The sequence below is a fragment of the Bos mutus genome, chromosome 4 (genome assembly GCF_027580195.1).
Source record: "Bos mutus isolate GX-2022 chromosome 4, NWIPB_WYAK_1.1, whole genome shotgun sequence".
NCBI classification, from domain to species: domain Eukaryota; kingdom Metazoa; phylum Chordata; class Mammalia; order Artiodactyla; family Bovidae; genus Bos; species Bos mutus.
In genome coordinates, this window is record NC_091620.1 from 7,215,711 (window position 1) to 7,792,426 (window position 576,716).

General features: G+C 41.9%; 2 protein-coding genes, 1 long non-coding RNA gene, 1 other non-coding gene and 2 pseudogenes across 12 annotated transcripts; 1 reads left to right on the forward strand and 5 right to left on the reverse strand.

Moving 5' to 3' along the window:
- The first annotated feature begins 14,796 nt into the window (after positions 1-14,796).
- Positions 14,797-407,115, forward strand: MKLN1 (muskelin 1). Of its 8 annotated transcripts, XM_070369015.1 has the most exons (20): positions 37,953-38,075; positions 41,531-41,598; positions 229,867-229,956; positions 250,055-250,124; positions 267,737-267,879; positions 269,578-269,666; positions 280,559-280,668; positions 283,635-283,827; positions 301,741-301,818; positions 304,941-305,006; positions 319,936-320,048; positions 330,167-330,379; positions 337,761-337,982; positions 340,833-340,962; positions 371,607-371,754; positions 372,723-372,837; positions 374,671-374,810; positions 381,960-382,062; positions 391,967-392,021; positions 397,377-407,115. In XM_070369015.1, the coding sequence occupies exons 2-20, from the start codon at positions 41,591-41,593 to the stop codon at positions 397,496-397,498; spliced, it is 2,208 nt and encodes a 735-aa protein (XP_070225116.1). In that variant the 5' UTR covers positions 37,953-38,075; positions 41,531-41,590; the 3' UTR covers positions 397,499-407,115. The 8 variants fall into 8 exon arrangements, with proteins under 8 accessions (XP_005902267.2, XP_070225116.1, XP_070225118.1 ...); XM_005902205.2 differs by lacking the exons at positions 41,531-41,598; positions 229,867-229,956 and adding an exon at positions 14,797-14,935; XM_070369017.1 differs by lacking the exon at positions 229,867-229,956.
- Positions 141,301-190,399, reverse strand: LOC138987588 (uncharacterized). 2 transcript variants are annotated; one of them, XR_011463933.1, is made up of 4 exons: positions 189,936-190,399; positions 154,363-154,498; positions 146,797-146,982; positions 141,301-141,430 (listed from the first exon to the last, which is right to left on the reverse strand). It is a non-coding gene; the product is annotated as an uncharacterized lncRNA (long non-coding RNA). The 2 variants fall into 2 exon arrangements; XR_011463932.1 differs by lacking the exons at positions 141,301-141,430; positions 146,797-146,982 and adding an exon at positions 164,902-165,173 and having other exon boundaries at positions 152,945-154,498.
- LOC138987515 (ragulator complex protein LAMTOR5 pseudogene) lies at positions 237,396-237,698 on the reverse strand (annotated as a pseudogene).
- Positions 326,801-326,872, reverse strand: TRNAE-UUC (transfer RNA glutamic acid (anticodon UUC)). The gene has a single exon. It is a non-coding gene; the product is annotated as a tRNA-Glu (tRNA).
- On the reverse strand, positions 327,780-328,987 carry LOC102282480 (transcription factor BTF3 pseudogene; annotated as a pseudogene).
- A 2,885-nt stretch (positions 407,116-410,000) lies between the features above and the next one.
- PODXL (podocalyxin like) lies at positions 410,001-459,987 on the reverse strand. Its single transcript, XM_070369930.1, has 8 exons — positions 459,123-459,987; positions 419,445-420,044; positions 418,318-418,538; positions 417,754-417,825; positions 415,750-415,897; positions 415,478-415,539; positions 415,045-415,212; positions 410,001-414,029 (listed from the first exon to the last, which is right to left on the reverse strand). Exons 1-8 carry the CDS (start codon positions 459,985-459,987, stop codon positions 413,835-413,837), a joined length of 2,331 nt encoding a protein of 776 aa, XP_070226031.1. The 3' UTR covers positions 410,001-413,834.
- Between the last annotated feature and the right edge of the window lie 116,729 nt (positions 459,988-576,716).

Genomic DNA, 576,716 nt, shown 5'->3' on the forward strand with positions numbered 1-576,716 from the left:
CAGGGGAGCCTGGTGGGCTGCCGTCTATGGAGTCGCACAGAGTTGGACACGACTGAAGCGACTTAGCAGCAGCAATGAGTTGTACAATAACTAATAGAAATATTAAGCAAGTTCCCTAGTAGTCCAAATATCACCCCGTGCTTCTATCATGGAGATGAAAGCAGCAGCCAAAGATTCCAGTTGGGGTCAAAAACCTTTCTACAGTGGAGTGTTTGGGTTCAATTTATTTTCGGGTCTTCTGACGTAGATGCATGTGTGTCTGGGAAGTATGGAAAAGCATGCCCTTGGGACCCCTCCCTAACTCCTGAAGGAAAGAGGGCCAAACACACTGCACACAGACTAATTCAAGGAGTCTTGGACTCCCTGATCGTGGAACTCAGAACCAACACCCTACACGGAGGCCAGTCTTGATTAACAGGGCTTTCTTTGTGGCTCAGCTAGTAAAGAATTCACCTACAATGCAGGAGATCTGGGGTTCGATCCCTGGGTTGGGAAGATTCCCCTGGAGAAGGGAAAGGCTACCCACTCTAGTAGAGAATTCCATGGACTGTACAGCCCATGGGGTCACAAAGAGTCAGACCTGACTGAGCGATTTTCACTTTCACTAAGCTAAAGTACTCCTATGAGGGTTTACAGTCCTAACACAATGCGAAAAACTCAATCACAGCCCCTTAGGGCCAGAAACACCTTGCTCCACCAAGCCCTCATTTTACAGGTGAGCGGCCTGTGGCACAAACTTGGATACTCTGAAGGTTCTGTATGAGTGGGAACTAGAAGCCAGTGGAAAGAATACAGAGCCCCAAGTACAGGATCCAAAGAGGCAGGTACCCACTGACCATTATTAGGTATTAACACTATTCTAACCTCAATACTGGAGAAGGAAATGGCAACCCACTCCACTATTCTTGCCTAGAAAATCCCGTGGACAGAGGAGCCTGGTAGGCTGCTGTCCATAGGGTCGCACAGAGTCAGACACGACTGAAGCGATTTAACAGCAACAGCAGCAACCTCAATACTCTTTCCACCAAACTTAAATACGATCAGTCACAGCACAGAAAAGAGAACTAGAAGGAAAAGGAAGAAAGATGTGGAGGTAGGATCATAAAGGCCATCTACAGGGGGCTTTGGCCGACCAGAAGCCAGCCGCCTGGCTATCAGAGAAACAGAAATGTCAGAAGCTGGAAGACACGACCCTCAAGAGATGTGGGAGGACAATGACGCATGCTGCCAAGAGCTCGTGTGTTGTGTGTTCACTCTCTAAAGCATAGGAAGCCTTTCAAAGGTACTGAGGGTGGAGGCGGAGAAGGGGGGACAAACTCTAAGAAAGATGGAGGGTGGGATCACACAGCAGTACCTTCCTCTCCTCTGGTTGCTCAATGAAAACTGGCCCATGGGCATTCTTGTCACTTGAAGACTGCCAAGCCCAGCCTCAAACTGTCAAGTCTAAAGAATTCAAAACTATCTCACAGATTTTGTTACAAAGATTCTATCAGATATTTCAGTCTAGAAATGTCTGCAGATCTGAGTAGCAAATCACATGGAGTTCTTTTCAAAGTAATCAGCAGTAGATCAAAAGTTAAGGTAGCATCCATGAAATACAGTCTGAGACCAACTATATGGACGCTAAATCAACTCTAAGATTTAATGTTCAACCGTTGTATAAAAGAAGTTGGAATACAAAAGAATTTTGAGATAAAATTTAAAACTGATAGATGTGAAAAGCAAGGGAGACTTCGTGGCCTCAGCCCAGCTCTGCGGCCTCTGCTACACAAATGATTTGTTTCCTAATCCATAAAACACACCCATAATAAGCACTGCAAGTGCCTTCCAGGAATTTGATTTAAACTAGTTAACAATCATAAAGCAATCTAAAAGTGTAAGCACTGCATGAATTCTGGGCATAACTTTGGAAAGGCATTTGATGTAAGTCAAGTAATAGCATCTGGTGATTAATTTGATGGATTCACCGGAAATAAAAAGGAAAACTCATTAATTTATTTTTCTAACAAAAGAAGCCTGTGCTATCAACCAGTCTTGACATACCTACACACAGGTTTAGAACACTTAATACTTAAAACCTTTCATTTTTATCCTCCCATTCCTTACTCTTCACCTGTTTCTTTTCTATTTCCTTGCTTTCAGATGAGACTGTGTGTGCCCTAAGTCACTTCAGTTGTGTCCAACTCTTTGCAACCCTATGGACTATAGCCTGCCAGGCTCCTCTGTCCCCATGGGGATTCTCCAGGCAAGAATACTGAAGTGGGTTGCCATTCCCTCCTCCAAATCTTCCCAACCCAGGGATCGACCCCAGGTCTCCTACATTACAGGCAGATTCCTCTGTCCAGGAGCCTGGGATTTCCCAGTTAAGAATACTGAAGTGGGTTGCCATTTCCTCCTCTAGGGGGATCTTCCTGACCCAGGAAGCGAACCCTTAGGTCTCTTAGGTCTCCTACATTGGCAGGCGAGTTCTTTACCACTAGCGCCACCTGGGAATTCCCCCAAAATCTTACTATGCTTTCTTTTCCAATAAATTCACTCATATTAAAATGCATTGTTTCCGTTTCTAAAATACATCTACAATTATTTGCATATTCCTTTTCTCACAATGGTCATTGTTATTTCACCTAAACTACTAAAACAGCCTCCAAGCTGGTCTCCCTGCCCGCTGTCAATCCATTTCTCAGAGACAGCAGCTTGAATGATCTTTTTCAAACAAATGTCGTATCTCTGAAAAAAAAATAAAATGCACTGTCAAATCTCACTTCTGGTCACCTCAACCTTGAGTCCATCTGACTCTTGGCACTCAGGAATCTAATCTGGAATGCTTCCACAGAACCACCGGTTAGACTGCCCTGGCATCTCCATGACCCAACCCCTCCTCCTAAGTCCACCTCCTCTTTCACCTCCTCCCCCTCACCCCAGCCTGGCAAAATAAACATATATTCTGCGTAAGAACAGTGTGGTTGCTCTGCAAGAGCTGCTTTAAGAAGTCTCCTGGTATCTCCACTGTCTTCCTAGAGATTCCAGCCCCAAAGCCCCTTCACTGAGAAACTACAGAGCCTCCACTGTTCCCCAAAGTCCACAAAATAGGGAATGGCCATGCCCTGGCTTACTCTTCATCTCCCAATGGGAACCTCATTCCTGTAACCAGGAGTCTCCTATGAGGCAGTTACTTTCAGAGGACGATCCCCATTTAACATGATCAGAACCCATTATGGACCCATGCTGCTGCTGCTAAGTCACTTCAGTCGCGTCCGACTCTGTGTGACCCCATAGATGGCAGCCCACCAGGCTCTCCCACCCCTGGGATTCTCCAGGCAAGAACACTGGAGTGGGTTGCCATTTCCTTGTCCAATGCATGAAAGTGAAAAGTGAAAGTGAAGTTGCTCAGTCGTGTCCGACTCTTAGCGACCTCATGGACTGCAGCCTACTAGGCTCCTCCATCCACGGGATTTTCTAGGCAAGAGTACTGGAGAGGGTTGCCATTGCCTTCTCTGTTATGGACCCATAGACTGGCTTTAATTAAGAAAAGACCTACATCTCAATAAACAAATAAATAAAATAAAACACATTTATTTAGTGAGTTCTGACAATTATCTAATGTGCTACATCTTGCCCTATAGATGTGTATTAAGAGGCACTTGGTTAGATTTGATACCCAAACATTCATTCAGGTTAAGGGAGCAGCAAGCAGTTTTGTCATTTAATAGCATCAGTAACATTTCAACATATTTTACATAGAGACATCTACTATTGGGTAAGAACGCCAATCTGAGTTTTAATGGACTCTGAATTTTTGCAAACTATATGGGATTCTGAAGAAACTCTCATTCAAAATTAATTTAATCCATTTAAAACGTTGAAACCTCAGTTTTCCATACAGCAATCTTTAAATGAAATAATGTTGCAGAAATCAAAGGGTAGGTGTTACAGCTTGAAGAAGAGGGGAACAGGCATATAATCATGGAACTTTAGAAGAGATGACCAAATCCAGTGGTTCTCAAAATGCAGTCCTTTGACCAGCAACATCAGCATCACCTGGGAACTTGTAAGAAACTCGGACTATCAGGCCCGCCCTAGACCTAATGAGTCAGAAACTCTGAAGTGGGGTCCACCAACCTGAGTTTTAACAATCCCTCAATGAAGTCTTGGAGAAGGCGATGGCACCCCACTCCAGTACTCTTGCCTGGAAAATCCCATGGATGGAGGAGCCTGGTAGGCTACAGTCCATGGGGTCGCTAAGAGTCAGGCACGACTGAGCAACTTCACTTTCACTTTTTACTCTCATGCATTGGAGAAAGAAATGGCAACCCACTCCAGTATTCTTGCCTGGAGAATCCCAGGGACAGAGGAGCCTAGTGGGCTGCCGTCTATGGGGTCTCACAGAGTCGGACACGACTGAAGTGACTTAGCAGCAGCAGCAGCAGCAATGAAGTCTATATACACTAAAGTTCGAGAACCACTGACCCAATCCCACCACTTCACTGACGAGAAAAGAAATGTGGCTAGCAACTTCCTTCAATTCTTATACCAAGTTAGTGACCAAGGTCACTGAAGAAAATTCTCAATAAATCTTCAAAACGATTTTTAAGCTATTACATCTACATCTAAATAGTCACACAGGATCTTCTAAGCTGACCAGGTCTTGATCTACTGCAAGTGTAATTCTTATATCATTGCTTTAAACTTGTGGTGGTGGTGGTGTAGTTGCTAAGTTGTGTCAGAATCTTTGCGACCCCATGGACTGCAGCCCCCCAGCCTCCTCTGTCTATGGAGTTTATCTCCAAGCAAGAACACTGGAGTAGGTTGCCATTTCCTTCTCCAGGGGAGCTTCCCCACCCAGGGATTGAACCTGGGTCTCCTGCATTGCAGGCAGATTCTTTACTAACTGAGCCAATACTTAGGCAGACATGATTTTTTTTGTCATGAGCAATTCACATTTAATACCTAAGGGAGAAAAAAAGACTTCACATTATTGACCTGTCCATAAAATCAACAACTCAAATCTCATAGGCTTTCTTGTTTGGTCGAGTGGGTTAACTTTTATTACTGACAGCAGCAGTGGATTTTGTCTTGCAATCATTGTGTTTTGGTTCAGGTTTGAGGGCAACAGCAGAAATTTATGGGGACTCATGGCTGATGGTTTGTTTTTGATTTGGGGGCTCCCCACCATTACCACCAAAGATATTTACACACCAAGGACATTTGAAAAGCAGTCATAAAGGACTAAGAGACCAGAAACTGCTAAAAGATCCCCCTCAAAAAACTTCACATTTTTATCTTGGAACGTAGCATATGATTTTCTTTAGAAAACAGATTTCTGTTTTCAATTATATTTTACTTACCCTGGTTTAAAATTAGTTTTCAGGCTTTCCTGGTGGCTCAGTGGTAAAGAATCCGCCTGCCAATGTGGGAGACCTGGGTTTGATCCCTGCTCTGGGAAGATCCCACATGCCAGGGAGCAACTAAGCCCACCCCCCAGCCCCTCACACCACAACTGTTGAGCCTATGCTCTAGAGCCCACGAGCCACAACTACAGAAGCCCTGAGCCCTAAGCCTGTTCTCTGCAGCAAGAGAAGCCACAGGGGTGAGAAGCTTCTGCACCACAACCAGAGAGCAGCCCCCACTTGCCGCAACCAGAGAAAAGCCTGCGCAGAACGAAGACCCAGCACACCCCAAAATAAATACATTTTAAAAAACAGTTTTCATGTGTGCGACACACAGCAGCAGAATGACAGGAAGCTAGTCTGTGTCTCCTAGGAATGAGGACAGGGCTATAATCCAGCCACACGGAAGACCACAAGCTAGGGAAGTCTGATGCACAGCATCAAGAGCAGACTACATCGTCTTCTACAAGTACCAGACCACATATGGGGCTGCATCACCAACCCACCAATACAGTATCAACCATGTGAAAAGAGAGCTATGATTTCAGCCTTAGGGCTCTCGCTCTAAACAGATGTTTGATGTATCTCATACCTTTTCATATAAATATTTTAAAATCTGGTAGTGGTTATCTGCACAACTAAACATCTGTTTCTATTTACATTTTAAAATATTTTCTTTTGAGAAGTTTATAACTTGGGTGTTAGGATTATCACAGAGATTTAGAGGTTTAAGAGAAACGTTTCCATTCCTGTTTCTCAGATAGAAGCTATTTTCTCAATGTCATGCCATATGAGAGATATTTTCAGTCCTCTTTTCAGACTCTATTAACATCTATAATTACCTTCGATTTCACAAACCATATTTCCTAACTAACATGGCTCAGTGCATGACTCATTCTTTGAGGAAGAATCAGAACAAGTGTGCAAAGCAATAGAAACAACTACCTCAATTTGACTTCCAACACCCTCTCTGTGACCTGAACACCAAAGCTTTTTTGTGACTTTATTTTTCAATCTGTCATCAAATAGGGGTAACAATTCTTGCTATGTATCCTGCTACAGGAAAAGGAATCAAAGTCACTGAACTAAGGATAATGTCCCTGGAGAGACCACATTCATTCCTTGGAAGAACTCTAAGTTACAGGGCAGTCACTGAGTCTCGGCCTCCTCTGTAGCTCCATGACATACCCTCTGAGGCTACATTCAGGTGGTCAAATTATCTGAGCGTTCTTCCCTTCATGAAATGTTTCTGGGTACTTGCCACGTGTGAGGCATCATGCAAGGACACTGGGGAAATAACGGCCAGCAAGACCAACATAGCGCCTGCTCTTCACAGTACATCTAAGGAAGTACTGGTTAAGCTCATGGGACTTCCAATCAGTGTATACACCAAGGATTCAAATCCATTTGATGTTCTAAATAATTACTCGAAACCATAATGACCCATAATCACTCCACTCTGCTCCTGAAAATGGGAGATCACGTGAACTCCATGAAAAGCCCACAGACCACAGACAGATGCTCGACAATATGGAGGCCTCACGTAGGTTAAAAATATCTTGGAAACACCTTATGACCTATGAATGGGAAGCACAGTGTTATGCACTATAAAATGAATCAAGATTTTTCTTTTAAAGGCAGAAAACTGCAAGTTAACATATACCTATCAAACACTAAACTCAAACATAAGCAAATCCTCTGTAACTGTCCAATGCAGCAGCCACCATCCACTTGTGGCTATTTTTAAATCAATGAGAACTTTAGTTTCTATGTCACACTGCTGCTGCTGCTAAGTCACTTCAGTTGTGTCCGACTCTGTGCGACCCCACAGACGGCAGCCCACCAGGCTCCCCCGTCCCTGGGATTCTCCAGGCAAGAACACTGGAGTGGGTTGCCATTTTCTTCTCCAATGCATGAAAGTGAAAAGTGAAAGTGAAGTCGCTCAGTCGTGTCTGACTCTAGCAACCCCATGGACTGCAGCCTACCAGGCTCCTCTGTCCATGGGATTTTCCAGGCAAAAGTACTTGAGTGGAGTGCTATCGCCTTCTCCGCTATGTCACACTAGACACACTGAAAGTGGCTCACTAGCCTCAAGTGCTTAGTGACTATCACTTCTAAGTCATCATAAATATATCATTATAAATCATTCTTATCATTCCAGAAAGCTCTATGGGACAGTGCTACTCTACAAACACCTCTGTAATATTAAATCTGAAAGTTACAGTGTAATGAAATGTGATGATGTATCTGTACTCAGCTACGATACACAGAAGTTTGTTCATCAATAATATAGTGCCATTTCTTCCTTCCTAAGTAAGTCGAAAAATGGTAATATTGAACATCTCTCCCAGAGCTCACAAGTAAACACTTGGTAAATTGAGAATGAAATTGGGAAACAAGTGAAAAGCTGAGTACATTTAGTCCTGTCCTTCCTACTCCTTTTACTGGAATATGTTGGTGGTACCCTGTATTCTCTGTTCAAAGATGCATGGTTTCAGCTTAGCAGCAGAAGTGAGGACAGTAAAGAATGAAGATGAGTGATCAACCCAAATAATGCAACTCAAATTCAATTTAGACTGACGTAATAAACGTGGGTGCCTGCAGTGTGCCAGTAGTACACAAATCACCACCATTTCAACCTTTTATCAGGTCAATTTAGTAGAGGTGTCCAACATATAAACAAAAACAATATATGTTGTGAAAAAATGCACTGAGACACATCTGTGCAAGGAATGGAGGTGACACAGCAGGATGTTTCCAAACACCTTTCAGGAAAAAACTGGGGCTTCCCTGGTGACTCAGACAATAAAGAACCTGTCTGCAATGTGGGAGCCCTGCGTTCGATCTCTGGGTCAGAAAAGTCCCCTGGAGAAGGGAATGGCTACCCACTCCCCTATTCTTGCCTGGAAAATTCCATGAACAGAAGAGCCTGGCAGGCCCCAGTTCAGGGGGTCGAAAAGAGTCAGAAATGACTGAGTGACTAATATTTTCACTTTCATGAGAAATTAAGAGCAATGTCCTAAAGGAGGTACCCTAGAAGCAGAAGGCAGAGCTGTCCACAGGAACCACAAGTGGTTTGACAATGCTGGATTAAAGTATCTTTGGTGGTCAACAAGGATGAGGATGACAAGGGAGGGAGGGAGATGGGGTTAGAGAGCTATTTCCATGCCAAAAATAGCTTGCACTCAGTTATATCAGGCTTGCCGTAGTGGTTATGTCTGTCTATAAGCTTCCCTAACCAAAACTGCAAGCCACATGAAAACCAGTCTTCGAAACTTGGTAAGTAATTTGCCTACATCTGCCATACAGCTAACAGTATTAGAAAGCAATCATTGGTAGGAATACAAAGACATTTCTTTGTGACGCAGTACCACTAACAAATGTGTATTGGTCACAAAAACATTGTAATTAGAACCCTCTGTTTTTAAGGATAAAACCTCTATTGCCTGTGAGTTTTATTTCTAATATCCTTAGAGAATGTATCAAGGAACACATTTTCAAAATACTTCCACATCTAAATATTCCCACTAAGAGTTTATCCGACAGAAGAAAATGAAATAAATGAGAGAGAGAAGAGGATACAGAAACAACACTTCTGTACTCCAGACCAGAGTAGCTGTGTTTTTTTTTTTTTTCCTCCTAAATTTTCAGGGCAAAACTTCTGCTACTCCGTATACTAACTACCTTGCACATTCTGCTACAAGCAGCCAATGACCAACAAAATTATATCGTGTCTAGCAACCTAAAGGACTTCTGTGAATGCTTGTGTAAATCCTGGGGAATTATCTGCATCTTCTAGACTCTTCACTTCACCTTACACGTATGTTCAAGTCTCAAAACAACTTCCATGGAATCAGTTCTCTCCAAATTACTGGGATCCCTTCTTCAAAGAAACTTAGGGAAAATGTTAGTAGCCTATATAGGTCTCAACGAATTCACCAGGTGATTCTTCTCCCTTTCATACAAGCAAAAATTTGCACATATATATATATACGCTAAGTCACTTCAGTTGTGTCCGACTCTCTGCGACCCCATAGATGGCAGCCCACCAGGCTCCCCCGTCCCTGGGATTCTCCAGGCAAGAACACTGGAGTGGGTTGCCATTTCCTTCTCCAATGCATGAAAGTGAAAAGTGAAAGGGAAGTCGCTCAGTCCTGTCTGACTCTTAGCGACCCCATGGACTGCAGCCTACTAGGCTCCTCCATCCATGGGATTTTCCAGGCAAGAGTACTGGAGTGGGGTGCCATTGCCTTCTCCTATACATACATACATACATACATATATACATACATATATATATATATATATATATATATATATAAATTGGCTGATCCTTAGGCAAACACAGAACTATTCCTATTCGCACAAACACATGCATTTAGGTAAAGGTAGATTTCCAAAGTAACATACGTAATAACTGAAAGACTGGGTTTTTAAATCAGCTTGCTTGGGTTCTAGTTATGGATCGTCACTGACCAACTCTTACTCAACCTCCTGAGCTTCCACTCTGTCACCTGTAAAATGGGGGTAACAATGTTTCATCAAGAATGTCAGGGCATGCCAGCATATAGCTACCAGCATCTACTGACAGATCAACACCTGTTGGCTACTTCAGCTATTTCGTCCCTAAATAGGGATGGTTTCACAGCTATCTATTCCAGCCAGCTAGTTCTGTAAACTCTCAACCTTCCTCGGTTATCAAAAACACTTACGGAGGTTTAAACACACACACACACACGTTCAGCCCTATTTGGATTTGGGTTCAACTGGTCTAGGATTGAGCCGGGCATCAGAATTCTTTCTAAGCCGGTCCAGTTACTTACGACGTGCAGTCTGGATTAAGAGCCACAGATAGGTCTCTATATGCCCACAGAGACTCACGCCTGCAGAGTCTGTTGATTTCCAACTGAAACAGCGCAGGCGGGCCCCCAGCCCGGATAGAGCAGGCTCGCCTGGATGCTGCGACGACGAACTCAAAAGTGCGGTGGGATTTACACCCACGCCCGCACACCGCTCACGAGAACCAACTCCCACGAACTCCACCAGGTGGGGCCTGGACACCCAGCGCGGTCGGGATCTGTCTGGGGCACACGCCCCCTCGCCCCTTCGGCGACAGCACCCCTCGGGCGCCCGGCCCTCCGGACGCGTGCGTCACCGCGCCCCAGCCCCCTCCCGCCCCCGGCACGTGACTCGACACGCGCCAGCTGCACGCGGGCTCCATCAAAACAAAAACAGAGAGGGCCGGCCGGCCGGCCTGGCGGCGGGGAGCGCGCGGGGGCGGCGGGCGCGCCCCCGCTGCCGCTACCGCGCCTCCGCTGCCCAGAGCGCCGCCAAGGCCGCGCGCCCCGACCGGCCGGGGGCGGGAGGGCAGAGGGCACCACCCTGTTTACAGCCCTCGCTCCGGGCCGGGGGCCCCGCCCGGAAACGGTCTCTCGGGAAAGGGCCCTGGCGTGCGCACCCACCCGCGGCCCGGACGTCGGCGCTGGCGTGGGAGGCTCGGGCAGCCGCTCGGAATAAAGCCGCGTCGCCACGGAGCTGGGGCCCCGGGCCCGCGCGAGTCTCCGCTCCTCCTCAGCGCGCCGCCCACGGCTGCTTCGTGTCAGCCCCCGTCACGACTCTGCTACGCACTTCACCCCCCAGCTCTAGGCTCCGGCGCTTCCGCAGACCCTCCTCACGTGGCCGCCTCCTCCCGGCCCCCCGTACTCCCCAGCGACCGGGCTGAGGACCCTCCCGCACTTCGGGACCCTGCGCTGCTCCTACCCCGGGGAGGGGGTACATCGCCCGTCTTGGACCTCCCCCCCCCCCAACCATCTTCTGCCCCGGGAGGGAGGGTAGGGTGGCCATGAGCTGTCAGAAGCCCAGTTTTCCACATGACGAACCTCATCTTCACCCTTACACATCCCTACTCCCCCTTCAGCCTAGCTTCGAGATGAATCAGGTATTTAAAGCGGGGTTGGGAGGGGTTGTCTTCATTTTTCTCCCTGGTCGCAAAAAAAAAAAAAAAAGAAAAAACGCAGCTCTGCCGATCCGCTCGCTTTTAAGACTCCCCACGTCGTCCCATCAAATGCAACTTACAAAATAGAAATGCCCACCACACACCTGCTACGCCACCCACCCTCTCGGAACCTGGAGACCCACCCAGCTCGCCTTCTGGAACCTTAGCCTGGGGTAGGGTGGGAGCGGTGCCGTCCGGTTCCCTAAAGTAAGAGGGAGTGAGACGGGGATCAGGCACCCCCCCCAGCCCCGCCCAAGAGCGCGATCCTCCGGTCCCCCAACTCGAGAGCGCAGCAGGGCATCCTCCGTCCCTCCCGGTGGAACGAGGAAGGTAGCCGACGGCCTGGATGCCGGGGGGTGCTGTTTTTCCCCTTTAGAACGCAGACGCCGCGTCCTCTGTGAGCACCCCCACCCCCGTCGCCTTATTTCTGGTGGTCAGCAGAGGTGGGGTGGGGGGAAGACAGGACCAAGTACTCTCGAGGTTCCGGGATGTGACTCTCCGCGGAGTGAAGAGGTGGAATCTCGAAATGGAAACAGTCTTCCCCCCTCCCTCCCCTCCTCCTCCTCCTCTTCTGTTTACCTCAAGTTTGAATTTTATCTGCGCAACATTAGCTGGAATGCGGACATTGAAAAACACACACACACACACACACACACTCTCAACCCGGCAGCAGCTCCGGAGGAGCCATGTGGCATCAAGCCACCTCAAAGGGGAAAAAAGTGCTCTTAGCAACACAAACATGGCGAAATCGCCTCGGCATTCCCGGCTAACGCCACCACCCCTACCTTTCCTCGCCCGGCTCGCCAACATCCCGGCTGGGACCTGCGGGCCCTTCCAGGGGGAGGCGAGGGGCCCCCGGGGAGTCCCAGGGTGGGACCGCGGGGCGTGCGAAAGAGGAAATAACCGGAGTCCACAGTGGAAATGTTTCTGCTGGACCATCGAGCCCGCCGCCTCGCAGCAGTGAGGGGATGCCTCTTTTCATCTCGAGAGGTCCAAACTGAGAACAAAATTCCCATCCCGAAGTCCTGCTGGGCCGGCTTTCCCCACCCTCCAGAACTTACCTTGGGGCTGAAGACACGCTGCCGCTTTAATCCGTTTCTCTTTCCTTCCTGCGGAGCGAGACGCAAGGGGGAAAACGATGCGCATGTATATTTGTAGAGCACAGTCTTCTAGAATTCCCCTTTGATCATCAGGAGGAGCGATGGAGGCTTCGGAGACAGGTGCAGTGCTGGCCGAGGCTGCCGGCTAAAAGTTGTTCTCTTGGCTGTGGGCGGCGGGGGTCCCCCGGCCGGGGCTGGGGACCGGGTCTCCCTTCCCCCCCGTCGGCGTCGCCCACTTCCCGCGGGGAACTGCTGCGTGCGGCTCGGCTGCAGGGGAGGTGGCGTAGTTTCTCTTCCTCCCACCTCTTCTCACTCACTTGTTTTTGTAGCCGTGGGCTCCCCTAATGCTTTCCTCTCCACAATGTTGTTTCATTATATCATGTCCATCATGTGACACCGGAGAGGCCTCTCTATGGAAACTTAAAGGGCCTCCCACGTGACTGCAGCAGCAACAACAGCAGCGGCAGAACTGGCGGCGGCGGCCGCAGCCGTTCGTACCACCACCACCACCCACCGAGAGCCCCTCGCAGCATCCCGGAGGGGCTCCTGGCGCTGCAGAAGCCTAGATAAGCGAGCCACAGCATCCGGGAGCTGTGGCGTCTGTGCGTGCGTGTAGCCTTTGCTCATTACATAGGAAACCGAACAGAAGGAGCGTCCTTAAATCCTTTCCTACAGTCACAAAACCCACGCTCTGTTAAAATGACATTTCGTGGCTCCTACTTTATTTTCCCCTACAGCAATGAGTTTTCTATCAGGTCTGATTAAATTTTACCGAGGCAAAAAGAAGAACCGGACTTGTCCCTCTGCGAGTTCAGCCAGTTCTTGGGTGGCTCAGAAATGACAAAACAATAATAACAGAAATAGAATCAGGCATTTGATACATAATTACCATCGTACCAGCCTTAAAGCTTTTCTGGAATCAACATTCCTCCGGTAACTGTGTTGATGATGCTTGCAGGAGGCAAATGCAATGCAGTTTTTCTCTTCCGCAGCTATATTAGGACTTTGTTGCTGACAACAGTAAAAACTTGTTTGTGTCAGGAAGTGAGGTACGACGATATGACCTGGAAGGTACAGACAAAACCAAAGTGGCAGCTTTTGCATTACTTTTCTAACCACATTCTTTCAAATAGAAGCAGCTGATCTGCTGTAAAATGCGTAGTGTTTGGTGGGAAATCAAATAATCAGAAAAACACATTTTCCCCTTAATCATAGTGGACGTGCTAGACGCTAGAAATTACCTATAGATTTATATATATGTTTCTATACAGAGAAAAAGTCTGTGCCTTTATATGATATTTTGAACCAATAACTTTGTCATCATTTGTAGCATTTAACTTAAGCATTTAACAGACACTGAAAGACTTAAGTCCAGTTATGTGTGAATCCATACCATCGGTTTTTAGAGCCTTCCGTGTTATTGAATCACAACCCCCAATCCTAAATCTCTGCCTTAAAGATTGCATGGATCATAGGATTTTATCCTGTAAATCCAAGCTAAACGGCTCTTTTGATGTTTTAGTTCATGCTTTTCAATTTATAAGGAAAACTCCCTGTTGGATTGGCAGCATTATGAAAAACTTCATAGGAAACTGAAGAGTGGGGCGGAAGATCATGTTTTCTTTGCCTTGACTATATCTCTTTCCACCTCATCAGTTTCCCTCTGATTATCAGCCATGATGCATGATCTCCACTACATCCCTTCTGATTCCTTAATATGTCCCTCAATATTTACCTTACCATCTAACGCCTAATTCTCACATCCCTTTCCCCTTTCCTGCTTTTGCCTCCCAATTCACCATGTGCTGCCTAGATACTTAGCTCAGGCCTCCCCAAATTCTCCCTCCCAGTCCTCCTTCCAAAGCAGGTCCCCTCCCCTTCCCAGCTCGGTCTCCCTTCTCTGCAACTCTACCTCCTTACCTTTCTTTGACCTCCTTTATTCTCCTTCACAGTCTGGCCCTCGACTTCTCGGCCTCTTCTTCCCCTTCTTCCCCTGCAATGACCTGCCTCAATTGGGGTCTCCTTCACACCCTTCTCTTTGGTCCCATCCCTTCTGACGCCGAACCCCCAGCTTTCCTCACGGGCTTGGCCTGGTCGGCTTGAGCCTGATTTTGTTCCCATGCCCCTGGGCTGGGAAAAGAGTGTGTGGTGCAAAGCGGGGGCAAGCATCCCCCTCGGCTGTGGCCCCTGCCTGGTTCCCCCTCCGCCCCTCCCGAGTCCCGGTTGCGGCGCTTCCTGGGCGGATGGTTGGGACTTGCTGCGGCAGCTGCGGTTCTGCTGTGTCATGCAAGAAGGAGGCGGCGGCGGCGGCGGCCGGAGCTGGAGGGGGAGGAGGGGAGGAACCTGATCTCTCCGGTAGCGAAGGGCTGGAGGCAAACACCGAGTTCCCCCAGAGCCGCCCGGGAGCAGGGAGGGCTCCGCCACCCCGGGGGGCCCTCCCCGCGGGGCAGATGGTAAGTGGGGCGGCGCAGGTGGTCGCCTTGGGAAGGGAGCGTGCAGGGGGTTAGGTGGGGAGGCGGGGAGAACTAGGAATCACCCTGGCCAAACTGAAGGAGCCCAGTCCCCAGCTGAAAGGGACCCAGGCCACAATAAGGATGACCAGTGGCAGTAGTTACCGTTCGAATAATGGCCCGCAGGTGACCCAAGCTACACAGAGGAGTAGTGCATCCTGAACCAAGGACCGAGCTAGAGGCAATGTTTCAGAGTTAGAAAACCATCATCCCATCAGCCCTGGCGCTTTAGGGTACAGCTGAGTAGCAGAAGTCGACATACACCCTATTCCTATAGCCTGGCTGAGCTTTATGGGTTGCCTTGTTTAAAACTAGGAAAGGGTATGGAAACCTGCCCAACCTCACTTTAGCCACAGACATAATGCTCTTGGCCAGTGGCCTTGGACAAACAGCCTCTGGTGCAATTAAACAATCAATAGGAAAAATAGCTTCTTTCCCTTTGCCACCCTCCTTTCCCAAGCAGCTTCAACCAGGGTAGTTTATGCTGTTTAAAGGAGAAAGAAAACTACGCCTTGCGGTTTCCCTCCCCCCTTACCCTCTGTCAGCCTCAGTCCTGCCACACAAACTGCCCACCCCAGCTTCAGACTATGATTTACATTCGATGAGGGGACTGTCTTAAAGCCTGAAGAATTTTCACCTCTGCTGCCCTTTACTGGGAGGGGATTCAGAAACGTAGAACTAAAAGCAGTGAACATGGGGACATGGGGACAGGCTGGGCATGTAGGAAAATTGCTCCTTTTACCTGAGTGCAGTTCTCAGGACAACTTAACATAAACACACATATATATTATATATATACATATGTATGTATATATATATTATTCTTGTCCATTTTGCTCCTGGAAATCAAAGCACTTTCTGCAACATCATTTTTTTTTTTTTTTTTCAATGTCAGTCATACATTAGCAGTAAGGGGTTGGCGGGATTAACTGAAAGGCTAATGACTGTCTCAGAAGCACATGCTGTTGCTAGGGAACTCAAGCTCGTCCTGCTTTCTAATCACTCGTATGTTATGTGGAAATCAAACTTCTCAGGGTGCTATTAAAATGAATGGCATTTGGTTAAAGGAGTTCTCGCTTGTGTTGGAGCATCCTGAATTATTATCGACTCCCTCACACCCACATATCTTGTTTTCCTAATTTGATTTCTGTATGTGCGTCACCACCAGGGACACGCAGCCTAGACCAGTCAGGTTCACTTCCTGTTTCTCAGAACTGGTTTATATTTGTCTCGTAGCTTTAGCTGGTAAAATATTATCAAACTGATACTCTTGGAAAGAAATCTGTGCTTGCCGTGAAAACCAATTATCCCAATTAAATTCTAATTCCCATAGAAAATGTCATAATTTGAGGAATAAGGTATACTGCCAGTTGCCATTTGAGAAAACCATTCTTGAACTGTAAAGCCTAGAAAAACCCATCATCTTTATTTCTTTTACCCAGAATCTTCATTCCTCAGCATTAGAACTAAAACAAACTCAATTTGAGGGCAGATTTAAGTATGATATTTCTAAAATAAAGCTCAAAAAAAAAAAAAAAAATACACACTGAAGCTGGGGAAATCATTTAGACTAAATAAGGCATAGAACTGAATAGAATCCAGGCCCCAGAAGTACAAATAAGCTTGGGTTAGCGTTGGGGCACTCAGAGAACAGAGTGTGATTACAAGGCTACAGTACAAATAGAAGCCCATCTCTCTGTACTAATTGTCTCTTTTGCCAATTCTCCTATGTCCCTGGATAAGACAGCCTTGCTTAGTTTTCAGTTCCTTCCTCTTTATAACAAGGATACCAAAAAAGGCAATATCATAAAGATATGTATCTATGTAAATAGGTAGGTTCTGATGAAGATAATTTGTTTGGATGGAAGAGAATAGGGTATCTATGGCACTGAGGAGAGACCAGCCAGCTGAAAGTTAGGAAATTTTAATAGGCTGGATGACCTTGGTTGAGCTAGTACAAGTCTTCTCCTGTCTGTTTCCTCTTGGAAGCTAAACAGAAATGCTGGGCTATAGAATCTTTAAGATTCTATTTACAAAATTCTGTGTTGTACTGAACACACTGCATAAAAATTTCAATTTTAGCTGAATTTTGCAATGTTAAATTTTGGCGCTGAAATTTTAATACCTATCCATAGAAACCTTGGAGGAAATTATAATGGGAAAGAGTATGCTGTTGACACATCACTTTATAGTGTCAGTTGCCAGACAAATAAAATTTACCTGACTCCCAAAGTACTTAACTCTGCTTACTTTCAGGTGTTGTAGGAGGAACAGGAGGAAAGGTAGAAAGGATGTAAAAGTGTATCAAAAGATCCTTCATTCAATTTAGATTCATTTAACCCAAAGTACTTTGATGAGCAAAATGATGGAATGATGAATAAAGGCTATTAAAGAATTACATGATTAACTCAACTCTCATGGAGTTAGTTATTTGCCTGTATTTTAATTAGTTACAGGCAAAAATATACCTAGATTTTAAAAATTTTCAGGCTCAAGATGTTAAGAAGTAGCATGAAGAAATGTGAGATTTGTACCAGACAGAGAAGATCTGACTTTGAAACCCAACTCTTCCACTTTCTTTATTCATTATTGAGTGCCTGCTATGTGTCAAGTACCGTGCTAGGCAGTGGGAGTACAAAGATAAATAACACAGTCTCCTCTGAAGGATCTTGTAGTTTAATGAGGAGACAGATAAGTGCAAAATTGATCATACAGTACTAGGATGTTAGCAACACGGGAGCTCATTGGAAAGGTATACATTTAACCTTCACCTTGCATAGTCACGGTCCCTAACCATAGAAAATGAATTTAGAGAGGAGATCTGAAGCATAAGTAGAATAATCCAGACAAGTGGGCAAATCAAAGAGAAATGTAGACCAAGCAAAGAAAGTATTATGTGTAAAGTCCTGAGGGTAAGAAGGTGTGCCCATAGAGTTGAAGGTGAAGGACAGAGCCCAGCAAGTAATAGATTCTGTCTTGTATGAATGCATAGCAGAACCCAGAAAGATCAGCAAGGTCTTGTATTATGAAAAGTCTTATATATCCTCCTAATAAATTTCAACTTACCCTAAAGCCACTGGAGAACTACTGATGAGTTTTAAGGAGCATAGTGAGGCAATCAAATGTCCATTTTATAAAGTTCAGTCCAGTTTGGAGAATTTATTAGTGTGAGCAACACAATAAGCAGGGAGACTAGCTCAGAGGCTGTTTCAGCATTATGGGGATGGAAATGATGGACACCTAAGCTAAAGCAACAAGAATAGAAATGGAGAGAGGAGAAGGATTCAAGAAAAACAGGGTATAGAACAAGCTGAATTTTATTATTGATTATGTCTGCAGGATTCAGGAACCGGAGAAGAAATACAGCTCAGATAAATGGAAAGATGGTGGTACCATTTGCCAAGATGAAGAGATATAGGTTGAGGAGGGAATTTAGTTTAATTTGAAGCATGGTGTTTGAAGTATCCATAGGATATCAAAATGAAGCTTTCTATTACTTGAGTTGAGAGCTCAGGAGAGAGAGATGTGCTGGAATCGTCAGAATGAGTAACAGTCCCTGGAAGTAGATGACATCTTCAAGATAAAAGGTATAGAGTAAGAAGAGAGAAGGACCTCTTCTGAAACCTTATGGGAATGCAAACATTGAAAAAAATGAGGAAATAAATACACAAAAAAGAACATCCAGAGAGGTAGAAGGACCAGGAACAAGTAGTTTTGGAGAAGTCAAGAGAAATTGGCAATAGTTTGAAATGCTAAACGGAGGTCAAGAAAAATAGACAGAGATTCCTTGGTTTTAACAACAAGGTCAGTGTTATGTTCAGAAAGAAGGAGTTTATTAGGAAAAGGAGATAGTAACCAGATTGCAGTGGACTGAGGAGTGGATATGAGTAGAGGAGGTAGATAGAAAAAGTTCTTTTGGATAAGAAGAACTAAAGACTAAGTAGGAAGGAAAATGAAAATATCAGGAAGAGAAAATCATGATCTGTGAGGTTAAGGATGCATAGGGAAAGAAGGAAATAATATAGTAATATGAAATTCTGGATACTTTTGGGCTTCTTCAAATTGAATGACATCAGTTTATTCAGTTCAGTCATTCAGTTGTGTCTGACTCCTTGCTACCCCATGCAGCACGCGAGGCCTCCCTGTCCATCACCAACTCCCGGAGTTTACCCATACCCATGTCCATCGAGTCGGTGATGCCATCCAACCATCTCATCCTCTGTCGTCCCCTTCTCCTCCTGCCCTCAGTCTTTCCCAGCATCAGGGTCTTTTCAAATGAGTCAGCTCTTCGCATCAGGTGGCCAAAGTATTGGAGTTTCAGCTTCAACATCAGTCCTTCCAATGAATATTCAGGACTAATTTCCTTTAGGTTGGACTGGTTGGATCTCAGCTTTCTTTATAGTCCAACTCTCACATCCATACATGACCACTGGAAAAACCATAGCCGTGACTAGATGGACCTTTGTTGACAAAGTAATGTCTCTACTTTTTAATATGCTGTCTAGGTCACCATCCACCATTTGCTCAAGCCAAAAAGCACGTAGATATTCACGGTTCTTCTCCTTTTCCTCCATTCTCATGTCTCCTCCATAAAGAATTTAGGTCTACTTTAACCCTCAAAAACATTTCCAAAATCTGTCTCTTTCTCTTTCCACTGCCACCACCCTAATACAGACATCATCTTGTGGGCTCCTGTAATAGCTTCTAATTGGTTTTCCTGTTTCCACTTTTGCCTCCTCTCTCCACAATGCAGCTAGAGTGACATAAATCATAACACACAGATCGTATCACTTCTGGCTTAGAATCCTTCCTTGTCTTCTGATTACACTTGAAATAAAGTTCAGACTCCTTTGCCAGACAGAAAGCCTTCTGTGGCATCCCAGACCACCTCTCTTTGATCTCTTCTCCCACCACTCTCCTCTGACTCCAACTTCAGTGGTCTATTTTTCTATTCCTCGAATGCATTAGATTTGCTCTTGTATCTAAAGGACTTCACCTAGATATTTCCTTTTCCTGGATTTGATCATTCTAATCTTTGTTTAAATGTCACTTCCTCAAGCAGGTCCACCCTGACCACCTGGCTGAAAGTACCCTTCCTTGCCCCTTCCCACCCATCTTAGTAAAGCTTTATTATTGTGTGTTTTTATTCTTATAAATGAGAACCCTTCTAAAATGTAAACCCCATGAGGATTCCTGGCAGATGGTAGGTACTTAAAAATGTTCACCGCATGTTTATAGAAGGCAAAAGAGAAGAGCAGTTGGTTATCAGAAACTAGAGGCATCAAGGACCAGAGCCTGATGTGGTTCAGGAATGGCCAGTGATGGTGGATTACTAGACTTTTAAGGTTCCAGGTGTGGAAGGGTTATTAGCTGTGTAACCCTGGACATTCATATTCTCTGAGCTTTATTTTGGAGTTAATACTAATACATGCCTCGTAGGGCTGTTAGGAAAATTAAATGACAGCATAGATAGAGGTATAAGCAGTCTTAAGCTATTTGCAGGTAGTCAGGACTTCTGCAAATCAATTCATAATGGGCTCCCCTATAATGGAGTTAACATTTGAAGTAACATTGATGTGTATACACTACCATGTGTAAAATAGAGAGTAGAAAGCTTCTGTATGGCACAGGGAGCTCAGCTTGGTGCTCTGTGATGACCTGGGTGGGTGTGGTGAGGGGAGGGAAGCTCAGGAGGGATGGGGTGTATACATATAGCTGATTCACATTGTTGTACAGCAGAAACTAACACGACATTGTAAAGAAATCATACTCCAATTGAAAAATAAATTTTTAAAAATTGACGATTACTTGTTATTGGGGAAAATTTGATAAAATTCTGAGTTTTAAAAATTACTAGGATTCTGAAAGAATATGGAAATTGGATAATTTAAGAAGAAATCAGAGCACTGCTACTAATCAATAAGAAAAGCATCAAAAACTCCCATGAGACTGGGTAAAAGTTATGAGAGCAGTTAAGGAAACACAAATAGGTCTTTAAAATATGCAAAAGTGCTCAGCCTTTCTAATAACAAGTAATATGCAAATTACAACTGCAATAAGAGATATTTTTTACATACTGTTGTTGTTCAGTTGCTAAGTTGTGTCCGACTCTGCAACCCATGGACTTCAGCATGCCAGGCTTCCCTATCCATCACCATCTCCCGGAGTTTGCTCAGATTCATGTCTGTTGAGTCGGTGATGCCATCTAACCATGTCATCATCTGCCACCCTATTCTCCTTTATTTTACTTACTGAGTTGACACAAATCAAAAAGTTTAATTAGCATACTTTAGTTTGCCAGGCTGGGGAGTGGGCATTATTTTACATTGTCAATAGGATGAAAATTGGTATAACCCCTGTGGAGGGTAACTTGGCAGTATTTATCAAATTTCTAAATGTACAAAGCCTTTGGCCTAGCAGCTCCATTTTTCTATATTTATCCAATAGACATACTGACAAATATTGAAGAATGACTCTTCCAGTATCTTTGCTGAAGCATTATTTATGGTAGATAAAGAATGAAAACAACCTACATGTCCATTGATAGAGAAATGGTTAAATAAATTATGGTACAGTTACACATAATGGTGGGCAACTGTTAAAAATTGTGAGGCATGGCTTCCTCATCTACAGTGATAGTGTGCTCAGGAAGAGAAATGATCCAAGTCAAGAGCTATTTTAAAGAATTTGACAATTGGATGGAATTAGTGAGTTATGGAGAGGGAGGTAGTATCATGACTGACTTGAGATTTCTTCAAAGAGGAGATGAATGAGCACGGACGTCAGTGACTGAGATGGAAAATCTTGGGACAGTTGCAGAATTGCAGTATCTGTCTAAGTGGAGATGTTTACTGCAGTTTCATTATATGGATTGGAAGTTCAAGACAGTTGCTAGAACTGGATTTATAAATTTGAGAGAAGATTGCCTAGGGAGGGTAGATAGAATCAAAAGAAAAGCAGACCCATGATTAAACTCTGATCATTTAGAGATTGAATAGAGAGAGAGAAAAAAAAAGACCTGATAATGGAGACTGAGAATCAGAAACCAGAGAACTAAAACCAGGAGACTATGGGACTAAAGCCACCAAGAGAGGAATATACTAAGGAGGATATATTAAGAATATATTAAGCATTTAACATCAACTCATGTTAAATGCTGCCCCAAAGTCCAGGAAGATCACTATAATTTGTTTTCCTCATAAACCGTAAGCTCCTTGAAAGTTGCAATTATCTGATTTATTTTTGTATCCTTAGGGCTTTCCCTGTACCTCTCAGGTATAATCAATGATCAGTATATTTTTGTTAAATTGGAGAGAAAGACAAAGATACAGAAAGAGAAATAGAGATACAAAAAACAACAACAATAGTATGTGTCTTTGTGTCTCAATAAATAAATAAAGCATATTCTCTTGAACTGTACTGTAAACCAAACTTGATCTTAGAAAGATCCCTTGGTTTTACTCCCGAGCTAACATGTTAATTGAGCTCTCACAATGCCACGTTGCTGGGGTGTTAAATGCCTCCTGAAAATATTTTGATAAATAATATGCACCCGTGTCTCGTCATTCTGAGTCATTTTTGTCTTTATTTAAGTCCTGGGTGATGACAAAAAGAGCAATTTGCTTTTCCTCACCAATGTGACTCCATCATATCACCTTGAATTGGTTGATGGAGTCTGGAGAATCCGTTTCTGTAATACACTGTAACCACTCATAAGGATGCCCAGCCCCAGTTTCCAATCAAAGAGAAAAATGACTTTGGTTAGGAAGAAACATACTACCTCTTAGAGAAACCACCAGCTTCTCAGTTTGTTATTGCTTCTGCCAAAAGGTGCTACTGCTTTCGGGAGAGAATGTAGAGGATGCCGAAGGAGGAAAGGGTTTGACTTTGTCCTGAGAATGTGGAAACCTTCTACACCACAAAAAGAGATGTCATGACTTTTGGGTCCAGGGTCCTCCAGTTAGAAACCAAAGTAATAGATGTCACTTAAACAATATTTAGAATGTTATAACATCCTGTGTTACTTAGTGAGACCAGAAACTAGTAAATTTTTCTGTAAAGGGTAATAGTTCAGGCTTTGTGGGCCACACAGTCTCTGTCCCACCTACTCAGCTCTGCCTTTGTAGTGCTAAAGCAGCCATAGACAATAAGTAAGTGAATGACCTTGGCTGTGTTTCCAATTAAGCTTTATTTATGGAAAATGAGCTTTGAATTTCATATAAGTTTTGCATGTCATGAAGTATCATTCTTCTTTTGATGTTTTTCAGCTACTTAACAATGTGAAAACCATTTTTAGCTGACAGGCCATGCGAAAACAGGGGTGGGCTGGATTTGGCCCATGGATGTTAGTTTGGCAACCTCTGATTTCAGACAAACAAGAAGACCATGTTGTGAGAAAGATTTTCAGATTCAGAGCTCTGAAGAAAATAATCTGTTTCATGTATACCCTTTATTTTAACTTCTCAAATTTATTTGAACATATAAACACATTTGCCTACATCTGACTTAGCATGTCTCCTCAGTTCAGTGTGGATTATCAGTTGGCCCCTTCTCAGCCATGTAATGAATGAATGCATGTCAGTGTCGTGTTTCTGTAGAGCAAACTGAAGAATTCTTATCGCTTGTCTATATCAACACCCAAACCAAGAGAGGACATAGTAATTCTAATAACATTTTTAAGCTGCATTAATTCATTCAGTAACTACTTACTAATGATCATTTTTATATACTGCAGTACTGTTAGGGAGTTAGAGATAAAAGAGGATAGAAGATAAATTTAAAAATCTAGTGGCTGACAGGTGTCAGTGGTTTGAATGTATTACAGTATAAATATAGTTGTTTAAGCCTCAGATGCATAGGCAAAAATTAAGTTTAAATCTGAGCACTTTGTGTCCCAGATGTGTGACCTCAGGATGATTACATAAACCATATAAGCTTCATTTTCCTCTTTTTAAAATGAGCATCGTAATACCCACCTCCCAAGGAGGTGCTGTGGGAATTAAATAAGACATAGTATATGTAAATCAGCTAGCATGGTACCTGTACACAGTAAGTAATAAGTAAGTGAAAGTCGCTCAGTCGTGTCCGACTTTTTGTGACCCCATGGACTATACAGTCCATGGAATTCTCCAAGCCAGAATACTGGAGTGGGTAGCTGTTCCCTTCTCCAGGGGATCTTCCCAACCTAGGGATTAAACCCAGGTCTCCGGCATTGCAGGTGGATTCTTTACCAGCTGAGCCACCAGGGAATTAGTTGTTGTATTGCACCAATATGAAGGTACATAATTTGTTCAAAAGAAACACACAATTAAAGGCAAAATAGAATAGCCATGTGAGTTAAGAACTTACGAATACAAATGAAAACTCACAAACCTGAACGTTGATGGCTGGTAGAACCATCAAAATAAAAGCAGAAGTGATGTCACAGGAGCTTACAATAAGGCAGCTGGCTAGGTGTCTTGCCTTTGCCTTCCAGATGGAACAAGATGCTGGATTATCTAAAGAGCCCTGCCTATAGTTCTAGTTCTCCAAGCTCCCCAAAATTTAAATGCCAGTTCTGATCAGAGAGAAAGTATGTCAGAAAAACATCTAGTTCTGCTTTATTGACTATGCCAAAGCCTTTGACTGTGTGTATCACAATAAACTGTGGAAAATTCTGAAAGAGATGGGAATACCAGACCACCTGACCTGCCTCTTGAGAAACCTGTATGCAGGTCAGGAAGAAACAGTTAGAACTGGACATGGAACAACAGACTGGTTCCAAATAGGAAAAGGAGTACGTCAAGGCTGTATATTGTCACCCTGCTTATTTAACTTATATGCGGTGTACATCATGAGAAACACTGGGCTGGAAGAAGCACAAGCTGGAATCAAGATTGCCGGGAGAAATATCAATCACCTCAGATATGCAGATGACACCACCCTTATGGCAGAAAGTGAAGGGGAACTAAAAAGCCTCTTGATGAAAGTGAAAGAGGAGAGTGAAAAAGTTGGCTTAAAGCTCAACATTCAGAAAACGAAGATCATGGCATCTGGTCCCATCACATCATGGGAAATAGATGGGGAAACAGTGGAAACAGTGTCAGACTTTATTTTTTTGGGCTCCAAAATTACTGCATATGGTGATTGCAGCCATGAAATTAAAAGACGCTTACTCCTCAGAAGGAAAGTTATGACCAACCTAGATAGCATATTCAAAAGCAGAGACATTCCTTTGCCAACAAAGGTTCGTCTAGTCAAGGCTATGGTTTTTCCAGTGGTCGTGTATGTATGTGAGAGTTGGACTATAAAGAAAGCTGAGCGCCAAAGAATTGATGCTTTTGAACTGTGGTGTTGGAGAAGACTCTTGAGAGTCCCTTGGACTGCAAGGAGATCCAACCAGTCCATCCTAAAGGAGATCAGTCCTGGGTGTTCTTTGGAAGGACTGATGCTAAAGCTGAAACTCCAATACTTTGGCCACCTCATGTGAAGAGTTGACTCATTGGAAAAGACTCTGATGATGGTACAGATTTGGGGCAGGAGGAGAAGGGGATGACAGAGGATGAGATGGCTGGATGGCATCACCAACTTGATGGACATGAGTTTGAGTGAACTCCGGGAGTTGTTGATGGACAGGGAGGCCTGGCGTGCTGCAGTTCATGGGGTCACAAAGAGTCAGACACAATTGAGGGACTGAACTGAACTGAACTGAACTGATGTCATCAATATCAGCCCCAGCATCTTGCTTCCTTCCAGTCAGGTCAGCTGTGAGCCTTTGACATCTGTAGGCTCCTCGTATTACACCTCCCACTCCATGTTTTTTCAATTCTGTGCTTCCACCTTGACCTCCACACCTTCTGTCTCTGGTCATTTTGCCTTGCATCCAGATTCCCTTTATATTTGGGACATTCTCCTGAACCCTGGTCTTTTTGACCTTGATTCTGATGTCTTGTTTAGCTTATCACTGACCAGTCCTCATTCCAGAGGGTTGTATTGTGTTGTCCACACTCCTGCCATGGTCTCCTTAAACTGTACACGTGTGCCTTCATGCTGGACTTCATAGTATTAGTAGCTTTTTGAACTTCACCTTGGTGAGAGACATCAGGTCTTGCATAGTTCAGCTGCCCTAATCCAAGCCAGCTTCTGTATTTACAGCCCATACCCTAGAAAGAGCTCTTCACTCCCTACTGGGCTCACACTCTCTCTCCACTGGCCATGTTTTGTCAGCTAGTTCTAACATGCCTTGTGATCCTGTTATGGCAACATCAATAATGCTTTCCCAATACAAATGACAGAATGAATAGGACAGGGCCACAATATAGGGGTAATGGAGAACTTCAACATCTACTGACAAGCTCATTCTGCTGAAAAGTGGGCATCAAATAAAGTTGGCATGACTTAAATTTAAACTAATCGCTTATTGAAGAGGTACTATTCTAAGCTTAATTCTAACCAGCTAAGAAGAATGTGTTGGTGAAGTGGAAGTGACATACAGCTTAAAGTAAGTGACCACGGTATCCTTGAATTTGTAGAACCCGGAGAAGGCAATTCTTTGCTTGCTAACCGGATATAAAGAAGACTTGAGCAAGTTAAGAGAAAATACGGACATAAGGCTCTATCTGGCCAGAAACTAGGAAAGAGAGCTCAAGAGTAGCAAAATGACTTGAAATTTGAACTCTTATAAAGCCAGTGATTTCAATACAGAAAAGAGAGCATCTAAGTAAAAAAGATCAATGTTGCTGCTCAAGGAGCGTCTGATTAGCTCTTGTTTTTAAAGGACACTCACAGAAAATAGATAGGAGTAAGGGGAAAACTCACTCTAAAGAAGGACTCAGACCTGTGAAAATAATGCTAGAGGGCTTAACATCCAGAGACAAGTAGACTCTGAGAAAAGTACTGGAGACAATGGTTTTCTGTTTGTTTTTTGTTTATAGATATAGTAAGATAATAGCAACCCATTCCAGTATTCTTGCTTGGAAAATCCCATTGATGGAGGAGCCTGGTAGGCTACCATCCATGGGGTCACAAAGAGTCGGACATGACTGAGCGACTTCACTTTCTTTCTTTTCTATAGTAAGATAATAATAAAGAAGGAATAGTGTTACTGAATGAGACAGACTGATGTTAACAGGTGGCTAAAAGCCAGAATCATCCAGCTATAGTCTAGTTCACTAGACGCTAATATATAAGGCTTTCCCTACACATTTTTAATACCTTTAAAATCAGAACGTGTCTTCAATAGATGTATTTATTGTGGTCAAGTTTGGGCAGAAAGAAGTGAAAGTGAAAGTCACTCAGTCATGTACAACCCATGGACTGTAGCCTGCCAGCCTCCTCTGTCTATGGAATTTTCCAGGCCAGAATACTGGCGTGGGTAGCCGTTGCCTTCTCCAGAGGATCTTCCCAGCCCAGGGATTGAACTCAGGTCTCCCACATTGCAATGTTTGGGGGAGGGCTGTAAAAACAGTAATGAAGTGATGGTATATCATACAATAAGTTGAAGAACAGAAGAGCAGCCAAGCAGTAGAGAAAGGACTAAGACAAGAAGAAAAACTGTGATCAAAACTTCTACAAAGGGGTAGAAAGAGACTGTTGTTGGCCCATAGACGCCAAGTCACTGTACAGTCGCTGTACAGGGTCACAGAGGCAGGGAGGATGATGTCTTTGTCAGTTGGAGCTGCTATAACCAATACCATTGACTGGATAACTTATACAAAAAAATGTTTATTTCTCTCTTCTAAAGGCTAGTAAGTCCAAGACCAAGCTCTCAGCAGATTTGGTATCTGATGCAGATGAACACCTTCTTGCTGTATCCACAGGTAGAGAGAGATCATCTCTTCTTATAAGGCCACTAATCCATTCATGGAGTCAGATGATGGCTTTCCCTGGGCAGAACATTTTGAGCTGTGCCTGGCGCACAGCACGTGGGTACTATTGTGTCTTGCCTCTTCTGAATCACTATGTGGTCGACTTAAAGCCCCAGCACGCCAAAGGCCAACTTAGTTAGCTCTAGCTGACTCCTTGGAGGGCTCCTCTAAGAAGATGTTTAGGTCAAGGTATAGGTCTCAGGTCACAAGCCAGGAAAAGACATTGCAAAGTGTATAGGTAAGACTTATGGTTTTAAAAAAAAAAAAAGACAAGGGATCACCAAAATAACTAACCAGAAAAAAAGTAGCCAGGAGACAGAGACTTTACCAGAATGGATTCAGGGGAGAATTAGGGCTATGGTCTTATTTCTACTGGGTCTATGGAACCTGTCTTAAAGAAGGAATTCAGAGAACCTATAGATTAGTTAGCCATGGAGGAAATTGTTCCAACCGCATATGATTAGACTTTTTGAAACTACGATATGCCCAGGTGATCCCTATACAACTTGAATGTAAAGGATTTCTTACCTAAGGAAAGGATCATGTCCTTTCATGGTCTTAACTCTAATTTCTACTGCATTAATAGTGGTAGAACAAATGTTTTCAAATGGCAGAGGATTTGCTGTTTTTCATCAAAAGCAATGATCTTGACATTTAAAGATATAGTCCCTTACCTTAGTTACCTTCTTGAATGTATCCCTCTTTCTCAGTCACTCTTTTCTGTAGGGCATCCATGTAGTTTCAAGAAAACTAACTCCACCTTTATTTCCAGGGTGAGGGTCATGTGGTCCAGACTAAGTCTATCAGTGAGTTTTATGCCCTTGGCTCCAGCAACTGCGTCATGTATGGGCATGTGACCTAAATCAGTCCAATCAAGGAAAGACAATGTCAGGGTTTTTGTGGTAATGCTAAGACAAAGACACATTCCTCTGGCAGTGAAAGCAGTAGCATGTAACCTGGAAGGTCTTGGCCACCATCTAGGGACCAGGAGGGGAGAGTCTATTGAGAATGGAGCTCTCACTAGGGACTAAAGCAGAGAGGTAAAGAGGGAACCATCAAATCCTCTCCACATTGTGTGAGCCATCTAGCCAAACATGTCCCTGAAGTCTTTGAACTTTTCTACTTACGGGAGCCAATAGATTCAATATTTTGTTTAAGCCTATTTGAGTTAGATTTCTCTTTCCTGAAACCAAAGCATCCTCAAAGGATAGAACAAACATGATTAGTAAGGAATGGAATAAATTTTCAATAAATAGAGAGTTAAATATTAAAAATGACTCATACAAGAGAAGTGATATGTGTTGAAAAATGAAAGTGGTGCAAGCATTTCTTGACCTTAGAGTGGTAAAAACCTGAGTGAAAGAATAAAGGCTTATGATTTGTAAAAGGAAAACATTTATAGATTTGACTACTTGAAACTTTTTAGTTTATGTAGATGAAACAGTACCACAAACAAAATTAAAAGATAAATGAGAGATTCTAGAATTTTTGCAACCAAATATATATATGACAAAGGGTAGTGTCCTTTATCGGAGAAGGCAATAGCACCCCACTCCAGTACTCTTGCCTGGAAAATCCCATGGGAGGAGGAGCCTGGTAGGCTGCAGTCCATGGGGTCACTAAGAGTTGGACACGGCTGAGCGACTTCACTTTCACTTTTCACTTTCATGCATTGGAGAAGGAAATGGCAACCCACTCCAGTGTTCTTGCCTGGAGAATCCCAGGGACAGGGGAGCCTGATGGGCTGCCGTCTATGGGGTCGCACAGAGTCGGACACGACTGAAGCAACTTAGCAGCAGCAGCAGCAGTGTCCTTTATATATAAAGTACTCTTACAAGTTTATAACAAAAATACATTTAAAAAGAAGTGTAAAGAACATGAGAAGGTAAAAGACATGAACAAGCCATGTGGGTAAAGAATATGAAAAAGCAAAAGAGAAGAAGGGAATTCAACTGGTCAACTAAAATGAAAAAGGTCCAGAGTTAATAGTAAAGAAGAAGTGAAAGAAGAGTGAAAGTGTCAGTCACTTAGTCATGCCCGACTCTTTGTGACCGCATGGACTGCGCCCTACCAGGCTACCCTGTTCATGGATCTCTCCAGGCACAAATGCTGGAGTGGGTAGCCATTCCCTTCTCCAGGGGATCTTCCTGACCCAGGAATCAAACCTGGGTCTCCCGCATTGCAGGCACGTTCTTTTTACTGTCTGAGCCACCAAATAAAACCAGGTATCTTTGTACCTAACAAATTGTCAAGAATTTTAAAATAATAACTTCCATAGATAAAGATTCAGGGAAATAAACACCCTCATACAATATGGGGCATGTAAATTGGTTCATGAGCTTCCCTGGTGGCTCAGACAGTAAAGAATCTGCCTGTAATGGAGGAGACCTGGGTTTGATCTCTGGGTCGGGAAGATCCCGTAGAGAAGGGAGCGGCTACCCACTTCAATATTCTGACCTGGAAAATTCCATGTACAGAGTAGCCCGCAGGCTACAGTCCATGGGATTGTGAAGAGTTGGACATGACTGAGCCACTTTCACTTTCAAATTGATTCAAGCATTCTAGAGAGCAGTTTGGCATTATGTACTTAAAATCTTAATATGTGCAAAACATTTAAAAGAGTAATTTCATTTTTAAGACTTTATCCTAAGAAAATAACCAGAAACACTCACAACATTTAATATAAGAGTACTTAGTAAAGCATACCTTCTTTATAATATTGAACACTTAGAGATAACCTACAAGTTCAAAAAGAAGTATTCTATAAATCATAATACGTTCCTTTGATGAAAACTATGCATCCAGTAGGAAGCAGATTGTGGAAGATGCCATGATATCAGAAAATGTAGATAATTTATTTTTCAATATATATGCTCAAAAAAAAAGAATGACTGGACAGACACAGGAAAATATTGATAGTAATAATATCTCAATAGTGGACTTACAACAGATTTTCTTCTTTGTGAGTTTTGAATATTCTAAATCCACCTCATGTTTTGCATATATTTTTAGGCACTGGAATGCCAAGCCCAGTGCTCTGGACATAGAAGGTACTTAACGAATACATGCTGAACTGAACTGAGTGATCAATTGCTGGTTAAAAAAATGCAGTGGGGTTGTCTTATGGAGTAGTGCACTCACAAGAATTTTTAATCAGAAACTAGCTAGCCATCTGTTGTACTAAAGACTTCCATTTCATTAAAATAAAAAAATGTCTACACCTTGCCCAACTCCATTTTCTTCCCAGCCATTTCCTGCTTCTCTCACAGCCAAACTTCCAAGAAGAGTCTTCACTTTATGCATTCCAGGTTGACTTCCAATGCTCTAGAAACTGTGCTCATCAGATCTAATCCCCAGACTTTATCATTCATCCCACCCCAAAGAGAATTGTTTATCCTTTCTTCTTTGAAGCTTTCTTCTCCCTTTACTTGCAGACTTCACTCTGTCCCATTCTCGTGCTATCTCTCTGGACCTTTCCAATCTCCTCCTCCGGCTCTTCTTCCTCTGACTGCTGCCTACGTGCTTTTTTCCCCTCAGGGTCTTGGCATTCTTCTCACTCTATGGCCTCCTCAGGATATCCCATCCATCCTGAAAATTTAGCTACCAGTGGGCCCTGACTTCTGAACCTATATAGTCAGTCCAAACTTTGCTCCTGATCCACAGATGTGTCTTTCATTTGCTACTGGATAGCCTATAGTCACTGAGAACTTAATATCATCATCCTCCCTTCCCCCCACTTTTGCTCTCTTCCTATTTAGCTTAGTTGATGTCATTACACTTCAACTTTGGCCTCTCTCCCCTACTCCCAAGTGGCTATCTAATCAATAACTATGTCCTCGATGCTACTTCTAAATCTCCCTTGGATTTCTCACTACTCTTCATCCCCCTGCTGCTATGGTGATTCAGACCATAATCCCTTCCTTAGACTATTACAGTGACCTTCTAATTGGCTTTCCTGGCTCCAGTCTCAGTTTACTCTAGTTCGGCTGTCATCCTGCTACTACAGTTTTATTTATTTTTTTTAATATGAATGTTCACATCTCTTCCCTATTTGGGAACCTGTAATACCTTTCATGCTTATTGTCTTCAGCGTGAAGTCCAGCATAAAGTCCCTTAACTGTAAACCAAGGTTCTTCTCGATATTACTACAACCTCCCTAACCAGTTATTTTCAACCCACATCAGACTGCCCTGTTTCTCTGAATGCAGTTTGCCTTTCCACACTTTTGTGCTTTTCCCCACTCTTTTCCCTTAGGATCTACTCTCCTCAGCCAACTCTTTGCCTCCTTCAGTGCCCAACCCAAACCTCAGTGTCTCTATGGGAAAAAACCCTCCGCAGCTTCCAAGACAGACATTAGGACAAGAGATATGGTATTTAAAGCAATGAGCTAGATGGGCAATTGTAGAGGACCAAGCCCAAGGGAGCTCCCAGCATTCAGAAATCAGGAAGGACCCAGCAAAAGAGACTGAAAAGGTAGAAACGAAGCACATGTGGTGTGATGGAAGCAAAGCAAAGAAAATGTTTCAGTGAAAAGAGATGGCTCACTAGGGCCAAGTATTATGGCTGCTGAGAGGGCAGTAAGATTAGGATGGAAAACTGACCAGTGGATTTGACAACACAGAGGTCATTGCAGCCTTCACAAGTATGTTTGTAGTAGAATTTCAGTTCAGTTCAGTCGCTCAGTCGTGTCTGACTCTTTGCGACCCCATGAACCGCAGCATGCCAGGCCTCCCTATCCATCACCAACTGCCAGAGTCTACCCAAACCCATGTCCATTGAGTCAGTGATGCCATCCAACCATCTCATCCTCTGTCGTCCCCTTCTCCTCCTGCCCTCAATCTTTCCCAGAATCAGGCTCTTTTCAAATGAGTCAGCTCTTCTCATCAGGTGGCCAAAGTATTGGAGTTTCAGCTTCAACATTAGTCCTTCCAATGAACACTCAGGACTGATCTTCTTTAGGATGGACTGGTTGGATCTCCTTGCAGTCCAAGGGACTCTCAGGAGTCTTCTCTAACACCACAGTTCAAAAGTGTCAATTCTAAAGTGCTCAGCTTTCTTTATAGTCCAACTCTCACATCCATGCATGACCACTGGAAAAACCATAGCCTTGACTAGATGGACCTTTGTCGACAAAGTAATATCTCTGCTTTTGAATATGCTATCTAGGTTGGTCATAACTTTCCTTCCAAGGAGTAAGCATCTTTTAATTTCATGGCTGCAATCCCCATCTGCAGTGATTTTGGAGCCCCCAAAAATAAAGTCAGCCACTGTTTCCACATCTATTTGCCTAGAAGTGATGGGAGTATGGGGGACAAATACTGACTGGATTGGCTTGAAGAGAATGAGAAATGAGGAAGTTGATGCTCTTTGAGTGGGTCAAGGAGTAGATGAATGAAGAAATGATGTCTTAGAGGGACTTTGCTGGTGATCCAGTGGTTAAGACTCCTTGCTTTCCATGCAGAGGGTGGAAGTTCAATCCCTGGTCAGGAAACTATTATAAGATCCCAGATGCTGCATGGTGTAGCCAAATTGAAAATGTTGTCTTAGAGAGGATTCTATAATTGGTCAGGAACCAACATAGATTAGTTATTTTGAACTCTTAGAGTCTCTGAAAAATTTCCAAATAGAAACATGGATGCAATTTGGTGGTGCAAAGCTTTTAGTAATTAACAGGGAATTCAGAGTAGGGCTACCCCAGGCAGTAGATTAGTCTATGTTTCAGTGTGAGTTATCTGTGGTTACATTTTATCTGTTACTGACCTGGTTCATAAAGGTGCATAAAGACCTTCAGGCAGGACTTCTCAGAAGCTTCAGGAAAGAGCTGTCCCTGCAGGGACTTGGGTGCAGAATTTTCAGACTGTTTCCAAACTCCTCTTGCTACTGTGTAGTAGGGGTATTGATAAGAATCTATAAGGCTGGTTTTTGATGGCTGGGCAGTACCAAGGCTGAATGGTTAAGAGGTAAACAGGAAAAATTTGGCCCACCCAATGTTGTGCATTTGAAAATGCTGTATTTGGAAGTATTTCTATATAATTCTTTTATACGGACATCATAATGGAGGTGGACTAAGTATTCACCTACCTATATTCGATGAATAGGTAGGCTGTTCTTACCTGCCTCCCCCTGGATATGAAATATGGAGAATACAAACTTTGGGTAGACCAGATCCAAGCTTTGATTTTGACCTGATACCTGTGTGACATTTTTCAAATAGTGTTTCAAAAAGTACTTTGGTACAGATCCCATGTAAAATGTATTTTTACTTACATGACTGAAGACAACCCAGGGACCATATATTTCCCTTCATAAAATTATTTATGTTGACATCCTAGGGCTTCCCTGGTGGCTCAGATAGTAAAGAATCCACCTGCAATTCAGGAGACCTGGGTTCGATCCCTGGAACAGGAAGATCCCCTGGAGAAGGGAAGGCTAACCACTCCAGTATTCTTGCCTGGAGAATTCCACAGAGAGAGGAGTCTGACAGGCTACAGTCCATGCGGTCACAAAATGTAGGACACGACTGAGTGACTAACAGTTTCACTTTTCTCTTCACACATGTTGATGTCCAGGGCCTGGATAATGAAATAGAACCAGTCATAGAATATGGAAGAACCTGGGGTTATACCATGCTTCCTGTGATTCCCCAAATGCACAGGGTGCTCTTATCTATGCCTTTGCTCATGCTGTATCCTCTACTCGGAATATCCCAATCCCCTTCTTCCTGGCATACTCAGATCTAAGAGGCCTTCCTTGCCAGAGGTCAACCCCCCTCTATGGTCCCCAGACTGTTTTCATGTGTCACTCCATCTCCACACCTACCACACTGAACTACAGTTGTTTGGTCTTCTGACTCCCTCATTGGGCTGTGAGTTTCCTGAAGTAAGCGATTTTTGTCTTCTTCCTCTTTCTTTTACATCTAGGGTAATGTTTTCACATTTGGGGCACACAATCAATGCTTGTTGAATGGATGTGTGAGTGCTTGAGAGTATGAATAAATGAATGAATGAATGAACGAATACCTGAAAAGATCAGAAAAATGTTACCCCCACCCAAATGGAAGCTCATACAAACTTGAAAGTGTCAGTGACTTTACATATATGCAGAATTAGTACATAGAATGGCAATTTCCAAGTCCAACTGAGATGACAAGATCACTGCAGCATAGTATATGTAAAGAGGAGAGTGATACTCACCAACGACTCATAATATGTGTGGCACAGATGGTGAGAACTGTGCTGATTAAAATCAGACTTGAGTGATAGGAATTGATTGATTGTCGTCTACATTTGGGAGAGAGTTTTGATCTGTGGAACAAAATGAACATTTTGGCCCTTGTGATTTCTTTTAAGCAAGGTATTTTTCATCTTAAAATTTAAGGGTAAGGTAACAGCTTAATAAACATGTTTTTCTAAAGCATGGCTTCCTTATAAAACCAAAAAGAAGAACAAGCTCGCTGTTACATCTCTAAAATGGAAGTTACATTGTTGAACTCATCATTTCATACCTGCATGCCTCGATTTCTTCTCTGCATCCTTTGTAAGATGATAATAGCCCTTACTAGTATTTACATTATAAAAGGATTGTTAATGTAAATTAGATCGTATAAAATGGGTTATGATGTCTTCTTTGAAAGACAAGCACCATACACAAATGAGGTATTATTATTTAGTTTTTCCTTTTCAGTCTCCTTAAATGAGAATTAGATGAAAACTCTGCCCCTTAAGCAATATCCAGTGGGTAAATGATTATATTGAGTTGAGTAAAATGAAAAAAAAAATCTTCAGCCAGAAACTCGGTTTGTGCAGCTTAGCTAGTCTCCACATAAGACACACATACTGTCTTTATTTGTGATGTTCACCACCATTCTTTGTCTCCTCTCTGTGCTGTAATCACAGTCTGAAGACAGTTAAGCCTTCCAGTTCAGTCACAGTTGCATTTTAGAGAACCTAGAGATCTGGGAATGATTGCAATTGAGAAATAATGTTTCATTTAATCAAGCCATGCAGCTGGTTTTGCTACTGATGTAGGGCCTAATTCAACTCCTGGTTTTTAGGCTCAGGTCACTATCACGGCAACCTTTTCAGGTTGATTACTGCCATTGCCTCTGTGTCCCTTTTAGCACCACCCAGGCCAGAACTTTCCTATCTTCTCCTTGGAATACAAGTTACTAAGAGGAGTTGAGGAGATTAGATCTGAGGAGTTGTTGTGAATGTCAGAAACTTTACTTCATGTCATGAAGGGGTGAGAATGGAAACCCCGATGGTGAAGGATTCAGGATAACAGAGCTGGTGGTGGTGGGCTGCCTGTCCAGCATGACTATTCCTGGCCTCTGTGTGCATAGTAACTCCAGCTTACTTCTAGCTCCTGGTCCGTGTTCCCTGGTGCCTGCGCCCTGCTCCTCCTCTCTCATCCAGACCCCTACAGTGCTCATCCATTATGTCTTGGTTCACCTTCAACACACAGGCCATGCCTACCAAGAGCATGGCCGTGAGGTAATTGAGCTAATGCAAAGGTGGTAGGTGAGTTTTCATGGTGGCCTCATGTCCCTACTTTTAGGAAGAAAATCTAGGGATTATATCTTCTACTTTGAAGGCAAATTTTTTGAAACAGTTGTCTGCATTCACTGGTTCCACCAATTCCTCAATTCACTGTGAGCTGCCTTCTGCCTCCACTGACCCAGCTCTCACCCAACTGGACAGATACCTTCTTGGAGCTCCCTCCGTAGATGCTTCTCGGGCTTTTCTCACTTGATCTCTTGACAGCGTTTACTGTTGTTGACCACAGCCTGCTCGTTGAAATGTGCTTTTCCCTTGTCCTCTGTGATACCTCACTCCACTAGTTTCCCTCCTGAAACCTCTCTCTAGTTTCCCTCTCTCTGGCTTTACCTTCTCTTGATCTCCTTTTTTGGGGAGGAGGGGGAGGAAATCCTTTCTCTGCCCATGTTTTAAGTTTTGGTATTACTCTGGTTTCTCTCCTGGGCCCTTTTCTCTTCCATGACACTCCCCCCACATAACTCTTTCATCCCCTTGGAGTCTATTGTTGCCTATCGTGTACTGATGCTTCCTGAACCTGTACTCTCAGACTTCCAGATCAAACTGCCTCCTCATAACCTGTGAGTGTTCCCCAGGCATCCCAAACCAAACATGACCACAGCTGGCCTCATCTCTTTAAAAAATGTCTTAGTGAATGATATCACTGTCCACCCAATGTGCTCAGTCGCTCAGTTGTGTCCAACTCTCTGTGACCCCCTGAATTATAGCCTGCCAGGCTCCTCTGTCCATGGGATTACCCAGGGAAGAATACTGGAGTGGAGGCTGCCATTTCCTTCTCCAGGGACCCAGCTGTTCAAGTCAAAAAACTGAGCACCAGTTTAAACTATTCCCCTTCAAAATGCCAGCATTCAAGCCATCACAAACTTCAGTAGATTATACTTCCTATATGACATGACTTGTAAGGCTCTGTAAAATTGTTTCTGTTAACCTCTCCAGTTTCATCTCTGACCACTGTGTCTCAGCTATCCTGAACTATTTTCAGTATTCAGATTCTTGGTCATTTCTGTCACCTTCAAAATATGCATCCATGTGCCCTCCACTGGAACAGATCTGCCTCACCTCTTTATTGGACTAACTTCTTCTTACCTGTAAGTCTCCATGTGGAAGCACTAACTTCCAATCCTCCCAAAGTCTGGGTTAGGTGTCCCTCCTAGAGTTCTTGGTAGTCTTCTCTTTATAACACACTGTTTTATGGGAGCTGCCATTCCTGTTTCTGTCTTGCCCTCTACTGGAAGCTCTACTGAAAGGTTTCTGTAAGCTGGAAGCATATTTACTTCATTTACCTTTGGGCTCATTGAACCAACAAAGTACTTGGTACAAAGTAGATGCTCAGTGAATGAAAACAAAGGTTAAAATATCACTATGAGAATAGACAATAAATTTCCAATCAGAGGATACAGTTAGGATTTTACAAAACAAAGATTTATCAAGTCTCTTTGACATCAAAGAGATTTGAAGATTATCTAAAACTATTTAGAAGAATTTATCAATAATAGAATCATGAGCAGAGAGTAGTTAATAGATTTAGATTTCAAATCTGTCCCTTATGGGCTTCTCTTCCAGAGTTCAGAATCCAGACTGTCAGCTATATTTTGGGGTCCCCCAAGCATTCCATCTTCTCGACTCTCCATAAACTTTTGGATTCATAACCCACTCCATACTTGAGAAAATGGGGATTGGAATAAGGTAAGTGCTAGCTTTTCTATTTTTTCCTCTATTACTTCATTTTCAACCATGTACTATACTTGTAGAACAATAATTTTTAAACTCTCTCTCTGGAGTCTTGATCAGGAGGTATGACTGACTTCCCTGCTTGTCTAGCTGGTCTCACAGTATTTGAATATCCTATGCATATGATGAAATGTTGCAAAGTGCCTTGAGATATTATATCCTTTCAGATTTTCTTATTTCATGACTATTTAAATTCTTTATCATTATTCTATTGAGTTTTTCCTAATATTACTCACGTAGAAAAAATAGTGAATTTTGAGAAACCAGAAAGACTTGCTGTCCACTCTGGGACAACTTTTGGATCAGATGCACACTCAGAATGCAGGGCATGAGCAGTGTAAGCAAACTTCAGAAACAGCTCTGCTTCAGCCGCACTGCATGTGGACGACTGTTCACTGCACACCCACTGTCAACCTTCTCGAGCCCCTTGTTAATGTTGTCCAGTCTCTAAGTCATATCCGACTTTTTGCAACCCCATGGACTGCAGCACACCAGGCTTCCCTGTCCTTCACTATCTCCCAGAGTTTGCTCAAACTCATGTTCATTGAGTTGGTGATGCCATCAAACCATCTCATCCTCTGTTTTCCCCTTCTCCTTCTACCCTCAATCTTTTGCAGCATCAGGGTCTTTTCCAATGAGTCGGCTCTTCGCATCAGGTGGCCAAAGCGTTGGAGCTTCAGTATCAGTCAGTCAGTCAGTCGGATCAGTCACTCAGTCGTATCTGACTCTTTGCAACCCCATGGACTGCAGCACACCAGGCTTCCCTGTCTATCACCAACTCCCAGAGCTTACTCAAACTCATGTCCATTGAGTCAGTGATGCCATCCAGTCATTTCATCTTCTGTCATCCCCTTCTCCTGCCTTCAATCTTTCCCAGCATCACGGTCTTTTCCAATGAATCAGTTCTTTGCATCAGGTGGTCAAAGTATTGGAGTTTCAGCTTCAGCATCAGTCCTTCCAATGAATATTCAGGATTTATTTCCTTTAGGATTAGGTGGTTTGATCTCTTTGCTCGAGCCCCTTACTTGCTTTCATTTTTAGAAAATTTATTATTTATCTCCAGATTTGTTTATTGTTTATCCCCAAATTAGAATGTAAGCTTTATAAGGGCAGGAATTTTGTTTTGTTCACCAGTATATGCTCAGCACTTGGAACAATAACTGGTTACATAATAGAAACTCAATATATATTGATTGAATGAACAGTGTCTTTCAAAAAATTTTAAGAGACTGATGCATACCCAGGCCTCTAGGGATCTAATGTAAATCTAGACCAAAGCTTTATTGCCCTCAACTTTTTGATGGATGGCTAAGATAATAACATTGACCACACGCTGAATGAATTTACAGATGTAAATTGTTGTGCATCTATAAATTATGCACAACTGCAAAGGATAGCCAATAAGTTGGATGATACAATCAGGATTCCCCTCCCCCTCATCAAATCCTGACAAAATGTAATGGTGAATCATACCTAACAATATAAAGGGACAAATATAAAGCACTCAGAGATCCCAAAATTCAATTGTACCAGTACAGGTTGGGGGCGAGATGACTTACAATTGCTCACGTAGGAAGATTTAGAGTCTCCTGTTGATTGTGAGTAGATGATGAGTCAACTCAGTGTGATATAACTTCCAAAAAAGATCAATCTTTTGTTGTATTAATAGAAATATAGTGCTCAGGTTGGGAAGTAGTTCTCTAGTACTCACTGGTGATCAGGTCACATTTGTTTTGCTTTATGAATTCTGATCTTCAGCCTTTAAGAAAACCATTAATAAACAAAAGGTTCTTCAAGAAGAGTTTAAAAGGGTAAAATGGGATCTTGTAATCAGTGTCACATCAGAAATGATTAAGGGTCTAAGAGTCTGTGTTGGTGTGTGAGGCGGAGGGAGAGAGCTAGCTCATGTAGCTACCTTCCGAAGTGAGAAGTGCGGTCCTGCAAGGAAAGTTATATTTCTTCTCTGGGTAATCCCAGAAGACTGAACACCCTTGAGTAGAAGATATAAGTATGTATGTTACAGCCCATTAGAGTTTGTCAACAATTACTATGTTTGCCCAGTAATCAGGTGGACAACTGGTGGAGGTTGTAAGTTCCTTGACCCTGGTGGTGTTCAAGCAGAAACCGGGCACACATGCCTCATGTCCTGAATACATTTGTGATGGAAGTTCAAACACTGGGGTAAGGGATTGGATTAATCACAATAGCAAACACACATCGGGTGCTTACTATATGACAGGTACCATAATAAGTATTAATGTGGGTTATTATTTTTAAAACATCAATCTTACTCCATGGTGAAACTGAAAGTGAAAGTCATTCAGTCGTGTCCAACTCTTTGCAACCCCATCGACTATACAATCCATGCAATTCTCCAGGCCAGAATACTGGAGTGGGTAGCTGTTCCCTTCTCCAGGGGATGGTCCCAACCCAGAGATTGAACCCAGGTCTCCTGCATTGCAGGTGGATTCTTTACCAGCTGAGCCACCAGGGAAGCCCAAGAATGCTGGAATGGGTAGCCTATCCCTTCCCTAGCGGATCTTCCCTACCCAGGAATTGAACCAGGATCTCATGCATTGCAGGCAGATTCTTTACCAGCTGAGCTACCAGCGAAGCGGAAACTGAGGCTTCAAGGGGTTAAGTAACTTGCCCAAGGTCTTAACACCTTGTACAAAGCAGAGCAAGGATTTTAACTTATGCAGTCAGATCCCTGATTTTAACTTATTATTCTAAGGACTCTACTAAAAAAAATAATTTTTAACTTTTTATTTTTTTTGGCATATAGTCGATTAACAGTGTTGTGATAGTATCAGGTGAATAGCAAATGGACTCAGCCATGCACACACATGTATCCATTCTCCCCCGAATACCCCTCTCTGCTATATTTTAAATGGCTAACCAACAAAGACCTACTGTGTAGCACAGGGAACTCTGCTCAGTGTTATCTGGCTGCCTGGATGGGAGGGAAAACCATTCTTTCCTACCCTGAGATTCTACCACTGTAATGAAGTAATCAAACCAAAGAGCTTATTATCTTCAGTTGTAAATGACTCTGTAGTAAATAGGTTATTTCAACAAAGTATGCAGGCACTAAGTTAGCCTGGCCAGTTGCCACTTGTGGTACACTATATGGAGCACAGCATGGGGCCTGGCATGCAATAGGCGCTCAATAATTATTAGTTAAGGGACAAGAATGAGTGGACTGCAACCACACAAGCTGCATTTGAAATGGCAGAGTCTCAATGCATTGTGTCTGAGGGAAAACAAGCACATTTCTGGGTGGTCGACTGACGACACTTGGCAAAAAGTGATAATCCATCATTCCTGGCAGAGGCCTTGTGAATTCCTACTCAGTTGTTTGGACAATATTCATTTAAACAAATATTTATTGAGTACCTATCCTGTGCCAGGTATGTCCAATATGCTGAGGGTGCAGAGGTGAATCAGAGTTTGCACTGTTACTGGGAGAGATGGACAGGTAAGCAAATTCTTATGATACAGTGTGATGAGAGCTTAGCAGGTGTGTGTGTGTGTTAAGTATTACAGGGACACAGAGCAGAAAGGAACTGATTCTACTTGGCTGAAGGATTTGTCCAATACTTGATTATGTGTTCAAAATGACTGTCTTGTGTGTTGCATGAGCTTATTTGATCTTCATACATACAGACTGCATGAAATTGTGATCCCTTTTTGAACAAAGATCAAATAGAGTATCATGGAGGTTAGGTGAGCTCCCCAAGATCATGCAGCCAGTAATAATAATTGTTGGTGTTTATGGAGTGCTTAGGCTACCTGAGGTACTGTTCTGAGCCATATTAAAATGGTTCATCTTCACAACTCTACAAGGTCATTATTAATATTATTGCTGTTTTACAAATGAGAAAACTGAGGCACAAGGTCTAAATAATTTGCCTGGAGTCGCGTAGCTAGAAAGTGGAAAAGCCAGGATTGCACCAGCCTTTTCTGGCATTAGCAGGCACACACTTACCCTGTGCACTAAAATACCTTTAACTGGTCCCCTGAAGAGCTGGGGATTCTTAGACTCTGATTGTAAGTTCAGCTTCCTTTCAAGTGACTTTGTTCGTTAGCAATATTATTGATACATCCAAATGATAGAAACAGTGTGGGCCTGGCTACAAGGAGACGTTGTGTAGGTTAGGCGTCCCTGAAAGTGTTTTGGGAGAGGTATGGTAAAATCTAGGCCCTCCAAAATCACTGCAGATGGTGGCTGCAGCCATGAAATTAAAAGACGCTTGCTCCTTGGAAGGAAAGCTATGACCAACCTAGACAGCATATTCAAAAGCAGAGACATTACTTTGCGGACAAAGCTCCATCTCGTCAAGGCTATGGTTTTTCCAATAGTCATGTATGGATGTGAGAGTTGGACTGTAAAGAAAGCTGAGCACCGAAGATTTGATGCTTTTGAACTGTGGTGTTGGAGAAGACTCTTGAGAGTCCCTTGAACTTCAAGGAGTTCAAACCAGTCCATCCTAAAGGAAATCAGTTTTGCATATTCATTGGAAGGATTGATGCTGATGCTGAAGCTGAAACTCCAATACTTTGGCCACCTGATGCGAAGAACTGACTCATTGGAAAAGACCCTGATGCTGGGAAAGATTGAAGGCAAGAGGAGAAGAGGACAACAGAGCATGAGATGGTTGGATGGCATCACCGACTCGATGGACGTGAGTTTGAGTAAGCTCTGGGAGTTGGTGATGGACTAGGAAGCCTGGCGTGCTACAGTCCACGGAGTCACAAAGAGTCAGATATGACTGAGCAACTGAACTGAACTGAACTGATGATAAAATCTAAAACTGGCATTAGTTGTGATTTCAGGGTTTTTCAGGGCAGCAAGAATTTGGCCTTTTGTTCTCCAGGCCAGCAGGTCTGGGCTCTAGGCACTATGATTTGCTACACGTAGGAACTAGCCACCAATACTTACTTGCAGCCTTTTAAAATTTGGCTTAAATTTTTCTAAAAGAAGACAACAAGATGTGAAACATTAAGAATGAAACAAGTTAAATTCAATACTTTATATGTAAGCAAGAGTAGAGATACAGAAAAGGAGAAATGAAGCACATAATTGCTTAAATCGTCCAAGCTTTCTCTCCATAATACAAATTCTTGGATTGAAAAATAGTTCAATCCAATAGTATTGTACCTTAATAATTAGGTTGGGTTTCCTCTGTGGTAAATCTCAGGAAGCATTGGTTATTAAAATGAATGAAGTAGATTACCCTTCCCTCAATAATTACTACTTCAGCTAATGTGAATATTACCTGTGTGATTGAATCTACTGCATTTTTAAGACACCTATCTCCAGTAATTTTTGGAGATTCAGTAATTTAAAAGTCAACAGTGGGTGGGAATTTCTGTGGTAGGCAGAAGGACAGAAAAGGTCAATGTTCTTCGACTTTCTTTCCTTCAAATCAAGTTTTTTGGTTTTGGTTGGTTTTCAGTGTTTTGTTACGTATGGAGACCTAGTAGATGTAACTGATTTATCTTCGCCTTTGTGTTTATAGATTTCTATTTTCTTGGCTTCAGGTCCTTGGAAACATTTGTTTTGATGGTGGCAGGAGAGTTAGTCATGTTTTATTTTTGTTGTTCCCATTTATTTTTAAGATCTTTTAGTTCAAGTCCACTTACAAGGTGTTTTATAACCTGTATTTATGTTTCCACAAAAAAAAAAACATTCCTAGTAGTAATTCTAGTACACTCATAAAAACAGTTAATAATTTAATGCACATCAGAATGATTCTGTGATATTAGTAAGCTGGAACTAGGATATGCTTTGGAAAAATGTGTTTGAAATTTGTAATTGGATTTAGCATTTACATATCAAATTTCAAGTTTCTTAGATCAATTATTTTTGAGTTACCAAGCAGCCAAATTCTTCTTTTCTTTGCATTACTGAGTTCAACAAAAGTTGGAAAATTCTTTTCTCACATATTCCATTCTTTAACTGAGCCTGAAGGTAAATGACTTTTTAAAAAACCACATCTCAAACAAACAATTTTACATGAGGTTATGAGTAAATGAATAGAATGGGCTCTACTGGCACTGCGGATATACGTCTAATTAGAACTCTCAATCTTCCAAACATATCATTTACTGACATTGAGGTTTTTAATTCTTAACTTTGAGTCCATTGTGATGGAAACAAGTGACCCTTGTTGGAAATATGTCACGAATCAACTTTCTCAGGTTGACCTTTAGTTTGTTGGTCACCAAATCAAAACACTATTTATTCCCAGGCTTAAAGATGTCTGTACCTTCTTAAATTTGTTGTAAGATCAAGGAAGTAAAGCACTGCTTTGCTGCTGTGAACAGGTTGCCTTCTCTCTTTTCCTTGAGGCCTCTTAGTTTCATCATGATAGATGATAACGTCTTAGCCAGCTCCATGCATGAAGCAATATTAAGCATGCTGCACCTCTTGCACATCCTCCGTTGTGGGTGGGAGGTAGATAACTCTGGTTTTACAGTGAGACAGACGAAGATCAGCCTTCAAACTGACTTGACATACTTTCTAGTTCAGAGCTCCATACCAGGCACCAGAGACTGTTACAAATGCTCTCAAGAGCCAATGTTCATAACTTAAAAGTAGTAACATAAAATTTGCATCTATTAGATTACTTTTTGACCTTGAGCAAGCAATTTTACCTCCCTCCAAAATAACTATTTCATAGTGTTATTATAGCAAATCATTGATATTATGTATATGAAAATACACAAAGCCTAGCACATAGTTGCAAGCGAAGGTTGAATTTATGTGAAGCATATAATTAACCACCCCTGGAACCTCAAATGGACAAATGAATCCAAAGTGACATCTGTCTCTAATCAGTTTTAAATCAGAAAATTTCACTTCTAAATGAATCACTCCATCCACCAATGACTTTGCTTCATAGTCTACATTCAGAACAAAATGTTACTTAAGTGATAGTCTGTTAATGTATTTCATAACAGGAGCTGACTATGGTTTCTTTAGGAGAAAATCATAGGTAAACAAAAAGAAAGAAAATTATATAAATGTAAGGTCTTTATTTAGAAATAAATGAAGAAGGGACAGTTATCTGATAAAAGAACATTCAGATCATGATATAATTAAATGTCTACATGTAATTACAAAATATAATTGTATTTATATTGGTTTAAAAATTTTTTTTCTGATCTTAAAGGACTAATTTTCTTGTAATTGAATGACAAACTCTGCAGTACCTCATATTAACTATTAATAAGCTAAAAATACCCATTACCTATCTTTTTCTTAATTCCATCTACTGTCATGGACTTACATTTATCTCAGCTATACAAAAAGAATGATTTAAATTGCTTGCTCTTTCTGCTTATTAGAAAGGAGGAGAAAGAACCATTTCCCCGACCCACTTAACTATGAAAAAAAGGACTCTCCCAAGTTGCCAGGAACTAACACAGTAGTAAAATTACAAGAAAATTTTGTTAAGAAATCTTTTCTCATCTGCAAGTTATTTGACTGAAACCTGAGGTGCTGAATTTCAGCACAAAGGTGACTTTGGAAGAGGAAGTTTATGCCAAACTGGATCAGTTGTTTTTGTGTTATGTAAGGAGGAGAAAAAGAATTAACTATTTACTCCTAAGCTATACATTTAAGGTTACCCTAGTACACCAAATGAGAGAATGTCCAAGCTGCAAACTTTACCTTAGCTTTATATTTTCATGAACTATTTTCTGTACCCACCAAAACTAAATATAATTAAATATTAAGTAATTTGCATTGCCCAAATATATTTTAAAAGTACAAAGTTATTCTACTAATTATTTCAGAAGTGAACTCTAGTTGAATTGTAAAAAATGGTATTATTAAACAATTTAAAACATTTTTTAAAAAAATAATTTTTCCTGATTATATACAAGTGTAATATAAAAATATAGAATATGCAGTACAGTAAAAACAAAAAAGTAAAATCACCAAAATCACCCACAATTCTATCATCCAGAGATAATCACCATCCACATTTTGCTGTATCCCTTGCAGTGGGTATTCACACATACACAAACCCATTATATGTAAATGTCTATTACTGTTTTATTACAGAAAATTTAAAACATGAACAAAAGTAGACAGAAAGCATCATGAACCTTTTGTAACTATCAACCTATGATGACCAACCAAACCATCAATTAATTCCCTCTTCTTCCCCACTTGTTTTACTTTAAAGCAAATTCCAGGAGTTGTATCATCTCATTCACAAATATTTCAATATGGATCTTTAAAAGATAGGCTTTAAAAACATAACCACTATCACATCCAAACTAATTAATAATGATATCTTGCTAATATTAAATAATTAAGTCAGTTTAGAATTTCAGTTGTCTCATGAATGTCATCATAGTTTATTTTCGTAGATTGTTTCAAGCAGAATCCAAATAAGGTTCACACAATGAGATTGGCTGATCTATCTGTTAAATCTCTTTAAATATAAATGGGTTTCTGTTCAAATAATTTCTTTTCTTCCAAATTATTTGTTGAAGAAACCAAGTTGTTTGTCCTGTAGAACATCCCACAGCCTAGACTTTTTCTCATTATATCCCCATAGTATGGCCTCTGTCCTCTACAGTACCTGCAACTGGGTTTAATAGATTCAGTTGGGTTTTTTGTTGTTGTCCTTGTTTATTTGTTTGTTTGTTTTTTTTTTTTTTTTGGCAAGACTGCTTCATAGATAGTAAAGTGTTTTGCCATTAAGAGGTGCATAACGTGTCATTATCTCTCCTTTTATGTTACCTGGAGTCACTGGTTTGTTTATGGTTGTTGTTGTTCAGTCACTAAGTTGTGTCTGACTCTTTGTGACCCCAGAGACTACAGCACACCAGGTTCCTCTGTCCTCCAGTATCTTCCGGCGTTTGTTCCAATTCATGTCTGTTGAGTCAATAATGCTATTTAGTCATCTTATCCATTAATTTATTCAAGATTGCAAAATGGCTAGATTTTATATCCTATTGTTCCTTGAATTGATTTTCTAGCATGTACCAGTGGTGGCTAAATAGATGTTTTATGATTTTGCTTTTTAAGTTTGTTTGTCTTTAAATTACCATTCAAACTCATACCTAGAAACTTAATTAATTCGTTTCACACATCATGTTTGTTATTCTTATTAAAGCTGAAATGAACACTTCTTTGCTCTGTGGCAGCATCTTCAAATTACCTCCTGACTTTTGACATGACCCTAGTAGTCTTTGATAGTGCCTCTGCTAGTTGGTATAATAAGATGATCTAAGCTTATCTTGTATAATTTACACAGTACAAATCTATTTAAGACTTGAGTATATATAAATATAATACAAAACCATAGGACAGAAACTATTTATAATAGCAAAAGACTGGAAACAACCCAAATGCTCATAAATAGAGGACTGATTGAACAGAGTATGGTACAATCTTACAGTAGAGTTATTTGCAGTTATAAAATGACATCAGGAATCTTTAGTTCTTTAGATATACTTATGTGGGTTGAGTTCTAAGATATATTTTATGTAAAGCAGAAAGAGGGAAAAAAGTGAGTCGAGGATGCTGCCATGTGTGTAAGAATGGATATAAATGTATATACACACACACATTTATATATATACATGGGTGAGTGAAAGTTGCTCAGTTGTGTCTGACTTTTTGTGACCCCATGGACTATACAGTCCATGGAATTCTCCAGGCCAGAATACTGGAGTGGGTACCCATTACTTTCTCCAGAGGATCTTCCCAACCCAGGAATCGATCCCAGGTCTCCAGGCAGATTCTTTACCAGCTGAGCTACCAGGGAAGGAAGCCCAATATATATATATACATATATGCATGCATATACATGTATAGGTAGATCTGATTTGGATTTGAATCATGTAAATATTTTTCATAATTATAAAATACTAATTTTTGAAAAATGCATTTCCTAATTTTTAAAAGCATAATTATATTATATCCAGCTGGTAGCATACAGAGAACTATTTCAAATAACTTTAAGACACAGTAATTTGACTACATATCCCTAATGAGATATAAGGACAAAAATGAAGTGCAAAAACATTTGTTAACAGTTTTTGGTAATCATTTTGTTGCGAGTAGTATCACTACTTGGTTCATGTACTGTTGAAACCTTGCTTGGAGAATTTTGAGCATTACTTTGCTAGCATGTCAGATGCAGTTGTGTGGTAGTTTAAAGGAAAGGCTACCCACTCCAGTATTCTGGCCTGGAGAATTCCATGGACTATATAGTCCATGGGGTCACAAAGAGTCGGACACGACTGAGCAACTTTCACTTTCACTTTGAACATTCTTTGGCATTGCCTAGAACTTCCAGATGTTCAAGCTGGATTTTGAAAAGGTGGAGGAACCAGAGATCAAATTGCCAACATCTGTTGGATCATCAAAAAAGCAAGAGAGTTCCAGAAAAACATTTACTTCATTGACTACACCAAAGCCTTTGACTGTGTGGATCATAACCAACTGTGGAAAATTCTTAAAGAGATGGGAATACCAGACCACCTTACCTGCCTCCTGAGGAATCTGTATACAGGTCAAGAAGCAACAGTTAAAATTGGATGTGGAACAACAGACTGGTTCCAAATTGGGAAAGCCTGTATACTGTCACCCTGCTTATTTAACTTATATGCAGAGTACATCATGCAAAATAGCCAGGCTGGTTGAAGCACAAGCTGGAATCAAGACTGCTGGGAGAAATATCAATAACCTCAGATATGCAGATGACACCACCCTTATGGCAGAAAGCAAAGAACAACTAAAGAGTCTCTTGATGAAGCTGAAAGAGGAGAGTGAAAAAGCTGGCTTAAAACTCCAACATTCAAAAAACTAAGATCATGACATCTGGTCCCATTACTTCATGGCAAATAGATGGGGAAACAATGGAAACAGTAATCAGACTTTATTTTGGGGGGCTCCAAAATCACTGCAGATAGTGACTGCAGCCATGAAATTAAAAGATGCTTGCTCCTTGGAAGAAAGATATGACCAGCCTAGAGAGCATAATAAAAAGCAGAGACATTACCTTGCCAACAAAGGTCATATAGTCAAAGCTATGGTTTCTCCAATAGTCGTGTATGTATGTGAGAGTTGGATCATAAAGCTGAGTGCCGAAGAATTGATGCTTTTGAAGTGTGGTGTTGGAGAAGACTCTTGAGAGTCCCTTGGACAGCCAGGAGATCAAACCAGTCAATCCTAAAGGAAATCAACCCTGAATATTCATTGGAAGAACTGATGCTGAAACTCCAAAATTTTGGCCACTGGATGCGAAGAGCCGATTCATTAGAAAGGACCCTGATACTGGGACAGATTGAAGGCAGGAGAAGGGGATGACAGAGGATGAGATGGTTGGATGGTATTACCAATTCAATGTACTCTGGGAGATGATGAAGGATGGAAGCCTGGTGTGCTGCAGTCCATGAGGTTGCAAAGAGTCAGACACAACTGAGTGACTGAACAATAACTATATATATATATACACACACACACTTGTAATGAATATATGTATAACATCAGTTTAGCCATTTTTGTATTTTTGGACATTTAGATTGATTCCAATTTGTTATAGTTATGTATAATACTGCAACAAAGCATCTGTGCACATCTTATTATCTCTTTAGTACAAGTTTCTATAAGTCAAATTACCTGGCCAGAGAGTAAGAACATATTTAAGTTCTTGATTAATATTAATATTGTCCAATCGCCTCTAGAAAGTTTAGAGCAGGATACACACCAAGCAACAGTGTTTCATCCCATGAATAGTTATAAATATTCACATTGACATGTTTCTGTCAATATGATTTAAGTCAGGTAATCACTCCTTTTTTATTTCCTATTCCCTCTTTTATTTTCTTGTAGAGAACATTCAAAATTAAAAATGCCACATAGAAAAACTACACTGGTGTAATATTTACATATTTACATTATGAATTAATAACTTTATTAAACAAAGATTAGAATGGCTTTATCAAACTAAATGTATTACTTATAAATTAATGTGTGGAATTGCTAATGCTTTAGTTGGAAACAGACATATAATGAATGTATTAAGTTATTAATTTTTATAGTTCTTTGGTAAATTGGTAGCTACTTTTGAAACTCTTGAGATTTTTCGTTATAATCTTACCTTTGCAGAATTTGTTGCATGTAAAGCTTTATTTTTCTGATATAGTTTAGAAAGTTAAGTAACTTTGCAAACATTACTTACATGTACCTTATATCTACAATTTCACATGAATAATGAAAGCAAAAAAAGAAAAGATAACAGATTAAAAAAAACATAGACTGTAAGAGCTAGAAGGATCTTAAAGATCATGTGCTCTAACCGCTTCACTTAATACACTGGGAATCTAAGGCAAAAGGCAGTTATGTAACTTCCCTGAGTTGTAACAGAGTAAGATAAAACTGATTTGTTTTATACAACTGATTTGTGACAGAGTAAGATAAAAATCCAAATCTCATTCAACATAGAGCCCTATCCATGTAGCTTCTCAGCATTAGTAAAACCTGAATGCAAAATGCAAAATTAAAATAACTGTTGCATTGGAGAAATGGGATTTAAGGTGTCTTCCTTTGAAATTCTACTGTTATGCTATCTTCTCATTGAAAAAAAAAAAAACTGAAAATAGACCAACAACTACATTATAAAATCAGGTAAAAGACCACTTCTGTTATATGAAAGCTAGAAATAGATTATTCTAATAGTCAGGATTTATAGCAATCAAAATATACAGCATTTGAAAGATGTATGCATTTGTATATGTATGTATACACACACACACATATATAGTTGTTGTTGTTTAGTTGCTAAGTCGTGCGATTCCATGGATTGTAGCTCATCGGGCTTCTCTGTCCGTACACACCTTATTGCAGTCACTTCACTGTTACTATCTCATTGAATTCTAACAATCATCTCAAACACAGAGTTTGTGAGACTTGCCCCAGGTATTCACATGAGTGTCAGAGTCAGGATTTGAACCTAGGTATTCATAGACACAGTGTATTGTTTGAAGGTCCAAGCCTCAGTGGTCGATTTCATTGCTGGCAAAGAGTCCTGTGATTGTTTGACCCTCAGCTCTCTCCCCACAGTGTCAAAGTTTTCACCTTAGAAATCCATTTGCTTGAATAACATGATGGAATTCCTTAGGGCAAAAATTTTTAGAAACACATCTTTGAAACCCTTTACTTGCCACTTGCTAAGTATGTGACTTTTCTTTCACTATCTGTAATGTAGGTATGACAGTACTTACCTCATTGGATTATTGGAGGAGTAAAGAAAATAAATTGTATCTACTTTTTAGTAGGATACTTAACTCACAGTAAATATTCAATAAGCAATATCTGTCATCAGCTATCTTTGCCATCACCATCAGTATTATTAATATCATTATTAAAATTATCATATTTCTTTCCTATTGACCACTTTTTAAATACAAAATCCTGTGGAAGCAATAATGCATTATTCAAGGGGCTGGTGACTCATCAGTTGTTTTTCTCCTGACAGGAGAGAGCAGACGTAATAAAGCTCAGGAAAGGAGAGAGAGAGATGGAAAAGAGGAGCGGAGACCTGGAAGACAGAGCTTTTACCTCCAGCTAGTTGGGCTAAGTTTATAGAGCAGTTCACTATAGGTCCCATGCTCTGCTATGGGATCACCTTTATTAGGTTTTAGAAAGCCTGCTTGAGAATGGGGAAGACCACTGTTCCCAGGCCATGGAGACAGACTGTCTGTCGCTGCTCAAGGAATCCTACGCACCGTGGCCACTGCCTGTCCAGGCTGCAGGGGTGGAAGAGGGCAAATAATCCTCAGCAAATGCTTCTGTTTACTGTGCCTGGAAACAGGCCTTTTGCCATGGAAAATTTTCTCATTGTACCCATAGGTACAGGACCTGTATTGCACAATACAGAAGATCTTATTAAGACTTCTTGCTAACCTGTGTACATGCTGTGCTTGAAGCCCAAAGGCCGTTTGCCATTTCTAGGGTGTTATTTCACTTTTTGCTCAGGGGTAAGGTTTTAAGGTGGCTTACAGAAGCATCCCTACACTCTTCTCTAAAATCTTCCTCTGGTCAGGGATCCCTGAAGTCTTCCTGTTTTATGCTACCAGCTTCTCCTAAGATCTGCATACTCTTATTTCCAGTGTTTTATTTCATGTTTTTCATTGTTATGACAAGAACATAAGCACGTGGTAAAATATAAAATAGTGCTAAGGGATGTTCAGTGAAAAGTACATCTCATTCCTGTCCCCATCCCCAGTGCCACTGCCCAGAAATAACTGTTGTCCATTCATTCATTCAGAAAACATAGCCTTGTGCCTTCTTTGTCCATGATACTTAGGGCTGAGTAGCAAACAGACAGGTAATAGTATTATTAATAATAGGAGTTGATGGGCCACGAAGAAGATCCAAAAGTAGTTATCAGATGGAATATCAAAAAGTGATAAATGTTACAAACAGAAACAAACAAGGGAGGAGGATAGAGTGATATTTGAACAAGCAAAGAGGGAATGAGGTATTGTGAGGAGTATTCCAAAGGGACAGCACACTCTAGCAAGGTTGGCAGGCCGTTGGGACAGCATTTTAACTATTTATTTTTATTTGTAAAATACTCATATCTACCACAGATCAGACATTCTTCTGAGCACTTTATATATGTTAATTCTGTTAATCATTACATAAAAGCCCAGGCACTCTTATCCTCCCCATTGTAAAGGGGAATTGAGCCGCAGAAGAATTAGGAACATTGTTTAAAGTCACAAAGCTAGTGAGCAGTGAGAGCTAGACTTCCACACAAGCTGTCTGGTTTTGTCTGGCTCATTTCTTAGCTGCTACACTCTGTTGCCACAGAGTAGGCAGGTGGTACTGGAGACCTGTGGGGCCATGCTGAGGGCAAGATGACGGTAACGGGAAAGCCTTGAACAGAAGAGTGACAGGTACATTCTTTCAGAAAATCCTGACATATCTATATGCATTTATATACATGTATACGGGCTTCCCTGGTCACTCAGCAGTAAAGAATCCACCTCCGATGCAGGAACTGCAGAAGACCTGGGTTTGATCCCTGGGTAGGGAAGATCCCCTAGAGCAGGGCATGGCAACCCACTCCAGTATTCTTGCCTGGAGAATGTCATGTACAGAGGATCCTGGTGAGCTGTATAGTCCAAAGGGTCACAAAGAGTGGGACATGACTAAGGTGACCGAGCATGTACACATGTATATGTGTGTATATATGTGTGTGTCCTTGAGGTTTGTGTCCTCTTAGTAGTTAATATTGGAGAAGGCAATGGCACCCCACTCCAGTACTCTTGCCTGGAAAATCCCATGGATGGAGGAGCCTGGTAGGCTGCAGTCCATGGGGTCGCTAAGAGTCGGATATGACTGAGCGACTTCCCTTTCACTTTTCACTTTCATGCATTGGAGAAGGAAATGGCAACCCACTCCAGTGTTCTTGCCTGGAGAATCCCAGGGACGGGGGAGCCTGGTGGGCTGCCATCTATGGGGTCACACAGAGTCGGACACGACTGAAGCGACTTAGCAGCAGCAGCAGCAGTAGTTAACATGCTTAATGTTAAAATGTAAAACAATTTTAATTTGTGAGAAGGAGAGAAAGACTTGATATTATGTATGTTGAAGTTAAAGATGATATCTTAGCAAATAATATTTGGGGCACAGGTGATTTCTTCTATTTTTAAAGTCTTACAAATACTTTTTTATTCTGGGGCTTTGGCAGTACTTATGTATCTGACTGTGCATCCGTAGGAAAACAAATCAACTTTCTTTTTTTAACAATTCAGTGGTTTTTAGTATATTCACAGTGTTGTACAACCATTGCCGTTATCCAATTCCAAAATATTTCCATCAACCCAAAAGAAACTCTTCAAGAGATGGGAATACCAGACCACCTTTCCTATCTCCTGAGAAACCTGTTTGCAAGCCAAGATGCAACAGTTAGAACCAGACATAAAACTGGTTCCAAATTGGGAAAGGAGTACTTCAAGGTTGTATATTGTCACCCTGCTTAGTTAACTTATATGCAGGGTACATCCTGTGAAATGCCGGGTTGGATGACTCACAAGCTGGAATCAAGATTACTGGGAGAAATATCAAGAACCTCAGATATCCAGATGATACCACTCTAATGGCAGAAAGTGAAGAAGAACAAAAGAGCCTCTTGATGAGGGTGAAAGAGGAGAGTGAAAAAGCTGGCTTAAAACTCAGTATTCCAAAAACTAAGATCATAGTATATGGTCCCATCACTTAATGGCAAATAAATGGGGAAAAGGTGGAAACAATGACAGATTTTATTTTATTGGACTACAAAATCACTGTGAATGGTGACTACAGCTACAAAATTAAGACACTTGCTCATTGAAAGAAAAGCTATGACAAACCCAGACAGCATATTAAAAAGCAGAGACATCACTTGCTGACAGAGGTCCATATAGTCAAAGCTAAATGAAGACTAAATGCCAGATAATTGATGCCTTTGAATTGTGATGCTGGAGAAGACTCTTGAAAATCCTTTGGACAACAAGGAGATTAAACTGGTCAATCCTAAAGGAAATCAACCCTGAATAGTTATTGGAAGGACTGATGCTAAAGCTGAAGCTCCAATACTTTGGCCACCTGATGCGAAAAGCAGACTCATTGGAAAAGACCCTGAGGCTGGGAAAGATTGAGGGCAGGAGGAGATGGGGGTGACAGAGGATGAGATGGTTGGATGGCGTCTCCAACTCAAAGGATATGAGTTTGGGCAAACCCCAGGTGGTAGTGAAGGACAGGGAAGCCTGGAGTTCATGGGGTTGCAAAGAGTTGGACATGACTTAGTGACTGAACAAAAGAAACTTCATAATTGTTAGCAGTCACTCTCAATTCTGCTCTTCCCCCCACCTCTGGAAGCCACTAATCTATTCTCCGTCTCTATGAATTTACCCATTATGGATATTTCATGTAAAAGGAATCATTCAATGTGTGGTCTTTTGTGTCTGGCTTTCACTGAGCAAGGGTGAAAGGGTCATCCATACTATAAGGGTCATCCATACTGTAGCTTGAATTGATACCTCATTCCTTTTTATTACTAAATAATATTCCAGTGTATGGATTTATCACATTTGTTTATCTGTTCTTCAATTGATGGACATCAGGGTTGTTTCTACATCATAGCTATTATGAATAATGCTGCTGTTTACATTTGTTTACAAGTTTTGAGTGAACATGTTTGTAATTTTTGGGTATCAGTTCCATTCAGTCTCTCAGCTGTGTCTGACTCTTTGTGACCCCATGGACTGCAGCACACCAGGCTTCCCTGTCCATCACCAACTCCCAAAGGTTGCTCAAACTCATGTCCATCCAGTCAATGATGCCATTTCATCCTCTGTTGTCCTCTTCTCCTTCTGCCTTCAGTCTTTCCCAGGATCAGGGTATTTTCCAATGAGTCAGTTCTTCACATCAGGTAGCCAAAATATTGGAGTTAAGCTTTAGCATCAGTCCTTCCAATGAATATTCAAAACTGATTTCCTTTAGGATTGACTGGTTTGATCTCCTTGCTGTCCAAGGGACTCTCAAGAGTCTTCTCCAACACCACAGTTCAAAAACATCAATTCTTTGGCACTCAGCTTTCTTTATGGTCCAACTGTCTTGGGTATACCAGTGGAATTGCTGGGTCATATTCTAACTGTATGTTTATTATCAAATCAGTTTCTGAGCACAATGTATTACATAGCACTTCAACCCTTGTAAGGGGAAAATTATAGAAGCAAGTGGTTGCTTTAGCAAATCTCCTATCCTGTTCTTTTTATATAAGAAAGTGGCAGATTGGTGGTGGTGCCCATTTCTTAGGGTTTAAGATGTCAGTATCTGAAGGTCATTGGCACCTACTGGATATATTCTCCATGCAGATCCCGCCTTTTGTGGCCCTCTCCATACAATAGATGGGGAGTGGCCATGAGGAAGTGGCCTCTGAAGTAACCAAAGAGCTCAACTGAGTAACCTAATCCATCCAGGTACTCCTAGGAGCATCATGGCCAGGGTCAGTCTAGAAAAGTGAAGGCTTTGAGGTTACAAAGTTCCCTAAGAATATTAAGGATAATAATGAAAGCCCCAGCATTTTACCATTCACTCTATGCCTAACATAATGCTAAACGCTTTACAACTTTTTTCCTAGACCTGAACTTTCTAATATGGTAGCCACTGACCACAGGTGGCTATTAAGTTCTTACAACATGGTTAGTTTGAGTCTAACCATATGTATAAAATATATATTGGGTTTTGATGACTTAGTTCAAAAAAAGGAAATGTAAAATATCTCACTGATATTTTTTACATATTGAAATGATATTTTGGATATGTTGAGTAAAATACATCACTAAAATTAATCTCACCTGTTTATTTTTACTTGTATTAATGGAACTACTAGAAGATTTTAAATTATATATGTGACTCACATTTATGGATTGTGTTATATTTCTATTGGACAGCATTTGTTCTAGTCTATTCTTCACAAGTAGTTTGATCAGCTGGACTATATTACCACCCCCAAATTATGGGTGAGGAAATTGAGGCTTAGAGAACTTAAGTAAATTGCCTATGATCACACAGCTGTGACTTAAGCACAAATCTGCTATCTCTAAGCCTGAATTCTTACCCATTATTCTATGCTGTCTCCCCAGAGTCCAGAAGTACAATCCATTTGGTGTAGAAATGGCTATGATCATTAGCTATGGCAAAATGCTGTTTTCATGTCTCCATTGTGGAGCACGAGAAAAATCATCCATGCCATTCTGTAAGGCAGAATTTAGGTTGTAGTTGGGAAAAATTGCCTATGGGGAAGTTTCTGAAATACTAACTCTTTGTTTGTAACAGCTTGGGGCTTACTCACGAAGGATAGAAGGTAGATGAAACTACTTCAGAGGTTACATTCATTTCTATGATCCTATATTGCAATTCATGTCAGATTCACAGGTCAGTTGCTGCTGTAATGCTCAGAGTGAGATGGAGTAAAGAGAGATGAATTAGTGCTTCAGTTTCAACCTTTTCTCCTGTAAAATGTAAGGCTTTAATATCATCCCATTTCATTTGAATTTGTGAAAACCTCAATGGGACATTCTTCATAGCAATGGCGCCCTCTTCTAAGCTACAATGAAGAGAAGGTGGCAAAACAGTTTAGGAGAGAAAGAGTCACTCCATTTTCTTCCTCGCACCCCCTACCTTAAATCATTTTATAAAATATGTATTTTAACTCAGTCAGTCTTCCTTTTCCTAAGGCATCAGTGTTCACCACTCAAAAATAATTTTCATATGTGCATATTAATACTGCTGCTGCTGCTAAGTCACTTCAGCCGTGTCTGACTCTGTGCGACCCCATAGACGGCAACCCACCAGGCTCCCCCGTCCCTGGGATTCTCCAGGCAAGAACACTGGAGTGGGTTGCCATTCCCTTCTCCAATGCGTGAAAGTGAAAAGTGAAAGTGAAGTTGCTCAGTCGTGCCTAACTCTTAGTGACCCCATGGACTGGAGCCTACCAGGCTCCTCCGTCCATGGGATTTTCCAGGCAAGAGTACTGGAGTGGGGTGCCATTGCCTTCTCTGCATATTAATACTAGCTATTGCTATGTCATAAGTACTATAACTTAATTTTGCTGTTATTTTATGTAACTTGTATGTAACATGTATCATGAGTATGATTCACTTATTTAATTCCAAATACCAAAGGGACAGCCCAGTTTAGAACACTAGTTTCTTAAACTACTTTTCCAAGATGGAAAGTCAAGGGAAGGATTAGGATCATTCGGACTTACGCTTTGTCTCAGGGTCTCTTCCCAAATGTTTAAACCATCTCATATTTTTAGGGGCTAGAAATGTTGCTGTCAGTCATTAAGCAAATGACTTCCCACCCCCCACCAACTACAAATTCATAGCATACCAAGAAACATAGCAACTTGACACCTATAAGATTAAGTACAGCTCAAAAATCAAACCCTGATAAGCTAAAGTGTTTCTAAACCTGCATGCACCATTTTTTTTTTATTAATTCAAATTCAAAATTTTAGTGCCCCTAAATTAGATTCACTTTGACTTAAGTAGCTACACGGAAAATAATTTCAGCATTTGTTTTTTGTTTAGTCATCCTTCCTTAAAATTCCTTAGCAGTTTCAGATATACTTCAGATGGGGTGACAATGAACTATAGAAAGAAGTCAAAAAGATAAAATGGTATTGGGAAAGGAATATGGAGCTGAAAATCAGATGACTTGAATTCTAGTTCTGTTTCGGCAACAAAGCTTTCAGATATTTAAGTTCCACAGACATTTAATGGACACCTACTAAAGTCATGGCATTGTAATAAGTGCTGTAGGAGTCACAAGGATAAACAAGACAATCATGCTCAAGGAACTTGTCACCTAGTAGAAAAGAGCATATTTAACAAAACCATGGCATATGATACAGAATATGCGGGTAATGGAGTAGAACTTATGGGAACACAGAGGAAAATAAGCACAATTCCAGCCAAGGAGATTGGGGATGAAGAAAGTGTTGATTGGAGTGGTTCTGGAAGTATGGTTAGGATTTCTGGGTGGGGCTGGAAGGGAAGGGTGCTTTAAACAGAAGATGCAGGGAAGGGGAGACATTGAAAGCAAAGGTATAGGTAAAAAGTACAGAGTAGGTTCTGGAAACTTACTAGACAGGAAGGCAGAGTTAATTCTTAATAACAATAGGAGATAATCTTTGACTGCTAGATTAGAATCAGATTGTGGTAGAGCTTGAATTTCATCCTGAAGAATCTGGACCTTATTTGGGAGGGGGAAGGAAGGGCCAACAAAGATAAAGAGCACACCCGTGAATGACCAGCTCTGCTAGGATGATTGCTCTGACGGTTTAAGTATATAGCATGAGTGGTGAGCAGAAAGATGCAAGCCTGAGGGAAGAGTTAGAAACTGTCACAGTGGGTTCAGGTAATGGGAATGCATAGAGAAGGCAGATGCAAGAGATATTTTGGAGGCAGAACTGACAGAAGTTGGTCATGACTGGTTTTGAGATGCGAAAGATGACTGTGGTTTTGAGTACTGATGGCTGAGAGCACTGATGGAGATGCTGAGCATGTAAGAGGTTCACTGGGAAAGATGCTGTTTTGAGCATGTTTAATCCATTCTGAACAAATCAGCTAATCATATGAAACACTGATCAATTCCTGACTCACCTGTTTCCAAAACTCTGCAATGCCTTCCTATCCTACTCAGAATAAAAGAAACATCCTCGAAATGCTCAGGAAAGTCATATATGTCCTGGCGGCCCACTTTCCCTTTGATCTCACCTCCTTCCCGGCCCCTCTCTTCTCAGTACCCTGGGGCCACACTAGTTCTCTTGCTGTTCCTCCAAGACTGCCCGGTGTGAGTTCTCCTAAGCGCCATTCCTGGTGCTTTCTCTGCCTGAAAACATCTTTCCTCCGACTATTCTCCTACCTTACTCCCTCACTTTCTTCAACTTTTACTCAAATCCCTGTGTAGAAGAGCAATGTAGGAACCCTAAAGGCCTTCCCTGATCATCCTATATAAAACAGCAACCCAACCCTTCACCTCTCCTTGGCACTTTCCTCTCCCTATTTTACTATTCTCCATATAGCTTATCACCATCGGATATAATATGTATTTATTATCATAACCCGGAAACTAGCGCAGTAAAAGCAAACTAATAATGAAACAAGCCAATGGTTTCAAGGGTACAATGAAGTTTGGTACTCACATTCACTGTTTTGGGGACTGTACATTGATATAATCCCTTTGAAAAGCAACTTGGCAATAGATATGAAGAGCCATAAAATGGTGAGGTCCTGGAACATTTTATTAATATGTTTTGGAAATTCTGGAAATGAAATCTAAGAAGATAATATATGGAAAGAAAATGTATATGGATACAATATTTACAATATCAAGAAACTGGAAATGTTCTAAACATCTAACAATATAAGGAGATAGTTAAGTAAATTACTGTTCATTTACTTAATGATATATTATTCACTGTTAAAAGGATAGTTATAAAAAGCTGGCTAGCAACAAGGAAAATGCTTATGAAACAAAATTATATTTAAAAGAACAGGATCCACAATTGTATACAGTATGATGTTATCTTTAAGTATGCATACAGAAAAAGACTAGGAGGAAATGAACCCAAGTGCTGATATTAAGTATATTAGGCTAAAGGGATTATAGGTTTATTTTTCCTAAATCTCAGTTTTTCTGTATTTAGGTTATATCCTTTCTATAATATGGTTATGTTATTTTTTAAATATGTGTGTGTATTAGTCGCTCAGTCCTGTCTGACTCTTTGTGATCCCACCGGCTATAGCCTGCCAGGCTCCTCTGTACATGGAATTCTCCAGGCAAGAATACTGGAGTGCGTAACCCATTCCCTTCTCCAGAGGATCTTGCCAACCCAGGGATTGAACCTGGGTCTCCAGCATTGTAGGCAGATTCTTCACCGTCTGAACCACCAGGGAAGCTATTTTTAAATAATTTTTTTTTTAATGATCAAAAGAAACTGAGCTGGTACACATCAATTCATCCACTGGACTGCATTGCTGAGTATCAATGGGAAGTCTGAGTTTCTCAGTATCCCATCTGCTCATTCTTGACTTCCTCTTCTTCACTTGCCTACATAATTTTAGCCTGCAACCTCCGCATTTTGATAGTCATAATCATGAAACAATAAAGTGGAAAGAACATAACTTGCCCTGTGCTTCTTGATGTTTATTTACGTGGACTGAGGCTAAGTTACCTGGTTCCATGTCTCCCTCCATTTTTTCTTTATTTAGCTACCACTTCCCCCATTGGTAGACCTTAGGGCTCTAACTCATTTCTCCATACAGTGCTTATCACCATCTGATATATTATGTATTTGCCTGTGTATGTTCAATCACTCGGTCATGTTTGACTTGATTTGCAACCCCATGGACTGTAGCCCACCAGGCTCTTCTGTTCATGGATCTTTCCAGGCAAGAATACTGGAGTGGGTTGCCATTTTCTACTCCAGGGGATATTCCCAACCCAGGAATATCCCTCATCTCTTGAGTCTCCTGCACTGGCAGGCAGATTTTTTACCATGCACCATCTGGGAAGCCAATATTATGTATTTACTTGTTTATTATTACAGCTTAGAAACTGATGTGGCTAAAAAAGAAAAAAAGGAATAATATCATGTCAACCTATTACGTATCACTCTTTATATATATTTCCCCATTTTCCTTATACATCAGCAAAATAAATGCTACTCACATTCTAGAGATGAAAAAACTGAGGCTTTGGTTTAACAATTTGCCCAAGTTCACTGATCTAGGAGATTACCAAGTTGAAATTTAAACCCTAATTTTTGACCTCAAATCTTATGCCCTTAACCTGTACATTGATAAACACACATTAATTATTAACATGGTGGTTTAGTCACTAAGTCGTGTCCAATTCTTGCGACTCCATAGACTATATATAGCCCTCCAGGCTCCTCTGTCCATGGGATTTCCCAGGCAAGAATACTGGAGTGGGTTGCCAATTCCTTTTCCAGGGGATCTTCCTGACCCAGGGATCAAATCTGCATCTCAAACCCATATCTCCTGCATTTCAGGTATATTCTTTACTGCTGAGCCATTAGGGGAGCTCTCAATTATTAAGATAGCCTAAGTGAATTTATTACATAGACATTGGCCAGGTGAAACAAGCAATTGAATAATTGAGTTATTGAAACTCTCAATAAATTGATGTTGAGAATCTTTGTGTCTAAATTAGCCAACTCACTGCTTTAGATTTTTTCTGTGTATGTCCACAGTGTCTCAATAACTATTAGAGACCTTAAAATTATCAACGTGAAGTGTTTCAACTATTTTGGATATCTGAAGTATTCAAGTATTTACTTATTAGCCAAAATAATTTTACCTGATTTGATTAATGGTTTCCATTGAAGGATTTAGACATACTCTTTGGGGACCAATAGCAGCTTTTTTGATAAAACAAAATCCTTAGTTATTAAATAGACATTTTCAGTTGGTTATTTGGACTAAAGAATTGAGACTTAATAGAAGACATGTAAGATGTCAAAAGGACTATAAAATCCAGTTATGACTAATATTATTTCAGAGGAAATTTTTACAAAAAGAGATTTCCCATTTAATAACCCATTTATTTCCAGCAGCAGTTAGCTTAATAAAGATTCTGAGCAAATTTGTTGTAATGAGATTGGAGGAATTAAACAAAATTTTCCAAGAAATGTCACCCCTAATGTTCACCATTATAATATGTCAGCAGTGTTCTTTCTTATCTATCTTCTTTGGCCAAAATCCCTTGGAGAAAACTCTTTCAGCTCCTGACACAGAACGTGAAAACCATAACATGATATTCCTCATCACTGTTAATACTTTCGGGGACTTACTATAAGCCAGACTTTGCTACATATTACATTTGATCATCTCATTTTAATGCTCAGTACCTAATAAAGTAGGCACTATAATTACATTCATCTTATAGATAGATAAAGAAACTGAGGCATTTGAAGTATTAAGTAACTTGTTGAAGAGACAGTATTTGAAAATAAAACAGATTTATTTTACTGGTTATTTCACCTTCTCTCTTATCTAAGAGACTAACATTTTTCAAAAGGAATGTCAAGTGTGACTTTACAGCTTTTATGGTAAAAGGGAGAGTGAAAGTCTTCCTGAATTGCTGCGGCTGTTATGCCAGTGATTAATTCCGTCGGAGAAGAGGTTTGGTGAGAGTTGAGATTTTAGATCTAAAAGTCTGAGAGGGTGTTATCCTTGGATAATCTGTGCTTCCTTTACAACTCTTTCCCACATCAGTCTGCACTGAAAATGCCCCTTCACTATAAGAGTGTTTTCAACTCAGAGTGTTTATAACTGGTGGAGCTGTCCTTGGTCTGAAAGATCAGAGAAGAAATATTTTACCTGGGGTCTCTGACTTCTCACAAAGTTGCTGGGCTTCTCAGTTGATTGTAGAAATCTGCCAACCCATTATGTAGAACAGATTGGGAGAAATCTTAGGAGAGAACCAGGAAAAGTCTGAAGTATTTCATTATAGTACACTTTAATTTTTTTCTCCCAACTTAGACCAGGAAATGAGGACCCTAAAGTTCACTTACTGCAATAAAACAGTTTTGAAGACCTTCTTGTTGTTGCTGTTATTCAGTCACCAATTCATTTCTGACTCTTTGTGACTCCATGGACTGCAGCATGCCAGGTTTCCTGTCCTCCACTATCTCCCTGAGTTTGCTTAAATTCATGTCCATTGAGTCGGTGATGCCATCTAACCATCTCATCCTCTGCTGCCCCCTTCTCCTTTTGCCTTCAGTCTTTCCCAGTATCAGGGTCTTTTCCAATGATTGAGTTCTTCACATCAGGTTTTGGAGCTTCAGCTTCAACATCAGTCCTTTGCATGATTATTCAGGATTTATTTCCTTTAGGATTGACTGGTTTGATCTCCTTGTAGTCCAAGGGACTTTCAGGAATCTTCTCTAGCACCACAATTTGAAAGCATCAGTTCTTGGGTGCTCAGCTTTCTTTATGGTCCAACTCTCACATCTGTATGTGACTACTGGAAAAACCATAGTTTTGACTATAGATCTTTGTCAGCAAGAGGATATCACTACTTTTTAATATGCTGTCTAGATTTGTCACAGCTTCCCTTCCAAGGAGCAAGCATCTTCTGATTTCATGACTGCAGTCAGGGTCCACAGTGTTTTTGGAGCCCAAGAAAATAAAATCTATTACTGTTTCCATTTTCCCCCTTCTATTTACCATGAAGTGATGAGATCAGATGCCATGATCTTAGTTTTTGAATGCTGAGTTTTAAGCCAGCTTTTTCACTCTCCTCTTTTATCGTCATCAAGAAGCTCTTTAGTTCCTCTTCACCTTCTGCCATTAAAATAATATCATCTGCATATGTGAGGTTATTTATATTTCTCCTGGCAATCTTGATTCCAACTTGTGATTCATTTAGCCCTTCATTCTGCATCACGTACTACTCTGCATAGAAGTTAAAAAAACAGAGTGACAATATATAGCCTTGTCATACTCCTTTCCCAATTTGGAACCAATCCATTGTTCCATCTCCGGTTCTAACTGTTGTATCTTGGCTTGCATACAAGTTTCTCAGAAGACAGATAAGGTGTTGTGGTATTCCCATCTCTTTAAGAATTTTCCACAGTTTGTTGTGATCCACATAGGGAAAGACTTTAGCATAATCAATGAAGCAAAAGTAGATGTTTTTCTGGAATTCCCTTGCTCTCTCCATGATCCAAGGAAGGCTGACAATTTGATCCATGCTTCCTCTGCCTTTTCTAAATCCAGATTGTTTATCTGGAAGTTCTCAGTTCGTATACTGTTGAAGCCTAGCTTGAAGGATTTTGAGCATTACCCTGCTAGCATGTGAAATGAGCACAACTATATATGCAGAGTACATCATGAGAAATGCTGGGCTGGAAGAAGCACAAGCTGGAATCAAGATTGCTGGGAGAAATATCAATAACCTCAGATATGCAGATGACACCACCCTATGGCAGAAAGTGAAGAAGAACTAAAGAGCCTCTTGATGAAAGTGAAAGAGGAGAGTGAAAAAGTTGGCTTAAAGCTCAACATTCAGAAAACGAAGATCATGGCATCTGGTCCCATCACTTCATGGCAAATAGATGGGGAAACAGTGAAAACAGTGTCAGACTTTATCTTTCTGGACTCCAAAATCGCTGCAGATGGTGATTGCAGCCATGAAATTAAAAGACGTTTACTCCTTGGAAGGAAAGTTATGACCAACCTAGATAGCATATTCAAAAGCAGAGACATTACTTTGCCAACAAAGGTCCATCTAGTCAAGGTGATGGTTTTTCCAGTGGTTGTGTATGGATGTGAGAGTTGGACTGTGAAGAAAGCTGAGCACCAAAGAATTGATGCTTTTGAACTGTGGTGTTGGAGAAGACTCTTGAGAGTCCCTTGGACTGCAAGGAGATCCAACCAGTCCATTCTGAAGGAGATCAGCCCTGGGATTTCTTTGGAAGGAATGATGCTGAGGCTGAAACTCTAATACTTTGGCCACCTCATGCAAAGAGTTGACTCATTGGAAAAGACCCTGATGCTGGGAGGGATTGGGGGCAGGAGGAGAAGGGGACAACAGAGGATGAGATGGCTGGATGGCATCACTGACTCTATGGACATGAGTTTGAGTGAACTCCAGGAGTTGGTGATGGACAGGGAGGCCTGGCATGCTGCGATTCATGGGGTCGCAAAGAGTTGGACATGACTGAGCGACTGAACTGAACTGAAGATCTTTAGTATAGTTCTATGTATTCTTGCTACCTCTTCTTAATCTCTTCCACTTCTGTTAGGTCCCTACAGAACCTGTCCTTTATCATGCCCATCCTTGCTTGAAATGTTCCCTTGATATTTCCAATTTTCTTCAAGAGATATCTAATCATTCCTATTCTGTTGTTTCTCTCTATTTCTTTGCATTGTTCATTGAAGAAGGCCTTCTTATCTCTCCTTCCTATTCTTTGGAACTCTGCATTCACTTGGATATATCTTTCCCTTTCTCCTTTGCCTTTTGCTTCTCTTCTTTCCTCAGCTATTTGTAAAGCTTCCTCAGACAACCACTTTGCCTTCTTGCATTTCTTTTTCTCTGGGATGGTTTTGGTCACTCTCACCTGTAAAGTGTTACAAACCTCCATCCATAGTTCTTCAGGCACTCTGTCTGCCAGATCTAATCCCATGATTCTATTCATCACCTCCACTGTGTAATCATAAGGGATTTGATTTAGGTCATACCTGAATGGCCTAGTGGTTTTCCCTGCCTTCTTCAGTTTAAGCCTGAATTTTGCAATAAGGAGCTCATGATCTGAGCCAAGTCAGCTCCAGGTCTTGTTTTTGCTGACTGTATACATCTTCTCCATCTTTGACTTCAAGGAACATAATCAGTCTGATTTTGGTATTGACCATCTGGTGATGTCCATGTGTAGAATCTTCTCTTTGAGTTGTTGGAAAAGGGTGTTTGCTATGACCAGCATGTTCTTTTGAGAAAGCTCTGTTAGCCTTTGCCTTGCTTCATTTTGTACTTCAAGGTCAACTTGCATGTAATTCTAGATGTGTCTTGACTTCCTACTTTTGCATTCCAATCCCCGATGATGAAAAGGACATCTTTTTTTGGTGTTAGTTCTAGAAGGTGTAGCTTTTTATAGAACTCATTAACTTCAGCTTCTTCAGCATCAATTGTTGGGGCATAGACTTGGATTACTGTGGTATTGAATGGTTTGCCTTGGAAATGAATTGAGATCATTCTGTCATTTTTGAAGTTACACCCGAGTACTGCTATTTGGACTCTTTTGTTGAGTATGAGGGCTACTCCATTTCTTCTAAGGGATTCTTGCTCACAGTAGTAGATATCATGGTCATCTGAATTAAATTCACCCATTCCTGTCCATTTTAGTTCACTGATTCCTATGATGTAGATGTTCACGCTTGCCATCTCCTGCTTGATCACATCCAGTTTACCTTGATTCATGGACCTAATATTCCAGGTTCCTATGTAATATTGTTCTTTACAGCATCAGTCTTTACTTTCACCATCAGACACATCCACAACTGAGTGTCATTTCCACGTTGGCCCAGCCACTTCATTCTTTCTGGAGCTATTAGTAATTGCCCTCCGCTTCTCCAGTAGCATGTTGGACATCTTTCCATCTGCGGGGGGCTCATCTTCCGGTGTCATATATTTTTGCCTTTTCATAATGTCTATGGGGTTCTTCAGGCAAGAATACTGAAGTACTTTGCCATTGCCTCCTCTAGTGGGCCATATTTTGTCAGAACTTTTCACTATGACCTGTCCATTTTGCGTGGCCCTGTACAGCATGACTCATAACTCATTGAGTTATACAAGTGCCCCCCTACACCACAAGGCTATGATCCATGAAGGCAATTGAATACATACTTTGTGTATAATATAGTTCTAAACTGAAAGTTCTAAATCCTCATCATGAAAGATGAGGATAAGGTCCTGCCCTCAAAGACTTTATGTTCCAGTGATAAAACTTATACATAATATAGTTTAAAAACCCAGTGTCATATAAACAGATGAATCAAAAGAGTGGTATGGATACCAAGAGTTAAAAGTTCAAGGCAGGGTAATGAGGGATGGGGGAGGATGCTAAAGCAGTGAGCTGGGTGCAGGGGGCTTCCAGGGAGATGGGAAATTTAATATAGGTCTTGAAGAGGAGGAAGCTAGCCACCAGAGTATGTATTTAGTTTAACCCTACTTGCCTAAAAATGAAATGAACAAAACTACAAGTGTATTAAATGCAAATAGAAATTTTTGGAAGTATACAAGCAAACTGGGAGGATGGAGTGCCGTCAGCAGGTGATAGGGGAGGGGAAGGAAGGGCTAGAGTTCATAGGAGCTTGCAGTTTCTGCTGTACACACACTTCTATATTGTTCAAATATTTTCCTAAAGAAGAGGTAGTCGTGCATTAGTTTGTTTAAATAAAATACACAAAGTTTACACAAAGAATTGTAGAGCAAAAGGAAGAAGCTATTCCAGGTGAGAAGAAGAGCTTGAGTCAATTCCTGAGGGTGGAGAAACACAGGGTCCATTTGGGGAGCAGTGCCTAGACAAGTGGGACCAGGACAGCAGGGAGGGAGTAGGATCATAGACTGGAGCCAGTGGAGAAAGGCTGCGAATGCGAGACCTAGGAGTGTGAACCTTACACCTTTGACCAGAAGCAAAAGAACCTTTGAAGCATTTGGTTTGGGGTTCATTAATAGAGCTGTGGGGCTCCCCAGGTGGCTCAGTAATAAAGAATTCACCTGCCAATGCAGAAGACACAGGAGATGCAGGCTTGATCCCTGGGTTGGGAAGATTCCCTGGAGGAGGAAATGGCAGCCCACACAGAGTGGCAAACCGCAAAGAGTCAGAATGAGTACACACAATACAGCTGTGCAGGGATTAATTTCACAGTGACCATACTTAATGAGGGCTTCCCTGGTGGCTCAGACGGTAAAGCGTCTGTCTGCAATGCAGGAGACCTGGGTTCGATCCCTGGTTTGGGAAGATCCCCTGGAGAAGGAAATGGCAGCCCACTCCAGTATTCTTGCCTGGAAAATCCCATGGACAGTGGAGGTCCATGGGGTCATAAACAGTCGGACACGACGAAGAGAAGGGAAGAAGAAGATACTTAATGACCCACAAAGTTATGCATGAGTGCTGAGTTGCTTAAGAAAGTGAAATCGCTCAGTCGTGTCCAACTCTTTGCTACCCCGTGGAGTATATAGCCCACCAGGCTCCTCTGTCCATGGGATTTTCCAGGCAAGAATACTGGAAAATCTTGTTGCCATTTCCTTCATCCAGGGGATCTTCCCAACCCGGGGATCGAACCCAGCTCTCCCAGATGCTTTAACCTCTGAGCTGCTTAAGTCATGTTCAACTCTTTGAAACCCTATGGACCACAGTCCACCAGGCTCCTCTGTCCATGGGATTCTCCAGGCAAGAATACTGGAATGGATTGCCATTTCTTCCTCCAGGGGATCTTCCCAACCCAGGGATCGAACCTGAGTCTCTTACATCTCCTGCATTGGCAAGTAGATTCTTTACCACTTGCACCACAGACCCAGAAAGTTAGATAGTATGAATTCAGGTCTCCTATCCTGCTCACCGTGCTGCTGCTGCTAAGTCACTTCAGTCGTGTCCGACTCTGTGCGACCCCATAGACGGCAGCCCACCGTGAATGTCCATAAAAATTTCTCTTACAGTAACTGCAGCTAGAAAGGCTCTGACTTTCACAAACCTAATGTTAGACTTTTCAAGAACCATTGAAAGATAGAAATGCTGTCAAATGCAGTTGGGGAGCAGCCACTTATACTTGATCCACAGTACTAATTTCACCATAAATCTTTGTGTAATGTTTGACATCTATGATGAATAATTAAAATGTCTGAGGGAGATTTCAATCCCTAGCATATAAGAAATGACTGAGTCAAATTTGTAAAATTCCAGTGAAAATTACTTGATTTTAAAAATGAAAGTCAGATGTATTCCATGATATGGTATTTAGTTAGTTTGTCCTTTCTTTGGGTGAATTGGCAAAATCAATATTTTCTTTAGGCATGTGATTATAATTATAATACTATTCAAACACTATATATGTATACATTATGTTTTATTCATACACACACACACAAACGTATCCATACAACAGACACAGTATTACCAAAATCTGTAGCTACCTAGGAGTGGGGAAGAAACTAACCTACAAGCCAATCTTTAAGGAAACATTAAATCTAATATGAGGAAAAATACTGTTTCTAGTTGAAGCTTGAGTCATGCATTGTGACTCATTTTAGAGGATTGGATTCTGGGTGAGATGAATTTCTTTATTGACCAATAAATGGAAGAGAGAGACATCAGAGACTAGAATGATGATATGAGTTAGGTTTGTAAAAACATGGTCTTCATCTACTGTAAATTATCTTGTAACCAGAAGTGATGTTTGAAGAAGAAACTGACAAATTTAGTTTTCTCAGTCTTCACTTTCCTCCCTTTTCAAACTTTAAAGACTTTTAATCCCCCATCTTTCCCCTCACCATCACCACCCCACTCAGTCTGTCCTTTTTCAGAGAGGCAGATGGCATTCTTAATAGACAAAATTGAGTTTCCCTGCCTGATGAAGGGAAAAACAAGCACGAGGGGACAAGAAAGATCCAAAAAGCTTTATTAATTACGTGGAAAGAAAGATTCCTGATTTCATATGTGGTTGCATTTTCCTCAGAACCCATTCTCCGGTTTTCTTAATCCTTCTTTATCTTTTAAAATTACTCTGTGGCCTTTCTTCCCATCACGAGGATAAGGGCAGCTCAAGGTATCTGACCTCCATGTGTTGGGTACAGGCAGGAATGCAAGATGAGCCTGTGCCTTATAAGATTAGATAGACTCATACAAATTTTAGGAAGATAATTTTTAGAATAAAAAAAATCCTAACAAAAGATCTTCTAGAACAAAAAGAGAATCTTCTCATCATGTTAATGTAGTTCTTAACACTGATTTTATCAATTTAATCCAGTAAATGTGTACTACTATCTGCCAAGTTGAATTTTTTAAATTGCATGTAGCCCTGATAGAATTGTGTTAATCAACAGGGTTACAGAAAGAGTAGAGAATCTCAGCCTCTAGTACAATTCAAACAGAGGAAGTCTGTTCTCTGCCTTTCTCTCCTCTGTTTCCATTTCTCTCTGATTTCCTCCCCAGTCTGTCTTCTTCCCTGAAAGACAGGCACCCTATATGTATCTTCATCTGGGAATGAATGCATTGTTTGAATTGTATCTAAGTCTGAAACTCCATAGTTGAAAAAAATTTCTTCCTGAGTTTGATGTTCTCTTACACATGGAAAGAAGATGGAGCTTCTGTGAATAACAACAGCTTAAGCAAAGGCTGAGAAAGGATGTTTATGAGTGCAGAGTTGGCGAGAAGGTCATTCTAAGTAGAAAAAATGAGAGCTGATTTCATAATCACACAAAACCTTTTTTAAAGAGAGGAAGGAGTGGGGATTGGTGAACAATTGATATGCTAAGATAATGCTGAGAGAAATTAGAGTTAGGAAATATTCTGGACTGAAAAATTAACTACCTTCAGTTTATATATTTGTACATCAACATGTTTGAGACGAAACATAGAAAAATATGCAAAAACATAAATACCACTCTGCTGACGCTATTACAGGTCCTGCAAAATAAAGGAACAAATACCCCATTCATTTCCAGTTGACATCAGGTAGTTTATCAATGGTTTGTGACCTAAAATAAACTTATTATCTTCAGTTCAGTTTTGCTTTCCATCTCAGTTCGGGAATAAAACTTTAATGTTTCTTATTTATATAATATTTTTCATAAAATTTAATTTTATTAAAAATATATAAACATTCAACACAGTTTATAACAAAAACTGTATTTACTTCCATGAAATAATTATTACAATATACAAATATATTTTTTTTTGTTGTATTTATAATAGTTTTCCTATTTTCATATATTACTGTACTTGCTCATAAAAATTATCTTATCTTGACCTATTTTAAATTATTATACATATTTCAATATTTTACTTTTATGATTAAAAAATGTAATACTTTGTGAGCTTAAAAAAGCCGGGGCGGGGGGAGCTTCCCTGGTGGCTTAGTCAGTTAAGAATCTGTCTGCAGGAGACTCAGGTTCAATCCCTGGGCTGGTAAGATCCCTGGAGAAGGACACGGCAACCCACTCCAGTATTCTTGCCTGGAGAATCCATGGACTGAGGAGCCTAGCAGGCTACAGCCGCTGGAGTAGCAAAGAGTTAGACATGACCGAGTGACTAACACTTTCACTTTCCCTTTTTCACTTAAAAAAAAAAAAGACTGATATGTGTTTCTTCTTTTTTGTATCCAGCAGCTAAATTTAGAGGTTCTGCCTTATATCACAAACAATCCTTATTGGTACAAAAGTTTATATGTTGGGGGCCATAGATACTTCTTGTCCTTTAAGCCTTATTTAGGAAGTTTTTGTCAATTGTTTCCTTATGTCCCTCATATTAGCTTGCCAGCAATAAGCAAAAATAAAGCTGGGACTGTGTCAAAAAAATTCACTGGCCCACATTCATCCTTCTACAGCAGAGTTTACTCAATTGTGTTCCCCATTCAGCTACTGTGCCCGCCAACGGAAACAGCTAGTTGTTGTCTGAAATGAAGAATAATTGGAAACATGGTGCCTGTTTCTCTTCCTGCAAGTAACAATTCATCCATTTAATATTCTTTGGTGCTCTTGAATTCCGTGCTAGACAGTGTTGTGTTCGCTGTTCAGTTGAAGCCAAAGGGAGAAATGTTAACCTTCTATCCTGCCCTGACCCTTCACTGGAAACTGACCAGTGACAGCCATCCGATGGCCTGGCACCTCTACCTTGAGTTAGTTACAAGCAGCACTAGCAGCTTTATGTAGCTAAATTGACATCAATCTGGAAAATGCTAGGCCAGAAGGGATCATAACAATTCTAGGAGATAACATTTCTAACTATTATGAGCCTTGTGTGTGTTAGTCGCTCAGTCGTGTCTGACTCTTTGTGACTCCATGGACTGTAGCCTGCCACCAGGCTCCTTACCCTATAGATAAAGACAGAAAGCCTAGAAAGGTGAAGTAACTTGCCCAAGGTCACTCTGCCAGCAAGCCATAGAACAGACTGTCTGGTTTCATCAGCTTTCTTCTGCACCCTAACCACAATATGTTCTCGTCTTTTATGGCCAAATACATGATTGATTTTGAAAGTGTTCCATCCACATATAAAGAGATGGCATAGTCTCTTTTTGTAAGGTAAAAATTTATACTATATACCAACCACACATATATAGTCATATATACGTGCTTGTATAACAAACGTAGATTATATCATTATAGTCCTCCATATTCTCATCTGTTTTGACTTCATATTATATCAACTATGACAACCATAGTAGTAGTTACCATCGAATTCTGCTTGTCTTTCTAGTAATTTTGATTTTTTAAAAACTTTTGTGCTATTTTTTAGTTCTCCATAGCTGACAACATATATATATATGTGTGTGCCTATTTCTGTTTGTATCTGTACCACAGGAAATTGAGCTGGCTGCATGTAAAATCATACCCAGATAATACTGGCTTAAATAAATAGAAATGTATTTTTCTCAAACATGAAAAATACCTGATAGTGAAAGAAGTCCAGGACTGGTAATGGGGCTCCATGGTCATTTAGAATGCAAGCTCTCTGTGTCTTTCTGCTCTACCACCTTTAGTAAGTGGTGTTTATCTCCAAGTCCTCATTGCAAGATAGTTCCTGCAGCTTCAGCCATAACATACACATTCCAGTCAGGAAGAGGAAAAAAAAAAGACAGAAAAGAATAACTTCCAGGCCCAACCCACTGACCTCTGCTTACAATGTATTGTCCATACTTAATTGTAAAAGAGGATGGAAGATAATCTGTTTGTATTGGAACACATGGCTGTGACAAATTAAAATGAGATTTGCTAGCAGGGGTGACAAGGAATGGCCTAGGCATCTTGCATTCTCTGCCATAGGGCCTTTAGTCATTCCATCCTCTTCTTCCTTTCTAATGCTTCTGGCCTTGAATTTGATATTAATATTGCCATTCATGTTTTTGGGCTTCCCTGGTGGCTCAGATGGTAAAAAATCTGCCTGCAATGCAGGAGATCCGCATTTGATCCTTGGGTCAAGAAGATCCCCTGGAGACGGGAATGGCTAACGCACTCCAATGTTCTTGCCTGGATGCACAGAGGAGCCTGGCAGGCTACAGTCCATGGGGTCACAAAGAGTCCGACATGAGTGAACAATGAACACTTTCACTTTCATGCTTTTGTAATTGCCTGTTTATTTTCAAACTTCGTTACTTTATTTGAAGCTAATTTCTTTTTTTTTATGTGAATAGGTAATATATTATTTTTACTCATTGTTAGCATTTGTATTTTTAAAATTCTTACAAACATGCTTTGCCTTTAAGGATTTGAAAACATTTCAGACCCAAGCATCTCTCTTTATGGTTATTCACTCTATATTCTTGATGTATCCCCCACACCAAATTCTTGCTGGCGTTACAGCCACTTACATGAAAAATTACTCATTTTAAGCAGCAAGAGCTCTTTACTTTGACTCTTTATTTCCTTAAGAAATCTTAATGTACAGTGATTTGTAACATTAGTTTCATCACTTAGCTTTCTGGCAATTTGAGTTTTGGGGCTAGTATTTGGGCCACTATTCATATATGTTCTCTTTCTTGCTTAATTTTAAAATGTAAATAAAACAAACACATACAAAAAAATTTCAAACAGTACCAAGAAATATAAAATAAAAAGTGTGAAGTTAATTTCTTATACATAGTTTAATTCTGTTTTCTGAGCCTAGTCTGAAAATTTTTTGAAAGGAAAATGCAACCCAAATTTTAATGGTCAGTAATATATTTATTTTTATTCATTCTTTTTTTATTTTTATTGCTTATTACACTTCACTGTTGTTTCCTCCCCAGCCCACTTTGTTTTCCTTAGGTTTACTGGCTTGATCCTTTTTTAAAAGCTTTTTCAGGGACTTCTCTAATGGTCCAATGGTTAAGACTCTGTGTTTCCACGGCAGGGAGCACAGATTTGATTCCAGTTCAGAAAACTAAGATCCTGCGTGCTGCATGGTGACAAAGCTTCTCCCCCCTTGTTAAGTTCAAAGTTTTCCTATGACGTGCTTACTTCTCTTAAATAAATAAATGCGTATTTCTGACTGAGTAACCGGTATCCCTGTATCTCAGAGATTCATCGTGAATATAATGAGGAAGAAATGTAATTTCTTTCTTCCATAGTGAAGTAAGGTCATTGGCACCAAACACTAATTAAGGAAGTTTGTTTTCCTCATTCCCTTCAATATCACCTGTAGACAGCAATGAACTCTTAAGCAGAGCTGGAGATGAGCCCAGTTTTGACTAAGCATCATTCCTGTGTGCAGCACTTTCCAGATTCCTATCAGAGTGTAACTATTGAAGCAAAAAGGAAAGCTGTTATCCTGGATTCTAAAAGTCCACACGGAATGAATTATGATAAGTATCCATCCTTACATTTCTCTGAGTCTCTCCTGGATGCAAAACAAGGTACCATGGGTGATAAAGCAAACAACGAGTAACACTGCAGTCCACTTTGTGGCTTGCTATCCTCACTGTATTTGTTTTAAAAAGTTTAAATTTTTTTTTCAATGGAAGGCTTGAGTTCTACAAAGTTTGTGGTAGTTCTATGAAGAACTTGCCTGTAAAATTTAGGTTACTTGGTGAAATTATTAAACCATTTTTGGATAACTTTTATGTTTACATATATTACATAAATATATTACTTCTGAAAGGAACCTTTTTTTCCCCTCATCTGGCTCCAGGTTATACCTTCCACTTCATACCACAGCAGTATACTTGTTCCCAAGAGCAATCAAGGATCCTGAAATTGAACAAATGGTACATGTTACCATCTAGGCAGAAATTTTGCTGTTTTTACCATGGGAACAATATAAAAGAAGAAATCAAAGTTTTGTTAAACCCATATAACTTCTACACAACTTCATCATTCTAATTTATGTCTTTTTTAAAAAAAATATTATTATTTTAGGATTCCTATGGGTATGATGTGGCTACAAATGTGTATATGGTTTGATAAATCTTAGAATAACAATTTTATATGGCAAACTATTTGTACTCTACAAAATTTTATTTATACATATAATCAAATAAATATACCTGTTACATATAAGAAGGCTCGGTCCCCAGTAGCTCAGCTGGTAAATAATCTGCCTGCAATGCAGGAGACCCCAGTTCTATCCCTGGGTTGGGAAGATCTGCTGGAAAAGGGAATGGCTACCCACTCCAGTATTCTTGGGTTTCCCTGGTGGCACAGCTGGTAAAGAATCTGCCTGCAATGCCGGAGACCTGGGTTCAATTCCTGGGTCAGGATGATCCCCTGGAGAAGGGAACGGCTACCCACTCCAGTATTCTTGCCTGGAGAATTCCGTGGGGACTACAGCACATGGGGTCTCAGGGATCGCAAAGAGTCAGATATAGACTGAGCAACTTTCACTTTCAGGTATAAGAAACTCTCCACCTTGAAACATTTGGGTTACAATATTTGTCCCTCTCTGTCCCTTTATTATCAAGAATGGAGTGACCCCTTATTTTGCCACTCATTATATAATAAAGTAATGCTCAAAATTCTCCAAGCCAGGTTTCAGCAATACGTGAACCGTGAACTTCCAGATGTTCAAGCTGGTTTTAGAAAAGGCAGAGGAACCAGAGATCCAATTGCCAACATCCGCTGGATCATTGAAAAAGCAAGAGAGGTCCAGAAAAACATCTATTTCTGCTTTATTGACTATGCCAAAGCCTTTGACTGTGTGGATCACAATAAACTGTGGAAAATTCTGAAAGAGATGGGGATACCAAACCACCTGATCTGCCTCTTGAGAAACCTATGCAGGTCAGGAAGCAACAGTTAGAACTGGACATGGAACAACAGACTGGTTCCAAATAGGAAAAGGAGTATGTCAAGGCTGTATATTGTCACCCTGCTTATTTAACTTCTGTGCAGAGTACATCATGAGAAACGCTGGGCTGGAAGAAGCACAAGCTGGAATCAAGATTGCCGGGAGAAATATCAATAACCTCAGATATGCAGATGACACCACCCTTATGGCAGAAAGTGAAGAGGAACTAAAAAGCCTCTTGATGAAAGTGAAAGAGGAGAATGAACAAGTTGGCTTAAAGCTCAAGATTCAGAAAACCAAGATCATGGCATCTGGTCCCATCACTTCATGGGAAATAGATAGGGAAATAGTGGAAACTGTCAGACTTTATTTTTGGGGGCTCCAAAATCACTGCAGATGGTGACTGCAGCCATGAAATTAAAAGACGCTTACTCCTTGGAAGGAAAGTTATGACCAACCTAGATAGCATATTCAAAAGCAGAGACATATTCAAAGCAGAGACCTTTGCCAACAAAGGTCCGTCTAGTCAAGGCTATGGTTTTTCCAATGGTCATGTATGGATGTGAGAGTTGGACTGTGAAGAAAGCTGAGCACCGAAGAACTGATGCTTTGAATTGTGGTGTTGGAGAAGACTCTTGAGAGTCCCTTGGGCTGCAAGGAGATCCAACCAGTCCATCCTAAAGGAGATCAGTCCTGGGTGTTCATTGGAAGGACTGATACTGAAGCTGAAACTGCAGTACTTTGGCCACCTCATGAGAAGAGTTGACTCATTGGAAAAGTCTCTGATGCTGGGAGGGATTGGGGGTGGGACGGGAAGGGGACGACAGAGGATGAGATGGCTGGATGACATCACCGACTCGATAGATGAGTTTGAGTGAACTCCGGGAGTTGGTGATGGACAGGGAGGCCTGGCGTGCTGCGATTCATGGGGTTGCAAAGAGTCGGACACGACTGAGCGACTGAACTGAACTGATATAATAATGGAGCAAAAAGACAAAAGTTTCAGTTCTGTTGTTGGAAGTGCTTCCTTCCTATCATCACTATTTCCTACATTTTAGGCAAAGGGAGCAGGCATGGTGTCATAGGAAGTGAATAATTAATAGATTAATACATTTAAAATCTACCACTTCTTCCTCTTCTTAAGTATTTTTCCTCTGGTATTGACTATGGATGAGGCTGGCCTCACTTCATCCCTGGGAAGTGAGAGAGACTTGAGAGAGAAAAATGCCTGAGGAAGATTAAAATTGTTTAATAAACATATATATGTAAAATAAATATACATGAATAAGCACTTATTATTTTTGAACATTAAAATTTATTGGCATATAATGTGAGTTTAATGGTTACTAATGTTGAGTGAACGGCTTACAGGACTGACCACATATTGAAGCTGAATGTTGGGTTCATAAGAATGGAAGTTGGGTGCATTCTTACTCTTCTTTCTACATTTGGGTATGTTTGAAACTTTCCATAATAAAAAGTTTTGAAAAGACAATAAATGAGGTCTTAGGAAACTGTTCTAGATTGGTTTATTCTGCAAAAGAGTCCTCTTTTTGTGCCCCATTATAAGTGCATCTTAAATATTTTCATCAATGAAGTTCAAAGCTAGTTTGCATTCAGTATGTCAATGAAATGCTTCAACCCTGTTTATAAGTCCTTCAGTTGCCACTCTATAATTGAACCTGGAAAAAAATAGGCTCAGATGAATTTCATGAATTAATTGAAGATAATAAAATTTTTAAATTTCAGTAAGAGATGGCACTTATTACCAGGAACAAGTCATCAGTTCTCTAGTTATTTTTACTTTCATTTTATTTGGATCCACATATTAGATGGGGAGTCAGAAATCTATATAAGCTAATCCCTAGAACATACAACTTACTTTGTGTCTTAGTATCCCCATTTCATTCTCCAGTTAAATGAGAAGAAACCCTGTAACTAACCTTTTTATCTTCCAGAATCATTTAAGAAATAACCATGTTTAAAAGATTTTTCTAATGTATTGAATAGAATTCTGTAGAATTCTATTACTACAGAGAGATTGTCTCCTCTGCTAAGAACAAGTAGAAAATAAAGACTAAATGAATGAATAATTCTAAAAATTTGTTTCATAGTGTCATTTCTTTGTGAAATTTCTCATACGAGGTGTTACATTTTTCATTTTCTTCTCATCTGGTTTGGACTTCGAGCAATGATCTGCTGCTCCTATGTATCAAGTATACTCTGGAATATAGAAATATACATAATCCTTGCCTTGGGTACAATGTGAGTGAGCTGATAAAGCATAAGAAAGGCTTTGAAACCCTAGTGAGTTACAAATGTATTGATATCTAGGAACCCTGTGTGATAGGTGGGACCATGATATGCTTTGTGACTTTATTTGGTTGGTTTGCTTAAATTTCAATCAAATTTGAAGGTAACTATGCAGTGAAATGTTCTAAGGGACATTTCACACAGTTTCAGGAAGATGTGGAGTGGCTTTGCCACTCAGATGAAATTAAATCCTGAGAAACTCCAATACTTTGGCTACCTCATGCGAAGAGTTGACTCATTGGAAAAGACTCTGATGTTGGGAGGGATTGGGGGCAGGAGGAGAAGGGGACAACAGAGGATGAGATGGCTGGATGGCATCACCGACTCAATGGACATGAGTTTGGGTGAACTCTGGGAGTTGGTGATGGACAGGGAGGCCTGGCGTGCTGCGATTCATGGGGTCGCAAAGAGTGGGACACGACTGAGCGACTGAACTGAACTGAAGTGAAAGGAACAGAGTAAAGAGGGGAAGGGAAGACAATACCTTATCATTAAAAATCAATCAGATACTTACTGAGTGCCTCTTCTGAAGATTTCTTACATTTCAGTAGCTAGCAAATCTTGCTTTACAAAATTTACATATGTTATCTTATTTGATCCTCCCAACAAACTGGTAAGGTAAGTGGGGCAATCTTAGGAGAAGGATATTGCATCTCAGAGGGTTCTGTGGTTCCTGCAGCCCTTATCCCCAGTGGAAGGGTGCAGGAACAGAGACGCTACCCAGGTCTCCAGACACAATCCTGGGGTCATTTTCCTTTGACCACTAGTCTTGCACTCCTCCATTTTATGCTGGTCCTGCAGAGGATTCAAAAGAAGTAAAGACATTATCCCTGCCTTCAGTGAGTTTATGATCTAGATTGGGAAATTGCAAGTTTTACATAATGAAATATGTAAAAAAAGCAGAAAACTAAATGTTAAATTATATGAAATGAGGTATAAATACAGTAATGTCCAAATTCTTTTCATTAGAAAAATAAGGTGCTATAAATTCTACCCAAACCCAGAAAAACATGTTTGGTCACAAAGAGTCAGACACAACTGAGCACGTGCACGTGCACACACACACACACACTGGTCAACCGGATGTTTCTTGAGTCTCCCAGTTTTTCCTGGAAAAGTCCCGTAATTAATTCCTGACTGGGAAGAAAGCCTGTAGAGGAGAAATGGGTAGAGAATATCTTCTCGCACCTTGTCAAGTACTTGTGGGCACAGTCTTGCAGGGGTCCGCGGCGTCACACGGTTGCTTGTAAGAGCCAGTTCCTGAACTGCCGGATTCTTTCAGGCCTCTGTTGTGCCTCAGACTGAGAACTGGAGGCTTGTGAGAGCTAGTCCTGGCACATCTTTGTAGGCCCTCTACTCCATCAGTGGAGGCCACCAGAACACTGCTTCCTTGCCTCTTTGTATTACCTAACTGCAAAGGGAGTAAGGGGGGAGAGTCCAGTATTTCGAAGAAACTTTTTGGAGACAAGAGAAGGGGCACATTTGTTCTACATTCAGATGGACCAGGGACTTCCAGAATCTTCAGGGACTCTGTGATCACTTTTCTTTTCTTTTTTTTAAAAAATTATTTGTTTCTTTGTTTTTGGCTGCACTGGGCTTTTGTTGCTTTCCTTTGGTTTGCGACGAGCAGGGGCTACTCCTTGTTGCAGCACACGGACTTAGTTGTCCCGAGGCATGTGGGATATTCCCGGACCGGAGACTGAACCCATGTCTCCTGCATTTGCAGGCAGATTCTTAAACGCTGGGCCACCAGGGAAGTCTCTCACTTTTATTTTCTAGTGCCATGAAATTAAAAGACGCTTACTCCTTGGAAGGAAAGTTATGACCAACCTAGATAGCATATTCAAAAGCAGAGACATTACTTTGCCAACAAAGGTCCATCTAGTCAAGGCTATGGTTTTTCCAGTGGTCGTGTATGAATGTGAGAGTTGGACTGTGAAGAAAGCTGAGCGCCGAAGAATTGATGCTTTTGAACTGTGGTGTTGGAGAAGACTCTTGTGAGTCCCTTGGACTGCAAGGAGATCCAACCAGTCCATTCTGAAGGAGATCAGCCCTGGGATTTCTTTGGAAGGAATGATGCTAAAGCTGAAACTCCAGTACTTTGGCCACCTCATGCGAAGAGTTGACTCATTGGAAAAGACTCTGATGCTGGGAGGGATTGGGGGCAGGAGGAGAAGGGGATGACAGAGGATGAGATGGCTGGATGGCATCACTGACTCGATGGATGTGAGTCTCAGTGAACTCTGGGAGTTGGTGATGGACAGGGAGGCCTGGCATGCTGTGATTCATGGGGTCGCAAAGAGTCGGACACGACTGAGCTACTGAACTGAACTGAACTGAATGTTCAAATCTAAAACTTTCCAAACCTATGTCTGCTTCAAAAGCAAAATTCTATTGGAAATACCTATTTGTTCTTTTTCAGCAGAGCCAGCCTGTTCTCAGAAGTGGCTGCAGGCCAGTTTGTGTCTATGTCTTCCCCACTGAGGGGTATATTGCCTAGGAGGCCCCATGGGGACTTCCAGAGTCATCAGTGAGTGACTGGCAACCATCCTGTTGCCTACACATGGCCAGCCAGGTTCACCAGCATGCTGGACATGCCTCTATAGGCTTCTTCAAAATGCTCATTGGCTTAAGTGTTGATTTGAGTGGGCCAATGTAGATGGATCTGCTTTATAATTAATCCTACTTGCCACCAGGAAAGTCAAAACAGCAGTCACATGCTGGCAGAGCTGTACTGGGGTCATCCCTCAGGCATCAAGGCATGTCCACTCAAGAGCAGGGGAAGGCAGTGGGAGAAATGTTTGGGATTCAGTATCCACTGGAATGTTATGTGAGTAAATGTGAGGGTGCGCTTAAGAGACACCCATCCACAACTTCAATAACACTGGTCACTTACACTGAGCACCTGAGGGCAAATGTGAACACAGTTCTGACTCCTAGGTTAAAGCTTATAACTGCTACCACAGCGCCACCTGTATCATCAAAGATGTGTCCTTTGAATTACTTTTCCAGGAGTGACAATGGATTTATGGTGAGTCATGCAAGCTTTCATTTCATCCAGTGATTGTGAACATGGACCCTGAAACCAGCTCTGTCATGTACTAGCTGTGTGACCTTGGGCAAGTTACTTAAAAATTCTCCATGACTCCAATTCCCCATATATGAAATGGTGGTAATTACACTGCTGCTACTGCTGCTAAGTCGCTTCAGTCGTGTCCGACTCTGTGCGACCCCATAGACGGCAGCCCACCAGGCTCCCCCGTCCCTGGGATTCTCCAGGCAAGAACAATGGAGTGGGTTGCCATTTCCTTCTCCAATGCATGAAAGTGAAAAGTGAAAGTGAAGTCGCTCAGTCGTGTCCGACTCTTAGTGACCCCATGGACTGCAGCCTACCAGGCTCCTCCATCCATGGGATTTTCCAGGCAAGAGTACTGGAGTGGGGTACCCTTGCTAGCCACCCCATAAGTTATTATAAAAATTAAAGGAGTTTAGACATGTAAAGAGCTTAGAACATTGCCTGGCCCATATTAGGTACTGCGTAAGTATTAGCTATTTTCATTCATTCATTCACCTAATATTAATTTAAAATCTCTGCTCTGGACACTGCTAGGTGTTGAGAAAAAAGAAACAAGGCACAGTGTGCCTTCAGAGGGCTTCTACTCTATAGTATTTGGGTTGTTTTTTTTTTTTTTTAGTCACTGAATTGTGTCTGCTTCTTTTGTGACTCCATGGACTATAGCCCACCAGGCTCTTCCGTCCATGGGATTTCCCAGGCAAGAATACTGGAGTAGGTTGCCATTTCCTTCTCCAACATTATAGTATAAGCTTGTGTTTTATTTATCTTTTTTTGCCTAGCACAAGCATTGTGAGGTACTCAATATATGTTTTTGAATGCATGATTGGATTCGAGAAATAGGCAGGTTTACCACTAACTTTAATTAAATGACTACATTTAACAGTGTCTAGCACATAGTTAGTCCTTGGTACTGTATAAGCATTGCTAACTATTTTAATGATTAATTTAGTAGGCTAAATGCTGAGACTGAATGTGCAGACTAGAGGCTGAGGGTGAGGCGGTGGAGGTGCATTCAGGGAAGTCTTCCAAGAGGCAGTATCATTGAGCTGAGTTTTGATCAGAGAGTGGGCGTTAGCCAGTAAGAGAAGAGGGCTAAGTGTGTTCCAGGCAGAAGGAACATTGTGTGCAGAGCTAGAGAGGCGTGAAATAGCACAATACATTCAGGGAGCTCCAAGTAGGCAAGTACAACTGGGGCCCCATCCTCACTGTGACATACAGCCGTGCATTTGTTAAATCAGTATTTGAGATTACAGGCTGGGAAACAAAACAAAACAAATGAGACATTGCTTGTGTCACCCTGGCCTTTAGCATTAAGTAAATAACCAGTTATGGACTAAGTGGCTATGGAATTTTAAGTTGTTCAGTATTGTCCTTGCCCTGGTACAAACGCTTTTAGTGTATACAGCTTTACTTTATAGTCAGCTCCTTCTTGTCTTCTGAGAGAGGAAATAAAGTCACTTATTGTTTTTTCAAAGTAATTGAGGTAAATTACAATAAAGTTGATGGGATCATGGTATAGGTGAAGATATTTTTGCATAGTAACATAGGTTGCCCTAGATCATGAGTTAGCAAACTGTGGCCTGAGGGCCAAATCCTATCCATTGCCTGTTTCTATAATTAAGCCCTTTTGGAAAAGGGCCATGCCCATTTGTTTACATGTAGTCTAGAGCTGCCTCAGTGCTACAATGGCAGAGTTGAGTCGTTGTGACCCAGACTGTACGGCCTGCAAAGCAGGTCCCTCCACTTCCATTATCAGGTAGTTTTAAAATTCAGTTCAGTTCAGTTCAGTCACTCAGTCGTGTCCAACTCTTTGCGACCCCATGAATCGCAGCACGCCAGGCCTCCCTGTCCATCACCAACTCCCAGAGTTCACTCAGACTCATGTTCATTGAGTTGGTGATACCATCCAGCCATCTCATCCTCTGCCATCCCCTTCTCCTCCTGCCCCCAATCCCTCCCAGCATCAGAGTCTTTTCCAATGAGTCAACTCTTCGCATGAGGTGGCCAAAGTACTGGAGTTTCAGCTTTAGCATCATTCCTTCCAAAGAAATCCCAGGGCTGATCTCCTTTAGAATGGACTGGTTGGATCTCCTTGCAGTCCAAGGGACTCACAAGAGTCTTCTCCAACACTACAGTTCAAAAGCATCAATTCTTCGGTGCTCAGCTTTCTTCACAGTCCAACTCTCACATCCATACATGACCACTGGAAAAACCATAGCCTTGACTAGACGGACCTTTGTTGGCAAAGTAATGTCTCTGCTTTTGAATATGCTATCTAGGTTGGTCATAACTTTCCTTCCAAGGAGTAAGAGTCTTTTAATTTCATGGCTGCAGTTACCATCTGCGGTGATTTTGGAGCCCCAAAAAATAAAGTCTGACACTGTTTCCACTGTTTCCCCATCTATTTCTCATGAAGTGATGGGACCAGATGCCATGATGTTAGTTTTCCAAATGTTGAGCTTTAAGCCAACTTTTTAATTTGTTTTAAATTTTTTTAAGTTTTAAAATTGGTCACTGTCAAAGGCAACATTGCTATCTAGGGACGTGGATGTGCCTGAAAAAGTGGAATAAATAGTCTTTTAAAAACTCACTATCCATGTGTTGATTCTTTTAAAAGTATTGCTAGTATATCTTCATTATTACCAAACTTGCCGTAATTACTTAACTTGCGTTTTCTGGCTCTTTACAGAAAATGTTTGTCAATCCTGCTCTGGAGCCCTCTCTTCTAATCTGATAAATAAAAACCACCTAAATATTTAAAACACAGGATTGACTTGGTTTTAGAACCAACATGGCAGATAATTGTTGATTTTTAAAATTTGCTATCAAAGAGAAAGAAGATTGCAAATACATTAGCCATAAGGAGTACAATAAACATGAACCCTTTATGGCTAATAAATGAATGAACATAGATTCTGTGACTGGCCTTCCAATTTGACTCTAAGCTTCCTGGTAGTGAGGAAGAAAAAAAAAGTAGAATTGGTTACCTGTATTGGTTACTTATTGTTTCATAACTTATTGCTTAAAAATTAGTGGCTTAAAATAGCCACCATTTATTATTTCTCATGAGATTGTGAGTTGGCTGAATGAGTCCTGTTAATCTAGCGTGGGCCTGGCTGATCTTGGTGGGCTTGTTCATGCATTTGTGGTCAGCTGGTGTTAGCTCTGGACTGGCTGGTCTGGGATGGCCTCAGCTAGGAAGGGTCCTCTCTCCCCCTCAGGAGCTCTCACCTTCCAGCAGACTAACTGAGGCTTGTTCATGTAGCAGTGGCATTTTCTAAGAAAGAAAGAAATTAGTACTGCACATTTGAGCTTAGGCTAGGAACTGGCACATTATAATTGGCATTGTTTGCCAGTAGTCAAAACAAGTCAGCCAGCCCAGATTCAGGGAGTGGGGAAATAGTCTTAACTCTTGAAGGGAGGGACTGCAAAATCACATTGCAAGGGCAGGTAAACAGTGGGGAGAGAACTGGGGCCATGATTGAAATCAAACAGCATCTAAACCTGCATGTACTCCAGCCATAAATTAAAAAACAAAGTCATCTCTGAGGTCTAAAGTGAAAAGGAGTATTCATCATATGTCTATTCAGCCCCACCCACAGATATGAATCATCATATCATTGTCTTTTACTAAGAGGACCAATATCTTCTTGCTAATGACAAATGCAGAGGAGTGGAAAGAAGCCTGTCAGAAATGTGGCATGTACTATATGAGACCTAGGCCTATATTAAAATACCATCTTGATGAATTCCACCAAGGAATCAGACTTGGGTTTAGTAAAGGGATGCTTCCCTGGTGGCTCAGATGGTAAAGAATCCGCCTGCAATGAGGGAGATCTGGGTTCGATCCTTGGGTTGGGAAGATCCCTTGGAGGAGGGCATGGCAACCCACTCCAGTATCTTTGCCTGGAAAATCCCCATGGACAGGAGATCTAGTGGGCTACAGTCCATGTGGTCACAAAAGGTCAGATACGACTGAGCGACTTTTACTCACTTAATAAGGTGATACGGAAAATTGTTATCACAGAAGTAACCAATGGCTAAATCAAATGTTAGTCTTTGAGACTACAGACCTACAGTACTCTTGCCAACCATTCTTACTTCCCTCCACTTCCACGATCAGGTAGTTTTAAAATTGGTCACTGTCAAAGGCAACATTGCTATCTAGGGACATGGATGTGACTGAAAAGGTGGAATAAATAGTGTTTTAAAAACCTCACTATCCATGTGTTGGTTTTTAAAAAAGTATTCCTAGTATATCTTCATTATTACCAAACTTGCCTTAATAAATAATGTTAAATATAAATAGCAACAATAGTGTCAGGAATCCTTTGTAACTGTTCTTTTCCGGGTACCATGTGTTTTTCCTTAGTCTATTGCTCCTTAGTCTATTCAGAATCTACTTGTAATACCCCAAAACTCTGGGGAGGGTGGAGGAAAGACATTAAAAACAAAAAAACAAAACTCCCAAACCCGTTCAGACAAAGCCACACAACCTGGGTTTGGGAATATTCTCTCTGGCCTAGAGCCAGTCAGGGTGTTTGGACTTGTTCACAAGAAGCTGACATCTTCACGTGTGGCCTTCCGGGGAGCTGCCACCATCAGACTTCTGCTGTAGCAGCAGTAGTGCATGGGGAGGAACATGACAGAATTTAGGGAACTATTAGATGCCTGTTGGCTCAGATATCAGGAGCAGCTGTGAAGGGAAATCTATTTCAACTTAGATCCAGTGAAAAAGAACTGAGCTGTTATTATCGAAGTGGTGGGGATGAAACTTTGAGCATACTTGAAGATGACCAATCTCTGGGAGGGTCTGAGGGAGGTAAGTCTGTCTCGAGAAGGACAGATGAAGCTTTCAAAATTTGGTGTGCAGAAAGTCAGAAGTTAACCTTGGGCAGGTCACAGAAAAGTTAAGTGATATATAAAATATCTGGCAGAGTCTTAAAAGAGTAGACTTCAACAAATGTTGGTTCCTTTCTTTTGTGTCTCCCATCCACCTTAGAGATTTCTTAAAAAACAAAAGACCTGCCAGCCAGCTGCCATTGGAAAGATGTCAAACAAGATAAGCTGCTGATAGGTGATTAACAATCAACAAAATTCACACTCAAGTGGATGGAGCAGGGCATGTCACCTTTCCTACCCGTCTCCTCATCGCAGCCGGGAGGCAGCACAAAGACATCCCTTCCTTCCTGCAGAGGAAGTGTGTGTGTTCTCTCAGACCTACCTTGGCATTCCTTGATGTCTTAGAGAAGCAGATGACCCCGGCTGAGCAAGACAGTCAGCAGAACAGCAGCCCTTGATGCTGCTTGGAAATTTCCATTCTTTGCTTGCAGCTCTGAAAAAAAAAAAAAAAAAATCTGAAGAGCCCAGTAGCTGGGAAATTTCCACAATGGAAAATTTTAACATATTCTTTAGCTCTAAACTATGCAGGTTTATAGAGACAATTTTTTTTTCTTTTGGTAATTTCCTTCTTTAACAATAATTTATGAACATGGTAACACTACAGCTGTGGGAACAGGGAGGGCAAGATGACTTGGAGAGGAATGGGTATGGTTTTGCTAGTGGGGAGGCTGTGCTTTGCCACGTTTGACTACCTGACCATAGAAATGCAGATTACTATCAATGCAATTACCAGTGGGTCTGAGACCCACTGGTTGGGAACTCATCCAGATAGGGATAGTTTGCTCAGGAGCACTGCAGAGAAATCTGTTTAGAGACTGAAAGTGGAAAGTGAATGGCTATAACTGGAATAGGAGATGGTGGGTCCTGTTGCTGAAAAGAGCAATCTCAGGCAGATCTCTTTGACCACTGCTTCTTGAACCTAAATGTGCATATAAACCACCTGCTGCTGCTGCTGCTGCTGCTGCTGCTAAGTCGCTTCAGTCGTGTCCGACTCTGTGCGACCCCATAGATGGCAGCCCACCAGGCTCCCCCGTCCCTGGGATTCTCCAGGCAAGAACACTGGAGTGGGTTGCCATTTCCTTCTCCAATGCATGAAAGTGAAAAGTGAAAGTGAAGTCGCTTAGTCGTGTCTGACTCTTCGTGACCCCATGGACTGCAGCCCACCAGGGTCCTCCGTCCATGGGATTTTCCAGGCAAGAGTACTGGAGTGGGGTGCCATTGCCTTCTCCAATGAACCACCTAGATATCTCATTAAGTTGTAGATTCTGATGCAGTAGATCTGGGATGGGGCCTGGGACTCTGGTTCTAAATGGTTCCAAGGTGATGCTGTGGCTACCCTTCAGTGGTGCCCTTTTAAGGACTATTCTGTGAATGGCCAGACCAGAGAAAACATGTCCTCTTCATTGTGAGGCCAGCTGTCCTCCCATAGCAAAACACAGTCAAAGGACAGCGGGAAGTGAGCTCCCTTGGGGTTATTTTCTCAGATTACAGAACTATGGTCTAAGAGAAGAACTGAATGTCTTCTGGAAAAGATACTTCATGCAACTCTGGATACAATGGATCTTTTGAAATGTGGGGATGCAAGCAGTTATCAGAAACCCACCTAATCCAGCAGGTTCAAGTTGATGGTTTCTAGAACTCAATGCTTGTTCAGAGAAATCCCTGTAAGAAACTGGCAAAGATTCCTAAACTGGTTTGGTCTTCTGATTCTATAGCATTATGTCATATGGAGTGAAGCATAGATGAACTAACTCCAATTATTGAGGAAATACTGTTGGTCAGAAGGGTATAACGGGCAGAAGGAATCTAGAAAATAAATTACATCCATCCCAGCCAGAGTAATTGTCTCACTTTTGATTGAAATAAATTGTGAATCAGAGGATTTTCCATTTTCTTAATAGCTCTCTTACCTTTATTCTACCTATTTTCCAGAAAGAACCAGTGAGAGACTGAGAGAGAGAGAGAGATCAATCTGGCATCTTTATTCTAGGGTGTTACCTCCAGTTGAGCTGTAATATGTCTGCTGTGTGTATCTTTAAAGTGACATTTGTCCTATTTTTCATTTTCCATTCAATTGAGTTTTGGATGGGTTATTACTACTTACTTTTCAAATTAAAATACACAGGAGCATATGAGAAAAAAGGAGGAGGGAGACTACCGTCATGAAAATGTAGTGTTGAAATCAGAGTGTAACAAGTATGAATGAATTTGATAGTTAAAAGTATTAAAATATATATTAAAAGTCAATACTTATGCTAGTATCCCATCATTACATAATATTTATATATTCTAAATGGCTTATCAGATTATTTAGGGATTTGAACTTCAAGAATTTCTAGAAGATGTTTAAAAATCTTCACTGTGGGGTTAAGGTATGATGATTCAGCATTGATATAGACTTCCTAATTACTTAGGTAAAAGAGATCAGTTTGGGTTTTTTCTTACTATAGGTCTCAGTGAGCAATTATTCACCTAAGAGCCATCTGACAACTTATAGCCAATCAAATTAAATTTGTTTGATCCACTTAAAGTCATATCTGCTTAGCAATAAACAATAATTATAAAAAAATTTAACATTATGGAGTCCTTACAACAAATGAGGCATCTGATTCTTACAAAGTTATAAGTTGGGTACCATTATTATATAGATGAGAAACTGGGGTTTAGAGAGCTTAAATGAATTGCTTGGAATCCATATATTATGGCCAAACAGGAATAACCATTGCTGGCCAACCCCACTTACTCTAGTGCTTTTTCCAAATGCCACAGCTACATCTCAGATTCATTTCCCTTATCACAGACAGATGGATAGATACTCCTTCTCAAGTTTAACAACTTCACAGAGCTTGATTCAAATACTGAATGTGTTGTTAGTTGCTTACAGCTGCTATTTCTCTAGCAGTGCAGTAAGTCCAGGCAAACTCTTTTGAAGAGCTCATTAAAACTGCTAAAATAAAGTCTTAGAAGCAGGTGCATTCATTAGCTGAAATGCAGACGATTATGTTAATATCACATTCAGGTGACAAATTTAAAGCCATCAAAATCATGGAGGATAAAAGGACTTTTAAAGCTAAAGTTTACTTCTTTCTTTGTAGGGCTCTTTGCTCTATTAAACATGTGACTGCCTTTGCAGCTGTCAACATGGGGACCTCCAATGTTACCTCACAAAAATAAAGCCAATTTTTGCAGTATCATATTTCCTTCACAATTTCTTGGGTCTCTGTTCAAGAAAAGAAAGGTAAGGCGTTGCCTACAACCCTACTGCTAGTTTCTAAATAGGAAATCTGGCACTTGATTTACAATCTGTTGTCAGATTGAGCCCAAGGGTAGAGGAGACATGATCAAGTAGATGTTTAAAATATGTGGACAATAAGTTCAGGTTAGGATCAGATGGACCAAGAGCTCTTTCACTTTACCTTTTCTGTTTTCTCTTAAAGAAATATTGAGCATGAAATATGTATATAACCATACATCTGTATTTAGTAGGCTATACATCAGAATGTGAATGGTTACACCAGGATGATCTTGATTTTTTTTGTTTGTTTTATATTTCTTGTATCTTCTACAGTGAATACATATTACTCTGTAAATTTAAAAATTATTATAAATTATTACAGAGGAATTAGCCTCTCCACATTCAGCTGCTTTACCTATAAAACTGGGTTACTTACCTATAAAACTGCCTAATACATAGGAACCAGATGAGATGTTATCCCAATCCCCTTTCTTTTCAAATCTAGGATGTCAGTGGAAACATTGATTCCTCTTTTCAGAAGAAAATATAAGAAAAAGAGAAATAGTATCCAGTCACTTAGAAGACAATTATAAACATGCTTAGAGATTTTTATGTCACTCTTCGGAACCTCCATCAAGTGGGGATTCATCAAAGTGAATACATCTGCCACTTGCAAAGGGAAAACGATGGCAACATTTTTAGGCCAAATTTATCCAAATTTTTTTTGTTATATGTTCTGGGAAGTCTTTGTAAGCTAAAACTTGACACAGTCTTTTTTTTTCCCTAAATGGTATGCTATAGTGACTGTATTACTGATTGCAAAATATAAATAATGAAGCTGCTACAGGACTGAACACATACAGTCATAGGGCATGTTTACATATTGTGTTCGTGTGTGTATGTGTATGTGTCTAAAGAGTTAAATTAACAAGCTGAAAGACTACTTGTACACTGTAACAGTCCTGTTTTTGCCTTCCTTTGTCTTTGACTTTTCTTCTTCTACCTCACCCTGTATATTATTGCTTTCTTTTTTCCTACACAATTTAAAAGACCACTGACCTCATTTAAAATGAAAAGCAATATAGAAAGCAGAAAATATCTCCTTGGGATGGGGTTGGATAAGCAAATACTTCTACATACATCTAAGCATTCTGAACACCTGTACAGATAGCTGAATCTCTGCTCCAAACTGTCCTAAGTCTCATTAGTTGGGACTTTGACTGCTGGACAGCTCCAAGTTTCCTATGAATATTTCCCACCCGTTCCATCTCCTGTTTAATTTTCAGAGCTGCCACCTTCACAGAAGCTGCTGGTTCAAGACAAACTGAGGAGGGTGACCAGAAGAGACTCCTATCCTTTCAGTATGGCACATCACCACCCTATGTTTAGAGGGTGGACTTCAGAGCACAGAATTTAAAGATGAAAGGAACATTAAGAGGATACATGAGTCAAGTTTTCTGTGTTTCTCTTGTAGATCATACCTGATAGTCATCCAGACTGACCTGAAAATTTTCCAATGACAAAAATATCCTACCTTTTCCTTTTTATGCTGGTAGATGAGTATTTAGAGCACAAAAAGTGTTCAATCACAAGGCCAAAAAGGAAAAAAAAAATATTCCTAATCCTGCCACCCGTTAAAATATCAACTATTTTTAAATTTTATTACTATGTTACTGATCCAGGACCCCCCAGTCTCAAGTAAATACAACCATTTAGGGTCCATGAGGAATGTAAAGGAGCTGAACCATTGGGCTTAAAGACATTTGGGAGATTTTATTTGTCCATGGTACCAACCACACTATGAGAGTCAGATCTTGCAAAGAAAAGTTGTGTATAGAATTTAGAACCCCCTGTAGCACAGTGTTTTATGAATCTCTTCCTAATTCATCCCCTTTTGTCACTCTGACACCCATACAATAAAAGAAAATTTCTGAGATTATCTTATTGAGGGATCTTCCCAACATTTACACATACTATCTAACAATGTGTTTCCAAGTTGCCTAAATTGTACCATATGATGGGATTCTTTTCAAAGGAAACTGGAGAGTTCAGCAGTATTCTAAAACTAGGTGTGACAACACAAAGAACAAAAACAATGAAAGAAAGGTCAGTAATGAACTTTCCACAATGAAAGAAGCAGACAGTCTGCCTTTTCACATTGGGCATATGGGAGATTCTTTCAAGCTGAACTGTTAAGGGTGAAACTGCTGTTGAGTTTTGGTGAAGCAAATTTAGAAAACCAGTGAGCTAACAGGGTAGAAGACTGTGAACTACAATTTGGGCTAAGTGAGTAGAAAGGAGAGATTTCTTTAATGATTATTAATTTTAATTAATTGTAAAGAGAAACTATTGAAAAATTCAAACAACGCACACACACACACACACACACACACACACACAAATACAAGAAAGAAAGCAAAAACCATCCCACATCCCACCACCTAAAAATAAGTGTCATAGAGGTTACAGGAATGCTATTCCAGAGATGGGATAAGGGATATCTTAGAATTTTAAAAAGCAATTTGCACTCAGGCAGCTAAACAGGGTCTTAAAGAGACTCTAGACCTAACTTTTGAAAATGTCTAGTTCTTCTGAAAAGTGATGAGAGGAAGTGAAGAGCAGAATGATCAGTCCATAAGCAATTATAAGAGTATGAGTTCAATAGAAATAAGCAGATATGTTTATTTATTCTAAATATCCGTGATTGACTCTCAATCTGGCTGCATCTGAAAATATTACAACAAGATATGTTTCCAACATGCTTTCAGTTTATGAGTCAACATTATGCTGACTCTCATAACCATGTAAAATAATCAGTTGATACTAAGCTGGTACATATTAGTTTCATCATTCCGGTTGTTTATGGCAAAGTATCCTTTTTGCTTAATTAGACAGCTATTTTGATTGTCCAGTGCTGATAGTTTACCAGCAATTAAATGAACATCACCTTTGGAGTAGGAGATGATGTTGTTGTTATTCAGTCGCTCGGTCAAGTCTGCTTCTTTGCAACCCCATGGACTGCAGCCCATCAGGCTCCTCTTTCCTTCACTATCTCCTGGAGTTTGCTCAAACTCATGTTCATTGAATCAGAGATACTATCTAACCATGTTATCCTCTGCCACACCCTTCTCCTTTTGCCTTCAATCTTTCCCAGCATTAGAGTCTTTTCCAATGAGTTAGCTCTTCACATCAGGAGGCAAAGTTTTAGAACTTCAGCTTCAGCATCAGTCCTTCCAATGAGTATTCAGGTTGATTTCCTTTAGGATTGACTGGTTTAATCTTCTTGCAGTCGAAGGGACTCTCAAGAGTCTTCTCCAGCACCACAGTTTGAAAGCATCAATTCTTTGGCATTCAGTCTTCTTTATGGTCCAACTCTCATGTCTGTACATGACTACTAGAAAAACCAGAGCTTTGACTATATGGACCTTTGTCAGCAAAGTGCTGTCTCTGCTTTTTACTATGCTGTGTAGGTTTGTCATAGCTTTCCTTTCAAGGAGCAAGGGTGTTTTAATTTCATGGCTGCAGTCACCATCTGCAGTGATTTTGGAGCCCAAGAAAATAAAATCTGTCACTGCTTCCACTTTTTACCCTTCTAATCACCATGAAGTGATGGGACTGGATGCCATGATCATAGTTTTTTGAATGCTGGGTTTTAAGCCAGCTTTTTCAGTTTCCTCTTTCACCCTCACCAAGAGGTTCTTTAGTTCCTCTTCACTTTCTGCCATTGGAGTGATATCGTCTGCATACCTGAGGTTGTTGATGTTTCTCCAGGCAATATTAATAGGAAATGATAGGCAAACCTAAACTCTTGCCGAGCACTTCTATTTATTTATCATCTGATGCCTACATTCTCACTTTACTTTCCCTTGTAGCAAATACTCTAGCAAAACCATCTTCCTGTGGCTCTTTGAATACACAATTTGGTGCCATTTCATATTTCCATTGTCTTGGCAATATATTTAATCCCCATGAGAACAGCTTTCCAGGGGTAGGGAGAGGAAGGGAAGGAAAGATGCACAGCACCTTGGTCTTCCCTGGTGAACGACCAGTCATTCTGCCCTTGCTTTAGGCCAGAAAAGCTGTAGCAGGAGCTCAATACAGCAGATGCCAGGATATATAGAAATTACATTATTCCCGGTACAAGAGATTCTGCCCGCTCTTCTGGTTAAGTTCATGCTTATCAGTAAAGGCAAATATACACTGTTGTTCAGTTGCTAAGTCACGTCTGACTCTTTGCAGCCCCAAGGACTGCAGCACGCCAGGCTTCCCTGTCCTTCACCCTCTCCTGGAGTTTGCTCAAACTCAGGCCCACTGAGTTAGTGATGCCATCCAACCATCTCATCTTCTGTCACCCCCTTCGCCTCCTGCCTTTAATCTTTCCCAACATCAGGGTCTTTTCCAGTGAGTTGGCTCTTTGCATCAGGTATCCAAAAGATTGGCATGTAAGCTTCAGCATCAGTCTTTCCAATGAATATTCAGGGTTGGTTTCCTTCAGGATTGACTGGTTTGATCTCCTTACTGTCCAATGAACTCTCAAGAGTCTTCTCCAGCACCACAATTTGAAAGCACCAGTTCTTCAGCGCTCAGCTGTCTTTATAGTCCAACTCTCATATCCATACACGACTACTGGAAAAACCATAGCTTTGACTATACAGACCTTTGTCAGCAAAGGGATGTCTGCTTTTTCATACACTGTCATATGTACTGTTCAATCCAAATCTGCCACTTCAGTGTTCACCTGAGAATAGTATTCCTTGTTTTAAATTGAAATGTAGTTGATCCACAGTAATACATTAGTTTCAGATGTACAACATAGGGTTCAACATTTATAAACATTATGAACTGATCACCACAATGTCCAGTTAACCATCTGTCACCATACAAAGTTATTACAATATTATTGACTATATTCCCTATTCTGTATCCCCATGATTCATTTGATTTTTTAACTGCAAGTTTTTACCTCTTAATTCCCTTCACCTTCTTCACCCAACTCCCAACCTGCCTGCCTTCTGACAACTACCAGTTTGTTCTCTGTATCTAGGAGTCTGTTTCTGTTTTGTTTGTTCATTTATTTTGTTTTTTAGATTCCACATATAAGTGAAATCAAATAGTATTTATCTTTTTCATTTCACTTAGTGAAATGCTCTCTAGGTCTATTCAAGTTGTTGGAAATGGCAAGATTTCATCCTTGTTTTTATAGTTGGATAATAGTCATATATTATCGAGCTGATGCTCTTATCAATTGATATTCTTGAGAGTATATTATCAACTGAGTTCAAACCCGTCAAGCCTAAAGCAAATAAATCCTGAGTATTCATTGGAAAGACTGATGCTGATGTTGAAGCTCCAGTACTTTGGTCACCTGATTCGAACAGCCGACTCATTAGAAAAGACCCTGATGCTGGGAAAGATTGCAGGCTGGAGGAGAAGGGGATGACAGAAGACAAGATGTTTGTAGGCATCACTGACTCAATGGACATGAGTTTGAGCAAGCTCCGGGACATGATGAAGGATAGGGAAGCCTGGTGTGCTGCAGTCCATGGGGTCGCAAAGAAGCAGACATGACTGACTGAATAACAACAAAAATTGAGTCACAGCCCTCTGTCTCTCCCAGATGTAAGCTTGCTGGTTTTTAAAGCCGGATGTTAGTGGGGGCTCATCTTTCTGGTGCAGGTCCCCCTGGCTGGGGAGTCTACCTGAAGTCTGGCTCTCTCGCTCCACAGGGAGAAAGCTCTGTGACTACGATATTCCTCCTGATAGTGGGTAACTCATGGGGGGAGTGGGTTCTGATTAGACTGTGTCTCTGTCCCTCCTACCCATCTCAATGGGCCTTTCCCTTATGTCTCGAGTTGTAGAAAATCTGTTCTGCTAGTTTTTGAGTCATTTTCAGAGACAGTTGGTCTTTGTGTAGTTGCAGTTTTGGTGTATCTGGGGGAGGAGGTGAGCTGAATATCCTCCTACTCTGCCATCTTGATCTAGAACCCTTCTAAGAATACTATTCTTGCTTAGCCAAACCTGCTTCCCCTATAGGAAGAATAAAGAAGAAATCTTTTTCTTTATAAGTAAAACTATTCAATAACGGGGGAGGTGGGCTTTGTCACATCAAGGTCCATTTTTACTGTTTATGTTTCTTTTTCTGAGCATACTGAATATTTCCCTGAGTCAAGGTTTATTCTTTTGATTTTCTAATCTTTGACTTTTTAAAATGCATCACTCTTCATTCATTTATTTATTGGTGAATGTATCCCATAAGATTCTTTCTCTTACTGAGATGAAATAATTGTTATTTAATTACTTCTTTATGAAAAGGAAAGAGTGAAATTCTCCTTCCCCTACTCTTAAACATACCTCATTAAACTCATGTTTGGGCAAAGACTTGGCTGGAAATTGCTAAATTTGAAAGAAATTTTCTTTTCTTTATGTTTCAAAAACCAAGGACATTGTGATCTCCATTATGTATGTTAAATTCAGGGAACATTGATACTGATTATCATACAAGGCAGATTATCCCAGTTATTTTTATTTAAAAATTTTTATGCTAGCATTCCCCTCCTACTTATATTTGACTAATGCTAATACAAAATTAGATGCCATTTCCTGACTTACTCACCAACTTACAACTGAGAAAATGCAGGTCAAATAGATGAAAGAGGAAAGCCAATATATTTCCTTGGTAACCTGCATATTACAATTAAAGGTAATTGCTTAATCAGAAGTACAGATATTTTCACCTAATAATAGCTCTGTTTATCTGATTAAACTAGAATATAAGACCACCTGATTCATTTTCCAGAAAAAAAGTGTCAATGGTTTTAGTAAATCAAATATTTTGTCACTGACATGTTCTAATTTAAAGATACCATTTCATTTTAATCGAGAGTGGAACTTCACCATTTTTTTTTTACTATTGATACTTGTGAAAATCAAGCAGAAGGCTCAAAGTCCATGCCTATGTCACTTGTTTTTACTTTTATTATATATAAAGAGTAGGAGCCACATTCTATCTAAAAGCTGCTGCTGCTATGTCGCTTCAGTCGTGTCCGACTCTGCGCGACCCCAAGACGGCAGCCCACCAGGCTCCTCTGTCCCTGGGATTCTCCAAGCAAGAATATTGGAGTGGGTTGCCATTTCCTTCTCCAAACTATATAAAGGAATTAAGGCCATATTTCGAAACACTTCTTCCTCCTTCCCTAGATTAAGTAGCCACCTCATTGTTTGAAACTTCATTAATATTAGCTGATTAGGCACATTAGAAACAGAACCAATTTGAATTAGTGAAAACTTTGAATGCATATAAAAGTACATACTTTTATCCCTTTATGGTATGATATGCCACTCATATGAAGTATTTCCAAGAAGAAAAGCTACTACTAGGACTGTTTTAAAGATAAGATTTTTCAATATTGTGCACTTTAAGCTTTTTCAGCAAATGAATGTTGGTTATCTGAATGTAGGTTATCTGAATATGTTGAGTTCACATTCACTGAGCAGTTACTATATGCTCAGCATCATGGTAGAAATATTGTGTCCTCTTTAGTCAACAATTCACTCTAAATTATTATTCATTTTGCGAGCCTGGTAGGCTGTAGTCCATGGGGTTGCTACGAGTCGGACACGACTGAGCAACTTCACTTTCACTTTTCACTTTCATGCATTGGAGAAGGAAATGGCAACCCACTCCAGTATTCTTGCCTGGAGACTCCCACGGATGGCCGAGCCTGGTGGGCTGCCGTCTATGGGGTCGCACAGAGTCGGACACGACTGAAGTGACTTAGCAGCAGCAGCAGTGACACCTTATCTCATGCTTTAATTACCACCTGTCTGAATTTACTCATTCATTCAAAAGACATTGAACAGTTATAATGGGTTAGGCACAGGCACAAATTCAAAATGACTGGGGTCATAGGGTGAAAGTTATTTACCATGTGGACCAATACTAACAATTATCAATCAGTCAATCAATCAGCCCTTTGTTCTAAGTAATTCAGCTGCTTGAGAGTGTCTCAAGCTTGGCACTGATAGCATTTTGGATCAGCTAATTCTTGTTAAGCGGGGTTGTCCTGTGCACTGTAGGATGTTTAGCAATATGCTTTGCCTCTTCCATTAGATGCCGGTAGCACCCCCACTTCTAGTTCTGGTCATCAAAAACCTCTCCAGACATTGCTAGATGTCCCAGGGGTGAGGTGAGGGTGGCGGGGCGGCAACATCGTGCCTGGCTGAGAACCACGGAGCTAGTATGTACTTTGTGCCTTCTTTACTGGATTATTAAGACCTTGAGGGCAGAGTCTTGTCTGATTCATCACTCTACTGCCCTCTCCCCACCAACTAAATTTAGCTTCTGGCACAGAAATGTGCTTCTTGATGAATGTTCTGAAAAGAACAAAATATCTCTGGAGTACCTATGCTGTCGTCAGCCCTGCACAAAGCACTTCAGTAAACCCAGAAGATGAATAGGTAACCAGGGTAAATCGTCTAACGAATTTTTATTATTTGAATAATTACTCCCTATTCACATCGTGTATACCCACTTGGTGCCAAAAGCCTACATTTGTGTAGGGCTTTAATGTGTATGAAGCACATTTTACATAATGGCATTTGATCCAGATACAAAGATAATCACCTCTGTTTATAATTTAAGCTCCCAAGTCGCAGAGCCATAGTCTCAGGCAGGAGTGGGAGGTATTTTGATTTCAGTGGCATTGCTTTGGTTATTAAAACAAAATAAAACAAAACCTCCAAAATACTCAATTTAAGATTGTTTTAATAATGTTAAATCTAAAGTTTAGGATTTTTTTTTTTTTTTTTTTTATGTTAGAAGTAGAACATCTCAAAGGCTCTCCTGTGATCTAAGTGATTCTGGTTTATTTAGATTCCTGGAAATTGCCAGAGGACTTTAAGGGAGGAGAGAAAAAAAAGTGAGGAAATTTTCCCTGTGGGCAATTGGGGAAAACAAAAATATTTTTGTGCTGTGGAGACTTCTCAGGAAAGAAGGATTGGCCAGCAGCGGCATCTGCACAAGGGGAATTTCCACATTTGGGAAAACATGGTCATAATTAGTAACTTAGGAAAGCCAAGAAAATGGACCATGTTGGAAAAATATGATCTTCAATGGCCAAGTCATTGTCAACTGATTGGGCCAGAAAACTAGATTATTTTAGAAAAAGATTTTTATTTGTGGATATTTGCCTGCAGATCTTTCTGTCTGTGGCTGTAATTAGTAGTACCCTGCCTTTGCCTGGGGAATCCGCTTGTCCCTCCCTGACTTAAGGGAGTGTTTGCATTAGACTTCAGGCCTGGACACCGGCCTGTAGTCTTTTGCTTTGAACATGATGCTTCGGACTAGCTAGCAGGGTTTTTAGCATCCATTAGAATAGAGATGATTATACAGGATTCTTGGACAAGGGTGGAAAGATAAGATTGTATGATCTTAATGCAGCCATCATTTATTGAGAACTCCATGTTCTAGGCCAGGTGCTAAGAACACTGAAAAACTGTCCTGACATAGACAGGAGGAAACTGAGGCTCAGGTAATTTAAGTAATTGGCCTAGAGTCATGCAGCTTTTAACTACCAAGCTCTACTTCTCATTTTGTATATAAAGTCTACTCCCCAAACTGGAATGTGCTTACCCTGAATACAACCTCTGATTTACTTAACTATGACCCCTTTCCTCTTCTCCGGTCCACTTTGTTTGGTTGTGGGGTTGAGCTCTTCAGAGAACTCCATGGTTACGTCTGACTCAAGAGGAGAAATCTGGGTTAGCAGGCTTAGCACCATTCGTATCTGTTTACTGAGTGCATGATTATATGGTCAGAATGTTCCTGCCCCACTTTCTGGTTTTCATCTATCTCAGTGATCACTTTTATTAAAACAAGTATGATCATCTTTTGCCTCTCCTCTTATAATTTTCTCAAGATCAGAATACAGCTTGCTAAATTTCAATGCATTTGCCAAGGTGAAGGTCAAGATTTTTAGAAAGGGAACTATAGCTTAAAAAACAACAAAAAAACCCCTGTATTTGACATGTAGATGTGGTATTCAGTAGAGTATCTATAAAATGCAGCATCTTGTTTTGTGAAATGAAAACATGCAGATTAAGCTATGTCCCCCTGAAGCAACAACTCCACACTCTAAACCCTCATGATGTGGCTTCTAAAGTTATCTCTGTCCCCCAACTGCAATAAATATGAGAAAACAAACCTGTGATTAAAGAGTTCAGCTGCCCTGAAGCGAACCTCAATGGCTATTATAAATAGTTAAAAAATCATAGCCTCTTGGAAATAATTCAATATATTTCTTTTCAACTTAAAACACATTAATTAAATAATCTTATTAATATTTGTTTTCTAAGTGCTTCTTGGACTTGCCTGACATTATTACTTTTAGAGATGTGAAAGCCAAAGGGATGTGTTAGTTTTCTACTGCTGTGTAGCAAATCACCACAACTTGGGGGCTGGAACAGCAGCTCATTTACTAGCTCACCATTCTCTAGGTCAGAAGACGGAGTAGGTTTGGCTGAATTCTCTGCCTGGGGTCCCACAGGGTGGAAATAATGGTATTCATCAGGCTGGACTCTTACCTGAAGGCTCTAGGGAAGTCTCTGATTGCAGACTCATTCAGATGTCTGGCAGAACTTGGTTCCTTATGTCTGGGTCACTGAGGTCCCTGTTTCCTTCTGCCTTCTAGAGGCCCCACCCGTTCCTTCTCACTGGTTTTCTCTGTTTTCAAAGCCAGCAATAACTCTGGAATCTTTCTCATGTTTCAGATTTCTTTGACTTCCTCTTCTGCTACCAAATGAGGAAAACAGATCTCTTAAAGGGCTCACCTCAATGGGCCAGGCCCACCTACATATTCATATCTTAAAAGTGTTACCTATTTATTTTGGCTGGCACTGCAAGTATGTGGGATCTTCGTTCTCTGACCAGGGATTAAACCTGTGTCCCCTGCATTGGAAGGGGCTTTCCAGGTGGTGCTAGTGGTAAAGAACCCGCCTGCCAATGCAGGAGACATAAGAGACACAGGTTCGATCCCTGGGTTGGGAAGATCCACTGGAGGAGGGCATGGCAACCCACTCCAGTATTGTTGCCTGGAGAATCCCATGGACAGAGGAGCCTGGTGGGCTATGTTCCATAGGGTCACAAAGAGTTGGACACAACTGAAGAGACTTAGCATGCATGCCTTGCAATGGAAGGGCTGAGTCTTAATCACTGGACCACCAGGGAAAGTCCCTAGATAATCATATCTTAAGGTAAATTGACAGGAGAAGGGGATGACAGAGGATTAGATGGTTGGATGGCATCACCGATTCAATGGACATTAATTTGAGCAAACTCCAGGTGATTGTAAAGGACAGAGAAGCCTGGTGTGCTGCAGAGCATGGGGTCACAAAGAGTGAGACAAAACTGAGTGACTGAGCAACAACAAAACTGACCTGGGACTTTATTACATTTGCAAAATCTCTTCACAGCAGTACCTAGATTAACCAGGATATTCAGGTATTGACTGGATAACCAGGGCTGGTAATCTTGAGAAACTATCTTTAGAATTCAGATAACCGTGAGGAAACAGTTTCCCAGTTAACCTGAGATATAATCTGGAAATAGGTTCCCAACAGTATAGAATCAAAGAATTTACTTTTTATTATTTATTTATTATTTTATTCTTCTACTTGCATTTTTGATATGTATTTATATATCAGTTCAGTTCAGTTCAGTTGCTTAGTCATGTCGGACTCTTTGCAACCCCATGGACTATAGCATGCCAGGCTTCCCTGTCCATCACCAACTCCTTGAGCTTACTCACACTCATGTCCATCAAGTCTGTGATGCCATCCAACCATCTCATCCTCTGTCATCCCCTTCTCCTCCTGTCTTCAATCTTTCCTAGCATCAGAGTCTTTTCTAGTGAGTCAGTTCGTCCCATCAGGTGGCCAAAGTATTGGAGTTAAGCTTCAGCATCAGTCCTTCCAATGAATATTCAGGACTTATTTCCTTTAGGATGGACAGGTTGGATCTCCTTGCAGTCCAAGGGACTCTCAAGAGTCTTATCCAATACCACAGTTCAAAAGCATCAGTTCTTTGGTGCTCAGTTTTCTTTATAGTCCAACTCTCACATCCATATGTGACTATTGGAAAAACCATAGCCTTGACTAGACAGACCTTTGTTGGCAAAGTAATGTCTCTGCTTTTTAATATACTATCTAGGTTGGTCATAGCTTTTCTTCCAAGGAGCAAGTGTCTTTTAATTTCATGGCTGCAGTCACTATCCACAGTGATTTTGGAGCCCCCCCAAAAAATCTCTCACTGTTTCCATTGTTTCCCTGTCTATTTGCCATGAAGTGATGGGATGGATGCCATGATCTTAGTTTTCTGAATGTTGAGTTTTAAGCCAACTTTTTCACTCTCCTCTTTCACTTTCATCGAGAGGCTCTTTAGTTCTTCTTCGTTTTCTGCCATAAGGATGATATATATGTATATATATATATAATGTGTATATTTTGTGGCTACATATCCCCACATTTTTTACTGATGCATGATCAAAAATGTTGCAAGGCTGTTTGGGGACATGAGTTTCAGGGGCCTGTCCATGAATGTGTAGACATGGAGCTGGATATGGGTGTGGGATGGGAGATGGTGATGGCAGGTGAGGAAGGGCTGAGGTTGCCTTGAGTACAGAGCAACAGTTTTTTTTTCTGTGTTTAATATATTCACTAAAGACCTTTGAAGATGAGAATCCTTTTGTTATTTTCTGTTGGCAAGTCTGGAAGTTCAGAAGCCCAGGATTCTTTGTGTGTAATTTATGAGCAGCATTTGAAGATATTTCTAAACACAAGGGCATTTTGGAATATACTGAATTAGCATCACTAAGATGCTCTACCCCTAATGTAAATGTGAATGTTCCAGAGTTTTTGTTGCACAATTTCAATGTGCCATGGCCTGCCAGGTGCATGGGAGGCCTAGAACGCAGGCTGAGCCTTGGGCCCAGTCAGCTGCTGATCCCAAAGCCTGTGCCTGCAGAGGGTCACCTCGGGATGAGATGGTATGGAAAGAGTGGAGTGGATCACAGAAAGGGAGATGAAGGAGGATTGCATATTCATTTCTCTGGTTTTAGCATTTTACCTGGAATACAGCCTGATAAAAAATCTGGCTTTCAGGTAAAGGGAGTAGAAATGGTTTTAGCCTTTAGAAAGAACACATATAGGAATGTAAAAACATCAGAAGAAGGCAGAAATTTTCAGATGCTAAGTATTTCTCTTTTTCCAAGAACATTTGGGTTTTTCCCTTCTTAAAGTTCTGACCAAAATTAAAGGAGAGATGTTCCCCAAGTGTTCCTTTTAAATTGTCCCAGACCTTCAGAAAATGGTGAGAAAATGTAATCATATGATTAGGCAAAGGAGAGATGTCAGGGGAGAAGGTACTCAATAATTGCATTGATAGAGTGCTATGATTAAGAGTATATGTGGTGTGTTTAACTTTGAAAAGGAAGACACAGGAGGAAAGAGACTGGGTGAAAGAAATTAGTGTTTCTTATTAATTATGATGTCTTTAAATCATAACACATTTTATATTCCTTAACAAAGTGATTTTGCTCTATAAGGGATAACTCTAAGGATGCTAATTATATGTTACAGATGTTATTTTTATTGCTAAAATTTCCACTTATAAATCTTCCTCCTCATTTATTCATTCATTCAGAAATAGTCAATGAGAGTCTACCATGTACCTTGATCTACAGGCTAGGACTGTAGCAGTGAACACAACAGACAAGGTGTCTGCTCTCATGAAGCTGATATTCTAGTTGTGGAGGAGTTGGAAAATGAATAAATAGCTGTATTTCATGACATGTTACCTAAAGCTGCTGCTGCTGCTTCTGCTGCTGCTAAGTCGCTTCAGTCGTGTCTGACTCTGTGCGACCCATAGACGGCAGCCCACCAGGCTCCCCCGTCCCGGGATTCTCCAGGCAAGAACACTGGAGTAGGTTGCCATTTCCTTCTCCAATGCGTGAAAGTGAAAAGTGAAAGTGAAGTTGCTCAGTCATGTCCAACTCTTAGTGACCCCATGGACTGCAGCCTACCAGGCTCCTCCGTCCATGGGATTTTCCAGGCAAGAGTACTGGAGTGCATTGCCACTGCCTTCTCGGATACGTAAAGAGACAAACTAAATAATGTTAGATAGTGACAGGTGCATTACAGAGAAACAAGATAAGATGAAGTGAGAGATGACTAGAGGACTATTTTGGTTTGTATGTCCAGGGAAGACCTCTCTGAAAAGATGACATTTGAGCAGTGATCTAAAATGACAAGGAGGAGGACTTCCCTGGTGGCCCAGTGATTAAGACCCTGATGCAGGGGACATGGGTTTGATCCCTGGTTGGGGAAGTTCCACATATCATATTCCACATATCATCATTTTTTTTAAATTATAAGGAGGAGCTGATGGTGAAAAGATCAGAATGAAGAGCATCCTAGATAGAGAGAATGGATTGTTCAAAAGCCCCCAAGGTGGTAAAGAATTTGAGTTTGAGGAAGAGATGTATATACCTATGGCTGATTCATGTTGGAGGTTTGACAGAAAACAACAAAATTCTGTAAAGCAATTACCCTTCAATTAAAAATAAATTAATAAAAAAAAAAAAAGAAAGCCTAGATGACCGGAACTCAGTGGCAAACAGAAAAGTGGTTACAAGATGCAGGTGGATAGGTAGATAGAGCCTAGATCTTACAGGCACGGGAGATCAAAGGAAGCAATTTGGATTTTAGGTGAAATGGGAAGCCAATAGGAAGTTTCATGCAAGGCAGCGATTTTCTGTGTGGGCAATGAATTGTAGAGGGCAAGAATGAAAGCTCAGAGATCTTTAGGAGGCAGCTGAAGTAATTCAGGTGAACAGTGGTGCTAGGAACAGGATGGAAGCAGTGAGGAAGGGAAGAATACAGAGGATTAAAGGTATATATGGGAAGCAGAGTCAACAGAGCTTTCTGATTGTTTGCATATTGGACATGAAAGAAAGGAATCAAAGTTCTGTCTTCTATTATTGGCTTGGGCACAAATGGATGATGATGATATTTAGTGAGATAGGTCAGCTAGGAATGAGAAGTGTGGCATACTGTGTTGATTTCCTCCCCAATAACCATTCCTCTCTTCCTCCTTGCTAACAGAGCCCTGACTCTGTTGAGAATGACAAGATGTCCAGCTTCAAGTGATGAATCATGAGTGGTGTAATTCAATCGTAATAATCCCATTTTCTTTTGCTAGATATTCAATTCCCACATCTTTTTTGCAGCTAGGGGTGATTCGCTTCTGGCTAATGAGACCAAAGTGAAAGCCTTCTGGGAATAGATATGGCTATTTGAACACCATCACAATGCCTGGAGTCACAGCAGACTTCTAGTGAGTACAAGACAAAAGACTTGATGTTAAGGATGGTGAATTAGGAAAAAATACTGGGTCCTTGATGGTAGAATTGAGCAGTTGAGTTTGAGATGTCTGTTAGATATCTATATGAATGTAACTGTGCAATTCCTTGCCTTACACAAGGAATAAAGTTTTCTAGACATTTTTATCTTTTCATATTATTATAACACTAGAATACAGGAGAGGATAAATATGAAAGTGAATGAAGTTGCAGTGACCATGTGGGAGGTCAAATCAAAAGCCGACCATCAGTGAATTTGGAGATTGGGATTGATATATATATACTACTATGTACTCTTGCCTGGAAAATCCCATGGATGGAGGAGCCTGGTAGGTTCCAGTCCATGGGGTCTCTAAGAGTTGGACAGGACTGAGCTACTTCACTTTCACTTTTCACTTTCATGCATTGGAGAAGGAAATGGCAACCCACTCCAGTGTTCTTGCCTGGAGAATCCCAGGGACAGGGAAGCCTGGTGGGCTGCCATCTATGGGGTCGCACAGAGCCGGACATGACTGAAGCGACTTAGCAGCAGCAGCAGCAGCATGTATAAAATAGATAACTAATGAGAAACTACTGTATAGCATAGGGGCAGGGTAGAAAGAAGGTACAATCTGTTTGTAGGATATATATTAAGTTAACCTCAAAAATACATTCCAGATACTTCTCTGGTGGTCCGGTGGGTAAGCCTCCATGCTTGCAGTGCAGGGGGCATGGGTTTGATCTCTGGCCAGAGAAATAAGATCCCACATGCCCCACAGTGCGGCCAAAAAAAATTTTTTTAAGTGCATTCCAATATACAGTTGGTGAAGACAAATACTGATTCCACTTGTCTGAGGTACCTAGACTAGTTAAATTCATAAAGTCAGAAAGTACATTGGTAGATGCCAGGGGCTGGGATGGGGTGTGGTGGGGATGGGGAATGGGGATTTAGTGTTTAAGGGGGACAGTTTCAGCTTAGGAAAGTGAAAAATTTGGGAGATGGATGATGGTGAGAGTTGCAGAACAATGTGAATGTACTTAGTGCCACTGAACTGTACAGTTAAATATGATTAAAATAGTATTTTTATTTGTGACTTTTATCACAATAAAACAAATTTTTAAAAACACTGACCATCAATATAGAAAATTCCCTCTTTTAGCACTGATGGTTAGCAAGGTAGAAGCTGCTAAAACAGGAAAGCTGGGATGATGAAAAAAGCTCAGTTTGAGGAGCAGTGAGGTTCCTGCATTTCCCAGTACTTTCTGTCACATTGGTGGAGAAACGTTGCCCTAGATTAGATCACATATTACTATTAAGATACTTTCTTACTTCTACATCACAGTTTTCATGTATATCTTTCTTCTCTCTTCTGAATATAACAAATAGCCTCACAAAAATGTCCCCAGTCACTTAGCCAAGTAAAGAAAAGTAGGCCAAATGGAGCTTTTAGCACAATTTCTGGTTGCTGATACAAATCAGCATCTACAAACCCAATAGTACGTATTTCCATTACAGCTATCATCCAGACTAGATGTCTAGTTTTTTAGATTAAAAGTTTACCAACACACATATTTTTTTCCCTAAACATTTTACTGCATGCTGGATGGTTTGGACTACATCTAGAGAAAAGAAAAGTCAATTTTTTATTTTTTTGCCAGTGGCCCATCAAAAAATAGCTATCGATTTTGTTTGTGTGTGTGTGGACAAGCAACCAAGTCTGCAAAATTGACTTCACAGGGTATCGTATATTCTGCCCATATTGTGAGTCTGTGTTCTCTTGAGGCTAATTGGCTCATCATATTCTGCTTTCGTGTCCCCTCGTTTATCACCGTGCTTGGGATTTTTACCTCTACACCTTTCATTTTGTTTTTCCATAATTTATTACAACCAACTCTTGTATTTTTTTTTCAACGGTTTTGAATCTGCATTAATTTTTGAGTCCCTGGAGGAACATTATGTTCCCAAACATTATGTTCTGCACTCTCACGCTCATATCACTTTGTGTAGTGCCAGACACCTCCTGGGATCTCAAGAAATGTTGTTTCTTTTTAAAAGATAGGAGATTACTCTGCGATGCCCATAAAATATCTTTCTCAGTTGAGTTGCTCTCACTGTTTATTTATCTCTAGTGGCTTAGGTAAAAATATTGGTTAATAGAAAGAACCCAAGTCTTTGGAGAAGCTTTGCTAATCTCTCCTCATCTCTGTAAAAGCAAGAGGTGGATATTGACCAGTTTTTACACGATTGTTGGAAAGAGATTACGAAAAGCGTTAGGAATAAGAAATTTTCGTTAAAAATATGAAATGTTAGGGAGATGACAGTATCATTCATACTGAGCAGACCTCAGCGCAAGTGAACCTCACTCCTTTGATAGATGCTTTTCATCGTTGTTACAAAGAATGGCTGTCCAGCAAGATTCCCTCTGCTTGTAGCCACTACTGCAGACTGTCAGAACCTCCTTCCAAATACTCAACACCCGCTTGTACCCACAGTATTTCCTCTTCCCTCAGCTTCTTAGTTTTATCTCAAACACTTCAATGTCTTCCTAACAAGGCATATTTGAAACTACCTCTGAGTGCTTCTACGGTTGTTTGAGGGAGAGAAATAGGACCATGGACAGAGGTTAGCCTTCCAATTACTGGCGCAGCAGGAAAGCCAGCTCTCTTCCTGCCAAGTGTCCCTGGGAAAGGGTCTTTAAATGAATAGATTCTTCTTTATTCAGGGTTCACTTTCCCCTTCTATCACTTTCCTTTGGCATAACATAGTTTGTTCTGGAAACACTGGCTCCCTCCACCATCTCCATGCTTCTGGAAAATAATACTCACTCATTCTTGCAAACACATCTCATAACATATTTCAAAATGTTATCATTATAAAATATTTCAAACCAACAGAAAAACAGTGAACATAGTTGAACAAACACTTATGTATATAACACTCAACAAATCAAAATTTGCCTTATTTGCTTTAGGGTTTTTTGTTTTTTATAAAAAGTTTTATAAGTACAACTTTAAGCCAGATCCCATTCATTTCTCTATCTTTCTCCTTCCTCTTTTCTCCAAAGTATCACTATCATGAAGTTTACTATGAATCATTCCTATGCATGTTTTGTAATTTTCTGTTATATGTATATATTCATAAACAAATACAGTATTGCTTTGTATTTGTAAAATGTCAAGGAATACTAATATCACTCTGTACATAACCTTTTGCAATGCTTTTTTAGTTATCATTATTTTTTAGATTTATTCATGTTGCCACCTGAGGAACTAACTCATTAATTATAACTGTTGTGCATTATTCCTTTGTTTTAATATACACAAGTTACTTATCCATCCTTCTGCATTACTGACATGTAGGTTATTTTGTTTGTTATTATTGTTGTTTGCTATGACAAACAATGCTGCAATTGATGTTCAAATACCAGCCTCCTGGTGTACAAACACCAAGTGAAAGTTTTTCTAGGCCAGGATTTTTCAACCTTGACATTATTGACATTTTGGACTGGATAATTCTATGTTGTGGAGTAGGACATTAAGCAGCTTCCCTTTTCTGCATGCATGCTCAGTCACTTTAGTCGTGTCTGACTCTTTGTGACCCTATGAACTGTAGCCCATCAGGCTCCTCTGTCCATGGGACTCTCCAGGCAACAATTCTAGAGTGGGTTGCCGTGCCCTCCTTCAGGGGATCTTCCTGACCCAGGGATCGAACCTGTGTCTCCTGCACTGGCAGATGGGTTTTTTACCACTAGCGCCACCTGGGAAGCCCCAGCCTCCCTCTAACCACTAGTTACAAGTAGCACTCTGAGGTGTGACAACCAGAAATATCCTCAAACATCGGGAAATTGATCCTAGTTGAGAACACTAATCTAGGCAACGTACCTAAGAGGAATTGCTGGGTCTTAGGATTTCTACTAACCATCATTTTGGTTTCTAAGAATCTTGTTTCCCCATCATGCTAACTTTTGGTATTTTCAGAATTAAAATTTTTGCCTACTTACAGGTACTAAATAGTAACTTTTTATTATTTTATTTCATTTTCCCTTAGTTTCTAGTGAGACTTCACATCTTATATGTCTATTGACCGTTAGTTTTTCTTCTGTTAACTAGCCTATTTAACTCCTTTGCCAAATTTTCTCTCTAGGTGTTTCTTTTTCTTTTTGCTTTGTAGGAGTTCTTTATAATTTTTGAATACTAATACCTTGATTGTTTTATGTCTGGGAAAATATCTTTTCCTAGTCTAAGACTCTTTTCACTTTGCTAATAAATTCTTATTTTAATTCAGTAAAATGTACCAACTTTTTCCTTTATATTTTACGCTTTAATAAATTTTCTAACCCAAGGGTGTAAAGATAATCTCTTTTATTTTTCTATAGAAGTTTAAAAATTGACAATTCACATTTAGGTCTTTAAACCAACTTAAACTTCTTATGATATGAAATAGAAAATATGCATATAATTATTCCAACACATATTTCTTAAATAGTTCATCTTTTCACTGTTGGTTTATTATACCACCTCTGATTTTAAATTCAGGTATTTGGTAAGACAATCCCCCTGACTTATTCTTTTTCAAAATTGCCTTGGGTATTTTGGTTGGTTATCTGACCAAAGAATATTGTTTCTTTCTCCTTTCTAACTTGAACCTAAATTGTTTTCAGATGTCTCTGAGCCTTATCTTTATCTTATAGTACTCAGTTTAAGTCCACTAAAGTAATTTCATTCCATGGGCATTGGTTTGGCCATAAGTATATGCATCTCTAGCTAATGAGACCTATGTGAAATTGTACTATAGTGGAGATGGGATGGGGTAGGTAAGTTTTCTTCTTGCTTAAAAAGGTACATAAGAAAAAGATTTGCCCTTCCTATCTGTATATAGATTTGGAGGAAAATGTAGTGTCCGTTACTATGGCAGCTGTCTGGCCACTCTGAAGGGATAAGTATAACCCTGCACACTGAGAATGGCTAAGTAGACAGATGAAAAGCTTCCAGTTTCCCATGATGTCACTGTGGTGCTGAATTATCCAATACTGAAAACACTTACCAGTAGACATCCTGTGATGTGAAATAATAAACCTCTTAGTTTGTAAGCCACTTTGCTTTATGTTCTTTTCCTTGCAGCCAAAGGAATCCCCAAGTGCTATAATAACTTTGACCCCTAACTCTAACACATGAATTTTGTGATCATTGTTCTGTGCTATGTAAGCAGGTTGGGATTTTTTTAAATTGGGTTTGCACTGAAATTAAAAGTTAACTTTAGGAGAACTGACATCTTCATTATAATGAATATTGGAATTCATGAATATTGTATGTCTCCACTTATTTAAATCTTAACTTTTCCAACAAATCTTCCATACATAAATCCATATTTTGTTATAGTTATTCCTAAGCACTTTATTAGTATTAAGAATGGAGTCTTTCATTTAATATTGAATATTATATTGGATAAATATTGAGATGCTGCTGCTGCTGCTAAGTTTATTCTTTTCCCTTACTGTGTTGATAGAGATGTCATAGGTTAGTCTTGGAGATCTATGGTTGCTTGATCCAACTTCCTATCATGTGTCCTATATTCCTGCCCCATTATTCTTTCATGAAAGGCCTGCCACTAGGCTGCTGCTGCTAAGTCACTACAGTCGTGTCCGACTCTGTGCAATCCCATAGATGGAAGCCCACCAGGCTCCCCCGTCCCTGGGATTCTCCAGGCAAGAACACTGGAGTGGGTTGCCATTTCCTTCTCCAATGAGTGAAAGTGAAAAGTGAAAATGAAGTCGCTCAGTCATGTCCGACTCTTAGCGACCCCAAGGACTGCAGCCTACCAGGCTCCTCTGTCCATGGGATTTTCCAGGCAAGAGTACTGGAGTGGGATGCCATTGCCTTCTCCTGCCACTAGGCAGTGGTCAGCTTTTTTTAGCCTCTTTCATAAACTAATTTGTGAGTATGGGGGTGGGGTTCTCAGTGTAGTGCATAGCTTCAAGCAGTGAATCTGGTCTGGTTCTCACGCTCTTCCATCACCCCATGCATGTCACCTTCAGTCTCCCTTTCCTGTAGAAGATGCCCCTTTAGAGCATCTTCTGCATCCTTTAACACCTGGAGCCCAACAGGCACATCTTTAGTCCCATTCATTACTTTGCATGTCTGGTCCATAGAAAAAGTTTACACTTGGGGCCAACTGTGTCTTTAATTTTTCTCTTTTACATTTTAAAAAACACCACTTTATTTTTGGAGCTGAGCAAGTACCTCAAAGATTTGTGTGCAACAATGCTACTTTGACCAGGAATCATAATTCTAAATGTCTATTTTGAAAAGGATTACAGAACTAGCTTCTAAATCTGTTGATACTACATATAGTAATTATCAGCAAATACAATGCTACTCAGAATGTTCGCAGTATCTTTTAACTCCTCATGTTTTGTAAATGTTAAGAGTTGTGTCTGTGTTTGTCATGTGGGTTATGGAGAATGAAGGTAAATACTATTTTCTACACCTGAGAAAACTGGGCCTTTTACTTAATCGTGGCCAAGAATAACCACACATAACCACAAGGCAGAGTTCCTCCAGAGGCAGGGCTGTGCTTTGTTCATGCTGTATCTTGTACTAAATGACCCTTGATGCAAGGTTTTGAACTGAGAAAACCAAACTCTAGGCCCATGCCCAGCGCTATTCCACAGGATGTCCCCTGAATTGGGGTTCCCTGTAGCTCAGTTGGTAAAGAATCCACCTCCAATGCAGGAGACCCTGGTTCGATTCCTGGGTCAGGAAGATCCCCTGGAGAAGGGATAGGTTACCCATTCCAGTATTCTTGGGCTTCCCTTGTGGTTCAGCGGGTAAAGAATCTGCCTGCAATACGGGAGACCTGGGTTCGATCCCTGGGTTGGGAAGATCCCCTGGAGAAGGGAATGGCTACCCACTCCAGTATTCTGGCCTGGAGAATTCCACGGACTGTATAGTCCATGGGGTTGCAAAGAATCGGACACAACTGAGTGACTGTCACTTTCACTTTCCCCTGAATTAAGGATATCCATAGTGAGGTCCTCAAGATCCATGCAGAGCTATGACTTGAGGAAAAGAAAGAAAAGGAAGGCGAAAAATAAGAGCAGCAAGAGCTGATTTCAAACAAAGTGACTGAGAAGGAATTGTTAGTAGCATTTCATCTAGAAAGTGAATTTTGATTGAGCTTTATATTTTTTAATACTAACCCCCTTATATAAGCTAGCTTAGTATGTAAATATAATCAAAATAGCAGTCATTAAAATTGCAAAACTTATTTATTAAGATATGTAAAACAGCCAGCTGCAGCAGTAGTGACTAAGAAGTGTAAAAATAAATTATTTTGTTCAACAAATATTCATTGAGTTCCTACTATGTGCCAGCACTATATAGAAGTTGGAGTACAAAGATAAGCAACACAGGTCCTTGTGCAGCTACCCATCTATTTGGGCGAACTAATGGGCAAATAATCCAAATATGATGGAATAAGCTCCTTAAAAGAGTGTTAATTCAAAGAGATATTTTACACCCATGTTCAGAGCAGCATGATTCTTAATAGCCAAGAGGTGGAAGCAACACAAATATTCATCAACAGATGAATGAATAAACAAAATGTGGTCTACACATACAATGGAATATTATCCAGTCTTATAAAAGAAGGAAATTTCAGCACATGCTAAGCATGGATGAACCTTGAGGACATTATGCTAAGTGAAATAAGCCAGTCACATAAAGGAATATGCTATATGGTTCCACTTATATGAGGAATCTAGAAAAATCAAATTCATAAAAACAGAAAGTATAATAGAATGTTGGTCGCCCCAGCCTAGGGGGAAAGAGAAATGGGAATTGTTTGATGGGCATAGAGTTTTAGTTTCTACAAGATAGAAAAATTCCAGAGGGTATTTGCACCACAGTGTCACTATTGAACTGCTGCTGCTGCTGCTAAATCGCTTCAGTCGTGTCCCACTCTGTGCGACCCCATAGACGGCAGCCCACCAGGCTCCCCCGTCCCTGGGATTCTCCAGGCAAGAACACTGGAGTGGGTTGCCATTTCCTTCTCCAATGCATGAAAGTGAAAAGTGAAAGTGAAGTCGCTCAGTTGTGTCCAACTCTTAGCGACCCCATGGACTGCAGCCCACCAGATGCCTCCATCCACGAGATTTTCCAGGCAAGAGTGGGGTGCCATTGCCTTCTCCATCACTATTGACCTATACACTTTAAAAGAGTTAAGATGGTAAATTTTATGTTATGTGTAATTTACTATGACTTTTTAAAAAGCAAAAAAAAAAAAAAAAGTGTTAGCTTTAAGAGGACAGGGGCATGTTTTGTTCACTCTCAAATTTCTAGCATCTAGCAGAATGCCTGATACATAGTAGGCACTTGACAAATATTTGACCTTCCTCTAGTTTCTCCTCCCCATTCAACATCCTACACAACCCACAAAAGCCAAGTCATCTGTGAGCCAACTCAGCAAACAAAGGCACCTCTCTACTTTGGGCCCGGAAGGGAAAGAATTTCAAATATTTGTGATTTGGTATTTGTTGTAGTCACACCAACTATTCTTTACTTCTCCATTATGCTTATCTGAACTTTTCTGACAGTTAAATTTCCTAACGATAGATACTGTTTTGACTTCACAAAACAGACTTGTGGTAGACTTTGTTAAGAAAAAAAAGTGGACGGAAGTCTGTGAGCTGAAATCACTATTAGGCCGTGGTACAAATGGCTGTGAGGCCGCGCCTGCCAGTCACAGAGGAAGGGTGAGGTAATTAGCATGTATTTGCAGTTCTGCTGCCTCTGCCCTCCCTTCACTGGCTCCCTCTGATTCTAGTTCGCTCAGTGTATTCTCTGGGGTTTGTTGTTTTTCACTTGGTCAAAAATAGACAAAAAAAGTTTCCTTGCAGTTAACTACTGCTTTTCTACTTTTTCCCGTGTGTGGTGGGTTTCCCCTCTCCGTGATCCTTCTTCCTGCCTCCTGCTCATCGTTTCTCTGCTTTTCTTACTTTTCTCAACTAGGGCTTTTCCTTGAGTTCTGTCACCCTGGCTTGGGGCAGCATTTAGTGACAGCACAAGCATGAAGCCTGCCAAGGGCTTGAGGGGTTTGCACTGAGGAATTCCTATTTCTGGCCATCTCGGCCCTGGGTGGGCACAAGGTGAGAAGTGCCTCCGCCTAGTGCTGGAGGGGAAGCTGGAGGTGAAAAGTTCCAGGGTATCTTTCTTCTGTCTCCTCCAGCTGATACGGTGGGAAGGAAAGTGCAGGCCAGAGCCAGCCAAAGGCCTTCTTGAAGACAGGGTCAATCATAGAACCAGCTGAGGTTTTCAGTCCTAGAGATTTGATGGCATTACTTTTTACATGTAACACATAAACAGTTCTTGCTGCAACAAACACTGTTCTAAGTGCTTTTAAGCATTTGCTCATTTAACCCTTTAAATACCAACTCATTTAATCCTTATAACAACCCTGTAAACTGAGAACTACTATTAGCTGAAGTTTTATGGATGAGGAAACTAAGGCCCAGAGAGGTTAAGTGACTTGTCCAAAGTCACTAGAGTCTGAACCCAGAAAGCTCGGCTCCTGAATCTGGGCTTTTAACCACTATACTATGTTTCTTGTCTGGTTTATTTATAGTCCCCCAAGATTTCCTTTAGAAATCTCATGTGCGATTTTACAAAATACCTTCTCCAAGGTATAACACCCTCTGGTGAGTGCTGTGCAATGTATGAATCCCTTTGAAATTTCTTTGGAGCTCTTGGGATATCTGCTAGCAGCCGTGGATTCAGAGATTACCTCCTACAGAAGACATCAGAATCAGACCTTCTCTCTCTCTAGGGATAAGGGTGCAAGAAAGCAATTTCTGCTCATACAGATTTTAAGAAATAAAAATTCAGCGTATGTTTAACAAAAGTAAAATATCACACTATGTTATAGGCTTCTTGTAAAGTGCCCCCAACACCTCACCCACACAAACATAAGCGAGACTCTCACCCCGGGATCTGTTTGTCTCCAGTCAGGTGGAGTTTGCAGGGAGCCATCCATACCTTCTCCACCAAGGCCCTTACAAACAGTATCATGAATTTTTTAGATGATTGGCTGGACTTGGGAGTGCAGCTCAGAGCTGTAGGACATAGCTTCCGGAGAGAGTAGCAAACTGGGCTGGAGAGAAGCCCACGACCTTGGCCTCTTTGCCCTGGGAGACTATGGCCAAGGCCTGAATATCTGCAAATCCTCTGATCTTCCCTATTGTCCTCTGGCTGTGCCCCAGATGTCTTTCCCTGCTAAGACCTGGGTTAGCAAAGAAGAAAATTTCACAAAAGATTAAGATGAGCTTGGCTTTCAGCTGCTGACTTACACTGAGATGCAGCTCTCAGTTGTCTTCTGGCCTCTTCCATGACTCCTGCCAGCTTCCCTGATCATAATTTCCGAGGCCCATTCTCTGTCTCCACAATCTTCATCCTGGATCTTCATCCCACAGGGCCATAGTTCTAATCTGAATGGAATTGATAGAGAATTCCTGCTAAAAATATTAGCTGATTACATCTCAGGCAAGGGCTCTCTTCTATGTACTGCGTTTGCATCTTAATAAAGATATTCAAAACCAGAGAGTTACAAAACTCAAAGAAGTGAATATCTGGGGATAGATTGTCAAGCTCCTTTACGCAGATTGGTGGGGTCGGGGGTGCTTGTGTCTTGTAGGTCTCCCCACATTTTTTGTATATATATCTAAAACTGGCCCTAATGTTAATGCCAGGTCCACTGACATCTTCAAATCCAGAATAAAAACATTCACTTTGGAGCAGCAATATTTTTCTCTGATTTTGTTCTGAGGACTCACCAAATCCTAAGGCCCAGATCAGGGCATGCTCATGAGTTCAGTTTACTGGCAGCCGGAGCAGGGTCCTTTGTCAAGTGGGGTATTTCCTCTGACGTCACTGGACTGTTCATCAGCTCCAAGGTGGGTCTTTGCCAGGAAAACCTGAATTGAAGAGGAGGCTTGGCCTTCGGGGAAGGGAGCCTGTGTCCTGGCAGTGGGGTGTGTCTGCTCCAGGCAGGCCTCTCAGAGCTGCTGACTCCCTGGGTTAAAGCACTTTTGACTCAAAAGGGAAAAAAAAGGTATAAAGAGTAGGAGCTACTGCAGTCAGCTCTTACAGGGTGGCACTTGTGAGCTCGTGGGATGATGATAGCCCTAACCCTACCTGCCTACCCCAGCGGAGGCTGCTGTCTTCTCTGCTCACCCTCCTGTCAACTTCACTCCCCTCCCCCACCGCTTCTCTTCCTATTCTTCTGAAGAGCAGCTGCCTAGGTGACACCTTTTGTTTCCAAAACCTTCTTTGCAGTTCTTCCTCAACTCTTTTCTCAAAATATTCTCTTTCAATGCCAGACTGTTGGCATCCGTCTCCCCGTCTTGTGCAGACTGCCATCTCTGGCTCACCAAGGTTTTATAATTGCCTCTGGTTAAAGTTTAAATAGATGGGTTTCAGCCCAAGAGAAAAATGTAAACAAGAGCTTTCTGCAGTCTTTCAGAACTGCTGACTTCCAGTGCTTTTGAATTCTCTGCTAGGAAATTCATTCAGCTCCTCCCTCACTGAGGAACTGAGAACCGCCACTGGGCTTTCAGAGACATGAGAGGCACTCTGAAACCATTGAGAGGCTTTTAGATGATCTGACCTTTTCCTTTTAACTCAATTAAGCCATCAGGATCCAGTTCCCATTCTAGGATGTTTGTCTGGTATATTGAGGTGACAGGACAGTTAAGCAATCTTCATGGGCTGGCTTCTGACGAAGGAAAGGAAGTGAAGGGAATTTTTCCTTTGAGGGGGAGGAAGGGATTATATTTGTTGCCCTGGGCCTTCTTGTTGACAAGCCTTAGGAATCAAAGGAATGGGACCACCTTTGGCCAGTGCAGAAGAGAGAGGGCAGATGGGGTTTGAACTGGTAATTCAGGTACATATCCTTTTATTTGCTGTTTTCTCAGAAGTAAGCAAGCCATTTTGTTGAATCTTGACTAAGAATATTGATTTTCTATATCTTTCTGCTTTGTGTACTTGTGATCTGGTGTCAGAATGGATTCAGCAATACTTTTGGATGTTTTAGTCAAGGATTTGGTTGCATCCTTGGCTTCCCCTAAACAAAAACCTTCAATAATTCCTCATTTCAAGTTCAGATTTCTATTCAAAGCCTTCTGTGGTCTGGCTGCAGACCACTTTAACCCTCCACCTCCAAACCACACCCTCCCCCTATACACCAACCTCAGTGAACTTGCCACCCAGCTCCTTTATATGTTCCCTTCCTTATTCTGTAGTACCCCAACACCGGCTGCATCCTCACTGGCCTCTTCAAAATGCTATCTTCCTGTGTTCTGTGGAACATTCCTCACCCTTCATGCATGAACAGAACCAACCACTCCTCCCTGCTGTTTTCAAGCGGCTCATGACACTTCCCTTCATTGGTGTTGTTCGGTCACTCAGTTGTGTCCGACTCTTTGCAACCCCAAGGACAGCAGCCAGGCTTGCCTGTCCTTCAGTATCTCCGTCCATTGAGTTGACGATGCCATCCAACTATCTCATCCTCTTTTGCCCCCTTCTCCTGCCCTCAATTTTTCCCAGCATCAGGGTCTTTTCCAATGAGTTGGCTCTTCACAACAGGTGGCCAAAGTATTAGACTTCAACTTCAGCATCGGTCCTTTTAATGAACATTCAGGGTTGATTTCCTTTAGGATTAACTGGTTGGATCTCCTTGCTGTCCAAGGGACTCTCAAGAGTCTTCTCCAACACCACAGTTCAAAAGCATCAATTCTTCAGCGTTCAGCCTTCTTTAGGGTCCAGCTCTCACATCCATACATGACTGTTGGAAGAATCATTTGATTAGATGGACTTTTGTCGGCAAAGTAATATCTCTGCTTTTCTAGTACGCTGTCTAGGTTTGTCATAGCTTTTCTCCAAGGAGCAAGTATCCTTTAATTTCGTGGCTACAGTCACTGTCTGCAGTGATTTTGGAGCCCAAGGAAATAAAGTCTGTTACTGTTCCCATTTTTCCCCCATCCCTTTGCCATGAAGTGATTTCATGGTCTACTGTTCAGCCCATGCGTGTGTCAGGTTCCTGCACTCGGTCCTCAGCTCCTTGAGTGGAGGATGGTTTATTGCAGCCCCCACACTGCCCTATGTGCTTCACTGTCAGTGCTCAATACATATTCAATCTTTATGTTTCAATCTCTCCGAAAAGGTAAAGTCAGTATTTTAAAAATTAGCTCTTGAGAGAAACCAACAGCAGGAAGGATTTTGGTGTCAGACAAATTTGGGTTCTAATCTAAGCTGTGCTGAGTATTAATACCAAGATGGCTTCCCAATTTTTCTGTTCCAAGCCTGACTTTCTTCACTTCTAAAATGAAGACAATAAGATCTCTCTGTGAGGATTAAAATGAGATCAGGCAAATAGAGAACCCAACACAGTTCTGTCTTATCCTTACCCTCCTTTGATGTTAAAATATTTAAGATGTTGAAATATTTTACTCTGGAATATGAATCATATTCATCAGTTTAATACATGTGAGCCATTTTCTCATCACTGGCATAACCTTCCTTGATATAATACCTTCTTCTTACTTGCACTTGAAAGTTTTTCAAAGGCTTACCTTGTAAGTAGGATTGGACTTATCTGTTGTCACCCGAAAAATACCGGTACAGGACAATGATGAGGCAACTCATTGCTGAGTTATTTCCACATGTGCAGGGTCAACCTCACAGCATGACACTGGCCTCCTTCCTTCCAAAGTTAACTTTAAAGAGAATAAACACCATTAGGTGTCTCTTCTCTTTCCCCCTCCACCAAAAATCAGTTGCTACTTTCATCCATGGAAGAGGAGCAGTGAATTCCATTCATCCATCCAACATTTATTCAATGCCTTCTATGTGCTGCTGCTGCTGCTAAGTCGCTTCAGTCGTGCGACCCCAGAGACGGCAGCCCACCAGGCTCCCCCGTCCCTGGGATTCTCCAGGCAAGAACACTGGACTGGGTTGCCATTTCCTTCTCCAGTGCATGAAAGTGAAAAGTGAAAGTGAAGTCGCTCAGTCGTGTCCGACTCCTAGCGACCCCATGGACTGTAGCCCACCAGGCTCCTCGGTCCATGGGACTCTCCAGGCAAGAATACTGGAGTGGGGTGCCATTGCTATGTGCTAGGTACTGTGATAACAGATGAATCAGTCAGGGTCCGTGCCTTTAAGAGTTTCAGTCTATTGGGGTTTTTTGGAGGAAGATGAGCACCTAACTAAACAAGGATTGTTTGGTAACAATCAGCTCAGCAGGAAAAGCTTCAGAAAGAGGTGATACCTCGAAAAATCAGTACATGGCTGTCAACAGACAGTTAGGGCAGAGCACTTCAGGTGGAGGACCCCCAACTCTTGTTCCTCTTCCCTGATCATTCTGTGCAGCCAGATGTACAGCTGTCTTCTCGGTCTAGGGGACTCAAATTCTTCCTTGGCAGCAGCCACATTATTAGTGCTGGTTCCAATCAGAGGACTGACAGTAGACACTCTGCTGCTGCTTTTGCTGCCGAGACCACAAACAGCTGGAGTGGTTTGAGCTCCCTGGGGGATGGTGGAGGAGTTTGAGCATGCGTGTGTGTACCTGTGTCTATGTACATATGGGTCCAAGAGTGTGGGGTCTTTGTCCATCTGCATGGCCAGCTAGATGTTTATCTGCAGGTGTTGCTACAGAAAACAGAAGTGGATATTCAGGAAACAAAGTGATAGCTTGGGATCTCACAAACAGCTGAAGCACTACTCAGAGAAGGGAGAGGTTGAAATAACCTCTACCAAAACAGAGTGGAACAGAGAAGGAAGTTACATCAGAAGAGGAAGAATACCAGTGTCATGCTGAAGAGCCACAAATGTCACAAAATAAAAATAAAATGGGGGATTCTTATTTTAGTCAAATGCTATTACAATATTTTCTTTTTTATAGCATTATTAAAATTAGTGAAATAATATTTAGTGCAGTGAACACAGAGGACACAGAAATACCAAGAAATTGCTATAATGTTTTAAAGTTCCATTTATTTGGATCAGTGATTGATTATAACTTTGCTTTCTACCTCCACATATGAGTTGGGGTTTTTCCTTCAGCATTTAAAAAATATAGAAAACAAGTTCTGAGGTTGACTTACTGAAGGACATTTAAAAAGTCTCATTGTTAGTACAAATTACAAAGTTCTGATAAATATAATCTAATAATAGTGAAGTGATTAAAGGGGTCAGAGCAAGAAATATAGATCCCAGAGATGTTATTAATTTTTTCTTTTCCGTTCATGTAGAAATGTTCATCTCTACCAAAAAGAAGTGTAAGAGTAGGTTTCATTTTGATTAGATTCTTGTAACCATACAAGTGAAAAATTTATAGAATTGACTTTAGGTGAGGAGGGATTATAAAAAGTTAATATAATAGTGAAATAAGCTTGGCATTGGATCTTGTATGAGTCTTTTGAATTTATTACTTTAGAATATAGGAATTGACTTTCCATTACCTTGTTAGAATTATAATGACTTCAGATGATTAACTGATTTGGCAATCTCACAAATAGTTAAAAGCATATGGAGAGGAACAAACTACTATATATGAAATAAATAAGCTACGTGGATATATCATACAACACAGGGAATACAGCTCATATTTTATAATAACTATACATGGAATATAATCTTTAAAAATTGGGAATCACTATGTTGTACACCTGAAACTTAGATAATATCAAATATCAACTATACCTCAAAAAAAGCATATGGAATTTAGCGCAGTGAACTGGGGAAATTTTGTGTGCTTTGGTCACAGTGCAAAACAGTACTTCCCAACTGGATGAACAGTTGGTCCATGTGCTAATTTACCAGGTAACGAGTGAGTAGATTTGGGGTGGACAGAATTGTGACGAATTGACTAGGGAGAGAAAAGTACCTGGTAAAGAAGAAGCAAAGCAAGTGAGTCTAATGTTCACTCTGTTTGCACATGGTAGGTACTCAGTAAATAATTGTTGAAGGAAGAAAGGAATGAAATGAGTGAATGAGTGATGAGTATGAAGAAAGTGGTAATAAACACCTAATTCAAAATGAAATTTAAATTTTGTTTTGTGATAGGGTTATAACATATTTCCTCTATGATACTTGGCTTGGTGATATTTAAAGATATATAATTTTTAGAAGTTATGAGACCCCTGAAGGACAAAACATCTAAAAATTAGATTTGGGGGAAATAGAAATCAATGAAAATTTAAACTTTTAGATTTTCTGAATTTTCTTACAAATTTAAATTCAATGTTACTTTAGAAACATGATAATGTATTATGGATGGTTTATTCATAAAACCATTACATGTTTTTTGATAAATATAATTCATTCACATAACATTTACTAATTAAAAATTTTTTAATGAATTTACTGATGGTTGCAAGTTGATATCAAATATCAGTTGGCTTTTTCAATGAGAAGAAACAGGAAAAAATTTAAATCGTGGAAAAACAATAAATATCACAGAAACTTGTATTTTTTTCTAGATCCAGTGCATTCCTTAAGGAGTTTATTTCAGGGAATAATCTAAGGATTGTGGGGAAAGGGAAAATAAAATTCACTGACTACAAGTTTTTAAACTGAAGTACAGTTGATTTACACTATATTGGATTCTGATGTACAGATTATACTCCTTTAAAAGTTATTGTAAAATCATGGCTATTGAGTGCAACTTTTTCCCAAGCATCTACATTTTTGTTTAGTGAGTGATTGCCCCCCAAATTTGCCACTTTCCCTGCTTTCTGAGCTTCCACATCTCCAGGGACCCTCCATCTAGATGCATTTTCTGACTCAGAATTTGCTGAGACTCTCAAATCCCAGTCCAAAGGAGTCTCACAAACTCCCTGCCCCAGCTTGTGTTCTAGGAAGCAAGCCCTTCCCGAAAGGGTGCCCAAGGAATGGGAGAGAGAGAGAGACAGGATGCCAAGTTCTGTTTTACGTTTTAAATCTGTAGATCTTTCCTTTGAATGAGTGGTAGGCCATTCTCAATTCCTGCTCCTCTGTATGGAAGAATTTAGCATCACTTCCCATGCTGATCCAAGGAACTTTGCTCTTTGTCCAAAATACAGCTCTTCCCCAAAGCAATTTCCCCTCCTCTGAGAAATGCTTTTGTGTCAGGCTGCACTGCCCTTGAACCAGACAACTTTCTCTTCTTGTCTTTATCTGTCTAAATAAAGCTAACCTACATTTGCTGCCTAATTCATTCAGATGCTTGCTGATGCTATTTAAAGGATCCCTCAAGGCTCCGTGGAAAACAAGATGCATTATCTTCAGTCGGGAACCTTCAGGTTTGTTGGTCATTTAAGGAATTCAAGAATTGAAAGAATCCATTCAGTCTTTAGTAGTTCAGATGTGGAGGACAAAGGAGTTCTTCGTGTTTTTTAATCCCAGGCAATCTTTGACTTGTCCATTGCTGGGATCAGTTGATGATGAAAGAGGGAACTAGAAAGTTAATCCGTGTGTGTATCTGCATGTGTCTCTCTGTGTGTGTATGCACACACATGCATGTCTCTCCTTGTCTCTAGGCTTCAAGAAATTTGCCCAACAGAAATTTTTTTTTTTATTCTGGACTCTGATATCAATTTGCTAGTCCATTGTGAGTTTACTTTCCCCTCTCAGGGAACAAAAGTGCAAGATAAAAAGGAAATGTCACCTTCGTAAATAGGCTTCTGGTGAGTTTTTGGCTTGTCTCTATCTCCCCCTCTTCAGCCTCCATCAGACATTAGAAAATTCTGTTACTTACATGTTCCAGGAAAAAAAAGAGGAAATTCTAAAAAGGGAAAGGAAAATAATGGGATTGTAAATAGGACTCCACTGTACATTTCTATAGGACTGGGAGTTCAGAGAGGTTTCAGATCTGTTGCTTGTTTTTTCTCATCTGGGATTTATGTCAGTCTGTCTGCTTGCTTAGTGGGAGGGAGAGCTGGTACAAATGGGATGGTTTTAACCACCAGTGCACTGCTTAAGCACATGCTTTTATCAGCATCCACTTGTTCAGCCACGATTCTCTGACGTCCATTGCAGTGAGTGAGTCAGAAGCCACAAGCTAACAGGTCTATTCCTTCCCGCCGTCACCTAGGAAACCGATGCATCATCCACAGGAAATGCAGGCCCCGATGGGGAGAGTGCCCAGATCGGGTTATAAAGCTGGCAGTGAGTTTTTCAAAAGAGGTCAAATAATAACGTGTAGAATTTTAGTCTAGGGTAGAAAGTGGATCCAGCCTCTCAGGCATGGATCAAGGACTGTCAGGCAGAAATACTAGGAGAAATTACTCAGCTAAAATCATGAAGGATGTCTGCTTTATAAGAAATTGGCCAAGGGCAAGGGGTATGGAGATATGGTTTGATTCTTCCAGACAGCAAACACATTTAGTTGCTCATTGGCTGAGAGTAATTTTTTTAATGTTACAACAGTGTGTGAAGTAAGATGAGAAAATTGACATGATGTCAAACCAGGCTTTCCGTTGAGTGAAATATATATCCCCCATTGTCATTGTCTCTGTCTTAAAATGGTGATGGAGAGTTCCGTCAGAGAAAAACCACACCCTGATTCCCCTTGTGCTGTCACTTTTTTTTCTGCCTGTGCCTCGGTTTCTCCCTCCTTGACTACTATGGTTCAGCACTGCCTATTGCCTTAGAGCTCATACACAATCGACCGCACACTGTCCACATATCTGCAAAGATAAGCTTAACACAGCTGAGAAAAATTACCTGTGGAGTTTCAAGTTTTTTGACAAGCTTAACGTCTCCAGGTACATTTTACATGCTCATGCTGCTATGGGTGAAACAGCCCACGGAAAAGTACAACGTGAGCTGTACCAGAACTTCCTGTTTTAGGCTCAAAGAATATTAAAACAGGAAAGAAAAACAACTCAGAAACCACTGGGCCCAACACCCTCATTTTCCACATGAGAAATGAGTCCCAGACAGATAATTTGTTTAAGGTCATCTAGGGAATTAGTGTGTCTGTTGGGGGTCAGGAAGAGGAGAGAAGATGGGCTGCAAGCTCAACTACAAGCTCAGAATGAGTCAATAGGTGATATGGCCACCTAAGAGACTGTTATAATATTGAACTGCATTAATTGAAGTATGGAATCCTTACTAAGAGGGGTAATTGGTACCCTTACAGGCTGGTCAGCATTGCCAAGAAAACAATATTCTGTCCTGAGTACCCATCGAATAGGAAACAGTAACAAAACCAAATGTTCCCAGAGGAGGGTAAAGATGGTGATAGGTTTTAGCTCCATACAAGTAATTTTCTAATCATTCGAGCTGATTGAGATGTATTAAACTGGCTGAGGGGACAGTGAATTAATTCTCCATTTCCAGAGGTGTTCAAATATTCATTCATCCATCCAAATACATTTATTGAGTGCCTGCCATATGCCACGAATTTATATATCTTATAAACAGGTGAATTCTGTAAAACTATTAGTAAGATAAAACTAGCTACTAGTGATTTAGGAAGACACATCTCTACAAAAAAAGGGTTTGATGGGTCTTTCAAAGCTTTACAACTAGATGGCATTCTAATCTCTTTGCTATATCCATTCTACTGGGCTCCTTTATCCAAAATAGACCAGTCCATGTAAATTGAAAGGCGGTCAAGACAGTGAAAGAAAGAAAGAAAAAAAAAAAGACAGTGAAAGATTGAAGGCAAAAGGAAAAGGGGGCAGCAGAGAATGAGATGGTTAGTTAGCATCGCCGATTCAATGGACATGAATTTAAGCAAAACTGTGAGAGTTAGTGGAGGATGAGGAGCCTGGCGTGCTGCAGTCCATGGGGTCACAAAGAGTTGGAAACTACTTAGCGACTAAAGAAGAGCAAGACTGCCTTTGCCAAGTGTCATAATCAACTCTTTTTCATCTTCCATATAGAACTTATTGCCAAATAGATCTAACAGATCTTGAATCTATGGAACCATCGCTGGCTTTCAGTAAAGGTTCCAGAATGAGAATTTTTACCACACTTGGCTTTTAAATGTTTGAACATATATTTTTAGCCCTTGTGCATGCATGTTCAGTGGTGTCTGACTCTTTGCGACCCCATGGACTGTAGGCTAACAGGCTCCTCTGTCCATGGGATTTCCAGGCAAGAGTCCTGGAGTGGGTTGCCATTTTCTGCTCCAGAGAATCTTCTTGACCCAGGGATAGAGCCTGCATCTCTTGCATCTCCTGCATTGGCAGGCAGATTCTTTACCACTGCGCCACCTGGAAGTCCTTTTTTAGCCCTTATCCGAATTAATATTTGGATTATAGGCATTCACATATTCCAAATTGTTTCCATTTCTTGGATTACTTTTCCTCATTTCTTGATGATTGATGTTCCTTGCATAGATCCAGCCAACATTATTCACATGTTTTGAGTCTCTCTTTGTCTTTCAGAATCACCCCTATTGACTAATGATCCAGCTCTTAGCCACATGCAACACTGGTGATTTTTCTTACCTTTCCTAACATTCGTTTTTGTTAATCTCTTTCATTTTCAGTTTTATTTTCATCATAATCATAAGCCTTTTCTTAATAGCACATTCAACATTCCCATTGCTTTTACAATTGTCAGACATACTGGGCTTAATAATGTTGCAAAACACCCCAAATTAAATACAGTAAACCTGCTGGTAATAAAAAACTAGTTGGCCAAGACTAAAACAACTGCATCCAACTGCCATTGCCGTCTGTTGGGGGCAGACAAAGCAGAAAAAAATTTGCTTTTGGAGCAAATTATTTTTCATCTTAGTGAAAATTCACAGGGGGCCAAGCTGGCAAAGAATCCCTTGTCTCTTCCACCGTCGTGCCATTCCAGTGAAGTGCATTTGTGACAATAGTCATCAAATCACATATAAATATGTAATCAACCAAAATTATTTTTAGATAGCTCAGTTCTCTTTCATTGCCTTGATGAGACTGAGGTCATGGGTTTGATCTCTGTATGGGATATTTAGTACACGGAAAACTGTGTCACCCAAGTAGTCTGTACCTACATCTAGCCACCTCACAAATGCATGTTCTTTAGAGGACCTAGACATAGCATGTGGTGGGACATATCATTTCAGTACAGTCCATATAGGAAAATGCAATTATAAACCTTCATAACAATATTTGACTTTGGAATCTGCAAACTTGAAACCTCAAGTAGCCATTAATAAGAGAGAAGACACTTCAGTGGTATGTTGGTTTTACAGAAAACAATAAAGTTCTATAAAACAATTATCCTTCAGTTAAAAAATAAATTAATTAAAAAAAAAGCTATAAGCATAGGTCAGGTCACAGAGTTCTCCAAATGTAAAATATAAAGAAAAAGGCTTATTTTTCTCATTGAGATCATTAGAAATATAGAGGGTGGTACCTCGTTTACTTCTACTCCCCAGGAAACTGATGACAATTAATTCCTATTGACTTAGTATTCTGAGATTTGCCAAGGAGCAGCTCAATGTCACCAGAGAATGTTACGCATTTGTCAAAACTACAGATTCACAACTCAGTTTCGGCCTCAAATGTAATTTTCTCCCTCTGTTTTCAGATCTGTTCCTCCCTCATCGCCAGAGCTGCAGGCTGCTCTCTAAATAACACCGTGTCCCTGGCTTCCTAGCTCCCATTTGAATGTTTCGGCAGGGCTCCTTTGGGATCTGCCCCCACTGCCTCCCCTCTCCCAGGCTTGCCTTCGTTTGTCTGAGTCAGCCATGAGTCACCTCACTCATTAGTGGAACTCAGAATGCCTCTCCATCCTCCAGATCCCTTTTGTCTCCCTTCTTGTAACTGGTTTTCTGGCAGCGTCAGATCTGTGGACAACCTTGAAGTTAGGGGCTGGGTCACTATTAAGATGATCTGCTCCGTAAAGAGGTTGGCAGACTGCAAGGAGAACTAAAAATGACGACGATGATGATGATAATGATGATAACAATAATGATAATGGTGCACACAGTTGCTTCAGATGCATTTTAATGGCCAGATTTGGTACCTTTGCCCGTGTCAGCTCATAGGACAGCACAGGGGTCCTTAATTCTTGGTCTCTTCCTTGTCTCTTCTTTCCCTCTTCACCATCACTTCCTCCACACACATGCCCATATGGCACAAAGTGCAAGCTTAGAGACTCCACTCTCTGGAAAGGCAGGTAAAAGAGCAATGTCCTTACGTTGGTGAGCACTCTTTTCTCCAGGATTTTCATGTTTACTCTCCTTTCTACTCATTCAATTTTACATTCCCAATTCTTTGTTTTTTGTGAAAGGTGGAACAGAGAGGACAAATCAGAAAGATTTATGCCTATTGATGCCTCCTGGGCATATAAAGAAACTAGTGAGATGACACTGATAATAAACTCTGAATTCACTGTAGAAAATTTCAACACCAAAACACCATTATTGAATTAATAATGAATTATCAGTTCATTATTAATGAATTATTAATCTTACTTAAAGCCCTTTGTAAAATAGCTGATACTTTACCCAACTGGACAGTGACTAGTTTTTATAAGTCAGATGATTTACTCTTGAAAGGGAATGCAGCTATCCCCCTGTCCTGCCATAATCAGCACGCATTTACTAAGCACCTGTGATGAACAGGCCCTGAGCCACGCCCCCTAGGGCAGTGCTTTTCAAGCTTCACTGTGTGTGATGTTATCTGGGAAACTTGCTAAAATGCAGATTCCGATTCAAAAGACCTGGAGTCAGGTTCTGCATTTCCATAAGCTCCCTGGAGATGTCCTTGCTGCTGCCCAGAAACCACATTTTGAGGAGCAAGACCACAGGGGTTCCACATAGAGCCAGACAAGGCTTGACTCTGTCCCTGAGAAACACTGGGGACCCACAGCCTCTGGGATGCTACCCTGTGCATTCCTTCTCCTCAGCTGCTGATAATTATCTGTGAGGCCCAGACAATGCTGATCTGTTCTTCTCAATGCTCTTGGCTTTCTCATGTCTTTATTCCCAGTGGAGGGTATTAAAACTGCAAGGCTCAAATTGGGATTAGGGCAAGGAAAAGGCCCATTTATCTTTTAACCTTTGTTCTGAGAGCTAGGCCACTTAACCAGTGATCTCTGAACTCACATTTTAAGCAGAGCCTGATTAACAAAAAAGTATTTCTCTGATTGCTAGAGATCTCCTTTTATGATTCGTTAGTTTGTATCCCTTGCCAACTTTTCTATTAGGGTCTTTGTCTTTTAAATAATGAGTTGTAATAGTTTTCCATTAAAATATTAAGGAGGATCTCTTTGTCCCTAATAAAGGATATTTCAACATTTCATCTATTCATTTTGGAGCTAGGAATCTTAGATTCTAGGTTAACTAATTTTCTTGCTAATCTGAGCAAGCCAATTTACCTATTATGACATGGTTCCTTTACTTGTAAATGGAGGTGGTAAAGACTACATATTGAATATATGTTGAGTACAAAACTGTTGGGTATAAAAAGAAAGTACATGTGGGATGATGCTGTATAATCATAGAACATGGGTACTTGGTTTCAGAGCTTATATTAATCTGATAGCATGATTGAACCTGTCTTCCCTAATAGCTCAGTTGGTAAAGAATCTGCCTGCAATGCAGGAGATCCCCATTCGATTCCTGGGTCAGGAAGATCCCCTGGAGAAGGGATAGGCTACCCCCTCCAGTATTCTTGGGCTTCCCTTGTGGCTCAGCTGGTAAAGAATTCGCCTGCAATGCAGGAGACCTGGGTTCGATCCCTGGGTTGAGAAGATCTCCTGGAGAAGGGAAAGGCTACCCAGTCTAGTATTCTGGCCTGGAGAATTCCATGGACTTTATAGTCCACGGGGTCACAAAGAGTCGGACACGACTGAGTGACTTTCACTTTTCATTACTGAACCTAAAGTGGGACATAGCTGACTGATGTTAACAAGTACCAGTTTTGTTTGTTTCATTTTGTTTTGCTTTCAGTTTTTTTTTTTTTTTAAACAGTTATTGAGCACTGTCAAGTACTCTGAGTGTGCTTATCTGGTTTGGGTAGTACATACGTGGAGTTAGAAGCTGCCTGTTAAGAGCTTCATATGCGTGAAAGTGCTTATGCTTTCTGTTTTCCCTTTGCTTCCACAACTGCAACTTTCTAAGTTGTCAACAGACGAGATCTTGTCTCCTGACATGTCCAATTAAGAAACTATCTCAGTACTGAGGTTAATGACCCAGCTGTTCCTTAGTCTCTTCCTTAGCTGGCTCATCTCTACTAGAACCTTATACTTGTTAAAATTGTTTATTTATATAGTAGATGTTATGAGTGGTAGTATTCCAGTTTAGACTGATAGGTTTTTGTCTAGCTTAGAGTAATAGAAAATGTGTATTTCCTCCCTCATCTGTGAGTTTAATGCCTATACGTTCATACCATTACTGCCTGAAAGAAAAAGAAAATAACGAACCATTATTACTAAAATAGAAATGTCTGAAAACAATGTGCTTTGCCTCTAGTTGGTATTTGTTTTTTGATACAAAGGAAAGAAACTCTAACAGCAAGATTTTGACTATCATCCAGGTAGAGAATGCTCCCTCATTCCCACTGTTTCCCCCTATATTCTTCCTACACAAAATCTGCCTTATGAGTCCCTACACAGAGCATAGAGAAAAACAAAAAGAGTCAATATTATTGAATCTCATCCATTTGCCAAGCACTGTGCTAAGTGCTTTCAGGTACATTTTCTCCTCTAATGGATCTTTTACTTTCTTACTGCAGGGAAGATGGTGAGCTTGTGCCTTTACTTTGCTATTTCCTCTTCCTAGAGTCCTTATACCTCCCTGTCTGTGTCAGCCTTATACTGCAAGCAAGGGAACCTAATTTTTGCAAAATCCCCTCCCTGTTTTTTTTTCATGTCATTCAGGTCCACAGCAAAAAATTGGTTGGTTTCTCATTCTGGAAAATAAGAGATTGTCCATTCAGGGACAAGTGAACAGAACAGGGCTGAGGGCTAAATGCTGTTTCACACACACGGGTGGCCAACTACCTCTGGTGAGAAGTCTCTCTTTTTCTGGCTTCTTTCCCAAATAATACATTGAACTTTGCAGCAAAAAGCATCCATAAACATGCAAATTCTCCTTGGATTTATCTCTTTATATATGAACACAGGTTCCTTACCACTTCTTTCACCCACCCACAACCCACCAAAAAACAAAAAGAGAAAAAAAGGAAACCTCTCCTGGAGAAACATGATGGATCTTATCTATTCCTGAGACTAACTGCCATTTTCTCCTCTTACCATGATTCCAAATTTTGGACTCCACTAAGGAAAACATAGTCTGTGTGACCTTGCATAACCAGGGAGGAAGGAATCTCGCCTGGGCAATGAGAGGGAAGGGCTGAGTCACTATCTCAGCCCTCAGGAATGGCTCTCCAGCTGCTGACTGAGGCCACACGGGTTCAGCCACAAGGCCAGCAGGGACCTCCCCAGTGACTAGCCAAGAAGAAGCAACCAGGACTAGCCAGAGTGAACTGGGGCAACTGACCCATTTGTAGATGGCCCCGCAAGGACAGTGGTCAGCAGTCCAAGTCGCAGTTCTGGTGGGGTAGCAATGCCTGGTCCAATCTGGTGGATGAATGATGCCTGACAACAGAAGACTCTGGAAAAGGATGTACTTGTAATTAGCATGTGGTGGCATTTTTATTCTAGAATTTTATTCTTTGCTCTTTCACATATACAACAGACATTGAACAAACATATTAGGCACTGAACTAGAGGTTGGCATGTTCCTTGCCCTCAGGGAGTTGACAGTCAAGCAAAAAGGGAGGAAACATAGGCCCTCTAAGAGAACATAGAAGAGGGACTTAAGACTTGACACTTGGAGAAGCTTCCCCAAGAATGTGAAAGGTTATGGAGCAGGGGGTAGGCGGGTGGGGTGGTGGAGAGGGACATGGAGTTGGGACCCTCCAGGTGGAGGATGCAGCAGTTCAAAGTTGCAGAGGCGGAGAAAGAACAGGAAGTTCACTGGAGAAGTAAAGTGGTTTAGTGTGGCCTAGATCAGAACATGCAGGGGAATGGGCAAGAATTGACCCTGGAGAGGTGAGCAGGGATCAGGTTGTAAAGGTGTAATCCTGTATGTGTATGTAAGAGGGTCTGAATTCTATCCCAAGGCCAATGGGAATGACTAACTGACCTGCGGGGGAAGGATATATCAAATATGTTTTTTAAGGAAGTTTTCTCACTGGTTGTAATCTAGAGAGTGGATTCAAGGATGCAAGGAGTGTTACCAAAATGCAAGTCTGTGTGCCTGACTCACAGTGATGCCAAACAATACCAAAACTTTGGAGTTTGGAACAGAGAAAGATTTATTATTATTGCAGGACCCTGAAAGGAGATGGGTAGCTCATGCCTGAAAAACCCCCAAACTCTTCAAAAGCTCTCAGCAAAGCCCTTTTCTGGGAAAGGGGAGGGAGAGATGTGGTGAGTTGTTGCAAACTTCTTGATGTCGGAGCCTCTGTTCTTGAGGTCACATCATAGTCAGGTAATGATGTTTCTGTAAACCTCCACCAAATGAACGTTATTCTCTGTTCTGACAAGAAAGTGCCAGATCATGGCATTGGGTCCCATCAATTCATGGCAAATTGATGGGGGAAAAGTGGAAACAGTGGCAGATTTTATTTTCTTGTGCAGCAAAATCACTGCGGATGGTAACTGCAGCCATGATATTAAAAGATGCTTACTCCTTGGAAGAAAAGCTATGACAAACCTAGACAGCGTATTAAAAAACAGAGACATCACTTTACTGACAAAGGTGACATAGTCAAAGCTATGTTTTTTCCAGTAATTGTGTATGGATGTGAGAGTTGGACCATAAAGAAGGCTGAGTGCCAAATAATTGATGCTTTCAAATTGTGGTGTTGGAGAAGACTCTTAAGAGTCCCTTGGACTGCACTGAGATCAAACCATCAAACTAGTCAGTTCTTAAGGAAATCAACCCTGAATATTCATTGGAAGGAATGATGCTGAAGCTGAAACTCCAATACTTTGGCCACCCAATGTGAAGAGCCAACTAATTAGAAAAGACCCTGATGCTGGGAAAGATTGAGGGCAGGAGGAGAAGGGGACAACAGAGGATGAGATGGTTGGATGGCATCACCAACTCAATAGACATGAGTTTAAGAAAGCTCCAGGAGATGGTGAAGGACAGGGGGAAGCCTGGTGCTGCAGTCCATGAGGTCACAAAATCAGACACGACTTAGTGACTGAACAACATCAGGTTGCTGCTTGACACTTGGTTGATTGTGGGCAGGGCCCACTGTGGTGCCAACCAGTGGCTGAGCAGGACCCATTGCTTGGTACTGGAATAATGGCCCACAGCAGTAGCCACCTGCTAAGGACTGTCTTTGGCTGTGCCTTGTTGCAGGAGGACCAGGTTGGAGGAACTTGCAGTAACTGAAGAAGGAAATAATGTGGGCCTGAGCCATAGCAGAGGCAATAGGAATGCAAGAAAGATAAGACTGAGAGATACAAAAGCAGTTACCAAGTGACCTTGGTGATTAGGTCACAGGTGGGGCCTGCAGAGTTTAGAAAGACTCACCTTTGGTGGGTGGGGAGAGATGATGGGAGCTGAAGGCTTGCTGGAAGGAGATGATGAGTTCAGGTTGAAGCAGGAACTCAAGACAGAAACCCTGCCATTGACCTGAATATCAGTGGTGGAAGGTCAGGGCAACTTAGCCAGCACTGGGGATTCTTCAGGTGTACCCTGAAGGAATCTTAAAGACAATTCCAGACCCCACCAGCAAGAGAGGATGGGCCTCCTAATACAAGTTCCTACTTAGAATCCTGGCTTATTAAGACTGAATCTGTGCAGGATTGAGGCTGCAGATGAGAGGTCTTCAGAACCTGCAGCCAAACAAGGCCTGACAAGCTGTTTCCATGGAGATGTGGTGTGCGCAGGAGGGAGTGAGTAGGAGGGCTGATCCACTCCAGAGCCTTGGGTCACAAGGCTGCAGTGGGCTAACAGATAAACAGGAAAAAGGCATAGTCAGTCAGAAAAGAACGTTCAAAACTATTGGCAGTTAATTGGAGATATCGTGTCATAATTCTTGATTAAGTCTAACAATTTGAAGGATTAGGGTAAGCCACTTTATGATCCTGCTAGTTATTTCAGGTACCACTTAATGAGGGCACGAGGAAGTGGATGCCAGCTGAGGCCAACTCCAAATGTACATACTCCCATCTTAAGCCTTTCTGCACCCGTGGACTCTAAGTAGCTACATATTATTTCCAAATTTCTGGGGAAACAGGCAGGGATATGGGAAGTTAATTTTTTTTTTTTCCATTTGCCATGTTGTTGGCACTAATAACTCAGGAAATCTTTGGAGCTCTTCGGGAAACTCAGGTGCTGGCAGAGCCTCAGATTAAATGTTATTATTAAATAATTTGAGGAACATTCTGGACAGAGAGCCAGCAGCAGTGGGGACCCACGTGTTTTGTGTTGGGGGAGGATAGAATATACATAACATGAAGTCGACTATTTTGACCATTTTAGAATATGCTATTCAGCGGCAATAAGTATATTCATAATCTTGTGTAACCATTACCACTGTCTCTTTGCAAAACTTTACCATCATCCAAAACAAAAACTCTGTAACTGTTAAGCAATGATGCCCTTCTGGGCTCCAAGTGTTTTTAACAACTTATTATGCTGTGAAAACTCTGCCTCCCAGTCAGGAGAATAGTGTGACTGCTGCTAATAAGAAAACTAGCTGGATCTTGGTTTGGTCAGTAAGCTTTCAATTTATATCTGGGGTTTTTTGGCTAAAGACTCCTTTAATCCTGTGGGTGAGCCTGTTAAACCTAATCTCTGAAGGGAGGGAGCCTGATTTTTAACCACCTTAATGACTGGTGGGACTTGTTAATCTTGATCTCCAAGGTATTCAAATGGCTTGTGGCAGTGCTTGTTAAGAAGTCAGCAAAAACTGTCAGGACCACAGGATCTTATAAAGATTCTACTAGAGGCAAACTTTGTTCCAAAAATAGCTGGGAGATGAATTGTCTGGGAGCAACTTCATTTTAAGTGACCAAAAACGATAATGCCCAAGGAGGATAAGACACGATTCTGACTTGGAACAGTAGATCATGACTGAAAGACCAGAGCTGGAAATTCCAAGTTTCCTACTGTCTTTTCTTTCACAAATTAAAACATTTAGTGCGGGTAGGGATAAGCCTTTGTGATTTCCTTTCTTCATCCAACAAGTGTGAGGTGTTTAGAACATGATGCTTATCAGACAGGACTCAATCTGGAGTTCACAAACCCAAAGTAGCAATAGCTCTCAAAGCCCAGGCAGATATTTCCCAGAGGCATGATGTCAGTCTCAAGAAACAGCAGGAGGGAAGAAGAATAGGGAAGATTTAGTGAAAATCACTCCATCATAAATACAATCTAAACCACATGTCCTATTTGAGGGCCAGGGGTAAGACAAATAGTTTAAAACACTTTGCTATTCCTGGGAACTAGAACTCAGAGGAGGTTAACTGGCTTACTCAGGGTCACCCAGAAAACCAGGAAGAGAGCTGAAATTTAGTACCTTTGTTTCCTGATACCTGTTTTAGTGGTTTATTTTGATCAGGATGTGCTGGTATTCTATGCTTGGAATGCACGAGGGAGATGGTTCTCAGATCTTCTCTATGAAGTTTTCATTTGGTCAGGGGTGATCTATCGGTAGCTTTACCTCCAAATTCTCCTCCAGTTTAGTCTTCATATCATAATTGGTTCAGAACCCAAATTCTGCATAGTTCAGAAAAATGCTATTAGCAGTCTAGAAGAGATTTAATACTCTTAAGATTGCATTAGGGGATGATTTCCAAAATGGTGGTATGGAGAGCTTCACAGACTCACTCCTCAACAAAACAACCATACCTGGTGAAAATTATTTACCATTTAACATTGTTGTTCCGTAAAGGGAGATGAAAGCCAAGAAGATCAAAGGCTACCACCCCAATCCGGCGCCTCACTTGTAAAAAAAGGGTATTACTCCATGAGAAGTGGGTCACTGTTCCCTCAGAAGCTCTCAACAAGGGAACAGACTTTATTTGGAAAAGAATGTGGGGAAATTCAAACTGAAGAGAGTCTTGGAAAACAATGGAGATTTTGGTGATAAGCAATTAAGGGGGAGTTGGTATCTCTTTGAGAACAACAAGCCTGACTATAGGCCAGTTCATTTTACTAGAAAGGACCAGAGAAAAAGACAGCTAAGAAGAGCCCTCCTAGGATCAGAACAAATCTCAAAGACTGGCCTCAAAAACTACCTCTGCAGAGGGTCTTAAAATTAACTGGATCAGACTGTGTAGCAATGTATGCAACAAGCATTGTTGAAAACAACAGAGTGATTTGCTAACAACTAATAGAGCCTAATATCTAGGGATCATAACAACAAAGACAGACAATTTAGGGAGACTGGGGACAGAGACAGTCAAAGAGAACTATGCTAAAATCAACATCATCCCAGGATGACTGTACACGAGGCCAAATATGCATCTTCTGAGGAGCAACATCAGAGGTTTCAAACTGTAGGGAAATAGAATTTACCAAGATAGTTTAGCTCAGTCATGGAAGAAATAAAAAGGCAAATTACAACAATAAGCTCATAAGTTCAAAAATAAACAATAAGGTTGAGAGGATCAGTATCTAGCCTTGCTACAATATATTATCTAAAATGTTCAGTTTTCAACAAAAAACTTATGAGACATGCAAAGAAACAGGAAAGTGTAATGTGACCCAAACAGGAGGAAAAAAGCAGTCAATAGAAACACCCTGTGAGAGGGCTCAGATCCAGCTTAGCAGACAAGACTTCAAAGCAGCTATTATAAATATATTCAAAGAACTGAAGAAAACCAAACTTAAAGAAGCAAAAGAAGGTAGGATAAAAATCTCCCGTAAGATAATCAGTAAAGAGATGGAAATTATTATTATTTTTGAAAGAACCTAACGGATGTCCCAAGCCTGAAAATTGTGATAATTAGGAAAAAAAAAATCGCTAGAGGAGCTCAATAATATAATTGAACTGGCAGAAGAAAGAATCAGCAAACGAGATAGATAGCTATTACTTGATCTCAAGAACAGAGAGAAAGGAGGATGAAGAAGTAATGAACAGAACTTCAGAGAAATGTAAGAAGCATTAAGTACATATGTATAATGGGAGTACAGGAGAAAGAAAGGAGCAGAAAAAATAGAAAGAATGGCTGAAAACTTCTCAACTAATCCCAAGTAGAATAAACCTAGATCCACATTCAGACACATCATAGTAAAAATGATGAAGGAGAATATTTGGAAAACAGCAAGGATAAACTCATCACAAACCAGGGAATCCAAATAAGACTAATAGCTGACTTCTCACCAGAGACAATGGGGGCTAGAAAGCAGTGAGGTGGCATACTTAAAGTGCTGGGGGGAGGACTTCCCTGGTGGTCCAGTGGTTGGGAATACACCTGCAAATGCAGGGGACATGGGTTTGATCCCTAGTCTGAGAAGATTCCACATGCCCCAGAGCAACTAAGCCCATGCTCCTTGGAGCCAGGGCTCTACAAAAAGAGAAGCCACCCCAATGAGAAGCCCAGACACTGCAACTAAAGAAAGCCTGCAACAAAGACCCAGCACAGCCAAAAAAAATAAATAAATAAATAAATAATATATATATATATATATATTTTTTTTTTTTTTAAGAAACTAAAGTGCTGAGGGAAAAAATCTGCTCAAATCAGAATCTTTTATCCAGGAAACTATTTCTCAAAAATGAAAGTGAAATAGAGACATTCCCAATAAGCAAAATCTGAGAGAATTAATTGCCAGCTAGAGTTATATGAAACGAGGAAGTTCTTCAAACTGAACACAAGTAATCCCAGTCAGTAATTCAAATCCACACAAAATCCAAAGAGGACTAGTAAATACAATTATGTAAGAATAAAAGACAGTATATCAATGCATAATTTTTCTCCTTTTTTCTCTTTAATGATCTAGAAAGCAATTGTATAAAAGAACACATTTCACAATGGAGGTGGGTGGGAACGAAAAGCTATAGTAGAGTAAGAAGTGCAACAAGATGGTAACTCAAATCCACGGGAACAAATGAAGAGAACCAGAACTGGTAAATAAGAAGGCGATGAAACAAACCCTAAATATAACCTGCTTTCCTTTCTGTTTTTAACTTAAAAAAAAAGATATAAAATTATATTAATTCATAATTATAATATGTATTATTGGGTTTGTAACAAAACTATAAACCAATTAGATCTAACAGACATCTATAAAATGTTCCAACAACCAACAGCAAAGTACACATTCTTTTCATATGAATATAGACTATTCTCCAAGATAGACTATACTCTAGGTTATTTCAAAGGTTTGAAGTTATAAAAGGCGTGAGTTCTGACCACAATGGAAATAAAGTAGAATCAATAAGACAAGGAAATTTGATAAATACACAGATATCTGGATGGTAAATAATTTACTCCTAAATAACAAATAGGTCAAAAAAAAAAAAAAAAACCTGATAAAGAAATTAGAAAATATTTTGAGATGAATGAAAATAAAAGCAAAACACAACAAAACTTATGGAATGTACCGAAGCAGTTCTTAGAAGGAAATGTACAGCTGTGGATGCTTATGTTGAAGAGAAAAAAAGAAAAGGATCTCAGATCAATAACCTATTCTTCCATTTTAGAAACTAGAAAAAGAAGAGCAAACTAAGTCCAAATCAAGCAGATGGAAGGAAGTAGTAGATTAGAGCAGAAATTAATAAAACAAAAGATAGGAAAGACAATAGAGAAAATGAACAAAACCCAAAGCTGGTTATTCGAAAAGATCAACAAAATGACAAACCTTTAGCTAGACTGACCAAAAAACGAAGAAAGAAGATTCAGATTACTAAAATCAGAAATAAAAGAGGACATTACTATCAACTCCACAAAAATAAAAAGGATTATACTAACTAGTTTTATATATGTATATATGTGTATAAAGGCAATGGCACCCACTCCAGTACTCTTGCCTGGAAAATCCCATGGACGGAGGAGCCTGGTAGGCTGCAGTCCACGGGGTTGCTAAGAGTCAGGCAGGACTGAGCGACTTCACTTTCAGTTTTCACTTTCATGCACTGGAGAAGGAAATGGCAACCCACTCCAGTATTCTTGCCTGGAGAATCCCAGGGACAGAGGAGCCTGGTGGGCTGCCGTCTATGGGGTCGTAGAGTCGGACACGACTGAAGTGACTTAGCAGCAGCAGCATATATATATATATAATATATATATTATATATATAAAAATATAAATGATTCACTTTGATGTACACCTGAAAATAACACAACACTGTAAATCAACTATACTCCAAAAAGTCCTTTTTAAAATAAATAAAACCGTGTGAACCAATCTTAGGACCACATCAGGCATGCCCTACAAAAGCAACCTGGTTTCCTCCCAAAATGGATGTACCCAGAGGACCCTAAATTGCTTACAAAAACAATAAAAATCAATCACATTTGATACCCTAAAAAAATAAAATCAACAAAGAATTTGAATAAACATTCCTTTAAGGAAGATATACAAAAAAGGCCAATTAACAAGCACATGAAAAGATGCTCAACATCATTAGCCATCAGGGAAACACAAATCAAAACTAAAATGAGGGCTTCCCTGGCGGTCCAGTGGTTAAGAATCTGCCTTGCAACTCAGAGGACACTGGTTTGATCCCTGGTCCAAGAAGATCCCACGTGCCGTGGAGCAACTAAGCCTGTGCACCGCAACTACCGAGCCTGTGCTCTTGAGCCCTTGTGCCGCAACTACTGAAGCCCATGGGCCTTAGAGCCGGTGCTCCACAACAAGAGGAGCCGCTGCGGTGGGAAACCCACACACCTCGACTCGAAAGTAGCTCAGGCTCTCTGCAACTAGAGAAAGCCTGCATGCAGCAATGAAGACCCAGAGCACCCAAAAATAAAATAAAAACTAAATGAATAAAATAAATTAAAAAAAATGTTTTTAAATCTAAACTGAGATACCTCTTCGTACTCTCTAGGATGGCTATAATCAAAACGACAGATAATGTTAAGGTTTGGTGACGATGTGGAGAAATTGGAATTTTTATACATTCTGGTGGAAATATAAAATGGTATGCCACTTTGGAAATCTGTCTGGCAGCTCCTCAATAGACTACAACAGATGGATACTATATAACCCATCAACTTCTCTCCTTATTTACAACCAAAAGAAATGAAAATATATGTCAGCACAGAAACTGTACATGCATGATCATAGCAGCAGTACTCATAATGGTCTAAAATTAGAAACAATCCAGAGAAGCTGATTCCTGAACTAGAGTCCTGCTTCTCCATTCTTTGGCTATTGAAAATGGTTATGCTATTCCAGTCTACAAAAAAAGAAAGAAAAGGAGGGAGGGAGGAAGGAAGAAAGGAAAAAAGGAAGGAAGAAAACAATCCAAATGTCTATCAGCTGATGAATGGTTAAATAAAATATGGTATATCCATACAGTGGATGTTATTTGGCAATGAAAAGGAATGAATTACTGCAACATGGATAAACTTTGAACACACCATGCTATGTGAAAAAAGCTTGATTCCATTTATATGAAATATCCAGAAAAGCTACTTTATAGAGACAGAAAATAGAGTAGCAATTGCTTAATTGCTGAGGTTTGATGGAGGAGGTTAGGAGGAAATGCAGAGTGACTGCTAATGGGTACAAAGTTTCTTTTGGGGGGTGATAAAATATTCTAAAATTGACTGTGGTTATGTTTACACAACTCTGTAAATATAATAAAAATATTGAGCGGTATACTTTAAATGGGTGAATTGTATATTATGTGATGTATATCTCAAAAAAGCTGTTAGATATATATAGAAGGATGGATGAAAGATAGATACATGAACAAATGGATGGTTGGATGAATAGATGGATAGATAGATTAAAGTATTACTAGGACAAAGGATAAAAGAACACCTAAATCCAGATTTTGCCCAGATAGTAGAGTCAATAGTGATATAATATTTTGTTAATGAGGCTGTACCTAAAATGTTAATACAGAGCTCTTTGTTAAACTGGTCTAGATCTGACAACCAAGTTAGAAGATTTAGGGGACATTTTTTCTTTGCCCTAGTCCAAACTTGAATCTTGCAGTGTTATCACTCTCCTCTGGGTGTGTTGATAAGAGAGCAATCAGGAACATTGGAGAGAATGGAGAAGAACAAAATAGCTGAACTAATAGCTGAACTTTGTAGTGTGAGGGAGAGTTGCCCTCGTAAATTGATGATGCTGCCTGGAAGGAGAAAAGAGAGGGAAGGAAGAGGGTGGAGAGAGAAGGAGGATGAGGAAGGACCAGCGACCCTACTCACTGTAAATGTAGATCTCTGCCTACAATCAAGGTACTGTCCCCTCTAGCAGAGTAAGAAGGAGAGGATAGAAAGAAGATTCATGTTCCTCTCTTGATGCTTGTAGTCAGAGGAAGGTTCCTGACAGAGATACAGAGATGCAGGTAGCAGAGAAGACAGGTCAAACCAAACCTGAGCAGAATACCTTGGTGAGTAAGAATGCTTCACAGTGCCATTAAAATCAAAGATCCATGAGAAGAAGCTGTTCATTTCAAGATTTCCAAGGAAGATTTTAACCCATAGGGAAATTGAAGAATTATTAAAGCAATTTGTGTTTTATAACAAGGTTACAATTGTTGGTATAAATGAAGCGCTTTGCAGATGTTATCAGGTATTTTGGGCAGGGGAAGCCATGAATTTACTATATTAGTGCTCTGGGTGGTTCTTTTTCAAAGTCTTCTTCTTTTCTCTTCTGGGTGCACTTCTAGTCAGGGTTTACTAAAGTTCTCTTCACGAAGTATGAGGATGGAGATGAACTTCAAAACTGTACAGGAGAGACACAATCTTGACTTGCATTATGGTGCATTGTTTTGTAAAAAGGAAGTGACCTACAGTGCCTTTGGTGAAAATAGTCCTTTTCCTTTCTGTTTAGCTCCCAGAGCTGCAACAATTCTTGACCTTTCAGTGCAATTAAGCAGCCCAAACCCCAAGGGAGGACGTAGGGGTAGCAGAGGAGCCAGTTATAGCTGAGAGCAATGATTCTCTGTGCAGATTTCCGGCACTCTGGTTTTGGGTTGAAACTTTTGCTTCTCCCTTTTGAACTTTCTTTTCAGCTGCTTTTTTTATATGTAACACCTCTGTTAGGGTTACATGACTCTAACCACCAACACTCATCCTGTGCCACTGTCCTCCTTACCCTGGACATTCTGGCCTTCCAGAGAGCATCACCTCAAAGTAACTTATATCTCCAGTTCAGAATTCCAATCATTGTTTGTGCTGTTTTACAGAAGGGTGATTTGTCCTTGATTCCTTTGCAAAATTCTGATAGAGAGAAGGAATCAGAATAGTATAATGAATATCCAATATTCATCACCTAGATCAAACAATTGCTAAAAGTTTGCCAGATGTTCTCAAGTTTTCCTTTTTCTTCTTTTTTGCTGAAGTTATTTAAAGCAAGTTATAGAAGCATATGGGACTTTCCTGGTGGCTCAGATGGTAAAGAATCTGCCTGCAATGCAAGAGATCCGAGTTTGATCCCTGGGTTGGGAAGATTCCCTGGAGAAGGGAATGGCAACCCACTCCAGTATTCTTGCCTAGAGAATTCCATGGACAGAGGAGCCTAGAAGGCTATAGTTTATGAGGTTGCAAGGAGTCAGATACGACTGAGCAACTGAAGCTTTCACTTTTCACTCATAGAAGCATATATATATATATATAAAATATATTTCCCCCTAAATATTTCAACATTCATCTCTAAATAATATACACATCTTTGTTAGGTACACAGTTCCATTATCACATTTCACACAATTCATATAACTTCTCAATAGTATTTAAATACCCACCCACATTCAAATATTCACTATTTGTTCCCAAAATATCTTTTTAAAAATATGTGGTAAAGTATACATAATGTAAAATTTACCATTTTAAAGTATTCAATTCAGTGGCATTAAGTAAATTCACTACGTGTAATCACCACCACTATTTCCAAAACTTTTTCATTATGCCAAACAAACTATATACCCGTTAAGAATGTCTCCCTTTTTTCCTTCCCCCCGCAAATATCTTTTAAAGATGGCTAACTAAACAAGGTCCACATATCTCATTTGGTTCTGGTGCTTCTTAAGGCTCCTAATCTAGACCTGTCTCACAGCACCACACCCACATGCATTTTCTTTTCATGACATTGACTTATCAACCATTCTGGGCAAATTGTTCTACAGAATGTCCCACTTGCTAGATTTGTCTGATTGTTTCCTCTTGGTGTTGTTAAACTTGTTCTTCTGTCCTCTGTATTTCTTGTAAACTCAAAGTTGGATCTAAAAACTTGAGAAGAATCAGATTAAACATTTTGGTAAGAATTCTCCATTGGGGAATGCTGTATACTTCTACTGCCTCGTATTAGGCCTACATTATATCTGAATGTCCCACTACTAATAAAGCTAATACTGATCACTGGGTGAAGGTGATGAGAGCCAGTTTAAAAAATGGGTTTTAAAAAGAGAACCTGTCTACTTGTACTGTATTAAAATGATCATCCCTACTTTGAATGTTCAGATAAAAGGGCTCTGAGTTGTTGCCTGACACCTAGGAGACAGCCTTTATCCTGTGTAAAGGATAAGAAGATTAAGACTGAGGTTTTATCCTCTTTATGGAGTTGATGCAGGAGCTCGTTTATCTCGGAGGTTGGTCAGTCAGGGCAGAACTTTCTGGAATATGAAGTCTAGCAGAGACTACTTTTTCTCTGAGCCCAGAAAAAGGTACTCTGAAATCAGTCATTAGTCAGAATTTAGCTATGAATAAACAAATCTTTTTGCTAACACGTATTTAAGACAGAACACTTTGGGGAGTTCAGATACAGAAGACTCTTTTATGGCATTTTAAAATAACTCTCCGTTCGCCTTCCATTCCTCCCCCCAACCAAAACCACTTTAGACTCTAAACAATTAAGGAAGAGCATTTTCTTTGGATGCAAAATAGCCAGATCTTTAGATGTTTCTTGAGTACTGTTCAAATTCAAGGGTGAGGAAAAAGTATGCATCTGTTCTCTTTGGTTGATGTTTACTTCTTATCTTTGAGTTGCTATAAATAACTAATCCATTGAACATATAAGCAACTAGGTTAAAGGAGTTCATTACTAAAAGTAAGAATTTGGGTTTCTAAGGAAGATGAGTTATTTTAAAATCTCCAAATAAACACTTTCATTTTACAATAGTTAAATATCCAGCCAGTTAAACTTTGCTCAAGGTTGTCCTGTATTTCTGGATATCCAGAAGGGCTTTTAGGTTACTATTGCTTGATTGCTTTTTATGTTTGTTTTTGTTATTTGTTTTTCAGCTAGCACAAAAACAAGGGAGTTGTTGGAAATTTTCTGCATATCAGGAGAGAACTTAATCTTAGGATACTGGCCTAACAATTTTCATTTTACTACTGGAATTAGTAATATCCTTTTTCTCCATTTATTCTGTAATTTTTAAAGCTTTTGGCTTGCAAGTTACCAGTTAGATAGGGGAGGCAGTAAAGGTACTTTTTCTGGGATCTCAGAGTCAGATAGTAATGGACTTACTTGAACCATGTCCAATACTTTAAAAAAGCCTAGAAGACATTGTATATTTACTCACAATAAAGCCTGAGCAGATTGACTAAGTAATGCAAAGCTTTTCTCTTTTGTGGGGAGGCAGAGGTCTGGAATATGGGGGATTATGTCACACTGACTCATAATAAAGATGTGTCTTCACAATATGAATTTCTGGTTGGTTGTGTGTATTATCTGTAGGGTAGAGAATCTATTGGTAAGAATGTGGGTATGGAGGTAAGACCAATCAGAATTTAGTTTCTAACAGTAAGACTTGGGCTAATTATTTAACACATCTGAACTTTAGTTTACACGTCTGTAAGATGGGGTAATCGTTTCTATTTTTCAGAGTATTTGAGGATTTTAGATAATGTGTGTAAAGCACATATTAATGCAATACCTGGTACCTAAAAATTCTTAGTATATTTTCTTTAGTAGATGAAACTCTTTCAAAGCTTATAGCTTTGGGGGGGAAATGAATCTGATCATTGAGATAATAGGTTGGGAAGCACTCATGTAACAGCTTACATGGTCACACAGATTCCCCCTGAAGAACTCCTGCCAAGTCTGCACAAGGAGTCCACACATCCTTTGTGTTAATCAAAGATCCTATCTTGAGGGAGATAGCCTTAGGTCAGTTCCCCAACCATACCTTATCAACATTTCCTTAAGTCCACCTGTCTGTCTGTGGGTGTGTGCTCAGTCTCGTCTGACTCTTTGCGGCCCCATGGATTATAGCCCAGTTCCTCTGTCAATGGAATTTTCCATGCAAGAATAATGGAGCAGGTTACCATTTCTTTCTCCAGAGGATCTTCCCGACCCAGGGATAGAATCTGCATCTTTTGAGTCCCATCATTGGCAAGTGGGTTTTACCACTAGCGCCACCTGGGAAGCCTTATTTGTCTGCTGGATTCCTATGTGATTTTAGAGAGAGCTGTGGTACTTCAAGAAGTACCAGGTCTTAACTGTGTGTGAAAGTTGCTCAGTCGTGTCTCTTTGCGACCCCATGGTCTATACAGTCCGTGGAATTCTCCAGGCCAGAATACTGGAGTGGGTAGCCATTTCCTTCTCCAGGATCTAACTGTAGCCAGAGATTTTAGGTGGGAAGACAAAGGAATGGAGTGCCTTGGAAAAAGGGATAGAAGATGAGGTTTTAGAAAATTTAGAGGATCATTATAGTTTAGTTTGTACCTCTTGAAAATAGGGCAAGAGAATTTATTTCTTGAAAAGTACTATTTCAAGACTGATTCTTTCATCTAAGCCCTCAGGGACTCTTCTCCTAAATCTCTTACCTTTTCCTCCCTCTGAATCATGACCAACTTCCAGTTCATCCCTTTATCTATGCACTTTCAAGATAGGGAGATCAGTTGCCCCTTTCGTTAATGGGATCAGGTTTACAGGTAGAAGCTACCTAGCATTTCCTAGGGCTATTGTCGCAGGCCCCTGCAAAATTTCATTTGGTAGAGAATCAATACAATGATGACCTGTAGAATCCAGCTTTAAAGCTTGGTGTTTTATCGAGCAGGCCATATGAATTTGGTATATCCCATTTCAAGCTGAATTTATCCCTTGTTATTTTAAAAGCTATAACAAGTTGTTTTTTAAAATGTTTTCAATCAGCACATCTTATTTATTATCCTTAACACCCGAGGCTACTTGAAGAAGGATTTAATTTTCAAAGTCCGGCAAGTAAACAAAAGTTTCCCAATAACATCTTCAGGCAAGCACTAAAAGGCCTCATTTTTTTTTTTTTTTGCCACAGTGCTTGGTTGGCTCCCCCATAATTTCATTAGTATTTTATTCAACCAAACCTTGCATAATCACTTTAAAAATATACCTTCAAACACAAAGTTACTTACTAGTTGATTTTTTCTTCTTCATAATTACCATGTTTAGTAAAAAGCAAAACAGGTTTTAAATGTTGTGCTATCTGACTAGGGGCTTCACAGGTGGCGCAGTGGGAAAGAATCCGCTTGCCAGTGCAAGAGACTCAGATTCGATCTTTGGGTTGGGAAGATCCCCTGGAGGAGGTAATGGCAACCCACTCCAGTATCTTTTGGCTGGGAAATTCCATGAACAGAGGAGCCTAGTGGGCTACAGTCCATGGGATCACAAAGAGTTGAACATGACTAAGTAACTAAGCACACACATATTATCTGACTAGATCCTAAGCACATAAATTTGAATGGACTATACTGAGGGTTCATATGATAACTATGTTTGGGAGATGATTATTCACTGTACTCTCAAGAGTATGAAAACCCCCAGAGGGGACTAGTTAGATAAGCAGAGACTCACATGCATGGCTTTAGCTCTATGGGAATGTCTAAGCTTTAAATGTAGCTCTAGAATTCTGCTAAATATGATATTCCCTTATGTTGAGCTTTGTCTCTGATATCGTCTTTTGTCTTGATCCTCTGAAGCTGGAGACTGAGACTCTTGAAATTTACCCTAGCCTCTCTTCCTACTTGTGACCAGGAGGAAAGTTCAGAAATAGGATGTATTAGTCAAGATAAGCTAACTGTTATAACAAGGGACTTCAAAATAATGGTTTGGCCCAATGAAAAGCTATTGTTCTTGACTATATAGTATAATATAAATTAGTAGGGGTGGAGATGTGTGGCATGCAGTGGTAAATCTATGCAGTAATTCACAGACTTCTTCCAACACATGGCTCTAGCTTCCTCTAGGTTCTCAGAATCCTCTCCATTCAGCCAGTGGGTAGGGAGAGAGCCTGCTGTATATTACACAGGAGGCTTTCCATGGGCCAGACCTGGAACTGGCATCCAGTCCTTCCACCCACTTTCTATTTGCCAGAACTCTGGCATATAGCTCTGCCCAATTTCAAAAGAGGCTAGGAAGCTTAGTCCATCTGTGTGCTGAGCTCATAGCAGTTCCTGCCACAGTGGGAGACAGATAGCTCCTCAGGGCAGGCCAGTGGTTTCAAGCTCATGTATCATCAAAGGTTTGCAAAAGTGTACTGTCTTATTTTTCAGGTTACTTGATGCCTAGACCTACCATTAACACCTTGGTCAGTTCATACAAAAAATCCGTCAGTATCAGCACCGACTTTGTTACCATCACAGATCAGTTCACACTGCAAACTTACTTGTTTATGTTTAGGACTTCCCAGAGTTTCAGGATACCTGGCCAAGCCCGTGCAGAGGTTCTGATTGGAAGTTGCTTATGCATTTGCACTTTGTCCTTCTTGTCAAATGCTTCTCATGACAAAGTCTGGGAAGTAATCCCCTTGAAGCCATCTGCAATATCTAATCCAAACTTTGTCACATGGGACCTATGAGAATAAATGTATTATAAACATTGTAGAATTGTCTCTCATCTCAGTTCAGTTCAGTTGCTCAGTCATGTCCGACTCTTTGCAACCTCATGGACTGCAACACACCAAGCTTCCCTGTCCATCACCAACTCCCGGAGCTTGCTCAAACTCATGTCCATCGAGTCGGTGATGCCATCCAACCATTTCATCCTCTGTTGTCCCCTTCACCTCTTCAGAAACTATGAAAAACATGTTTTCGTCTTTTCTCAATATGTTTTTCACAGTTGTCACGACTCCGTAATTGTCTGCACTCTTGCTTCCTGCTTCTCTCATTAACCAATTTATAAAGGTTATTTCATAGTACAGCCATTTTAGAGACATCCATTTGTCCTAATTTTACTCACAGGCAACTATAGCCACTGAGATTCTAGTTTCCTCCAATTATGTTTGTTCATCTTCTTATATAAAGAGGATGATGACATAGCTTGTACGAGGTAATGATAGTAAGAGTCCCGATGTGCGCTCTGTTCTGTTTTTCTAGTTGTGGTGTAAGTTTTCACCTCCCCATCAACACTTTTCTCTTGTAATGTAAGCCATGTGCTTATTGTGCGGCTCATGGGATTAAGGGTGCCCGTCTTCATTCATTTCTATATCCTTTCACTCTTCCTGAAATATTTACTGAGTTCCTACTATGTGCCAGATGGTGTGCTAGATGGTGGAGTCAGATCAAAGAACAAAATGTATATGGTCCCTACCCTCAGGGAGATGCTAAAGGAATATTGATAATAATATAAAATATTGATTATAATTGTAACATTTGTATGGAAAGCTTATTTTCCTTTTAGCATTATGGATAAGATTGAATCATCAATATACTTTGTAAACTGAGGTTTTGTTCCTCTGTAAAAACCAACTTCTTTTCCTTAAGGCATTCATTCATACACTCACTGATAATATTCATTAACATTAATTCATTAAATCTCATTGTAAAACTACTATTACCAAGCACTCCGCAGTGGCGCAGTAGTAAAGAACGCGCCTGCCAATGCATAAGACACAAGAGATGCGGGTTCAATCCCTGAGTTGGGACGATCTCCTGGAGAAGGAAATGGTAACCCACTCCAGTATTCTTCCCTGGAAAATTCCATGGACAGAGGAGCCTAGTGGGCTACAGTTCAGGAGTTCGCAAAGAGCTGGACACAACTTAGTATGCACACATGCATGCTGCTGCTGCTAAGTCGCTTCAGTCGTGTCCGACTCTGTGCGACCCCAGAGACGGCAGCCCACCAGGCTTCCCCGTCCCTGGGATTCTCCAGGCAAGAACACTGGACTGGGTTGCCATTTCCTTCTCCAGTGCATGAAAGTGAAAAGTGAAAGTGAAGTCGCTCAGTCGTGTCTGACTCCTAGCGACCCCATGGACTGCAGCCCACCAGGCCCCTCTGTCCATGGGATTTTCCAGGCAAGAGTACTGGAGTGAGGTGCCATCGCCTTCTCCGACACATGCATGCTAAGATTTCCAAATACAAAAATAAAAAGACAGTATTTTTGCCCTTAAGGCTCATAGTCCAGTTGAGTAGACTGGCAAGCAAACCACACAGTACATTATGATAATTGTCATAATGGGGAAATGTGAAAAGTGTATGAGGCATAGAAAAAGAAGGACCTAGAACTGCAATGGAAATGAACTTGGGCAAACTCTGGGAGATGGTGAGGGACAGGGACGCCTGGCATGCTGCAGTCCATGGAGTTGCGAAGAGTCAGACACAACTGATGACTGAACAACAGAACTGCCTGTGTAGGTCAGAGAAGACTTCACAACGAAGGTAGCACTTGGACTGAGGTTTGAAGGGTGAATAAGACATTACTAAGCACAGATCAAGGAAGGGCATGAAATGCCTAGCTGACCATCCAAGACTCATGCTCTTCTTCCATAGCATCAAATGTTCTGGGAGTTGGCCCAACCAGTTTCTAATGCCTTATACTTCTGGGGGAATCAAACGATTGGTTCTCATTAATTGGATGTGAGCAGAAGTGATGTACATCATTTCTCGGCCAGGATAAGAGTAGGTGTGCCTTTTCTTCCTTGTCTTTCCTAGCTATTAGCTTTGGAAGTAAAGGACTCTGAAACTTAGAGGATGGAGATGCTGCAAAATAGAAGGACCCTGGGTGGAAGGTGGCTTGCCACACTGAACTGTTACTTGACTAATCTATTACATTAATCTATTGACCCTACATAGCTTGTTTGTATAGCAGTGAGCTCTATTTTAATTAATATAAAGTAAACAATATGTGAAAAGACTTACTGATGAGTCTAGCACAGAATACATGCTCAGTAAGTATTTGAAATTGCACGGGGCATACAAATAGACCAGTATAGCCAGAACAGAATACATGATTGGTGAGAGCAAGAGGAGGGCAGCTGAATAGCTAGGCATGGACTGATCTCAAAGAACCTTGAATGTCATGCTAAAGAATTTAGGTTTAATCTTGTGGAAGGAAAGCCAATGAAAATATTGAAAAGGTTAGAGGCCAGATCTCCAATAAACACAACACCCAAGAACCTGCTGTGATTTTCTTTAAATGTAAGGTGGGAATATTAAGATGAAAGATAGGATTTCAGAACCAGAAGGCACCATGGTTTAATCAAACCTCATTTAACAAATGAGGAAAGTGAGACCCAGAGAATTTGAGTACCTTTGTCAAGGTCACCCAGCTAAAACTTGGCAGAGCTGGAGACTAGAAGGCTAGTCTCTTATTTCCAGCCCTACAGCATTGCTCTTTCCACTGTGCCACAGTGCTTCAAAGCAGTGGAGACCAGCTGGTGTGCCTGTGTTTTCAGTCCCCTAATGAAGACATTGGGGATTTGGAGGCTGGGTATTTACCATGGAAGGCTGTCTTCTCTGTAATTCCTCATCTGGTTTGAACCACTATTTTGGAAAAGGTCCATTTTTTAGCATCAGATTTCCCTAGAGGACAATTGGGAATGTGCTCAGTGGCCTGTGGGGTGCCCTTGCACTTTCTGAGCTTTTGTTGGGAGGTTGAGAAGAAAGTAGCAGTGGTTTGAGCTCCTGGAAATGCTCCTGGTCCTTAGGCATCTGGGGAGTAGTTGGCCCTCTCAGTTGGCTGTGGTTTAGCCTGCCAGCAGACTGTCCTCCAGGGGTCACATCAAAACATCTTCCTCAGCTTGTCTCTTTAAAGGGTCAGCCCCTACGACTGGCATTTTAAAATCATTTTCTGTTCATCAGTTCAGTACTTCTGGTTTTCATATACTGATAAGCTGATTCATTATTCAACATAATTATTCTTACTCCATGTGCTATCCAGAGCAATATGACATACATTTGTTTGTTTTTTTAATAGCAAGTGGATGCAAAAGGACAACCATGATGAGGCCAGTCTCAGGGAAGCATGACATGTGATCTGACCTAATGAGGATTGGGTATTATTGAATTATTTTACAACTGGGGGAATCCAGAGCACAAGTTGGGGGGCAGGGAAGGCCATTTGTCCAAAAGTCCCCAAGAAAACTGGGGAAAAATACATTTCTTGATGTTTCTTTGTAATTTCCTTGCTCCTTGTTTTTTGGTTGTATCCTGGTTTCCTCCCTTGCACTGATAGATTAAGGTTAGGATGATAGATCAAATGGTTGCTGCTGCTGCTGCTAAGTCGCTTCAGTCGTGTCCGACTCTGTGCGACCCCATAGACGGCAGCCCACCAGGCTTCCCTGTCCCTGGGATTCTCCAGGCAAGGACACTGGAGTGGGTAGCCATTTCCTTCTCCAGTGCAGGAAAGTGAAAAGTGAAAGTGAAGTCGCTTAGTCCTGTCTGACTCTAGTGACCCCACGGACTGCAGCCTACCAGGCTCCTCTGTCCATGGGATTTTCCAGGCAAGAGTACTGGAGTGGGGTGCCATTGCCTTCTCCAAGATCAAATGGTTAGGATGAAATATTAAGAAAGATAAGATTGTTGCCTCAGTCGCTGAGGAGTGCCTTGGTGCCACCTGAAAACAATGTCTTATGCAGTGGAAAATGCTTGGGCTTTGAAGTCAGAGACATCAGCCACGCTTTAGCTGTGAGACTTTGGCAAATTCTTAACCTCTCTGAGCCTCAGTTTCTTTTTCTGTGAGATGGGAAAATAATGTAAAATATGGGGATGGTTTTAGGGATTAAATAAGTGAACATATGTAAAACATGTTTTAGTGCTGGGCACATAGCTGGCTCTTAACAAGTATTATTTCCTTTTTCAAGTTTCTGAGAAGTTCCAATTCTTTCCCCCAATCCCTATCCTGGGTTCTGGTCAACTGGTAAAATGAAACAAAAGAGTGAGCAGATAGAGACCAAAATGCCACTTCGATTGTTGATAAAGGCTGTTTATTGTAGGAGATAATGGATTGCTAAATACTAAATGAGTTAGGTCAACTTGTTTACCCAGTCACAAGTAAAATTTGACCAGAGTAGGACCTCTCACGCTGGGAGTAGCAGTGGGAGCAGGAAGGGGACCCTGCCCCCGGAGGACTAATACTAAGGTGATATCCTCACTGTGGGCAGGTAGATACATAACCTTCTGAAAGAAAGGAGAAGCTAAGCTGAACCTGCCATGTGTACTTTGCAATTCACAAAGCAAATTAAGCCCCTCCCCTAAGGAGGAGGAATAAGAGAGGAGTAGACAGAGGCCACGGAGAAGGCAATGGCACCCCACTCCAGTACTCTTGCCTGGAAAATCCCATGGATGGAGGAGCCTAGTAGGCTGCAGTCCATGAGGTCGCTAAGAGTCGGACACGACTGAGCAACTTCACTTTCACTTTTCACTTTTCACTTTCATGCATTGGAGAAGGAAATGGCAACCCACTCCAGTGTTCTTGCCTGGAGAATCCCAGGGACAGAGGAGCCTATTGGGCTGCTGTCTACGGGGTCGCACAGAGTCGGACATGACTGAATCGACTTAGCAGCAGCAGACAGAGGCCAAGAGAGTCAAATGTCCACAAGGATGGAAACCTCAGAAGTGTCTCCCTCAGTATCTCCCTTCTCTTGACCCCCTCCTCTCATTTTGTGCTACTTCTTAGCCACACTGCTCATGAAGGACACAGCTATCAGTGTGTCACTGTGGGTAGCCTCAGAGCACAAATGTTGGGGAAAAGGTGGGGAAGAGAAAGGGAGATATTGGGTTGAGTCATTGGGGGAGAAAGAGAGGTGGCCACATAAATCCAGAAAGAGTAGCCTAAATTTAGAATTGGGAATTAGAGGTCTGAAGGGAGGATCTCTAACAGATTTGACCTCTGAGTCCCGGAACCATATCTCCTGGAGATGATTCTCAGTCCCAGCATTGGGTTATATACCCTCTGCCTCAGTTTTTAGTTTTTAAAATGTAAGCATATTTTGTGATTGTAAACTAATATGTGATCACTTTGGAAAATTCAGAAATAACAGAGAAGTATAAAGAATAAATAAAAAATAATCCATAGTCTCACCACAAAGAGGAACTAATATTAACTTGGACTATATTTCTATTAAGTCTTTCTTCTATGCATATCATTATACAGATATGGTGATTCTCTCTATACATGTTAAATTTGCATGCTGAATTTTTACTTACTATTATAATCATTTCCCCATGTTATTAAAAGTTCTCAGTAATTAACATCATTTTAAATGACATTTTCCCTGGTTATAAGCAGATCTGGATCAGTCTCTACCAATTTATGAAAATCCCATGGGTCTGGAGAGATCTTCTAAGTGTTTACCTTCTTGAACAGGTGAATAGGGCATTTTCAAAGGCCAGGGCTTTATGGGCCTGTTCATGGTAACTATTGCACTAAACTTGAGCTTCTAGAGAGTTCTCATATTTCTAGCAATTGATTATATAAGTGATCAAAAGATGCCACTCTGCAAAATACAATAATTCAAAGCATAGGCCTTTCTTATACACCACAGCATTGTTACACACTCAAAAAAACCATTGTGTTAGTTTGCTATAGCTGCCATGACAAAACACCTTAGCCTGGGTGGTTTAAACAGCAGCAGTTTATTTTCTCACAGTGCTAAAGGCTAAAAGTCCAAGATGTCAGCAGGTCTCACTGCTCCTGAAACCTCACTCCTTGGCTCGCACGTGTCTGCCTTCTTGGTGTGTCCTCAGATGTTCTTTTCTCTAGGCGTGGGCAGTCCTGGTGTCTTGCTGTGCATATTGAATTAGGGCCCACCTTAAAGACTTCATTTTAACTTAACCTCATTAAAGACCTTATCTATCAATACAATCTATAGTCTTTCGTGAATAGCTTCTTTTGCTTAGCATAATGTTTTCAAAGATTATCCATGTTGTCACATACATCAGTACTTCATGCAGAAAATGTTCCATTGTATGCATGTAAAACATTTTGTTTACCCATTCATCACTTCATGGACATAGGTTGTCTCCACTTTTTAACCACTGCAAATAACCCTGCTATGAACATTCATGTATAAGCTTTTGTGTGGAGCTATGTTTTCATTTCTCTTGAGTATGTGCCTGGGAGTGGGATTGATGAATATTATAGTAAGTCCATGCTTAGAATTTTGAGAAACTACCAAACTGTTTTCCAAAGTGGCTGCATCATTTTACATGCCCACCCACAGTGTGTGAGGGTTCCAATTTCTCTATATCCTTACAAACACTTGTTATTGTCTGTTCTTATTATAGCCATCCTTGTGGGCGTGAACAGCTATCCCTTGTGAGGTTTTGACTTGCATTTCCCTAATGACTAGTGATGCTTAGTGTCTCTTCTTGTGTGTATTGGCAATTTGTATAGATTCTTTGGAGGAATTTCATTCAAATTCCTTGCCCATGATTTAACTGGGCTGTCTTCTTATTATTGAGTCATAATACATTTGTATATATTCTAGATATAAGTTCCTTGTCAATTTACAATTTGCAAAGGTTTTCTCCCATTCTGTTGTTGTCCTCTTACTTTCTTGATGGTGTTCTGTGAAGCACAAAAGTTTTTAATTTTGAAGTCTGATTTATTTATTTATTTTTTGGTCACATCTGCTTTTGGCAGCATATCTAAGAAACCTTGCCATATCCAAGGTCATAAACATTTTCTCTGTTTTCTTCTAGGAGTTTTGTAGTTTTAGCTCTTACATTTAGGTCTATGATCCATTTTGAGTTAATTTATTTGTATGGTGTAAGGTATAGCCCAACTTCATTCTTTTACACGTGGATACCCAGTGGACACAACTGAGCCGCTGAACTGAACTGAACTGAACCCAGTTGTTTCAGCAGTATTTATTGAGAAAACTACCTTTTGCCTATTGAATTGTCTTGGGTCCCTTGTCAAAAAAAGTAAATTGACCATGTACTTGAGGGTTTATTTCTGGACATTCAGTTCTATTCCTTTGATCTAAACATGAGTTCTTATGCCTTATACCTTGATTTCTGTAGGTTTTTTATAAGTTCTGAAGTCAGGAAATGTGTATCTTCCAAATTTGTTCTTCCTTTTCCAAAATGTTTTGGTTATTCTGGGTTACATTTCCATATGAAATGTAGCATCAGCTTGATGATTTCTGAAAAAAAAGAAGAGAAAAAAGGAAAAAAGAAAAAGCAGTAAGATATGAAGAGGATTGCATATTCTGACTGTTCATTGCTATTGTATAGAAATACAATTGATTTTTGTATATTGTTCTTATATCCTGCCACATTTCTGAACTTGTTTTTATCTTATATTCTTAATCATATGCTTTACTGCTTAATCTGTGTTAAATATTATAAAAAATACAAAAATGAACAAGATATGATCCCTATTCTGAAGAAGCTGATAGCCTAATTCAAGAAGTAAGACATAAACTTATTGAGTGAATAATTGCCTATTTCAGCAACGTGCAGGAAAGTACAGAATTACCAAATGAACACCACAGATAATTAGAGCTCTAGAAAAGTTCAGGGGATGGAGAGACAATTAAAAGTTAGAGAGTCTGAAAAAAACAGAGTAGAAAGGATCTGAAGGCTCACTGATACGAGCCATCCCTATAAACAAACTTTGAATTTCAATATTTGAGAATCCTAAAAGTTTCAAGAGATCCCTCTGCTATGGATGACCCTCAGAGTTACCTATGCAACATATATGTAATATCCAGATTTAATAAATTATATCAACTTGCCATATTTGCTTAAGGTTTTTAAGCTATAAGTAAAACATTTTAGTTACAAAAAAAGGCCCTTTCATTCCATCTCTCCTCAGAGATAGCCAGTTTCTTAAAGATAGTGAGAATCCTTCCCACATATGTTTTTACATTTTTGCTACAAATATATACATTTTAGGTGTTTAAACATGTACATAAATGGTGTACATATTTTTCTAGAACTTTTTTCAACATCATGCTTTTAAGATTTATCCATGTGATACTTGTAGAGCTAGTTCATTTTTTATAACATAGTAATAACATACTATATAGTACTGCAATATAGTCTCATTGTATAAATATTCTAGAATGGATGATCTATAGGTGGATATTTGTTATGTCTAGTTTTTTGCTGTTTCAAATTGTTATATAATTAATGTTCTGGTGTATGCCTCCATAGGCTCCTGTATAAGAGTTCTTCTAGGGAGTATATCTAGAATAGAAGTTATTAAGGAATAGACTATGCATTCTCAACTTCGCTAGATTGCTCTCTAGATTATTCTCCACAGATGCTGAACTACTTCTTACTCTCATCAATGATATATGAGAATTTCTCTCATTTTATAGTTTAACCAACAGTGTCAAGTTTTTTTTTTTTAAACTATACATATCTGGGTCCTATTTTCACAGATTCTGTTAGGGTAACTCTGGAGTGTGGTTTGAAACAGGTGATACTGAAACCCAGTAATTATGAATAAATTTGTATCATTGAGAGCATCAGCTCTATGTACGTATGCACAGTCTAATATGGTGAAAGGGCTCTAGCACTTTGTTGGTAACATCTATATTGGATAGATGGATTTATCTGTACTTAGATCCTTGAAGATGGGTAGAGAAGTACCACTGCCCAACATATGTTGTAGATGTTGGGTGTATAATTGACCAGCCCACTGACTGGGGACTTAAAGTCCCACCTTTGACAGCTGGGTTGATGGGGGACTATGTTAGCTTTCTGGGAGCTGTCTTGCCTTTTACTAGGTGTGTGGCTGGGTGCCAGTTGTCAGGACTTGCATACATGCCATCGCTTAGGGCAGGGTGCGTGTCAGCGATGTCTGCCAGCCCGCTGGGTGGTGTCACTGTGTGGAGCATTTGTGGCTTTTTCAAAGCCCTGAGGAATCTGAGAAGCAAGTGAGGGAATGCTGCATGAAAACAAAAGGCAGTGGAAAGAGTGACCAGCCAGCAGGCTCCAGCAGGCTAGAACGCTCTGTCCTTGTTATTACTGCTTCATGAAAATGCCGCCGGCTTCCTGGCAAGGTCTGGAAGGTAGAGGCTTCTTGAGAAAACAAGGACAAGCGATGGGTACTTTCAGGCTGGAATCTGATTGCCCGGCTTCCCTGTTTTCTAGTGGAAGCTGCAGGGGGAGGATGGGGAACCCTCTGCCCCTTGGTGGGTTTAGGTTGCTCTTTCCCTGTCTGCTGGCTGCTTTCCTGAGTTTTCTCCTCCCACTCATACGCAGCACAGTTCTGGTCTCAGAGGCCCAGCAGGGCTGGGCTGGGAGAAACACTGGGCGGTGCCCCGGACAGAACTGTTCCTCAAGGAGCCATCTGAAGGTCAGTCTAGGGGAGGACAGAGGGCTCCAGCCATAATCCTCCTTCAAGGGGGCGTTGCCACAAAGAAGGGCCTCCTGATTTGGGGTGGTGAGACCAGGGAGAAGTTTCATTCCTTGCCTGCTTTCCTCAAAGCTATTTATGCCCTGGTATCACGCACTCTCACAGCATAGCCTGCCTCAGTTTTCAGAAATGAGGGAGAAGCTCAGGAAAGAAAAGAGTTTTCATTAATTGATTATAGGATGGCTACTTGGACTCATTATTTGACTTGTCAGAAGTCAACCTCTGCCTTCCCTCCTGATAATCTGTCAGTGACATATAAAATAATCTAGGTGCAAAACAGGGAAGTACCCAGCATTCTCTTCCTCTCTTGAAAAGAAACTATGAGGATAATGAATAAAAATAGGTCTTTGTGGATACAACAGGGCTGAACTGAGGGTGTGGCTTGCTTGGCAACAGCTCAAGCAAAGTTATTTCTCTTGGTCCCCAAATGTTCTTGACTTTGCTCTGCCTGATAAAATCCTAAAAGACCAGCTTAAATGTGACCTTTTTTTTTTGGTGAAACTTTCCATCGATAGAGTTCCTTCTGGTCCCGTAGCATCTTGTTTTTATAAAAAAGCATTCATCATGTTGTGTGGCAACTACTAACTTGGAATTACAGCATATTCTATGTGTGTGTATTCCCCCAGCATTTATGGACTGTACTTTAACATAATAGTCTTTTGATACATATTTATTTGATGAATCAGAATTCCTGAGGAAAAAAACAATATTCAGCTCTAGTATTTTCTTAATTATCTTGCCTTTTCCTCCTTGGGGTGAAACTGCAAGCAGGTTTAGCTCCACATGGGATAGATAACACGCTAAAACCAAATGGTTTTTCTTTTTTTTTAAAGGAACTGCTCCAGCAGGAATGGGTGTTTCAGTTCTATCATTCTATTACAGGTACAGAAATTGTTTCCAGGAAACACTGCCATTATTATCTCTGAAAGGCAAGTCAGTGGAAATTGTTATTTTCCATTTATGGATGGACAAATGGAAGCTTTCTTTCTCATTTACCGATTACAGAATGTGCACTCTGTTCAAAGTACTGTGCTAGGATTTTCATGGGATACAAAGATGGGCAAGACAAGGTTCTTATTCTAAAGGAGAATTTATAATCTAGTTAGGAGGAAAAAATATTTGTATGCAAAAGTCACTATAACTAGGGAGCTTTTTATCTGAATCATATGAGTGGTCCAAAAGGAAGTACTAAAGGGAGTACCGAAGGTAGGCAAAAGAATTTCCAGAGTAACTGGGGATATCATGTTAGTCAACATAGCATTTAAGATGAATAGATTTTGCGCTCCTTATTCTCTGTTTGGCCCCTGGACTAGCTTCCTGTGACTGCTGTAACAAATTACCAAACTGGGTGGCTAATAACAACATAATTTTATTTTCTCAAAGTTCTGGAGGCCAGAAGCGTGAAATCAAGGCTTTGGCAGGGCCAGGCTCCCTCCGAAGGCTCTAAGGATGAATCTGTTCCTTGTCTCTTCCAGCTTCTGATGGCTTCGGGATTCCCTGGCTTGTGGCCACTTCACTCTAGTTCTGATTCTGTGGACATGTTGCTTCCTCCTCTTCTCTCTCAGAACTCCGCCTGCTTCTCTTTTATTAGGATACATGTGATTGCACTTAGGGCCCATCCATGTAAACTAGGATTCGTATGCTCTTCCACTCGGGATCCTGAATTCAGTCATATCCTTTGCATGTACTATAATTTTCTCAGGTCCCAGGCAGTAGCATGTGGATATATTTTTTCGAGGAGCACAAGGTAGCCCATGACAGCCTCCTATCCTCCTATTCCCTGCTCTGTGCCCCCTGAGGCTGTTATCTACAGATGACTCGCCTGGGCTCCATTGCCCTCTTGCTTACTGTTGGGTTTAGCCAATGGGAGGCATCAGCAAGTATCAAAGGGTAGGAGAAAAAAAGACGTTGAGGTATTTCTTCTTCCTTCTGCTTTAGCACCAGGTTCTGGCAGCAGCTATGCCCTTTCGCAGCTCGAGCTCCTTCAGGACTCTCATAACACCTTTTCCATCCCTTGTCTCTTCAGCCCTGGGCTTCTACTCTCGCTAGTCCTTGGGTGCCTCAATACTTCCTACGCTCCAGAAACCCTGCCTACACCTTCGTAAATAGTGTCTTCATTAAATTATTGTCAAAATCCCAGCGGAGTGTGAGTTTCCTGACTGATACAGACACCAGGAGGCAAAAATTTAATTTTCAGAACAGAGATAGACTCAAGTTGCCTCCATCTAAGTTTAAGTAATGACCAGTGGGGACTGGAAGGTGATTCAGCATACAAGACAGCCATAGCAGCTGGATTATCTTGCAGGCTCTTTGGCAGTAAATATCTGTTGCTTTGTGCTCTAATTATCTGCTATTATTGTGACTCTATTCTGTTGCCCTTGCTACTAAGTACTTTCTATTCTTTTCTCTGTCTCACAGTTTCTATTGCTCATGGTTTCTGCTGCTACGTGATGTCAGCTTTCTTCCCTCTGTGAATCTTTTTGTTTCTCCCCACTGCTGACTCCCTCTTTGTATTTCATATTCAACCCTCCAAAGGGCCTGACTGGTTTGGCTACTCACCATCAAGTATAGGCAGTTAGGAAGAACTTCCTCTGACACGTTGTCATATGAGCATAAGTGTACTGCTCTAGGGTAGGTGCCTGCTCCTAGACTAAATGGTTTTGCTTGAAATGGCAGAATAAATTGAAACATAATTCAGTGTTCTGTCAATTAGATATCCGCGAGAAGTGGTGTGGATCACAATAAACTGTGGAAAATTCTGAAAGAGATGGGAATACCAGACCACCTGACCTGCCTCTTGAGAAACCTTTATGTAGGTCAGGAAGCAGCAGTTAGAACTGGACATGGAACAACGGACTGGTTCCAAATAGGAAAAGGAGTATGTCAAGGCTGTATATTGTCACCCTGCTTATTTAACTTCTATGCAGAGTACATTATGAGAAATGCTGTGCTGGAAGAAGCACAAGCTGGAATCAAGTTTGCCAGGAGAAATATCAATAACCTCAGATATGCTTATGGCAGAAAGTGAAGAGGAGCTAAAAAGCCTCTTGATGAAAGTGAAAAAGTTGGCTTAAAGCTCAACATTCAGAAAACGAAGATCATGGCATCTGTTCCCGTCACTTCATGGGAAATAGATGGGGAAAGTGTCAGACTTTATTTTTTTGGGCTCCAAAATCACTGCAGATGGTGACTGCAGCCATGAAATTAAAAGACGCTTACTCCTTGGAAGGAAAGTTATGACCAACCTAGAAAGCATATTCAAAAGCAGAGACATTACTTTGCCAACAAAGGTCCGTCTAGTCAAGGCTATGGTTTTTCCAGTGGTCATGTATGGATGTGAGACTTGGACTGTGAAGAAAGGTGAGTGCCAAAGAATTGATGCTTTTGAACTGTGGTGTTGGAGAAGACTCTTGAGAGTCCCATGGACTGCAAGGAGATCCAACCAGTCCATTCTAAAGGAGATCAGCCCTGGGTGTTCTTTGGAAGGAATGATGCTAAAGCTGAAACTCCAGTACTTTGGCCACCTCATGTGAAGAGTTGACTCATTGGAAAAGACTCTGATGCTGGTAGGGATTGGGGGCAGGAGGAAAAGGGGATGACAGAGGATGAGATGGCTGGATGGCATCACTGACTAGATGGACATGAGTTTGAGTGCCCTCCAGGAGATGGTGATAGACAGGGAGGCCTGGCGTGCTGCGATTCATGGGGTCGCAAAGAGTGGAGACGACTGAGTGATTGAACTGAACTGAACTGGGAAGCGGTTATGGGTGTGGCAAGCATTCTGACACTTCCCAGGGTGGTTATCAAAACTCACAAGTTCTTCTGTTGCCCAGTTCAATAGCACAGGCATGGTGGTCTCTGAAAAGCACAACACATGTTGGAAAAAGCAAGCAGCCCAGAATAGCTAATGGTGTAATTAAAATAGAGAAACATTATCATTGGCATTAAAGCTGGAAATGTAGCTCACAACAGTTTGTGGAGGGCCTTGAGTGAAGATTTGTTTTAGAAGGAACTTTAAACATTATTTTATGTTCAGTGAAAAGTTACTGAAGGTTTTTTGAAAGTGGGAGAGCAAGATAAAATCAGTTTTTAGGGCTATTTATCTGATGGCAGTGGTATTCAGATTGGATCAGAAGTAGGAAAATGTGGAAACAGAAAGACAAATTAGGAAGGTGTTATAATAGCATAAGTTAGAATAATGGGGAACCAAGCCAGAACAAGACTGGGAAGAGAGGGGACGTTCTTGTAAGAACTTCAGAGCAAGAGTAGATTTAGGATTGAGGCTGGTTTTGAGCCATTGGTTCAGAATATTTTTACTATCAAGGGTGGCGGTATGTATTTGGAGGAATACATGAAATCTATCAGACATAGTAATAAGACTGACAATATTTTTACCAGCTATTATCTTTTAGAATACATTTTTTGGAAGCTTGGTGTTGAGCCAAGGGAGGGTAGGACCTGGTGGTTCCACTGAGAGAAATTGAGTCTGAATGTCTTAGCCTATATTTTCTAGAAAAACAGACCACAAAGCAAGAATTAACGCTAATGTTTTATTTAGAAGATGTAATCCTAGGGCAGTAAGAGTAAGAGAAAAAGGGAAGAGAGGCTGAGAAAGCGAGGAAGTGATGCAAGGTGATGTTTGAACAATCTACAGAGGCGGCAGGTGCACCTGCCTGTGCATGCAGAATCTCTCTAGACATTCTGCGTGGCAAAATCATGCTCAGTGGAGGTGAGACTAACACTTTTTACCCCCAACATTTCATTTTGAATACTTTCAAACCCATGTAACTCAAAAGAATGATATAAAGAATGACCCTATACTCTTCACCGAGATTCACCAATTGTTAACACTTTGTCACCTTTCCTTTATCTCTTTCTATAAAGATACACTTTTATCCACTGATGCATTTGAAAGTAAGTTGAATACTTTATGAGGTTTCACTCGAAATAATTCAGCATACATCTCCTAAGAATAAAGGCATTCTCCTACATAACTGCCGGAGAAGGCAATGGCACCCCACTCCAGTACTTTTGCCTGGAAAATCCCATGGATGGAGGAGCCTGGTAGGCTGCAGTCCATGGGGTCGCTAGAGTCAGACAGGACTGAGCAACTTGACTTTCACTTTTCACTTTCATGCATTGAGAAGGAAATGGCAACCCACTCCAGTGTTCTTGCCTGGAGAATCCCAGGGACGGGGGAGCCTGGTGGGCTGCCGTCTACGGGGTCGCACAGAGTCGGACACGACTGAAGCAACTTAGCAGCAGCAGCAACATAACTGCAATACTATTTTTAGACCTAGGAAAATTAATGATTTAATATCTTTAATTCCACATTCAAATTCTTCTAATCTTCAAAATATCTTTTATAACCATCTTTTCTTTTTTATCCAAGAACTTAATAAAGTCCATACATTGCATTTGATTCTGTCTCTTGAGTCCAGTGCTCTGAGGTAGACATTTAGCAATGCTCTATGGCATGGCCTCTAGTCCTAGTTGAGGAGTAGAGAGAGAAGCCAGAAGTTCATGGTGTGTGGCTGATGAGCCTAGTTGCTCAGTGGCAACCAAGGGGGAGGGCCAGGCTGGGAGAGTGGCAGATAAGCTCCAGCCCCAGGTAGCAGGATTCTGTGTACCCAAACAAAGCAAGCTAGCTGCAGTCGTGGCTGAGACAGAACTGGAACCACCTCCAGGAAGACAGTGTTCTGAGGGTTACAGAAGGAATAATCAAAGACAAGTACATTCCTAGACAGCATAGAATAAATGAGTCTCAATATGGGCTCTGGAGACTGGCAGAGCTGTGCTTAAGTCACAGCTGTATATGATCTTAGGCAATTTACTTAATCTCTTTAAGCCAGTTTCTTTACTCACAATATGGGGACGATGATACTATATAGCTCATGCTTGTAAAGTATTTGGCGTGATGCTTGGCATACAGTAAATGCTAAGTAAATTATGGCAATTACAGTCATTAATATCATTCTTGGATGACTGCGTAATCTTCCCAATGCTTTCTTTTCTCCTGGCTGACTCTGCCATGTGCTGCTCCTAAATCTGTCTTGAGCAGGTTGGGTGGCTTGAGCCTGAGTCCTTTGTTACTCTCAGGGGCAGCTAGCTCTGGATCACTCCACACTGTGGGTCATGGAGCCCCACTGAAGTGATTCCCTAAGGTCCTGACACATTAAGCCCTAAGAAAGTAGCACCAATAACCCATCACCTTTGGTATGTAGATAGGACATATTTTATATAACCATTTGCTTTTAAACATTTTTTTCCCCTTCAAAATAGAAAAATAATGTTGCCTTGGTACCCCAAGACAGCACAGTCAAATACATAATAATTGCTAGATCCACACTATAAAAAGGTTCCTAGTAGACTTTGAAAACAGAAAAGATCACTCTTACACAAATGGCATTTGATGGGACATCATCTCTAAATTGGAGAAGGCAATGGCACCCCACTCCAGTACTCTTGCCTGGAAAATCCCATGGACAGAGGAGCCTGGTGGGCTGCAGTCCATGGGGTCGCTAGGAGTCAGACAGAGCAACTTCACTTTCACTTTTCACTTTCATGCATTGGAGAAGGAAATGGCAACCCACTCCAGTGTTCTTGCCTGGAGAATCCCAGGGATGGGGGAGCCTGGTGGGCTGCCGTCTCTGGGGTCACACAGAGTCAGACACGACTGAAGCGACTTAGCAGCAGCAGCAGCATCTCTAAATTATATATATCAAAATGTCTTTGTTCCCATAAATTGAAATCCTTTTGACTTTTCATAAGCGTATTAAATTCCAAGAGGAACACATATCTAGAGTTTGCAGGACAACAACAAAAACAGACGTATCACTCTTTTATTCAAAACCCCATATCACTCAGAATAAAAATTGAATATTTACCAATGGCCTTTAATGACCTATGGGCTCTAGTCTTCAGTTATTGGACCTCATCTTTTAATAACTAGGAGGCAGGAGAGCATACTCAGGTACTTAAGAGCACCAAATGTCTCTAGAAACTAACTACCTGAGTACCAGTTCCATCTCTATCATTTGAGAATTATGTGATTTGGAGACAGTTATTTAACCTTCCTGTGTCTCAGTTTCCTCATCTGGAAAAGAGAAAAAAACAGCACCCATGTCACAAGGTGTTGGGAAGATTAGTTAATATTTTTAAGTGCTTAAAATAGTGCTACTAGTAAGTGTTAGTTACTCAGTCGTGTCTGACTCTTGGTGAGCCCTCTGGCTGTAGCCTGCCAGGCTCCTCCCTCCATGGGATTTTCCAGGCAAGAATACTGGAGTGGGTTGCCTATCTAAGTGTTAGATAGATAACATACTTCCTCTTATTCATTATACTCCAGCCACAATGGCCTCCTTTCCACGCCTCCAGAAGGCCAAGCACACTCCTGCCCAAGGACCTTTGTATTTGTTGTTCTCCCAGATGGCCACATGCCCAAATTCCTCTCCTCCTTCAAGTCTGCTCAACTATCACCTTTTAAAGGATGACAGCCCGATTTAAAATAGCAATCTCCTCCTGTACACCCCTGCTTTGTTTTTCTCACTGCCACTTATCTACTTTAATACTCTATACAGTTTTCATATTTACTTGTTTTTCATCTGTCTCCTCCAATTGGAAGATAACAAGGGCAGAAATACTTATTTTATCCTGTGATGTATCTCAAGCGCCTAGACCATTGCATGTGCTAGATGCTTGATACTATTTTTGGAATGAATGAATGCACTGTTTTCAGGTAAAGAGTCCACATATTCTGAACATTGATTTGTAAATGAGATTCCTATGCAAATGCAAAAGTTGTTCCTAGGTTGAGTAGATAAGATCTCCTTCCCACAATATTTTTTAAGAAGTTAATTAGCAAACCTTTTTTTTTCCCCTTAAATACAGTAAAGGTAAATTTTAGCTGAAACTTAGGTAAAGCTACCTTAATTAGAAATGAGCATATTCTGAATTAATAAAATTGATCAACTCCTGATTAACTGCTAGTGGACTCTGGCACAGTCATTTATCTAACATGACCTAGAAGTCATGGCCTGTCATCAGGATATGGAAAGAAGAGAACTAGTAAACACTTGGTCTAGGTTAGATAAGCTGCTGGGTCAAACCTATGAGGAAAATATTATCATCCCCATAGTATAGATAAACAAACCAAGGCCACAGAGGCCCCAAATCACATACCTGATAGGTGATAGAGCCCATATACAAAGTACTGGCTTGCAAAATCCATGCTCCTTCTAGTGTCTCACTTTGAGCCTCAGATTTCACATTTCACATGTAGTAATATTACTGGGCTTCCCTGGTAGCTCAGCTGGTAAAGAATCCACCTGCGATGCAGGAGACCTGGTTGATTGCTGGGTCAGGAAGATCCCCTGGAGAAGGGATAGGCTACCCACTCCAGTATTCTTGGAATTCCCACTCCGGATTCTTTATGCAGATGGTAAAGAATCTACCTGCAATGTGGGAGACATAAGAGACTGGGATCGATCCCTGGATTGGGAAGATCCCCTGGAGGAGGGCATGGCAACCCACTCCAGTATTTTTGCCTGGAGAATCCCCATGGACAGAGGAGCCTGGCAGGCTGCAGTCCATGGTGTCACAAAGAGTCAGACATGACTGAGCAACTAAGCACAGGACAGCACAGCACAGTAACATAACTAAGGCACAGTTATTATGACAATGAAAATAATATATGTAAAGTAAAACACTCAATAAATGATGGCTTTTTTTTTTTTAATGATTATACTTTGGCAATGATGAGGAGACTTATCAGAGCTTCTCCAGGGCAAAATATGTGAGCCCCAACTTACCTGGACAAGCGAAGTGGGTCTTATGGGATAGATTAGTGGAGAAGTAACATTTTAAGAAGAATTTTCAATTTAATGCAAATTTAAATACTTATTGTACTTTTACTTGCTAAGTTGACTTTGCTTAGTCACTCAGTCATGTCTGACTCTTTGCTACCCCATGGACTGTAGCCCACCAGGCTCCTCTGTCCATGGAATTCTCCAGGCAAGAATACTGGAGTGGGTTGCCATTTCCTCCTCCAGGGGATCTTCCCAACCCAGGGATCAAACCTGTTTTTCCTGCACTCCTGCATTGGCAGGTAGCTTCTTTACCACTGAGCCACCAGTTTCCCTATAGTTGACTTTATGGACTCTAATTAACGAAATTTGAGACAGTTCGATCACCACAATTCAGTCGGTTGTATCAAAAGAAAAAGTCACATATTCAAAGTGATTTGAAAAGTTGGGAGGGAGAGGAAAGAAGAGATAGGGGAGAAATGGGAAAAAACAAATCTTTACAGAAGAATGCCAGCTCATAAATGTTGAATAATTGATGAGGGTTAAGAAGAACACTGTTGTACAATTCTCAATATAATAACTTATTCAATCAAGGACTATCAGTGGATGATAAAACCTTTGGGTAAAGGGTAGATGGGTGTCATGGGCTGAATTACGTTTCCCAAAAAAGGTATGTTGAAATCTTACCCCCAGCCCTCAGAATGTGATCTTATTTGGAAATAGTTTTGTTGAGATGTAATTAGTTAAGATGAGGTCATACTGTAGAAGGGTGGGATCCTAATCCAATGACTGGTGTCCTTGTAAGAAGACAGTCATGTGACAGTATGGGGACACATGGAGAATGCCACAGGATGATGGAGGCTGAATTGAAGTGCTGCAGCTACAAGCCAAGGAATGTCCAGAGCTAAAAGAAGCTGGAAGAGTCAAGAAAGGATTCTCCTCTAGAGTTTCAGAGGGAGTCTACCAACATATTGTTTTCATACTTCTTGTCTCCAGACTATGAGACAATAAATTCCTGTTGTTTTAAGCTAGCCAATCTGTGGGTACTTTGTTACAGCAGCCCTAGGAAATTAATACAACGGCAAGCAGGACGGACAAAGTACACCAAAGTATCACCTTGTTTATTTGAGAGAGAAAGCTTTCCAATGGAGAACTGTCAGTTACCACTTAATCAGGTGACAAACTTAACTTCACTAATAGTGGGACAATCTGACATGTATACCTCCTGATATTATGCAATAAGAGGTAAACAATATCATTTTGATAGACTGAGTGCAATAGGCACATGTCTTGTAATGTGACTCTGCAGCAACTCCAATCAAGAGGTAGTTGATTTATTGACCACTTGAGTCTAGGCTGGCTTCGTTACCTTGTTACTTGATTGATATTTTGGGCCAAACTCTTTTGTTGTGGGGGGCTGTCCTGTGTATTTCAGGATGTTCAGCAGCATCCCTGGCCTCCATCCACTTGATGCCAGTAGCACTCCGAGTCATGACAATCAGAAGTATCGCCAGGCATTGCTAAATGTCTACCTCAGAGCACTGGACTCAAGAGACAGAATCAAATGCAATGTATGGACTTTATTAAGTTCTTGGATAAAAAAGAAAAGATGGTTATAAAAGATATTTTGAAGATTAGAAGAATTTGAATGTGGAATTAAAGATATTAAATCATTAATTTTCCTAGGTCTAAAAATAGTATTGCAGTTATGTTGCTGCTGCTGCTAAGTTGCTTCAGTCGTGTCCGACTCTGTGCGACCCCGTAGACGGCAGCCCACCAGGCTCCCCCGTCCCTGGGATTCTCCAGGCAAGAACACTGGAGTGGGTTGCCATTTCCTTCTCCAATGCATGAAAGTGAAAAGTGAAAGTCAAGTTGCTCAGTCCTGTCTGACTCTAGCGACCCCATGGACTGCAGCCTACCAGGCTCCTCCATCCATGGGATTTTCCAGGCAAAAGTACTGGAGTGGGGTGCCATTGCCTTCTCCGGCAGTTATGTAGGAGAATGCCTTTATTCTTAGGAGATGTATGCTGAATTATTTCGAGTGAAACCTCATAAAGTATTCAACTTACTTTCAAATGCATCAGTGGATAAAAGTGTATCTTTATAGAAAGAGATAAAGGAAAGGTGACAAAGTGTTAACAATTGGTGAATCTCGGTGAAGAGTATAGGGTCATTCTTTATATCATTCTTTTGAGTTACATGGGTTTGAAAGTATTCAAAATGAAATGTTGGGGGTAAAAAGTGTTAGTCTCACCTCCACTCAGTGACTCTTTACTGACTTAATATGATACAAAGAGCAGGCTTGTTCTAAATAAATCTTCTGTTGTGTTCTAAATAAATCTTGTGTTCTAAATCATTCTGTGTTGCCTGGATAAAGAGTTAGCTCATACCAGTTTGGAGGGGGGTTGGAGCTGTGGAAGGGGGCTTCTCCCAGCCTAAGGAACTATACACAAGCCCAGCTTCTCATGTGACTACTGGCTTCCTTTCTCTTGCGTAACACCCCACAGGACCAAAAGTCAATGGCTGGGCAGCTTGCGTGTGTTTCCCAGACACTCTGGTAAACAGCTTGCACCAAAATCCAGGTTAAAGTAAAAGTGAAGTTGCTCATTCGTGTCCAACTCTTTGTGACCCCATGGACACCAGGCTCCTCCATCCACAGGATTTTCTAGGCAAGAGTACTGGAGTGGGTTGCCTTTTCCTTCTCCAGGGAACCTTCCGACCCAGGGATTGAACCCAGGTCTCCCACATTGTAGACAGTCGCTTTACTGTCTGAGCCACCAGGGAAGTTTCCAGATTGCCTGCTGCCAAAACAGTCTGGATATTCCTTTCACTGATAAGGCTACTCTCAAATTTGCTGTATACCAGGAGACCAAAAGAGGGGCAGAATTCCCTTCTCTGGAAAACCATTCTGTGAGGCCAGCAGGTCAGCCAGGGACACTAAGAGAATGGGGTCTCTCGGCTCTCCCTTTTGTTAAAGATATTGTGAATTTTCTCTTTCCAAAGTAAAATCTAATTATTTTTCATTTTATTTATTATTATTTAAAAAAATTTTTGGCTCAGACAGTAAAGAATCTGCCTGCAATGTGGGAAATCCAGGTTTGATCCCTGGATTGGGAAGATCCCCTGGAGAAGTATTCTTGCCTGGAGAATTCCATGGACAGAGGAGCCTGGGGCTCCTGGTGCTACAGTCCATGGGGTCCCAAAGAGTCAGACACAACTGAGCGACTAACATGTTCACTTTCACAGTCTGTGAGACCTTAGTTCCCCCACAGGAATTGAACCCATGTCCCCTGCATTGGAAGGTGAAGTTTTAACCACTGGACCACTAGGAAAGTCCTCCCAATCCAGTTTTTTTAACCTATACTTACGATGTAGTAAAATGCAAATCATGCCTTGGTACACTAACACTTAGGTAACTGTAAAGAGACCCATCTTGTAAGAGAGCTAATATTGAAAACATAGACAAAACTCAGAAACCAAAAAGGAAAGTGCTAATAAATGGTTTAGTGTAAAATACCTGAAACTTTTTAATGGTAAAAACAAATATGACAAGAGCAACAAGAAAATACTATAAATTGAGCCAAAAGACAAATGGCACGGAAGGAAATAATTAGTTGTAACATAACACAAAGGGTTTATTTTGTTACTGTATAAAGAGACCTTACAGTTTAATAAGGAAAAAATGAACAGGAAAAAGGGCAAAGAATATGAACAAGTATTTCATAAAGAAAATAAGAATGGCAAAACTACTTGGAAAAAAATACAATTTCATTAGTGCTTAGAAAAATGGGAATCATAACAATGTGATACCATCTTTATCTACCAGATTGACAAAAACTTGGAAGTTTGATAAAACTTCGTTTAGACAAGGGTATAAGTGAACTTTTACTGTTGGTGCAAATGGAACAACTGTTTGGAGGTTACAATTTGGCAACATCTAACCCAATTTTTAAATCTATATATACTTTAACCTAGCAACTTCAGTTACAGGAATTTATCCTAAGATAGAGCAATATAAATTTCCAATGACACATGTATAAAAATGTTCATAGAAATACTGTTTATAGTAACAACCAGAAATTATTTAAATGTTCATCAATGGGGCAGTGGTTAAATAAATTATGGCACATCCAATGATTAAAAGATCTTAAGATCTGTATGTGCTGACATGGAAATATTTCTGATACATTACTAAATGAATAAAACAAGGTATAGGTAATTAGGAAAAACTCACTCTTTCTCCTCCGTCTCCTTCACTATCAATCACATTTACAACACTTCTGACATCAGATACATGGGAAATTTCCCCACATCAAGCAATTCTCTATGACATGAGCTGGGTGTCCTACAATTTAATACAATCTTGACGCAAGGGCTTCCCTTGTGGCTCAGCTGGTAAAGAATCTGCCTGCAATGCGGGAGACCTGGGTTTGATCCCTGGGTTGGGAAGATTCCCTGGAGAAGGGAAAGGCTACCCACTGCAGTATTCTGGCCTGGAGAATTCCATGGGCTGTATAGTCCATGCGGTCACAGAGTCAGATACAACTGGGTAACTTTCACTTTCACTGACACTATTTACCTGGACACTATCGCACAGGTTAAAGGCTCAGTTCTATGAGATTGCCCCCCACTTCAGATTAACCAGGTTCCCAGATTATCCATGATTTCTGTCTGATTTGGCTACAAACTGAAGGTTCCCAAGATCTCCTACCCCTTGGATTTCACTATTTGCTAGAACAGCTCAAAGAATTAAGATTAACAGTTATGTTTATCAGTTTATTACCTAACAAAGTGTAATGTAAAGGATCCAGATGAACAGCTAGATGACAAGACACATGGGGCAAGGTCTGGGAGGGTCTGAGAGCAGGAGTGGTTCATCCTCCCACTAGGTGGGTGTGTTCACCTGTCTGGAAGTGCTCCAAACCCCATACTATTGAGATTTTTATAGAGGCTTCATCACAGAGGCATGATCAATTAATTCCATTTCTATTCCTTTTTCCCCCTCTCTGGAGAAAGCGTGGTGGGGCTGAAAATACCAAGCTTCTAATCCTGGCTTGGTCTTTCTGGGGACCAGGCCTCATTCAGGAGCCATCCAATAGCTCACCTCACTAAAATAAAAGAGGCTACAAACCCCCAGGAAATTCAAAGCTATTTAGGAACTCTGTATCAGGAAGCCGGAGAAGGCAATGGCACCCCACTCCAGTACTCTTGCCTGGAAAATCCCATGGACAGAGGAGCCTGGTAGGCTGCAGTCCTTGGGGTTGCTAAGAGTCAGACTCGACTGAGCGACTTCACTTTCTCTTTTCACTTTCATGCATTGGAGAAGGAAATGGCAACCCACTCCAGTGTTCTTGCCTGGAGAATCCCAGGGATGGGGGAGCCTGGTGGGCTGCCATCTATGGGGTCACATAGAGTGGACACGACTGAAGTGACTTAGCATAGCATAGCATAGCATGTCAGGAAGCAGGGTCGAAGACCAAATATCAGAACAAAAGATGCTCCCAGTATTCTTATCACTTATGGTTTAGTAGCTCTGTGCTGGAACTGGAGCACAGGTCAATGTATATATTTTCTATGATCTCACAATAGGATACTATATATTTGTATATTTTATGATCTGCTTTGTGGGAGAAATACATATATAATATGTTTATGTGGAAAAAAATATACATGAAATAGTTAACAGCACTTACCTTGGGATAAACGACTCTTGAGAGTCCCCCGGACAGCAAGGAAATCAAACCAATCAATACTAAAGGAAGTCAACTCTGAATATTCATTGAAAGGACTGATCCTGAAGCTTCAATACTTTGGCCACTTGATGTGAAGACCCAACTCATTGGAAAAGACCCTGCTATTGGGAAAGATTAAAGGCAAAAGGAGAAGGGGGCAGCAGAGGATGAGATGGTTAGACAGCAATGGACATGAATTTTAGCAAACTCTGGGAGACAGTGGAGGACAGGGAAGCCTGGCATGCTGTAGTCCATGGGGTCACAAAGAGTTGGACATGACTTATTGACTGAACAACAGCAACAACAACTCCAGATAAAAGTGGAAAGATTTTTCTTTCCATTTTAAGGCTTTTTGAAGTTGACTTTATTTTCATTAGTGGTGTTTTCAGTTCAGTTCAGTTCAGTCGCTCAGTCGTGTCCAACTCTTTGCGACCCCATGAACTGCAGCACACCAGGCCTCCGTGTCTATCACCAATTCCCGGAGTTCACTCAAACTCACGTCCATAGAATCGGTGACGCCATCCAGCCATCTCATCCTCTGTCGTCCCCTTCTCCTCCTGCCCCCAATCCCTCCCAGCATCAGAGTCTTTTCCAATGAGTCAACTCTTCACATGAGGTGGCCAAAGTTCTGGAGTTTCAGTTTTAGCATCATTCCTTCCAAAGAACACCCAGGACTGATCTCCTTTAGAATGGACTGGTTGGATCTCCCTGCAGTCCAAGGGACCCTCAAGAGTCTTCTCCAACACCACAGTTCAAAAGCATCAATTCTTCGGCGCTCAGCTTTCTTCACAATCCAACTCTCACATCCATACATGACCACTGGAAAAACCATAGCCTTGACTAGACGGACCTTTGTTGGCAAAGTAATGTCTCTGCTTTTGAATATGCTATCTAGGTTGGTCATAACTTTCCTTCCAAGGAGTAAGCGTCTTTTAATTTCATGGCTGCAGTCACCATCTGCAGTGATTTTGGAGCCCCCCAAAATAAAGTCTGACACTGTTTCCACTGTTTCCCCATCTATGTCCCATGAAGTGACGGGACCAGATGCCATGATCTTCGTTTTCTGAATGTTGAGCTTTAAGCCAACTTGTTCACTCTCCTCTTTCATTTTCATCAAGAGGCTTTTTAGTTCCTCTTCAATTTCTGCCATAAGGGTGGTGTCATCTGCATATCTGAGGTTATTGATATTTCTCCCGGCAATCTTGATTCCAGCTTGTGCTTCTTCCAGCCCAGCGTTTCTCATGATGTACTCTGCACAGAAGTTAAATAAGCAGGTGACAATATACAGCCTTGACGTACTCCTTTTCCTATTTGGAACCAGTCTGTTCCATGTCCAGTTCTAACTGTTGCTTCCTGACCTGCATACAGGTTTCTCAAGAGGCAGGTCAGGTGGTCTGGTATTGTCATCTCTTTCAGAATTTTCCACAGTTTATTGTGATCCACACAGTCAAAGGCTTTTTACTTTTACACTTAAAAAATATACACAGATCATGCCTTGAAACAGCTTTTAAAACGTCAATCAGTGCCCCTTCTGATACTTCTGAAGAAAATATTTAAATTACTGAAGCAAGATGAGGCTGTGGATAGATAAATATGTATGAGGATGCAAACATGTCAGTAGTATCAAGCCACTTCAACTGGGTGTATGATTTTTAGAATCCAGCTAGGCTGGATCAGTACAGTTAGCAACTTTCTTAAGCAGTCTCGAGCCATTCACCTTTCTAAAGCTGCACAGGCCATGCCTTTTAGCAAGATTCCTGTTGGAAAACCACAGTAGCCAGCAAGAGGAAAAAAAAATGCGACAGGAGATTTTCTTTCTCCTTCTCTCCTGAGTTTTTTTCAGAAATGTTGAAACTAAGATATAAACATGACTCAAAAGTACTGAGATATGGGGAAAATTTGCAAAGGTGTTCAGATGATTCTTGCTTTTTTATAAAAGCACCACATTCGCGTCTGGCTGAGTCTCTTTGAGACACCCCAGGCAATAATCTGAGAGGATAGCCTCTATCAGGGGAACACTTTCTGTTCCCAGTGAAGTGGCACATTTAGTTCCTGGTACAGGCTCACTTAATTCCTATTAGTCATTTCACAGCAGTATCTTGGGAAGAAAAAAATCTCAAATACTTTTGGGTGATTTCACAAGTAAATTAAAGACAGTCCCTCTTTTCTCACAGTTCCCATTTGTTTACAAATTTCAAGTCAGTAAAACATGTTTGCCTTTGTGGATATTTCTCTGCTGATGTACCTACCTGGTTTCCACTCTACTGGGGTACCTAGATTTATGGCCACAACATAGCAGGTGGGTTCTGGACCACACAGCCTGGTTTCCCATTGAATTGATGGTGAAATTTTAATTTCTTGGTCTGTGATTTGAAGGTTGTTCTGGGACACTGCTTAGAAACACAGGTCACTGTAAGTAAGACACTGGATCTGATCAAGGTTTGTTTGTTATTTTCTATGTTGTTTAAGGACGTTAGATGAATGCTTAAATTTGTTATTGAAGAGTTACCATGAATGCTGAAGATGCCCATACGGGATTATTATTGTAGGTTGGTTTGTGACAGCTGGCCTTGATTTAGTTATTTCCTCAAGAAGACACTTTGAACAATTATTTAAGTGCCTCCCCTCTGCAATTACAATAATAACAATGATGATGATTTTGCAACTGAATATGTAATTCAGGATGCATACACTCAACTACTGTTTTTAGCTTGTTTCTCTTTCAACATTGATGTCAGCTGCTGTTGTCAGGATGACTGAAGAACAGAGAACCATTTTTCTATTGAGGGTCACCAAACTACATAAAAAAAAAAATAGTAAGAGAAGGGCTACACAGGAAGTTCTAAGAAAAATAATGATTATAGTTAATATTTAAGGAGTGCTAAACTATGAGCAAGTATTTTTTTTCTCCTTGGAGAGAAAAATTTAGTATTTTCAGAATTTATCTGCTTTTAAAATGAACACATTTCTTATTTAATAATTATAAATATCTGACAATGGTTTTGTTCTATAGCACAATCAACGAAGGAGCCACAAGTGAGAAAGATGGTGAAACAGAGGAGGGAGGTGTGTGTTGACGATAACCAGGAGACAATATAGAGTAAAAGAAATAGAGTCAGATGCAGAAGGACAGGAAGATGCAGAGGGTCATATAGATAAATGAGGGGTAAGAGGAATAAAAAAGACAGTAATAGGGTGGGAGAACAGGTGAAGGAGATAGGTAGGTAGGAAGAGAGAGGAAGTGGAAAAGAAACATGAATAAAGAAAGAGGAAACAACAGACCGAGTAATGTGGGGGATTAAAAAAAAAGGCATATCAGTTTGTTTTTAAGATGAATGTGGGATCTGTAGAACGTGGCATTTCCACCACCATCACCTGTTACCAATTCTCTGAAATACTGATCAACGACTGCTCACAATTCTAAGCACTAAAATCACTTTAAGTGTAGACATGGTGGATAAGGTGGGAAAGTTGACATGGAAACCTTATAAAATGGATATCCAAGCTAGGTGCCATTGCAGTTCTGGGTGCTTGAGGCTGCCTTCTCAGGAGAAACCCCAAAGGGAGGAGGAGAGCTCAGCTGTTAGTTATAAGCAGCTTCTGGCCTGCCACTCTCCTGAGGCTTAACGGGAAAAAGTTTTCGACCTTGACTGCACAAAGAAACGTGCTCATCAGAGAATCCCACTGTAAGGCCGGTTATTGTGGGGGGCTATCGGAGAAGGTGATGGCACCCCACTCCAGTACTCTTGCCTGGAAAATCCCATGGACGGAGGAGCCTGGTGGGCTGCAGTCCATGGGGTCATGAAGAGTTGGACACGACTGAGCGACTTTACTTTTACTTTTCACTGTCATGCTTTGGAGAAGGAAATGGCAACCCACTCCAGTGTTCTTGCCTGGAGAATTCCAGGGACGGGGGAGCCTGGTGGGCTGCCGTCTCTGGGGTCGCACAGAGTCGGACACGACTGAAGCGACTTAGCAGCATGAGAGCAGAAATTTCAACATTAAACTGGATAAAATTAGGCCAAAGGCCAGAGGTTCTCAAACTTTGTACTGTATGTTTAGTAAGTGGCATTGCTAAAAACTGATCCTGAAAGTGGGGGGAGAAGATAATTTTGAACTTATTTGGAAATATACAGGAAGAAAACAAATCAAAATTATCAACATGGTAAGAAAGTCTGTATGAAAATCTACATTTGAGAAATAATTTGACCTGATTCCAACATCTGGTGTCTCTTTGAAGACAAGCTTCTGTTGATGTGCTTAGATGGATCTAAGATGGGGAACCAGGAGAAATAGTTGGCTTCTTTTCTGCTTGTTTGTTGTACTCTATAGCTCAGTTCAGTCCCCTGTCCCACTGGGCATTCCTGTGTTCCCTTACTTTTTGACCTGTTCGAGTTCTATTCTCTTTGTGGAGCCTCCTAGAATTGCTATCACCATGCTCTACTATTTCTGTCATTCCCAAGTTCCCTCTATCCAGTTCTCATTTTTTCAGTAACACTGGAACTTATATAACCTTCCAATCACCTATGCTTCCCTGGTGGCTCAGACAGTGAAGAATTTGCCTGTAATGCAGGAGACCTGGGTTCAATCCTTGGGATGGGAAGATCCTCTGGAGAAGGGATAGGCTACCCACTCCAGCTGGTGACTCAGATGGTAAAGAATCCCCCTGCAATGTGAGAGATCTGGGTTCGATCCCTGGGTCAGGAAGATGTCCTATGAGAAGAGAATGGCTACCGTGCAGAAGCGTGCCGGCCACGGCAGACCATGCAGAAGCACGGCTGAGAGGAGCTATCCCACGGGTGGTGACTGAGAGCACCAGGCTCTGACGGCGCAGGAGTGGCTGAGATGGGCTATCGCACGTCCGAGGTCAGGAGCGGCGGCTGAGAGGAGCTATCCCTCATCCAAGGTCAGGGGCAGCAGCCGAGACAAGCTATCCCACGTCCGAGGTCAGGGGCGGTAGCCGAGAGGAGCTACCCCATGTCCAAGGAGTGGTGGCTGCACTGGCGCTGGAGGGCCGAGAGGAGCTACTCCACATTCAAGGTCAGGAGGGGTGACCTCGTCCAAGGAAAGGAGCAGCGGCTGCACTTTGCTGGAGCAGCCGTGAAGAGATACCCCGTGTCCAAGATAAGAGAAACCCAAGTAAGATAGTAGGTGTTGCGAGAGGGCATCAGAGGGCAGATACACTGAAACCATTATCACAGAAAACTAGCCAATCTGATCACACGGACTACAGCCTTGTCTAACTCAATGAAACTAAGCCATGCTGTGTGGGGCCACCCAAGACAGGTCATGGTGGAGAGGTCTGACAGAATGTTGTCCACTGGAGAAGGGAATGGCAAACCACTTCAGTATTCTTGCCTTGAGAACCCAATGAACAGTATGAAAAGGCAAAATGATAGGATACTGAAAGAGGAACTCCCCAGGTTGGTAGGTGCCCAATATGCTACAGGAGATCAGGGGAGAAATAACTCCAGAAAGAACGAAGGGATGGAGCCAAAGCAAGAAAGCTGTGAATGTGACTGGTGATAGAAGCAAGGTCTGATGCTGTAAAAAGCAATATTGCGTAGGAACCTGGAATGTTAGGTCCATGAATCAAGGCAAATTGGAAGTGATCAAACAGGAGATGGTAAGAGTGAACATTGACATTCTAGAAATCAGCAAACTAAAATGGACTGGAATGGGTGAATTTAACTCAGATGACCATTATATATACTACTGTGTGCAGGAATCCCTTAGAAGAAATGGAGTAGCCATCATGGTCAACAAAAGACTCTGAAATGCAGTACTTGGATGCGATCTCAAAAATGACAGAATGATCTCTTTTCATTTCCAAGGCAAACCATTCAATATCACAGTGATCTAAGCCTATGCCCCAATCAGTAACACTGAAGAAGCTGAAGCTGAACAGTTCTATGAAGCCCTACAAGACCTTTTAGAACTAACACCCAAAACAGATGTCCTTTTCATTATAGGGGACTGGAATGCAAAAGTAGGAAGTCAAGAAACACCTGGACTAACAGGCAAATTTGGCCTTGGACTACAGAATGAAGCAGGGCAAAGACTAATAGAGTTTTGCCAAGAGAACGCACTGGTCATAGCAAACACCTGATTCCAACAACACAAGAGAAGACTCTACACATGGACATCACCAGATGGTCAACACTAAAATCAGATTGATTATATTTTTTGCAGCCAAAGATGGAGAAGCTCTATACAGTCAGCAAAAACAAGACCGGGAGCTGACTGTGGCTCAGATCATGAACTCATTATTGCCAAATTCAGACTTAAATTGAAGAAAGTAGGGAAAACCACTAGATCATTCAGGTATGACCTAAATCAAATCCCTTATAATTACACAGTGGAAGTGAGAAATAGATTTAAGGGACTAGATCTGATAGAGTACCTGATGAACTATGGACGGAGGTTCGTGACATTGTACAGGAGACAGGGATCAAGACCATCCCCATGGAAAAGAAATGAAACAAAGCAAAATGGCTGTCTGGGGAGGCCTTACAAATAGCTATGAAAAGAAGAGAAGTGAAAAACAAAGGAGAAAAGGAAAGATATAAGCATCTGAATGCAGAGTTCCAAAGAATAGCAAGGAGAGATAAGAAAGCCTTCCTCAGTGATCAATGCAAAGAAATAGAGGAAAACAACAGAATGGGAAAGACTAGACATCTTTTCAAGAAAATTAAGAGATACCAAGGGAACATTTCATGCAAAAATGGGCTCGATAAAGGACAGAAATGGTATAGACCTAACAGAAGCAGAAGATATTAAGAAGAGGTGGCAAGAATACACAGAAGAACTGTACAAAAAAGATCTTCATGACCCAGATAATCATGATGGTGTGATCATTCACCTAGAGCCAGACATCCTGGAATGTGAAGTCAAGTCGACCTTAGAAAGCATCACTATGAACAAAGCTAGTGGAGGTGATGGAATTCCAGTTGAGCTATTTCAAATCCTGAAAGATGATGCTGTGAAGGTGCTGCACTCAATATGCCAGCAAATTTGGAAAACTCAGCAGTGGCCATAGGACTGGAAAAGGTCAGTTTTCATTCCAATCCCAAAGAAAGGCAATGCCAAAGAATGCTCAAACTACCACACAATTGCACTTATCTCACACGCTAGTAAAGTAATGTTCAAAATTCTCCAAGCCAGGCTTCAGCAATAGGTGAACTGGGAACTTCCAGATGTTCAAGCTGGTTTTAGAAAAGGCAGAGGAACCAGAGATCAAATTGCTAACATCCACTGGATCATGGGAAAAGCAAAAGAGTTCCAGAAAAACATCTATTTCTGCTTTATTGAGTATGCCAAAACCTTTGACGTGTGTGGATCACAATAAACTGTGGAAAATTCTGAAAGAGATGACAATACCAGACCAACTGACCTGCCTCTTGAGAAATTTGTATGCAGGTCAGGAAGCAACAGTTAGAACTGTACATGGAACAACAGACTGGTTCCAAATAGGAAAAGGAGTACGTCAAGGCTGTATATTGTCACCCTGCTTATTTAACTTCTATGCAGAGTACATCATGAGAAACGCTGGGCTGGAAGAAGCACAAGCTGGAATCAAGATTGCCGGGAGAAATATCAATAACCTCAGATATGCAGATGACAGAAAGTGAAGAGGAATTAAAAAGCCTCTTGATGAAAGTGAAAAAGGAGAGTGAAAAAGCTGGCATAAAGCTCAACATTCAGAAAACGAAGATCATGGCATCTGGTCCCATCACTTCATGGGAAATAGATGGGGAAACAGTGGAAACAGTGTCAGACTATTTTTGAGGGGGGCTCCAAAATCACTGTAGATGGTGACTGCAGCCATGAAATTAAAAGACGCTTACTCCTTGGAAGGAAAGTTATGACCAACCTAGACAGCATATTCAAAAGCAGAGATACTACTTTGCCAACAAAGGTCCATCCAGTCAAGGCTATGGTTTTTCCAGTGGTCATGTATGGATGTGAGAGTTGGACTGTGAAGAAAGCTGAGCGCCGAAGAATTGATGCTTTTGAACTGTGGTGTTGGAGAAGACTCTTGAGGGTCCCTTGGACTGCAGGGAGATCCAACCAGTCCATTCTAAAGGAGATCAGTCCTGGGTGTTCTTTGGAAGGAATGATGCTAAAACTGAAACTCCAGTACTTTGGCCACCTCATGCGAAGAGTTGACTCATTGGAAAAGGCTCTGATGCTGGGAGGGATTGGGGGCAGGAGGAGAAGGGGACGACAGAGGATGAGATGTCTGGATGGCATCACCGGCTCAATGCACGTGAGTTTGGGTGAACTCTGGGAGTTGGTGATGGACAGGGAGGCCTGGCGTGCTGCGATTCATGGGGTGGCAAAGAGTTGGACACGACTGAGCAACTGAACTGAACTGACTGACCCACTGCAGTATTCTTGCCTAGAGAATTCCAAGGACAGAGAAGTCTGGCGGGCTACAGTCCATGGGGTTGCAAAAAGTCAGACACGACTGAACGACTAACACTTCCACAATTTTTACTATGCTAATATTCTTAATGAGAAAAGATAGAGGAGGAAGCTGGAATTCCCAATCAGTCCCATCCTTTCATGCTAGGTAACAGAGATATGTCCATGTATAGTGACCTGGCGTTAAACTTTCCTAGTGTAGAAAGGGATTCTAATAGGCTGACTTTCATGTGAAATAGGAAGAATAGATTGTTTTGAAGACCCAAAGGAGGGAATGCCAGTAGACCTATGGGATTGTTTCTAGATGATTCTACTATGTTCTGGAGGTAGCTTTAATAAGGAAATATGATATCTGACCTGTGGCCTTGCAGAGATAATGCTACTGCTAACCACTATGACTACCATTATGTCTTATATTATATATGGTAATCCTGACTGCATATTAACCTGTTTAATATCTGTCTACTTGATTGTGAGTTCTTTAATAGCTAGGTGCCAGCACCTGGCACATAGTAGGTGTTAACTGAATCGATGCATCAGTGTTTAAGCAGTCCAGGCAATAAAAGTGAGAGCAAGCAGGATGAAACAAGGGAAAAGACAGGAGCTAGTTCCATCTCCTCTTTCACAAAGGCCAGGTTTAACCCTGACAGTGGTCATGGACAGCTGCACTGAAAGATCGTGACTTGATGAATCCCCTTAACCTCAAACATTTCTACCCAGAGGGCTGGGATACTTTATTTTTTTGAGTCACTTTCACTTTTCCCAAAAGACCATTTGCTTCCAAATACAGTAGAAATCAGTGTTAATTGCTTTTTGGAATATTATTTTGTCAGCTTCATTTAGATGTGGTAATTTGCAAAGCAACCCCCAGCAGTTGACAGTTCATCCATAGCTGCACGGTGTTCAGACATTTCCTGGGATTCCTGCCCACTGCCTAGGCAGTGTTTGCCAGGATTTGTGCTCACCTGGGATTAACTTGGAATCAGTAGTGCTTTGTTGTGTCTAGAATTTTTAAAATTCTGAAAGGGTAAAGGCCCAATCCTACTTAATCTAGAAAATAAAAGGGTACTAACTTATAATTTAAGATTTAGCAGGTGCGTAAAGATCACCTCATCCATACTTGGTGGAAGAGGAAATTGCAGCTCTGACAGAGTCAATGACAAGGTCAGTTGGCTGGTAGCTGGGAGGTTGGGATTAGAATCTATGTTCTTTGTGGCACCAAACTGTGAGCTGGGGTCCTCTGGATTTACACCTGTGTGGATATGAGTGTTCAGGTTACTGTTTCTTTTTGAAGCTCTTTTCCCTGGCTAGAGACTTTCTGGTCCTCCTTCATACATGCTTCAAGGTCACAGCTCAGACCAAAGTGTTTACAGAAAAACTAGGCACTTATGAGAGGATTCATTGCCAGTCCCTGCACTCGCTGTGCCCTGGCTTCAACCAAGCTCAGCAAACCAAGGGAGGGATAAAGTGGTCCCTGGAAGGAGGAATTTCTCGGTTTAGATGCCAACAGGCGAAAGGATGAATTCTGCCTGATTTCTCCGGCAAGTGGAGGCTGCTGCCACTGCTGCCACCTCCTGGGGAAAGAAAGACCTGAGCTTCATACCTGAAGCTAGTCTCAGGGTTCACCTGTGACTTGGGCAAAGGCCACACTGGGGCTAGGCTGAAGTTCCTTGGTTCTAGAAAATAAAAGGGATAGCCCTTTACTTAGAAAATATTAGTATTTGCTATTAATCTACTCCTTTTGGCAGCGTTGTGCTCAAAGAAGTGATTTTAAACAGAGATGACAAAGTTGCAATGAATTAATATGTAAACCATGAGAAAACAGAAGTAAGGCTGAGGCAGAGCCTTAGGAAAACACCAGACTTGTTCTCTTGGCTTTCTGAATCCTAAATCCTGGGGGCATGTTAGGAATGCATCCACCTGAGAATTGTATAATAGGGAGGACACATTGGAGTTTTAATCTGAGTTCACTTGCAGGGCTGTTCTGAGGATTAATTGAGATAATATACAGGTCCCATCACTTCATGACAAACGGAGTGCACTTTCAGGGCTGTTCTGAGGATTAACTGAGATAATATATAGGTCCCATCACTTCATGACAAACAGAAGGGGAAAAAGTGGAGGCAGTGACAGATTTTATTTTCTTGGTCTCCAAAATCACTGCAGACAGTGACTGCAGCCATGAAATTAAAAGATGCTTGCTCCTTGGAAGGAAAGCTATGACAAATCTAGACAGCATATTAAAAAGCAGAGATATCACTTTGCTGACAAAGGTCCCTATAGTCAAAGCTATGGTTTTTCCAGTAGTCATGTACGAAATGTGAGAGTTGGACTGTAACAAAGGCTGAGTGCTAAAGAATTGATGCTTTTGAATTGTGGTGCTGGAGAAGACTCTCTTGACAGTCCCTTGGGCTGAAAGGAAATCAAACCAGTCAATCCTAAAGGAAATCGACCCTGACTATTCACTGGAAAGACTGATGCTGAATCTGAAGCTCCAATACTTTGGCTACCTGATGGGAAGGGTTGACTCACTGCAAAAGACCCTGATGCCGGGAAAGATTGAAGGCAAAAGAAGAAGTGGGTGGCAGAGGATGAGATGGTTAGATAGCATCACTGACTCAATGGACATGAATTTGAGCAACCTCTGGGAGATAGTGAAGGATAGGGAAGCCTGGCATGGTACAGTCATGAGGTCGCAGAGAGTTGGACATGACTTAGTGACTGAATAATACGTAAGTTCCTGGTATGCGAGAAATGTTCAATGGGAATTATACTGAGGCAAATGTACTCTTCTGATGCCCATGGTGATTTTCTTCATTTACTGACCAGAAATTGATTGATAGCTGCCATGTCTTTAATTTTTTCAGTCTTCTGACTATAGATGGTCCTTAGGCTAACTCATTTTATTTTTTAAAAATATAGTCATAAATTATTGCTAAGGACTAAATGTTTGTGGGCAGCCCCCATCCACAATTCATATGTTGAAGCCCTAATCCCAATGCGCTGTTAGGTGGAGACAAGACCTTTGAAGTAATTAACTTTAGACACCATCAGTGGAGCCCCTGATGGGATTAGTGCCCTTACAAGAGGATGTAGAGATGAGAGCTCTTCTCCTTTGGGCATGTGAGGATACAGCAAGGAGGCAACCATCTGCAAGCTAGGAACGGGGCTCTCACCAGACACTGAATCTACTAGCACATTGATCCTGGACTTTCCAGCCTCCAAGTGCAAGAAATAAACATCTGTAGTTTACGATGCCTAGTAAATGTTATTTTGTTATAGCAGCCTTTGTTATGTTGACTAAGAGAAAAAGTGGTAAAAAGAAGTGGGGGTGCTGCTGTAACAAATACCTAAAAATATGGAAGCAGCTCTGGAATTGGATAATGGGCAGAGGCTGGAAAATTTTTGAGCTGTCTGCCTAGAGGCAATTCTGGTGACAGCTCAGAAAGAGAAGAGAAGAGCTGGAGAGAATGCTTCCATCTTCTTAGGGAATATAAATAACCATGAATAGAATGTTGGTAGAAACATGAACAGTAAAGACCATTTTGGTCTCAGATAGTAACGGGGGAACATGTTATTGGAAACCAGAGGCAAGGGGATTCCTGTTATAAAGTGCCCAAAACTTGGCTGAATTATGTTCAGGTTCTGGTGTTTTGTGGAAGGTAAGAATTGGCAGGTTATGAAATTTGGTATCTAGCTGAGGAAATTCCTAAGCAAAGTGTTGAAGGAGCTACGTGGTTCCTCCTGATTACTTGCACAGCAAAATATAAGAAGAGAGAAATGAACTGATGATGGAACTTTTAAGCAAAATGGAACCAGAACTTAAAGACTTGGAAAATTCTCAGCCTGTCCATATTACAAAAAATGAGAAGCATGTTCTTTCTCATTTCATATCATAAAAAAAATGAGAAAGCAGGACTGATGGACTTCTTGGATTTTACAGGAGTGGGACCATAGAACTATTTAGTTGGAACATAAGCTATTCTTTAAGACAAGGGAAGACTCAAGATTTCCCTGGTTATCCAGTGGTTAGAACATGGTACTTTCACTGCTAAGGGCCAGGGTTCAGCCCCTGATAGAGGAACTAAGATCCTGTAATAAGCTACACAGTGTCTCCTCCCCCACCACCTCCCACCCTACCCAACAAAAGACAAGAATGACTCTGAAGGCAATTCAGAAATCAGTTTTTAAAAGGTATGTGGATTGGGAAGTGGGGAGGATCACCTTGGTTTCAACAGGCCATACAGCCTCCAACAAAAGTCTTGAGAACAAGGCTGCCACTTGATAGAGCCCTGGGTGGGTGTGTCTCTGGCTTGGCAGAGCTCCTGGGGCAGGGCTACTCCAGGTAGGTCCAGAAGGTAGAGTGTCAAGCCCAAGGGATTAGTCTCTAGATTTAAGAGATCATGGAGTTTGCTTTGCTAGGTTTTGGACTTCCTTGGGACTCATTACCCCTCCCTTATTTCTTCTTTCTCCCTTTTGGAATGGGAATGTCTCTTCTGGTCCTTTTGGTTTTACAGGTTCATAGCTGGAGAGGAATTTTGCCTCAGAATGTCTCACTCACATTTGATTTAGATGAGTTCCTGGACTTTAGAGTTGGTGCTGGAATAAGTTAAGATTTGGGGGGCTGTTGGGATGGAATGCATGTATTTTGTCTGTGAGGACATACATCTTGGGGGCCAGGAGTGAAAGCAAGAAGTTGGCTGTCTACAAACCAGGAAGAAGGCCCTCTCCAGATACCAATCTACTGGTGTCTTGATCTCGGACTTCCCAGTCTCTAGTATTGTGAGAAATAAATGTTTGTTGTTGAAGCCACCCAGTCTATGGTATTTTTGTTATAGCAGCCTAAACTAAGACAATGAGTGAAAAGAAATTCAGGAGGAACTGAGATTTAATTCAGGAATATTTTGGGGGTATCTACTGTGTGCTAGTTACAGAGGATTTAAAGAATAATGTAGCTGTAGACCTAAAAAGTTTCCATTAATTAGCGAGTAAGTGAAAGTCACTCAGTCGTCTCTGACTCTTTGTGACCCCATGGACTATACAGTCCATGGAATTCTTCAGGTCAGAATACTGGAATGTGTAGCCATTCCCTTCTCCAGGGGGTCTTCCCAACACAGGGATGGAACCCAGGTCTCCAGGTAGATTCTTTACCAGATGAGCCACCAGGGAAGCCCAAGAATACTGGAGTGGGTAGCCCATCCCTTCTTGAGTGGATCTTCCTGAACCAGGAATCAAACTGGGGTCTCCTATATTGCAGGCAGATTCTTTACTGACTGAGCTAGCAGGGAAGCCCCTTCATTAATTATATTAGGGAAAAAGAGACTGAGAATTAGGTGCTTGGATTCTAATAGATTCAGATCTGCAAACAGCCCAGTTGTAAAATGACCTTAGATGTCACATTGAACATATTTGGGTATTAGTTTCTTCATATTATTATTGCATAATAATATTGTGAAGAGAAATTCTTCTTTTTACAGCAGGGCTTGCCTACCACATAGCAAGCACACTGAGTATTGTGCTGTGCTTCAACTCTCCTAACCAGCTGGAAATTGTTAAAGAAACCATGAACTTTGAATGATCCTGGTAAGCTAAAGCAAAACCCTTAAAGGGCCTATCTGAAGACTTTTTTCCCTGACCAATGAAGTATGGGGCTTGTTTTAACCAATTATATATACAAAGCTGTGGATTTAGTCCAGCCTATTTAGAGTATTTGTTTGAATCTTTAATTAGTACAACACATTATGACAGCCCTTCCTAAAAATTAAAAAACACCTTTTCCCTCTCAGTCAATTGGTTATGTTCCTTTGCCTAGAAGTAAAGTCAGCTGGATTTGTTTTGCTTTTAAACTCTTTATTATTTGACCATATCTTATCTTTGAATGGGCTTCCGTGGTGGCTCAGACGGTAAAGAATTTGCTTGCAATGCTGGAGCCCTGGGTTTGATCCCTGGGTTGGGAAGATCCTCTGGAGAAGGGAATGGCTACCCACTCCAGTATTCCTGCCTGGGGAATTCCATGGACAGAGGAGTCTGGCAGGCTACAGGCCATGGGGTTAGAGTCAGATACGACTGAGCAACTGACACTTTCAACACTAGCAACACTATCTTTGAATAGCACTTTACAGTTTGCTCAGTCTCTTCCCACCTGAAAGGAATGGGGATCCTATCAAACAAGATGGGCTCTTTGAAACGGAGATTCTGGCTCTGTTACTGACTAGCTATATTTCCTTGGATAAGTTACTGTAACAGTTAGGGTCCCAGCTGGAAACAGATGGCATTCTCAAATTGGGCAATTGGAGAGGTTTAATAAAGGGACTATTTATAAAGATCTGAGAACATACTGGGAAACCACAGGGAGCACGGGGAGGGGTTGGTTACTGGAACCCAGTACCAGAGAGCTGTGTAGAGAGGCCACTTGGGAGGACTTGTGACCTTTGGTTGAAAGGACAGTCAGCCCACTGTGCTTACAGTTAGAGAGGTCAGGGGAAGGCACACTCCAAGCTTACTCTCCTCCCTCCTACACATCTAGAAGGGCAAACTAAAGATAACAAACAATTAGTTAACCTTTCTGAGTCTTATTTTTCTTATTTGTGAAAAAGAGAATAACAATATTTCTCTCTCAGAGTTTTTGTGAGAATTAAAATGAGAACTTATAGCAAACAAGCTAGGCCCTCTTCTTTTGCTTGATTTTCAAACCTTCACTATGAAGTAGACAGATTTTATTACAGCCACTTTGCAGTAGTGGAAAATGAGATGCTGAGAAGTTGTGACTTTCCCAAGGTCTCATAGCTGGAAAAGTAGCTGAACTGGGATTGCAAACAAGATTTTTGATGTATACTCTGGGTTTCTTTCCCTTACTACTCCGTATCCCTTGATCCCCTTCTGCAGAAGGCTGCCACAGATGGTTTCTTCTTTCTAGAGCTGCTATACCCAGAGCTATACTGACTCTGCTATTTAGAAAAAAATTGATTAACCCAGGAATCAGTGCCTAAGCTTGCACTGATTGGTGAGATATGAAGAAGGTCAAGTGCCTATTTGAGGTGGTCTGATATAAGACTGACCAATATAGATCCCCACATTGGATGCTTGGCAATTCTACTTGGATATCCATTAGGCTTCCATTATAGTACATTGAAGTCAGAATTCTTGATTGCTTCTACCTCAAAACTGTTCTAACCCTAAATCTTCCTCTTTCAGTTAAAAGCATCACTAATTATTCAGTGGTGCAAACATGAAACCCAGGAATTATCCTCTTTTCATTTCTTCCTGCCTTCCCTCCCTCATCAGCAAGTCTAGCTGGCTTTACTCCCAAAATACATGCCAATTCAACCACTTCTCTCTACCTCCTCTGTTAGTGCAAGCCACCATCACTTCTTGCCTTGGCTTAACCTCTTGTCAAGTCTCCTCCCTCCAACTCTTGCCTCTTTCCATTCCATTTTCTGTTTTGCAGAGTGATTTGTACAAAATGTGAAGTGGATCACATGGCTTGAATCCTCCTACAGGTTTCCCCTTCACATTTCCATGTCATGACTCCTTACCACGACTATTAGGGCCCTATGTGTTCTGATTCTAGTCTCCCTCTCCATCACTATGCTACCACTACACTTTCTTCTTCAATTCCTCTCTCCCCTCAGGCCCATAGAGCTTACTTATTTTCTCTTCCCAGAATGTTTTTTATCAGCCTTTGCATGGGTGGCATTTTTGCACTGCACAGGTATTAGCTCAAACATTACCTTCTTAGAGACAGTTTCCCATCTGATCTAAATATTACTCCACTATAGTCTTTTATTAGCACCGAAAATGTGCAGAATAAAATTATCTAGTTGACTTGTTTACTACATTTATTATATGTTGGCCTGTCAGGATGTAAGCTTCATGAAAGCAGGGTCCTTGTCTGGCTTATCTGTTTATCCCTGCCTCCCTAGCCTCTAGGACAGGGCCTGGCATATCACAGCCTGTCAATAAATCTTTTTCTTTTTTGCAGGAAAAGACAGTGAATGGTGATAAGCCAAATATAATCAGTTACTCTCTCTGAGCAGTATTTGTTATGAGAAACATGTTGAGACATTATCAGGGAGTAAAGGAAGATTTCTATTAGGAGATGACAAGATAACTGGATTACTAGACCTGTTGATCCCTGAAAAATGATTATCCATTGTCCAGTTCTCCATGAGGTCATCAATATATACTAATCTTTGAGTGTGGGGAACTAGAATGGCTGCCTACAGTTTCCAGGCCTTTCCCAGTATCGTTACAATAAACCCCATCAACTAAGGCAATTCCCCAAAGGCAGAGGAGGTAAATACGTACCCTTAGGAGATCTGAACTATGGCTGACTTCCGTAGATTTTGAAATTTCTTTAGTCTTCTATTTCATTTTAACATTTATATGAATTTTGGGTTCAGAATCATAACATCCCTATCTGTATTTTTGTTAACATATGAATGCTTTAAATTATTGTACTATTTGTGAAATCTGTGGCGCAGGAAAGCCATGCTATCCTGGATCTTTACATTCTCTGAGGCTATCACACCTCAGGGATACATTTTTGTAGTTTGAGAAGTCCCTGGCATTCTTATTCCTTTTTAGCACAATTAATTCATTCTTCAATAAATATTTATTGAACACCCACTATACACAAGACTAACAGGATTAAGGATACATCTATGAACAAAATATGCATGAATCCTACCTTCAAGGGAGTTATAGTTTAGGAGGAGAGAATGAGAAATAAAGAGGAAATCAAAATGTATTGTGATGTTTGCTACAATAAGGAAAGAAGCTCAAGGTGACAAGAGAAATGTAAAAAAAAAAATGGCACCTAACCCCCAAACAGGTGATGACAACCAATTTTCCAGAATGAAATAATCTGGAAAACAAGAAGAATTTAGCAAGATGAAGAAAGTGGGGAGAGTATTCCAAGCTTGGCTTAGACTAAGCCCTAGAGACCAGAGAGAGCACAGAATTATAGGCGCCAATTCAGTCAGTGTGTTAGTTTAGTGTGGCTGGAGTAAGGAGTGCAAAGGAGAAAGGAGAGAGGGAAGACTAGACAGGTAATCAAAGCAGGATATGAAAGGCCTATGCGAAGGACTTTCAGCGTTACCCGAAGGGAATAGAAAGTCACTGAAAAGAGTCCAAAACTAATTCCGAGTCCCAAACTAATTGAACTGAGTTATTATCTTAACCTTTATCTTAACCTTTTCCTCTTAAAAGTATCTCCCCCTCTCTCCCCCTGCCCAAATAACCACTAATCATCTTTGGAACTAATTTACCTTCTCTGGCCTCTTCCACTGTCTCTGTAGTCCCAATTTCATTTCTGGGGTTATAGCATTATGTCAAGAACCAAATACTTTTCTAACATGCTGCAACACACAGAACACATATGATTTTTTAAAGATTAACATACTGTTGCCTTTCTATTTGGCATTCTCCATCTGAGATGCTAGTGGAGGCCACTACCAAGCTCTCCCCTGTGGAAGCTGGAAGTCAGGAAAGGATTTGGGGAAGTTTGGGCAGATTGGAAAAGGAAATGGCAACCCACTCGGGTACTTAATCACTTTGGGCAGATTAAGGATTATAATGGGAAAAGAATACAAAGAGAGTACCAAGGTGTTTCAACTCGGTCATTCACTAAAAACAAAAAAAAAAAAAAACTGCTTTGCTTGAGTTTTTCCATCAGTCAGGTCAGGTGGAAACGAAGATGCTGTGCAGCAGGAGTAGAATCTCTTAGACGAGGAGAGAAGAGTTCTTGGTGTTGAAGTGGCTAAGACAAGGAATAGATATGCCCAACGCTAAACCAACAGGTATTTGATGGGAACATGACCTAAAGCTGCTAGATATTTCAAGTCAAGTGTTCCTTTTTTTGATAAGAAGCCGGTGTGATGCCCATGGGCTTGCCTGGTGGCTCAGATGCTAAAGAATCTGCCTGCAATGTGGGAGACCTGGGTTTGATTCCTGGGTTGGGAAGATTCCCCTGGAGGAGGGGATGGCAACGCACTCCAGTATTCCTGCCTGGAGAATCCCATGGACAGAGGAGCCTGGCGGGCTGAGAGGTCTATGGGGTCTGTGACTCTATGGGGTCGCAAAGAGTTGGATACGACTGAGCGACTAAGCACACACACAATGACCATATGGAATTCCGAGCATACGGGCTGTTAGTCCCTCTGTGGTCATGTTCTTGAAACTCTCAGTCTCTTGCTCTTTCAGAATCTGGGGGCTAAGTAAGTATCTGTCAGCTTAATGTAGGCAGACTTACCAGCTGGAAGAATGACGACACCCAGCTTCCCGACTCCTTCAGGGTTTTTCTGGCCTCTGGGTGAATGTCATTACTGAGCAAACGGATTGCGCAAGACGGGTCTGAGCGGGCTCCCAATAGATGCTTACCACGAAGGGCCTCACACACTGAAAACTGAGCAGGGCGAGAGGACACTCGAGACTTTCCTCTTCCTGTCTCCATGTGACTGTGTGGACCAGGCGACAAGACATTTAAAACCAGGACAACTCCAGAAGGAAGGGCCGTTAGCTATGCCACTGGTTTCCTTCAATGCGTTTCCTTAAAGAATTTAGAAACTGCAGTAAGCCGTGGTTTCCAGTCTCACTGGCGGTCCCTTCTCCAAGTTCTTCTCATTTTCCCATCCTGGCCCACAACTACAATTTATTTCTTTTCACAATATTTTTGGCCTTTCCCTTACCTCTGCTTTCAAGAAAAGTTATTTAAGCCACTCCTTTACAAGCCCCACTGGAGAGCCCCTCAGGTGCTCTCCCTCCAGGGCCAGTTTCCTCCAGTCAGTCATTCAGGAGAGTTCAGCGGCGGAGACCCCCAGAGTGAATAGCCAACCCTCGTGCATCTCACTGCTTCAGGCAGCGCTCACGACGAGAGACTCGGAGAGCTGATCGCCCAGGCGGGCCGCGGCCCCTTTAAGTGCAGGCCACGCCCCTTCCCTCCTCTCGGCTAGGCGGGCGGTCGGTGGCGGCTGCTTCGGTGCTGACAAGATGGCGGCTGGCGGGGCTGTTGCTGCGGCGCCCGAGTGCCGGCTTCTGCCCTACGCGCTACACAAGTGGAGCTCCTTCTCCTCCACCTACCTTCCCGAGTAAGTGCCGAGTCCTGGGCTCGTGCTGCCCTACTGTTCGGCGTAAGCACGGCTCGGGCAGGGGGGCCGTGGAGGGCAGCCGCGCCGAGAGGCCCAGGCGGGGCCTGGTGAGGGGGACGCGCGGCCTCCGGAGTTTCATTGCAGCTGCCAAGAGCCCTTGCCAGCCCCCGCCTCGGGGAGGGGTTAGGATTCGGAGAGCAAGGTCTGGGTGAAAGGGGCGAGGTGTGTGGCGGCGCCGGGACGCGTAGGACAGCGGGGAGCCAGGTGATGCTGCGGCCGTGTTTGGGAGTTGAGAAGGGCTTGGGGGCGGGCAGCTCAGGGACGTGAAGGCAGGAGTCGGGGCTCTCAGGGTCGGGACCGCGGACAAACTGGTGAAGATGTCTTAAGGGCGCCGAGGGCTCCGGAGACGCGGGGGGAAGGTTCAGTCGGTTGCTGCCGGGACGAAGTGTAAGGCTGAGTAGAGTGATTCTTCCTGGGGGAGGGGGGCGGTGGTCATTAAAAGTGATTAGCTCCAGAGGAGTGGTAAAAGTCACAGGCGGCCGAAAAGTTGTGAAGTCTTTGCAAGTGGGGATACGTTGTAGGATTTGCAGAGGGTACCTTTTCCGGTTGGCAGTTCTGAAAAAGAGAGTGGGCAGGAGAGACATTACAGAAGAGTTCCATTATATGATGGCTCAGAGCTTAGATTTATGTAAACACAGACCAACTTCCCAGCCCAGAAGCTCAAATACAAACAAAAAAGTCTGACTTTAATGAATCTGACTTCCAGTACTTGCTTGGTCTGAATCTCCAACTTAGGTGTTAAAAAGAATTGCAGAAGAACTGTATGTTTTTCTGTAGCAGATTGCTTCTGAAATGCTGACAGTACTTTGGTTCAGTATTTATTTAGCTTTAGCTCGTCTTGGAGAGAAGGAGCAAAGCTAACTCCGGTTTTATCAATACATACTGATAGAGAAACGAGCTTAGTGAGGTTTTAAGATGCGTGCAGACCCTGAAGAAGAGTGCTGATTGTCCCCCTGGACCATCATTTTACAAGTCCAGAAATCATTTTATGAGCAAAACAAGTTACATATCATATGTTTTTATGTTACTGAACAAATAAAGTGACTAGATATGTGAAGCATAACTCAAAAGTTTGCCACCTGTATTTCTAAAGTTCTTCACGCTTTCTCAAATGTGATTTCTCTAGTCAAATCAGTCAAAAATCTAAAAATGGATCTATAACCACAAGAATCTAACTCTCTTGACTGCCAGCCCATTGTCCTGTTCTCCAGGTCGAGGGTTGGCCGTAAGGCCTTTAGTAGGATGTGGTTCAGTGAAGGATGCCAAGTGACCTGTGGCCTGATGTGGCCTGTGTGTCCTGTTGATGGCTGCTGTGTGACTGTGTCCCTGATTGATAATGACATCCAACTTTTAATGTGAGAGTAAACCGGGTAAACATTCCAGCTCTCAGCTGGAGTTGAAATGTGTCCCTTGGTACTTGACTTCTGATTTTCAGGGCTTACCAAATAGTTGAGTCTGAAGGTAATCATCATTTTTCTGTACCCAAGTTAGGATCACATAGAGTTGGGAAATGGTTTGGCATTGTTTGATCTAATAACTCTGGGAACATTTTCCTGGTTTCAAGTTAGACTGCTTCTAGGATTTCACTCCTTAAATTTCTGTTCATGGGGTGAGACTTGGGTATCATAATCTGAGTTAGGAATAAAAAGGAAACATAGGTTTTAAGCAGGCAGTGATTTAGTGGGATGGCAACTTTACTTTGACTTTGTCTCATTATCCTGGCCCCAGATTTGAAGTGGACAGCATACTAAATTTGGAGTTAAGACAGCCATTTGTAATAGGAGAAATCGATTGCAGTTTTCTCAGATATATTTGTAAACTAGTATTTAATGCATATTTAACTTTCAAACAATTTCATTTATTGTGTTTTTAGTCTTTATGATATTCTGTTGACTTATGCAGTATAGTTTTTATTTTAAAGCACTAAACTATTATAATAGGGGAGTAACCTGAACTTTTTCTTTGAAGGAGTTGAGTATTATGGATCTTGGGTTTGAGAGTTTCATGTCTGCTGGATTGGTGTATGCCATACCTGAACTTCTAATTGCAAATAAGGATGACTGTGAACTTCTATTGGCAAGTAAGGCTAAGTTGTAGCTGTGTATGCTAGGAAGCTTAAGGAAGGGATTGACTTTATTTACTTTGGCCCTAAAGTCTTAACAGCAATTAATTTAAGTAATTAATTTACTGGCAGTGACAGTCATGTTAAAGTCTAATTTTAAGTAAAGCCTTTTGTTGAAATTGTCTGGAAAAAAGTGAAAATGTTCACTCAGTTCTGTCTGACTCTTTTCAACCCCATGGACTATAGCCTGCTGGGCTTATCTGTCCATGGAATTCTCCAGGCAAGAATACTAGAGTTGGTAGCCGTTCCCTTCTGCAGGGATCTTCCTGACCCAGGGGTCCAACCCAGATCTCTTGCATTGCAAGTGGATTCTTTACCATCTAAGCCAACAGAGAATAATCCTCTGGAAAAGGGCATGGCTACCCGCTCTAGTATTCTTGCCAGCAGAATTCCATGGACAGAGGAGCCTGGTGGACTACAGTCCATGGGGTTGCAAAGAGTCGAACATGATTGAGCGACTAGCAATGAAATTGTCTACAGAGTAGCAAATATTTATTGATTATAAGTCACTGATCAAGGCATCTTGAGGGGTAATAATGAGTCAGTAACAACAATGGGGAACATAATGTGCCTTCCATTTGCTAGGCTCTCTTATGAACCCATAAGTGTATTAACTCATTTCATCCTCACAGCAGTTGTGTGAGAAGTCTTCATTTTCAGCTGAAGCAACAGACATGGAGACATTAAAATTTGCCTCTGGTCAAGTTTAACTCCTGTACAGAATCAGGATTTGAACTCAGGCAGTCAGGCTTGGTCTTAACTTTGGAGCTGTTCTGCTTTTGCACAAAGGTGGAGAAGATTTGAAAGGGTTATTGTATTAAAGGCACTTACATTTTAGTTCTGAAAGATATTGTGAAGTCATAAAATAAAAAAGAAAAGAAAAATTCAGATCTTAGATTTTTTTTCTAAAGACTTAAACTTTTTCTTTCAAAGGCAGTAAAGAACATTTTTCTTCTAACCCTTTTAGTTTTATTTGGACTTCAAAAATGTTACAGCAGATTGCATTATAGATAACACAATTTTATTTTGAAACTAATGAAGTAGCCTTTGACTTTTCAGTGTGCTTAAAAAGTTTGCTTGTGTTTTACCTTTTTCTGAAGTTTACAGCTACTCTGGGAATTAAGAGAAATGCATCTGTTTAAATGATGGTTAATTCTTAGATGCACTCTTATATGTAAAAATATTTTATAAACTGCTTATCTCTGTACTCAGATGTGTATTGTTCTTGCTAATAGTGATACTGCAATTTATGGAGCACCTACTGTATGCAAGATGATTTTTGTATATAATTTTACCAAATCCTTAACTGCAAACCTGGTGGATAGGTATTATTGTATCTGTTTTGCATACGAGGAAACCAAGGTCCTTATAGGTCAAGTAACTTGCCCAAGGTCAGAGTTTTCAGGAGGCTTGACAGGTTCTCAGATTTAAAAACTCTTGTGTGTGCCTCTAGTAATCACCCCTCTGAGTACCTCCTAATGAATCAGGCACCGTGTTTAGGACTTAACATGTTTCCTTGATTTCGTCTTCAGAAAAACTCTATGATAAATATTATCATTCTCTTTTATAGCTAGGGAAACTGGGGTTCAGAGAGGTAAGATAAATTGTCTACTTCTAAGAGCTGAAAGGGTAGGAGATATGACTCTGATCTTGGACTTCCTGACCTCTGTTATCAAAGCTGCTTCAGTGTTTTACATGGCTGTAATATGTTCCTAATTGGGAATACAGATTAAAAAGTGCTATAAGTTAGAATGGAGAGAGGGAAAGATATTTAGATATACTATATTATCTTGACATTTAAGTTTTAATGTATTAATATAAAAATTGGGAGGACCTTTGAAAGTATATGTACATGTTAAGTAATTTTATTAATATGGGATGATCCTTCTCTTGTTTACATATAGTGAAAGACTTCATTAGTTTAGGTAGTAAAATTGGATACATTTTGAAATGTTAACCTTTTTTTGTCTGTTAGTCTTTTGTATTAAAATCAAACATTATTTAAAACTGTATGTAGAATAAAAGATGAACGTATCTCAGGGCTTCCTGGGTGGCTCTGTGGTAACGAATCAGACATGAGTTTGATTCCTGATCCAGGAAAATCCCACGTGCTGGGGAGCAACTAAGCCTGTGTGCCACAAGTATAGAGCCTGTGCTCTAGATCCTAGGAGCCACAACTGTCGAGCCCACATGCTGCAACTGCTGAGCCCATGCGCCACAACTCCTGAAGCCCGCAACGCTAGAGCCTGTGCTCCAAAAAAGGAGAAGCCACCGCAGTAAGAAGCCACACCCAGAGCATTGTCCCTGCTCACCTCAACTAGGGAAAAGCTCACGCAGCAACAAAGACTCAGCGCAGCCAAGAAAAGTAAATAAATTAATAAATAAAATAATAAAAAACACTGATTTGCATTTTAGAAGAGAGATGAACCTATTTCAGCTATTTTAAAATTTTACATTTAAAAGTGAATATGTTTTTCTAATTGCCAAAAAACACCCATCCTGAGTTATGGGAGGAATATTTGCAAAATAGACTCATAGAAACAAAATTTAAATTATTCTCAATCCTACCACCCAGAGATAGCTAATCACCCTGCAATATTCCAGATATTCCGTTATGTCTGTATCTATTTTCCAGTTTGATATTGTCCCTCTGTTGCTGTTCTGTATTCTTTTTCCTTCTTAATATGTGATAAATATTTCCTCATGTTATTAAATATTCTTTTATATTATCATTTGTTATGGATATATTATCTGTATTATGATTTTATGGCATTTTATTTCATTGACCCCCTATTTTGGAATGTTTAGGCTCCCTGAGTTTGTTTTGTTTTTATTGTTCTTTGGCCATTAGGAGTAATAAGGCATTTTGCCTTATAGAAACAAATCTTGAATTCATTTATGAAGAGATCTGAGATGTTGAATTGTTGGATTAAAGATATCAGATTATTTTTCTGCTGTTGGTGTAGGAAACTCTGTTTCTATGTACCCTGGCTTTACTTTGGTATTATCCTTAGTAATCTGGGGTTAAGAATGTGGTTTTGGTCAAATAGGTCCTTAGAGATGTCTAGCGAGTGGTTACATAATTCAAAGGTGACATTGCTCCTTGTCATTTCTTTTTTCTTCTCTCTCATCTTCGTTTATTTTAGCTTTTAAATGGATTTTTAGTTTGTTAATCATATACATTTGAAAAATAGAACACATTTGTGAGATTTATTATTTGTTTGGAATATAGGCAGTGATTACTGTGCATACAAATTTGAGAATTTGTTACAATCCTGTAGGCTTCTGAAACCCAGGAGTTGTGAATCCCTAGTTTGGAGTTATTTGGAGTCCCCTGGAGACTGGGGACTGTCAAGCTTTTTCTTTCTTTCCTACTCCTTTTTCCCTTTCCCTAAACTAAAATTAGTACTGGCCTGACTTAGGAGCCTTACTATTCACTGATTGTTCTAAGACTGATATTTTCAGTCTGGTGGTCTTAGAACTTTAGGAAAATAAAGATACCAGGACATAGGAAAAGTTTGAGATGCATCATGAACTGGAGATTGAATCTGTGGAGCTGACTCCTAGGATTGGATCTTTGCGATTTTTATGAAGATGTTCTCTGAGCATTGTCAGTTTCCTTCTATGTAGCAATACTTTTTATCTTGATCAAATACTAGGAGGTTTAGTATTATGTTTACTTTTTCTTTCTTTTTTTGGCAGATAGGCAAATAGCTCTGTTATTTGCATTAACTTTTTTTTTTAAGGCTGATCCAAGGATGTTCTGCATGTTGATAAGATACATTTCAGCTGTTGCTGGTGATCTGACTTTGCTTTTTTTCAGTTGTTCAGTTACTCATCTTTGGAATTATGAGAGATTTTCCAGTAGATTAAAACAAATAATTTTACTTATTTATCTTTGGCTGCGCTGGGTTTTTGTTGCTGCTTGGGCTCCGCTCTAGTTGCAGTGCAGGCTTCTCACCTCAGTGGCTTCTCTTCTGTGGAGCACCAGCTGTAAGGCACGCAGGCTTCAGATGTTGGGGCTCCTGTGCTCTACGGCACAGGCTCAGTAGATGTGGCACACGGGCTTAGCTGCTCCATGGCGTGTGGGATCTTCCCGGACCGCGGATTGAATCCGTGTCCCCTGCATTGGCAGGCGAATTCTTTACCACTGAGACACCAGAGAATTCCCTCCAATAGATTTTAATTTTAGAAATGTAGCTATTAGCACCTAAGAATGGTTTTGTTTGTATTTATTCTGTTTGGGGTTTCTGATACCTCTTGAATTTATAGTATGACTCTCATTAGTTCAGAAAAAAATTTCCAAACTAATTTTTTCAAATATTCTTTCTACCCGCTTTTTTTCCTTCTTCCTTTTCTGACTTTGCTTAAATCCATACTATACCTTTTGTCTTGTCCTGTATATCCTTTATGCTTTTTTCTGTTTTTTAATCTTTTTTTTTTCCTTCTGCTTGTTTCTCATTCTGGATAGGCTTTACTTACCTGTGCTCCAGGTTCTCTATTCTGGCATGCCTTGTCAGCTTTTGATCCCATTTATTTTATTCTTGATTTCAGCTATTTTTTTTAGTGGTAGACTTTTCGTTTGATTTTCCCTCTTTTAAAAAATAGATTCTAATTCTCTGGTGAAAATCTCCATATTGTGGTCTGTTTTCTTGACATCAGCCAAATTGCTTAAGAGTCTGTCTGAAAACTCCACTGTCTGAATCACTTTTAGGTCTCTTTCTAGTTTCTTTTTTCACACATTTTTATCTTGGTGGTTGTTATTATTATTACCATTATTTTGGGGAGTAACTTTTGATTAAATACCAGACATTATATTTAGAATTTTAGATACAATTAGAAATTATAGTTAGTTGCGTATACTATTTTAGCATTTCTCTAGAGAAGGTTCTCTCATCTTCTGGCAGGCAGGTAAAATGGTGGCAAATCACCTCAACAGTTCGGAATTGAGCTGACTTGAGGCTGGGTTCAGATTTTGTGAACATCTGTCTTGTACAACTTTGGTAGCCCTCCAGGGAGCAGCTGAGAGACTGGGTGTTTCTCGGGCTTCCTCTGCTTTTGCATTCCCAACAGCATGCGACTCTTAAAAGCAGGAGCTCCTTACTTTCAGTTGTTTTCTGCTGGCTTTTTAGCTTTTTGCTTTTTTCGTTTTAGGAGTTGACAAATGCTTTAAGAGGAAAATCAGTACACATTGTCAGGTTTGTTCTTTTATACCTTCCTTTTCTATAGGATCTTAATCCCTCGAGTCTGGTATGTCATGGCAAGATCCACTTACCAAGTTTTGTCCCTTTACCTCCTTGAAAATCCCAAAACCTCTGCTGACTTTTCTACCCTTTAGCAGCTGTCCTTTCTTGGCTTCTCAGCTCCTTATCTTAAAAATTTTTTTTAATTTATTGTTTATTTGGCTGCACTGGGTCTTAGTTTTGGCACATGGAATTTTTAGTTGTGACCTATGCGATTTAGTTCCTTGACCAGGGATTGAACTCAGGTCCCCTGCATTCGGAGCATGGAGTCTTAGCCACTGAACCACCCAGGAAGTCCCTCAGCCCCTCTTCTGTGCCATTAAAGAAATAGCCGGAATGCCCTGAGAGGGAAAGCTGCACAGAATCTGGGGCTCCTTTTAACAAGTTCTTTGTTATTTCAAATCCTGACTACCTCAGAAAGTCTCTGATACCTTAAGAACTTTACAGCTTTTCTGGTTATAAAAGGTGATGTTGGTCTGCTGTGGGCTATTCTGTCATAACCAAAAGCAAAAATCTTTCTGGGTTTGGTACTTATGGAGTAGACTTACATTTTGTAGGCTTCTGAATTCTTCATGGTTATGTTAATGTACTGTCCTAACACCTGGGCCCCACATATTTTTGCTCAATGTTTTCCATCATTTTGCCTTTAGATACCGTAACTGCTTATTCCTAATATCTGGTGGGAAAATTTAGGGACTATAAATAACATTATTTGTTAGCGGCTGTTTTAAATATTTATTGACTCTTTTGAGACTTATTTGTTTCTGAGGTCCAGAAATTGAGAGTTTAACGTTTGTCATTGTTGTTGTTCAGTAGCTAAGTTGTGTCCGACTCATTGCAACCCCATGGACTACAGCACACCTTCTCCCAGAGTTTGCTCAAACTCATGTCCATTGAATTGGTGATGCCATCCAACCATCTCATCCTCTGCCACACTCTTCTCCCACCTTCCATCTTTGCCAGCATCAGGGTCTTTCTCAGTGAGTTGGCACTTTGCATCAGGTGGCCAGAGGATTGGAGCTTCAGCATCAGTCCGTCCAGTGAAGAAAATTCAGGGTTGGTTTCCTTTAGGACTGACTGGTTTGTCTCCTTGCTGTCCAAGGGACTCTCAGAGTCTTCTTCAGCACCATGATTTGAAGCATCAATTCTTCGGTGCTCAGTCTTCTTTATGGTCCAACTCCCACATCCATACATGACTACTGAAAAAACCATAGCTTTGACTATGGATCTTTGTTGGCAAAGTAATGTCTCTGCTTTTTAATATGCTGTCTAGGTTTGTCATAGCTTTTCTTCCAAGGTAGAAGCATCTTTTAATTTCATGGCTGCAGTCACTGTCTGCGGTGATTTTGGAGCCCAAGAAAATAAAATCTGTCACTGCTTCCACTTTTTCCTCTTCTATTTGTCATGATATCATGGGACTGGATGCTGAGATCCTCCTTTTTTGAATGTTGAGTTTTAAGCCAACCTTTTCACTCTGCTCTTTCACCTTCATCAAGAGGTTCTTTACTTCCTCTTCACTGTCTGCCATCAGGGTTGTATCATCTGCATATCTGAGGTTATTGATATTTCTCCGGGCAGTCTTGATTCCAGCTTATGATTCATCCAGCCTGGCATTTCACATGATGTACTCTGCATGTAAGCAGAGTGACAATATACAGTCTTGATTCCAGTTTATGATTCATCCAGCCTGGCATTTCACATGATGTACTCTGCATATAAGCAGGGTGACAATATACAGCCTTGACATACTCCTTTCCCAATTTGAAACCAGTCCATTGTTCCATGTCCAGTTCTAACTGTTGCTTCTTGACCTGCATACAGGTTTTTCAGGAGACAAGTGAGGTGGTCTGGTACTCCCATCTCTTTAAGAATTTTCCACAGTTTGTTGTGATCCACACAATCAAAGACTTTAACATAGTCAGTGAAGCAGAAGTAGATGTTTTTCTAGAATTACTTAGCTCTCTCCATGATCCAGCCAATGTTGACAGCTTGATCTCTGGTTCCTCTGCTTTTCCTAAATCCAGCTTGTACATCTGGAGTTCTCAGTTTAGGTACTGTTGAAGCCTAGCTTGAAGGGTTTTGAGCATTACCTTGCTAGCATGTGAAATGAATGCAGTTGTATGGTAGTTTGAACATGCTATGGCATTGCCTTTCTTTGGGATTGGAATGAAAACTGACCTTTTCCAGTCCCGTGGCCCCTGCTGACTTTTCAAAATTTGCTAGTGTATTGAATGCAGCACTTTAACAGCATCATCTTTTAGGATTTGAAATAGCTCAGCTGGAATTCCATCACCTCCACTAGTTATTTAATAGTAATGTCTCCTAAGACCCACTTGACTTCACACTCCTGGATGTCTGGCTCTAGATGAGTGACCACAGCATTGTGGTTATCCGGTTCATGAAGTCCTTTTTTTGTATAGTTCTGTGTATGCTTGCCACCTCCTCTTAATCTCTTCTGCTTCTGTTACGTCCATACCATTTCTGTCCTTTATTGTGCCCATCTTTGCATGAAATGTTCCCTTGGTATCTCCAGTTTTCTTGAAGAGATCTCTAGTCTTCCCCATTCTATTGTTTTCCTCTATTTCTTTGCATTGTTCACTTCAGGAGGCTGTCTTATCTCTTCTTGCTGTTCTCTGAAACTCTGCATTCAGTTAGGTATACCTTTCTTTTTCTCCTTTGCCTTTTGCTTCTCTTCTTTTCTCAGTTATTTGTAAGGCCGCCTCAGAAAACCATTTTACCTTCTTGCATTTCTTTTTTTGGGGGTTTTGGTCACCACCACCTGTATAGTGTTATGAACCTCTGTCCATAGTTCCTCAGGCACTCTGTCTACTAGCTCCAATCCCGTGAATCTATTCATCACTTCCACTGTGTAATCACAAGGGATTTGATTTAGGTCATACCCAAATGGTCTTTCTTCAATATAAGCCTGAATTTTGCAGTAATGAGCATGATCTGAGCCACCGTCAGCTCCAGGTCTTGTCTTTGCTGAATGTATAAAGCTTTTCCATCTTCGGTTGTGAAGAATATGATGAATGATTTTGGTATTGACCATCTGGTGATGTCCATGTGTAAAGTCGTCTCTTGTGTTGTTGAAAGAGGATGTTTGTTATGACCTTGTGTTCTCTTAGCCCAACTCTGATAGCCTTTGCCTTGCTTCGTAGTATATATAGTTATTTCCCTTCCTAAAATATGATTTTTGTATTATTTATCTTTTTTTTTTTTTAGAACTTCCATGGGAATATTTATGTGAAAGCATTGTTTAAAAGAAGGAGCTTGGGTCCAATGTAAATTTTTTGAGTTGTAAATATTGTTAGTATTTAATACTTTAAAAATATCCTCACACTTCTTCAAGCTGACTGGTATTTATTATAGTTATCATCTCAGTGGTAAAGAATCCACCTGCCAGGCACCCACAGCCAGTGCTCTGTGACAACCTGGAGGGGTAGGGTGGTGAGGGAGATGGGAGGGGCATTCAGGATGGAGGGGACATGTATATACGTGTGGCTGATTCATACTGATGTATGGCAAAAACCGTGACAATATTGTAATTATCTATCAATAAAAGTAAATAAGAAAAAGAACTCACCTGCCAATGCAGGAGACACAGGTTCCATCTCTGGATCAGGAAGATCCTCTGGAGAAGGAAATGGCAACCCATTTCAGTATTCTTGCCTGGGAAGTCCCCATGAAGTGAGAAGCCTGCTGGTCTACAGTCCATGGGGTGGCAAAAGAGTTGGACTCCACTGAGCGACTAAGCAACAACAATGGCAACAATGTATTTGTTGTTAAGGCTGTTGTTTTGGATAAATAGAAAGGTTAAATTATTTTAAGCATCCTTGAATATGTGTCCTTTCCCCTTCCTTTCATTGTCCCCTTTCTTCCCTTTTGATTTAAGTAGTGTGATCAATGGCACCCCACTCCAGTACTCTTGCCTGGAAAATCCCATGGACAGAGGAGCCTGGTAGGCTGCAGTCCATGGAGTCGCTAAGAGTCAGACACTGCCGAGTGACTTCACTTTTTACTTTCATGCATTGGAGAAGGAAATGGCAACCCACTCCAGTGTTCTTGCCTGGAGAATCCCAGGGACGGGGGAGCCTGGTGAGCTGCTGTCTATGGGGTCGCACAGAGTCGGACACGACTGAAGCGACTTAGCAGCAGCAGCAGTGTGATCAAGAGTCCCAAAACCTAACTCTTACTTATTATTCAGCTATCAGCTGGAATGTCACTCTCATAGGACTATATGACTGATCCCATCCCACCAAAGAACTCTGCACCCTTCTCTGCCCCTGTAGTTAAATGCGTTCTTACAGATATATACCCCTCTCATGTATCACTTCATACAGTTTATAATTATGGATTTATTTGTATAATTATTTGATTTATAGCTGTCCGCCAGTTAGACCACAAGCTCCATAAGGACTGTGAAATTTCTCCCCCCGCCGTCATTGTAGTCCAGCAGGAGTGAGTGAGTCAAAGTTACTCAGTCGTGTCCAACTCTTTGGGACCCCATGGACTATACAGTCCATGGAATTCTCCAGGCCAAAATATTGAAGTGGGTAGCCTTTCCCTTCTCCAGGGGATCTTCCCAAGCCAGGGATCGAACCCAGGTCTCCCACACTGCAGGCGGATTCTTGACCAGATGAGCCACTAGTCCAGCATAGTGTTTATTAAGTGCATGACTGAGTTAATTAACTAAGCACCTTGACTACTTTTCTTCTTTTAATAGAGTTTTATTCTGGGGCTACATGGAGTCATATACTGGCTATGTTAAAAATATTAAATAATTAGTTTTAATGATAAGCTTTAAATCTGTGCTATAAATTTTCATGGTTTTCATAATTTTTAGCAATTTCAGAGAATGTTTTAAGTGAAATTGATTGTCTTGGGCTGGGGATGTTGCGTTTTGAAGGACTTGGACAAGAAAGCTTCTTATCTATCTTGGTATTTTAAGAATTTTTTTATTGTTAAGATTATTTAAAATTCTTTTAGGCAGTTTTTCCAATGAAACCTTGAGAACTTTAAAGCATAGTTTATCACAGAACCTGATTTGGCTAATAGCTTTTAATAGTTTTAGAATATATTATGAATATTCTGATTAGTTTTCAGATAAGGATCATTTCCTCCAATTCCTTGAATATATGTATTTAATATGAAATATAAAAAGTAATATAAAAAGTTGACTTAACAATGTTTTGGGATTGGTAATTTGCATCCCATGCATTCAGCTACTTAAAAAGTACAATTCAGTCGCTTTTAGTATATTCAGAGATATGTATAACATCACTGCAGTAAATTTTAGAACATTTTCATAATCTCAGAAAGAAAACTATACCCTTTGTTATGACCTGCTTACTTTCTTATCCTTAAGCAACCAGTAATTTACTTTCTGTATAGATTTTCCTGTCTCTGTAGATTGTGGACATTTTATATAAAGTTACATAATATGTGTTCTTTGTAATTGGCTTCTTTCACTTAGCGTATTGTTTTTAAGGTTCATTAATGTTGTAGCGTGTAGGATGTATCAGTACTACATTCTTTTTGTGACAGGTATTCTTTTGTATGGATATACTGCATTTTTATCCATTCATTAGTAGATGGACATTTAGGTTGTATCCACTGTTTTGGCTTTTATGAATAATGATGCTGTAAAAAGTTGTGTGCAAGTGTTTTGTGTGGTTTTATGTTTTTCTTTGGGTAAATGCCTATGAGTAGAATTTCTTGGTCATATGGTAATTCTGTGTTTAACTGTTTAAGGAACTGCCAGGCTATTGTTGGTTGATATTTTGTTGTTGGTATTAAAATTTTGTCGGACTGATTAGTGCATATGAGTTGAAGCCCTGTGAGGAGAATGATCATCTGGAATTAGATGGCAAATTGCTTGACTTCAAGTCTGTTACTCTAAGAACTTTCTGTCACAGTTGATCTAGTCCTTTATCTTCTTTTATTTTTGTTCAGAATGCATGTGTGTGGATTGGCTCCATGTCTTCATCTTTTAAATTACTTACCTACTTATCAGTGTACATTCTTACTTGGAGACATAATGTATATTCACACACACTTTGGTAAGTAGTTCATGATGGGGATGTTAATTGAAAATCATTATTTTCCCCCCTAAAATTTATATAGTTTGTTAACGTGTAAAATACTGAATGGGAGATATTTATGAAACTTTTTTATGAATTCTTAAACAAACAGGCATAAATTTTAAAAGAGCTGAAAATGATGTCAAGTTTGACAGAACAGTTTCTTTTAAAATTTCAGGTGATTGTAAAATTCACATATCATCAAAGTCTAAAAGTTTAAGTCTTTGACATCTATTACCATCTCCATTTTCTCCAACCTCAAATGCTACTTTGGGTGACAGGTTAAAGAAGACTTGGTGTTTTTTATTGTTATTGCTACATTGTGGTATTTAAATCACAATTATGGCTTTTCACATTTTTGGCTGTCTGTGCCATAAACAAATTATTCAGTTCAGTTCAGTCACTCAGTCGTGTCTGACTCTTTGTGACCCCATGGACTGCAGCATGCCAGGCTTCCCTGTCTATCACCAACTCCCGGAGTTTACTCAGACTCCTGCCTTCAATCTTTCTCAGCATCAGGGTCTTTTCAAATGAGTCAGTTCTTCGCATCAGGTGGCCAAAATATTGGCGTTTCAGCTCTAGCATCCGTCCTTCCAGTGAATATTATTGGAACAAACAAATTATTAGGTACCTCTAACTCCTGAGTAACAACTAGGCCTCTTTGAAGTTATGAGAGAGTATTTATTTATCATTTAATTTAATATTATTTATTTCTGGTGATGAACTATATGTACATTTAATAGTGCAGTAGAAGGTAGCAAAAAAGTTCACCTGAGTTCAGATGAATGACAAAAGCAGTAAATGTTACAGAAATCAGAAGTGAGATTCAGAGGATGAAGCATCTGTTGTTTACATGGGCTTGAGGGGAGACTTCCTGAAAGAGGTAAATGAGCTGTGACTTCCTTTGTGTACAGATACAATTTATTTAACCATGCTTTAAATTCTTTGAATGCAGGATTTATATTTACCCTTGTGTGTATTTAGCAATTGCTCTTTGGGAAATTAGGTTAACATTTGGAGCTTGTGGAGTTAGTGTAGCATATTAGAGCCAGAAAGGTGCTTGGAGGTAGACTTAGCCCAGACAGTGTACAGGGCACTTGATACAGGCTGGGTCATTGGTCAGGCGCTTCTTCCATATATTACACATGTGGACTGGTGTCCTTGCCCACATTTCCCTCCAGATTCACCATTTTAAAATGTGTTAAGTTAATCTTTGTTTTTATTCAGGTTTGTTTCATATATCAGTTACAAAAGATACTATATACTGAAGGAAGCTTTTCTGATAGTATTCCAAAGTCACTAGCTTATATTCCCTACCAAAGAGCTAACATTTATCATATCCATTATTTTTCAGTGAACTCCTCTATTTATTTATACTTCCTTTATGATTTTGCATATTGGAAGACATAAGCATTCACTTATCACATATGCATTTAAGAAGCTTTCCTCTCTCTATGCAGAAATTTAGGTATAATGAAAACAAAACTCTGAATTGTATTTCATTCTGTCGGAGGAGTGTGTAATTTCCTGGGTTCTGTCTCATCACAACAAAAATTGGAAGCAATGGACCAGCATTACAGCCCTCGGACTGGCCAGCGTTAGGGCTCTTGGATGGACCAGTGTTACAGCTCCGTTTTATTTAGAAAATAAAGGAAACTACATCCTCGAGGCCTGAGGGCATGACTGCCCATAAGACCCGGGGGGAGGGAGAGAGAGAGAGAGAGAGAGAGAGAGAGAGAGAGAGAGACAGACAGACAGAGAGAGACAGAGAGAGAGAGACAGAGAGAGAGAAAGAGAGAGAGAGACAGAGAGAGAGAGACAGAGAGAGAGAGAGACAGAGAGAGAGACAGAGAGAGAGAGAGACAGAGAGAGAGAGAGAGAGAGACAGAGAGAGAGAGACAGAGAGAGAGACAGAGAGAGAGAGAGAGAGACAGAGAGAGAGAGAGAGAGAGAGAGAGAGAGAGAGAGAGAGAGAGAGAGAGAGAGAGAGAGAGAGAGAGAGAGAGAGAGAGAGAGAGAGAGACAGAGAGAGAGAGACAGAGAGAGAGAGACAGAGAGAGACACCCCGGCCTTTTGGCTCCTCTTTTTATCTGTTTTTTCTCCCCGCCCTGGGCCTGCCCTGTGTAAATTGGGCTAGCCGGGAGTGCTCTTTGTTCTACCTGAGGTCCTCACTCAGGTCCTCAGACCTTCCTTTGTTCTGTGTTCGCGGGCATTTCCCTGCCTTGTCTTTTAGCCACCACCATTTTGGACTCCCTTTTTCCTATTCTAACTACCTAACAATTTTTTCAGGGAAACTTAGTAAGATATTTTGAATTTTTTAATGGTATTCTAACCTGCTTTTCCATGGCATTTTGGGCAGTGATTATGTTTATATTTATCTAAAATATAATGTATGGATTGCAAATTAATCCTCTAGCAAAAATCTAATATTATTGATAGACGTATGTTGTCCTGAGATTTACTAGATTTAACAGAATAATTTTTTTGAGATTATGATGGACTGTTTGGCTGCCATTAAAAAGTAAGTTTTAGAATATTTTTTAATGATATAGAGAAAATCTTTCAGATATAATGTTATATAAAAAACATTAAAAAAGCCTTTTCAAATGGTTTCTCCAATTTATCTTTAAACATACACATATTTGTATGCTTAGTCATATAGAAAAGGCTGCAAACAAATTAACTGAAGTCTTAACAGTGATATCTTGGGATGTAGTAATTGTGTTGATTTTTATTTTTTAATGTCTGTTCTTTGGACATTGCCCAGAGTTTTAAATTTTATTTAAATAAATAATACATTAAAAATAAAAAGTAGGGGTTGTGTGGGACTGTATTTCATCTTCTGCATTGGTGGGTGGATTCTTTACTATTAGCACCGCCTGGAAAGCCCATTTCCTTGTTGGTGAGTTTGCATTTTATTTTTTTGAAAATGTGGCATCATCAAATAATTTAGGTAGAAGGGTGATGTGACTAAAGTCAATGGTTTAAAATTTAAAAATTTAAACACCTGATTAACAACAAGATCTTACTGCATAGCACAGGGAACTGTATTTAATATCCTGTGAAAAATGATAATGGAAAAGAATATGAAAAGAAATACATGTATAACTGAGTCACTATGCTATACAGCAGAAATTAAACACATCATTGTAAATCAAATATATTTCAGTAAAACTAAAAAAATTTTTTGAAGCACTCTTAAAACCCAGTAATTTTCATTGATTTTGAGTAGCTGATTTCGTTGATTTTGAGTAACTGATTTTGAGTAGCAATCTTCAGATTGGGGCATGCTTATTCCTGGGAGTACATGTAGACTTTCCAGGGGGTATGTTGGCAAAAATAGTTTGAAGGATTCAGTTTCCTGAGTTTTGTTATTATTGTCTGTTCTCTTAAAAATTGACAAGCCTGAGAACCTGCCTCTGGTTTAGGCCCTTGCTACTAAAAAGTGTGGCCCACTTACCAGCAGCATTGCCTTTACGAGGTACTTGTTCTTTGGAAGGAATGATGCTGAAGCTGAAACTCCAGTACTTTGGCCACCTCATGTGAAGAGCTGACTCATTGGAAAAGACTCTGATGCTGGGAGGGATTGGGGGCAGGAGGAGAAGGGGACGACAGAGGATGAGATGGCTGGATGGCATCACCGACTAGATGGACATGAGTTTGAGTAAACTCCAGGAGTTGGTGATGGACAGGGAGGCCTGGCGTGCTGCGATTCATGGGGTCGCAAAGAGTCAGACACGACTGAGCGACTGAACTGAATTAAACTGTTAGAAACGCAGAATCTCAGACACACCCCAGACCTACTGAGTCATAATCTGCATTTTTAACAAGAACCCCAGGTGATTTGCCTGCACTTTGAAGACTTCTAGCTGTCCCATATCCTATTTCTCAATTGCAAAATAGGCATGCTTCTCATCTATTCCATAGAATGTAAGAATCTGCAGAGTGCAGACAAAGGACTGATGTAAAAGTATTGAAGTTGAGAAGGTGAATGACAAAAAAAAGTCTAGTTGTAAAATAAGTGGCTCTCAATTCTTTCTTTTTAAACAAAAGGAAGATCTAAACCAACCTGTTTGTTGGTAGAGCATAAACAGTAATTTTTAATGATAGCTCATCATGTAATTTTTGACATATAATTCTGAAGGTAGTAAAAAAATTAACAGTACTAGCAGAAATTCCTTCTGTTCCCATGTATTTGTGTAAGTGAAATTTTCAGTACATACATCTGCAAAATAGACTTGATGCTGAATTTCACTTTATTCTGATAGTGATATTTACCTGTATATACATGAATTAATTGTAAAAAAAGTGGAAAAATACTGCTCATAATATCTTTGAAAATAATTTTTAATACCATTTTACCCCACATTTAATCTTGTCTGTCAATGTGCATATTATATTTGTATTAATGTGGTACATACTGTATTTATAATAGTGTCCAGAAGAAATTTTAAAAATGTGACCAAAGCTTAAAAAGTTTAATTTATACTCTTTTTTTTCCCCCCAGAGAAGTCATAGAGAGTGAATATAAACAACTCTGCAGTACAGTAGAATATTATAATACATTAGTTAAAATTCTGTAGGGAAAGCTTAAAGAAAAGCATGAATAACATAAAATTTTGACTATTCAATTCAATTCAGTCACTCAGTCGTGTCTGACTCTTTGCGACCCCATGAACTACAGCACACCAGGCCTCCCTGTCCATCACCAACTCCCGGAGTCCACCTAAACTCATGTCCATTGAATCAGTGATGCCATCCAACCATCTCATCCTCTGTCATCCCCTTCTCCTGCTCTGAATCTTTCCCAGCATCAGGGTCTTTTCCAGTGAGTCAGCTCTTTGCATCAGGTGGCCAAAGTACTGGAGTTTCAGCTTCAGCATCAGTCCTTCCAATGAACACCCAGGACTGATCTCCTTTAGGATGGACTGGTTGGATCTCCTTACAGTCCAAGGGACTCTCAAGAGTCTTCTCCAACACCACAGTTCAAAAGCATCAATTCTTTAGCACTCAGCTTTCTTCAGAGTCCAACTCTCACATCCATACATGACCACTGGAAAAACCATAGCCTTGACTAGACTGACCTTTGTTGGCAAAGTAATGTTGCTTTTTAATATGCTGTCTAACTAGGTTGTTCATAACTTTCCTTCCAAGGAGTAAGCGTCTTTTAATTTCATGGCTGCAGTCACCATCTGCAGTGATTTTGGAGCCCCAAAAAGTAAAGTCAGCCACTTTTCCACTTTCCCCATCTGTTTGCCATGAAGTGATGGGACCAGATGCCATGATCTTAGTTTTCTGAATGTTGAGCTTTAAGCCAACTTGTTCACTCTCCTCTTTCACTTTCATCAAGAGGCTCTTTAGTTCTTTTTCACTTTCTGCCATAAGGGTGGTGTCATCTGCATATCTGAGGTTACTGATACTTCTCCCAGCAATCTTGATTCCAGCTTGTGCTTCTTCCAGCCCAGCGTTTCTCATAATGTACTCTGCAGAGAAGTTAAATAAGTAGGGTGACAGTATACAGCCTTGACGTACTCCTTTTCCTATTTGGAACCAGTCTGTTCCCTGTCCAGTTCTAACTGTTGCTTCCTGACCTGCATACAGGTTTCTCAAGAGGCAGGTCAGGTGGTCTGGTATTCCCGTCTCTTTCAGAATTTTCCACAGTTTATTGTGATCCACACAGTCAAAGGCTTTGGCATAGTCCATAAAGCAGAAATAGGTGTTTTTCTGGAATTCTCTTGCTTTTTCCATGATCCGGTGGGTGTTGGCAATTTGATCTCTGGAAGTCAAGAAACACCTGGAGTAACAGGCAAATTTAGCCTTGGAGTATGGAATGAAGTGAGGCAAAGGCTAATAGAGTTTTGCCGAGAATGCACTGGTCATAGTAAACACCCTCTTCCAACAACACAAGAGAAGACTCTACATGTGGATATCACCAGATAGTCAACACAGAAATCAGATTACTTAGGGAGCTTTAAAAAATTCTGAGCCCCCAAATCACAAAACAGTCTTTTCTTTTGGACCTTGGCCCAAGATACTAGATTTATAATGAAGCTCCCACAAAAACGACAATTTTTCTATAGATCTGTACATACACATCTGTTTTGTTGTTGTTGTTGTTTGTTTTGTAGTTACAGGCATACACGCAGCAAGTGATTTTAAGCCTAGAACTTAAAGAAAAAGATAAGGAAAACAGTTAAAATTTGAGACATGCAGGTTAGCCTTGATCCAGAAAGTCCATTTTCTCATTTTCACAACACATGGCTTAGTGAGAAAGTGATGCTTTTTGATCAGGATGCAGGACTATTAAGTAGGACTCAGAGTGGATTTCAGCTTTTATTCCTTGTGGGATCTTTTTATGCAAAGTCAAAGTGTTATTTGCTCAATCGTATCTGACTCTTTGTGATCCCGAGGACTATAGCTTAGCAGGCTCCTCTGTCCATGGGGTTCTCCAGGCAAGAATACTGGAGTGGGTAGACATTCCTTTTCCAAAGAATCTTCTTGACCCAGGGATCGAACCCAGGTCTCCTGCATTGTAGGCTGATTCATTACCGTCTGAGCCACCAGGAACGCCTACAACCTAATGTAATAGCCTAATACCTAATACCTGTAACCTAATACCTTCTGCCTGGTAAGTCCAGAATGATACCAGAAAAAATAGAGAAGTTTTTTTAAAAAGGGGAAAAATTTTCTGAGCTCAGGAAAGGTTCAGGTTATTCATTAGTTTGAAAAGGCCTGCTGAATGTGACGAGTCTAAAAAAAAAATACCCACAAATATTATATATTCTGGTGTAGAAACTTCCTTGGTGCTAGAGAAGCTGGTCGCATGCACATGTCAGCTGGGCTTTGCGGGGGACTGCATATGCTCTAGGAGCAGGATGCTAGAGAAGCATCTCTACTATAGAAACTGAGAGCTGGAGAAGCGCGCCTGAACTAGGAAGCAAAACAACCCTCCGTTCATTAGGGAAGAGGCAAAGACATCACTGTATGCGGAGATGACTCTCTTGCCCCTCTTTACTGACAAAATAACATTGTGCCAGCTGTCAAAGAAAAAAATGCTAAAAGAGCCCAAATGAGTTTCCAAGAAAAGACAAAAAGGGTGAGTTTAGAAGTGAGAGTGAATACATCCATAATCGGCCCACCTATGCTTTAGCTTTTGATGTTATCTATTAACCGTTTTTCTCAGGGTTTTGTTTATACTTAAGCTAGTTAAGTCTGCTTAGTGTCTGAAGTTTTCTTCATTTGCATCACCTTATGATGCCCGTTATTGTTTCAGTTGAAGTAATGTTACTCGTAGGCTTTTCTGTTTTCATTTTCCGTTCTTATAATAGTAGAACTGCAATAAAATATTTCAAAAGTTGTAAAAGTGGACTCTGAACTACAAAGAAGGCAATGCTTTGGAAACAAACACTGGCTGGCATGTGGGGCATGTTGGCATGCTGGTCCAGTCGCTTGGACTATTGGTTGAATGAACTGATAAACATTCTGAATTTGGTAAAGGAAAATCTGAGAGCTCTAAGCATGTAAGATACAAAAGTGTGGGTTGTCTGAAAGTTAAATGAGGAATGTTGCTTATCACTTGTAATAAATTTGTTTTCAAGGTTAGTGTCATCGAATTATGCATAGAATAATAATATATAATAATAAATTATTAATTTAAGTATAATTTAAAATTAATTTATATATTATTTAAATTTATATTTATTTAAAAATAATATATCCATATAATAATTCAAAAAGTCAGAAAAAGCACTCATTCAAATTCTGTGCTACAGTGATCTGTAATGTGACATCGCCTTAGCTTTTGAGGAGAGCATTAGAACCAAACAGTTCTGAACCTTGTTAGTTATTAATTACATTATGATTGTGAATTTATTTGTGAATTTTACATGAACAGATATATGTAGAACTGAATTTAAGACTGGAATACGATTGCAGCTATATTTCAAAGTGACGTACTTTGAAAAGTTCGAAGAGATACAGAGGTGTCCAAAGAAATTTACTCAGAACTTTGCACAAAAACAAGATAAACAAGTTGCTGTGGAGCGTGGTATCCATTGTAGTAATAATTTGGTCTAGAATATTTTTGAATTTTTAATAGTATTAAGATTAGTTTAAAATATTTAAAAAATATTTTTTAAAACTTAGATCCTATGTAATCTCTCTGTGCAACAGAGAAAAAAATGCTGTGCCGTAGGATTTAGGCCTTGGTCAAAGGTAACCTGTTAGGAGGATAAGAGGAGAATTCCCCCAAAACAGATTTGGGGGAATCTGTTAGTTATCGGTTTGACCTCTCGCCATTAGTGCAGTTTAAATTACTACATTAAGCTGGGAAGAAAGTTATATCCAATACAAAGGAAAACATAAAGAAAAGGGAAATAGTGTAGTACAGAGAGAACAGTAAACAAGGATAGGAGATTTGGGTTCCAATCCCAGTTCTGTCATTAATTAATTGGTAATTTTGGGTCTTTAGTTTTTCCAGTCTTTTATTTATTTTCATAAAAACCAAGAGGATTAGATGCTTAAGGTCTTTTTTGCACAAGATAGCATGGAGTATTAAAGAATAGTTTTTTTAAGTAAATGTAGCCCCTCCCAACGCATGACACATATAGTAACTCAAATTAAGCTAAATTGTTGCCCAAAAAAGATATTTTGAGGACATCAAAAGATGATAGTGATTATTTCCATAAAATTATTTACATATAAGTGAAACCTTTGAGGGTGCTTGAAAACACTTTATTTTAAATATTTATAATTCCTTTGGATATATAGTTATTTTGTCTGAGATTTGAAGAATGTATATATCAAGCAGCATTAAACCTTTCCCAGGGCTTCCCTGGTAGCTCAGTTGGTAAAGAGAGCTGGGTTTGATCCCTGGGTTGGGAAGATTCCACTGGAGAAGGGAAAGGCTACCACTCCAGTATTCTGGCCTAGAGAATTCCATGGACTCTGTAGTCCATGGGGTCGCAAAGAGTAGGACATGACTGAGTGACTTTCACTTTCAGAGCTTTCCCAGATCATGTCCAACTTTAATAGTCTTTGCTTTTGGTAGAAAGAGACCCTTCTTAGCTTTGAAATATATTCTGAAGGGGCTAAATGTTTAATTTCAGAAAAGATTGATGACTCAGCCTTCTGAGATACTCAGCAGATGAGAACTATTTTTTATATGAATGTCTCAGCAGTTTTTGTTTGTTTTTTTTTTGTTTTGTTTTAGGGAGGACATCACATAAATTAGCTTTCCAAGTTGATTTTTTGGCTAGTCAGAGTTTCCTATCTTACCGTTCTATATAGGAAGGTTTCTTTATTTCATTACTGTTCTCTTTTCCCCATGGTTGGTGCATTTCTTTGTGTAGACTGTGTAGGTAGGTATATGTTCCCAATGTGCTTTGAGGTAACTACTTTATATCAGACATTTTCAAGTGCATGGTAATAATAAACAGAGTTGAGTTTTGCTCTGGGTAATGGTAAACAGATGACCTACCATTTACTAGACTGTTGACTTCCTATAATTCTCAACAGTGAGTCTTTGAAGTGTCGTGTAGGTGTTGATTTGCATATACACACTGAGGCCAATAAGTATAACGGCTTAATCAAGGTCATTTATGAAGTAAGCGTTGGAGCTGAGTTTAGAATCCACATCTTTGTAAATTCAGTCATATTGTCTACATGACTTGATTAGAGCATGTTAACAATGTGAGACAATTGAGGTTTTTGTCCGTGAAAGTGAAATTGTTATATGTTCAAATTACACTTAAGTGCTGTGAAACTGATCTGTCATTTTCTCCATTTTTTTATCTATTAAAATGGGAGAGATCATTTTAGTTTTTTTTCTCATACTTTAGGTCCGATTTTGATTTTATTTATCAGTTGACGCTTCTTTCCTATGTCATCAACAACTCGGTTCCTACTCTTACCCCTCATTCAGTGCCCATCAGACTAATTTTCACTAATCTTTAAAAAAAACTTTGCTTTAACCCCGTTTCTCTCATTTATCTGCTTCACAGCCAGATGACATTGTGTTAGTTATTGATTGCTTCCTAACAAATTGGCATGAATTTAGCAGCTTCAAACAGTATTTATTATTTCATAGTTTATAGGATCAAGATTTCAGGAATAGCTTATATGAACCCTCTGTTTCATGTGTTTTATATGGCTACTAAGTCAAAGTGTTGACCAGAGCTGGGGTTTCATCGGTTGTCTTGAGTGGGGAAGAATCTGCTCCCAAGCTCCTGTGTGATTTTTTCGGCAGATTTCATTTTCTTGAGAACTGTTGGCCAGAGGCTGTCCTCTTCAACATGGTATTCTGTTTCATCAAAGCCAGCAAAGGAGAGAGTGGGAAGAGTATGCTAACAGATGAAAGTCACACTTTTCTGTAGCCTAGTCCCAGAAATGATACCTCATTACTTTTGCTGTGTATTCTGTTGGTTAGATGCAAGTTACTAGGGATTGAACAAGGGCTCCCTTGGAGCCATCTTTGGATTTCCCTGCTAGAGGCAATTTTTATTAAAACCACAGTGCCATTATTTTGTGCTCAGTCCTGTCCGACTTTTTGCGACCCCATGGACTGTAGCTTCCAGACTCCTCTGTCCATGGGATTTTCCAGGCAAGAATTCTGGAGTGGGTTGCCATTTCCTCCTCCCAGGAGGGTTCCCAACCCAGAGATCAAACCCTTTTCTCCTGGATTGGTAGGCAGATTCTTTACCCCTTGAGCCACCTGGGAAGCCGCCATTATTTTACTTAATGGATTTAGCAGTAGTTCTTTATAATGTCTGATATCTGGCCCATATTTTTCTGTCTGTTAAAAAATGCCTTCTTATAGTTTATCTGAGTTAGGATCCAAACACTTTGTATTTGTTGTTATAGCCTTTTAAAATTATTTTCAAGAGTAATCTTAACTATTCTTACTAGTCTCTTATCTTTTTTTTTCATCCATTGATTTGTTGAAGAAGTTTGTCATTTATCCCGAAAAGGCTCCTCCTTTCTGAATTTGTCCAGTTGCTTCTTTATAGTAACATTTGACTGATTCCTCTGTCATACTTTGTGTAAACTGGAAGTTTTACGGAAAGACTTGTGTACCTTGTGTCACTTTCAGAGACACAAAGTCTGGGGGTGATAGCTTGGTCCCTTTATTGTAGAGTTTTCCATCCACCTTTCATTAATGGTTTTAATCTCCAGTGATAACTTTAGTGAAGTAGCTTATTCTAACAATGGTTATCAATATCGGATTTTTCTGATTCTAACATTCCTTTCACATTTATTACCTGAATTTTTGTATACAGTTCTCCCTAATGCTCTGAAATAGTTTTATTGGAAAAGCAAGGTAAATGCTTAATTTCTTTTAATGACCAGTTTTCAGAGTAAGGAGTTGATATAATACCTCCAGGTGTCTGATTTTTTTTTAAAGCATTTATGTACCTTAGATTTTTATGTATTCATTGTATATTTAAAAATTTCTGTAGTTATTCTTTTTGGTGCCGCATTGGTCCATCCTTGGCAGATGGGAGCCCCTTCAGGCTGGCCACTCCTGTGTTCCTGTGACACAGTCTCATTAATCTTTATTTTCTTGCTTTTCAGTGTGGCAGAGTGTCCTTTGTTTATCATGCTCTGATGAGGGAATGGTGCTTAGAGCTCACAGTTGGAAACTAGAAACATTTGTTACTGGATTGTCATTTCTTTTAGATTGTTTTAGGGGACATAGCTAGAATTTTTTTTTTTTTTAAGGAAAAAAAAAGTATCTTGAGTTCATACTGCTGTTTCCAATTCAGATTTGATTTATGGGATTGTAACTTATATAATTTTACAATTCTGTTGTTTTTTCTTATGTTATCTTTACTTTGTTGAGTCTTTCAATCTATAAATACCGTATATCTTTCCATTTATTTAGGTTGCTTTTAATTCTTTCATTAGCTTTTTGTAATTTTTAGGGCAGAGAGCTTCCTTACATGCTTTTTATATTTATATTTATTTCCTTTGAAACCATTGTAAATAGTTTTGTGGTTTAATTTTGGGCTCCGCTTGTTCATTGTTAGACTGTAGAGATGCAGCTGACCGCTGTGTGTTTATCTTGTATCCTGTGGCATCGCTGAGCTCACTGAAGTTCTAGGAAGTTGTTTTTGTTGGTCGTTTGTTTTCGGTAAATTCCTTGGGATTTTCCATGTGACAGATCATGCCATCTACAAATAAGGAAAGTTTCATTTTTCCCTTTCTGAAAGTTGTGTTTCTTCTTGGTTGAATTGTCAGGTTTTATTTCTTCTGGCTTTTGAATTATATATAGGGGATGTTCTCAGTGTCAGGTTGTAATGGATTTACATGTTTTCTTCCTAGTGCTTACATGTTTTTATATTTTGTTTTCTTATCCATTTGAAATTTAACCTGTATGCAGAGTGAGATACAAATCTAATCATATTGTTTCTAAATGACTGTCCAGTTATTTTGTCACTTGGGAATTTCGTATTCTCCCTACTGACTTGTGGTGCTACCTTAATCATTTGTTGACTTTTCTGAATTTTTATTTTGATAATTTCTCTTTTGTTCTAAAATGTCTATTTGCGTATAAAATCCTCCACTGTTTTAATCACAGATTTCATGACCTGCCTCACCCCAACCCTTCACCCCCCGTCATATCTGCTTTAACATCTGGTAAGGTCTTCCCTTTTTGGACCTTTTTTTCAGGGTTTTGAGACTGGCTTCATTTTTATATAAACTTTATTAACTGTGAATTATATCACCTGAGTTATATTAAAAATTTTTTATTGGAGTGTATTTACAGTGTTGTGTTCATTTCAGGTGTACAGCAAAGTGAATCAGTCATACATATACATATATCCACTCTTTTTTATTTTTTAGATTCTTTTACCATTATAGGCCACTAGAGAGTATTGAGTAGAGTTGCCTGTGCTATAGCAGCTTCTTATTAGTTATCTATTTTATGTATTTGTTATTAGTCAATCACTAAGTCATGTCAGACTCTTTGCAACCCCAAGCACGCCAGGCTTCCCTATCCTTCATTATCTCCTGGAGTTTGTTCAAATTAGTGAATTGGTGTTGAGTTGGTTCGCTATCTAACCATTTCATCCTCTGCTGCCCCTCTTCTCCTTTTGCCTTCAATCTTTTCCAGCATCAGGGTCTCTTCCAGTGAGTCAGCTCTTAGCATCAGGTGGCCAAAGTACTGGAGCTTCAGCATCAGTCTTTCCAGTAAATCTCAGAGTTGATTTCCTTTAGGATTGACTGATTTAATCTCTTTACAGTCCACGGAGCTTCCAAGTCTTCTTTAGCACTACAGTTCAAAAGCATCAATTCTTCTGCACTCAGCCTTCTTTATGGTCCAACTCTTAAACCTATACATGACTACTGGAAGTACCATTGCTTTGATTATACAGTCCTTTGTCAGCAAGATTATGCCTTTGCTTTTTAATACTTTGTGACTTTGTGTAGGTTTGACATAGCTTTCCTTTCAAGGAGCAAGCGTCTTTTAATTTCATGGCTGCAATGGCCGTCTGCAGTGATTTTGGAGCCCAAGGGGAAAAAAAAAATCTGTCACAGCTTCCATTTTTTCCTCTTCTATTAAATATTTGCCATGAAGTGATAGCACCGGATGCCATGATTTTAGTTTTTTGAGTGTTGAGTTTTAAGCTAATATTTTCCACCCTTTTCTTTCACCCTCATCAAGAGATTCTTTTATTCCTCTTCACTTTCTGCCTTTAGAGTGGTATCATCTGCATATCTGAGGTTGTTGATAATTCTCTGACAATCTTAATTCCAGCTTCTGATTTGTATACATAGTAGGGTGATTTTATATATAGTGGGGTGTATATGTCAATCCCAATCTCCCCTTCACCCCCAGATAACTATATGTTTGTTTTGTACATCCATGACTTACTTCTGATTTAAGGTTTATTTGTATTCTTTTTTTTAGATTCCGTGTGTGACCAGTATCTCATGATATTTGTATCTGACTTTCTTCACTCAGTGTGACAGTCTCTGGATCCATCCATGTCACTGTAAATGGCATTATTTTCTTCTTTGTTATGACTAATATTCTGCCGTGTATATGTACCACATCTTCTTTATCCATTCCTGTCTCATTGGACATGTAGGTTTGAAGTCCAAGGAACTCTCAAGAGTCTTCTTCAGCACTGCAGTTCAAAAGCATCAATTCTTCTGCACTCAGCCTTCTTTATGGTACAACTCCTAAGTCTGTACATGACTACTGGAAGTACCATTGCTTTGATTATACAGTCCTTTGTCAGCAAGGTTATGCCTTTGCTTTTTAATACTTGGTGACTTTGTTTAGGTTGCTTTGTTTAGGTTGCTTCCATGTCTTGGCGTCCCTGGTGGCTCAACTGGTAAAGAGCATGCCTGCCAATGCAGGAGACACAAGAGATGTCTTGTGTTCGAGACATTAGGTTCCATCCCTGCATTGGGAAGATCCCCTGGAGGAGGAAATGGCAACCCACTTCAGTATTCTTGCCTGGAAATCCCGTGGATGAAAGAGCCTGGCAGGCTGTAGTGCATGGGGTCACAGAACTGGGCAGTACTGAGTCTGTGCACACAAACATGTCTTGGCTATTGTAACTTGTGCTGCAGTGAACATCGGGGTGCATATATCTTTTCACATTATGGTTTTCTCTGGGTATATGCCCAGGAGTGGGATTTCTTTTTTTTTTTTTTTTTTTATTTTATTTTTAAACTTTACATAATTGTATTAGTTTTGCCAAATATCAAAATGAATCCATCACAGGTATACATGTGCTCCCCATCCTGAACCCTCCTCCTCCTCCCTCCCCATACCATCCCTCTGGGTCGTCCCCTGCACTAGCCCCAAGCATCCAGTATCGTGCATTGAACCTGGACTGGCGTCTCGTTTCATACATGATATTTTACATGTTTCAATGCCATTCTCCCAAATCTTCCCACCCTCTCCCTCTCCCACAGAGTCCATAAGATTGTTCCATACATCAGTGTCTCTTTTGCTGTCTTGTACACAGGGTTATTGTTATCATCTTTCTAAATTCCATATATATGCGTTAGTATACTGTATTGGTGTTTTTCCTTCTGGCTTACTTCACTCTGTATAATAGGCTCCAGTTTCATCCACCTCATTAGAACTGATTCAAATGAATTCTTTTTAATGGCTGAGTAATACTCCATTGTGTATATGTACCACAGCTTTCTTATCCATTCATCTGCTGACGGACATCTAGGTTGCTTCCATGTCCTGGCTATTATAAACAGTGCTGCGATGAACATTGGGGTACACGTGTCTCTTTCCCTTCTGGTTTCCTCAGTGTGTATGCCCAGCAGTGGGATTGCTGGATCATAAGGCAGTTCTATTTCCAGTTTTTTAAGGAATCTCCACACTGTTCTCCATAGTGGCTGTACTAGTTTGCATTCCCACCAACAGTGTAAGAGGGTTCCCTTTTCCAGGAGTGGGATTTCTGGGTCACATGGTAGTTCTCTATTTTCAGTTTTTTAAGGCACCTCCATACTTTTCTTTCTAATGGTTGTGCCAATTTACATTCCCACCATCAGTGCTGGAGGGTTCCCTTTTCTCCACACCATCTCCAGCATTTATTGTTTGTAGACTTTTTGATGGTGGCCATTCTGATCTGTGTGAGGTCCTACCTCCTTATAGTTTTGATTTGCATTTCTCTAATAATTAGTGATGTTGAGCATCTTTTCATGTGCTTTTTGGCCATCTGTATGTTGTCTTTGGAGAGATGTCTGTTAAGATCTTCTGCCCATTAAAAAAAATTTTTTTAATATTGAACTGCATGTATCACCTTTATTATCTAGTTTCAGAAAAAAACTTGTTCTTATTTTTGAGTATAATTAAACTATAAAGTAATGTAGAGAGAATTGACATCTTTATGATGATGAGTCCTTCTCCATGAGGACACAGTATGCCTTTAAGTTTATTTTAGGCTTACTTTATGTGCCTTTTGCATGTTCAGTCACTTGGTTGAATCTGACTCTTTGCGACCCTATGGACTGTAGCTCACCAGGCTCCTCTGTCCATGGAATTTTCCAGGCAAGAATACTGAAGTGGGTTGCCATTTTCTCCTCCAAGGGATCATCTGGACCCAGGGATTGAACCCAAGTCTCCTGCATTGGCAGGTGGATTTTTTACCACTGAGTCACCTGGGAAGCACCCATATGTGCCTTTTAGAATTTTTAAAATTTTTCATACATTTTTAAGTGTAGTATTTTATTTTATTGCTGTTGTAAGTGGATTTTTTCCCATTATATGTTCTAGCTGCTTTTTGCTTTTAAGTTTCAAGGCTTCTGAGACTTTTTGTATTTTAATTTGATATATATATTTAAAAACTAAATAGTATTTTTTTCCATTGATTCTTTGGTGATTTCTAGTATGTAATCTTGTCTGCAAACAAGTAGTTTTTTATTTTCCTTTCTAATATGTATGCTGTAATTGCTTTGCCTTTTTTTTTTTTAAAGTAAATTATAGACTTTATTTTTTGGAGCAGTTTTAGATTTATAGACATATGAAGCAGATAGTACAAATATACTCCCCAGCATTTTTTACCGTTATTAATTATATAACTCACATTAAATTACATATTGTACTTAGTCACTCAGTCGTGTCCGACACTTTGTGACCCAGTGGACCGCAAGCCCGCCAGGCTTCTCTGTCCATAGAATTCTCCAGGCAAGAATACTAGAGTGGGTTGCCATACCCTCCTCCAGTGGATCGTCCCAACCTAGGGATCAAACCCAGGACTCCCACGTTGTAGGCGGATTCTTTACTGTCTGAGCCATGAGGGAAACCCAAATTACATATTATATTGGTTTATTACAGTTAATGATCCAGCATTGATACATAATTATTACTGTTATCTTCAGATTTCCTTAGTTTTTACCTAATATTCTTTTTCTATTCCAAGATCTCAGGCAGGATTGTATTTAATTGTCATGTCTCTTAGGCTTGACTGGACAATTTCTCAGACAGACTTTCTTTGTTTTTGATGACTTTTATAGTTTGAGGAGGACTGGTCGGGTAAATTGCAGGGTGCCCCTTTCTTTGAGTTTGTGATTTTTTTTTTTTTTTTTTCCTTCTCATGATTAAGATGAGTTATGGTGTTTTGGAAGAAAAAGCAAAGAGGTAAAGTTCCATTTTCATCACTTTATGCACATTCTTTTATCATGATTTTTCATTATTGATTTTGACTTTGATTAACCTGGTTGAGATAGTGTTTGTCAGGTTTCTCTACTGTAAAGTTATTTCTTTTTCTTCTTTCCACACAGTAGTCTTTGGGAGGAAATTACTACATGCAGCCCACTGTACTGCCCACACATACAGTGGGGAATTATGCTTTCCTCCTTTAGGGTAGATTTTCTACATAATTTATTCAGAATTCTGCATGGGAGATTACCTTCTGCCCATTTATTAATTTATTCAGTAATTTATATCACTTTGTACGGAGAAGGCAATGGCACCCCACTCCAGTACTCTTGCCTGGAAAATCCCATGGACGGAGGAGCCTGGTAGGCTGCAGTCCATGGGGTTGCTGAGGGTTGGACTTGACTTTCACTTTTCACTTTCATGCATTGGAGAAGGAAATGGCAACCCACTCCAGTGTTCTTGCCTGGAGAATCCCAGGGATGAGGGAGCCTGGTGGGCTGCCGTCTATGGGGTCACACAGAGTCGGACACGACTGAAGTGACTTAGCAGTAGCAGCAGTACTTAACGTGTACTTACTTTATTCTTTGGGTTATAATCTAATATTAGTTTGTTGCTCAAATTGTTTCAGATTTGGCTATTGGAAGCTTTTTTATTTGGCTCCTGTGCCCTTTGGACATAACCCGCATCAACAGATTTTTTTTTTTTAAACACTTCTTTACTTTCTGGTACCACAACATGCTCCAGACTCATGTATTTCCTACCCCATTTCTTCATGGAGCCCTAGTTCCTTTTATTGGAAGATGGTATCAGAAACTAAGGTTTGGGTGTTAGGTATGCTCCTTGCTTCTGGGGTGTTGTTTATTTTAGTAACTCTCAACTGACAAAGTGAAGAAATAAATTGATGTATAGTAACCTGTGTATAGGCACATACCTGTAAATATTTCTATATGTAACCATTAGTAATTATATTAAACATTGGTTCCTACCCATATTGCCTACTCTAATCCATTACCACATGGGTAATTCCAGATTCCTCCCCTTGCTGATCTGTACATTTCCACCTCAGCAGTTAGAAACCTGGCCCTAACCATTCGCCAAGCATCTTAATTGTTCAGTTCCAGTATACATGTATAGCAGTATCAGAATTGTTTATCTGTACCCTGCAGAAATCAACCTTATTAACTAGAGTACAGCACTCAAGTACAGTCCCTTCTGCCTTTAGTCCTATATAGTCCTTTCATTTATTTACATAGTTCCTTAAGTCGGTACCTTTTCCCCATTGCCTTCAGTGGGGTTGTTTCATACATTTGTGATACAGTTAGATTCTCTTGTCACAGTTTGCATTTTTTTTTGTGAAAGCCTCTGCTGCTGCTGCTCCTCCTGAGTCGCTTCAGTCGTGTCCGACTCTGTGCGACCCCATAGACGGCAGCCCACCAGGCTTCCCTGTCCCGGGGATTCTCCAGGCAAGAACACTGGAGTGGGTTGCCATTTCCTTCTCCAATGCATGGAAGTGAAAAGTGAAAGTGAAGTCGCTCAGTTGTGTCCGACTCTAGCGACCCCATGGACTGCAGCCTCTAACTTCCTAATTTTTTAAACTTGCATGCGTTAGGGGCTTCCCAGGTGGCGATAGTGGTAAAGAACCTGCCTGCCAATGCAGGAAACATAAGAGATGTTGGTTTCATCCCTGGGTTGGGAAGATACCCTGGAGGACGAAATGGCAACTGACTCCCAGTACTCTTGCTGGGAAAATCCCATGGACAGAGGATCTTGGCGGACTACAGTCCATAGGGTCGCAAAGAGTCGGACACGACTGAAGTGACGGAGCATGCATGCATGAGTTAAGGTTTACTCTTAATGTAGAGTGACAAATGTATCATGTTGTATATCCACCCGTATAGAACCTTACAGAATAGTTTCACCCCCTCTTAAAAAGCCTTTGTGCTTCACCTGTTCATCCCTTCCCTTCTCCCACCAAACCTGTGGCAAACTGATCTTTTTACTGTATAAAGTTTTTTGTATTTTCCAAGTTTTCCTATAATTTTTAAAGTTAGCAGCATTCATTTAAGATTCCTTCGTTTCTCTTCATGGCTTGATGGCTCATTTCTTTTTACTTAAGAATAATACTCCATTGTATGGATATACTGTGGGTTGTTTATCCTTTTAACTATTGAAGGACATATTGATTGCTTTCAAGTTTCGGCAGTTACGAGCAAAAGCTGCTATAATCATTCCTGTGAAGTTTGGCCTTAGACATTAGTTTTTAAACTTGTTTGGGTAAATACCTAGCAGTGTGGTCACGCTGCCAGTGGTATTCCCACCAGCTGTGGGAATTCAAGCCTCAGTGCTCTTTGGTACTATCAGCTTTTTTTCATTTGAGCCATCCTAATAGATGAGTGATGATAACTCATTACTGTTTTGATTTGTAATTCTCTAATATATGAAATACCAGTAACCTCTGATACGCAGATGACACCACCCTTTGGCAGAAAGCAAAGAGGAACTAAAGAGCCTCTTGATGAAAGTGAAAGAGGAGGGTTAAAAAGCTGGCTTAAAACTCCACATTCAGAAAACTGATATCATGACATCTGGTCCCATCACTAATAGGTGTGTGTTTCGGAACAGTGAGGGAGTTTATTTTCTTGGGCTCCAAAATCACTGCAGATGGTGACTGCAGCCATGAAATTAAAAGATGCTTGCTCCTTGGAAGAAAAACTATGGCCAATTTAGACAGCATATTAAACAGCAGAGACACTGCTTTGCTGACAGTGGTCCATCTAGTCAAAGCTATGGTTTTTTTAGTAGTCGTGTATGGATGTGAGAGTTGGACCGTAAAGAAGACTGAGTGCCAAAAAATTGATGCTTTCGAGTTGTGGTGCTAGAGAAGATTCTTGAGAGTCCCTTGGAGAGCAGGGAAATCAAACCAGTCAATCCTAAAAGAAATCAACCCTGAACCTTCATTGGAAAGTACTGATGCTGAAGCTCCAATACTTTTGCCACCTGATGTGAAGAGCTGACTCACTGGAAAAGACCCTGATCTGGGAAAGAGTGAAAGCAGGAGGAGAAGGGGATGATAAAGGATTAGGTGGTTAGATGGCATCACCAACTCAACAGACATGAGTTTGAGCACTCTTCGGGTGTTGGTGAAGGACAGGGAAGCCTGGCATGCTGCAGGCTTGGGGTTGCAGCATGGGGTTGTGAAGAGTTGGACATGACTGAGCTAAACTGAATGATATGTGATGTTGACATCTTTTCATATGTTTAGTTTTCATCCTTATACAGATGTGTATGCACATCTTTTGTCTTTTTAAATTGGGTGGGTTGTTTTCTTATTTTTGAATTTTAGGAGTTCTTTTGTAGATTTTGGATACAGACCTTTATCATATAGTGTTTTTCAAATATTTTTTTCCCATCAGTGGCCTGTGTATTTCTCTTAACAGTGTCTTGCAGAGCAGAAGTTTTTAATTTTAATAAAGTCCAACTTAATCAGTTTTTTTCTTTAATGGATGTGCTTTTGGTGTTTAAAGTCATTGTCAAACCCAGGCCACATGTTTTTCGCCTATAATATCTCATAGGGGTTTTATAGTTTTGTGTTTCACATTTAGGTCTGAGATTAATTTTGAGTTAAGTTTTGTGAAAAGTGTGTGGTGGTCTTCTTCTTTTTTTTTTTTTTACTATGTGAATGCCCAGTTGTTACAGCACCTTTTGTTGAAAGGATTATCTTTTCTCCATTGAATTGCCTTTGCACTTTTGTTAAAATTGATTATCTAATTGGTTTTATTTCTGAACTCTATTCTTTTCCATTGACCTGTATGTCTTCTTTCACCATTACCATGCTGTCTTTCTTACTATAAGTAAGTGAGTCTTGAAGGCAGGTAATGTTATTCCTCAACTTTGTATTTCTTTAGTGTTGTGTTGGCTAACCCTGGGTCTTTTGTCTTTCCATATGAATTTTAGAATCAGTTTGTTAATATCCACAAAATAGTTTTCTGGGATTTGTTTGGGATTGGGTTCAGTGTACAGATCAAGTTGGGAAAAACTAGTATCTTAACAATATTGAGGCCTATATCCATGAACATAGAATATCTCTATTAATTATTTAGATTTTCTTTGATTTCTTTCATTAGAGCTTATAGTTTTCCTTATATACATCTTATATATATATGACTTAGTCTTTAAGTATTTTGTTTTTTAAGTGCTAATATAAATGGTATTGTGCTTTTACTTTTATTTCATTTTTAAAAATTTGTTTGTTTATTTTTGGCTGTGCTGGGTCTTCCTTGCTCTGTGCAGGCCTTCTTTAGTTGTGGTGAGCAGGAGCTCCTCTGTTGCAGCACAGACCCCTCGTTGTGGAGGCTTTTCCTGTTGCAGAGCACAGGCTGCAGCAGTTGCAGCACATAGGCTCAGGAGTTGTGGCTTGCAGTGTGTTTTTACTGTTAAATTCCATTTTATTGCTAGGATGTAGGAAAGCAGTTGACTTTTGTGTATTAACTTTCTGTCCTGCAACCTTGCTGACCTTGCTGTAATTGTCTGGTAGTTCTGGGAGGGTTTTTTTTTTTTTTTTTTTATTGTTGTTGATTCTTTGGGATTTTCTTTCTTTTTTGTCAATCTGTGTACCTTGTATTTCCTTTTTTAGTTTTATTGCATTAGCTAGAACTTCCAGTATGATGTTGAATAGGAATGCTTTGTTCCTGATGTTAAGGAGAAACATACAACTTCTTACCTTTATGTTAGCTATAGGTGTTTTGAGGTGTGTTCTTTATCAATTTGATGAAGGTCCTTTCTACTTGTTTGCTGAGATTTTTCATTGTGAATGCATGTTGGATTTCGTGAAGTGCTTTCTCTGCATGTATTGATAGATGATTCTTCTTTTGCTTGTTGGTATGATGAATTTCATTAATTGATTTTTGAATGTTGAACTACTCTTGCATATGTGGAATAAATACCATTTGATTGTAGTATGTAATTAGTTTTACACATTGTTAGATTTGATTTGCTGATATTGTGTTGAGAATTTTTGTATCTGTATTCATAAGATGGGCTGGAATTTTTCTTTCTTGTAATGTCATTATCTGGTTTTGGTATTTGAATAATGCTGGCCTCATACAGAGTTAGGAAGTTTTCACTTTGCTTTTAGTTTCTGGAAGAAATTTCAGAGAAGTGATACCATAACTTTCTTTAAATATCTGTTAGAATTCACCAGTGAAACCATCTGGGCCTGTTGCTTTCGTTTTTGGAGGATTATTAGTTATTGATTTAATTTCATTAATAGCTATCAGCTTATTCAGAAGATGTTTCTCCTTGGGGAGCTTCTCTGGTGGCTCAGACGGTAAAGAATCTGCCTGTAATACAGGAGACCTGAGTTTGATCCCGGGTCGTGAAAATCCCCTGGAGAAGGAAATGGCTACCCACATCAGTATTCTTGCCTGGAGAATCCCATGGACAGAGGAGCTTGTCCATGGTCACAAAGAGTCAGATAAGACTGAGCGACTAACACATTTCTCCTTGAATATTGGTAGTTTGTGCCTTTTAAGGAATTGGTCCGTTCCATCTCTTAGAATGTTGTAGAAATAGAGTAGTGTATAATATTTATTTTAGTAAGCTTTTAGTATCCAAGTGATCAGTAATGATGACCTTTCTTTCATATCTGATATTAGAAATTTGTGTTTCTCTGTTTTTTTTCTTGATTGCATTAGCTAGAAAGTTGTCAATGTTACTGTTTTTTCAAATAGCCAGCTTTTAGTTTTATGGATTTTTTTTTTATCTTTTTCATTTCCTGTTTTCAGTTTCATGGATTTTTGCTTTTTATTGTTTATCTTCTCTGTTTGCTTTATACTTAAATTGTTCTTCTTTCTGTAGTTTCCTAAAGTGGAAGCTTTGGCAATTGATTTTAGATCCATCTTCTGATATGTGCATTCAGTACTATATTCAGTGCTTCACTTTGGCTGTCACCCAAATTTTGATGTTTTGTTTTCATTTAATTCAATGTAATTTTAAATTTATATTGTGACTTGACCTTTGCATTATTTAGAAGAGTATTGTTTACCCCAAATATTTTGGGATTGTCTACTCTTTCTGTTATTGATAAAATTTAATTCTACTGATTAAGTGTAATTAAGTTTAATTCCATTGTGGCCTGAGAGCATACTTTGAATAATTTTCTGTTCTTCTACACTTATTAATATGTATTTTATGGTGTATCTTGGTCAATATCCCAATGTGAGTTTGAGGAGAATGTGTATTCTGCTGTGTTGAATAAAATACTCTATAAATGTTAATTAGACCCAGTTGATTGATGCTGTTCAGTTCAACTGTATTCTTGCTGAGTTTCTGCCTCCTGGATCTGTCAGTTACTGATAGAGAGATGTTGATGTCTTCAGTTATAATACTGGATTTGTCTTTTTTCCCCCTGCAATTCTGTCATTTTTTCCCTCAAGTATTTTGACACTTTTTTGGGGGGAGGGGGGTACAGATATTTTAAAGATTGCTACATCTTTTTGGAGAATTTGACACTCTTCATTATGTAATGCCCTTCTTTATCTATCCCTGATGATTTTCATTGTTCTTAAATCTTTTGCCTGATAGAAATACAACGTCAGCTTTCTTTTGAAAGCATGGTTTATCTTTCTCTGTTTCTTTACTTTTCATCTACCTGTGTCTCTATGGTGTGTTTCTTGTGTGTGCGTGTTCAGTCGTGTTTGACTCTTTCTGACCCCATGGACTGGTCCGCCAGGCTCCTTTGTCCATGGAATTTTCCGGCAAGAATACTGGAATGGGTTGCTATTTCCTATTGCAGGAATCTTCCTGACCCAGGGATCAAACCTGCATCTCTTGGCGTCTCCTGCATTGCTAGGCAGATTCTTTACCATTGTGCCACCAGGTAAGCCCATAGAGTTTCTTATAGGCAGTATATTCAGATCTTGTTCTTTAGTCCACTCTGACAGTCTCTATCTTCTAATTGTTTGATTAAGATCATTCACATTTAAATTGATTATTAAATTGATTATTATTTTCTATTCTTTGCACTTGTTCTTTAGTCTTCTTCCTTTTGCTTTTTTCTCTGCCTTCTGTGATTTGAAATGAATATTGAATGTGCTTTTATTTTCTCTCCACTTAGCATGTCAATTATACTTCTTTTAAATATGTTTTTAGTGGTTGTCCCAGAGTTTGCATCGGTATATTTACAACTAATTTAATCCAGCTTTAAATGACATGGGCTTTCCTGGCGGCTCAGTGGTAAATAATGTGACTGCCAATGCAGAAGATGTGGGTTTGATCTCTAGTCTGGGAAGATCTGCTAGAGAAGGAAATGGCAACCCTCTCCAGTATTCTTGCCTGGAAAACCCCTGGCAGAGGAGCCTGTGCAGAGTCAGACACGACTGAGTTACTGAACAACAATAATGATGCTTCATGGATAGGTAGTTCAAGTACCTTATATTAATACCAAAATATTTCTAATTCCTCCCTCCCTTATAACATTGCTGTCATTCACTTTGCTTTTCTGTACGTTCTAATCACCCCATACGTTACTGCTTTTATTTCTTTGAACCAGGTATCTATTACTCAGTTAGGAATAAGACAATACAAGTTTTTTATGTTAGTTTCTTATAGTCCTTTTCTGTCCTTCTTTGTGTTGATCCAGGTATCTGACCTATATTATTTTCCTTCAAACAAATTACTTACCATTAATGCAAGGCAGATTCTAGTGGCGGTAGGTTTTCTCAGTTTTTGTTTTGAGTGCACACATGCTAAGTCACTTCAGTCAGCCCGACTCTGCTGTCCTGTGGACCGTTGCCTGCCAGGCTCTGTCCGTGGGCTTCTCCAGGCGACACTGGACTGAGTTGCTATTCCTTCCTCCAGGGGATCTTCCCCACCCAGGGATCCAACTCACGTTGCTTTTGTCTCTTTCATTGGCAGGTAGTTCTTTACCACTAGCGCCATCTGGGAAGTTTTAGCACGTTATTTATTTTTCTGTCACATTTAAGAGATTTCATTTGTTTCTGTTTCATTGGATACAGAATTTTAGGTTGGTGGTTTTTTTCTTCTTTCAACACTTCTAAGTATTTCATTCTACACTTTCTTGATTGTATGTATGGTTTCTGGTAGGAAACCTGACACCATTCTTATGCTTGTTCTTATGTAGGTAAGGAGTTTTCCCATTGATTACGCTCAGATTTTCTTTTTATTTGATTTTCTACAGTTTGAATATGATAATGCCTCTGTGTAGATGTTTTTGCATATATCCTGCTTGTGTCTGAACCTCCTGGATCTGTGGTTTCTTGTTGTCATTAATTTTGGAAAATTTCCAGTCATTATCACTTCATATATTTTTTCCACTCCTTATTCTCTTTTTTCTCCTTCTCTTATTGCAATTATGCATATATTATAGCTTTTGTAGTTTTCTCACAGTTCCTTGAAATTCTTTTCCTTAATTTTTTTTTTTTTCTCTTTCAGTGTGGGAACTGTCTCCTGGCTTAACTTCAAGCTTCCTGATTCTTTCCTTGATACATTACCCATCTATCTTGCATTAGCGCTCTTAAGATGGTAATCGTAATTATTTCAAATTCCCTAATAATTCCAGAATCCACATCTGAGTCTGATTTTGATGCTTGCTTTGTCTCTTCAGACTGTGCTTTTTCTTGTCTTTTAGCGTGCTGAAGTTTTTTGTTGGAAGGATCTAGGATGTATTGGATAGTAGGAACTGAAGTAATTAGGCTTTTTGTTTGAAGTTTTATGTTCATCATGTTAGAAGTTGGGCTGTTAGTGTTTGATGTAGCCCTAGGTGGCAGAGGCTTCATTCTCCTCTAGTGTTCATATTTTCTCTGTCTCTTTTGTTTTTTTTCTTTTTGGGGAAGTGGGTAGGTGGCAGAGTTGTTCCCTAAGGTCTTAAATAGTTTGTGTCTTGAAGCTCTCAGTTGTAGTCTCCTGTAATTATACATTACCCCTGTTGTGGTGGCTAGATATGAAGGAAGGGAAGCATTCTTTTATCTTATGATTAAATCCCAGTTTTTACTGGGTCTGAGTCCCTGTACTCTTACTTTGCAAAGTGTTTTTTAGCCTTTATTTTTCTCCCCAAACGTGAGAAAGGAAAGCTAGAGGGGGCTGGAATCGACTCGTTAAGAAGAACACTCCGTCAGTATTTTTAAATGGTTACTTTTCCTCTACTCTGTTTCAGGCAGGGTTTTTTTTCTCTCAACTAACTTCTTTTACTGGAAGTAAAACTCACAAAAGTATGCGAGATCCCTAAAACTATGCCCCCAGAGTTTCTGTCAAACGAGTCCACTTTCAGTCTCTAGAAATTTATCAAAATGACCTTGTAATTTTTCCTATCAATTATTGGCTCCAGTGGCTTCTGCTTCAGATAAGGTGATCTCAGCTGTGATTATCTGTCTTTTGCTCTTCTCTCCAGATTACAGGGTGTTTGTTCCCCAGTGACCTCAGCTTTTTGAGGAATCTAAAGAAAGTTGTTGATTTTCACCTTGTTCAGCTTTTATCTTCTCTCAGTTAAGACTGAGAGAAAGCCTAAGCTCTTAACATTTTGGAGCTGAATCTGGAAGTCCTTTTGCTTTCCTTTTTAAAATCGTATTAGCTAATCCCTTCATTAGTAAATGTTTGTATAGATTTCCTTTCTGGAAACAATTGTACCTACCTAGTGTTTTTTGATAGTTGGGTTCTGATAACTTTTTTTTTTTCTTCTAGGGAAATTTCTCTGTTTCAGCTTTCTGTATCTACTAGGGTCAGTTGGTACATTTTTTCCCACAGAGAGTTGTACATTTCATGCAGGTTTTCAAATTTATCTTTGTAGACTTGCAAAATAGCTGTGTAATTCTTAAAATAGTCTCTGCCTAGCAGGTTTTTTTTTTTTTTTTTTTTTTAATTTTGCTGGCTGTTTTTCTCTCTTTACTTGTTCCAGATATTAAATTTTTAGTTTATATTGACACAATCATTAAATTTTGAGTTTCTGGTGTACTGTAGAGAGCTGCACTATTCAATGTGATAATTACTAGATTATTTTGTTGTTGTTTAGTTGCGTAGTCATGTCTGACTCTTTTGTGACCTCATGGACTGTAGCGCACCAGGCTCCTCTGTCCATGGATTTCCCAGGCAGTAATACTGGAGTGGGTTACCATTTCCTTCTCCAGGGGATCTTCCCCACCCAGGGATGGAACCCCTGTGTCCTGCATTAGCAGGGAAATTGTATCACTGAGCCACCAGATTTTGTTGCTGTTCAGTTGCTAAGTCACGTCCAACTCTTCACAACCCCATATGGCTCCTCTTTCACTTTCATCAAGAGACTCTAGTTCCTCTTCACTTTCTGCCATTAGGGTGGTATCATTGGCCTATCTGAGGTTAATAACTCGACCAGAGTCAATGAGGTTATCTGAGGTTAATGACTCCATGTGTAGGAATACAAATTGAATTTTAGAATTCAGTGATGGGGTCACACAGAGTCAGACACGACTGAAGTGACTTAGCAGCAGCAGCAGTCTCACATTAGGCATATTTTAAGTATTCAGTAGCCACATGTGTCTAGCAGCGATTGTATTGGTCAGTGCAGATACAGAATATTTTTATCATCACAGAAAGTTCTCTTGGATGGTATTGCTGTATTATCTGTCACACTACTCTATTAGCATTATTTTGTAGAAATTTTGCAGTTTGCTTTGTATTTCTCCTTTGACCTAATAATTTTTAATAGAATTTTTTTATTCACTTGGAGAGATGTTTTAGATTTTGGTGTTTTTTGAAAAAATTTGTTAGTAATGGCACCCCACTCCAGTGCTCTTGCCTGGAAAATCCCATGGAGGAGGAGCCTGGTGGGCTGCAGTCCATGGGGTCGCTAAGAGTCGGACACGACTGAGCGACTTAACTTCCCTTTTCACTTTCATGCATTGGACGAGGAAATGGTAACCTACTCCAGTGTTCTTGCCTGGAGAATCCCAGGGACGGGGGAGCCTGGTGGGCTGCCGTCTATGGGGTCGCAAAGAGTCGGACACAACTGAAGCCACTTAGGAGCAGCAGCAGCATTACTTGGTATTATAAACTATAGTATTTTATTATAAAGTACTCTTTTATTTTTGCTTAAGGCTTAGTAGTTCCTCTTGTCTGAAATTAAATTTGAACCTTGCTTTATTATTATTTCATTTGCTTGGTCTGTTTTTGCTGTTCCTTTAAAATGTAATGTTTTATTTATGTCTTTTGTATATGTGATAGGATTGGATTTTTGCCTTGCTACCTCATCTTAAAAAATGTGTTTAAGGCCATTTATGTTTACTGACACGTTTGATGTCAATTCTGCTCTAATATTTTGTGGGATATTTTACATAAACTTGTAGAATCTTTCACTATGTTGTCTTTTTTCTTTGATCTTTCTCTTCTTAAAACAGGTTTCTTTAGGCATTTAGGATGGCTTGTGATTTTGTTTTTTAGTTTCCTTCAATCTAGTGTCTCCCTGAGGAAATTAGCTGGGGACCTCTTCCTCCTCCTCTCTCTCCCAGTATCTAATTGTAAACGATGATCTTTCCTTCTAAGAGTTAGTATTTGTGAGGCAGTTAATAAGTCTATTCTGACTTCTGCTTGTTCCCTCCATTCTTCTCCCATTTTTGATGGATCTGTTCTTTCTACTTTGTTGCAGAACATATTTATATACTGTTACGTTGTCGTTGTCTTCATCGGTAGTTTCAGTTCTTTAGTTCAGTGCCTTTAATTCTTGTGATCAGATTTTACTGTGAAGCTTTTCAGGTTATTTCTTGAATATGTTTAGTTTGTTTTTTAGTTGCAGGAAAGACTCAGGAAACTTTATATGTTGTTGACCATCTATGCCTGTAAACACGAAGGACAGTTTAACTATATATGAAATCCCAGGCTCACATTTTTTTGTGTGTGCTTGGATATTTTACAACTTTTTGTTTCATTTTATTTGTGTACAAAACATAGCTGTTTTGAAGTTCCTTGAAACAATAATCTTCTTTTTCTTGTAAGATACTTGATCTTTCTACCTGAATGTTTAAAGTCTTTAAAGTCTAATAGTTTATACTAGGAATATTCTCAGTTGAATTTCTCTACTATATCATGTATCCTTTATAATGTGGATTCAAGTTTATTTTAGGAAAATTTGCTTCTAGCACAGTTTGAAATACCTGTCTGGTTCCAATTACATATTTATTGGGCTGTCTACTTACTGTTGCTTTCTATTTTTTGTGTGTCGTTATTTTTCGGTTCAGTTCAGTTGCTCAGTCATGTCTGACTCTTTGTGACCCCATGGACTGCAGCACGCCAGGCTTCCCTGTCCATCACCAACTCCCCGAGCTTACTCAGACTCAAGTCCATCGAGTCAGTGATGCCATCCAACCATCTCATCCTCTGTCATCCCCTTCTCCTCCCACCTTCAGTATTTCCCAGCATCAGGGTCTTTTCTAGTGACTTGGTTCTTCCCATCAGGTGGCCAAAGTATTGGAGTTTCAGCTTCAGCATCAGTCCTTCCAATGAATATTCAGGACCGATTTCCTTTAGGATGGACTGGTTGGATCTCCCTGCTGTCCAAGGGACTCTCAAGAGTCTTCTCCAACACCATAGTTCAAAAGCATCAGTTCTTTGGCGCTCAGCTTTCTTTATAGTCCAGCTCTCACATCCATACATAACTACTGCAAAAACGATAGCTTTGACTAGATGGACCTTTGTTGGCAAAGTAATGTCTCTCCTTTTTAATATGCTGTCTAGGTTGGTCATAGCCTTTCTTTCAAGGAGCAAGTGTCTTTTAATTGCATGGCTGCAGTCACCATCTGCAGTGATTTTTGGAGCCCCCCCAAAATAAAGTCTCTTACTGTTTCCATTGTTTCCCCATCTGTTTGCCATGAAGTGATGGGACCAGATGCCATGATCTTAGTTTTCTGTATGTTGTGTTTTAAGCCAACTTTTTCACTCTCTCCTCTTTCATTTTCATCAAGAGGCTCTTTAGTTCCTCTTTGATTGCTTCCATAAGGGTGGTGTCATCTGCATATCTGAGGTTATTATCCCTGCAATCTTGATTCCAGGTCTGCTTCATTCAGTCCAGCATTTCTCATGATGTACACTGCATATAAGTTAAATAAGCAAAGTGACAATATACAGCCTTGACATACTCCTTTCCCAACTTGGACCCAGTCTGTTGTTTCATGTCCAGTTCTAACTGTTGTTTCCTGACCTGCATATAGATATCCCAGGAGGCAAGTCAGGTGGTCTGGTATTTCCATCTCTTTCAGAATTTTCCACAGTTTGTTGTGATCCACACAGTCAAAGGCTTTGGCGTAGTCAATAAAACAGAAGTAGATGTTTTTCTGGAACTCTCTTGCTTTTTCAGTGATCCAGCGGATGTTGGCAATTTGATCTCTGGTTCCTCTGCCTTTTCTAAATCCACCTTGAACATCTGGATGTTCACAGTTCACGTACTGTTTAAGCCTCACTTGGAGAAGTTTGAGCTTTACTTTGCTAGCATGTGAAATGAGTGCAGTTGTGTGGTAGTGTGAACATTCTTTGGTGTGGCCTTCCTTTGGGATTGGAATGAAAACTGATCTTTTCCAGTCCTGTGGCCACGGCTGAGTTTTCCAACTTTGCTGTCATATTGAGTGCAGCACTTTCACAGCATCATCTTTCAGGATTTGAAATAGCTCAACTGGAATTCCATCACCTCCACTAGCTTTGTTCATAGTGATGCTTTCTAAGGTCGACTTGACTTCACATTCCAGGATGTCTGGCTCTAGGTAAATGATGACACCATCATGATTATCTTGGTCATGAAGATCTTTTTTGTACAGTTCTTCTGTGTATTCTTGCCACCTCTTCTTAACATCTTCTGCTTCTGTTAGGTCCATACCATTTCTGTCCTTTATCAAGCCCATCTTTGCATGAAATGTTCGCTTGGTATCTCTAATTTTCTTGAAGAGATCTCTTCTTTCCCATTCTGTTGTTTTCCTTTATTTCTTTGCATTGATCACTGAGGAAGGCTTTCTTCTCTCTCCTTGCTGTTCCTTGGAACTCTGCATTCAGATGGATGTATCTTTCCTTTTCTCTTTGCCTTTTGCTTCTCTTCTTTTCTCAGCTATTTGTAAGGCCTCCTCAGACAGCCGTTCTGCTTTTTTGCACTTCTTTTTCTTGGGGATGGTCTTGATCCCTGCCTCCTGTCAGTGTCATGGACCTCCATCCATAGTTCTTCAGGCACTCTGTCTTTCAGATCTAATGCCTTGAATCTTATTTGTCACTTCCACTGTATAATTGTAAGGGATTTGATTTAGGTCATACCTGAATTGTCTAGTGGTTTTCTCTACTTTCTTCAATTTCAGTCTGAATTTGGCAATAAGGAATTCATGATCTGAGCCACAGTCAGATCCTGGTCTTGTTTTTGCTGACTGTATAGAGCTTCTCTATCTTTGGTTGCAAAGAATATAATCAATCTAATTTTATTATTGACCATCTTGTGTAGAGTCTTCTCCTGTGTTTTTGGAAGAGGGTGTTTGCTATGGCCAGTGTGTTCTCTTGGCAAAACTCTATTTGCCTTTGCCCTGCTTCATTCTGTATTCCAAGGCCAAATTTGCCTGTTACTCCACGTGTTTCTTGACTTCTGCTTTTGCATTCTAGTCCCCTAAAATGCAAAGGACATATTTTTGGGGTGTTCTAGAAGATCTTGTAGGTCTGCATAAAACCATTCAGCTTCAGGTTCTTCAGCATTACTGGTTGGGGCATAGCCTTGGATTACTGTGATATTGAATGGTTTGCCTTGGAAGTGAACAGAGATCCGTCTGTCATTTTTGAGATTGCTTCAGATTGTGTTTCGGACTCTTGTTGACTATGATGGCTCTGCCATTTCTTCTAAGGGATGCTTGGCCACAGTAGTAGATATAATGGTCATCTGAGTTAAATTCACCCATTCCAGTCCATTTTAGTTTGCTGATTTCTAAAATGTCGATGTTCACTCTTGCCATCTCCTGTTTGACCACTTCCAATTTGCCTTGATTCATGGACCTAACATTCCAGGTTCCTATGCAGTATTGCTCTTTACAGCATCGGACTTTACTTCCATCACCAGTCACATCCACAGCTGGGTATTGTTTTTGCTTTGGCTCCATCCCTTCATTCTTTCTGGAGTTATTTCTCCACTGATCTCCAGAAGTATATTGGGCACCTACTGACCTGGGGAGTTCATCTTTCAATGACCTATCTTTTTGCCTTTCCATACTGTTCATGGGGTTCTCCAGGCACGAATACTGAAGTTGTCTGCTGTTCCCTTCTCCAGTGGACCGCGTTTTGTCAGAACTCTCCACCACGACTCGTCTGTCTTGGGTGGTTTCATTGAGTTAGACAAGGCTTTGGTCTATGTGATCAGATTGGTTAGTGGGACTGTGGTTTTCAGTCTGTCTGCCCTCTGATGGAGAAGGATAAGAGGCTTATGGAAGCTTCCTGATGGGAGAGACTGACTGAGAGGGAAACTGGGTCTTGTTCTGATGGGCGGGGCTTTGCTCAGTAAATCTTTAATCTGGTTTTGTAATCTGTATTTTCTTTATTGGGTGTTTTTGGGCAGGGTTGGGGGAGGGGGGGTATATTCCTTTTTGTGTGTGTTTTAGTTTAGATACAGTTGGCATACATTATATTAGTTTCAGGTGTGCAACGTAATGTTTGATATACTGCATAATGGTTACCACGTTAACAATTTAGTCTAATTATTTGTAATTTAGTCTGTTTTCAGAAAGAAATCTTTTGTGAGTCTTTTTTCCCCTCCAACCTGGTTTATTAAGCATAATTATGTATACAAGGTGACCTAAACCTGCTGCTTCAAAACATGTGGTACTTTTTAACTACTTTCTTGATAAGTTAGTCCACAGAATGTCAAAAAGCAGCTCACTCTAAAATTAATAGAAAAGTGCCCAATGCATATTACATGAATGGTCTAATTATTGGAATTCTAATAGTTCTATAAGATAATTAGCATCAGGTAGGACTGAGTTTCTGTGACAGGCTGCTGAAGAAGTGATACAAGATGTCAAGAGGCCATTTTGTGCACTGTTACCGTGATGCCATCGTGTTTCTGGATCATAATGTTCCCATTATCTGGTTCTAGATACACCAGAGGAGTATCAGTGGGGTCTGGGCTTACCTTAGCTGCTTGCTGGGCTAGAACTGATAGCACCCGAGCATGCTCATCTGATCGGATTCCGTGGCAGCCCATATTGAGTCTGTGTGAATCTGCACAGGACTCCAGCAGTGGGTGGATTCTTCAGTACGTCTTCCAGGCGCTGCTGTCGGGCAGCTGCCATCCCCCCACGGGTTGCCTGCTTCTTCGCTGCCAGTGTTCCATTTGTGAGTCTTAATAGCTCTTCATATTGTCTAATATTTCTGAAATGTCATAATTTTGATTACTGCTTAATAAAGCTTCAGCTATTTTCTTAATTTCTTTTAGTTCATGTTGAAACACCAGATTATAATGTTCATCATTTTTTGTGGCCACATTTTTCTCATGTGTTTTTATTATCTGTTAAAATGTGATTTATTTTACATATATTATTTTTCCTACAATTTCTTAGTGTGGGCTTTCATTTTAACTTTCTAATGTTTAAACAAGTTCGGTTTTCCAGTAGTTATTTTATTTATTTATTTTTTTGGCCATCCCGTGTGGCTTGTGAGATTTAGTTCCCTGGCTGGGGATTGAACCAGCACCCTCAACAGGGAAAGCATGGAGTCCTTACTATTGGACCACCAAAGAATTCACTTCTAATAGTTTTAGATGGAAGCACTTCTGTAGGCTGAAGGAATGGACAAGTGTAGTTTATGAGCTTTGTGTCTCAAGACCTCTCTCCTTTGGGAAATATAATATGAGATATAGTATGCGATATAATAAAGCTATTTGCCTTTATATCTGTGCTTTGCGAATATTTTGCTTTTTGGAGAGGCATCTTTGAATATATTTTGCTCTGTGATATGTCTTGAGTTCTATATCGCTTGGACCTTTGCCAGCTTAGCATATGAATCTTACCTTTCCTAGGAGTTGTCATTCTTTACGCTTTGCTTAATTTATTTTCTGTTCCCAGCAGTTTCTCTTCAGAATGGGTTTCTGTCTTCCTAAAAATAAGGAAATATTTTCAGGATAGTTGTGAAATCCTCTTAGGTCTAGATTCAACATTTTATGAATGTTCTCAGGCCCCCTTGGAGATTTACCTTCTTTGGATTTATCTTATCTTGGAGCCTGTGAGGCCATTATCTGACTTAGTCTAGTTCTCAGATTTCCATGGTTTCCATAGATTATTTCCTGTTGCTCTGATTTTGAGCTTGTTGATTTCTTTGTGAAGAGTTGACTTTTCTTTTGTTTTTCCATGAGTGGATCCTTTTAATTAGCATTTTGGGGACCACCTCAAATAAAAGAACTCCTCTGCCCTAGTGCAGCTCCCTGTTTATTTCTCTTATATCATTTATTACGGTCTGTAGTTACCTTGTTTACAGCTGTTCCTGTTTACTTTCTGCTACTTCTCATTTGAACGTTAGCATCACAAGTGGGGATTCTTTCTGTCTTATTTATCAGTGTATTCCTAGAGCCTAGCACAATGTCTAGCATTTAGAGATGAGTAAATATTTGTCGAAAAACTTCAGCTTATGGTAAGGCCTTTTCACGATGCTCCTGTGTGAAAATTAGGAAGTATTTGAAAGTGAGTGTACAAGTGATTTTTTTGGAAAAGCCATAATTTTTATAGTATACTCTTTAACACTGTACAACTGTGGATATTCAAAATTGTTTGAGTTGATTTCTGTTTTGCATTTTGAATTGGCTTTTTATTATATATGGTTTTTATGTCTCAAACATTTTATGCTATATACATTTATTATTTATTACATCATAGTATCCTTGGCCACAGGTACCCCTTCTACACTTCTGTGGTGTTACCCTAGAACAGTGTTTACACATAATGGAAGCTGTTTTACAGTCAATGGATTGTGTGTTGTTATTGACTGCTGTGTAAGAGGAGTATTATACATGATACCTTGAATGAAATATGTGAAATCTTTTCATAGAATTGTAGAATATTAACATGGCCTCATGAATGGTGTTTTCTAGAGTTGTGCAATGCACTGCTCCTATTAGAGCTGGAAGAAACTTGAGATCAAGGAATTCAGCCCTTCCCTTTACACTACAGTTAAAGGAATTAAAGTCCTGAGAGATTATGTGATGTGCTTAACGTTACCCAACAAATTAGTGGCCAAGCTCCAGGATCTTATCATTCCTAGTCAGAGCTTTCTTCTAGATGTGTTTTGTCACATTATTCAACCAAAAGGCACAGGTTTTAGTAGGGTATTTTAAAACTACCAGAAGAAAAATATTCTTAGACTTGGCTTGACTGACTTCTTCACATTGAAATTAGAGGTAGCTAGCTTTTGAGTATTCAAAACTCTCAGTTTAAAATCGACTGGATTTACTGTTAAGTATCCTGTGCATCCATTAGCAGAAAAAAATGATAAGTGCTCCATTTTTTTTGCCCAAGTGCTGCTTTTTACGTTTAAGTATTCTTAAGAGCAGCAATTTAAAAGATGTTGCCAGGCAGGCTTAAGATTTGAACATGTTTAATCAAAAAAAAAAAGATTTTTAATTTGCTGACTTGAAGTCAAAATGTCCAGTAAATTATCTTCTTATAATGCATTTCAATAGTTTGTTCCTGTCATGTAGTTGGTAGTATAATTAAATATACTACCTTAAAAAATTTGCAAAATAGAGACATAAAGCTTGGGAAAAAATTAATGTTGTATCCTGTATTTCAGTTGTCCATGTGTTTCACTATAGATTTTTATAGTCTTAATAGAAAAAATTGATTATTCACAGCCTTGCCTTTTTTAGCTTATATCTAAGAGACTTAATATGGCTCAGTTTTATTTCCTTATGGTTTTCATCTTGCATTGGTAGGAATAAAAATATACCTTTTAAAATTAAATTAACCCTGATGAAAAAAAGAAACCATTTTAATCTTTAGCCCATCTGTTTTATTGGTTCTTAACAAGTTCTCTGATAGTTGTTATTTGTATTTTGCTTTTTAAAATATATTTTAGAATGGCATATATTGAGCTTAATCTTAGTAGATTACTTTTCTTTATTATTTGGATCATATAGTTTCTATACTGAATTGTGTCTTCTGTATTTTTTTTTTTTTTTTGCTGATCATTTACTTGTTTTCTCAGACAATAGTTAAAATGTTAAACATTAGTCATGGAGTACCTAAAAGTATGTTTTGATCACATATTTTGGTGGCCAGAAATAGCCTCCTGTAAGCTAGAACCAAAAAGCCATTAATTTCTATTCTCTGTTATTCCTGGGAGTCTCTTCTATTTTATGTCTGCTACAGTCTTATCTTACTACTGACTGTCTTATTCTCTCTCTTTTATCTCTTATTCTGTATACTTTTCCCTCTGTTTCATTGGTTCTATTTTTTATACATTATTTTCATATGATCCATTCTCTCTCTTAGCTAGGCTAGATTGGCTGTCACTGAGGTGGTTGAGTCACAAGTAAAAACATCACTGTCTGTCTGTGATTGCTTCTTCAGCAGAGGCTGTGGATGGGATGTTTCCCCTTTCAGAGATTAGGGCTAGTGAACTAGTATCATGATTGACAGTTTGTAGTGAAAGAGGTTAATGTCTCTCTTGAGTGTTAGAAGAAGGAAAAACTATACCAGTGATGATGGTGGGTTTTATAGATCTTTGGGAGTTATGAGTAAGGATACTTACGCACATGTTTTATAGACAGCTACCACAGTGGCTGTGTCCCTGCTGATGAAGAGTAATGCTGATAATAGTCACTGCCCACAGCCAGTTTCTCACTTGCTTTCCAGGAGAGTGCAAATGGATTTTAGGAAGGAGCATCTGGGAGGAAGAACTAAAACTGATCTGTAGTTGACTTTAAGCTTTGAGGGATAATCTGTCACTTAAAAATTTTAAGAAACAGTTATATCTTTATTAATTGCTTCTTTATCACCTATGTCTTCAAAAAGAAAGAAAAGTTGAGCCCGATTTGACCATCTGATGATGATGTAGTCAGTTTTCTATAAATATGAAAAGTTTGTCATAATATTTTTACAATACTTTAATGCTTATATAAAAATGTTTATTTTTAAAATCTGAATATGATAAGTAGAAGAAGATAAATAAAACTCATTAATGATACTTACGCTTCATTTTGGGGCTTCCCTGATAGCTCAGTTGGTAAAGAACCCACCTGTAATGCAGGAGACCCCAGTTCAATTTCTGGGTTGGGAAGATCCCCTGGAGAAGGGATAGGCTACCCACTCCAGTATTCTTGGGCTTCCCTTGTGGCTCAGCTGGTGAAGAATCTGCCTGCAATGCGGTAGACCTGGGTTCAATCCCTGGGTTGGGAAGAATTCCTGGAGAAGGGAGAGGCTACCCACTCCAGTATTCTGGCCTGGAGAATTCCATGGAATCACAAAGAGTTGGACATGACTGAGTGACTTTCACTTTGACTTTCACGCTTCATTATTGGCTTATATCTGTGCTTTATATATTTTATATGAATTAGGTAATACCACACATGCTTATTAATTCAACTGGATACAAGTGAAAATCTCTGTCGTGTCTGACTCTTTGCAACCCCATGGACTGTAGCCTGCCAGGCTCCTCTGTCCATGTAATTCTCCGGGCAAGAATATTGGAGTGGCCGTTTCCTTCTCCAGGGGCTCTTCCCAATCCAGGGATCAAACCCAGGTCTCCCACAATGCAGGCAGATTCTTTATCGTCTGAGCCACCAAGGAAGCCATAGAATATTGGAGTGGGTAACCTATTTCTTCTGTGACGGATCTTCCCAATCCAGGAATCGAACCCTGGTCTCCTGGTGCATTCTTTACCAGCTGAGCTATCAGGGAAGCCACAATTGGATACAAATATATATAAATAATAATTTTTTTAACAATAAAATCATACTTCCTTCTTTATTTTTTATATTGCAGAAATCCCTACAAGTTAGCTGGCATAGATCTGGCAGTATAGTGTTTTATGATTTATTTCCCTGCTATTGCAACTAGACTCATAAGTGAGTCTCTATACATAGATCTTTATATACTGATGATTTTATTTTTATAGGATAGATTCTGAGAATGCTAGGTGAAAGAATATGTGCAGTTAGAATTTTGATAGATATTGCAAATTGACTTTCCATCAAGGTTGGAATAATGGACATGTCCACAGTTTCTCCCTGAGATTTCCTGTTAAGTAAAGATTTAACTTAATCAATTTGAGGGGTGAAAAAAAGATATCTTAATGTGTTAATTTGTTTTTCCTGACACAGGGATTTAGAAAAAAAATTTTTGTTGTTATTTACTAGTCATTAAATTTTAAAGACTCTTCAGTGACACACATTCACTCATTTTTCATTTTATTCTCAAGTGAAACCCTGTATGATTACTAGCTTGTTAGTCATATGAGTTGCAAGTACTTTTTCCTAAACTATTGCTTGTTTCCTGTCTTTTTAAAAAAGTTTTATTTATTTTAGTTGGAGGATAATTACTTTATAACCTTGTAATGGTTTTTGCCACAGCAGTTGGAATCAGCCATAGACATACATGTGTCTCCTCTCTCCTGAGCCCCACATCCACCTCCCTCCCCACCCCATCCCTCTAGGTTGTCACAGAGCAGTGGCTTTGGTGCCCTATGTCATACATCAGATTCACACTGGCTATGTATTTTCCATACGGTAATGTGTATGTTCCAATGCTATTCTTTCAAATCATCTCACCTTCTCCTTCTCTCACTAAGACCAAAAGTCTGTTCTTTGTGCTTTTGTCTCCTTTGCTGCCCTGCACATAGGATCATCAGTTCCATCTTTCTAGACTTCATATGTGTTTGTTAATATATGATATCTGTCTTTCTCTTTCTAACTTCACTCTGTATATTAGGTTCTAGGTTCATCTACCTCATTAGAATGGATTCAAATGCATTCTTTTTTAAGCTAAGTAATATTCCATTGTGTATATGTACCACAACTTCCTTATCCATTCATCTGCTGATGGACATCTAGGTTGCTTCCATATCCTAGCTTTTGTAAGTAGTGCTTCGGTGAACATTGGGATACATGTGTCTTTTTCAGTTATGGTTTCCTCAGGATATATGTCCAGTATATATCCCCAGGTAGTGGGATTGCTGGGTCATATGGCAGTTTTATTCCTAGTTTTTTAAGGAATCTCCATACTGTTCTCCATGGTGCTTGTATCAGTTTGCATTCCCACCAACAGTGTAAAAGGGTTCCCTTTTCTCCATACCCTCTCCAGCATTTATTGTTAGTAGACTTTTTGATGATGGCCATTCTGACCCATGTGATTCCTGTCCTTTTTTATGGAGTTTTTTTTTACAATACAAAATTTTAAAGTTTTTTAAATAAAATTTTTGTTTAAGCTTCTGTGTTTCTTGACAGAAAGATCTCTTAACACTTTTTGGGTTGTATATATTGGCCCTCAGTTTTTTTCTGAGATGTTTATGTATGTGTGTATGGTTATATCTTTAATTGGAATTAATTTTGTATATGATATTAGGTAGGGGTTAACTTATTTTCTTCCTGTGGAATTCCAGTTGTATAAGCATCATTTAAATATGAAGTAGTATTTCCCATTGAAATAAAACATCATCTTCATAAAATATTAAGTTCTCATCTACACCGGGCTCAATTTCTGGGTTTTTGTTTCTTAGTTCTTGGTCTGTTCCTATACCAATCCCTACTGTTTTAATTATAAAGAATTTGAAGTGTTTTAAAAGCTGATAAAATGATCTCTCCTCACTTTTTAATAAATTTTCTTGGCTCTTTTTGTACATTTTTCTATACAAACTTTTTTGTATTGTGTACTCTTTGGGTAAAGCTTCTGATACCTCAGATTATGGGCAGGCTGGCAGTCTTTGTCTTGGGGCTTTTTGTGTAACATTTTGTATATTGTTAGTTCTTTGTGGTTCGCCATGGGTCACTGGGAGCCACCTCTCAGCAGCTAGATGCCTTCAGCTAGGAGAAGTATGTTCTTATATTCAGCAGTAAAGTTCTCCTGAAGCTCTTTGTGGGCCCGGGAGACTAGCCTATTGTCCCAGAAGTGCTTGTTTAGTTACTGCATTTCTCTTGGGGAAAGGTGAATCCATGGATCTCGTGGTCCTCCTAGTACTAATAAGCTTTTGTGATAATTCTTCAAAGTTCTGGTTCTGGCCTCTGTCACCTTCTGGGCTTAAGAGAGGTACTTGGTAGTTGACTTAGTGTTGGAACTAGAGAGAAATCATCAGGAATATTTTCAAGCGTCCATCTTTCCAAGGCACCTTAGACCTGACCTCATTTCTGATCTGCATCATATTTCTGTTTTATCCATTTTTAAAATTAATATAGTTGATTTACAATATTGTATTAGTTTCAAGTGTACATATTTCTCTTTTATCTTAGTATAAGCTTTAAATTACAGATAACAAATATATTAATATATTTGTTTAATATTAATATAATTAATATACTCTATACTTTAATAGAATCATTTGAATTTTTTTTCCTTTTAGTGCTGTTTATGTATTTGTTCATATCTATCAAATATTTATTAAGCACTTTCTGTGTGGCAACTTTTAAGTTTGGAGTTAGTCAAATGAAGTGAATACCACCCAAATCCTGTCTTCTCAGCAGCACTGAACATAGTTTTTCACTTCTTTGTTCGCAAAATATTTCTTTCTTCATTTGACATCACAGTTTGTAAGTTTTCAGTTTCTTCATCTTTGGTCCTTCTCAGTCTCCTTTGCTTGATCTTTCTCTCTGGCCCCCCAAATAATGGACCCTCCAGAGCTTAATGAGTCCTTCAGCTTCTCTGTGCGTGCCAAGTTGCTTCAATTGTATCCAACTCTTTGCGACCCCGCAGACTGTAGCCTGCTAGGCTCCTCTGTCTGTGGGATTCTCCAGGTAAAGATACTGGAGTGGGTTGCCATTTCCTCCTCCAAAGGATTTTCCAGACCCAGGGATCGAACCTATGTCTCTTATGTCTCCTGCATTGGAAGCAACTTCTTTACCATTAGCGCCATGTAGGGGGTGGGGGGGCAGTGCAGCTTCTCTTCTACCTCCTTTTTATCCCCTGAGTTATTTCATTCAGTGTCATAGCTTTATATATTTTAGCATTTGATATACTGATGGCTCTATTTTTTCAGTTCTGGCATTTTCCTTGAATTTCAGCCTCAGTTAATCAGCCGCTGAATCTCCAGTGGGTTGTTTAATAGGCATTTCAGAATTTACAAGACCATAACATACTGTAACTATTTACCCCTTTAGCTTTGCATTTAGTGATCTATCTGCTCATTTTTCAGATTATGACATGGCTAAGTCCCTCATTTAGGTCTGTTTCTCTTCTACTTTGTTTTGTTTTTCTTCATAGTACTATTAATCCTTATTGCTACTTTGACATTGTATAGATGTTTATTAATTTTCTAGATGCTGAGAGACTTTAATCTCCTGCTACTGTTTTATTAATTTCTTCTGGCACTGTGTTTTTTACTTTATTTTTGTTTTCATTTAATTCATTGACTCACAATCCTAGCTTGAATTCTTATTATCTTATTGTTTTCCTCCAGTCCAAACTTCTTTAAATTTTATTTTTTTATCTCTCCCTTTGAGCCCTTTAATCCCAGTTAATACTTTTTCTTTAAATTCCTCCTGGTTTTGCAAAGATTGTATCTGCCGTACATATCTTTTATCTGTTACTAGTCACTCTATTAATGTGTGTGTGCCTTCATGTAATAGTAATGTTACTACTATACACCCAGTTCAAAGGATATCTTACTGTGTTATTTTAGGCTGTTTATATGTCTGACTGTTTTAGATTCTTTGTATTAATATTGTCATTGTATTTAAAATTTTCTGTTTTCAGTGTGTCCTGCTTTCATTTAATCTTCTCTTAGCTCCTTTTTGCTGTTTTGTTGTTGTTGGTATTCTGTCTCAAATAATTTATGAGATAGGTAGTATGTTTTTATTCTAAATTTCAGTATTCTTGAGTCTTTTTCTTTTTATCAATTTCAGAAACATTATTCTTAGGAGCTATGAAAATGATGAAATTAACTCTCATGTCATTTGATCTCCCTTCCCACAATGTATTATACTTTGTGATTTTTGTGGTCCCAATTTATCATAGTTACATTAGATTTTCCTTCATACTTTCATGTCAGAGTGATTTTTTCCCCCTAGTTTTTATAGCTTTAGTTTTTAACAGTACTGCAGTCTTTTCATAGAGTTCTTATCTTTGTTTTGTGATGCTTAATAAAACACATCTTTTTTTTCTGATTATATGTTGATGTGTTAGTTTTAGAATATTTGGAAAGTACAAAAACGTGCGAAGAAGGAGGAAAGTCATTGTAATCTCACCATTACCATATTATATTATTGTAATGCAATAGCTACATTAGCAATTTAGCATATCTTCTTGGTCTTTTCTTTTCATGCACGAACATTATTATTACTTAACAATACTTGATTCATTGTACATACTCTGCAAACTACCTTTTCTCTTCACTCACTGTGTAATAAACATTTGCCAACAGCATTGAAGTGAGGCCATAATATTATGGTTACATGTTATTCTGTAACATAGACATTTCATAACTTTTTTTAACACATCCTCTATTGTTAGACAATTAGGTTGTTTACAGTTTGCTTTTATAAATCGTATTGTCATGAATGTGGATGTTTTAAATCCCCTGGATTATTGTTTAGGTTAAGTTCCAGGAAGTGAAATATGCTAAAACTGTGTACTATGGTGATTAAAAGCATTGACTTTGGAGTCAGATCGCCTTGGGTTGAGATTCTTAATTTTTGGTGTGGGCTTCCCTTGTAGCTCAGTTGGTAAAGAATCTGCCTGCATTGCAGGATACCTGGGTTCTATTCCTGGGTTGGGAAGAGCCCCTGGAGGAGGAAATGGCAACCCACTTCAGTATTCTTGCCTGGAGAATCCCATGGACTGAGGAGCCTGGCAGGCTGTAATCCATGGGGTTGCAAAGAGTCAGATGCAACTAAACTGCAACCACCACTTAGGTATATTAATTTATCTCTCTCAGTTTCTTAATCTGTACGTTGAAGGTAATAGTTTATATATAGAAAGCACTTAGACCAGGATGTCTTAGTCTGGGATGTCATAAAAGCTCAGAAATGTTAGACACAAACATCATCATTGTCATCACGGCTGTTATCATTTTTATTTAGAGGGATATACATATTTGAAATGTTTTTGATATATAGTATATTAAAATTCTCTCTTGAAAAGTTGTATCAATTTGCATTTCTGCCAGCAAAATATGAGAGTACCATTTTACCAGCTCTGGGCAACAACTGCAGTTATGATTCAAATATGTTATTTTGAGTATAGGCTCAATTTTATAGGGATAATGTATATCTTTGTTTTAATCTCTAATTTTTGGTTATTACTGATTTTGAATGGTTGGGTTTGCTAGTTTTTGTATGGGCTATTTATAACTTAGTCACTCAGTCGTGTCCAACTCTTTGTGACCCCATAGACTGTAGCCTACCAGTCTCCTCTGTCCATGGAATTCTCCAGGCAAGAATACTGGAGTTGGTTGCCATGCCCTCCTTCAGGGGATCTTCCCAACCCAGGGATCAAACCTGGGTCTCCACATTGCAGGCAAAGTCTTTACCATCTGGGCCACGTGGGAAGGCTGTATTTATAATTAAGTGCTGTTTAAATATTCAAATTTTAATTAGCCTTTTGTGTTTTACATTGTCTATATTTTTCTAGCTGGTTTTTACCTTTTAGAATGCATGAGGTCATTTCATTTATTATTTATTATTATGTATTAATGTTTTATCTTTGTAAAATGTGTATGTAAAGAAAATTCTTTTTCTTATAGTTCTGTCTTTAAAAAAATTCATTCATCTTTTTGACATTTATTAAGTACCTTTTCTGTGATAGGTGTAGATCCAACTTTAAAAAAAATACCCTTTTTATTTTAAAATGATTTTAGATTTATAGAAAAGTTGCAGCAAGTTTGCATATGCCCCTCATCTAGTTTCTCCTGTTGATGACATCTTATATTACCATGGTACATTTGTCATGACCAAGACACCAACACTGATACATTACTGTTAGCTAAATTTCACATTTTATTTGAATTTTGTTAGATTTCCTATTTTAGTGTCTTCTGATCCAGGATCCCATTCAAGATACCATTACTTTTAGTTATCTTGTTCCTTTACTCTCTTCTGGTCTGTGATGGGTTTTTAATCTTCCTTATTTTTCATTGTATTGATAGTTTGAGGAGTACTGGTCATGTATTTTGTTGAGTATTCTTAAGTCTGAATCTGTTTGATGTTTTTCTGATTGTTAGGCTAGAGTTATTTATATCACTAGAGACTCAGGGATATTTGGGTTGTAATCCAGTACCTTGTTATTTATTTTGCTGTTTAGTTATTTTAGCTTTGGCCATTCATTCTTTCATGTTGGCTCCTCTGTGTCCCTTTGACATGCCCCCCCTCCCCGCCCCGACCTTTGTGGTGGTTTTGAGCACTACAAGATGTTCTAGACTAATGTTCTGAATTCCCTGCTCTATGCCTAGAATCAGCTCCTTTCCCAAGAATCCCTGTTTCCTTTTATTGGACTGTGGTATGTAGAAATCAAGAATTGGTATTGAGGGTACTCACTGCTACTGGAGTATCAATGATTCTAGTCCCTATTAGTGAACAGAGCTAGGAGTACTCTCACATACAATTATTGAATCTATTTATCTGTATCTATATAAAGCTGAATATTAATATGAGTTCACACTGATGTCTCTGACTCTATTTCAGTAGCCTTGGGTTCATTCCAACCTTCATCCCCTTGCTTTTCTGTTACTTTTCACTCCAAAGTGAGAAGCTTGACTCCCATCATCTACTGTCCATTTACTGTTTGTTTGACACCAGTGTGAAGTGTTTCAGAATTAACCCATATCCCTCTGAGAAATAACTTTATCAAATAGTTTTTTTATGTGTGATTCTGTTTGTCTTTAGCCTTATAATTTCCAGTAAAAGCACCACCTTCCAAAGTATGTATATCAGTTCCTTTTTTCATAGGTCTGTTTTAGGTGCTGGGCTTAAAAGACCTTCTTGATTCAAAGATTGGAAAAAAAAAAAAAAGATGTATGTATTTATATAAACATATACATATATGTATGTGTATATATATATGATATTATATTATTAGGTCTTTTATTTATTTACCTTAAATTCCTAAATATATGTATATATACACACACACATATATATGTGTGTAGTATTAATTATTAGTATTTTATTACTTTGTTTACCTTAAATTCCTAAGTACACCTGTAGCTCATGTTGTCACTGGATATGAAGTAGAGCTCGCTCTCTCGCTCTCTGTCTCTCTCTGTGTGCACATATATATAAATAAAATGCCTTTTTTCAGTTGTTTAAAATACTACCTTAATCATATTTAAAAACCTTAAAACTGCTAGACATTTTCTGTGTTGCTTGTTCTGTTTCCTTTTTTTTCTTCTTATTCAAGTTCCCAGTATTATATAACTTAGTGATAATTTTAACATCTGGTAGATTATTCCTCTTTTCACATATTTTTGTTCACTTATTCTTTTAATTAAATGTATAATTTCCTTTTCTTTATTTCAGGAACATTTTAGTTGATAAACCAAATGACCAGTCTTCAAGGTGGTCTTCAGAAAGCAACTATCCTCCGCAGGTAAGATTATGTTTAATTCCTGATTCCATTTAGAAGTCATATTTTAAATAGGCAAATACTGAATGGTTAACAGTTATCTGGATTACATCAGTAGTTTATTCAGTCTTTGAAACTGTTAGGTAAATTTTTATTTCCCCTTTTTTTGTTTGTTTACATTTTGGAAGAATTTTTATTTCATAGGCAAATACAGTGTGGGGTTTGATGAAGCATAGACTTTTTATTTCTCTCTACTGGAATATTTAAAATCTAATTTTGGGGGGGGGCATTACTAATGATACAAATCTAAGTCTCTTGTTATATTTTGAGGAAAATGTTAACTAAAAAGAACTGGTTATGGTGCTGTTACTATTCTGAGTAGTAACTGATCAGAGTACAGATCTGAACAGCTTGTGGCTTCTACTGCACTTAAACTCAAGTTATTCTGTAAACATTTAATGTGATGTTAGTAAACTGAACTTTCACTCAGTGATTCAGTTAACTGCCTTTTAGAAAAAATAAACTTAACATAGTTTGTTATTTTACTAAGAAAGTGTACTTGGATGGTATTAGGACCATGAGCTAAATTGTTTCCTTGACAAATAGTGTCTGAAGTCATCTGAAGTAAAAAATAATCATTTTTCATTTATACACTTTCAGCATTAACACTTATTATGTCCATATCCTTGAGGAAATTAATGCTCTGATAGGTAAAGAAGGTGGATAAATAAAACTTAATTTTTAACTTTACTGTAGTTCTTGGAAACCTAGTCTCTATACTTATTTTTCCTTTTAATTGTTTTTTTACTGTTTACAAACCTTTTGGATCACGTCATGTTTTAAGTGTTTCATTGCAAAATATGCTATATTCAAAGGGAAAAAATATGCATACTTATACATAAAATTTAAAGAATAATAAAACAAATACTTGTTTATTCTTCAGCAGTCTTTAGAAATGGAAAACTACTGCAACCTTTGAAGCTTCCTGTGAGCACCATTTTGTATCTGTCCTCTAATCCCACTTCCATAATTATTATTTCATATTTGTTAACCATGGGCTTCACTGGTGGCTCAGACAGTAAAGTGTCTGCCTGCAATGCAGGAGACTCGGGTTCAATCCCTGGGTCAGGAAGATCCCCTAGAAAAGGAAATGGCAACCCACTCCAGCACTCTTGTCTGGAAAATTTCCATGGACTGAGGAGCCTGGTGGGCTACAGTCCATGGGGTCGCAAAGAGTCAGACACGATTGAGCGACCTCACTATTTGTTAACCATATTCTCACAGTATTATATATGTATATGTTTATAAATTCCTGTGATTTAAGTTTTGTCTGACTTTCAGTTCAGTTCAGTTCAGTTGCTCAGTCGTGTCCGACTCTTTGCAACCCCATGAACCGCAGCATGCCAGGGTTCAGTATGCCTCTCTGTCCATCACCAACTCCTGGAGTCCACCCAAACCCATGTCCATCGAGTCGGTGATGCCATCTAACCATCTCATCCTCTGTCGTCCCCTTCTCCTCCTGCCCTCAATCTTTCCCAGCATCAGAGTCTTTTCAAATGAGTCAGCTCTTCACATCAGGTGGCCAAAGTATTGGAGTTTCAGCTTCAACATCAGTCCTTCCAATGAACATTCAGGACTAATCTCCCTGAGGATGGACTGGTTGGATCTCCTTGCAGTCCAAGGGACTATCAAGAGTCTTCTCCAACACCACAGTTCAAAAGCATCAATTCTTCGGTGCTCCGCTTTCTTTACAGTCCAACTTTCACATCCATACATGACCACTGGAAAAATCATAACCTTGACTAGATGGACCTTTGTTGGCAAAGTAATGTCTCTGCTTTTTAATATGCTGTCTAGGTTGGTCATAACTTTCCTTCCAAGGAGTAAGTGTCTTTAAATTTCATGGCTGCAGTCACCAACTACAGTGATTTTGGAGCCCAGAAAAATAAAATCTAACACCGTTTCCACTGTTTCCCCATCTGTTTCCCATGAAGTGATGGGACCGGATGCCATGATCTTAGTTTTCTGAATGTTGAGCTTTAAGCCAACTTTTTCAGTTTCCTCTTTCACTTTCATCAAGAGGCTCTTTAGTTCTTCTTCACTTTCTGCCATAAGGGTGGGATCATCTGCATAGCTGAGGTTATTGATATTTCTCCCGGCAATGTTGATTCTAGCTTGTGCTTCTTCCAGCCCAGTGTTTCTCATGATGTAGTCTGCATAGAAGTTAAATAAGCGGGGTGACAATATACAGCCTTGACGTACTCCTTTTCCTATTTGGAACCAGTCTGTTGTTCCATGTCCAGTTCTAACAGGTGCTTCCTGACCTGCATATAAGTTTCTCAAGAGGCAGGTCAGGTGGTCTGGCTTTGACTTTATGTAAATATAATAGAACTTGAATCCATTTATACATTTTCTGTGGCTTTTTGTTTGTTTGTTAAAGATTATGATATTAATGTTGCCGAGTATAATTGTAGTTTGTTAGTTTTGACTGACCTTCCCCAGTGGTGCTACTGGTAAAGAACCTGCCTGCCAAAGCAGGAGACATAGGAGACATGGGTTCGATTTCTGGGTTGGGAAGATCCTCTGGAAGAGGGCATGGCAACCCACTCCAGTATTTTTGCCTGGAGAATCCCATGGACAGGGGGACCTGATGGGCTATAGTCCATAGGTTGCAAGGAGTCAAGACACAATCGAAGTGACTTAGCACACACAGTTTGAACTGTTTGGTATTCTAGTATATCAGTATGCAAAAATATATTTATCCATTTTTCAATTTGATAGGCTTTTGAGTTTTTATTGTTTTTGCTCTTAGGAACAGAGTAATATGAACATTCTTGTATGATTTTTCCTCATACACACATACAAGAGTTTCTTTAGGGTATATACCTTGGCATACAGTTGCTGGATCATAGAGGATATGTGTATTTAAGTTCTATCTGGTAATAGAAAAGTTTTTAGAAAATGGCTCTATAATTTGTACTCTGATTGGCAGTGTATGAAAGTTGTTACGTCTTGTACTCTCCCCATCATTTCTATGACTGATTTTTAGATTTTGCCAGACTGGTGGATTGTTCATTGTAACTCAGAGTTAGGTTTCTGTGATCCTCTTATTACTCTTGGTTACTGGATTTTTATCAGTCAGTCCATACATAATGTTGCTTTATATGCATTTCTGTTTAAAGTCATCTCACTTTGTGTATATGGCTTATTCATTTCATTGAACTCACAGCCAATAGCACTATAACTCTTGCCCGAATAAAGCTTATCTGACAAAGATATTTTCTCTATAAGGCACATCACTGCCTTCTTGTATTTAAAAACACCAGACAGCACTTCAGCACTACACTTGGGGACCATTTTAACAGTGAAACACCAACAGCACACACAAAAATATTTTAAAATGTGGCACTAAATAGACCATGAAAAAGACACTTGTATGAGAGCAAGTGTGTAGGGTCCTTTGTTTGACCTTAGCTCAGAGAGTGTGCATGCATGCTGGTCAGTCAATATGTATCCAGCTCTTTGCAACCCCATAGACTAGCCCACCCGGCTTGTCTGTCCATGGGATTGCATATGGCAACTTAAATTTTTTGCTGCTCTGTGCATGTCCAGGAATGACTGAGAATATTGATTTGATGTTACAAATAAATTTTAAAGAGTAGATGAATTTGCAAATACCAGATCCGTGAAAAGATAGGAACAACTGTACTGTAACCAGCAATTCATTTACCATATTTTAAACAGGTCTGAGATTAGAAAGAAAGGAAAACAGGACTCTGAAAAATCAAAAACAATGTGATGAGATTTTGAGGTTCTAATAGCCTTTTCTTAAGAATCCACTTTGCATTTAATGTTATTCTGTTTGGTTCATTGTTTCTTCAGGTTTCAGCAGCTGGAAGCAGCTTTGTGCATGGGGACCATAGCTATGAAAGATAGGCACATCGACAGCAAGTTGATAACTGGCAAAGTGTCATAAAAGGGAAGATAGAATAATCTAAGTAACATAGAAAACCAACAGTATCACATTTAGGAGGTCTTTAGTGCAAGAATACTCTGTATTTCATTTACCTCTAGGATAGTGTTTACAGTAAACTTTATACAGTGATGGATATATTCTTATAATCTGCACTGCATTGTATGGCAGTTGCTAACAGCAGATAGCTGTTGAGTATTTGAAATGAGTCTAGTAGAACTAAGGAATGCAGTTTTAAATTTTACTGAATTTTAATTAGTTTAGAATACATAGCCCCAGGTGGCTAGTGGCTATGTATTAGACTGCATAGATCTAAGGCATTGCTGTTATTAGGATATACTGTTTGATATATACTGCTTGACTTTGTCAGTAAGATACTGTAATTATGTTTAGTATGTGCAGCTTACGTGGATACAGAAGTTAATGTGTAGTTATTTAGAAAAGGATGGGAAACAAACTCAAAGCCTCTCAACTACTCCTTTTTTAACCATAAAGAGGAAGGACTATGTGTATACATGGATGCTAGGATGTATGGCATGTTTTGAGAATGGCATCTCAGAGTGAATGAACTCTAAACACTTTTCTAAAGCTTGTGTTGGGCTATGAATGGGGTAGATAAAAATAGAAATATTTTCCTTGTAATGCATGTTAAGAATTTTTTTCAGGTGGCTACTCAGTTATTGTCAGGACATGAATACTTATTGTTTGGACATAACTACTTAATAAGTAGACTGTTGATGTTTCTTTTGACCTTAGAATCTGTATCAGTCATTCAATTGCTGTGTAACAAATTACCACAGAAGTTAGCAGTTAAAAACAAACAGTATTTCACCCTGTTACTGAGGGTCAGATTTTGGCTCAGGAGAAAAAAAGAGTACTTATCTACAAGGTAATGGTTGAATACATTTTTCATGGAGTATTGTCAGCCATTTAAATACAGTGAACTGGCTTCATACCAGTTGACTTGGAGGAATTTCCTCCATAAAATGAGAAAAGCATGATGCAGAGAAACATCTGTAATAGGATCCTACTATTGTTACCTGAATAACAACTCTCCCTCCTTCAACAATGTGTATGTATGTATATGTGTATATTTTTATTTGATACAGTGAGACCAGGTAAAGATATGAAAGGATATATATCTGGTTGTTGACATTGGTTATTTAAGAGAGGAGGAGATGAGAGAGGAAAGGGAGATAGAAGAACCATTTGAAAGAGTTATTCCCATGAAAAACAACATATATGATATTCAGAGTATGTAAAGTGTCTGTATAAGTGTGTACAACAGGGTTCAACTGAATCATCAAAATGGTGGTGGTTGTATCAGAATAATGGAATTTAGGAATTTTAATTTCTTTTGAATTTTGTTCTTATGCTTTTGTCCTGATTCTCATTTTCACCTTATAATTTATATAGTAAGAAAAAAATGAAAGCCATTTCCATTGTGGAAGGGAGCAAATATTTGGTGACCTAATGAGGAAAGCATTGCTGTCAATTTTGGATCATCTGTCTGTACTGGTAGAGAGTAAAATGTAGCATGAACGAAAACCCCATACATACTTTAAGATAGTAATTTCCTCCTTCTCCCATATCAGATATGTTTTATAGAAGTTACTAATACTGCCATGGAAAACATGTCTTTCAGGGTACTGGGGAATGCCCTAGGGTTGATTAAAATGTACAGGTGGTTATATATGTCTTGATAATTGTTTTAAGAAAGATTAAATCATAGTTTTTCTACTACAACTATAAGTTCTTTATGAGGTAGTTAAAATAAAAGTATGGTATTAGGTAATATTCTTTGCCTTCTGGGCCTGGAGAGAGAAGAGTTGAAAGTTTAACAAACTGTGGGCATTCTGCTTTTGAAGGTCAAGAAACTTCAGTGATTATTTAATACAGTTGGGGTGTGTGTGTGTTATAGCTTTTGCAATATGCTCCTGTTATTCTTTCTGTTTGGTGAACCATAACAATATTATGGGAATAAGAGTTTTGTAAAGTGAGGAATAAACAGAAAATATATGTATTTCTATGTAATTTCTATCTGTGGAACCAGGGTGCCAGCAAATTTATGAAGTTTCTTTATGGTATTTTGCCCTAGTTTGTGAAAAGAACATTGTATGTGTTCAATAATACAGTTTTGTTTAATATAATTTACATATAGTGAAATGCATGAACCTTAAGTGCATAGTATTCATTTTGAAAAATGCACACATTAATTTATATGCTTATCAAGATGTCAAGCATTTTCATTACGTCAGAAAGATTCTTTCTGTCCCTTACCAGTGAATCCTTCAGTCTCCCACCCTTTACCCAGAGGCAAGAGGATTTCTTTTGCCACAGATTAGTTTTGCCTGTACTAAAATTTAATAGAAATGGAGTCAGAGCATATGCACACTCTTTTGTATATGACTTTTTATACTTCGAATTTTGAGGTGGGGGGTTGCTATCCACTTACGTGCATCAGTATTTCATTTCTTTTCATTAACAGAATACCATTTTTTTCTATGGATATACCACATTTTGTTTATCTTTTTTCCTATTTATGGATATTTGTTACATTTAAGTTTTTGGTGATTGTGAAGAAAGCTTATATAATATTCTTTTATAAGATTTTTAAAATGATACATATTTTCAATTATTTGAGATAAATGTTTGGAGGTAAAGTTGCTACATCATAAGGTAGAGAGATACAGTTGATCCTTGAACAGTGCAAAGAGGTGGCAACTTCTCTTTAGTTGAAAATTTGCATGTTAACTTCTGACTCCCCCAAAACATTACTCATAGCCTACTGTTGGTCCAAAACCTTATTGATAACATAGTCAATTAACAGGTATTTTGTGTGTTATATGTATTATTTATTAATACTGTATCTTATAATAAAGTAAGCTAGAGAAAAGAAAATGTTATTAAGAAAATCATAAGGAATAGAAAGTACTTTTACTGTACTGTGTTTATTGATATCATAAGTTTATGCTGTGTACAAGATGAATGGTCTGTCCATACCAACACCAGTATTTTCTCACATGATACAGAACTCTGTAGATGTATTACCAATACTAGAGACCAAAAATGAAAAGATAAAATGTGAAAAAGAAATTTGTATATATTTACAGGTATAACCATTCATTGATAAATGAAGAAGCAGGAAAATGATTGCTTTATGGTTCGGTTCAGTTCAGTTCAGTTGCTCAGTTGTGTCCGACTCTTTGTGACCTCATGAATCGCAGCATGCCAGGCCTCCCTGTCCATCGGGACACCTATGGCATGCACCCAAACTCACGTGCATCGAGTCGGTGATGCCATCCAGCCATCTTCTCCTCTGTCGTCCCCTTCTCCTCCTGCCTCCAGTCCCTCCCAGCATCAGGGTCTTTTCCAATGAGTCAACTCTTGGCATGAGGTGGCCAAAGTATTGGAGTTTCAGCCTCAACATCAGTCCTTCCAATGAACACCCAGGACTGATCTCCTTCAGGATGGACTGGTTGGATCTCCTTGCAGTCCAAGGGACTCTCAAGAGTCTTCTCCAACACCACAGTTTAAAAGCATCAATTCTTCCGTAGTATTGTAATTGATACAGTTGCTTCACAGTACCTTACCCTATATACTTATGATGAGGATACCATAAAATATTTATGGTATATTTTATTGCAGTCGTACTCATAATACAGTATTTAAAACATTATTAACATTGTCTCGAAAGCCTCTTACCTGTATGATAAGTCGATATGTAATTTTTCCAATTACTAATGAGAGAGGGGCCATACTGTATGATACTGTTGATATCAAATTATCAAATAATGATAATTATTTGAAAATAAAGTTGCAAAACAGTAAGAAAACTAACCTTATTAATTTTATATAAAATATTAGTCACCTTATGCCTATGTAAGGATTGGCTATCCATTTCAGTACAAGTCTTGTACAGAAGTCAGAAGTGTCCTATACAATAAATACTTAGGCAAGGATGATCACACAAAAATGGTTTCATATAGTTCTTGCTGGACAGTTACTAAATGTTCACACAATGATACACACATACACAGCAGAGAGGTTTATCAGTTGTATGGCATGATGATTACTTACTGCTCATTAAGTGGACATGGGTCATCATAAAGTTCTTGGTTCTTGTCATCTTCATGTTGAGTAGGCTGAGGAGGAGGAGGAAGATGAGGGGTTGGTGTTACTGTCTCAGGAGTGGCCTCAGTGGAAGACGGAGAGGAGTTGCCAGGAGAGGCAGGCACACTTGGTGTAACTGTGCATGAATACCTGGTAACTTCTGACTTTTTTGCTTTTTCATTACTGTAGAAATGTTTTTATACAGTAGCAATCCTTCTTCCATTGTTTGCTTTCGTTTTAGTGCCCCTGTCATGAAAGAGTCCATGCCGTAAAAGAAGTCAAAAGCAGTCTTGAATAATTGGAACCCTTCTTTCTGTCAGATCGTCTATTGTCAGTTTGTTTTCTGGCACAGCTTCTTCTGGTGTTTTCTTCCTCATCGTCTGGCTCTAGTTTGGAAACACGTATCTCCATCAAGTTATCTTCTTTTAATTCCTCTGGTTTGATGTCTGTTAGCTCTTGAATTTCTCTAAGGTCTGTATTTTGAAACCCTTCATCCCTCACCTTTTTTTTGATATCAACTCTCTTTCAAGATTTCCTTGATTGGCTCTGTTATAAATCCTGTGACATCATATGTGAAATCTGGACACAGTTTTCACCAGCAGGCATTTATTGTTTTGGGCTTAAAGTCTTTCACAGCTTTTTCTACAATAACCATGGCATCTTCAGTGGTGAAATTCTTCCAGATGTCCATGATGTTCTATCAGAGTTTTCTTCCATAGCATTGACAATCTTTCCCGTGGAGTATGAGCCTTAAAGATCTTTATGACTCCTGATCTAGAGGCTGAATTAGAGACACTGTATTTAGGGGCAAAGAGTTGGACACGACTGAGTGACTGAACTGAACTGAACTGAGACCACTTTGACGGAGAAGGCAATGGCAACCCACTCCAGTACTCTTGCCTGGAAAATCCCACGGGCATAGGAGCCTGGTAGGCTGCAGTCCATGGGGTTGCACAGAATCGGACACGACTGAAGTGACTTAGCAGCAGCAGCAGCAGACCACTTTGACACCTTTGATGTTGCAGTCACAGAGTTCTGGGTAGCCGGGGGTATTGTCCAATATGAAAGGAACTTTAAAAGGTAGTTTCTTACTGGCAGAACAGTTCCTGTATCAAGGACAAAGCATCAGTGGAGCCAATCCAGAAAAAGGGTTTTTACCCAAGCCTTTTTATTGTACAACCAAAAGACTGGCAGCTAGTGTTTATCTTTTCCCTTCAAGGCTTGGGGTTAGCAGCATTATAGATAAAGACAGTCCTGATCATAATCCCTACTGCATTTACACAAAACAGTAGAGTTAGCTTACCCTTCCTGCTTGCAGGGCCACTAAAGATGGACAGGTCATAGTGAAGAGTTGTGACAAAATGCAGTCCACTGGAGGAGGAAATGACAACCCACTCCAGTATTCTATTGCGAGAACCCCATGAACAGTATGAAAAGGCAAAAAATATGACACGAAGATAAGGCCTGCAGGTTGGAGGTGTTCCATATGCTACTGGGGAAGAGTAGAGGGCGATTACTAATAGCTCCAGAAAGAATGAAGTGGCTGGACCAAAGCGGAAATGACGCTCAGTTGTGGATTAGCCTTCATAGTCAACAAAAGAGTCTGAAATGCTGTACCTGAGTGCAATCTCAAAAACAACAGAATGGTTTGTTTCTAAGACAAATCATTCAGCATCACAGTAATCCAAGTCTGTGCCCCAACCACTAATGCCAAAGAAGCTGAAGTTGACTGGATCTTTGAAGACCTATAAGACCTTCTAGAACTAATACACACACGAAAAGATGTCCTTTTCATCATAGAGGATTAGAATGCAAAAGTAGGAAGTCAGGAGATACCCAGAATAACAGGGAAGTTTGATCTTAGAATACAAAGTGAAGGAGGGCAAAGGCTAACCAACTTTTATCAAGAGAACATTCTGGTCATAGTAAACATGCTTTTCCAACAACCCTAGAAACCTCTCTACATGTGGACATCACCAGATGGTCAATACCGAAGTCAGATTGATTATTTTCTTTGCAGCCACAGGTGGAGAAGCTCTATACAGTCCACAAAAACAAGACCTGGAACTGACTGTGGCTCAGATCATGAGCTCCTTATTGCAAAATTCAGGCTTTAAATTGAAGAAAATAGAGACAACCACTAGACCATTCAGTTACAACCTAAAGCAAATTCCTTATGACTATATGGTAGAGGTGACAAGTAGGTTCAAGGGGTTAGGTCTGGTAGACAGAGTGCCTGAAGAACTGTGGATGAAGGTTCGTAATATTGTACAAGAAGCAGTGACCAAAACTACCCCAAAGAAAAAGAAGTGGTTGTGTGACGAGACTTTACAAATAACTAAGGAAAGAAGTGTCTAAAACAACAGTCCCCTTCTGTCGACAGAGGATGAGCGGGGATGACAGAAGGGGACTGTTATTTTCAGTTCAGTTCAGTTCAACCGCTAGGTCATGTCCAACTCTTTGCAACCCCATGGACTGCAGCACACCAGGCCTCCCTGTCCATCATCAACTCCTGGAGCTTACTCATTCTAATGTCCATTGAGTCGATGATGCTATCCAACCATCTCATCCTCTGTCTTCCCCTTCTCCTCCTGCCTTCAATCTTTCCCAGCATCAGGGTCTTTTCCAGTGAGTCAGTTCTTTGCATCAGGTGGCCAAAGTATTGGAGTTTCAGCCTCAACATCAGTCCTTCCAATGAATATTCAGGGTTGATTTCCTTTAGGATTAACTGGTTGGATCTCCCTGCTGTCCAAGGGACTCTCAAGAGTCTTCTCCAACACCACAATTTTTCGGCACTCAGCTTTCTTTATAGTCCAACTCTCACATCCATACACGTCTACTGGAAAAACCATAGCTTTGACTAGACAGACCTTTGTTGGCAAAGTAATGTCTTTGCTTTTTAATATGCTGTCTATGTTGATCATAATTTTTCTCCCAAGGAGTAAGCATCTTTTAATTTCATGGCTGCAGTTACCATCTGCAGTGATTTTTTTGACCCCCCAAAAATAAAGTCTGTCATTTTCCCACTGTTTCTCCATCTGTTTGCCATGAAGTGATGGGACTTCATGAAGTGACTGTTGTTTTAGACACTGATTTATTACACTGAGATTTACACAGATATATAATCTTGGACTTTTCTAGTGTCATTTCCATGCTGCCTATTTCTTTGTCAGTCCTTCCCATCAGAGTAAATGATATTTCAATTACCCTGTTATTCAGGTCAGAAACTAAATCACCACTGTTGCTACTTTCTCCCCTCCCTATACTTTGGCCACCTGATTCGAAGAACTAACTCATTTAAAAAGACCCTGATGCTAAGAAAGATTGAGGGTAGGAGGAGAAGGGGGCATCAGAGAATGAGATGGTTGGCTGGCATCACTGACTCAATGGACATGAATTTGAGCAAACTCCGGGAGATAGTGAAGGACAGGGAAGCCTGGCATGTGGCAGTCCATATGGTGGCGTAGAGTAGGACAGGACTGAGCAACTGAGCAATCCATCCCTATATCCAGCTATTACTTAATCCCTTTCATTCTTGCTCCAAAATATATGTCAAAACTGTCTAATCCTCTCTGTCTCCACACTGCCTGAGTTTAAATCTCCTTCATCTCTTCTTTTGTTGGAATTATTATAACTGTATGCAATTAATTGGCCATTTCCTCTGATCCATTTTCTACCAGATACACTGTGTGTGATGTTAATCATATCTTGGCTTTCCATTGTGCTTAACAGATTCTATGGCATTTATGATGTATGATATGGTAACTTCTCTTGGGTCTCAACATATACCATTCTCGACCTTGCTTACTAGGCTCCAATCATGCTGGCCTTTTAACAGTTTCCAGAACTCATTTTTCATAAGCCTTTTTGCCTGACTGGCTCTGTGTGGTAGGTGATTAGTGCTCCCCACTACCCTCGTGGCGGGGGGCGGGCGGGGGGGAGATATGTGCAACCTCAGAATGTAACCTTATTTCAAATAAAGGTTTTAGCAGATGTAATTAAGATAAGGGTCTCAAAGTGAGATCATCCTGGATTAGGTTGAGCCCTAAATCAAATGACAAGTGTTTTTATTAGACACAGAAAAGGAGAAAACAGAGGGACACAAGGAAGAAGGTCATGTGACAGTTGGAGACAGAGGTTGGAATTATGCTGCCACAAGCAAAGAACACCAGGAGCCACTAGATACTGGTAGAGGCAAAGGAGGATCTGCTCTTAGAGCCTTCGGAGGGAACATTGTCTTGCTAACATCTAGAGTTCAGACTGCTGGCCTTCAGAACTGTGAGAGAATACATTTCTGTTGTTTTAAACCACCAGGTTTGTGGTAATATGTTATGGCAGCCTGAGGACACTACGCTGTCTCATCCTTTAAGGCTCAGCTCCTGGGAGATACTTTTGATGACAGACCTATCTAAAGCTAAAGTAGTCTCCTTTTATATCATCTTTATTTCTTATAAATTGTTAATATTCATATGATTTAAAATGATTTTTATATATATATTTTTTATTTTTATATTGAAAAATCACTATGGGCTGAAATTGTGAGCAGTTTTGAACATTAAATTTTTTTTTATTGTTTGCTTAATTCTATGCCTAAATTAAGAATCATGTAATAGATAGTTCTTTGATCCTTTATGAACCTAAGTTGCTTTGATAAAGAGATTGTGAGTCATTATGTTTTGTTTTAAAATTAATTTATTAATATATAATTTGAAGGTTGGTAACAGAGATTGTAAAATAGTTTTTCTCAAATGTTCATTCTCTTTTTTTTTTTTTACAGTTTCTGATACTAAATCTACAGCAGTTATTTCTTTAAATTAAAAGTAACAAATCTATTTAACTATGGGATAACACTGTTTAATAGTAACATATTCATCATTGAGGCCAAGAGTTTGAAAAATGAAGTTATAAAATTTATTAATAATGTGGTTAAACACTAAAATTTTTACCTGTAATGTATTTGTCAGATCACTGTGCTTTACTTCAGTTAGAGAATTTGCATTTTACTTATATAATTTTTAATAACAAAATCCTATTTGGTATAAATAAAATTATATATAGACAAATGCTTTCTATTGTATTTAGAACTGTTGTATATGGGGTGATGGATAGTATACAATAGATTATATTAATGTAAAGATCTGTTTTTACTACCTGACTAACCAATTGTCAGGGAAAACTGACTTCTAAACTTGAGAATTTAAAGAATGACCAAAGAGAGAAAGAAGGGGAAAAGGATGGGAGGAAGTGGAATTTCATGAGAAAGAAATATGAATACTTTCGTACCTGGCTATGTAGTCTGTTCTCCAATATACAGCTGTATTTTTAAGAAACTCAATTAACCAAAAATCATGTTACCACACCTATTAATTTGATATGGATGAGAAGGATAATGATTTAAGACTAGCAAGCTCAATTTTCCTATGGCAATTTCTATAATCTTAATAGCTCCCTAGAATATAAACATTATATAAGCCTAAGCATTTGTGATTGTATAATGGTTAAATAAAGGTTCGACTGTGGGGTTAGTCAATCAGTAGGAATGCTTTTAGCATCAAATAACAGAAGGTCCTATAACAGTGGGTTAATAAATGAGTTTCTTCCCTATCACCATCCCTATCTGTTCCTGCCAGCACAAGAAAACTAGAGTTAGGCAGCTGCTGATGAAAGTTGAGTGTCCCACAGATGACTGTTAGTAGATCTTTTCTTACTTGTTGCAGGGGGGTGGGGGGTCCAGTTCAGATGGTAAAGAAGTAACATTTGTTTCGAAAAGCAAAACTTATCCCACAGCTTCTACTTATATCTCATTGACCAGAATTTTGCCATGTATGTATTTTTGCCTGGAAGGTGGCTAGGAAGAATTGGATTGAGAATGGAAATTGGGTCAGCCAACCAGCAGTCTGACTGATTAAAAAAAAATTTTTTTAATGGCATCCCTGGTGGCTCAGATGGTAAAGCCTCTGCCTGCAATGCGGGAGACCCAGGTTCGATCCCAGGGTTGGGAAGATCCCCTGGAGAAGGAAATGGCAACCAACTCCAGTACTCTTGCCTGGAAAATTCCATGGACGGAGGAGCTGGTAGGCTGCAGTCCATGGGGTCACAAAGAGTCGGACACGACTGAGCGACTTCACTTTTTTTCACTACAGTTGGTTTACAGCGTTGTGTTAGTTTCATGTGTATAGCACAGTGATTTGGTTTACACATTTATATTTAATTCTTTTTCAGGTTCTTTTCCCTTATAGGTTATTATAAAGTGTAGAATTTAGTTCCCTGTGCTATACAGTAGATCCTTGTTGTTTGTATATTTTATATGTAGTAGTGTGTGTCTGCAAATCCCAGACTTCTAATTTATCTCTCCCCATTATTTCTTCTTTGGTAACCATAAGTTTGTTTTCTGTGTATGTGGATCTATTTCTGTTTTGTAAATAAGTTCATTTGAATTATTGTTTAAAGATTCCCCATGTAAGGGATATCATATGATAATTTGTATTTCTCTGGCTTACTTATTATGATAATTTTCTAGGTCTATCCATGTTGATGGAAATGGCATTATTTCATTATTTATTATGGACATGTATTTCATTATCCATTCTTTGGATATTTCATTATCCATTCTTTATCCACCCAATTGCCAGTGGACATTTAGGTTGCTTCCATGTCTTGGCTGTTTGTAAAGTGTGCTGCTATGAACATTGAAGTGCATGTGTTTTTTCAAATTATAGTTTTCTACAGATGTGTGCCTAGGAGAGAAATTTCTAAATCATATGGTAATTCTATTTTTAGTTTTTGAAGGAACCTTCATAGTGTTCTCCATAGTGGTTGTACCCATTTACATTCCCACCACCATCATAGGAGGGCTCCTTTTTCTCCACACCCTCCCCAATAGACAGTAGACTTTTTGATGTTGATCATTCTGACTAGTGTGAGTGATACCTCATTATAGTTTTGATGTGCATTTCTCTAATAATTAGCAGTGTTGAGCATTTTTTCATGTGTTTGTTGGCCTTCTGTATGTCTTCTTTGGACAAATGTCTGTTTAAATCTTCTGCCCATTTTTTGTTTGGGTTGTTTGGTTTTTTGGTATTGAGCTATGTGAACTGTTTATATATTTTGAAAATTAATCCCTTTTTAGTTGCATCGCTGTAAATATTTTCTCCTATTCTGTGGGTTGTCTTTTTGTTTTTGTTGGTAGTTTCCTTTGCTGTGCAGAGCTTTTAAGTTTAATTAGGTCCCATTTGTTTATTTTTGTTTTTATTTCCAGTACTTCAGGAGACAGATCCAAAGAGATAACTGCTGTAATTTATGTCAAAGAGTGTTCTGTGTTTTACTCTAGAAGTTTTATAGTATTTGGACTAACATTTTGATCTTTAATCCATTTTGAGTTTATTTTTGTGTATGATGTTAGAGAATGTTCTGATTTTGTCCTTTTGCATGTAGCTAATTGTCCTGTTTTCCCAGCACGACTTACTGAAAAGCTGTCTTTTTTCCATTGTATATTCTTGCCTCCTTTGCAGATAGACTGATTTTTAATCTAAACTCTATTTTTTAACTGTGTAACAATGACAAGTTACTTAGCCTTTCTAAGCCAAAATTTTTTTATCCTTAAAATGAGGATGAAGAGGATGATTATTGTTCTTAAAATACTACTCCTGTTCCTCCTGCTCCTATTAAAATGAGGTAAGTGAAAGTGTTAGTCGCTCAGTCATGTCCGACTCTTTGTGACCCCATGGACTGTATCCCGCTAGGCTCCTCTGTCCATGAAATTCTCCAGGCAACGATACCGAGTGAGTAACCATTCCCTTCTCCAGGGCATTTTTCTGACCCAGGGATTGAACCCAGGTTGCTTCCCTTGTGGCTTAGCTGGTAAAGAATCCACCTGCAATGTGGGAGACCTGGGTTCAATCCCTGGGTTGGGAAGATCACCTGGAGAAGGAAAAGGCTACCCACTCCAGTATTCTGGCCTGGAGAGTTCCATGAACTGTATATGTATAGTCCATGAGGTCACAAAGAGGCAGACACGACTGAGCAACTTTCACTTTCACTTCTGAATTGCAGACAGATACTTTATGTCTGAGCCACCGAGCTTTACTGTCTTTTCTCACCAAAATGAGACAAAATACATAAAAATCTGAGTAATCTGTAAGTTAAGGGAATTAATACTCACGAGATATTATTTCTGATTATATCATCATCTTTCATGTTACCACCAACTTCATTCTTTCATTTTATTGAGGTAAAAGTCACATAACAAAATTAACCATTTTTAAGTGTTCAAATACACAGTGTTGTACAACTGTCATTTCTACTTAGTTTTTTTCATTACCTTCTAAGAAAACCTGGTACCAGTTAAGCATTCTCTCCTTTCCCTGTAACCCAGCTCCCGGTGACTAATGATGCTGAACATCTTTTCATGTACCTGCTGGCCATTTGTTTATCTTCTTTGAACAAAGGGCTATTGAGGTCCTTTGCCCATTTTAAAATTAGGTTGTCTTTCTTTTTGTCATCGAGTTGTACAAATTCCTTATATATTCTCGATACTATGCCCTCATCAGATAAGTATCTGAAAGTATTTTCTCCCATTCTGTAGGTTGTCTTTTTACTTTCTTGGTAGTGCCATTTGATGCACAAAACTTTAATTTTGATAAAGACCAGTTTATTTTATATTCTGTTGCTAGCACTTTTGGAGTCATATCTCAGAATTCCATTGCCAAACCAGAGTCATAAAGATATACCCCTATTTTTGTCTAAGAGTTTTATAGTTTTATCTCTTACTTTTATGCCTTATATTTGATTGTAAAGGATCAAGTTTGAATCATTTTGGTTACATTTTGAGTTAATTTTTGTGTTTGGTACAAAGTAAGACCATCCACTTAATTCTATTCTCCTTTATCATGAGTATTACCCATTATTACAAAGCATGAAGCCACTGCAACATAACAACTGAGTTGTCTAAATAGCTTTCCTCCCATGTATTTGATTATTAGTAATTTCCTTCTTAATTTTTATAATTGAAAACAGTCTGCATAACGTAAAATACGTTCCCTAAGTAACTGATCCCATTTTATTCTGTGTATAGTTAGAAAACTTGAGCTGCATCAGACATGTCTATGGTAGGTCTGAGTTTTTTCATTTATAAAATCGGCAGGGGTGACTGGTAAATCTTTTTTCTAGATTAAAATTTTATCACTGATTTTGAACATTGAATTTATTAGTGAAGTGTAGTCATTGAGAATATGTAATTGTTACTTTTGTATTCTAATTTGATTATTCATAGCCTATTTTATTAAATGCTATTCCTTGATTAGAAGTTATCTCACTAGTCCATTTTTCCCCTCCTTCATCTACATTGTTCAAAATAATGTAGTTTCCTGGGTGAAAGTGGTGATGTTATGGTAGCCTGATATCCTTTCACATTAAAAAAAAAAAAATCTATTGGTGTAGGATGGACAGGATGAACCTTATTCAGTCAGTTGTCCAAGATTTTAATTATTCAAATTGTCTAACCATTTGTTTTGAGTGGAGGAGGATATAATTTGGTTGTTCCTTTTTGTAGTACTTGATTCTGAAGCTTGAAAGGCCTGCTATAGTCCAGAATATCACATTTGGAAAATATGAGAAAACTCATGTCTGCAATTTGAAGAAATTTAAAGTCTTTGGTGGAATGAATGAAGAAAACATGACAGAGCTGTTGTCCAGGTGGGTTATGATTATGGGGAGGAAAGAGCTGTCTTCTCAATGTAGTCTTAGTTTAGTCTCTTTGTAGCTAAATCTTCATGCCTTGATATTTCTTACAAGGGAGAAAAGAATACTTCTACTATTTTATTTCTAGTGCCTTATTTTAATATTGTGGCTTGAGTCAACTTTTTTCCACCGAGATACTAATTAATATTGTTACCAAAGCAGAAAGAATAAAATTGGGGTTATTTTTCTACTTCTTATTCTTCAGTCTTATTTTTAAAATGCTAATGACTTCAGATATACTTTTGAGCTATAATTGATATCTTTGCTGTAATCCTTGCTATAAAAATATATAATCTGTTGAAAACATTAAGATTGATTGTCCTGAGAGCTTAGTATAAATTGGAGACTAAACAGAGTAAAATTATGGGATTGCACCTAGTGCAGAGCGTACCTCTTGAAAAAGAAACGAAAAAATGAAAGTTGTCAGTCACTCAGTCACGTTCAACTCTTCGCAACCCCATGGACTATAGCCCACCAGGCTCCTCTCTGTCCATGGAATTCTTCAGGTAAGAATACCTGAAGTGAGTAGCCATTCCTTTCTCTGGGGATCTTTCCTACCCAGGGATCGAACCCAGGTCTCCTGCATATGCTTTACCAGCTGAGCCACCAGAAAGCCCCACCTCTTGGAAGGAACTCAGTAAATTTGAGTTTTGACAGCATAGACCACCAGGAGTAAATGTTAATTGGCCCTCTAGATGATGAAAAATGGGTTATAAAATGGAGGGGACAAATGAAGTCATGCAGTTTTAGAATATATTTGTGACATAGTGTGTCCCATTAGCACAGTATTTTATATAAGTATTATTACATCTAGAGTGCATTTGATTTAAGCCATGGAAGTATGTCAATTGAATATAAGGCAGCCTGAAAGTAAGTGACTTTTCCATAAATACTTGAATCAGTCCTAAGTTGTTTAAGTACAGAAATTATATTAATTTCTTTTTATATAGGATAAACTGGATGCTGTTAAACCAACAGAGTAAGATTGTCTTTGAAAATGTATTGAGCTATAAAAAGGAACATTGGCATCTCAGTCAGAATTTAATGACTTAATTCTTTGGCAGATTCGAATATCTGGCTCTGTTTAGGTTGTAAGATATGAGTATGAATTGTTTTTCAATTTTCTTACTGCTTGAATATTTTACATTGTATTCAGTACTTCCCTGGTGTCTCAGACGGTAAAGTGTCTGCCTACAATGCAGGAGACCTGGGTTCAATTCCTGGGTCAGGAAGATCTCCTGGAGAAGGAAATGGCAACCCACTCCGGTATTCTTGCCTGGAAAATCCCATCGACAGAGGAGCCTGGTAGGCTAGAGTCCATGGGGTCGCAAAGAGTCGGACACGACTGAGCAACTTCACTTTCTTTCTTTCTACACAAAGGACACTGGACCTTGTCACACATTTTCATGCACTGTAGTCACATTCTTTAACACTGAACGTTTTCATTAGCCCTCATTTAATTAAGAGACCACCATATAGTGCAGTTGATGTGAATGTACAAGCTGTGTCCTATATTCTCATGTTCAACTACTTCGTTATATTATTCCTTTCGTATTTGTCAAACCTTAAAATCTGGGTATGTTATTAGTCTTTGTTTTAGTATGTTTACTAAATTATGAAATCAGATTTAATTACCTTATTTTTTTTCCACAGTGGCTTAAAGAATGATTATAACAAAGAAACATTTACCTTAAAGCATAAAATTGATGAACAGATGTTTCCATGTCGATTCATTAAAATAGGTAAGGCTTTTAGCATTCTGGAGTAGAAATAAATTCTTTATATCATTAATCAGCAAACACAGCCTGTGTGGGCCCAATCCTGTAGGTTCACTGTTTTTTTGTTTTTTTTTAAATAAAATTTTATGGCAACACTGCCATGCCAGTTTTTCACATAGTATCTCTCTGCTTTTGCACTACAATGGCAAAGTTGAGTAGTTGCAAAAACAGTATAGCCCACAAAGCCCAAAATGTTTACTGTTTGGCTGGCCCCTAGTTTATAAATCTGTATCTGAGTGACAGTTATTTCAAATAGAATCTTTTCTAAATACTTTATCATTTAATGAGATACAGTGATTTGAGAGCCTTGATTGTTTTATGGAAGGTTTATCAGTTCTAAAGTTGCATCATTCTAAAACCAAATACTGATGGATTCCTTAAGGCAGTGTATTATGGTTATTTTCTGTTTTTTTCTTTTGTATTTCCTTTTTGTGCATGTGGTAATGTTGGTCAAACACATAAAACTAATTTCATAACCCACTAATTAGTTTCAAAGTAATTCTTGAAAAATGCTATCTAAGGCATTTATCTTTTTAGCAAGTGTTTTAACTTTAAAAGTATTTGTAATACCTCCTCAAAACTAGTGTTTTTAGGATTATTTTGTTTATAAGTTGTGTTAGAGGGTTTGAAAGTTGAGGACTTCACTGTTAATTTCCATCTTTATTTCATAACTTTGAAAATAGTATGTTAAAATTGTAATTATGGTGAATCATATTCCTTAAAGAATGGTAATAAAAGCCAGAATCCTGTGTTTTGATTTGGGAGAAAAATCCTCTTTTGAAACGAACAGCTCCATTATCGTTATTTGCCAGTCTGTTGCAAGTTGGCCTGTTCATTTCATTGAGTCAAATAGTTTCATTGTGTATGTGTCTGACTCCGTGACACCAGGCTCCTCTGTATATGGAATTAGACAAAAAGAATATCTGAAAAGACTATTTATAGAGGGAAAGCTATTTTTAGAATCATTGGACTTTTTGGTTTTTCACTTTCTTTTATAAACAGGCGTGCGTGCTAGTCGCTTTAGTCATGTCCCACACTGTGCAACCCGGTGGACTGCAGCCCGCCAGGCTCCTCTGTCCATGGGATTCTCCAGGCAAGAATACTGGAGTGGGCTGCCATTTCTTCCTCCAGGGGATCTTCCCAACCCAGGGATCGAACCCAAGTCCCTTATGTCTCCTGCATTGGCAGGCAGGTTCTTTACCACTAGCACCACCTGGGAAGCCTGAAAGAAACAGGAAGCAGGGAAGTGAGCAAACCCCAGTCCTGCTTCCTGAACCCCTACCAGCTGAGGGAGAGAAGGAGTTCTGGAGCAGAGCCCTGCCCCTGTAACCTGCCTGAGCAAGGTGGCCTCTTGCCTTTTGGACCCTGCCCCCACCCTCACTGCGGGCACAGCTGTCCAGTTTCTCTCCCATCCTTCCTGCTGCCTAATGCAGGCCATCTACCTGAGCCAGGGTGGGGGAGAGTGGATGGTCAGAGGGGCCTCAGGCTGTCATGGTGCCGGGGTCCGCCTTCGTGTGAGTCCAGAGCTCCTTGTGCTGCTTCCAGCCTAAGCCTTAGTCGTAGTTGCCTTTGCTCTTAAACAGCTGCTGATAGTGGGGTTTGCAGTAGAACTGCCCTTTGCAGCACCGTGTAGCTGCCCAGGCTGAGCTTGGTGTAACAGTGCTTGCAGCAGAAGCTATAGTTTGTTATAATAAGTAATTGGAAATAAAAACCTGTATCCTGTTTATGAAAATTGATGAACAAGCAAATTTTTAAAATAAATTCTTTGGTTGTTTCTTCTTTCATGCTAATAAATAATTCTTTCCTCAGTATTCATGCCACCCATTTCTTATAGATTCTTACATTCTTGAACAATGCTTGAACAATTCTTACATTCCAAATGTAGCAACAGTGAAAATTTAGATTTAAATATTTTAAAGTACTTATTCAACATCTGATTGCTTAGTCATGCAAAATGAAATGTTCTCTTTTTTAAAGTTATTTTATTTGAATTACCAGAATACATATTCTATACCCATGAGTTTTCTTTGAAGGAAAGTACTACTGCTGCTTCTAAAATTCTTAATCCTCTAATATTATTCATTAGAAGAACTATGAATAGAAGCCTGTTTAGGGTTGTTGAATAGTTTGTTCCCTTAAAAAATTTATGAGAGAACAGAGGTCCTCTTATGCATCAGTTAGACATAGAAAAAGTACATGCACATGATTTGAGCCGTCATGTCATTTCAGCAATCATTTCTTAGAACTTCATATGTTTTTAATGGGCTTCCCAGGTGGCTCAGTGGTAAAGAATCTTCCTGCCAGTATAGGAGAAAAAGGAGTTACAGGTTCAATCCCTGGGTCAGGAAGATTCCCTGGAGAAGGAAATGGCAACCCACTCCAGTATTCTTGCCTGGAAAATTCCATGAATCAGAGGAGCTTGGCGGGCTACAGTTCATCGGGTTGCAAAGAGTTGAATGTGTTTTTTTTACTGCTTTTGCGTTTGTAAGTGTTTTCACAAGTGGTATCTCATTTGAGCATTACACTGGAAGATAAAAAATCTTGCCTTTTTTGGTTAAGGAAAATGAGACTAGAAGTCAAATGATGTGTCGCAGGGTATATAGCTAGTAAGTGATGGATCAAAGACATAGCATTTGGTATATGCTTTTGGATATGTGCTTACATTACTTTAAAGTAATAAATAGATGTTGTTTATGAAACATCTAACACTGTGTGAAATAGGTATATTATGCTCACTTTTCAGATGAGAAAACTGAAGTTGAGAGGTAGATTAAATGATTAGACCAAGACTATACAGTAGAAATAGAGATAGGATACAAACTTAAGTCTGTCTTTTTATGAATGCTGATTTCTTTTACTCTGTGATGGGTGAAAGTTTTGTTTCCTCAAGTAGATTCTGAAATCCTTGGTGATAGCAACTGTCTTCTGTTTCCTCATATTTCAGAAGCAGCAAGCAAACTGCTTGCCTCATTAGAGACATCCTATTTATACTTTTTGAGTTTATTATATGGAGATTTATAGGGATTAATCAGTGGCTGTGTGTTACATCTTTGTGTTCTCTAAACTCTTAGCATTGTCTTCAGTTATGAATATAGGCAGTAGCTTATAGTATTGGCATTACCTGTGACTTGTTTTGGATAGAAGTTATAAGTATTTCTCATCACATTCAGCTCAGTTCAGTTCAGTTAGTCAGTCATGTCCGACTCTTTGCGACCCCACAGACCGCAGCACTCCAGGCCTCCCTGTCCATCACCAACTCCCGGAGTTCACTCAGATTCACGTCCATCGAGTCAGTGATGCCATCCAGCCATCTCATCCTCTGTCGTCCCTTCTCCTCCTGCCCCAATCCCTCCCAGCATCAGAGTCTTTTCCAGTGAGTCAACTCTTTACATGAGGTGGCCAAAGTACTGGAGTTTCAGCTTTAGCATCATTCCTTCCAAAGAAATCCCAGGGCTGATCTCCTTCAGAATGGACTGGCTGGATCTCCTTGCAGTCCAAGGGACTCTCAAGAGTCTTCTCCAACACCACAGTTCAAAAGCATCAATTCTTCGGCGCTCAGCCTTCTTCACAGTCCAACTCTCACATCCATACACGACCACAGGAAAAACCATAGCCTTGACTAGACGGACCTTTGTTGGCAAAGTAATGTCTCTGCTTTTGAATATGCTATCTAGGTTGGACATAACTTTCCTTCCAAGGAGTAAGCATCTTTTAATTTCATGGCTGCAGTCACCATCTGCAGTGATTTTGGAGCCCAAAAAAGTAAAGTCTGACACTGTTTCCACTGTTTCCCCATCTATTTCCCATGAAGTGATGGGACTGGATGCCATGAGCTTCTTTTTCTGAATGTTGAGCTTTAAGCCCACTTTTTCACTCTCCACTTTCACTTTCATCAAGAGGCTTTTTAGTTCCTCTTCACTTTCTGCCATAAGGGTGGTGTCATCTGCATAGCTGAGGTTATTGATATTTCTCCCGGCAATCTTGATTCCAGCTTGTGCTTCTTCCAGCCCAGCGTTTCTCATGATGTACTCTGCATAGAAGTTAAATAAGCAGGGTGACAATATACAGCCTTGACGTACTCCTTTTACTGTTTGGAACCAGTCTGTTGTTCCATGTCCAGTTCTAACTGTTGCTTCCTGAGCTGCATACAGATTTCTCAAGAGGCAGGTCAGGTGGTCTGGTGTTCCCATCTCTCATCACATTACACTGTGGCAAATATTGTATCTTTGGAATTATGGTAATTATTAGACCTGCCACTAGAATCTTGTTAGCTAATGTGCTAATAAAAAGCATATATATTTCTATATCATAATTTTATATCTTAGTTATTTTTATAGCTATATTTCAATACAGTTTGCTTACTCTGAATCCTGTGTACTTTTCATTTTACATTTAAATCTGAGAGGGATTGAGTCACAGCGTTCATTGAATATCCAAGGTGAATCACCAAACAAAAAACCAAAGAGCTCATACTGGAGTGAAGTCTTCAGTAGGAATTAGTGTGAAAGTTGAGAGTTGGCCTTAGGAAGAAGCTTAGTTTCAGGTAAGCTTTGTAAGTAAAAATAAAGTTTAGTAAGGAAGGAGAGTAGTTATTTGGGTGGTTAGATTCAAGAGAGCAAGTTTGAAGTTTGGAAGGGAAAACCTCAGTGGGCGATTAGATCAGATGGCTGAAAACATAAAGTTGAATGGGATAAGGTTATTAGTTTTATGGTGACTAGAAAGGTTTGTATATTGATTCATAGCCAAGGTAGTAGTTGTATCAGGAAATAAGGTGATGTGAAGGCACAAAGAAGTACTCATTTTTTGGAAGGATTCTGGAGGAGTTCTGGGTTTTGGTAGATGAGATGACTTAGATTTCTGTGAATTTTTTGGATTTTTGTAGCCTGAGTAGGTGTCAGAGGTTCAGAGAGAAGCTTTAGCTTTGATTGGACTCAACCTGCATTCTGGATCCTCAGGAGTCTGGAAGTCTAGGATGAGTACTGTGTCTTGTCAGAGGGAGGTGGGGAGGTAGGGGAAGAATGTACCCCAGTGGTGGCTTTCATGAGAGCATGTGGAGAGGTAACATTTTAAAAGTATACTATTAAGCAGAAAATTGTTATAGGAATAAGAGTTAATAATACTAATATCTAGCATTTATTGAGCACTTACCATATGCCAGTTACTGTGCTGAGTGTTTTGTGTACTTACTGCATTCATTCGTTTGTAAGTAGAGTAGACGCAGTCTTTCAGCGAGGTTAATCTTGAATTTTTACAGTCTTCCAAAGCTTTTGACTGTGTGGATCACAACAAACTGTGGAAAATTCTTCAAAAGATGGGAATACCAGACCACCTGTCCTCTTGAGAAACCTGTATGCAGGTCAGGAAGCAACAGTTAGAACTGGACGTGGAACAACAGACTGGTTCCAAATAGGAAAAGGATTACATCAAGGCTGTATATTGTCACCCTGCTTATTTAACTTATATGCAGACTACATCATGAGAAATGCTGGGCTGGAAGAAGCACAAGCTGGAATCAAGATTGCCGGGAGAAATATCAGTAACCTCAGATATGCAGATGATCCGCTCTTATGGCAGAAAGTGAAGAGGAACTAAAGAGCCTCTTGATGAAAGTGAAAGAGGAGAGTGAAAAAGTTGGCTTAAAACTCAACATTCAGAAAACTAAAATCATGGCATCTGGTCCCATCACTCCATGGGAAATAGATGGGGAAACAGTGTCAGGCTTTATTTTTTTGGGCTCCAAAATCACTGCAGATGGTGACTGCAGCCATGAAGTTAAAAGACGCTAACTCTCTGGGAGAAAAGTTATGACCAACCTAGATAGCATATTCAAAACAGAGACATTACTTTGCCAACAAAGGTCCGTCTAGTCAAAGCTATTGTTTTTCCAGTAGTCATGTATGGATGTGAGAGTTGGACTATAAAGAAAGCTGAGCACCGAAGAATTGATGCTTTTGAATTGTGATTTTGGAGAAGACTCTTGAGAGTCCCTTGAACAGCAGGGAGATCCAACCAGCCCATCCTAAAGGAAATCAGTCCTGAATATTCATTGGAAAGAATGATGCTGAAGCTGAAACTCCAGTACTTTGGCCACCTGATGTGAACAGCTGACTCGTTTGGAAAGACCCTAAGGCTGGGAAAGATTGAAGGCGGGAGGAGAAGCGGACGACAGAGGATTAGATGGTTGGGTGGCATCACTGACTCAATGGACATGAGTTTGAGGAAGCTCCAGGAGTTGGTGATGGACAGGGAACTGGCATGCTGCAGTTCATGAGGTCACAAAGAGTCAGACACGACTGAGCAACTAAACTGAACTGAACTGAGTAAGAGTAGATGCACTCTTTCAGCGAAGTTAATGTTGAATTTTTATAGTCTTCCAGAACCTGAGCTTAAAATTACCAGCATCTTCTAAGAGCTGTTTACATCTAGACAAGAGCTTTCCAAATGATACTGCAAAGCATATTGAACGTATGTGTACATGTGTACATTGACTCCCTGCCAATCCTAGAATCACAGAATCCTAGAGCCTAGTGTGCTTGTGTACTAAGTAGCTTGTCATTTTCTGTGCATGCCATTTTATGAAAATGTGTGGCAGGCATTGATCCTGATCTTGTCTTTGCCTGTTTATCCCATTGGAAGAACTGATAGTGAATCTTAGGATACAGTCTCTTGGCCTTGGGATGTGCGGAGTTTCTAAAAAAATTTTTTTATTTTAGGTGAGAGCAAAGGCATCTTTTATTAGGGAGCAAGGAAGGTGTGCTTGGTGCTCCAGTTCACATTTAGGTTTCTGATAAACAACACAGAGTGGGTCTAATATTCAGTATTAGTGTTGTTAATGCCACCAAAAATCACTGGTGTATATTTGAAATGGGTATATATCATTCTGCTCATCCTGTATATATGCCTTCAGTTTGTTAAAAATTCACTGTACTCTTTATTTGTCTAATAGAAGATCTTGTGAGATGATTTCCTAATTAACCTCCCTCCCACAGTTGCTTATAAGGATTTAATAAATGAACATTTTTCTGACTGGAATAGATGTAATAGGAAGCTTTTTTCCCTCCTGATTTTATTGAAATTGGACTTGGAACTTAAGAATGGATTTCAGATCACTAATAAGTTACAGTTACAGACTGTGTTCTTGGGGTCTTGGGTTTAGAATGTTGTTTTATTCTGATATTTATACTGCTTAATGGTTATTGCTGTGATGTAGTAGATAACGCTTTTTAAATGGTACTTCTGAAGAAATGCACACCGAAACAGTGATGATAATTCAGTATTTGTTAGTATAAAACTTTCTGAAGTTTGTATTATTTGCACATATAAACTGAAGGTCATATTAAACATTCCGGGAATCCTGCGTATATCCTGATGACTGGTTCCTGTTGCTTTTCTCTATCTTTACTCACTCAGCATCCTTTAGATGACAAAAATAGGAAAGCATCTGACCTAGTACATCTTAGCTCTTCATTGAGTCTCATATGCTAGGAAATAGCAGTGGACTTGGAAATTAGTAGCCCTGATATGAAATATTGTAGATACTCTGTTTTGATACTTAATCAAAAATTGACAAGTATTAGTTTCTTAGACATTACTCAGTCTGAACCATGTTGGTGTGATACTAAAATCCATTGTTCTGTTTTGTACCTTGTAAAATCATTTATTGGTAATTTAGAAAATGTGATTCACTGAGTTATGCAAATCTTTCAAATGTTGGAACATTTCATTATATAATATTTTTTAAAAATCACACTTGTTATTATTACCACCAATCTTATCAGAAAAGTACTGGAAAGTAGCTAAGCTCACAATGCTGAATACTGAATTTCCGAAATTCTGATTTTTCCTCAAAAGCTTGAATTTTGTCAATAAATACTGTTATTTGTTGTCTTTGAAATGACAGGTAAATGTCTGGCAGATACTGAAATCTAAATACTAGATGTCAGTTTTTCTTTTAAGAAAAAATAGTATCCTACAGAGCTATTTCAGTGGCTGTTTCAGCTCCCAGCTTACACAGGTCCTTTTCCTTGAGAAGGCCATCGTACTTTCACGTGCAGCAAAAGTACCTTTGGTGTACTTTCCATTGTGCTGCACAGAATATTAAAATGATGTGTACTTAATGATAGGAATTTACTAAAATTAATTTTACACGACATCAGAGACATTTTTCATGTTTTAATCATACTATTTTAATTAGAAGGATGAATGCACAATTAAGCATTGCAGTTAAACTTAATATTAAATTGATAATGCAGTCACAATTTTAGGAGTTTATGTTGCGTTTTTAAGTGTATATTACAGGCAAAACGACATTTTATTTAAAAAAATGTATGCGTTTCTAGGAGCTATGAAAGTGAGCATCATTTAAGAAAATTTAGAAAACTTTTCACAAACCAAGAAATAAATTTATTTATATATTTACTTTTTATACTGTTTATTAAATTATACTTGATTTATTATACGAATTTCAAGTGTACAGTGTTATGATATATCTTATGGTCCATTTAAAGTTATAAAATGTTGGCTATATTAGCTGTGCAGTAAACTATATTGTTGTAGCTTACTTTATGCTATTTTCTTTTTTATGGAAAAACATTTTATTTTTTTAATAAATTTATTTTTAATCAGAGGATAACTGCCATACAGTATTATGCTGATTTCTGCCATGCATCAGCATGAATCAGCCATGGGTATACATATGTCCCCTGCCTCTTGAACTTCCCTCACACCCCCACCCCATCTCACCATCTAGGTTGTCAGAGAACACTGGATTTGTGCTCCCTGCATCATAAATCAAATTCCCACTGGCTATCTATTTGCAGAAGACATTGTTAAATGAATTGTCATTTTGTATTTTAACTGCAGGTGTGTGATGGCGAGTAATACAGTTCAGTTCATACTGTATTAAGGAATGAACACTGGAACACTCTCATACTACTACTTTTTATGGCACTACCAAGATGCCAACGGTTTTATTCAGCATTGCCTTTGTACCATGAGTGCAAATGTCAGTACAGTTTAGAAAAAAAAGAAAATGCTACAAAGCCTTAGTCTTATTATGAAAAGTAGTTTTGACCACATGGGACCTCCTGAAAGGGTTGTGGGGAGCCTATCAATCACAGGTTAAAAACTTCTGTCTGCTGTGTCCTGTCATTACTGATGTGAAATGTTATCTTGATTCTGTGAAATTCCTCTGGATCCTTCAGAGATGTTTGGACATACTCTTGTGCTCCCGTAATGTTACTTTGTTTTCTTTCACTAATACCAAACTTAAAATTCCTTTATCTTTTAGTATGTTTATTTTCTTATTATTTGTATTATTTTAGATATTTTGTATTGTTGATATTTTTCAGATGAGCTTGTCTGATGTCAAAAAAATAGGATCTATACCATAAGGATTATGAGATTACATTAAATTTATAATGAATTTGAGGGGAATCAACATGTTTACAACCTTTGAGTTTTCCCGTCTAGAAATATATTAAGTATTTATGTTTTAAAATTTTATTACCTTGCATATTTTAAAGTTTATTCTGAGATATTTTAAGCTTTTTCCTTTTTTCTTGCATATAAACTTTAAATAAAAGTTTTTCAGTTAAATGTCTTGAATTTTTTAGGTAGATGAACTAAATCATCTTCAGGTGATATTTTTTCCTTAATTTGCAGGGGTTTTCCTGATTGCACTGGCTAGGATCTCCCATATAGGTTGAATAGTAGAGATATTAGGCCTCTCTGTCATGTTCCTGATTTGAGTGGGAATACTTAATGTTTCTCTGTTAGTTTTTTGTTTTGTTTTGGTTTGTTTGAGGGGAGTGGTGGGTTGAGGTTTTGATACTTAAGAAAAAAACCTAAGTAGCAAAGTTTACTTCTGCCTCTGTTCCTTATATATTAAGAGTTTTGGGGTTTTTTTTTTTTTAAGTAAATTTTATTAGTTTGCTCTTGCTGCTGCTGCTGCCAAGTCGCTTCAGTCATGTCCGACTCTGTGCGACCCCATAGATGGCAGCCCACCAGGCTCCCCCGTCCCTGGGATTCTCCAGGCAAGAACACTGGAGTGGGTTGCCATTTCCTTCTCCAGTGCATGAAAGTGAAAAGTGAAAGTGAAGTCGCTTAGTTGTGTCCGACTCTTAGCGACTCCATGGACTGCAGCTTACTAGGCTCCTGGTCCATCCATGGGATTTTCCAGGCAAGAGTACTGGAGTGGGGTGCCAGTGCCTTCTCCAAAAGTTTGCTCTTAGCATCTGTTGAAGTAATCAAATATGTTTCTCTTTTACTTAACATGATGAATTACATTATTATCACTCCTGTTGAAACAACCTTCCATTCCTTGAACTAATTCTATTTAGTGCAGTGAAAACCTGGTAGAATTAATTTGCTTTTTAAAAAAAATCAGTATTATTTAAAATTTTGAATATATAGTCAGAGCTGATATTATCCTTAAAACTTTTCTCTTCTGGTTTTGTTTTCTGGGATATGCCACTTTGCTAAGCAGTTGAAGTTTGTCTCTTTCTGTGCTCTGATACAGTTTAAATTATAAATAGCTTTTATAGTAATTATTTGTTTCTTGTGGCATTGATAAAAACTAACCTGCTAAAATAAATCATCTAGCCCTGGTCCTGTTTTGGGGGGGGATAGATACATGACACTTTGAATATGTCCTTATGTTTTTATAATTAAAGCAACCTCATAATGGCATAGATCATGTTTCATTTTGCTGCTGTAGCCCTAGCACCAATGTGCTGGGCATATAGAAGGTATTCAGAAAATTTGCTATTAAGTTTGAATTGTTGTTTTACTTTGCTAAAGTTTTGTTTGAACTATGTTAATTTTTTTCTTTTTCTTTCTTTTCTTCCTCCTCCAAGTTCCACTTTTATCATGGGGACCCAGCTTTAACTTTAGCATCTGGTATGTTGAACTTAGTGGCATTGATGATCCTGATGTAGTACAACCCTGTCTCAACTGGTATAGTAAGGTAGGACTGTATTTTAAAATCCGGATTTTATGTTTCAGATGCCTGTAATAGAGAATTGTGTCATGCTCTTGTCTTGAGATTAATTTAAAATATTGAGAACAGTAATGATAATTAAAAAGATGAATCAGTGTTTATTAAACATTTGCATTTTGCTAGGTTATAACCTTCTTTGTCACTTATTCACTCATTGCCACTCTATGAGATAGGTACAATTATTAGCCATATTTTACAGATGATGAAGTAGAACACAGAGAGGAGAAGTATTTTGCCTCAGGACACACAGCTGTCAAGTGCTCAAGGCAGTGCATCAATGCAGGCAGTGTGACACCAGAATCTGCTATTATATTAATATACCAAATCTGTATTGATAGAAATATTTGTATGTAGTTTTCAGTTGGGTAGTTGTGGTTCTGGATTGCTTTTATTATGTATTCCTCCTTTGTGTTCATGTTAAGTAAAATAGCAATGTTAACTTTTTCTTTTAAAGAACTAAAATTTGAGATAGTTTCTATAAATAGTGTGATCTTATTCTTATAGGGAGTATAAAGATAATATTTAATAATTTTATTCATGCTGCTGCTGCTGCTGCTAAGTTGCTTCAGTCGTGTCCGACTCTATGCGACCCCATAGACGGCAGCCCACCAGGCTCCCCCATCCGTGGGATTCTCTAGGCAAGAACACTGGAGTGGGTTGCCATTTCCTTCTCCAATTTTATTCATAGGTCATTTTATATAATAAATGCAGCCTGAGAAGTGTGAATTTAAATTATTAACAAATGGGTCTTTGTTTTTTTTTGAACACCTTTAATGTTTCATCTTTGTTTCTGATGTATATCCATTTAACTCTTTCTGCTATGTTTTTGTTGAGGGGAGGACTATTTCTCCTTAGGGGAGTGATAAGCTTTAATCTCATCACTGTTTCCTGACTTCTTGGGCTGAACTGTCAACTCATCTCTTAGGAGGCTGGGAAGCAATATAGGTTCTTTCTAAGTTTTTTTTTTTTTTTTAATAGAATTTCAGTTCTTTTCTGGTCAGTGTAATTGAGGAACTTTTTGTTTGACTAATTTATTGTGGGGATTTGATTATATTCAATTTAAAGTAGATTCTGGATTTTTCTATATTTTTAATATATTTTCTGGGATTGCCTGTAATATTCTAAATTATTTCCAGGTAGAGATGATATTCTTAAACATTAAAAATGACAATTACAGTGTTATACACATAACAGTGCTTAGCAGATACTTAACAGTCTTCTAAATTCTCTGGTTCTTTTTTTTTTTAAATTAATGAGTAAGGTTTTCTGATACCGGAAAATATTTTCTCTTTAGCCTCTGATACGTACATGTGTTTTCTTTAATATATTCACAAATCGCTTGATACTGTGAGAAATTGCAGATTGCACCTTTTCCCCCACAACATTGTGGACAGATTATATTTGAGAACTTAAAATTGTTTGGTCATTCTTTTGTCAAGTTCTCTGTATTATTGTAAACCTCTAGAAATTAAAGTCAGGATGATAACAAGGTATTACTGTTTAATATGGTTCCAGATAGTTAGGTAAATCTTTATTTAGAAGCCAAGCATATGAAGCTATTAATGTCAAGTTAGTTTGTATATAGAATTATTCTTTTGTTAATTGATGAGGGAAAACCTTGCTATAGTGTTTAAGAAAAAGTGTTTTGGTAACCTGTCATTAATATATTATCAAAAACTATAAACTGATTAGTGTTTTGAGTCTTGTAAATGTTCCTGCCTTATTAAACAGTAATGCTGACAAGTAAATTATATTTTTATTTGGTTATTATGCATTGGTTCCATGTCAGTTTGTTGTATTCTTATTTAGGAAATTTGTGGAAGTTTTATAACTTATTCCTTTTTAAAATAATTATTTATTTTTGATTGATGATTGGTTTACAGTATTAGTTTGATTTCTGTCATACTTCAACATGAATTACAATAGGTATAGATATGTCCCCCCCGCTCTTGAATCTCCCTCTTCCGTTTTGCCCACTCTGTAATCCTAGGTAATTACAGAGCCCCAGTTTGAGTTCCCTGAGTCCTACAGCAAATTCCCATCGGCTAACTATTTACACATGTTAGTGTATATGCATCTGTCCTGCTCTCTCCATTTATTTCATCGTCTCCCACTTCTCCCCTACCCTTGTCCATAAGTCTGTTCCCTATGTCATAACTTAAACTTGAAGTTAAATTTTCTTTTAAATTATATATGTGATCTTGTTTTTTGGCATTCATCCTTTTAGGGAAGAGACAGTACATTGAATATTTCTTTTTGGATTGTAATTAATTGAGATTTTTTTTACTTTATAGCTATTTAATCAATGAATTAGCTCAGGGTTAGAAAAAAATTATGAAACTTAAATAGTTTCTTCCCGATGATTTTAATCATAAAACCTGTTTGTGAATTTGAAATACATGAACATTTGATAATATTTGTCATTCAACTAGTAACTTATTACTAAGAACTAAGAACAAAGAGCGTGTATTTAATGGTTTCTGTGCTTTCAGTACCAACATTGTTGTCCGATTAGTAAAAACCTTGGAAGCTATTATTTTTATCATCTTAAGTAAGATTTGATAAATATTTTTTCTGGTTCTTTTCTTGAAGGTTCAGAATTAGGCCTGGTTTCATCTTTTGGTATCTTTTGTCTTCATGAAATAATATTCCAATATATATATCTGTATATCTTCATCTCTCTAATATCTTTCTGCTATATACTTTGTGACCTTTGGCAAGTTATTACAATTGACTAGGCTTCAGCTTTGTCATTTAATAGTGGAATTAGTAATGATACTAATGAATAGAGTTAGTACAATGCTAAGTTATGCTTAGTATGTTTAGTTAATGTTTAAAATGCTCGCTTTAGGTTAGTAATTGTCACTTATTATTTCCTAAAGTAATAACTAACCAGATCTCTTTTTTTTATACCTTCTCTTGTGTTCCAGTAGTACCGTGAACAGGAAGCTATTCGTCTTTGCCTAAAACACTTTAGACAACATAACTATACAGAAGCCTTTGAATCACTGCAAAAGAAAACCAAGATTGCCCTGGAACATCCAATGTTAACAGATCTGCATGATAAATTGGTATTAAAGGGTGATTTTGATGCTTGTGAAGAATTGATTGAAAAAGCTGTAAATGGTATGTCATAAACATACTTAGATTGGTTATTAGGGCGATTATTAAGTATATACAAGAAACAGGGTTTGTTTGTTTTTAAAGAATGTAAGTTTGTGTCAGTTCTTAGTTTTCTTTTCTTCTTTCCCTTCTCCTCCCCCATCTTTTTACTCTAAAGATTTAGCTCCTTGAGTTAGGGACTTCTTTTCTGTAAGACAGGTCCATAATGTGATAATGAAACTTGAAAAATAAGCAAGTAACATACTTGAACTCACGTATCTAAATTTAAGTTTTCATCTTGGAAAACCATGTACTTACAGATGCTAACACTGACTAGCACTGAGCGACTTAGAAAAATTCTTTTAATGTTGCTTTCAGTACCAGTGACCTATGCCTTTACATATTTTTGTTGATAACAAATTGTCATTTTTTTAATAGTGTAATTTGGGGCTTCCCCGGTGGCTCAGATGGTTAAGAATCTGCCTGCCAGCACAGGAGACCCAGGTTCTCTGGGTCAGGAAGATATCCTGGAGGAGGAAATGGCAACCCACTCCAGTATTCTTGCCTGGAGAATTCCATGTACAGAGGAGCCTGGCAGACTACAGTCCATGGGGTCACAAATAGTCAGACACCACTGAGCGACTGATACACACACACACACAATTTGGGGGTGGGGAGTGCTTGGGTAAGCCAAAAAATTTTATTAGTATATAGTTAATAATGATATAGTTGGTAATGAAGAGATTTGTATTGGAAACATTGTCTGTGTGATGTGAATGCTACATAATTGCTAATTTTCTTGGCTAGCCTGTGATGTGACTCTGAAAGAAATGTGAATGTTAGGGCATAATATTGTCGCAGAAAGGAGAACCCCTTCCAGGGCCTGAGAGTGGGCTCTTGTCTAACACTGGAAAATGAACTATCCCAGGAGACACATGTGCCAACAGAGCAAGAGACTTTATTGGGAAGGGGCACCCAAGCAGAGAGCAGTAGGATAAGGGAACCCAGGAGAACTGCTCTGCCACGTGGCTGGCAGTCTCAGGTTTTATTGTGATGGGATTAGTTTCTGGGTTGTCTCTGGCCAATCATTTCGACTTAGAGTCCTTCCTGGGGGCACATGCATTGCTCAGCCAAGATAGATGCCAGCGAGAATTCTGGGAAATGGTGGGACACATGGTCTTTTGACCTTTCCCGAACTCTTCCTGGAAAGAGTGGTAGCTATTAATTCCATGTTCTTTACTGGGACCTCCTGTTGTAAAATAACTCATGCAGATGGTTACTATGGTGCCTGACCAGGGTGTGTGTTTCCCCTAACAATATAATCTCCCAAGGTAATTGTTTTGGAGGATGATACCAATTAAATATTTAATGTCTTGTGTTTTGTTATTTAAGGAACTGTGTTCTTATTGTATAGAGTAGCATGCTTTTAAAAAATTGAACTGTCATAGTAACAGAGTATAGAGTAGCTGCTTGTGTTATAATGAAAAATAAGTATTTGGTCTTTTCTGTTTCCTGGCACAAACTCCTAAAACCCTTGGGATCTGCAGAGTGATACGTGTCTTTTGTATGCTGAGATGACTGGTGCTGAAGTCCCTAGGTAACTTCAGATCTCCATAAAAATCAAACCATGTGATTCAGCCCCATCCCTGATCTCTGGGGAGAGAAGCAGAGTCAAAGATGGTGTTCAGTCACCTAAAACCATGTTTTAATCAGTCATCCCCACCTAATGGTGTCTTGCCAAAAGCCCAGAACAGTGGGGTTCAGATTACTTCAGTTTGATGAACACATTGAGGTGCTAGGGAGCGTGGCATGAAGGGTATGGAAGGTACACAAACACACACTTCCAGTCACACACACACACACCCCCCACCCTCGTACCTTGCCCTACATTTTTCTTCCATTTGGCTGTTTCAGATTTGAATCCTTTATAATAAACCAGTGATAGTAACTAAAGTGCTTTCCTAAATTATGTGATTGCTGTAGACTCATTGACTCTGAACGGTGCTGTGGGAAACCCCAATTTACAGCTGGTAGGTCACAAGTACCAGTGGCATGGAATTTACAATTGGAATTTGAAGTGAGGATAGTCTTGTCAGACTAAGTCCTTTAACTTATGAGATCTGACACTAACTCCAAGTAGATACTGTCAGAATTGAATTGAATCTCTGTTGGATATCAAGTGGGAGTCAGAGAATTGGAGAAATGTTTGGTGTAAGGAGAAAACCCACACATTTGGAGTCAGAAGCACTGTAAGTGAAAAAGCTTAATGCTCAGTATAAAACTTGTGAAATGATGCAAAGTTGTATAGAAATCCTATTGCTTTAATAGAAACAAAGAATAGTAAACTTTCCTGGTGCTCTTTTCATATATTTTAATCTTATCACTATCTTTCATTATTATTAGGCAGTCACTTATCAGATTTGTTGTTCTTGTTCAGTCACACAGTCGTGTCTGACTCTTTGCAACCCCATGGACTGCAGCACGCCAGGCTTCCCTGTCCATCACCAGCTCCCAGAGCTTGCTGAAACTCATGTCCATTGAGTTGGTGATGCCATCCAACCATCTCATCCTCCGTCGTCCCCTTCTTCTCTCACCTTGAGTCTCTCCCAGTCATCAGGGTCTTTTCCAATGAGTCAGCTCTTCACATCAGGTGGCCAAAGTATTGGAGCTTCAGCTTCAGCATCAGTCCTTCCAGTGAATATTCAGGACTGATTTTCTTTAGGATTGGTTGAATATTTTACAGTTAGAGAAACAGAACCAGTACCTTCTTTGAGTTTATAAATTTAAAGTTAAGTTAAAATGAATTGCTCCCAGCTCCACTGTGTAATAATAACAAACCTGCCTCTCAACCTTATGCATTGTTACTGTTTATCTAATTGATGATGATACTTTCAAATAAATGATTACTGTGTTTAAATAGAATATACTTTGGAGTATATACAAATAGAACATATGTAATAATCTCTTATAATCAAAATCCCACTAATGAAAGTATATATGTGTGTGTGTATATATGTGTATGTATACCATTTCTGAGAATTAGTTTATATTTTTTAACTTTGTAGATGAAGGCACAAGTAAATTTATGTTGTAAATCTTTTTATGGCATTTAATATTTTGTTAAGGTAAACAACAGACCCACCAGCAATTTTATGTAATTAGCTAAAAACAGGTTTTAGAACTGCCTGTTTAGCAACAGACTCATTTAAGAGAGGGAGAAGGCAATGGCACCCCACGCCAGTACTCTTGCCTGGAAAATCCCATGGACAAAGGAGCCTGGTAGGCTGCAGTCCATGGGGTCGCTAATAGTCGGACACAACTGAGCGACTTCACTTTCACTTTTCACTTTCATGCACTGGAGAAGGAAATGGCAACCCACTCCAGTGTTCTTCCCTGGAGAATCCCAGGGACGAGGGAGCCTGGTGGGCTGCCGTCTTTGGGGTTGCACAGAGTCGGACACGACTGAAGCGACTTAGCAGCAGCAGCAGCATTTAAGAGAAGTTGTTAAAATCATGTGTAACTCTGCTGTTGCAGACAGTTAACTTATCCTTCTGACTCTAGGAAGAAACCAAGTTTAGGGAAATTGGTAGTAACTATGCTTGAGACTTAAGCCAAGTCATACTTTTTTTACACTTCACTGGCCTGGAACAGTGTTTAGTTAATAAACATTCCTTCCAGGGTTATTCAGTTTGCTGCTGACTTCACTGATGATGATTTGTTGGACAAATAAGGAAGTAAACACTGCAAAGTTTTTTGGCTTGTGCTCCATTAAAAACATAGTAGAGAAGGGTAAGAAGTTCCTGCCTGATCATAAGAAAGTCCAGGGAATCCAAAGCATTTTTCAGACTTCTTATGGCGGAAGAAACAAAAACTACTTTTAGTATATTTGATATATTAGTATGCTCTTCTTCAAGTATAGTCTGTATTTTAAGAAAATGTTGGTCTATATTTATTTCTTTAATAGACTTCCTGTTTGCCTAGAAACTTCCCTTTTTGTTGTTCAGTTGCTCAGTCATGTCCGACTCTGCAACACCATGGACTGTAGCACGCCAGGCTTCCCTGTCCTTCACAACTCCTGGAGCTTGCTGAAACTTATGTCCATTGAATTGGTGGTGCCATCCAATCATCTCATCCTCTGTTGTCTGCTTCTCTTCCTGCCTTCAATCTTTCCCAGCATCAGGATCTTTTCCTGTGAGTTTGCTCTTTGCATCAGGTGGCGAAAGTATTGGAGCTTCAGCTTCAGCATCAGTCCTTCTAATGAATATTCAGAACTGATTTCCTTTAGGATTGACTGGTTTGATCTCCTATATTTTATAGAGTCTTATGCCTGTATAAATATGGATAGGGTAGTATCTATATATTTTATGCTTTCATGACATACCTAATTAGATTAATACCTATTAGACTAATTCACATAAAATGTTTAGGATTTAACCTTTTCTTCCTGTTTTCTGAATAAGTGTAAGATGTGAATTATTTCTTTCTCAGATGCTTGGTTGAATTTACCATTTAACGATCTGTGCTTGAGATTTACTTGCAGGAATAGTTTTAGGTTACCACTTCAATTTCTTTAAACTTTATAGGACTATTCAGAGTTGTTTGGTTGGTTGGTTGAGGTTTAATAAGATCACCTAAAATTTCAAACTTACTAGCATGAAACTGTACCTAATACCCCACTATTATCTGTTTAATGTTTGTAGGATTTCTTAAAATATGCTAATATTTGTTATTTATGAATTATTTCTCCCTCCCCAATTCATTACTTTTACCATAAATTTATCTTTTGAGAGAACCAACTGGTTTGTTGATTCTTTATATTAACTTTTATGTCCTTGACTTATACTCTGTGTTTAATATTGTCTTCTTTTTCTCTTTGAGGTTAATATGCTTTTTATAATTTACTGAGATGGATACTTAGCTTTTTAATTTTCAGACTTTGTTATTTTCCTGTTACATGCATTTAAGGACATAAATTTCCCTCTTCTTATTTTTTAATTGTGCTATAAATTGTTTTCATTTTTATCCAGTTCATTAATTTCATTAGGAAATGATACTGCTCTTTTGTGAGTCATAGTTATATAAGAAATATAGTTTAATTTCCAAATACATAAAGGTTTTCTGGCTCTTTTCTTCGTTACTTCTATCTAACTACATGCATAGTGGTCAAAGTACATATTTTGCACATTCCAATTCTTCAGAATTTGAGAAGACTTACCATATTGCCTACTTTTTGAATTTTTATAAACATGTGCACTTAGACAAAATCCAATTTTTTAGTTGTTGGTGCAATGTTTTATCTAAGTCCAGTTAGTCTAGTTTTCTTATCATGTTGTATAAGTCTGCTTTCCTAGTAAGGTTTTTTATCTGATTCTCTCAATTACTAAGAAAAATGTGTTAACACTTCCAGCTATGATTATGGAATTCTCTCTTCATATAATTCTGTCAGCTTTTGCTTGGTATATTTTGAAGCTATATTACTAGATGCACACAAATTTTTAATTTTTTAATTTTGGATGAAAGTTTTTATATTAAAGTATATTTTTATCTCTAGTAATGTTTTTACCTTAAGGCATAGATTGTCTTACATTAATATAACTGCCTTTATTTGGTAAGTGTTTACATAGCATATCTATCTCCATGTTTTAATTTCAAGCTTTCTGTATCCTTTTTTCAGAGATGCATCTCCTATAAATTTAGTTTTTTTTTTTTTAATCTGTCTTCTTTTGATTTGAACATTAATTTACTTACTTGATTGAATTAGTGGTAAATATATGAGTTTAATCCTACCATTTTACTGAAAAATTTTGTCATGTCCTTTATTTCTTCTCTTTGGTTCTTGTCTCTTATTTTTTTAAACTTTTAACCTTTCTATTTTTTCTTTATTTATTTGGAAGTAGTGCAGCCTGTTTATATTTTTTTATGGTGAATCTGTAAATGACTACAAATATAAATACTTAACAAAATGTATCAATACAAGAATGTAATAGATTTTCAACTCCCATCTACTTACATTCCAGCTCATATGCTATTGTTCTTTATTTTCATACTATGTTCAAAGATCCTAGAAGACATTACTAATCTTCTAATCTTGATTTTATAGTATCCATTAATTTAATCAAATTTTACTGATTTTTTTTTTGCTGTTCATTGCAATTTGAATCTTTGACTTTATATCTAAGATCATATTCCTTCTGCCTTAAGCACATCCTTTAGAATTTCTTCTAATGAAGATTAGCTCAGTTTTTGTTTGACTGAAAATTCGCCTCTTTTCTTGAAAGATATTTTACTGGGTATAGAATTCTAGAGAAAATGGCAACCCACTCCAGTATTCTTGCCTGGGAAATTCCATGGACAGAGAAGCCTGGCAGGGTGTGGTCCAAGGGGTCCCAAAGAGTCAGACATGACTGAGTGACTAACATTTAACTTGCATAGAATTCTAGATTGACAGTTATTTTCTTCAAGTACATTTTGGGTGTTACCAGTTTTCATTATTGGCAGTTTCAACTATTGCTTTTTTAGCTGCAGTCTGTCTTTTTTCCTGTGGCTGTTTAAATATACAAATATATTAGCTATACCTTTGTTTTAGGTTATTTTATAATTATATAAATAGGGCAGCTCCACTATGGTGACCCTGTTAACTATTATGTATTTTGGTTTTCTTTCAAGTTAAAGGTACATTGCCTGTCTATCTTTCATTTCTTTTATTTTCTCATTTTAATTGCACATTTATGTTTAATTTTTTAAGCTTCTCTAATATCTTTATCTCATTTCCATTACTATATTGTTCATGTTTTCTTTCTTACTTTGATCTTCATTTCTGTTATGTATTCTTCTTTTCCTTCCTTTTTTCCTTCAACTCTGACATTCATGTTTTATTTACCTTTGTTCTCATACCTTATCTTTTCCATATCTCTGTTTTCTGTTTGTATCTCTAATTGTGCTAATATTGTATAAGAGAGTTTCTTACTTTTTTATATTCATGGAAAAGTATTTGGCCATTTTCATCTATTACATGACTACATTTTGATGTTGAATCAGATTTTTTTGCCACTTCAAAATTTTTTCTTCCTTTTCCTTTTTATATCTTCATAAAAATCTTAAATTGCTTGTTTTTGACGTTTAGTAATCTTTGAAAGAAATAAATTTTTCCTGTTTTAAATAGGCTCTTAGGACTGTGTTCTAGAACAGAAAGATTTTTTCTTATGGTATTGCTTTTCTCTTGGGATATTGTTTCTTCTCAACAGTACTCCTAATGCAAAATCTCTCTCTCTTTTTTTTCCACTAGACTGCTTCCTGAAACATGACTTGTTTCCCCAACTCCTGTTCGTTCATGTCTTTTTTTTTTTAATTAGTTTTTATTAGTGTATAGTTCAGAGAAGGTAATGGCACCCCACTCCAGTACTCTTGCCTGGAAAATCCCATGGATTTCACTTTCACTTTTCACTTTCATGCATTGGAATAGGAAATGGCAACCCGCTCCAGTGTTCTTGCCTGGAGAATCCCAGGGACGGTGGAGCCTGATGGGCTGCTGTCTGTGGGGTCGCATAGAGTCGGACACGACTGAAGCGACTTAGCAGCAGCAGCAGCAGTGTATAGTTGCTTTACAATGTTGTGCTAGTGTCTGCTGTACAGCAGATTGAATCAGCTATTTGTGTGTGTTATTTGCTCAGTCATGTTCAACTCTTTGCCATCCCATGGACTGTAGCCCGCCAGGCTTCTCTGTCCTTGAAATTCTCCAGGTTAAGAATACTGGAGTGGGTATCTGTTCCCTTCTCCAGAGGATCTTCCTGACCCAGGGGTTGAACCTGAGTCTCCTGCATCGCTAGCATATTCTTTACCATCTGAACCATCAGGGCCTTTGTACTTATGTTTGTGCTGTATTTGCCTTCCCTGATTACTTTACCTTTTTATCACTGTTCGCTTCCAACTCATTCTTCAAACTAGCTCTTTCAAGCTAGTTTTTCAGAATTATTCCTGCACTTCAGTTGCTCCTCCATCTCTTAATTACTGTTTGCCTTTATGCCATGTTTCTTATTTTGTGTATAAAAAATTATTAGTTTTCTGCCATATATAGTTCCAAATATTGCATCATTTTTTATATTATTATATTATATAATTATTATATCAATATCATTATTATATCAAAGGCAAATATGCCATCTACTGTAATAAATACTGTGTTGTTGTTTAGTTGCTCAGTCGTGTCCAACTCTGGGCAACCCTATGGATTGCAGCACCCCCGGCTTCCCTGTCCTTCACCATCTCCTGGAGCCTGCTCAAACTCATGTCCATTAAGTTGGTGATGACATCCAACCATCTCGTCCTTTGTCGTCCCCTTCTCCTCCCGCCTTCTGTCTTTACCAGCATCAGGATGTTTTCTAATGAGTGGGCTGTTTACATCAGGTGGCCAAAGTATTGGAGCTTCAGCTTCAACCTCAGTCTTTCCAATGAATATTCAGGGTTGATTTCCTTTATGATTGACTGATCTCCTTCCAGTCTAAGGGACTTCTAGAGTCTTCTCCAAACCATGGTTCAAAAGCATCAATTCTTCAGCACTCAGCCTTCTTTATGGTCCAGCTCTCACATCCATCCATGACTACTGGAAAAAACATAGCTTTGAATATACAGATCTTTGTTGACAAATTGATGTCTCTTCTTTTTAATACATAATAAATACTATATATGAATTAATTTTTTTAATTCTCATACCTACTTTCTAGGCAAGTATTGTTATTTCAATTTAATAGATGCTATTGATTAAGTAATTTGCCTAAAACAGTGTACTTAGTAAGTGGCAGAGCTAAATTTTAAGTCTGTTCACTTTACCACTGTGCTTTGCCATCCAAGTAAATATTTACTGGTTTAGTTTCCCCAGTATTTATTGTTGTAATGTAAATTTTTATAAGTCATGTATTTCTCTTATCAGAATTTGATCAAACTGCTGAAATGCATAGTTTTTTTAAAAAATCTGTTTTACCCATCCATTATTATTCTTGAACTATCAAAAACTTTTTTATGCTGTACTTATAAGTGAATTTTTAATCTTTTAAAAAAATTTCTGTGTTGGTAAAAAATCAGTTTGATAAAAGTTTAAACGTACGGCAAAACCAATACAATATTTTAAAATAATTAACCTCCAATTAAAATAAATAAATTTATATTTTAAAAAAAAGTTTGAATGTAGGCCCTACGACTGTATTCAGTACTTTTTGTTTTAACCTTGGATGAGGTTTGACCATAGTGTTTTCCTTTTGATTAAAATTTCCTTCCTAAGTGTTTTTTTTTTAAACCATGTCCTTTTAAAAAGAGTATTCATTCTTAGAGACAGAATCAGTTTGTGCCTGGTTGAGACTTTATGAAATGTGTTTATTATAGTCGTAATCATAGAGAAAAAATGGGATGATATTGGGCTGGGAGACTTTCAATAGTTTGAGAATTGTTAGCAACTAGATCTTAGTGTGATTTCTCCAAAGTCATATTTTCAGTTCTTTTGGATAGTTCATTCTTGGCAGACCCTTCTGATTTCCTGCTTTAGATTTTTGTCAAAAATAGACATATAAGAATATTAGCAACTGCCTGACTTGTTAAAATATGAAAATAATCTTTTAAGCTTAAGTAGTTCTTAGACATTTAAATGCTGTACTTTTTTTTTTGTTTTGGGGACTTTTAAAATAGTATAACAGTTGTTTTCATAGTTTTGTAGATGAGAATGTCATTGTTTCAGTAGAAAGCTCAGTTGTTTGTGTTCAATCATTTAGAATATATACAAGTAAATATACCAGACAAAAGGTTTATTAACTAAGCAAGACCTTTCTAGAATTAGAAATTTGGGAAACATGGGGAAATTATTTGGGCAGCAGAGGTGTAAACTTTTCATTTGTTATTAGATCTTGAAAGGAGTTCTTTAACATTACAACAAGGAACTGAAAGCAATATATTTTGAAAAAATCTTTATCCTGCCTTTTTGTTTTTTTCTATTTTTTAATGCGGGATCTTAGTTCCCTGAACAGGGATCAGATGTATGCCTCCCATAGTGGAAGAGTGATATCTTAATCACTGGACAGCCAGGAAGTCCCACTTTATCCTGCTTTAATAATGTTTGTAGCATTTTTATTGATCACCTCAAGTATTTCAAGCTTATGACTGTTTAATTTCAAAAATTTTAATATAGTCTATTAAAAAATAAAGTCTCGTTAGCATGTCTCCTATGGGTTTGAAATGACTGTTCACCAAGAAAACAGTATATTAAACTTTATATTACTGTTCTTCTTTTTGAGGACATGAAAGAAGATTCTTAAGCATGTTATTTCATTGAAAATAGCTACTAAATACAATTTGCTTCAGATCTGATCTGGACTATTTAATGATAACCCAGTTTCTCTGGCAGTAGGCAATAATATGTATTCTAATAAATGAGGGTAATCTTTAATTTATCATGTTTCTCTGCAAAATTTAACATTTTAAGTAATTTTAAAATTTTGAGTCATGAGATAGTTTAATATTAAAAAATGAAAGTACAAGAATTTAGAGTTGAGTGTGGAGAGGTATGAGAGAGCTGGAATTATGTTTCTAGCTTTTATGTCTTATGGTAAGCCATGATTTCTCCAAAAGAGGTGTTGTGGTTGAGTTTGGTTTGGTTTTAGTTTTAGTTTTTGGTAGAACAGTTAGCTTATCAACTAGCCACATTTGTCTTCTGAAACAACTTCCAACTGACATGAATAGTTCAGATAAGAAAGTGATCTGGAGTAGTGGCAAACCAGTGGTGCAGAGAGAAAATGAAACATAAGTAAACTTGAGCTTCAGTGTCCAATAGGTCTTTTATTTAAGAGTGAGATTACATTTTTTTCCTTTAAATTGTAATTAATGTGACATAATTGAACGATTCTAAAAGGCTAACAGAGTTTTGCCAAGAGAATGCACTGGTCATAGCAAACACTCTCGTCCAACAACACAAGAGAGGACTCTACACATGGACATCACCAGATGGTCAACACCGAAATCAGATTGATTATATTCTTTGCAGCCAAAGATGGAGAAGCTCTATACAGTCAGCAAAAACAAGACCGGGAGCTGACTGTGGCTCAGATCATGAACTCCTTATTGCCAAATTCAGACTTAAATTGAAGAAAGCAGGGAAAACCACTAGACCATTCAGGTATGACCTAAATCAAATCCCTTGTGATTATACAGTGGAAGTGAGAAATAGATTAAGGGCCTAGATCTGATAGATAGAGTGCCTGATGAACTGTGGACGGAAGTTCATGACATTGTACAGGAGACAGGGATCAAGACCATCCCCATGGAAAAGAAATGCAAAAAAGCAAAATGGCTGTCTGGGGAGGCCTTACAAATAGCTGAGAAAAGAAGAGAAATGAAAAGCAAAGGAGAAAAGGAAAGATATAAGCATCTGAATGCAGAGTTCCAAAGAATAGCAAGAAGAGATAAGAAAGCCTTCTACAGCGATCAGTGCAAAGAAATAGAGGAAAACAACAGAATGGGAAAGACTAGAGATCTCTTCAAGAAAATTAGAGATACCAAGGGAACATTTCATGCAAAGATGGGCTCGATAAAGGACAGAAATGGTATGGACCTAACAGAAGCAGAAGATATTAAGAAGAGGTGGCAAGAATACACAGAAGAACTGTACAAAAAAGATCTTCATGACCCAGATAATCACGATGGTGTGATCATTCACCTAGAGCCAGACATCCTGGAATGTGAAGTCACGTCGACCTTAGAAAGCATCACTATGAACAAAGCTAGTGGAGGTGATGGAATTCCAGTTGAGCTATTTCAAATCCTGAAAGATGATGCTGTGAAAGTGCTGCACTCAATATGCCAGCAAATTTGGAAAACTCAGCAGTGGCCAAAGGACTTGAAAAGGTCGGTTTTCATTCCAGTCCCAAAGAAAGGCAATGCCAAAGAATGCTCAAACTACCGCACAATTGCACTCATCTCACATGCTAGTAAAGTAATGCTCAAAATTCTCCAAGCCAGGCTTCAACAGTGTGTGAACTGTGAACTTCCAGATGTTCAAGCTGGTTTTAGAAAAGGCAGACGAACCAAAGATGAAATTGCCAATATCCGCTGGATCATGGGAAAAGCAAGAGAGTTCCAGAAAACCATCTATTTCTGCTTTATTGACTATGCCAAAGCCTTTGACTGCGTGGATCACAATAAACTGTGGAAAATTCTGAAAGAGACGGGAATACCAGACCACCTGACCTGCCTCTTGAGAAACCTATATGCGGGTCAGGAAGCAGCAGTTAGAACTGGACATGGAACAACAGACTGGTTCCAAATAGGAAAAAGAGTACGTCAAGGCTGTATATTGTCACCCTGCTTATTTAACTTCTGTACAGAGTACATCATGAGAAATGCTGGGCTGGAAGAAGCACAAGCTGGAATCAAGATTGCAGGGAGAAATATCAGTAACCTCAGATACACAGATGACACCACCCTTACGGCAGAAAGTGCAGAGCAACTAAAAAGCCTCTTGATGAAAGTGAAAGTGGAGAGTGAAAAAGTGGGCTTAAAGCTCAACATTCAGAAAACTAAGATCATGGCATCCGGTCCCATCACTTCATGGGAAATAGATGGGGAAACAGTTGAAACAGTGTCAGAGTTTTTTTGAGGGGATCTCCAAAATCACTGCAGATGGTGATTGCAGCCATGAAATTAAAAGACTCTTACTCCTTGGAAGGAAAGTTATGACCAACCTAGATAGCATATTCAAAAGCAGAGACATTACTTTGCCAACAAAGGTCCGTCTAGTCAAGGTTATGGTTTTTACAGTAGTCATGTATGGATGTGAGAGTTGGACTGTGAAGAAAGCTGAGCACTGAAGATTTGAAGCTTTTGAACTGTGGTGTTGGAGAAGACTCTTAAGGATCCCTTGGACTGCAAGGAGATCCAACCAATCCATTCTAGAGGAGATCAGTCCTGGGTGTTCTTTGGAGGGAATGATGCTAAAGCTGAAACTCCAGTACTTTGGCCACCTCATGCGAAGAGTTGACTCATTGGAAAAGACTCTGATGCTGGGAGGGATTGGGGGCAGGAGGAGAAGGGGATGACAGAGGATGAGATGGCTGGATGGCATCACCAACTCGATGGAGGTGAGTTTGAGTGAACTCCAGGAGTTGGTGATGGACAGGGAGGCCTGGCGTGCTGCAATTCATGGGGTCGCAAAGAGTCGGACACGACTGAGCAACTGAACTGAACTGAACTGATCCTTCTTTTATTAGAACATTTAGTATTGCAGTAGAATAATCTGGTGTGGTGAGTTTTGTTGCCCAGACTCTTGCTTTTTTTCAAGTGTTATTGAATAGGTATATTGTTATGTATTTTACTACAGTGTTTAATCTGATAGTGTAATATAAAAACTATTATTTGTGTTAGTTATATGTGTGTGTTTATTTTTAGTTACATGCTCTCTATAAAGAGTTGAAAATACTTTAGACTTTGGAATTGGACTTTTTACCTTTTTGTTTAGATTCTTTGGGCTTACTAATTTCTCTGAACCTGATTTTCTAAACTTTGCAATAATTAGTAATAACCATTGTATAGATTTATTTTCAGAGAAGGCAATGGCACCCCACTCTAGTACTCTTGCCTGGAAAATCCCATGGACGGAGGAGCCTGGTAGGCTGCAGTCCATGGGGTCGCTAAGAGTTGGACACGACTGAGTGACTTCACTTTCACGCATTGGAGAAGGAAATGGCAACCCACTCCAGTGTTCTTGCCTGGAGAATCCCAGGGACGGGGGAGCCTGGTGGGCTGCCGTCTATGGGGTTGCACAGAGTTGGACATGACTGAAGTGACGCAGCAGATTTATTTTAAAGAGTAAATGAGTTAACCTTTCTGGTGTCTTGCACACAGTAAGTATGCAATAAACGTCAACTCTTCTTTGGTAAGATCTTTTTAAAGAGTTGCTTCCAGGTTTGATAATTCTATATTGAAGTAACTTCAAGTTTTCTGATAGTCTCTAAGAATGAATAAGAGATACTAAGGAGAACTGTGTGACCTTTAGACTACTGAAGAGAAAAGGGATTTATTTCAGATAAAGGAAGCAAATTAAACAGTTCCCCAAACAATGTTTTTTTAAATATTTGCTTGACTGCTTTGCAAGATGGCGTGACTTGTCAGGGAGCCATCATGTACTAGAAATTGACTTCATTGGAAGTAGGAGTTTTATGAACAGTTTGTTGAAATGTAAGGAACTTAGTAACAATAAGATGACTCAAAGGAAATGTCAGCCATGTGGCTAGGAAAGTCCCTCCACCTCTTGCTCTTTTTTCCATTCTAAGCATTTATTATATACTGAGCATCTCTAATGTTATACTGTTAACTGTCATTATTCAAAAGAAGGTTAACTGTATCTAGAGTAAAATCATCATCATGTCTAATTTTAAGTTTGGAGTACTTAATATTTAAATTTTGGAAATAAGTTCATCTGCATGCCTGAATATAAATCCTTTGTGCATACTTAGGTCTCTTTGTCCTTGTTAAAACAAGCTGATGTCAATGTACAAAGCACTGCTTGTAGAAACTGAATATGTCTAGTGAGCCTTGAAGAAGAGACATTTCAGGGGTAAGGAAAGTAAATGTGAAAATGGTTTATATTGGTAATACAGTATGTTGCAAAATTCTCCCCAAGTTTTGAGAAAAAATCCACGTATCTAGTTGTTTTGTGGCTTTTCTTCTGATAGTAATCGTGCTCAATGCAAAAAAAAAAAAAAAGGCAGGGGGGAAACAAATAAATACAAAGGCAAAAACCAAAATCAAAATTATCCTACTCCTGCCAATCAAAGAACGCCACTTTTACGTTTTTGATGTACGTCACTGTGTGTTTTTCTGTGTGTGTGTGGTATTTACAAATTGATTTTACAAAAATTACGTAAGAATTGTTTTGGGAATTGCTTTTTTTATTTTGAAAAATTCCTGACAATATTCTCATAAGACAGTTGTGTTTGATAGAAGAGAAATTGTGAAGCCCTTGCTGGATAAAGTATTTGTAAGCTTTTCAGGTTAGTTAAGAGTGAGAATAGAAGAATTGGTTGAAGAAACAGAATTTTACCTCCAGTGTTCAGAATGACTTTAAAGATCAGGAAGTCCTTCATCTGATTATAACCGTTCCTATGATCACTACCTTAGGAGCTCTTAGAAGAATTTCCCCCAGTGGATTGTGATTTCTTTTTCAGAATAGTCACAGAAGACTTTTAGGAGAAAGAGGAGATGGAGACTTTTCTAAGGTGAAGATAAGGTGGAATCAGCCAGACACACACAGTTGGAGTAAATAAATGTATTGGTTCTAACAGTGATGAATCCTAGAATGGCAGAATTTGGAAGGAACCTCAGGCTCTGTCCAACTCTTAAACATCAGTTTTACAGATGAGGAACTTCCTTGACTTATCAAAAGTCCTGTAACAAATTACTGTTGGAGACTTAAGTAATATGACAATTGCGTGCTATGTCGCTTCAGTCTTGTGTGACACTTTGCAGCCCTGTGGACTGTAGCTTGCCAGTCTCCTCTGTCCATGGGATTCTCCAGGCAGGAATACTAGAGTGGGTTGCTATGCCCTCCTTCAGGGGTCTTCCCGACCCAGGGATCGAACCTGCATCTCTTATGTCGCCTGTGTTGGCTTGGGCTTCATTGGTGGCTCAGATGGTAAAGAATCTGCCTGCAATGCAGGAGACCTGGGTTCGATCCCTCGGTGGGGAAGATCCCCTGGATAAGGGAACAGCAACCCATTCCAGTATTCATACCTGGAGAATTCCATGGACAGAGGAGCCTGGTGGACTACAGCCCATGGGGTCACAAAGAGTTGGACATGACTGAGTGACTAACACACACAAAAATAGAAAATTTATTACTTTTCTAATTGTCTCTATTGTTGCTTTGTGTTTTTCTGCCGTTTTCTTATCTCCCTCAGTTTTCTCTTTATCTCTGTATAGTTCCATCTTTTACTTATTCCTCTCTCTCCTCTTCAGTTAGCCATTATGTAGAATATTTTAAAATCATTATTCATCTTAAATAATTTTATCTTGCCCTGTTTATGGTTTGCAAGACAAACCGTAAACAGGATCATTTAACTTTTATGTGCCTTTCACAAAATGAACTAAACTGTACTGTTTTATTCCTGAATTTGTAATTATTATATTTATTATCATCTTATCATTATTGTTAGTAGGAGCACCACAACATTTTGTCTGGAATACAAAAGATTTCCCACTTTTGTAATAGGAAAATACTATTGGCCAGAATAGACTGGATGGGGCAAGAATTGTCATGAAAACCTATGGGAGTAGATAATATTGATAGAAACACTCAATAAAACATGCTGGAAATCTATTTGTTCCCCTTACTTTAACATTTAAAATATAAATGCTAATTTATGAGTGCTTATTTAAGAAGGAGAGAGCTTACTTTTTGCAGTAATTTTTTAAAGTCCACAAGCAAAGAAAAAGAAACTAGTTGAGTTTATGAGATAGAGCTTTTCTTCTCAAAGCCCTGTGAAAGGACTTGAAAGCTGAAGGGTGTGGTAGCAATTGAGCTTCATAATTGCCCAGAAAAGAAAGAGATTAGGGAGGTTCTGTAAATTACACAGTTTTTGGCAAGTATACAAGTCAGAAAGAACAGACAGTTTTCTTTATAAGTTCTTTGCAAAAGTATTTGCTTTCAGTGGCTAAATGAAGCAAAAGGAAATCCTTTATTCAGATTGAAATCAGAGTCAAATGACAGAATTTACAGGAAAGGTAACTCTGTAAATTATAATCTGAGCTCATGTAAAAGAAAACCCTAGTTTGAAAAGTAAGGGAATGTTGTTTTATCATATAACAAGTCCAGAGGTAAGGTAGATTTCATGGTTAGTGGATTCAGTGATGGAGTTTCTCTCTCTCTCTCTGTCCTGTCATCATTACAGAGTTGATTTCATTCTTGAATGTAGCAGTTATGTACATTTGCATGTTGATATAAAGATTTCCAGGGGGACAAAAGTAGATTTTTCCTTCCTTCTCTGTATATTCATTTAAAAGTAAGAAAATATTTCCCTAAAGCAACCCACCCCCCCCCCACCCTCCAGGAGATCCTCATGATTCAGTAGCCAGGGATTGCTTTCATACCATTCTTAAGCTAATCTTTGTTGAATGGCACAGGATTAGGACTTGATAATAATTTGGAGTAGAATGGATGTATGTGGGGAGTTCAGTCTCCATCATAGTACCTAGTGTAGACCATCATAGTACCAAGTATAACTAGCTACTATACTGTAACAACTCCTGTTAAGAATGAGATTTAGAATTTATTAAAGGAAGAAAGTAAAGCATAGTGAAACATGAGTCCCCGCCCAACTACTTAAGAGCTCTGTTATTTGGATTAAATTCATTCATTACTCTTGAGTACGCATTTCCACATTTATAAAATGAAGATGATAATGCGTAATTCATAAAGTTGATTTTAGAATTAAATCAGATAAGATAGCACAGTTTCTAATGTTTAGTATTCAATAAATATACTATTACAGTTACTGGTTCTTTTATCTCTATACAATTTTATACTTAAACTGTAAAAGTGGTATTTTCACTTTAAAGGACTAGTTTTGTTTTTTCCCGAAGATACAAGAGCCTAGTCCAAAGTTGCTGGATCTCCCATTTCCTTTTCTAGATTTTGGGATAATAGTACAAAAATGGGGAGAACTTAGTAAGTTTAGTATGAGCTGCCACTGAAAAAATTTGTGTACATGGTCGTGTCAACTTATATTTTGCTATTTATATTTGAGGTAGCATAAAAGCTAAAGTGACATTTTATAAAAATGTGCTGTTGTTTTAGTGTCATATTAGTGATTTTCTTTAATGTAGGCTTCCACATTTTGGTCTTTTTTGCTATAATAAAAAGTGTAAGCTATTGAGATGTAATTCTTTCTCTTTTAATACTTGCAGATGGCTTGTTCAATCAGTATATCAGTCAGCAGGAATATAAGCCACGATGGAGTCAGATCATTCCCAAAAGCACCAAAGGTGAGTCTGACCTTCTAGGTTGTGGGTGCTTTGCTTTAATGTTCCAGTTCATTTGTGCTCAAGTTTCACTGTACCCTACTAATGAAAATCAGGTGCTTAAAAACAGACAAAGGCTCCTCAGCAAGGTGGCAGAGGTATTTTATTACCTTAAGTTTTTCTCTTAAATCTTTTCGTTTTATGGCTATAACAGAAGGTTGGGAATTATTTACACAGAATAGCAGCACAAACTGCTTTTATATAGCGACTCTGTAAAATTATAGGTTATGGTATTATAATGCCAAACGTGTGTCCCTAGAAAACCTTAAATTCTGCAAAATTGCTCACTAAAGCTCATAGGACTTATGTGAGAGGTAGAAATGGGACATACCATTCTAAATCTGTGGAACTTAATAGCCAGATACTAATAAAAACTAGTGTTCAGTTCAGTTCAGTCGCTCATTCGTGTCCGACTCTTTGCGACCCCATGAATCACAGCACGCCAGGCCTCCCTGTCCATCACCAACTCCTGGAGTTCACTCAAACTCACGTCCATCGAGTTGGTGATGCCATCCAGCCATCTCATCCTCTGTCGTCCCCTTTTCCTCCTGCCCCCAATCCCTCCCAGCATCAGAGTCTTTTCCAATGAGTCAACTCTTCGCATGAGGTGGCCAAAGTACTGGAGTTTCAGCTTTAGCATCATTCCTTCCAAAGAACACCCAGGACTGATCTCCTTCAGAATGGACTGGTTGGACCTCCTTGCAGTCCAAGGGACTCTCAAGAGTCTTCTCCAACACCACAGTTCAAAAGCATCAATTCTTAGGTGCTCAGCCTTCTTCACAGTCCAACTCTCACATCCATACATGACTACTGGAAAAACCATAACCTTGACTAGACGGACCTTTGTTGGCAAAGTAATGTCTCTGCTTTTTAAAAACTAGTGTAGTAATTCTAATAAGAATAAATGCTAGTATGTAAAGAGTCTGATGTGACTGAACAACAACAGTTAAATATAGGCGTTTATATTAAGCATCCCAGTGATTTTGGAGCTTTAAACCTTGCGTCACACACTCTTTCTTTGAGCTATAGGCACTAGAGGACATTTGATGCTAATGAAGACTATTTTTATCAAAGCTTAAAATCTGATCTTGGGTGTGATATTCTTCATTGACCTGTTTTTTCATATGGGAGAGGTTTTTGTCACTCCTTCATTGGCACTCACTGCTTTGTCAGATGGTTAACATAATGGAAAGTGTAGCAGTTCTTGAATGCAACTACTTATGGTAAAGGAAGGCAGTTCTGTGGATGTTCAGCTTTCTTCCTCTGGTCTTCATACATTGTCACAGCCTTCGTTTTATTTCTGAGAAAGCTTTCCCAGATAGTGTTAAACATCAATATACTGGAGAAAATTGCTTATGAACCTCCATAAGTTCTGAGTTACATTGGCATCATTTTCCTGTTTTATCAGTCACAAGGTAATTTTCTTCAACGATGAAGAAGCATGTTTCTTCAAACATGCTACCACGTGTTTGCTACATGTGGTAGCAAACAAACAGATTGCAGCTGTATATCTGAAAGCTAATGGATTAAATATATAAAATGCAAGCATACTGACAATAAATTTATTTTAGTGTTAATCTGTTCTTGAAAGTGGTAATACTGACTTTACTGATTGGAGAGAAGAAGGAAGAAAAGGGCAAAACTTCTACAGTAATGAGCTGCAGAATCTAAACCTGTCTTAAAAAGGAGAGAGAATTTGCAGGAAACTTCTGATTGATTAGTGCTTGAATATAGCTTCAGTTTTGCATCTTATGTATAATATATTAGAACTGACATTTCAGTCTTTTTCATAGTATCCCGGTGAAATCAGTAGAAACTTGGATGGTCCCTATCTTACATAGGAGAAGGCTGGTTCAGGGAAAGTTATTAGCTAACGTAATACATTTCAATTAATGGGAGAGTTGCAAAGAAAAATTCAGGTTTTTCAAGTTTACATCAAGTAAGGCATTAGAATCTTGTAGCTGTTGAACCATGGAAATGAAAGTTTATCTTCATTTATGTAGGATCTGATATAAAGTAAGATTAAAGTTGAATAATAGTTTTTTCCTACTGAAGTTTAAAATTTTCACTCATTGTATTTATTTATTTGGCTGCATCAGGTCCTAGTTGTGTCTCGCAGATCTTTGTTGTGGAATGAGGGATCTTTCGTTGCAGCGCTCGGTTTCTCTGTAGTTTGTGCCCCGTCTTACTTGCCCTGCAGCATGTCGGATCTTTTCCCAACCAGGGTTCGAACCCACGTCCCCTGCATTGGAAGGCGAATTCTTAACCACTGGATCAGCAGGGAAGTCCCTTCACTGATTATATTTAAACCTGCCTATTAAGCTCTGTGATGTGTAAATAAGAGTCAAAAGAAAGCAAATCTTACGTTTTGTCACACAGTGCTACTCAAAGTAGTGGATTATGTGGAAACTGATTTCTGAAATATTGGAAAACAAAATATATACAGTGAGGAAATTATCATTAATGTAAAACTTGATAGCATCATAGTTATCAGTAGCTAGTTTAATGAACTTTAAAACTGCTCATTAGGGACTTCCCTGGTGGTCCAGTGGCTAGGACTACATGTTCCCAATGTAGGGGTCCTGAGTTTGAACCCTGATCGGGGAACTAGAACCCCACATGCTGCAACTAAGACCCAGTGCAGCCAAATAAATAAGAATAATTTTTAAAAAATAATAAAAATAAAACTGCTCATTTTACTAATAAACCATGCCTAGAGTTATAAGACCTGCAGTCTAGTTCTGTAATTGTTTCCCACCTTCACTTTGTCACTCCACTAGTTTAGAGATTTTATGTTTTTGTTGGAATATCCTATGTCTTTGCTGCTTAATGGCATTGGTTCTAAATAAGTTGAAAGTAGCTTCCAGTACATTAAGAGCCTGAAAGCCAGCAATTAGAAAAAAAGAGCAAAATAATTATTATAAATTTAGTTATAAGTAATATTATTTCTTCTATGAGTCCTCTTATTCTTAATATTGAAGGAATAAGTGTGTGCTATTTTCAGTACTCATTACAGACTTATGAATGAAGTTACTCTGGATATGTAGTTGTTACTTCTTTTAAAAAATATATTGTTTCTACTTCAGGTGATGGAGAAGATAACCGGCCAGGAATGAGGGGAGGTCATCAGATGGTTATTGATGTCCAGACAGGTAAGGACTACTTCGAATGGAAAGCAGATTTTTTTAAAAATGATACATGATTAAATATCAGATACTCATGAATATATATACTTCTTTCCATTCCTTGCAGAGGTTACATGTTATTGGCCATAACCAGGTATCAAAGAAAATAGGCATTAGCTTCAGATATAACCAAAACCAGGCAATGGCACATCAGCCTGGGGAGGCTGCTGCACAGATGAAATTAGAAAACCTAGAAGAAATGTATTGTGCAGACCTTTATGTGTGTGTGTGTATAGTTTTATATGTGCTTGATTTCACAGTTAGCTGGAATATTTCTTGATTTTTAGTGCATTTATATATATTATTTTATTTTTAACTTTACAATATTTTAATGCCATAGTATGGGAATTGTAGTAAAAGAGAAATTAAGGTATATTTTTAAAGGGAGAGGATATAAAATTAGGTAGCCTAATGTTGGTAGATCCATTAATTGCTAAACACTGTCCCCAGGTGTATAAATAATTTATTTTAGTTAATCTTTCTTGCCTTTTTAATTTTCTGTAACTTGATAATACAAATTTTCCCTAGGTTTCTAAAGCTTAGAACAGCTTAAATACTGTTATATTTAGAGGTTAATGCTAAAATTATAATTGGCTTCAAATTACCATCCTGAGAAGCAAATAATACCAAGAATTCTGTATAATTTTATTTTATTTAGTTTTTAAAAAAACTTTGCCACATAAAATGCCAATATTCACCCAAATAATATTTTACTTGTAATAGAAACTCTGTTTTATTAGTATTGTGTTATGCTGACAGTAGTTCTCCAGGAATAGTCTTTTTGATTCATAATTTTAAAAAATTATTGCAGTGCAGATAATAATGATCTAGGCATTAACATTATCACACATGTTTTATAAGTAAAAGGAGAAATTATAATATTTTATTTAAAATCCACTGCTAAATTTGTAGAATAACTTGTGAGTTTGCTTAGTATTATTAGGGTCTCTTTGGAAAAGGTTCATTTGAGGCATAGGAATTTGCTTTCCTAGTCTTAGCTTCTCTTCCCAAACCCCTTCCTTCCCACAGAAATAGGTTTGACTCAGCTGTAGTCTTAAGCATCTTTTTTTTCTACCTGAGAGTTCAATAAATAATGCATATGCTTATTTCTCAGAGAACCAGATCTATATATGTTGATTTTTTTTAATCCAAAAAAGTTAAATTTATATGAAAAAAGAGGTAAAATTTTGTATTTAGATTGTCTACAGTAGCTTTTCTCCTCTTTTGAACATACAGTGGAATTTATAATGCCGTTCCTTTTTTTTCTTAGTCACGATGAAAATATTATTAGGTCCTCCTTTAAAAATTGCTAAGAAAATACTAAAAAAGAGTGTTTGTTTGGAAAGCTACTTTTATTTCCTAGATAAAATGCTATTTTTCTTAAATATGAAAATAATGTGGTTTACTTTAACATTTAAAGTTTTCCTTAATCAAGGAGCAGAAGGAATTTTCATAGTGCTTTCTGTGTTGCTTATTATGGAATGTGGCCTATATAAAATAGGTTAAAGTACATGTGTAACAAAAGAGAAAGATTTTCTTTTTTTGTAACCCATGATATTTGAGAATGGAAAATGAGAATATTCAAATAATAGGCAGATGTCCTAAGAACTTGGTATAAGCAGAGACATTTAAAATTAAAATCTGACTTTTCGGGTCAGAGATCCTTGAAGTAAAATACTTACAACATATAGTGATAAAGATCCACATTTTTTTGGTAATATCTTGGTTTTATGAATTAAGAGGAGGATTTCAGCAGACTCTTGTTAGTCATAAGATCCTTATTCCTACACTCCCTTTAAAAAAATTCTTCAAGGAAAGGAAAAGAGTTGTTTCAGTATTTACTTCATTTGCTTTAGAAACTATAAGAAAACAATGACTTAAAGTAAGTCATTGTAAATAAGTAAGAATGACTTACAGGCATGGGATATATTCCAGATGGAATCTTTAAAGGATTAATTTGTCATAGCTTCTGAGGATTTATTATAGATTAACAAAGATCTACAATGAAAAATTGACCAGTATCCATACTACTGTTTGAGGACTGGTTTATAGAAGTGTAATAAAAGTACTTTGTGAATATATTTTTGAGCAAATATTTCTACCATAGGAAATTTAAAGATTTATCTATCATTATGTCTGTATGTGGATGTGTGTGTTCACTCAGTCGTGTCCAACTCTTGCTTCCCCATGGATTTGTAGTCCACCAGGCTTCTCTATCCACTGTGCCAAATAGAGGGATTTTAATTTAGAGCCATTTTGTATCTGTTTCAGTGATTTTTTTTTTTTTCCCCCCTAGACTTCCTAAATGCTGGGTCAGGCTTTATTTAGGCCCATGCCGCTTCCCAGGTGGCTCAGTTGTAAAGAATCTGCCTGCCAATGCAGGAGACACAAGAGAGATGCAGGTTTGATCCCTGGGTCAGGAAGATCCCTTGGAGGAGGACATGGCAGCCTACTTCACAGTATTCTCACCTGGAGAATTCCATGGACAGAGGAACCTGGTGGACTGTAGTCCATGGGATTGTGAAGAGTTGACACGACTGAGCATGCCCACATGCATGTGATAATAAAATGAGATTTTGAGCCTTTAAAAGAGGAGCCAAAAACTTAAAGTCTGATAAACTAAATAATCATGATAGTCAAGTAACAAAAAGTTGTCCATAACTCACGTGAGCTTGATGGTCAGTGTTATCATTGCTGCTTATAGTGTGGAAATAATACTAACTAAGTGAATGGTGAAATTCAAGGAGTTTAACCACATTCCAATAATCCTTTGTGTGAGTGATAGGGATGGTGTGTAAAACTTATTGGTGAGGAATTCTTCCTTTTGAGATACACACATACACACACATATATATATACACATATACACATGCATACATAGTAGGAGTCAGACATGACTGAGCGACTTCACTTTCACTTTTCACTTTCATGCATTGGAGAAGGAAATGGCAACCCACTGCAGTGTTCTTGCCTGGAGAATCCCAGGGATGGGGTAGCCTGGTGGGCTGCCATCTGTGGGGTCGCACAGAGTCGGACACGACTGAAGTGACTTAGCAGCAGCACACATATATGCATACATACATATACATATATATACACACATACTTACAAATGCTAACATTGACTAGCACTGAACAACTTAGAATTCTTTTAATGTTACCTTCAGTACCAGTGACCTATTCCTTTACATATTTTTGTTGATAACAAGTTGTCATTTTTTTAATAGTGTAATTTAGGGCTTCCCTGGTGGCTCAGGTGGTTAAGAATCTGCCTGCCAGCACAGGAGACCCAGGTTCAATCCCTGGGTCAGGAAGATATCCTGGATAAGGAAATGGCAACCCACTCCAGTATTCTTGCCTGGAGGATTCCATGTACAGAGGAACCTGGCAGACTACAGTCCATGGGGTCGCAAAGAGTCGGACACCACTGAGCGACTGACACACACACACACACACACACACCACACACCACACACACAGACCTGGCAGACTACAGTCCCTGGGGTTGCAAAGAGTCGTACACCACTGAGCAACTGATATGCACGCACGCACGCACGCACCACTGAGCGACTGATATGCACATGCACACACATATAAACTAGTGATGCAGTTAGGATTGGAATCCAGATTGAGGTAGAGGAGGAATGCAGCTTCTGAGGATTCAGGTGTCTAGAAACAGAGATAAAAGTAAGGCAAGATGCCTAGGACTCAACCAAGTCAGAAAAACCTTTGTACTTTCATAAGATTCTAGAATTGTGGTTTAGGTTAAGTTTAAACATGTGTTTGCTTATGAGGTAGGTAATCCAGGAATCTGCTATATCAAGAGAAAACAAAAGGAATTTTTAAAATCCCATTCAAAAGTCTAGTAACTTCTATGCCCTGGCATTCTCAATCTTTTGTTTCAGCTAAGCCTTGCTGTCTATAGTCCTTTTTATTGCCATGCTCTATTCTTTTGGTATTTCTTTGTTTTCTTAGATGAGGCTTCATAAGTGGGCTCTAAGGAGGCCCATGATACTCTTGAAATGGTATGTAATATTTTTGTCTGAGTTTGTGGAGCTTTCTGGGAAGATTCATTACCTATTTATTTTTTAAAGGATTAAAATACCTCATAAGTTTTGACATTCCACAGTAAGTAAATACTGCTGGTATTCATATAAAATTTCAAATGAAATTTCTTGCTCTGTGTAAGTGGTATTCATATTGAAATAATAGTGTTTACAAAGTAAACTCTTGCCAACCTTTCCTCTACTCTTGTTTTTTTTTTCCAGATTATATGCTGCTTGGTATAAGGTGGTGGGTGAAGAAGAGAGTATAGGGAATAAAGTCAGAGAGGTGGTGATGGGAGATTGTGTTGTTTTTTTGTAAGAACTTTAACCTTTATTCATAGTGAGAGATTAATGAGAAATATTGTTGGGCTTTGAGAAATGTTACTGTTAATACTTGACTTTGCATTTTAACAAAACAAATTAGATGATGGGCAGAAGTAGTGAGACCTTTTAGGAAGCAGTTCTTACCAGAGAAGTAATGTTAGCATTGGAATTTACTAGAGTGGTGATCATAGTGATGAGAATTAATCAAATTTTGGGTGTATTTTGAAGATGTCACATACAGCTGACAGGATTTACTGACAGTCTGGATATGAGTGAGTGAAAGGAGTAAAGGATAACTCAAGGTTTTGATCTGATTAATTGGGAAAATAGTATAGCCTTTCCCTAAGATGGGTGGAAAAAGAGGATTAAATATGGTCCATTGTTCAGCAGGTTGATTTCAGACAGGTTAAGTTTGAGATTCCAGTTACAAATCCTAGTTCAGTTCAGTTCAGTTCAGTCTCTCAGTCGTGTCCGACTCTTTGCAACCCCATGAATCGCAGCACGCCACGCCTCCCTGTCCATCACCAATTCCTGGAGTTCACTCAGACTCACATCCATCAAGTCAGTGATGCCATCCAGCCATCTCATCCTCTGTCGTCCCTTTCTCCTCCTGCCCCCAATCCCTCCCAGCATCAGAGTCTTTTCCAGTGAGTCAATTCTTCACATGAGGTGGCCAAAGTACTGGAGTTTCAGCTTTAGCATCATTCCTTCCAAAGAAATCCCAGGGCTGATCTCCTTCAGAATGGACTGGTTGGATCTCCTTGCAGTCCAAGGGACTCTCAAGAGTCTTCTCCAACACCACAGTTCAGAAGCATCAGTTCTTCGGCTCTCAGCTTTCTTCACAGTCCAACTCTCGCATCCATACGTGACCACAGGAAAAACCATAGCCTTGACTAGACGGACCTTTGTTGGCAAAGTAATGTCTCTGCTTTTGAATATGCTATCTAGGTTGGTCATAACTTTCCTTCCAAGGAGTAAGTGTCTTTTAATTTCATGGCTGCAGTCACCATCTGCAGTGATTTTGGAGCCCAAAAAAATAAAGTCTGACACTGTTTTCCACTGTTTCCCCATCTATTTCCCATGAAGTGATGGGACCAGATGCCATGATCTTCGTTTTCTGAATGTTGAGCTTTAAGCCCACTTTTTCACTCTCCACTTTCACTTTCATCAAGAGGCTTTTTAGTTCCTCTTCACTTTCTGCCATAAGGGTGGTGTCATCTACAAATCCTAGTAGATATTTCTGATAAGTGGTTAGATATATTATTTTGTGTTTCAGAAGACAGGTCCAGGCTGAATAATCATTTCCTTTTTTGTGTTTGCATAGAACTTTGTTCATCCTATTATTTTTACTATAGTGATTTCCACATTGTTTTAGAATTGCTTGGGTAGGTGTTATGTGTCCCATTGCTCTCTCCTTTCTATCTCCCATCCCCAGTAGTCTTATTGTGGCCGAGGAGGGGAGAGAGAGGAATCTTGCATTATTTATTTTTGTGGCCCCAGAGCCTGGTATGGAGTATGTACTAAATATTTGTTGAATTGAATCAAAATTTTGAAATCCATTTTCCTTTGAATGGAAAGAAAGATATTTATTTAGAAACTACATTCTTACATTGCTTTAAACCTTGGTGAGTAGATCATGTCATGATGCCGTTTGTTTAATATGCTAATATTTTTGAGGTGAATTTACGTTATTGATTTTATTCTAATATATTTAAAATTTCTGATGATTGTTCTGTATATAGACTATATTATCTTACAGCTGTAGTTTACTACCTTGGGATCTAGGTAGAAAAATAAAATGTTTTATAGACTTTGTGTTTTTTTAGGGTAACATTTGGTGCTTTCTGGATTTAATTTGAGTGTAAGAGAATCTGGGATATCTTTGGGATTTTTTTCTCTACAAATTCTTCTATTTCTATTAGAAAATTAAAAGCATAATTTACCAAGGTGGTTTCATATACTTTATTTCATTATGTATTCTTATAACTGCTACCATTAGGTTGATTTTAATCATCTTCTAAGATGCATTTATTGTTAAGTCTTAGAAAGAACCTTTTCTAGTACAATCTTATTGATATAACAATCAGATGTAGTGGTTGGAGGTTGAGTTTGTGGGAGGGAAGTGTGTATGTGTATTTGTTAAACATATCTGGATTTCAATCCTGATTTTTTTTTTCCCACTGACTTTTTGTTTGATCTTGAAGGAGTTATGATGATGATTAAAATAGGAATAATTGATTTGTGGGAGTTAAATAAAATAATTTATAATATAAATACATACTATTTATATGCAACATTAACATACAAATACATACTTATTAGTTCTTCTGAGAGAATTTGATGTAAATTTAGAGGTCTTTTTTTTTTTTATGTAATCTCACAGTGGAAATATTTTTAAGCAGATTAAAAATTTTTGAAAAGCAATTTAAAGCAAGCAGTTTTGAAGGGAAAAAAAATATCTCACCCGTAATTCCACATTCTAACCAGTATTATTTCAGTATATTTGTTTCATCTTTTGTATATATTGCCCTTACTAATGTTTTAGAAAGTAAGGGAAACTATAAGTATACTTTCATATTTTTAGAAAAAAATACTGAAAATCATTTTAAGAACTTTCTCGTAAGAATTAGGTAGGTTGTGACTTTCCTCAAGTAGAATTTGAAGAAACCAGAAGTTCTGTCTTTATAAAGTTGGTGCCTACGTAATGAAGTATGGAGAAGTCCAGTCCTTATTTTAAATACGCATTTTGAAGATTTCCTGAACAGGGCTCTTAATCTGTTGAAATTATGTGTAATATTTGGTTTGCATATTCATTTTTCTGAAAGAGAATCCATGAATTCAGATCATCAAAGAGTTAAGAACATTTTCACTAGACTAAAACGTTTTCTTCAAACCTGAGGAGTAATATTTATTGAATACCTACAATATGTAGAGGTTGGGATTAGAACTTTAATATGTTCATTTATTTTATTTACTACTGGAAAGGTAGATAATCCTCATTATACAGAATAGGTGATGTTGTGTCCAGAGCTGTGGAGCTGGGATTTGAACCTAGGTCTGTAGGACTGTCTGGCTCCAAAGCCTGTGTTTATGTTGCTGTTACCTTGGTGATTCTTAGATTCTTATGCTGAAGATACAATGAAAATCTCCAGTATAATAGCAGAAAAGAGAAAACACAGTAGATGTGAGCTAAATCCTGAGACCTTAGCAAGTATTAAATATATAAATAGTAATAAAGTATATAACTTCACTTATAAAATACCATAAAGTGAAATTGAAAAGGATAGTTAATTCCTTTACATTCTTATTAAAAGCTATTGCAGATATAAAGAGTAAGGAACAACAGCTTTCTTAATAATTGCTAACATTTATTGAGTGATTGCAGTGTGCCAGGTATTTAACTAGACTAAAACTTCATAGAGCTTATTTCAGCTTCTTTGAAGTGACTTGTATTTCGGAGCAATTATTGATTCCCCGTGTTTCATGTATCTTGTTTTCTTAAATATTAAAAATGTAATAGTCCTTAAATTTTCTTTTCCTTTTTCAGTCTGTAGATCTTTTTTTTTTTTTTTTTTCAATTTTGCTACAGCTCTAAGAATTTAAAAGTACATGGAGGCACAAATTTTACTCTAATTTTCAAAGTTTTCTTCTAAGTGAATTCTGTTGTTATTACTAGAGAAGGAATGTTGTATTTTGTCCTACTTGGAAGAGCATGTCAATTTTATTGATCATAATTCCTACACCTGGCAGTTTTCCACTTACATTCTTCAACTCTGAGTTGTGTTTCAAGTCTGAATAAAATAAGGCGAATAGAAAGACAGAAAAGACATGTCTGTTTTGCTTCAGAGTGGAAGTCTGTCCAGATGAAAACTTCATTGCACCAGGCAATTCTTTGTTCAACTCTCATTGAATTTTAAGAACGTACATTACCAGCCTTTTTCTGACTTAAGCAGAATAGGTGATAAGATTTAGGCAAAACCCCAGTATTTGATATCTTTTAAAGAGTTAAAGAAGTTGCTGGAAAGAGCCTTCTATGGAAATCTGAACCTGACTGTTCTATATACTGTATATGTAAAGTTCTTCTTTTTTTTTTTTTTTAAATTCTACATAATGATTTTCCTTGATATTCTTTAAAGAAACCATTGAAGAAAGTAGGTAAACATGGGCTTTAGTTTTTAAATACAAATACATTCATATGGCTGTATTTCTATAACTACATGTGATGGTATATTTCTATAACTACATGTGACACAAATCTGTTTCTTTCATATGGTTATCAGAAAGGAATTCTAAAATATAGCCCTAGTATAAAGTATATTGTCATAGGCAGAAAATACAACCTTTTAGCATGGAAATTGCACTATGTTGAAATAACCCAAAAGATCAGTCTGTAGTTTTGTAATCATAGCTTTACGTAAGAAATATAGCTCTTTTTAAAGAGAGACAGATGAATCCAGTTGATAATCTGCTGGGTCTTGAGCGTTCAAGAGAATGGCTGAAGAAAGTAAGGTTAAAGAGCACATAAAGTATCTTTTTCCCTTCTAATTTATTCCTCCCTTCAAAAATTCTCATGTCAATCTAAGGTCTTAGCTACATTTTCAGAGGGATTAAACTCATAAACTAAATGTCCTGACAGAGTTCATTTAACCTTGGATATAAGTTTGTGTTTCTTAAAAGCTTTTTAAAAAATTTCACTTGTTTTTCTATTGTATTACACTAGAAATTAAGCTAACCTCTTTTACAAGGCTACTAACCCTCCTCTTCCCTCTTCTTTTTGAGACTTGAATTAAAAAAAATTTTTTTTTAATTTTGTTTTGGGGTATAGCCAATTAACAAACAGTGTTATGATAGTTTCAGGTGAACGCTGAAGGAACTCAGCTGTACATATACATGTATCCATTCTCCCCAAACTCCTCTCCCATCCAGCCTGTCACATAGCATTGAGCAAAGTTCCTCTGCTATACAGTAGGTCCTTGTTGGTTATCCATTTTAAATACAGCTGCATGACATTAGATTTTTATCTGAAATTGGGCCCATGGTATGTCAGTCCTTAGTATATGCATTCTGTACTATTTCAAAGTGGAAAAATTGATTTAATTACGAATAGTAGTGTGCCATCTTGTGGAGGATTATGCAATTAGCATAGTCTAAGAATCAGAGGAGGATAGATACTGAAGTTGGGCTTGTAAAATAAAAAGCTTGCTTCTTTGTGCAAAATGGTGTGAAGACACTGATGTGACAACATTTCTACCTTATTTGTAGTGTATGTGAGATGTATAGGTTAGTACTTTTGGTAGTGAGTAGTTGTAGGGTTTATCTAGTACTGATATCGAAAAAGACCTGTGCCAAAGAATATGGCTGCATTTTAACTTTTGTGGCTGAAGTAATGACTGATTGGTGATTGATCCATTTAGTCTCTGAGAATGAAATTGGCTTGATATCTTTAACATTGGCTATTGTTGATCACTTTATTCCCAATCTGCTTCTTGGCTCATCCTTTTTAGTAAGTCCATATGCTGCAGGTTCAGATCTGACCATGTCACATCTTTGCATAAGATCTTCTGTGGATCTATACTGTGTGTAGTTGTTGTTTAGTCGCTCAGTTGTGTTCTACTCTTTTGTGACCCCATGGACTGTAGCCCACCAGGCTCCTCTGTCCATGGGATTTCTCAGGCAACAGTACTGGAGTGGGTTGCCATTTCTTTCTCCAGGGAGTTTTCTTGACTCAGGAATTGAACCCCCAAACCCACATCTCCTGCATTGACCAGAGGATTCTTTACCTCTGACCTACACGGGAAGTTCATACTGTCTGGAGTCAAGTTCAAAACATTTATGTTGCCGTTTATCCCATTTCATGATCTGTCTGCTGCCTGTCTTTATAACTTAACTATATTCCACTACCTTTTTTGTTCTTTTAAAATGAACAGTGTGTTTATTCATCACACAGTTTTCACCATGGTACGTGCATTATTGAATTCTCGTGATAACTTTATGAGATAGGTATTCTGTCTAATAGAATTTTAGAGCTGAGGAAACCAGTGGTTAAGGAATGTGGTGTTGGTTCCACAGCCATGGTGGTAGAGCTGCGATATCATTCAAGGTCTGCCTGGCTTTAGATTCTGTGTCTTTTAAAACACTTTTTGTGTGTTTTTTCTGTTTCTATACCTTTATTTTACTTTGTACCCTACTTGAAAAAGTCCTCTTCTCTTTCTTTCACTCTGTCAACAAAGCCACCTTTTGATGCATAGGTCAGATACCACTTGTCACCATGAAATCTTCCTGGGTCCCTTTCCTTTTGTGAACTCTCATGGTGATCTTTTACCTTTCTTATGGCACTTAGTCTATGTTGCATTGTGGTGATTTATGTACTTGTTTTATGTTGGTGGTGTTAAGTTGCTAAGTTGCATATGACTCTTTGTGACCCCATGGACTACTACTCCTCTGTCCTCCACTGTCTCCTGGAGTTTGCTCAAATTCATGTTCTTTGAGTTGGTGATGCAATCTAACCATCTCATCCCCTACTACTACTAAGTCGCTTCAGTCGTGTCCGACTCTGTGCCGACCCCACAGACGGCAGCCCACCAGGCTCCGCTGTCCCTGGGATTCTCCAGGCAAGAACACTGGAGTGGGTTGCCATTTCCTTCTCCAATGCATGAAAGTGAAAGTGAAGTCGCTCAGTCGTGTCCAACTCTTCGCGACCCCACGGACTGCAGCCTACCAGGCTCCTCCGTCCATGGGATTTATCAGGCAAGAGTACTAGAGTGGGGTGCCATTGCCTTCTCCAATCTCATCCTCTACCACCTCCTTTTCCTTTTGCTTTTAATCTTTTCTAGCATCAGGGTCTTTTCCACTGAGTCGGCTCTTCCTAATGGGTGGCCAAAGTATGGGAGCGTCAACATTTTATATTCTTCACTAGATTGTAAGCTCCTTGAGGGTAGAGACGATGTCATCTTTGTTTGTTTTTTTTTCTCTAAAGCGTCTTGCCAATTCGGGTTAGTACTGAGAAAATATTGACTGAACATTCCCATGCGTCTGGGAGAAATAGTCTCTGTAGCCTATGCTCCTTTAAGAAAAGACAATAGAGAAAGGGCTGCTGCTTGAGGAGGATTTACTACCCTATGCATGTATATGAATTATTTAAAAATGTCTTTTTTAATTGGAGGATAATTGCTTTACAATGTATTAGTTTCTACTGTACAGCATTGTGAATCAGCTGTACGTATACATATATCCCTTCCCTGACATGAGTTAGAGCAAAGTCCCGGAGACAGTGAAGGACAGGGAAGGCTGGTGTACTGCAGTCCATGGGGTTGCAAAGAGCTGGACACAACTTAGCAACTGAATAACAACAACATTCCCTCCCTCTTGAGCCTCCCTATCATCCCTCCATCTTACCCCTTGAAGTCATCCCAGAGCCCTGAGCTGAGCTCCCTGTGCTGTATGTAGCAGCTTCCCACTGGCTCTTTTATACTTGGTGGTGTATATGTTCTAGTGCTACTCTTTCAGTTGGTCCCACCTTTTCCTTCTCTTACTGTGTCTGCAAGTCCATTCTCTACATCTGCGTCTCTATCCTGCCCTGCAGATAGGTTCATCAGTTACATTTTTCTAGATTCCATATATGTGCATTAATATACGATATTTGTTTTTCTCTTTCTGACTTATGACAGTCTCTAGATTCATCCACATCACTGCAAATGACCCAGTTTCTTTCCTTTTTATGGCTGAGTAATATTCCATTGTATATATGTACCACAATTTCCTTATCCATTCATCTGTCGATGGACATCTAGGTTGCTTCCATGTCCTGACAGTTGTAAATAGTGCTTCAGAGAACTTTGGGGTACATGTGTCTTTTGAGTTACGGTTTTCTCAGGGTATATATCCAGTAATGGGATTGCTGGATCATAGAGTAGTTTTATTCGTAGTTTCTTAAGAAATGTCCACACTGTTCTCCATAGTAGCTGTATCAATTTATGTTCCCACCATCAGTTCAAAAGGATTCCCTTTTCTCCACATTCTCTCCATCACTTATTGTATGTAGATATTTTTGGTAATGGACATTCTGACTGGTATAAAGTGATACCTCATTGTAGTTTTGATTTGCATTTCTCTAATAATGAGCAATGTTGAGCATCTTTTCATGTGTTTATTGGCCATCTGTATGTCTTCATTTGAGACAAAGGTCTGCTTAGGTCTTCCACCCATTTTTTTAATTGGGTTGTTTGTTTTCCTGATATTGAGCTGCACGTGAATTGTTATGTAACCTATAAACATGAGAGTAGACATCAGTAAACCAAGCTACTGCCATGTTGCAAATAATATTTCCTTTTTTTTGCTTTCTTCTCACTACAGTTCTAGCTGGTTATTTCTATAATCTTTAAAAGTTTTTTTTATTCTTTATGTGTTAAATAATATTTTTGCTGGTGTTCATTTCTAGATATTTTTATCTCCGAGTGATTTAACTTAAATGATTAGATGATTTAATTAAAATTGTGTTATGCATTTCATTCAGGTATGTCAGAAGGTCCTGTTTCTATCTTGATTCATTCAATTTTACTATTAAACTTTTAACTGGGACCACAAAGCATTCACAAACAAGAATGACATCTTGGATTAATTCCCTTGGGATGCTTTGCTCTGTGCCAGATTTTATTTTGCTCAGCTATCAATGAGGCTGTTGTGGAAATGTGGGTTTTCTCTGCTGTGAGAATTTATGCGTACAAAGAAACTTGCTTTTCAGAAAGAACATTGAGAACCCAGAGCCCAAGAGGAAAGGTTATTAAAGTTAATGAACCAGGGTAACCTTATCCAGAGGTTGCCCAGAAACACCATTAAAACAAAAGGTCAATTGCTATTGCTGTTTTAGTTGTATACCCTCTCCTTCTCCAGGCTTTAGAATCTAATGGGGTTTGGCAAATAATTTTTATGTCAGATGAAAATTCTTAAATTTTTTCCTGTAAAATTTTCAGTATCTGGGCATTACTGTGTTTCATTTGGGAAATAGAGTGTTACTTAACTAATGAGAATGGATTGTTTTGTATTTCTGAGAGGTGGCACCATTCCACTGTTTCACATTTGTACAGAACCGAAAGTGTTCTAGGTACTTAAGTTAGACATGGAAACAGATACAATGATACTATTTTTATTGCATTTGTGGTGCTTAGTAACTACAAAGTATTTTGTGTGTGTATGCATGTTTTAAAGGTAGAAATGCTGTTCATGCTTGACAACAGTCTTCAGAATGTTTTCGTGTAACTTATATCTGAAAATCTGTATCACCACACTAAGAGTTCTATAAATGAAAAAACCAAGACCCAGGCAAGTGAAGTGACCTATACATGATTACTAAGTTAGATTAGAACGGTTCCAGTGGTTTGTTCTTATCCAGCAGCTTTGTTTAAGATTTCCTCTAGGTTCTTTCACTTAGAAGATTCACTTAGAGTTTGAAATTACTTGAAAACATGACAAAAATCTCTTATAAGATATCTCTATGAATGGCAGGAATGTTCTTAAGTAGTGTTACAGTATTTCCATATGCACTCTGCATTTTACCCCTTCATGGTAGGATGTAATGTAGATGACAGTCTCCATATATATAGGCTTGGGTCATGTCAGTTAGAGAGTAGATGGCTTTATAGTTTCCTGTAATATAGTATTTAACTTAAAAAAGTGGTAGGTATGTATAACCGGTAGACATAAGATATTTACAAAGGAGATAAATATTTGAAGAAAAGAAAGGTACTATTATTTTATAAAGAAAGTGGATGATTCACAGTGTTGTATATAAAAATTTTCACTAGTCTCTGAGCAAGAAATGTTTTGCACATGATAAAGTCCATAGATATAATAGACATTTCAGAGTTAGAAAAAATCAAATTTTCAGGATACCTGGAATGACTTAAAAGTTGATTTCTGAGGAGTTAAATCTACCACAATATATTGACAGTAATTTCCCCCAGTTTCCATGGGAATATCAAGGCTATGCATCACTTTATTCTTAAGATATCTAACTTCAACTCAGCTAGTTCTAACTATTGTTTTTGATATTGTAGTAGAAAACAGTTTTACTGCGAATTTTTTTTACACACTGTATATTCCTCTGGAATTTTTTTTTTAAAGACTCTGAAGCTGCATTGTTGAGAAGCTGGTAAAATGTAAACTTTTCATGGCCTAACACAGAAGATCCTAAACTGGCTGCTCATCAAGATTCCCCTTGGATACTGTCAAAGTACTGCCTCTTTTTACTCACAAAGGACCTTTGGAATCAGAATCTTAGGGGATGCCTCTTAGTTACCTTCATATTTATAAATCTATCAAAACACTGGTTCTGCAGCAGCCTTTCCATATGCTTATGTTTAGGAAATACTAGTATTTATTTTGGAATGTTACCAGTTAAAAATTTCATTTTTAAGGTTACTTAGAGGAATCTTCTTAAATGATCTTAGAAGCAATGGCTAAAGTGGGTGCCTTTGCTTAAATTCTGTTCTTAAGTTTATTTTTTTAAACATATTTTTCTAATTTTCACAGAGACTGTTTATTTGTTTGGTGGCTGGGATGGAACGCAAGATCTTGCTGACTTCTGGGCGTACAGTGTGAAAGAGAACCAGTGGACTTGTATCTCTAGAGACACTGAGAAAGAGGCAAGTTTTCAGACTTGAGTTCTCACCCATCTTTATTACGATAGGGGTGTGGGCATACACTTCTCTTTCTGAGTGATTTGTGTTCTTTTCTAATGTATGTCAGCAGTGGTAGCAGAAGAATTTGTGGTGACAAGTTTGGCTTACGTATTCTTGCATTCCAGCTTCTATAGCAGGTTCTTGAACTACAGTTACATGAACAAGTCTATATTATAGAGATAAATAGAAATGGGTATCTAATATAACTTAGATTTTAACCATTTTAGTTAAAATGTAACTGTATAAACCATCTTTTTTCTCATGTTTGTGTCACCTCTACTCTTATTTTGTACATTTATTTTTGTTTCCTCTGGAAATACGTGCTTTTGATTCCTCACTATCTTGCTACTTTGGCCCCTCCATATTTGACTATATTATCAGTTTCCACAAATGGTAGATATTTTATTTTTAACTAAAATTGTTTATATGTATTCATGAGTGAGTCTATTGATGCATATACACATAAAACTTCCATAGTGAATAGAATGTCTTGAATTTATGATTTTGAATTAAATAAGTGTATAATTAATTATACACTGCTAGAAGGCACATATTCATGTTTTTTTTTAATATCTTTGTAGAATTTTTTATTGTACTTTTCCATCCAAGCAGTTTTAGATTACAAGGTGAAAAATAAACTAAAAACAATTGTAACAGCAAATGAAAAGAAGAAGAAAAGACTTAATTCAAAGCCACTAGTTTTAATCTAGGAAGGCCATTTTTTTAAAACTCTGGTGCTATGTTTTTCATCTTAGGAAACTGGATTCTTGCTTACTTGGTGTGTTCCTTTGTTAATCATTAGAGTATTTTTTAATCTTTCTAAAGAGGTCTTAAAATTATTATTATCCCTGTAAAAACGGCCTTTGCCTTTTCAGTATTAAGTACCATTTTCTGAAATGATTATTTCTCTCCTCAAAAATACAAAGGCAGATCTTAAAAGAATACCTTTCTTATTGCTCTTAAACTATTTTAAATCTAGGTTGATTGTGTCTGAATTGTTTTTGCAAGAAGTTTACAATTCATCCTGAAATCCTTTCTCTTCACTGAATTGCGTCGAATTAATGCCTAAGTTCCACCAGTTCTAGCACCCAATACTGAGTTTCAGACATTTTTTCCTCTCTATTCCTTTCAGCTTTGTGGTTTCTTTCTTAAACTTTTTTTGCCTCCATTGTTGATTCCAAACCTAGTCTTCATTCATTAACATAGTCTTTAAAAAATTTTTTTCTTTGGGCCACATAGCATCTCTGCTTAAGCCCTATAATTAATCTCAGTCTGTTTCAGTTATCTACTGCATTCTATATATCACAATATATTCCATATATTACAAGTACCCACAAAACTTTAGTGGCATATAATAATAAGTATTTTGTTCACCAGTCTGTAGGTTGACTGGGCTCACTCATGTGTTGAGAGTCAGCTGACTGTCTCTAGTCTAGACTAGCTTCTGGGACTATTTGAGTGTGTTCTGCATAGCCACTCATCTTCTTGTTGGCTAGCATGAGTCTTATTCTCATGTAGGGGCAAGGCTGCAGGGGGGATGATGTAGACGTATGTGCGTCATTAAATTTGTTATTGTCCCATTTTCCCAAAAGAAGTCATGTGATCAAATCCACAGTTATGGCCGATGGGCGGCACTACCCAGGGACATGGATCAGGGAAGTATGAGTAATAACAGCTACAACAATAATAAAGAAGTTTATCTACCTTAGTTCTATTTGCTTAGTGTGAAAACTTCAAATTTCTCATCATGATTTGGTCCCCATCTACTTTTCTAGCCTCATTATTTGACTGTGCTAGCCATACTTGTAGTTGCTAGAATTATTCAACATTCTCACCTGTATTCTTTGGTATGCAATTTGTTCTTTCCCTGTTTGGAATTAACAGAGGCTGCTCCAACCATGTACTCAGCTTTTACCTAGTGTATGCCTGCTGCTGCTGCTAAGTCGCTTCAGTCGTGTCCAACTTTGTGCGACCCCATAGACGGCAGCCCACTAGGCTCCTCTGTTCCTGGGATTCTCCAGGCAAGAACACTGGAGTGGGTTGCCCTTTCCTTCTCCAGTGCATGAAAGTGAAAAGTGAAAGTGAAGTCGCCTAGTTGTGCCTGACTCTTCGCGACCCCATGGACTGCAGCCTGCCAGGCTCCTTCGTCCATGGGATTTTCCAGACAAGAGTAACTGGAGTGGGGTGCCATCGCCTTCTCCGAGTGTGTGCCTACTTACCCTTTAAAACACAGTTCACACTTCAGTTCCTCTGTGAAGCCTTTCTTGACTTCCCCAACCAGAATTGGAAGCTTCGTTTGGTGTGACCACTTAACCCCTTAAATTTCTTGAGTGGGTTACTACAATGATTAGTTTATATTTCTGTTTCCCAGTGAAAACTCTGAATTCCTTACGGCATGGATGGTTACTCTGTAGTGAGTAAATAGTTCAGATAAGTTAGATAAAAAGCTAATGCTGGAGAAAAGCAAAGAAATGATAAATACAAAATTCAGGAGAGTGGCTGCTTTGGCAGGAGAGGGGAATTATAGGGGTCCTCAAAAGTAATATTAATGTAATATTCTAAGAAATATTTAGAATGCAATTAATAGTAGATTATTTTGCTGAGAACACTTTTCTGTTATTTTCAAGTCAGTAGAGGTAAATTGATTATCCAGTATTGGAATTAAGATTTATTATAGTTTATTATTACTTACTTAATTTAAATACCTAAAAACCTTTGTTTCATTAGTGAAGTGAATGAGGATATATGGCTCTAGCAAAATGCTTATTCCTTCCAAAATTGAAGAGGTTCATATATCTAATTTTGTTTTCTACAAAATTAGTACAGTAAGTACAAGTTTTATTATTTAATGATACCTCAGTGCGTATTTTTTAAAAAGTATAATATACAATTAAAAAGCAGAATTACTGTGTGTAAAATAATTAAGCAACAAGGATATATTGTGCAGCATAGGGAAATAGAACTGTTAATTTGTAATAACTTTAAATGGAGTAGAATCTATAAAAATATTGAATCACACACACACACAAAAGTAATTTAATTTATTTAGATTAAGTACCCTATCAATAACACATAGTAGATTGAAAGATAGTAGAATGGCTCAGCTTTTAGAATAATTATTTTAAATGTTCATGTATATATGCATGTAAGTTTTTATTGGTTCAAAACAAATTATGTTTTTAATTTTGCATTTTTATAAATATCTTTAATATCTATCTTAGTGGAAGACAGCTAGATTCTCATATGCTCTTGTGCATGTCATCTTTTATAACAGACTGTTTTACGTAAAATATATGAAGAAAATTGGACCTCACATTTATATATTCTTGGAAAGACTATTAATACTATTATTAGTAGTATTTTAATAGTATTTTAAGTGTAGCCTTTTTATGTAATAGCACATATTCTTTTTTGATCTTATACTCCATATTGACAAATTGTTGTTTGCTGCTTAAAAGTAATTGCACTATAGACTCTGAGACCTCATCAGCTAATGGTTTGTATTCTGTTACAGTAAAATCCACTGATCTGTGTTGCTCTTTGAATATATCTTTTTTCCTGTGCTTGTTTTTTTACTTGTGTGATGGTCACTTGAAAAATATTGGTTCTGTGAGTTAGTCAGGTCTTCAGATGTTGACATATTTTATTATACCAAACCAAATTTGTTAATATCACTTCAGTCACATTAGCAAAGTCTTTATGTGTTGAGAAGGTGTCACAATCACAGTGGCAGGTAGAAGTTTTCTAAAATTCTAAATTTGCTTTAAAATGTACATTTTATTACTGGCAACAGATTTTATCAGTTGTTTTCCTTTAAAGTAAAATACTTCATTTACTTTTCAGAAAATCTCTGAATACCTGTACCTGGATTGTTAGTTTTCTTTTGAGTAAATACCATGTTTTGTGGAAAAAGCAGCTAGATCAGCATGCAACTAAAACAACTGCATAGATGCTTTTCCTTAAGACAGCCATCATATGTCAAGTAGCACTGTCTTATAGTTTTCTAAGTCTCTTTAATTGTGACTGAATAGAAGGCAGGTAGATTTATATCTGCTGCTATATCACAAGTCATGTAGCTTCTGGAAGATATCACATACACTTATAAGTGAGTAAGAGTGAAAATAGTATTGTTATGAACAGTGACAGATTTTATTTTACTGGGGTCCAAAATCACTGTGGACGGTGACTACAGCCACGAAATTTAAAGACACTTGCTTGCCCCTAGAAGAAAAGCTATGACAGACTTAGCGTATTAAAAAGCAAAGACATCACTTTGCCAATAAACGTCTGTATAGTCAAAGCTATGATTTTTCCAGTAGTCACATATGGATGTGAGAGTTGAACCATAAAGAAGACGGAGCGCCAAAGAATTGATGCTTTCAAATTGTGGTGCTGGAGAAGACTCTTGAGAGTCCCTTGGACTGCGAGGAGATCAAACCAGTCAGTCATTCCTAAAGGAAGTCAACCCTGAATATTCATTGGAAGGTACTGATGCTGAAGCTGAAGCTCCAATGTTTTGGCCACCTGATATGAAGAGCTGACTCACTGGAAAAGACCCTGATGCTGGGAAAAATTGAGGGCAAGAGGAGAAGAGGGCAACAGAGGATGAGATGGTTAGATAGCATCACTGACTCAATGGACATGAGCTTGAGCAAACTCCAGGAGATAGTAAAGGACAGGGAAGCCTGGCATGCTGCAGTTTGTGGGGTCACAAATAGTCAGACATGACTTTAGTGACTGAACAATAACAACAATTGTTATAAAAATGACTTTGATTTTATAGAGTCCCTGAAGACCCCTGAAGTGCTGTTTTAACCCCCATTCCCTTTTCACATAGGAAGCTATCCCAATAGTGCCTTAGTTAATGTCCTTTATGGGCTTCTCTGATAGCTCAGTTGGTAAAGAATCTGCCTGCAATGCAGGGGACCCTGATTTGATTCCTGGGATGGGACAATCCGCTGGAGAAGGGATAGGCTACCCACTCCTGTATTCTTAGGCTTCCCTTGTGGCTCAGCTGGTAAAAAATCCACCTGCAATGCAAGAAACCTGGGTTCAGTCCTTGGGTTGGGAAGATCCCCTGGAGAAGGGAAAGGCTACCCACTCAGTTACTTAATGTTCTTTGTAGGTGTCTTACTCTTACCCCAACTCTGTCCTGTCCCTGACCCCGGACTCAGTTCATGATAATGCAGTGCGTTTCAGTGCCATGTTTCTTTAGTATCCTTTAGTTCCTTGACTTGTCTGTCTTTCTTGACCATGGCCTTTTTGAAGAATATTTGGCAGTTTTGTAGACTATCCTTCTGTTGGGTCTGTTTAATGTTTCCCTAGGATTGGATATAGGTGAAGCATTTCTAGCTGCGATGCCACGTGTGAACATCAGGTCCTCCTAAATATGTCCTGTCAGGAGACAGGCACGGTACATCAGTTTGTCCGATGTGCTCACCAGATTTCCTGCTCCATGATTAAGTAATTTGAGGGGAGACATTTTGAGACTATGAAAATATTATGTTACTCATCAAACTTTCCAGAGAAGGAAATGGCATCCCACTCCAATATTCTTGCCTAGAGAATCCCGTGGCCAGCGGAGCCTGGTGGGCTGCCGTCTATGGGATCGCACAGAGTTGGACATGAGTGAAGCGACTCAGCAGCAGCAGCATCAAACTTTTGCCCTTTTAGCATCCATTGACGGAACTGTTAAAACTTTCTCCAAAGTGGTTGTACTGTTTTACATTCCTTCCAGAAATGTATGCGAGTTCTGGTCGCTTCCTATCTTCTTTCCCTATTTGGCACCTTTTTCAAGAATCAATGGAGTATATAAGTATATTTGTCTTTTAGGATATTCGAATATGCCCCATTATCTTTTAATCTATTTATATTCCAGTGTGACTTTAGATCAAGTAATGTAAGACCTTTTTGTTCTTCTTTTTAAAAATTATTTTGACTCTTCTAAGTCCTTTACATTTTCACATAAATTTTAGAATCATTGTCAGTTTCTAACACTGTTGAAATTATGATTGGATGTGTGTTCAGTCTATAAATCAACCTGAAGGTAATTGATGTCTTAATGATACTGAGCCTTCTAATCCGTGAACAGGGCTAAATTTCCATTTATTTGAGTCTCATTATCCCTCAGCACTTGGAGTTTGAAGATTAGAGGTCTTTTTTATTAAATGGACCCCAGTGTATTTTGCTTTTCCTTGCTGTTATAAATGAAACTTAAACATTTTTAATTTTCAACTTGTTTCCTGATAATATACTGAAGTAAATTGATGTTTTAGTATTTTTTGTATCATCACTTTCGTGAATCCACTTAATTATTTCTAATAATTTGTCTTTTGTTCTATGTTGATTTCTTAGGATGTTTTAAACACTCCTGTCATCTTTGAGTAGAGATGATTTAACTTCTTTGTTTCCACTCTTTAAAAAAATTTTTTTAATGTCTTACTGCACTGGCTGGACATCCTTATTTCAGATCTTAGCAGGAAAGCATTCTGTATTTCACCATTAAGTGGAAAATTAGAGTTAGGATGGTCATACCTTGTTTATCAGATATAGGAAGTTCATTTCTTTTCCTAGTTTGCTGTGAGTTCTTCCTCATGAGTATGTGTTAAATTTATCAGGTGCTTGGTTCTATAATATTTATTGCTAAGATTGTATATTTTCTCTCTTTATTCTTTCACTTTTCTTTTTTTTGACCTTGCTAGCTAGTGGGATCTTAGTTCCCTGGCCAGGAATTAAACCTGGGCCCCAGCAGTGAAAGCACCAAGTCCTAACCACTGGACCACCAGGGAAATCACCTTTATTCTTGGCAAAGTACCTTGATTGATTTTCAGATGTAAAATTGACTTTGCATCTTTGAGATAAACCCCCTTTAGTTATGAAATATTCTTTTTATATATTGCTGTATTCTATTTAATATTTTGTTAAAGATGTTTTGTGTTTGTAGTCATGAGGTATACTAGCTATCTGTATATTACTTCTCCTCTTCCTCCTTTGTAGTATAGCTTCAGTGTTGTGTCGTCCTCATAAAATATGTGTTAGGAGTGAATAGAATACAGATTTTAAAAATGGAGGTCTTTTTCTTCCTCTGTTTTCTGAAAAATTTTTTGTAAAATTGATACTAGTTTTTCCTTAAGTATTTGATAAAATTTACCAGTATAGATAGCTGTGGCTGTATTCTCTTTGTAGAAAGATTTAAAATTATGAATCCAAATTTTCAAGAGATATAATGACTTCAAGAGATATAATGACTAACCCTAACCCTAACCCTAGGGTGTCAATTTTAATGTTATTTTTTCAAGGAATATGTCCGTTTTATCTTCTTAGTCAAATTTTACTGTATTTTTCATGATAGTTCTTTGTTTTTTAGTGAGCCTATATTGGTGGTACTGCTTTCATTTCTGATACTGGCAATTTGTATTTTCTCTCTCTTTAAAAAAAATTAGCCTTACTACTGGTATAATTCTGTTAATCATTGTTATTTTTTGAAAGGAAAAAAATAACTTTATTAGTTTTCTCTATTTTTTCTTCTGTTCCCCAGTTTCTTGGTTTCTATTCTTTATTCCCTTTTTTCTTCTTAGTTAGGAAGTAATTTGCTCATCATTTTAATAGCACTTTTGCTAATTAAACTGAAGCAAGAAGTTCTATTATTCTCCTATTAAAACTTCAGATTTCACACTGTAGGGAATATGGCATAGATTCATTATATGTTGCCTCATATTTGTTTTTGAAATTGTTTAATTACAGAGGAAATTGTTTTTGTTTTTTTTTTTAACCAGGTAAAGAACTTTATTAACTTGCGTTTCAGACTTTCCTCCCAGGCTTCTTCAGCTTAATTAGCTGCAAAGAATGAATTGTATACAAGCAAAAAATGCGAAGAGCTGCATTGTCTTGGGGCTTGGGATTAAAAATACTAGATCTAGATTTTATTAGATCCATAAAATTTTAAAGAGCAGTCATAATATAAGATAGCAACTCCCAATAACTTTTTCAAGATTTATCTTCATCAGAAGTTGACTCGGCTTACTTTGCTTCATTCTTGGAAGCTTCACCAAAATTGTCCACAACATCTAGAACTTCATCATCATCATCCTCTCCCATGGCAAGTGGTGCTTTTCCATCCACAGATTGTTCAGGCAGAGCCTCAGCCTGTCTTCTTAAACTGGTCGGACTCTGTGCCAAGCAGGTTTAAGATGCTGGGTAGCATTTCTGTCAGCTGCTTTGTCTCAGCATGGCCTGTAACAGTGAAAGTCTTTGCTACCAGAGAGGCCTAACCTCTAGGGTTGTTCAAGTGAATCACTATTCCTTGATTTGTGAACATCTTCACCTCTTCAATACCAGAGATACTGTTTACCTCTGACTTCTTTAAAGAGAACTGAAATTTCTTTATTGTCTGCTGTAACTGTTCTAAGAACCACTTTCTTCTTTCTGCTAGCAGTTTTTTTCCCACTAATGTGCGCTTGTGCCTGCCATTTGGCGAGTTTATTCTGGTTCGCGATAGTTTCTTTCATCTTGCTGGAGCAGAAGTAGGCTCCCCTGGTGGATTAGGTTTGGTGCTTAGGGGGTCTCCTGCAGACCAGCTGAAATTAGGTGCACACATGTGGGGACACAACATGGCAGCCAGAGCGGAAATTCTTTCTTAAATAAAATTTCTGCCTTTCTGCTGCAGATTTTCCTTGACAAAAATATTTAACAATAATCTTAAAATAGTAATTAGTGTGAATACTCACACAAATGTCAAGCTGTTTTTCCTGTCTGATATTTTTATTCCTTCATCTAATCTAAATAATACTGGATTACTCATCCTGTAATACTGCTTTTTTATGTTGTATCCTTCTCTAGAAATCTATAATAGCTCTTTAATGCTTGCAAGATTATATTCAGTTCTCTGTCAGTCATTCACAGGCTTTTTGTATTTCTACCTTATACTCAACTCTGCTGTTTCTGTGGCAGGAATTCTTCATCTCAGTCATAACTGCACATACTGTAGTGTAATTTTGCTTTTTTTTCTCTTCTGGAGAAAACAGTATGGAAGAGTAGAAAGAACAGTTTTTGGCTTGGTTACACTGGGTCTTAGATTCTATATCTTAGACTGTAGACAGACTATTTAGACTGTGAAATGGTGATATTATTTCCTTATGGAGTTGTTACAAGGATAAATAAAATATATATATGCATACATAGTAATTATATAGGTAGAATTTAGGAGATATTTAACAAATACAAGTTATTTTTCCTTTTCCCTCTTTCAACTAATCCACTTCTATCCAGTTGAAGTTCCATTTTTTTTTCCCATGAATTCTTGTTTTTTTTTAGGTTTATACTACAATGTTTTTTTAACCTTTTCTGTCCTGTGATACAAGTGATCTCAACTAATTAATTTCTGTTGATAATGTACTGTTCTTCATTTTGTTCCCTAATTGTTTAATGTAGCTGAATTATTTATCTTGTCAGGAGAGTCAATTTTATATAATATAAAGTGTGGAAGAAGTAGAGAAAGACTTGGATTCTCATTCTGCTTCTTTCACTAGCTTACTACTTTCAGAAGGATATCTTTCTTCTTTGAGCTTCTGCATCTTTATTTTTTAAAGGAGAACATCAAACTATAAGTTTTATTAAGGTTCCTACCAATTATGAAATTCTAAATATTCTTGGAGTATCTGTTTTATGCTAGATTCTGATGAAGTGTACAAAAATATTTTGAAAAACCAAAAGTGTCTTTGAGTAGATTGACATGTACAAAAGAATTAAGCTCTGTACCCAAATGACAAAATGTAATGGAGTATACATTAGAAGGCATATAAGTGTTATAAACAGAGTGCCATAAAATAGAAAATAGTTGTTCTCGTCTTTCCTGGTATAGTTTAAGCATTTCTAAGCTAAGATTTGTGTCTCCTATTGCTTCTTTTATTTTTCTATAGAGACTTAAGTCTAATATTGGACATATATTAGTTGGACTTGATCAAATTTCTGAGCAAACCTGTTCGTGAAAGTCAGCAAAAAGAGGCATTTAATTTTGTTTTCTGTTATTTATTCTTTGAATTTTCTTTCTTTCTTTCTTTTTTTTTTTTGTTTGCTCTCCACAGAATGGTCCTAGTGCTAGATCATGTCATAAAATGTGCATTGACATTCAACGAAGGCAAATCTACACTTTGGGGCGTTATTTGGATTCCTCTGTGAGGAACAGCAAATCTCTGAAAAGTGATTTCTATCGTTACGACATTGACACAAACACATGGATGTTACTCAGTGAGGATACTGCTGCTGATGGAGGACCGAAACTAGTGTTTGATCATCAGGTTTGGTGCATAGATAACTATATGGTGGAATTAATTAGTGCTTAGTCACTCTAGCTGTTCGAATTTCAGATGTTATGCTGAGTTTTCTGTTAGTGATTTCTACCACAAATACCCATGACAAATAATAAAAGAAACTATTGTTTCAGTAGTTTAAAGTTATTCTTTAATTTTTTTTTCTCTTATTTGGTATAAAATAAAGTGATATGATCTCAGAACACAGTTGTTAATTTATGAAAACTTTATGGAGAGTAGATGGAAAGGCACATTTAGTTCTATGGTATTCATAAATCATAACATTAAATTTTAAATTGTTTATTCTACATTCCTGAAAATTTTTTAATTACTTTATAATGAGTTCAAGGATTTGAAATGTAGAGTGTTTCTTCCAATGTGAGTACAGTATATTCACTTTTGTATATTTGGCATGTGCTAGATGAAGTTTAAATTCAGGACCAGTAGAAGTCATATAATGATGTTGTAAACAAGACTACATATAGTAGTCTCATAAACCATTTAAATATCAGTATGTGTATAGCTCTCATCATCCCAGTTATTGTTATCTGTCTTTGAATTTTTTTTTTATTTTTAAATTCTTATTTTGTATCCTTTCAGTTTAGGTCAGTACTACTTCAAACTAAATAGTAACCACTTTGAATTCAGTAGGCAGTTTTGCTTGGCTCAGCCCATGTCCAAAGTTTTTGGAGTATGGGGAAGAAAAAGATTTTTTTTTAAATCTATAGTACTATTAATGAACAAAACATTATATCAGTACTTGAGAAATTGGGGGGTGGTGCTAGAATTTATGACATAATCTATGCCTAATATCTAGGCATTAAAACTAAAGTCTTTATTTACTGCTTCTTTACCAGTTTTTGTTAATTCTGTAAAACTTTCCTCCTGCCATGTTTATATTAACAAGAAGATTTTATAGGAGAATGGTGAGGGGAGTGGCTTATATGCCTACCGAGTATGTGGTGGGTGGAAAATAAAAAACATTAGTATAGAGTGTGCTCCCCAGATTGAATTTGTAACTTGTGCTGGCTGTACATAACCCAGCTCTGTAAGGCTTTGCACTTTCCTGCTGACATACTCAGTGTTGTTCATGTAGAAAATAAGAACTCCAAAAAAGTTAGACTTGCTCTGATCTTTTAAAAATAGAACATCAACAGATAATGTTATTAGGGGAACAATTTATTTTCTTCCAACTTGTTCCAAATATCTTTTCCAAAAGATGCTTATGTTTTTACAGGTTGAAAAAAAGAATAACTTAGGGGTAGTCTGAGGATATCGCATACGTTGTGCTCATGTGGGCCTATGTTTCTCTTGACTTTGGTAAAATAGAATGTCCCCTGAAGCCTAGGTTCTGTTAAATAATGCTTCACTTTTAACTCAGTAGATGTTATTAACAGGACACTAGGGGTGAAGAGGCCAAGATTGCAGTGGTGATTCAGCCAATAGCTACTTCTGTGACCTTGAACAATTAACACAACGTACTAGCATACATTTTCTGTTCTGTTTCATGCAAATTCAAAGTTATAAGTTGGAACCGACTCCAAGAAATACTTGGAGTTGTTTGTAACACTATAAGATTTGATACTTAACATTCAATTTGAGAGGATCATGAGAAAGCTAGAGGCCTGAAGTTGTGTTTAAAAATTACTTTGCCATTTTAAATTTTAGCATATTAAAAAAATTAAAATTCAGAGACTTTTAGATTTCCTAAGGACATAGTGGCAGCTTAGTTCTGAAGCTTTCCATGTTGTTGCTTTGTGTGATTCTTCAGGAACAATGAGAACCAATCGAAAAGATTTTTAAAGAAGCAAAAAAACAAGACAAGTCACATATTCAGCAAAACCAGAAGCCAAAGAAAACCCACAACTCCCAATTCCTTGTAAATTTAGCCAGAAACAACTGGAATACCCAGAAGCTGTATTGAAGTTCACAGCTGTTTAATGGGGAGAACTGGGAATGCAGAGGAAGCCTAGCAGAGGTACATCTTAATGGAAATGTCATGAGCAGAGCAGAAATTGAACCCATTGCAGCTACTGAGGAAATCAGTTAAGTAACATGGGGGCTTCCCTGATAGCTCAGTTTGGTGAAGAATCCATCTGCAATGCAGGAGACCCAGGTTCAATTCCTGGGTCGGGAAGATCCGCTGGAGAAGGGATAGGCCACCCAGTCCAGTATTGTTGGGCTTCCCTTGTGGCTCAGCTGGTAAAGAATCCTCCTGCAGTGTCAGAGACCTGGGTTCGATCCCTGGGTTGGTTAGATCCCCTGGAGCAGGGAAAGGCTACCCACTCCAGTATTCTGGCCTGGAGAATGCCATGGACTGTATAGTCCATGGGGTCACAAAGAGTCGGATACGACTGAGCGCCTTTCACTTTGACTTTTCACCATGTGGAAAATGCCCAGCAAGGCCCATAAGTGGTATGGAAACACCATGACAAGTAGGGACAGTGGCTTGTTCTGCATGTCCATTGAAGGAACTGGGGGAGCTCAAGGCTCCAGGTAAGGCCCCCTAAGCCAGATGAGATCCAGTTAGAGAAAACATGGCTTCACAGAAGCTCCATATTTTGAAGAAGCCATGCAATTCATTAGAAATAGAGGAGGAATTCCTTGAGAAGGAATATCATACCTCCATAGGAACCTTGTATTATCTGGTGCAGGGAAATTTAGCTCAGTTAAATATGGGAAATCATATTTAAATGTTAATTAAATATGAAAAACTAATAAGTAGTAAACAGTGTAATCAGTAGTAAACAGATCTTTAGTGAAGTACTCTAAAGGAAAGCAGTGAAAGTAAAAACAGTAGCAGAAGCTTTCTTTCATGCTAACAGCAGATGAAAATTATATTCCAATATTCTAACATAAATTAAATGACTTAATGAAGCTTGAAACTCTGAAGAAAACTACAAGGCATACATTCAAGAATGCAGATGAGATGGCCAAATAATTGGAGCAGGTGAAACTGGGCCTGGTAAATCTCAGGGAAGAAATTGAAGAAAAATATAGTAAACTTCACTAGTTTACAAGGAACATAAAGAAGACTGGGTAAGGGTCATAAGAAATACAAAAAGCAGATAAAGAAAGCAAGTATGGATATAACAGCTAGCTAGGAAATATGGAGAAGGAAATGGCAACCTACTCCAGTGTTGTTGTCTAGAGAATCCCAGGGACGGGGGAGCCTGGTGGGCTGCCGTCTATGAGGTCACACAGAGTCGGACACGACTGAAGTGACTTAGCTTAGCAGGAAAGTATAGACAGAAAAGACATGCAAAAGAGAGCCAACATATACATTATTGGACACATTAAAGAAGAAAACCAAAACAATGTAACAGAAGAAATATTTATACATAAAATTCAAGAAGAATTTCCTCAAGACGGAAACCTATTCCACATAGTGTAAAAGGATGTGTTATAGCCAGAGAAAATTGCCCTAGGCATTCAACTGTAAAAAATTCAACTGTGATAATATATTAGTGACATTGAATTTCAAAGATAAAGAAGCCATTTTGGGGCAACTAGACAAAATGATCTACAGTTGCATTCAGTGCTAAGAGACAGTATCTAGAAGGTTTTCAAAGAAAAGACAGTATGAGCCAAGGACTTGACATAAAGTACTGGACAGTGTAAAATGAGCCAATCAAGAAGAGACAGGAGGAACTTCAGTCACAAGATTGGAGATCTCAGCTTACTGACATTCTCCCTGGGTCAGTGTGGATCATTGAACATACACTTTTACTGTCTTCCTGCCCAGCATCCTGTGAAATGACAAGAGAATACATTAGTAATTGTGTAGAAAAAAAAGAAAGATTGCTCTTAGGGAACTTAAAATATTTGAGGGAATTCTTATGAGTTAGAAAGCAGGTAGGATTAGATCCAACCAAAATAAACCACAACCTGTAAGACAGCAGCAACTGGAGTCTCAAAGTATGTATTTTGGGGCAAACAGTACATGATCCATTGGGGATGAAACAGCTGGACAGTTTCCAGTTTGACTGAGTAGCACTGGACTGTGATCGTTATTAACAGGTCAAGTGTTCAGTGTGGACATTGGAGCTGGACAGATAAAGCACTGGAGAGCTGCCTGCAGCACCCTTCACAGCATTATGTCTCGTCTTGCCCTACACAGTCCCTTAGGTAGACTGTATATGCAACAGGCAGATGAATAGGGGTTCTCAGATACGAAGAAGGCTAAAACAGTAATGCCCAAATCCAAATATTTGAAGATAATTTAATACTATGAGACATGAGATACTGAACTCAACAAACTAAGACTTAAAAACAGCTTGTAGTGTGAACTGAAGACATCTTTAAGTGATTAGAGCAATTCAGGAGGCTACTGCGTCCATGAAAAGGAAATATATAGAAAAATTATAAATTAAAGATTTGATAGTGAAATTTAAAAATTCAGTAAATAGATTAAAAAGCAATGTGGACATCCTCACCTCTAAATGGTTACTAAATTATTACGTTTCTCTCTGAAATTATGAGAGAAAAACAAAATTGTTCTGAAATATTCTGAAATTTGAATATGTACCTGATAGTTCTAGAAAGAGAATGGAAGCCAACAAACAAACAAAAACCCCACTCAAGGTAAAAATGAAGAAAATTATCAGAACTAAAGAAAGATACTTTTCAGAATGAAAGAAATTCCTAGTACAGATCAGGATAAATGAAAAAAGAATATCCCTGCCTTGATACTTCCTTAATGATATCTCAGAATCAAGAAAGAGAAAATCCTATAAGTTACAGAGAGAAAATTGGTTACCTTCGAGAGTAAACAAGTATCAGCCTCCTAGGTGGCACCTAGTGGTAAAGAAGCCGCCTGCCCATGCAGGAGACACAGAGATGTGGGTTTGTTCCATGGGTCAGGAAGACCCCCTGAAGGAGCAAGTGGCAATGTGCTCCAGTATTCTTGCCTGGAAAATTCCATGGGCAGAGGAAAGTGGCGGGCTACAGTCCATAGCGTCACAAAGAGTCAGACATGACTGAGCACAAACGCACAACATACACAAGAATCAGTTTAACATGAGGATTTTTGGATGTTGCTGGGAGGTCGGGTAATGGGTTGGACGACACTACTTAGCTTTATAATAATTTCTTCAGATTTTGTGAGGAAGAAATTAATTTTGAACTCACCCTAACCCTAGCCAACCTTGTGTTCATGTAATAAAGTAAAATAAGATACTTTCAAATTAAAAAAACAATTGGGGATAGGTGTGAGGAATAAGTGGCTATCCATTATTTATTTGATTTTAGAAATTAAATATCTATCCTGACAGAGTAGACTCAAGATTTCTTGAGGGAAGAGATACTGTGGATTGCATAGTTTTAATAAGCCATTGGATTTTCAAAACATTTTTCAGAGATAAAAAATTAAAAGGAAACCATAAACTGATAAACAGCAAAGTTCCCTGGAGTGATTAAAACTTGTTATCTGAAAATAGACTCTCATTGAAACTAGGTATCTTACAGGGAACAACCAAGCTAAAGGAATAAAATTATTTCTATTTTGTGTCCTGTTTGTTCTAAGATATGAGAAAGAATCATCAAGCTACTGCAGTATCTTCCTCTGTCTTTGAGTTTGGCCTGCTGTGCAAGAAAGAGCTACCAAATAAAGATGTTTATGTTTCTCTGATAACAAATGAGAATAGCCATATCAAAAAGAAAGTTAAATATCCCCCAAAGGAAAGAGAAATGCCCTTTGTAGTCATATGAAGTAGAACCATAAGGGCTAGATAACAGGGACTGAACAAAATGAGTATGACTCTGTGAAAGAAAATGAAAATACGCTCACTCTATGTGTGTCCCTCAGCAATGTATGGATTGCTTTTCATGATAGAGTTGGATTGCTTGGATATGATGGATTGCTTTTCATGATATAATCATTTAAGATTAAAGCATAGGATCACTTTTCTTCTGAGTACCAGGGACATGAAAACTTTGACATCATAGTTTTTGAACCGTGCTCCCCAAGATTTCACCCCTGGGAATTACAGATTTTCATCTTAATTTGTAGAAGTCTGCCAGAAACCTGGGGAATGGCAAGTGAGTGAATCTTTAGTGGTAGGTAAAGATTTGGAGGTGCTAGACTAGAATTGTTTCTTTTTAAGATGAAATACTAATTTTAAAATAAGCTTTATAATTATTTAGTTTTTTTGTTAAAAACAATACCAGTAATAAACAGCAGAAGTACTTTGATAGGAGGAAAGAACTGAACATATAATGCCTAGTATTTGTGCTTTAGCAACAAGATGTTTTATTATTATTGAATATTATTTAATATTAAATTTATTATTAAGCATAAATGCCACTTGTATTCAGTCTCTGATTACCAACTTGTACTTATGTATTCTTTGAAATAGAATTGGTTTCTTATTTATTGTCCTGTGACCAATGGCTGTTTTCCCAGAGATATTTTTGTAAAAACAATCTTGAGTTGAAAGAATGGAAGAGTCAGGGTTGGCTTTTGAGGATGAATTGCTTGACGTACCTCAAAGAAAATTAAATTTACATACTGTGTTAAAAGGAGGCCAGATTCATCATGCCATAGAAGTCAGCCCAAAGACGGATTGCTGCAATTGTCTTTTCGTATGTTTGTTTTGGTAAAAACATAACTGGGAGAATTTTGTAAAATAAATGCAAAATGATGAATAAGCTACATCACTCTTATTCACATATCTTCTCTTTTATTAAACGGTAGCAAGAGGAATGGAATGCTTGCCTAGAATGGAAAGGGCTTCTCAGGTGGCACTAGTGGTAAAAAAAAAAAAACCCCACCCTGCCAATGCAGGAGACATAAGAGATGTGAGTTCAATCCCTGGGTCAGGAAAATCCCCTGGAGGAGGGCATGGCAATCCAATCCAGTATTCTTGCCTGGAGAATCCCATGGACAAAGGAGCCTGGCGAGCTACAGTCCATACAGTCTCAAAGTCGGACACGACTGAAGCAACTAAGCATGCACGAACTAGAATGGAAAAAAGGGAGTTTTTATAAGGAGGATGTGATCACTGTTTTCCCACAGAGTATGTTCAGTATTAAATCAGTAACTAAATTATTATTGGTTGATTTGGTAAAAATTATGCAGCTCGAGAAAGCATAAAACTCCTTAACCCAACATATTTTATTCTCACTGGGGAGAAAAAAAAAGGAAACCTGGAAAGGTATTTTGAAATCCATCCTGAATCTCTTCCACGTGGTGAGCAGAGCAGGATTTTAATATAAATTAATAAGTGCATATAATAATCAAGGATGGTATTTGATATTATTAAGACAATATTTAGTTTTTTTAGATTCTAAAACTGCACACATTGGTTTAATTTTAACTCATATGACAGGAGCAGTCTAAAGCTATTCAACCTGTTGCCTTGTTCTGTAGATGTGTATGGACTCGGAAAAACACATGATCTACACCTTTGGTGGTAGGATTTTGACATGTAATGGCAGTGTAGATGACAGCAGAGCCAGCGAACCGCAGTTCAGTGGATTGTTTGCTTTCAACTGTCAATGTCAAACCTGGAAACTTCTTCGAGAGGACTCCTGTAATGCTGGTCCTGAGGACATCCAGTCTCGGATAGGACACTGCATGCTCTTCCACTCAGTAAGAATATTCTTTACATTGTCTTATGTTATTCTGTCATGTATCTCTCAATAGAAAAAGAAGTGGTGCAATCTAATTCTTCAGTAAGAGAGCAAAACTTTTCATTAGAAATAAATAAGTGTTGACAATGATAAGGAAAAACAAAACTACCTTTATCGGTGAACTGTTTGCTAATTATATTTCCTATCAGCCTAATAATTCCTAAGTAGTTATCTCAGCACTTTTATGACTGACTTCACTGCTTATATGTTGTAGCTATTTCTCTTTCTTACATACCTTTCTACTTACTGTTTTCTCTTAGTATCTGGAAGGTTGATTTTATTATCTGTTCTTATTTTCCCCTCTGCTACTCTCCATTAAGTGCAAAGAATTAAGAATTGACTTTATAGAATTGGAATTAAAATTTATCAGCAAAAACCAATATACAAACATTTAATTTTTTCAAGTGTTATAATGAAAACATGGGCTCCTGCTATGAACAAAACTTTAAAAATATACTATGAAAGATGTTTAACATATACCAAAGTGGACAGAACAGTATAATAAATTCCTACGTACTTATTTACCAGTTTCAACAATTACTATTATTCTTTGTCTATTCTTAAATTTTATTGTGTTGGGTATTTTAAAGAAAATTCCAGACATTATATCATTACAACTATAAATACCATAGTGTGTCACTAACAGATAAAGACTTTTTAAAACATAGTTGTAGTATGGTTATGCTGCTGCTGCTAAGTCACTTCAGTTGTGTCCGACTCTGTGCAACCCCATAGACGGCAGCCCACCAGGCTCCCCCATCCCTGGGATTCTCCAGGCAAGAACACTGGAGTGGGTTGCCATTTCTTTCTCCAATGCATGAAAGTGAAAAGTGAAAGTGAAGTCGCTCAGTCGTGTCCGACTCAGCGACCCCATGGACTGCAGCCCACCAGGCTCCTCCGTCCATGGGATTTTCCAAGCGAGAGTACTGGAGTGGGGTGCCATTGCCTTCTCCGAGTATGGTTATGAAACCCAACCAAAGTAAAAACAATTTCTTTATATTGTTTAATACTGCACTCATTTTTCCCCTGCCATGCTGAAAAACACTTTTCATAGTTGGTTTATCTAAGTCAAGATCCAGAAAAGGTCTGTGTATTGCATTTGGTTGTTAGCTCTTAAATTTCTTTTAATCCATAAGAATACTCCCCCTTCCTTTTTTTTTCCACCCTCTGTATACTGCTTATTTGTTTAAGTAAGTCTCATGTGTGCTTTGGAATTTCCCATGTTCTCAGTTTGACTGATTTTTATCATAGGATCATTTAACATGATCCTCTGTTTTCCATATTTCCTGTTAGCTGGTGTTTAGATCTGGAGGCTTAATTTTAGATTCCTCTCCTTTTTTGGGTGGGCCAAAAGGAGAGTTGCAAGTATACTTCACAGCTGATCTGATTATAAAATATAAAGAGCATTTAATGTCTAGTTGTCACAACTGCGGTGGTGTTAAAATTGTTCAGGTGGGTTTAGGTGTTGTCAACCTGATTGATCAGTTATTAAGTTTCCTGTCAACTTTTTATCTAGTGGTTTTAGCAGTCACTGTAGTCTATAATCATAGACTAGATTTTAGTAGGGTTTGATAAGTGGACATTTTTCTAATTACCTTTTTCTTTATTTATTAACTGATTCTGCTATAAAAACTTATCCTCATTAACTAATTGGCTACTCTAATGGTAAACCACACAGGATAGGTAATATAAATATTTTGATTCTTTTCCTCTATTGTCTTTTCATTTTAATGAGCTGAGGCTCCAAAATTTACCAATGAGTTTTTCATAAGAATTATTATAAACTCATGGATTTTTATGTATTTGGTGTATTTAACTTGCTATCGTCATTCTTTTTGATTCCCTAATTTTTCTGCATCTTTGACCAGTGGGAGTACCCATCTTCCAGTATACCTTTGCATATATACATACACATATGTCTTTTTTAGTAATAGAAAAAAAAAATCATGAGTTTATACTGATATGTCCAAGTTAAATTTAAGATTATAGAATTTAAAATTTTATATCTTTGTTTTTGTGAAACTTTATAGTTAAAATCCTACTTCTGATGATGATATGTTACTTACAGTTACTTGCTCTTTCTATAATAGCTTACTGGATAGCAAAACTAATAGAATCACTGAATGCTGTTTAAGATTTCTTTCTGATTATTTTTCTGTTTAGGAGATAGCCCACTAGGGATGGGTAGTCAAAAAGCGAGAATTAAAATCACTAGAAAAACTACTACTTGTCTGCATGATCATGTGTCTCTGTCCAATTGTATCTTTGTATATAGGTTTTGTATATAGGCTTACTTGTTTTTTTCCCCCAAATTTCAGACATTATTTTTTCTTTTACTTTTATTTTCTAATTAAGGAAAAACATTTACATAGTTCTCAAGGCAAAACTGTCAGTATGCTGTTGAGTATGTATGGAGAGATATGGTTATTTTCCCTGTCTGTTCTGTTTCTTTCCCTGTAGCTAATTATGTTATTACTAGTTTTCCTTTGTTTCTTCTTGAAGAAAGAAACAGACACAACACACATTCCTTTTTCTCCTTCCATACACAGAGGTAGTACCCTATATACATTACTCTGCACCTTGGGTTTTTTTTTTTTTTTTTAACTTCAGTAGGATATCCTAGTGATTATCCCTTAGCAGTATATGCAGAGCTTCCTTTTCCACTTTATACCAGTACAGTAAGTACTTCATTGCATGGAATCTCTCATAAATTACTTCTCTAGACATTTAAATTTTAAAAGAATTATTATGAATTCTTTGTGAAAATGACTTTTTTTCTTCTTTCCCATTTTTTTTTTTTATTTTACAGAAAAATCGTTGCTTATATGTATTTGGTGGCCAGCGCTCGAAGACCTATTTGAATGATTTCTTTAGTTATGATGTGGATTCTGATCATGTAGACATAATATCAGATGGTACCAAGAAAGACTCTGGAATGGGTAAAGGCAATTAGTGATTCTTCTTTCATGTCTTAATTATTTCAGGTAGAAGACTATAACCCATTAGCTTTTCTTTCTAACCATTCTTAATGCTTTTCCCATTTCTTTAACCAAAGTAATTCTGAATAAGAGGAAAAAAATTCTCTACCAGCTAAATTATTTAATTCAACCTATTTAAAAATGCTATATGAATTATTATTATGATGAGTCCCTTTAACAGAAAGACTATGCAAATTTGTCAAGGGATTATTTATATGTGTGCTTGTTAAGGGTGATTATAAGAATTAATACCTTTTAAAAACTGCATGATCCTATATTTGCTAGTTCTTTCCACCTTCCATTTTCACTCAGGTGACTTATATTTTAGACACATATAGTAGAGTATGTCTTTGTTCTTGAGGGAAGATTTCACATTGTTCATTGGTAATGCCTTATAACTTTATACTCTCAGCATCCAGAAAGTTATTCTCCTGATAATAAGGTGATTAGTTTGCCTGAGATAATCCCAGTTTATATATAATTATTAATAGTGTCCCATTCATTCTCAAAAGTCTTATTTTGGATAACGTACATAGTTACCCTGCTTAGTAGTCACTTTGCCTGCATTTAGTATACACAGAATAACGATATTTGTTTAAGACTCAGTGCTTTAAAGTGCCTAATTAGAGCATTAGGGTAAGAAATTAGATTAGCTTGCTTTTCCTTTTATCTGTTTTTGCTTTTCCTTTTATTATTTATTATATATATATTTATAATAGTTGCTTTATATTTAGGAAGAATTAAAAAAAAAAAAAAAGCTAACACCATAATAAAAAAGTACATGCGAGGCAGTGTGACCCTCAGGATCTTTCTCCCATACTTCCTATTGGGCAGAGGCTAGAACTTCATATCCTGGAGAAATAGAGGCTCTGTGGAGGCAGAGAGAACAGGGTGTAAAATAGGACAATTAAGTCCATGTACTGAATAGTGGAACTTCTAACCCTTTCCCTGCTCTTAGGATTCTAGGTGTGTGTCTCCTACAGAAGTTTAGTGTCACCTTCTCTAGAGGAAATAAGTGGTGTCATAGAAAAGTTTTCCAGATACTGTTGTTTGGGGTACCTGCCCCCACTAAGATGTCTGATCTTTCTGGCTAGCCCCCTGTACAGTGGTTACTTTCATGGCCCAGTTCCCCTACGGTGTTCCCCGTTCTATACATACTATTTTCAGTTAAACTTTATTTCTTCACTGTAAATGAACTGACAGTTAATGATCAAGATCAGTTTTCTTAGAGAAAAGGATATTGCATCCATAAAACAATAATAGGATACAATGAAAGATCAGAGACTAAGAAAGACCTTTTGGAAATAAATTTTGTTAAAAGTAGTAGAATTGTAAGACATCTCCTGAGAAATAGACAAAGAGACAGAGATGGTGGAAATTGGAGAAAATAAGGACCTTAGAAAGTCAGTGTAAGAGGTCTGGTGTTAAACTAATAATAGTTTCTCTAACTATGGAGAGCAAGGAGAATGTGCAAGACTAGATTATAAAACGAAGGACTAACAGAAAATTTCCCTAAACTGAAAAGTATTGGTCTGCAGATTATAAATGGCCCCTTTTGGATGTCAATACCTTGAATTTAAAAAAAAAAATAAAAACAAAAACCTTCTCAGTCAGATGACACATCATTGCTCATTGTGGAATTTTACATATCAGTCATAAAAGGAATATCTGAAAAGCTACCAGTGTAAAATGAGGTCACATTCAGAGAAATAGGTCTTAGAATGCTAGAAATTTTCAGCAACATTGGAAGCCATAAGGGAAAACAAGGTCTTAAATATTCTGAGGGAAAAGTATCATCAACCTGGAATTCTATTTCTAGCCAAACAGCAAGGAAACGAGGGAAGAAATGGTATTTTCAGATATACCAGGTTTATCAATGGGGTATGTGTGTGTTTGTAGGTAGTAGAAAACCAAGAGAATGGCTTAAACAAATCGGGAATCTTTTGTCTCACAGGACGAGAAATCCAGATGTAGATGATCTGGAACTGATATAGTGACTTAGGAAATGTCATAAATGCTCTCAGGTTCTTTTTGATATGTTTTTCTATTTTTAACTGGTTTATTGACTATGCCAAAACCTTTGACTGTGTGGATCACAATAAACGGTGGAAAATTCTGAAAGAGATGGGAATACCAGACCGCCTGACCTGCCTCTTGAGAAACCTATATGCAGGTCAGGAAGCAACAGTTAGAACTGGACATGGAACAACAGACTGGTTCCAAATAGGAAAAGGAGTACGTCAAGACTGTATATCGTCACCCTGCTTATTTAACTTCTATGCAGAGTACATCATGAGAAACGCTGGGCTGGAAGAAGCACAAGCTGGAATCAAGATTGCAGGGAGAAATATCAATAACCTCAGCTATGCAGATGACACAGCCCTTATGGCAGAAAGTGAAGAGGAACTCAAAAGCCTCTTGATGAAAGTGAAAGAGGAGAGTGAACAAGTTGGCTTAAAGCTCAACATTCTGAAAACAAAGATCATGGTATCTGGTCCCATCACTTCATGGGAAATAGATGGGGAAACAGTGGAAACAGTGTCAGACTTTATTTTTGGCGGCTCCAAAATCCCTACAGATGGTGATTGCAGCCATGAAATTAAAAGACACTTACTCCTTGGAAGGAAAGTTATGATCAACCTAGATGGCATATTCAAAAGCAGAGACATTACTTTGCCAACAAAGGTCCGTCTAGTCAAGGCTTTGGTTTTTCCATTGGTCATGTATGGATATGAGAGTTGGACTGTGAAGAAAGCTGAGTGCTGAAGAATTGATGCTTTTGAACTGTGGTGTTGGAGAAGGCTCTTGAGAGTCCCTTGGACTGCAAGGAGATCCAACCAGTCCATCCTAAAGAAGATCAGTCCTGGGTGTTCTTTGGAAGGACTGATGCTAAAGCTGAAACTCCAATACTTTGGCCACCTCATGCGAAGTGTTGACTCATTGGAAAAGACTCTGATGCTGGGAGGGATTGGGGGCAGGAGGAGAAGGGGACGACAGAGGATGAGATGGCTGGATGGCATCACCGACTCGATGGACGTGAGTTTGGGTGAACTCCCAGAGTTGGTGATGGACAGGGAGGCCTGGCATGCTGCGGTTCATGGGGTCGCAAAGAGTTTGAAGTGACTGAGCGATTGAACTGAACTGAACCTCATGGTGGCAAGTTGACTAACACAGCTCTAACATCATGCCTTCCTTCCGTATAGGAAAAAAGGAAGGAGAGCCAAATGTGCCCAGAAAGCTCCCTGCTGACATTTCATTGACTGGAACTGTGAGACCTGGCTTCAGGAGAGTCTGGGAAAGCAAGCATTTAGCTTTTCCAGCCTTTGTATAGTCTACAGAGTAAGGGATTTGGAAATGGCTGTTGGATCATGCAATTAACAGTGTCTGCCACACAAGATTTAAAAAATGATCATCTTTTATGCACTGTTTTTCGGAAGTTAGTACGTCATATATACTAACAAAAGGGAGTAAAAGTAGTTAAAAAGAAAACATTCTGAGAATTGAGGAAAAGAGAATCTAACACAGGAAAGCAGTGAAGGGCCGTCCCAACATGATGCCTGCACAGCCAATGTATGAGCGCCCAGTACATATTGGAACAGGAGGACACAGGAAAATAGACCTCTCCTCCTCACCAAAAAGTGGTATTGACTAAAAGTAGATAAAAGATAAAAGTAGACTAAATAGATGTTTGAGCAATTGGAATAAAAAAGGTATTAATCGGTAAATAATATCTGATGTAAGAGGATAGGAACACAGTGGGAAAAGAAAATATTTTTAAAAAGCAGACATCATCATAGTACAGTTTTTGGCTTTACAATGAGCAGTATTCCCCTCTTCATAATAATGCAAAAACTAAAATCAATTTAACCAAAAATTGGGATAAAATTTAGTGGGAAGATAGCATCAGTGTAGTAAAATTCTTTGTCTGCTATAACAAGAAGGCAGTAGGTGCTGATATTATATAAAACTATGGAAAGAAATGGGCTTCCCTTGTGGCTCAGCTGGTAAAGAATCTGCTTGCAGTGTGGGAGACCTGGGTTGGGAAGATCCCCTGGAGAAGGGAACAGCTACCCACTCCAGTATTCTGGCCTGGAGAATTCCATGGACTGAAATTCCATAGAAATTCTAAGAAATGACTAATAACATTATTTATCATGTCTAAAATTGTCTATCTTGTTTACTCATTTATTTTCTACTACCATAGGATAATGTGGAGGTATATGATTTAATCTTTGATTTCCTCTAGCTTTTAAAACTTAATCTAATTTTCCATTAAAATTACTAAGAAGATGGAAGTAGTAATCCCCTACAATTCTGACACAGCTCTGCCTGAAAAACAGGTAGTGGAAAATAGTTATTGATTCGATAGGTATGTGTTAAAAACTTCTACATGCTGGCTTATGCTGAACTAGGGATACACTGGAACGAGATGATCATGGTCTCTCAGAGTGCTTATAATCCATCTAGTAAGTAATGTTCTGATGGATTATAGTTGTTCAGTTGCTAAGTCGTGTCCAACTCGTTGTGACCCCATGAACTGCAGCTTGCCATCCCTGTCCTTCACTCTCTCTCTGAGTTTGCTGAAACTCACGTCCATTGAGTCAATGATGCTATCCAGCCATCTCATTCTCTGCCACCTGCTTCTGCTGCCCTCGATCTTTTGACTGTTGGTCTTTTCCAGTGAGTCAGCTTTTCACAGTAGGTGGCTAAAGTATTGGAGCTTCAGCTTCAGCATCAGGTCTTCTGATGAATATTCAGAGTTGATTTCCTAATGGCTATTCTTTATTTAGACCCTAAATGCCAGTTACTAAGCATGGCAATACCAATAATATTATTAGAACTATACCAAGAGTTCTAATTGGTAGTATTAGTCTCATTTACTAGATGAGAAAAATTAAACTTAGTGAAGTACTATCTTATTAATATACAACTAGATAATGATACAGCGAGGGTTTAGAAGTTGAGGTGCAAAGAAGGTTTTTGTTTGTTTTTTTGAGGTGCAAAGGTTTTTTTTTTCCTTGACCATACTAAAGTACTCCCCAAGATTAAAAGGAAAAAATGGCAAAGTGATAGTGGTAAAGATTGAGCAAAAAAAATGCACTATGACAATAAATAGGCTTTAATGACTATCATTTGAATATTTTAAAAGTAAATCGTTATTAGTAATTTGCAGAATTGTTCAGTATATTTCATTCATTGCTATGGCTAGCTTTAGGGCCAGCAATGAATGGCCATAATTGTTCTTTTTGTTCAATTTTGTTTTGATTATAAGAGTAATAATATGCTTGTTGTAGAGAATTTGAAAAATACAGAAAGATGTAAAAAAGAAACTATCAAACCATTCAGACATAATCTGTTAACATTTTATTAATGTATTTCCTTCTAGTCTTTTTAAGCTTATTTATTTTATAAAATTTAGCACAATTTTATATTCTGCCCCTGGAGAAGGGAATGGCAACCCACTCCAGTATTCTTGCCTGGGAAATCCCATGAACAGAGGAGCCTGGTGTGCTATAGTCCATGGGGTCACAAAGAGTCAGATACAACTGAGTGACTGACAGTACTGTTTTTAAACTTACATTAAATTGTGGTATTTTTTTGTCGTTATGGTTTTATTACCAAAAGATAAGTGGATTTATTGCTTAATTACTGCTTTAATCAACTTTTATAAAATGAAAATCACCAATATTGCTATGGGTTCTTTAATTTTTTTATTGCTTTGTGGTGAATTATCCCACAATGCAGGCAAGTTTTTTTGTTAATGTAATAGTAATTGTTGATCATCTACTAACATCTAAGTTTGGCCTTCTCCTTCCCTTTCTCCCAATATATTTCAGTGCCTTATATATGCCAAGTATGTTTAGGTTCATAGCTGTGGACTAGAGGATAAGATCCCTTCTCTCAAAGGACGCATTTTAGTGAAGAGAGGCCTACGCTTGCTTTCTAAGTACTGGGAAGAAAAAAAATTGAATGCTATAATAGTGAGTAACATGAGAGGACCCACTTAGATAGAATAGGTTGGGAAACTGTTTCCGAGGAGGCAATCTTTAAGATTTCAGACGAGAAACAGAATTAGGAAGAACTGTGTTATGAACTGAGAGAAGTGCATGTACGAAGATTTCAAAGCACAAAAGAATTTAATGTGTTCCCAAAGCAGAGAGAGCTATTGCATATCAAAGGTGAGGCAGGTTATGTCACGTGAGTTGGAGAAATAGTTAAGTCTGATTATTCAGTGCCTTGTATAATACAAATACAAGAAATTTGGTTTTTTTTCCCCTAAATAATATAGAAGGTTATTGAAAGGTTTAATGCTAAGGGCTTTTTTGTTGTTGTTTTAATTGAAGTATAGTTGCTTTACAGTGTTCTGTTAGTTTCTGGCATACAGTTGATTTAATTTTCTATAGTATGTGCGTATTCTTGCCACCTCTTGCCAAGAATACACACATACTATAGAAACTAGCGTGCTGCAGTCCCTGGAGTCCCAAAGAGTCACACACGACTGAGCGAGTGAACTGAACTGAATGTGTATACATATTTATGTGTATATATATATGCTCTTTTTCAGATTCTTTTCCATTGTAGTTTATTATAAGTTACTGAATGTAAAGTTTTCTGTACTATACAGTTGGACCTTGTTATTTATCTATTTTACATATAGTAATTTGTATCTACTAATCCCAAATACTTACTTTATCCCTCCACCCCCATCCTTTCCGCTTTGGTAACCATTAGTTTGTTTTGTCTGTGAGCCTGTTTCCGTTTTGTAAATAAGTTTGTTTGTGTCGTATTTCAGGTTCCACATGTAAGTGATATCTTAGGATTTTTGTCTTTCTCTGTCTGATTTACTTCAGTTCAAATGATAATCTCTAGGTCCATCCATGTTGCTGAAAATGAATGCTAGGGTTTTGATCTGATTAAAGTTTTGAAAATATCATTCTTTTTTCTAAATGTACATTTTCCAAGTGTTTAATGTTGACAGTATGCCTGTAAATTGCATTGTCCAAAGGTTATGTGTTCAACAGGCCATGTGTACATCCTTTAACTGAAGATTTTTATGGCAGAGTTGAGCATCTGGTTAGAACCTGCCTAAAACTGTTGCCATTATTACTTAGAATTGTGAAACTTCAGTGGCTCTGCTGGCATATTAGAGTGAAACTGAAATTACTTTCTTTCCATTTTTCTTTCTTATTTTTTCCATCTCTCCCTTTCTCCTTTCCTTAGGTCACTTCCTTCCATCCCTCCTTCCTTTACTCCTCTCTCTTCCTTTCCATTTTCCCCTTCTTCTCTGTTCCCTTCTTTAAGTCCTCTTTTTTCTCTCTGTCATCCTGGTACATCCTCCACTCCTCCCTTAAGAGGGGCTTCTAAATAGTGGCCAGGGTTAAGAATCACTCTTCTAGCTCTCCAGAGCCTATCTGAGTCCTTAATCAAGTAAGTGTGGACAGGTTACTTAATGTTACACCTTATTTTGCACGCCTATAAGTGACCCAAATTATATTTTAAGTAAAATGGTATCTCATTTATAGCCACTCTAGGAGTAGAAGTGGATTGACACTAGTTTGGGCTGGTGTTATTGTTGGGTACCTCAGTTTTCACAAGTGTATGTCAATACTGCCTACAGGTTCATTGATCTATCCAGTAATCAAGTCATATTAGTTTTGCCTCCATCTTCTCTCTGTTCTCATTGCTATTTCACTAGTTTGGACTGCCAACACCTGTTTGACCTCTGTCTCTAGTATTCTTCTTCCTGTGTATCCCATCCCTCCCCTAACCCATTCTTCACACTTTGAGCAGAATGCAACTGTTTCTGTGTTACCAATTAAGTACAGAACCGTGTACTTTAACATTTATTCAACACATATCTTTTGGTCACATTCTAGGTGCCAGATAATCTAAGCACTAGGGATAAAACTATAAATGAGAGCTCTAACGTCATGGATCTTATAGTTGTACATAGGGAAGAAAAAGAAGTAGATTAACACCTTACCTTTTGATTAATACTAAGATAAGAAAATACCCTTATTTTTGGCCATGCGACACAGCTTGTGGGATCTTAGTTCCTGAACCAGAAATCGAACCCAGACCCCCAGCAGTGAAAGCTCCAAGTCCTTATCACTAGACCACCCCAGGATTCCCAGAAAATCTTTTAAAAATCTAAACCTGATCATTTTTCTCTCCCTTGCTTACCATGGTTTTTTTTAAATTGTTCTTCTTTGTCCTCAGATTAAGTCTAAACTCAGCCTAACTCACAGATTCCTTTACGATATGCCTCAGCTTAGTTCCCTGTTCTTGATATCTACCCTCACCTTGGCACCAATTCTTTTTTTCATGACCACTGAATATTAATTATCTATGGCATATTTTTTCATGCCTTTGAGTTTTTTCCCATAGTGTTCTCCCTACCTAAGTCACTCTTTCCTCCTACCTCCAAAGTGTAGCTGATTTTTGCTCATCTTTCAGATCTTAGTTTATAGAGCATTGTCTCCTGAAATTCTTTAACTTCTCAAACCCAGGTTAGGGATTAGAGCATATCGTTTTAACCTTAGTTGTTAACATGATTCTGAACATTCATCTGGCAATATAATCTTGACTCTGCTTTTCAGAACCTCAAAAAAAAAAAAAAAAAAAAGCTACTGAAATGCACAGACTTTATTCAGGATTTTTTAAAGAGTATTCAATCTTTTCAGTACTCTTAGTCTAAAATTTTTTTCACTGGCTTGAGTTAGACCAATTAGAAGACCTCATGTCAGAACTATGGTGTATGTATTGTCCTCTCATAGAGTTACTTTTAGCTGATTTTTAAAAGTCTGTTTAAATTTTAATTTTATCTTGCTAGATAATTACTTATTTTGTAAGCCATTCAAAGTCCTTTTAAGGACAAGACAGAGTACTATTTAAACTTCTGTATTATTAAGTATTCTTAGGAAATACCAATTTTATTATATGGATGCTCTGTAGTTCACTTAAACATTCTATTAACTGTTCTTCTAAACTTGTTTTATTATAGTTAATTAGTATAATTTGAGATGGACTTAACACATAATTGCTATGTTTCTGTGATTCAGTAATGTGAGTTATTTGATTAAAACTGCTTTTATGTGAGCTTCAAATTGGATTGTTTACAGTCATAGAAGAAATTTATATGAACTGTTGAGACCACCAATTTAGAGATAGTATATCTAGTTGTAAAATTACTGCTTCTTGTTGTAATTTCTTATTGTGTCAGATACTATAAAATCTTAAATGATTGCTATTTATAATTACTTAAATGAATTAACTCAGATTTAGCATTTTAAGATCTAAAGAAACATCAACTTTTTTTTTTGTCAAGTCTAATTTTTTTAACTAGAGTATAACAGTTTTATGTTTTCCTTAGAAGGAAATTACAATTTAGATCAGTGGATTGACAGCTGCTTAGGAAAAAAAGGATTTACTGATATTGTGTCTAACACATACATAATTACATCAAAATTCAGCACATCAAAAATTTGAGTTTATTTCTGCATAACTTTTGGCAATAGGTCTGTGAACACAGGGGGTTTAGCAGACTTCCCATATGTAAGCTCTGTTTAACACTAATTGAAAATTATGTTTAGAAGATCTGTCACACAACCAGAACTTTATGGTTTGCTCTAGAAACTCAGCTGACAATAATGGAACTACTTTCTCATATCTGTTTTTTTTATTCAAGGTAACAAACATATATTGTGTCTTCAACATTTGCCGGATACTAAATAGGGCATTGATGATACAGAACTCTTACAAACATCTAGTTCCTATTATATAGTAATTAGTGTGTTTACTTGTTGTGTTCCTTAAATTCTGTCGACTCTTATTTTCCCACATCTGCCAGTGTTTACACCATTCTGTCTTAACCATAGTGGCAGATTGTTATAATTGAAAGAATAGTGAATTCAGAATCAGAGGATCTGATCTTTCTTCATCTGGGTCTGCCACTCATCCTTCTGTAGCTTTGGCAACATTGTGTAGTTTCTCTGGACCTGATTGTTCATCTGAAAACAGGGGATTGGACCAGTTTATCTTAAAGGCTTATCATCTAGCTCCAAAATTTTGACAGTTAAATTTTGTTCCTTTTTGCCGTTATCAGGCTGTGAAAATAAAAAATGAGGGCTGTGTTAATCATGTCTGCAAGATTTGATTTATCTGTAAACATATTTTCATGAAAACTTTAAATGCAAAATCTTACAGATTTTCAGCCTGGGAATGTGCTTATTGACATTGGTCTTTTGTTTTTCTTTAATCTTTGTGTGTGTTTGTGTAAGTCCCTATATTTTTGACCCTTTTACTCATAACAGTTAACTAAATAAGGCCAGTTCAGCAGTATAGAGAAGACTCTGAAGCTAATGTTTTGCTGTCATTTACACAGATTAGTTACTGAGCTAGGGGATGGGAGTGCCTATTTTTAATGTAACTAGACTTCATTGGTTTCTGTTTAGCATCTTTTGTATTAGGTGTGCCATTATTCTGCCATTTTTCTTCTCAACATTACCGGTGGTAGTAACTTTCCATAACTTCCCCCTTTCACTCTTGCAGGGGTGTTTTTGCTCGTTATAAGCTTATAAAGATATTTCATGTTTTCAATATAAAATTTAGGTCATATGGGACTTTCCTGATGGAGCAATGGATAAGAATCAGCCTGCCAGTGTAGGGGACATGGGCTCAATCTTTGGTCTGGAAAGATTCCACATGCTGAGAGCAACTAAGCCCATGTGCCATAACTATTGAGCCCACGCTCTAGGGCCTGCAAGCCACAACTGAGCCTGTGTGCTACAACTGCTGAAGCCCGTGCGCCTAGAGCCTGTGCTCCACAGCAAGAGAAGCGACTGCCCTGAGAAACCTGTGCACCACAAGGAAGCATAGCCACCCCTTGCCATAACTAGAGAAAGGCTGCATAAAACAACAAAGAACCAGTGCAGCCAAAAGTGAAAAAATAAAGATTTAGGTCATTAAAGTTCACCTGTAAAAACAAACATTCAAGAACACTAAAGACAGTTTTGAAAATGAAAGATAATATAATATTAGCAAGTATTTAGAAAGCTACAATTTTGTGCAGATTAATGGAATGGAATGCAGCAGACACTATAAAGTATACCTAATTACATATGAGAACTTAGTATATGGTAAAGTGGCATTGCCAGTCAGAGAAGGAAAATAGATTATGCAATAAATGGCACTGAGATGTCGCTTAAGACCTGACAAGCAAAACGCAAAATCCTGACTCTAATTGATGTCTATATATCACAAAAAAAATTCTCAGTAGACTTAAGTTTTATATTTAACAAATAAAAATATAAGTCTAATTGCTTTTAATAATTTAGGATGGAGAAGGCTTTCCAACCATGATGGAAAACCCAGAAGCTGTAAAAAAAAAAAAAGAAACTTAGTTTGATTTTTTTGCAAATTAAATATTATTATAAAAATATTTAAATGTCAAATGATAAATGACAAACTGGGAACTGAGACAAAGGTTAATGTCCTACTTTTTAAACAAACGACTCTTACAAATCAATAAAAAAAGGAATACTTTTCTAGTAGAACAGTGACAAATGATAGAACTAGATAGTTCAAAGAAAAAAATTCAAGTAGCTGACAGATTTACTTTTGTATAATGCTCAGCTCCATTCATAATTTTTAAAATGTAAATTAAAGGATCACTCACTGAATGTTGTTATCTAATAAAATATACATATACTCTTTGACCAAGCATTTTTTTCCAGAATTTACCCTGCTCACACATGTACAAGATGCATAAAAGTAAGTTATACAGAGATACTTAATGTGACATTGTTTGTAAGAGTTAAGAAATCCAGAAACAACCTTATCCACCAGTAGCTAACCAGTTATGTTTGATCTATTCAATGAGATGAATTCTTTGTAACTTCATGCAACTGAGATAGATTAATAAATACTACATTGTTGGGTGTCAAAAGCTAGTTGGAATTTTACAGAAAGCAAATAATGAGTGGTAGAAACCCAGATTCAGGTAAAATAATAGTTCTAATAAAATCCAAAAATTTATGTGGAACTGCAGAAGACCCAGAATTGCCAAAGTAATCCTAAGAAGGACAAAGCTGGAAGTATAACCCTTCCAGACTTCAGACATACTACAAAGTGCAGTAATCAAAACAGCATGGTATTCACACAGAACAGATCAACAGAACAGAAAAGGAAGCCCAGAAATAAACCCAGAAATAAACCCACATACTTATGATCAGTTAATCTACAACAAAGGAGGCAAGAATATACAGTGGAGAAAAGACAGTCTTTTCAACAAGTGGTATTGGGAAAACTGGACAGCTATGTGTAAAACAATGAAATTAAAACATTCCCTTGTCCAAAAATAAACTCAAGTTCATCCGTATACAGAAATAAACTCAAAATGGTTTAAAGACCTAAATGTATGATGACACCATAAAACTCCTAGAAGACATAGGTGTAACACTGACATACATCTTAACAATATTTTCTTAGATTACTCTCAAGGCAGAAGAAATAAAAGTAAATGGGGCCTAATGGGTGTTCATTGGAAGGACTGATGCTAAAGCTGAAACTCCAGTACTTTGGCCACCAATACTTTGGCCACCTCATGCGAAGAGTTGACACACTGGAAAAGACCCTGATGCTTCTGGGAGGGATTGAGAGCAGGAGGAGAAGGGGATGACAGAGGATGAGATGGCTGCATGGCATCACCGACTCGATGGGCATTAGTTTGGGTGAACTCTGGGAGTTGGTGATGGACAGGGAGGCCTGGTGTGCTGCGATTCATGGGGTTGGAAAGAGTCTGACATGACTGAGCAACTGAACTGAATGACATTTTAAAAGGTTTTGCATAACAAAGGAAATGGTCAACAGAATGAAAGGATCTACAGAATGAGAGAACAGATTTGCAAGTGATGCAGCTAACAAGAAATTAATATCCAGAATATGCAAACAGCTCATACAACTCAGTGTCGAAAAACAACCCAATCAAAAAGTGGGCAGAAGACCTGAATAGGAATTTTTCCAAAGAAGACATTCTCATGGCTAACTGGCAGTCAGTTGTGTCCGACTCTGTGACCCCATGACTGTAGCCTGCCAGGCTCCTCTGTCCGTGGAATTCTGCAAGCAAGAATACTGACATGAGTAGCCATTTTCGTCTTCTGGGGATGTTCCCAACCCAGGGATCAAACCCAAGTCTCCTGATTTTTTACCGTCTGAGCCACCAGGGAAGCCCAAAAAGATTCACAGCCTCGCTAATTATTAGAGAAATGCAAATCAAAACCACAGTGTGGTATTGCCTCACACCTGTCAGAATAGCTATCGTCAGTATGTCTACAAATAGCAAATGTCGGAGGGGATGTGGAGGAAAGGGAATCCTTGTACTTTGTTGGTGGAAATGTAAATCAGTGCACCCACTATGTAAAACAATATGGAGGTTACTTTAAAAGCTAAAGATAGGACTGTTATGTGACCCAGCTGTTCCACTCCTGGGTGTATATTTGGAAAAAGTAAAAGCTTTAATTTGCAAAGATACATGAACCCCAATGTTAATAACAACACTATTTATAATAGCCAAGACATGATTGTAACCCAAGTGCCCGTCAACAGACAGTTGACCTAAGAAGATGGCTCACTGTGTCTGTGTGTGTGTATAAATATTTTTGTGGGTTAGTTGCTCAGTCGTATCCGACTCTTTGCTTCCGCATGGACTGTATGTAGCTTACCAGGCTCCTCTCAGCCATAAAATAAGAATGAAATACTGCCATTTGCAGCAACATGGTTGGACTTAGAGAATATAATGATTAGTGACTTGTCAGAGGAAGACAAATAGTATATAATATCACTTGTATGTGGAACCTAAAAAAATAATATAAATGAATATATATAGAAAATGAACTTGTGGCTACCTAAAGAGAGGAGGAAGGAGGGACAAATTAAGAATAAGGGATTAACAGATACAAACTACTGTTTATAAACACATAAGCAACAGGGATTTACTGTATAACACAAGGAATTGTACCCAATATGTTATAATAACCCATAATGGGCTACCTGGAGAAGGAAATGGTGACCCACTCCAGTATTTGTGCCTGAAAAATCCCATGGACAGGATAGCTTGGTAGGCTATTGTCCATGGGCTCAGAAAGAGTTGAACATGACTGAGGACACAGCACATAAGGGAATATAATCTGCAAAAAAAAGAGTCACTATGCTGTATGCCTAAAACTAACACAATAAATTTCAATGAAAGTAAATAGTAGAAATTTTAAACTGGAGCTACTACTGAAACTGAGTAGGATCTCATTCAACACTTTAAATGTCCCAGATTTAGAAGAAAAGAATGTGGCAGACACTGTCAGTTACTACCCTATAATCATTAGCTCTTGTTAACCAAACCATAATTTTGTTTACTGACAAGTTGTCCAACCCCAGGAGTTGAATAGTGATTATTCTGAAATAGTCATTTTTATCCTTTGCCAGATTATTTCATTTTCCCTGCCTTCCACGTGATACAGTTCTGGCCAGTGAGCACAAGGAAGGCTCCAGGAGGACATTGGCATACACTATTTTCCAGAAGAAAACAAATGCTGAAAGAGTCCTTTCCCTCTCTGGTTTGAATATAAAATAATGTGATGCTTAGAGCTGGTACTGGCAACTTGAATGGAAAGCCAAGAGAATTCTAAGAATGATAACCTAGCGTTATTATTTGGTTGAATTGCTGAAACCATTCTGGAACTATCTACTTGCAAAAATTTATTTTATGAACTAATGTATAATTATTCAGATTTCCTGTTACTTGAAGCTGAAAATATTCTAACAGAGAATTTGTGGAAATCTGTTTTTGTTAAAATTCATATTTCTGTGAAAGTCGCTCAGTTGTGTCCGCCTCTTTGGAACCATGCCAGGCTCCTCTGTCCATGGAATTCTCCAGGCAAGAATACTGGAGTGGGTAGCCATTCCCTTCTCCAGGGGATCTTCCCAATCCAGGGATTGAACTCGGGTCTCCCGCATTACAGCCAGATTCTGTAACTGTCTGAGCCACAAGGGAAGCTCATATTTCTGTGGCAATTCTGAAAATTATTTTTTTCCTGTCTTAAAGTAATAATAATGAAAATGTAGGTGCATTGGATCATGAAGCAAAAACAGAGTTCAGATTAGTTGATGAATGCAAAAAAGTATCTTTCTCAGAAATTGAAATAACTTTATGTTTTTATTCTCCCTATAAGGTTTCCTTGTATTACAAATTCTGGTAATCTCCTATTAGGTAAATCAAAGGAAAAAAAAATGTGAGTCAGCTGTCAGATAAAATATTTTACTTGATTTCCCTTTTATCTGTTCTATTTCAAGTTTTAAAGATGCTAATGGAAAAAATAGTAGAGTTGAATGATTATCATTGTAATTTCTTGGAAAAACTATAAAAATAACAGGTTGGCAATAATAGTTGTATGTTGTACAATTCTTACTCTGGGTTTTCGCAGACAAGTGTCCTTCCAAAATGTGTTCCTGACTAGCATATGATCTTGTTGGCTGATCTGTTTGATTAATTTTTCTTTCTGAGTCCATTTTTCAAGAATGGTTAAAGTTCCTGGCATTCAGTCACTTTTTAGCAGTTGAAACTGAAATGCTTTAAAATACTGTATGTAGCAGATCTTCTGTCCTTTGCCCCTCCCGTGGATACTACCCATTCATTTCAGTTCAGTCGCTCAGTCGTGTCTGACTCTTTGCGACCCCATGAACCGCAGCATGTCAGGCCTCCCTGTCCATCACCAACTCCGAGTTCACTCACACTCATGTCCATCGAGTCGGTGATGCCATCCAGCCATCTCATCCTCTGTCGTCCCCTTTCCCTCAGCCCCCAGTCCCTCTAAGCATCAGAGTCTTTTCCAGTGAGTCAACACTTCGCATGAGGTGGCCAAAGTATTGGAGTTTCAGCTTTAGCATCAGTCCTTCCAAAGAACACCCAGGACTGATCTTCTTTAGGATGGACTGATTGGATCTCCTTGCAGTCCAAGGGACTCTCAAGAGTCTTCTCCAACACCACAGTTCAAAATCATCAATTCTTCGGCACTCAGCTTTCTTCACAGTCCAACTCTCACATACATACGTGACTACTGGAAAAACCATAGCCTTGACTAGATGGACCTTTGTTGGCAAAGTGATGTCTCTGCTTTTGAATATGCTATCTAGATTGGTCATAACTTTCCTTCCAAGGAGTAAGTGTCTTTTAATTTCATGGCTTCAATCACCATCTGCAGGGATTTTGGAGCCCAAAAAAATAAAGTCTGACACTGTTTCCATTTTTTCCCCATCTATTTCCCATGAAGTGATGGGACCAGATGCCATGATCTTTGTTTTCTGAATGTTGAGCTTTAAGCCAACTGTTCACTCTCCTCTTTCACATTCATCAAGAGGCTCTTTAGTTCCTCTTCACTTTCTGCCATAAGGGTGGTGTCATCTGCATAGCTGAGGTTATTGATATTTCTCCCGGCAGTCTTGATTCCAGCTTGTGGTTCTTCCAGCCCAGCGTTTCTCATGATGTACTGTGCACAGAAGTTAAATAAGCAGGGTGACAATATACAGCCTTGATGTACTCCTTTTCCCATTTGGAACCAGTCTGTTGTTCCATGTCCAGTTCTAACTGCTGCTTCCTGACCTGCATACATGTGTCTCAAGGCAGGTCAAGTGGTCTGGTATTCCCATGTCTTTCAGAATTTTCCACCGTTTATTGTGATCCACACAGTCAAAGGCTTTGGCGTAGTCAATAAAGCAGAAATACATTATTTTCTGGCATTCTCTTACTTTTTCCATGATCCAGCGGATGTTGGCAATTTGATCTCTGGTTCCTCTGCCTTTTCTAAAACCAGCTTGAACATCTGGAAGTTCACGGTTCACGTGTTGCTGAAGCCTGGCTTGGAGAATTTAAACATTACTTTGAGTAGCGTGTGAGATGAGTGCAACTGTGTGGTGGTTTGAGCATTCTTTGGCATTGCCTTTCTTTGGGATTGGAATGAAAACCGACCTTTTCCAGTCCTGTGGCCACTGCTGAGTTTTCCAAATTTGCTGGCATATTGAGTGCAGCACTTTCACAGCATCATCTTTCAGGATTTGAAATAGCTCAACTGGAATTCCATCACCTTCACTAGCTTTGTTGGTAGTGATGCTTTCTAAGGCCCACTTGACTTCACATTCCGGGATGTCTGGCTCTAGGTGAGTGATCACACCATCTTGATTATCTGGGTCGTGAAGCTCTTTTTTATACAGTTCTGTGTATTCTTGCTACCTCTTCTTAATATCTTCTACTTCTGTTAGGTCCATACCATTTCCGTCCTTTATCGAGCCCATCTTTGCATGAAATGTTCCCTTGGTATCTCTGATTTTCTCGAAGAGATCTCTAGTCTTTCCCATTCTGTTGCTTTCCTTTATTTTTTTGCATTGATGGCTGAGGAAGGCTTTCTTATCTCTCCTTGCTATTCTTTGAAACTCTGCATTCAGATGCTTATATCTTTCCTTTTCTCCTTTGCTTTTCATTTCTCTTCTTTTCACAGCTATTTGTAAGGCCTCCCTAGACAGCTATTTTGCTTTTTTGCATTTCTTTTCCATGGGGATGGTCTTGATCCCTGTCTCTTGTACAGTGTCGCAAACCTCCATCCATAGTTCATCAGGCACTCTTATCTATCAGATCTAGTCCCTTAAATCTATTTCTCACTTCCACTGTGTAATCATAAGGGATTTGATTTAGGTCATACCTGAATGGTCTAGTGGTTTTCCCTACTTTCTTCGATTTAAGTCTGAATTTGGCAGTAAAGTGTTCATGATCTAAGCCAGTCAGCTCCCGGTCTTGTTTTTGCTGACTGTATAGAGCTTCTCCATCTTTGGCTGCAAAGAATACAATCAATCTGATTTTAGTGTTGACCATCTGGTGATGTCCATGTGTAGAGTCTTCTCTTGTGTTGTTGGAAGAGGGTGTTGCTATGACCAGTGTGTTCTCTTGGCAAAACTCTTATTAGCCTTTGCCCTGCTTCATTCCATATTCCAAGGCCAATTTGCCTGTTACCCCAAGTGTTTCTTGACTTCCTCCTTTTGCATTCCAGTCCCCTATAATGAAAATGACATCTTTTTGGGGTGTTAGTTCTAAAAGGTCTTGTAGGTCTTCATAGAACCGTTCAACTTCAGCTTCTTCAGCGTTACTGGTTGGGGCATAGGCTTGGATTACTGTGATAGTGAATGGTGTGCCTTGGAAACAAACAGAGATCATTCTGTCGTTTTTGAGATTGCATCCAAGTACTGCATTTTGGACTCTCTTGTTGACCATGATGGCTCCTCCATTTCTTCTAAGGGGTTCCTGCCCACAGTAGTAGATACAACAGTCATCTGAGTTAAATTCACCCATTCCAGTCCATGTTAGTTTGCCAATTCCTAGAATGTCAACGTTCACTCTTGCCATCTCCTGTTTGACCACTTCCAATTTGCCTTGATTCATGGACCTGACATTCCAGGTTCCTATGCAATATTGCTCTTTACAGCATCGGACCTTGCTTCTATCACCAGTCACATCCACAGCTGGGTATTGTTTTTGCTTTGGCTCCATCCCTTCATTCTTTCTGGAGTTATTTCTCCCTGATCTCCTGTAGCATATTGGGCACCTACCGACCTGGGGAGTTCCTCTTTCAGTATCGTATCATTTTGCCTTTTCATACTGTTCATTGGGTTCTCAAGGCAAGAATACTGAAGTGGTTTGCCATTCCCTTCTCCAGTGGACCACATTCTGTCAGACCTCTCCACCATGACCCGCCCGTCTTGGGTGGCCCCACACAGCATGGCTTAGTTTCATTGAGTTAGACAAGGCTGTGTCCATGTGATCAGATTGACTAGTTTTCTGTGATTATGGTTTCAGTGTGTCTTCCCTCTGATGCCCTCTCACAACACCTACCATCTTACTTGGGTTTCTCTTACCATTAGCAAGTGTTAAATCTTTCCAAGACAGGCTTGTTTTCTTCTTGGAAAGAGAATTAATACAGAATTAATCATTATGAAATGTACAGAAAACTTCTTTCTTAGTTTTGACCTTTAGGTCTTTTTAGTTTTTGATAATGCCATTTTTGTTAGACAAGTTTTTATTTTTATAAAATTATTACAGAAATGATGTGATATGCATAATTAATAAAATAATTCAAATAATATAGAATGCTATGAAATGAAAAGTATTTCTGTCAACATAGCTAACTAACATAAGCTGCTGTTTCCCTTCCCCAAAATCAGTCTTGAAAAAATAAAATGAGAGGCAGCTGGCCTCCATGAACTCTGAGACACAGGCAGTCTCTGCACTAAAATTACCTTGAGTTAATTCTTATTCCTTCACTATGGAAACTGGCAGTAGTAGCCCATACCACTAGTGCCAGAATCCAGAGAACAGCATTATGGCAGTGCAGACACTATAGTGCAGTGAAGTACTGAGAAAAACAGATGTGGACTGACCATCTACTCTCATTAATCCGTTTCTTCCTCTCTCTACCTTCAAGTCCAGGGAGACTACCTTCTACTTCCTCCAAAGGGTTTCAACCTAGGAAATACTTGCGTAGAGGTGTGGTAGTAAAAGAAAGTGATGTATTGATTCTCAGTTTCTATGCTTCAGTATCTGCCTGATGACTCTTTCCCTCCAGTTTTTTTAAACTCATTGGTGCTGATGGTAGTTAAGGCCTGGCCTCTGGTGACCCGTAGTACATAGCTTGATAGAATTGCTCATACCCGAGAAACATTATCTCACAGACCAATAAAGCTAAACATTTGAGGATTGCAGCTGTCCCTAAAGAAATTAGTAAGGTAACAACATACATGATCTAAAGCAGGATTATTATAATAGATGAACCATGAATTTAAAACAACTGTGATCAGTATAAAGATAAGAGGGAACACATATTAGTAAAATGAAATAAGATCATAAAAATAGAACCAAATGGAAATATTAGGTATGAAAAATATATTTGAAATGAAGAATGCAACAAATATTATAAATAGAATGAAAATGAATGAATTTATTAGTTGAAAGATTAGAATGACTACTCTTCCAGGAAGAAATAGGAAAGAAAGAAAGATGAAGAGATGGAAAATAGAAAGAGCAGTACCCAGTGTTCATTGCAGCACTGTTTACAATAGCCAAGACATAGAAGCAACCTAAAGATCCATCTGCAGATGAATGGATAAAGAAGACTGGTGCATATATATACAATGGAATATTACTCAGCCATTAAAAAGAATGAAGTAATGCCATTTACAGCAACATGGGTGGACCCAGAGATTATCATACTGAATAAAGTAAGTCAGCGAAAGATATATGATGTCATGCATATGCAGAATCTTAAAAAAATGATACAAATTGCACTTATTTATGAAACAGAAACAGACTCACAGACTTAGAGAACCAATTTTTGGTTATCAGAGGGCCAGTGTCATGGGGAGGGATAGATTAGAAGTTTGGGATTGACAAATGCGCACTATTTTACATTTAAAATAGATAACCAACAGACCTACTAATTAGCACAGAGAATTCTCAGTAAATAGTAATAACCTAAATGAGAAAAGACTTTGAAAGCAGACACTCATATATATGGGAAAAGGAAAAGATATGGAGAACTGTGCAAGTACCAACATCTTAACAGCAATTTCAGGAGAAGACAAAAATGAAATTTTAAGAAGATGAAATAATTGAAGAAATAAAACTGAAGAGATAAGTTTTCTAGAACTCAGAAAAGATAAAAGGCTTCAGGTTGTTGAAAGGGTTTATAGTATGCTAAATGGGAAAACTAAGGGAGAACACGTACTTAAGACATATTTATTAAAGTAAAATTAGGAATGTTAAAGATTTAAAGGAAATTCTGAAAGATTTCAGAGAAAGAGTTGGTGATCCGTAGGGAACAAGATAGATAGCTAGGTATCAGTTCAGCAGTAAAGTGAATGGAAGAAAATAGTAAACTTTAAAAATATTCAAGGAATATGTCTATGAACCAAGCAGTTTATATCCCCCTAACTTTCATATGATGATAAAATAAAATATTATCAGATATTTTTGCCTTGAAGTTTACCAAATGAAGACCCGTATTGAAAATCCATTTGAAAGCAAGACACATGAGAAATCTAGAGGTGAGAGGTGGTAATCAAATTATCTTGAGGAAATTTATTACTGACTGAAGGAAAACAGGATCAAAATTCTAAGCATGAAAATATGACGGAGGGGGAAGGGGCACTATATAAATTCAGGTGTTGTGATTGGACTTACAGAGGAGAAAATGTTCTACATTATTAAAACTTTTTCATTCCAAAAGGTCTTATACACAGTGCTTAAGACCTAATGGGCCTTTATTTCCTTTCAAGCTTCCTTTTCTTTTCCTGTGTCATAAATCACTGCCACTGTTTGTTCTATCCCATGTCATTCTTTATGTTGGATTCATTTTGAATTTTTTCAGATGCAGTCATCAGTATAAACTTTAATATATTTGCTGATCCAAAAATTCCTTTATTTTTCCCTCACTATTGGGATTGCTAATTTAACAGGAAATAGAATTTTTAGTTCCATATCTTTTTAAATTCCAAGAAATTTTTTAAGTTAATTGCTTAGTTGTATTCTAGCATTCTTTATTACTGATAAAAGGTCTAGTGTTAGTTTGATACTTATTCCTCTGTATATAATAACCTGCTTTTTCTCTCTGGAAGCTTTTAGAATTTTCTTTTAATCCCTGAATTTTTGAAATTTCACTAGGAGATGTGTGTATATATGTGTGTATGTGTGTGCTTAGCACCCCAGGCTCTTTCAAACAACACCCACTTATTTCTTTTGTCAGTAAAGTTTTCTTTATTTCTTTTTTCTACATTATTTCATTTCTCTTTCTGGTGTACTTTTCAGACAGATTTTTTACTTCCATGGCTTTATCCTCTGTGTCTCTTAACATTTTTTTATATCTTAATCATAATTTCTATATCTTTATGCTATATATTCTGATAATTTGTCAGTTATATCTGAAATGACTTTGTTTTTACTAAATACATTTTGTTTTCATTCTATTATTTGATTTTCTGTTATAGTTTTACTTTTTAATGTCTTTTCATACACTGTGCCTCTTTTTTGTGGAAGTTTATTTTTGTGTTACACATGTAATATTTACTTTCTACAACGATAATGAGTTTGTGCTTTTTCTTTAGAGTTCTGTTCCTTTCTGCGATTTATCTTTTCTTCTTGTTCTGTTTGTTCATCTAGGTCCCTCTCTTTACATTGCTGATTTTTTTTCTCATATTATCATGTGATTCTTGTCTAAACATTAAAATTTATGAATAAAGGTCATATCAGTTAAAGAAGGTAGTTGACAGTGGTTTCCTGTGCATTGTATGTCTCTTTTTTTTTCAATAGACTTCTCACTTTAACCAGACTCTGACTGACAGTTTTGCAACCTTTCTTACGGGATGCAAGCTTGTATGCATGCAGGCTTTCTTATAGGATGCATAAACTGAGGATAGGAAGGCAGGTTAGGACATATACATGGTTATCAAAGCACAGCTGCCTTGTTTCCTGTCTTCACCTAACGTCTGTGGTGAAGATTTGGAGTCACTTTAAGCTCTGCTCTCATTCTTACTCAGGCCCCTGTGTCCTTATTATAAGCTCGCCACAGAAGTCTTTTTTATGGTCCACTCCTGCTTTTTGTATTTGATGATTTACTCAGAAATTTTCCATCTTATATTGCTAGTGAGTTGGGCTCTCTTTTCCTTGGCTGTGATTTGTCAGTATAATCCCAACTGCTGTTTCTCAAGATTCCTCAGAATTTCTTATCTCTTGGTACTTTCTTGACATTTCCAGTCCTGTTTCTTTGTTTTTCTTTTGGCTGGAATTCTGCCATTTAAAGTGGGATGTTGGGAAGGAAGGAAAATGTGGTTAAGGTTTAGCTTGCTATCTAAAACCAAAAGCCCCAACCTTTCGATTTAATAAGCAGCAGCTGTTGGTAGTAAAAATTCAACTCTAAAATGCCTGCTAGGGCCAGACCATAATTCTTTGGTTTCTGTATATATGTAACATTTTACATGTAATTTTTTTTAGTAAGAATTCATAAAGCCTTTGCTTAAAATGAAAAGTAAGTTTTTTTCCTCCTGTTTACAAAGGAGATAACAAATCCAAACTTCTTTTGAAGATAGATATGGAAAACTTATTTTTTTTAATTGAAGTACTCTTAATTTACAATGTTGTGTTAGTTTCTGGTACAGCAAAATCCATCATATTCTTTTCCATTATAGATTATTCAGGATACTGAATGTAGTTCCCCCTGTGCCATAAGTCGGACCTTGTTGTTTATTTTGTATGTAGTGATCTGTACCTGCAGATCCCAAACTCCTAATTTATCCCTTCCTACCCTTTCTCCTTTGGTGACCATAAGCTTGTTTTCTATCTGTGAGTCTGGTTCTGTTCTCTAAATAGGTTCATTTGTGTCATAGTTTAGATCCCACATAGAAGTGATGGTATTTGTCTTTCTCTAAAGACTTCACTTAGTGTAACAATCGCTAGGTCCATCCGTGTTGCTGTTGTCATTGTTCGGTCACTAAGGCTTGTCCAGCTCTTTGCGACCCCATGAACTGCAGCACGCCAGGCTTCCCTGTCCTTCACTATCTCCCAGAGTTTGCTCAAACTCATGTCCACTGAGTCGGTGATGCCATCCAACCATCTCAACCTCTGTCTCCCCCCCGCCTTCTCCTGCCCTCAGTCTTTCCTGGCATCAGGGTCTTTTCCAATGAGTCGGCTCTTCGCATCAGGGGGCCCAGAGTATTGGCACTTCAACATCAGTCCTTCCAATGAATATTCAGGGTTAATTTCCTTCAGGATTGACTAGTTTGATCTCCTTGCAGTCCAGAGTCATTTCCAGCATCAAAGTTCGAAAGCATCAATTCTTTGGTGCTCAGCCTTCTTTATGGTCCAACTCTCATATCTGTACACGACTACTAGAAAAACCATAACTTTGACTATATGGACTTTTGTCGATAAAATGATGTCTCTGCTTTTTAATATACTGTCTAGGTTTGTCATAGCTTTTCCTCCAAGGACCAAGCATCTTTGAATTTTGTGGCTGCAGTCACTGTCCACAGTGACTTTGGAGCCCAAGAAAATGAAATCTGTCACTGTTAATTAACACTTCTTCCCCATCTATTTGCCACAAAGTGTTGGGACTAGATGGCCATGATCATAGTTTTTTGAATGTTGAGTTTTAAGTCAGCTTTTTCACTCTCCTCTTTCACCTTCATCAAGAAGTTCTTTAGTTCTTCTTTGCTTTCTGCCATTAGGGTAGTATCATCTGCATATCTGAGGTGGTTGATACTTCTTCTGGCAGTCTTAATTCCAGCTCATGATTCATCCAGCCTGGTCTTTTGCATGATGTACTCTGCATATGAGTTAAATAAGCAGGGTGACAGTATACAGCTTTGACATACTTCCTTTCCCAATTTTGAATCAGTCTGTTGTTCTGTGTCCAGTTCTAACTGTTGCTCCTTGTCCTGCATACAGTATTCTCAGGAGACAAATAAGGTGGTCTAGTATTCCTAACAGTGGAAACAGTGACAGACTTTATTTTGGCGGGGGGGCTCCAAAATCACTGCAGATGGTGACTGCAGTCATGAAATTAAAAGACGCTTACTCCTTGGAAGAAAAGTTATGACCAACCTAGACAGCGTATTTAAAAGCAGAGACATTACTTTGCCAACAAAGGTCCATCTAGTCAAGACTATGTTTTTCCAGTAGTCATGTATGGATTTGAAAGTTGGAGTATAAAGAAAGCTGAGTGCCAAAGAATTGATGCTTTTGAACTGTGGTGTTGGAGAAGAGTCTTGAGAGTCCCTTGGACTGCAAGGAAAGGAAATCAGTCCTGAATATACATTGGAAGGACTGATGTTGAAGCTGAAACTCTAATACTTTGGCTACCAGGTGGCTTCCCTGGTGGCTCAGAGGATAAAGCGTCTGCCTGCAATGTAGGAGACCTAGGTTCGATATCTGGGTTGGGAAGATCCCCTGGAAAAGGAAATGGCAACCCACTCCAGTATTCTTGCCTGGAGAATTCCATGGACAGAGGAGCCTGGCGGGCTACAGTCCACGGGATCGCAGAGAGTCAGACACGACTGAGCGACTTCACACACACACCTGAGGCAAAGAGCTGACTCATTTGAAAAGACCCTGATGTTGGGAAAGATTGAAGGCAGGAGGAGAAGGGGACGACAGAGGATGAGATGGTTGGATGGCATCACTGACTCAATGGACATGAGTTTGAGTAAACTCTGGGTGTTGGTGATGGAAGAGAGGCCTGGTGTGCTACAGTCCATGGGGTCGCAAAGAGTTGGACAGAACTGAGTGGCTGAACTGAACTGAGTATTCCTATCTCTTTAAGAATTTTCCACGCTTTGATGTGATCCACAGTCAAGGGCTTTAGTGTAGTCAATGAAGCAGAAATAGATGTTTTTCTGGAGCTCTCTTGCTTTCTGTATGATCCACCTGATGTTGACAACTTGATCTTTGGTTCCTCTGCTTTTTCTAAATCCAGCCTGTACATCTGGAAGTTCTTGGTTCACATTCTGCTGAAGCCTAGCTTGAAGGATTTTGAGCATAACCTTACTAGGATGTGAAATAAGTGGAGTTGTCTGATAGTTTGAACATTCTTTGGGATTGGAATGAAGACTGACCTTTTCCAGTCCTGTGGCCACTGCTGCGTTTTCTAAATTTGCTGGCATGTTAAGTGTGGCACTTTAGCAGCATCGTCTTTTAGGATTAGAAATAGCTCAGCTGGAATGCTGTCACCTCCACTAGCTTTGTTCATAGTGATGCTTCGTAAGGCCCACTTGACTTAACATTCCAGGATGTCTGGCTCTAGGTGAATGATCACACCATCGTGATTATCTGGGTCATTAAGATCTTTTTTAGTATATTTCTTCTGTGTATTCTTGCCACCTTTTCTTAAACTCTTCTGCTTCTGTTAGGTCCTTGCTGTTTCTGTCGTTTATTGTGCCCATCTGTCTATGAACAGTATGAAAAGGCAAAATCCATGTTCTACAAATGGCATTATTTCATTCTTTTTTGTGGTGGAGTCGTGTTTATCTCTCTCTCTCTCTCTCTCTCTCTCTACACACATACACATACATCTTCTTTATCCTTTTACCTGTTAGTGGACATTTAGGTCTCTTCCATTTCTTGGCTATTGTAAATAGTGTTTCTATGAATACTGGGGTGGGTGTATCTTTTCAAATTAGAGGAAAGGCTTTATTTTTATTGGTTTCTTATTGAAATGTTGTTTAAATTGTTAGTGTGTGTAGAGTGGAATGGAAATAGGAATTAAACTTAAGTACAATTTGTAAAATTTAAGCAAAAGGCCATTAACATAGATACATTCAGTGTAAGTTTGAATTAACCCTTAATTTTAGGAACTCTTTAGATATAAGTTTGCATTTTTATTTTTTAGAGAAAAAATACTTTAATCTCTAGTTTTAGTTTTGTAACTAAATGATTTTAAAACATAGGGGTTTTTAGTGCCATTAAAATTGTCTTTTGAAACCTGAATTCTCTCTCCATGTAAATAGCAGCATTTCAAATATTAATGTAAAATTTTGTCCTTGAGAAAGTTGAGAGGATGTGTGAGTTTTTCACTTATTACTAAAAGTTCCCAGTATGTATACCCAGATATTTTTTTTTTCTGTATTTTGGTTTAGATTGCTCTTCTTTTAACTATAAAAGCAATATATATTGGAAGTTTTCATATTATATAATTAGAAAGTTAAAATGTCCTAACTTCCCCCTCTCCAATAGCTATTATTTTTATGTACTTTCATATTTTTTCTATTCACATGTATGTAAATATTTTATATGTGAACATTGTCATTAGTATGCAATAAAAATTATATTTGTAAAGGTCTGTAAACGTAAGAATTAATAGAAATTCTGTCCTTGAGAGATTTTGCATTTGAATATTTTAGAGTAAAATATTTGAAAACCTCCAAAAAATTTCATTGAAACATTTTTACTCTTATTTTTCCACAAGTGTCCATTCCAAGTCTCTCTTAAGCCAGTTCAGAGATTTTTATATTTTTGTGCTGATGGAAATAAATGCTTGTTTATTGATACTTCCTTCCTGCTTTTGTTCATTCCACTCCATTGCATTCTTAACAGCCTCCTGATTGATATCTGTGTCTCAGGATCCTCTCACTGTGCCTGTCTCTGCTGCACACTCATTGTTGGTAGACATGTCAAATGATGCTGTGACCCAGTGGGCAGAAACGGGGTAGGAAATGACTCCTGATGGGTACAGGGTTTGTTTTTGGAGTGATAAAAATATTCTAAAATTAGATTGTGATGATAGTTTTACAGGATAAAAAAAAAAAAACCAAGCTATGTAAATAGATGAATTACATGGTATTTGGTTAATATTCAGTAAAGTTGTTTAAAAAGCCAGTAAAAGATTTAAATATATAACTCTGATGCAAAAATCAGTGTTATGTAGAGTAAAAGGCATATTGTATATGAAAGAGCAAAGAAATGGGAAGTATATGTTTTCTAATACGCTTTATAATCAAAGTAATTTTTTGTAATTCTTACAATACACATTTGGTAAACACGGAAGTCTTGCCTCCCTAAGTGTTGTAAACCGGCCCACTGCTTTTGTTTTTAAGAAGGAACACTTGTCATTTTTTTCTTATGTTACAAAGCTGCTTCTAGGTAAAAATGTGACAGTATGGAAGAGGAAGCATGTAAAACTTGGTCTTACATCCCTCTGCATTCTTCCTTGCTTTGCATAGCCCAGGACTCCTTTATTCTCCTCTTAGTGACTCCAGCCCTGTTTTAATAGAATTCAAAATCTCTTTCCCACTCTACTGATTTCCATTCCACCCAGAAATTTCCATTTCCTCAGTGGGTCCTTATTTAAGGTAAGCAGTTTGCTGCATTCATTTATAAGTCATACATCTCTTGATATTTGCCTTTTAAAAGATTATAGAATAGGGATTAGCAGATGTTTTCTGTGAAGAACCAGCTGTAATTATTGCCATTGCAGCTACTCAACCTTGCTATTGTGGGGTGAAATCAGCCACAGCCACAGTGTGAATGATTGACTGAGGCCTGATTTGAAACTAAGCAAATCAGATTGAGCCATAGTTTGTCAACCCATGTTATAGAATTCTAAATGGAATGAAGAAATTTAAGGGCAAAAAATTTAGGCAGTTATGTCCTCTGCTTCTACCATTAATGAAAATGATTTCATTTCTTTACTGTTTTATCTTCCAAGATTATCTGAGGAACAGGTCAGAACCAAGGTACTTTTGAAAGTTTACCAGGGTTTAATTAGAAAATACCAGTCTTTACATGACCACTAAAAACAATGTAGAATGAGAGTTGAGGATATTATTAAGGTTAGGTTGGTGTATGTGTGTATCAAGATAAATGTATTTGTCTATGGATGCATATGTTACATATGTGTGTGTACATGCAGGTTTTTTACTATATTTACTGTGGGATACATTTGGATAGTCTCTAAAATATTCCTAAGAAATTTATTGAATATGAATATAAAAGACACATTAATTAAACTAGGAAAAAGTCAATATTGCATTATTTGACCCTACTAAAGTAGATAAAGACAAACGAGTATCAGTGTGGTTACCATCTGCTTCTGTAGTATTATGGATTGATTGAGATGTTTTACTTCAAGCTGATGTTTGTGTAGCTTTTTTAGCATATGATACTTGTTCATGTATAAAAGAAATTTAATACTGAAACAATGGCATTGTTTTTAGACCTGTAGCAAGTATGTTGTCAATCATAAAATTATATTTCAACTACTGTGTGGATCACAATAAACTGTGGAAAATTCTGAAAGAGATGGGAATACCAGGCCACCTGACCTGCCTCTTGAGAAACCTATATGCAGGTCAGGAAGCAGCAGTTAGAACTGGACATGGAACAACAGACTGGTTGCAAGTAGGAAAAGGAGTACGTCAAGGCTGTATATTGTCACCCTGCTTATTTAACTTCTATGCATGCAGAATACATCCTGAGAAATGCTGGACTGGAAGAAGCACAAGCTGGAATCAAGATTGCTGGGAGGAATATCAGTAACCTCAGATATGCAAATGACACCACCTTATGGCAGAAAGTGAAGAGGAACTAAAGAGCCTCTTGATGAATGTGAAAGAGGAGAGTGAAAAAGTTGGCTTAAAGCTCAACATTCAGAAAACGAAGATCATGGCATCCAGTCCCATCACTTCATGGGTAATAGATGGGGAAACAGTGGAAACAGTGTCAGACTTTATTTTTTTGGGCTCCAAAATCACTGCAGATGGTGACTGCAGCCATGAAATTAAAAGATGCTTACTCTTTGGAAGGAAAGTTAAGACCAACCTAGATAACATATTGAAAAGCAGAGACATTACTTTGCCAACAAAGGTCCATCTAATCAAGGCTATGGTTTTTCCAGTGGTCATGTATGGATGTGAGAGTTGGACTGTGAAGAAAGCTGAGTGCTGAAGAATTGATGATTTTGAACTGTGGTGTTGGAAAAGACTCTTGAGAGTCCCTTGGACTGCAAGGAGATCCAACCAGTCCATTCTAAAGGAGATCAGTCCTGAGTGTTCTTTGGAAGGAATGATGCTAAAGCTGAAACTCCAGTACTTTGGCCACCTCATGCAAAGAGTTGACTCACTGGAAAAGACTCAGATGCTGAGAGGGATTGGGGGAAGGAAGAAAAGGGGATGATAGAGGATGAGATGGCTGGATAGCATCACTGACTCGATGGACGTGAGTTTGAGTGAACTCTGGGAGTTGGTGATGGACAGGGAGGCCTGGCGTGCTGCGGTTCATGGGGTCGCAAAGAGTTGGACACGACTGAGCGACAACTGAACTGAATATTTCCAAGTAACAATAGTGAGAAGATTTGCATTTGCCATATCAGTGTTTTGCAAATTACTGGATAATGCAAAATGACCATCACTTATTTAATGGATTTCTCAGGAAAATAAAATATTTTTGTCATAAAATTGACTCTAGGGAGTCCAAACCACTCAGGAAAACAAAATGGCATATTTTACCCCCAAGTATTTATTTTTCTTGGAAACTTTGTCATTTTATTATATGTCTTGAACAGGTATTTTAGATGACTTTGACTTTATTAAACAAACCCGTGTGTCAAATTTTTGTTTTTCTTAGTCAAGATTTAAATATTTTGTCTCTGCTATTAAATTAGAACCAGTCCAGAGAATAAATCAGTTAAATAAAGCATTGCCCCTTCTCTCAATAAAAATAATTACATTGCACACTCGTTCTACCTCTTTCCTCCTTCTAACTCCATCCTGATAGTTATCGTTCATTAATTTCAGCAAATAGTTGAGTAACTGTTACATGCCAGGCAGTTTTAGGTACTGGGAACAAAACAGTGATCCAAACAACCTTCGTCTTTATAGAGCTTATGTTTTAGAGTGAGGAGAGGGCTATAAACATTTGATTGTTATTTAATATAAAAGTTATGTCATATGTTAGAAGATAAGTGCTGAAGTAGTACTAACCTGTTACCTAATGTTAATACTATCCTCTTATTTTCTCTTTGAATTTATAGTTCCAATGACAGGATTCACACAGAGAGCAACCATTGATCCAGAGCTGAATGAAATACATGTCTTATCTGGACTCAGCAAAGACAAGGAAAAGAGGGAAGAGAATGTCAGAAATTCATTCTGGATTTATGATATTGTAAGAAATAGTTGGTAAGTAGCTCTTGTCTGTGTTGAAATCCCTGTGTAACATTTCTTTGAGGTTGAGGTTGTTGGTTTATTCAGAAGAAGAGGGAAGTAGAAGGCTTACCTTAGTTTGTGATGTCATATACTTTAATATCAGTATTAGGGATTGGAAGAGTCAGTGTTGGTGCCTATGTTTACAGTGATGTCCAGCAATGGATTTTACTTTTGAATTTTTCAGTTAGTAGATATCTCCTGGTCTGAGCGTCAAGAGAATTATATTTTAGTCTAGCTTTTGCTACCATGTAGATGTGTAAGCTGGAGAACAATGTATTTTTAATGTTCCCAGGCCTTTCTTAGTTTATGAAATGAAGCAGTTTGACTAGAGCAAGATCGCGGGAAGGGGAGTATTATTATTTAGCGTATTCAAACCTAGGACCCTTTTGTCACAGAGCACCTCACAGAACTGCTGTACATTTTTGTTTGAAAAACACTGACCCAGAGGACCCAGCTCTAATGTTCTGTAGTACTACCTAAGTGAATATTCTCCAGAACAGAGGAACTTCTGAGAACCTCCATTCAGTAATGGAGGGTGATGCTCAGCAACTGAGGGATTTGTTATCTTCTAAATAGGACGTTTATTTATAGTAAGAATGAAAGCAATCTGTTGTGAGTTTTTATTGTGAATAGATAAATATGATATCATCTCTTTCAACCTTTGGTTTAAGCCTTCATATATGCTGATCCTATTTCATAACATGAAGTAGGTTGTTCTTAAATGAGGTTTTGATGGACATCAAAGAACTTCAGAACTCAGTTCTAACAAATTCGGATTATTTTATATGAGAGTGACCAGAACTTTAAGATTTGATGTGAACAAATTTATAATTTTTTGTTGGTAATTAGACATTGCATTAATTTGCTTGCTACAATTATATTAACCTTATGTGTACTGCTAATTTTCTAGGATAGAATGCCTTAAAAGCAATGTCTTGCAGGTCTTGTGTCTATAAGAATGATCAAGCTGCAAAGGATAATCCAAGTAAAAGTCTTCAGGAGGAAGAACCATGTCCAAGATTTGCCCATCAGCTTGTATATGATGAATTACACAAGGTATCCTAACTACATTGACCGGTAAACTTTCTATGACGTATAATCAGAAAGAATCTCAAAATAACTGTTTCTGATTATTTTCGGTAGATCTGAATAAAAATAACCAACATTTGCTAGAATATGTAGCACAGATACCACTTCTCCCTGAAATTCCTTAAAAGAATAAACATTTTTGCATAATCCATAATTCCTGGCACACTTCTTATAAAAATGGCCAGTGGCTATTGCTTCTTAGCTGCATAGATCTAATATATAGTATGGCCTATTTATTTCTATAATATGAATATTCAAGTAGAAGATACACAGTTTTCAGCACTTGTATACCTTTTTCCATGATATGAAAAGATATATATAACTTCCTGATTTTAGATATTCCCGTTGTGTAAGAAATCTTTATTTTTCCTATGATTGACATATCTATTCCATCAGCCTCGTGAAAATAGTTCTGAATTCTGAAGTTTTAGTGTCACAGGGTTACTTTAGGTATTTCTCTCTTAAACTTTACATATAGTTTAATGATTGGGCTTAGATTATATAGTAAATTACTGACAGAACCGTATTCTTTCTGTTAAATTCTCAATCATTTGAGATCTTTAGGTAAACGATACCATTCGAATAACTAAAACCCCTTTCTCTGAGAGTCTCCCAAAGTGAATGTTAAATGAATTCCCATCTATAGGATAGAAATAATATCTCTGTTGTATAACACTGCTGATTATAAATGTTTCAAAATATCAAAAAATGCTTTACCACTTTGAATACAGAGTATTACAAAACCTGTAATAGTGTCATTATGCCATTATTGCGCTCCTTTTACATTTCTTATGTGGTATTGTCGGGGGGGGGTGTGTAATTTCTTCAGTTCTGTCTTGCCACAGCAAAAATTGAAGTGGCAGACCAGTGTTACAGCTTGGTTACAGCTCAGTTTAAGCAGTGGACCCGTGTTCCAGCTCAGTTACAGCTTAGTTTTATTTGGCAAGCAAGGGAAGATACATCCTCTAGGAGGGAGTGAGGGTGGACCAACCCAAAAGAAGCACGGGGCTCAATTTTGACCCCTCTTTTTATATGATTTTTCTCCTCCCCCTGAGCCTGCCCTGTGTAAATTGGGCTAGCCAGGAGGGCTGTTTGCTTCACCTGAGGTTCTCACGCCAGTCCTTGGAACTTCCTTTGTTCTGTTTTTGTGGGCTTTTTCCTTTCTTTGTCTTTTATCCACTACTATATTGGACTCCTGTTTCCTATTCTAACTAACAGTATTAATTATATGATTGAATAATATTTTTAAAGTTATTTCACAAATCATACATCTCATTTAATATTCAACATTAAGGCTAATATTCAATTATATTCATATTGAAACATATTCAACAAAAGTAAGATGCTAAAATTTTTAAAACTTTCTAGTTATTGTTGACCTTCAGTGATTCAACTTGTGTGTCAGTTTTTTTAAAAGATTTTTTATTACAATCGACACTTGATTAACTTGATAATCTCCATTATTTGTTGCCTAAGCAAACTCTGTATCTTAGAATAGCTTCTTACTACCATTGCTTTATTTTTATGTCTTCCATTTTCAGTGTAACTGTGGTAATACAACTTATTTTATTATGAAATGTAATTTAAGGAAGTAATCACAGTACTTTAAAGTAAAATGGAAACTTGAGAAAAATCAGAGGAAGCCTTTGGTAGACATGCAGGAATGTTTTAGTTTTTTTGTATGAGTAAAGCTAAACAAGTTACTTGTTATACACTACTACCAAAATGAAGAAATTTTACTATGACTTTCCTTAGTATGCATGCATTTAAAAAAAATCTGGTTTGCTTTATTTATTTTAGGTTCATTATTTATTTGGTGGGAATCCAGGAAAATCATGCTCCCCAAAGATGAGATTAGATGACTTCTGGTCACTGAAATTGTGTAGGCCTTCAAAGGATTACTTACTGCGGCATTGCAAGTACCTCATAAGAAAACACAGGTATAAAAATAATTCATTAAAAACTTATTTAGCATTATCAGCTATTGTTGGTATTAACTAAGCTTTGGAGATGTGACTTTATCTTTGGAAATTTAGTGACACGACAGTGTAAATATTGTGAAGATCATGACTTTTATAAATGCCCTGTTACTCTCCTTATTTTTTTCTTTATTTTTCAAAGAAAGGTACAAAGTGAAGATAGATCTTGATGCTAAAAGTTATTAAAGATAAGCAAGGATATATTGCAACTGTCAAAATAATGGAAAAAATTTCTATGAACATGATGAACTTACCTTCAAGTAACTCAAGGCCTAACCCACTACAAATTATATCATTTCTAGAATTATTGGCATTTGACTGACCTATTGTTGATTCTCTTAACAGTGAATATGATGATATAGTTGACTTAATAATCTCTTTATACTTTGATGTTTCAGAATACAATTTAAAATATTATAGTTTTGCATCATTACTTTTGCAATGTAATTGCAAAATCATGTAATCAAACATTTTCATATATATCTCCTCAGTCTTGTTTGCTTTTTAGCCTTAGCAAATGATAAGCTACTGAAAAATGTAGAAAAATACATGTATTCCTTTGGTTCCTAATAGTGTTAGATTGTAATTAAAATTTACAGTTTGAGGGGAGAGACAGCTTTTAATGATGATAATAGATACCATTTATGAACAATTTTTGTATGCTAAATCCTGCATGTTATTTGCACAATAAGTCAGTGGAGAAGTTACTGTAACAGTTACTCTTTTTGTAAAAGAAGAAATGGAGCCATTTTTAAGTGGATTGTGTAACTCATCTAAGGTCATTCAATAGTCAGTGACAGCAGTATTTGATCCTGAGTATTCCGACTCCAGAGTTTTTACCACTTTACCACCACCACCACTTCCACTTCCTACACATACGTATACACACAGAATGCATACGTATGTGTATTTATATATTTATTATATAATTATGTATTCTAGTTTATTAATATATAAAATAAAATTAAAACCTCTGTATAGGTATAAAGGAGAAGGCAATGGCACCCCACTCCAGTACTCTTGCCTGGAAAATCCCATGGGCAGAGGAGCCTGGTAGGCTACAGTCCATGGGGTCGCTAAGAGTCGGATACGACTGAGCGACTTCACTTTCACTTTTCACTTTCATGCATTGGAGAAGGAAATGGCAACCCACTCCAGTGTTCTTGCCTGGAGAATTCCGGGGACAGGGGAGCCTGGTGGGCTGTTGTCTATGGGGTCGCACAGAGTCAGACACGACTGAAGTGACTTAGCAGTAGCAGTATAGGTATAAAATAGATATTTATTCCTTTATCATATCATGTTTACCTGTTATTTCTTACTCTGCTTTCATAAGTTGTGCTTAAGAAACAAATTGATAAGAGAAACGAGTTGCTTCTGTTGCTTTGTCATTACTATGAATAAGTAAGAGTATTTCCTATAGAATATATAGGACAAGGATGCTGAATTGTCACATTGGCTGGATAGCAAGAGATAAATTCTGTCTTACTAGCAACATTTAAGCTTAAAGTACCTTCCAGTCCAATTGCAGTTCAATCACTCAATCATGTCTGACTCTGCGACACCATGAATCGCAGCACGCCAGGCCTCCCTGTCCATCACCAACTCCCGGAGTTCACTCAAACTCAACGTCCATCGAGTCAGTGATGCCATCCAGCCATCTCATCCTCTGTCGTCCCCTTCTCCTCCCGTCCCCAATCCCTCCCAGCATCAGAGTCTTTTCCAATGAGTCTACTCTTCGCATGAGGTGGCCAAAGTACTGGAGTTTCAGCCTCAGCATCAGTCCTTCCAAAGAAATCCCAGGGCTGATCTCCTTCAGAATGGACTGGTTGGATCTCCTTGCAGTCCAAGGGACTCTCAAGAGTCTTCTCCAACACCACAGTTCAAAAGCATCAATTCTTCGGCTCTCAGCTTTCTTCACAGTCCAACTCTCACATCCATACATGACCACTGGAAAAACCATAGCCTTGATTAGATGGACCTTTGTTGGCAAAGTAATGTCTCTGCTTTTCAATATGCTATCTAGGTTGGTCATAACTTTCCTTCCAAGGAGTAAGCATCTTTTAATTTCATGGCTGCAGTCACCATCTGCAGTGATTTTGGAGCCCAAAAAAATAAAGTCTGACACTGTTTCCACTGTTTCCCCATCTATTACCCATGAAGTGATGGGACTGGAGGCCATGATCTTCGTTTTCTGAATGTTGAGCTTTAAGCCAACTGTTCACTGTCCTCTTTCACATTCACCAAGAGGCTCTTTAGTGCCTCTTCACTTTCTGCCATAAGGGTGGTGTCATCTGCATATCTAGGGTTATTGATATTCCTCCCGGCAATCTTGATTCCAGCTTGTGTTTCTTCCAGTCCAGCATTTCTCAGGATGTACTCTGCATAGAAGTTAAATAAGCAGGGTGACGATATACAGCCTTGATATACTCCTTTTCCTATTTGGAACCAGTCTGTTGTTCCATGTCCAGTTCTAACTGTTGCTTCCTGACCTGCATACAGATTTCTCAAGAGGCAGGTCAGGTGGTCTAGTATTCCAATCTCTTTCGGAAATTTCCACAGTTTATTATGATCCACACAGTCAAAGGCTTTGGCATAGTCAATAAGGCAGAAATAGATGTTTTTCTGGAACTCTCTTGCTTTTTCCATGATCCAGCGGATGTTGGCAATTTGATCTCTGGTTCCTCTGCCTTTTCTAAAACCAGCTTGAACATCTGGAAGTTCACGGTTCACATATTGCTGAAGCCTGGCTTGGAGAATTTTGAGCATTACTTTACTAGCGTGTGAGATGAGTGCAGTTGTGCAGTAGTTTGAGCATTCTTTGGCATTGCCTTTCTTTGGGATTGGAATGAAAACCAACCTTTTCCAGTCCTGTGGCCACTGCTGAGTTTTCCAAATTTGCTGGCATATTGAGTGCAGCACTTTCACAGCATCATCTTTCAGGATTTGAAATAGCTCAACTGGAATTCCATCACCTCCACTAGCTTTGTTGGTAGTGATGCTTTCTAAGGCCCACTTGACTTCCCATTCCGGGATGTCTGGCTCTAGGTGAATGATCACACCATTGTGATTATCTGGGTCATGAAGATCTTTTTTGTACAGTTCTTCTGTGTATTCTTCCCACCTCTTCTTGATATCTTCTGCTTCTGTTAGGTCCATACCATTTCTGTCCTTTATCGAGCCCATCTTTGCATGAAATGTTCCCTTGGTATCTCTAATTTTCTTGAAGAGATCTCTAGTCTTTCCCATTCTGTTGTTTTCCTCTATTTCTTTGCACTGATCACTGTAGAAGGCTTTCTTATCTCTTCTTGCTATTCTTTGGAACTCTGCATTCAGATGCTTATATCTTTCCTTTTCTCCTTTGCTTTTCGCTTCTCTTCTTTTCACAGCTATTTAAGGCCTCCCCAGACAGCCATTTTGCTTTTTTGCATTTTTCAATGGGGATGGTCTTGATCCCTGTCTCCTGTACAGTGTCACGAACCTCCATCAAGCACTCTATCTATCAGATCTAGTCCCTTAAAGCTATTTCTCACTTCCACTGTGTAATCATAAGGGATTTGATTTAGGTCATACCTGAATGGTCTAGTGGTTTTCCCTACTTTCTTCAATTTAAGCCTGAATTTGGTAATAAGGAGTTCATGATCTAAGCCACAGTCAGCTCCCGGTCTTGTTTTTGCTGACTGTATAGAGCTTCTCCATCTTTGGCTGCAAAGAATATAATCAATCTGATTTTGGTGTTGACCATCTGGTGATGTCCATGTGTAGAGTCTTCTCTTGTGTTGTTGGAAGAGGGTGTTTGCTATGACCAGTGCATTTTCTTGGCAAAACTCTATTCTTCTTTGCCCTGCTTCATTCCGTATTCCAAGGCCAAATTTGCCTGTTAGTCTAGGTGTTTCTTGACTTCGTTCTTTTGCGTTCCAGTCCCCTATAATGAAAAGGACATCTTTTTTGGGTGTTAGTTCTAAAAGGTCTTACATTAGTAAATATAAATTTACTTACATTAGTAAATATAAATATAATGGCTACATAGTGTTCTACTCTGTGTCATTTACGTAACTAGTCTCCTTTTGTAGAATATTTAGATTATTTCCAACTTATTTGCAATTACAAATAACAGAAATAACAGTGTAATTAATGTTATTATATAAGTCTGTATGCTCCTCTGTGACTTCTCTGGTTGCTCAGATGGTAAAGAATCAACCTGCAATCCAGGAGACACTGGGTTCGATCCCTGGATTGGGATGATCCTCTGGAGAAGGAAATGGCAACACACTCCAGTATTCTTGCCTGGAGAATCTCATGGGCAGAGGAGTCTGGCAGGCTACAGTCCATGGGGTCGCAGAGAGTCAGACATGACTGAGTGACTAAGCATGCATGTATGCACCCCTATCCAAAATTTCTATAGGATAGAGGCAGAATTGATGAAGTATAAGTTGCCCTTCAGAAAAATTAATTTTCAAAAAAAGAAAAGAAAAATTAATTTTCATTCCTTCTAGACATAAGTAGAATTATTCATTTCCACACAGCCAACTCATCTTAAGAAATATTATTTTTGATCTTTGGCAGTTTTTCTCCTTTAAAAATCTATCAGTGGGCAGGCAAAATGACAATTTATGGGAATCTGAAATACTGTGAAACATTATGGCATCTTTTAAGTTTTAGATACAAAGCATCATTGTTAGTGACTTGTGCTAGTAAATGCACAAAGTGAGGCATGAAAGTGAATAAGGAAAATAATAATCAGCAACAGATTATTTAAATTTTTAATTATATGATGAAAGACTAGCAAATCTTGTGAGTGTGATTCATGAAATAAAGTGACTGAAGTTCAAAGACAGTTTTGTGTGATTGAGCAAATAATAAGCCTTTGAAATTTGTTACGATTTAGTTAAAATATAAATTTTAGTTAAAATACAAATTTGGAGGGAGAGAAGTGTGTTGACTGCCAAGAATGTGTCCTTGTTCTTAATGGTGCCACATGATACAGAAAATAAAGTGCCACTCTTCTGTAACATTCAAGTTTCCAAACATATGATTGGGGGATAGAAAGGGGCAAAAGAAAACCATTTTTGATAGGATTAGTCCCTTGTTCCTTTAGGTAGAGGGCACTATTATTGGCTGAAATATAATTCTAGATGGTAAACGTAAGTCCAGTAATAAGTTTTAGCAGGCTAACCAAAAAAGCTTAGAAAAAACACAACTTCCAGGAAAATGGATCCTTTTGCTGGATTTATTTACTAGAACCATAGATATGTGTTGATTAAGTTATCAGGTTACAAAGGATAAAGACATACTTAGAGTTTCTCACTGGGAAAGAATGAGTATATCCAGAGAATTAAAGTACTTTCTTAGCACTTGAACAGAGAGGCCTAATAAAGAATTGTTTAAGATACTGAGACAATTCTGATTAGCTAGACGCTACAGTAACTTTCCTTGTAATTGAGCCTTTCTATTTCTGCTTTTCTGTCTGGTATTCTTGTTCTACTTCCTGACTCTGTCTTCCCTTATGGCTTTGGTAGGTAGCTAGGTAGGACAGGAGAGAAGGACAGAAGGGAAAGAATCTGCCATTTCATGTCTTCTACCTGTTGCCTTCTGTGGTTTGTGTTTTTGTGTTCTTGTGTATCTCTCATTCAGTTTCTCTAAGAGATTATCTTAGAGAAAGTTCCCTGGAGAGTGTATCCTGTAACGAATTTTGCCAGACTGCTTTATAAATGGCTCAGCAAGCTCAAGATGACTGCTTTTGGTTCAGGTGCCAAAACTAATTAATTGTGGACAGGATGGTAGAGTAACATGACTAAAACTCTCATCTGAGGGTTGTAAGGCTGACTGACAATCAGGGTACTATCTGGTACAGGAAAACTGTAATATTTTGCCAGTCTTTGCCCCTCCTTGCAGATACCCTTTCACTGAGGTTAGTTCTAAACACAGGAAATTGTTGATGCCGTCAGCTGAACATAGTCATGAAAGGCTCATTACTATTTTCCTTTTCCAAATGAAATGTAATATCTTTTCTTTCCTTTTGTATAATACTTTGAAAAGCATACCAATTTTTTGGAAATAAATCCATATATAATTCTATTACAAAAGGAATTATCATTATTTAAATAAATATATAGTCGAAGCAGACTTTTTAATTTAGGAGAACTCATTGTTTCCTTTCTGCTTTGGAATCAGAGAAACTTGAGTTTAATTCTATTTCTGCTGCTTACTAGGTTTTAGCATGGCCAAATTCATTTACTAGGCAACAGTTCTTCATCTCTTCTGCTTTTTAAATGATCATCAACTTGTCATCATAGGGGTTATATGAGGATAAATGAAATGATATATATAAGATGCTTGATACAGTGTCTAGCACAAATAATTGATAAATGGTTGGTACAGTTGTTTTTGTTATTACTGAGATGTGGAAGTAGTCTCATTAAAAATATCTAATCATTAAACTATAGTCATTTTGGTTTCTGAAGTATCTGTTAAACACCTCCAGTGGAAAGTATGTGACACAAATCTAGGAAAGTATTTTTATTTTATCCCTACTTATTTTTTTATGAAACACATTTGACTGCTTTGTAGTTCTGTTATAAAAAATTTTTGATATATCCACTGTGTTAGTAGTTGACTTAATCTTAGCTTATAATTTTAAGAATAGGGTAGTGAGTGAGTGAAGTTGCTCAGTCGTGTCTGACTCTTTGCAACCCCATGGAATGTAGCCTACCAGGCTCCTCCATCCATGGGATTTTCCAGGCAAGAATACTGGAGTGGGTTGCCATTTCCTTCTCCAGGAGATCTTCCCGACCCAGGGATTGAACCTGGGTCTCCTGCATTGTCGGCAGACACTTTACTGTCTGAGCCACCAGGGAAGTCCCTAAGAATAGGGTAGGAAATGTTCTTATCTAGTCTCTAGCACCACAGCCTGTGTTACCATTGTTTCCAGAGGCTCCACATGTACACTGTTTATATAAGTGGCAGTATTCTTACTTCTGGATTCTTAAACACAGATTTTTTGGATATCCACAATATCTCCTCAGATACAGAGTATCACTCCAGATTTGAAAGACATTTCTGATGCTTTTTCATAACTCTAAAGCAATTACTATTTTTGTTTGCATTTTCTAGGTTTGAAGAAAAGGCCCAAATGGATCCCCTTAGTGCTCTGAAATATTTACAAAATGATCTTTATATAACTGTGGATCATTCAGACCCAGAAGAGACTAAAGAGGTAAAGGCGATAATAAACTTCAGAGATTGAACTTTTTTTAAAAAGTTTCTAACTTACATTTGTTGACTTTGTTCTTGAGTGTTTAAAGGGAAGTGAGGAATATATGATAACACTAATAAATATCTTAAAAATGGTATGGAGCAGATGAAATAGAAATCGAATAGACATATTTCTATTTAATAATGTAAGATTCAAGTCAGAAACCTGTGATCCATTCAGAAAAGAATTCTCAGGTATGAAGTTGTAACTTAGACATTAGTGTTTGTATTGGGAAGGAAATAGAAAATTTTACTTCTACCATAGTTCTATGCTTCTTTTACTTAAGAGTTATGTAATGTTCAGTATAAACTTTTTCTGTTGGTACTCCAAAATTCCTTAAAAGAAGCAGGAAAACTCTCCTTTAGTATAAGAGAGTGAAAAGAGATTGGTAGGAATAACATCTTTGCTGGCTTGATACTTAGTTATATGAATGTTGTAGCACTACAGTTTTACCATAGGCCTCAAGCTTTGTTTATCAGTAGCCCCTAAGCTTGAGAAATTAGTAACAGATCATCACTTTTTGGTTTTCTCTTTTGATACATAACATGGGACGGAAGCAACTGTTTGTAAGAATATTCTTAGGGTGTATCTGCTTATCCCCACTGTGTGAATACACCTGCCATGAGTTTCATGGTCTTACTAACGTTTGTTCCTGCTACCTTCTAAGACTCCTTTTGTCACTTGTTCCTTTCACCAGCTATTCTTGTTCGTGCTTCATCTAACAACATCTGAACTGCAATCCATTTACCTTCACTCTCAGAATTGGTGATTATATGTGGTTCCATTCCTCTTATTTCCCTGTTAGCTGTTGCAGTGCTTTGGCTTTGTAATAGCAACATCATACAGTGTTTTTCTCTGTTCAGCATTGACACAGATTTCAGATTTAGTGTTGAATAACTTTCAGGCACCAGGTTCATTGTACTTTCAGACAGAAGAGCCTGCATGTTCTTGGCACCAAAACAAAAAAATATTCTTTCATAGTTGCCTACAATGAAAATAAGCCCCAATTCTCTTACTCAGTATTGGTTATAGCCGTTCAGTAGGTGGAGGATCAGCAAAACATAATTTAAAACCCCCTGAAGAAAGATGATGGCATCTACTCCCAACACTTCATGGCAAGCAGAAGGGGAAAAAGTGGAAGCAGTGACAGATTTTATTTTCTTGGGCTCCAAAGTCAGTGCAGTGACTGCAGCCATGAAATTAAAAGCCTCTTGCTCCTTGGAAGAAAGCTATGGCCAACCTAGACAGGGTGTTAAAAAGCAGAGACATCACTTTGCCAGCAAAGGTCCATATAGTCAAAGCTATGGTTTTTCCCTAGTCATGTCCAGATATGAGAGTTGGACCATAAAGAAGGCTGAGTGCTGAAGAAATTACACTTTCAAATTGTGGTGTTGGAGAAGACTCTTGAGAGTCCCTTAGATTGCACGGAGATCAAACCAGTCAATCCTAAGGGAAGTCAACCCGGAATATTCATTGGAAGGACTGATACTGAATCTGCAGCTCCAATAATTTGACCACCTGATGTAAAGAGGCAACTTATTGGAAAATCCCCTAATGCTTGGAGAGACTGAAGGCAAAAGGAGAAGAGGGAGGCAGAGGATGAGATGGTTAAATAGCATCACTGACTCAATGGACTTGAATTTGAACAAACTCTGGGAGATGGTGGAGGACAGGGAAGCCTGACGTGCTGCAGTCTGTGAGGTTGCAAAGAGTCAGGCATAATTTAGCTACAACAACAATCATGATTTTGCCAAGTAGCAGAATATATTTAGAATAATCTGTTATGGATTATATTAATAAGCTGAAGATAGTTGGGAAAAGTGCATTATTGTTCATTTTGTTAGACTTGTGTGTTTGAGAGATAAATGGATTTTCTTGTGTTTTCACCATAGTCTGTCTAAAATGGCTATAATCTGGGAACATTCATTTTTCTCCTATTTTTTCAAACCAAACCAAACCAAAACAAAATACTATGAAGTAAATAATTTCAGCTGTGTGAGCTGCAAGTAGGCCAAAGAAAACAGACAGTTTGTTCTTAAAGCTAAGCTAATGGGAAAAACCAGGACAGGGAGGTATCTCAAGTTCAAATAGTCATATTAAGAATTTTGATGGTGAGTTTCTCTTTTCCTGAAGACTATCAAATTATGATTTTGTATGCCACAGACTTCCATTCTATTTCTTAAAAGCTTTGAGTTGTTGAGTAGAAGTTAGGAAAAAGTGATGTTATTCTTGTTATTCATGTATGTGTCAGCATCAGAATCACTTTAGAAACTTTTTCAAAACCATACCCACACTCGAGGATTCTTCTCTGTCTGCTCTTTTATAATGGAAAACTGAAAACACATCTAAAACATTGAGAATTGCTGATCTGTAAGTTTATTATTTTGTTTAAAAATGTGTGGCCAGATTTTATTCGGGGAAAGAAGTCCCTTGGTGACAGCTCCAGTATGTATATGTACTTACAGTATTTGTTAGTGGGGCGTATAGATCTTCGCTTTTCCTTGTAAGAAGTCATTCCCCTTATTGAAAAAGGCCTATACTGCTGTTCATTTTCTGTAGTAGCTTGGTTTTGTTTTCTGTGTATGTTTTACAAAATGTTAAATGATTTTATCATCAATTGGCTTCCCTGATAGTTCAGTTGGTAAAAAATACTCCTGCAGTGCTAGAGACCCCAGTTCGATTCCTGGGTTGGGAAGATCCACTGGAGAAGGAAGGGATAGACTACCCACTCCAGTATTCTTGGGCTTCCCTGGTGGCTCAGCTGGTAAAGAATCCACCTGCAATGCAGGAGACCTAGGTTCAATTCCTGAGTTGGGAAGGTCTCCTGGAGAGAGGAAAGGCTACCCACTCCAGTATTCTGGGCTAGAGAATTCCATGGACTGTATACTCCATGGGGTCGCAAAGAGTTGGACATGACTGAGTGACTTTCACTTTCAAAAATGGTTTTTAGATTTTTCTCCCCCTTTTTTGGATCATCATTGTGCCTGTTAGTGGGGAACTGCTGGTAGACTGTCAACTATGTACCAAATAATGGTTCTTTGCTTTCTTCAGTCTCCAGAATGTGGATTCTAAATTGGTGATGAGATTATAATAATGTTTATGAAAATTACATTATTTTTTCTAGAAAAGGGCCAAGAAAAGGTTGCCTAAAACTGATTCTACCATTTTTAGAGAGAGTTCTATAATAAGAAGAAACGAGAAAAACAAGTTTTCAGGCAGTTTTGCACATTTTGTATTAATTATCTTTCTACTGAGCTTCTGAAGTACTGGTGTCATTTATTTAACAGATGTGTAGAGTCTCTACAGTATGCCAGGCATAAGAGAGACACCAGTGAACCAAACAAGATACTTTTGCCCAGGAGATACTTACAAGCTAGTGGGGAGGAACAATAAACATATTAAATAAACAAATATGGTGCATTAGAATTTGATAAGGATTATAGGAAAGTTAAACAATTAAAAATATAAAGGGTAAGAATTGGACAGTTGCGGCTATTAAATAGAGTAATCATAGTAGACCTCATTTAGAAATCAGATGTGCATAGAAAGTTGAAGAATTATGAGGGAGTGATCTAAGTAGATAATTTGGGGAAGGTAATTCCTAGCAAAAGGAAGGCTAGAACAAAGACCTTGGGATGAGACTATTTGGCTTAGTTTAGAATATCAAGGAGACATCCCTTATGGCTGGAATAGAGAGGTAAGGAGACAGAGTAATTAGAGGTGAGGTCAGACAGGTAAGAGCAGCTATTGGCAGAACAGATTACAAATAACTTTGTAAGTCATTGTTAGAACTTTGGTTTTTACACTGAATAGGGAGCCAGATCAGGGTATTGTGCATGCAGAGGCGTGATATAATCTGCTTTATGTGTTAATTAGGTCACACTGATTACTATATTGAAAATAGACTAAAAAGGAACACAGATGGAGGCAAAGAGAGCTCTGAGGGAGGTGTATAAATCTAAGCAAGGGGGATTAGATTGCTCAGACCAAAATAGTAGTGATAGAAATGATGAGTAAAATAGCTTTGATTCTCAATATATTTTAAAGGTTGAACCAGCGAAATTTTATGATTGGATGTAGGGTTGAAAGAAATGACTCTAGAGTATTGAGCCTGAAAAACTAAAGGGTAGAGTTACTGTCAGATGAAATGAGAAGGTGGAGACTTCTGACTGGAATTGGGAGTTTAATTTTTCATGTGTTCAGTTCAGGATGCCTATGAAATAGCCTACTTGAGATGTTGAGGTGATAGTTGGATATTCAAGTCTGGAGTTGCAGGGAGAGGTCTGACTTTATTCAGATTGTATACTACTACTTGGTACCTGTTAAAACTGTAGGCCAGTACATATCAGCGCTACTTATTTAATTGAATAGCGAAAATAACAGTTTTCTCCCCCCACCCCCACATCTACATAGAACCTATGAAGTTTATCTTTGAAGTTAGAAAAGAGGAACAAATTAATCCCAAATAAGTATTTAGAATATAGGAAATTAGTAAAATGGGAAATAATAAAAAAATGTAAAAAGTGAAAGGTTGGTTCTTTGAAAAAGTAGCTAAAATTAGTCAATCTCTAGCAAGACTTATCAAGAAAAGAAAAAATGAAAACACAGATTATCAACATCACAGATGAAAAGGGGAAATCATTACAAGCCTCTGTACAATAAAAGCATATTACAGAAATATTATAAACAACTTGTCAACAAATTCAACAACTTGATGAAATGAACAAATTTCTTTAAAGATACAACTTACAAAAACAAGAAGAATTAGAAAATATTAAGGAACTCCATATCAATTAGAGGTTGAATTTATAATTGAAAACTTTCCAAAAGAGGAAATCCTAGGGCTAGATGGTTATATCAGTAAATTCTATCAACACTTTAAGGAAGAAAAAATGCCAGTTTGGTATAGATTCTTAGATATCGGAAGAAGACAAAACAGTTTCTAAATCCTTTTGGGAAGCAGCTTAACTCTGGTATGAAAACTCAAAAGAGACATTAGAAGCAAAGAAATATTGCAAACCAATACCCCTTGTAAATTTAGATACAAAATTCTTAAGAACGTTTTAGCCACTTGAATCCAGCAATATGAAAAAGCTAGTGCACGATGGCCAAGAGGGGGTTTATGCTAGAGTACAAGGTTGTTTTAACTTTTAAAAATCTGTCACTGTATTTCACCACATTGGCAGAATGAAAGAGGAAAACCATAGATCATCTCAATAAGTGAAGAAAGCATCTGACAGAATGCAAAACCCATTCATTATAAAAATTCTTAACAAACTGGGAATAAAAAAAATATCATAAGTCTCATAAAGGGCATCTATGAAAAATATACAGCTAGTGCCATGCTTCATTATAAAACGTTAAACCCTTTCCGTTAAGATTATGACAAGGAAAAGATGTCTGCTGTCAACACCTCTATTCAGCATTGTGCCAGAAGTACTAGCTAGTGCCATAAGAAAAAGAAAGAAGCAGCATATAGATTTAAAAGGAGCAAGTAAAACCATTTGCATCTTTAGATGACATTATTGTGTACATAGAAAACATCATGCAATCTACAAAAGATATACTAAGATAATTGAATTCAACAAGGTTACAGAATACAAGGCCAATAGAATTAAAAAGCAGTTCCAATTTTATACTAGCAATGAGCACTTAGAAAATGAAATATTTACTCTCTCTCTATTCTGCCTTTTCACTTTAGTTCCTCATTGCTTTTTTCTCTCTTATCTATAAAAAAGAACCTGGCATCCAGACCCTGATAAGATGAGTATTTTGAGGTGCTAACCTGCCATCTTCTTGGTCAGATGGCTTTCCAAATAAAGTCATTTTCCTTGCTTTAAAAAAAAAAGAAAATTTTAAATTTAAAATTTTTGTATTAATATCATAATCAAATATACAGAAGTAAGTTATTAAAAGAAATTAAACAACACCTGAATAAATGGAGAAATAAATCACATGGTTTGAAAGACTGTAAAAGTGTTGAGATGTCCATTCTCCCCAAATTGGTTACTGCAGTTTCTGTCAGTATCCCAACTTATTCTAAAATTCAGTGGAAATGTGAAGACTCTGGACTAGCTAAAAGAATCTTGAAAAAAAAGGTTGGAGGTCTCATACTTACTACCTGATTTCAGGGCTCTGTATAGAGGCATAGTAATCACGGGGGTATGGTATTGTCTTAAGGATAGAGAAATAGATCAAAAGAACAGAATAGAATTCAGAAATAGACTCATGCAGTCAGTTGATTTTTTTTTTTTTTAACCAAACACCAAGTTCAATAGGGAAAAGAAAGTCTTTTTAACAAATTATGCTAAATAGATGGATATCTCAACCCCTGTTTCACTCTTAACACAAAAATTAAGATGGATTATGGATCTAAATATAAAACCCAAAATAGTCCATCCTTAAGAAGAAAACAGATTATCTTCACCACCTTGGGATAAGCAAAGCTTTCTTGGATATGACGTAAAAGGCACTAATCATAAAGAGAAAATTTGACAAATTGAACTTCAACACAATTAAAGTTTCTACTCATTAAAAGACATTACCAAAAATTTTTTTTAAAGAGAGAGAGAGAGAAGGGAATTCCCTGGTGGTCCAGTGGTTGGGACTTTCCACTTTCACGGTAGAGCGCCTGGGTTCGATCCCTGGCTGAGGGAACTCAGATCCCAGAAGCTTAACGGTGCAGTAAAAAAAAAATAGATAAGGCACAGACCAGATAATATTTGTAGTAGATATGTCTGACAGAATACTGACATCCAAAATATATGAAGAAGTTTCATATATTTTTAACTCGTCCTTTTATACGCCTTTATGGGGAAACAGTGGAAACAGTGTCAGACTTTATTTCTTTGGGCTCCAAAATCACTGCAGATGGTGACTGCAGCCATGAAATTAAAAGATGCTTACTCCTTGGAAGGAAAGTTATGACCAACCTAGATAGCATATTCAAAAGCAGAGACATTCCTTTGCCAACAAAGGTCCGTCTAGTCAAGGCTATGGTTTTTCCTGTGGTCATGTATGGATGTGGGAGTTGGACTGTGAAGAAGGCTGAGTGCCGAAGAATTGATGCTTTTGAACTGTGGTGTTGGAGAAGACTCTTGAGAGTCCCTTGGACTGCAAGGAGATCCAACCAGTCCATTCTGAAGGAGATGAGCCCTGGGATTTCTTTGGAGGGAATGATGCTGAAGCTGAAACTCCAGTTCTTTGGCCACCTCATGGGAAGAGTTGACTCATTGGAAAAGACTCTGATGCTGGGAGGGATTGGGGGCAGGAGGAGAAGGGGACAACAGAGGATGAAATGGCTGGATGGCATCACTGACTCGATGGACATGAGTCTGAGTGAACTCCGGGAGTTGGTGATGGACAGGGAGGCCTGGCGTGCTGCGATTCATGGGGTCGCAAAGAGTCGGACACGACTGAGCGACTGAACTGAACTGAACTCCCCCTCTAACTCTTGCTTAGTTGCTTCTGGATTATTTGTCCAGTTTCTTACATTCAAAGGATGATTAATCAGGTGACTGATACCGAAATTTTAAAGGCTACAAGTGTGTGAAATTGATCCTGAAGAATCAGTGGCATCAGTGGCTCAAACTTTGCAAAGTGTCACGTAACTCTGTTGAGATTCTGTTTATTTGACTTTTACCTGACCTGTTTTCCAGGATCCTCATTCAAGATAAATATAAATAGTTCTCCTAAATTTTTCTCTTATGTGCTTAGTCACTCAGTCATGTCTGACTCTAACCCCATGGACTGTAGTCCACCAGGCTCCTCTGCCCTTAGGGATTCTCCAAGGCAAGAATACTGGAGTGGGTTGCCATGCCCTCCTCCAAGGGATCTTCCCAACCCAGGCATCAAACCCAAGTCTCCTGCACTGCAGGCAGATTCTTTACCGTCCGAGACACCAGGGAAGCCTAAATTTTTCTTTACCAATTTGTTAAAGTACCCCGATGGAATAGTTTTGTCTTATTTTATTTTGTCGTCATTCAGCTACATTGTCTGATTTAAACTGACTAACTAATCTGAGAATCTAATCAACACTTACAACATTTTTTCACTTTGAACCTTTAAAATTATATAATTATATAACACTACAATTATACATACCATGGAATACCAGTCTAAGTTGTAATTTATATTATGTATAAGCCATCCCTAAAGTTCAGTAACTGTATTTTGGGCATCAATCTCTCTATGATAGATTCCCAAATAAGTAATTTTCTTTTTCTTTTAATCAAAGTATGCTGCTGCTGCTACTCAGTCGCTTCAGTCGTGTCCGACTCTGTGCAACCCCAAAGACGGCAGCCCACCAGGCTTCCCGTCCCTGGGATTCTCCAGGCAAGAACACTGGAGTGGGTTGCCATTTCCTTCTCCAATGCATGAAAGTGAAAAGTGAAAGTGAAGTCGCTCAGTCGTGTCTGACTCTAGCGACCCCATGGACTGCAGCCTACCAGGCTCCTCCGTCCATGGGATTTTCTAGGCAAAAGTACTGGAGTGGGGTGCCATTGCCTTTTCCATAATCAAAGTATAGTTGATTTATAATATTATATTAGTTTCAGATGTATAACATAGTGATTCAGTATTTTTACAGATTATGCTCCATTTAAATTTATTGTTAGATACTGGCTATATTCCCTGTACTGTTTAATATGTCTTTGTGTCTAGTTTTTTATATATAGTAGTTTGTACCTCTTAATCTTACCCTTGTTTTGCCCCTACCCTTTCTATGTTCCCATTGGTAATCACTAGTTTGTTCTGTTTGTGAGTCCGTTTCTCTTTTGTTTTATTCATTCATTTATTTTTTAGTTTCTATATGTAAATGTTGACATCCAGTATTATTGTTCTCTGTCTGACTTATTTCACTTAGCATAACACCTTCCAGATCCATCCATGTTGTTGCAAATGGCAGAATTTTGTTCTTTTTTATTGCTGAGTAGTATTCCAGTGTGTAGGGGGTTGTGGGTGTAGATGTGTGTATACATACCACATTTTTATCCATGCATCTGTTGATGGACAGTTAGGTTGCTTCCATATCGGGCTATTGTAAATAATGGTACTATGAAACATCAGAGTGTATGTATCTTTTCAAATTAATGTTTTCAGTTTCTTTGGATATATGTACTCAGGAGTGAAATTGTTGGATCACATAGTAGCAGTAATTTTTTATTTCAGTTGACCTCTTGTTCCTTAGGAGCCTGGTGGGCTGCAGTCTAGGGGATTCCAACAGAATCAGACACGACTGAACACAGTACTAGGGACTAAATTGTTCCTTAACAAGTATATAATATATTTTTAAAATAAAATAATTCCAGGACTTAGTCTAGTATCTTGAAAAATGATAAGAGAGTCCAGTAAAAAAAATTAGCATGTTCTTTAATCTAAATACGATGTTCTTCTTTCCGCTATTTGGTGGTGAATCAGTTTGGTTCAGTTCAGTCGCTCAGTCGTGTCCGACTCTTTGTAACCCCATGGACTGTAGCATGCTGGGCTTCCCTGTCCATCAACAACTCTCAGAGCTTACTCAAGCTCATGTCCATTGAGTTGGTGATGCCATCCAACAATCGCATCCTCTGTTGTCCCCTTCTCCCGCCTTCAGTCTTTCTGTTTGGTAAATAGACCCAAGCAATACATATGGACAGACATCCAGTAACTAAATGGTTGAAATTATAGGAATTTTTTTTCTCCAGTGTGCTTACCTAGCTTGGAGAAGGAAATGGCAACTTACTCCAGTATCATTGCCTAGGAAAACCCATGGATTGGAGGAGCCTGGCAGGCTACAGTCCATGGGGTCGCAAAGAGTTGGACACGACTGAGTGACTGGCACTGCACTACCTAGCTAAGCTAATTTGCTTTCTTTTTTTCCCCACAGTTTCAGCTCCTAGCTTCAGCTCTATTTAAATCTGGTTCAGATTTCACAGCTTTAGGTAAGTATTGCAGTGTACTTTACCTGGCCATATGCCCTAGCATTGGGGAGGTTTGATTTTGATTTCTTCAAAATGAAACATTAGATGAGATGTCATCCAAACAAATGAAACAGATCTCAAAGTAACATGCAAAAAATTCTTGATAACTGGCATCAGTTCCCAGTTCATGGGTCAGCTTGCAGTTCCTGTTATACCAGTCGCTGGGTTATTATGCAAATAGACGGCACAGAAGCCTGGTCAAATAGTTTGTGTACCATTGTTTTGGAATGCAGACTGTATTACTGATATACTTACCATGAGTTAACATTCCACCACAGAGCGAGAGGACCGCTATAAAACGTAACTTCAGAAGGTTCTTCTAAAAATTTACATAATTGTTTACCACCATTCCACACACTGAAAGGCTATTTAAGAAGGAATTCCCTGGAGGTCCAGTGGTTAAGAATCTGCCTTGCAATGCAAGGGACATGGATTCGATCCCTGGTCCAGGAAGATTCCACATGCTACGGGGCAGCTAAGCCCACGCACCACAACTGCTGGGCCTGCACTCTCGAACCCTCACTCTACGACGAGAAGCTACCGCAAGCAGAAGCCTGTGCACTGCAGTGAAGAGTAGCCCTGGCTCGCCCAACTAGAGAAGACCCACACACGCACAGCAACAAAGACCCAGCACAGCCATAAATAAACAAACTAGTTTTAAAAATTTTTTTAAGTGTATTCAGGTTGTTAGGAGTCTCAACCCTGAGATAGAGTCTAGTTATAGGCATTATTTTAGAAAGTTCATGCCCTTTTGAATTATATCTTTTGAAATGGATTTAGTGATAGAAAACTGGGAGCCTGGCACATAGATATTCAGTTTGAGTGAATGTGTGCCTTGTTATGTATGGATACCGCAGCCCAGAGCCATTATTTTTATTTTAATGGTGGATAGCACTAAAATGTCTCTGGCTGACTTATATTTAGCCTTTAGAACAAGAATTTCTTGGCAGTCATTTAAATATATTAAACTGTTGTCAGCAAATATTTTACCTTTAGCTTAACTCTTTTCTTTGCTCTATTCACTGTCAGCTAATATATTTTGTCAGGAACAGTTTGTCTTACTTGGATTCTAAACAGACCTTATCTAGATAGACTGAGATCAGTACAGACACAACAGAAATAAATACAAAAAGGGAAATGTTCTGTGGAGTTTTGTTTCCTACCTTGTCTGAAGGGAAGCAATGTAGTAGTTAAGAGGGAAGAGTGTAGTATAGTGGTTAAGGGTCAGAATCTAGGTTTAGATATCAGCTTTGCCACTTGCTAATTTTAAAAATGACTTTGAACAAGTCACCTTTCTAATCATTAATCATTAATTTCTTCATCTGTAAAATGGAGGTAAGCAGAGTAGTGACCTCAGGTTGTTAAGAGAATTAAGTATTCTTGAAAACAGCAAAATGAAATGCTTAGTAAGTGTTCTATTTAGAGTACCACTTCTGTTACCTGCCTTATAAATGTAAGCTTTGTAACATTGGTGAATTTGAATAAGGAGTAAATTCAGGCTATATGCCAATTTTCATAAGGAGAAATTTGACATTTGTTTTAAAAAGTCTTTTTCATAAGGTTTCAGGCCTATTTAGAGTTCCTAGTTCTTCTCGTTCATTTTCTGATTGATTTACCTTCACTCCACTTAGAATTTAAATCTAGTGGGTTATTTTTTTTTAATGTATGGATGTGTACACTTTTCATGTATAAATAACTATTTCATTTTCTAAATTATGTTTCCCCCAAAATTGGCTCAACTAAAATTTCTGACTTCTTCAGAATTCATCCAGTTTATCTTAACCTCTTAGAATTAAAAATTATTTGCTAATATTATTTGTAATTTAAAAATTTAGAAAGATGGAAAATGGTTTACAAACTGCTGGCATTGTCTTAGTCTTGAAAAATGACTGACTTCGGAGAAAAATAAACTTCGAGGTTCTTTAGCTTAGGCTGCTGTGGCTATGGCTGTGGACACTTTGAAGCTTGACTTCTGACTTTTAGCTAATTTTAAAAGCATATTTTCAGCAAGGTATGTTTTAAGAACATGAAAGTTAAAATCAGTACAGCCTTTTTGTCCTGTCACTACCATTTATGTAGTAATGATCCTGTTGCTGAGTTTCCTGGTGCCCCACACATTTTAAAGGTTTTTTTTTTTTTTTTTTAATATTCAGGTTGTCTTTGAACAACTTCCCTCAATCTCTGTCTCCTTCCTTCAAGTGTGACCACTTGCATTTGGCAGATCTTTACACACAGGCATACAGATAGAGTTGATTCCCACAATTCACAATAATATTCTATACAGTTACCTGTAACCCTGAATTTGTTTAATACTGACGCATTGCTCCTATGGAAAATACCAGAGTTAGGGTCCTGCAAGCCTCTTGTCACAGAATTTTTTCAACTAATTAATATATAATGTTGTTTTGTTACAGCAGGAACATACCTTACTTACATATTTATGTTGTTGATTCATTAACATTGAACTCATGCCAGTGGCACTGTATCTCACCCTGAGCAAAGCTTATCTAATGTGTATTTTCTTCATAAAGCACATCACAGCCTTCTTGCACTTAGGAACACTAGCCATCACTTCAGCACCTCACTTGGGGGCCATTTTAAGCAGTGAAGTCACCAACAGAAAACACAAACTGCGAAGAACATGACACCAAGTAGATGGTGAGAAGAGCACTTGTTTATAGTCTGAGAGGGGAAACAAATGGGCAGGGCACTAACTAGTTTGACCTCAGTTGAGAACGTATATTTACATGTGGCCGCTGAGATTTTTTTGCCACTTGGTGCCAATCACTGTCTGTGATTGACCACAAAAGTGGCACAATACCGATTTAGGGATTACAAATTTAGCAGGTAGACAAATGCACAATATGAAATCTGTGAATAATGAGGATCAACTGTATACGTGTACACACACACATACAGATGTTTGGTTTTATGTGTTCTGGTTCTATTTATTATGTAATATAAAAATGTGTATTCTCCACATAACTCTTTAAAATTTAACAATGTGGCTTGGAGATGCTTATGTGAAACTATACTAGATTTATTGTATTTGTAAGTGATACACAATGTCCCATAATAGGGATCTACCATAATTTAACCATTCATCTAATGATAGTGTAAATTTCACGTTCCTTATTGGTAAATGGTGAATAAAAATAAAAGATAGGTTTTCTATTTAATAAGTACTCAAATACTTGATAAAAATAAATAAATGAGCTTTAGAGTTAGACAGACATGGATTCACACTCCATTCTCTTTCCTTTCCAACTGTGATACGTTATTGAATGACTGAATCTCTCTCAAGTGTCTCATCTGAAATTGGAGTTTATGGTAACTGCTTCATATGATTTTTGTGACAGTGAAATGTGGTCATACATGAAGAACCCAGCAGGTAGTAGGAGACTCAGTGTTTATATCCTTCCCTCCTACATCATTTGATCTCATGAAAATGATATTATAATTACTACCACAGAATCAATGTCCTCTCTTAAAAATACAATATACCACAACATTTTTTTATACCACAACATTTTTACAAATAAAACAAAGGTGGTAAATGCCCTGAAGTTGAATGTGAACAGAAACAAACATGTTTATCAAATTTGTGACATAATCAGACAATAGGGGAAAAAAGAGAATTAAGTCTTTTAAGTACAGCTTAAACTGTATACTGTCAGTGAAGTATATTCTAAAGATAGCAAAAGCAAGGAAATCTTGAATTTTGCTGGTACTGATTTGGGTATAGTAATTCTGGAACTTCTTTTGTGTGTGTTTTAGGTTGAGCAAATGAATACATATGATGATATTGCTGAGAGAGATGGTTTCCCTAGTAGGAGAAAGGAGATATAAATATGGAATGAAATAAGGAGAGGAAGAATCCCGTGAGGTTCCTTAAAAAATATTAGCAGTAAAAGCATGGAATAATAATTTTATTCTTTTTAAAAGAGATATGTGTATTATATGTGTACATATATATAAGTCCTAGAAACAGCACCACTGATCTTGGTTTGTAAAAATCATTTGCCACTAAAAGAAATTAGAGCTGTTAGGGAAAATGATAGATTCCAAAGCTGTGTAAAGATAAGCTTGGAGATCCTACTGTGCCAGAAAGCGAGGAGGTACTCAAAAAGTAATGGAGTAAGTCAGAAAGAGAAAAACAATTATCATATATTAATACACATATATGGAATCTTGAAAAATAGTACTGATAAACCTATTTGCAGTGCAAGAATAGAGACGTAGATTTAGAGAGCAGACCTGTGGACATGCCACGAGAGGGTGGGATAAATTGAGAGGATAGCATTGACATATATGCAGTGCAATGTGTGAAACACTGGGAAGCTGCTGTATGGCACAGGGAGCCCAGCTCAGTGCTCTGTGCTGACCTAGAGGCTGGGATGGGGGTGGGGGCAGGAAGCACAAGAGGGAGGAGATACACGTATAGTTCCAGCTGATGCTTCTTGTTGTACGGCAGAAACCAACACAATATTGTAAAGCAATAACCCTCCAATTAAAAATGTTGCTTCCATCCTCTGGGAGGACATTCTTCTGGACTATCTGAATTTTCACTCAGTTCTTTGAGACTTCTTCCAGCTCTCAGTGGCATAATGATTTTATACTGATTTCTAAGTAAGTGTAAGTGTCAGTCGCACAGTCACGCCCAACTCTTTGTGACCCCATGGACTGCAGCCCACCAGGCTCCTCTGTCCGTGGGATTTTCTGGGCAAGAATGCTGAAGTGGGTTGCCATTTCCTTCTCCAGAGGATCTTCCCGACCCAGGGAACGGACCCAGGTCTCCTGCACTGCAGGCAGATTCTTTACTGACTGAGCTACAAGGGAAGCCCACTGCTTTCTAAAGACCCCTTTAATTTTTATTAGATTTTTATTATCAAAACAGTTTTAGTGGCCAAAAACATTAAAAAGAAAAGAGATGAAAATTCCTCAGTGGACTAGAAGAGGAAAATGCTTACAAAGAAAGGAAGAGAAATCAATATTAGTTACTCAAATACTAATCATTCTGCTGGGTGGTATTCAGATAAGTGCATTTAATCTGTACTGTAAAGGTTATGACATAAACAGGATTATCACAGATTTGTAGCTGAGGAAACAGTTGTAGAAAGGCTGCTTACTTTACGTAAGATCATACCATTGCTGTGTCGCAGAACTGGAATCAGAGCCCATCGCTCTCCAGTTTCAAAGCCTGATTTGGTTTTGATTTTTCCATTATACATTGCTGCTTTTGTCAACTAGCTTTACTGTTATGTGTAGAGCGTTAAACACAGTGGATGAGTTTCTTTATTATCTCTCTTTCACCAGGCTTTTCGGACGTGGATCACACCTATGCTCAAAGAACTCAGCTCTTTGACACCTTAGTAAATTTCTTTCCTGACAGCATGACTCCTCCTAAAGGCAACCTGGTGGACCTCATCACACTGTGACTGAAGAGTCTCTGGACAGAACTGGAGCACAGGAGTCTGCTTTTGGTATTCTGGATTTCAGCTCTGTTGACTGACAGTTAGGCTGCAGTGACTGAGGACTGCACCAGAGTTTTGAAGGGATCTTTGCTGTCACAAGTTTTAACCCTCTTCCTTCACACCTGACCTTGACCCCGTCGTCCTCATCCCATTCCTAAATTAGGCTAATAAAGTGAAATTGGTATATACTTTCCATTAAATATATATTTTTTCTTACTTTAACTTTTAAGAATTCATGAGTATAAAAGAAAAAAATAATCAGGCAGTATACCCTTTTCTGATTTTTATTTCATTTTTCTAAAATTGGGACAAGTAAGCCGTGTTCACGGACTCAGTGCTACAAGGATTGGGATTTTGTTGTTGGCTTGTTTTGCCCTTTCTTTCTTTTTCTTTTCTTCCCATTTCACTTTACCTTACATCACCCAACTGCTTGTAAGTGATTTATATCATCTGTTACCTCTGTACTTCATTCTTAACAGTATATAGTTCTGTAGGGCAGTTGCTGTATGTTTAAGTGATATATGTGTCTTTGTTGACTAGAGTCTTGTATTACATTACACAGTAGGAGGGACAGAGGGCTCCTTGTCATAGAACTAAAAGGCAAAACCTGAGATTGATCCACGTACTTATCTAAGATTGGTATATAGTATTCCTATAATGATACATTTTGTAGTGATTATTACAAAACTTTGAGTCACAGAAACCTTAAACCGAGGAGAGAATATACTTCAGAACCTTTAAGGGCCATTCTCAAAATTACCAGCAGGAGGATTCTGGTTGCAACTGATACATTCATTGATACTGTTCTGGAAGAAAAGGACTCCTTCCCCTGGCAGAGCTATTCAGGGCCAGGGCTTCAGTTTCTTCTGTATGCTGTCAGTTTCTTCCTACAAATGCTGTCTGTTTATAGCGTTTCCATTTGGGAGAATGGGTTCCAGAGCTGCGTTATTTCCATATACATTAGCTCCCTACGTCTGCTTCTATATACTGATATTTTAAAGAATAATGGTTTGTAGTCCAGTGGACTACAACTGACAGGCATTTCATATAACACATAGACCAGGCTTTTTTTAATAGAGAAAAAGAAAAATAATGGTGCAAATATTTTTTTATTTAGAAGAAAGGCAGTTCCACAGTTCCTTTTGTTGTGAAGATTGGAGGCTTGTATTCCATGAGGTGCTGTGGAATGTGGCATAGGAAACTTAAACCTGGCCAAGAAGTATGCTGTATGCAACTGATACCTACCAGACTTAAAGCAGACTGAGTATAATAAATGTCTACCAGTCCAATGGCTCTTCCAAGTGAATGCCTTCAGAGAATTTAGTATGTCCCAAGTAGCAAGGTTAGGCCTCACCAAAGAAAGAAGAAATTGATTTGCACTCTTGAAGAGTCTCATGTATAAGAATGAGACTTTGAGATCCCTCTTCAGTTAGTCATTATTGCATGATTTCTCATCTTTTGGAGATGGATAGAAATATATCTCTCCTACTCCTAGCCTTGAATCTTGGAGTCCTTGGCTTTTCAAGCATTCCAAAGCAATCAGTAGTGATTTATAAAACAATTAGATTTATGAAAGATACAGTACATAATTCAGGAAGTACCGAACTATATAGCTGCAGAATAACCCATTGACTTTACAGGTGAGCAAGTAGAATCTACTTACTACTTATACAGTTCCTTAAAAGATTTCCCTAAGTGACAGTCAAGAACATAAAACATTATTGTTCATATTATAATCTAGTGAAGTCTTTTTGAGGAATCAAGTACAAATCAGTGAGTTGATAGGAAAGAACTTGGAAAGAATTTCTAAATTTAAAAGCTCTAGTTTTACTCACTCTGATTTCTGGCACTTTTAAAGACAGTAACCAAATGAAATTCTGCTCCCCTCCACCATTTATTTTTATTTATTTATTTATTTATTTTAATTTGAGGATAGTTACTTTATTATGGTGGTTCCCCCTGCCCCGCCCCCTGCTTTTTTTTGGCCATTTTTTTTCCTGTAGTTCTTTAGGTTCCGAATTTGAAGGAAACTTAGTTCTTGGACTCAGTTATTTTGTTTGCTTTTATTTTTTTCCCTAACTGACTTTCTACTGATTGTTTTCTAAATACTCTTGTTCTAATTTCATCTTTCCTCACTTTAAGTGAAACCTTTTCTCTTTTTTTCACTTCTATATATATTTATCACTAACGTGTTAAAATAGGATTGAGTCATAGCAAACCATTTAGTGTTGCTTAAGTGACATAGACTGTATTTAGGAAGTTATTGACTAGGTAAATCAGAATTTGTACCCTGGGGCAGTGCTGGTAATGATTGCAGGAGAATGTAGGGCTTCATTATACCCACCAAGATTGACACTCTGCTCACTTTTGACATCTGAACCCTGATGTGTAACTTGTTTATATATTTAGTGAAAAGCTACATGTATTTCCAAGTATTCTTGTAGTATACAATTTAATTTGGTATTTATATACATTGTTCAAGTAGCCAAATATCTATGCTTTACTACTTAAAAATCCTTTTATCCTAGCTTAGTGAGCCCCCATTGAGACACCCTGGTGCTAGATGCGTTCGTTAGTGGAGTACAGTTTGCTCAGTTACCTTACCCCTGACTTCAGCCTCATCCCCATTTCTCCTTTTTCCACTGGAATATATTATTCCAGAATAATAAAGTAGAAATAGACTAGGCTCTAACACTATCTTCAGTGCTTGTACCTCGTGATAAATTAATTATCTGATTTGTAAGATACTTCCAAAACGCACTTGGATCTTGTGGAATGACAGAGACCTCATGTGGCCAACCTGAATAATTCACATGTATTGGCCTCCTGTGAAGCAAAGGAATTGAGACTTGGGTGCCTCGCTGTGTGCTAAAGCTGACAGTATTAACCTTTAGCAAGATTGTCTTCTAGACCTGGTTTTCTTTAAAACTGATAGAAAACATTAGAAAGTTAATACACTGATTTATCACAGAAAAGCATGTTGTGTTTAGAGCTCAGTGTTTTAAGATTATAAAACTACATTCATCAGTGAAATATGTCTTGAACATAAATGATTTGCCAACTTATCTTTCTAGTGGATCTCTTCACATCTGCCTTAAAAGTGCTATTTAGAGATACATTAATAGAGTTTCAGATAATAAAACAGTTGTAAAATTTAATTTATAAACAGAAACTAGTTTGAGACACAGTGCTAGATTGTGAATGATACTTAATGGCTCAAAAGCACTTATAAAGCAGTGTGGTTCTGATTTTGTTTTCTGAATTAAACTCAGTGTCATGTAAGGAGTTACCCTATAATTATTCTTAACACAAGATGAAATTCATTAGGTAACTGTGGGGCGTTTGATTATTTCCTAGCTGAATGTCGTGCTACCTCTTTAGCTGGTTGGGTGTTACAAAGCACTTGAGAATTACGGTTTGAAATGATTTCTATGGGAGAGGATCATACAATGTGTACTTTAAACATCATCAAGCTATTAAAAAATATACCCTTTGTAATCTTTTTTTTTTCCCTCTCAAAAAATACACGTTCATACCCCAGTCACTCAGTGGTAAAGAATCTGCCTGCAATGCAGGAGACACAAGAGATGCAGGTTCAGTCCCTGGGTTCGGAAGATCCCCTGGAGAAGGAAATGGCAACCCACTCCAGTATTCTTGCCTGGAGAATCCCATGGACAGAGGAGCCTGGAGGGCTACAATCCATAGGATTGCGAAGAGTCGGACACGATTGAAGCGACTTAGCACATGCAGTTTCAAACTTTTGCAGAAATTCTAGCCTGAACTTTAATTAAGTTTTAAATTCTTAAGATAATCCTTAATCTGAGATACACAGGCTTCTTAGAAAAAGTTCATAGTTACTAGAGGAGTAGTCATAGAGAGTCTGTATATAACAGTAGTTGTAGATTAGGTCTTCAGGTTCTTTCACTCAAATTTTTTGTATTCCTTATTAGTCAAATAGCATTATTCTTTTGCGATTTTTGACTATGGCCTATATCTCCCTGTGGTTTGTATTAATGCTGAAATGATATGGGTGCCCCAAACTTCTAATCTGGAGGTAATTCAGTTGAAGGTGGAAATTTTGATGTTTGTTGAAATAATTAGGAGCCAGCTAGATCAGCTGATGATATCAGTCAGCACTGTTTGTTTTGACAGGGAGAACTCATAACTACAGTTATTGATTTCTTCACTAAATGCTCTTTTTATTAAAAAAAAAAATGCTGTCTTAAGAGATTTTATTTATACATAATTTTTAAACCTTGATTTCTTCCTATCCCCCAAATACTATGAATTGTGCTTCCATTATTTTTCTTAGCAATTATAACTTTATTCGGGGCTTTTTCAGCCCTAGACTTCCTGGGTTTTCAAAATCATTCTGAAGCAAACATGCTCTTTTATCCTTGATAATGACAATAGATTAGTGAAATTTAAAATCATATGTTATTAAAGAATTTATAATGTTCAGACACTGCTATAAAAGTGCTTGAATCATTTTCATTTGGGGGATAGTAATATGGCTTATAGCTTATAGCATTCTTTAAATGAAGAGCCAGTGTTGCTTTGCCTGGCACTAAGAAGTATAGTTATACTATAGATGAGGTGCAAGTTTCATAGCAGAGCTCATGGAATTTAGCACATCACCAGAATTTTCATTTGCCTGTTGTCTTTGTATTTCTTTGCCTCTTTCCCCCTATTCTTAGAGCCTCCCTGGTAGCTCAGCTGGTAAAGAATCTACCTGCAATGCAGGAGACCCCAGTTCGACTCCTGGATCGGGAAGATCCCCTGGAGAAGGGATAGGCTACCCACTCCAGAGGTCTTGGGCCTCCCTTGTGGCTCAGCTGGCAAAGAATCCACCTGCAATGCTGGAGACCTGGGTTCGATCCCTGGGTTGGGAAGATCCTTTGGAGAAGGGAAAGGCTACCCACTCCAGTATTCTGGCCTGGAGAATTCCATGGTATAGTCCATGGGGTTGCAGAGTCGGACACTGAGTAACTTTCAGTTCCCTAGTCTTACCTCCCCTGAGTAGCACTGATTTTCTGCTAAAGTTGAATTTTGTGTTAAGAATTGACTTTCAATTTCTGAGATAAGTGAATATCAGGAATAGCTTTAATTGCCATGAAATGATTGGTATTCATTCTTTTTTTTTTTTTCTTAAAATAGTACAGGGACTTCCCTGGTGGTCTAATGTTTAAGCTTCCGTGCTTCCAATGCAGAGGGTGCAGGTTCGATCCTTGGTCAGGGAACTAAGATCCCACGTGCCTCTTGGTGTGACCAAAAAAATAAATAAATTTTTTAAAGTGTAGTACAGTCTTATAAATGTCTCTTCCCCTTAAGTATGTAAATTTAGTGAATTCCCTGGTGGTCCAGTGGTTAGGACACCACATTTTCACTGCCAAGGCCCTGGGTTTGATCCCTAGTCAAGGAACTAAGATTCCATAAGCCATACCACATGGCCCAAAAGAATAACAACAACAACAAAGAATGTGAATTTAGCTCAAATTTTGAATAGCTAAATCCTACCCAGTCATTGCCAGTGATAAATCCTGTAAATTCTCTGACAGTAGATTTACAGCCCTTAACCTAAGGAGCCATTAGAAATGATAGTAAACCAGATTTTCTCGTAGAACACAGAGATGCCTTTGTGGGAATCCGTATTTTTTTTTTCTCTTAGAACTCTGAAGTTACAGATCTTGAACTCCAGTTCAATTCATAACGTAAAAACCTGAAAATCAAAGGGTAGTTCTAGTTTATCTTCCACCGTAGCCATTCTCTGGAAGTAAGACTTCCAAATACGTACTATGGTGTCCTCAAACACTGCCTAGCTTTATTGTAAACACAGTGTTACGTGGATATTACCTGAGAGCCACAGGGTTAGCAACAATAAAGGGGGAAATGTTGAGTAAGGAAATAGACCAGTTGTATCACTTGGAATTATGAACTACTTTGTCTTCTCTTTCTTTTTATCTGCTGTTGAAACAGTTTTGATGAACTATTAAACAATTATATGTAATGTCCTGTTTTGACTGTTTGGCATTTTCACTTGAAAGTATTGAACTTCAGGAACAGATCTATATAGGAGATTTGAGGGTTTGTTAGAGAAGGAAAACTAGGAGCTTTTTGCCCATGGATTTGAAGGTCCACAGATCTAAATGAGAAAGAAAGTTCTTCGTTTCTAACCATAAATTAATCTATTGCAGTGCTGAGAAGAAGCCTGTCAAAAGGGATCAAAGCTCGTTATTCTGAACAGTCTTTAGAAAGCAGCATTTCTTGGTTAGTTGCTTTTCTCGCTGTCCCAAATAGCTGATGCAGATCTTGAAACAGAAAATCCAGTTATAATGGGCTCTAGATCTTAAAGTAGGTGAGCAGTTTCTTATATACAGCCAGTTCCTTGATAAGGATCCAGAGGAAAAACCAGCAATAAAACATTTTAACACACAAATTTTGGGGGCTCCCAGGGAACTTGTTTTTTTATCAAGTTTAAGCTGTTGCTGCACACAGCTCTGTACCATCTGGGATGCTAGCATTCACAGCAGTTAGTTTGGATATCTGAGCTGTCTGCCACGCGAATACCAACCCAAAAAGATCGTCATTCTTCAGTTTCATTCAGTGCTTAATGAATGCAAAATTAATTGGCAGAAAGGAAAAACACTGTGTGATGTACTGAACAGGCCTTTGTGCATGATTAAGGAGTTACTCAAGTAGCCAGTTTTGAGCTTAATTTCTCTCCTTTTGTTAACAAATCTCAAGAAAACCTTTGTTACAGTTCAGCTAGTGTCATGTGGTTGGCATTCATTTTCTAGCCCTTTAGGAAGAAAATTATCATTTCATGCTTAACTTCTAACCCATACAGAATTGAACTGATATCAGTTTAGTTTCCGTGTTTTAAAATAAATAAATTATACATACTCTAGAAAGTCTCTGTTTATTCAACTTTGCCAGGAAGTAAATGAGTTCTGGGCTTGGCATTAGGAGTACTTAATAATTTTGGTTTGTTCTTTAGGTTTCCTCCCCATCTGTGAAGTGACTGCATTAGAGAAAGTAGCTAGAATGAGTTTAATTCCACGGTAACTGGCAGAGCTCTGTAAATTCATTTTGCAGCAAAGGAGATCAGATTTTGGCAAGTGACTGTTTCAGCATGTTGCCTTGTAGTTGGCTGTGTTTACCTTCTTAAGGTAAAAGGGGGGGGAAACAGGACAGAATGATGGACATGAGTCTGAGTGAACTCCAGGAGTTGGTGATGGACAGGGAGGCCTGGCATGCTGCGATTCATGGGGTCACAAAGAGTCGGACACGACTGAGCGACTGAACTGAACTGAACATTTTTTAATTGTGTACTTTAAAAGTCTTAGGATACTTGCACCTTTATAAAGACTTAGCTTAAATTCACTTGGCTTTTCTGGAGACGCTGGTTTGATTCCTGGATCTGGAAGATCCCCTAAAGAAGGGATAGGCTACCCACTCCACAGTGTTCTGGCCTGGAGAATTCCATGGCCTGTATAGTCCATGGGCTCGCAGAGTCAGATACGATTTACACATACACATTAGCTATAAACCTCAAATTTGATAGTAGAATATCAAAGTCTAAAAGTTTAAATGTGAGCAATCTTCTGTGGAGAAGCTATGTTTTTAACAGTCATGTATGTAGTCTCCTTTTTGAGATTTTTTTTTTCCTTTCCCAGAAAAATGATTTTGGTAACCAGTTTTAAAACAATTTTTCCCTCAATTGTAAACCACACATTTAGAGAAATAAAAGTGGACTCACTTTCTTAAGCATTACATTTAGCCTAACCAAGATACACTGTGATTGTGTTATTCTTTAAGACAGCTTGCTTTTCTGACTTGTCATAAAATATCTTTTGAAGTGAACAAATTAAATAATATAGTATTAATTTTCCGTATAGCTCAGTTTAGAAACTGTAAAGAGACATTTTTCTGTGAGCAGATTCTTTTATGGAAATAGGTTTTTGTTTATAATGAGATTTCTTCCCACAGCTGAGTCTGCAGCCTCAGAAGAAGAGTATAGGAAAACTTAGGGCCTCCTTTTCTTGTGTTGGTCTTGGCAACAAACAATATTCCACCTTTTCAATGGAAAAGATGGGAGGTTGGGGGGGTTATGAATGCAGCTTGGGAAAGATGTTAGAGTTTTTTTTTTTTGTCAACTCTTAGAAATTAGAAGTATCTCTTGGCCAGAAATTAAGATCCATTTAGATAAAGATAGAGCTAGATCCTCAGAACCAAAGTTGGACTGCAGATTAGGTTGAGCAGAAAGGTGCAGCTCATCCACAGCCAGTAGAATCTGTCTTTCTGGATCTGCTTATTGACGCTGTGGATAGTTCCTTCTCTCTGTTAGAACATCTCCCAGACTGGAAACATGGTGTTAGAGCAGCCAGCTCATCTGAAAGTTGAAGAGTGTTAAACATCTCTAATGGGACTTTTAAATAATAACATTTATTGGTTTTGTATTATTATGTTTATCATAGAAATTTAGAAAATTACAGAGTGTGAAGAAGGAAAGCCACTCTTATTTAACTGTTGAGACTTACTCATTTTACTTTACTTCTGTTACCCTACATGGTAAAGACCAGGAAAAAAATAAAAAATCTTGACACAGCCATTCCATTGTCCACAAGCATTTTTCCTTTAAAACATTATCCTTTTTAGATAAACCATCTGAAAATAATTGTTGAAATGTAATTTTTAAGCCTAAACTATAGATATAAGATACTACCCAAAAGCTATATAGGGAGCTGCCTTGTTCAGGTCATTTGAAATTTTATCTCTAAGATTAATTTGAATTTTAAAACACTTTATGTACCGTTACAGACATTTGGAGCATATTCATAACAAAGAGCTTTCTGTTTAGATGGACTTTATTTTAATATAATTAAACTCACACCTAAGAAGGATAAGGTACTTTTCAAAGGCCAAGGGAAAAGCAGAGAAGAGCAAAGCAAAAGAAAAGAGATGAACATAAGTATATAAATAAGGAGTCCTCGACACAAGATTTCCCTTACCATGCTTAGCAACTATCTCTCCAAAAATGTATTTCTCTGGTTATCAGCTAAGATTTAGGAGCTTTGTATTTCATGAGAGTCCTTTTCTTAATGTATGAAGGAAGAAACCACAACCTTTCAGGGTCCTACCCCTTCCTTTACTCTCCTCTTCTGTAGCAACACGGATCCTGTAGTGGAGATCATGAGATAGGTCTGGAACCCCTGGCGTGGGCCAGCTAGAATGTTTAAACAGAAACGTTTGGGGCGTCAGGTATCCTCTGACATCATTAGTGTTCTGCATTGCTGGGCTCTGTTGAGTGTGCTCTGTAATCTTCCTCACCCCGCTCATGATCCTCTGTTTTATCTCACTTTTGCCCTATCAGTATGGACTTTTTAGGGTTTTGTTTTCTTTCTTAGTATGAGTAATGTTCTGATCCCAGGTTTGGTGAATGTGTTAACACTGCTTTGTGAATAAATAGATGATCTGCTGAACAGTCGCAGTTGTAGAATTACGTTGTATGTAATGTACATATGGAGAAAGAATGTATTTTGTTCATTTTCTTAATAAAAAGTTATATATGGACACTACAAGCTATTTCTTGTGTTTGGTAAAACTTGTTTTGAAGTCAACTTTTGAAATACCTACATACTTTGTAAATACTTTTACAAAGTTAATATTTTCCCTCAAACAGGTGAGTTTTATTCAGGCAAATTATATACACTGTAGAAGACCTTGTTTTCAGTGTTGAAATGACGCTCTGGTGGATCTTACTGAGTTTCTAGGGGAAGTTTCCTAAAGAGCACTGGTAAGTGACTTCATAAAATGGTGTTTTCTTCGTCTACTGTTAATGACCAGTCCTACTTTATCCGTTTTGTAAATCTGGACTTGGGTTTCCCAGGTTTTCTTTAAGTGGGGGCATGCTTGTACAAGTTAGGAGCTAGAAGGAAAAAAAACTGAACTGAAAATTAATTGTAGAAAAGATAATAAAGAGAATCTGAAGGCTGGTAAAATTCTGGATCCCTGTCTCCAAAGAAGGGGAAGAAATTTTAAGGGCTGATCCTTGAAAAAAATAAACTTAGAAATATGCTCAACAAAGATAACGGATTGTTTGGGCTGAGTTGTATGAGCTTTCCAGACAGACTCTTACAAGGAGCTTTCCTCTTGGCCCTTTCTATCTCCTGGTCTGGTTTACATTTTTCTTGGCTTTGTGTGTGATTCTGTATTCTGGTGTTAGTTGTCCACTGATTTTATTCAAAATAGGGATTATGTTCTCTCACTTTACAAATCAAAAATAATCCATTTTACTAGAGTGTGCTTTGAGCATGGCCTGTAAGTAACATTTCTCTGTTTTCAAAACAGGAAAACAGTGAGTGGTGATAAGGTAAGGAATTGGCCTTTCCTGGGTTAATCCTCTAGAGAATTAAAAGGATGGAAATGTGGGTCACCACCTCCTCTCCCTTGAGGTATTTGTCATCTGGTGGGAGGGGAGCAGTCAGCAGAGAAGGCTTCGTGTTTAACACAGTTGAGACGGTAGCTGCTCCCATATCAAGTGTGGATGAAGGCCGTCAAGTTACATTCTGTCCAGAAACATTCATATTACAAGGAAGAAAGAAAGAAAAGCTATAGTAGAAGTAGCTTTCCTACTGTTGGTCTGTCCACTGCCAGGCTAGTAAGTCTGATGTTTGGCAAAACTTCAAGTGGGAGGTTAGGACATTTGGTATAATGTCTGTAGCACATGTTATCTACCTGCCCTCTGAACTCGAGCTGTAAGGATGGGTGGTCCAGGGCAGGAGTCAGGAATCCTAGGCTCGTATCTAGATCCACCAGTGACTTTTGTGTAGCACTGGGCACAGTCTCAACTCCTTTGCCTCACCTTCCCTTTTAAGTAAATGCTGGTAGAAGACCCTGTTTGCTAGGGTCCCAGTGACTTTTTAATCTATAAGATGCCAAGGCCATTGAAAAATACTAGCTATCTCAGTACCACCTATGTTAACTATAGTGGCTGTCCTGTTCTTTAATTTTTTCACCCTTAGGATTCAAAGTAAATATGCGGTTTGGGAGGGAGCTTGTAAAATGGAGACTTAGAGTGACTAAGAGGCATAACAAATTAAAAATGACAACTGAGAGTGCCTCTTGGTTGGCAGGGCAGGGAGCAGGGTGAATGACCTCTTCAGGAAGAGAATGGAGTCATAGGTCTTTGTGACTATGATAAACGATGAGTCATTCTCTTAGAACAGTGTACCTTGAGCATGGCCAGAGGCCTTCCTGAGTTCTTGGTACTCCTCCTTTCTGTATTCTTGGCACACTCTTAAAGTTAACCTCAAAATACCCCTGGCCCAACTCTGGCAGCCTTAAGGATGTTAACTGCCTTTCGGAACTCCCATGTAAAGGGAAAATCCTATTATAATTGCATTCTGGAAACATACTTTGTTGTTATTGGAACACAAGCATCAATATGGTGTTGAGAGAATGTACAACTTGGGAGGGAAAAGATGTAGATTCGAGGCCTAGTGGTACATTTAACTAGCTGTGTGATCTTGAGAGAATCCTCAGTTTCTGTCCCCAGTTTCCCTATCGGTAGAATGGTGACAACTCCTAAATAAGATGTGTAAACTGTAAGATGCCAGGCAAACAGAAGAGACTGCTGTATAGCCAAGTATGAGCATGGACCAGATTCACCTGTTTCCCTGCAGCAGATTAGGAATGATAAAGTTTTCTTCTTGCAGTGAAGAAACATGTCAGTAGATAATTACCACCCCAAGAGACAAAGAGAATCAGAATCATCTTTGAGCAATTCCTTTCCTGAACCTCCTTCATCTTCACTACATCTCTGGGTAAAGAATCCACCTGCTAACACAGGAAATACAGGAGGAGGTGGGTTTGATCCCTGAGCCAGAAGATCCCCTGGAGGAGGAAATGGCAACCCACTCCAGTATCCTTGCCTGGAGAATCTCAGGGACAGAGGAGCCTGTGCTGCATGGGGTCTGAGTCTGACATTACTGGGCATGCTCGCATATCTCTGGGTAAGGGACAGGCACAGGCTTCTGACAAGTAAACTGATCCTTTTATTGGCAGACAGAATCCTTTAATTTTTTTTTTGTATTTTTATTAATGTTTGCCTTGTCCTTAAAACTGTTTCATACCTATCAGGGTTCAGCAGCCCCCTTGGGATCTTTGGTGGTGGGTGAGTCACAATTTTTTCTGAGGCAAATGAAGAGAAGGAAGAGGGGAAAACACTGATAAATGTGTTGTGAGGGAAATGGGGCACTTTGGGTTCTCCTCCCTAAGGCAGCCTGAGATGATCTGGAGAACTTGGCATCATCGCCAGAACCCCTTTGTCCTTCCTCTCGCTTCTGTCCTTTTGCTCTGGGCCTGTGCAGTTAAGCAGGCACCACTACGCAGAGGGTCTTCAGTGATGAGCCATGTGCGCAAGTGAAGAATGGAAGCCAATCAGAGCAAAATACTAGCGCTTGAGCCAGCTTAGACAAAAGCAGTTTAATTGACAGTATACAACTTTCCAAAATATACTTTTGTAAGAAAACAGCAATAAGTAATAATCTTTACAAACAAGTTTCTCAGTAAATTCCAGTGTACTTTAGACCCCTGTCCACCAAGACACAGCTCTCCCAGTCTCCTGAGCAAACTCTTTTAACATTCACTAATTTTTTTAAAAAGACATGGAGCAAATAGTAATCCCCTTCTTTGACTCAGGGTAGGATTTTCACCAAACCTGAGTTAATCAGCTAATGACAATGATGGAAGCCATTGCTTTACTCTCGCCCCCTGTGCCTTCCCATCTTGTTCCCTTTGATCCTTAGTCCTATATGTAGAAACTATTCAAAACTATTCTTGGCAGAACAAAATTGTTCATTTAAGTCTTAGATCTAAATAAGCCACAGACCAGTAAGGTTCCTGTTTTTGTCTTCATGCTCTCCCTACGCTTGCTGCAGATCTGTCCTTGGTATCACTCTCCTTAATTTGTTGGTTTCTTCCTGAAGCACAGAGCACTGGACAGTCTTCCAGTCCAGGTTTTAAGCCTGTTTTCTGTCACTAAATACATGAGTTTCACCAGGTCACTTTATCTTTCTGGGCTTCAGACTCTTCTTCTGTTAAAAAAATAAAAGATTGGACTGGGTTCTAAAACCCCTCTATGACTAGAGAGTCTCTTCCCAACCAGTGCATATTGACTACAACCCTTATTGTAACGTGCTGGGACTTCATGGGGAGGGGACGAGGATCATATTTAAAAATAAAAATGCCCAGTCTGCAAGACAAATACTTCATCATCAGCCTGTCTCGTATTTCATTTTTCATTAAAGAAAAACAAAAGCTAGTAAAATAGACATTTACATTCCTGTTTAGAGGGAAAAAAGCCTTCTCTCTTAACAAAGGTTTTTTTCGAAGTATATTCACTCAAAGCAGTGCGGGGTGGATTAACATGTGGCTGTTGTATTTACATTTTCAAAAAATACATATATGTGTATCAGCTGGAACTGGTTTTTCAAAGTTTCTCCAGTATATTGTCAAAAAGATAAAAGCTCAAGAAGTGATTTAAATAAACTTTCTGTTAGCTTTCCTTATCGAGAAGGGAAAGAACAGGCTTGCATCTAGACTAGATTAAACCTGTATCTTGTCCTGTGACACGAATATTCTGTGCCCCCCTTCATAAGCATTGCTGCGCCTCTCCCCACTGCCATGACAGTGTGCTTCCCCTTGGATTTCGTCCAGTCATCAGATTCATGGTTTCTGGCCTTTTATGAAGTTTAGGGAAACCAGTGTGCCACCGAAATAAGAGTTTATAATCTCTCTGGCACAGATTGTTTCAAGTCAATGCTGAGTTCTCTCTCTCTCTCTCCTCTCTTAGCCCCAGAATCTGAATTAACTAGATAGCATCCAAGACCAGCAAAGATGTGGGAAGAAGATGACCACTACAGACACATGGCAATATGGTCTTTGACATAGGTGTCTAGTGGCACGAGCAAGCCAGGGCAAGTTGTTCTAGCTTCTGGGCAACTAGATGCACCCAAAGAAGGAGCCTCTGAACCAGCCCAGAGCTTGTCAAGGCTGTCTCTGGACAGAGCCACAATCATTCCTCTTGACCAAGCCTCATTTTTACTCTCTGGTCCTTGCCAGTCACCTTCTCGCTCCCCAAGAGGCCTGTGGCTTATGGCCTTTGATTGGCTTCCAGAATGTATCTGCTGTCTCTGTCTAAACCTGGCTGGTGGAATGAGACCCAGAATCAGCAAAGGAGTAATCCAGGCTGGCCTCTCCCATGGTGGCCATGATAGAAACCCACTGGGTAGAAAGAACCAAATCCTGGGTAGGAAAGAAGCAAACATCTTTTCCCAGTGAGACAGCATTTTCCTCTATTTCCCCCCAAATCAGTATTCTCCATCCTGCCAGCCTCCAAATAGGGAAGAATCAGGGCAAATACTTCAGGATCTTTGTTACCTTAGCATCTTTCTAGCTTGTGGGAAACTCACTGGGGGCCCTACTTGAACCTCTGGCCTTCCTCTTCCCCTTGGTATCAAATGGCTAAAGACTATGAAGAGGGAATTAGATGGCCAAGGAAAGACACAGATTGTCCCCCTAAGATCCTCTCCTTTAAAAAAAATAACCTGTCCCAAAGCAGAGAGCCTATTCTATCAGATCTATCGCAGCCTAGGCCAAGTGACCATTTTAATTCTCCTGAAGCATCTTCCTAGTAGGATCTAGGGGCGTTATGCCTAGCAACAGAGAGATCGTCGGCAGAGTTCAAAATTCCACACAGAATTCCCTCTCCTCAGAAAATCAGATGAAAGCTCGCTGTGCTCAGTCCTCAGGTGCCGTCTATGTAGCTGCTACCTGCTAAGCTCCCTCCAAACCCCTCCACTGGGCAGTGGTCGGCACTGTGCTTCCCTGAGAATGCCACCAGAACCTGCAGGAGCGCCGGGCAGCCAGCCCCACTAGGAATACCGAAGAGGGCACATGGCACGGCCTAGCTCCATGCCCGACAGTGAAAGGTTGCTAGGATTCTACTCGGGCTGGCTGCTCCTTACGCAGCTTGAAGTGCACCTCCCCTCCAGGCTCTTCTTGCCCTGTGCACAGAAGACTGGAATCTTCAAACATCTCAATGATTTGAGCTTTGGCCTTTGGCAGTAGAGGGTTGGATTAAAAGAGAAAACTCTGAGCAACTTGCAAAGCCCCTGAGTATCCTATGAAATGGAAAAGTAAAGCCTGTCCTTCCTGTTTCAGTCGATTGTCTGTTTGGACACCTCTCTGCTGACTGGGCCTGAGGAAGCTCTGTCCTAAAGCTGCTCATTCACGCTGAACCTCAGAGGGAATGACTGAGCTGGGATCTCCTCTCTATTGCATCGGCTGAGCAATGACAATGAAACAGGAAACATCTTGTCTTCGGTAGCTGCTGCAGATTTTAGTCCCTGTGGGAGTGGGAGGCCAGGCAGCACTTGGGGAGCCTTGGGGGTATGTGGGGACCCATCCTGGAAAGAGGGGCTTCCCTTTCTCTCTTCATCTGTAGATGGCTGGTGGGCAGACATGTTCACAGGGGGAGTCTTGTGTGCTCTGTCAGTGCCAGCAGATGCCAGGAAACTAGACTCCAGAACAAGGGCCTGAGGGTCATGAATGACCTCTGTTAGTCCCAGAGGCCCTGGAACAGAGTGGGGATGAAAAAACTGAATGAAGGGAGGGAGAACAAAGGGCAGGAACACAGGCAGGCAGACAAGGCCGGCAGACGAGACAGGAACGGGACCTGTCCTTTCAAGGAGCCAGACCCCGCGGAGGCAGGATCCAGCCCCGCTCTGCCCTCCAGCCCATCCACTGATGGGCAGCTTCCACCCCTGCCCGCGGTAGCTCTGGAGGGAGGGCATGGGTGATGCCAGCAGCGTGGTGTGGTGGGAACGGGCACTGGACTGAATGAAGGGTCTCTGTTCTCATTCCGACATGTCACCCAGTGGCTGTGTGACCTTGACTTTACCCTCTTTAGGCCTCGGTCATCTTGTCTGTGAATGGAGGCTAGTAGATGGTCTCGAAGAGTTCCTTCTATGGCTCTTCCCTGTTCTCCCAGCAGCACTGCACTCAGGCACTAGTGGGTTATTCTACAAGAGGATTCTACACAGAATGTGATTTGTTCAGCTTGAAAAGGGAAAAATTAAGGCCTGTGGGGACTGGGATGAAGGGACCCTCCAAGTCTGCTCTTCTTCCCCAGTCTTTCCCTCTAAGGGGAAGAAGGGTCTTCCTCCTCCCCTTACAAATGGCACTTGAGGTGGTTGGGCTGGAGCTCTGCACCGTCGGAGATGGCCGGCAGCCCCGATTAGAGGTGTGTGTCTTCCTCTTCAGGGTCATCTTTGGTCAGGTTGTCCAGAGGCACAATCCAGCTGTCCCCCAGCTCCCCATTGAGGTTCGCCACCTTCTTCTCCTGCATCTCTGATGAGGTCTCCATCACTTCCAGTGTCGGATTGTCGTGGTAACCATTCTCCACCGTCTGTAGCTCCTCTGTTAGTCGTTGCTAGAGTGACAGAGGTGACCCAAGAAAAAAGGGTAGTTTTTGAGAGTAGTCAGCCTTGCTCTAACCTTAATACTGGCACTTGTTCCCCTATAATTCAGGAACCCCAATTTAGCTAATGTGGACACCAGGCGGTCCTGGAGGCCAATCCTGACGGCTGGCTTGCTTCAGGGCAAGTTTGAGATGAGAACCTGCCCAGTATCCCTAGAATTCCCAGCTGTCCCCTGGTGGCAAATCTGTAACGTCAGCAGAGACGGACTTTGTTTTCCCATCTCCCCTCCTCCACTCCTTCCCCATCAAACCTTCCTCTCAAGTTCCCTCCTCACCACTTCTCTGAACAGGGAAGAACTCTAAGAAAATGCATTTCATCAGGCCCAATGACTAGGACTTCTCTAAGGCTGAACCTGATGTGTACAGAAACTTTTGCCCTCCCGCTGCAGGTGGAAACCATCTGAAGGGAGCTTTCTCTCCTTCTTTACCCGGGATACAACCTCAGTGGCAGAAGACAGTCCCTGGGAAGCTTTAAACGAATACAGTGGCCCAGAAATGCCGTTTCAGTTGGGGTGTGAGGAAACTAAGCAGGGGGATTTCTTGTAAAGCTCTCCACAGTGTGCAGCCAGGGTTGAGAACCCTGAATCTGGGCAGAACTGTTACAAGGGAATCCTAGGAAGGTAGATGATAAACCTTCTGGTTAGACGGGTATGCCTCAGCCCATTTACAGCAATGGATCCACAGAGCAACTCTGCAAGGTGGATATTCCCACTACGCAGATGAGAAACCTGAAGCTCAGAGATTATGACTTGCTCAAGGTCACCCAGTTAATCAGAGGCAGAGCTAGGGCTTAACGCAAGTCTTCTTTGACTCCAAAACCCTTGCCGCCTCTTTAATTCTTCAGGCAAATTTCCATTTCCTGTAAGGGATGATGACCTCTGCCTATCAGAAAGGGCCCACGGCTTTTCTCCAATATGGGAATAACAGGGTGAAAGTCCTCCGGTGAACTGGACTGCTTGGTCCTCACCTGGTCCTTCCTATGGGAGAGGCGCTGGTGGCAGCAGCCATAGAGGGCCGCCACCAGGAGCAAGAAGGATGCCATGCAGACAATAGTGATGATCAGGGGCATGCTGAACCGGTCCTCCATCTCTTCTGGTGGTCCTTGACCCCCAAACTGCATGTCTCTGACTCCCACCTGGCCAGGAAAGAGAAAGTGACAGAGCAAAAAATAGGTTCCGGGTCCCTCTCTCTCTCAGAACTCCCGTTCACTTACGAGCTCTTCCACTTGGGGTTTGGGGGGCCTGTTCCACTGCCCTGCTGTCCCCTTTTATCCTCCCATCTAGATGCTTGCAAACCAGAGGTTCCTCAGCAATGAGAAACAGTGGAAACGGGGAACCACGGGCTTCCGAGGGACAGGCTCCTGACCCAGTCTGTCCCAGCATGTGGGGCCGTCTACTTACGCCTTCTAGCTTGTCCCAGTCATTTTTCAGCAACTTATAAATGTCCGTGGGTTGGAGCTTTGCTGAGGGGGAGAGGGAGAGATGCCGCTTCAATGGTCTAGCTCAGAGAGACATGGCAGGGACAGAGGACTTCCTGTTCCTCCGTCTCCTGAGCGGTGTCTCTTCTCATGCAGGTGACTGAGAGTTGACAACTGACCCATCCTGTGGCTCCTGTCACCCCCCTGCCCCATTCCCACCCCAGACAGGCCTCCCTGCCCTTGCCCTCAACTCACTGATGATAGTAATTTGTTTGATGTCCACTTCCTGGGCATGTGAACCAGGAGCCATCTCTATATGGCACTCATCTTGAGTTTTGTTGAAGGAGGATTTTACTGCTTGGCACAACACCTCGACCAGTCTGTGATTTGAAGCAACTGTGTTCTGTTGTGGGGAAACAACAGGTAATTCCTTGGGGATCACAACAGTGGCCTAGGCTTGTGGGGCCGCCCTTGCAAGCTAAGGTCAGGACAATGCTGTTGCCAGCTGTGAACCGACTGCCTGGACTGGCGGGTCACACGCTCTCCTCCTGGGCCAGCCCCTGCCTTCTCTGGCTCAGGTGGACATCTCCTCCCTCGTCCTCCCGTCCCGCTTATCTCATCTTGGTTGAACAATGCCATTCCCCCGAGTGTGCCCCTCTTTCTCAGAGCTCTTTAAGCATCACGATCTGCTGCCTGTCATCATTTCTCTCCCCTGGAAGGACCCACGGAGGCACTGCCAGCGCAAAGATGCCAATGAACCTGCATTCACCAGCCCTTGATGCTGAGTTCAGAGACCTCAGGAGGGGAAGTGCCCGGCTCTCCGCTCAAGGTCATCCATCCCAAAGTTGAAACACTTGCCTGTTCCCTCGGCTAAGACTGAAAACATAAATAGGCTGACAAGAGAAGGGCAAGGCGATCACTGCACAGGGGGACTTGGGAGTGTCTGAAAGACGCACAAGGACATCTTTGAGGGGCTTCCTCTATATTTCTAAGCAGAAAGAGCATGGCTGATGTGGCTTTAGGGCTGAGGGTGAGGAAGTGAAGTGTGGGGAGCTTTTACCCAGTCATCCAGAGGCACCCCAAACTGGTGTTTCTCTGACCAGACTTTGGAATAAGGATGCCAGATGAAGAATAGGACTCTTGCTTTGGCTTGTCCCACAAACCATCCCTTGGGTTTTCTACCTGGCATTTCCTTAGGCCTACTAACTCCCCAGCCCTGCTGCCAGGTAAAGATGCAGGGCTTTCCTCTTCCCATTTATGGCAAAAGAAGGCTTACCACCAAACACACCCCTGCCAAGTTTCAGCCAAAAAGAGCCGGAGGAAAGGCTGAGCAAGCGTCAGTGTCTTTCTCACCTTGTCCAACAAGCCCAATCCCAGGAAAACCCTGCTCTGTTTGAAAACTCCAGCTTTTCTATAGTTCACTTGGAAAATTCCAGCAAAATGGACACCCGAAAGAAAACAACTGCAGAAAACAGGTAGCATTAAAGTATCGTAAACCCAAGTTTTCCATGCTGCTTGCTTTCACTTTCTGGTTCCTAGGGGTGTTTGCAAAATAGCCACTGACCAGGAGAGGGCGGCAGTGAGCCATCCATCACCAGCACTCACTCAGGCCTCAACTACTGAGTAAGCGCTGCAGCAGATATCCCCAGACTAAAGCCCTTAATCCTAGGGAGACTGGCAGTCTGAAGGCAGTGGACAACACGGCTAAACTCTCTCTTTCATGCAAACGCACTCACACACGTGCTGACACCATCTCCCTCAAACAGTACACACACACACCATCCTGAGTGGAAGAACAGCTGTTGGCAACGGCTCCCCTGGGTTAGAGGCAGGCCGTCAGATAACATGGAGCAGGAAATATAAAACCACAGACTCTTAGAACAACGAAAGTTAGGCAGACTAAGCCTCTTCTTTTCAACTGAGGCCTCTGAAGCCCAAAGAGATGGGCTTTAACAAAGCCACATCCTGAACTGGAGGCAAGCAAGAACCAGGGCTTGGGTCAGACTCTCAGAAGTGAAAGCTCAGGAGACCTGGTATTTCTGGCCTGTAGCAGCCCTGTGGGCGGGGCTTCCTTTAGAGAAGCTGGTTCTGACCCTCCGTAAGATTGGAAGGACCAAAAACAAGGGCAGGAAATGAACACATCTCTCAGCTCCTTTCTACAAGGAACACTCCATTCCCTTCCACTTTGAGTAATCCTGGAGCTAAACCGCCTTTGCAGGATACAGGTCAGGGTGGGGCTCAGATGAACAAGGTACTCACACAGCTGTTGGCGCCCGAGATGTTCAGGGAGAGTTTGCTCTCATTCAGCTTTTCAGGAGGATGGCACTGGATCTGAAAGAAGCCACTGGGATTAAGGGCCAGGCTTAACTTGATAGGATCTTGTCTTTGAATCCTCCCTCCCTCCCTCCCTTAGGTGCTTCCCTGGTGGCTCAGAATCTGCCTGCAATGCAAGAGACCAGGGTTCGCTCCCTGGGTCGGGAAGACTCCCCTGGAGGAGGGAATGAATCCCATGGACAGAGAAGCCTGGCGGGCTACAGTCCATGGGGTTGCAAAGAGTTGGACACAACTGAAGCGACTGAGTACACACACTGTTAGGTGGGTGACACCAGGCAAGTAGCTCCGGGCAAGCTGGGAGCTGGCCAGCTGGGGTCTGACAGCCAGGTATGTTACTGGTTATCCCGCTGTCTAAGGCCGAGTCCAGCAAAGCCAGAGACAGTGGGTGAACGATACTGGCTCCTCACACCCCCACCAGGGGCTCTGGGAAGGGAAGGATAGAGATGCTCTTCCTGGAGTCCCTTTCTCTCCGAGTCTGGGCTCTCTTACCTGCCCTATATTTGTTGGAATTACTGAGGTGGGAGAAGGGGTGCTGGAGCTTTGGGGGGCATTTGATGTCAACTGAGTGCTGGAGATGGTGGATCTCCTGACAAGAGATGTGGTCCCACGTCCCTGTGAAGAGCCTGTAGGTTGCTGAACTCCAGTGGCGACAGTGACAGCTGGTGTCTCACTGGAGGTGTGTTGAGTTCCTTCAACTGCGACCTGTGTTTCTGTAAATGGGGAAACAAAGCTTATGAGGAAAGGTGAGTAGTTTAAACAGAAAAAAGATAGTCTTTTTCTGTTCTTAGTTTTCTGAGGTTCTTTAGTCTTCCCCCACCCCACTTTGGCTTTACAGACCACAGGCAAAAGGAGGCAAGCTATGAGAAAGAGGAGGTAGATGGATGAAGCCAGTTCCCATAACCTATTACAGGATGAGCAGATTGGATGAGCCGGTGTAGGAACCCGAGAGAAGTATCAACAGCAGTGACAATGCCAGCAGCAAATGTCAACTGAGTAACTGCTTCATGTCAGGGTCCTAAGAGCTTCACAGGTACTTCCTTCTTCAGTCCGCACAGTGACTCTGAGGAAAGTACCATAATTACTCCTTTCAAAAACAAGGAAGTGGAGGCTCAGAGGAGCTTGATGCATTCCACACCAACAAGTGGCAGAGCAGGGCCTGGAGTCCAGGTTTATCCAGCTCAGGGCCCCTGCTCTCACACAGGACAGACTTCACCATGTACCCACATGACATGGCAGCGGGGGTGGCGGGGGGGGCGGTCCCTCGAAATGCGAATGCTCAGATTCACACCAAGGAATTCTGATTCAATAGATCTCAAATGGGCCACGAGGCTCATGATCCATCAGTGAGGTTTGAAATGAATTTATTGGACTAAGACTAGCACTTAAAAAAAAAAAAAAAGGAAAATGCTCCACTGGGCAGTTCAAAACCTCAAGCTCTCATCACAACACACAGCTCTGCTGGCCACTGCTCACCACTGGATGGGAAACAGACTGAGCGAAGGTGGTACACGATCCTTAACCCACATCATGAATCTCCACCTTCTAGTCAAACAACGGTACAGAACATAGACATCTGAAAGTTTCTTTCTGCTTCAAAAAGGCAAGGCAACACTTACTCAGTGTGGTCACCTGAGCTGTAAAGGTGGGACTTGTCATCCTGCCTAAACTTGTAGTTACGGTCATTTTGTCTGATCCCTCAGGGAAACTCCCTGTGGGCTCTGAAGTCCCAGGAGCCGAAGTCACAGGGCTGGGGCTAGGCTGCTGAGTGCTTGAGAGGTTGGTCGAGGAGGACAGAATAGGAGAGATGCTTGGGATGATATTCGGATCTGGAGATGTGGAGATTTTCTGACTGCCTTCCTTAGCAGTCACGCTGTCTGTGGTCACACTGTGGGTAGTTGGGATTCTGGATGTGGGTGAATCATTCATTGCATTCTGGCTGCTCGTGCTTTCAGGACTTGCTGAGACTGTGGTTGATGTGGTTGTAGGATCTTCAGTAGTTACAAGAGTGGCTTCACTGGCTGTGGCAGTTGGGCTTTTCTGGGCTGAGGCTGACACCACAATGCTGGCCGGTGCTGTGGTCACAGTGGATGTCTCAGTGGATGTCGGGGCTGTACTGTGTTTGAATGGGTTTGAATTCAATGTCTGACCACTGGTGATTGTGGATGTTACCAACTGGTCTGTGCTCATGACAGCTGAGCTTTGTCCCTTGGTTGTTCCTATGGACAAAGACAACACAGAATCAATTAGGGTATTAGCTGGAAGTCTTTCTCTCTCCGTTGCTCCAGCTCTTCCCCAGGATCCAGAGGCCTTACTCTCATCCCTGCCATTTTTGCTCAAGGGTTTGGGCCCTTGATGTGTCCAGATTTCTCTGGGGTTCAAGAAGCCTCTAAGAGGGAGGCTGAGGAGAAAGCAGAGGAAGTCAAGAGAAATTCTGCTCCAGAGAAGGACTCAGCACCCAGTCCCACTGCCTGTCGGAGCCTGCAGTGAATTCTCTGCCCTCCCCATCTGGCCCCAGACACACACTGTTAAAGGTTTCCACACCCCAGCACAGAACCCTCATCATCCCTGCCTCCTTCTCCCAGACCCAGGAGCTTGCAGAAAATGCAACAGACTCACACATATCCAAGTACCCTGTTCTAAACATAGCATGAAGGACCTCTGTTCCTCTGGAAAAATATATCTAGAAGGAGAAACTGGAAAAGTGAAATTACACAAATTGTACTTAAGGACAACTGTGAGACACACTGACGGGTTCTCTTTGTCTAGCATGGGAGCTCAACTTTGTCAAGGGGTCAGGGATTGAGCATATTAAAAAGCAGAGACATTACTTTGCCAACAAAGGTCCATATAGTCAAAGCTATGGCTTTCCCAGTACTCATGTATGGATGTGAGAGTTGAACCATAAAGAAGGCTGAGTGCCGAAGAATTGATGCTTTTGAACCGTGGTGTTGGAGAAGACTCTTGAGAGTCCCTTGGACTGCAAGATCAAACCAGTCAATCCTAAAGGAGATCAGTCCTGAATATTCATTGCAAGGACTGATGCTGAAGCTAGAACTCCAATACTTTGGCCACCTGATGCAAACAGCCAACTCATTAGAAAAGACCCTGATGCTGAGAAATATTGAAGGCAGGAGAAGAAGGGGATGACAGAGGATAAGATGGTTGGCTGGCATCACTCAATGGACATGAGTTTGAACAAGCTCTGGGAGATGGTGAAGAATAGGGAAGTCTGGCATGCTGCAGTCCATGGGGTTGCAAAGAGTCAGACATGACTGAGACTGAATAACAACAACAGGGATTGAGTGAGGGAATAGTTAAGTGACAGGTTCAGGCCCTGGGATTACAATGGAAAGTAAGACACAGATGCTTACTTGTGCAGCCCTAAAATTCTAGGACTCACAACAGATTTCCCAACCTGGGGATCCGACATAGGGACTGAGAACCCCCAGCAGTATTTGATTACAGAACTTCCACAGGACTGGGGAAACAGACTCTTGGAGGGCACAAACAAAATCTTGTGCACACCAGGACCCAGGAGAAAGGAGCAGTGATCCCACAGGAGACTGAGCCAGACTTGCCTGTGAGTGTCCAGGAGTCTCTGGCAGAGGTGTGGGTTGACAGTCACCTGCCATGGGATCGGGGGGCACTAAATACAACAGTCCTGGCTAAAGTCCTTCTTAAGGAGGTCACCATTACCACCATTATCCCTACCACAGTTTGGCCTCAGGCCAAACAGGGAGGGAACACAGTCCTGCCCATCAACAGAAAATTGGATTAAAGATTTACTGAGCATGCCCCCGCCCATCAGAGGAAGACCCAGATTCTCCCACAGTCAGTCCCTCCCATCAGGAAGCTTCCACAAGCCTCTTATCCTTATCCATCAGAGGGCAGACAGAATGGAAACCACAATTACAGAAAACTAACCAAACTGAACACATGGACCACAGCCTTGTCTTAACTCAATGAAACTATGAGCCATGCTGTGTAGGGCCACCCAAGACGGACGGGTTATGGTGGAGAGTTCTGACAAAATATGGTCCACTGGAGAAGGGAATAGCAAACCACCTCAATATTCTTGCCTTGAGAACCCCATGCATAGTATGAAAAGGCAGAAAGATATGACACTGAAAGATGAACTCTCCAGGTCGGTAGGTGCTCAATATGCTACTGAAGAAGAGTGGAGAAATAACTCCAGAAAGAATGAAGAGACGGAGCCAAAGCAAAAACAATGCCCAGTTGTGGATGTGACTGGTGATGTGAAGTAAAGTCCGATGCTGTAAAGAACAATACTGCACAGGAACCTGGAATGTCAGGTCCATGAATCAAGGTAAACTGGAAGTGGTCGAACAGGAGATGGCAAGAGTGAACATTGACATTTTAGGAATCAGTAAACTAAAATGGACCAGAATGGCCAAATTTAATCAGATGACCATTATATCTACTACTGTGGGCAAGAATCCCTTACAAGAAATGGAGTAGCCCTCATAATCAACAAAAGAGTCTGAAATGCAGTACTTGGGTGCAATCTCAAAAATGACAGAATGATCTGTTTCTAAGGCAAACCATTCAATATTACAGTAATCCAAATCTATGCCCAAACCACTAATGCCAAAGAAGCTGAAGTTGAACAGTTCTGTGAAGACCTACAAGATCTAGAACTAACACCAAAAAAAAAAAGATGTCCTTTTCATCATAAGGGACTGGAATGCAAAAGAAGGAAATCAAGAAATCCCTGGAGTAACAAGCAAGTTTGGCCTTGGAGTACAAAATGAAGCAGGGCAAAGGCTAACAGAGGATAAGATGGCTGGATGGCATCACCAACTCAATGGACATGAGTCTGAGTAAACTCTGGGAGATGGACCAGGAAACCTGGCCTGCTGCAGTCCATGGGGTCACAGAGTCAGACATGACTGAGTGACTGAACTGAACTGATGGTTTTTCCAGTAGTCATGTATGGATGTGAGAGTTGGACCATAAAGAAAGCTGAGCACTGAAGAATTAATGCTTTTGAACTGTGGTGTTGGAGAAGACCCCCGAGAGTCCCTTGGACTACAAGGAGATCCAACCAGTCCATCCTACAGGAGATCAGTCCTGGGTGTTCATTGGAAGGACTGCTACTGAAGCTGAAGCTCCGATACTTTGGCCACCTGATGAAAAGAACTGACTCATTAGAAAAGACCCTGATGCTGGCAAAGATTGAAGGCAGGAGGAGAAGGGGATGACAGAGGATGAGATGGTTAGATGGCATCACTGACTCGATGGACATGAGTTTGAGCAAGCTCCAGGAGTTGGTGATGGCAGGGAAGCCTGGCGCAAAGAGTCAGACATGACTGAGCGACTGACCAACAACAGAGAATTAAACGTCACATTATGGTGACTCCATGGAGGAAATGAATAAGGAAGTGATGCAGAGAACAAGGAAGTGATGCTGTTAGAGAGTTAAGGAAAAGCGCCTCAGGGACACCCATGAAGCTAAGGCTTGAAGGACAATAAGGCGAGAGCTATGTGAAGAAGGTGAGGAAAAGTGTACCAGGGAGAAAGAAAGAATCTGCAAGTCCCCAAGAGGGACAACAGCTCAGAGAACACAAATCTGAGTGCAGTTTTCTGAGTGAGGTGGGTGGGCAGGGCCCAGAAAACTTAGAGCCTCACAGTAAAGAGACTAACATGCTGTCCAAACCGTAGGGTTTTGAGAATAAAATGGAAGCTCTCTTAAAAACTGTATCCTATGTAAAATGAGGCATAAGATCACCCTCCTTAGCCCAAAATAAGGATTTGGGATTTTCAGTGCTCAAAAAAGTCACTGAAGGCTTTAAAAAGCAAACAAGTTTGAGAGGGTGATTTACAAAGACACATCCCCTTGCTGCTCTGGGGAACACGGACGTGGAGATGGGAAGAGAAGAGGCTGTTACAGTAATTCAGATGAAGTGGGTAATAGTCATCTGCAGCAAGTCCTTGACACAAGAGCCAAAACAAGGATGGATTCAAGACTGTATTTTGGAGAAAGAGTCAACTACTTGCTGATGTACCAAGGGAGGGGAAGAGGAGAAGTCAGGATGACTCCTGTTTTCTGTTTTGAGCAGAAGGGAGAGAGAGCTGGGACTCAGCGAAGTGGACTCTGGCCATTCTACATAGCCGATCAGAATCTGTAACCTAGTTCTATGCTTGGGGAATTCCCCACACAGTTAAGACTGATGGAAGCAGGATTTGCCTCTTGTTACACTACAGATGCTGAAAAATGCCAGCCTCCCTTATGACTAGAGCCTAAGTATGCACTAAGCTGCTATGAATGAGTCACTTCCACCTGGGCCAGAGAGTGAAGGGGTGGTCGACTATGAGGAACCCTGAGGCAGGAGCGGCAGAACCATGACCAGGTGTGAGCAGCCTCGGAGGTGAGGCGAGAGTCTACAGCCAAGCTGAGGCATCTGGGTCCTTGGCATCGGTGAGCAGCACTGCGTCTTCACACAAGTTCTATAAGCCTGTCTCGGATGATGTTAAGAGTGACCCTAAATGTGGTCTTCATCAGGGCTTCCCTGATGGCTCAGTGGTAGAAAATCCACCTGCCAATGCAGGAGACCTGGGTTCGATCCCTGAGTGGGGAAGATCCCCTGGAGGAGGGCATGACTCCAGTATTCTTGCCTGGGAAATCCCATGGACAGAGGAGCCTGGTGGGCTACAGTTCACAGGGTTGCAAAAGAGTTGGGCACGACTTAAAGACTAAACAACAACAAAATGTGGTCATCAGCAATCCCAGCTCCTTCATAAGCTGGAGAAGGACCCAACAGCTTTCATGTGTGTGTGCATGAACACACATACATTTTGCTAATGAGAATCAGAAATTTGCATTAGGAGTGACTCAAGCAATAGAAATGTGAGAACTAGTTTCTCAGCCTTACTGGGGTTAAAGGTAAGTGGAATTCTGCAGACACGAAGTGACGTGACTTTACTATCCTACAGCATTTCACAGAGAGGCAGTCACAACATCATCCACCATCTAGAATGAAGTGCCCGTAAAGTGGCTTTGGCAGGACTGAGTGGCTACTGTCATAGAACAATATAAAGGGCATGCATAAAAGGACATGTAGTAAAAATCAATGTAGTGTTATGATTTGACAGTGGCACTTCTTATAACTGATCATATCAGAGCACCTTTCTGGCAAAAAATGAGATTGCTGGAGAGGAACATCAGCATATTTAATAAATTAAGGATGTAGGGTGGGGTGGTTACTTCTTACAAAGATGACTAGCTGAAAGCAGAGGTTTTCAAACCCCAAACTGTTGATATTTTGGGCTGAATGTATGCATGCTAAGTCATTTCAGTCGTGTCTGACTCTTTACGACTCTATGGATGGTAGCCCACCAGGCTCCTCTGTCTATGGGATTCTCCAGGCAAGAATACTGGAGTGGGTTGCCATGCCCTCCTCCAGGGGATCTTCCCAACCCTGGCATCGAACCTGTGTCTCTTACATTTCCTGCATTGGCAGGTGGGTTCTTTACCACTAGTGCCACCTGGGAAGCCCTTTGGGCTGGATACTTTTGTTATGGAGGTGGTCCTATGCAGTGCGGGATGTTTAACAACATCCCTGGTCTCTAGCTACTAGATGCTAGTAAGACACATACTACCCTTCCTGGTTGGGATAACTGGCAGAAGACGTGGGTTCAATCACTTGTCGGGAAACTAAGATACCACAAGCCACGGATTAACTAAGTCCACACACCACAACCAGAGAGTCAGTCGGCTGTGGTGGAGGATCCTACATGACCCAACAAAGATCCTGCAAGAAGGATCCCGTGTGCCACAACTGAGACCCAACACAGCCAAATAAACAACTAAAAAAAAGGGGGGGGCAATCTGCGATGGAACTTACTTGGAAGACTCAACCACTTTTCTCCTGTCTGATGACGCAGTTTCTATCCTGCTTCAAAACTCAATAACCTCACTTGAGCTCGATGACAAAGAAAGCTATATCCTTTCATCATCTCTACTACTCTTCATTTTTTTCAAACCTGTGATAACAGTCAGATGCCTGAGAAAGACAGTCTAACCCAGAAGAAGGCTTCTACCTAAAAAAAAATCTGCAAAAAGTCTAGCAAATAAGCCTAGTTGATAGACTGTAAGGATGCTAGATCAGAGAAGAATAATCACAATTTTTATCAGGTTGAATTTATCAATATGGGTATGCATACCAGGGGTCTGGGACCATCATGCTGACTCAACCAGCTGCAAGAAGTACTAATTGTTTTCTTAGTTGGTTGACTGAAACCTGAACTTAATGGTAGTCTACATATTAAAGTTGCCAGAAATTCTCTGGAATAATGAATAGGAAGAAACCAAAGTCTTAGAGAAGTGTTCCAGGGGTTTATCATGTATGGTCTGCTTGCTCACACTCTCTGTTCCTTAAGAGAGCTCAAATGACACTCTCTTCATCAAGGTTTTGAGAAACACTGTACTTCACGTGCTCTAAAAAGGACATCTTTTCATGTCTCTGAGCTGAGGATGAATTATAAGTTATTTTAAGGCACACTCTGGCAGTGTTTTTTCTCCCCAACATGGTTCGTAAAATATAGTGCGTTTTATCTTTGATGGTGTTTTGGATTTTGATTAAACTTGGTGTGTTGTTGAGGGGAATAGGAGCATGTTATTCTGACTGTTCATCAGCCTGGTATGCTGGGAGGTTGTTGATATTTCTGCTAGCAATCTTGATTTCAGCTTGTGATTCATCCAGCCTGGGATTTTGCATGACGTACTCTGCATGTAAGATAAATAAGCATGGTGATGATATACAGCTTTGACGTACTCTTTTTGCAATTTGGAATCAGTCTATTGTTCCATGTCCAGTTCTATTGCTTCTTGACCTGCATATAGGTTTCTCCGGAGGTAGGTGAGGTGGTCTGGTATTCCTATCTCTGAGAATTTTCCACAGTTTGTTGTGATCGGTCAAAGGCTTTAGACTGCAAGGAGATCAAAACAGTCAATCCTAAAGGAAGTCAGCCCTGAATATTCACTGAAAGGACATGCTGAAGCTGAAGCTCCAATACTTTGGCCACCTGATGCAAAGGGTCAACTCATTGGAAAAGACCCTGATGCTGAGAAAGATGGAGGGCAGGAGGAGAAGGGGATGACAGAGGATGAGATGGTTGGATGGCATCACCGACTCAATTGACATGACTTTGAGCAAACTCCAGGAGATGGTGAAGGACAGGGAGGCCTGGTACGCTGCTGTTCATGGGGTGGCAAAGAGTCAAACATGACTTAGTGACTGAATAGCAATGACAATGACATGCTGGTAGGAGATGCTGCTGATTTCAGTGGGAATGGACAGCACGTTCCCTGGGTAGCGGGGCCTGAGCAGAATTTCATTTCCAGGAAAAAAGTGGGTACCATACCCTTGTGGCTTGTTTCCTCGGGCTTCCCTTGTGCCTCAGCTGGTAAAGAATCCACCTGCAATGTGGGAGACCTGGGTTCTATCCCTGGGTTGGGAAGATCCCCTGGAGAAGGGAAAGACTGCCCACTCCAGTATTCTGGCCTGGAAAATCCTCTGGACTGTATAGTCCATGGGGTTGTAAAGAGTCGGACACGACTGAGAAAGTCCTTCTCTTCTACCGTACCCTAGCATGACTCAGAAATTGAACGACAACCACCATATCCTAGGCAGCAGGACCAGCATGGTGATCAGGGTAGTCTAATGAGGGGACCTGGACAGTGGCTAATAATCATGTGTTTTTTAGGATCAAAATGGATTAAAGTGCTACCTCTGAGCCCAGCAAACTGAGACCTAGGCTGAATCACCACAGTAGAGAACACAAGCAGCTGCTCATCCAGTTATCAGGACTGAATCTTTTCACAGACTCAAATGATGTGATGATAGCAAACGAATGAAGGACAATAGCAAATACCAACACAGTTAAAAACTGATTTTTAAAAAAAGGCTAATAAAGCAGTAAAACCTTTAATGAGGATGACCAAAGGGGAATAACAACCCAGAAGGGCATAAATACAAAATATGAGGCATAAACCCAGTAATATATTTATAATATAGGCCATTATGAGCAGATGCTATCAAGTTTGAGGCATGTTTCTCCACCCTTAAACAGTAAAAAGCTGGAGAAACGGAAAATTAATGACTTTTCTTGAACCCACTGGCAAACTCGGGTCATGGGCAAACAACTACCCTGAAAACTGGAGAGTCAACCACAGGGAGAAACCAGACTCAAGTGTTTGCTTACAGGACAGAATTTGGCAAGATTAAAGTTAACATGTTTAATGAATTGCTAAAGGCTGACCCTGGGCTCCTGTAAAAGTGGAAACGTGAGAACTGCCGAAACCGAAAGCTTCACACACTTGTAGAGGCTCCCCCAGCACCAGAAACACCACCCAGAGCTGGTAAAGATGCCCAGAGACAGCCTTGAGAAAGTTCCCCCGTGGGGCTGGCTGCAGAGAAGAAAGAGCAGTGAGCACTGACACTCTACCTAGCCCGCTATCCCCTGGGGGAATAAAAGCCTGACTTATCAGTGGACATCAACCAAATCTATGGCCTGAGGCCACTGGTGGGAACCCCACCACAGCGGGTGAGGGAAACGATAGGCACCGATGAAACACCAAGGAGATGCTGCCCAGATCCATCGCCCCTCTCCCTGCTGGGAGACAAAGGCATTAAGCATAGCCTGAAGGAAGTGGTGGAAACCCACTGTAGCTGGGGAATGGAACAAGAAAAATAAAAAAGCTCTTTGCCCCTGGGAGAGGGCAGGAATCCGTGCTAAGTCCAGCAGGATTTCTAGAAAAGAGACAGAACACTAGCAAAGCCCACACCCTCCAGCCCCAGGTTCCAGTGCCTTTGCAAACATCTGGGAATATGCTTCTACCCTGCCATGAACTCAAAATGCTAGCACGTGTGAAGATAAGTGGAGTATAGCTGGAGGGGGGCTGCCAAAGTCAGGCTCCCTGGGAGCAGCAGAAAGGAAGACTAACAGGCAAGCAGGGACGTGGACCAAGGTCTCACCTGTGCAACATCAAGTCAGGGGTTTGCTGCTTTGTTTTGTTTTTCGTTTCGGTTTTGTTTTTGATGGGCACCATTTTTTAAGTCTTTATTGAATTTGTTACAATATGGCTTTATGTTTTGGTTTAAAACACCTGGGATCTTAGCTGCTCGACCAGGGATCGAACCTGCACCCCCTGCATGGGAAGGCAAAGTCTTAACAGCTGGACTGCCAGGCAAGTCCCCAACATTAACTTAAAAGTTAAAAAGTCAGCCCCACTGATTAGATTAACATAAACCCTCACGCTGAAGACACAGCAGAAGAGAAGCCGTGCTTCAGGCAACCGCTGATCCACAAAGGGAGTTGCACAACCTGTGGCTCCTTTCACTTATTTACCCCGTTTTGAGGTTCATCCATGTTGCGGCACGTGTCAGTTTTTTATTTTTATTGCCGAATGATAGTCCGTGGTAGGGATAGTCTACATTTTGTTTTTCCGCTCATCAGCTGATGAACGTTCAAGCTGTTTCCACTTTTTAGCTATTATAAACAGTGCTGCTCTGAACGTCTGTGTACAAGTTTTTGTGTGGATGTTTCATTTCTCTTGGGGCTATACCTAGGAGTGGAATTTCTGGGTCACATGGTAACTCTATATTTAGTGTTCTGAGGAATGGCCAAACAATCTTCCAAAGTGGCTGCACCATAGTCCATGCCCACCAGCAGTGTATACAATGCAAGATGAGCCTGGAACATCTTGTAACAACAGAAAGTAAAGAAGCGCTTAAAAAAAAAGACAAAAACAAAATAGTGGGCAAGTCCAGCTCTCAGGGAACCAACCTGAGAGCTCCCAACAGGCAAACCTGGAAAACTCTGATCAACAAAATTAAAAAATATGGGACTGAGGGCTTCTCTGGTGTCTCAGTGGTAAAGAATCCACCTGCCAATGCAGGAGACACCAGCTTGATCCCTGACTCGGGAAGATCCCACGTGCCGCAGAGCAACTAAGTCCATGAGCCACAACTACAGAAGCCCACATATCCTTGAGTCCATGCTCCCCAACAAGAGAAGCCACCGCAGTGAGAAGCCCACGCTGTTGCTCGCCGCAACTGGAGAACAGCCCAGCATAGCCAAAAATAAATAATTTTTTAAAAATCTCTATATCGTGCATCAAACCTGGACTGGCGACTCGTTTCATATATGATATTATACATATTTCAATGCCATTCTCCCAAATCATCCCACCCTCTCCCTCTCCCACAGAGTCCAAAAGACTGTTCTATACATCAGTATCTCTTTTGCTGTCTCGTGTACAGGGTTATTGTTACCATGTTTCTAAATTCTATATATATGCGTTAGTATACTGTATTGGTGTTTTTCTTTCTGGCTTACTTCACTCTGTATAATAGGCTCCAGTTTCATCCACCTCATTAGAACTGATTCAAATGCATTCTTTTTAATGGCTGAGTAATACTCCATTGTGTATATGTACCACAGCTTTCTTATCCATTCATCTGCTGATGGACATCTAGGTTGCTTCCATGTCCTGGCTACTACAAACAGTGCTGCGATGAACATTGGGGTACATGTGTCTCTTTCAATTCTGGTTTCCTCAGTGTGTATGCCCAGCAGTGGGCACTGGGACGACCCAGAGGGATGGTATGGGGAGGGAGGAGGGAGGAGGGTTCAGGATGGGGAACACATGTAAACCTGTGGTGGATTTATTTTGATATATGGCAAAACCAATACAATACTGTAAAGTTAAATAATAAAATAAAATTTAAAAATAAATAAAATAAAAATCTCTATAAAAAATACTGGATTGAAACCCAAAGAATAAAATAAATATCCATGCATCCATGCTGATAAATGATTAAATATATAAATAAATGGGAAAGATGGGGAAGAGGAACAACTCATCCTTACAGAAGAATTCCAAAAAAGGATAGATACTCTTCCCTCGTCTAGAAGGAAGGTATTCTCTCCCATCCCCATCTGAGTATGGGCTGGTCTTAGTGACTCTCCTAGGACGGAAAGGGAAAACCAGTAACATTACAGTGAGAAACCCAGTGAACACATCATCTTAACTAAATAATCAACATTAGCATCATGATAAGTCATGACCAGTGATAAGGCGTCATGTCCTGGGATAAGATGTGTTGAGAAGGGTCCTTCACCTCTGTGCTCTTCCTTCTAAAAATACATAGCCCCAGTCTAACCAAGGGAAAAAAAAAAAATCTAACGTACCCAAATTGAAGGGGATGCTACAAAATATTCAGCTAGTACTCTAAAAACCATCCAGGTTATGAACAATATAAAGAAAGACTGAGAAATTGCCACAATTTTGAAGAGATGAGAGAGACAGGATAAAATGCAGTGCTCTATTCTGGAACAAAAAAGATCATTAGTAGACATACTGGTTAAATAGGAATGATGTCTGTAGGTTAGGTGATAGCACGGTACTGTGTTAATTTCATAGTTTTGATAAGAGGACCATGGTTTATAAGATGCTAATATTAGGGGAAGATGAAGGAAAGGTATCTGCCACTCTGCATCATCTCTGCAGCTCTTCTGTAAATCTAAACTATTTTAAAATTAAAGATTTGTAAACATGTTTTGAAGTACTTATTTTGGTTGCTTGGGTCTTAGTTGTGGCACGTGGCATCTTCCGTGGCGGCTCACAGACTCTCTAGTTGTGGCGCAAGGATTTAGTGTCCCATGGAACGTGGCTCCATGTAGGTAACAAGCAAATGCTTATTAACATTGGTGATAAATAAATTACTTTAGAAGCAGACTAGAATATCACACAGCACTGAAAATCAGAGACAGGTATTACATTGTTACATATTATGTTTATCTGTGTAATATACATATTATGTATTATTATACATGTATTAGCAGAAGGAAATGGCAACCCACTCCAGTGTTCTTGCCTGGAGAATCCCAGGGACGGGGGAGCCTGGTGGGCTGCCGTCTATGGGGTTGCACAGGGTCGGACACTGAAGCGACTTGGCAGCAGCAGCAGGGCTTCCCTGATAGCTCAGTTGGTTAAGAATTCACCTATAATGCAGGAGACCCTGATTCGATTCCTGGGTCAAGAAGATCCACTAGAGAAGGGATAGGCTACCCACTCCAGTATTCTTGGGCTTCCCTTATGGCTCAGCTGGTAAGGAATCCACCTGCAGTGTGAGAGACCCGAGTTTGATCCCTGGGTTGGGAAGATCCCCTGGAGAAGGGAAAGGCTACCCACTCCAGTATTCTGGCCTGGAGAATTCCATTGACTGTATAGTCCATGGGATTGCAAAGAGTCGGACACAACTGAGCAACTTTCACATATGTATATTAACATGAATCAATCTGAAAACTATACTGAACAACAAAAACCAAAACAAAAATTTATATGGTTTTATTTACAGGGTTTAAAATCTACAAAATTAAACAATATAGTTTTAGAAAAAGAGACACAGAAAATATTTACATTATACTCAGAATTTAATACTAAATTTAGGATAACAGCCACTTCTGGGGGAAATAGGAAGATGCAACAGGGAGGTCTGATTTTTTTTTTCCCTCTAAGGAGGGAGTGGCTGATGGTGCTGGATGATGAAACTGCCAACATGGACATTCCCAGCAAACTCAACTTGCAGTTTCCATGGGAACAGTGCAGGTGGAAGCCTAACTGGGGCTGATAGCAGATGAGTGAATGGTAGGGAAATGAGCTTCTGTGTGTAAATAACTTTATCATGCTGACGAAGGTGCTAAGTTGCTTCAGTCGTGTCCGACTCTTTGTAACCCCGTGGACTGTAGCCCGCCAGGCTCCTCTGTCTACGGAATTGTCCAGGCAAGAATACTGGAGTGGGTTGCCATGCCCTCATCCAGGGAATCTTCTCGACCCAGGGATGGAACCCAAGTCTCTTACATCTCCTGCACTGGCAGACACCTGGGAAGCACAAGAACTTTATCAAATGTTAGCTATTAAAAGGAGTGAAATATGGCAGTGGCTGGAAAGGAACTGCAGTAGTCAAGAAAGTTTTGCTTTTCTCCTTGAAGGTGAGAGATGCTAGAGCTGATAAGGATGCCCCTTTTTGTTTTATTCCCTCCTTAAGATGCAGAGGGAGACACCCGTGTATTAGATGGTAGGATACTTCTGCCTTGGGAACCAGAGGGAAGAAGATGGATACAGCCATCAGAACATTGGTAACATTGGTAACAGGAAGACAAGTTTCCATTTGACATCCTCAGTTCTCTCAGCCAAGTCTAGAGGAATTCAGTATACTGACAAAGATGAAATAAGAGAGGAGGAGGAGTAATGTGGAAGGGAAAAGTATGAAATACTCATTAGGGGTAGGAAAGGGAGCAGAGCGCCAAAGAATTGATGCTTTTGAACTGTGGTGTTGCAGAAGACTCTTGAGAGTCCCTTGGACTACAAGGAGATCCAACCAGTCTATCCTAAAGGAGATCAGTCCTGAATATTCACTGGAAGGACTGATGCTGAAGCTGAAACTCCAATACTTTGGCCACCTAATGTGAAGAACTGACTCATTTGAAAAGACCCTGATCCTGGCAAAGATTGAAGGCGAGAGGAGAAGGGGAGGACAGAGAATGAGATGTTTGGATGGCATCACCGACTCAATGGACATGAGTTTGAGTCAACACCAGGAGTTAGTGATGGACAGGGAGGCCTGGCATGCTGTGCTCCATGAGGTCACAAAGAGTCAGACATGACTGAGTGACTGAACTGAATAACTGAACTGAAGGGAGCCTACTAGAAAAATACTCTAGGGAGTATCAGAATCACCTGGGGAGCTTGTGAACACACCTGCTTAGGACCTCAGCCCAAATTTCTGATTCAACAGATCTAGGGTGGGGCATCAGAGTTTACATTTTAACAAGTTGCCAAATGACTCTGTTGCTGTTGGTCTGAGGACCACACTTTCAGAACCACTCAACCAGAAAAATACAGGATGACTGTCAAGTGGCATCTGGTGCCAAATTGGGCCAAAAATTCTGAATTTAAAAATAGTAACCCAATCAGCCACTTTGTGATTTTTTCTCCTTCCACTGTTTGTAGGTAGGCATAGGAACAGGAGACAGGGTTCACCCAGGAATGGAGTTTTTGCCAGGTGAGTTATGATGGCAGAAGATGCAAGAGACCTCAGCATATCTGTAAGGTTGGGATTATAATGGTAGATGGTGACGTATAGGGTGGATAAAACACACAGCGGCTGACAGGCAGTGACAAAGTCACGGGTCATCAGAGTGGCTGCCTGCTGTTCAAGCAGAGTGGTCCAGGTGTACCCGAGCAAATGAACTGGAAGGGAAGGAAACAGTGATCAAAGAACAAAATGCAGAGGTGGTGCACGCATGGGGATGATAAAGTTCAGGGTGTGAAATGGGAATACCAATGGGGGAAATGGCAACCCACTCCCACATTCTTGCCTGGAGGATCCGAGGGACGGGACAGCCTGGTGGGCTGCTGTCTATGGGGTTGCACAGAGTCAGACGTGACTGAAGCGACTTAGCAGCAGTAGAGATGGGAAAAGGTCAAGAAAATGGGAGGCCAGGGTATTTAAGTGTTTATCCGAATGTGTACTGAGCTCCCCAAGAACGAGGATGGGAATCAAGATAGTGAGGAAGGAATGAGTGGTGGGGAGTGAAGAGGTAGGCAGAGAGCAGCAGTGAGGAGCTAAGGATGAAGGTGGTGTGAAGGGTCGAGCCAGCAAGGAGCTGACCTCCAGCGGGCAGACCAAACAGGAGCAGAAGAAGAAGGCTGACTCCACTCCTTTCCCCTGGGATGAGAGGAGCGCTGTTCTCAGTCTGAGGCCCTGCTTTCTCCGGCTCCTGGCCATTTTCTTATCTGGGATGGACTCTGGACTATTAATAGCGGGAAAGGAAGCTCGAAAGAATGCCCCAGGAAGAGGGTGTGCGCAGGGAAGGCCACGAGATGGGAGGACCCAGGCCTGGACACCAGCATCCACCCCTTCGTCTTTTGTTGCCTCCAGCTCACCTCCCCCAAGTGTGGTTAAAACCCAGAAGCTTCTTGGGGGGCCGGCGGGAGGCAGTGAAAGGGGCAGAAACCAGGCAGGATGAGCCGACGTCTTCAGGGAAGCATGTGATCAAGGAAGGCGCGAAGCCAGACGGAAGCCTCTAATCCTGGTTCTCCTCTGAGCCCCAAGGGTGGGAGGCAAGTCCTTGGCCCTCTTGAAACGTCTGTGAAATGGGCTGGGTGGCTTCTAAGGTTCCCCAAGGAGGTATATGCAACTTTCCCAAGCACGATGCTGCTTTTGACGTGGTAACAGAGCCAGCGGAACCAGCCACTTCAGAGGCCAGCTCTTTTCCAAGAGCTGTCTGACCTTGAAATGTGTTCTCCTAGCCTGTGACATACATCTGCTTCGGAAGCCACCTCCTTCCCTCCCAGGAGCAGGCTCTGTGCATGTCGGGGGAGGGCGCGCTGTGATGCTGCCTTAGGTTCAGCCTGGTGGGAATCTGAGCCCTGCCCAGCTCTCTAGGGCCCCCCATCCTCACCCCCACCAATCCTGCTTCCCTTCTTGAAATGGCCCATTTATTGCCAGGCTTCTGTATGGCAGCTGGGAATTCATTTCAGCGGAGTGGGGCAGGATGGGGGGAGCTTTGGAAGGACAGAGACCCCTAAACTCCTGGGTGGGACAGGGACCTAGGGCTGTCCTAGGAGCTGAGAGGAGCCGCAGGCCCACTGTCTGCCCGGCCAGGATGTTTCCCCATGGCCCGTAGATCAGATGTCCTCTCTTCACCCTGCATTCGGCCCCCTCACTCTCCCTCTTACCCTCATTTTGAAAGATCTGATGCCCCCTCCCTTGCCACCATGTACTGTCCCTGTCTCCGTGCTTCTTGAGTTTTATTGAATCAGCCGCCTGACCTTGAAATTCATTTTCCCAGCCCATGACATCTGCTTCTTGCACCTCTTCCCTCCAGGAGCTGAGCCACACTCCTCACTCCAGGTGGGTCTCCTCAAGTCCCACCTCTCGGGGGTCTGGCCATCCTCCCCAGCCACTCCCTCCTGCACAGCTGAGAGCTCCAGGCCTTCCACCAGGAGGCCTTTCTAGATTCACTTCTGCCTCAGCTGAGTCCTGTCCTTGGAGGCTGCCTGCTCTGGTGTTCTGCCCTGGGTATCTCATTAGATCTCTGCGTGGTAAGAAGTGAAAGTGTTAGTTGCTCAATCATGTCCGACTCTTTGCAACCCCATGGATTGTAGCCCACCAGGCTCCTCTGGTCCATGGAATTCTCTAGGCAAGTAGTGGAGTGGGTAGCCATTCCCTTCTCCAGGGGATCTTCCCTGCACCAGGGATCAAACCCAGGTCTCCTGCATTGCAGGCGGATTCTTTACCGTCTGAGCCACAATGCTTCTCCTCTGTGGCTGTAACAAAGTCAGTTATCCCCCCAAAAAGTTCTTAAGCTTGTGGGGGCAGGGAGGGAGGGGGACCCTGACCTGGGTGAACAGCATCGGCTCGGGGTGGTGACAGCTAGGAAAGGCGGTCAGGGCTCTGGGCTGCGAGCCCAGGGAGAGGAACAGGGAGGCGGACTCGCCTCACCTCGACCACCTGGCTGTGGCACTCTCCCGGGGCTGCGCTGGGCCTGGGGGAGAACCTGGACCCTCTCTGTGCCTTGGGTCCTATGTCCTTGGGCTGCCACAACACAAACAGGGGTGCTTACAAGAAACCAATTCCTAAATAGCTCTGGCAGTCAGAAGTGTGAGATCCAAGTGTTGGCAGGACTCCGCTCCACCTGGAGGCTCCACGGGGAACCCTTCCTTGCCTCTTCCGGCGTCTGGGGGCTGTTGGCATTCCTTTGCTGGCAGCAACACCACTGCCATCTCAGCCACCGGGGCGGGGCCACACTGCTGCCTCCTCCCCCGCTATGTCTCTGAGTCACTGAATCTAGGGCCCATCCAGATACTCCAGGATGACCTCATCCTTAGCTTAGTATCAGTAACATTAGCAAAGACCCTCTGTCCAAAGAAGGTGATCATCAGTTTCAGGGATTTGATGTACTTATCTTTTGGGAAAGGTAGATTTTTTTTTTTTAGACTGCCATGGTCCCCATCTGAAAAATGGGGACAATGTCTTTGAGTCTTCTCTGTACCCCTCCAAATGGCCCCCTGCTTGGACTGAGGGCCCCAAAGATGCGCCTGGCCAACTTGCCTGGCATAAGGGGTGTTCTGGGACTGAAGGTCTCTCTCTCCTTCAACTTGGATGTTGAAGCCCTACCCCCAGTGTGATGGTGTTAGGGGTTGGGGCCCCACGACAGAAGAAGAGAAGTCACCGGAGCTTCCTCTGTCTCTGCCAGGTGAGGACACACCGGATGGTGGCCATCTACCAGCCAGGAAGAGGGTCCTCACCAGGAGCCCACTCTGGCGCCACCCTGATCTCAGACCCTCCAGCCCCCCAAACTGTGAGAAAGGCAGGTCTGAAAGGCCACCCTCGTTGTCCCCGTCAGGCCAAGCAGTCAGGCAGACAAGTGCACCCACAGGTTCTGGCCAGGCTCCATCGGCCCTGTCCCCCACTCAGGGCCCGGCAGCTCTGACTCCCTGGTGCCCCGGCACGACGGAACAGCGCCCCAGGGGGTTATCAGGCCCAGCTCCTCTGCATCCCCTCTCTCGGAGGGACTCTGAGCTGCCCCCTCGGGGAGATACTTCCAGGCATTCTTCAAATCTGGAATTGTTCTGCCCTTATCAGCTTGTTTCAGCTGGCCTGCCTGACACTTGCTCCCACAAGGGTGGGGCCTTGTCTGGCGGTTTCCCAGCGCAGGAGAGGGCTTCCACTGTCCAGCACGGGTATCTCCCGGCCACGGAGAAGGGCAGGCGCCCCTTGGGCACCTTGTTCCCCACAGGGGAGGGCGGTGTGGCCAGAGGACCTGCTCCTCCTCTTTTCCAGGCCAGCAGTTCTTCCTTCTTTCCTGGCCCTACACCTGGCATGTGGCCTGAGCCAGAGGCAGGCGGGTCCGGTGTGGACACACCCCTGCCCAGTCCTACATTGTGACCCCTTCCCCCACCCTCACCCTGAAAGTGGGACCGGCGGGGGGGCGGGGTTAAGAGCCCGCAGCTGGGAGCCCAAGCCCCTGGGTTCAAGCCCTGTTCCATCACGCCCTGGTCAGGTGCCAAGCACGTGTCTTCACTCTAGTCCTCAGTTTCCCCTTCCCTCAAAAGTGGAGGAAGGTGATTAACAGTAACTATAACTCACAGCTCTAGGCATTCAGAGCAGTGAGCATACAGGGGAAGTGCTCGGGTATTCCAAGGGAGCGGGGAAGAGCCTCAGATCCCTGCCAGATCAGGTCCCCACCGTCTCCCCTGAGATGCTGGCATCAGCGTGGGCCTTGAGGCAGACGGGGGGATGCGAGGCTCTCCCCAGCATTCCCAGTGAGGCCTGCCGTGTAGGGTGGGGGAGATGACTGCACCAGGGTGACTGTGGTCCAGTGAATTCTCAGACCAGGGGGTAAGCCAGAATTTTCTTGGAGAAGGAAGAGGAACCGGAGGCCAGGGTGTGGCCTGGCTCCAGGGAAATGTTTCCTCACCAACACAGAGAAGCCCAAGGGAGAGGCGGAGCAGAGACAGGCAGTGAGGAGGGGCTTTCCTGCAGGCTGCCCAGCCATCCCAGAGGTAACTGGCAGTCTGAGCCTCCCTCCTGGGAGAGCCGTTTAAGGCCGACTGGGCTCCGGGACCAGGGTTTGGAGTTAGGGACCACATGGTGGGGTAGGGAAGGGATGATGGGCTAGGGAAGGGATGCTGGGCACGCCCCTCTCCCTCTCAGCCTGGGCTTCCTCCTCCATGAAACAAAGCTTCAAGTCTCAAAAGAAAGTTTCCGTGAAACTTCTGCTTCCTTCCCCAGCCCAATCCTGAGGGATGTGGGGGATGACGAAAGAGTCTGAGTAAGCGTCTGACTCTGGGTGAAGAAGGTGAGCAACTCATGTATTAAGATGTATTGACCGGAAGACCTACATAGACATTTCTCCAAAGAAGACATACATACGGCCAAGAGGCACGTGAAAAGATGCTCCACGTTGAATCAGTAGGACATGCACATCAAAATGACAATGGGGTATCACTTCACACCGGTCCGAATGGCCGTCATTAAAAAGTCTACAAATATCAAACACTGGAGACAGTGTGGAGAAAAAGGAACCCTCAGATATTGGTGGTGGGAATGTAAGTTGGTGCGGCCACTACGGGAAACGGTATGGAGGTTCCTCACAAAACTGAAAATAGAGTTGCCATATGATCCAGCAATCTCACTCCCAGGCACGTAACCAGACAAAACTATCATTTGAAAAGATACACGTACCCCTATGTTCATAGCATCACTATTCACAACAGGCAAGAAACAGAAGCAACCCATATGTCCATCAACAGAGGAATGGATAAAGAAGATGTGGTACACACATAATGGAATGGTGGTGGTGTTGTTTAGTCACTAAGCTGTGTCCGACTCTTTGTGACCCCTAGTGACCCCGAAGCTCACTAGGCTGTTCTGTCCATGGGGTTTCCCAGCCAAAACTAATAGAGTGAGTTACCATTTCCTACTCTAGGGGATCTTCCTGACCCAGGGATCGAACACATGTCTCTTGCACAGGCAGGTGGATTCTTTACTGCAGAGCCACCAGGGAAGCCCCAGTGGAATATCAGTTGGCAGACTGATTCAGTTGTCCACACATATACATTCCTCTTTTAATAGAGTCCACATATAAGTGATATTTATGGTATTTGTCTTTCTCTTTGACTTATTTCACTTAGTACGATAATCTCTAGTTATATCCATGTTGCTGCAAATGGAATTATTTCACTCTTTTTAATGAATAGACTATTACTCAGTCATAAAAAAGAATGAAATAATGCCATTTGCAACAACATGAATGGACCTGGAGATCATCATACTAAGTGAAATAAATCAGAAAGAGAATGACAAATACCGTACAATATCACTCATATATGGAATCTAGAAAAAAGAATGTATATATATGTATGTATAACTGAATCACTTTGCTATACAACAGAAATAAACACAATATTGTAAGTTGATTATACTTCAATAAAAATAAAATATACTATCAACTGAGGGCCAGGGCTTTTACGGAAAAAACTCAAAAAAAGTTTCTGTTATTAAGAAAATAAGGTGGAAAATGTTATCTACCTTGTTCAACACCATAGAAAGTAGTATGCAGGTGGCTTAGGCCTCCAACGCAGGGTGTGGGCTGAGGAAGAACAGCCTGGCTAGGAGTCAGGGGCTGGCTCTAGATGGGGGTGGGGGCATGCTACTATCTGGGCAAGACATTTGCATTTCTTGGGCCCTGCCTCCCATTTGTAGGATAATGATATTGTGCCAGGGAACTGTAGAACATGGGTTGGCTGACTTTTTCTGTAAAGTTTTTTTTAACATCTATTTCTTTATTTGGCTGTGCTGTGTCTTGGTTGTGGCAGTTGGGATCTGGTTCCCTGACCAGGAATGGAACCCAGGCCCCCTGCATTGGGAGTGTGGAATCTTAGCCATGAGACCACCAGGGAAGTACAGAGAGTTAAGCATTTTCGACTTTGCTAGCCACACAGTCTCGGTCACAATTACCCAACTCCATTGTAGCCCAAGAGCAAGCACAAGCAGTGTGTGAATAAACAGACGTGGCTGCTTTCCAATAAAACTATATTTATACAAATACAGGCTACGAGGCTGCAGTTTGCCAGCCCCTGACACACACAACCCCTCCTGGGTCTGGGGCTAGCAGGCTAGGTTTTTATCCAGCTGTGGACCCCATTGTGTGATGTCCCGGGAAAGCCCAACAAAGGCCACTGGCACAGGCCTGCTGTTAGAAATCCAGCCATGAGATAGCTAGCCAGGACAAGTATTTGCTACTCAGGTCACAAACAAGGGGAAAAACCTAAATCATTACCTATTCAAAAAACAAAGTAAAAAGTAAGTAGTGGTTTGGTCGCTAAGTCGTGTCCGACTCTTAGGACTCCATGGACTACAGCCTGCCGGGCTTCTCTGTCCATGGAATTCTCCAGGCAAGTGTACTGGAGTGGGTTGCTGTTTCCTTCTCTAGGGGATCTTCTCGACCCAGAAATTGAACCCAGGTCTCCTGCATTGCAGGCAGCTTCTTTACCGATTGAGCTACAAGGGAAGCCCTAAAAAGTAAGAATAAATACTAAAAATTTAAGAGCACTGCAGTCCACTAACAGACATTAGAGGGGTGAGCTGGGCAGCAGTCCTCACAGAGCTGCCTCCCATCCTGACTGTTACCACGTATGAGTGATGCTGTGGAAGCAGCCACGGTCATACCCTTCATGCCCTGTAATCTGCACAGCACCAGTGTTCCCATGCATGGGGCCCCTGGTTCAAACTCCCTCTGACCCTGAGGGTAACGGCCAGTGACAGCTGGGAGCAGGGGCAGGGCTGGCCAGCCCGATGCCCAGGTTAGTAGCACCCAACCTGGCTCCCTTTCTCTTCTCAGGGGCTGGCTGCTCCTGTCCACAGAGCTTCTCTCCCAGGCTGGCCCACGGGAATTGTCTGCCTGGGGCCCCGGCGTTTTGGCTACTGAGCATCTGCTTCTGTGTGTTCAGGTAGCTCCTGCTGTGTGCCATGAGGGGAGCCTCAGGACAGCCCCCTCCCCCTTTATTTTAACAAGGTCTCACTGAAGAGCTATGTACCACCCATCACAGGGGAGAATGGAGCACTGGCACACAACCAGCACCCAGATGGTGGAAAAGGACACCTCATCTCAAAGCCTTCCCTTTGTTCCCTTCCAGTCACTCTCCATCCCCAAGGCAACCTCTCTTCTGACTTTAAATATCACAGGTCACTTTTGCCTGGCCTGGAATTTTGGATCAATGACATCACACAGTGTGACTCGGGTCTGGCTTCATTCCCTCAGCATTTCATTTGCGTGATTCATCGTGGCATGTAGGTGTGGACCATCCACTCACTGCAGTGTGGTACTCTGCTCCGTGTGTCTGTGTCTGTCTGTCCTACTGCCATTGGGCACTGGGGTGGCCCCGGGGCAGGTCCTGGGGCATGGGCCGCGCTTTGGGCGCGTCCGTGTGGAGGCTGAGCTGCATGGATGGGTCCCACCAGAGCGCAGGGAGGGAGAGGATGGGAGGGCTGGCCCCGGGCCCACCTCCTGAGCGCCTCCCTTGCCACCGGGGTCCCAGAGTCAGGCAGAATCTCAGGCCCTCCCCGAGTGGGCCACTCTACTTGGCTGCTGCCCCAGAACCACTCCCGACTGGCTGGCTGGCACTCAAGAGTGGGCTTTCAGCGCCGTGGGCCTTGAAGATTTGGAGGGGCAGGAGCAGAATGGGGAGCCAGGAGGCCTGCTATAGGGCAGCCCTGCTCTCATCCTCCCCCCATCCCCCAGGCTAGCACAGGGGGCCTTCAGCAAGCTCTGCAATCCCTCTTAGTGACAACCCCAGGCCAGAGCTGGCTGCCCACCCCCAGCAGATGCTCTCCAGGTGGGGTCAGAGGGCAGAACCCCATCCCCACCCTGTAACAAGACGCTTCGAAACGCGTTCTCTGGATTACTCATAATGCTGTTGCTGATGGCAGAGAGGAAAGAGAGCTTGGAATTCGTCAACTCTGGTCACCCAGGATGTCAGCCCATCTCTACCTGAGCGCCTGTGGCCCCTCCTGCTTCCTCCTCCACTCCCGCATCGAGGTGCCTGGCCTGGGCCAGCCTCCTGCCTCTGAGCCACCCTCACTGCTGTGCCTAAGGGAGGCTGGGCACAGGGTGTCAGGCTTCATGGTAGGGCTGTGGCTCTTCCTGTACTGGAAAGACAGACTAACCCCTTTAAAACAACACCCTACCCGGGCCTCCTAATCCCTCGGTCTGCTGCCGACCATGTGAAGCCTGATCTGTGTGAGCGGGCAGCCGGCCCAGCAGCCGCCAAGCCACTGACCTGCGGTGGGCGGGGTGATGCCCGGCTGACTGGGCATCGCCAGGGAGTTGGGCTCCCCTACAAAGGTCAGGACGATGGGATAGCACCCTAGGGAAGGGGCAGAGCGCCTTCAGCTCCTCCTTACAGTCTGTTTCAAGGACCCTGAGCGCGATGTACAAGGCTCCACCAGGAGAAGGAGCTTAGAGGGTGGGAGAGAGACCCGGGTCCTGAGTGAGCCTGGGGCTTCCTGGGGGCGCCTGGTCTTCTGGTCAGGGGAAAGAGAAAGGCCTCCCTTAGAACAAAGTGAACGATTTAAAAATGTCTAAGCATTGGGGGGGGAATGTCAAAATACTCCAATTCTTCAGAGGTCTGCTGGGATGGGAAGGCGGGCTGACCACTGTGCCTACAGCCTGCTGAGCGCTGGAGCCACAAACGCTGTGCCCAGAGCTCAAGAAAGGGGGGACGGGGCGGGGGTGGGGCTTCACACCCTGCTGCACCTCTGCCACCTGAGGCCACGGGCACAGGCAGGTATGTTTCCTCTCTCTTCTCACCATGCAGTTTCCTACCAACCACTATCAGAAACAGTGTATCCTCATTCCTCTGAAGCTTATAAGCAGCACTGCTGCGCCTGTCTTCCTGACCAGACACTGAGCCGCCAGACTGAGCAGGGTCCCATCTGGGTCTCCCTGATCCAGTGTGGGGAAGGTGCCCTCATGATGCTCCTTGTAATGGAGCCCTGGGCTGGGGAGATACAGGCACAGCCTGGGGAGCAGGACTTTAGCTGGGGGAGGGGTTCTGTCCGTGGAGGTGGCTCTCCCCCATCCCCCTGCAGGCCCACATTCTCCTTGCCCTTGCCCCCCCCAAACCCCGCACTGCACCTGCTTCTCGCAGGACGCAGGTCCTGGGATGCAGCCAACGCAGGAGCACATTTGGCATTCTACTCCTTCCTTAGCAGCCAGTTCAAAAACAACCCTGGTAAATATTTTTCCGCGGGAGCACGTTGTCGTTCCCACAGCCACCTTCCCCCCCTCCCGAAGCTGTGAAAATCGCCAGATGTGTACGGGTTTCTCAGCTGCCCCTGGAAACCTCCGCCAGGGACCAGTCGACACTCCCGGCCCAAAAACAAAACAAAGACCAAGAGCCAGAGGGAAGTCCCGCACTGACGGCCGGTGGCCGCTGGGAGCCAAGGGAGCAAGCTCTGTGAAAGGCAGCCTGCGATTTTCCCAGGGAACGACAGGTTTCCACCTGCTGGAAGCTGAAGGTGAAGGCCGCGGGCTCAGCTTTCCAAATGTCCAAACTTTTTTTTTTTTCCTGTCCTGGAGAGAAGCCTCCCCTTCTAGGAATAACACCTGCATCTTTCTTGCTGCAGGAAAATCCACGTTGGGACGCAGTGCCCACACTGAATGTGCAGCGCTTTGGAAGACAGGGGGTGGGTAGGAGCTGAGGTCAGTGTGCTCCCAGCTTGAAACCCCACTCAACTCTACAAAGTGGGTTAAATAAAGCCCCAACCCCATCACCCATGACTCTGCTCTGCACTTGGCCCAGAGAAGCAGGGGGAAGGCAGACTACCCCTCCTCTTGCAGAGCAGGAAACCTGGGTTTCTTTGGTGTTGGAGGACTGGCTAGTGGGGAGTGGGGGTCTGATCGGGTTCTGCTTAAAAGAACAAACAATCCTCCCGAATGAATATGGCCGAACAATTGAGGGCAAGCCCCGCCCCCTGTCCCCCACCAAGGCCTGCAGGAAAAGTTAAAAGCCATGTTCCTTTTAAACAAAGCCAAGTTGTCCTCATGTTTGGGCCTTAGAGCCCAGTCAAGGAAGCTCAGTTTCCTATTCACCCCGCCTAGGAAGTGAATCAGGAATCCCAGGATCAGGCCCGGCCACAGCTAGGTATCCAAATGACTGAAAAGTCACCTCCAAAAAGTAGTAGTCAAGGGGTCAATTCCAGTTGAGCTATATCAAATCCTAAAAGATGATGCTGTGAAAGTGCTGCACTCAATATGCCAGCAAAGTTAGAAAACTCAGCAGTGGCCACAGGACTGGAAAAGGTCAGTTTTTACTCCAATCCCAGAGAAAGGCAATGCCAAAGAATGTTCAAACTACCACACAATTGCACTCATCTCACATGCTAGCAAAGTAATGCTCAAAATTCTCCAAGCCAGGCTTCAGCAGTACATGAACCGAGAACTTCTAGATGTTCAAGAGAATTTAGAAAAGGCAGAGGAACCAGAGATCAAATTGCCAATATTCGTTGGATCATTGAAAAAGCAAGAGCATTCCAGAAAAACACCTGCTTTATTGACTACGCCAAAGCCTTTGACTGTGTGGATCACAACAAACTGTGGAAAATTCTGAAAGAGATGGGAACACCAGACCACCTGACCTGCCTCCTGAGAAATCTGTATTCAGGTCAAGAAGCAACAGTTAGAACCAGACATGGAACAACGAACTGGTTCCAAACTGGGAAAGGAGTACGTCAAGGCTGTATACTGTCACCCTGCTTATTTAACTTATATGCAGAGTACATCATGCGAAATGCCGGGCTGGATGAAGCACAAGCTGGAATCAAGACTGCTGGGAGAAATATCAATAATCTCAGATAAGCAGATGACACCACCCTTATGGCAGAAAGCAAAGAAAAACTAAAGAGCCTCTTGAGGAAAGTGAAAGAGGACAGTGAAAAAGCTGGCTTAACACTCAACATTCAAAAAATGAAGATCGTGGCATCCAGTCCCATCACTTCATGGCAAATAGAGGGAAAAACAATGGAAACAGTGACAGACTTTATTTTCTTGGGCTCCAAAATCACTGCAGATGGGACTGCAGCCATGAAATTAAAAGACACTTGCTCTTTGGAAGAAAAGCTATGACCAACCTAGACAGCATAATAAAAAGCAGAGACGACCAATAAAGGCTTGTCTGGTCAAAGCTATGGTTTTTCCCATCATGTATGGATGTGAGAGTTGGACTATAAAGAAAGTTGAATGCTGAAAAATTGATGCTTTTGGACTGTGGTGTTGGAGAAGATCCCTGAGAGTCCCTTGGACTGCAAGATCAAACCAGTGAATCTTAAAGGAAATTAGTCCTGCATATTCATTGGAAGGATTGATGCTGAAGCTGAAATTCCAATAGTTTGGCCACCTGATGCAAAAAGCTGATCATTGGAAAAGACCCTGATTTTGGGAAGGACTGAAGACAGGAGGAGAAGGGTACAACAGAGGATGAGATGGTTGGATGGCATCACCAGTTTGATGGACATGAGTTTGGGCAAGCTCTGGGAGTTGGTGATGTGCACAGACTGGAGGCCTGTCGTGCTCCAGTCCATGGGGTCACAAGAAGTCAGACATGACTGAGCGATCGAACTGAACTGAACTGAAAAGTAGCCGAGGAGGCTCCACGTCACCAGAACAGCAGGTGTGAACACCCACACCCCATGCAGTGATTTCACAGTTGTTCTTTTCAGAAGAAACTAGGAGCAAAATGAAATGTTTCATTCCAAGGTTCCAAAGGTCAGGACAGGGTTCAGGGTTGCTTGGGTCACACAAGGGTGATTCTGAAGTCAGACCCAGGGCTCCTTCTCCTAGGTGGAGAACGGGAGGCACCACCTCTTGTTCTCGGCCTCACAGGCTCCTGACCCTACTGTTCCCCACTCTCTTCACTGCATCTCACCACCCTCCGAGTGGGTGCAGAAGCCTGGATGTCTGGGCCAAGTGTCTCTGGTATCCCTACATCTCAAGCACTAAGACAGAAGTGCTCAAGTGGAAGACTGACTCTGGTAAACAACCATGATCCTCCTGCCTCAAATTTCCCATCTGAAAAGTGGGTGCAGTGCTCTGGAGGTGGCACATCCAGGGCCAGAGGATTTCAGGGAGGCTGGTCCTTTATAGACTGGTCTTTGCTTTTAGAGTGGTAGCATCATGACTAAAGATGCAGCCAGAGGAGTAGCTGATGCCCACCCCTCAGGCTAGGGAAGCAGGGGCCAGAGAGAGGCAGAGTTACAGAGCAGACAGGGCCGGATGTGGCTCAGTATACGGTCCTCTGTGACTACTCTGGGTATGTCCTCTGCTCTAGAAGCCGTGCAGACATCGCTTTCCTCCGTATCCCTGGGTCATACCGTCAGAACCAGAAAGTGAAAGTGAAAGTCACTCAGTAGCATTCGACTCTTTGCAACCACATGGACTATACAGTCCATGGAATTCTGAAGTGGGTAGCCTTTCCCTTCTTCAGGGGATCTTCTCAACCCAGGGATCAAACTCAGGTCTACCACATTGCAGGCAGATTCTTAACCGTCTGAGCTACCAGGGAAGCTCAAGAATACTAGAGTGGGTAGCCTATCCCTTCTCCAAGCGAACTTCCCCACCCAGGGATCGAACAGGGGTCTCCTGCATTGCAGGCAGATTCTTTACCAGCTGAACTACCCAGGAAGCCATCAGAACCAGAGGGACCCTAGAAATCATGGATTCCCTCTCCATCAAGGGAAAGATGGGCAAACAGATAGTCAGCATCCTGGGCAACAGGTCACGCCTCCTTTGGTAACCAGAACTCTGTGGTCCAATTCCCAGGTGGCTGTCTATCCTGGGGGCATATGCCCTACGCTCCCGGTAGGGCCTGACTCTCAAAAAGCTAGCTGTCCATAGCATAAGCTCTCTAGTGCCCTGACCCACTGTATCTGCAGAGAAGTTGACACCGGGATAACTCGAGGTGGGTGGGGGGTGGTAAGCAATCTTGCATGATGCTCTAAGGGTCTTCTGGTAAAGGGGTGCATTGGGGAGTAGGCTGACAGCACAGCACAGTGGGAAGGCAGGGACCCAGCCCATGCTACTCAGCAGTGCCCCCTAAAGCTGGGGTGCACGACTAAGCCTGCCTGAGCAAGGGGCTCCCAGCTCATGAACCTGCCTGGGAGAAGGTAGGGGCCTCACCTGCCAGTGGCAGCTTGGGAAGCACAGGCAAGCTGGTGACTCAGCAGACAAAAACAAACTCTTTTCAGCCATTTGGTTCCCTGAATCCCAGGAAAATGACAGATTGAGGGTGGATGAGGTCTTAGCACTGAGTGGAAAGTTCCAGCATCACTGCCTCTGGTGAGCCATTTTAGGGTGCTGGCTCTGGAAGCCCCCTTCTCCAAGGCTTGAGACAGGAAGACAGAGTCAGATCGAACTGGAAACGGAGATGTCACGATCAGGGGCTCAAAAGAGCAGGGCAGAGGCACAACAGGAAGGAAGCTGGAAGTAACTGGCAAACTGCGTTTGCTCCCATTGGAGCGAAAAGGTCAACCATCAGAAGACGCACAACCAGTCTTCATGATGCCTCCAACTTCCATGTGAGAAACGCTTTGACCTTTAAGCACCCAGGAGAGGCCACTAGCCTTGAATGCCACTCATCCTGCCCAGACTCAGGTACAAGCAGCTTTCCTAGTGGCCACAGCCTTCCAGAAGTTTCCTATGAAGCCCCTAAGGAAGGAGGGCCTGCTCCTGCTCCATCACCACGTCAAGAAGATCTTGCTTAGGGGACTTCCCTGGGGGCCCACTGGTTAAGAATCTGCCCTCCAGTGCAAGGGATGAAGGTTTGATGCCCGGCTGGGGAATTAAGATCCCATATTCCATGGGGCGACTACTGAGCCCTTGTGCTCTGGAAGCCAAGTGCTGCAATGAAGATAATGTGTGTTGCAACTAAGACTCGGGGCAGCCAAACAAATAACAAGTAATGAATAAATAGAAGATCTGGCTTTGCAACACCCCAGACACAGCCAGTTGTGTTTTTACATTTGACCTGGTCCAGGTCTTTACATGGGCTTCTCAGGTGGCACGAGAATCCACCCGCCATGCAGGAGACTCAAGAGACAGAGCTTCGATCCCTGGGTCAGGAAGATCTCCCAGAGAAGGGAATGGCAACCCACTCCAGTATTCTTGCCTGGAGAATCCCATGGACAGAGGAGTCTGGGGGGCTACAGTCCATGGGGGTCACAAAGAGTCAGCTGGACATGACTGAGCACACACACAGAGATCTTTACATAGGATTGTCTGGGTTTGGGCTCTGAAAGTCACCCTCTCAATCCTGGGTAAACTGGGACTGTTGGTCACTAACTTCACGCTGGCATCCCCCCAGTAGATGTTCTATTAAAAAGAGGAAGGAAAAGAGGAAAAGGTTCCATGGTTAAGGTGTGCCTGAGGAACTTGGGGTTAAACAAAAGTAATAAGGACCCCTCAGACCACTTCAGATCCTAGAATGTGTTGACTGTCCACCGAGGGGAGCACAGTAGGCAGCATTTCCCAAACGTTTTGGATCATGGTTCCCTTTTATTCATAAAACAATATTTTATTCATTTATCAAACATTTACTGAGAGCGTAATTATTAAAATTTTGAGTAGTACTGGGTGTTCTTTGGAAGGAATGATGCTAAAGCTGAAACTCCAGTACTTTGGCCACCTCATATGAAGACGTGACTCATCGGAAAAGACTCTGATGCTGGGAGGGATTAGGGGCTGGAGGAGAAGGGGACGACAGAGGATGAGATGGCTGGATGGCATCACCGACTCAATGGACATGAGTCTGAGTGAACTCCGGGAGTTGGTGATGGACAGGGAGGCCTGGCGTGCTGCGATTCATGGGGTCTCAAAGAATCGGACACAACTGAGCGACTGAACTGAACTGAACTAAGTGTTCTTTTTGGACAGTTTGGGACACAGCTCATCTCCCTGAATTGTGAAAGGGAAAAAAAACCCATATGGTGCTAGCCCAGATTTACCATCTCAGTAAACAGAGGCACAGGACACACCCCACTGGCGTTTATTGTGGAGAAAACCAAAGGCAGCTCCGAGAGGAGTTCCTATCTTCCTCCTACCTCTTGCTTTGTGAGGAGCTACTTGTTTGCCTGGTTTTCATCAGAGGCTGGATTGTAAACTCCAGGGCCTCCCCTCCTTCCCTCCCCGGAGAAAGAAAATATAGAGGTGGCTGTGCAAAGACCAATGGCATGCTTCACTGGTTGGCTTGGCTGCACTCACTGGGAGTTTGGCGCAGAGTCATGGTGAGGAAGGATGGAGAAAGGAAGCTACAGAGAAGGAGAGACTCAGACCCACGTGCTGGACAGGGCAGTGGAGCACGGGTGGCGGGAGGAGCACTTATCCAGGGTGAAAAAAGAGAAACGGACTATTCACAATAGCCAAGACAGGAAGCAACCTAAATGTCCACTGACAGTTAAGTGCATAAAGAAGATGTAGAGTGTGTGTGTGTGTGTGTATAATTTATACACATGCAGTGAATAACTACTCAACCATAAAAGAGTGAAATATGCCATTTGCACCAACATGGATGGACTTAAGAGATTCTCATACTAAGTCTGACAAAAAAAAACAACTATTATTTATCATTTCTATGTGTAATCTAGAAAATAGTACAAATCAACTTATTTACAAAGCAGAAACAGACTCACAGACACAGAAAACAAATTTACAGTTACCAAGGGGAAGAGGGGGAGGGAGGCATAAATCAGGAGTACGGGCTTAATAGATATGCATCACTATAGATCCCCTGGAGAAGGGAATGGCTATCCACTGCAGTATTCTAGCCTGGAGAATTTCAGGGACAGAGGAGCCTGGTGGGCTACAGTTTATAGGGTTGCAAAGAGTTGGACACCACTGAATGACTAGGGGCTTCCTGGGTGGCTGAGTGGACAAAGACTCTGTCTGCAATGCAGGAGATGTGGATTCAATCCCTGGGTCAGGAAGATCCCCTGGAGGAAGGCATGGCAACCCACTCCAGGATTCTTGCCTGGAGAATCCCATGCACAGAGAAGCCTGGAGGGCTGCAGTCCACAGGGACACAAAGAGTCGGAGGGGACACAAAGAGTCGGACACGACTGGAGCGACTGAGCATAAGTACCACTATATTGAAAAATAAAGAACAAGGACCTCCTGAAGAAACACAGGGAAGTACGTTTAATTGATAACCTATAATGGAAAGAATCTGAAGCGTCCACTTGAAAATAACACAGTATCGTAAATCAACTATAGCTAAATAAAATTTGAAGAAAAAAAGGAAAAAGAGCCATGTGATGGGAGACTCCATTTCACAGGGTGATGGGCAGAAGAACCTCAGAGGCTGCCAGGGTCAGGATCTGAGGGGCTTCAGGAAAGCCTGTATTGACTTGAAGCCCAAAAGTGAAGGGCAGTGCCCCGTAAGGGTGAAGTGAGAAGCACCTGGGTGGGAACTAGGAAGGAAGGGACCTGACCATCGGAGCCCCTTCTTAGCTAAGCACACCCTCATCCAGGACTACAGCGTACAACTAATCCCCCAGAACCAGGGCCCTCGTCCTGAGTGGCCCGGCTGCAGTGACTCAATGGGAAAAGGTCACGGAGGAGAAAGCTCAGCCCAGCGAGGCCACGGCAGATGCGCCAGTTTGGGAGGGGGCAGTGGCAGGATCTGTTTCATCACACCTCACCTTGGGTTAGAGCTGAAGTCAACTAAAGAAATAAAACTAAAGTATTGTCAGGCCCATCACTGACATGACATATGAAATATTCAACCCTCACCGAGGAAGGCAGGAGGAAACAAGCCAGGAAACAAGTCTGAAATCACAAGGCTAGTAAGCGACAATGTGCTCAGTTGCTCAGTCATGTCCAACTCTGTGACCCCATGAACTGCAGCCTGCCAGGCTCCTCTGTCCACGGAATCCTCCAGACAAGAATACTGGAGTGGGTTCCTATTTTCTCTTCCAGGGAATCTTCCTGACCCAGAGAACCCCTGCATTGACAGGTGGTTTCTTTACTACTGAGCCACTTGGGATTCAAGCTTCTGACTTTGAAGCCTGGGGCACTATGCCAGGAGATTTCTATTTTTCTTCTCTTTGACTACAGACAGAACTCTCAAAGGACTTCTTTTGTGGAGACCAACTCTATAGAACAGATAATTGCAGAGCCTCACCAAGTGAATGGGATGTGAATTGGATCCCTCCCAACTGACCTACTCTTCGTTTTCCCCTCCAGGAGTGTACGCCAAGCTCTTGGAGGCTCCTAAAACAGTTCACAGAACCTCTCCAGGTTTAAGGGTCACTGGCCTCCAGCTGCTGCTCTCGCAAGAGTCCATGGACCAAACTCCTAAGAACAGTACCTCCCGCTGCCCTGCACTTGCCCTGCTGAGGCGGGAAGAGGAGCATGGGACACAGAAACTCTTCTTTCCCATCCAGAGAAATGTGGGGGACAGGAGTCCCCCATGCTTGCCCTGGCTGAGGCCCTGCTCATGGGATGGCCCCAGGGCACCTGGCTCACTGGTGCAGCTCGTGGCTGAGGGACTGGAGAGGGAGGGAGCTGGGTTTCCCTGAGCATCACAAGGAGCTGCTCCACCAATACGAAAAGGCTGGAGCTGCAAAAAGCAAGGACCAAGCTGGACGTGGCTGAGCCAGAAGGTGGCAAAGCCTAAGGTCACAGGGGCCAACTGCTTGTTTCACTCGTGTAGACAGATGCAAAGTGGATCTTACTACAAGGTAGGAGGACTGAGGGAAGAGAAAACCAGTGAGCAGGACCATGATAGCATGTGCCAGGGACCTATTCCAATATCCATCATCCTTCACTTCTTCACAACAGAAGCACTGATTGTTGGTTAGGCACATGTCTGCCTGAAATAAAGCTCACTCTTCCTGCTTCCCTTGCAGCTACATGTGACCATAGAACCAAGTTTCATTCAACAAACTGTAACTGGATGGGGTGTGTGTGGTTTCTAGCAGAAGAGCTGCAGCCTTCTTGTTCTTTTCTCCTGACAACTGGAGCCTGAGTAGCCACCTTGGACCACAAGGCAGCTCACCCTCCTGCCTCTGTGTCCACTCCGCCATGGATGAGGCCAGCCTCCCTACCACCTGCTTCTCTGCTGGAGTCAGGTCAGGAGCCTCATAGTTGGAAAGCCCGAACTGGCAGACAAGATTTCAGGTTCTAATACAGCTCGCTCTGCCTCTTGCTCACTCACTCAGCAAATATTTATCGAATACCTACTATGTGCTGGGTACTCTTGTGGATGCTATGGCTACAGCACTGACCAACAGAAGTCCCTGCCCTTGTGGAACTCAGGGAAAAGACAAAGAAATGAATGCCCATCAGGAGAGATGGAGAAAAGTCTCAGGGGAGAAGGGTTGGGGGTGTGGAGGCCCGAAAGCTTCTCTGAGAAGGTGGCACTGCAGCAGAGAGCTGAAGGAAATGTCAGATGTGGCAGGCAGACATTGGGAATAAGAGCTGCTTATGTGATCTACCATGGCCCTTGGTGCCTGGGGCCTCCATTTGCCCTCTCTGGAATAATCTGTGAGATAGAGGCTGTCCATAGGCAACCTCTGTGGCCCTGGCTGGAAAGTCTCACTCCAGTCAGCAGGATCTGAGCAGATTAGCAGAGGAATCAGACCAGATGGAGATGGAGGGATCCCTCGGACAGAGCTCTATGAATTTCTGCTGCAAAGGGGGCATGGGTTCAACCCCACCTTGCCTACGTTCAGTTGAAGAATTACAAAGTGTCCTGGCCTTCCCACTGTCCCTTCCATGCTGACCTGAACTGGAAGGTTAGGGGTCAGACAACTGTGGGCTCCCAGGTCAGTCCATGCATCTCCAGGGGTCCAGCTCTGGGAGGGTCCTCTGCACCCCAAGCTGGAGCTGCACGGCCAGCCACACATGGACATTCCTCCACACTCTCTTCCCACTGGGCTGAGGCCCACCGCCTTCTGGCCATGACAATTGGCGGACAGGGTGCCACCCTGCACCCTGGCCCTAGGGAAGTTGGAGGTGGCTGACCCGAGGGGTGTAAGGCTACAAAGGAAGAGAGGGTGGTGGTGGTGCGTGCCAGGGCAAGGGGTGGGGACAGTGGGAGGATGGGTGGTTGGGAGGCCAAGAGGCTGGAGATCTGTGCTGGTTGTGGGAGTGGTCCACAGCAGTGCCTGTATGAGAGCACAGGGTGGGGACACATGAGGAGGGGCCACGTGGGGAGGGGGCTCGTGGGGTGGGGGCTCATGGGGTGGGGGCTCGTGGGGTGGGGGCTCATGGGGAGGGGGCTCGTGGGGTGGGACCACGTGGGGAGGGGGCTCGTGGGGTGGGGGCTCATGGGGAGGGGGCTTGTGGGGAGGGGGCAGGTGGGGAGGGGCTGCTCCTGAATCTGCAAATGATGCTGCATTTGTGCACTAGTCCTGGAACAATGACTTCTCACCTGCTCTTTGTTCTGGATTCTGACTCCATGCTGCGGATACCAGAGGCGCCCAGGCAATGGGAGACAAGACAGGCAATCACGACGCGTGGGGCCAGCACTCTGACAGGGGAGCCTAAATCTTCAGTGACAAAGTGGCTCCAAGCCTCAGTGTACCTGGCCAGTGGAGGGGTGGGGAGAGAGTCTGGGCACCCAGCAGAGATGTCACCACCAACCATGCAGCCCTGTCTTCACAGGGTCGGAGGGAATTTCTCCAATGCCCAGGGAAGAATGAGCCCTGAGGTTGAGTACATTTACTAGTGGCTGCGGCTGCAGACACGCACATGCACACACGTCCCCAAGAGGCCCAGAGAACTTCAGCAAGTTCATCCCCTCATCTGAAAAAACGAGGGGGCGTAGAAGATGACTTCCAAAAGGCTCCCTGCTCTAGAATTCTGTGTTCTCTGACTTTCTGGGTTATTCAGAAGTACTGTGGAAACCACCCTTTGTTGACTGAATTCTATTTTGAACAGCCAGCAGGCTGCCTACTTGAAAGTATCTTATGGACTGCTGCTGCTAAGTCACTTCAGTCGTGTCTGACTCTGTGCAACCCCATAGACGGCAGCCCACCAGGCTCCCCAGTCCCTGGGATTCTCCAGGCAAGAACACTGGAGTGGGTTGCCATTTCCTTCTCCAATCTTATGGACTACACTGTTGCAAATACAAGAAGGCTCCTTACCGTGTATCTTTTGTGTAGATTTTCTTGAAGGCTTTCCCTACAGAGAATACCTAGAGCTGTGAATACCTACCAGTGTGGCCTGAAGAGTGGTGATCCCAGATCTGCCACCTGATGTTCTAACAGCCCCACAAAGTGGACAGGACACAGGACAAGGAGAGAAGCACACCACTACGTGGGGTTGGCTGGGGATGAAACGAGACACGGACACCCCCTGCTGAGCCCCCTGCCCTGCATCCTACATGGTGGGCATGACTAGGAAGTAAGCCTTGAGCTGAGGACAGAGCTCCAGCCTCCTCTCAGTCTGATGAAGTCTATAGGCAGGCTTGGGTTCGGACGGCTGGGCAGGGAGTGGGCAGAGGGTGGTCACTCCCCTTCTCCAGGAACGTGGGAGGATATCCACTCTGGCTCGAGCTTGTACTTGGCAGCCCTGCACAGGATCCCAGGGGGTGTGAAGAAGCCGGCCCTTCCTGGGGTAAGGATCGTCTACATTCCAATGCCCCTCCCAAGAAGTGCCAAGTGCTGTCCGGAGGGTTCCTTTCACTTCCCTTAGGAGCTGAGTGGTCCTCACAGCGGCCGCCTGGCTGGTCTGTATTCCCACGCCCTGAAGTCCTGAACCTCCGTGGTTGCTTCCAGTGGCTCTGGCTGCTGCAGAAAGAGCCTGGTGGCCAGCATCACCACAGGGGTTCGAGCTGGCCTCATGCCTCCCACTTCCAGAGTGCCTGAAAAGCCAGGGGCTGGGGCCAGTTCCCCTCAAGTTTCCCAGTCCAGATAACATTTCCTGAGCTTAGTGCCCGGTGCTGCGCTGGGCCCTGGAGGACAGATGAATGTGCTACCGGCTCTGCCCTGAGGGGCTCCCTGAGTGGTGGAGGAGACGCCCTCACAGACCCTGGAACAGGACTGGGTTCCCTCTAGGAAAGCTCGGCAGAGGTGATACCAGAAGGATGGACGGGGTTAATGCTCCAACCCTCCCCACCCAGGGGGATTCACCCCAGGTGGAATTCCCATCCTTTCTGGGCTTCCAAAGCGGGGGCAGAGATATCAAAACCCTACTCAGCAGGACCCCTTCCTCTCCCTCCAAATTTTGAGAAAAAAAGCAAAGGCAGGGAGCTGCCTCTCCCCCCACCTCTGTGCCCTGGCTTCTCTAGGTCCTGGGCGACCCCCAGAGGGCCCTCCCTCCCTGATGGCCACACCCTGCAGCTCTGGCCAAGCAGCCACCTGGTGTCTCCGGGAGTCTTTCCTCAACCTCCCCAGCCCATCCGCACCTCCCTCTCAGCCTGCTGGAACCAGTCTCCTCCCAGTACCGCCCCCTCTTTGTCTAGCTCACTCCTGCCTCAAAGCCCAAACAGCACCTCACTGGAACACCCGCTGTCCCCAGCCCCACCCCATGGAATGTTCTTTCTGGGCTCTGAAAGTTCACCTCCTCCCCAAAGCCTCCCTGCAGCTCATTGACTCCCTCAGCTCAAGAAGCCCCCATCATATCCCCAGCTTCTGATCCACGTCTTCGCTACACCCTGCAATTCATTCTGCCTCAGGCCACCCTAGGAAGGATCTCTCACCCCCTGCTGATCCTTTTATTTTAAAATCCCTGTCTAGGACTTCCCTGGTGGTCCAGTGGTTAAGACTCTGTGCTCCCAATGCAGGGAGCACTGGTTTAATCCCAGGTCAGGGAACTAAAGTCCCGCATGTTGCATGGGGTGGCCAAAAAATTAATTAAAAAATAAAATAAAATCCCTGCATAACCCCTGCCTCACTTTGCCCAAATCACCCCTTCCCAAATCCTGCCACTTCTCCACATATGCCACCCTTTCCACCAACATGTGGCACTTTAAGCTTCAGTTTTTTGTTACTGCTTAGCAATTGACACAGACATTAGCAGAATCTTGATGCTGGGGGAAGAGCGCGTATGGCTTATTAACCATAAAAGCCAGGATTTTTTGAGTTCTGATGGTGAGTTGGGCACAACGGCAAACTCATTAATATGTTATCTCTCATTTTCAGAACAACCTGCAAGATGGAGATTTGTTGTCATTTTTTACAGACTCAAAGAGGTTCACTATCTGGTCTTCAGTCATGTAAGTCTGTCTGATCCAAAGTTCGAGTGTTTTCAACCACCTCTAGCTGCCTTTCCCTTGCCTAAGATTCATCCATCGAATGACACAATCAGACCCTTAAGACAGTGCTCAGTCAACCTGTCCTTTAGGCAAAAGCCCAGAAATGTCACAGTGACACTAGATGTTCCCCTGCTCTTTCATTCTGTCTTACAGATATGGAAACAGGTTTAGAGGTACAATTTGCCATATGGTTCAACCAAGTGGATATCAAACCAGAAAGGGGTCTAAATGGGTTGTCGGCACCGGGCTGGATGCTGCTGACGCTGTGTGACCCAGCTACAATAGAAGGTAAGATCCCAGGGCCCTGTCGGATATAATTCGTTTGTTCTACTTGAAACCTTGCTTAGAACTAAATCACAGGATTCCAGCAGTTTGGGGGTTCACCCTCCCAGATGACTGCAACTCAGCCAGCCATACCTTCAGAAGAGCAGAGATGAAGCCGTCCTTACTGGGTCCCTATGGTATGCTCAGTCACGTCCAACGCTTTGCGACCCCATGGACTATAGCCCGCCAGGCTACTCTCTCTGTCCATGGGACTCTCCAGGCAAGAATACTGGAGTGGGTTGCCATTCCCTTCTCCAGGGGATCTTCCCAACTCTGCCACAGCCTGCACCCTTCAGCCTTCTCTGGTCTCAAAATAGCAAATAATAATGTTAATAGTGATATTCCCTTGCCAGCTAACACTCTTCAACACACTTCCCGTTATCACTACATACAATAGTAGCATTTTAGGAACCGGACACCTGGGCTCAGAAAGTCCAAGTGATTTGCTGGTGGCAGAGGAAGCAGGGTTATGGTTCCTCTTTTCTTTACCACAGATGGAGCTCCTACCATACTCCATGCCCCATGCTAGGCTTGAAGAGGGCTTCTTGGAAGAGACAGGGTTTCTGGGCAGTGCACAGGTGCCAAGGAAAAGAGTCCCAGCCTCGAAGCCAACAAGGAGTGGGGCTTGGAGCTCTTTGCATTTTATGGGTGGCTCCAGACAGAGTGACCTCTGAGGACAGAGGAGCAGGGGTCTCATCCCACAGCCTCCACCTTCTCCTTCAAGCTCAGCTCCTGAAGCTCAGAGGCACTGGGAACTACCCCAGCCTTCCTAACACAGCCCATCTCCCTTCTGGATGGTGCTAAGAGGCTCCTGGCAGAACGGGTCCACACTGAGGTCCATTTGCCTGAGAGCAGGACTGAGAAGAGACGCCCCACTCCTGCATCTGCTCAGCCCTGCAGGTTGTGCAAATCTGCAGTGCTCCTCACACTGGAATCCCTCCTGCAGGCGTCACCTCTTCACCCACTCACCCCTTTCAGGCCAGGCTGTGGAGTCTCAGGGCCGCTCCCTGGAGGATGCCCAAACCTACTTGCTCCTTGAGAGCCTGCCCCTTGCCATGAGCAAAGTTCCCTCTGACGAAGAAAACAGACTGCACTTCCATGCCACCCCACCCTTCCCCTAAGACTTTAGTCCCGAAGGCAGCACCTACCAAGAAGAGCAAGGTCCCCTCTCTGTCTCAACTGTCACCACAGCCCTCCTGACTCTAGAATGGAAACAGGGCTCTTTCTCCCTGCAGACACCTGCTCGGGTGGGCAAGAAAGAAATGCTTCTCTCTCCTGGGGCTGAGACTCCTAGCTGTTCCTAGGGACTCTGGGACAGTACCTGTCCCACCAGATTTTCACCTTTAGAAGAAATATGGGAGATGTGTCTATGGCACAGTCCAGGCTGGTTTCATGAGAGAGAAATTCTTTTCTCTACAAAGGGCTGGGAGGAACTCTTACCTTCCTGGCCGTGCACAGAGAAGGGAGTTGTTCCCTCGGTGCCCTGGAGGCAGGGGCCGCACTCAGGTGAGTCTGGGATTGTGGAGAATCCACTTATTCCCTCCCCCTTTCCACCTGCCTCAGCACAGGTTCAAGTGAGCTGAGTGACCACATTCACTCAGCAGAACGCGAAACACATGGCCTCGAGGGCCGTTACTGGAGGTTTGTCACCTGCTTCGGGGACTTCCTCATAAGCTCCCAGCCTGCCGCTCTGCCTGGAATTAACGACGACACAATACCGTCCCTTACCGCTCCAACGCGGAGAGAAAAAAGTGATCAGACGCTGGGGGTCCAGTGAAAGCGTGGAGGCTCGCGGTGCCCCAAGTCCCGACTCTAGGACAGCGAGCCCACTCAGCGCCGGAGAGCCCCTGTTTGCCCGAACAGAACCCATCGCAACTCCACCCACGTGGAGATCCGGACGACCCACGCTCGCAGGATCCCAGTACCTGCGGCGTTCTCCGGGGGTGGGGAGGGGCCTGGCTGGTGCAAGGTCAGGGCTCCGCGTGTGGCCCCGGGTAGTAGTGGGCGCAGGGGCTGCTCCCGGGTCCCGCCACGAGGCAGGGCTGGTTTCCCAGCAGCGGGCCCGGCCGGGGGCGCACCGGCACAAGGGGAGTCCCGGCGGAGCCCAGCCACCATCACTCACCATCAACGGAGAGCACCAGCGGCAGCGGCAGCAAAAACGCCGAGAGCAACAGCGCAGAGCGCATCGTGTCCTGGGCGCGGGCGCGGAGCAGGTGGCTGCGGACTTGGCCAAGGGTCCGGGCGGCGGGAGCGTCTGGACGCCTCTCCGGGAGGCCTGGCGGTGGCTGCGACGGCCAGGCGGTGGCCCGAGCGTCCCGAGTCGCGCTCCGGTGGCCCCTCCTCGCGGCCGCTGCGGCAGAGCCGGCCGAGGCGCCGAGCCAGGCGGCAGAGAAGCGGCAGGCGGCTGCGTCGCGGGCGGTGTCTGCGCGGCTGCGGCCCGGCCGGCGGCTGCGGCGACTCCGGTCCCGTCCGCGCCGGCCCCCGCCCCCTCCCCTCCCCTTCCCCAGGAGCGCGCGGGCGGGGCGGCGCTGGGCGGAGAACAATGAGCCGAGGAGGAAACTCCGCCCTGGCGCGCGGCGGGCGGGGGAGCGCGGCCGGCTCCCGGCTCCCGGCTCCGGGCTCCGGGCTCCCGGCTCCAGGCTCCTGGCGGGCGGCCCCTGCTCGGGGCAGAGGGGATGGGGGGATGTGAGCGTGAGCGCCGGGAGGCACGGTAGCGGGGAAGATTCCCGGCACCAGACCGCCCCCTGCCCGCCCTGGAGCGCAGGTGTCTCCCGCGATACTTTTGAGGCGAGTCTGGCGGGACCGCCCCCCTCCTCCTCAACACTGCCGAGTTCCAATTCGCCCAGATCCAGAGCTAGAAGGCCCCCAAGGCTGTGTGTTCTCCACGGAGCGCTCCAGGCTTCCCGGCTGCAGCGCGTTTTGTTGCAAAGCCTGAGGACCGCGTCTCCCACCTGCCAGGTGCAACTCACTTGCGGGCGGGCCCGCATCGCGCACGATTTATGAGCAGGTCTGCGCTATAGGGTTTGCACCATAGGGTCTGCACCCAGCAATCTGGACTAATTAGTTGTTCAGCTTTTCTAAACCGACCTCACTTGTGAATGGAGGTGATGGGAAAAGACATGCAAAACCAAACAAAAAACAAGAGAAAATATTGAAGGATTAATCATATGTGCCACTTGGTGTTCTAAGGGCTTTGCATATATTAAGTCATTTATTCTTCGCAACAGCGATGTTTTTAGCTTCGTTTTGTAGGTATGGAATTGACTGAAAAAGAGGCTTTTTCAGTGATCTGAAGATCACAGAACTGGTAACTATCAGACCTGCTTCTGAAAGTAGTTTGGAGGAAATACTTTGCGCAGTGCCTGGCATATAGCAATTGCTCAGTATTACTATTGTTCTTACTCTTGCTATATCAAGAAAAACAATGAAAATTTAGGGCTTCGATTTAAAACCGACTTGACCTCAAAACCTAGCTATGCCCATCTATTAGCTGGAAAACCCTGGGCACGTTATTCCGTGTACCTCAGCTCTTTCCATCTGTAAAACAGGGATAACAGTACCTAGTCCAGAGGGTTGCTATGAAACTTATCTAAGATAAAATGCTTAGCACAGGGCCGGGAACACAGACAGTCTGCGGGAATGAAGAGGCCCCTCTCCCAGTACTGGAAGGAGAAATTTGCAGACCTGGGGTAGGGGTGGGAATTGAATTCCATAAACCGAGTAAACCCGGTGAAAGAACAAAAGCTGCTTGAATGATGCAGATCCTGGAATCCCCTGCGGAGGATGCTCAGGGGTGGCTCCGGGGCTGGGGTTGGGGGGAGGGGAAGCAGACCCAGAAAGGGAAAGATGATTAACTAGGGGGTGGGGGGGGGGGTGCGCTAGGATTTGGTTCAAGCGACTTCTGGGTTGATAAATGGAGTCTTTCTGCCAGATGGGTCCGGGGTGGGAAAGAAGGGGTGTCCCCAGAGCCCAGCCCCGTGCCAGGACCCAGCCCAGTGGACTCCTCTAGCCCCTCGAGGGGGCTACACGCATACGCTGCCCTAAAGGCACGGGATCTTTGAAGCAGAGAAGGAAGCGGGGGCACTCTGGCTAGGGTTTTTTGCGGCAGCAGGCTGGGCTTGGGAATGGCTGACCTGCCTGTTTTCTTCAGGAAGTTTCTGCAGGATCATTCTGGCCCCGTTTTCCATGCCGCATATGCGAAAGACAGAGTGTGTTCCCTATAAATACTGTGGGGGGGGGGGAGCTGTGACTATCTTTGATATTTTTTAGTACTGTTCCCCTTATATCTGTGCCAACAAAAGGCTTGTTTCCTCTTTCTGAAACCAAGCAGTGTGCTTAAAAAGTTTGGATTTTAAAATTTGTGTATTGTGTGCTCTCTGATTTAAACAGTAATTTTGCACTCAATTGGTGGCTCCAAAAATCTAGAAAAGAGCATGTTAACTCACAAAGGGAGAGTGTATACTTCAAATTCACATGATATGGGATTGGTCCTAATACTATGCAAAATTAAAATGAGAGCAGACATCTCCGGCATATGAAAAGGACAGCTCTTTGTAGCCAGAGACTTGGCAAAATCAGAAACGCCCTGAACCGTCCCCAGTAGCCAGCAGCAGCGGGTCTTCCCCTCACATTATGCAGATGGGGTTTCCAGGACTGAGGCTGGCCAGGCAGGAACATCAGCCGTGGTCAGTGAGCAGAACTGCTCCAGGCACCTGGCCTGGGCCCTGGGCCCCCTTTAACATAGCACTTCCACCAACTAGTTCACTGGCTCTGAAAGTCAAAACTCAAAGGACTTTTAAAAAAATAATAATTTTATTTATTTATATATATATTTTGGGCCATGCTAGGTCTTGGTTGCTGTGAAGGCTTTTCTCTGGTTGTGATGAGTGGGGCAGGGGGCACTACTCTCAAGCTGTTGAAGGAAAGAGTGTGTTCCCTATAAATACAATGGGATGTGTGTGCAGGCTTCTCATTGCGGTAGCTTCTCTAGTTGCGGAGCATGGGCTCTAGGCACACGGGCTTCAGTAGTCGTGGCAGGTGGGCTCAGGAGTTTCAGCTTCCAGAGCATAGGCTCAATGGTTGCGGTGCACGGGCTTCGTTGCTCCACGGCATGTGGGATCTTCCTGAACTAGGGATCAGACCTGGGTCTCTTGCACTGGCAGGCAGATTCTTTACCACTGAGCCACCAGGAAAGCCCTGAGAGCACTTTGAGATGCTAGTCCATCATCCTTCTGAGATTTATTACATTTTCGTTATATGTAGCATGCATTAGCTCCCCTAGGAGACTTTCAACTGTTTTTCTTTTTTGCTTTAGACAATTATATTTATTAATATATTGTTTTGAAATAATTTTAGACTAAGAGAGTTACAAGGAAAGTGCAAGAGTTCCTGAATATCCTTTACATTGCTTCCTTTAGGATTAGCGTCTAAAGAAAACATGGCACAATGACCAAAAAAAGAAAATTAACATCAGTTCAATACTATTTACTAATTAAGGCCTCAATCAAATTTTGCGACCTTTTATTTTTTATGTACTTTCTCTGGCACAGGAAGTTATCCAGGATCCCACGTTTCATCTAGTTTTCCTGTCCAGTTTCTTCTCCAGCTTATGAGAGTTCCTCGGTCTTTTTTATTTATGACATTGACAGATGTTTTCAGCTTCTTAATGTGGGTTATCTCTTATTCGCCTGCTTCCTCAGATCACCCGGAATAGCACATCACATCATAAATATAGATACAGACGCAGATAAAGATCCTGAAAGCAAACATGAATGCCAACTCGTAGGTATTACATAGGCATCTATGGCACAGGTTGAAAATGGTTTTTCCCATGGTCCCTGTCAGTCAAAGTTCGCTGTTATAATACTTGGCCCCACATTTAATTTAACGATGCTGCTGACCTCATCCTTAAATGCAGGTTTGATAAAGTTCTCCTGACCCTTATCCTAAATAACTTTCATCTCCCACCACAACATCTGCATCTAGGGTTAGGACAAAGCCTCCAGCCATCACACCCACCAATAAAAAATAAAAGCACACACATCCATCCTGGGGCACATCACTGTTCATAAGGTGCCAAGGATGCTCTTACTTTGGCTTTCTAATCCCTGAGCTCTGAGTTCCCTGGGGGCCCAGATTGGAATTTCATTCAGCGTGGAATCTCAGTGCCCAGTTCAGTGGTCCTCACCCCCAAGTAGGTGCTTGATACCCAAATGCTGAATAGATAGAGAAGTCCTTGGATTTCATCTCTGAAGCTGGGCTTTATCTCTGACTGCTAAGTTTTGTGATTCCATGAATATCAGCTGAGGTTCAAATTGGGCACCTCTTCCCAAAATCATACATTTACCTATTAGTATTCAACAGCATCTACACTGACAGCGTAGAATGCCAGGCTCTGTGCTCAGTGCTAAGAATGACAATGTGGATAGAATAGCCTCGGCCCTCCTGGAGGAGAAGCAACACCTATACACAGACATAGCTGAGGTGTTGTAGAGGCTATAACAAGTGTCATGAGCAGGCATGTGGGAAGCAGAGAGCAGGACAAACTCAGCATCACCTGGGGAGGTCAGGAATGGCTTGTGAGGAGGGAACAGGGTCTTGAAGAAGGTGTAGGACTTCACCAGGAGGAAAACGAAAAGCAAAGCACTTTGGACAGGTGGAGCAATGGGTGAAAGTGAAGAGGGGCCTGTAGGCCGGTGTTTTGTCTTAAGTAGAGTTCAAGGTGTGTGGGCAGGGATGGAAGATGGGACTGGAGAGGTGGGTGGGATGAGATTCTTAGACAATGGAGAATCCCCGAAGGGTCAGAAGCTGGAGGAGACAGGACCAACTTGCCAATGAGGGAGATCACTCTAGCTGCAGTGGGCAGGGGCTCAGGGGGCAGATTCGAGACTGGAGGTGAGCACAGGGCTTTGGGAGGCTAAGGCACTTACTCCTACAGGGCCTGAGCTCAGACAGTGGTGGTGGGAAAGACGAGGAGGGGCTCTAGGCAGCTCCTTGGCCTCTTTGCTGTTTGTTCATCCCTATTTTCCTTTGACCTTAATCATAAAGATGAGCTCATTAGGCAATATTTAATTTAGCTCCTGATTTCTGCTTTTCTAAATATCCACAACGCCTTACCTAAACTGTTGATTCCTTTTCTGGATTAGAAGGAATAAGAATGAAGAATTAAACAGTTAAAGAATGACTGACTCTCTACCTCCAGCATCTGCTTAGTAAATCTGCAGGTGGGCCATGAGGGTAAGAGAATATTCAATTGCAGGCAGATCACCAGAGCAAGACAGAGTCCCAAGGAAGAGGGGAAGAAGTCAACAGGCCTGCACCCAATGGAAAGATGATGGCGAATCTGACCTCCTGCCTTAATAATTAATTGAAATTGTTTCCCCCTTTTTCCCTTTAAAAATTGTCATGGCTGAACAGAATCTTCGGAGCCAGGCCCTGCATACAAGTCCACTTTCTCTCCAGATTGCTGGCTTTTCTGAATATAGCATCTTTCTTCTCTTTGAAACTTGCTCCTCCATTTATTGGCTGTTGAAGGGCAAGCAGTCAAACGTATGTTCAGTTACAGGGCCTGATGCATGAGGTATTTGGAGAGCAGAATCGATAGGACTTGGTGACTTGCTGGATGTGGGCATGGTATGTGTGATATGTCGAGGGCATGGAGCCATGGAAGGAGTCTAGGCTTACTTGGGTTTCTGGGTGAATTATCAAGTGCCAAGGTTTAATGTCACTAACTGAGGTCGAGGACATAGCAGCAAGTTTGGGAGTAGAAAAAGAAGAGTCCTATTTTGAATGTGATGACTCTGAAGGCCCCTGAGGCACTCAGGGGCCATGTCTAGAAGTTTTATCTGTGACACTGAAGCTCTATCGGTGACACTGAAGCTCTGTCTGTGACACTGAGGTCAGGACAGGAAAGAGATTGGAGAGCCATCGGTGTGCAGGCAGGGGTGGAGACATGGCAGTGGTTATTACTCTGGGATGCTCTGCTGTGAGAAGAAGCTGGAGGCAGAGCCTTTCAGCTCTCATGGAATAGGCTGAGGAAGTGGAGATGGGGGATTTGGAGCTGCCTAGGAGGTAACCAAGAGAGAAGGGTGCCGTGGAAACAGAGAGAAGTGGATATTGTAGTAATAAGATGGTCTAGGGTCACCTGCTGTAAAAACTGAAATTTACAGATTGGATCTGGCAATGGGAGAGTCACTGGAAATCTCGTCTGGAGTGATCTGAACGACATACAGTAACTTGGGGGAGTGTATGGAGATGAGGAAACAGAGGCATTGAGTGTGGGAGGAGGGAAAATGTGGGGTCGAGGGAAAGGTTTGGTTGTATTTGTGTGTTCGATGTATTAAAATTGAAGAGGCACCCATGATTGTGAGCAAAGAGGAAGAATCCAGTTCAAGGGAAGAAGTTCCAGGAAATGAGAGGTGAAGCAGAGATGGAAGGAGTGATCTCAGGCAAAGAAGCTCCGTTGCTGAAGGTGTGGGATTGGCAGAGGAGAAATGGCCTTGGAGTGAGTCAGCGGCAGTTCGAATCTTCTGTGATTTAATAGCTCTGTGACCTTGGGCTTTTACTTAACCTCTCTGAGTTGGAGCCTCTTTTTTTCTATAAAATAAATAATAGCGTGAATCTTCAGAGAAGGCAATGGCACCCCACTCCAGTACTCTTGCCTGGAAAATCCCATGGATGGAGGAGCCTGGTGGGCTGCAGTCCATGGGATCGCTAAGAGTCGGATAAGACTGAGCGACTTGACTTTCACTTTTCACTTTCATGCATTGGAGAAGGAAATGGCAACCCACTCCAGTGTTCTTGCCTGGAGAATCCCAGGGATGGGGGAGCCTGGTGGGCTGCCGTCCATGGGGTCGCACAGAGTCCGACACGACTGAAGTGACTTAGCAGCAGTAGCAGCGTGAATCTTGCAGAATCACCGTGAGAATGTGAGGGAGTATGTGATGCCTAGTTGACACTCAATAAATGGAGGGTCATATTCTTGGGTCAACAAAAGAACTGGTCTACTTCCCACCTCTCTTGGAAGGAGCAGGGGCAACAGGGCGATTGCTCAACGGTCAACAGCAGCTCATGCTGCTCCTTGGCAGACATTTCCCCTCTCGGAGGCCCTCATGCTGGGTCAGAAAAGCGGGTCCTGCCCCAGAACGACAGGTTTTCCCATCGTGGTTGCCTCTAGGTAGGCCAAGCTGCGGGCTGCAAAATCAGGCTTTGTTGTTGTCGTTCAGTTGCTAAGTCGTGTCCCCCTCTTTGCAACCCCATGAACTGCAGCACACCAGGCTCCTCGCTTCTCTTCCTTTGGGCTAAGACCAAGTGTTGTACCCCATTTGATGGATAAGGAAACTGAGGTGTTCATGGAAATGAAGTAGCTGACCTAAGATCACACAGGTGTTGAGTAGTGGACTCGGGATTCGCATCCAGCAGCCTGACTCCTAAAATCATTATACTATTCAGAGAATGAAAACATACATGAATGAAAAGTGATATTTATTGTACTATTATCTTGCCTGACCTGTCTCATAAATATGAGGAAGATGAAATATCTGCTCCTAGGAGCAATCTACAACATAATGCGGGTATAGCAGGCAACTGGTGTTTTTCTCAATTCGGGAAATGATTGGTTCACCATAAGACCCCTCCTACACTTGTTAACGACAGAGGATGAGATGGCTGGATGGCATCACTGACCCGATGGACGTGAGTCTGAATGAACCCCGGGAGTTGGTGATGGACAGGGAGGCCTGGCGCTCTGCGATTCATGGGGTCGCAAAGAGTCGGACACGACTGAGCGACTGAACTGAACTGAACTGACACTTGTTAAAACCCACACTCCCCCGTATCCCCAAAGAAGCCCACCCAACTTAAATAAAAATTGGCATATATTTAGCCTGACAGTTTTCTGTTACTGATACCTCAGGATACAATACACAAGAACTATAGACCATGTCTGTGTTTAAGTTAAACACGTGCAAGAACTTTTCATTTCATCACTGGACTCTTCACATCCCAGGGTTTCTTGCTCCATCTGCAAAAGTCAGAATTGTAGCACTCCCAATGTACTTTTTACCCCCAGTGTGTTTGTATCACTGTTCCCCTTTCTCACGCCCAGTGATCTTCCAAACTGCCTTAACTGGTTGGTATTTGTTAAAGTTTTTTATTCACTCTTCCTTGATTCATAAAACCTAGGATTATGCAACCCCATTATTACTTCTCCTCTTGGGGGACACACTCCATTTGGGGGACTTAGGTCTTGGGGAAAGGTATCTCGCCCAGGTATCCTTCTTCCTTGCTACAGAGGTGAGTGAAACTATGGGGACAGAGCTGCAGACCCACAAAGATAAACAGGCTGGATGAACAACAGCTACGGGACAGGGCTGGGATGTAGCTCTGAAGGTTCCCATGACCTCATCAACCTCTGAAGCATTGTTTTCCCCTGTCACCAGGGCATTCTGGTAACACTTACACACTCAGAGTGCACAGCTGGGGTGGTAGGCTCTGCCTCTGTGCAGCAGGGAGGCAATGCAGAGCTCTGCTCAAACTGGAAAGAATCCTGACATTTTATCCCAGGTCCAAAGAATCCTGGCGCTTAAGGAGTTCTCTCCCAGCATCTCTTCCTTCATAGCAGGGATGGCTCATCCATTTCTTGTTTATTTCTCTGTGTGCAGTTTTGGGCTTCCTGACTACACACAAGGCCATGACCCTCTCTCTCTATGACCCCTCTTACATCCCAGGGCCTAGCATGGTGCCTGCCCATGGTAGGTGCTCAGTGAAGACTGGTTGGATAAACAAATAGAATTCCAGAGATAATTTGAAAAAAATACAACAGAAAGTTGTATTTCTGTTCTTTGTTTTATCATCAACTAGCTCATGATATCACCCACTCCAGTGTTCTTGCCTGGAGAATCCCAGGGACGGGGGAGCCTGGTGGGCTGCCGTCTATGGGGTCACACAGAGTCGGACACGACTGAAGTGACTTAGCAGCAGCAGCAGCTCATGATATCAGGGAATTCTCTGATCAGAATGTGTTAGTTTCTTTATCTACAAAATGGGGAGACTATATCAGCCCTAACTCTTTTTCAGAGAGGTTTCAAAGCAGCTGGGGAGGCAAAAATTGTTAAGGTTTGAAAAATATAACACTTTTTGTAGCTATTACTCATTTTTATTTATTTAATCAATCTCTTTCAGACTTTGCACAGGTTGATGTGGCAAATCATTTGAAATCTTGGAATGAACACTCCTTGTCGTATGATGGTGTGCCTCAAGATTGGTTTAAACCCTGGAACCCTTGGGGGACAGTTTATAGATGTGCGGTCTGTGCTGTTTTTAGTGGAGCCCTGGGTCCACCCCCTAGACCAGAAATAGTGACAAATGTAGAAAGGGTGTGAGGGTCAAAACACAGAGGTTTGTCCCTCTGTCCCAAGGGAGGACTGCACCCAGTTAAGTGTTAAGTCCCTCACTCATGTCTGACTCTTTGTGACACTATGGACTGTAGCCTGCTAGGCTCCTCTGTCCATGGAATTCGCCAGACAAGAATACTGGAATGGGTAGCTATTCCCTTCTCCAGGGGATCTTCCCAACCCAGGAACTGAACTTGTGTCTTCTACATTGCAGGCAGATTCTTAACCATCTGAGCCACCAGTTCCTAGTTCCTTCTGAAGTTTGTGTTCTGAGTTTCTCTCCCCTGTGGGGCTTTATTCGTGTCCACATTGGGCTTTTGCTAAACTATGATAAATGGTGGCACCTGAGTCGGCCCCACCAGCTCCGCCACCTCTGCCCTGGCTTTCAAGGGAGGATGTCACTTTATACCCACTGCCGGCGCCCCAGCCCTAGAAGAGCCTCCACCAATGTTTGCTGATTGAAAAATTGACGAACACTAAGATAGTAGCTTCTGTCTCAAGTAATTCTGGGGACCAGGGTGAGCATCACACTTAGTTGGGATCCTGGAAGATAAAGAATGAGTGAAAGTGATAATCCTAGACTTTTAGAAGTTTATAATGGAAATTGTGTGTGCCTTCCTGAAAAACACAGTTTATGGCTTTAGGAAGAGACACATCAGCAAGGACAAAAATGATTATCTAACTATCGATTCTGGGCATAGATGCACTTAAAACAGTTTTTGGAATAGGTAACAATCCACATGATTCAGGAAGTCCAAATGGAATACAGTGATTACTCCCTTCAACCTCTCCCCCAGCCACTCACACTCCTCCCCACAGAACAACCAATGCTATTCCTTTCTTTTGTATTCTTCCAGAGATTATTTTATGCATGTGCAAGAAAAAATAATCTGTTTGGGCTATAATATATGTTACATATATATGTGTATATGCAGTAAGTATATATTAGCTATAAAAACATGGCAGCTACATATATATCACAACTAAAATATGTAACAGATACAAAATATATATTATATATGCTTTTTTATGTGTTGACTCTGCCTGTGGGTCCGTGCTAAGTCAGTTTAGTCATGTCTGACTCTGTGACTCTATGGACTATAGCCCACCAGGCTCCTCTGTCTATGCGGTTCTCCAGGCAAGAGTACTGAAGTGGTTGCCATTTCCTCCTCCGGGGGATCTTCCTGACCCAAGGATCAAATTTGTGTCTCTACGTCTCCTTCATTGGCAGACGGGTTCTTTACCACTAGCGCCACTGAGACTGGAGAAGGCAGTGGCACCCCACTCCAGTACTCTTGCCTAGAAAATCCCATAGACAGAGGAGCTTGGTAAGCTGCAGTCCATGGGGTTGCTAAGAGTTGGACACGACTGAGCTACTTCACTTTCACTTTCACTTTTCACTTTCATGCATTGGAGAAGGAAATGGCAACCCACTCCAGTGTTCTTGCCTGGAGAATCCCAGGGACAGGGGAGCCTGGTGGACTGCCGTCTATGGGGTCACACAGAGTCTGACACGACTGAAGTGACTTAGCAGCAGCAGCAGCAGCCACTGAGACTTTACTTGGGATATTCAATAATATAGCAGCCCATAAATTAAAATCCAACATTTACTAAGCCCAACATGAGCACAGGCTGTGAAAGAAACTGGACCTCAAGATGAATATAACAGAAACCTTGAATCCTGCTCAAAAAGAGCTACCACTTAGGACGGGGTTGAGATGCATCTTGTTTCAGTTAATTCAGCCTGTACCCAGAGACAGCCTGGGGCGAGAGTGGGGGATAGGAAAGTAAGGGGGCGTGGGGTGGTGAAGTCAAGTTTTAAAAGAGAATTATCACTTTTCTCTATTCTCTGTCCCTGGAAACTAACCGTTGAATGAGTCATTGTAAAGCAGGTCCCATTTTCTCCATAAAAATAATGCTGCAGTCGGAGGTTACATTCTGAAATAAAGACTTGGGCTCAAAAAATACGAATATGACTGGAGAGGTCATAAGAGCAAAGAACCATAAACCTTTATAATCACTTAAAATAATAAAAGTATGCTCCAAAGCGTTTTACAAAAGTACATAATTATACCAATCATATTAATAACACAGAGGGCCACAGTGAGCCGTAAAATGTACAGGCAGTACATAAAAAAGACGGCATTGCTGCCTCCTAAATTTTCTCTAGGACTGATATATTGCTTATGATAAGTATTAATTAAAAGATTAATTAACAATATTTCTCCCTGCCCATCAAAGAATTTTTTAAAAAGGCTTTTTGAGACTAATTTGAAGCTACTTTGAGATAATAATTTGGAGGCATTTTTTGATTTAATAATTTAATAAATCTTGAGAGACCTTTTAGGCATCCAGAGCTCATTATAAACTTATCCAAGAAAGTTTGAACCATTGCCTAATTCTCCCAATACATTTTCTTTGATGGGGACAGAGATGTTCAAAATCACTCCTTTGATCTTAACATTGCCTTTAAAATGGCAGCAGCTCATTCAGACACCAAAAATTTCTGAGCACAAACTTTGCACTAGACACTGAGGATTAAAAAGAAAAAGGAATAAGGTATGATGTCCACCTGGAAGAACTCATAATGGACGGACCAGCTATTATTAACATCAGCAGCTACATTTTTGAAGGTTTAGTAGGCACCATGGCAAATTTAGCCACCCATTAGCTCATTTAATCTCTGTGTTAGAAGGAAGATACTTTTCAAATGTGTTTGAGAGAGGAGGAAGCAGTTTAAGCTAACCCAGGTGTTATGGGTTGAATTGTGTTTCCCCCCACCAAAAAAATGTTGAAGTCCTGACACCCGGTATCTGAAAAGCAGCCTTCTTTGGAAACAGGGCAGTTGCAGATGTAATTAAGCTAAAATAAATTCACACTGGAATGGGATGGTCCCTTGATCCCACATGGTTGGTGAACTTTTAAGATGAGGAGAGAGACAAAGAGGAGAGGACCAGGTGAAGATAGATACATGGGAGAAGATGGCACGTGAAGACGGAGGCAGAGATTGGAGCCGTGTGTCTACCAGTCAAGGAAGGCCAAGGTTACCAGCCGTGTCCAGAAGCTAGTTGAGAGGCATGGACAGGTTTTTCCAGAATCTGCAGAAAGAATCCACATTACAACACCCTGATTTCAGACTTCTGGCCTCCAGAACTGTGAGACAGTGCCTACATTTCTGTGAATTTAAGCCACCCAGTTTGTGGTCCTTTACTAGAGCAGCCCTGGGAAATCCCTGGTGGCTCAGTGGTAAAGAATTCGCCTGCCAATGCAGGAGACATGGGTTTGATCCCTGGGTCGGGAAGATCCCCTGGAGAAGGAAATGGCTTATCTACTCCAGTATTCTTGCCTGCAAAATCCCATGGACAGAGAAGCCTGGCGAGCTACAGTCCATGGGGTCTCATAGGACATGACTGAGCGACTAAACAACAGCAGAGGAAATGAATATCCCACGCCACACAGCTGTTGAGGTGGAGCCAGGCTGGGTCTGCCTCCAAGCTCACTCTCTTACTGTCACCTTGAGAGTGGGAGAAATGTCCAGCAGAGGGGACAAAGCTCCTCGGAGGACAGGGAGGAGCAATCACCTCTGCCTGCAGGTGGGAGCTTCTCAGAGGAGGGAAATTTTGAATGGGATCTCACAGTTAAGGAGGCGTTCCCCAGGGCCAGAAGGCTGGGGTGGAGGGGTGTACTGGGGAGAAGGATCAGCTGATGAGAGGTGAGAAGTGTGTTGCTGGTGGAGATGGTGACAGTTTTTGCCCTAAAGAGGAAGGATTCCTGTAAAGTGAGGACTCTGAAGCTGAAGCTCCAGTACTTTGATGTGAAGAGCCGACTCACTGGAAAAGACTCTGAAGCTGGGAAAGATTGAAGGCAGGAAGAGAAGGGGATGACAGAGGATGAGATGGTTGGATGGCATCACCGACTCGATGGACATGAGTCTGAGCAAACTCCGGGAGTTGGTGAAGGACAGGGAAGCCTGGCATGCTGCAGTCCATGGGGTTGCAAAGAGTGACTGAGTGACCGAACAACAACAGTCCCCACTTCTTTCCTCCCCACTGCCCCACGTCCTTCATAAGTGGAGGCCAACGTCCCTTCCCAGCACCTGTTCCAGGCCCATGGGCCTTCCTTCCCAGATTCACTCTTCTGCTCTTGGAGCCTCTGTCCTTACCATCCCCATGGTTGATCCCTCTGGTCCCCAGTGGACCAGGTCTCCACCCTGAACACCACCTCCTCAGAGAAGCCTCCGAGGTATCATCCTCTGCCTCCTGGAGCTTCCCTGTCGCCAAGCTCAGTTTTTTTCAAACATCTCATTATCATTTGTATTCTCTGTGTTTTCTACCTCCACGCCCCCAATTTAGATTTAAGCTCTGTGTGAGCAGAGACCCCCACCTGGCCTGTCCCCAGAATAGAGGGCTGGGTCTCAGACTAAGGAATGGTTTCTACAAAGAATTGTCAAGTGAATGAAGGAAGAACTTTCTAGCAGTGAAAGCAATTTAAAAGGTCAAATGGGTGGTCCCAGGAGGGCCTATCTGTCTGAAGGGATTCAACAGAGGTACTACAGGTGGGTTTGCAGGCATAGAAGGCAACTGTAAAACAGAGACTCTGACTGGGCTCTGCCAATAGCCAGACTGTGTCTTCACCAGGACCTAGGTCTAGAAGAGAGAGGCCTTGACACCCATGAGAGTCCAGGAGCTTCCTGGCAGGAAACATCTTAGGGAAGAATAGAATCATGCACGTCACTCAGGTTCTAGAACAACAGGCCAGGCCAGAGAGGTTTCAATTCTTTAAAAAAAATGTGTGTGTGTGTGTGTGTGTGTGTGTGATGTGGACCATTTTTAAAGTCTTTCTTGAATTTGTTACACTGTTGTTATGTTTTGGTTTTTTTTGGCCATGAAGCAGGTGGGAGCTTAGCTAGCTCCCTGACCAGGGATCAAACCCACATCCCCCACATTGGAAGGCAAGGTCTTAACCAGCCATCCCAAGAAGTTTCAACTCTGAGGCCAGCAAATACCTGTTCCCAAGCTCCCATACAGAGGGGGGCTGAATCACAAAGAAAATAAAACCAGAAAGAGACACTAGGCATCGAGAGAGCAGGAAGCATGAGTGGCCCAGGCTGCAATGGCCAGAGGTTCCATCAGGGCAGAGTAGGTCTGTAGGCAGCAGCATCAGCAGCATGGAGAGGCAGCCATCATGGCAGGAACCTGGAGAGCTGCTACACAGCTGGGGAGTGTCAGCTAGAGTGGGCATGGCCTGCCCAAAACACGAGGGCCCCTCTCCTAATTATTAGCACAAAGGTGTCATCCGGGCCTGCACCAGGGCAGGTGGGCATGATGTCGGCGGCCAGACTGGAGAGCTGTGTTCTTACATGGCACACTCCCTAGTGATAGGCTGGGATTGAGGAGGGCAGGGCCCAGGGAGCAGGGAGCCAGGGAAATACTGGCCAGTTTATAGTCTCTGTGGCTCCTTTTTGCCCCTGAATTGGTTGTGTCTGAGAAAACAGAGTAGCCAATGTTCCTTAGATTATTAAATTATCCCGCCTTTGCCTTCAGTGTCGCAAGCACTTCCTGATTCTTCCTTGCTGTGCTGTCAGAATACTTCACACTTCAGTGATGAGCCAGAAGGAAAATCAGTAGAACTAGAGCTGCGAGGGATTTCTCCCTGACTTGATGAGATGGACAGCTTGCCTGTCCCTTCCTGTCCCAGGGGAGAAGGGGCTGGTTGAGTGAGTCCCTACCTTCCAGGAACTGTGTTCTATTTGGCGAGGTTAAGGCAATAAAGAAGACACGCACATATACATACACATCCCTCAAGACTGCACGCACATGTCAGAGTTCAGAGGCCCATCTTCATCTGCATTGATGGGGTTGCAGGGGGCGATGTGTGGTGTGGGTGAAGGGAAGTCCTTCAGCCAGGGACTGAGGTTAGGGCACAAAAACCCTAATCTTCTTGTTCAGAGAGAGCTGTGACATTAAAGGGCCCTTTCAGAGAACACAATTATGGAGTGTTCATTCCCTCTGTGACAGGTGCAGTCTTAGATGTACATATTTTATAGAAATGAAGTCGCTTAATTCCTATGACAATGGATAAATGGATAAGGAGACCCTGATGCCTAAAGAGGTGGCCCCATAGCCTAACGGGACCAAAGCAGGGGCAGTGAGGCCCAGGAGGACACATGTCACAGGTCCCATGTCTTTTTCCATCAGCGAGTCCTCGGGGTCTACCTCAGTGCCCAGAGCATGGTAAATGTTCCGTAACTATCTGTGGAGTGAGTGAAAACAAGACAACCCGCCAGAACATTAAGGTTTACTGTAAGAGCATCTCCACATGCTCAGCTCATGTCTATCTTCACGTTTACCTTGTGAGGGTGGATGGGAGCAGGAATTCTCCTCCATGCTGTTATTCTCATTATTGTCATCATTCTCCTTTTGCAGAGAATAGGACTGTCCAGGAGATCAGAGAATTCTATTTTCCGTGGGATGAGAAGACTTCAAAGTCCTGCCCATGTCTTCTAATCTTCGGCTCCCTAATCCTGGGTTCTTCCTCGGGCACCCTGAGAGTGAAGAAAGGTGCTGAATCCACCAGAAACAACTGTATTCCAGTGGGGAAGCTTGTGTCTTCCTTGGCATCTTGTACTCCCTCCCTCCCGTCTCCTCCTCACCTCCCTCTCTATGCAAAGAAAACTGTCTTCCTGCCCTTAGAAGAAGGTGGCCCCCAGCTCCAGCTCTCAACATCCCTACCACCCCTCCAGCTAAGAAGGTTGGATGCACTGGAAAAGCCCCGGGCTTCCAGATTAACCTTGCAAAACCACTCGGCTGTAGCTGGTCTCAGTTGAGCCCCCACCTGCAGGTGATACCACCTCAGGACTGGAGGGTTGACTAAGTGAACTATAGCATGGAAAAGTGCTCTGTGCATTTTGAAATCTATGCAGATGTTCATTATTATCACTTTTAGAGCTCTGCCTCCCTAGAGGTTCTAACCTCTAGAAATATCCAGAGTTTCCAAATCTCACTCTGGGGAGGGGAAACCTAACCAGTGCCTCGTCCCCTTCCTTCTGGGGAAATAATGGATGGGGATCCATGTCAGAGGAAGGAGGCCATGAAGAAGCGAGGGGATGCTCTGTTTTGTGGGAAACAGGAGGAGCAGCAGGATTTTGTTCAACAAACAGGTCTGCGGGTCAGTTCACACCCTACACCTTAGCTCAAAAATAAACTTGGATGAGGCCGACTCTACGTGAATTCTGAGTAGAAGGGGAGGTTATCTGGTTCAATAAGAATTTAATAAACTTCCAATATGTTCCCTGACGCCACCATAGGAATATATGGAAAGGAACTCTTCCAGGTTTCACCTTTCTGATAACTTCATCCCTCTGCAACAGAGTCAAGAAAGGAAAAAAAAGTCACTTATTAGTCAGAAATATGTCATAAAGTATACATATAAATCCACGACTTTGTGTATTTACTCTGAGTCTATTAACTCTTCATGTGCACATAATTCTAGCAGATTAAGAAGTCAGAAACCTAAAAAAAAAAGTCACAAACTTGAAAGAGAGGTGGGTCTGTAAACAGCAGTCTAAAACTAACCTTTAGGCTATCTTAAAAAAAAAAAAATTAACTAGGTATACCAGAAAGCAATCTACCAAAAATGGTTATGACAAGTCAAAGTCAGCTATGATGTCTTGTGTGGGTCAAAGGGCCTTAGGTACCTCAGTAGCTTTTGTACTGACATCACTGTATGACCACGTGGTACGAAACAAATGGGACCACAGAACATGAGAATTAAGATCAACGCTTGGTGTCGTCAGGCTAACTCTGAGAGCCAGAGAGGTGAAGAAACTTGCTCAAGTTTGCACAGCTAGCCAGGCAAGGTGAGAAATGGCATGAAGGTGAGTCCTTTCTCTTTGTCCCAGGGTCCTTTATACTGCTTACACAAGGTGCCGAGCCAAGATCCTGAGTTCCCAAGAAAAACGCAAATTCTTTTTTTTTTCAAATTTTTTGGTCATAATTTTATTGAGATGTCATTTACACATTTAATGTGGATAAATACCCAGAAGAGTTCCAGTTTCTCCACAACCTTGCCAACTCTCGTCTTTTAAAAAAATTATAGCCATTCTGACAAATGTGAGATGAGGTCTCTTGTGGCTTTTTTTTTTTTTAACTTTTTATTTTGTATTGGAGTATAACTGATAGTGTTTTGATAGTTTCAGAGGAATAGCTAAGGGACTCACCCATACATATACATGTATCCGTTTCCCCTAACCCCCCTCCCATCCAGGCTGCCACGTAAGATTGAGCAGAGTTCTCTGTGCTATAACAGTAGGTCCTTGTTGGTTGTCCGTTTTAAATACAGCAGTGTGTACCCGTCTGTCCCAATCTATCTATTCCCTAAGTATCCCTTCACCCCTGGCAACCATAAGCTCATTCTCTAGGTCTGTGAGTCTCTGTTTTGTAAGTAGATTATTTTGTATCATTTCTGAAAAACTCAAATTCTGTTCTATGTCTTCTGAGGCATCAGGAGGGTATGATTCCTTCTAGAAAGGATTCCATTGCAAATGAGGACAATGAAGAAAAGTCTGTGGGATTTCCCTGGCAGCCCAGTGGTTAGGATTCCAATCTTCCAATGCAAGGGGCATGGGTTCGACCACTGGTCAGGGAACTAAGTCCCATTTACCAAGTGGCCTAATTTAAAAAAAAAAAAATTTTTTTTAAAGAAGACTGAGAGCTTAAAAAGGTCTACTGGGGAATTGATGCCCACAGACACACTGCCAGCTATCTAGAAGCAGAGTCTAACCCTGAGGAATCTGACAACAAAGGTTTTCCTATGGCGAGAAGGAAGGGTCCCTCAGGAGCCCACACTGACTTGGAGGGTTTGGGCCCGGCAGACCTGATTCATGATCAAGTGAAGGCAGCCCAGGCAGGAGAAGCAAAGGGTGGTGCTGACAGGAGAGCTGATGGACCGACAGACTCCTGACCCCCTGAAACGTGCCAGTGGAGCCTGTGCAATGTCTTGTCGGGCATATAAATACCCGACAGGCTATTATCAGGACTCGACGATCCTGCCCCTGCTGGTGGGCATCCTGCCAGTCTGCATTCCCACATCCTGCTGCTGACTTGGGGCCCACCCGTTTCTATATTGAGACACTCCTCGCTATAAAGAACGGGAGCCGGGCACAAAAGAAAGGCCCTTTCGAGAAGGCTGTCACATGGGCCAACAAAGGGCAGGAAGTGGCGGGCGGTGGCCCCGTGTCCGTCCCCAAGCCCAGCTCACCTGGCTGGGCTGTAGGCCCTTTGTGCAAAAAATGTCAGGCCCAAGCCCCGAACTTCCTGCCATTTGTCAGGCTGTGCCGTGACCTGGAGTTCACCGAAATGCTTGCGGCTCCCAACAATACACACACGCATCCTTTGGAAAAATCCTCTCTCCCCGCTCCTCCAGGCAGCAGTGGTTTTTTTATGGAAGTGGCTGGGGTGGGGGTGGGATGGTCCAGGGCCGAGAAATGGAAGTTTCAGTCGTATTTCTTTCTTGAAGAAGCCCAGCTCAGACAGGGCCCGGAAAGGGCAGAATCGCAGGTGTGGGACAGGGGCTCTGGGATCTGACCCCAGCTCTGCTCCTGATCAGCTTGGAGCCATGAGCCCTTTGCGGGAGGGTATCTGTTTCTGTGACCTATTGGATTTTCTTGTGCCCCACCAGCCAGGTGCTCCCATCCCACCTGCCTCCCTTGAGGCTCTAGGATTTTACTGTCCAAGAAAGAGATGCAATCAGTGTCACGAATACCTGTCTGCCTACAGAGAAGCAAAAATTCAGCCTGTGTGTCTGAGACCTGAGACAGAGCTGAAGGCATGGGGTCACCACTGCCCAGCCAGCCATGCCTCTGGCTCCCAGGCTGGATCTGGTGAGAGGAGACTCATGAGGCTTCTCCAGGCGACAACTGAACAAAGACATCCACCCCTCATTCCACTCGAACTGTTTTCACCTGGTGAGGAGCTGCAGACAGGCTTCAGAACACTGGGACAGGTGTTGATAAAATAATCACCCGTCCCCTGCGAACTGAAGAAAAAGAAACAATGAATTTTCCGGTTTACTAGATTTATCCATTTGAAAGCACTGTCCTTTTATTCTGAGATTATTTCTGAAATGAAGAAGAGAAACGCAGTGAATTTTTCCATCCTGCTGCTGCTGCTGCTGCTAAGTCACGTCAGTCGTGTCTGACTCTGTGTGACCCCATAGACGGTACCCAACAGGCTCCTCTGTCCCTGGGATTCTCCAGGCAAGTTCCATCCTGCTAAGCTTCTTCAATTTCAAGGAGTGTCCTTTACTCTGCGTTGATGTTCTTCCTACTTTCCCGGTGCTACTTTGTGAGTGTTAAAATGTGCTTTTGTTGGTGAAATCACGGTAATTAAAAAAAATGTTTTTATTTGATGAAACAAAAAACTGACAGCCCTGTGCTGGCCCCCTGATCAGAAACAAAACAACCACCACTGCAGCATGTAACATCCCCACGTCTAGGAGCCATGGTCTAGGGCACAGAAGGAGTGGGATACTGGGCTGTCTAGACTACAGACCTGTAATGGTGATGCCCTGCAAGACCTCAGGGATTCTGTGCGGAAGTGTGGGGTGGGCATTACTTGTGCTGTTGGAGCTCAGAGGGGAGGCCAGTCAGTGAAAGCCTTGTTCATGGTAAAAGGGCTCAATTAACACTGGCTGAATAGATGAATTACTGGAAAGCATCTAAGAGGACTTAGCAAAATGGGGACTGGGAGGCATCGGGGTTCTTGGTGAGGGGATGAAATACAGAAGGGTATTTCTGCTCAGTGGGTCAGCCTGAGCCAAGGCACAGAGGCCCCAACGGGCCGGCATGTATCCCTGGTATAAGAGGTCTGGCCTGGCCTGGAGCAGAGATACTCCTAACTGGACAAGTGGGATGTGAATGTTAGGTAGGTGGGCATGCACCTTGGGAGCCAGACAAATATGTTTGGCCTTGCATCCTCAGTCCCTTCAGTCATATCTTTGCACCCTGTGGACTGCAGCCCGCCAGGCTCCTCCATCCATAGGATTCTCCAGGCAAGAATACTGGAGTGGGTTGCCATTTCCTTCTCCAGGGGATCTTCCCAACCCAGGGATCGAACCTGCATCTTCTGTGTCTCCTGCATTGCAGGCAGATTCTTTAACTACTGAGCGACCTGGGAAGCCCTCAGTCATTAATAGGGAGCCACGGACGTTTCATGAGCAGCATGGTGCCAGGGTGAAATGCTAACTGAAGACTGTTAGCCTGGCAGCCATGTGGAAGGGGCTTGGAAACAAGGACCCAGGGAGTTGTCCGAGGGCTCCAGCCTGCAAGGGCAGGGACGGGGCCTTGGGCGGTGGTGCTGGTGCGGGGCAACGCCAGGATGGGATGGGAAGGGTGTGGACTGTGCCTGAGATTTTAATCCAGGAGCCTAGAAGGGTTTTGACGTGACTGAATAGGGGGAATGTGGGTGAGATGGGAGGTTTGGAAGAAGCCAGAGGATGAGCTCGATCTCGAGCTTGCCAGTTCTGAGGGGATGGCTGGGTCCGCAAGGACGTGCCCAGCCTCCCGGTCCTGGAGTGACAGTGCAGGGAGCAGCACAACCACCCTGCCCGGCAGCAGGGAGAGGCCGCCTGGCTTCCCGGTGCTGGGGTGAGAGCGCAGTGGGCAGCACGACCACCCTGCCCGGCAGCAGGGAGAGGCCGCCTGGCTTCCTGGTGCTGGGGTGAGAGTGCAGTGGGCAGCACGACTGCCCTGCCGGGCAGCAGAGAGAGGCCGCCTGGCTTCCCGGTGCTGGGGTGAGAGCACAGTGGGCAGCATGACTGCCCTGCCTGGCAGCAGAGAGAGGCCACCTGGCTCCTGAGCAGGGCCTGCAGTTTGGGGGTCTGGTGGGCGTGGAGGTGCCGGCCCTTCCCCGACGGCCTCCAGTTTGGCCTAATAATGTGTGGAATTCAGGCCTGGATGAAAGGCATTTAAAACTGCCAGTGATGAACGGCCCCTCTCGCTGAGAGGGAGGCTGTCAGGAGGCCCGCGTGCTCGGGCAGCTGAGATAACCCCGGGTTATTTCAGGAAGAGAGCCCTAAGAAGATAAACAGGTCAGCGGCCAGCAGATGGACAGATAACCTGCCTTATCCGAGACTGAGGCAAGAGAGGGCCCTCCCGGGACAGGGTTGTCTGAGACAGGAAGGTGCCAAAGCGCCTCAGAGGGAGAACACGATGGGAGCAGGACTGGGGCTGTGGCTCAGCTCGGAGCGGGGGGGCGGGCACCTCACTGCCCAGTCCAGTCTCTCCCTGGGCAGCAGACAGAAGTCCCTCAGATTCTGATGGGAAGTGGAGGCTGGAGTTCCCTGTTATTGTCATTCAGTCGCTTAATCATGTCCAACTCTCTGCGACCACATAGATTGTAGCACACCAGGCTTCCCTGTCCTCCACTATCTCCTGGAGTTTGCTCAAACTCATGTCCTCTGAGTTAATGATGCCATCCAACTATCTAATCTCTGTTGCCCCCTTCTCCTCCTGCCCTCAATCTTTCCCAGCATCAGGATGTTTTCCAATGAGTCAGCTCTTCACATCAGGTGGCCAAAGTACTGGAGCTTCATCTTTAGCATCAATCCTCCCAATGAATATTCAGGGTTCCCTAAGGTCACCCCAAAATCAGGAGCTCCAGACCTTATTCAGGTCTGAATGCCCAACAACAGCCCCGGAGACTGCAGGTTTTTTGTTTTACTCTTTCAGCTTGTTCAGGAGGCAGTTTTCCACCTGTGTTTATTGGAGGCACAACCCGCTGTGGTGCTAGGCATGTGTGTGTGGGGTGTGGTGTATGTGTATGTGTGAGTGCCGTGTATGGGCTTGGTGGTTGTAGATGTGGAGGGTGTGAGACAGGTGAGTGTAATGGACGTGTGTGGGCTAGTGTGTATGGATCCAGTATGTGTTCTGGGGTGTGGGTGAGAGTGTGCAGTGTGTGTGTGCGGTGTGTGTGGGCAGGATGTGTGCATGTGTGGTGTGTGTGTGTGAGTGTCCAGTGTGGGTCTGGGGAGGGTGGTGTGTGTGTGTGTGCAGTGCTCGTGTGAGGGGGGTGTGTATGCTCAAGGTGAGTGTGGAGCAGGCTCCTGGCCCAGCCCACCCACCCCTCCCCAACTTCTTAGAAAATGCAGCTAAGCCTGCATTGCCCAGTAGCAGCGCAGGCTCTCAGCACCATGGGACGTGGTCCAGATGCCTCAAGGTGTCCCGGGAAGCCTCCAGGATTCACCTGAAGCCCTTGGAGCCCTGCTGGCGAGACTGCCCTCCTTCCAGGGGCCTCCTGTCTCTTCTAACAGGCATGGGTTTTCCTGTCTCTGGGTCCCCGTTCAGGCAGCTTCCTCTCTGTGGAAGGGCCGGCCCATCCTCTCCATCTCAGAAAGCACCTTCCTCCTTGAAGCCTTGGCCCCCAGACACTGAGCGGGATGCGCAGCTGGCACTGTCCTCGTCCACGCCCTCTGCCCTGGATGGGCATCCTTAACATCTTATGGAAAAACCCCAGTGAACTTTTTGGCCAACCCAGTGTTTAAGTCCATAGACTCAGTAAAGAAGGTGCCCTCACCCATATGGGTGGGGCTGCCCCAATCCCTCTGAGGGCCTGGACAGAACAAAGAGGCAGTGAATTGGCCGTTTCTGCTTGAGCCAAGATGTCCACCCTCTCCTGTCCTCGGGCGTAGGACATGGTGCTCCTGATTCTCAGGCTTTAAGACCAAGACTGGGACCTAGGCCCCCTGCACCCCTCGCCCCCATCCTCAGACCTGCAGCCTTGGGCTGAGTTACCCACCAGCTTCCCTGGTTCTACAGTCCGCAGACAGGATCACAGGGCTTCTCAGCCTCCATCACGGCATGAGCCAGTTCCTGTGATGAATCCCCTCTTCATCATACATTACACATACTACTGGTTCTGTTTCTCTGGATATCCTGACTAACGCACTGAGAGGAGGTGAGCAGGGGCCACTCCCACCCCAGCTGGCAGCCCCGGCCTGTGCCCTGACCACTGCCCTGTTGTCTTAATCTCAGTCCCCCTGGGAAAGCCTGAGACCTGGATTCGGGACCTGGATCCAGGTGAGGCATTTAGGGAAGTGATCCCAGAGCACAGGAGTGGAGGAGTGAAGAGAGTGGACAGGGAAGGAGGGCAGGCCAATCCGAGGACGCCTTTTCAGGTGGGTCGCTGCCGTGGCGGCCAGGGCTTGTCCTGCCGGGAAGCTCTGAGGAGCACAGAGAATGGGTCTCAGAACTGTGCCCCCGGGAAGGACGGGACAGTGCTTATCAGCAGCTCCCACCCCCTCATCACAGCAGAGCTTATCTCATCACCTGTGAGTGTATCCAGAGGGGCTCTCCTGGTCACGAAGGAGCCCTGGGGCAGAATGGTCACAGGTGGCTCCGACAGGTGCTGTCAGATGCCATCTGGGCAAGGCTGGGTGCTGCAGTCACGGGCTGAGAGCACGTGAGGCCAAGGTGCTGCCTGGAATTGTTACTGTTGGCACTTCCCTCCTGGTTTCTCTCCCTGCAGGTCTGTCTCACTTCTCCAAGCAGAAGGCTGGCCTGTGGTAGGTGGGTTGCAACCTTGGCTCATCAGTCTTTATTTCCTCCTCCATGTCCAGTGTGCTGATATAATAATCCCCCCTTCTACTGAGCATCTTTTATACTCGTGACACCAGGGGTGGTCTCTATGTGCACCGATGCTTGTAATCCTAGTGAGAGGTCCTGTGGTAACGCTTTATGCACAAGAACACGGAGGCTAAGAGGTTTAGGCAACACAGCTAAGGTCAGAGTCCAGGCCAGCCCTACACAGGGGCCAGGCCTGCTTGGGGCTGGCTGAAGGGAGAGCCCCCAGCTGCTTCTGTCTGTATCAGGGAGACTAGCGGAAAGCAGGAGGGAGGTGCCCTTTTACTCAGAGGAAATGGCTAGAAGCTGAACAAAGGCCCAAAGCAGGAGAGCCTGGGCTTGTGTAAGGAAGAGCAGTTTGGCTAAGTGTAGAAAATTTATGGGAGGTACTCCTAAAACAATTGCCATTTGGTGGGGGGTGGGGGGGTGGATGAGGGGAGGTGGTAGCAGGCAGAGGTGGTTTTTTTCTTTCTAAAACTTAGTTGGCAGTGGGTTGTGGGGGAGCTTGTGTTGACTTTTTCTTATTTATTTTTTTATTGACATATACTTGATTTCCAATGTTGTTAATTCCTATTGGACAGCAAAGTGATGCGGTTATATGCATACATGAATTCTTTCATATTTTTTTCCCTAATGGTTTATCATAGGGAATATCTTTTTAAAAACAATGTTATTGATGTCTTTATTTATGGCTGTGCTGATCTTCATTACTGCACGGGCTTTTCTCTAGTTGTGGCAAGTGGGGGCTACTCCCTGGTTGTGGAGTATGGGCTTCCCGTCGCGGTGCTTCTCCTGTTGCAGGGCTTCTCCAGGGCGTGTGGGCCTCAGTATTTGTGGCTCTCAGGCTCTAGAGCACAGGCTCAGTAATTGTGGCACACTGGCTCAGCTGCTCTGCTGCATGTGGGATCTTCCTGGATCGGAGATCGAACCGGTGTCTCTGGCACTGGCAGGCAGACTCCACCACTAAGCCACCAGGGAAGCCCAGGAAGTACCTTTGAATTGGGGAATAATTGCTTTGTCATGTTTTGTTGGTTTCTGCTGTACAACACGTATCAGCTATAAGTATACATATACTCCCTCCCTCTTGAGCTTCCCCGCCAACCCTTGGACTGGTCAGTCTCCCTGAGGACAGGAACCCCTGCTTCTCCTTTGTGTGATAGAGAAGCAGAGAGACGCCTCCCACCCCCACTGTCCCCTCCACCCCACCCCCACTGTCCCCTCCACCCCACCCTCACTGTCCCCCTCCACCCCACCCTCACTGTCCCCTCCACCCCACCCTCACTGTCCCCTCCACCCCACCCTGTCCCCCGGTCATGTGCATGGGTGTGTGTGCACCCTGTGTCATGAATGTGGTGGGTGGAAAGATAAGCCGCTCCTGGCTGGCCTTCTGGGCATATTCCCCTGGTTACACTCTACTATGCTAACCCACCCAGCGGACCTACCCTCGCCCCCACCTGAGGGAGCAGCTCCACCTACTTGTCATCACTTCCGTTGTTGGTTTTCAGCCTAGAATAGTCCTAGTGTTCCTTGGGGACTCCATATTGTGTCACATAGGAACAAAAGCTGATTCCTACCAGCTGCCACCCTCCCAGATTGCACAATTCAATGTCACCAGGAGCAGAAGAGAGGAGAGAGCCCCTGACCTGTGGCCTGGTTGGCCCTTGGCCCTTGGTGATGGAGGTACGGTTTGTCCTTGGTCTCCCTCCTGCTTGTCCCTGCTGTGATGTGACTTTGGCAAGTTCTCTGTCCTCACAGTCTCTGCCTTACGTCCCATCTCCTTTAGCTGGCCCTGGTCCCTGGCTCCCGACTCTCACCCCTCCCCTGCCACCCCACCTCCAACAGGGATCCGCGGGCTAACAGAGGTAGGTATTTGGGATATATATTCAAAACCAGAAGCATATGATGTGTGTTGCTGTGCAAATTGCTCCCTCACCTCAGTAATATCACAGCCAGCACTTCCCTGTGGTCTGGTGGATGAGACTCTGCCTGCCAATGCAGGGGCCCCTAGGCTCAATTCCCCAATCGGGGAAGTAGATCCCACGTGCCACAGCTAAAGATGCTGCAGGCCACAACTAGAACCTGGCACAGCCGAATAAATAAAAGAAGAGACATTTAAAAAAATAATCACGGCCATCTTTCCATGGACTGGGTATGGACTTGACACATTCTTTCCAGTGTCAGTACCTGCACGTGAGGGCTTCCATGGTAAAGAATCCACCTGCCAATTCAGGAGACTCAGGTTCAATCCCTAGATTGAGAAGATCCCCTGGAGAAGGAAATGACCACCTACTCCAGTATTCCTGCCTGGAGAATCCCGTGGACAAAGGAGTCTGGTGGGCTACAGTCCATGGGGTTGCAAAAAAGCTGGACATGACTTAGTGACTAAAAAACAAGAAAGGGCTTCCCTGGTGGTTCAGATGGTAAGGAATCTGCCTGCAATGTGGGAGACCTGAGTTTGACCCCTGGATTGGGAAGATCGCCTGGAGGAGGGCATGGCAACCCACTCCAGTATTCTTGCCTAGAGAATACCATGGACAGAGGAGCCTGGCAGGCTGCAGTCCATGGGGTCACAAAGAGTTGGACACAACTGAACGACTAAGCACAGCATGACAACAGCAAAACCTGCACATGGTGTAATATTTTGAACAGGTTCTCTTCCAATTATTTATTGAGAAATGGTCAAGGGCAAGGCTGTATTCTGGGGACCAGAATGTACCTTCTAGCACAAGGAGTTAGGAGGTATGAAAGTGCTTAAATAAATAAGCAGCAGCATTATGGATGGTGTGAAGTGTTGTGAGGAAAATAAAATTGGAGGGTTTGGGAAAATGTCATTATGGAGGTGACATCCGACAACTCAGATGCAAGCTTTAGGATGATAAGATAGAAGCCTACTTGAGCTGTGTCCAGTGTGGGGCTAGGACACACCCTGCAGATGTCACCCTTTGAGTGACTAGTCTTCCCTCTTATTCAGTGTCCTGAGGGGCAAAGGCAGCTGCCCAGGTCTAGGCATGCATGCACAGGTCCACAGGCCCTGTGAGTCCTTTTTCACAAGCCCTCGGGGCATGAGACAGCCCTGGGTTGGGTCTAGCTATAGTACTGCCTGTGACCTCTTGAAGTAAAAGAAGGGACTTTCTTATTTGAAAAACTGAATTTAATATATCTATCATAAATAGGCCTCTATTTATGATAGAGGCCTATCATAAAATGCCTCTGCTTTCACAAGATACTGTATGTGAAAGTGCTTTAAGAAAAGAAATGTCAGGGAAAAAAAAGAAAAGTTTTTCTATGAGTTTCCTAGGGCTGCTTTAACAAAGTATCACAAGCTAGGTGGCTTAAAACAATAGACATTGACCATCTCACACTCTGATATCAAGATGTTGGGAGGTTGGTTCCTCCTTAGGGGCTCAGACTCTGAGAAGGCAATGGCAACCCACTCCAGTACTCTTGCCTAGAAAATCCCATGGACGTAGGAGCCTGGTAGGCTGCAGTTCATGGGGTCGCACAGAGTCAGACACGACTGAAGTGACTTAGCAGTAGCAGTAGGGGCTCAGAGGAAGAATCTGTTTCAGGTTTCTCTGCTAGTTTCTGGCAGCTGTCTGCAATCCTTGGCATTCCTTGGCTCCTGGCAAGGTAACTCCAATCTCTGCCTCTGTCATTACATGGCATTCTCTCCTGGCATCTGCTGCCCAAATTTCCCTCTTTTTTCTTTCAAACATATTTATTTATTTGGCTGCACCAGGCCTTAGTTGAGACATGCAGGATCTTTATCTGCAGCATGCGAACTCTCAGTTGTAGCATGTGGGATCTAGCTCCCTAACCAGGGGTCGAACCTGGACCCCCTGCATTGGGAGCATGGAGTCTCAGCCACTAGACCACCAGCGAAATCCCTCCCTCTTCTTATAAGGACACTAGCCATTGGATTAGGGCAATCCTAATCACCTCATCTTAACTTGATCTCATCTGCAAAGACCCTATTTCCAAATAAGGTCATGTTCACAGGTCCTGGGGGTTAGGATTTGAACATATCCTTTGGTGGAGGGACACAATTCAACCCCTAACAGAATCTAATGTCATCTTCATCATCAGCATCATCATTGCCATTATCATCACAAAAAATCAGTGTTGGAACTTCCCTGGGGATCCAGACGTTAAGACTCCACTTTTCTACTGCAGGGGTCACAGATCCATACCTGTTCAGGGAACTAAGATCCCATAAGCTACACAGCTTGGCCAAAAAAAAAAAAAAATCAGTGTTAAAAAATAAACCCCAAAATGCACTATCAGCAAACTGGGTATGCCTGTTTTTGTGTGAGCAGTAGTCCACTTTGACATGACAAAGGCAGATTTTATAGGAACCTGGGAGAGACAAAGACTGAGGGCCCACTTGGCGCTTCTCAAACATCAGCGCACACAGGAATTACCTGGGGTCTTGTCAAAATGCAGACCCTCGTCAGGAGGCCTGGGGCAGTCCTACAGTCTGTATTTCTATCAAGCTCCCAGGTGATGTCTCTGCCACTGCTCCATGGACCACACTGTGAGTGGCAAGGGTCTGATGGATTGCCAGTATACAAGCCTCTGTCCTGCCTAAGGCCCAGGCACCGGATACCTTTGAAGAACCTCGCCCTCTTTCTCCCTTGACCTTCATGAATTCGAGAGCCAGTCTGGCAGGCTCACACATGTCACTTCTTGCTTAGGTGGTCCCAGCTGTGATGTCTTTCCCTACCTAACCCGGCCCTAACATGGCTCGCTGTTTTTCCTTGGCCTCGCATTAGTATTCTAGTGGACGGCCTCACTGACGGTGGAACGCACTGGGGGAGCTGAGAGGAAACTTAGCTGAAAGGAGGCCTGAAAACACCACAAAGCACAAAACACACACATTCAGCCAGAAGACCCCCATTCCTGGACCCCATCCAGACTCGTCCCTTTATTATTTTTGTTCCCGTTCATCTTTTACTAGCCCTCGCCTGAAAACAGCCTGGGCGTTGCTAAGGTAACGCTGTAGAGCCTCCCCCCAGTTCGTCATTGTTCAGTTCCAGCAGCGGCAGCCCAAGGAATTTGCTATTTGTTTAAGAGATGAAAGCCCCAAACTTCCACACATTCTTCTCCAGTTTCACTCCCCTCAAACTGTACGGCCCAGTCAGAGTGGAACGCATGGGGTGGAGTGGACTCATGGGACCCGACACAATAGGAGGTGCTTGAGAATGGTCCTCATCACTCAGAGAGAGAGCTGAGATGTGTCTGGAAGGGGCGCCGGGGCTGGGGAGGGTGGGGAACTGTCCTCACTGAGGGTCTGAGATGGATACGGTGGGAAAGGAAACCCTCTCTGGCAGTATGAGCCCGCCCAGCCTCAGATCTGGAAACTGCTCTTCCCTTGGGGTCTCCGTTTCACAGACTGTGACTCTGGGAAGGGTACCAGAGATCCCACAAGCAGCACATCTAACCTGTAGGGAAATTCAGGGCACGGAGGTGGTTCCGGAGGGCATACAGCCCCATTTCAGAAGCTTTATCAGGACACCACTGTGGCCTCCAGGCCTGCGAGGTAGGTCCTGGGGACGCAGGGTCCACAGGCTGGACCTATAGCTTCTCACTAGCAGGAGCGCATTGATCCAACTTTGGTCTGCCGCCAGGGACGGAAGGATTTCTCTCTGTCCGAGCTTATCTTTCTGTGTCATTCCGCCTCTCTCACAGACAACCTTCTTGGCTGCCCACTCTGTGTTGCATCCAAACTCCCTAGGCAGGAAAATTTGACTGGTTCAAGTATCACTAGCTCTAAGCTGGCATCAAGATTGCCAGGAGAAATATCAATAACCTCAGATTAAAAAAGGAAAGATATATCCATCTGAATGCAAAGTTCCAAAGAAGAGCAAGGAAAGTTAAGAAAGCCTTCCTAAGTGATCAATGCAATGAAATAAGACGAAAACAATAGAATGGGAAAGACCAGAGATCTCTTCAAGAAAATTAGAGATCCCAAGGTAACATTTCATGCAAAGATGGGCTCGATAAAGGACAGAAATGGTAGGGACCGAACAGAAGCAGAAGATATTAAGAAGAGGTGGTAAGAATACACAGAAGAACTACAAAAAAGATCTTCATGATCCAGCTAATCATGATGGTGTGATCACTCACCTAGAGCCAGACATCCTGGAATGTAAAGTCAAGTGGGCCTTAGAAAGCATCACTACAAACAAAGCAAGTGGAGGTGATGGAATTCCAGTTGAGCTATTTCAAATCCTGAAAGATGATGCTGTGAAAGTGCTGCACTCAGTATGCCAGCAAATTTGGAAAACTCAGCAGTGGCCACAGGACTGGAAAAGGTCAGTTTTCATTTCTTCAACGAGGAATGAAAGCAATTGCCTTGAATGAAGGCAATGCCAAAGAATGTTCAAACTACCACACAATTGCACTCATCTCACATGCTAGCAAAGTAATGCTCAAAATTCTCCAAGCCAGGCTTCAACAGTGCATGAACCGTGAACTTCTAGATGTTCAAGCTGGATTTAGAAAAGGCAGAGGAACCAGAGATCAAATTGCCAACATCTGTTGGATCAAAAAAGTGAGAGCGTTCCAGAAAAGCATCTATTTCTGCTTTATTGACTACCAAAGCCTTTGACTGTGTGGATCACAACCAACTATGGAAAATTCTGAAAGACATGGGAATAGCAGACCACCTGACCTGCCTCCTGAGAAATCTGTATGGAGGTCAAGAAGCAACAGTTAGAACTGGACATGGAACAACAGACTGGTTCCAAATTGGGAAAGGAGAACATCAAGGCTGTATATTGTCACCCTGCTTATTTAACTTATATGCAGAGTACATAATGAGAAATGCTGGACTGGATGAAGCACAAGCTGGAATCAAGATTGCTGGGAGAAATATCAATAAGTTCAGATATGCAGATGACACCACCCTTATGGCAGAAAGTGAAGAACTAAAGAGCCACTTGATGAAAGTGAAAGAGGAGAGTGAAAAAGTTGGCTTAAAACTCACTGTTCAAAAAACGAAGATCATGGCATCTGGTCCCACCACTTCATGGAAAATAGATGGGGAAACAATGGAAACAGTGACACACTTTACTTTGGGGGCTCCCAAATCACTGCAAATGGTGACTGCAGCCATGAAATTAAAAAACTTGGAGAAGGAAATGGCAACCCACTCCAGTATTCTTGCCTGGAGAACTCCATGGACAGAGGAGCCTGGTGGGCTACAGTCCGTGGGGTCTCAAAGAGTTGGACACAGCTGAGCAAATAATACTACAAGCCCTTTGATTAACATGCTGGAGTTAATTTCCAGCCTGAACTTGAGTTTTCAGTGTGAGGAGACATGAAAAGAGCTCTAAGTTAGAAGCAGGTGGAGAGGTGTGGGCAGGAGACCCAGCGGGTTCCCATGGTCCCATCTGTACCACATCAGAGAATGTCAGGTCATGCTGGACCCCCTTGGCTTTCATGCCATCAGAGGTCTAGTCCCCGATTCTCTCAGGTCCATGACCCCGGAAAAAAATAAAAAATAAAAAACACTTGTTCCTTGGAAGAAAAGTTTTGACCAACCTAGACAGCATGTTAAAAAGCACAGACATTACTTTGCCAACAAAGATCCGTCTAGTCAAAGCTATGGTTTTTCCAGTAGTCATGTATGGATGTGAGAGTTAGACTATAAAGAAAGCTGAGCGCCAAAGAATTGATGCTTTTGAACTGTGGTGTTGGAGAAGACTTGATAGTCCCTTGGACTGCAAGGAGATCCAACCAGTCCATCCCAAAGGAAATCAGTCCTGAATATTCATTGGAAGGACTGATGCTGAAGGTGAAACTGCCATACTTTGGCCACCTGATGCAAAGAACAGACTCATTTGAAAAGACCCTCATGCTGGGAAAGATTGAAGGCAGGAGGTGAAGGGGATGACAGAGGATGAGATGGTTGGATGGCATCACCAACTCGATAGACATGAGTTTGAAGTTGGTGATGGACAGGGAAGCCTGGTGTGCTGCAGTCCATGGGGTCGCAAAGAGTTGGACACGACTGAGTAACTGATCTGAACTGATGCAGATGACACCACCCTTATGGCAGAAAGCAAAGAGGAACTAAAGAGCCTCTTGATGAAGGTGAAAGAGGAGAGTGAAAAGGCTGGCTTAAAGCTCAACATTCAAAAAACTAAGATCATGGCATCTGGTCCCATCACTTCATGGCAAATAGATGGGGAAACAATGGAAACAGTGACAGACACTATTTTCTTGGGCTCTAAAACCATTGCAGATGGTGATTGCAGCCATGAAATTAAAAGACACTTGCTCCTTGGAAGAAAGCTATGACAAACCTAGACAGGGTATTAAAAAGTAGAGACATTACTTTGCCAACAAAGGTCCATTTAGTCAAAACCATGGTTTTTCCAGTAGTCATGTATGGATGTGAGAACTGGACCATAAAAAGTCTGAGCACAGAAGAATTGATGCTTTGACGCTTTTGAACTGTGATGTTGGAGAAGACTCTTGAGAGTCCCTTGGACTGCAAGGAGATCAATCCAGCCCATCCTAAAGGAAATCGACCCTGAATATTCATTGGAAGGACTGATATTGAAGCTGAAACTCCAATACTTTGGCCACCTGATGCAAAGAGCTGACTCATTTGAAAAGAGCCTGATGCTGGGAAAGATTGAGGGCAGGAGGAGAAGGGGACAACAGAGGATGAGATGGTTGGATGGCATCACCAACTCAATGGACATGGATTTGGGTAGTATCCGGACGTTGGTGATGGATAGGGAGGCCTGGCGTGCTGCAGTTCATGGGGTCACAAGGAGTTGGACACGACTGAGCAACTGAAGTGAACTGAACTGAATCACCGTCTGCAGTGATTTTGGAGCCCAGAAAAATAAAGTCAGCCACTATTTCCACTGTTTCCCCATCTATTTCCCATGAAGTGATGGAACCAGATGCCATGATCTTGGTTTTCTGAATGTTGAGCTTTAAGCTAACTATTTCACTCTCCTCTTTCACTTTCATCAAGAGGCTCTTTAGTTCCTCTTCACTTTCTGCCATAAGGGTGGTGTTATCTGCATATCTGAGCTTATTGATATTTCTCCCGGCAATCTTGATTCCAGTTTGTGCTTCTACCAGCCCAGCGTTTCACATGATGTACTCTGCATATAAGTTAAATAAGCAAGGTGGCAATATACATCCTTGACGTGCTCCTTTTCCTATTTGGAACCAGTCTGTTGTTCCATGTCCAGTTCTAACTGTTGCTTCCTGACCTGCATATAGGTTTCTCAAGAGGCAGGTCAGGTGGTCTGATAGTCGCATCTCTTTCAGAATTTTCCACAGTTTATTGTGATCCACACACTTACTCACATCCACTGAAACACGGGGAGCTCTGTAAAGAGCTTGTGACTCATGTATAAGGAAGTGAACACTGTATCCAGGAGGGGAGGGGTCTAGCACAACCGATTTTCTGGACGTTCAGGATGTCATGGTAAAATATTAATAGTTTGGAGCCCATCTTCAGAGAGAAGAAGGGGAGTGTTATGGCTAGGCAATTCAATACAATCCCTTTCCCTAGGAAAATATGTTCTTCAAAGTTGAAAAGCAAAAAACAAACCCCCCAAAGCAGGTAGGTGTGGACACGCTTTTGGAGATGTTGCCAGAACCCAGATGAGTTCTCAGTGTTTATGGCCCCAGCATTGAGAATTGGATCCTCTTGGGGAACACTGTGATACTTTCAGTGTCTGGAGAAGTGCACAGTTTGGTTAGGAAGCTAACGTTGCACAGAAGGGTGGCGGTCCTCTGCCTGTGGTTCTCAGTGTGCAGCCACCCACATAGGGATTGAGGCCATGAAGGAATTAGAAACTGAATTTGAGCACCAGCCAAACCCAGAGGGAGGGCCAGCACCTGGACAATGGAGGGGTGATGAGGAGCGGTCCCCATGGTAAGATGTGGATCTCACACTTAGGCTGTCTTGTCTGGAAGGGATCTCGGAGGTCTTCTTGTCCAATCCTTTATTTTTCAGAGGAGAAAACTCAAACTCAGAGGTTAAGTGATTTGCCTGGTGTCACACAATGAGTTGGGTGGCATCATTGACTCAATGGGCATGAGTTTGAGCAAACTCCAGGAGATGGTGAAGGACAGGGAAGCCTGGTGTGCTACAGTCTATGGGGTTGCAGAGAATTGGACATGACTGAGCGACAACAAGATGCAATGAGTTGGTGGTGAGCTGACAAACTCATTTACCAATAGCTGCTGCCCTTACCTTAGATCATTTTTAAAAACTTCTTAGAAGATCAGGTCTGTGGGAGAGGTCTGGTGAAGATGAAACCTGACAAGAGGTCCAAGGATCTCTGAGAGGGGTTGGTTGAGGAAGTACCGGGGAACTGTCACAGACATGTCTGCTTCATTTTATCTGCAGGATCCCTCCTCCTGTGGGGCCCTTGATTCCTTGATGAAGACTTCATCTTGGCCACAAAAGGGATGTGGTAACTCAAGTGCTTCAGAGCATGGGTGATTTGGAGTCCTGGAAAGAAGTGAGCTGAGAAAGGTAACTGATGGTATTCAGGGGCAGGCTGGGCCATTAGTCACAGCGGGGACCCCCGCTCCTCCCCCTACCTCACTTCCTCTCCTCCCCAGCTTTGTGAATTGGTTGATTAGGATGCAAAATGGCCTCTGGTGGGAGAGGGGAATAGATTCAGATCTCAAACTGATATCAGAGGGATGTTATTCACAACTGCCAAAGCCCTGCTGGCCCTGGGTACTTGGCATCTGAAATCACCCGCCAAAGGGGGCTTCCTGCTGATCTCTTCTTGGAGCCTAGCCATGGTGTTCCTGCTCCTTATGAGCGCTGTTCTTACATTCGACACGGCCTGACTGTCCCCTTTGGTCTCCTCAGCACTACGGGGATGGGAAGCGAGAGGACAAGGCCACTCCCTTCTCTGTGCTGGGAGAGGGGAGGAATGTAACATCGGGTCCACGGGGACTGACTTGAGGTCTGGCAGAGCCATCAGGGCCCAGGCGGCCTGGCTCCCAGTTGCGTCTGCCAGCTCATGGGTGCCTCTGATGCTCCCTGAGGATTCAGAGAGTGCTGGAGGACATCTCATCTCAGAAAGCAGCCTCACAAGACAGTACCGATGACCTGGACTGGGGGCGGGGCCAGAGGTGAGAGGGGGAAGTGGAGTGAAGACGGAGCTAGAGAAAAACTGATCTCCCCATGTTCCCCCACCCCCAAGTGCCTCAGTTTGGTCTTTGAGATGAGAAAACAGCCACCAGATTCTTTGAGTTCTCTGCTAGGATCTTCCTTTTGAATGCAAAGGAGAGACTGAGAGCTCTCTGCAGAGTCAAATGTGGATCTCCATCTCAATGCCCAGAGACAAAGGGCCAAAAAATGCGAGGAATTTCCAGAGCGCCTCCTTCAAACAGCATCTCCCCCAGCCTCTGGCTCAGCTCCACCGGCGCTGAGGATAGGGTGGCAGCTTTCTTCTCCTGGCCTGCTGCCCATTTGCTAAAAGCTTGTATCTGAGGAGAAATGAAATTAGGAACCTCCCTGCTCAACCTCCTGCTCGTGCTCATGTAAGAAGATACCTCTGTGAACCCAGATCGTAGGGTGGGCCTCGGGAGTGGCTTCCACTGGGCAGCCCAGTCTCTGCCTGGCTCGCTGTCCCCTCCCCCACTCCTCTGCTCCCCCACCCCGCCACTTCCACACCCCCCATCCCCGCCCCACCAGCTGTGATAGCGGGTCAGGGAGATGGATGCACCTCACCCACTCTGGGGCAATGGGAACATTTTCACTTTCTGCCCGAGGCCTGTAAGAGGACTCTTCACTTGGCTTAGGGTTCTTTTCTCTTTCCTCTCTGGAGGCTGAACAACAATGACCCTATATGCGAGGCAGCAGGAGAGACACAGATGTAAAGAAGTCTTTTGGACTCTGTGGGAGAAGGTGAGGGTGGGATGATTTGAGAGAATAGCGTTGAAACATGTATATTATCATATGTGAAATAGTTCGTCAGTTCAGGTTCAATGCATGAGGCAGGGTTCTCAGGGCTGGTGCACTGGGATGACCCTGAGGGATGGGATGGGCAGGGAGGGGGGCGGGGGGTTCAGGATGGGGAACACATGTACACCCATGGCTGATTCATGTCAATGTATGGCAAAACAGAGAGTGACATTCAATGCTCTGGGGCCCTTGGCAGTGTGGGCGACCATCTGGCAACCCTCATTTCCTGTTTATTTGACACTAATCTCCTGTCCCTCCTGTGCAGGACAGTCTAATCTTTGGGAGTCCCTGTGATCCCTCAGAAGGTGAGAAAAACAGAAATTATCCCAACCCACAGATAACTGTTGGAGGAGGGGTTGGTTTTAGAATTACACAACCCACGTAAGACCACACCAATAAACATGACAACATAAGGGAAATCACCTAGCTCATGGCTTGCCTTGACCTAACCAACTTATAGACTTGCCCAGGCTCTCCTTGCTCCCTGCCGGCTGCCAGAATAATTTCCTCTATCACTGACTTAGTCATGCCAGCACCGACTTTAAAACCTATAGCAGCACTCTCTGGCCACAGCATCTGGCCCAGAGGTCTTGGTGTGGCATTCAAGGGTCCTCTCTTCCCAGCCTCTACAGCTCACCCCCCACAATGCCCTTCAATATGGCTGCCCTTCCTTGCTTGGCTGTTATCCCGCCCGACCCTCTGAACAGTGTCCTCGCCTCCTTGACTCTTATCTATCTTTATCCCATCTAACAGGAAGGACACCTCCCATCCTCTCCTCCCCCCAGCTCCCACTTTTAGTATGGTGCTTCACAGACTCCCTGCTTCTTCATCGCTGCTATCATGGTCTCCATCGAGCTCGAGCCACTTTTCCCTAAAAGTTCTCTGAGCAGCCCTGTTGCAGGAAGGGGAACCCCCTTCCAGGGCCCTCAAGGAGGCTCTTGTCTAACACTTGGAAATGAATTGTCCGAGGAGACACATGCTGACAGAGCGAGAGACTTTAATGGGCAAGGACACCCAGGCAGAGAGCAGGAAGGTGAAAGGAACCCAGAACTGCTCTGCCACTTGGCTCGAAGTCTCGGATTTTATGGTGATGGGATTAGTTTCCATGTTGTCTCTGGCCAATCACTCTGACTTAGGGTCCTTCCTGGTGACGGACACATTGCTCAGCCAAGATGGATGCCAGGGAGGAGGATTCTGGGAAGTGGTAGGACATGTGGTGTCTCCTTTCACCCTTTTCTGAACTCTTCCACTTGGTGGTGGCTTATTAGTTGCATGTTTCTCAATAGGACCTCCTGTCATAAAATAACTCACACAAATGGTTACTATGGTGCTGGCCAGGGCAGGCAGTTTCAGTCAGCGTTTCCCCTAACAGTCCCACCTCCTCCCTTGATGTCAGGCAGGCCTGACCTCAGAGCCCTGAATTGCATTCTTAGTAGTTTCTGCTTTGGAAGTGTCTTTAGGAACTCACATGGATATTGGCCTCAAATGATTGGTAACCTCCTTGAGGTCAGGGGAGACCCTCTCCCAATGGTTTCCAAAGTGAGGTCCCTGATCCCAGAATCAGCATCACCTGGGAACTTGCTGGAAATGCAGATGACCAGGCCCCACCCCCACCCTATTGCACCATCAAGTGGAAGCCGGCCCAGCAATCCTGTGTTGTAACAAGCCCTCCAGGTAACTCCGATGCACTTTCCAGTTGCTCTGCAGAGTAGTGTGGTGGAACCCAAGTTCATGTGCCAGACACAAAATGAGTGAGGCCCACCAGAACATCAGAATTTGGGGCAGAGGCAGGTTTATTGGAAGAATTAAGCAAGGAGAACAGGCAGCTCATACTCAAAAGACTCAAACTCCCTCATGGATTTCAGGGAAGAGTGTTTAAAGACAAATTTGGGGTGAGAGCTGTAGGTTGTTTGACTTTCAGATTGCTTGGTGGGTAGGTAATGGGGTGATGTTCCAGGAATCTCAGTTATCAGCCTTCTGGTTTCTACCATTCTGAAATCCACATGTTGTGCTCAGCCTGAAGTAACCATCCTCCACCTGGTTGGGGGCCTTCATTCCCACAGAACTCAGAGATACTTGTATCAGATCATCCTGTATATCTCTTGAGGAGGAGCCAGGACTCTGCCCCAAACTGCATGCTTCTTTTTTGACTACCTTTCCTTTGTTTCTGCATTCCTTCCTAATTCCCTAATTAGTAACTGTTTGAATCTGTCTTTCGGAACTCAGGGAAGGCCTAGGAAGCTGAAGCCTTTTTCCTATGAACAAGAAAGAGGGGGACATAGAAAGTCATTTGTATCCTGGAGAGCCCCAGAGGCTCTGCTTGGTTTCAGTAGTACGCCATGCCGAGTGAGCTTCAAAAACCAAAATTGGCTGGCAGATCTCCCTAGTGGTCCAGTGGTTAAGACTTCGCCTTCCGATGCAGGGGATTATGGGTTTGATCCCTGGTCAGGGAGCTAACATCCCTCATGGCTTGTGGCCAAAAACGTAAAACAGAAGCAGTATTTTAAGAAATTCAATAATGGGTTAAAAAAGAAGTCAATTAGCAGGCTCTCTAACTGCTACAGCCCCAGCCAGCAGCCTCTCCCTTGGATCTGACTGATCCATTAGTCGGGAGGGGTAGGTACCTTGCCGACAGCAGTTTATCTTCCCTTTGCTCATTGAAAGATGAACCAAGGAAGTTGCATTCATTTGCTTTGTTGTGTCTGTCCTCTCCTTTCATGTCGTGGCCGCCAGGAGCTTAGATGGCTGTTGGCTGAGACAGTGGGCTCCCCAGAGGCCCACCTGTGACCCAGAGACCCTGGCAGGATTTCTCAGGCAGCAGCTGCCAGGCAGCACTGGGCAGACAGAGAGAACCCGGGCATCATTTACTTGGCCTCTGTAGAACTGGGAGGAACATGCATCCTGTACCCCGACCCCAGGCAACTTTCCTCAGGGAGCAGGGGCTGCCTGTGTGGCCGAGGAGGATGAATGGAGACCTTGTATCAGGACCTCGCTGGAGCCGGGAGCCGCAACACAGGGCTTTTCACGAGCAACCTCGCAACAGAGGCGGCATTGAGCATGACTGGTGGCCCGCGGGTCTGGCGGACGCGTGGCATTGGTGGAACAACATTAGTGCCCCACCCGCCTCTGCCTCAGCCGGAGTGGGGTGGGGGCTGTTAGAGGCCTCCTTTCTAGGGGAGACCCAAAGAGTCGTATTGTTCAGAGCTTAAGCTGCCCCAAAACCCTCTTATCACCGACTCAATGGTTGTGAGTTTGAACAAACTCCAGGAGATGGTGAAAGACAGGGAAGCATGGTGTGCTGCTGTTCATGGGGGTCACAAAGAGTTGGACATGACTGAGTGACTGAACAACAATAAACCCCACCTCGGAGTTCCAGGCTGCAGCAGGGGGTCGGGGGGCGCAGGATGTGAGCGATGGGGTTTCTGTATGCAGGGAGTGTGCTGGCACTCAAGACAAGAACGGGTTAAACACAGAGTCTTGGAGACAGCCCCAGTGGGGCCTGTGCTACAAGAACCAGGAGGAGATACCAGATGCACTGGATCTTTCCGAGGGAAACCGAATCCCAGCGTGCCCTCCACGGGGTCAGTGAGAGGTGAGGAGGAAGTGTGGCCCTGCTGGGGGGGCTGTGTGGAGGCTACAAGTTGGAGACAGATGACAACTGCCCAGGAGGAACCAGGAAGGGAGTGACAGTGGGGCGGGGGGCATGGTGGGTTAAATATTTCCAAAGGAAGAGTCTAGAAGGAAATGGCAACCCATTCCAGTATTCTTGCCTGGAAAATTACGTGGACAGAGGATCCTGGTGGGCTACGGTCCATGGAGTCACAAGTAGTTGGACATGACTGAGCACCCCATTTTTACACATATCCTCTGTCCACCTACAGCTGACCTTCACCTCAACAAGGAGGTTGCTAGATCCATTTGCCCTGGCTTCCTCTCCTCTCTTCTCCTGTCTCCATTTCTTTTCTTTCTTTTTTTAAAATTTTTGGCCGTGCTGTGTGGCACGTGGCATCTTAGTTCCTCAGCCAGGGACTGAACCTGTGCCCCTGCATTGGGAGGGAAGGGTCTCAACCGCTAGACCACCGTGGAAGGTCTCTGTTTCCCTTCCGAGGGGGACCAGCTGTTACGGTTTACTCAGGGCCAAAGGATTTCCAGGGATGTGGGACTTTCAGTAATAAAACTGGGAGAGGTGGTCACTCTACTTCCATTTTGATACCTTCTACTACATTTGAAAGTTGTTATACTTGTCTCCCACCCCTCCCCCACCGCAATTTGACAATCAGACGGGGAATGAGAACGAGGGGATCGGCCTCTGTTCTGCCACTTGCAGTCACGGTTAATGGGGTATTGAATGTGGATCCGGTAGATATGTTGAAGTCCTTGGTTAGTATAAACTGTGGAGGCAAGTTATGGGCAATGGTTTATTTAGGACCCATTAGGTTGAGGAGGTGACTGTGTTTTCTCTGTTTTCACTCCTGTGGACCATCCCATGTCTCTTTGTTCCTTTGTAAGGACTCTTGTCTTCTGCCTGGCAGATCCCACCATCCCTCAAAACAGCCTCCCACGTGCTCCCAACATCATATGTGAGCTGGATAGACATGTATACGTACGTGCATGTAACACTCTTTCAGCTCTTTCCCTTATCTGCTCCAGTAGAACGTGATCCTCTTAAAGAAAGGATTGTTCTAATTTTCTATATCCACTGCTACGGGCTTCCCTGGTGGCTCAGCGGTAAAGAATCTGCCTGCAATACAGGAGATGCAGGAGACATGGGTTTGATCCTTGGGTTGGGAAAATGTCCTGGAATAAGAAATGGCGACCCACTCCAGTGTTCTTGCCGGGAGAATCCCATGGACAGGAGCCTGGCAGGCTCTAGTCCATGGGGTCGCAAAAGAGTCGAGAGAGACTAAGCACAACACACAGCCACTGCCACGTGGAAGGTTCAGTCAATGTTTGCTAATAAATGAACAAATGAGTAAATAGTTCCCATCCAGGTGAGAGGATCTGGGAAGACTTCATGGACAAAGGAGTCTAGGAGGTTGACTTGGGTACTGTGGGGTAGAGATGGAGCAGCAGGTGGCCTTCTGGGATGGAGCTGTGTGACACCAGCTAGAGCCATGGCCTGTTTCTCCTGGCCTTCCCCTGCACCCCCTGCCCGCAACACACACACCCCTGCCCCTGTCTCCACAGCAACCCTGAGTCAGTCCCCTCCATATCTGCCCTCCCAGAGCTGGGCCACTCCACCATCACGCAGTGGTGACTCACCGATCCCTGGAGTTCAGTTTTTTCCCTGCGCCTGACAGACAGGCCTCGGAGAGTTGGGGAGCAGCCCTGGAGACCTCTCAAAATGACAGAGTCAAACACTTTCCTTGATTTCCAGGGAAAATGCTGTTGTGTTTTCACTCTTTCATCAGAAATAAATGAATAATCCCAGCCAGTCCACATTAGTGGACTCATACTCAGCCATCACTCTTGGGGACCCATCTCTGTCTTTCAAAAGTCTCCCCTGGGGCCCCATCCAGGCCTCTGGGGCAGCTGGCAGACTGTCAGGAGCTCCCAGGCTCAGGGCAGGAGGCCTCCTGGATAAAAGCCAGGGGGCAGAGAGGATGAACTTGAGCTGAGTGCCAGGAAAGCCGCAGCTCTTGGCCTCTGACAGGGCTCGGCTGAGGGGAGCAGGCCGAGTCTGCCTCCCAGCCCCATGCAAGGACCCCAGGGCCCCCCTCCACCCACTCTGTGAACCACTTTCTCTTCCTTTTCTCCTTCCTTCTCTTTCTCCCCCACCCCTCATTGGCAGTCCCTCCCTGAATTTTAGCCCAGGATAGGATGATGGGTGGACGAGTCTCCCCTAACTACTCCAGCTGTTCTTTGCGACACTTACTACCACCTGAAATAGATCAGCTGTTTTGCACTTGTTTCCCAGACCTGAATGAGGGCACAGACTAGTATACGCGCCACTATGTCCCAGCATTTCAAACAGCGCCCAGTGCATCATAGTTCATGAGTGACTGAAGGAGGCCACATATTGAGTCCCAGGCCCCAGGCTCTGTGTTTGCAAGGTTTCTGGACAGACAATTGGGAGCCAGAGACTGGGGAAAGCCCTCTGCAGTTCTGTAACTAGCTCATTTTTTTTTTTTTTTTAATAATGTGGACTATTTTTCTTAAAGTCTTTATTGAATTTGTTACAATTCTGCTTCTGTTTTATGTTTTATGCCCAAGGTATGTGGGATCTTAGCTCTCTGACCAGGGATTGAACATGCACCCCCTGCTTTGGAAGATGAATTCTTAACCATTGGATCTCCAGGGAAGCCTCAACCACTTTTTTTTTCCAACCACATTTTTTAACCTCGGGGGAGTCACAGAAGCAGAAGGAGGTTCTAGGGTACAGGGCATGAGGGCCAGGCCCTATCGCTTGCCCTGCAAGACCTCCTTGCCACATTCTTGGCATTCAAGTCGCCCATGGATGCCCATGCTCCTTTGGTCTGGAGTACTGAGTTCTTCCAGAGAAGGCAATGGCACCCCACTCCAGTACTCTTGCCTGGATGGGGTTGCTAGGAGTCAGACACGACTGAGCGACTTCACTTTCACTTTTCACTTTCATGCATTGGAGAAGGAAATGGCAACCCACTCCAGTGTTCTTGCCTGGAGAATCCCAGGGACGGCAGAGCCTGGTGGGCTGCAGTCTATGGGGTCGCACAGAGTCGGACACGACTGAAGCGACAGCTGCAGCAGCAGTAGCTGCAGCTGAGTTCTTGTCTTCTGTGTCCCCCAGCACAGCCTGTCTGGTGGACAGGGCTCCTCTGCTGACATGGAGTCTGGCCCTGGGAGGGACCGGATGATCCCGTGCTCAGGCTCTCATTTATTGCAGGACAGGCTATGGTCCAGACAGAGCAAATGAAGTCATTTGTTTAAAATCACATTGTCTGGTTTTGACAGGGCTGAGAGTTTATTCATTCACTGAACATGTATTTATGGAGACCCTACTATGTGTCAGCACTTCGCAAGGCATTTGAGGTACTGCCCTGTGCGTGCATGCTCAGTCGAACCCACATCTCCTGCATTGGCAGGCGGACTCTTTACCACTGAGCCACCTGGGAAGCATTTGACTTCTGCCCACATCCCACATCCTATTGGTCAGGTCTCCTTCAGCTGAAACCCATACCACGCTCCATCCTCTTAGATCATATTTAGGTGACAGCAGTAGAAGTTGGAAGCAGCCTCGAAATGCCAAGTAGAACCCTCTAACACTTGTTAGACTGTGCATGGTATTTATGGTTTGGCACAGCCTACCTATTTGGACTGGGCTCCTCAGATGGCGCAGTGGTAAAGAATTCTCCCACCAGTGCTGGAGATGTAAGAGATGTGTGTTCAGTCCCTGGATTGGGAAGATCCCCTGGAGGAAGAAATGGCAACCCACTCCAATATTCTTGTTTGGAAAATTCCATGGACAGAGGAGCCTGGTAGGCTACAGTTCATGGGATCCCAAAGAGTTGGATGTGACTGAACACACACACGTACAACTATCTGGACCACTGGACCACTAGCAAAATGTAGCAACCAGCCCCCATCCTTAGAGGCTTTTCCAAAGTCACCTTGTTACCGTAACAAAAGACATGTTTTGTGCTCTCTTCACTTGGGAAATTCCAAACCTTGTGCCAGGAATGGTAATGAAGAACAAATATATATATTTATTATAAATTACAAGATCACAAAAGATATTTAAGAATGGAAAGGAATACTAAAACTGAAAAGTTTGAGAAGCACTGCAAAAGAGGGAACGTAACGCAGGTCACAAGATCGCTGGAACTGTAGAAAGGCCAAATAGAGAGTGGTGAGGAAGCCCGAGCGTGGCTTCACTGGAAGTTGAGACTGGAAGAACGAGGATGGGGTGGTGTTTTGGCAGCCATGAACCAGAGCCTCCTTTTGGGACCTCACATCATGAAGGAAGACCATCTGGCAGTCAGAGTGCAGACTCAGGGATATCTAGTGGGATCTGGGATCCCGTCAGGGGCTGTAAACAGTTATGGCAGGGGGATCCTGGAGAAAGAGAACCCAGGCACGGTTTTCTTGATATAAGAAAAGTCATTGTGGGCTGAGACCATTTTTTTGTGGTCTAAGCCCTGGCCACAATCCTTGCTCTTGAATAGTCTCAGTAATTAGTGATCTTAAGGGAACAAAAGAATGCAGGGACAAACAACTGTTATCAGGTGAGAGAAGTAACAATAGCAAAGATAATGTATCAGTTGTAAAGACTCAGGGTTCTGTTTCAATGGTAAATATTAGCCTGAAGAGCTTAAGCACCAGATCCACTGAAACCTAAGGGATGATGATGTTAATCTTTTCTCACTCTGGCAACTTCTACTGACTCTTTCGACCTTTGTTCCGATTCTATGCTGAATTCTCCGCTCAAGCCCCTTCATGAATATGCCTGTACTCTTAGCTTACTACTACTACTACTACTAAGTCGCTTCAGTCGTGTCTGACTCTGTGCGACCCCATAGACGGCAGCCCACCAGGCTTTCCCATCCCTGGGATTCTCCAGGCAAGAACACTGGAGTGGGTTGCCATTTCCTTCTCCAATGCATGAAAGTGAAAAGTGAAAGTGAAGTCGCTCAGTCGTGTCCGACTCTAGTGACCCCATGGACTGCAGCCTTCCAGTCTTCTCTCTGGATCCTAACAAATCCACCTCTTATCACTTTGTCTCTCAATGAATTTTTGCAATGAGACATCAGAGCCTGAGTTTCATTAGTTTTGGCTGGGCTTGAGTCCCGGGAGAGAGCTGAAGGACTCTTAGCTTAAAGCTTTCCCAATTTTGCTGTTAAGGGAGTCACTGCTTTGGGAAAGATCCCTAGTGTTCTTCCTTACTTGCTGCAGGTCATAAATCCACCCTTTTTCTGATCTTTGGCTTGGTTGTGTCTTTGCTAAGTCGCTTCAGTTGTGTCCGACTCTGTGCGACCCCATAGATGGCGGCCCACCAGGCTCCCCCGTCCCTGGGATTCTCCAGGCAAGAACACTGGAGTGGGTTGCCATTTCCTTCTCCAATGCATGAAAGTGAAAAGTGAAAGTGAAGTCGCTCAGTTGTGTCCGATTCTTAGCAACCCCATGGACTGCAGCCTACCAGGCTCCTCCATCCATGGGATTTTCCAGGCAAGAGTACTGGAGTGGGGTGCCATTGCCTTCTCCGGGTTGTGTCTTTAGTCATCCACTAAGAGGCAAATCCAGTTCATTGGGTCACAGGGCTGCCTGATGGGAGCTGAAAGTAATAATGAGGCACAGCTCCTGCTGGAGACCCCACCCAGAACAGACAGAAGGAGGAGAAACGCCCTTCTTTCTTTCTTTCTCCTACCTTGTTCTCCAATTTCACAGAACAACCAGGTATGGAAGTTCTCAACTGATCTTGGAAAACATAGTTGGCAGGACTCAATCCCAACTGCTACACAGAGCAGTGGAGAGCAGGGAACGTGGATCTGAGCAAAGGGCATGTGCCGGATTCAGAAAGGGAAGGAGAGAACCTGGATGTTGGCTCAAGGGAGCCAAGGGGGATGAGAACCGTCAGCTCATGACGGGAAGCTCTTATACTGGTGTGAGGGTAGAGCAGAGGAAGAGAGAGGCAAACCCAGTCTGGATGGAGATACAGGTAGCAGAGGGAGATGGTGGACTCCAGGCAGAATGCTGGCCTTGGAGATGGGGCCACTGGATATAGACTTTCCGATGAAAAGAGTTTAGTGGGGCCAGCTGATGGCACTAGAAATGAGATAGGCTGGGGCTAGGGTCCCGGACCCTTGCTTCAGTGCTTGCACCTGGACAAACTTCTCCTCAACCAATAGAATGCAAAGAAACTGTAAGGGACTAAAAATAACTGCATGTGAGCCTGTGCAGTTGGGGCAAATTATAAACAAGATACAAAACGGCCAAAACCTGACTGCCTCTTCTGAGGTGCCCAGAGAAAAGCAGAGAACTGCCCTGTGATTTCTGCACACAGCACCACCAAGGGGGTGGGCAGATCACCTAAGCCACCCCTCCACCCTCACCGCATTTAAGGGACCAGCTTGCCCCCACTCAGTTGGTAAGCAAGGGAACCTGTGACTTGTTTTCCTTCCTCATGCTGCGAGTCCCAGTAAAACCTTGCCTGTACTTCTTGTCTGGCTTCTTACCAATTTCTATTGATTAAAGAGACCAAGAACCCCCGTCAGTAACAGAAACAGGGAACTTATTTAAAAAACTGTTTGTATGCTGCTCTTACTTGGGAAGATGGTTGGATTTGGGGCATGGAAAGGCTGATTGTTATCTATAATATATAAAGGCTAATAATTTTCAAGTCTTTGTGTGCAGTCTAGACCCCCCCTCCCATCCGACCGTTTGCTAAAGATCTCCACCTGGGTGATGAGGTGTCTGTGCTCTTCTTCCTCATGGCCTGGTAACTCATCTTCACCCTTCAGGGGTCTCTTGAAATGGACTTATTCCCAGAATCCTTCCTTTGGCTCCTAGACTAGACTCCCATTCCAGAGGCTTTATTGGCATTAGCAGTTTAACTTCTGTCTCTCCCATCGATCTAAGTAAAGAGGTAAGCTGAAGCAAGCTCAAATTACTAGAAATTGAGTTTGTCTATTCAGGGAATAGCAGATAAATTGCAATTTTGCAAAACACCATTGGTAGCAAGCTACTGCAACAGTGGCAGTTTCGGGGAATTTTATTACAGGCAAGGAGTACAAAGAGGGGGCGGTCTAGCCAGAGTCCCACAGAGAGTTCATTGGCTTGTTGGTCAGGAGATAAGTCTCTCTTTTCTGTAAATCAGGCATTTATGGGGAAACCAGTCTCCCAGTTCCAAAGGGTTTTTTTTTCCCTGAGGGCGCATGTGGGAAAGTCTCCATTTTTTTTTTTTTTTTAAATATCCTCTTGGTCTATTTTAGATGGAAATCTTTTCACATTTTCACCTCAAAAGGAGTGGCATCTCTGCCACCAGCTCCTGGCACAGTGCTTGACAGGGTATGTGCTTAATAAATATTTGGTGAGTGAACAAATGGTTGTAAGGATATGTGGATGTCTGGGTGTATCACCATCCTTGAGGTTCACACAGAGCAGCTATGCCCTCCCTCCTGTTCCCGGAGTCCCCCGAGGAGCCGGAGAATAGAACTGTGTCAGGCAGCTTCACTTCCCTAGCACATGCAGGTCACAGACAAGAGCCAGGAGCTGGAGGGTCAATTTGGCTGTCACGTAGCGGCAATGAGATCTCAGGGAAGCCACAAAACTTTTCTCCATCTCTCATCTTCTTGTGGATGAAATGGAGACGGTTGTGCCTGCCCTTTCCACCTCTCCAGGTTGTCGGACAGGAGGGAGCATTGAGGTTCCTGATACAGAAGCACAAACCAGAATTCACAGAAGCCCTGAACAATCTTCACTCTGAGCCCTGGAGTAGCCACACTGATGTTACCAGCCCTGTTCATCTCCAGAGATGAAATATTAACTGGGTGCCCTTTAAAGGGAGGCAGCCCTTTGACTGTGAAGCTGGGCCGTCTCCTCGACTTCTGAAAGTGGTGATGGAGGGAGCCTCCAGCAGGTATGGGGTGTGCTGGGCAGCCAAGGGGCCAGCCTATCTTCTGCCAACACCCCCACTGTGGGGTTGGCACATGGGGCAGCTGATAACAGATGGTGGAACTGGATGAGACCTGGGCCCAGGAAACATTCTCCTCCTGCCAACCACAAACCAAAGAAATAGGTCCTGAACAGAGAGCAGCCTGGAAACGACACGTCCCTTCCCTCAGAGACCTTCCTTTGTCAACCCCCAGGATCTAGGGACTAAAGGTCCTTCCTAGGTGGTGCTAGTGGTAAAGGCCTGCCTGTCAATGCAGGGATATAAGAGATGTGGGTTCGATCCCTAGGTGGGGAAGATCCCCTGGAGAAGGAAATGTCAACCCACTCCAGTATTCTTTCCTATGGAGTTCCATGGACAGAGGAGCCTGGTGGGCTACAATCCATGGGGTCTCGAAGAGTTTGACACCATTGAAGTGACTTAGCATGCATGCATGCTCACAGAGACTAAAGGCACGGCATTTAGTTGAACTCAGGGTTGAACAGGGTATAGAATGGATGTCCTTATCCTGGGCGATGATGGCCTTGCTAGGGAGCAGTGATAGCTGAGGTTTATTGGAGACATGGGGAGCGGGTGGCAGGCCTGTCCCAGGGCTGTTGCCTGGATCTTGTTCTCCTGGAGCTGCCGAGGTGGGTCTGCTAGGAGCTAAGGAGGGCACTTCCTGGCTCCAGTCACTGGGACTGAATCACTGGGTTTGGTCAGAGGCGGAAGCCATGGAAACGGGCTTGTCTCAGAGGAAGGTCTGAGGTTCCAGGGGAGAAACAGTCTCACTTCCTCTCTTCTCCAGCTGACATGCTATGTGACCTGCCTCTAGGTTGGGGCCCACAGAAACCCAAGCAGCCCCCACCCCCACTGGCAGGGGATTTGAGGGGAGGTGGTCCGCAGGAATGCAGGAGTTCCCCACGCCCTAATCCCCAGGGCCTGGGTGGAGGGCGTGGCTGGTACCGGCTAGGACCAAGGTTTCACCACCGAAGCCCCTCCAGAGCCAGGAGGCCAGAGTGTATGAATTATAGGTAAGGGGGCTGAGCTGGGCCCTGGGCCTCCCGTCCCTCCAGGGTAGATAAGGACGGATCAAAGGCACTGCTTGTGGGCTCATCCCTCACTCAGCACAGTTTCCAAGATTCACCACCCAGTGAGTGAGCGGATGGAGTGACAAGATGGATAATACATGTACTTAGAGGGGAATTTTTGGTTTCCTTTTGAAGTCTTTCACATAAACATCTTTGTGTGTGAACCAGCCTGAGTACCTCTGCTGCATAGCCCCCATTGGATTTGACACCCCCCAGGACATCCTGTAAGGCTGGTTCTGCCTTCTCTGCTGGTTTATCCCTTGGAGCCCAGATGGGCTTGAAATGAACATCAAGAGCAGCCTCTGTGAGCCTCTGTAGGAGCCCTGGGGGAGCTGTGGCCGCCCGTGCCAGGCTTGGGGTCAGCCGGCACTTTGGCACAGCCTGAGCCCAGGGGGAAGTGTGGACTGTCTTGGAGGTTCTGTGGAGGTCACACGCCAATCAGCCAGCTACACAGCTCAGGTTTCCCTTCCCTGCCCAGTAGACATCCTGGCCCTCCCTGCCTCCCTGTTCCTGGGCACTGGGCTGCCAGCCCCTTCGTCCCTTGCATCTCCTCATTCAGACTCTAAAACTCCCCTCTGCTTGCCAAGGCGAGGGGGCCTTTCCCAGATCCTCCCCACAGCCCTTCTGGGGATTCCCCTTCAGAGTGAAGCCAGCAGCTCTTACCCAGCCAACAACGGGCACCGCGACTGCGTGATCTTTTTAGAACCTGCCTGGGTGCATCCTGCCTGCTTCATCCTGCTGCCGAAGAAGAAAAGAGCTGGAGGAAGAGAGACCAGCTATAGGTTGTCCAAGTTCTTGTGGGCCCTGGCTTGGCTTCTGGCATGTTGCCAAAGCTCAGGGCTGGGGGCTTCATCCACTCCCAGGATCTGGGACTCCATCCCCGCCCCCCACACCCTCAACAATCTTTCTTCCCTGCAAACAAAGAGCCCTTTTGATCTTTATCACTCTCTTGGAACGTACATGCCAGTCGTCTTGGGTCATAAAAAGTAAGACTATCAGCAAACATTTAGAGAGCACTTACTGTGTTCTAGATACTGTTCTAAGTATTTCATAGTTATTAACTCATTTAACTTCCGTGGTTGGCAGAGGCGGGGAGCTGTCTGGTTGCTTTAATTATACAGTGACGTTCTCAAGGGTGGTGGTGGGGCTTGGGTGTCATGTCTTGTATCCCCCCAGATTCCTTTCCCTCCAGAAATATTTGCTGATTGACTCAGTCTGCCCTTGGGTGGTCCCATCCCACCCAGCTTACTCACTTTTCCTTTCTTTTCCGAGGGTGCTCTGATTTCCTGCCCTTTCCTGCATTCTCAGGAAGAATGAGTGATGGGAGTGACCTGGAGAGGCTCGGGGCCATCGGATGCTCTTCCTCTGACTGTAGGTAGGACTCTTGGCCTGTCAGTGGGAGGCACCAGCCGGAGCTGAGCAGAGCAAGGCACATGTGGGCTTTCTGAGAGCTAGGGGAGAGAGGCACCCTGTGTATGCTCATGGTGATTGTCTCCAGATAGTAGACTGTGGACAATTTTTGGTTATGCTTTCCTGCGTTTCCTACCATGAGCAAGCATTACTTTTATACTCAAAAAACAAAAATGTTTATTGAATATTTTGTTGTGTAGTGACTATTGAGGAAAGTTTGAAAGGATGAGTACACAGGGCTCAGAGCTGGGCTGGCTTTCAGCAGGTGTCCATCCTGGTGCTCAGTGACCTGTTTTGATTGACCAGTTCTCATACCACCTACATTAGTAGATACTTTAATCTCTCCCGTGCCCAGAAGTCATAATCTCTTCCTTGCAAGGGAGGAAGATTCTATTCTGGGCCTAATGCCCTTCTCCAAGCCTGTGGCCCCAGTCTGATGACGTCCTATATCAATCTCTTTGCTTCTGCAAAGATGCTCCGTGAGGAGGTTAATATGTCCTGCCTGGATTATCTGGTTCAACCTCCCAGCTCTTAGAGTGAGCAGTCTCTGCCTCCAAGTTGTGTTCACACTCTAGAGCAGAGATCCTTAGCCTTGGCTGCACATTTTAAAAATGCCAGCGTCTGAGTTGTATCCTGTCCCAGTCGCATCAGAGCCTCTGGGAGGAGCCTGTAGTAATTTCCAAGGCCCCCCAGATGCCTCTGATGTGTAGCCAGGGTCAAGGACCTGTGGGGCAGCTGGGCAGAGGCAGAGAGGCCCTAGTGTTGACAAAGGGGGTGGCATGGATTTGCACTAGATGCTCTGGAAGAGGACACAGATAGGGGCCTGCCCTCTGGGGGCTGGTAGTTGATGAGAAAGCCAGAACCTGGGCAAAGAGGGCCAGGGACACTGAGAATGATGCCCACCGTGTCCAACCTGTGCCAGTTCAGATTTGGGTGTTGAAAGGCTGAGGAAGGATGTGATCCAGGCAGCATGAGGATAATCAGGCTGATTTTTCTGCTAGGAGTTCTGGAGGCAGTTTTGGAGGCAAGAGTCCCTTCTGCTAGTGAAGTGACTCCTGTGGTCATTTTCTAAGGGTTTGCTCTGAGACCCTTATCTGATGACCCAACCTCTTTGTAACTCTGGCCCCAGCGGGTGTGGCTGGCCACTCTTCAGTCAGTGCCCTGGCCCTCCAGGACACCCCGGCAGGACTAGGCTGGGACAGATAAGAACCATGCTTGTTAACACAGCTGTTCCCTGCAACACCCAGCGTTGTTTTCAAACCTACGGAAACTTGGGTGCGGAAGTGTGGCTACATCCACCCAACTTCAGAGTTGGGCTTGGTTCCAAATAAAAGGAAATTTAGTCAGTTTTCCCAGACGCAGGGACAAAAATAGAGTTGACAGGAACCTCCAAGGGTCTGCCGGGGTACCAGGGTCCCAAATAAAAAAATCAACTGGATCTTTGGTCTGAGTGCAGCAACAATTTAATTTTCAGCCTCAACAATGAGCCCTAGAATCTGTCCACATGGTTCTTGACAGAGTTCTCAAAATGATGTTGTCTTACAAGAAGGTGATTTTATTCCTTCTGCTGGAAGCAGTCTTAAAGGTTTCTGTGTGTTTTCTGAGCCTCGTTGGCTGATCAGCTAGATTCTGGGGTTTGTGAGGTTCAAACAGTCTGCATGGTCATGGAGATTGTACAGGAGGAGAAAAGGGATTGGATGGCATGACTCATGTTTGGGTAGACTGGATCCCAGGATGATTTATTCTGCCCGGATTCAACCTGGGACCTTTGGGGGCACTTGTTCTGCCTTGGCGTCCCCAGCAGGACAAGGCTCAGCCAGTGTTGACATCACACATGTCCTTCCTCACCCTCCGGATACTGCCATCTCTACTGTTCTTTCACCAGCTCAGCACCTGGCACCTTCCCCACAGTGGCCTTGGGGTCTCTAGCTCACTGTGGGTCCTCTGAGGACCTCTAAGTGAGCAGGTTTCCCAACATCCAGCACAGAGAGATCACACTCTGGGGAGCAGCAGACTGAGCCTGAAATTCCAACCTCTGGATCCCCAGCCCGTCCTCCCCGACGGAGCCAACTGTGGGTGGTGAGATGGCCATGCCCAGAGACTCCAGAACCCCCAGAACTGGGAGACTGTGTGAAGCACGAATTATAACCAGGACTGGACAGGACAGCATCTCCATACGTTTGTGAGGGTGCTGAGCTGCAGGTGGCCTGGCCGGGGCAGGGGTGGGCTGTGTAGACAACACGAATATTCTCATTGCCCTGGGGAAGGTGCCAGAGAGCCCGGAACCCCTCGTTGTGTGGATGGGGAAGGGAAAGGATGTCAGATAGCAGAGCTGAACTCATTCTCCTTGACGTTAGAAACACAGCACAGAAGTGACTTGTGGGGAGTTGTCTGACCCCCTGATCTTTAGTTTCCTCTTCTGTAAACTGGGAACAAGAAAAGTACCTCCTGGGGACTTCCCTGGCGGTCCAGTGGTTAAGATTCTGTGCTTCCAGTGCTGAAAGTGTGAGTTCGATCCCCGGTCGGAGAACTAAGATCCGACAGGCTGCTTGGTGTGGCCAAATAAATAAATAAATAAAAATTTAAAGTAATAAATCATTAAAAGTTGAGATCAGCTACACTTAAAAGAACAAAAGCACCTAGTTCACAGAGTATGGTGAAGGTTTCCCTGAGAGGATGTTTGCAAAGTGCCGAGAGAGAGAGAGAGAGAGAGAGAGAGAGAGAGAGAGAGAGAGAGAGAGAGAGCGCTGGGCAGAGGAAACTCACCAAGGCTGAGAAACCACCTTTCCCTAAGGGCTCCCAGCTGCATCCCTTTGAGATAAAGGTACCCCCTCCCCACCCCCCTAGGGAAGTGGCTTGTCCCTGAGACTTGCAGGGAGTCTAATAGATGGCCAGGCCGTCTCCCTGCCAGTGCCATGAATTCTGCCTTCCCCTGGCTGGCCTGGGGCCCTGCCTCCCCCCATCTTGCTGCTGTCCTGGCCGGAAACCCGCCCCATTGTCCTAGGCGGCGGGGCCTGGGGAGTCCAGCTGCGATGGGCTGACAAAGTTGGGCTGACAGTTTCCTCCTCTGACTGAGATAAGTTCTAGAGATGGCTATCGGCTTCAGGGAAAGGGTGGAGGGTCTGAGAGAGGGCCCCTGCCCCATGCTATCTGGCAGACAATTCTGAGACAAGAAACTGATTAACCTCCACTTGGGAGCTTGGGTGTGAAGGGAGACAAGCCCCGTTAACCCCTTCAGCACTCTAGGTGCTGTGGGTAGGGAAGGTGGAAAAGTGCCCTTCCCTGGACCTGGGTTGTGGGCTTATACTCACTGATGCAGGGCTGGGTGGGGATGGTTCAGTCACTCTAATGTTGTCCCAGGAAAAAGCTTCTCTGTGGCTGAGCTTTGGAGTCCAACAGATCTGATTTTAAGCCCGGGCTCTTTCCTGGAGTACTCCAATGAGCTTGGGCAACTTGAAGTTCCTTCTCCGAGCCCTGGTTTTCTCATCTGTTGAGTGGAGCCAGAATTGCTGAAAGCATGAGGTTCTTACATGGAAGGAAAGATCTAATACACACAGAGAAGCTAGCGGAGGGCCTGACACAAGGAGGCTAGCATAACGGCCATTCGTGTGCTGCCGTCCGAAGGGGCCTTGTGACAGCAGTGGGTAGGAGCTCTCTCAACTGGAAACAGCCCCTCAGATGCTGGCGGTAAGTCAGATGAGGCAGCTTGGCATGGGAGGAATCGCACTTCATTCAGTAGACACCTCTGTGTTGAAAGCTTGCTGTGTATCTGACACAGTTCAAGCAGCTTGGGGGACAACAGCGAGCATGGCAGTCCCTGTCCGTGGGGTGTCCCAGTGTGTGGGGCTGAGGCGGGTGAAGGTGGTGGGGGCGGGGAGGAGTCGGGGCTGGGTGAGTGGGAACCGATAACAAGCCAGCAAAACGTGACTCTTAGCTTCACGGAGAGATGGGTGTTTTGAAGAAAACGAAACTAGAATAAAGGGTTAGAGGGCAGCCGGCCACACAAGTGTTATTTTAGATAAGGCCTGTAGAGAAGGCCTAGAGAAAGAGGTGATCTTTGAGCAGCATTTGAACGGAGCAAAGGTGAGAGCTTATGATGGGAGGGTTTTCCAGCCATTGAGGACAGTAGGTGTGGAGATGCAGAGGTAGGGACCCAGGCTGGGCAGGTTCTGGAAAAAGCGTGAATACCAATGCTGATGGGGTGAAGGGGGAGAGGGCACCTAGGAGCAGCGGCCATACTTGGGGGTGAGAAATTTCCCCTGGCCCCAGGCTATGACCTTTGTGCAGGTCCCCTGATGCCTGTGAACCTCTGTGTGTGTGTGTGTGTGTGTGTGTGTGTGATGTGTAAGTGTAGGGGGCATCAAGGAGCAGCAGAAAGCTGACCAGAGTGGACTGTGTATTTTTTTTTTTTGTATTTTTTTTTAATTAGAGTGATGAGAGGGAGCTGTTGTTGGTTCCTTTATATTTATTTATTTAGTTCCTGGTTTCTGATTTTCTGATGAAACTTTCTGGTGCTATTTGCTGATGCCAGAGGCAACGTTGAGTTCTGAAAACACAGCGGGGCCCAGCTGCTCCCCTTCGGAAAACAGCCGGCAGCCAGGGCAGTGCCCTCCACCTGGGAGCCAGCCCAGAGCTCTCATTAGGACCAGAATTCAGAGCGAGGAAGTCACTTGAGTCCCCAGGTCACACCCTTGACTTGACTGAACCGGGCTTTTCTTTCATTAATTTGAGGCTCACTTGCATCATTTCCTGGGACTGGGACCGGGAGCTGATTAGGTTACAAACCCAGCTGGAGGTCCTGGGTATGGTCTGATGGGTTTCTTACAAATGTCGAGTATCACACTGTTGGAGACAAGGCTTCCCAGGTGGCACTAGTGGTAAAGAATCCACCTGCCAATGCAGCAGACGCAAGAGACCTGGGCTTGATCCCTGAGTCAGGAAGATGCCCTGGACAAGGAAATGGCAACTCATTCCAGTATTCTTCCTTGGAAAAATCCCATGGACAGAGGATCCTGGTGGGCTACAGTCCATGGGGTCGCAAAGAATTGGGCACGACTGAGCACTTGTCAGCAGAAACAAGGGTGAACAGAAGATGGTCTCTGCACATCAGGAAGCACGCCTGGGGGAGGTGGAGTTTTGACAACTGGATAAACCAAGTGCCAAGACATAAAGTGCATCAAAAAATCAACTTCTGCTAGTAGGTATCTCCCTTAGCTAAGCCCACAGAGAGCCTCAGTCCTCTGCCCCATTTCCAAAGTCTGGACTGTATTTCTTTCACTTCTTCTGGGTCTTCCCCAGGTTTTCACCTCCTAGTAACTAGCACTTGGGCTGGCTTGCCCATCTTTGCTCTCCAAGGAGCCCTTCCTGCAAATCTCAGGGTCTTGCAGGGTTCTCATTCCTCAGACCCGCCATTCGGGTTGCCGCCCTCCACCTCTCTAGGAAGCTTTGTATTTCAGTTTCAGCTTCCAGAATGTCTCCGTGGAATCTCCTCCCTCCTATGAGTGTCCCTCCAACTTGAATTCTGGTCCAGGGTCTCTTTGCAAAGCCCGTTAATTTCTGAGGACCGTTATGGCTACCATTTTCCAGGCCCAATCCCAAACGTCCCAGGCCCTGGCCTTCTGTGGTCTCCCGGGGACCTCAGGTGTCCCCTACATTTCAGTGTCTCGGCTCCCCTTTCCCAGTTCCGATGAAGTCAGGTGACTTTGTTCTCTCTCAGCTAGCGGGGATAAGGAAAGGATGAGGGACGGGGGTAGGGTGGAGGCAGCGGAACATTTCCAGGTGTTCTGGAAGGTCTCGCTGCTCCATGGGGGGGTGGAATGCCCCGAGGACCAGGCTAGGCAGGCCAGGGCGCTGACCAGGGAGCAGACCGAGCCTTTCTGGGATGGGGCTGCGACGGGAAGGGGGTGGGCAGTGACCAAAAATAGACCTGGATCCATCCCCGGGGCACCCACGGAAAGTGCTGGTGTGGAGCAGGGTGGGGTGCCGTTTCCCTGATCTCATCCAGCGTCTGTTTTCCTTTGCCTCCCCTGGTTCATGGCCGCCCCAGCTGCCCTTTTGGCCGGCTAACGTTTATCAGGGCTCAGTTCCTGCTGTGGGCCATCCCCTTCCTTGCCTGCTTTGTCAACCTGAGACCCAGGGTGCAGTCTGGGCAGGCTGGACTGTCCCCTCAGAGTAGGGATGTCTCAGAAAGGTGGAGGGTATGTCCCAGGGGGTGGCCCCAAACTTGCCTTTCAGACTTTTCCCTTGAACGGGACAAGTGACTCACCCAGAACAATGACGTGATCACAGGGGCATGCTTGGGACTGGCGGCCAGGCCTCTGGGTCATGGGTGGGGGGGTGCTCCATGGGCGCGCAGGAAAGGCACTCTGAGGACTGACCCCGATGACTGACCGAGACCCACCCTGTGAGGCAGAGCTGAGGTGTGGACTGCTGAGCCCGGAGGAGGGTGATTGGTATAAAAGAAATAGAGACCCAGTGGCTGGGAGAGGACGGGAGGTCCCACACCAAAGGCCACCTTTGGAAAGTGCTGGCAAAGCACCAGGAAGGTGACGTGGTGAGGTGCAGCTAGCTCTTCCCATGTGATGGAGAAAGGCACAGGAGAGGGGAGGGAGACTCAGAGTCTCCGGGTCACGGAGGAGCCAGCATCCACTCTGTCCGCCTCTCACGGGCCAGACCGGGAGACCGAGTCCATCCTGTGAGGTGAGGGGCTTGGCTCCGGATGTCCCGGCCACAGAGGGGCTGACGGCCCTGCAGCTTAGCTCCTGGTCATGGCTCTTTCCACCCACGCAGAGACACAGCCTGGGGAGCACTTGAACTGGGAGCCTGGAGGTGATTCCTGGTGTTGGGCACTGAGGTCACAGCAAGGGACAGCAATCAGGGACTCCCGGCAGATGCAATGGCCAACGCTCGGAAGGTTCTCATTTCTCTCTCCTCATCTTGTGTTCAGCCATCCTGTCTTGCGTTGTCTTTTCCTTTCTGGTTGGGTCTCTCTCTTCCCTCTTCATCTGGTCGAATGCGGATGCTGGCAAGAAGCCTGCATCTTTCCTCCTGATCCATTCTGGTTCCCAACAAGTTTTGTGTCGTGGTTGCCAGGCGTGGTTTGAGGGAGTAGAGTGAAGGGCCAGTGGACCAGAGGATGAGGCTTCAAGGCTTTTCCCCTCGGAAGATGTGGTACCACAGATACTCATGGAAGAGCCGGCATGTGCTGGGGGCTGGGCTAAGCCCTGAGTTACAAACGGGAGGAGACGTGGTCCCTGAGCTCAGCTTGCTGTTTAGTTGGGGGAGACTACCATACAATACAAATAGCTACCACTACAATACAAATAACTCAAGTATTAAAGAGAATGGGACGAGGCTTCCAATGGTAACAGTGACTGACGCCATGCATGGTGGGCGAGACTCGGTTCAGCTCCCCTTTGTTCCTTCATTTCTTGCTTTGTCATTCATTTGTCCCTCCCTCTGTCCCTCCTTCCTGCCCTCTCTCCTTGGCCCCCTCTCTTCCTTTGCTCTTTCCACAGTCTTGGATGTGCCGGTTGGGCGCCGAGCCTTAATTCCCAGCTTCTCGCCAGATGCTTCTATCTGGCTGTCCCACAGATGTCCCCACTCAACGTGTCCCCCACACATCAGTCTTTCCTTCCTTCCCCACACCTTCTTCTCTGATTTCTCATTTCAGGTGAGGTCATCACTCTGTGATCCCAGCCAGAAACCTCTGGGGATGTTTTAACCTCCTCCCTCTTTGTCATACACACGCATCCTGAAAAGGATGTGCGAGGACCAGCTCCAGAATTCTTCCCAGTCCTCCCATCAGTCCTCTCCATCCCCATGGTCCTGATTAACGTGGGCTCCCACTAGCTCTCTCCTAGACCACTGCAGGCACCTGCCCTGTGCCCCTCATGTCCTCCTTTATAAAGTACAGCCCCGCCAGGAACATTTCTCAAACACAGATCAGGTTATTTACTTGACAGCATGTATATGGAAATTATTATGGAGAAGGCAATGGCACCCCACTCCAGTACTCTTGCCTGGAAAATCCATCGACAGAGGGGCCTGGTAGGATGCAGTCCATGGGGTCGCTAAGAGTTGGACATGACTGAGCGACTTCACTTTCACTTTTCCCTTTCATGCATTGGAGAAGGAAATAGCAACCCACTCCAGTCTTCTTGCCTGGAGAATCCCAGGGACGGGGAAGCCTGGTGGGCTGCCGTCTATGGGGTCACACAGAGTCGGACACGACTGAGCGATTGACCTGAACTGAACTTACATAGATTTTCAAAATCATATGTCTGTCTTGTGCATATTTAAGAAAATTTATAGGTGCAATAAATGTCTAGATTTTCTTTTTTTTTTCCAGCCATGTCACATGGCTTGCAGGATTCCAGTTCCCCAAGCAGGGGAACATCTTCAGAGTTCCACCTTTCTGAATTGCTTTTAGGCTCAGAATCATCAGCATCTGTTTTTCTCTCACATAATTTCTCTGTGCCATTAAGAGTGATGCAGGATTTCTTAAAAGTGTGGATTTTCTACCAAATGATTCTGCAATATTTGATATGCACACATAGCTGCAGACAGCTGTCATTATGGCCACCTAGCCAGTGATTCTAAGATGATTTTAGATGTTTGAAAATGTGGGGAAGTGTGTATCTTATAATTGATGAAGCACAGTATCCCATTTGACAGATGAGAAAACTGAGACAGAGAGACACTAAACATCTTTCCCAAGGCCACATACCTACTAAGTGGCAGAGCTCAGATTTGAACCCTGGCAATCATGCATTGGAGAAGGAAATGGCAACCCACTCCAGTGTTCTTGCCTGGAGAATCCCAGGGACGGGGGAGCCTGGTGGGCTGCCGTCTATGGGGTCGCACAGAGTCGGACACGACTGAAGCGACTTAGCAGCAGCAGCAGCAATCAGTCTCTGGAGGCTTCCCTGGTGGCTCAGATGGGAAAGAATCTGCCTGCAATGCAGGAGACCAGGGTTTGATCCCTGGGGTGGGAAGATCCCCTGGAGAAGCGCATGGCAACCCACTCTAGTATTCTTGCCTGGAGAATCCCATGGACAGAGGAGCCTGGCAGGCTACAGTCCATGGGGTTGCAAAGAGTCAGACACAAGTGAACGACTAACACACACACACACACACACACAGAGTCAGCCTCTGGGGTCTTTGCTTTATTAGAAAGTCTTTGCTGGAAACCCATTTCCTAGAATAAATGAAATCCAGACTCTCATCCCAATATTCAAGTCTTCTGTGATCTGGTCCTGCTTTTGTACCTAGCCTCACCAGCCCTCAGCTGGCTTGTGGTCCAGCCGCTCCCAGCCAGGCCTGTCCCCCTCAGGGCTCCGCTCCTGTGTCTGCTGCCCTAGGAGAGAACATAGATGCCCCTCAGAGGTTAAGGCTCCGCTCCAGTGCCTCATCCCTCCGGTTACGTCCCCGGCTCCCTCGCTGATGCTCCTGCAGGATTTGGTTTATTAGGCCCCTGCTTGCAGCCTGCTGTGTACACTGCGGCCCCTCTGAAAGCCTGGGGTCCCTTGGGGTGGGGCCCTGGCTTCCTCCTCTGTGCCTCACTGCCAGCGCAGCGTCCCATCTGAGGGCTTGACCGTACCAGCCTCCCTTCCCCTACCTGGACTGACAGGAAACCTGATAGTTTTGTAACCGGGAAGTGTTAATTTAGAATTTGTGCTGGATCTGCTTCTGTGACTTTAACCCTCAGCTTGCCGCTTTGGTTATTGTAGGCATACATAAGGCCCTGCCTCCGGGAGGGGAGGATGACCTGGACCGCCCACCTGCAAAGGACAGTTAGGAAGTGAAACTAACGCATTCTCCTGCCTGAGGCTTGCCAGGCCTAGGGGACATTTTCAAGGACTGAACAGTCTTTTTACTTTGTTTCCTCATCCTCTGCCCGCATCTCCGATCCAACCAGGCCCCTACAAGATGGTTGTTCTGAGGAGCTAGCCTGCCAGCTTCTCGGTCAGCCGGCTTCAGAACCAAGTCCCTTCCTAGTCCCAACACTTCGTCTCTGATTCACTGGCCTATCTTGTGGTGAGCAGAGTGAGCTTGGACTCGAAGCATTCGGGAGAATGCTTCTATAGTTGCCACTCGAATGTTGACCAGCTGGGGACTCTCTGTTGGTGTAGATAATATCTTGTTCATGGGGGTGTGTTCCCAGAGTCGTCCTGAGCTGTAGGAAAAGGCCTGATTTGGCATGTTCCACCCTAGAACGTCTTCCGCAGAACCCCTCAACAACTTACAGGACACAATGACTCAGGCCTTGTAAGCTGGAGAACTCATGGGTGTACGTGTGTGTAGGGTGTGTGTCTGTGTATGCTGACATGCACAGGGCAGGGCAGAAGTGCTGACGGACAGATCTTTTCTGCTAACATCTCATTTCCTGTGGTTGATGGACTCAGTGGCGCCTCCAGGATCCTCTCTTCCCAGTCTCCCCCAAACCGGGGCCAGCTGCCCCTGGCAGGAGGCCCTCAGGGCAGCATGAGACTCCACCATTCCTCCTCCACAGACAAAACCCATGTGGGATGGCAAAACCCATGTGGGAGAAGGGGAGGAGGAATGTTCCAGGCCAGCTCAGTTATTAAAGACCTCTCAAGATAATGAGGCTCAAGGAAGAACAAAGAGACAGAAAGGCAACAAGATTAAAAAATACCACCCTCTGCACTTTGACCCTCAGGCCCAGGCAGAGGCGTTTGGCGGACATTCAGCTGTTTGGAAGAGGGGATTTCTGGCTGCATCAGGCTGGAGGGTCTCTGGGTGTCCTTGAGGACATAGGAAGGGCCGTCCTGGCTCAAGTCTGTGGTCCACTGAGTGAAGGGGCCGTGTCTTTGAAAAGGAGCGCCCTGGGTTTGTGGGTGGTCATTCTCCCTAATGACACTCTTAAGATCAGGAATCTCCTCCCCGTGCCAGTTTGCTCTTAATATCCCACTCTGGGTAGACTCTAAAGCGTGTAAACTTTTGGTAGCTATTCATGTAACTACTTGGAACTCTCTTCAGAATATTGATGACTCAAGTGGTATTTTCTTTCCTTTTCTTTCCTCTTTCTAAGCTTCCTGCTGGTGCTCTGGAACTGGAGAACCAGCTAGCTGCATTGTTGATCGTAGCCTCCTTTGGACAGATAAAGTAAGAAGGCGGGAGAGAAGGGAGGAAGGAATGAAGGAAGGAAGGAAAGAAAGACATAAACAAATTTGATGATGAGGCATCACATCTGTGTTTTAAACATGGATATTTTACACTTGGGTCAAGCCGCTTTGCTTCATCCTGGAGTGCGGGTTCTAGCTGAGGTGGCGTTGGAAAAATAATCTTTTAAAGTGTCAAGTCCTTTCAGTTCAGTTCAGTTCAGTCATTCAGTTGTGTCCAACTCTTTGTGACCCCATGGACTGCAGCACGCCAGGCCTCCCTGTCCATCACCAACTCCTGGAGCTTATTCAAACTCATGTCCATTGAGTCTGTGATGACATCCAACCATCTCATCTTCTGTCATCCCCTTTTCCTCCTGCCTTCAATCTTTCCCAGCGTCAGGGTCTTTTCCAATGAATCAGTTTTTCGCATCAGGTGGCCAAAGTATTGGAGCTTCAGCATCAGTCCTTCCAATGAATATTCAGGAGTGATTTCCTTTAGGATGGACTGATTGGATCTCCTTGCAGTCCAAGGGACTCTCAAGCGTCTTCTCCAACACCACAGTTCAAAAGCATCAATTCTTCGGTGCTCAACTTTCTTTAAGTCCCTTTAGAGGAGCTAAGTTATGCTGAATTATGAGTCACTGGCAAACACAAAGTCACAGCTGTTTTCTGTCACTGATACACTTATACATGGTGTGTATAGGTGGTTTCTGAGGGTAGGGCACACCTGCAAACACGGCTCCCAGGCATCAGCCTTGCTCAGGCCTCACTCTCATGAATGACCATCACCTCCTCCCACCACCCCGACATGTGGCAAAGGGACAGGATGCTAACCCAGGACACAGCAAGACCAAGAAAATCATTAAGAAAAAAGAACCCACTAACCTCCCCTTTGCCCAAGTGATTCTAGATGAAAGAGAGCCCCAGGGACTGGGCCAGTTGTGCTCAAGAAAGCCTGGCTTTTAGGGTTTTCTTGGGATGTCTTGGGGTTGATGGCTATTGCCTCTGGAAAGGGGGTGATTCGAAGACCTTGATGTCCTGCCCAAGAATTGTCATGGAGCCTTTTCACATGGAAAGCTTAGGGTGGCTTTTGGTCAGCATCTTTCTCTCCTGTAAGTCAGGAGCTTTAATGGGAATGAGATAGGGATCTAGTATGGTAGAGCTGTTGACCAGAATGAGGAAAAAAGTTCATACTTTGAGGTCTTGACTAATGTGACCTTGAACTACCAGAAAAGGAGGGGGGATGGTGATGGTCTAGGAACACGTGGGAAGTGGGGCTCCCCCACCCAGAGGAGGTTATGGTCTTACAATCCCAGAGCATGGGGTTCAGAGGTGCTGAAGGTAAAGCCCATGGGGCTGCAGGAGGAGGGGCAGAGAGGCTTCCAGCTCTGGAGCCACTGCTGGAGAGATGATGAGAGCACAGGGCTGAGGGGCAGAGCTGAAGGGGTGAGCCGAGGGTGGGGCCCCCGGGGTCCTGGAAGCCCAGCTGTTCCCCTAATCCTCAGGGATCTGTCTCTCCAGGGGCACTGGGGGGGACCTTCTTGGGAAGGTCATGTCCAACCTCAAGGCAAAGGACAGACCCTGGTGGCCAAAGACCTTGCTCCTGTCTGAACTCAGAAGACTAGAAGACAGTTTGGGATGAAGGCCATATCTGCATGGTCCAGAAGGAAGAATGGAACCCAAGGCTGGGGGCTGGGGGGAGGGGCCTGAGGACCAGAAGGAAGACTTACAAAGAGGCCTGAAAGCAGCTGAGGAGTACTTTGAGCTGTGCAAGGATGCCGCCTTCAACGTGCACAGGACCTGCCAGGGCCCCGCCTCTGGCTAGTCCTGGGGCATGAGACCTACATGCTGCCATGTGTCTGTGAGCTGGGAGCAGGGACCACTTATGTTCCTCTTCATTTTAGAGTCGGGAACACTGAGACTCAGGAGAAGTGACCTTCTCAAGCTCACACAGCTGAGGATACACAGCTGCGGATCCTTGGGTATTCCTTTTCCCACAGAATCACTTAGTCTTGATGTGCTATGTGCTTAGTCTTGATAAGACCAGCCTGTAGCAGAGTTTCCTCACTAGCAGGCCACAATCCCCTCTGTGCCTGGCCTCAGGTGCTCCAGCCAAGGCCAAGACCATTGTCTCTGGAAGGCTGCCATTGGAATGAACATGTGGCCACCTGGTGGGAAGGGGTGGCAGGAACACTCCCCTCTCCCAGAACAGAGAACTCCTGAAAATTCACTCTTTAAGTTAAAGGAATGACTGTCTAACGGTGGAACTGCAGGCATCAGTTGGTATGTGAGACTGTTCTTTCTCCAGTGCCTTCAAGCGGCTTCCCAGTTGCTTGTGCTTCTGCACTGATGTTGGCACAGGTGCTGAAGCTGGTGTAGTATAGTCCATCCATTCAAACCTCATGCCTGGCAGGGCCACATCTGCACAGGACTGGGAACCAGACTGGGCTCGGTCGTATCTTAGAAGACAGAAAACAGGACACAGAGTAGGCAGGCGGCGACGTGCCACAGAGGTCTGGGAATCCCGCAGGAGGTGGGGGGTTGGGGAGGGGCTTGACCTGTAAGGGGCAGCCTGGGCTTTTGGGGAATGGCAGAGGGCTCCGATGAACCTGCTGACTGTGAGTTCCTTGCCACTGCTCAGTAAAACCACTCTCAGGAGACCAGACAAATCCTCACTCCCCCAGAGCCGCCCTTATCACTCCGAGCAACACCAGAGCTGCTGAGAGCAGGTACCTGGAACTGTGGTCCCAGGTCACATTCTTTTCATAAGTGGAATAACACAATGCCCCTTTAAACTTCCTTATTAATTGACTCTGCTGCCAAAAAAGCAGTCCATCACCCCCTCCGCCTCCACCCCCGCTCCTTGTTTATGGCTCTGATGAGGCTGGGCTCTCAGTGAGCTGACATGATGATAAAGGGCAAAGCCCCAGACCCCGTGCGAGATCGCACGTGGGGGCTGCGGCCAGAGCTGCCTTGTCTCCAGAACTCTGCTGTTTAGAGAAGCTTCAAGCGGACTTACGGGCCTCCCCGTTCCTGGTACAACTTGGGGAGTGATGTCAAATGGTGTTGTAAGGAGCCTGGAATTCCCCTGGCTGCTTTCTCCCAGCTTCCCTCTCTGGACAGGTGATTTGTTCTCATGGATAGAAAACCATGGGTACCCCTAGAAAGGGGTAACGTGGTCCCCATATTCCTCACCCAGGCATTGGGGCAGTCTTAGGGGGAAAACCCAGAGTGCCTGTGTGAGTTAGGGAATGAAGACGAAAAATTCAAATACATCTGCGTGACCAGCACTGTGTCTTGGCATTGGGTGGGTGGGCCCCTCTCGATGAACATCAGGGTCTGGGTCAGCATCGGCATTTGCAGGAAGCAGCTCCAGCTCTAGGTCACCTCTCTGGCTCTGAAGGTGCAGGACACTGGATGGATAGATGCTGTGGGCGTGGGAGACGAGGGGAGGATGGTGGTAATAGAGCCTGGGTGCTGGCTAGGAAAGCCAGCTCTGGCTAGCTCTGCCCGCTTGGGATCCTAGTTGAACCTCTCCTTCCGGGATCCAGTGATGGTCCTTCCCCTCGTTCCTTCAGTTAAAGGTGTGACAGACATCTGTTGGTGGCCTTGGGGTATAGCCATATCTCTTCTGGTTCCTCTCTAACCTGCCCACACCTTTGAAAATAGATGCTTTATTTAAACACTCTCCCACAGTTATCTCAGTTAGCGTGTGCCCTTTTTGTCTCTTTCTGGGATGCTGACTGATACAAATAGCAGGACGAATAGATAGAAAATAACTGGGGGAGCCGAACTGTACCTGAGGCAGAAGAGTGGATGCTCTAGGAGTGTGTGTGTCGGGGGTGAGAGGGGCAGGCAGGGAGGACTTCTCAAAAGTCATGGAATCTGGGACCTTGAAGGGTGGTGGGAACTGAAGACTCCGTGAGGCTCCTGGCACAGTGAGCAGCCAATTGGACAGAATAAAACTGGAAAATGACGCTGGTATTCAACACTGGTGGCCAGCCATCCATGCCGGGGGGCCACTTGGATCTTGAGGATGAAGGCTGCACCTGTGCTAGGATGTTGCCCTCCAAGGAGCCCCTGTCATCTTTGCAACCTTCCCGTGACCCTTCTCACTTGTCTGGAAGCAGAGGTAGGAGTGTCCCTTAGCTGCCAAGTAGATTCTAGATCAAGCTTCCTTGTACACCTAGTGCTTAAAACTATGCTTTGCATAGAGCTCAGTTTAAATAAATATTTATTGACTGGCTAAACAAGTGTATGAATGAAAGAATTGGGTTCTGTCAGTGTTTGAATATCTGATGTGCTCAATACTGAGAGGATCCAGGTGGGTCGGTGTAGAGGTGGGACCTGCCTCGTTAAGGAGCCCCAGGCTGGTGGAACAAGCCACTGGAAGGGGACCAAGACTGAGTCTGCTGAAAGGCAAGGGCAAGGTGATGAGTCCAGAGGAAAGAGGGAACCCTCAGAATGGAGCTGGGAGGGGCAGAGAGAGCACCTCAGAGGAGAAGGCATTTGAATGGAGTCTAGATTATGCCTAGTGGAGGAAGGATGGAGGAGGATTCTAGGCAGAGGAACAGCATGGAAAACATGCCTGAAAAGTGCATGACATGTTTAGGAAAGATGAGTAAGTGCTTAGCGGGGCTTCCCAGGTGATGCTAGTGGTCAAGAACCTGCCTGCCAGTGCAGGAGACTTAGAGATTCATGTTCGATCCCTGGGTCAGGAAGATCCCCCGGAGGAGGCATGGCCACCCACTCCAGTAGTCTTGCCTGGAGAATCCTATGGACAGAGGAGGCTGGTGGCCTACAGTCCACTGGGTCACAAAGAGTTGGACAAGACTGAATGACTTAGCACGCACACAGGGTGCTTAGGAGAATGGTGAGAACGGACCCTGAAGGGTGGCTGAGGTCAGATTGGAAAGGGCTTGAAGACCATGGGGAACCAGGAACGATTTTGAAGCAATGAAATAACACGATCAGACCTATGTTTTGGAAAAACCCCTCTGGTGGTAGGCGTTGAGGGGATTTGAGGGTTGAGGGGCCATGTGAGATAATACTTTAGTAACCCAGGTGACAGATGATGGAAACCTGAGAGAGGGTCTCAGTGGTGGGGATGGTGAGGAAAGGACAGAGGAGAGAGACACACTGGAAATAAAACTGATGGCATCCTGCCGGAGGTGACGAGGGGTGAAGTCCACGATGACGGGTGTCTGGCTGCCAAGTGATGTGGCTTTTCAGGGCTTTGGGAACCCGGGAGGAGGAGCCAGTTTGGGAAAGGAAATAATTATTTTTATTTCCTTTTTATTTTGGCTTATGAGACCCTCATTCCCTGACCCGGGTAGAATCCATGCACCCTGCAGAGGAAGCACTGAGTCCTAACCGCTGGACCATCAGGGAATCCATGGGAAATAATTATTTTCATGTCAGCCAAGCTTGAGGCATCTGTAGGACATGCCCTGACCAGGAGGAGCTAGATGAGGACTCAGTTCAGTGCAGTCATGTCCGACTCTTTGCGAACCCATGGACTGCAGCACTCCAGGCTTCCCTGTCCACCACCATCACTCGGAGCTTGCTCAAACCCGTGTCCATCGAGTAGGTGATGCCATCCAGCCATCTCATTCTCTGTCGTCCCCTTCTCCTCCTGCCCTCAATCTTTCCCAGCATCAGGGTCTTTTCCAATGAGCCAGGTCTTCACATAGGTGAGGGCTAGAGGTGTGTCTGGGTTCCCTCAGCAGAGGTATGAGGTTTATACTCCAGGGAATGTATGGTGAGAGGACTGAAGAGGGAGACTTCCATACCGAAACCCTTTAAAATTTTTTTAAATTTATTTATTTGGCTACAACAGGTCTTACTTGAGGCAGGAGGGTCTATTTTCAGTTGTGCCACGTGAACTCTTTGTTGTGGTATGGGGGTTCTAGATCCCTGACCAGAGATCGAGCCTGGGCCCCCTGCATTGGTAGCACAGAGTCTTAGCCACTAGATCACCACCCAAACTCTTAAGGGTGGCCATTGTAGGAACCAGAGAACGGGGTTGGCAGGAGGGCTGGGGATCAGAAAGAGGAGAGCCCAGATGGAGTCCCTCAGGCTCAGAGAAGAGCAAAGGATTGGCCCCGTCTGAGCACACAAGGAGCTTGTCAGCATTGCCTGAGCAGAAGCATTACCTGTCCCCATGGAATTCTAACCTTTTGAGCAGGTGAAGAGTTGTTATGTCAGGCCTAGGGGCTGATAAGATGGCGCTAGTGGTAAAGAACCTGCCTGCCAGTGCAGGAGACCTAAGAGACGCAGATTCGATTCCTGAGTTGAGAAGATCCCCTGGAGACTGGCATGGCAACCCACTCCAGTATTCTTGCCTGGAGAGTTCCATGGACAGAGGAGCATGGTGGGCTACAGTTCATGGGGTCACAAAGAGTCAGACCCGATGGAGCAACTTAGCATGCACATGCACACAGGAGCTGATAAAGTGGTTTCAGAAGGCCCATGGACTTTCCTGGGAGTCCAGTGGTTAAGACTCTGCACTTCCAGTGCTTCACTTCTGGGGATGCAGGTTCGATTCCTGGTTGGGGAACTAAGATCCCACATGCCTTGAGACATGGCCAAAAAAATTCAGAAAGTCCTAGATGGGTCTTAAAAGGCAGCTGGTGTGATAATCATGACTCTTCAAATCCTGTGAGTCCAGGCTCCTGCCAATGGCAGGGTGAGCACTGGGGACCCTGGGTTGATACCCTGGAGGGCGGGAGTGGAGCACCTGGGCACTCTGTGTGGTTCTGTCGATGATCAGGGACTTCAGTTCAGTTCAGTTCAGTCACTCCGTTGTGTCTGACTCTTTGCAACCCCATGAACAGCAGCATGCCAGGCCTCCCTGTCCATCACGAACTCCAGGAGTTTACCCAAACTCATGTCCATTGAGTTGATGAGCAGGGACTTCAGAACCTTCATCTCTGCACATCAGCTGGATCTTGTGAGGACAGCTCCCAACTCTCCTGAGCGTCTTAGTAAACTCAATCTGACGATGCTAAAACTCTTCATTTCAGTGAAAGACTATCTTGTAACTTGGGAAAACAAGTGCCCGTGTCCCTCCTTAAATCATAATTGGTTAGAGACGAGCAATCTGGAAAATTCATTCAGTACTCCGTATTATAGATGGAGGAAGCCGAGGCTGGGGCCAGACAGAATGAGCAACCCCAGTGCTAGCTCAGAGCAGTTCTCAGCTGCTCTGGGTGAGTGGGGCTGTGTCCAAGCCCCTCTTTTCCCCAAAGGTGGCCCAGTAAAAATGACAGTTTGCCACCACTGGGGGGATGTGCAGAAGAGCCAGGGCGTGTGAGGACATTACTCTGAGAAGTCCTGGTCTGAGCCTTGAGTTCTGCTGGTCGATGGAGTAGAGGCTAGATGCACCCCAAGGGAAAGTTAACTTCACAAAGAAAAGACCCCTGGGTTATCTCTGAAGCAAAAATCAGACCACCTCACCCCCTGCTTGCAACCCTCCAAGTGCTTCCTCTGGCCCTTGGGAAACCCAGGCTATGCAGGACAGGACACCCAACAAGGGCCCCGTGACCCAGCCCTGCCCTTTCCACCCCATCTGTGAATCCCGTGTCCTCTGCCTCTGGCCATCCATTTCTCGGTTTTGCTGCTTGTTCTGGCTCAAGGTCTTTGTATGGACTGTATCCTGTGGTTGGAATAGCCTCCCCAAGTCAATCGTTAGGACCCATTAAGATGTCTGCTCCCCTAGGAGTCCTTCTCCTCCAAGTCTAGCTCAGGCCATCTGTTCTTTTCTCTTAGCCGCAGTTATATGCCTTCATGGTTCGTGGTTATTTCCTTAAGAGTTATTACCACTGTCTGTAATTTTCTTGGACATTTCTTTGTTTACATGCTTACCATCTGGCTGCCCTCCCTAGATTGTAAATGCCAGGAGGACAGGGACTGTCGTATTCACCATCATGCCCTTGTGCCCAGTACAGAGCCTGGAGCATGGGCGCTCGGTTGGTGCATAGGGGTGTCACCTAGGACAGGAATGCTCGTGGTCACCACGGGCACAAGCAAGAGAGTGTGGCCGACTCTACAGAGGCCCTTGGCTTTGGGAGGTTGGGTGGTTAAAAGTATGAACTCTGGCCCCAGGTGGACCTGAACTCAGATCTCAGTTCTGCCCCTGGGGAGAGACTCTAGATACTTCATTTTTAAACTTTTCATCATGGTAGAATACACATGACATCAAATTTGCTGTTTTAACTACTATATGGCTTCTCTAGTGGCTCAGATGGTAAAGAATCTGCCTGTAATGCAGGAGATGCAGCTTCGATTCCTGGGTTGGGAAGATCCCCTGGAGAAAGGAGTGGTACCCCACTCCAGGGTTCTTGCCTGGAGAATCCCATGGACAGAGGAATCTGGCGGGCTACAGTTCATGGCATTGCAAAGAGTTGGACACGACTGAGCAGCTAACACCAACTACTTTAAGTGTACAGTTCAGTAGTGTAAAGCACATTCACATGTTGAGCAGCCTGTCTCCAGAACTTTTTCATCCTGTGCAACTGAAACTCTGGACCCACTGAACATTCTTTCCTCTCCCAGGCCCTGGCAGCCACCCTTTGCTTTGTTTCTGTGAATGTGACTACTTCAGATGCGTCCTATAAATGGAATCATAACATATTTATCTTTTTAAAAATTGAAGTAAAGTTGATTTACAATATTCCTTTAGTTTCAGATACATAGCAGAGTGATTCAGTATTTTTACAGATTATACTCTATTAAAGGTTATTACAAGATAGTGGCTGTTATTTTCTGCTACACAATATATCCTTATTGCTATCTATTTTGTACATGGTAGTTTGTATCTCTTAATTCCATGCCCTTAATTTGTCCCTCCCTTTTCCTTCTCCTCTTTGGTAACCACAATTTTGTTTCTGTGAGTCTGTTTGTTTTGCACATATATTAATTTGTATTATTTTTTAGATTCCACATATAAGTGATATTTCAGAGTATATTTGGGAGAAGGCAATGGCACCCCACTCCAGTACTCTTGCCTGGAAAATCCCATGGATGGAGGAGCCTGGTAGGCTGCAGTCCATGGGGTTGCTAAGAATTGGACACGACTGAGCGACTTCACTTTCACTTTTCACTTTCATGCATTGGAGAAGGAAATGGCAACCCACTCCCGTGTTCTTGCCTGGAGAATCCCAGGGACGGTGGAGCCTGGTGGGCTGCTGTCTCTGGGGTCTCACAGAGTCGGACACGACTGAAGTGACTTAGCAGCAGCAGCAGCAGAGTATATTTGTCTTTGTCTGGCTTATTTCACTAAGCATAATGTCGTCTAAGGGCTTTCAAGGTGGCGCTAGTGGTAAAGGATCTCCTGCCAATGCAGGAGATGCAAGAGAAGTGGGTTCGATCCTGGGCTGAGAAGATCTGCTGGAAGAAGAAATGGCAACCCACTCCAGTATTCTTGCCAGGATAATCCCATGGACAGAGGATGGGCCACAGCCCACAGGGTGGCAAAGAGTCAGACACGACTGAGCACGAACATGTAGTATTCTCTAGGTCCATCCATGTTGCTGCAAATGGCAATATTTTGTTCTTTTTCATGAGTAATATTCCTGTGTGTGTGTGTGTGTGTGTGTGTGTGTATTGTTTTTTAACTGTGCCGTGTGGCTTCTGAGATCTTAGTTCCCTGACCAGGGATTGAATCCAGGCCTTTGACAGTGGAAGTGTGGCATCCTAACCATTAGACCATCAAGGAATTCCTGTATATATAAATATATATCTCACACCTTCTTTATCCATTCATCTGTTGATGGACATTTAGGTTGCTTCCGTGTCTTGGCTATTGTAAATGGTGCTATGAACATTGGGTTTCAAGTTTCTTTTCAAATTAGTGTTTTTTCCTGGATTTATACCTCGGAGTGGAATTGCTGAATCATATGGTAGTTCAGATTTTAATTTGAGGAACTTCCCTACCGTTTTCATTACTGGCTGTGTCAAACTTACATTCTCATCAACAGTACACAAGGGTTCCTTTTCTCCGCATCCCCTCCAACATTTGTTGCTTGTAGGTTTTTTGATGACAGCCATTCGGACAGATGGGAGGTAAAACATTGTTTTGATTTGCCTTTCTGTAATTAGTAGGCATATTGAGCATCTTTCTGTGTGCCTGTTGACCATCTGTACGTCTTTGGAAACATTTCTGTTCAGGTCTTCTGCCCATGTTTTGATTGGGTTATCTGGTTTTTTTTTTTTGATATTGAGTTGTATGAGCTGTTTATAGAGTTTTGGATGTTAACCCTATGGTGGTCATATCACCTGCAAATATTTTCTCCCATTCTGTAGGTTGTTTTTTTGTTTTGTCAGTGGTTTCCTTTGCCATGCATAAAGGTTTAAGTTTAATTAGGTCCTATTTGTTTATTTTTGCTTTTATTTCTTTTGCCTTAAGGGACAGAACAAAAAAATATTGCTGCAATTTATGTCAAAGAATGTTTCGCCTATGTAGAGAACATAGGAGTTTTATGGCTTCAGGTCTTACATTTAGGTCTTTAATCCATTTTGAGTTTATTTTTGTACATAGTGTGAAGAAATGTTCTATTCTCAGTGTATTACATGTAGCTGTCTAGTTTCCTCAGCACCACTTGTTGAAGAGATTGTCTTTTCCACTTGTATATTCTTTCCTCCTTTGTCATAGATTAATTGCCCAACAGTGTTTATCTTTTTGTGACTATTGTAGCAGTTGTCAGAATTCTCTTCTTTTTAATGGCTGAATAATATTCAATTGTGTGTGTAAACCATTATTTATCCATTCATCTGTTGATGGACGTTTGGGTTGCTTCAACCTCTCGGCTCTTGTGAATGCCACTATGAACATGGCTATCCAAATATCTCTTCAAGACTCTGCTTTCTGTTCTTTTGGGTATATGCCCAGTAGTGGGATTGCTGGATCCATGATAATTCCTTTTCAGCTGTTTGAGGAACCACAGTACTGTTTTCTTTAGTGGGTGTACCATTTCACATTCCCACCAATGGGGCCTAAGTGTTCCAATTTCTCTGTATTCTTGCCAACACTTATTTTCTGTTGTGTTTTGATAATAGCCATCCTAAGGGTGTGAAGCCGTATGTTGTGGTTTTGATGAGTATTTCCCTAATGGTTAGTGATGTTGAGACATTTTCCTCATTTTTAGATGTGTAACACCTGCCTTACTGGGTGGTTAGGAGGTTTAAAGGTGAAAATGTATGTAAAATCCTTGGTATAAGTAAGTGCTCAGTGTAAAGGCCATCAATTATTATTCTAATTTTTTAAAAAGAATTTTTTGATGGGGACAATTTTAAAAGTCTTTCTTGAATTTGTTACAATATTGCTTCAGTTTTATGTTTTGTTTTCTTGGCACGAGGCATGTGGGATCTCCGCCCCCTGACCAGGGGTCAAACCCACACCCCCTGCACAGGAAGGTGAAGTCTTAAGCCCTGGACAGCCAGGGAAGTCCCTGTTCTTTCTAATTTATCCTAGACAATGGACCCAAAGCGCAGGTCCTGAGGAAGCATGTGTGAAGTACTACATATGCTGGATTCTGGGTCCCCCTGGTCCCCTTTTTGTTGAGCACTGTTGCTGCAGGTGGTGAGGCAAGAGCCTGCAAAGGAGGCAAGCACCTTGGAGGTGGGGGGAGCAGAGAGACAGGTCCAGGGGTCCCCGGGGGTCTCCTCATTGCTCCTGTACTACCTGCTTAGCATAGGTACCAGCACTAGGTCCCACCTGTCCTCTGCCTCAGTTTCTCCCTTTGTCACAAAAGAGGCCACCCTGAGGAGAGGCCAGATTCCCAGCTATGACTGGAAATAGCTCTGAATTCTGTCCCCAAAGCCTAAGTCCTGTGCCTGGGACCTGCAGGGGCTGGTGTGGCAGGGCCTCTGGCTCTGTTCCTTCTCACAGGTTTTCTGCGTGCTCAGGGGACAGGCTCTGATTGCCAGAACCCACAACTAGCAGTAAAAGCCCCTTTGAAGTGAGGCAGCCAGTTTTAAGTGCAATCAGCTCGGAGATAACCCTTGACTCCCAGCCCCCAATCCAGGAATGTCTCCTCCCCCGAGCTGAGCCCACCCTTGGGAGGATTCCAGCCCAAGCATCCTCATTTCTGTTTGTAGTGCTGTTTCGTTGTGTGTTTCCCTTCTGTGAAAATGAGAGATGGAGGAAGATAGATATGTTCCTGGTAGGAAAATGGAGCAGGATCCCAGGGTGGTAAGGAGAGGCTGGAGAAGGGACGAAAAGAGGCAGGACTGAGAAAACTCAGAGCTAGAGCAGAAAAGACTGGCCCCAAGAGGCTAGGATGCAATGTATGGGGTTATTTTTCTCCTAAGACCACGGGTTGGGGGGTGGGGGAGTCTGAGGCTAGAAAGGCAGGAAGAAAAGGTTTGGAAACTGGTAGGCCTTTGGGAAAGGTAGAGAGTTAGGAAGCAGGTTTTTGAGAGCCTGGCAGCCACCCTCTCACCTTGACACTTTCTACTGCTCAGTGGTTGGAAGATGCTCTTCCTGAGCTGAACCTTACCTGCTCAGAGAAGCCAAGTTGGTGAAGTCACTGTGTTGAAGCCCTGGATGGCCATGATGGCTGGTTGCCCAGATTCAAGGTGGGGAATGGGAGGCCGTGGTGCTGGGACCTCAGAGGCAGACTTGATTTCCAATTCCTCCTCCGTACCCCCTTGACTGTATGACTGTCAACCTCTCAGAGCCTTCGGCTCCATTTCTGGGACATGGAGCATCGGCACCCACCTGTTAGGATGTCAGGAGGTCTAACTAAGACCAGCTGAGCCAAGTGTCTGTCATCTATCATGAGCTCACGAAGCATTTCTTCTTAAGTGGTAGAGCCAAGGCTCTTGGTGATGGGGCTTGGCTTCCATCTCCTGGCTACCCTGACGAGCTCACCTCTGCAAGCTTCTGCCCAGGTTCTTTGCCCAGGGGCTCAGAAACATCTTCACCACTTGTCTTCTGGATGGGTCCACTCTGCTCCCTCCTGGCCAGGGCACTGGATCTGCCAAAGCCACATCATAATGCCCACTTTTGAGTAGCTTCTTGTAGACAGAAACAGTGCAGTCACTAGGGGGTTCCATCTAGCTGCCAACTGTCTGGGCTCTCCAGGTAGCTGCTGCAGGGAACTCTGGCCCTGGAAGTGTGTTGAGGAGCCCTGGTCGTGCACCCCAGGCTTGCACAGAACAAGGAACCAGGAATCCAGACAGTCATTAGATGAGGGTCTACCAGCACTGAGCTGATGTCTGCAGTTTGGTGCCTGGGAAGGAGATACTTCAGCTGGCCTTCAACCCACATAACAGACTGTTAACTCATACATTCTCTCAAGCATCCCATGAGCAAACTCCCGTCCACCTCCTCCACAGTATGCCTTGTGACTTCCCTTCCCATTTGAGGCTGGCGTGGTGGTTGCTAGAAATTTGTTTTCTAAAAAAAAAAAAAAAGAAGAAATTTGTTTTCTTTCTGCTGGGTGAGACTGTTGGGGGGGGGGTGGGAGGGGTGCTCCTGGCCGCACCGTCTCAAATTTCCCACCTAGCGTTTGATCGGCCCCTGTTTGACTTGGGTTCTTTTATTGTTATTTACTTATTTTTAATTGTGGTTTAAACACCATGTAAAACTGACCATGTTAACCATTTAAATGTACACGTGAGTGGTACTCTACATAGCTGTGCCACAGGTCTCCAGAACTTCTTCCTCTTGTAGAACTGAAACTCCATACCCCTTAAACATCAACTCCCCGTCGCCCCCTTCTCCCAGCCCCTGACAACCACCATTCTGCTTTCCAGTCTCTGTGAAGTTGACTACTCTAAGTACCTCTTACGAGTGGACTCACACAGTATCTGTCTTTGTGACTGGCTTGTATCACTTAGCATGATGTCCTCAAACTTCACCCACGTTGCTATGTATCCATGTCCACGTCCATTTTAAGAGGCTGGATAATATTCAGTCATACAAATATACTACATTTGACTTATCCATCCATCAGTCAATGGAGTATTCAGCACACATTCGGATTCTGACCTAACTGGCCATTGTTGAGTGTCCACCCCCTGCCGAGCGCTATCTTAGCATCTGGGATACCCACCACTGAGAGAGACATTTTCACTCGTAGCCGGGAATGTCCACTACAAGTGGACACAAATAGGGTCATTGTTCTTTGTCACTTTCCTGATTCCTAAGAACCCTGTTGTGTCACAGAGCAGCCTCTCAAAGGATTCAGCCATGAACCTGTACTACTTTGATAAATGTTCCAGAAGATAAAAATAATTAAAAAAACAAAGCAAACAATGGATTCTGGAGCTAAAAAAGGCTTGGAAACTACAGCTTTATCTCATTTGGTCATCGTACCAGCTGTGTGAGATCTACGCCTCCCATTTTTCAGACACAGAGGTAGAAATACTGCAGATCCAGGGAGCAGGATGGTTGGGAAGGAGGCAGAGTGGTTGTGGGGCTGGAAGGCAAGAGCTCGGCTGGTACTAGGGAGACATAAGAGAGGTGCCCAGGGGAGTGCCCTACATTTATGTCCTGGTTACCTTGCTCGCCCCACTCTAGTCCTGGCCCTAGGATGATGGCCGAGACTTTGGGGCCTCTCTCAAGTCCAGAAGCAGCTGCCCACACCCGAAGGTCTGAAAGCCGCCCTGAAGGGGCTCAGCCTGCAAGGGACTTGGGTTGGAGTGGGGAGGCGGGCTTCCCTAGAGAGGCAGAGCGGTGGGAGCTGCACCGTCACTGTCGCCCCATCCCGTCCTCTGCTTGTCCCTGTCTCAGGTGTTCAGTGTTATTCCTGCTTCCCAGCGTCCCTTGAGGACCCACCTGGAGGTCCGCACACGCAGATGAAGAAACCCGTGTCCAGGCAGTGCTTATGAAGGTGCCTCGTGCCTCCCTAAGGAGGCATGAGCCCTTCTGTTGAACTTAAAACAGCTTGAAGGGAGGAAGTGTGGGTGGAGGTCTTGACCTCTGTTGTGCGGCCAGGGCGCGCCAGGACCCCAGGTCCCTGGGACCTCTGTGTTGAGGCATAAATCCCTGGGCACATTTCAACAGAAGCACCCATTTTTAAAGCTTCAGGTGACTTTCTCAGTTTTCTCTACTTCCATCCATGTCTACTTCCATCCGTGTTGGGGCCTGGAGAAACTGAGCTCTGGCCTTGGGAGGGTGGAGACTCGGGAGAAGCAGGCCCACTGGAGAACCCCTCTGAGAATAAGCGGGGGCCCGGGGGGCAGAGACCCTCCGTCTCCTCACACCCCACTTCTGCCATGTCGGTACACAGAGGGCGGGCCTCTGGGTGTCCAGAGCGGGGAGTGTTGAGTAAGAATGTGGGGCATCACCTGTGGGGGTTGCAGAGGCCAAGGGACAGGACAGGTTGCTCCGGGAGTCTGAAGGGCTGGCCTCTGGTCCCGTCCACTCTGGATGGGCCAGGAGGGCACCCTTGAGGCTGTTCCCGGTTTCTAAAAATGGCGATGATAATACTTGCCTCTGAGGATTGTGGAGACAGTCAAAGGAGAAAGAGGGCGAGAAAGCACTTGACAAAGCAGAAAACGTTCTGCTGGCGGGAGGTTTTCTTTCACCTCTGACGATGTGGAGGGGAGGGAAACGCTGATATTTGGGGAGTGGATGGGGGAGAGAGGCACGAGACAGGAGTATTTGGGAAGAGATAATGATGAAAGGTTTGGAATTTGTAGATACTGTGGAGAAAAAGGGAGAGGGAGAGGATAGAAGAGCTGGAAAAAGGAGACTTAGCATCTACCAAAACGGTGATGGTCTGTATGTGTTGTATAGGTGTTGTGTGGTGTGTGTGTGTGGTAAGTGGTGTGTTCAGTTCAGTCGCTCAATCATGTCCGACTCTTTGCTACCCCAATGGACTGTACCACGCCAGGCTTCCCTGTCTATCACAGACTCCTGGAGCTTACTCAAACTCATGCCCATGGAGTCGGTGATGCCATCCAACCATCTCATCCTCTGTTGTCCCTTTCTCCTGCCTTCTGTCTTTCCCAGCATCAGGTCAGGGTCTTTTCCAATGAGTCAATTCTTCTAATCAGGTGGCCAAAGTGTTGGAGTTTCAGCTTCAGCATCAGCTCTTCCAATGAATATTCAGGACTGATTTCCTTTAGGATGGACTGGTTGGATCTCCTTGCAGTCCAAGGGACTCTCAAGAGTCTTCTCCAACACCACAGTTCAAAAGCATCAATTCTTCAGCGCTCAGCTTTCTTTATAGTCCAACTCTCACGTCCGTACATGACTACTGGAAAAACCATAGCCTTGACTAGATGGACCTTTGTTGGCAAAATGATGTCTCTGCTTTTTAATATGCTGTCTAGGTTGGTCACAGCTTTTCTTCCAAGGAGCAAGCATCTTTTAATTTCATGGCTGCAGTCACCATCTGCAGTGATTTTGGAGCCCCCAAAATAAAGTCTCTCACTGTTTCCATTGTTTCCCCATCTATTTGCCATGAAGTGATGGGACTGGATGCCATGATCTTAGTTTTCTGAATGTTGAGTTTTAAGCCAACTCTAAGTGGTGTGTGGAGTATGTATGTATGGTATATAGGTGTTGTGGAGTGTGTGTGTGTGGAGTGTGTGTGTGGTGTGTGTGTGGTGTCCTTTGGCCTATTCCCCACACTCTCTCGTTGGCCTCTGCCTCAGGCTGCGCTCTGGGTGGCCGCCCAGACACCATAGTCAGCTCAGCGGGCCTGGGCCTGCCACCTGGTGGCTGAGCATGGTAGCGCGTCCTCTGTTCCTGCCTCCGACCCCTCCTCTACCCTTCTTCCTCCACCTCTGCACCGGAGGCAGCCGAGTTTCTCCCCAGGCTCCCCAAACTTCTCAAGCAAAAATGGGGGTCCATCCTAAAGGAAATCAACCCTGAATATTCATTGGAAGGACTGATGCTGAAGCTGAAGCTCTAATAGTTTGGCCACCTGATGTGAAGAGCTGACTCATTGGAAAAGACCCTGATGCTGGGAGGGATTGGGGGGAGGAGGAGAAGGGGACGACAGAGGATGAGATGGTTGGATGGCATCACCGACTTGATGGACATGAGTTTGAGCAAGATCCGGGAGCTGGTGATGGACAGGGAAGCCTGGCGTGCTGCAGTCCATGGGGTCGCAGAGTTGGACACGACTGAGCGACTGAACAACAACCACTCCAAAGCTGCCTGCTTCCTGGGGCCGTGTGAGGATGAGACAGATGCTGGGGGTGGGTGCCGTGACAGGACTTTGTGTATCAGTGTTACCCCAGCTTGCACCCTGGCCCTCCTGGTGGCCGTCTGTCTGTCCTCCAGGGGCCCCAGCAGAATTCCCATCACTTTGCACAGTGCCTGGGTGACGGGGGTGTAGACATTTCCATACCATACTCAGCTGCTTTATTTTTCCTAACAAGGATTTTAAAAACAAGGGACTTATTGGTGACTAATAAGATTACACAGTGCAGGTTTCCTACACAGTTAAACACCAGGACTAGGGGCTGGTGTGCTGTCCAGGTGTTCTGGTTGCTACTCCTGTTCCCTACAGAGCTGTTTGGTTCCTTGGGACACCACTGGGCTTGCTATCCCCCCTGCTCAGGGAGTGAGTCTTTCACTCACGCGTGGATTTGGTTACTGATGCAACAAGTATTTATTCGGTGCTCGGAACACGCATGGCACCGTGCTAGACACAGGGGACAGCAAGATGCATAAACACACACCTGCCCCCGAGGGTCTCGACGGGCAAGCCGAGAGGCCACTTCAGGATAAGTGCTCTGACTCGGCTGTGTCGTCGCTGCGGTCCCCAGAGGGTTCTGGTACAGAGCAGGGGGCAGGTGATGTTAAAGGTTTGATAGACCAGTGATGCAGAGCAGGACCTGCCTCGGGGAGGCTCAGCGTGCCAGCTGCTGTGAGCCAGGACGCAGACACCACCACATAGACGGTGGGGCCCCAACCCCAGCAGCTCCACCCTGTGGCACAAAGAAGACGGGCAACAGGCTTGTGTCAAATAAATGAGGATCTGATGTTAGTCGAGCAGTCGTGTTCGACTCTTTTGCGACCCCATGGACTGTAGCCTACCAGCTTCCTCTGTACATGGGGTTTCCCAGACAAGAATACTGGAGTGGGGTGCCAATTCCTTCTCCAGGGGATCTTCCCGACCCAGGGAATCTAGGGTCTTCTGAATTGCAGGCAGATTCTTTACTGTCTGAGCCACCAGGGAGTCAAATAAATATGAAACTGTATCTTGAAACATCTTTCTGCTGTATCGTGAAACATCTTTCTGCTGCCTGCTCCTGCCTGGAATCTGGCGTGGAGGTCTGGGTCTGTGTTGCGTGTTCTCTGGACTGATGGTCAGAGCTCTGTGGACCGGTTGGCCTGCCTTGACCGACTCACAGAAAAAGCTGTTTGTTCACCTTCTGGGCCAAACATCACCAGAAAGACCCACTCTAGAAAAGAAGACAACTCTCTATCTACAGCAGCATTTACAATATGAATTCAAAATAATTTATGAGGGAATTCCTTCATAATCCACTGGTTAGGACTCTGTGCTTTCACTGCTGAGTACGTGGGTTCAATCTCTGGTTGCAGAATTAAGATCCCACAAGCTGTGTGATAGGGCCAAAGAAAAACAAAAAGTAAAAGAAAGGAAAGAGACTTCCCTGGTGGTCGGGTGCCTAAGGCTCTGCGCTTGCAGTGCAGGGGGCCCAGATTCGATCGCTGGTCAAGGAACTAGACCCCAAATGCCACAATGGAGATCAAAGATCCCAAGTGCTGCAGCTAAGACCCAGTGTAGCCAATTAAATATATATTTTTTTAAAAGAAAAAAGTTATAAATATTAATGTGTAAATGTGAGTTTCAAGTGCAGAGGGATAAAGAGGAGACATTTGTGGTCTTTAGTTAATATGTATTGGTGTAAAAATAAAATGGGTGCGTTTCTAAGTAGCTCCTCAGGGATTTTGGTAAGACGACTCTCCAGGAGGTGGGATGGTCCTACCTTCAGCTTTCCGCAGACATGTTTGACATCGAGCTCTTTTTATGAACCAGCTCTTCTTTTCACACTGGAGTTTTGGGGAAGATTCGTTTGGGAGAAACTTCTTTATGGATTTACCCTTCTTCTCCACCTGGGCTTCCCTGGTGGCTCAGAAGATAAAGAATCTGCCTGAAATACAGGAGACCTGGGTTTAATCCCTAGGTCAGGAAGATCCCCTGGAGAAGGAAATGGTAACCCACTCCAGTATTCTTGCCTGGGAAATCCCATGGACAGAGGAGCCTGGTGGGTTACAGTCTGTGGGATCGAGAAGAGTGGGACATGACTGAGTGACTAACACTTCACTTCACTTCTCTACCTATATCCAATACTAAAGGAAGAAATCAGTCAGACTTCAGGCCCTGCTGGCCTTCTTAACAGGAGTGAGACCACTCCCGAGGAGATGCAGTGGTTCTTGAAGAGGAAAACAGTCTTCTCTGTTTGTGTATTATGTAGCCATATAGTACCTACACAGATATGCAGGGTATCTATACTATTAAAATTTCATGCGGGAGGGAGCGCCTGATTAGAGGGGAAAAAAATGACTACAAAGTCTTCTGAGAAGGGCAATAATGAAAAAGTTTGGGAAATGCGGACACGCACACTATCAGCCAGTCCATCTGGGATCAGGTGACAGCTCTGCTGCTGTGTGACCTGGGGTAAGTTATTTACCTCTCTGAGCCTCAGGTTCCTGACCCAGAAATAGAGACTCTTGTCATCTCATGATAATGCTGTGAACTCAAACAAAATAAATATAGTGCCTAACACACAGGAAGTGTTTGACAGACTAAAGGCAGCCCTTCAGGCCTGAAACTTTGCTATCCAGTGTGGGTAATTGTAGTGGGGCTACTTGATAGACTCTTCTGTTGGGTTTCTCAGCCTCTAGGGGACGCAGAGGATGAGATGGTTGGATGGCATAACCGACTTAATGGACATGAGTTTGAGTAAACTCCGGAAGTTGGTGATGCACAGGGAGGCCTGGCGTGCTGCAGTCGATGGAGTCGCAAAGAGTCAGACACGACTGAGTGACTGAACGGAACTGAACTGAGGCTGTAGACTGATGCATATACAGGAAGCTTAGAACAGCCAGGCCTAAGGAAAAGGAAATGGGGAAATACTATTTTAAAGCTTGTAAGATAAACAAAAAAGCAGTGTAGCCTGGGGGCACCCCACCAAGTCAGAGTGGGCCATGGGGGTGGCGACAGCACCACCTGGGCACTCCGCTGCCCCCCTGGATGGCAGGGGCCTAGCCCCTGGGATCAGACCCTTCATCTTGTAGGCCTATCCTGCTAGGTTCCAGGGGCTGGGATAGACACCCGGGTGGGTAGGGCAGGCCCAGGCAGGAACTGTCTGCTGTGCCTAAATATAGTGTGGGAGGGAATGGGAAACAGAAACTTCAGGCCAACCAGGAAATGCTTTTTGAATTATCAGGAAATCAGGACTGGAGCCCTGGGGCAGCCACACCCTGCAGCAGCACTGCGGGTTCCCAAAGGAGACGATGGAGGAAGCTGGCCCTGGGGTGGGGAGGGGGCGCCTAACTGGGAAAGCATTAGGCTCAGTGCTTTGCTTCCTGCTCTGTGCCCTGTTGGTTTTTAGTTGCATGTGGATGCAAATCTTTTTTAGATGGCCAATAGTCCCAGCACTCCCAGGACTGAAGGGGACATGGAACTTTGAGTTTTCAGACTGGGGAGTCCTGTGCAAACTCACGAGTTAGTCACCTTCTTAACACAGGATGTTTCAGTCTCTCAAAGCTATAGTGCCAGGGTTGCCATCATGCCTGCACAGAGCATCCCTGGGGGAGTTCTTAAAAATCCCTAGGTCAAGGCCTCACTCAGACCAGTTTACTTAGACTCTGGGGTGGGGAGCACGCATTTTGGATTTTAAAGCTCTTCGGGCAGGTGATTCCTCTGTGCAGCCCAAGCTGAGAACAGAGGCTTTCCTGTGAGTTAAACATCACCTGGGGTCTGTTTTCCGGTCTCACCTCCAGAAATTCTCAGTGTATCGTCTGCAGCAGAGGCTTTGAATGCTTCATTTACAACTAAGTCAGCAGTCTGGATCAGGAGCATAAATTTATTCTCCCAAGGTCAACTTTCTATAGGTCTGCAGCTCAAAGATGGTACTCACTGTTTGCACAGAGAGTCCAGCTGCATGAAAACTCAGTCCAGGACTTTCCTGGTGGCACAGTAGATAGAAATCCACCTGCCAATGCAGGGGGCACAGGTTTGATCCCTGGTCTGGGAAGATTCCATATGCTGAGGAGCAACTAAGCTCGTGGGGGCACAACTCCTAAGCCTGAGCTCTAGAGCCCAGGAACCACAACTGCTGAGCCTGCATGCTGCAACTTCTGAAGCCCGTGCGCCTAGAGCCTGTGCTCCACAAGAGAAGCCACTGCAATGAGAAGCCCACGCACCGCAATGAAGAGCAGCCCCCACTTGCCGCAACTAGAGAAAACCCCCGTGTGCAGCAACAAAGACCCAGCACAGCCCCCCGCCCCCTCAAAAACTCATTCCAGTACATCTGGGGAAAACTGGAAGATTTATTTGTGAGAGGTTCCTTTGCTGTGCAATGCCATACAACTTCATGGAACACAAAAAGATTTTTTTTGTTGGAATGCCAGCCAAGGGACCTAGAACTTGGAATCAACTCTTATTGAAGTCTGACAGGTTTGGTAGATTTTACTGTACTGAAAGTGAGATTCCAAGCCAGGTGAACTGAGGAAAGAGGGTATGAGAAACTGTACCGGTTAGGTTGTTACTAAATTTTATTTGGCTTGTTGCAAAACTGAAATATATTTGAAAAAAGGAAGTCATGTTTTACTCATGCAAGTTTCCTCTGGGCACACTTTGAGAAAAAACTGGCCTGGCGTCTTATTCCTTTGTAAATCTGCTAGCTTTGAACAGGAAAGCATGCTCTGATCAATCCAATCAAAATGTTTATTCAACACCTCCGCCTAGGATGACAGAAGAGGTTACAAAGATGACTTCATCAAGGTCCCTCTTCTAAATGCAATTAACTTCTAATGAGCAAGACAGCCACACTTCAGGGCAGCTGGTGACAAAAGTCATTGCTGGGGAAGAAACCTGGGATTCAGCTGATGACAAGTGCACTGGAGTGAGCATCAGAATTCCTCAGCTGTTTTCACATTCCTTCTATGAGTGAGCAGTGGTGAGACCCCAAACAATTCTTCTCTCTGAGTCCTCATCTATAAATTGTAAGGCTGATGACCTGACTCCTCAGGCCCTCACCTCATCTGAATCGATGATTCTGAACCTGATCAGTGTGCCATGTTGGATAGCAGAGTATGCAGCATTCCCCCATGCTATGGACAAGCTCCTTCTCTCCTGTGGCTAAAAAGAGAACACATTTGCTTTGGGATTGAAGCAGGAGGAAGATGAGCCACCTCTGGGTGAGCAACTGGGGGTCATTCCCTGTGGACAGAAACTCCAAAATATCATGTCCAAATTCCAAATTTCATGTCCTAATAGCAGGACAGTCAAGAGAGGAGGCTGGGCCCTGCCCAAATGAGAGATAATAGACCACAAACTGGGCTTCCCTGGTGGTTTAGTGGTAAAGAATCTGCCTGCTAATGCAGGAGACACAGGTTCCATCCCTGAGTTGGGAAGATTCCCTGGAGAAGAAAATGGCAGCCCACTCCAGGATTCTTGCCTGGGAAATCCCATGGACAGAGGAGCCTGGTGGGCTACAGCCCACGGGGTTGCAGAGAGTCAGACATGACTTAGCAACTAAACAACAATAGGACCACATACTTCTCATTCTCAAAGTCAAGGAGACCTTCCTGACTAGAAAACTTCTTGGAGGTCCAGAGGGGAGTGATGCTAAGCTACCCATAGGCCACTTTCTTGGAATACATCTTGGCTGAGAGATGTGTGAGTGTGTAGGGGAGGATCCTGAGATATATCAAATATGGACTCAGAACTAGGCAAGTCAAAATGATTGGTCAAAGGAAACTCAGAAGAAATGCCCCGTATAAATAATTCAGACTACCACAAGGGCGCAGCTCTCTGAGTCCACCTGGGTGTCGATCCACACGTGCCGTACTCTTTTTTCCTTCTAATAAACACTTTACTTGTCTCACTACTTTCCTTCTTTGTGGGAGTTCTTTTCCGCAAAGCTGAAGGGCCAGGGCCTTGTCAGTGACCACCGGTCTAGCGCCTAGGATTCAGCTGCCGCTGCTGTGATCTAACCTCAGTCTCGGACCAGGAATTTAAATCTTGCTTCAAGCCACTGAAGGCCAAGGCCACCCAAGATCAGGATAAGAGAGTGAAAGTCAACAGGTCCCATACAGAAGGGGAAGATCTAGAGGTGCCTGAGTTGACTACAGCGTTTCTTGCAGGCAGGACAGGGAGGTAATAAAGCCTTTCAGAAGTGTACTGGGTTGCTCAAACTGTTGTCACAAAGCATCACGAACTGGGTGGATTAAACAACAGAAGTTTATCCACTGGAGGCTCGATGCCTGAGGTCAAGGTGTGTGTGGCCATGTTCCTCTGAAGGCACTAGAGAAGGATCTGTTCCAGGCCTTTCTCCAAGCTTCTGGTGATTGCTTGGTTGTGGCAGTTGGTTGTAGCTCAGTCTTCACATGGAGTTATCCCTACATTCAAATGTCCTTTTTTATAAAGATGACAGTCATGCTGGATTAGGGGCCCTGCCTACTCTAGTAGGGGTTTCCTACCTGGTTCAATGGTAAAAGAACCCACCTGCCAGTGCGGGAGCTTCAGGAGACCTGGGTTTGATCCCTGGGTTGGGAAGATCCCCTGGAGGAGGGCATGGCAACCCGCTCCAGCATTCTTGCCTGATAAGTCCCACAGAGAGAGGAGGCTGGCGGGCTACAGTCCGTGAGGTCACAAAGAGTTGGACACGACTGAGGGACTGAGTGCGAGCGTGAGCGCTGCGCTAGTGATGACTCAACTAATTGCATCTGCAAGGACCTCATTTCCAAATAAGGTCACATGTTGACGTGCTGGGAGTTAGGGCTTCACCGTCTGGATTTTGAGGGGTGCCCGGTTCAATCCATCACAGTGGGGATGCACTAACAGGAGCAGCTAAACAGCTCCAATGACTCAAAAAGACTCAAAGACCGCAAATGATGGTGCTTGCAAACCTACAATTTATTAACCGCAATAACATCAAAGTGGAGATAGCATCACAGCCAGAGGCTGCTCAAGGCAGGGGGTCTGGAGAAATCAGGCCCCAGCTCCCATCGCCTCCCTCTGTCAGGGGCCACGGCAAGATGTGATCTCCCTCAACCAGGAGCCCCCGACATGTGCATCTGAGCCCCGGATGGAGCCTCTTCCTGGGTTTTTCATACCCACCGTGGGGCGCGTGTGTGCTCAGTCGTGTCCGACTCTTTGCGACCCCATGGACTATAGCCTGGCAGGCTCCTCTGTCCATGGAATTTTCCAGGCAAGAATACTGGACTGGGTTGCCATTTCCCACTCTAGTATCTGCTGACACTCAGGCAGAGCCTCTCTCCACAGCCTCACCTAGTGGCAGCGCCTCCAGGGTCTCCCCGGGACCAGCTGCAAACCAGTACAAAGCCAACAAGCTGGTAGAAACCACCCTAGTCCTTGGGGGCGCTGTTACAGAGCAACACTCTTAATCAGTGTGTTTTCTGCCTCCACCAAGATCAGTCTGAGGACATTGCGGATTTCACAGGCAGAGATCAGGCGGATCCCAGACCTGCTGGAGTTAGTCCTCACAGTCCAGGAGGTAGAGAAGATTACACAGGTGACCCTCTTCATTAGGTGCTGAGTTCTCCTTCCATAGGTCAGTATGTGTGAAACTCTTGGGATCACAGGGACAAAGATCTGAGGCCGTTTGAGGACCAGGGGCAGTTCTATTCCCCTTGATGTTGGCTTGGGTTAGGGGCTGGTGGTTTAAATCCTATTATGTTTTTAAAGATTTTTTTCTCAATGTGGACCATTTAAAAAGTTTTCAATTTGTTATATTTGCTTATTTTCTTATTTAACTTATATGCAGAATACAGTATGAGAAACACTGGGCTGGATGAAGCACAAGCTGGAATCAAGATTGCTGGGAGAAATACCAATAACCTCAGATATGCAGATGACACCACCCTTATGGCAGAAAGTGAAGAACTAAAGAGCCTTTTGATGAAAGTGAAAGGGGAGAGTGAAAAAGTTGGCTTAAAACTCAACATTCAGAAAACAAAAATCATGGCATCTGGTCACATCACTTCATGGCAAATAAATGGGGAAACAATGGAAAAAAATGACAGACTTTATTTTTTTGGTCTCCAAAATCACTGAAGATGGTGACTGCAGCCATGAAATTAAAAGATGCTTGCTCCTTGGAAGAAAAGCTATGACCAACCTAGACAGCATATTAAAAAGCAGAGACATTACTTTGCTAACAAAGGTCCGTCTAGTCAAGGCTATAGTTTTTCCAGTGGTCCTGTGAGAGTTGGACTATAAAGAAAGTTTGGTGCCAAAGAATTGATGCTTTTGAACTGTGGTGTTTGAGAAGACTCTTGAGAGTCCCTAGGACTACAAGGAGATCCAACCAGTCCATCCTAAAGGAGATCAGTCCTGAATATTCATTGGAAGGACTGATGCTGAAGCTGAAACTGCAATACTTTGGCCACCTGAAGTGAAGAACTGACTCACTGGAAAAGACCCTGATGCTGGGAATGATTGAAGGTGGGAAGAGAAGGGGACAACAGAGGGTGAGATGATTGGATGGCTTCACCGACTCAATGGACATGAATTTGAGTCAACTTTGGGAGTTGGTGATGGACAGGGAGGCCTGGTGTGCTGTGGTCCATGGGATTGCAAAGAGTCGGACAGGACTGAATGACTGGACTGAACTGAATTTGTTATAATATTGCTTCTGTTTTATGTTTGTTTCCTTTTTGGCCATGAGGCGTGTGGGATCAAACCTGAACCTCCTGCACTGGAAGGCGAAGTCTTAACCCCTGGACCTCTAGGGAAGCCTCTAAATCTTATTTTTATGTGCATCCTTTTCAGGTCTTTTGTAGCTCCAGCCACTGGAGTTTCTCCTGCATGCCTTCCTGTTGCTTTCCTGAGTTACTTCCCTGGCATTTTGGGTCCAAGATGCCCCTGGAGCCTGATGTGTGGGGCAGAAGGCTTCATGCCTGACCCCGTGGCCTGTGGGGGCAGTCCCAGTGTCCCGGGGGCAGGGGTGCAGATGGTGAAGCCCATAGATGGGTGAGCCCAGTGGCCTGAGGGAGTGCCCATGGCTTATTGTCCATGGGCAGTTGGCTTCAGGGTAGCTGTTCAGAGCTAGGAGTGCAGAGAGCCTGGGAAGCCCCCAGACTAGGCACAAAGGATGAACTGGAGTCCTGGACCCGTGGGCTAATGGTCTGTGTGGGAGGCGTCAGGCTAAGGGGCCCTGCAGGGTCCACTGGGCAGTGAGAGCCCCCGATCCCAGTCTGGGGGAACCACAGGGGTCCGGCTCGTTTCCACAGCTGTTTCTTCCCCACGAGACAGAGCAGAAACCAGAACTGGGAGCGGAACATGAAGAGGGAAGGGGCAGGGGACAAGGCAGAGCAAGACTGATTGATGCTGAGCGCCCATAGGTCCTGCTTATTTCTGGTCCATCAGGGACAGGGTGCGCCAGAGCTGGGGGCCTGGCTGCATGTGCAGACATGCGGGGACAAGACAGAGGTGACAGAGGAGGAAACCAGGCAGGTCCTAGAGTCAGCAAAGGAAGCCCTGCTGAGACAGGGCGGAGCAGACTGAGGCCTCAGGGATGTTTCCTGATGGGGCTGAAAGCAGCACTAGAGGCGATGGGGAGGAGACACCAGCCCATGGACAGGGGCTGTGGCCTTCCTGGCTTCCCAGCTCTCACACTCACATCCTTTCAGCCTCTACTTCATGGTGCTTCTAGCCCCGCCCTTGTCTGCGAAGGCTTCCCTGGTGGCTCGGACAGTAAGGGATCTGTCTGCAGTGCAGGAGACCCAGGTTCGATTACTGGGTTGGGAAGATATCCTGGAGAAGAAAAAGGCAACCCACTCCAGTATTCTTGCCTGGGAAACCCCGTGGACAGAGGAGCCTGGCGGGCTGCAATCCATGGGGTCCCAAAGAGTGACACGACTGAGTGACTAACACTTTCACGCTTTAACCAAGTTGTCTCCCCCCGGTTCCACCCCAACCTGGACAGACACACACCTCACCGTTTATGGATTTTAATTCTATAGGAAGATCAAAGTAACACAGAGGACACTAAGAAACGGACTGGAGAAAAATAGATTCCGGGGGCCCCTGTGCAATTCTGCGTTTTGTTCCACTTGTTAAGTGGTGTGAATGATCGCTCAGAGAGTGTTTCCGTGGATGGTGACACACGGGAGTCTCAGGTTAGCAGCTTGCTGGTGGGTAGTGACGATTATTTATGTGTTATATGTCTGCTTTATAGTTTGGGGGGGTCTCTTGAGTAACCCATATGCTCATTTGCCTGTTTTATGTGACTTCAGAGCAACATTTTATAATTTTGAATGATTGTGGAGGCTAGGGTTTTGGAATCTTTACATTTGGAGGACGTTTTTGTTGTGTGTGTGATGCTGTTGAGGCTGAGACCTTACTTGGTTAAGGAGATGCTGGAAAGGCTCTGAGTCAGGGTTGAGTCCTAGCTCCATCCCCAACAGTCATGTGACCCTGAGCAAAGCATTTCTCTGAGCCTCATTTCTTTATCCATGCACTGAAGAGAGCACAGAGCCTGCCTTCCAGGACTAAATGCAGTAGAGTATGTGATATGGGAAAGTCTTTTGCAAAGTTCTACACAAGTGCTGAGTATTACCCTACAGTTACTATTCCACATAACATTGTTTTCATGGGAAAGTACAGTTTGCCTTTTAACAATTGGATTTACAGCGTAGTTTCCAGGAATGCATTTGTCTCTAAAGCAGTCTTGGGCCAAAAGCAACACAACTTGACCCCGAGATAAAATGCACTGAGGCAAAAGGCAGGAACTGGCCCAGCAGGTTTTCAAAGAAGAGAAAGAAAACTGCCCCCAGCTATGATGCTCATCTCGCCCATCTGCCAAGAAGTCCTGGTATTGGATTTCTCCAGTGAAACAGAAAAAAACAGGATGTACATGTGTCTGTTTATTTCTTTATTTATATTAAAGAATTGGCTTACGCAATCGTGGAGGTTTGGCAAGTCCAAAATGTGCAGGGTGGGTCAGCAGGCTGGAGACCTGCAGCAGAGCTGACAATGTAGTTTGAGTCCATAGGTAGTCGGCTGGCAGAATCCCTTCTTCAAAGGCGAGGGTGGTTTTTTTCTATGAATGTCTTCAACTGATGGGATGAAACCCACCCACACTATGGAGGGCAATCTGCTTTCCTCAGAGTCTGTTGATTTACATGTGAATGTCATCTAACTATCCCCTTACCCCCAAGGGGAGGGGCGGGGGATACTCGCTTCTCACCTCAAGCTTTGATTAGTGTCCTCTGCGCTTTGGGGTGCTTGGTGGACAGGCCACAGCCTCTCACTTGAGAAATCTAAAGTGTATGAGGGAGGCAGTAAAGACCAGATGCTTTGAAGTTGGAGCAGAGGAGAGGTGGCTTCACCGGGGTCTACCCACTCTCCCGTAGTTTGTTGATGAGAAGAACGTGAGATCCATTGGAGCCTCAAGGGCAGGAGAGCTGCATGGGCTCCTCCAAACCTGCCAAGAGGAGAGCCTATGGGAGAAGGGGGTGAAGAGTCTTCTCCAGAAGCCCAGGGGCCGAGGAAGGAGCAAGTGACGGCCAGATGAGGCATGCGTTGGCTGTCACCAGGAGCCTTAGAACTCTAGATCCTCAAACTCTGGAGGACCCTTGAGAGTGTTCACGAAGTTCTCCTGGGAATGTTTCTTTCAGCCTTTAACCAAGTTGGCTCCCCCTGGTTCCACCCCAACCTGGACAGACACACACCACAGCGTTTATGAATTTTAATTCTGTAGGAAGATCAGAGTAACACAAAGCACACTAAGAAGGGCCTGGAAAAAAATAGATTTAGGTGCTCCTGTGCAATTCTGCTTTTTGTCCCATTTGTTAAGCAGGGTGAATGATTGCTCAGAGATGGCTCAGAGATGGTGGCCCCCATATCAAGTGAGAATTCTCCTGCCCCTTTCTCCTCCCGCTTCCCTATTTGTGGACCTGGAGAGGTCAGGAACCAGGATTGGCAATGTAGGGGAGGAGGGGCAAAAGCACCAAGGAGGGAAGGAGAGAAGAAGCCAGGCTTGCTCTACACTGGATAGCTCGATGGTGGCACTGGGGAGCATGGCTTTGATCCCCCTGCCACCTGCCACCTGATCACAGTGGTGAAGTGTATTTCCCCAGTGGGCTGGTATTGGGTTTGGTCATGTGACTTGCCCATGGAATGTTAGTAGATGTCATGTGAGTAAAGGCTTGCCATGCACTTGCAATGAGGACTTTCCTCTTGCATTTCTGCCCTCATCAGGAGAACATGACCCAGGTAGAATGTGCTCTCCTAAGGAGTGAAAGATGTGGAAGAGTCCCAAACAGCGCTCGCAGCCTGGAGCAAGCCCTACCAAGGTCAGCAAACTGCCCCCTACTTATGAGCTAGAAACAGATGCCTATTTCTGAGTGTCCCTGAGCTTTGGGGTGGTTTATTATGTGGCATTATTATGACAATACTTGATAAATGGGGTCACCAAATAAAGTTGAGAACCATGATGATTACACTAAGATAGACATGACTTATTGACTGCAGGACATTTTTTATTGACTAGAACTGTCTAGATTTCATTCTAGGGCAGAGGAAGGACATGCCTGACAGAATAAACTTAAAGAAACATTAATAGATAATGATGAAGTCACTTTCTGATTATACCCATGAGCCCTGCTTGTTTAACTTAGCAGTTACATATACTTCCATAAACAGTATATAATAATGCTACATAGGTTTAAAAACGTGTACAAATAGAATTGTGTATTCTGCAAGTTGCCCTTTCCACTTGTGGTTATGCTTTTGAGATTTATCCAGCCTTTAATGAAGGGGGCTGAGATTGGTTCAGTCTGGCTGGTGTCCCGTCTTTGACCTGTCTGGTCCAATCCTCGTTCGTGTCTGTAGCCTTTCTCCTCTGAACATAACTTTTCTCTGTGGTCACCGCTTGTGTATTCTTTAAATCTTCACTGGTGCCTGGCCCCTGGAGGAGAAGGGAAGAGAAGGGAAGTAACATTTATTAGGTGTCTCCTGCATGCAGGGCACTGAACTGGGTGCTTTTATGTGCCCTGTCTCATTTAATGCTCACAGTACCCCTTTGGGGTAGCTGTTGTCATTCCTCTTTTATGGATGAGAAGCCTGCAGCTTGAAGAGATGAATCATTTACCTGAAACCACATGAGCAGAAGGTTTGTCTGTCTGCAGAGCCCGTGCTGCTGACTAGGGCCGTGCATCTGTGCTCGTTAGTGGAACACCTGCCTTTCAGTCCCACGTCATTGTCCTTCGAGTCCCCTCTGCAGTCCCCGGATCATGTGCAGAGGGTGGGACCTGCCTGCTTCCTCAGGTAGGAAGGCCCACCTGCGTTGAGACCGCAGTCCCTGGGGAACAAGCCTTACCCTCTTTTTTCCCAGTACTGCATGGCATGCTTGTACCTGGGATTAGCAACCCGCACAGAAATGTCACCAAGGGAAGAGAAGCTGCTCTCTCCTGCGGGAGCCGGCAGGTCCCGTGGTGCGGGCAGAAGCTTTTGAGGGCCCTGGGGGAGTGAATGATGGGCAAGGCAGGGGAGGAGGTGGGGGACAGAGCAGGAACACAGCTGCTCCTGGTGGCTCCGAGTCACGTTCGGAGCCTAAATTAGCCTTGTTCTTTTCCAGATCCTCTGTTGGCTCGCTGCAGCCTGCCTCATCTCCGAGGTGTTGTTTTGTCCCTTTCCTCCTTTTCCAGTCCTCCCTCTTAGGCTCTTTCATCACGGTTAGCTTGCTGAGAAGCTAAATGGGGTGGCCTAAATGTGGCCTGAAAGATGGTGGTGGGGGGTGCTCAGGTTTCTCTCTTGTCTCTTCCTGTCCCTAGGAAGTATCACCATTAGAGATTCTTTTACTAGAATGCAACTGGGGTTCCCAGGTGGCAGAGGTGGTAAAGAATCTGCCTGCCAGTGCAGGAGGTGTAAGAGATGTGAGTTCGATCCCTGGGTTGGGAAGATCCCCTGGAGGAGGAAATGGCAACCCACTCCAGTATTCTTGCCTGGGAAATCTCCTGGACAGAGGAGTCTGGTGGGGTCACAAAGAGGCATACATGACTGAACACGCGAACACATGGAATGCGACTGGAAGTAAAGTCTTATCAGTACAATCGATCAGATTTCCCCTTCAAGACAGCATCTCTGAAAAACACACAGACAATTCTCATATGATTTACTGCTATGTGGAGTGATGCTACCCACTCCAGTGTTCTTGCCTGGAGAATCCCAGGGACGGGGGAGCCTAGTGGGCTGCCGTCTATGGGGTCGCACAGAACTGGACACGACTGAAGCGACTTAGCAGCAGCAGCAGCAGAGTGATGCTTGCCTCCTGTCCATCTTATCCTCTCTCCCTGCTTAAATGGCTGCACTGATGGAAGAGGGGTGCATCAGGGCTCTGAGTTGAGAAGGGTCAAGGAGGGGCCTCACCAGACGGAGGCAGCAGAAAGGGCAAGTTGGCCATGGGCACAGGTCTGCTCTCAGCCCGTTGTACTGTGGCCTCAGAGCTGGAAAGCCCAAGTCTGAGCTTCAGCCCTTTCACAGACTGGATGCAGAAATTGGATGCAGCAACTCTCTCGAGTTGCTTTTTCCTGGGCCTCAGTTTCCTCTCAAGGAAAACAAGGGTTGAAGAGGATGAGCCCTGAGGTGCCGTTTCAGGCAGTGAGTCTGCGTTTTCTCTGCAGATTCTGTACTGTGGGGGAGCCGGCTCAGTCTCGGGTTTTGCTGACTCAGCACTGCGGCTCTCTCTGCTGCCAACTAACCTGCGCCCCACAACTGATCTTAAAAACAAGGGGAAACAACAAGCCACTGTTTTTCTTATTAACTCTGCAAACAGCAGAGGTAGTCTAGGAGGGGACTGCTGATGGGTTATTAGATGGAGCTGGGCTTTGCTCCGAAGTGCAGGGTGATGGGTGCACTCTGAGGGCAGCCCTGGTGCACCCTGGTATCTACATGGCACGAACGATGGGCTTGCAACCATCTGGTTTTCCCTTTGCCTGTTAGTCATTCTCTAGACCCTCTGCAGGTCTTGTCCAACTGGGGCCTTAACAGTTGTCGGGCAGTGTAGAGGCACTTCCCACCACTCTGCCCTGAGATTTCTTTGGCATCTTTTCTAAAATAGCTTGTTCTTCTTTCAATGGTGTGTGTTGCCTTTATACCTTTAATTATTTTGTGTATGTCTCATTATTTTGAATATTCTGATTTGTCTCTCTCAATTTCTCCTTTACCTGAAATTTTGGGTTTCTCGTACCCTTGCTTGTTTTGTCTGCTGGTTCTTATTCAAGGCGACTGTTTCCTTATAATTTGGAACTGAAATTTTGGATTGTGACCTCTTATCTTGGGGATGGGGGGGCTTGATCTGAGGGTTAAGTACAGGTTCCTCCTGAGCTTCCTGGGTTATCTCTGGTCACGGATCCATTTCATGTTAATTCCTCTTTTTGGAGAGTCCTAGATCCCTAGTGTAATTTCAAATCCCTTTGTGAGTCACAGCCCCAGTGCCTAGAATTCTCAGCTGAGACTTCTCTACTTGATTCTAATAAACTAGGAATGAACAGATTAGTTTCCTTGAGGTCTCCCTGTGCTAGTGAGTGAATTTTTATAATCCATCTCTTTACTGAGGTTGCATCTCTTTGAGAGTTCTGGCTATATGCAGGGATCTTGGTTCCCTTGTACCAGGTAAGTGTCATTTCTGATGCTTGGATAGAGGATGGTCCTGGTTACTGAATTGAGCGGTGCAGACTTAACTGGGGCAGATTAACTGGGAGCAGCAGCAATGTCATCACAAACCACGAATTTCAGTTCCCACTTGATTTCTGGCACTGGAGAATCCGCCCTTACTTTTTCTTATGAGATCAGCTATACTTAAAATCCCTGGAGAAGGAAATGGCAACCCACTCCAGTATTCTTGCCTGGAGCGTCCCATAGACTGTAGCCTGTCAGGCTCCTCTGTCCACAGGGGTTGCAAGCGTTGGACACGACTTAGCAACTATACTAACACCATACTTACAATACTTTTTTGGTTATATTTTTTCCAGAATTTCAAGAAAAGTTTAGGTTAGTTTAATCCCCATCTCACTGGAATCTGAATCTAGGCCCTGCTGTTTACTTAATAGGAGTTATGCTTCTTGAGAAAGAGAAGAGAAGGGAAGAGAAGGCCAGATTGGTTGTGTTAATGTGTCAGTAGCCCTTTCAGTTCAGTTCAGTCCCTCAGTCGTGTCTGACTCTTTGTGACCCCATGAATCGCAGCACCCCAGGCCTCCCTGTCCATCACCAACTCCTGGAGTTCACCCAAACTCATGTCCATGGAGTCGGTGATGCCATCCAGCCATCTCATCCTCTGTCGTCCCCTTCTCCTCCTGCCCCCAATCCCTCCCAGCATCAGAATCTTTTCCAATGAGTCAACTCTTCACATAGGTGGCCAAAGTATTGGAGTTTCAGCTTTAGCATCAGTCCTTCCAAAGAACACCCAGGACTGATCTCCTTTAGAATGGACTGGTTGGATCTCCTTGCAGTCCAAGGGACTCTCAAGAGTCTTCTCCAACACCACAGTTCAAAAGCATCAATTCTTTGGCGCTCAGCTTTCTTCACAGTCCAACTGTCACATTCATACATGACCACTGGAAAAACCATAGCCTTGACTAGACGGACCTTTGTTGGCAAAGTAATGTCTCTGCTTTTGAATATGCCATCTAGGTTGGTCATAACTCTCCTTCCAAGGAGTAAGCGTCTTTTAATTTCATGGCTTCAGTCACCATCTGCAGTGATTTTGGAGCCCCCCAAAAAATAAAGTCTGATACTGTTTCCACTGTTTCCCCATCTGTTTCCCATGAAGTGATGGGACCGGATGCCATGATCTTCGTTTTCTGAATGTTGAGCTTTAAGCCAACTTTTTCACTCTCCTCTTTCACTTTCATCAAGGGGCTTTTTAGTTCCTCTTCAGTAGCCTTTTAGGGACAGGGGGCAGGAGGAGAAGGGGACGACAGAGGATGAGATGGCTGGATGGCATCACTGATTCTATGGACATGAGTCTCAGTGAACTCCGGGAGTTGGTGATGGACAGGGAGGCCTGGCGTGCTGCGATTCATGGGGTCGCAAAGAGTCGGACACGACTGAGCGACTGATCTGATCTGATCTGATCTGAAATGTTATCTGCTCCAGGGATCTTTTCTCTCATTGAGTTAAAAGAAATTTGAAAACTGATGTGTTTTTTTTTTTTTTAGCACATTTTAGAATTCCCTTATGAACAATTTTAAAATAAGTTGAAATAATTGCAAAAGATATAACTTCCAATGTATCTGAAATATGTTCATTAAAAACTGTTACATCACTTTTTAAAATGGTAGAGATTTGATATCTATCATCATTTATTCAAAATACACATACAATTTTATTTTTTGGCTGTACAACATGGTCTGTGGGATCTTAGTTCCTTGATCATGGATTGAACCTGGGCCCTCGGCAGAGAGAACACAGAGTCTTAACCACTGGACCACCAGGAAATTCCTGTACAAATTCTTTTCTAAGCATTTGAAACTTTATATCATTTTTTCTTTAAGCTCATTTTTCTGTACCACTTTAAAATAATTTTATGATCTAATGCTTTGTCTTTATAAGTATTTTAGATGGTCTTATATTTCTCAGCAACACAAAGCAACATAAAGTTAAATTTTATTTCTTGTGATTTTAAATCCTTAAGTGTTGAACATTTTTCTGTATTGAGTTTTTTTTTGCAATTATTATGAATAAGCTATGGATCAAAAGAACATAAACACATTACAAAATTTGATAAATAGTTAAATATTAAAAAAATGGAAATATTTCAGGAGGTAGATGGGACTGGCCAAGTCTCCCTGGGCAAATATTGCTATTTCTTGAATAAGACAGGAGTCAGTATATCTCACTTCTTTTTATTTTTATCATATGAGCACTGAACAACTTCATTCACATAAATAAGAGGATTTGGAAAAGAAGGATTTTTCATGCTACCTGTTGCTCAGTTCTTTAACTTTGTTTAAACTTTTTAAGCCCAAATTACATGGTCACATGGCGATTCAGCAGCAAAAATTATTTTTTGCAACCTATCACTTAGTTTGATTAGCTTCTCCTCTGATTTTTGAGCAAGGAAAGAATTGAAAAAAATCATGATTGACAAAAACCGAAGGCAGTCAATTTCTTTCTTTCTGGCTGTGCTGGGTCTCCGTTACTGCCCTCGGGCCCTCTCTAGTTGCTGCAAGCGGGGGCCCCCTCTGGTTGCCGTGTGCAGGCTTCTCATTGCGGGGGCCTCTCTTATTGTGGAGCATGGACTCTGGGCGCTCAGGCTTCAGTAGTTGTGGGGTACGGGCCTAGCTGCACTATAACATGTGGAATCTTCCCGAACCAGGGATCGAACCTATGTCCCAACCAACTTTATGTTGCTTTGTGCTGCTGAGGAGTATAAGACGATTTAAAGTACTTTTAAAGTCAAGTATTAGATCATAAAATTATTTTAAAGTGTTACAGAGAAATGAGTTCAAAGAGAAAATGATATAGTTTCAATGTTTAAAAGGAGGTAGTAGAGGAATTTCCTGGCAGTCCAGTGGTTAGGACTCTGAGCTCTCACGGTCGAGGGCCCATGTTCAATCTCTGGTCAGGAGACTGACCAGACAACTGTACTGGCTGGTGGACTCAACCTCTAGACCACCAGGGAAGTTCAAGTCACCTATTTTCTCATCACACAGTCCAGTGTTTCAACCTTGCTGTTTGGTCTGGTACCCTAGGGATTTTCATATCTGGAATCAAGCAGCGCACTGACAGTTTGGGTGGGTAGGAAGGGTGCCTTCCTTTCATAAAGTGGGAGAAGGGAAACTGAGCAGAGGCCTCGCTGCAGGTGTTGATCAGCTCTGGGGGAAGCTGCTTGGAGGTTGAGGATCTGGAATGCAAAACCATTCCCTTGAGATTTCTAGGCCTGAACAACCCCTGGAGAGTTTTCCAGACCCTCAATTTGTTTTTTTTTTCCCGGAAGAAGAGGGCTTTGGAGCTTGATTATAAGCTCTATGAATGGGAACCACATCTGTGTCCGCGTGGTGCTCAGCAAGTTCAAAGTGGATGGTAATTAGCTAACATTTCTCATGTGTTTACTGGTATATTAGCAACTGCCTTAGCTCAGTCAATCTGCACAGAACTCCATGAGGAGTTTCTTCCTGGCAATTTCATCTCACAGGTGAGGCACTAAAGACTAGAGGGGCAAACAGCATTCTAAGGGTGCCTGATGGTGAATAGTAGGCTGGGGCCTGAACCCCATGAGTCTGCCTAATGTCGAAGAAGCAATGTGAGACCTCGGGGTGGCCTGACTCCCCTTCTCTTCTCTCCATTCAGGGAGAAAAGAGAAGAGATTGCTTCTTGGATAATTAAAAAATAATAGAATGGTAGTGTTGGAAATGACTTTTAAATGAGCAACCTGCTATGGAGTGACTTAGTTGGCTTTACTCAGTTCTTATGCCTCATGTGTGAAACAGGGATGTGACGATGCTGGTAATGATGAGGATAAGGATGATGGTAAGGATAAGGATGGGTGGTGATGATGATGGTAGCAATAGTACCTACTGCATAAGGGAACAATTATCTCATAGCCAGTACTTGCCATTGCTGGACACTTCACTCGTTATTCAGTTTAGGCAAACATCCCTTGTCCATCTCCTCATCTACAAAATGCTCTCCTTATAATAAGCCTTCAGCTATTTGATGTTTAAATACCTCTTCCCTTTGTTGTCTCTTCTCCAAGATAAATCTCATGAATTCTTTGTCTAAATGGAATTTATAATGTTAAGACTTCTTATTTTCCTGGTCACTCTCCTCTGGATGTATTCTCATTTGTCAAAATGACTTTAAAAATATGGTACCCAGATTTTATCGCCATATTCCAGATGTGGTTTGACCACGGCAGAGTGCTGTGAAATTGCTCTTTCCCCAGATCTTTAGGTGTCATCGAACACTTAATGCTTTTCCCTGAGTGTCCTCACTCTTGACTCGATAAACTTCTATTAAGTTTACACCATTCACAGATTATGGTGCAAGTCGGCTGCAAACCCCACTTTCCAATCCATCCTACAGTCTGGCAGCGGACAGTATGTAACCTTCAACGTGGGACTGTACATTTACCTAGGTGAAATTTCGTCTTGTGAACCACAGTCCATATTCTAGTTTGTCAAAGTGGTTTTGAATCCTGATTCTGTTCCTTAAGGAGGAGAGCACAGCAATGATAGTGGAAGGTGAACAGGGGGGTTAGGAGACAGAGCAGTGAATGAATGGTGTTGCAGACATCCAAGCCAATTAGGTCATCGCTATTTTAAGTTCTTTTTGGTTGATAGCAATCCCTTCTATTATTTACAGACAGGTGAAGGATAGGCCTCCCCACACCCCTACTACACCTAGGTTTATAAGTTCTGTGATGTCCCAGCTCCCTGTCCCCTGGGCTTTCTTCTGTGCACTTTACATACTGGGGATGGATGGATGAAGCAACGCTTAGCAGAGCATTCAGCTGTCTAACTGGGACCAGGTGACAGACCTCCGTAAGCACTGATGGAATCCCAAGGCCTGGGAGCTACTCTGAAAGGCACGGGCTACCGGGCTCCATGGATTCTTCTCCTCCACTCACTCATGGGTGAGAATGCCCGTGAGGTCTTTTAGCCAATCCATGCATCTTGAACAGCATTCAGTTTAGCAACAAAAATATTTTCCAACATTCATTCTACTAATTAACCAAAATGATTAGTGTGGATCAGAGATTAAGTTGGCTGGAATGCTTGTCAGTAATTGTTGGGTGTGGGATGTTCATGAGAGCATTTCAAATGCTAACTGCCTGCTTCACATGCTAACTGCCTGCCTGTTTAATTCCATCATGTGCACATGTGCTCAGTGGCTTCAGTCGTGTCCAGCTCTTTGTGACGCTATGGGCCTGCCAGGCTCCTCTGTCCTTGGGATTCTCCAGGCAAAAATACTGAAGTGGGTTGCCATGTCCTCCTCCAAGGATCTTCCCAACCCAGGGATCGAACCCGTGTCTCCTGCATCTCCTGCATTACAGGCGGATTTTTTTTTTTTTTAACTACTGAGCCACTGGGGAAGCCTGTGTATCTCCATTAAGGAACTTCAAATGTTAAATAACCTTTCCTGGGCTACCTATGGATGACTGTACTATATGTTATGGTAGGGGCTAGTTTTATGTGTCAGCTAGACTGGGCCATAGGGTGTCCAGATATTTGGTTGAATGTTACATCTGAGTGTATCCATGCATGCTCAGTCACTTCAGTCATGTCCAACTCTTTGTGACGCTATGGACTATAGCACCACCCGCCCCCCACCCCCCGGGCTCCTCTCTTCATGGGATTCTTCAGGCAAGAATACTGGAGTGGGTTGCCACGCCCTTCTCAGGGCATCTTCTTGACCCAGGGATCAAACCTGTGTCTCTTACATCTCCTGCATTGACAGGTGGATTCTTTACCACTAGTACCACCTGGGAAGGGTATTTCTGGATGAGATTAATATCTGGATTCAGTTTAGTTCAGTTACTCAGTCGTGTCCAACTCTTTGCGACCCCATGAATCGCAGCACGCCAGACCTCCCTGTCCATCACCAACTCCCAGAGTTTACTCAAACTCACGTCCATCAAGTTGGTGATGCCGTCCAGCCATCTCATCCTCTGTCATCCCCTTCTCCTCCGGCTCCCAATCCCTCCCAGCATCAGAGTCTTTTCCAATGAGTCAACTCTTTGCATGAGGTGGCCAAAGTATTGGAGTTTCAGCTTTAGCATCAGTCCTTCCAATGAACACGCAGGACTGATTTCCTTTAGAACGGACTGGTTGGATCTCCTTGCAGTCCAAGGGACTCTCAAGAGTCTTCTCCAACACCACAGTTCAAAAGCATCAATTCTTTGGCGCTCAGCTTTCTTCACAGTCCAACTCTCACATCCATACATGACCACTGGAAAAACCACAGCCTTGACTAGACGGACCTTTGTTGGCAAAGTAATGTCTCTGCTTTTAAATATGCTATCTAGGTTGGTCATAACTTTCCTTCCAAGGAGTAAGCATCTTTTAATTTCATGGCTGCAATCACCATCTGCAGTGATTTTGGAGCCCCCCAAAATAAAGTCTAACACTGTTTCCACTGTTTCCCCATCTGTTTCCCATGAAGTGATGGGACCGGATGCCATGATCTTTGTTTTCTGAATGTTGAGCTTTAAGCCAACTTTTTCACTCTCCTCTTTCACTTTCATCAAGAGATTAGTACTGAGTAAAGCAGATTGCCCTCTTTAAGGTGGGTGGGCCTCATCCAATCTGCTGAAGATCTCAGTGGAACAAAAAGGCTAAGAGGGAACTTCTGTCTATTTGAACTGAGACATTGATTTTTTTTTCCTGCCTTCAGATTGGAACTGAAAAGTGGGCTCCTCTTGGGTTTTGAGGTGGCTGGCTTTTGAATGGAACTTACACAGTGGGACCTGCTGGATATCCAGTTTGCCTGCAGACTTGGGGCTTCCCAGCCTCCATTGTGTGGGCCTACTCCATGTGATGAGTCTCTTTCTGCCTCTACCTCTTTCTATGTATGTATACATCTGCCATAGGTTCTGGTTCTCTGGAGAACCCTCAGGAGTGTATGTGTTACCAGCTACACAGAAGTATTGTGGAGTAAGTGATAGCAAGATAGCAGATTGGGAGATGGGTGGTGGGTTTTCTTCCCATCTCTTGCTGCTAACTGGTTCGGCATGCCATAGTGGCCTGTGAGTATCACCATGGCCACGCAGAGGGGTCCCCTCTGGGCACCCATCCATCTGTTATGCAACAAGAGTGGTACCCATCCCACAATGTCACATGAAGCCTAGGTTAAGAGCTAGGATTCTCTGGGAGTGAGGGTGGAAAAAGGGAGCATGCAACGCACAGTCCACACCATCCTCCCATCATCCTTGCAAAGAGCCATGGCAGGGTGGGCTCTGCTGGATGCGCAGCGGGGTTTTGCATTCCGACGGCTAGGGTCTGTCTTATTTCAGAGGCAAGTGTGAGCGTGATCCAGTAGCAGGCAAGGGAGCCCTTACTGCCTGACATAGGGGGTCCAGGTTTCCTGCTCCAGCTGTTACTGGGAGTTTTCTGGGAGCACCAGTTGTTTAGCCCCTGGAGACCTGGGGTGTCCGGGGAGTGGCAGCTCCTCTGCCAGGGGTGGGGGGAGCAGGGAGGACATCCACTATTCCCATGAGAAGTGGGCTTGGGTGCAGCACTTTGCACTGGGAGAAGTAGGGGGAGGGGCACTTCCAGCTGGCTTGGTGCCCAGGAAACCCAGAGTGGGGTCTTGGGGTCACGGTATTGTGACTGGGATGGCTCTGCGCCTTCCTGGGCTCAGTCTTCTCATCCTTAGGGATGATGAGATCAGTTTTTGGTTTCTTTTAGGCTCTTCACTCTAAATGGGGATGGAGGCCTACTTCCTCTAGGGCACAGACACTTGATATAGATATGTGTGCATGTCATGTCCGACTCTTTGTGACCCTGTGGACTGTAGCCCACCAGGCTCCTCTGTCCAGGGGATTGCCCCGGCAGAATACTGGAGTGGGTTGCCATTTCCTCCTCCAGGGGATCTTCCTGACCCAGGGATCGAACCTATGTCTCTTGCTTCTCTTGTATTGGCAGGTGGATTCTTTACTGCTGTGCCACCTAGGAAGCCCGGACACAGAAATGGTGTGTGTCAAATATATAAACTCCCTCGATTCAAAATATTGAATAATTTTCCTTTAAATTTTCTTGCACAAATGAGTAGCAGGTAAATTTTAATATTTTGCTAGTAATGATGCTCAGTGATTAGAAGGTAGAAAGAGATTTAAAGAAATACTCAGAAAATAAAATGGATAAAGGCTTCACTTGCTGAGTGACTCAGAGCATTTGTAGAACAATGATGTTCCTGTCATTTTCTCGTGCTCATTAAAATAGGCATGTGGAGATTTGGGGTCCATAGAGTTCTGTCTTTTCTCCGTAAAAGCGTCGCGTTTGTTTTACTTCTCCGTGCGACTGATTTTGGAGATAGACGGCCCTTTTCAAAAGTATAGATCTTGACTTCAGAACAGTGATACATTCAATCTTCACATTTTCATGACCAAATGGGGCACAGGATCACGGAAACATGTTTCCCGCTGGCTCGTATTGGCGGTGCTGGGGGAGAAGCGGCAGGCTGTGGGGGGTGGGATATGGATGTAGCGTATCGATCTGGTTACCGTGCAGTTGAATAATTATGAGGGCATCATTTTTCTGCACTCGGCCAAAATTGCACGCAGAGCAGTCTGACGGTGCCCATTGGTCTGGACCATTTTTCTTTATCAAAGCCACGGCGTTTGTCTCCTTTCCCTCGAGACTCATTTCAGAGGCAGATAACTTACTTCTAAGGTACAGATGTACCCCTTTTCACAATCCCTCAGAAATCTCTCCTCAACTTTTCCTTCCCCGCATCTGGCAGAGTGTCCTGAGTATAACAGGCAGTCAATAAATATCTGGTGTGGCTGATGATGACGGGGAGAGAAATTGAGGAAGCCTTTCATGGGCTTATAATGGTGATGCTGTGCAATAGATTGGTGCGAGGGGTTACTGGAAACATCCGATGATGACTGCTACAGCCCCATCTCCCTCGGTGAGCCTTTGATTGAACGGCGATAAAGGTATCATTTTGCTGCATTAGGAGGAAAAGGTATATGGAGATTTGACGTGCATGGTGTTTCATAACTTTCCCTTTCATCTGAGGCTGAATCATTTCTGAAATGGAGACCTAAATTTTAAGGCACAGAACATTTCAAGTTAAACATCCTTGAGAAAGCTCACTTCATGTTTTTTTTCCCTGCCCCAAATGGGGAGTAAGAATATAGAAGAAACCTGTTACCTTTTGATAATGGCACTTCTGAGTCAGAGCATGGGGAGGGGTGGCTGCGGAAGGCCGCCTGACATTGCTGGCTTGTTTTTGTTTTTGATGCATTTAAGGGCTGGAACCCAGACAGTGGAATCTGCAGAGGGCGATGGTAGGGGGAAGCTGGAGGGTGATTTTGGGAAACGAGGATAAAGGGAAATCCTGCAGAGTGACATTTCTTGAAGCCCCATCATAAGACACACACTGTTCCAAAGAATAGGAATCCAAAGATGCTTATGGTCTCTGTTCCCAAGGAGCTCCTGGTGACGTGAGCGACATGGACCATGAAGCAAACGCTTCCAGCACAGACAAGTCCAGGGTGACACAGAAGGGAGTGCTGGACGGTGTGAAAGTGCAGAGGATGGGAACCTTATGCAGTTCAGGGGAGTCAGAGAAGCTTCCTGGGGGAGGCATATTTGCATTGCTGCTGCTGCTGCTAAGTACCTTCAGTCGTGTCCAACTCTTAGCGACCCCATGGACTGCAGCCTACCAGCCTCCTCCGTCCATGGGATTTTCCAGGCAAGAGTACTGGAGTGGATCGCCATTGCCTTCTCCGATATTTGCATTGAGTCAGTAACAGATGCTATGAGTTAGTCAGGCAAAGGCAGTGCGGGGCAAAGGTGGTGTAGGCTGGAGGGGGTGTTCTAGCAAAAAGAGAAGCACATGTGAGGGATATAGCAAGAGAGGTCGTGGCAAGGTGATTTTGGATCCAGGGAGAGGAGAGGTCCTGAAGAAGAGATGTCTGAGGGGGAAGTTAGATGCAGAAGTGAAATGACAGAAGCGGAAAAGGACAGCCTGTCTCAGCACCTCCTTTCCGCTGCCAATTTAATGCCAGGCTGGTCCTCCATCCTCACAGCCCACATTCTTTGCCTTGGCTGCACAGCATGCAGGATCTTAGTTCCCCAACCAGGGACTGAACCCTCACCCCTTTGCACAGGAAGTGTGGCATCTTAACCGCTGGACCACCAAGGAATTTCCGTCATATCCCACATCCAATCAGATACCAAGTCCTGTTGGACTTACCTGCAGGATCCTTCTAGGACCTACCATCACCGCCCCTCTTCACACTCACCTCCAACTTCATCCTCTCTGGCCAAGACCCTGATAGACCCCACCAACAGAGGGACCATAAATAACAGCAGCTGAAACACCCGAGAAGTCCATTTCTCTTTCACCGGGGACTGCCGTGTCAGCACAGCAGCTCTGTGGTGCCTGGCACACAGCGTCTTCTGGGTCCTCACTCTGCTGGTTCTGTGATGTTGCCCTTGTTGGTGAGACACCAGGTACCATAGAAGCTTAGCTGCAGGCCAGTCGGTGGAAGAAGCGCAAGCGGAAGGGAAGGCATGCTCCCTCCTTGAAAAGCATCACCGAGAAGTTTGCACAAGTTCTTCTCACATCTCCCGAGCCACATGGTCCCACCTGTCAGCAAGGAGAGTCAGGGAATGTAGTTTTACTTAGGGTGCCCAAAAATTAAGTGATAAACTCAGGGTTCAACTAGTGAAGGAAGAGCAGGGTTATCGAGGGACAGCTGGTCACCCACTCCTCGTCTTGCCCTCTTTGCCCACTGTTTGCAAAACTCTGAAGGTGAAGGTCTTGGCATCCTGTCTACTATAAAACCACTCAGCTCTGTGTCCACCTCTCTGGGAACACGCTTGTTCCTGGGTGAGCCTCCAGGCTCCACTTGTTTGCTTGGGCTCTGCTTTTTGCTGGAGAAACAACAGAATATGATGCGAGGAAGATGAGACCAGAGTCAGATAATTCTGTAGCTATGGGACCAGGGGCTAGCTCTTCTAGCTCTGAGGCACTGTCGTCTGTACACTTTGGATAATAATTTAACTGGAGGACAAATGTAGATGATAACATAGGTAAAGGTGGTGTCCAGTAGATGTCAGTCATTACAGTAGCCTCCCTGCCCCACTCCCCTCTGGTGACACTGTTCACCCATCAGCTTGTGACTCTAATCCTTTCCCCACAGAGCTCCCCTCCAGGGGCACCTGGTTCACTGTCCTCATAAAGTTAAGCACCCCGTATCCTCTACTATGATGACTTTTACCCACGTCCACCTTCCCTGGCAGACTGAACTCTGTGGTCCCCACTGCCGCCAGAAAGATGCCTGCTAAAAGCAGGGGTCCATGTCAGTTAAACTGAAGTGGGTTGAATCAGGGCCAAGAAGCAGGTCATGCAGACCCAGAGGAGCAGAGGCTCAGAAACAGGAGCTGGTGCTCACGGCTGGGCGTCGTGCTCACTGCTGGATGTCTGGGGGCCAGCTCAGCTCTTACTGGAGGTCCATGCCTTTGGTGGGTGAGGTGGTCAGATTGGCAGGCAGAAGGAAGAGATGAGATCCAGGCAGGGAGACCTGGAGAGATAGGGTCACAGTACAGGGAAAGCCCGCCCATATCAGGCAGGGTGTCAGCCCTGTGGAAGGAGGCAGTCCCTGAGTGCTGGGATCAGAAAGGAGGGGTCCTCGTTTGCAGGAGGAGGAATAGGGAATAGAAATGAGAGAATAGAAGGAAAGGCTCCTTCCCCATCAGTCTGGCCCTGGCGTAGGGTTCAGGAACAGCATCCTGTGGGAAAAGAGCAAAGACTGGCAAGGTGATGGGAGGAAAGGCGATTTCTGCATTTGGGTTGCACAGGGATGTGGTTGCACTGCTACAGCTTGTCCAGCAGAGGACAGGAGAGGCCCACGCATGAGGCTCAGACAGCGTGGGCTGTAGAGCTCCCGGAAGGTCTTTGGCCTCGGCTGCTGGGGCTGGGAGATCAGGAGAAATGATGGGGAGGAAAAGTCTTCGGCCAAGTCTTCTTTCAGAGACACTGTCTAGACAGGCATTTCTCAGCCCCTGGGCTATACAGAGCCTGGGAAATGCTGTGAAACAGGGTCACCTATGCAGAGGGTTCATTTAAAAGGTGACCCCAGGCAGTGCCAGTGAGCCCCAGGTTCTGAACTGCTGGTTTGAGCCTCCTCACCTGTCCGTCGTCTTCTAGCCCATGGTTCAGAAACAGAGATGATCTGTCCGCCCTCCCTAGCCTGGGTTGTTTCCATGGAAGGACATTGGTTTATGAGTGACGTTAGTGTGGGTGGAGTCCCACATCCCAGGCTCCACACCTCAGATCTTAGGACCTCAACGTGTCTCCGTGACGGCATCAATCAAACCCTCTCCCGCCCCTGCAAATGGCGAGAGGACCCTGTCCTGGCGTCCAGTTGTGGGCAGTCAAGTGGGGGAGCTTTGAGCTGATGTCCCAGTCAGGCTCTGGTTGGGACTTACCCTCATCAATCTGAGACTCAGTTGTCACTTCCGAGAAGCGGAGCCTTGAAAACCAGCCCTTTCGCAGCTCCCTTAGGCATCCGAAATGAAATAATTGCATAAACACTCTTCGGAACGGTGAAGTGCCACAGCTATGGGATTTTTTGTCACCAATCATCTGTTTCAGGAGTGAAGGTTCTGTGAGGACAAGGATGGAGTCTCATCCATCCCTCTGGCTGTCTGGGGCTGAATGCTGTCTTAGCTGTTGGAAAGCAGTCCCCGAGGAAGGCGTGGGCAGTGAGCGCCGGCTCCTTAAGGGACAGGGTCGGGTGGGGAAGTGGATGAGACCAAGACTGCTGCCCAGGTGCGACCTGAGACCGTGGATGTCCGGAGGGCAGGAGCTAAAGAGCCTAGAGTCCCCACGGAGGTGGCGCCTCCCGCTGAAAGCGTTTCTGGAACCGACTTGGCACATTTGCAGGCTCATGATCCCTGGGTCGGGTAGATCCCCTGGAGGAGGGCATGGCAACCCACTCTAGTATTCTTGCCTGGAGAAGCCCATGGGCAGAGAAGCCTGGCAGGCTACAGTCCATAGGGTCACACAGAGTTGGACATGACTGAAGCGACTCAGCATGCATGCACACACGCAGGTAAGCTCATCTGGCCCAGGTTGGCAGGGAGGGGTCAGGGATGGCAGGTGTAGGCCAGGCTCCTAGTGCTGGAAACGAGCCCCAGAGCTGCCGCTGCTGGGAGCTGGGCTGTGTTTTCTGCCAGGCAGCCCCTCTTTCTAGCTGGTGGGAGCATCTGATTGTAGCCCCTGCTTGGAGAGACCACTCCATAGCTCATGAGGGTTCTGAATTCCTCAACTTGTCTTCCTTCTTCCTTGAGAGCAGACGTGTGTGGGGGCGTTCATAGGCTCCGACAAGTCCCATTTCCTCACTAATAAATATTCCTCCTCTCCTCTCTGAGCACTAAAAAAAAAAATCCAGAGGATGAACAAGTCGCCCATTTGTCACCTGCTCCTCCGACCAGACTGTAGGATACATTTTGCTGTTGCTTGTGGCCGACTCAGAGAAGCAGGGATGAAGGATGCGTTTGTTTCTCTCCAATCAGTTTAATTCTGCTTGGAAAGGCCAGCCCTGTGCTTGACCCTGGCCTGGTGAGAGCCGGGGGAGGTGCAGGAGGAGGCGGAGGGCAGTGCTGGGCAGGGGGCTCAGGCAGGAGACCAGGAAGCAGGGAGGGTGGGGAGAATGTGGATAGAGGTTGCCGACACTGATCAGGGGATGCTCTGCCCCCTAGGGAGAAGACAAGAAGGTTCCCAAACTGAAAGGATGTGGGCTGGCAGAGAGCCCAGAGCCTTTGGCTACCTTTACCTAAGGACCGTGGCTCCTCCCTAGGGATGGCCATGCTGGTCACTTGGTACAGGATCGTGATGTCCAGTAAGCAAACCATTCGCGCTCCAGCCTTGCAGCCACTAGCCCAGGATGTCTGCATCCTATGGGCTGTCCGAGGAGGAGGGGCGGTCTCCGTGCTCTGAGATGCTTCTGTTTTCTCCGATCTTTGCTCATCCCTACTGAAGGTACTTTTCAGCCTTTTACAGAGAACTCAGACTGTGGCCAGATCCGGGCCTCTCCTAGACCACACCTGGCCATAGCCAGGTGACAAGCCGGGCCTTGGCAGTGTGGGGGCGTGTGTTTTTGTCAGGATAGGACCTTGTAATCACAGATGTTCTGGGACCTCTCACAGGGGTCCCAAAACACTTGTTTAAATGATCTTTCAGAGCCCTGGGCCAGGAAGGCAGACCCCATGTTGGGGGTCTCATTTCGCACCTGGCTGTGTGATGTGGGTAAGACCCCTTGGGTCTCCTCCTTTCTCATCTGCAAAGTGGAAGGAAACCCACCCTGCCCTGTCTTGCCCTTCGGGTTGCTCAGATTCGGGGTGGTTATCCATGTACGTGAGTCCCTCTGGGTCCCTTGAAGAATGTCTACATGGAGTTGTTGTTATGGTTACTCTTCTGGGGGGCTGGGGACCTCCCTCTCTCTGCTCTCCTTCCCCCTCTCATTTTCTGGGCTGCCTGTTCCCACTCTGCAAGCTGGCCCCTCTCCTGGACATGGCCAGTCCCACAGCCCCAGTAGGAGCCATCGAGCCAGTGTCTTCCTGGGTGAGGCTGAGTGGAGGAAGGGAGGTTGTCCTGGCCTGTGCTGTCTTCTTTGACCTCAGCCTGGAATATTGTGGGACTTCCCTGATAGCTCAGTTGGTAAAGAATCTGCCTGCAATGCAGGAGACCCTGGTTTGATTCTTGGGTCAGGAAGATCCAAACCCCTGGAGAGGGGATAGGCTACCCACTCCAGAATGCTTGGGCTTCCCTGTGGCTCAGCTGGTAAAGAATCTGCCTTGCAATGTGGGAGACCTGGGTTCGATCCCTGGGTTGGGAAGATCCCCTGGAGAAGGGAAAGGGTACTCACTCCAGTATTTTGGCTGGAGAATTCCATGGACTGTATAGTCCATGGTATATTCTGAAAGCTGCCAGCAGGGGGCAGTAGCACCTCACACCTTGACCTCTCACCTGCGCTCCCTCGCTGGGACCAGAAGGCCCAGTCGGTGAGCACGCGTGCAGCAGGCAGGTCAGGAGTGAATTGCCGACCTGGGCTGAGTGTGATGGGCTAGCTGAAGGCCTGGTGTCACAGGACCACCCGAGAGCCAGGCCTGGAAACAAGTGCTGACCTTTTTGGAGAGCAGGAGCTTGGGAGGTGATGTCCTGGATGATGCTGACCAGCAGTGAGGCCCCCCCACCTCCACCCCCGTGCCGTCCTCAGGGGCTTGCTTGTGTCCACTGAGCTCCCTGCCCCAATGGAGGGGCCACGAGGCAGCTCAGATGAGCACAGAGGATGGGATGGGAGCAGGCATGTGGGTCACCCGGCTGGGCCCTCCATGGCACCCTGCTGAGCCCAGGGGGTGACAACAGCAAGGGTGCCCACAGCACCCCAGCAGGCCTGGAGGCAGGTCCCCTGGCCTGGACCCCTGCCCCCTGCTCAGACCCCTGCCCTCCTGACATGAACCCCGGTTCCCTCCTGGCCCTGCTTCCAGGGCCCCTGCTCCTGCACTCAGCCATCTCCCTTCCTCTGCACTCCTGGGTGCTGCCGAGTCAAGAGTGAAAGTGGTGCCAGGTTCCCTCCCAGCAGTTATCCGGCTCGCTCAGCATCTGGATGTTGTCACAGGATGAGGCTCACTGTCCACAGGAACTTGGTCCAGGGCTTCTAGGGATTTGCAGCACCGCCCCCTACCCCTGAGTCGGGACGGAACAATGTGGACTTGTGTTTCGGTTGTGTTTTGCCCATAGGGGTTTTTTGAGGGCTCAGGGGGGCTTCAGGGCGAGGGCAGTATCGTTGTTTGCAGTTGTCATTGTTCCCTCCTCCATCAGAAACAGCAGGCAGTCACATCCTGAGCCTTGGCAATCACTTGGCTTCCCAGGGGTGATGGCAGGATCTCGCTCACAGGATCTGTCTCCCCAGAAAGCAGGAATCACATGCTGTCTTCTCACACCTGAGAAATACTCAGTGCTGTGGAATATTCTGGGATGAGGGCATCAGGGTGTTTTGTTTTTTCCACTCTTATGCTTTCTGGTGTGACTGCCATTAAATTACTCATAGAGTAGCATGCATTCACTTCCTCATCGGTTCACTAGTATTTATTGAGCACCTACTAAGCACCAGGGCTTCCCTTGTGGCTCACCTGGTTAAAGAATCCGCCTAAAATGGGGGAGACCTGGGTTTGATCCCTGGGTTGGGAAGAGCCCCTGGAGAAGGGAATGGCTACCCACTCCAGTATTCTGGCCTGGAGAATTCCATGGCCTGTATAGCCCATGGAGTTGGAAAGAGTCAGACATGACTGAGCGACTTTCACTACGCACCAGGTGCCTTTTTTTAAGTTAGGGAGGGGGATTGGTGTCCCATTTCAGGTCCCATGAATAGTCTCGAGCCGCCCTCCTCTAATGAGAGCCAGCTGTACTCCAGATGTGGGGCTAGAAGGGTGAGCAGGACAGAGCCAGGGGACAGAGCTGGGCATGTATGTAGCACGGTAGAACGGGGAGGAGACATGTTACAGATCTGGGAGGAGGAGGACAGATCAGGTAGGAGGCAGGACAGAGTGGGGAAGGAGACAGGATGAATGGGTTGGCTGGCCTGGGGACAGGCAGAGGGAAAGAGACAGGGACAGGGAGGAGGGGCAGGGCAGGCACGGGGTGGGGAGAGGCAGTGAGGAACACTGGGCAGACGGGGGCCAGGGCTGGAGTGAGAGGTCCCCCGGAGAGTCTGCAGTTCAGGTTCGGCACTGGGATCCCTGAGCAGGAAGTGATGGGGCACAGGTCAGACCCAGGGCCCAGCGCCCTAGAGGTCACAGCGATGACTGGCACCTGCCTGGGGGTGTATCCCTGAAAGCCAGACCGTCAGTGTGCGGGGGCGGGGGCGGGGCGGGTGACCAGGTTCTCCGGGAATAACGTCATCAACACTCAAAGCCCCTGCCTTCTCGGAGCTCCTTCTGAAAGCAGAATGAGTGCAGGGTCAGTGAGGAATGATGTTGGTCTTCCGGCCTGTCCCTGCTCCAGGCAGTTCCCCTCCATGCTCCCTGGCGGTCTTCAGCTAGGCTGTGTCCGCCTTTCTCTCATCTAAGTTTCACCACATACTAGCTCTGGGTCCCTTTCCTGAGGATTCCCCTGGCTGATAGGAGAAATTTTAATAAGTTACAGTGTTAAAGACTCTTAATGACTCAAAGGATGATGCCTTCCAGGTAACATGTATTCTCTGGAATCATAAAAACCTTAAGACTAGAACCACAGGCAGCCAGGCAGGGCCAGTGGGAGGATAATGTGGGAAATTTGGGCTCAAGGTGTGTCAAACTTCACCCTGCAGGTGGCCAAGCTGTCTGCTTAGAGGACCAGCTCCTCCTTGTCCATGCATCGGCACCCCATCTTCAGGATCTCCAAGGACATCTCCGGGGGAGTGGGTTCTACTCTTCTCTCATTGGTTCTAAGGTTCCTAAGAGACACACGGATACCCTGATGCCTAAGGGCCCTCTCCCTCCCTACTTCCCCCACTGAGTGGTGTCCCCTTCCAGCCCTGGTAGAGGTAGACAACATTTGAAATTTTTTCTTTATTTTGTGAAGATTCTTTCCAAGTCTCTCTTTCAGCTCTTTCCTCCTCAAGTTCAAAGAAAATCAGGTTCCTTTAACCTTTCCTCAAGCATCTTGCTCTTTAATCCCTAATCATTTTTGCAATTTCTGTCCTCTAAATCTTTTCCAGTTCTTGCTTCTCAAGTGAAACCTTAAATTGGACATCTTAGGAGTTTGGGGATTTTAATGGGGTGATTGCTTCTTGGTTCTCATCTAATGTTCTCACATAATAATGATAAAAAATGAATGTTTTCATTTTTTTCTCCCATCTGTCAGGTTGCAGAGTTTCTTGTATGTATCTTAATTTGATCTTCATAACAACTGGCTTGTGAGGAGGCCATTATCATTCCATTTTACGTGACAAAAACTGGGCTCAGAGAAGTTAGGTCATTTGTCCAAAGTCACACACACGGCTAGTAAGAGCCAGGTAGGGGTTGCGGAATAATGGTACCAAAGCTGACTTTTGTAAATGTGGAAATTTGTTATGAGTCCAATTTGAAAGTCTTAATAATTCATGCAAAGGTTTTGCACTGTGCTTTATACAAAACCCACATTTGTTTTGCTGTAAAAATAACATTTATTATTTTGATGAGCTTCAGGATAGAATTGATGCTCTGGGGAGACAGGCCATGTCTAGGCTGTGGCCTCAGGTCCCCAGGGAACACCTATGTACACCCCTGGGCTTCACATACCCCAAAGGGAAATTTCTGCTCTCTGAGTCCTGAGACTTATCTTCTAGCATCTCCACATAGCTGGACAACTTTATAGGTGTCTTTTCTTCTAGAGCACCAGTTCCTCAACTTCTAAGATGGGAAAGATTTTTTTCTTAGAGCCGTTTTGAAGAGAATGTGAAATAATAGCTATGAAAGGACCTGTGAAGTGCAAAAGCATAGCATTCTTGGTGAACATTTGCATTTTGACATCAGAGGTCGTTTGGGCTATGCTGAGCCTCTGATTTATTCTAGCCCTAGATTTATTTTACTACATTTGGACAGATTTATTTTACATAGAGTTTTTTTCCCCCCTAATGTTTATTTGGCTGCACTGAGTCTTAGTGGCAGCATGCAGGATTTTTCAGTTCAGTTCAGTTGCTCAGTTGTGTCCAATTCTCTATGACCCCATGGACTGCAGCACACCAGGCCTCCCTGTCCATTACCAACTCCTAGAGTTTACTCAGACTCATGCCCATTGAGTCGGTGATGCCATCCAACCATCTCATCCTCTGTCATCCCCTTCTCTTCCCACCTTCAATCTTTCCCAGCATCAGGGTCTTTTCAAATGAGTCAGTTCTTCACTTCAGGTGGCCAAAGTATTGGAGTTTCAGCTTCAGCATCAGTCCTTCCAATGAATATTCAGGACTGATTTCCTTTAGGATGGACTGGTTGGATCTCCTTGCAGTCCAAGGGACTCTCAAGAGTCTTCTCCAACACCGCAGTTCAAAAGCATCAATTCTTTGGCGTTCAGCTTTCTTTATAGTCCAATTCTCACTTCCATACATGACCACTGGAAAAGCCATAGCCTTGACTAGATGGACCTTTGTTGGCAAAGTGATGTCTGTGCTTCTTAATAGGCTGTTTAAGTTGGTCATAACTTTCCTTCCAAGGACAAGCGTCTTTTAATGTCATGGCTGCAGGCATGTGAACTCTTAGTTGCAGCATGTGGGATCTAGTTCCCTAACTAGGCATTGAACCTGGACCCCCCGCATTGGGAGCGCTGGGTCTTAGCTACTGGACCACCAGGGAAGTCTCTTATATAGAATTTCCATTTAGCCCCATCTCCATTTCCCAGAGTCCAAATGAAGTCTTTGTTTCCCTGACTTGATTCCTATGCCTGGTTAATAGGATTTCCCTCCGAGTGGGGAGTGGGGCATGGGTGGCTACAGGGCAGAGGGGGTGTCCCTGCCCATGAGAGCAGACATAGGGGCTCCTAAAGTTGGGACTGTCACAGAGCTCTCACCCTGCCTGAACAGAAGCATCTTTCAAGTCCACATATGGAGCGTGCCATGCAGTGAGGCTGCTTATGGAGACAGGAGATGATTCCACACGCAGCAGTCAGTGAACGTGTATACAATGCCTGCTCTGAGCTGGATACCGTTCTACGGTTTGAGGGATATCAGTGAGCCCAGCGGACGATTCCTTCCCTCAGGAGTTTGGATTCCAGTGTGTATGTACATACAGTGTAAACATAAGTAAAGCGGTGTCTGACTCTTTGTGACCCCGTGGACTATACAATCCATGGGATTCTCCAGACTGGAATACTGGAGTGGGTAGCCTTTCCCTTCTTCAGGGGATCTTCCCAACCCAGAGATCGAACCCAGGTCTCCCGCACTGCAGACGGATTGAGCCATTAGGGAAGCTGCTGCTGCTGCTAAGTCACTTCAGTCGTGTCCGACTCTGTGTGACCCCATAGACAGCAGCCCACTAGGCTCCCCTGTCCCTGGGATTCTCCAGGCAAGAATACTGGAGTGGGTTGCCATTTCCTTCTCCAATGCATGAAAGTGAAAAGTGAAAGTGAAGTCGAACAGTCGTGTCCGACCCTCAGCGACCCCATGGACTGCAGCCTTCCAGGCTCCTCCGTCCATGGGATTTTTCAGGCAAGACTACTGGAGAGGGGTGCCATTGCCTTCTCTGATTAGGGAAGCTATGAATAAGCAAATTACAGAGTCTGTTGGAGAGAAAGAGGACAGGAAGCAGAGTTAGGGGCTTTAAGGAACGTTGGGTGGTGGATGCTACCTGAAAATGGGAGTCAGGATGAGCCCTCGCCAGGAAAGTGAGGTTTGCACGGCCTCCTGCAGGTCTCCATCTGGAGTCAGTCAAATGGATGTCTGAGGGAAGAGAGGTCCAGCCATGGGACCAGATGGAGCAAAGGCATTGAGGCGGGAATGGACCTGGTGTGTCTGAGGAGAATCAAAGCAGTGGTGTGGCTGAGGCGGACAGGAGGTGAAGAATAGCAGAAGAGATGCGAGGGGACTAGGGGAGCGCACAGTCTATCTAGAGCCTCCTTGGCTTGTCCTTTTAAGTGAAATGGGAGCTTCCTCAGGGTTGCAGACAGAGACATGACATCATGTGACATCTTTCCAGCTTAGCCATGCCCACATCCCACGCTAGTTCTCTGGGTGAAGTTCACAGGTTCTGGGAGTCAGGAGGGAAGTAGTTCTGCTGAAGCCACGTGGTCTGAGAGTGGGGAGAGGCAGTTGCTGAGAGGAGAGTCAGGTAAGCCCATGACTGTGCCATGAGAGGGAGACTGGATCCTCGGAAGACAGACACAGGGACTGTCCACCACCCTCCTGGGGGTTAGCTGGTGGGGAAGTAGGACCTGGGCATAACTAACACTCCAGGAAAAGGCCCTAGGAGTTCAGAGAAGGATGCCATTAATACAGATTCTGAGGAGTCAAGGTTTAATTATGGAGGATGTCATTTAATCTGGGACTTAGACAATAGGGTTTGGATAGTCGGCTATGAACAAAGGGGCAGACTGTGTGCTGGAAATAGCTGAGGTGTGCACTGGGGTAGAAGAACAAAGCAACGGCAGTGATAACTGGTTCTGCTTCATGTGAGTGTAGGATGTGTGAGGGGAAAGATGGAAAGGTAGGCTGGTTCCTGAGATCCTCAAATACCGTTTGGAATACAAGCATGACACCATTATTTTATGTTTGAAGAATAAGGACATAAACTTGCCAGAATTCTAAAACCACTCAGTAAGGAAAGAGAGAGAGGTTAAGAACCAAATTCAGAGACATGTGTTGGGTTGAGGGTTTTGTTTGGAAGATAACTGTGCGGAGAACTAGTAATCAAGTCATCTCAAGAAACAAGACCACATGACCAAAAACATGGAGAAAAAGAGGCAGTAGAAATAAACCCATAGAAGAGGCACGTCTTAGAATGAGGAGAACTGGACATTAAAAATGGACATATTCAGGACGTTGCATGAGAAGATGGAGAACTTCAACAGAGAACTAAAATCTATAAACAGAAACAAGGAAAATTCTAGAGCTGAAAAATATACCATAGGCTAGGCTGGGTTTAACAGTAGATTTGATAGATATGAAGAGAATAGGGATTTGAAAATACCCAGATAAAGAAAAAATGTAAAATTCAGAAACGAACATAAGAAACAGAAGGAATATAGTGAAAAGGTCTAACATACATGCATTGAAAATCCCAGAAAGAGAGGAGAGAGATAATGGGGCAGAAACAATGTCTAAAGAAATAATAACCAGGGATTTTGTGAAAGTGATGGAAGACAAGCTATGGGCTCAAGATGCACCATGAACCTCAGGCAGGATAAATACAAAGAAAACCCATATTATCTAGGCTCATCAGAGTAAAATGGCCAGACACAAAGGCAAAGATTTGAAAAAAATCTTAAAGACAGCCAAAGAGGGAAAAATGTATGTGACCTTCAAACAAACAGAAATAAGATCCACAGCTGTCTTCTCACCAGAAATGATGGAAACCAGAAGACAATGTAACACTGTCTTTGAAGTGCTAAAAGAAAATAATTGCTTCAAAAGTTAAAGTGAAATGAAGCATTTTGGGGTAAACAAAAACAGAACCCCTCACCTGAAGACCTATCCTAAAGCACTAAAAATATTCTTCAGACTGCAGGAAAAGGATTCCGGAGGGAAGACCAGGAATACAAGAAGAAATGAAGAGTGAGGGGGTAGATAAATAAATCTACACGAATATGGACTGCATAAGACAACCACAAGAGTTACTTTTTATGGAGTGTATGTTATGTTCCAGGAAATGCATAGACATTATTTTATTTGTTCTTCACAACAATCCTATGAATTTGGTTCCCGTTTGAAACATGAAACTGAAGCTTAGAGAGTAAATGTAGCTTGTTTGAGCTTGAGTCTGTCGCCACCAAGTCTTTGCTTCTCTAAGATGTGCTTTTCTGAAGGGTCAGTGGCTGATCTCCTGAAGTTCCAGGGGGAACTGCTGAGTGGGGCTCCACCTAGGTGAGTCGCAGTGGCCATCATTTCCACGTACTTCCCTCTCACTTTGGAAGAGTGACCCAGAGTAGCTGTGGATGTGGGCACAGCAGCTGGTTGGCCAGCTCCCTCTGTGGGGCTGGTGAGTTCCTCCTGCTTCAAACAGCAGCCATTCTTCTCTCCTCCCGTGGAGGCACTAGCCATCCCATGGCCAGGGCAAGACCCAGAAAAAATCTTGCCCTGGCCATGAAGGCTTTCTTGATATCTCCATTTATTCACTCCATTTAACCTATCTGCAAATGTAGACATCAGTATTCCTGGCTGGGCCAGACGCAGGCAAAAACGAGGGCCATGTGAATCTGAAATGGCCCAGGTAAATGTTGGATCTCTCAGCAAATTTAGACATCAGTACCTTATTGAAGAGTTCTCAGTTTCTTATGTGATGGCTCTTCTCCCTGCCATTAGATTGTAAGATCCTGGAAAGCAGAGGCCAAAGCTAGTTGTTTTTTTTTTTTTTTTACCTGCCAATGTGCTTAGTTTGGCACCTGGCACTTAGCATTCAGGCAGCTATTACTCATTGACTGCTTAATTACAGGCCACCCTGTCCACCACTGGCAGTGAAGCCAGAGCCAGTGTTTTGGCCAGGAGTACCATGTGAACAATTGCAGAGCATTTCAAGTTGCCTTGAATTTAGCAGAGTTGTTGAATTCAATGAGGTCTTATCAGGGCTAAGTTTACACAGCATCAAGGAGTCTGGATTGAAGTGTGAGCAGTGGACTCTGTGAGTTTTTGGATCATCAACCAACCAAATTCCCAAGCACTACCAAGAGAGGTTATTTAATAGAATTTGACTTTCTCATAGGATCATCTGTCAAACTGATTTGTGAGTGGCATCATAGTCAAGCCACTCCAGGTGCCCTCCTCAGCCACATCGCTCTGGGCCCCACCTGCATCTTCCCTGTTGATTAACCACTGATTTTTAATCTGCTTTCTCAGTGCTGATATTCATAGAAGTCTAGACACATCTGTGGGTAGGGAGGACACCCGCAAGTGTACCCATGGTGAATATTAATGAGTGTTCTGTAATGAGACTGGGACACCTGTGCGCCAGTGGGAGTGTAGAGGCAGAAAACAACAGTTGGAGGAAGATGGAAGAATACAAAGAATACGTGAT

Coding starts and splice junctions, on each gene's coding strand:
- MKLN1 (XM_070369015.1), top strand. Junction 250,125..267,736: donor AAAGCAACTATCCTCCGCAG/GTAAGATTATGT, acceptor TCCTTTTTGTAG/TACTTGATTCTGAAGCTTGA. Junction 269,667..280,558: donor ATGTCGATTCATTAAAATAG/GTAAGGCTTTTA, acceptor TCCTCCTCCAAG/TTCCACTTTTATCATGGGGA.
- PODXL (XM_070369930.1), bottom strand. CDS start 459,987: ATGCGGGCCCGCCCGCAAGTGAGTTGCACCTGGCAGGTGGGAGACGCG. Junction 418,539..419,444: donor AGCTCAGGTGACCACACTGA/GTAAGTGTTGCC, acceptor CCCCATTTACAG/AAACACAGGTCGCAGTTGAA. Junction 415,898..417,753: donor TCTCGGGCGCCAACAGCTGT/GTGAGTACCTTG, acceptor TCCCCACAACAG/AACACAGTTGCTTCAAATCA.